The sequence below is a fragment of the Strigops habroptila genome, chromosome 5 (assembly GCF_004027225.2).
Source record: "Strigops habroptila isolate Jane chromosome 5, bStrHab1.2.pri, whole genome shotgun sequence".
Classification (NCBI taxonomy): domain Eukaryota; kingdom Metazoa; phylum Chordata; class Aves; order Psittaciformes; family Psittacidae; genus Strigops; species Strigops habroptila.
In genome coordinates, this window is record NC_044281.2 from 1,613,184 (window position 1) to 2,129,883 (window position 516,700).

The 516,700-nt window shown below is 40.2% G+C and overlaps 2 protein-coding genes and 2 long non-coding RNA genes across 5 annotated transcripts; 1 reads left to right on the forward strand and 3 right to left on the reverse strand.

The window, feature by feature from the left end:
- Nucleotides 1-10,285: 10,285 nt before the first annotated feature.
- On the reverse strand, nt 10,286-65,425 carry VWC2L (von Willebrand factor C domain containing 2 like). Of its 2 annotated transcripts, XR_003991619.1 has the most exons (5): nt 63,010-65,425; nt 60,426-60,892; nt 42,233-42,362; nt 34,197-35,588; nt 12,286-12,368 (listed from the first exon to the last, which is right to left on the reverse strand). XR_003991619.1 is itself a non-coding variant. In XM_030487794.1 (4 exons), exons 2-4 carry the CDS (start codon nt 60,834-60,836, stop codon nt 12,220-12,222), a joined length of 690 nt encoding a protein of 229 aa, XP_030343654.1. In that variant the 5' UTR covers nt 60,837-60,892; nt 63,010-65,425; the 3' UTR covers nt 10,286-12,219. The 2 variants fall into 2 exon arrangements, 1 of the variants encoding a protein (XP_030343654.1); XM_030487794.1 differs by lacking the exon at nt 34,197-35,588 and having other exon boundaries at nt 10,286-12,368.
- On the forward strand, nt 62,622-88,424 carry LOC115608641. The gene is made up of 3 exons (XR_003991621.1): nt 62,622-62,944; nt 63,113-63,326; nt 88,181-88,424. It is a non-coding gene; the product is annotated as an uncharacterized LOC115608641 (long non-coding RNA).
- SPAG16 (sperm associated antigen 16) lies at nt 64,090-472,757 on the reverse strand. Its single transcript, XM_030487793.1, has 16 exons — nt 472,686-472,757; nt 468,966-469,012; nt 468,454-468,552; nt 463,329-463,456; nt 457,238-457,375; nt 451,530-451,637; nt 449,413-449,530; nt 448,011-448,080; nt 442,973-443,121; nt 408,443-408,567; nt 275,080-275,223; nt 250,927-251,112; nt 226,674-226,800; nt 188,363-188,428; nt 170,565-170,691; nt 64,090-64,438 (listed from the first exon to the last, which is right to left on the reverse strand). The coding sequence occupies exons 1-16, from the start codon at nt 472,726-472,728 to the stop codon at nt 64,263-64,265; spliced, it is 1,851 nt and encodes a 616-aa protein (XP_030343653.1). The 5' UTR covers nt 472,729-472,757; the 3' UTR covers nt 64,090-64,262.
- On the reverse strand, nt 145,931-163,882 carry LOC115608640. Its single transcript, XR_003991620.1, has 3 exons — nt 163,802-163,882; nt 149,450-149,453; nt 145,931-145,942 (listed from the first exon to the last, which is right to left on the reverse strand). It is a non-coding gene; the product is annotated as an uncharacterized LOC115608640 (long non-coding RNA).
- Nucleotides 472,758-516,700: the final 43,943 nt, after the last annotated feature.

A 516,700-nucleotide genomic window follows, 5' to 3' on the forward strand; every position in this document is an offset into this window, starting at 1 on the left:
AGGAGCTGGAGTTAGATTCTTTTCTTTTTAAAGCACTTTGATCATTTTATATGCAAAAGATAATTATTCTTCTGGTTGAAACAAGGGCTGGATTGCAGAGTGATGCAGTCTACAGTATGTTCTGGTGTGTGATGCCTGCTGCACCCGCAGTCAGAGCAAGCACTGTCTGCATTTTCCTATAGAAGGACTTTGAAAACTTGTCACTGGGTTGGATTTCTGATCCCTGGGTCCCCACAATCAGCAACGGAAAGGTACGCACCACCTGCAGAGAGGTAATTTCAATATCTGACACTGCTGAGCCTATCCTTATGAAGGCTTTTTGTCTTTGCAGCCGTATGCCCTGCTTGCCACTGGTGCTGCGTGGAACAGATTTTGCAATGGCAATGTGCTCGCTCACGCTGCTGGTTGCTTCACCACCCCTCCTCTCGCTTTCCAGATGGTTCCTCACTTTCTCAACGTGGTTGGAGAAATCTTCCCTGACGCCAGTTCACACTAGTACAGAAGACCCAGGGCACTGGAGCAAGAGCTATGCAATGTGTGATGAGCGAGTCTGCAACAGTGCACAAGCCCAGCCGTGACCCAGCCCCTCAGAGGTAACCAGCAGCCAGTCTGCACTGGTGGCTGGTGTGCATGAGATGTGGCAGAGGCTCACAGGGGTGAAAAACAAGGTGGATCTGGAAGCAGTGCGTGGTGTAGACTGCTTGTGCGCATTACTGTCATGTTTTTTGCAGCTTTCTAGCAAATTGTTCCCAACTGTATTGGAGGCCTACGTGGGAGTTGTATTTCTGCTATTAAATAGCAGGGAAACTTGCCTGGAAAGAGGCTCCAGCTACTTCAGTTAGACCAAACACCTTCTACTTCTAAAAGGAATAAGGGGAGCAAAATGGATGGAAACAATCTGCTCTAAGTTTTCTCATGGAGTCTGGAAGGAACAGAAACATTTGACCTCTACAAGGAGAAGCTGCTACCTGTGTCCTCACAGGGCTTTTTATGCATGTGACCCTAATGGGCTTCCTAACTGCTTGGTTAATAATTCATCTGCTTCTGAAGTGGCTTGGTTTGATCATTCAGTGCCTAGGTGACCCTACAACCTGTTGGGAATAAGGCACTGGGAGAACTTGAATTACAGGTTAGTCATTTCCCCATCTAATATATCAAAGACTGAAAGCTTTATGACTTCAGAGCTTACTGTATTAATTTTATGCATGAGTGCTTTATTTTTGCCATATGAGATATATCACTGGCTTACTAGAGCAAAATATCATTAGACCTGGAAAGGGATTTGGTCACTTACACTTTGTCACCAAGGATCATTGCACATAGATTATGTAGGGCTGTGCTGTGCCATTTCTCATGTGTTTATTAAGTGATTATAAATACTGAACAGTGTGCCTTTGGGGGACACTTGAGATCTGTTATTGTAGCAATATTTCATTTAGAAAGATGGCACACACGCAGTGATTTGTGCCTTGGGAGGGTCTGTTGAAGGGGTTGTGTGATGTGAAGACAGAAGTAGCCTGTTCTGCCTTGAAGCAGCTCTCTGTTGTTTTTAGTCTTAGCTGTTAATTGTTCATCTTCTCTCATCCTGGTGGCACATCCTGGTGGCTTGTGTCGAGGACAGAATCCTGAAATACCCAGGGTGCAGCCCTGACTGCAACGGAGCCCTTGACTACATCCCATTGAACTCCTTTGGGTCCTTTGATTTTTTCTATCATCTCAGTTCAGGATGTCAGTCTTGAAAACACCACAAACTTGACTTTTCAGAAGTGCTAAGCTCTCAGTCTTTGTTGTTTCAATACAATGAATGGGTTTTCTCTATGGATCCATAAAAATCAGCTATTTACTCTCAAATTAAACCTACTTCTGCAAAAGGCAGGGAAAAAGAGCCTGTGGACATACCAGTGGCTGAGGGACACATCTACCCACCTTATTGAGATCTTGGTGCCATTTCCCACAGCCCGAAGATGTGCAGGAGTCCACCTCGGAGCTCTTCCACTCCTCAACCACCAAGACCAAAGAACAGCCCCCATCTGCAAACTTCGCTTTCCGTTTGCTGCCCAGACTGCTGGTGAGCTGATGTCTTGAGTCAAATTTTCAGAAGAGCTCTGGTCCCCTCCGGTCACTGCAGTAGGTTTGATTTCTCCACCGAAAAACTGACTTGTAAAGCATCTGCAGAAGAGTTGGTGAAGGCTGGGCCTCTTCTGGAAACTGATGTGTCTTTAGGTCCCTGCTTTTCATTTAAAAATATATATTAAATTGTTTCCTGCTGGGTATGTAAAGCACAACCTGAAAATGCAGCTGGTCTATGGATTTCCTCTGTAACTGAACAACGCAGGCTCACCTTTGATTAAGTGATCCTCAGAAGAAAAAAAACCCCAAACCCACGCTATCTGCCTCTTAAATGTTAATTAAGAGGCAGAATTTAAATGCTTCCATGATTCATTAATGAAAAAGACCAAGATGAAGTAGGTGAGCAGCAAAGAGCTGCATAAATTCACCAACAAAACTGACAGAAGCCAGCAACTGGGTTCTGAGACTGAGAACACGGGGAAATGGGGTAAAAATGATTTGTGACCAGGAGGAGGAAGAATTTCCTTGTGTTACATGACTGCATGCTTTTATTAGTTTGATGATGTACAGTGGGACTATTTCTCTTGGAAATGGCTTTTTGGTTAACATTTCATTTTCCTTCTCGAACTCAGGGATATGAAACACAGTTCTCTGCAATTGGCTATCCCTGAACTTTATTAATATCACTTGTTGTTGTTGTAAATGATCTATTGCAGAACAAGTAATAAAGCTCTTGTTTTGCAAGTAAGCAAGCCCTCACCCTTTTAGGGGAAGAATGAAAAATTTGTTAATAAAAATAGTAAGAATAAAACTCATATTACTTTGCACTGATAGTTATATCACTTTTATACCAGCTGCTTCTTCTCTTTAGGAATTTGAGGCCCTGCACTAATTTAATATCACTCAATTGGCCTGTTTTTGATGTGGTCTATCCTATCCTATTGCATTGCCAGTCACTGCCTCTTCGATATTACACAGTGCATCCAAATAAGAGCATCTGGAAAAGCACCAAGTTCAATTTTACCTGCAAAAGGCACAAGTTTCCAAGGTCAGAGAGGCAGTGCAGGTTAGCCAGCATCTGATTAACACATGCTTATCACCAAATTTATCACAAAATCAAACCCTGTTGCTCGTACCCATGGGAATGATTTCCTGTGGTAAATGAAGCTATTAATATTGGGGCTGGGGAATGGTAAGAGATTCCTGGTGTCGCTGGTGCTGGGTGTAAGCATCTTTGCATGAGGCCAAGTTTTTCCCCTCCATCTTTTCCAGGAGCAGGTTCTGGTGCAAATTTATGCTTGTTGGAAAGAAATACAGCTCAGGTGTTTTAATGTATCTTTCTTTATGTTTTCTATCTTTAGTTTCTCTTTTATCTGTTCAGGAAACAGGCTGCAATATCTCAAGGTTTCCTGGGGCAAGGCTCCAGCACTGTGCCCACTGGGTCTCCCTGCACTTGGAGGCAGCAAAACGTTTGCTGTGTGTTACGTTCCTACAGGTGTTTTTATTCTGTCTCAAACACTAAAGCCAAATGCCACTTGTGGGGGTAATATTGATTGAAAAGCGTATCTGACAAAATGCCAGAAAAGGTCTGTGGTGCACATGGATTTTTTTAAATCTCCTCTCCACCCTGCTCAAAGTTGGAGGAAGTGAAGCTTTCCTTGCTGGGGGTAGCTCCTTCAAAGAATGTGTGTCTGCTTCACTGGTCAGAAATTCAGACATGTATGCACCTATATTTCTATTTCTACACTGACCTACTCCTCAGGATCTTGGCTCCCATTCAGCAACTTATTTCTGTTCCTAACATGGTTTCACAGAAGAAAATTCCTATGTTTCTGCTACAAGGCATCACAAGTCACTGGTAACATACAAACACATTGGGTGAGTTTGGCTTAGGAAATGATGGCTTCGGTCTGTGATCTACTTTCTCAGATCCAGCAGGATGGAGCCCAGGTTGCTGCTAACAATTTTGGCCTGCGACTGATGCATGAGACCCTAAGCTCCAGCTGGTTGGAGACCAGTCTTGTATCTTCTCAGAAGCAACCAGGAGGAGCAGGTAGGGAAACCCCATTGTCTCATGGCATTTAAGGTATCTCCAATTTTAAGATGCTGTCCACTAATCCAGGGACACTCTCACCATCAGGGAGATTTTAAGGATTGTGCTTCCCTACATACTTCCTGCTCCCTTGCCCAAGGCACCTGCACCTCCTTCCATTTGTTGTTTTCTGCGCTGCTGATAAAACCAGTGGGATTCAGGCTGTTTTAAGTAAAAACACGAGGGCTAGAATATCCTGTAGAGCTTCACAGCATGATAAAAAATGTGCTTGCTTTTCCAGGCATGTCTTCATTTGCTTTCTTTTCACACTGGTGGGGCAAGGAGGGGCAATGCTACTGTTTGTTTAGAAATGCAATTAGCCCAAGTGTGCAGGCCTGCAGCAAGCCAAGTGGATAACCTTGAATTCAGAGAAAGTTAGGGGAAATTTAAGGCCATCTGCAGCTCCAATGGGTCCCCGTGCACCCCTTTCACTCGCAGTTTCTATTCATGCCGATAAAGTGCCAGAAGATATGCAATACAATGGGAAATTGCTTCTTTGGGTATCATAGCATCTTGACTTAGAAGTGCTTTAACCTTGGCCTCATGCTTCCTGCGGGGCCTGTTGTCTTTGCTGCACAAGTACCAACTCCAGCCAGGAATGTGTAGGATTTTTCATCAGAGTAAAATTAAAACGTGAAACCTTTACCATCCTCTCCATGCCAGACATGCTCTACCTGCATTAACTTGAGCAAAATGGACTGCAAAACGAGTGTTTCAGTGCGTAGGGGAGTGGGTTATTTGTGGGAGAGCAAGTTTTTATCTCTTCCCTTTCCCAAAGCTTTTGTCCTTTAAAGTACGAAAAAGAGAAATGGCAAATATAGCTAAATTATAGACACACAGCTGGGTCCTGGGAAATCCAGAAAACTGTTTGAGCAATGCAGAGGTTGCATCCCTCAAGCCAGCTAACTAATGAAAAGAGCAAAGATCACTAGTCCCTCTCTATTAAACTGAAATATTTTTATTAACCAAGTACTTGATGGCAGTGTTGAGGATGATGTAAACACCTCTCGGCAGGCCAGCTGAACGCCTCACCCTGGTTTCATTGCAGACTCTTCTGAAATCCTTCAAGGTAGGATCCAAGGCTCTGAAAGCTGGATCCTGTGGGCCCCAGCCACCCCAGTGCCTGGCACACTGGCTGCATAGCCAATGGTAGGATGCTCCGTCTTCACAGCCCACTCCAAGGCATGGTCTGCAGTCTCCACTCTGGTCATCATGCTCCATCCCTGGCAGTGTTCAAGGCCAGGTTGGATGGAGTCTTGGATGACATAGTCTAGTGTGTAGTGCCCCTGCCCATGGCAAGGGGGTTGGACCTAGATGATCTTAAGGTCCTTTCCAACCCTAACCATCCTGTGATTCTATGACGTAAAGGGACAATGTAAAAGCCTGTTGAGCCCCATTTTTCACCTGCTTCCTTGGAGTTCTGCTTTCCAGATTCATTGGATTTTTCCAAAACTCCCTAGGCTGGGATTTAGCTGTTTCTCCAAACACAGAGGCAAGCTGCCACTGAAATATGTGAAGGGATAATGCATGTGGGTAGCAGGATAACCCCTATGGGGAACCAGGGGTTATGAGGGGAGAATGGCCTGGTTCTCTTTCAGTTTTCATAAGTTATCACTATAAAGAAAACAGCAGCTCGAAACACTCTGTAATTGTGTGGGTTGTAATGACCAAAAATACCCTGACTGTGTCCTTTCCAGTGCCAGATGCCTTACAGTCTAAATGGGCATCTTCAGTAGTGGCATTAATTATTATTGAAATCCTGCTCTGTCCCACTGAAACAAGTCTAATGCTCAGGTTTGTTCTTTCTCTCTATCCTCCCTCTCCCCAGATCCCTCTTTCCTGTTTCTGAAGCAAACATCAGAAAAGGGTCCTTACATCTAACTGGTTGGGCCACTGGAGAGACCGTGGGACTTTGCTTGAGCCCTGTGCTGTCCAGGTGAGCAGAAAGCATTCTGCATTGCATGGAGAACACAGCTCTGAGCGTGCAGATGGGATGAGGCATGGGTACCAGCACCAGGGATGCTGCATGAGCCGAGGATTGGAAAGGGTGTGTTGGGAAGGCTTCCGTGATACTGACTGGTAATGTCTCTTGGTGCTGCTCTACCCACCCTCTGGCCTTCTGTGGAAAGCCCAGTGCCAAGAAAATATTGACCAGCAGCTAGCTCCCAGGGATGCAGATAATTTTGATTAATTACTGACCCCAAGGGAACCAGCCTGGTCAGAGGATACTGACTCCTTGAGAAAGGAGAAGCTTCATCTGCCTCTTGCTGAATGGCCTTTGATAACACCCAGCTGGCTGCCTGATCTAAAAGGTGAGGCCGTCTATGCAGATGGGTGCAACCATCACCTGTCCCCCCGTCTTGTCAGGGAGGACACCAGCAAGCACTGGTGGGACACTGGCTTGTTCTGTGCCATCCCAAAGGAGCCTGACTTAGCTTTCTTGTTGGGTTTTGATTTTCCTTCCAGTTTCCTAGTGCGTAATTATCCCTTTGTCTGGGTTTGCACAGCCTTTGTCCAGAAGCATGACACATCTTGGCAATGGCTCATTCTTCACTGCCCTGGGCCGGTTATGCACATAAAGCCCAGTAAGGCCCCAAATAATATTTTATATGGCTTAATATGGATCCTTTGGGTACATAAGGGCCTCTGATTGATATTGCTGTTTACCGATGGGATATTGGTGCTGGCCTGCCTGCTCCCTATTCACAGACTGTTGTCATGCACATCCGTGGGTACAGGGAAGCGAACTGCCAAAAGGAGCAATTCAGTGAGCAAGGGCAGTTATCTGGGTTAAGATGATAGGTTGTAGGGGTTTCTGAGGATCTCAAGTGCTTCCTTTTTCCTGTGTGAAGTTGCCAAAAAAAAATACCAACCATCTATTCTGCCCTCCTCTGCTATTTATTTGGATGTCAATATCTGTGGCCACGGTGGTTAAAGGCTCAGCTTCTGTCTAGGTGGCCTGGAGGGTGGACCAAGCTCATGGTTGTCCTACAAGATCTGTGCCTTGAGGAGCCCCTCAAAGAGAACTTGGCATCACCTTAGTATGTGAACCAAAACAGTCATGTTCCCAGAGCTCCTGTGTTGACAGAGAAGAACATGTCACCATGTCGTGCTGGACATTGTCTCATGTTGGGCATATTTGGATGCAAATCTGCCCCTGCAGCCTGCGTCACTGGGGTGTGCTGGCTCTCCTGGGAGCGTGCAGGAAGAGTCTGGCTGCGTGGGGACATGAACTGGCACCTTCTGAGAGCAGAGCTCTTTTAGATGCTGAAGTTAGTCATGGTAAAAGGATATTTTCCCTAAAAAAAACCCCAAAAACAAAACCCAACGAAACAACTCTGAGAATGTAGGGATTATATTTGCAAATACAAATAAATACATACAGTATGTTAAATATATAAGTACAGGCACTTAATGCCTTTCCATGTGCTCTATTCCCTGTGCTTTAAAAGCTAAGCTTCTACACTAGAAAGGAAGGTGGAATTTTGATATAAATTTTTCATTTTCTATATTGACTTGCTGTTGCAAACCCGTGTAATTTTGCTATATAAAAGGCATTCATTTGCTATGCATTCACATGGGTCCTCTTTTTCCCTTGAACAGCCACCAAAGAGAAACACATTATTGCTCACGCTGTGCTGGAAGCCGTCAATTTGTTCTTTGCCTTTACATTTAGCAGAGCTGTGGCTGTATTGGGGTTGTCCGGCACAGTCAAGCCAGGGGGTGGTCATGTCAGATGGGGCTTGACTTATGTGCCACTGTAGCCATTATATGCTGCTGATTCAGGAGCTGGTGCTCAGCACCCTGGTACTGCATGGAGCCTCCTGGGTGGGGTGGTAGGATGGAGAGTAGCCAAAGTCCAGGTTTTTCCCAGCCTTAGCCTGGTTTTGAGTGTGCCTGCAGGCTCCTGGGGGAGAATGACATCGTCCTGCTGATGCTTCACAGGTGATGGGGAGCCAAGACAGTCCCCACACCCCGGGATGTGCAGGAAATTACGCTGTAATTATAAAATAATGTTGGGTAATGGCATATTAATGAAGACAGGGAAAAGGTGATGCTCTCGGGGGCGGCTTTCTTCACTTGGAGGAGGAGGGAGGCTGTACACAGCTGCTGCGCTTGGAAGGAGGGTGTCAAAAAATGGCATCACATCATTGTGAGACTTGGGTGTAAAGCATCCCAGGAGGAAGGATCATTTCCTGGCTCTGGGTCTGTTTCTTCTGCAAAATTCACTATGACTCATGCTGAAGGTGTTACCTCTAAGCTATCTGCTCTTTGACCCGCTCTTTTGATCCAATTTGAGACCATTTGGTTCCCTTTTCTATCCACATCTCTTAGGCTGTATCCTTTCTACCTGCCTTCATGCTGTCCTCTTTATCCTTCATCTTCCCAACCCATCATCTCCCCAACCCATCATCTCCACCTTCCCCTATTTTCTGCCCTACCAAGCCCCCTGCTCTTTTCTCTACCTCTCAACACTTTCGCTTTGTCCACCTTCTCCTCTTTTCCACTGCCCATAAATACCTCTTGTATTTTCAAGAATGTCAGCCTGGGGAAATGGAAAGGGCAGTGCCCATGGAGGAAGTTGTGCTCCCCCATCCAGTAACATATGTACCAGACACCTTTCCCGTGAGATGGCAGCCTCTGGAAGCTCAAGACAAACCTTTCAGCAAGATTAAAGAGATGGTATTAATTCCTATCGATCATGGGTCAACAAATTAAATTGCATCTGCAACTGCACCTCTGAAAGGTCTAAATAAGAGTAGTAGTTAATGGGTCTGGCTGGCCCAGAGCTGTGATTAATTAAGGGGAGAAATGAACTACAACATTAAAAAAAGGCAGAAAGGAAGGAGATTGAGATCGGGCTGAAGCTCTTTGGTGTATCAGGTGAGCACTCAATAGCATTTCAATTCTGGATCCACCCTGCCTGGCCTGAGACAGGCTGCTACGAAGCAGAGCTCGTGGCAGTGATTTTTGAGGCTGGTGCTCCAATTGCCTCAGGTGCTGTGGAACCACTGCACACCCAGGAGTGGCAACTCTTCCACATAAATCCTCAGAGAAGCCAATCTGTGCCCATTGCTCCTCCCTGCGATCCCAGCCATTGCCCTACCACCACCTTGATGCTTAGGGAAAGTTACAGGACCCCTCAGTGGGACCATGTGCCTAATGCCCTTGGATTTGAGGGAATCAGACCCCTTCCACCATCTGAGCCAGCATTAATGGGAACCTCGCAGAAGTATCTGTGATGGGACCTGCAGGGCTTCCCCCTCATTTTACCGAAACACAGGCTCCAGCTCACTGTGCGTGGTCCTTGAGGCATCCCCCCGCCATCAGCTGGGGTTTTATCCCATTTGTTTTATAGGCTTAATGCCCTGGAACACTGAAGGGAAAAAAAGGAGCATCCCCATAGTGCTCAGGAATCCCATTCACTGTAGAGAATTCTCCTTCAGCTCCCATCCTGCATGGCAGCCAGCACCACAGCATCCCTGTGGGAGTGGGGAGTAAAGTACTCCTGGGTGGGAATAAGGGTGCCACTGCGATTCCTTGGGAAATAATGAAGAAGCACAGCATGGAATAGAGATGGTGCTTAATTAATAGTGAAGAAAATAATATGTGGGACGTGTAGTGCTGTACTTGTTCCAAGCACTGTACAAACATTAACTACAGTAATTAAGCTGTAATTAATTCGAGTAACTACTAATCAGTGTAAATAATGATGCATCTGGAGGTACCAAATGGAGTTTGTGAACTGAAAGCGAATTTCCATGTTCAGGAAATGGCATCAAATATAAAATGGCACCAGTAAAAGGCAAAACCAGATGGAGGTTAAAGCGAGAGCCTGGGAGTTGTGTCGGTCCACGACAGCTCCCCAGAAGGGAATCCCAGTTTGGCACATACCTCGTGACAGAGCAAAGCTGATTTACTGATTCACTGCAGAGGAGCTCCCGGGGCAACCATCCCATCCATAGGACTTCCATGACTGTTTCCAGGCTCCAAGCCCGCTCCTCCCACTGCAGCTGCAGAGTCAGGGGCTGGAGCAAGGGCTGGCACGGGGAACTGGGAGCTTGAGGGGGTGAGTAAAATACACCACAAATATTTTGGGGATTTTTTTGCTGGTTCACACACTTTATGTTTAACAAAATAATTTTTTAATAATATAGTCTTTTACACATCAAATATTGTTTCTAGACACCCCACTCCCAAGTTTTTACAGGTTATTTTTTCTTTTCTCACTAGTTTCAGGCACACTATTGTTTGAAAAGTTTGAAACAGGGTAGTCATTGACAGGCAACAACTGACAAAGAAATGTGGCGATGACATCTTTAATGGTACCAGTTCCACTCGCGGGAAGTCAGTGCTCAGCCTGAAGTACAGTGATGGCTGCACTCACCAGTGCTCCTCCTACCCCACGCCCTCTGGTAGAACACAAAAATGGAGAAGAAATCAAAAATACCAAGGCAGCAGTGTGCATAATAATAGACAGAGCCTGACTGTGCCGATCCGCTTCGGTGGAGGACGCTGTGAGGAGGATTTGCTGCCGTCGCTGCTAAGCGCAGGTGCTGGACTGAAGTCTGAACAAAATAAGCACCATCACCCTCATGGCCATGGCCAAAATGCAGCAAACCAAGCGTGGACGGTGACGGGAAAGGCTTGTGGAGCAGGGAAATTACATTGGTGGCTTTTCTCTCACAGTATCGCTTGGAAGCTGCAGCCTGAGAAAGCAAAAGGTGTCAGTGCCAAAAAGCCTGAAGGGGCCCCTCGGCTGCTGGTGGGGACTGTGGGGACCTCTCCTTCCCACAGGCAGGCATGTAGCTGCTTTCTAAAGAGACCTTTCCCTGGGAGATGATTCCTGCGGATGCAGCCAGCCTGTCCCCATGCACCCTGGCTTGCTTTATCCACAGCAGAACGGATGCTCCTGGAACTGGGGGAGAGGAGGGCAGCTCCCTCAGGTCTCACCCTCTGGTGCAGTGATGGGACATTTCTGGAAAGCTCCCTAAAAGGGCGATGGGCAGGGCGAGGAGATCAGATGTTTTAATTCTGACTTGTGGTGCCCAAGTCCCACTGTCGCTGAAGTCACGGAAATGATGCCCTTGGCTCCAGCGAAAGCAGCCCCAAGCGCCAGCAAAACAGGGATGGAGCAAGGCTCAGCCCAAGAGCTGGTGAAGCTGTGGCACGGATGGGACCCTCCTCCCTCTGCTCCACCACTGACGCCCCAGCCGCAGAGACAACCCAGGTAAGACGTTGCTTTCTTGGTGCCTTTCCAGCCTGTCCTGGCTTGCCGCCCCTGCCCGGCCTGCGCAGCCGGTGTTGGCTTGTTGTCCGGTCAAGGTCACGGTGACTGTGTAGGTGTCTTTTTGACTTTATTGTCCCCACTCAGTGGAGAAAGTGTAACACAGATACAGCTTATGTCTTGGGTGTCCGGTGGTATACCTGTGCATCTACCATGGTCCTTCTGCAGGTTACATTCCAGTCAGGGTTCTGTTTTAACCCCTTCTTCCCCGTCCCTCCTGTCCTTAACGACCCCCTCATTATAGACACAATAAAAATGATCCATCACTTGACTCAGAGCTGTATTGCCCCGACAACCCCAGCTTAGGAAGGGGCTTTAAAAAAAAACACATTAGCAAAATAACCCTTCAATAAATAAATGTGAAACCCCCCAGGATCCACATTGTAGACAGTGAGAGCAGTGACTCAATCGGAGGCGTCACCAGTCTGAGAACTTACATGGGCTGTTTTGGTTTTTTTCCTCCCCAAATCTGACCACCGCATCCCTGTGAAGCACTGATAATTACAAAAGCAGAGTAGATACCTAGATACCGGATACATAGTGTGTAAAGCGGGAGAGGAGCAGGACAGGGGAGAAAGGGAGACCCTTCTCCACAAGTAAAAACCTCTGCTTGTGTGAAACTCTTGCAGGTTTTGCTGGTGACCCTGTTCCAGCTGGCGAGAGGTCAGATGCATGTGCAGCATCAAAGACGTTCCTTTGTCATCATCATCGTCATCATCATCATCAGGGGGTTGCTTGCCCAGCAGTGCCACTGGCAGGGGATTTGCCGCTACAGAGCCTGCTTGCCCTGGCACTCACGCTTGGAGCACTGCGCCGGCTTCCACCAGTCCCCGTTGTGGCAGTGGCAGATGTTGCAGTCGTCCACCTTCACCTCGATGCCGGCAGGAATTATTGTGGTTCCTGCAAAGCAGTTTGGACCTGCAGAAACACACGTGAGTAACAGGAATAAATACCTTTTTGGTTCTAAATTGGGCATAGCAGCTCTGCTCTCAGTGCCTGGGAGCAGGCAGGCGCTCAGCCCCAGCCTCTTGCTGTGCTCCAGCACTGCGTTGCCACTGCTGAACTCAGCAGCAATGCTCCCAGCTTGCTGGTGCCAACCTTCACCCCATGCTGATCACTTGCCTCATTTTTCTGGCTGCCCTCAGGCTCTAAAGGGAAAATAAAACGGCTTCAAAACTTTCCTTCTCCTGTTTCTACACCCACCCCCTAGTACAAATAGCATTGGATGCCCCATCGATGCACCCAGCTTTTTCTACTCAATTGCCCTCTAATTCAGTCTCTCTTTCACCTAAAATTTGGCTGTGAGATGGACAAGACCATGAGGACGAGCATCAAAACACAGACGAGCCTTTGCGCGCTGACACTGCGTTGAGCTGCAGGGACTGGAGCAAATTCATCCCCCAGGACCACGGCAGCCATGCCTGAATGCCCAGTAATCCCACCAGCTCAGGACTATCAACCATGGAAGATTTATGGCATCAAATTAACAAAAAAAATTTACCTCCCAGATAAGCTTTCTGATAAAAGCTGGGTTTTCTCAAGGTCAATTCCTTTAATCTGCTCATTACTGCTAATTTTGGGGGGCTGCTGTATTGCACATCATCAAAGCAGCAACCCAGGAGGATCTTATTTTCCTCCTTCTCTTAAAGGTCCCATAAATACCCACTGCCCAGCTGTCCCTCTGCAAACCCTCTCCTCTCCTCCCCTCTCATTCCTGCATCAGTTAGTGCCAGGAATTAATGGCAGAGGCAGCAGCACATGGGAAAATAATCGAGGCGGCCACATTCATGGTGTAGGGGAAGAAGCGTGAAGACATTTTAAAAGTGTCTCATGGCTCAAGTTCTGCTCTGAAATGTCACCCCCCAGCTGGCCACTGGTTTTAATCTATGCCTCCAGTGCACAAGGTGCATTCAGTAGATGGCAGTATGTACAGACCTGAAATTACAGGCAAGTTGTTAGTGCTTAAATAAGGCTTAAGACTTTTTAAAAGAGAAAATAGGGTCCCTGCATGGCTGGAAACAGGCTGAGCTGTAGCCAACCCAGTGCTGGGGTCTCATGTTTTATAGTCTCAGAGAATTATTAATTTCATCTCCCTGATTTATTAGTGCCCTGACTTTATGAAGGTGCTCCTCAAGACCCTCTGTTTAAGCTCAACAGACCACGAGTTTGACAGGGCTGGGCTTAACCAGATGTAGGCAATGCAGGTTGCTGCTGAGCCAAACAGTGCCTGGATGTTGTTTGCATTTAAGCAACTTCTTGGCTTTATTAAAGGCTTCCTTAAATGCAGATCAGTTCTACAGCAACTTTTCGCATCTATCTTTAATGAAGCCACCGCAGAAGAGCCTGAGCAAGATGCCTCTGATGGCTCCTGGAGCAGAATTTGGGTTGACTGTGTGTACTTCAGGGCTACTGCTTCTGTCCACAGTTAGGACCTGGGAAGGCAGGCTGTGGTGCAGGGAAGGTCTGTGTCTATCCAGGAAAGGGGGATGTTGCCTCCTCCTTTGCCTGGCCAGCATATGAATCCATTGGGATGCCAGGAAGAAGCAGGCTTTTGCTCCAAACACGGAAATGTAACACCACTTGTTCAGCTAGAGTTCAGGCTATGGGGGACTGCTGGCAGTTGAGGAGCAGTGCGCTGGGCGTGAGGATGTCTGCTTTGGGCTTGGCAACCGCCAAAGGTCCTCTCGAACCTCAGTCATTCCACAGAGCAAAGAACTTCAAAGCCAGGAGTTACCAGCCAAGGACATGCAGTGATATATAGAAAAGCCAAACTATGTACACACACACATATACTAGATGTGTTTATCTTTACATTCATGAAAAAGTCATGACCCATTTTAAGTCACAAGCTGAAGATTTCCAAAGTTGGCATTTCTCTGGAAGACACGATCCCAGTTGGAAAGGCTGTGATCCCAACTGCAGCTTTCCTCTGGCAACCCTCTGAAGTTGTCAGCTTCTTCCCAGGGCTCTCATGTCCCTGCACTGGCTGTGCTGCTGCCTGGGCTCTTCATCACAGAGTTTAACTCTCTGCTTCATCAAGCCCGGTGGGTGGTGGTGTGTTGTGACACCCAGCGCGGGCTTCACCAGCAAGTCGGCTCATTTGCTGCCGTTCAATGTCCAGGGTTCAAACTGGACATGCACAAAATGAAAATGCCAATAATCGCAGCTAGCTGCATTTAAAAGTAAGCTCCTGTCCCTTTTTTAACAGGATGCTCTGATTGTCTGCCGATGGCAGGGACACCCAGGATGGGCAGCCCCTCCTATCCTCCCCCCCAACAGCCTGCTCCCTCAAGCAAAGAACCCTTTTCATTAAAACTTACACAAAAAGCTTCCTCCGGAGCTGAGGGTGGCAGGGAAAGGGGAAGAGTGTTTTCCCTCCTGCCCTACGGCTGCCTGTTAATTATCTCATTTGAGAAGCCAATACTGCCTTGTCACCCACACACATCTCCGGGTGCTGAGCCCGTTCGATGTGGCTGAAACCACATGGGAAGCTGGTGAAGGCAGGAGCCTGTTTTATCACTCGCTGGTGGGCCAACCATCACTGTCTGCCCTGGGACTGGGGACCCTGTGACCCCTCATGTGGTGTTGGCTGCATCCCTGCACTGAAACACCGCAGGGGCAGAGCATGGCAGAGTCACTGTCAGTCAAGGGTGAGTGAGTTAGGACCAGTTGATGGGGTATTGCAAACTGGGGAAAAGCTTATTTTTCCTTGCATCCTGCTTATCTGAATCATGGCCACAGCTGCCCTTCCTCCTCCTGGCAGTCCCAGGTCCCTTCTCCTTCTTGAGCTTCCCCAGTGGGGCCATTTGGAATTTCATCTCTTCTGTCAGTACTTTTAATTCAGACAAACGCTACCACTGCTCTGGACCTTTCTTTTCCCCCAGCACGCTCTCAAAATAGCCACCTCTGCATTGTCAGAGTGAAATGGTTTCTTTTACTCACCACAGCAGGCCGGATGGAGCATTTCTGCATCCTCGCTCCCCACCCCTATAAAAACGTGGCTTTCCACACTCCATTTGTGAGAATTCAACTTAAATTCCCATCCCCTGAAAACTAATTTTCCAGCACAATTGCTATCAGCCAGCACACCCCCCTCTCTATTTTTTCCCATCTAAACTTCTCCCACCTTTGTACTGGAAAAGTGGATCCTGTTTGTCCAAAATGGGATTCAGTGAGCATCACACCCATGGCTGAGGCACGAGAAAGATGCATTCAGAGGGCTACTGCACTGCTGAAATGCAATTGAAAATACACCCCAGACAAGGGGCATTTCCTATGCCATGGCACAAAGTCACCAGGGGGTTTTTCAGCAACATCCAGCACCTGGGGATGCTACATGGCTTTGTGATGTGCCTTAGAGGAACTGCAGCCATGATGGGATCCCACAGCAAGAAACCAATCCTTTTTTAGCTCTGCAGCTAAGCAGGCTCCTTTAGGTTCTCTCATTTCCCTCCCCTAGATCAGCCTTCCAGCATTTCAACAGCTGAGTGCCCCAAACCCACACTGCTGGGGACTATCCTGAGCTGCTCCCACTGTGGCTTTGTGCTGCTTGGAGGAGCAGGCTGAGACCAGGATCTGCCCGATTGATATGAAGAAAATCACAAAGAATGAGGAGACAGACCAGCACAGCAACGTGGGTCTGGGTTTTGTAAATTATTATTCAAAGGCAGATGCTGCTCAGAAACATCTGATGACATGTCAAGCACATCAATAAATTTACTTATGGTAATAGTAGTAGGAACAAGAAGCTGCTTTGGGCAAGGGCTGTCATCCTGGTCTTTGTAAAAGCATCTTAAACCATGAAAACAGAAGAGTAATCATCCTCTTTTCCTTGCTCAGGGAGACTGATGGGACAAGTTTGCTGCTCCCACAGACAATGTAATTGTGAGATTTGCTTTGCTTAACATAGTTAATACCCATAGCAGACCACAGCACTCCAGGCTGTTTGCTAGCACAACTGTGAAGATTTTCATGGAGATATATTAGGGACATTCAGACGCTGTTTTGATGGGAGAGATCTAAAAAAATCACATATGGTTTGTTGTTTGGGAAGAGTGATGGCAAAGTTTGCAACTGTATGTACAAGACCAGATACCTGGGTGATGACCCATGTTGTGCTGCTGAACTGCACCCCTGGCATGGAGGGAATACATCTAATCCCATGCACAGGCGTTAACACATTCCTGCTACCTCATGCAATGCTACCCAAGGGTGTGAGATTAAGTTCTCTTGGGACTCAGTGGCATGATAGTGCTATAAAGAAACTCAAAAGCCCCCTGATCTGATGCTTCCTATCACACTGGAAAAAACTCACAGCCCAAAGGCAAGAGCAGCCATCCCAGCTCACAAGCAAATTGCACCTTCGGCACAGTCCCCACCACGGTACTATGGGGACGAGGAGGAAAACACGTGAATTCCCCACCACAGCACTATGGGGATGAGGAGGAAAACACGTGAATTCAAGAGCACGCTGCACAGATGCTGAGTTAAAGCTGGAAATAGCAGGAGTGTGGGGTTTGATGCATGCAGTGTCACACTGATGCTTTGGAGTCACTTGGTGCTGAACACCAACCTGGCTCCTGGGGGCTGTGGGCTGCAGGCTGCTCCCAATTGCTTCTCTGGTGGGTTTTGAACTCTACAGCTTTGCCCGTGGCTTACAGCAGCTCTGGATTTAGCTTTGTGTGTGCAAAGAAGCAATAAAAGGAAATAAAATGTTAAGCACCACAGCGAGCAGGAATTACTTCAGGCCAACTCTGATATTCAGATTTGCCCTGAATAGCATCTTGCGCCAGGCAAAGCTCATCGCCTTCACTGGAACTTCTCATGGTACAATGTCTGATTTCAGTGAGGAGTGGTACTTTCCTCTTAGTTAAATATTTTCCAGTGATAATTCTATATGTCTCTAGTCACTACTTTAGGAGCCTCCCCATCTCTTTAGGAAATACTAAGGCTGACTCCAAGATAATTCACCTTATTCAGTCAATGGATAATGCCAAAGAGAGAGGTGCTGATGGCTACACTTAGCTACCTCGCACCAGTAGTTTAGACAGCTGCTAAACAGCAACCCAATATAGCGAGCTGTCCCTCAGGCTCCTCTCTGATGTGTCCCACAATGTAAGTTGCAAGGGATAAGCAGAAAATGGTGGTGTTTCCTGACCCTTATTTAGGAATGGTTATTGCCTGAAAGCATCCCCATGGACACTCATCAGGTGAATGTGTCTTGATGGCTTTGCTTTTGGAGCTTGACCATGAATACAATAGTGGGAATTTACTGCTGGCAGTCTGTGTGGAACTGGGGGAGCCGTTTCTAGTGTCTTCTCAGCGGGAAGGCAGATTTTCCTTTTCATATCTCCACAAAACAGGCATCTCCACCATGACCCCCCATGCCGTAAGCCATGCATCCTCCAGCGCCAGTGTCCAGCACGCCCAGCATTGCTTGGCTGAAACAACCACTTGCAAAGCAATGCCCAGGTGAGGATTATTCCCCGAAACCGACACAAGGAGGCTTGTGGACAACTGCTCAACAGAGAGAGGCAAAACACAGCAGAAATACAGGCGATCCCCAGGCTCTGGCACAGGAGGCAGGAATTGCCAGCTGCCTGCACCTTGTGCTTTTTCCACATCCAGGCTGAACTCTGTGCTCAGGGAGGGAAGAAAACCCAGCATCTTGTTTTTAATGACAGCCCCCATTTCTGTGGGTTAACACAGCTCCTTGCTGCTGATTCTGCAGGATCTTTTCACATGTTCATTTAGCTCTGTCAATGCTATTTATGCGATTACTTTGGATTGCAAGAAAAGAGCTCAATTTGTGGCTGTAATTGATAAGGTGAGGAGGGAAGGAGTATTGTTTTCACTGCCTGGTATCGAGACTGCCTGCCACCCTTTCCACAGGGGGAAGAAAAGGCAGCGGGTGAGGCCGGAGGTGAGACATAAAGAAGCCAGCTGCTGATGCTGAGCTTTGCCTTAGTGAGAATTAAATTAGGTGATGCTCTGCAGCAGGGGCTGAAAACCCCAACAAAAGATAATAACACTGGAGCTTTGTTGAGTTAGAGGCTGGAAGCCAAAGATCCTGGCTCAAAGCAATGCTGACGCCTGAGGGTGCATCAGGAACAGAGCTATCAGAAACAAGAGACTGAGAAAACTGGGGCTGTTCAGCCCACAGAAGAGAAGCTGTGTGGAGACCTCAGAGCAACTTCCAGTATCTGAACGAGGCTATAACGATGCCGGAGAGGGACTATTCATTAGGGACTGTAGCGATAGGAGAAGGGGGAATGGTTTAAACTTAAACAGGGGAAGTTCGGGTTAGATATACGGAAGAAGTTGTTCATTGTGAGGGTGCTGAGGCACTGACAGAGGCTGCCCAAAGAAGTGGTAAACGCTCCATCCCTGGCAGTGTTCAAGGCCAGGTTGGGCAGAGTCTTGGGTGACATGATCTAGTGTGAGGTGTCCCTGCCCATAGCAGACGGGTTGGAACTCGATGATCTTAAGGTCCTTTCCAACCCAAACCATTCTATGGTTCTATGATTCTATGACCATGGCATGCGTGCGGGGGGTGAACCCAGGCCAGATCCCTGGTCTGTGGCTAATCACTTCTTCGTGGAGGCAGGAGGGAAGGGAGTACACTGTAGCTCTGCTTCCTCCCTACACTAGGAGGTGATGTCTATGTTCTCCAGACTATGGATGACACAGCTCTTTTCAGGCTAAAGGACATCCATTCATCCTGCACATCCCCAGTACATACACCAGGTGAGAATACACCCCTGGACTCCTTAGTCCAACAACACCCAACCTGCACAAAGGCTCCTGCAGGGCTGAGAAAGGGGATCGTTTCAGGTCAGTGCCCCCATCCACATCACCAGCAAGTCTTTGAAAGCCCCTTTCCAGCCCGTTCACCCTCGCTGGCAGCAGACGAGCTCTCCTAAGATGCCTGCACCTAAACATGGAGGCTGCATCAACACCTCAGCCACCACCTCAATGAAATCTGGATGCTGCTTTGTCTTTGGGAAGGACTAGGAGTCGAATCTACCAAACCATGCCAGCCTCAGCACCGCAGATGGAAAGTCCCTACAGCAGGTAAGCGGGGGATGCTGGAGGTGTCAGTGCTCACTGCCTTAAGCAAAACTCTTTGCAGAGCCATCTGGCACCCCAAATGCTAATCAGCTGCACATCTCAGTGCTGGAGCACGTCAATGTCTTCAGCGTGGGTAGGTGAAAGTTGGTCACAGCACAAACAAACCATCGTCTGCTAATCCCCTCCCCATGCTGCTGCAGACCTGTTGGGTAGCAATCGCATCCTGCAGAGTTGAAGGAAGCTCCACCCAGCACAGCAGCTACCAGAAATCTGGCATCTCCATCTGGCAGGTGAGGAGGCTCCATCTCACAGTGGGGTGGGTGGTGAATGGGGGGAGGAAGGCGAAAGCAGCACTGCTTTTTTGGCAACAGACCCACGAATGAGTGGTGGTAAAACACTGGCACAGGTTGTCCAGAGAGGTGCTGGATGCCCCATCTCTGGAGACATTCAAGGCCAGGCTGGATGTGGTTCTGAGCAACCTGCTCTAGTTGATGTCCCTGCTCATTGCAGGGGGGTTGGAACTAGATGAGCTTTGAAGGTCCCTTCCAACCCAAACCGTTCTATGATTCTGTGATGATTCTATGAAATCCCTGTGGGTTTTGTCCCATCCGCGCTCATGAGCTGAGGGATGAAAACCAAGGTAGGCATGTGAAGCTTTGGGCAGGAGCTGTGAGCAAGCACAGGCTAGTGGTACCCCCAGCAGCCCCCCCAGTCCCTTTGCCATTCATAAACCTCAGGAATTGCTCTGTGCTCCTTTTCTATGGTTGCTGTTGATGTTTTAAAATCTGAAAAGAAAGCCTTGCATGGACTTCAAATACACGGAGGGGGAGGTGGGGGAGTGTGTGTGTGTGTGCATATACGTGTAAGCAAAGCCAAGGGAGTTTGAAACACACATTTCCTACAGCCTTTCCCCCCCTCTCTTGTTCATTTCCTTTCAGCCAGTGTTTTCCTGAAGGACAGGAGGTTTGTGCAAGCTTTCCCATCAAACTTCAGCCTGCTGCCATTTCCATTCGCCAGCACAGACAGCTCCAGCAAGGTGGGTATGCCACTCCTGCCCTCTCTGATGAAAGGAACCAACGTACAGATACATGCAATGATGGACCAAATGATGTTTCTGCAACAAGGCCACCTTCTGCCTGGGGTGTTTCCACTTTTAGGCAGAGTATCCTATGACGATGGCTCGTAGCCGTGGCGACAAGTGTCACCTCCTCAAGGTGACCCCAAGGTGGAAGGTTCTTCCCCTACCACCTATGGGGAGATGGCATCTCCAATAAATGCCTCCAATTTCACTCTGTTGCCTAAAATATTACAAAATGTGAGCCTTTTCTTTATTTCTGGACAAACCGCACTTGGCTCTGGCTAAAAGCTCCCTGCACTCAAGTGGTGGTATCTTCCAGCCATCCGCAAGCTTTCAGTCTTGAACACTGCTTCCCCAAAGGATTAATCTCCTCCAAAGCTGTTCTGCAGCTCTTTCCATCCTTCCTGCATATTTCACTCCTCTCAAGATGAGCAAACAGCCCTTCTCATGCATTGCCTATTTACATGAGAGATTTTTCCAGCCATAATTCACATTGCTGGGTGCCTGAAGATGCCTAAAGCTTATTTAATCTCTGCATTAAAAAATACATCTTCAGTATCCAAATTAAATCTAAAAGTTCCTTACTCTAAGCAAGCCCTACATCATTAAAAAAGGAGTGCATTAAAAAGGTGAGACCAAGCTGAAAAGCTAAATTCAGGGCAACGGGAGACTTCTCATTGACTTTTGCCAGTGATGAAGCTATAAAATAAGATAAACCACACCTGCAGCTCTCAGCCAGCCCAGAGGGACAGGGATCTCCTGGAGGCCCCACATCACCTTCTGGCTCTCCCCATACAGCGATGTTTACATACAATCATAGAATAGTTTGGGTTGGAAGAGACCTTCAAAGCTCATCTAGTCCAACCCCCACATCACACAGGCTTTGCTCACACAACCCCAAGCACCCGCTGCCTTGGAGTATAATGAATGCAAGGAACCCACTTGAGTTCCCTGAATTATGACCTGGCTCCCAGTGGCACAGACTGATTTAATCCTCACTGCTTTGCACCATGGTTAGAAAATTACTGATAGCTCGTTTTCTGTCTTAATCAGGAGCAGTAAACAAATGAGGGACAGGGAGACATCCAGAAGGGAATACACCGCATTACTCCTCCTTATTGATAGCACAGTTACTTAATTTGATGTGGAGGCATAACTTCAGGCATCACTAAATACTGGAACAGGAATGTTTTGGTGCAAGGAAGATCTATGGGCGCAATTTAAAAGCAGTCTGTTTAGGAGCGCTGACGTCTACCAGTGCCGATACAGATCTGAGCTGTGTGGACAGACTTGAGATTATCACTCAGCAAGTTAAAGACACTTCAAAAGCACCAGCTGAAAACTGCAACCCCACTTCTCCCTTCAACTGCTGGGCTTGTGGGATGAGCATGATGATGGGGGATCAAGCTCAAGGCTGATTGTCACCTCCAACCTGCCCATCCCTGGGCAGCACCATCGCTTAGTTTCTGACACACAGCTCTGCCCGTGATGGGGCAGCAGGAAAGCTCTGGATTAACCTTTGGGCACGGCTCAGTGCGGGGAATGCAGAAAAACATTGTTTTTCTGCATTTCAGATGATGCAGAAAAACACATGTTCAGTACAGGTATCTGCAGGAAACAGATCAGCCACAAGCGCTGCCAATGACTGACAGCTGACACTGTCACCGGCGGGTATGAGGAGATGCCAGACTAGGCACTTCCAAGGGTTAAAGCCTAGAAGGAGCAGAACTTTTCCTCTAGCAGCAATATTGTGCATTGAGAAACGATAATAAACTACCGAAAGTCTCAACCGTGACAACGCATCTTTTTTAATCAGTTTTTAACCATCTAAGACTAGTGCAGATAATCCAGTAAAAATGATCTGGGCACGCTAAAGAAAATAAGGCAAGCAGTATGCTTCCTGCTGCTTTAGATCAAGGGTATTTGCCTCATTGTATGGGCATCTCCCCCAGCCTCTTTGTTTCTGATCCTGGGCGCACTGAAATCAAAGCTGGGAGAGCATCTGAGGGCACTTCTTTCTCCCTGCAAAACCTCCACCACCCGTTTCCCCATTTTTACTGGGTTCCTCATCCAGTGGTGGGTTATGGACTGTTAAGCAGCAGGGCTGGGCATTGCTGCAGTGCAAATTAATAGCGAATATCAAATTCATAATCATTTACCCACCCTGCTGATTGAATAGTATACCCGAATTGAGGGCGGCGTTGAACTATTGGCACCAAAGACATGGCATGTCTTCGGATCACCCCTCAGACAGCAGAAGAGCAAATCACAGGGCTACAGACCTAGCCACGAGTATAGGGTTTTCCTCCTCTCTTTTAATATAAAATACTGGTTGGCATTTTCAAAGTCACCTGTGGGATTTGCACACTAAATTCTTCTTCATTTTACAAGGCTCTACGTGTGAAAATACCTTAATCAGCACTGAAAAGTTTAGCTTATGGCAAAAAACCCGCACAGGCAAGGTGCCTAGCATTGCACAAGCAGACACTGTGCATATAAAGCAGCTTTTCTGAATCAGATTTTTACTGTGTACCTTCAAGGTTGAAGAACAAAACCAAGTAACATCTCAAAGACGACGATAACCAGCTATTAAGTGAGAAATGCGTATTTCAACATTTACCTGACCAAACAAAGAGGATTAGCTCTTTACGGACAGCATAACTCTTTGGGAGAACACCACAGATTTAAAAAAACCCCATAGGTAGATTTGAATTGCAGGCAATGAAAGCTGCTCCTAGGTCATTACAACCTTTCAGGTAAGTAATAGGCTTTAAAAAAGTTGTCTCAATAGGTATTTTCCCAACAGCACTGAACGTACATTAATTCTTTTAATGGTTCAAAGATGGCAAATAAGGTGAGGTGGGGTTGTTTTTGGAGCTGGAATCAAATAGGTTAATTTAAAAGAAATCAATTAATAAGACTACCATTAAAATACTGCATCAGCTAACAACATTACTGGATAAATCAACAGCCAAAGGGAAGAAAAGTTGGACCTTCCAGAAAATAAACTTTTAAGGCAAGAAATATAGTCAGAGGGTGTGTGTACAGATGTATAAAACATGTTCTGTGTGTATATATATATATATATATATGTATAAAAAGTGCTGTTGTGTTTCTGCTGCCTTCACCTCACCAGCTTGGGCCCTGAGAGCCGCCATGGGACAATGCATGCTGTGGGACAAGCTCAATCCAGGTGACTGTGCCCTTGTAGTGGGTATTTCCCAGGTCACCCATGAAAGGAATTGGGATGCAGAGGGGCAACTCAGACAGGGACTTGGCTGGGTATTTTTCCTGCCTACTGCAACAGTGCTGCAGCACATCCCAAGGCACTGTACTTGGACACAGGCAGGGAGCAGCAGCTCCAGCAGGCAGCAACAGCTCTTAGTCCACGCAGACGTGACAGGAAACTCTTATCTAGGGAAGCAAGTGGGCAAAAGATCCCCTGATTGCCAAAGTACCAGGTCTTTGCTCTCTGCCTGGGTTTCTCCATTCAAAGGCAAAGGTTAACAACAAAAGAATAACAACTGGGACTTTTTCTTTGGGTCTTTTGAGCTTTTAGCCAACTTATTCACCTCTTGGTTGTGCTCAGTGTGAAAATTTAATGATTTTTATGGCCCATTTTAATATTTTTATGTCTTCTTTCTTCAGGAAAAAAACCCACATTCGGTGTAAGAATTAAAACGGTATTTCACCCTTAACTGCAATCACAGATGATGTATGGAAGAGAGCTGGCTGCACGTCAACTCAATATAAAGCCAGAATTGAATCTAACTTGTTCGCTACAGCTGTGCATGATGTTTTATGGGGTGGTTTTTATTCATATCAGTCATAAATGAAGTGGAAACTGTGACTGTGCTAATTTTGTATAAAACAGGAGGAAAAAAATGCAATATGGGGGTGGGGAGGAAGAACCAGGATTACCTGAGTTGTGCATTTAGATGTGCAGTCTACTGAACACCCAACTCACGGTTGGATAATGAAACTATAGCAGTTAATGCACGATGACAGTCACCCCACCATGCATATTAGTCCTGGCAAGGTTGCCTTTTGGTATGAGTAAACCTCTGCAGAAACCCCTTGCCAAGGGGAAGAAAGGTTTCTTTAGCTGCAGGAGACCACTGCATGCTCAGGACAAGCCTTCAGCTCCTGTCAGGAAACTAGAGCAATCCAGATGACTGTGGGAATATGTCAATTAGTAGAAAAATGCCTTTATGCCCTCCTGCCACCACAAAATGTGATGCTTTGAGAGCATCAGCATGGTCCTTTTTTTTCCCCCACCTGGTGACAGATTTTTCTGATGAAAGTTTTGAACGCGGGTCATGTTAGAAATGGAACTTCAAAGCAAAGCAAAAACTTTTCATGTGAGAGCTGCTGCTGAAACCATTTCTTTCTACTCTTGGCTCATGTTGGAGTTGTTGGGTTTTCTGCTGCCAATTTCGAGCAGAACCCAATTTTCAGACTTTGTGTGACCCAGCAGGCCCATCTCCTACCATCTTCACCACCACTCTTCAGCCTCCTGCCCTCCACAGTGACAGACACAGGAACAACCCAAATGAAAGGTAAATCTAATGAACATGTACAAAAGCTAAAGTCTAAGTCGGGCACCAAAGGTTCCTCTTCCAGTCAAAGGATGGACTCTTCTGGAGGGTGTTTTACAGAGCCAAGTGGAATCAGCCTTTGGATTTGCCTTTTATTCAACTGTATAAATTCAGGTCAGGCTGCAGCAGCAGAGCTCCCACTTCTATGCACATTCATACAAAAGACTGATTACCTGGAGAAAGGGAATAACCACAATGGTAGAAACGTAATTTCTTCATTTGCTTGGGGAATTACTTGCCTGGCACACATAAAAGGAAACTTGAGCAAACACCTCCCCTCCGACGCTGCCCCCAGCAACTGATAAGCTTGGTGTTGGAGAGAGAAGACATAGCACTGCTCTGCCAAAATCTGTAGCTCATGAAGAAATAGGAGGAGAAGGAAGGGGCAGGATGGATGGATGGATCTTGAGCGCACACACTGGGAGCTCAAACCACTGCAAGGACAGGCACACCTCACTCTGATAGACAGATGAGACACACAGAGATTGATGCTTCTGGAATAAACATGCTCTTTAAACCCTTCTGCTGGGACCTGCCCTGGTTTCTCCAACAGCTGCAGAAACAGCTTTAAACCACGTTTTGTCCCCAGATTTTGCTCTTCCCGTTATGCTACCTGAATTTAATGGTATCCATGGCATTTCCACAATGCTCTCTGATGGTGCTGGGCAAAGAGTCAGGTTGCTAATAAAAATAAAATGAGTGGTGCTAGTTTTGCATGTGAATAGTTGCAGTTAACGGAATCATTACATGGAAAAGGATCATCCTTTCCTTTGCTAATAATTCTGTGTGCCACTACAAAATGCATTACCACAATCTATGTGGTCTTTTATACTCTGGCAGATGCCATATGATATTATCCTGATGTGCCAGGACAGGATGGTTATCCGTAAGGCACCAGCTAGGAATGATAAAAGGCTGAGAAAATTTATGGTGGCTATATGTGGTTCTGCATCCCCCCCCTCCCCAAATTTTTAGAATGCTTCATTACCCCTGGCTGGTTTTATTCCTTAAGTACTGGGTAAAACTATTGCTCACATTCTGGTCTCAGTGGCACCACAGTATCCAAATGGCTTGCAACCATTGCGTTTATCATCACAGCATCCCCATGGGGCAGGGAAGTGCACAGGGGAAACTGAGGCAACAGAGGCAGTGCCCGGCTTGAGGGGATGTGGGTTATTACAACTAAAGCCAGCAGACAACCATTTTAACAAAACTTGTAGGAACACAACAGGTTTAAGGCTGCAAACTGGGTTCTCAAATGTGATAGAAATTGGTTCAGACGTTATTGGCAGGGGAAAAGAACTGTGGGACAGAGCAGCAAAGTGATGGACAATGACTTCCAAAAGAAATTCCCCATATCTAAGTGTTTCTACACTCTTTAGCAAATATTCCCTGCCTTGTTTCTTCCTGCGTTCATTTTGTCCTTTGGAAATTTTTTTGAAGCCAGAAGGGGGATTTAGACATTAGAACAGCTACTGACTGATACAAGTTAATGATTTTATAAAACGCCTAAAAAATGCTTTACTTTTTAAGAGATTGATGTTTCCTATTGTATTTTTTCAATGCCAATTAATTACTTAATTCATTAGCAATGTAACACAAGAATAGTCTTTGAAAATCTGGTGCTTTGTGTAGATGCCTTTAATTATGGATAATTAAATACTGCGGAAGGACCTGATTATACCTCCGAGCATTTTCTAATTTCAAACTGAAACACGCTCTTGTACTCCTGAATGCATGTAACAAAAGCTGAGCTCAACAACCACATGCAGTAAAAAGAGATGGAAACTGCTCCCCCCCCAAAATCCAGACCAGCCCAAACCCCACAACTAAAGTAGAAACTCATGGGGAAGCTCAAGAGCTTTGTGCACACCCAGCCTGGTTGTTCCCAGTCCCTGGCTTGTCAGGGATACGAGCAGAAGCCCAAGTTAGCTCAACACGGAGCCCATGCAGCCAGTGAGCAAACACAAGCTCAGGAAGGCTCGATGTTAATGCTTGCTAAAGTTGGGAACAGGTTTCCAGATGGTCCTTTGTATGTATGGCTGCAACAGCCAAAACTGCTACAAAGAGCAAAGCACTCTCCAAACGAAATCAGGGCTGACCTTGGAAGGTGAAAACTTGCCAGTGCCAGAAGTTACTCCATTTGTTTGGCTTTGCATTCCTTCCCCTTGCTTTTTCTTTTTTCTTTTCTCCCTTTTATTCCTCCACAGAGACCATGGTGAGAAAGTCAGCATCCAGAGGGCTGTAATAACCACTGCGGCTGTCTCAGAAAGGGGTTTTAACCTCTGAAGCAAGCCAGGGAAATGTTTGTTTTGAAGACAGCATCGCCCCAGCACTTTCAAGACAGATCCCCTCCCTACTGCAGCTGAGATCCTGCAGGAGGGCCCAAGGAGGTTTATTTTTGGCTCCTTTTGTACTTGCTGGAAAAAAGCAGGGGGAAAGGAGGGGCATAGATGTCTAAATAAAGCCAATTAGTGCTGTCATGCCAGGCACCCTCACTGTGCACACCTTCCCTCCCTCCTGCCCCCAGCATCTTATTTATACCACAGCCAATTCCTCCCAGCATCTCTGCCCCTCCTGTGCCCTCCACAACCAACTGTCTTCTGCCTTAATTAAAAGCCACCAATGATGGTGCTGAGCGATAAAATGAGGCCAGGGGCTTTTCATGGCTAGTGGCCAGTCCTGCTTGGCTGGCTGGGAGCTGACTTGTGCCACTGGGCAGCCCAACCCAGCCCCCTAATGAATCATAGAATCATCACAGAATGGTTTGGGTTGGAAGGAACATTAAAGCTCATCCAGTTCCAACCCCCTGCCACGGGCAGGGACACCTTCCACTAGAGCAGGTTGCTCCAAGCCCCTGTGTCCAACCTGGCCTTGAACACTGCCAGGGATGGGGCAGCCACAGCTTCTCTGGGAAAAGTCTGTGCCAGCGCCTCAGCACCCTCACAGGGAAGAGCTGCTTCCTTACATCTAACCTAAATCTCTCCTTGTCCTACAGTCCCTGATGAAGAGTTCCTCTCTGTCATCCTTGCAGGCCCCCTTCTGGGGGTTTATAATCCCTTCCTTTGAGGCCATTCCCCTTCCACCACCACTCCCCAGGCCTTTAGATCCATAGATACAAGCTAGGCTAAATCTGTAAATAAAAGGAATAACCCTTATTTCACTGGGTGACCCACTTGGGAAACCCAAGCAACCATTTGGGCAGCGAAGTCCCTCAAGTAAGAGTGAAACTGCTCAAGAAGGGGGTCTGGAAGGTTCACACTGAGCACCAGGAGAGCAGAACCAAGCACAGCCCCTCTGTGTTTCTCAGTCCTTTACTCAAATTTCTGCAAGATCTTTTTGGCAAAAACTGGCAGCAAACCAAAGGAGGCAGAGCATCAATGTAGGGGTGTATGTGCAGACCCTCCAAGACAATTTCCCTGCCTACACAAATGCTCGCCAGGAGGAGGGCTGGCTGTAACTTCACCATTTGGACTTGCTGCTCACCCTAAGGGGAAGCGCTGACTTGCAGGCGTGATGACAGCAGCATCTCCTGATTTGGAAGGCAATGAAGCCAGCTTATATGGGTGCAGGAACTGGCCCTGGCCATTTTTTGCTTGTAACAACTTCACTGTCAAACTGTTAGAACAAATGAGAGAGGGGAGCAAATCCTCTGGTGTTGAAAAAGCATGGATATTTCCCTTGGAGCAAGGCAGCCAGGCCACTTTACACTAGACTCAGGAACTGGATCAGTGCATTTGCTCTTAGGGGAGCATGAATGCAGCAAAACATAGCAAATATATCTAATTGTTACTATTGTGGACAGGTTTCCATTTTTAATCACTGTTTTCCAAGTCCTTAATAATTACCATTTGACATTTCCTGTAATACATTTCTTTTTTGTCTGACACAGCTTGAAAAGCAATCAAAAAGTCTCTCTCAATTCTTTCCTTGTAGCATAGTGAGGGTACCAGAGCCACACACACATCAACCACAGCATCTCAAATGAAACCAAGCTAAATTCAGTCATCAATAGTTGGCAGCCACTGCCCTGATCCATAACCCAGAGGGCAGGTCTGTGACTGCTGTGCTGTTGGGAAGGGGCCAGTGCCCACACTGCTGGTGCGACTGCCGGCCTCTGCTTGCTGGGAGATAAGGGATGATGCATGGTATGCTGCTGCGGACCCAGTTCAGATGAATAATCCTCATGCAGAAGGAGTCCCTTGGACGTCAGCAGGGGCTGCGATGAGTCAGAGATCAGAGAACGAGGCTTTTCTGGAAGGAACACCCAGCGCTGGCTTGGCCTTGCGAAATCAGAGCCTTTGACTTGCAGACTGAGCTGGCACTGAAACGCTGCCTGTCGGCAGCAGTGTGTTCCCCAGCCTCTGCACAGAGGCAGCCCAAGGAGCTGATGGGGGGATTATTCACTCCGTGGTTTTTGTATTCCTGAATGTATGCGGTGAGAGCTGAGAGGGGATGGCACGAAAGCACGCTGGTATTTTGGTTCACAAGCCAAAAACAAGGCAAATGCACTGACCGGAAATCATGAGACTCAGGAATACTGAAGCAGTATCGAACAAGGGCTTTTCCACCTGCGCCTCCTGACATTTCCCATCCATTTCAATCAGACAAGAAAGTGCAATCCAAAGTGCAAATAGCTTTGCAAATAGCAAAGCCTGCAGGCCTCATCCTGCAAGGTGCAGAGGGTTTCCTGAGAGGTGTCAGCAGCCCTCTCCCAGCAGACATGGAAGGTGGTGGCCCCAAAGGCATCTTACCCAGATGAGTATATTAATCCCATCCTGGACCTGACTACTTATCCCGGTGAAGGGGCAGGATGTTTCCCATTACAACAGAAGCTATTTTTGCTACTCCTCTCTTATTCAAATGGGGAGGAAAAGCCAAAGCTGCAAACACTTTTTGATTTTAATAAAGATCCAAGCAGGCTGTCTGAAATAATTCATTGAGTAAAAAGCCCCTTTATTTCTGTCTTTCCTACTTGAAATTATAAACTAAAGATCTACATTCAAAACCATGTCACCCCCTTTTCCCTCCCAGATTTAAGTGAGTTCATTTTGAAAGCATTAAACTAGGGCATTTGATCCTTCCAAGGTTTTTTTCCCCAACCTTTTTTAACGTACAAACAGCGAGTTTGCTGTAATTGGCCTATTTCCTGGGGATGTTTCAGTGAGTCAGCATTTTCTGACCAAAATATTCCCATCTTCTTCAAATATCCTCAACTGGCTGCAGTGAAAAAAAGTTTGAGCTTTGAAAGGTGAGGGAGAACTTTGGGTGCTCATCTTCAAACAGACCCATTTCTCTCAGTAGACCCCTGTGCAGGACATGAGTACTTTTCTTTTTGGCCCATCAGCTCCTGCTCCATTTATTCTAACAAACATGAGCTTCCCTATCCGCACAACTGGCACAAAACACTTTTAACTGGGACAAAAATGTGGCTTAGCTGATGTAAAATGTGTTATACCAGTTGTGGGACTGGTCCATATCTATCTTTTTCCCCTAAAAACTACTTACAGAATTCCTTGTGGCAATTATCATTTCAGAAATGGGTACAAGTGGAATACGTATGTATGTCCTAGAGTTTACCTGAAAAGAATGAACTTTCCATGTACGAGATATGAAACTTTGATCACATGGTGTAGAATATGTGTGATGAGGATGTAGTTGCTGTGGGATACTAAAGAGAGCTTTGATTGCCTTTCCACCTTCCCAGGAGATGAAATCTACCTAGCAGTTGACATCTTTTGTGTAAGAATAAGATTAGCTCATGTACACGATTAGATCACGTACATCCTGAGCTCACTGTAGACAGGGCAGATTTAAAACTCTCTTAGAATCATAGAATCATAGAATCACAGAGTGATTTGTGTTGGAAGAGACCTTAAAGCTCATCCAGTTCCAACCCCCTGCCATGGGCAGGGACACCTTCCACTAGAGCAGGTTGCTCCAAGCCCCTGTGTCCAACCTGGCCTTGAACATTGCCAGGGATGGGGCATCCCTGGTAAGACTGCCAGTCTCTTTTGTTTCTATACTGTTCTGAAGGGATTTTTAGATTGATTTTTTGAGTTTCTACCATGAGCAAATTCTGATTTTTAGGGTTTTAAGTTTCAAGAACCTGCGTACAAAAAGAAATGATAAGGAATGCAGGCATGCCAACACAGGGTGGCTGAGAGTGACCATGTTTTGCAATGAGACCCACTTAGTACATACCTACACCCCCAAAGGACAGGTTCCTTCAGTCCAGCAAAAAATCAGTATGTCCTCAGGACAAAGAAGGTAGGAGGACCACTGGACTGTCTTTGCTAATGACCTACTGTATCACCTGGGGTGCAGCACTGCCCTTCTCCCCACCTCCTCTCCTCCCCAGTCCCTATTTCGGGTGTAAGCTCTGCACCTTAAGTCTCAACACGTGAAGTCTCCTGGTGGCTGAGTGCTTCTGGTGGCAAAAATCATAAGGGGTAAGAGTGCAGTGGCGGCATTTCTTGTGGAGGGACTCAAAGAACACACCCATACTGCAAATCGAAACAGGGCATGAGACTCTCCTCTGGCTCTAATGCCACACAGCAAAGTCTGGCCACATCCACACCACATAGCACTTCTCCTTGGGCCCCCTCCAGACCCCAGGAGGTGCTCTCTTGACCCTAAGATGTAATTATTTTGTGTGCATTTCTTTGTGCTTGAGCAAGCAGAAGGGTGGCCCTGCAGCCCAGCAGGGTGAGGGTCCCTTAGCATCAGGGTTAGGGTGAAGACATGAAGACACAGCTGGGTGGTGGAGCACGCAAAGCCTGCTAAAACAGCACTGGGTGACTGCTGCAATTTAGCTGTGCCATCCATTACAAAGTCCTGACAATCAGGGTCCCATAGGTGAGTTCTCTGCCCAGCCCTCTTTTATTTAGCTGTACCAATATAGTCAGAGGTGCAAGGAACTGAACCACACTAACCCAATCTGCCAAAGCAAAGAAAGCAGCAGCATCTCCTCTTTTCCACTGGGTTTTTATTTGCTGATGACTAAGCCTAAGCTCTTGTGTCTTAAGTATTAATTCAGATCAACATTGCAGAAGGATTTTCTAAACACAAACACAGAAAGCAAGAAATTACCCCCCTAAGCAGCCACGTTCTTTGCAGCCTGTGCTACAGGAAGTGAGGTGAGAAAAGCTTCATGCTGCAGGAGCAATGCCCTGGTGCTGAGCTTGTAGACCTGCACTGAGAGCTCAAAGCACTCGTGGAAAGCCAGAGTATGAAGCCAGTTAACCAACAGGGAAAGTGGTGGGCCAAGGGGGGTGGAAGGGAATGGATGCTGATGATTGCGGGCAGAAGAGCGTCTCTGGACAACAGGGACAGGCAGTATCTCTAGGCAGGCTTGGCACTGTACCAGCCTCAAGCATGTCCTACAGGCACCTTCTCAGGCAGCACAGCTCAACCACTGTCACATAGCAGTATTGCTGCCACGTATAAAGAATGTTCTTCTACCCTCACCCAGACATGCTGTAAGAAACTATGAGTCCCTCTGGCAAATGGTTCCACCAAACTTGCGCTTGTTTTCATTCTGTCCAGGAGCTGCACTCCGTCAGCAGATCAGGGATAGAGATGAAGAAAAATGCACCTTAAAAATGCTTTGTAGTCTCCCTAGCTGAACTAATTGGTGAGTTGGCAAGCGTAACAGGCCAGGATGATGTGCAAACATACAGTAATACCCAGAATGAGATTACTGCACCGATTTCCTTTGCAGAGGTGCGTAGGTGTAGAAGAGATAGGAGGCTATGCCTGAAATGCAGGACCCTTGCAAGGCACAGAGACGCAGAAATGTGAAGGAAAGGAAAGGAAGCAGGAGGAGAAAACTTCCAAGTGCCTTTTTTAATTCTTAGTTTTCTCAGACTTGCTTAGCTCTAATCTTTAATTCATATTTTCATTACAGTCTCTTTGCTCTGTAAAGTCTGCATTTCATGTAAAAGGAGCAGCTCAAACATCAATTATTTGACATAAGTCAACCCCTTGTTCAAGTCCTCTACTCTACATATATGTAGGCTCCAATAAAAGAAGCATTAAACATTCATTAAATTAGAAATACATGAAGACAGTGCCTGCCACTCTTCTCATACAGATATGCTTAATAATCCCAACCTTCTAGAGCAGCAAAAGCAAACCCATCTCTAATCCTTTTAGAAAGCCTGACCATGCAAAACACCCCAGCCTCCTGCAATGTGCCCATGAGTCACACAGAGATATTGGCTCCTGCAGGTTAGATGCTCAGCTAGAGCAAATCACAGTAAAACACCACAGCTGGCGTTACACCAAGTGACTCGTACTCAGGATTTGACTTTAGGCTTCTCTTGCAGCAAAATGGCTTACAGCAAAGTAATTGGATAATAACGTCACTTTTGGTCTTTCAAGTTACACCACCACACCATGCCTGCTTTAATTTCAGTACTGCCCAGGCTGCTTATGTTCTGCAAAAGGAACCTGGTTTCCCAACCTGAACCTAGGAACTTTCCCCCTCCCCAAAACCCCAAACCCACCCCCTCCTCTACAACATGCTATCATGATGGTAGTGGATCTTGAACTACCACTGCCATAGGCTTGTGCACACAAATTTCAGCAACATTTTCCCAAGGGGAAACAATCACCGATGAGCAAATCTTCTTCATAAATATTTCTGAGTTTAAAGAGCAATGCAGACCATGTAACATGCTTCCCACATCTCTGTGAACTGTATCTGCTTAATGAGAGCTTTGGAGCAAGTCTCATCCAAGAAATGGCTTCTCATAATCATCCCCAACCCTTCTCCTTAGGGTGCCTGTACACATTCATTTTGAACTCTGCTGGGATGAAAGCATGGAAACATGGTTAGGTCCTGCGGTACATATGGAGGATAGTGGCTTTCAGCTCCTATATGGCCTTTGGCTGTCTGGCAGAGTCTTCTCCCACCTTGTTTAATATGTAAATTATCCTGTTCTTGCTTCCTGGGCAGAGGAAGAGACCACAAATGCTCAGGAAGCATTAGCTGACCTGTGAGCATGCAGATGGACACGTCGGGTCGAAGGGGGCTGCTGTCCCGCTGGCTCCCTACACAGCACTCTGAATGGAGCTTTTCCTGGCAGCATCCCTGTCACTCTGAGGCTACACAGTCCAGCAGCTTCCACTCTGTGTGAGCACTGAGCTGTGTGATGGAGTTAATCACATTAAGCACTGTTCAGTTCATGTCTGTCTTGTTCTCTGGAAGGCTTTTCCTCTCCCTTGCCTTTTTCAGTCTCTCCTTCTTCTAAACTTCAGGAGGTGGCAGATTCAACTCAGTCGTCCTTGATGCTATCCAGCACCAGGATGACTGGTTTTGGAAGGTTTAACCTCTATACACCTTTCCAAAGCTTTTCACCGTTATTAGATGGCTCTTCCAACAGCTGTGTCCACAGAGAGCAGGGCATTTAAGCATCCGGATAATCCAACTGCCTGAGATCTCCAAAAGCAATGGAGGAGCAAGCTCTTGACAGGTGCTTACATACCTAACGCTCATCAGCTAATTCAGCATCTACATGCCTTTAACCACTTGGCCCAGAGTGATGGAGGTGAATGAGCTCCACTGAAAATCACTTTCAGGGAAACTACTTTTTTCAAGGAACAGTGAAGTAAGTACTGAAGTATTTTGCCAGGTCAGTGACTGCTTGGCCCAAATATACCACCTTGTTTTCAGTCTTGATCTTCTACCACTGTTTAAATTGATCCTTCTTTCCCCTCCATTGGTAATCAAATCAGTCCTTTAACCGAGCTAATAGGGCACCACAGTTTACATTCCTGCTTGCAAACACAAAGAACATTAGCTGTCAAACCATCAAAAATGCATCCTTTGTAGTCTCAGGAATCTTCTTCTGTATTCAACCTTCCAAAACCATTGATTTTCACAGCTGGCCACAAAGTCTTGGTGCTCTGGGCTCTGTTGTCGCCGTATTCAGATGGCTTCTACAGGTTCTGCAAAACTGGAAGACAACTCCTGATTTTGGGTGGCATCTCTGCATCAGCACAGCAGTGCTAAGGAGTCAGCCATGAAACAACCACCAGCCCCCATGTGCTGGGCAAGCACTGCTTGAAGAGGAGCAGGTCCTTCCTGTGACCCCTCAAAGATTTGAATGGGGTGGTGAGGTCAACTGAGTACCCAAAAAGCTGTCTGGCTGCCATGAATACTTCATCCACCAAGAAGGAAGGGTGATGCTGCTATGCTAGGCTACCAGCTTCGGTCTCTGGGACCTTTGGAGAGGATGGTGGAGTCCAGCAAAGTCCGGCGTGGGGGATACATCTTCTTGGCTGGTCACATTCAACTTGCATCTGCACGACCAATCAGCATATTGCATAGACTTTGACTGAAGGGGTTTTAACTGCAATCTTAAAATCTGGCCATTTCAGGAATTCCTGAAATAAATTAGAAGAGGAATTTTATTTAGTTGGGGTTTTTTCTAAAGGAATTTCCCCATGGCTCCAAACCACTGTTTTCCAAAACATAAATGAACATGAAGTCTTCTCTCATCCTCTTGCCACATTTTCTGTGTCACCTTTATCCTGCAACAGTTGTATATAATCAAATGGCCGACAAAACATCCTCTCCCCAAAACTCTCCTTTTTTTTTCCTCAAACTTTTAGTATTTTTTTTCCACACTTCATTGATTTTTTTGTCACTGATCATGTCAGAAGCAGATGCTTTCCAAAACAATGACCTGGAGAGTCAGTGATCCACATCTTGCACATAAATAACAAGCTCTATTTATGCAATGAAGCACAGGTAACTTAATATCCAGGCACCGGATTATTCGATATTAAAATCTTGGCACTTTTCAAGATAGCTGATAATTTGGAACAATAGAGACCATATGGGAAAGTTCTTTTTGTCAATATTGGTTAACAACATGCACTTTTAATCCACTACCTTCTCCTAAAATACAGTAAATAATTTACAGTTATATGGAGCTTTTTGTCCCCCCAAATCCCAAAGGGTGTTGCAAAATAAACAGCCCCTAAGACAATACCTGGGAATTGATTTGGCTGTCTCCCTGATTTGGAAAGAAGAGCCCTGTTCATGGACTGCATCGCCAACACCTCCTTTGGAGGCATCTAGATTTTCCTGGGAGGTCTACCCACCCGAGTGGTAATCAGTATTAACCCTGCTTCATTTATGAATGTAAATGAAGTTCCTGAACCAACTTTCACCCAGCGTGTGGCTGGGCAGGATGGGAACAGCCTGGCCTGGGGACTGCATCAACTTCCCTCCACTGTCCGCAGCAGAGCTCTTCCAAAGGGACACCCCTTTAGGACACCCCTTTGGGAGCATCCAAAAATCTCCCACTAGAAAAAAGGCATTTCTACATATCCCTTTGCAGCCTTGAAGGTCAGCCCCTCGGTGCTATTCCATAGAGTATAACATTTTTGCCACTGCATGCAAAATTGACTCCGGGACACATGTAGCACACATTTGTTTGCTAAAGGAAAGACTGCCCTCGGCATCGACAGGCTGGGAAAAATCCCTGGGGGGTTTCTGGGCAAAACACACTGTTATGGAAGGAACAGGCTGGGGTGCGGAATGCTTACTGCAAATTAACTCGAACAGAGAAATAATGAGCAGCAAGTTTAGATTCTCAATAAATTAAGAGAGAAGCTTAGGTAAAATGTGGCTTTCTATGCATGGAAATAAATTATTGTTTACTCGCTTTTGTGTTCATGCCCTCAGAGATGAAGACATTTGTATGGAATTATTAATATTTATAGCATATTAAATTAAATACCCATAAGAGCTTTGCCTCAATACATGCTGTTTTACCAAGATAAAATCTGCTGAAGGTCAAAGGGATCTTTTACTTGCATGTGGAGGGCAGGATCAGACTCTTTACTTTGAAATCTGTATCAACTGTGATAATTTAGAACTTTCATTAAAGACTCAGTGACAGAATATCTACGAAACATCTTCCTGCTGCCCAGTATTTCATCACAAATGTCTCCAGAAGCCCATGCTAACGTGAGTAAGCACACTTGCTAGCAAGTATTTCATTGTAGACATGTTCCCTTTTATCTGTCTTGTTGGGTAAAGGATTCTTTTGTTGAGGATCAGTGGCAACAAAAATTAAATTAAAAGCAAAACCAGATCCCCAAACAGAAATTTATAATGCTTATTCTGTTCATCCCTCAAGAAAATGGAAATGCCACAGCGAAGTCTATTTTAGCAATTGTGTTAATGTATGTGTAAATGGGTGAAGGCGCCTTTGAAATGCTCTGAAAAGAATTTCACACTTTGGAGAGGAGGAGAAGTTAACAATTCTATTGTGGCACTTGTTAGAATTTTTAAATTAATTTCCCTGACACAGCTGTGCCATAAAAATCCCCCACGATGAAGAATTTTTGCTAATGTTGGGCTTATTTTTGGGCACGATTCTGTAGGAGCACTTTGTAAAATCAGGAGAACATGGGTTGCCGAGAGCCCTGTGCTGCCCTTCCCATGCCTCCACTCACATTCAGCCTTTCCCCGAGCAGCTGAGAGGCTGCTAATTTGAAATTGCATCTAGTTTTTCTTCCAGAGAGCAGCAAATGGTGGATGGATGTGCAAGTGGCGTGAAACTGAGCCCCCTTAGAGCAGTGGCAAAGATCAGGGTGTCGCTAAGTCAGCACGGCATTGGAGGAGGTACCTCCAAGACCAACCGGGAACTCCCTACTGGAGCACATCTACTCACCCCATCAGAAAGGGCATGTTGGGAGCCCTTTGGCTCTGAACAAACAGTACTGGGGAAGGTGAAAGCAATGGATTTCTCCCTTCGTGCACAGCAGTAGGTGAGAGTTGTTTGCAGCTGGCAAACAAAGAAGAGGAATCCATCTAATCTGGATCACAGATTAAACCAGATTAAGCGATGCGAATGATGATACACTGGGGATCCCCTCCCATCCCTGCATCCTTGCCAGACCATGTTCAAAGGGTTGAAGGAAATGTGAAGAGCAACCTTGCAGTGATGTGTAAGGAAGAGCTTTAAAAACCACATGTCCCACCAATAACGAGGCTCAATCCACAGCAGTTGATGAATTTATGGGGAGGGAAAAGCAGAGGTTTGGAAATGAAGAGTTCAGGGTCAGGTGAGAAGACCCAGGGGAGGTATGAATAACACCACACAGGCATGTCTACCGCCCTGGACCCAGAAGGATGGGGACTACAGGGCAGATTTTTGCTCTGAAAGGCTTTGGTGTAAGCAGAGTGGATAGATGTTCTCACTGAACTGCAGGAAAACCTGAGGGGCAGGAGGGATAGCACACATGGTGGCAGCCCTGAGCTTGATTTTGACAATGATAGGCAAGTTTTAGATCCTGCAGAGGAGATAGTTAACAATAGCTGACACACTTTTGTCCAGAGAAGTCACAATGACTCGAAATAACAACTCGGGGCCGTAATTCTGCAGTCTGTCACTACCAGGAAACATGAAATCCGGTGACCTTTCATCTCCACAACAGGAACGCTGCACATCACCTGGAGCCATCGCCCTTAAAATCTACTCTGACAAATTGGGTAATGGGACACGAAGGAGAAAACATCCTCTCCCTCCCTCACCCCCAGATTTTAGCTTCCCAGTGCCTGTTCCACGTGTAATGCAGTATTCCTTGATGAGCAGAGCCAGCTTTGCACGAGCTACAGCATTTAGTGAAGCACAAGATAGCACTTCTATTTCTTTTGACAGTAAGGAATAAATCTCCAAAGCCACTTGTCCAGACTGCTCTTAAATGACGGTAGGGGGAGGGAAATTGGTATTGGCTTTGTATGTATCTTCAGGTCAGGTATGTTAGATTCAACAGATTTTTGCATTATCATAGAATCATAGAATGGTTTGGATTGGAAGAGACCTTAAAGCTCACCCAGTTCCAGCCCCCTGCCACGGGCAGGGACACCTTCCACTAGAGCAGGTTGCTCCAAGCCCCTGTGTCCAACCTGGCCGTGAACACTGCCAGGGATGGGGCAGCCACAGCTTCTTTGGGCAAACTATTCCAGTGCTCACTGCTTCACAGCACTTTTGCCCTTGGCAAGACATAACTAAGAAAGGTATGAAAATCTATCTGAATGTATAGAGAGGAAATTATTCTCCCATTAACGGCAGCAAAAGATAAACAAGAAGGTAAGCCACGCTGCTAGCAGAGTGCAGCAAATGATGCAGGGCTGTGTTTTAACCAAAAATGAGGATCTTCCTTACCAAAATTTTAAGGAGCATCTTTTGGAATGAGGATTTGCACTACATGTTGTTCTAGGGATTAACTTCCCCCACACCCACAGTTGTATCCCTTGAGCTCTCCTGTGTGCCAGTCTTAAATGATGACCGCAGGGACTGAGACGAAGCTAAAATCTTTTCATCACACTGAAACATGGCACTGTAACTGCTTTCATCACTTAGGTAGGAAGCAGAAGCTACCGCACTGAAGGGAAAAAAAAAAAAAAAAGGAAAAAATAAATTAAAAAAAAAAAAAAGAAAGAAAGGATTTTCAGTCATTTAAGTGGATCTGTCAGCTTTTGTTTTCTTCATGCATTTGTGAAACTGAGCTTTAATTGGCTGGCTGCAGTGGAGAGCCGAAAGATAACATTTTGGTCTCAAGATGACTAGACAGCTTAAAGCACTGCGATCCTCATTTATTAGGTAGTGTCAGAGGGATTCAGAGGGGTAAAAGACACAGCAACGTCTGTTACTCTTTCAGTTGAACTTCCCAAAATGATGGGAAGGGAGATGGAGGCAAAGGGTGTGAGCCACACTCAGAGCCACGTCCAAGAGCAGTAACAAAATCTCTCATCAGATTCCCTGTGACAACAGAGACTATGTTGGTGCCTACTAATTTCTATCACTGTGTGAATGATTTAATTTCATTTGCAAAGTATAAAGCCAAAACTACAAACGTTGGCCAGTCAGGAGGAGCAGGAAGCCCTGCCAGCTGGGGGGTCTCATCCCTACAGCCAGGATGGGATGGAAGAAAGGGTTCAGTTCTCCTCCACAGCACCCTCCAAGGAACAGCCATGCCACCGCACTGCCTCCCCCCTTCATCCGTCACTGGCTCAGAGCTGTTGCTGCAAGCCCTGGCCTCCCTGGCCCCAGAGCTCAGGATCCCCAAGGCATGCAGGCTGGTCTTAAGAGGATGGTGAGAAATACTTCCCTGCCTAAAACAGTTTTCAGACAATTTTATATCTATACCTCCAACAGATGAGTAAGGAGAGGAATGGAGAAATTTGGCAAAACCATGGAGGAAGCCTCCTGGCTTCTAGTTCCAATCACTACACTGCCCTAGAGGTTTTCAGCAGGTGGCTGATTTTCCTTCTGTCCTCCTGTCCTCATTCCCATCAGCAGGAGCTGCTTCTTCCCCTTTCCTCCTAGTTATCTGCGCATTCTGATTGTTTTTAGAGGAAAGATGCTGCCCATTCCCAGTCACCAGATATGCTGGGGACTACAACACAGAAAGCCACCAACCCCCAAAGTGGGGGAGTCCGGTTATTGGAGGAAGTGGTCATGGTGGTGAAGCGTTGGTAGGGAAATCCAGCAGCTCCTGGACTTTGTGAAGCCACCTTTGAGTCTGCACTCCTGGGAAGCCTGCTCACAGGCTGGATTCATGTGACGCAAACCAGATGGGAAGGAATCGACAAGCACTGCCACCGTAAATGAGGGGGATTTAGCATGGCATCCTGTACACGATGGGAACACAGAGGCCAAACACACACAAGAGGCATTTGTTCAGGTGCAAATGAATCTAAGCTGTGGTGACAGGCACGGCAATGGCCACTGTTACCCCTTCCAGTCATCAATCCAACACATCAATCTTACTGAGTGCAATGGGAAACCTCACACCCAAGCGCAGTGGGCCGTATGTGAAGGTGGTGGATAGAGCTGGTTAACACAGCTTTTCTCTGAAGTTCATCAACAACAACAACAACCCAATGACATTTCCTGTGAACATTTTCTGCTTTTCAACAGAAACATAAAGCTCTAAATGAAAACCTTTCAAAATACTTTTGAGTAAAAATCATTGTTTAATATAAACCTCAGGGTTACAGGTAGTATTTTGTGTATAATTTTCCAGACCGGTCTTATTTATGCCAATTCTTTAACAAAAATACTTTGCATTTCCAACTCTTTGCTTTTTCTCTATCTTAAAGAGCAGAAAATGTGTTGAAAATGTTATTTCTTTGTAAACATTTTCATTTAGATCCAAAAGCAACCATTACTCTTATCCAGCAGTGGTGATGTATGTAAGAGGAAATATATATGGGCAGTGAATTCCAATCACAAGAAGATGAGACTAAGTAGCCATTTCTTATATGTCAAGAAAGCCATGAAGACATTTATGTGATGCTAACGCATCTTTTAATCTGTCTTCATATGTACACTAGAAAGGTGTTTTTCCAGAGACATATGTGCATACAGGCTGTGGTACAAGACTGGGGAGACCTTCTTGGAAACAGATTTATTTTTTGCAGAGGTACTTTCAGTCATCCCAAAACCTTTCTTGAAAGTATTGCTAAATTAGACTCCAATTCATCAAATCTTTTCAGCAGGACAATCAGGGTCAACATTACACACACAGACTCCAGCACACAACTAACAATCTTACAAGCATGGTGGGCATCTTACCAGCCCCAATGGAAGTTTTGCCATTGATTTATGTGAATTTTCCCCTAGTTTTAGGTAATAATCATTGGTTTCTTAATTTAGGGACAGAGACTCTCTTTGTTCTTACATATTTGATTTCATGTTAGACTAATTATGAGAAAAAAGCAAAACCATGAAACGACTATCTCTGATACCAGGACTCAATCCTGTAAAGTCTTACTCAAGTCAGCAATCCCATCAGCTTCAATGAGAAGACACAGGCCAGGAAGGGCAACCTTAATTTTCATAGTTGCCACCTTACACATGAAGCCCAGGCACAAGGGGAAATAACAGTGCCACCACCACCCTGTGCCGATGGAAGCAAATCTCCTGGCGATGCATCAGTAACAACATTTTAATAAACTATTTCCTTTATGTCTGTTTGTTAAAGCCAACACAGTACTTTCTTACCATTTTTGCAGACAGGACAACACTGTTCTGGTTCATAGACTGGGTTGACACACTCGGGAACTGCGCAGTCTGCTACAACACAGTGAACTTCATTGCTGGGCTCGCAGCGACACCATTCGCATGGCGAGGGCTAGGAACAAATCTAAAATTAGCCTATTTCCTCCTGTAGCTCACAAGTTTGTAACATTTCTATCTTGCCATAAGATAAACACATTAGCGTTCAATACCTCTTGACTGCATTCATTTATCATGGGTAATACAAATTAATCTACAGGACAAAATAGCAACATCTGAAATAGGCAACTGGAACATCAGACAAACCAGCGAGCAGGATACATGTTTTCCCAGAGCAGGCATGAGACGTTTTAGCTTTCATGAGACCTTAGGTTCCTTTTTGTCAAAAAGACTGAGCCGAAACCACTAGGTCATATCTCTGTTCTAACCCATCTGTTGTTATCTTACACATTTGGCTGGGAGCACAGCAGGATTTTTGGAAGTCATGAGTGGTGGTTCATCCCAGGAAGGGACGACAGGGCAATTTTCCAGATCACAGAATCATAGAATGGTTTGGGTTGGAAAGGACCTGAAGATCATCCAGTTCCATACCCCTGCCACAGGCAGGGACACCTTCCATTAGACCAGGTTGCTCCAAGCCCCGTCCAACCTGGCCTTAAACACTTCCAGGGATGAGGCATACTCATACTCATATCTCATGTAGACCACCACTGACAGCAAACCCCAAGCTGTTGGAACGGTGCTGCTGGGGTGGCTTGTCCATTCGCCAGCCTCTCGATGTACTTATGTTCCCACTTTTCAGAAGAGAGGATAATAGTGTTGTTCTTGGAAGGGCAAAATCATTTTATTCTGTGTTTGTGCAGTACCTGTATCAGGAGTCTGTAAGCACTCCCATAACATAACCATTAGATCTGGTCCTGGCCCCAGTTGTGCCTGTTTCAACAAGGTTTGTGAGCAACTGCCTCACACATGATATGCAAATAATTAAGAGCTTGAATAATTCTGCTGAAGTCAGGGAGTTCTGGATTAAACACCCAGCTAAATGGTTCTGTTTCAGCTCCACCAATTCAAACAGGAATCTCTATTCACCTCTGAATAATAGAGAGTTGTCACATACTCACCCTTCGAAAAGCTATGGAAATCTGTTGAAAAACAGAAAGGTCAGTTTGTTAAGGTTCACAGCGTCCTACGTGTGTGCAAGTATGATGAAAGTATGACAACAGAGCTGAGAAAGGCGAATAAGAGGAGAATCTGAAAGGAAGATCGCTTCCTTTCAGTACCTGTACATTCAATACGCAATTCCCAATTCCTCAGCAATGACAGATCGATCACTGACACTTAATGTTAGTGATAAAGAAAACGTGGGTGTTGGAAAAAACATCTGTTTTCTGTTGCATTGATGGGAATCTGCAGAAATGAGAATTCCTCCATATATATTAAAATAAAGAGATACAAAGGAAAGGAGGATTCATCCCCATGTGTTTCATACCCCAGTGATGGGTCATTTCTACGAGACAGATACAACAACACGTGAACCCTGGTTCTGGCAGGTAAAAAGCTTTTCAGTTCACCTCTAAGAAACTCCATATGTCTTGAGTCAAATAATTTATTCCCAGGAAATTCATTTCTACCTTAAAATGCACTAATTGAAGCTTCCCTTGCTTTGTCTCAGTGTCTGCAGTCTATAATTCCCATCACCCCTCATTTGCTCACAGCTTTGGCAATTTAGATAAAATCAGCACTCCTCGAGCAAGGGAAGAAGTCTGTGGAGGTGGAATTCCTCTCTCTAATTATCCTTCCTCATTCAATCCTGCTTTGATTTCTGTCTGAAGCACCAGGAATCTAAATTCACTTGACTGACATTTCTTATTCAAGGCTATTTAATAAGAAGAAATAATACAGAAGAAAATAGAACTATTTGCTGAGGGATCAATAAGAAAATTGCTGCTTTGTTTTTACTCATTTTAATCGCTAATTACATGGAGCAGGAGAACTAGATCTTGTGATTTGTGGAGGCTTTCACTGATGAATCCTTCAGGACTTGTCCCCATCTTCACTACTACAGTGGCTGCATTGCTAAGAAATACATGATGCATTTCGAGGACTAGAGCCCATCTATGGCTTAAAGAGGATCAGCCCAAGTAGAAGATGCCCCTGAATGACTCTGCAACTGAGTAAATGAGACATGACATTCACACCTTTTGTTTTTGCGTTGTTGGTGCAACCTGAAAATGACACTGTAATAGACCATGATGTTGCTTGACACTGAAAGCAGCTTTTCAAGAGGGAAGAACTGCACACAACTGAAGAAGGAAAGCACATCTCAGTGGTACAAGCAACAAGCAGCAAACAAAAAGTCTGCTTTGGGAGAACAAAAGACTCCTCTCAGCCACTTCCTCTTCGCCATCTTACCAAGGTCAAGCTACTTGGTCTTGCCTCCAGGATCTTCCTCTATCTGACCATTCTGTTCACTTGTCATCCAGTGTCTCTTACCATGGCTCTTACCTAGCCCTCACCTCCATGGGTGACTCCAGCCTTCCTGACCACTTAGTTTATGAATGTCTCAGGTGTGCAAAGCCCTGCCCTTTTCAAAAGGACTTTACCCCGAGCACACTGATTGAGCATCTTTTTACTGTGGGCTCAGCTATTAATTTCCCTGTAGCTACCCTTCTTGTGGAACACTTACGAGACACTGGCCCAAAAAGTCCTCTATTTATTCATGTAAGCAGTAGGTAGACCAAGGAGCAAATGACAAACTGGGAACCAGTGAAAGATGTCCCAAAGTTTTGTTTCCTGATTCCTTATTTAAAGATTTATCCCCCACGGAAAAGGGGTGGTTTACTCTTTCGTAGCCACTGAAGTTCAAACCCCAGGTGACACCAGTTCCTGAGAAGAACCTCTGATCCCTACTGAAAATCCAGGTTGAAAAAACACGGAGGGTTTCTGAAGTGTGAAGGAGAGAGGACACAGAGGCTATGCCGTTCCCACACAGACAGTGCAAACGCTTTACTGGTGCCTTAAACTGATATTCTGGAAGAAGGGTTAAGATTAAAGGATCATAAAAGGCTTGGACCATAAGATGATTTATTCACTCCACCTGTCCAAGGCAGAATAATCTCTTAGAAGACTCTCTAGGGAAGAATTTGTTAGGAAGGATTTCAAGAGATGTTGGTGCAGAGACATTCCTCTCACCATTATCCTAAGGAAAGGATGTTCACAGTGCCCAGCCATAACATGGATACATATCCACACAATTGCATGGTCTCTTGCTGTTCAACGTGTATTTTAAGAAATAGACCTATCATTAAAACCTGAGGAGCAAACTAGGTCCTTTTGTAGAAGGTATGAGTATAGCATTTTGACTTGGGAAACTGGTGCAAAGCACCTGAAATTCTTTTTACCCAATTTTCACTTACAATGGGAGTGAGAGCGTTAACCCTCAGAACTAGTGAGGAAATACGTTCGTCGATGTTGTTTTCAGTGTAGAGGCCTATCGTGGTTAAGGTGGTAGTAAGCAGATGTGGCCAACATCTAACCACCATTCAAAGGCTCTTGAGAGCAGATGAAGTGAGACACAGAGCACAAAGGACCTTCTCAGTCTCAGCACTGACCCTGATTCACCTCTCCTTTGGCCAGTTGCTTCAAAGAGACCAAAATAAAAGCACAAAGATGTGGACCGTGAACACCCCTGTTTATAGCCACACCTAAGATCACAGCCCAACTTCTATTTCTCTTCTGTTCTATTGATCTCAAGGAGGACTGTGACCCCAGGTTTGCTGGGAGTTCAGGTTCATTCCCTGCTTCTACCAGGGAATGGCCCCATCCTGCACAGTGGGGTGGCCAGAGGAAGGAGCCAGGACTCAGCTGGTTGCGTGGCTGGAAAACCATAGTCTCAGATGCTGTCAAATGGGAAACATCTGCAATCAGCAGAGTTTGTTAACGAAGAAAGAAGGAAGGAAAATTAAAACAGAGAATAGAGAATACGCATGGCTAATAAAGATTTTATGTGCATGAACACATAATGATAAACTTGACAGATGATATAAACAAACAAACGAAAAAGGCAGTAAGGAAACAGAATGGAAAACAAGATACACCCTGAGCTGGGGAAATGAGGAAGCCAAACAAGATGTGGATACTGTATCTCCTAATCTCCACTTTCGCTCCCGTACAAGCTCCCCACCATTTCTACCCACTTTCTGGAAGCAAATGCCAGCACATGTAGGAATTATGATTGCTAATATCATCCAGCTACTCTTCACAGTGACAAGGGAATCCTTCTCTTACGGGGTTGGGCACTACGTGGGTCCTTCTTTAGTCAGCTACTAGGTTTCACAGAACCGCAGAAATACCATAGCTCTGAGAGGTCCACACTTGATGGCTTCAGCAGGACCTCAAGTCACCCAGATGGACTGCTGCACAGACAAGAGGGATCCTATGATCAAACAATTCCTCAGGAAAATACCCTAAAAACCTCATTCTTTCCTTCTACCACAGAGAAGTGGAGAAAAGAAAATGGAAAATTGAATTCAAAACTCAGATTCAAAACGTACTTTTATGCTTTTCTACAGCTGAAGAGACCTGAATCAAACATTTCTTTAGACCAAGGCAGCTGGTACAATCACACAAATAACTGATACACGTAACTTCAAGTTTTTAGGCAAGATCTTGCAAGAAGCTTACTGCATCTGAGCCACCTGATTTGTCATAGAAATCCGCTTGTCCAAAACACTAAACTTCACCCTTAGCTTCCATAACTACAGTACCCTAAGTCACCACTCTGCTGTCCCAAACATGTGCAACTCTTCTATAACATGCAGATTGCCTTGCAAAAGCTTATTACTGAGTAGTAAGTATTCTTCTTGAGTGAATGGAGGAAGCATATACATATATGAAAAAACCATACTGCAGCTCTCCTCTTGCCTGCCTCTGATAAGGATTTCTCTGTCTACATGTCTGCTTGTCAATCACTCTTAGCTGCTTCTACACAAACATCTCTCGAGAGGTGGAAAGGGAGTGATTTACCTAAGACAAACAAAAAGCTCTGAAGATGACATCTGACTGATACTTTTTCTTTACCTGTTTGTTCTGTCAATCAGAAACAATTTTCCTTAGTTTTCACTCCGCTGTCACATTCACGAGGCTGTTTCCAAGCTCACTCATTTTGATCCTGTATGTGGGGTGTCACCCAGCTGAGGAGAGATCTCAGACCAAGTTTTAAGGCTGCAGTCTCCTGTGATCAGCTGTGATTAACCCAGCTGGCTTCTCTCAGACTTGGGATTTGAGCCTCATGGGAAAATGGTGCCTACTTTCCAGGCAGCCTTCTGAGAGCAAAGTGTTACTTGGCACCTAAGTATTTCAAGAGCTGCTGGATCTTGTGTAGTTAAAACAGACTATACACAGACCTGTAACTCCTTGAGACTTCCCACTACGTACTTAGATGCCAGCTCCCGATTTCCTCCACGAATGTTTAGCACAGCCACTTCCTGACACTTTGGACCTCTCCTCACCTTTCAAGAGGAGACTGGATTGTGTGGTACTTTCTTCGTACCTGAGTTTTCAGCCTCATGGAAGAATGTGTACATCTTTGCTGGAGCTAGCATCCAGGCTGCTCAATAGCCCTGTAGTCATCTATTCTGAGATCCAGTTAGCAGAATTTATTGGGCTGCTCTCTTCCCTCTCCTTTCTGTACTCTCCAGCTAAGCCTGAGGAGGGTATTTGTATAAGAATGCCTCGAAATCCCACACTTGAAGACCTTATCTCATTGACAAGGTCCCATGAAGTGGTCACTTAAGGACCATGTCCTCATGCTGTCTGACTACTGCACAATAGTCATTTATCAATTATACACAGCCACTAGCAAACAGCTACAGAGCAGTACACACTTTACAAATATTGTATCACAAACACTTGACATTTCTTCTGTGGAAGGGAATAGTAAAGCTTCATGTAAGTGTTTATAACCATCTAATCATGTTACAATAGACACAGTAGAAGACAATCTAAGTATTTCCGCTGAATTGAACAGACCTGCTACTGGGGCCTGTGACGTTTTTCACAGTCAAATAGGTATTTACAATATGGGCAAAACAACTGGAGAAATATGCTTGGTTGACTGGATTTTGAAGTGGTGTTTAACCAGGAAATTAAGCCTCTGGGCTTGCCTTCTGAGCCTCATGGAAACCCAAGGAGCCAACACACCAGAGCAAACGCAGAGCAGATGCCAGGGCTCTTGATATCACTGCAAACCTTCCATCAGCATCTTAGCTCCCACCTCCTTTAAATGAGATGCCATCATCTCCATCTCTACTGATGTCAAGGTGGTTTCGAATGCAATGGATCTAACCTGGTACTTCTGCACACACTCGCCAGTACCTTGCCTTAGATTCAGATAGACTAGCTGTATCCACACATGTGTCCTTCCTACGTGTCCCCGGGAAGGACTGGATGTGTCCCATCCCCTGCCAGTGCTGGACTCCAAGGGAAGGAAAGCTAAACACCATCACTGCTGACAGTCTCTCCATCTTTTAGTTTTCAAGAGACTGTGTGCCAGCACTCATACGGATAATCACACTCAGCCTCCCCTCTCAGACAGGCTCAACTGAGAGCATCCTGCTCTATACAGAGAAAACAGTGGGAAAAGCAAAGCCATGTAGAGTGAAGTCTGTCAAATTGGGCACTTACATCTTAAGACTAGCTGTAACTTTTAATGACGCTAAGGACAACGGCAGTTCTAATGGAAATGATTTTTGTAGCTACAGTTTCAGGTGGTGAATTTATTGGCAGGAAGCAAAAGGGGGAAGAAAGCTAAAAAGGACCTGATGAATAAAATGGGAGGCAAAAATGGTTTCCACATTATGGCTGAAGTGGAAGTCATAAACCAAGGGAGATGAATAAAAAAGAAACCAGGATAGCATTCATCAAAGATATTCCTGGAGTCAAAATTAGAATCATTTTCATTGTTACTGAAATTGCCTGTGATCTCAGCCAGATTAGCAAGAGATTGCAGGGAAGTTCAGGAAAGCTTTCAACTGAGAAATTCTGCAGGTGTCAAACTGCAGAGAACAGGTTAGCTAGTGAGCCCCACCTCAAGAGGAGACTGACATCAGCCCACTTCTCTTCTGGGCTGCTTACTTTGCTATTAACAGTGCATAAATAACCATCTAAATTGTGTTAAAAGCTTGGTAAATGGCTCTATTTTTTATATGTTCATGTGTGTGTGCCAATACAAGAATCTGCACAGGGCAAAAATTTCACTCATTTTTGTCATTTACTTAAAATACAAGTCATCCATCCAGCTAGTGGAGACACAGCATCAATTATGCTACAGGAACTGTAATGACTTGGGTTTTCCAGAGGTGGAAAGTTGCCCAAATAAATGATCTGGTGAGTGATTATATAGACAAGTGCAGTCACTGGAAACACCACCAGGTTGCAAATGATTTTGCAACAGGAAAAAACTACCGAGTCATTAGATAATTTATTTGCAGTGAAAAACTGGAGCTGTATCCTACTTACATGGAGCACTAGCAATACGAATGAACTGTGCCACCCCAAAATTGAAAAATGCTTGCACCATCCTGCAGATCGGCTGAAACAAGGACCTGGCTTCCAAGAAGCAGAACAAGTGTATGCTGAGATCCCATATTTCTAAGGGAGGTCCCAACATGTACACAAACATTGCTAATGGAAGACTGAAATGAAACGACAAATCTCTCACTTGATGGAAAGGACGAGAGAGACAGAAATACATTACTGAAAACCTTTTCTATAAATGGTGACTCCATCCTATACTCAAAGCAGCCCCACCACAAGGAGGTTGAAGATGACTTGCCTATTTTCCTAGCCTACAGATGCTGCAGCTCTCCAACCAAAGCTTGATTTTAGTTACCCCTAACTGCTGCTTGCCTCTTCACAGGTACCAGAGTCTTCCCAGCAGGCCAGTGACCAGGCTTGGATTCTGGAGATGGAAAGGCATAAAGATGCTGTAATCTCCCGCAGTCATGTATGCCTCTCCTCCCATCAGCTCTAGACCATGCCTATCCATACCTGGAAACAAAATGATTCCTGCCATCCTTTTGTAGAAATTCCTGCGGAGCTACTACAGATCAGTAAGCCAGATGAGGGAGAGAAGCACAGATGTGCCTCACTGTGGGTAACCTGGGCCCACATCTGATGATTCAGGATTGTGATGGCAGTAAGAGCTTTGTACTCGTGTATTTGTTGCTATGTGCCACACAACTTGATGGGTTTAAAAGGCTCCTGGAACCACTTCTGGATCTGGAGAGTGACTCCTCCATTAGCTGATGAGAGAGAGAGAACCTTGAGCTGAGCCCTGGCCCTTTCTCCACAGGAGCTGGGTATCTGCAGTCTTGTGGTTGCTCTTCTCTCCTGAGAGCAGCAGTGGAGCTCTCTGTAACAACATGACATTGCACTTCTTTCATCAGAACAACTCTCGTTGTTTTGATATATGTCTCATTTTATTCCTTACAATAGTTGCACCTCACCTACCCTGGGGCTGAGGGGATTGGAGTTCTCTATTACTTTGGTGATAATTTTTATGACTCTATTTCAATAGTTTTCTAGTTCAGACATGCCCAGCACACAGGGAACAGAACTCCTTTTGAAAGGTTAGGGATATGACAGATGGGACTGTGGCTCCAATGTGCAGCAATGAGCAGCCCTGTCTGCCTGGACACAGACAAAATGTTTGTGTGTGCTTCACATTTGTTAAGCTCCTTTTAATATCAATAGAGAAAGTGAGCCCAGCTGGCAGCTTCTGCTGATGGTTGTTGGGCTGAACTGAAGGCAATCTTTAGAGTTAGTCTGCTTTGTCTGAAGACAAGCTCCATGTCCCTACACAGCTCAGGCAGCTGGGAATGATCACCCTGGTGCATGGGTAACCCCTGGCTGGGTCACGGCAGTCAAAAGCAGGCATGAGCTCCTCTTGCTGCAGGCACCACACTGCAGGTTTCAGCGCTGTATCACACTCTGCCTCAGCGCTTCACACAGTTTTGCACCTTTAGTGCCCTAAGGGAAGCCAGTCCCATGCCCCTGGTACTGCAGTGGGAGCTCCTGCATCCTACTGGCACACCAATATGCTCCCTCCTTCCCCTCAAAGGAGCAGCTCCTTCCTGGATGCTTTGCTCTTGCTCACCTCTGCTGAGCTCAGGATTTCCTCCAGCATGGGAGCTGGAGACAAGATCTCATTGCTGATCTCCATTAACATGCTCTGTTGTTGCCTCACCTTTATCTACTCCCAAAGAAAGACATGTTGGCTGAACCCGAGCCTATGTCCAAGGAGTATTTAGGAGCTGACTTGCTTTTTTCCTTTACATTGCTGAGCATACAGGAGCTCAAGGGTGCTGAGCATCCACGAATACACCTACACATACATCTCCTTCTCCTTTGCTGTCTCCAGGCCCTGCTTCAAAGCGCTGTCCTGCCTAGCAATGAGGTGTGGTTGTACCAGTGGGTTAACATCATGTATCTGACTCGGCTAGGTGTGCTTCTGGTTTCCTTTGCTCCTGGGCTTCAACACCAGTCCTGTTTTCAGTACATGTTGAGAGGTGAGAGAGGGGCAAACGCATCACATCAAACTCTGACTTGTTCCTGGTTGCTTTTTGTCTCTCATTCTCTATTATCTGTACTTTTTTGAAAGCCTAGCCTAAGTTTTTATTTTCTGGCAGCTCCCTTTATTTTCAGGGAGCTGCCATGAAGCCTAAAAGCCAGAAGGCAGATTAGGCTTCATGGCAGCTCCCTTGGGCAAATTCTTATCACAGGTCAGCACCACGGAAACTACATAAAAGAGCATCTAAGTGGTGCCAAACTTCACGCCAGTGTAATACCCTCATGGGCCACTTGTGATCCATGACGCTGCAGCAGTTCATAGCAATGGAGAACCTGTCCCACAGAATAAAGCAGCTCTTTACTAGATGGCACTATGCCTGCCCCTTGTATCCAGTTCCCATTGCTTAAACCCTCAGGAGGGAAGCCAGCGGGGTCCAGGAGGTTTCTGTCCCTCAGGGGATGTTACCACATTTGGTTATCAGCACAAGCTGGGAAGGATGTGAAATGAGAACAGGTTTGAATAGGTTATCTGTGATGAGAGAATACACTGGAGTCTACTAACACAGGGAGTACACTGGCTTAAGCCTCAGAAAGTTTTCCTGCCTGGGATGACCACAGTTAACAGACTGCGAGATTCCCTGCTTTGAGGAGCTGCTTCAAGCTCTAATGCTCCTCCAAGCTTACCCATTTTATCATAATTCCCAAAGAACTACCTCTGAACTGCAACACAGAATGAAGAGTAAGGAAGCCTCATGCTACCTGTATTTTTATTTTGCAGCTAGACTGAGCATTGTCACTACATGGCTTATCTAATTATATTCTTAAAACCAGTAACTAGGATAATTAGCTAACTGAGCATCATTTTTAATGAATGCAATTCTGCATAAAGCACATTCCAGCAGCAACACACACGTGCACTTCCCCTTGCTCTGGTAGGAAATGGGTTTCTAACAAACTTCTCGCCAATGACCTGTCAGCATTTCAGTGGCTGAAATTCATCACAATCACAAGCTGATTGTGGACCTCAAACCCACCAGCCCTACAGAAACATCTTGGGTGACAGAGATGGACATAGGTTGGGAGAGCCAAGGGATGACCACTTCTCCCCTTGGTCCCACCGAGCATTGTCTGGCACAATAATAAAGCCTCAGACTTGATTTTACCACTCCTGGAAGGAGCGGTAACAGTTGCATGTCCTACACATCCTATTTTCTTCACAGAGCCTCTTCTCAGCTGTGCAGAGGTACCTCCTCTCTTTCAGCAGCTCCCTGGACAGCCCCCAATTCTGGAAGCAAGCAGAGCTGATGAGCTATTTCCTGAAGCCAGCCACGGCTTTGGCGGTACAAATGTTGGGCACAGGTTAATTCCTGTGTTGTATTTACTGGAAAAATACCAACCCCTTGGGCTTGCACATATAGGCCAAATTCTGCACTGCTCTCCTGCACCAGTGCACTGTAATTAAAACATGGGAGCTTGTGCTTAATTCCTGGTGATTTTGAATCATGCTGATGCACAAGTTTTGGGTCTCGTCTATTTCAATGGGGAGCTCTGAGACAGTGTGTGTGTAGCACAGCTGGCACCACTGAGCTCTGAGCTTTTGGGGCCTCCATGCATAACTGTGATCTGGGGAAAACAACAGCATGGATTCTTGGTAGCAAAATTCTGAATACAGCCCATCTTCTTTCCCTTATCATCATAATATAGCTGTGCATAATGTAATATATATGTTAAAGAGTCAGTAGCTAAGTACATAACATAATTTAAGAAATAGGTATCGCTATAGATCAATATGTGACATGCATATCTATTTTAGTATGTTTTCTTGGTACAAATTATGACAGAAATACAGTAAGTCAGTAATTTCAGATTCCTTTGCATAGACATTGTCACTGTAACTTTGCCAGGAGGGAGATAATAAATCATACTTTTCCATCTGACTGATGTTCTGTTTCCCCTGTCTGATTTCAATGACTGTGCACTATCTTCAGAGCTGGCATTGTTCATGGCTCCTTTTATTAAAGCACAGGCACGTTATTGAAATTTCTTTTGTATTATGATTTTCTAGCCGTATGTGAAATTGCAGTACACACAAGGAGAAGAAGAACGAAAAAAGAAGCCCCATTAGTTTGAGTCATAGTAGAAAAAAAATCTGCTACACACATCTTGGAGAGAAAAATGCCTATATTAAAATCCCCATGCTGGCTTGGGATAGTAATCGGTTGCTTGGAATTCATGAGTGAAGCTCTATCTAAAAACTACTAGTGATATGGATGACTGGTTTAGTGTACTACCAAAAGGTTTTAATAATGCTAGTTCTTGCAATGATGAGCTTTGCCATGATTTGAGCACTTTCCAAGATTCAGCAAAGCCAACGCCCCTATAATAGAGGAGAAAACTTACTGAAGAACCTTCCTTTTCTCCCCACTTTGTTTTTCTAGTGGCCTAATGAAGCTCCTCAGATTTAAGGTGCCATATCTCTGTTCTCTCATGCCGATGCAAACCACAGCATCCACAGTCCAAACCTGCAGCTGCACAGTTGGACAGGGCTGAAGGGCTCTCAGAGCAGCCACTGCACCACCCCAGCCAACGGATGGTTGCACACTTCTCCCCATCACCTTCCCTTTCAACCCAGGGCTGCAACAAACTTGTCTTCCCCCTAACAGCATCATCCCATCACCAATGCTCAGGGAACGTCCCAAGTGTTTCATTCATATTTGATAAGGCTGTACTCCCAAGCTGGGTAACTAGTGGTCAGAGTCAGGCTGTAGTTTGCACCACTTAATTTCTATTTCTGGCATGGTTCTGCGGGCGGGGAATCACTTTTTGATTTCATTGCCTCCTTTTCTCCAGTGGCAGAATGGACACACTGCATTTCAGGGACTGAGAGATGCTGAGATAGCAGCTGAATACACTCCTCCGTCTGCTAATGCTTTTTGATGAGAGGTCTTACTTTGTTAAGTTATATTGAGATAATTGCATTAATAAAACATTTTTAAAGAGCATTAACAAAGGAGAAGGAGGTGCCACTGTTCTGAAGTAACAGTTTCCATAATGAGCTGAGAATTAGTATATGATAATGCTATGCTTATATAGTCCCTCATTTATTTTGGATTCTGATTATACCCCAAGATCCCTGCTAGAGCTGTGATCCCTACTGTGCAAAGTGCTGCTCAAGAAGACATAAAGTCAGCTAGATACAGAAGCCCTAGCTGAAGGATTACAGATGATTTGTGGACAAAACAAAGCAATGAACTTCTTAAGATACACTGGCAGGAAACATGGGAAAGAAAAATAAAGTAGAACTCCAGCAGTGAAATCCTGGATCTTTTGAAGTCAGTGGAGATTCTGCCCTAGAATGAAGCTAAAATTCCTTCTTTCCTGTTTTGTCTGCGTTTGTTTTTCACAGAGCAGAGGCCTGCCCAGGAGCAAGATTTGTTCTCCCATCTTCTACACTTCTACTTTATGCAAGGGACAAACATTTGGGCACCATTTCGGGAGTTTTTGAGTGAGGACGGGTTTGGGAGCAGTGAAGGTGGAAGGGAAGAGGAAAAGGAGGTGCAGAAGTCATTGGGAAGGGCAGAGAGATGAAAGGCAGCAGCAGAGGTTAGGCACTGGCAGAGCCAATGGCTGGAAGAAATTGCAGCTCTGTGCCTGGCAGAAAACAAGGTGGCCACTGAAGAGCACCCAAAAAATGGCCTTAATGTTCAGAGCTGTTTCCAAGCTCAAGTTCACAACTGCAGGTCGAAGCTCTCTTCTCTCCTGAATGTTACCAGGAAGGCCAAGTTGTGATGCCAAAACCTCTTCTGTTACCACCCAAAGGATAACACACCCAGTGTCCTGCCAGGCACAGGGAGATATTTTCATGCCTAGAAAATTTCTGCCATGGACTTTGAGAAGGATGGCACCATGCTACCAAACCCCACGTCACCGGGACTTGCTCTCCTGAAGGGACAGGGAGCAGTTCCTGCATGTAGGGTCTCAAATGAAGAGAATGTTTCAAGATGTTTGCTTGACAATCTCTTGTGAACTCATCATTCATTTCCCAGTGAGGGTATTTTCCTACAAATTCACACAGGTCCATAGAAGATTATTCTGGATATGCCTGTATTGGGTGGTGAGAGATCTGGGAAGTTCGGAAGTGATTATGGACTTTTCCAACTGACAGCCTAATCTTAGAATCATAGAATAGTTAAAGTTGGAAAGCACCTTAAGATCATCTAGTTCCAACCCCCCTGCCATGGGCAGGGACACCTCACACTAGACCATGTCACCCAAGATTCCTCTTCAAACGGCTTCTAACTGTGGCTACAAATACACCTTAATCATACTGTAAACTGCATTTCTCTAACGTGGGTAGGTGCGTGCTTTTCTGTCAGCAAGTTATGCAGGAGAGTGAAAACTAATCAGCACTTAGGAAAACTGTTGTCTCACTGACATTTGCACTTCTCCTCCATAAGCTGCCAATGAACATCCATCACGCTGGTGGTACACTGTCTCCTTAAGTTTATATAAGCTGCTGCCTGGGAACATTCATTTAAAACACAACCATGTGGACTTAGAATACCTGAGACCGCTCTTTGAGTTGGTATTTGCTTGTTTTCTCTCTCTGGGAAGAAAGGGGAGGGTTAACAACCTCCCTGAAAGATCTCTGCTAGTACGGACAAGTGCGGAGCACTTGGGACTCAGACCTTAACTGCCAGGACTGAAATCAAAACACGGCTGATGTGTGGGTGCAAAAGCAAGCTGCTAAGTGACCCTGAGAATCCCTGCCAGATCTCCCTGGAGAAAACAGAGAGACTGCCTGAGACTTGCAGCATCCTCCACACCCTCCCTGCAGCCACCACAGCCATGCGCCACCCTGTGTCTGCCTCTGAGAGGGACCAGAGGAGATGCAAGAGACCAGATTTGAGGCCGACAAAGAAAGAAGTGGAAAATGAGATAGGAAAGAGATAGATGGATGCCAGTAAAAGCCGCCAGACCTCTCCTTTCTCCTGCATACTGCTCCACAGGAATCAAACCCCTGAACACTGGTCTATATATTAGATATTACTTGAGTCAGATGTTAATTCACATTAGAGACCTTGATGACCTTTTCTGCAGGGGTATCTAGGTGGAAACACAGCCTCAGACGAAGCTGGGGATAAATCCCAGTCAAACCAAGGGGATAATGCAGGCTCTGTATGGGCAGCTGGGGCCCCAAACCCACAAAGATCCCCCAGGAGCCATAGCAGAGCTATGAAAATGCTACATGGGGGTACTAAACCATCCGGAAGGAACACATGATTTTACAAAAGGATACAAGAAAAACTACTGATTGGTTTAGATTTACAAGTGAACTTCATTTCAGCATTTCATCTGTACATGATAAGGATTTAGGGGCGCAAGCATAACCATTTGGACAGCTGTCTAAATTAGATGGCTTGTTATGTTTTTTGCACTTATGATTGTTATGAGGCAAAAAAAAAAAATCCAAGGTACAAGATCAATTCACTAGAAGAAAGCTAAATATTCAAGAAATGGGCCTTTATAACTACTGCTGTACCCTGAGATAGTCACAGTTACTGTCAGTGTTAAGGAAAAACAACTCATCAAATTGCATTTGGATTTCTCCTAAGCAGAAATCTAGAAACCAGACACGAAAATTCTCCTAAATGGAAACCTCTCACAGATCCTAGAGAAGAAAATTTCCTAGCAAAAAAAAAAAAGTAAATTCTAATTTGTGAAAGATCAGGCAGTTGAAATTTCTACAAGATGAGTCAGTCACAGAATCACAGACTGGTTTGTGTTGGAAGGGACCTTAAAGCTCATCCAGTTCCAACCCCCTGCCACGGGCAGGGACACCTTCCACTAGAGCAGGTTGCTCCAAGCCCCTGTGTCCAACCTGGCCTTGAACACTGCCAGGGATGGGGCAGCCACAGCTTCTCTGGGCACCCTGTGCCAGCGCCTCAGCACCCTCACAGGGAAGAACTTCTGCCTCAGAGCTCATCTCAGTCTCCCCTCTGGCAGGTTAAAGCCACTCCCCTTGTCCTGTCCCTGCAGGCCCTTGTCCAAAGCCCCTCTCCAGGTTTCTTATTAGCCCCTTTATGCACTGGAAGCTGCTCTACGGTCTCCCCAGAGCCTTCTCTTCTCTAGGCTGAACAAATCCTGGCACACAAACAGAAACACACTTGCTAAAGGTTTTTAAGTGGAGCCTAATTTCAGCTGTAACTAAGCAGTGACAAGCACTTCTGTGGATGATGATTTGGAACCTACATATTAGAAAAAGTAAATCAAGTGGGTGAAAGCATTATGAGCCCACATAAAACAGTGCCTCCCTTCTAACTGAAAACAGTCTGGGTTTGATTTAGAATGACTGGAGCAAGCCCCTCTTCAACTTCAGAGTGTGTGGAATGGACTTGAGAAAGTTTGCAGACCTTATAAATTTAACAGGATGAGGGAAGAGCAGAGCTCGGAGCCTGTAAAACCTGTGAACTGCTCAGAATTTCATCTGTGGAGACAGCAGGTGAAAATCTTTGTTCTGTGAAGTAAACAGTCAAATGCTTGGATGCTTCAACAAAGTAAAGAGTTCACCTTCATAGCAGCAGTTTCTTGAATCTAGGAGTTCTGTCTTTCCTATAGGATTTATAAAGTCATAGTTCACAGTGGCTCCTTTTCTTCCCCTCAAACATCCCTGAAAGCGCACAGTAATCCTCCGTTGCCTGAATCTCTTCCTCTATTTAGAAGCAAAAAAGAATTTAACTCTTTATTCTCATAGATAAAAAAAACCCAACCAACATCCAAACAACAAAACCAAACCATTTCTGCCCCACTCCACAGAGTATTGAGCTCTCAGCAAAACACAGTTCCAGGTCAAAAGCTTGACTGTCAACTAAATTAAATCTGAAGGACCTCACATTAGTCCTGGACTGAAGGTTACCGTATGTGTGAGTGGTGTGCCACCATCTACTTTGTGTTTCTCAGAGGATACTGGAATTTCACTTTTCAACCCACAGGTTTTGAACACAGCAAACAACAAACCAGATTGCTCTAACTCTCTCTAATAGCCTTTCTCCCCTAAATTCTGTTTCTCTATCCTTCAATCCATTATCAGAGTGCAATCATTTCTGTCAGGAAAAGTGATCAGTACTTTTGTACGTCATTCACATGAAAAAGCTACTTTAATGAGAAGATCCATCTCATTATTTTCCCACTGGAATCTCTCTGGAAAGGGTCCTTATACATTTCTCCTTTCTAAAATCTCTCCAAAAAGAGTTCTCATAACTCTCATTTAAGAACCTGACCATGTACCAGAAGTGCACCTAGGTGGGACACTTTACCACCAGACAACTCAGCAGTCAAAATGGGATCACTGAAGCATGATTGTGGCATGAAGCTGGGATAGGCCTTCTTAGGTCAAGAAGAAACTGTTATTTAAGCACTTCACAAGATCAGCATCTTCACATTCCTCAGCAACGCAGAGAACAGGTTCATCAGGATGGCTCTCAAGGAGATGTTCCTCATATATTTGTTTTGGCTTGTGTCTATGACACTGAACTGTCTTGCCCATTGCTAAAACTGAGCAATTGCAGTTAAAGATGGACAGAAAAAGATGAACATAAACCATACATGATAGAAGGAAGGAACTAAATACTACCTTCACTGAAAATTACAGTATCTGGGAAAAAGGAAATTGAGATCTATGTCACCAAGAGCTTTTGAAGTACACAGACCTCTGTGGAAGTACTTTCATTGTCAGAAAAGAGAATAAATTGGCAAGTGCATAATGAGATCAGGCATACAACCATGAAAAGTTACAGGCTGTTATTAATTATGGAGGCACAAATCTTAAAGCCACGTGACCTGGGAGAACAAACTTGTGTATACCTACTGTCTTTAAAGACCCCATTCTTCATTGTGAAATGCTATTTTCCTTAGGAGAATTGAAAACATGCAATCAAATTCATTAGAATGAGAGCTGTGGGTTGTGTAAAGGGTAATGGGTTTTTGAAAATCTGGTCTTATTTTGAAGATATATTCCAGAAGGATTTCTTTACAACTTTCCTGATAGGAACTCAATCATTACAATTAAACCCCTTACTTCTCATTACTTGAGAGGGTCATCTGCCTAGGAATTCATCTTCTGCCATTCAGGACAGATTTATCACAGTTGAACTGAAAATACTAAGTATAGCTTGAGATCTACTTACTTGCATTCTCATACAGTTACAAGTAACAACTCTCAGTACCATGCCATCAGATTTTGCTATCCAAACTGGAAAAGGGGTTCATAGAAAGCACTCAGTACTGGTTTACCACCTCTTCTACTGACCCCATTGGTAGTCCAACTTGATTCATACTATGAGCAAAGAAGGAGGTTGTCCAGAGTAGCAAATTCAGAGGGCTGGCATTTCACATGGGGGCGTCTGACTGACCATTAGCCCTCAGTGAGTGCACATAAGGGGGGAGGTGGCAGCTTTTACATTAGCCAGACCTGCACAACAGCTAAAAAGGACTTCAGCTTTAGCATCAATTATTAGCTGTAAGCAAAGAGAGTGCCTTTGAGAATCCCCAACAGAAATACAATTCCTAGAGCAAACTAATAGTAAATACTGAAGAAACAGCTTCATACCTTAAATTCCTCCAAGATTTTGTAATTTTTCCCATGATATTCACAAAAGTTTCTCACTTCTTTGCATTCTGGACAGCATCCGTTGTGTTCCACTTTTGTACACTTTGGGTGGATTTTAGGGCATTCTGGTTGATCACAAACAGGTCCATCCTCAGTACAGACACAGGGACAGTTGGAATGTCCCGGGAAAAAACGTTCTCCCAGTTTGTACACAAAGCCACTGTCATCCACACAGCCCTTCCCTCGGTAGTCATCAAAGATCAGATTGTCATTGCTGGAGGTCTGGTCCCCTTCATCAGCAGGGTAGTCTTCATGATTGATGGCAGCTGGAGTGACCAAAGCAGGGATTACAAAAAGAAGCATCCAGGCATCATGGATATGAGGAGCCATCCCCCTCCTCAGCTTCTCCATGGGATCTCAATGCCAGATGGAAACAGCTGCTTCCATAGGGAGACCAGTGTTGTGGTCTGAAAACAAATATTTTTAAGTGAGAAAAACCTCAAAATTCTAAGGAATAATGACTTATAAAGGCCACAGTTTCAACCAGCATCCAAGAATACATCAGTGCTTTCAAACTGCACAGATAACCGTCACTGTTTCATTCGAATTAAGCCTCTTCTCAAATGTTAAAGGGAATAAAAAATATGAAATACATAAATTAGGCACACATGCCTTTAAGTATATGCCCACAAAATATCTTCATAGAAATGGTGGCTCACAGAATCACCTCATTTTTATTTTCCTCATTTGTGCAGTTCAATTTTCTGATGCACCCGAAACTAAACTAGCTGCCTGAAATTCTATGGGGATGGACAGCTCTGATTTCAATCCAAGTTTAAGCACACTGTGGCTACTGTTCCTCTGCGCTATGTATGGTGCACAGCCCACTTCATTAAACTGAGGTGGGAAACCTGAGTTGAAAATGAGGTAAGCATAATCTGTAGGTAGATCTACCTCCAATACGAAAGATGGTGCTGGGTTATACTTGGTCAACAAGAGGTGGAACAGCATGGAATTTTATATACAGCATTTCTGAAGACGAAAAGGGAGTACCTGGGCTACCAACACAGCCCAGCCTGCAGCAGGTATGTATAATCCTGACAGAAGTAAAGATGTAATTCACCTTCTCCATTATTCAGCATGACATTCCCAGTAATTCCCAGAGAGAAACACAGAGAGCAAGATGTTAAGTGCAACGCATGGAGCCGCTGAAATATGTTTGCCTGATTAAGCTGGAGCCCTGCTAAAACTTTGGGAGCAACGCAGCATGGTCTGACCCTTGGAGAGCTCTGCTGATGCAGCCGAGCCAAGGACTGACCCAGAGTGGTAGAGGAACTCTGCACTGCCCCCGAGGGAGAGTCATCGCTAGGCAAAGGCTCAGCACGTGTGTCGTGTGTGCACTGTTGGCTGCCCATGGTGCCACCTCACAGCCACCAATGCACTGTCCTGCCTGCACACCTACCAACAGCCAGGGACACCCCAGCACCAAAATGGCTTCTGACCTCTCCTAAGAGAGCTGGACAAAGTATTATAAGAAACTTTTACATGAGATGAAATACTAGCACTATGTGGATTGAGGAACACCGGAGGTAGCTACTGGCACAGACCAAAAATGGACTGGTTGGAAGTGTGGCATTCCTCCTCTTCCTTCATTCCCGTAGCGTGCACACAGAGCTATACACAATATATACAAACATGCATTAACCTACACACACGCAGGCAAACACATACTCCCCCTCCACCCTTCTGGGAGGTCTTTTTATGTATTGGGATTTTTGGTGGACTGCAGATGTTCAAGCAATTAATTCTCCCTTAATTGAAGCAAAAAAGCAGCAGCAGGAGGAAGAAGGTTTAATCCCAAAGAGGCAGCTAAGGGATCCTGTTGACAAAGCAGTTTTTCCAAAGCCACAACAGAGGGAGACACCGGATATTACACAAGCTTTATCAAATTCAAAAGATATCTTCTTAATTGAAGTACTAGCTGTGTTTCCAACACAAGGACTATGCACCCTGTTACGACTATCAGCAACATCTATTGTAACATGTTGTTTGGAAATCAAGTGGTTCATGCAGATGCTGCTGCTTTATGTATCTCCAGAGCTGAGAATCTCACCCACCTAAATGCTACAGGTAGGCTGCAACATTGCAGACTGGGGGGCATTCAGAGGGAAAAAAAAAGCAGAAGCAAATGAAGTAATTCATGTCCAGGGAAATGTGAAACAATCAAGAGAATTTGTTGAAGTTCGATGAGGAAGCTCTGCAAATCATATATATACCATATATATAAAAAAAAGTTCTCCAAAGATCATAAATAAGACCAGTATATTTTGCTATGGCATCTGAGCTGTCCCACAGCAACTCACAAGGGCTCTGCTCAGCAGCGATCCTGGACATCAGACAGACTGCAGACGTCTTGCACAGACAGATTTCAACAAGTAAACAAATGCTGCTCAGCTCGGAATGAGTTTACAGCTGAACTTTCTCATCATTGCCCGTCATGAGAGAAGCCAGCATTGTAGGTAAGTCTCTGAGTAAAACATTTCCACCCGCCTTCCCTCACCCCAAGTGAATAATTTACACTTACCTAATCAGGCTCGATCTGAAAGCTGAAAGGGGTCACAGGCCAACATGGACTAAAAGGTTAGAAACAGATTAGTGAAAGCAGTTCCTCCTAATCACATTTTCAGTGTTGACTCACGGACAAGACCTTTTCCTCCACCTCCCATCGCAAAACACGGGAAAGCGGCAGCCCAGCAACCACAACATGAGAATTAAGCTTTAACCCAGTGTTCAGGATTCAAAGCGAGCAGCGGCAAGGCGGTCCAGAGGCTGGGATGCCGCGGAGAAACCCCGATGCCAACAGCGCAGTCATCGCGGCGAACTTGGGCTGGATTTCCTCAGGTCTTGGAGAGGGGGAAGGACCGCGGGGGTGGGGGGGACGAGAAAAAAAACACCCTATATACATCTATATATCCCCTCCCTATGCCCAGCGGATCTCTTGCGCTCCAAGATTTGCCACGGCGAGGGAGAGAAAGGGGGGGAAAGGGGGCTGGTTATGCTGTGGGCAGGCGGCGGAGGGAGGGCGGAGGAGCCCCGCGGCCGGCGGGCGGGCAGCCCCCGCTCCCCTGCGGGGACTCCCCGAGCCGGGGGCCGGGCATGCCCGCGGCGGGCCGCGCCGCTCCGCGCTCCCGCCTCTTGCTATTGTAATTAATTATAATTTTGGGCGGAAAAGAAGAGAGGAAAAAAAAAAAAAAGAAGGAAGAGGGGAGGAAAACATAAATAAATCCGTCTGCGGAGCGCTCAGGCCCGCGGGCGCGCCATGGCCACTGTGCCCGCGGGCGGGCGGCGGTGTTGCCGCCGCTCCCCGCCGCCGCTCCCCGCCGCCGCTCGCCCCAAGTCCTGCTCCTTGCTGGCGGCGTCCGGAGCGTCTGCTGCGGGGGGAGCACCGCACCCCCGCCCCGGCTGCATGATTAAAACTTCACATCTTCCCCGTGGCTGGCACCGCGGAAGGGGCGCCCGGCTCTGGTGTGGCGTGTGGTGCTACATTAAAAATCAATCTCCTTGCAGTTCAGCTGCTCTGTCATTAGGCGTCATTGTAAAGCTGTTTCTCCAGAAAGGACCGAAAGAGTCTTGATGTTCGGAAAAAACAGAGTGTCAACAGAAAGAGGGAGAAATTGGGGTTTTTATTTGGATAAAATGCAGAATAATACTCCTTTCGGGCTGTTATTCCCACTGCAAACATTAACTATGAAAACACTTTACTAAGCCCTCACTGCTCTCTTGTCAAACCCTTTTTTTCCCATGAGATTACGGTCAGGTTCAGCAGCGTCCTGGTCCTCATTTCCAGAGACAAACCTTACCGTCGGCACCCCCGGAGAGCAGCAGCTCTGCCCGGTGATGGAAGCCAACGCTGTGCACTTCGCCGCTGTGGCCCCGCAGGCTGGATTGCTGCCCAGACGCAACTTGCAGAACCTTAACAGATCCATCGCCGCTCGCCAGAGCCACGACCTGACCTGAAATTCAGAGGAAAGTTATCGAGGTTTGCAAAGGCAAAGCAAGACAGTGGCGCTGGGAGTTCTGAGATCGTCGCTTTAAAGATGTCCATGCACGCTCCTGTTGTCTGAGATAAATTATCAGAGAGTTGGACAGATCAATAATGATGAGATTGGATTTTGGAGTGATTAAGTGAATCTGGAAACCCTCGCATGCTACTCGTTAGGAGCACAGCTATTTTCCTTGTATTTGGATACAATTATTCAGGGCCAGATTCTGACACAGAGACTGAGCACCAGAGAAGTAGATGCTGTTCAGATACCTGGAGGTATCAGCATCAGGCCATGCTCTTAACCCTGCTTTTCTTGTATAGGTCTGTAAGAAATGAAGATCACAGAATCACAGAATAGTTTGGTTGGAAGGGACCTTCAAAGGTCATCTAGTTCAACCCCCCTGCAATGAGCAGGTACATCTTTAATGTGGGTTTTCAACCAGATGTCAAGGATGTCAGGCATCTGGTTGGACTGATGATCTTAAAAGTCTTTTCCAACCTAGTTGCATTCTATGATTCTATGATTCTGTCTAGCTGAACTGAGTGCCTTGCTCCCTTATGTCATTAAGGAAAAATGATGCTAATAAAACCATTAATACAGAATTCGGTCTAACAGTAGAAAAAAAATTAAAGAAAACCTAGAAAAGGTTCTAAGGAGTTTCCAGTTCCCATGTGTTTGTTTATGAACCAAATGGACTCAGTTTTCATAGAACCACAGAATCACAGAATAGTTAGGGTTGGAAAGGACCTTAAGATCATCTAGTTCCAAACCCTATCACTCAAGAAGGAAGAATGCACTCATAAGTTTATCATGTTCCTGCTTAAATAAAAGCTGAGGTAACAGCTGCTAAGTGCTATGTCTGAAGCACCTTTTAGTTACCCAGCCACCAGATAAAGATTCTCTCCTTTTAGAAATTAACTATAGGAATCATGAGTTTCATGTACAAAACTAAAAAAAAAAAAAAAGAGGATCAATACATTCATTTCGAGGCTGATGTGGGCCTCCCAACAACAGGATCATTGTACTGCCAGTCCTCATCTTGGTCAAACACCTTTTCCTATTAGGAGCAACTTCAATATACCCTCCAAATGATTACAGCTCTTTTTATGTATCAGGGTTTTCTCTCTGAAAGCAAAGTCATAGCCAGCAGAGGAATAATTAGTATCGACTTTGACAAAGTCAGTCTGGCACTGATGCCATCATTTTTGGGAAGATTATGAAAACCGAGAGTTATTTTGCTATTTTTAGTCATTCAGATTATTCACCAAGTAGCCAATGGGAACCTATTGCCAACGGAAGTTAGTATGGAGGAATCTGTCCCAGTTTGAATAATGTGCAAGCTGTAGGGCCTTGGGTGTGCCTACGTGATGTACAGTTTATCCAGGGAATATATTGTCCTTCCATTCAAAGCAATTCTTAACAATGATGTTCTCTGCTCTGCTCATTGAGATCTGATGATTTCATTTGGCAGCCTGAGAGGTAAACAACTGCCCTTTTCTCCATTTATCCAAGGAAGCACACAGCCAAAAAGATCTTACAAATGCATTGAGAACATTTAATCACAAGTTATGCTTAGCGTGGTCATGGATATTTGTGCAAGAAAGGGAACTAGAAAGTAGAACTAACCATGATAAATATGCCCTATTTGCAAACCTTTATAACTACCCAGCTTCTTCATCTAGAACAAAGCCTGACACAGCAAAGATCTGTAGGATGGATTAGAGTGTCCAAAGGAGCAGATGTGAATATTTATTATAAACTCTCTTCCAGCAAGTCTTTGCTGACAGAAGCATTGCATATGGATTTCACTTGCAGCCAGACTCTCCAGGCAGTCGCTGGGATGACTTCTCTAGGAGCCAAACAAATGCCATTTTGCCTGGAGCCCTGACACCACAACAGCTGGGCAGGGGGTTAATGTCACTTTCAGCTTCTCAAACTCAGTAACGAACCCAGTCCTTACAAAGAGAGAGGGACATGAAGGAGAGAAGATTTAGACAACAGCAGCTCACACCCAGAAAGTAAGGGCAGGATAGGCTGGTAACTGAGACAACAGCCTTCATGTCTAACTGACCCCCCCAGTTTGGCATACCCCAACACTGTGTTTTTCTAAACTCTTTGCTAGGTAAGTCATATGCCTGAAGCAAAACCATAGCACTCTCATCCAGTCAGTCCATGCCAGTATCACGACAGTACTGGGAAATGACTAAATCAATAGAGAAGGACAACAAAAAACAACTAGCAAGGAGGTGCAGTAGTAAACTACACGTGCCTTCATTGCTAGTACTCACTGGGAAAAGGGTTTAGGAATGATTCGTTTCATAGGAATTTTTGTTACCTGAGTTATGATGTATTACTGTCATGACGATGAGCACAGCCACTGCTTTGCTCAGTAGCAGCCACATGCACAGGCAAATGTGTGTGAGAGGGAACGAAAGGGGAGGGGAAGGCACAAAATGAGAACATCTCATTTCACTCACCCTTTATGTCAACGCTGATCTATGCGCTCATAAGAATTTGCTCATTATAATGCAAATTTACTCCCTCCTTCCTTCCAAAAGGAGATGTTTCCTTTTGGAAAGAGGGAACAAATTGCGTTTTATTGCTCTTTCAAAATGTTCTCCAATTAGGAAAGCAAACAAAAACTATTACATAATTGTCATGCAAAGCTCTCTTTTAATGAAGGATACTTACTTGTGCACTGACAAAGGCACTTTGATACAACACGCAGAGGAAGATAAAAGCCTGTAGATAAATTTTTCTTCCTACCTTTGACCAAACTGTCAGGTGGGGCTGGTCTATGCAAACCCACTGAACTTAGCACTTACTGATTTGCATTGAACAATTTCTTGCTTAGAAGATGTAGAGCCTCAAAGACTCTGTCCTCTAGATCTCACAGCCTCTAGATCTCCAGCTCTCAAGGCTTCCAAAGGACCCGCTCCAGATCTGCTATTGCACCTCCCAGACAGGCAACACGGGGAGCTGAAACGAAGCTGTGCTTTGGCTGGCCCCACGCCATTCCCGAGCTCATCCTTCTTCCTCAAACTGGCAGAATAGAGTGATGGCAAAGCATGTTGCCACAACGGAGAGACCCTACAGTAGCAGCTTTTGTACTCATTATGGCTGATTTGCTGTTGTCCATTGCAAGAACATAGGTACTAATTTTTCTGATATATCCCTATTATGTCCTTAGAATAACATAAGCTCTGACCATCTGGTCATTTGCTTCAAAAAGGATGCAAAGTTAGAAAAGTTAGAGAGAGAAAGCCAGCAAAGGCAAAGAAAGGTATAAACAACTTCTGCGCAAAGAATCATTAAGATGACATTAAGACAACTTACCCCAGAAAAAAATGTTTGTGCACTAAAATGTACTTGGCTCATCACGCTTTCTCCATATGCAAACCTCAAGCTTCAGTCAGCCCATGATATCACCACTGTTTCCCTCCCTGGGGACCCACAGAGAAATTCAGAGCTGAGCCAGACCCCAAACTACCACCCAGGTGGTGTGGGTGAAACAGAGTTTCCATCAAAATGCTAGTCTGACTCCTGCCTAAATGGGAGCTGTAAGGCAGCCGAAGCTGTCAGGAGCAGCGCAGCATGTCCCACGGTATTTCTGAACAGTCACCTTGCTCCTTGGACCAAACTGAATTTCCTCTAAGCAATCAATGCTCTTCAGCTCCCTTCTTCCCCCCAGCATTTGTGTAAGCTGCCGCTGTAGGTTTCCAGTCCTGGTGTCCTACAGAGAAAAAACTCTGTCCCTGATCTCATGCATGCCACCTTGCCAAGCTGGCAAGGCTCTTGGTTTTAGGCGCTGATTAATTACAAATGCGGTGCTATTGTTTGGGCTGGAAATACATTTGTATTTAAACCAAAAATCACTCATGCCCTTCTAGAGAAACTATTTCTGATACTAAAACCATATCCCTACATTGTTTTGAAACCAGAACGGGACCCTAAAATCATTTAGTACCTCAAAAGATGGGATTGCTTTTAAGACATGTACCTCCCTTTGGAGAATGAGGTACTTCAAATTAATTACCTTGTATGGAAATCTGGCCCTGTACATTTTCCAAATGTACATCAAGTTATAGGCCTAAAAAAGGCCATAACCATAAAGTGTCAAAAGGTAGAATCTGGGGAAAAAAAAAAAAAAAAAAAAAGTAGTTTTACTGGAGTCTCCACACTGACCTAAATGTGAGCTTAAACCCAAAGTTATTACATTCAGTGAAGCTCAGTACATATTAGTAAGCAACATGCTTTTTCTCATCTGCAAGGAACTTTGCATACCTGTGCTGCTACATAAATACTAACAAACCCAAAGCCACTCCAGGGAATACAATATGAAATCCATCCCCTGATTTGGACTGGTGGATACATTTAAAATAGTCCTGGTATGTTGAAGCAATCTAATTTGTTACTGCATTTCTTCAGAAGGCAAAACTATACAAGATTAATTTGCTGGGTTGATGGAACCAAATTACATGGGGTAGAGGAAACAAAACCTGTACTTGTCAGAAGACAGTTTGACAATATATATTCCGTAAGAGCCAAACGCAAATCACAGCCATGATTACTGTCTTCTTTGTAAAATGAATTTTGAGTGAAGCCTTGCCAAGACCACACTAAGTACTGTTTCACTGGTTTATGCGTTCAAACGGCTGGAATGGACTGGGAAAGCCTAAAAAGCAGACCAGTTTACTGGCTCTGACAGTCAATAAATTATACTGGCCAAAGCCTTAAGATTTCATCTTAAAACAACAGACCCAACCTGCCCGCTTTGTTCCAGTGCATCCAGTTCATGCTGTAGACTGCTACATATACACACTGCTGTGTCCAAACAAACCACCACCACCAAGCCTCATCAGCAAGCCCTTTATAGGCACACTGAAGCATTACACTTTCCTTCAGGCAAATTAAGTTATAAATGATGCAACGTTCCATTACTGAATACCCTAAAAATTCCTGTTTTGGCAGACAAGTACTTCATGTTTCTAGAGTAGTCTAGCACCTTAAATGTTAATAAAATAGTATTGTAATAAAAGTCATAAACTCCACAACTTGCTGTAGCCTATTAGGCTGAGACATTCATACTAGTAACTAGCAGTTTGCTACCTCAGAATAGTTTTTTTCCATAGACTCAGCAGTTAACATTAACTCTTTTGCTCAGATAGAGTGCAGAACAAGGACAGTGAAAGATGGGAAACTCTGTTCCAGCAGCAATTTACTCCCAGAGCAAACAGACCAGTTGAGGTGCTGAATTTGGACAATTGTTTCTAATAAAAGTATAGCAATTCCTTTAGACTTCCTTGTGAATAATTCAGATTCAGTAACTTTCCCAATTTAAAAATACTTGCACTGCCTAACTGTAAGCAAAGCATTCATCTTCAAAGACACAAAACCAGTTATTTCTTGTTTCATGAAAATTACATTCTTGCATGGATTGAAAAAATTCTGTTTATCATAACTGCATAGAAAAGCCTGAGACCATTACCAATAGCAGAGATGAAATAACATATCAAAGAGAGAAAGGAAGAAAAGCTTTGATCAATAGGGAAATGATTTTTATACACATCAGAACCAATTTAAAGAATTCTCTAGGATCAATTTAGATAGACAGAAATGCTTCTCAGCATTTATTACCTGTGGAGGGAATATTGATCCCATCCATTGATTTCTCCTATGCATGTAGAGCAGCATCTGGTTTTGTTGTGTGGTTTTCTTAAAGAAAGATGCCCCAAAGTGGAAAGTATCAAGAAACTACTTAAATTTTAAGGACTTACATTAATGGTTCAACCAATGTCATAACTCAGAACTTTTAAACTCTATTTAAGAGTAGGCAAAATGTAATTTAGCTTAATTTTGGCACATGATTGTTAGTCAACAGAATATATTTTAAGAGAAGGGTTTTTTTTTTTTGGAACCTTACTTACCAAAGGCTACTAGTTCCTTACATAACACATTGTACCAAACATTTTCTTTCCTGTTCCCCTTTGAAACAGAATCTCTCTTCATGATGATCTTATAAATCACACCGTATTAATGGATTACATGAATGTAACCTTTTGTCATTATTGGAGCCGCAACCATTTGCATCATCATAACAATCACTTAACCTAGAGAGTCTCCTAGGAACGGGGCACCTCTCAGGTTAGGTGTAAAAGCAAAAATACCCAGTCCCTGCCTTGAATAATCTGCAGTCTAAGTATAATTAAAAAACAACCAACCACAACAAGGAATACAGCAAACAGATCAGGAAGGACAAGGCTGCAGATAAACTTAACTAGCCATGATCACACTGTTTTCCCATAGTTAAATGTTTCATGAGCATCCTGGCAGCAGGACAGGCCTTGAGTCTGAAGTCTCGTTTCTACACTGCATCATGTAGAGGTACCAGGTACCTCCCCTATACAAAGCTGGTTCAGGTATCTTGAGCACATCTAGAGCAGTAGCAGCCAATATGACCCAGCCTGGACACAGCAGAGCGCAACGGTGCCTGTGTGACCTCCAGCTTCTGAGCTGGCATCACCCATGCTGCAGAGAAACGTGAACTGGGCGGGCTGTGATCCCTACTGGGAAATGGGAGGAAAGCACTGAACTGCTTTACACCAGCTCATGATCTGGCTCACAGTTTTTACTTGGTATGAAATCAGACCAAGCTTTAATGTTGAGGAACCTTTCTGAAGGGGTAGAACGGCAGATGGGGAGGTTGCCAAACACGACAAAGATTCTTCATGCAAATGTTAGTGTGCTTGCCTAAATAAGAGTAAATACAATGCTCCCAGATACTGCAAACTATGATTGCAGTGGCTGTAGATCACTACTGTCAGGCCAAGCAGACTGTTATTTACCAGGCAACTGATTTCACCTTACGATAGATGTTGTATATTTTTTCTTTTGTTCTATAAACAGCTTTCAACAAATATAGCAATTATTTCTTATCTTCCAAGTGTACACTGTGTTTTGCTTAGGAAAGCACTTTCCTGACATTGCTGAAAGTCCTCCATTTTCAAATCTGAATAAAACCTCTAAAATATTCTTTTTTTGGACATAATGGCAACCCCTCCTCTCTTTGCCTTTCCACTGTGTTTATTTAACTTTTTCACAGGAGAGGGCATAGAAGAATAATTTTGAGCAGGTTGTAATTCGCTTGCAGCAATTTACAAAATATTCCCAGTAACAGAGAGGACAAGGCAAGCTGGGAAAAAGAGAAGAGGTCCAACAGTCTGCTGATACAGGTTTTTAATATATTAGTACCAAAATAAAATCCTTTTGTCATTCTCTAATGTAATGACTTTTTTTTCTCCCTTTCTCAGAAGTATTTAAATAGACAGAGATTTGGCAAAGTATATTAGGGAAAATTAGCTCATCTCAGTATGCACTTAAACTCGTGACTCACCTTATGCATGTGAAGTCATTCAATTCAGTGTAATCATGTGCTTAAATGATGGCTGGATCAGGGCATCGCAAACAGATTCATTATTGCAATAATGAGTTACGGCACAAGGTCTTCAAATGAACAAATTCACTTTTATCTGGCTTTTAGCAGTACACTAACAGTTAGACCTTTTAAAGAGAAAGGCAACTTTATAGACTGAATAGGAGCATATGATGCAGGTTTCCTAGACCCAAGTGTTAGAAAAAGGTAGTAACTGAAAAGTTACTTAGACAAATTACCCCATAGACATTTACAAAGGCGGAAAGTGATTCCCCCGGAACACAGAAAAGTCATACTACCGAGGCAGTATATTAATAGAAATTCAGTTGCTATCTTTAAAAATCTGCACATAGAGATTTGTCCTGGATGAGAAGTGAGTGAGTGGCAGGATATGGCCTTTGGCATTTCCCTCAAAAGAGTAAAGGTGTGGAGTAATGTCTGGACAACAGAAAAAAGGGATTTCTTTTAACTTTTTACTGCGTGGAAAACATGACCTAGATGAAGGAGCATTATTGCCAGAGCTTAAACAGATCTCTGAACTTGACAAATCCTTTTCCGATCAAAAAAATCACCAGAAAGTTACTCAGAGCAAAGAAAGCATTTATCTGATAGGAGAAAATCCTTTATATAAAAGAATTTAAAGTCTTTTTATAATGATTTCTAGGCCCAGACCATTAGTGTAAAGCTACCTTTCAGCTGGACTTGAGCTTGTTTATATTAGATTTTAGTTGGCCTTTTTGATTTTCAAAATAGTTTCAAAACAAATCAGAAAGTGTTAAAGCAGCAACTTTTGGAGCAGAGTCTTCAAGATGTCAAAACCTTTCTGGATGTGTTTATGAGGCATGCTTGAATATATTCAGAATATATTAAAAAATAATATACTGAGAATAAAAGGACAACAGTCTCCATCTTCTGTCCAGGGCTGGAGGGGTTTTAATGAACATTTCTACCAAAGATCCTGCTCTAGTTGAAGATGTCCCTGCTCATTTCAGGGGGGTTGGATTCGATGATGTTTGAAAGTCCATTTCAACCCGAACTGTTCTATGATTCTGTAAATAATATTTTTGTGCCTATAATAGGAACACATTTACCTAGTTTTCAGTGTTACATAGAATATCTGTATGTGGACATACATATAGGTGTCTGTGTTTCTAAGTGAATCTACCCTGAGCTAAAAACAGATGAGGCACAAGGTAGATGGCATCCTGGCAAAATTCCTTGGATTGCTACCAAGTGTGGGACCTCAATCCCACCAAGCTCTTCCACAATCCAAAATCCCCAAAGGTAGCAAAGGCGGCACCTGGGGAGCTGCCTGTAGCCTCGGCAGAGAAATAACCTCCTCCCTACTTGTTGGCTGAGAAACTTCAGAGAAGGTGACACCAGTGACGTTGTTGCTGTAGTTGTGCTTGTGCTGCCCAGGGCAACAACATGACAAAACTGTCGAATTTTAAAATGATGCATGAGAAGAAAGCCATGGATGAAAAGAGTAAAGATCAGTATCATCTGATGATCTTCAAAAAGGAATAAATCACCATAACATTATCTGCATAAGTTGCCAAGCTGAAGCTCTGCTTACAAAAAAACTTTCTGAAGGACTTATGTGAAGGCAAATGCTCCAGAGCGTGGTTAAGGTTCACACTAAAATCTTATTCTGAAGAAAAGCCTTCTCTTCTGTTAAACATATATTGGAAGCAGCATATCAAGTACTGTACTGTGTGTAATGTTATCTCCATAACACACTGGCTGGTTTCTTGGTGTTTCAAGAGCCTAAGAGGAAAAAGAGTTGCACTTACATTAAATAAAAATTTTCATTAAGAAAAATAAAACTTACTGAGGGGTTAACTTGGAGAAATGAAGTCACAGCAAAATTGCTGTCACCACAAATAGAAATTTATTCTAGTTTCTGCTACAAGTGAGGTCCCTGAATATAGATTTGGGTGCAAAACCATGCTTTCCTCTGAACTTCTTACTTGACTGCAGCTGTATGTATTTTAGGCATTAGTATGTCTCGTTTTTAAGAATTCAATGAAGTTAAGCAATGTATAAAGAACAATTCCAGGAGCTACGCAGGACCATAGCTTTGACTAATGGAAACACCATTTAAAAAGCATTCAGATAACCTTTCAATTAATATTCTATTCTTTGTCTTTTCCTCACTCTCCATTTTCAGATGCCTGCAGTCATCCAGTTAAAGCCTCTTTGGTCGTTCTTCCTTTTTCAAATGATAAGATGGATATGCTTGTGTTACAGAAGATGAGACCAGGATGTGAACACTGATTTATTTTTCCCTTGGACAGCATATGCATCATTCTTTCCATTAACTCTAAAGGAATGACCAGCTGTGTAATCGCTTTTTGGACACAGAGTGGGATTCATTTCATCTAACCTTGCCATCCCACAGCGGAAACCGAGACAAGTAGTTGGTTCATCTGGGTTCCTTCTGCAGCTACCAATGAGAGAAACTTCGATTTCAGAGGAACTCACCCTGCCTCTTTTAGACAGCTATTGCAGGTGCTCAGTCTGTGCACTGACTACAGAGGGATTCTACATAGCTCACTTTCAGATAGCTGAGGCAGCATGAGATTAAAACTCACTCAAAACCTGCAAACAGGCATCTCAAAGAAATTGGCAAAATAAATTCCCTGATTTGCACAGATTTATGTGTACCAGAGCTTCTGAAAACATAACTAGGCATGTCCAGGTGCTTAAATACCATCCAAAGTCAGACTTACATAGGCAATGACCTCTATTAAACCCAAGGCTTCATCATTTGGTGCAACTCATGCTGTGGCAACAATCCATAATTTAAGTGGCATTTGGTAACAAAGCAGATCATGTGCATCGTCAACATCTTGTAACCCTATTAACTCTGAGATAATGGCCTTGTCTCCCCTATACTTCTAAGCTTATTAAAATGGATTGTAATTAGCACTTCCTTTTTATACAAATCGCTTGACCCTAAGAGCCAGCTTTGGCACAGCAGCTAATAACCACTGCAGGTGATCAAAACCTGCGATGAAGGTGGACTCAGACAAAGGGTTGCCCACGAAGACCTAAAAGCCAAACTTCAGATTACATTTACAGTTTAAGCAGGAGTCATGAGAACTACTGCTTCAGAGAAAAAGCACTTTTGAGGAAAAATAATACTTACCTTGCTTTACCTCACAATGTTCTGCCTAAATGTTTTATCTCTGAATATACTCCTTGAAGAGAAGTTGGGTGCCCTTATGAGCCCAGATCAGAGCAGAAGCTCTGGGTAAACACTGTTGCTACTGAACGCTTTTTGCACTCCTCAGTCTTCTGTAGCAAATAAGATCAGGAAACAATTCTGTTTTGTCCTTAAAGCTAGTTTGTTGTTATCATTATTATTTCAAGCTTAGAGGATGATGTAATGTTGATTCTGGGTTTTGTCAAAATCCTTCCCTACACAATGCTCCCTGGAGAGGAAGGTTGATGCAGAGCTGGTTAAAGCACTGCTGGGGCAGCTGGGGAAGCTAGCCCAGCTTGTGCTGTGCGTGCCTCCAGCCTAGCCTGAGGATACCCACCTGACTTTTCCCTGCCCAGGCTATCATAGCTGACTGGGTGTTTTTCACGGTGACTAGAAAGAGTCGAGTGGAATAAAGTTTGCTCTGCAAATCACCACTCTCCATTCACTCCAGAGGCAACGCCATGAGTAGCTTCAACAAATTACCTGATTTTCAGGTAGTTAAATAGATGGGTTCAGTGCCATCCTTAATCTTCCCAAACTTCAGCTCTCCTAAGTTTCTTTTGTCTGTTTATAAACTTTCCAGGATAAAATAACAGTGAATTTTAATCCTAATCAATGCAGCTTTCAGATGTTGTCTACACTATCATGATAATTTAAATGAAACAGAGTGTTACAGAATGACTTTTATCTTCCTTCCAACTAAATAGTATTTTACCATGGTAGTAAAACACACAGACACACAGGAAAACTGTGGAAAAAACAGAAGTAGAAAAACAGGCTTAATAAAATCTTCTCCAAGTAAAAGCTCAAACAAAGAGTCTACTTTTAATGTAAGCATGTTATTGTCAACAGCAGCATCTCTATTAGGCTTGTTCCCTTACCTGTACATTCCTATTACTGTCATTTCTCAGGATTGTCATATTCACTGCCTTGACAGCACAAACACTATGCTGTAAAATCTGTCAAAGAGGCCAGTTGATTTCCTACATCTTCTGACACTTGCAGGTCTTTAATATCAGGCTGTCAGAACACCTAAGAGAAAGGCGGGTGCTTCCCTGTTCGGTGCTGTTACTGTGACTACCATTGCACATACTTTAATCATTAGCCTTATACTGCTATAAAATCCTGACTTTTATGCCCTTGGAGTCCCATGCTAGAAAATGCTGCGGGCATAAATCTATCACAGAGGTTAGCTGGCTCAGTTACCCATGGAGTTATATTTGTAAAATGAAGCCTTTACATTTTATGAAGCTTATATAGTTTTTTCTTAAACTTTCTTCTGTGACTTTTTTTTGTTTTTGAGAGGGGAGCTGTAGTAGGTGTAATGATTATTCAGTTACAGGTGTAGGCGAAACTCAGCCGCTTAAAATAAACCTCTCTACCCCTGGATCATTTTGTCTTTAGGTGTACTAATGTAGGAAATGAAATGGGCAGTAAGTTTTCTATAATGCAAAACTCTCTTGATTCAATCTTGAAATGAAACTGAGAGGAGAACAAGAGTAAATCAGACAGAACGGTCAACAGCCTTTAAGTGTTCATGGCACTCACTTCCCAGGGAGGAGGGTATCTGTATTCCTGCTCCTGGTCTGCCGTTGTCCCCCAGTGACACTGAATGAAGTAGTTCCTGAGCTAATAATTATCCTGGGATAGACCTTTTAGAATCTCTCCTGTTTTAGCATTCTACTTTGTACCCCAAAAAATTTAAAAGCAGTAAAAATGATTTTATAGCCCCCAGATCAGGGCTATAAAATATATACCCTGAGATGTAGCATTCTCTGCTAGTACTAACAGCCAAATTAATCACACAGCACAGCATGGCTCCACAGAAACGACATGGATTTAGGAAACCCCATTGCAAGAAGAGTGTGATAAGCAAAGCACATACTTCCAGGTGGTATTAGTCAGGTAAGCTGCCAGAAACCATAGCTGGATGTTTATTGTAGCTTTAAGTGACTGTATTGATGCTCCAAGAGTTTCCATTCACAGAGAAAGGAACAAAAATTCAGGTCTTTAGTACTTTAATTGCCAAAGAACATTTGCTGCAGGAAACTAATAACTTTTATACGCACTAATCCATGAACACCCTGCAAGGAGAATCAACAGACTTGTGACTGAGGCAGAGATAGGGCAAATTTGGAGATCAGTTCCAATAACTGCCTTACTCCCTGACAGGACATGTCATTTAATTTCCCCGTGCCTCAGCTTCCCATCTGCAACAGAAAGCAGTAACATCCTTTGTTCAGCTTAGACTGACTGGGCCAGGGGCTCTCACAGCTTGCCTAGAGAGCTTTGCATTATTAAAACAATCATAAATAATAACAATAGGGTTTACTGCTGTAAGTCAACAGCAGATCTCCTGGCTATATGTGCACACAAGGCATCAGCTGAATCATGGGAGGTAACACACACTGTCACTTCCTTGGGCTGCTCTGCTCCTACCGGCTGCCAAATTGCTCTCACCTCTTGTCAAGTAATGGCCAAGTACTGTAAGGAAATGCAGCCTGGCTGCTATTGCTTACAGTAATGAACGCTGCTGTCGAGTGTAACAAATGTCGTATGTCATAACAGCATTTATGACACTAATACTGAATCACTGGATAGCATCCAATAAAAATCTATGGTGAGGTAATGGGACGTAGCTAGAGAGTGTTGAAAAGGAATCCCGAGTTAATATAGTTCTTATAGTTTCAGCTATACACAAAATATCTTGTAATACTACAGCTAAGTGATAGTTATAAAACAAGAAAGCTAACTGTAGGATACGTGAGACATTCTGCAGATTTATGGTACCTCAAATGCAGCTCCTTGCAGTGCTCCCTGACAAGGTTTTAAGCAGGGTTAACAGTTCTGACTGTTTTGTGGCATCTGCTATGCTTTAAGTTTCTGCAAGATATGAACTGTTTTCCACTCATTGCCCTGGACTGACTAGTATTTTGCTGTTTTTATTCACAGCCAAAAAATACTTTTAATTCTTTATGGATTATTTTACCTTGCCTGAGAAGCCAGCATAGGTCAGGTCTGGATGCGTTTGTCTCAGACCCTGTATACTGACTGCTGTTCCAAGCCTAAGCCCATGACGTGTAACAGTTTCCAAAATGAAAATATCCTACTAGACACAAGTAGTCTCTCATATATAAGATTAAGACATAAATGTGCCTTGAACTGTGTTCCTTTACCTTGAACTTGCCATTTGCAATACTAGTGATTGCTTACATCTTAGTTGCTCTTTCCTGTGTGCGCAGAGCCAGTTACACACTGAATTTACAGAGGCAGGGCTTTGTAAGTCCAGTCTATCCCTTGCCTAGGACTGCATAAGCATGAGTAGTTTAAATTATTCTCATCTAAATCCAGGTTTCCAAAGCAACCCTGTCAAATAGAGGCATCCACCTTTCTTTTGCTGGATGGCTTCAGCTAATAGTCAGTCAGTCATGGTATCCAAAAGGGGGAAGACTGCAGTCTTCTCCACCATTGTATTATCTTTTCTCACTGCTTTTTCTACTTTTATATATTATGGCAAACCCACAGCAGTAGGAGGTAATTCTAGCTTGTAAGATCTTAGAAGAATTGAATGCAAGTCCCAATGTATATATTTCATATCTAAATATGTAATTTTCTGTAACATTCCTGTCTCCTTCCAGTTTATCCACAAGGGCTCCTGGTGAATACCTCACTGTTCTCCCTTTCTCTGAAAATGTGCTCTAACAGCTCTTTTCCTTCTTTATCAGTAATTTTCCTTCTTCTTGTACTGAAGCTCTACATTTACCTGCAGGTGTTGTTCTTACAGAATCACAGCATGGTTTGGGTTGGAAGGGACCTTAAAGCTCAGCCCCCAACCCCCTGCCATGGGCAGGGACGCCTTCCACTAGACCAGGTTGCGCCAAGCCCCATCCAGCCTGGCCTTGAACACTGCCAGGGGTGGGAATTTTGAGTGTATCTCATTATTTTACACCTTCTTCATCTTCTACATGAGCACAGTTCTTTGCTCCACACTCATTCTTCATCTTCTCACCTATGCTTGAACTAGTCCCATTGCAAGCCGTGGTTTCCAGTTACCCATCCATCATTCCATTCATCAGGCTAACACATTCCCCTCTTCCAGCCCCCACACAAAACCTGCTTTTGATGATTTCTAAAAACCCTCTTTTATTTAGCTTTCTAACTAGCATATTAACACAACTAGGCCCTGTAACCTCATGAATTACTAAATCACCTAAATGACTGTTCTGGTGGGGAAAAAAGAAAAAAGATCCTACAGAAAATCACTTAAAAATTCAATTGCTTCATGCAAATTTTAAATGCCTTCTATATTACTCTTAATTAGGAAGTTATCTATTAATATTGTAGTGACATAGTCCTATGAGGAACCTGAGCTATTACAATGCACACTTTTCACTGTCAAAACACAAGTCTTATTCTTGCAGTGCCCTGTGTTTTGGGGCAGCACACAGATGCAGGTACCTGTCCAAGAGAAACTTAGGCTACATGGTGGGGCAGAGTTCTCAGCCACGCCTAGCCAAAGAAACCACCAGCCTTTGTCTTCTTGCTTCATTTAGACACAAAGCCTCTAAACATTCTTCTCTGGTAAACAAGAAAGAATGATCTTAGGGCCAAATCCCAGGAGCTTGCTTTCTGTACAAAGAAGCTGTGGGTTAGGTTGTGTTCCTCCACACTGGGAAAACTTTTGTTTTAAATATGCCATTGCACTTCCGTGATTTCATTCCCAAGGATGCAGATCTCCTTCACGTGGATTCTCCAGGTGAATGGGTGATTCCATAATACAGTTAATGTTTGTTATTAACTTTTAATGACCTCTGTGATTAATCTGTCATTTCCATTAGACAATACTTTTTTTGTGTCTATTCTTTCTTCCTGCTCTGAGTCTTCAGATCTACTGCCTTTGAGTTAAAGTTGCAACTTCATGTAGCTTCATTAAATTAGATTTGGTTTAAAACAGGCTTCACATCTGGTTCTAAATTTTTCTCAAAAGCTTGAGATGTTCGGGATTGAGATTTTGATCACAGCAACTACTGAAGGGAAAAACCAAGCTCCACTTCCATATCCAAATGTGAGTTCCATATATATATCTCCAAAGGTTTGATTCAGATTCAGCTCCCGTTTTCCTTATGCAGTACTAATACATGTGCCAGGGAGTTGGTCTGGTTTCACAACAGCTTTAGCAACATAACAAAAGCAACCATGCCAGGCTGCATAAATGGAATTTCAACAAGAACTTTTGAACAGAAAATTCTCTTCCCAAAATTGTTTTTCTGTAACTGAAAAATGTCTTTCAAATGGAACCACTTAGCATAGCCCTGAACTGTATCCAGGATGGTCATAAACTGCTGCTCACAGGCTAAGGGCCAAGATTTTGACTTCAGATATAAATGCAGTAGGAGATGCCAGTACTGCTAACACTGAAATCTGGCCTGATTAGCTTGATTTTAAAGCATTTGTTTCTTTGTTCTCATTTCTGCTTGTAAAATCAAGGAGTGTGTTTAAAGCAGAGCTCAGAAGAGATATTATTTGGGAAAACTCACTATGAAAGTTCTATCCAACCCAGACTTCTGGTCTGTTTCAATCTTATCATTGCCTGAATAGCTTCAAATGGAGCCTTCTCCAGACTCCCTTTTTCTTTATGAGCCATAAACAGCTCAAAAGCCTCAGCATTAGCTTCAATTTCTTCCATGAAAACATCCCAGCTATATACAATTTCACCACTTCTTCCCTGACATCTCCAGTGAATCGTCTTTAGCTCCTTTTCACAATGTCCTCCCTAATACCTACCACGCTGTCATTCTGCCTTCCCCACGGCAAACTACTGCTACTGAGATTATCATTGTTAACTATTCTCAATGGCCTCCACTCCTCAACTATACCAATTCAAACTTCTTCCTCCAAAGATTCATTTAGGGTTTTTTTCCAACTCCCTCCATTCCACCTGTTTAGCTTTCAATGTCTCATTTTCCTGATTCACCCAGAAGTCTTTATGCCAAGGAGTTCCACGACTCAAATAACTTATCAACGCTTTCTTAAAAAACACAGAAGACTTGAATAAGATCAATTGAAGCCATTGATGTCAAATTTCCTCAATCAGAGAGCTGTTCAGCACCTGTTCTTTCATGCTCTTCATGCTTTTGGTAATGGCTGTTGAGAAAACAGCCCTTCCACGGGACCTACTGCAAATTCAGAAGTCTGAAAAGGGGCAGGCGCTGTAGATGGCTTAATGGGTAGAAATGTGTCAGCGATAAATCAAGAAGGCAGGAGAGAGGGGAAGAATGCCCCTCACATTGTATCAACCTGTTTATTCTTGGTTTACCCCAACATCAAGGACACATCTGTACAGGCAGTAACCATGCCACCTCTTTTACCTTCACTCCATCGTAACGATCAGGGTACAACCTAGGTTTTCAGAATGACTTAGGGCACCAAAGTCTCAATTTCTGCTGAAAGTTAGTTTGATTTGGCATCCAACCCTCAATTATATCTCTGGTTAATGCTCCTGGTGCACTAAGAAAGAACTGTCCCATTTTCACTGCATAAGCGATGTACCATCTGAAAGATGTACCACTGGCCTGGCCATAGACAACAAACAAAATAAGGACATGGGTGCTTTGCAGCTAGTAATCATTTAGCAAAGAAACAGAAGATGGAAACAAAATGGAATCCAGCCTAAGGAAAAACCTAGTTTCTATTACAAAGATCTAAACTGTAAAATCTAGTTTCTGTGTTCTGTAAAATCTCGTTTCTGCAGCTGTTTCTGAGCTAGTATGTCTAGATAACAAGGATGAGAATTCCAGCAGACAGAAGATTAATGACGAGAAATAATTTTAAGTTATCTGTTTCTCTATCCCTACTGGTGGAGTATTTGTTCTTACAACTCTGGTTTTGCACCACAGTAAATCATGGGTAAATTACTGATTAAATCTGAGTTCCTAAAGACATCAAGTAATTGTAATAACTAGTATTAGAAAATCATTTAACTCTTAGAAGCTACTTTAGATTAACAAATAATTAGATATGTTAGATTAACATATAATTCATGTGATTCTTTTTGTTGTTATAAATACGATTTAATTTAAAGATAATCTTCTAATCCACTGTATTAAAAAGCAATTATGGCACCAGTGCATTAACTAAGAATCAGTTGCACATCCCAGAGACATAACAGATCCAGGACTTTATTAGAACACTTCAGAACACATGGAGGTGACTGAACAACTGGGGAAGGCATCAGTTAATCCACTTAATTATTTAATGCAATAGGATTTAATCTGCTAATGAAATTCACAAAGTTGCTGGATACTGAAAACATGCTGGCTTATGAACGCCAACCACAGTGCTCTCTATCGTGCAGATGCTCTACCCTTCATTTGCAGACATGGTATTTTGGTGGTGAATTGGTTATGTGCAGCAGCAATACTAAGAAAGGCTTTCCAAAAGCCTTTTTAATGGAATTTGGAAACTGAGATGCAGGAAGAAAAAACAGCATCTGTAATCAAGCCATCCTGTGCACAACACCAACAAAGCTTCCGCAGATGTCTCCTGGCCCCTATAGAGATACACTGATGCTTCTTACGAAATCTGGAATCATTAAATCTGTAGTTTTAGACAGAAGTGTAGAATCCTCTCTAAGTTAAAGAAATCGGGGAAGAGAGGAATGCATGCAGACAGAACTACATTGTTTTGGATGCTAAAAAGAGATCCTGCTTAAAAATTAAAATCACATTTTCCCTTAGTACCTGAACATCCATAATTCAAAAACTTAAGTCAACAAAAACTGTTGAGTATTGGATCTGAGTGAACAGAAGTAGTTAACAGCAAATTCAGGATTAGAACCTGATCTGGCTTTCAGAACATTAAATCATGTCAGAAAACCTCTTTTTGAAATTCTCTTAGTGCTACATGGATCATATCGGCTGCCTCAGTAGGATGCCTGGACTAGGAGTTTAATTCCTCTGAAAAGCATGAGCATATTACAGAAGGTTAGCATCCTCCATTGCCTGTACGATCAATTCATATGCCCATTTGTCTTCTGCACAACTACATTTCGGTCTCAGTTTTGTTAGTAACTTGTACTGTATTTAGATTAATTATTAAATGAAAAAGAATATAATTATAAATGGCAAGATGAAAAGCTTGCAAACAGGGAACTATAATTCCCGCTGTTGTACTCGCTGCCTCTCAGAGTGTATTGTAAATCCACACATGCTCAAGCACTGAATTTCTTCACCTGCATCTCAGGTAAAACAATGTTCCCTTTTTGGTATCTTCACGCTGCAAGTTTTAGGAGGTCTGAAAACAGAATGTGGCCCCAGTAGCTTTATAGTTTTTTTATTGATATTAGCTGTATCTCACTAATTTACCCTATGGAAAGAAAGAAGTTTCCTTGTTTCAAAGTCAGATTTATCTGGACAACAGAGTTTTTATTGTTTAAAAGCCTGGCCTAATATTATGTATGACAATAATTAAAAGAAATCAGGTCTGAGGAGAGATTTGTTGATGTATACTGATGTTTGTTTCTTAAATCTCAGCTCACTGTGATTTTATAGCAAGGGCAAGCATAGAAATCTGCAACCATTTCAAATTAACCTTGTTTTACCTGGACTGGTAAATTATTTTTAAGTGTGTACCACCAAGAGGAATAAGGTGCTCAAATCGTTTCTTGCAGAAAAGGCAAGTTCTGTTTGGAGGCCACATGCATAAAAGGTAAAGAAGTGTATCAAATTAAGCAACAGGTCACTTGTGAAAGGACAAAATACAGGCAATATTAAAAAACCAAACTATGGCTAAGTGAGTTGAGGCTACATAGGAGCTAGGCTCTGAAGAGCAACAACAGTGGCAGGGATGCAATAGGAGAAATCCCATGCTGGAAGGAATCAGAAGTTAATTTTTTTCTTAATGAATGCCCAACAACATTGTGGTTATGAACACTGTTGACAAAGGATGTAAAAAACCAATAAGCAAATAGGGAATGAAAGAGGAGTTCTGAATTAACATTTTGGTGGGGGTTAAAACAAGAAAGGCAACGTGAGGCAAAAATATCCAAGAGGACATCTATGTACAAGTGGGTACAGAGACCACTGGTTCCACCAGAATTCAAAGCCATTACCTGGCTAATACAGAGGTTTTGAAGAACATATAATTTGGTTCAGGGAGCAAAGAAGGACTAGAGATAGCTCTACTTGCAGCTGGAATGTGTCAGAGAAAGAAAGAAGATCCCAAATGACACTAACCCGGGATCCCCCATGGGGACAGTGGGGTGGGCTGGGCTTCCTCCAGAGACAATGGATAATTCCCACTGCATTAGATTTCTAGAGTGGAATGAGAAACTGCATTTTTGCTGATTGATACTAGTCGTTAGGAAAGTAGCTAAGCAGAATCAGGAAAGAGTTAGGAAAAACGGCTTCCCAAGTAAGCACAATGATATCCTGAGATGAACCATTAATAGGTTTGCCCATATGTTTTTGCCATCACTTCACGATTCAGCATTCCCATTTCCCTCCCATCTATACTGTGATTTCAAGGCAAACCAAAACTAAGACAATGTTGTGAATGTATCAAATTTGCTTAAAGAACAAAAATTTTCTCCTCCTGTTTGCATGTGGCTGAACTTTATAAGCTGCATTTATATTGCCTAGTTTGCAGCGTCTGAGGCCAATCTGGATGTTTTTAAGTAAGAGTTATTCATTTAGCAGAAACAGGTAATTCACTATCTGAATTGTTTAGGCAAATTTCCTGCACTATCAAAGCTTTAGCTTCTTATATGCTTATGCAGCTTATCTATTACTCTTTGAAATGCACACCTAGAATCTTTTACTGCAATATCACAGCTAGAAACCTACAGCTGTATTAAAAAATTATGACATCAGAGGCAAAATACCCGCATCATTGAGTTCTGAAAATCATCTCTCTGTTCCCACTACTTTTAAGCTCCAGAATTCTGATCTTGGGGACCTGATGAAGAATAAATACATGTTTTGCATTTGATTTATTTCTGTGTTATTAAATCTTGTTTGTGCTTCACCCAGGTACAAGTAACAATGTAAATTTATTTCACGCCACAGTGGGTCATGTCATCAAAAGTCATTATTCCCATTGGAAATTCTGCAGTTGCTTGCAGGCTTGGGAGCGTATGATATTCCTGACTCAAGATCCTGTGATGGGAATGAAATTCATAGTAAGCTGGTAATTACATCTGGTCCTATACTGTGAAGATACAGGCACTCAGAGACAAGCGTGTCAATACTCTGTGTTTATATTTTTGCAAGATAGGAGAAATTCAATTTTATTCAGCTCTCTCCCAGTGACTTTCTGCAACTACGTATCAGCAGAACTTTTTTCGCTTTTTATTTTAAAGATAAATTGCTTGGTGCACTATCAAGGATACTTAGAATTTAAGAATAGAATCTATTAGTCTGTCACTCTTCCAGAGACACAGACCTTGAAGAGTCTGAAGAAGCAGTCTTTATGTGACAGCATAATAACGATGTCAGGCACCCTCCCTCCTCCCCAATCTTCTTGAATGACGTTTTCCCCAGCAGGGAAAATTAATACACTTCAAAAGTTATAACATGCCGGAAAACATACAGCAGCCATCAGCATGATTTTCTAAAATGAAGCAGTGTGGAAACCACATTCTTAATCAACTTTTGTAAACCAGCTCTCCTACTTTAGAAAAAGAAAAAAAAAACCCCTAACAAAAAAAGTGCTTCATAATGTTTTTACTCTGTAGCATTAGATTTGCTAGTGAAGTGTGGAATACTTCTCATGTTATTAAATTTCAAAGACCTACTCCTTAGGGCTTGTCTTAAGTCTGTCATCTGTGCCGCTAGTAAAGACTCTTAACACTTGGACAGCTCCATCCCTCCCCTTAGATCCCACCAGCAAATCAATCAAAATGGCACCACTTCTTTTCTGCAGCATGCCAGAAAATGTTGATATTTCATCACTGCTTAGCTGGCTTTTGTCATCATTTGAGAGTTGTCTGTATCACTTAGCAAGAAAGGGACGTGCACAAAGGGGTTATCTCCTTAGTGTCAGAGGAAGTGTGATTATGTTATTTGATCACAGTGAAGAGAGCGGCTGGTATCTCGCAAAGGATGGGAAACAGACAAAGTTAGAGAATTCAATAGAGGCAAAATATTAAGAGAAGGAAAGAAAAGAAGAAAAATAAAGAGAAAATGGGGGTGAATAGAAATAAGAGGAAAATGATAAAAGATCAAGGAATACGAATCAAGAAAATGTTATGTCAACAGGAAAAGCAAACATGCTAGAAACAATAAACTGACATACAATGAAACAATATAAAACAAACCAGCAGATTCAACTTTAAAATAAGAAGTAAGGAAAAATTATTGATGTTCTCCTCCCTGTCAGTATCTTTTATACTTTTTACTAGGTGTGTGCAGAGAGCTATATATAAATTAATACCCATCAGTGGAAAACAAAAGTCAAACACCACTTCAGAGAGAAAAGCATACCATCTTCTGACTTGCTGAAGATGGGAAGCTTTGCTCTCTGGTACTTCTAAGGACCTCAGTAGAAGTTCAAGGTACAGAACAAGCTAAAAACAGATGTCCTTGACAATGATTCATGTCAACAAAAAGGAAAAATACTCAAAGCATGTCAATGTTTGTGACACTGACCTGCTTTTGTTCAGGGAAATATTAAGACTCTACTTAGCAAACCAGTTCTGCCATTAGCATCAGGCATGTGACGGAGAATCGGAAACTACTTCAGAAATCCATCAGCAATCCAAGAGTCCAGAATTATATTAGAGACTTGCCATGAAAGAGCAGAACCCGAGTTAGGAGTCTTGCAGGTGGAATGAGAAGGTCTAGAATGGTGTTAAAATGAGTAGCTCAGATGTGAGCTTAAAGTCCCAGAGCCAGCACAGAAGAACAAGACAACTTCAGCATCAACTAAGGACTTCAAAATCCCTTAGAACACAGCTAAATTAGGCTGAGTAGATCTGGAAGCATCTTTGGGGAAAAGATAATTTGGAATATTAAGAATCAAATGGTGGCTCCCCCTGAGTGCAGAGATGTAGCTTGTATGTCTTTCAGAAGATTAGTCACAGGAAAAACAAATGCTGGCTTTGCATTCGTGTTTGAAGTTGAGAAGGCAACTGGTAGTTGGTAGTAGTTTAAAGCACTGCCAGTTTCCTTGTTAGCTCCCTTAGAAATAAAACAAACAGAGATGACAGATGATGATGTCCCTATCACTGAGAAATAGTTTTCGCTACACAAATCATGTTATTTTCTGTTTAGACGAGGCAGCATGGTTATATCATTAAAAGATTTGTTGACAGCTTTTGTTATTAATGGTCCCAAATGTGCCTCCTGCCATCTGTGATGGGCAAAAGATAGTAGCAGGCAATGATGTGCATGGAAGTTTGCTTTCCTGACTACTACTTAAGGAAAAGGCAGATTTTTTTTTTTAAGAACAGATCTGTTTCTTAGTGACCCTTTAGAATGCTCTCGATACAAGTCATCTGCTTTGTAAAAATACAGTAATTTTACAGGGAAGAGACACTATTCTAAGGCATAAAGATACAATTTGCACTTATGAATGTATTTTCATTATAAGTCTGGTGGGAAGGATATGTTAGTCAAGCAAGTTGGGGCTAAGATGGCAGTGCCAGCTTTCTCACATCAGCTGTCTGAAGATTTCAAAGAATCAACTTGAAAAATTATCAAAAAAACCAGAACAAGATGCAAAATGGCTTGTTTTTTTTCTAAATCAACAGAACCCAACTGACTTGGGGCTTGATGACTACTCTGAGCATTTCTGCAAGCACAATGGGAAAGAAAAGCATGTAAAGGACCAAATTTTACTGACAGGTCAGGTGCCAGCAAAGGTGGCTTTGCTGGCAGGCTAGTTAGTTCTCAATTTATCCAACATAATGAACACATATTCTCTTTTCATTCTAAACTGAAATTATAATCTATCTCTGAATAGGAAAGTTTCTCAGTCCTGTAATTTGCAGTCCACTAAATACACAAAATCTATTAAGCTTTATCATGTTTATAATGAGGTTCTAATCGTGCTAAAAATCATGTCTTTACAGAATCTTCAGGTGCAGCATTGCAGGATGATGACTGGACTTGCATCTGCTTTGGCTGTTCTCAGAACTAGCATCAAAGAAACTTGCTTTGGAATAGAAAAAGATGAATGCCAAACTCTTGAATAAAAAAAGGGAGTCTTTGAAAGTGAAGATGAAGAAAGTTGCCCATTTTTTCCCCCTTTCTTAAGTAAACAATGCAAATAACAGTATTTGCCACTGCTGGTTTATGATGGAAGAATAAAAACATTTTAGGGTCAAGTTCAGTACACAGAAGTGAATTATTGGTGTTGCAGGAAGTCCTGCCATCGGTTGCATCAGGCTGCACTCAAAAGACAGGCCTTTTATTGAATTAAATTATGCTATTAATTTGCAACAGAAAAATTAGGGTGGTAACACTTAATATGAAAAGCAAAACCAAAACTCTAAGCTGTAAACAGTTTCTCTACAGAGATACACTTGACCCTGGGAATAGCATAAAATGAACAAGGTGGGTGTGGGGGAGGAAAGGCAGCATAGCTATAAATGTTGCCTTAAACAAGCTCAATCTATGGCTCTACTACAGCATTTGCATACTATGTTATTTTAATCATGAGTAATTACTAGGAAACAAAAACAACTCATGGCAGGATAAGAACTGTAATAAATCATTAAAAACATCAGGGGATTTCTATTAAGACCAGATTTAAGAGGGTCATTCTTTTAACTTTAATATCGCCAGCATAAGACATAACTTAGTGCAACAGAGCTCAGCTTGTATTTAGGCAGTTATCCTACTGGATTAATATAATGGTAATTAAAAAAAAAAAAAAGTCAACATTTGTATTTAATTTATTCTAGTGCCAAATTAATTAATTTAACAGTGCTCACACTGAGTCCATCTTAGGTGGGGTGTGGATCTTTGGTTTCAGGGTCTTAGTTCCATGGCAGCGTGACAAGCCATCTCGTATTGCACCAGACGGGCTCCTGAATTGAGAACCTTGTCTCAGCTTTTCAGTAATGAAAAGATGCCAGCCCATCCATGTCCATAATGCAGATATGCTCAGTTCATATATCAGTATACTTCTGCTGATTTTCAGCAGCGTCAAAACAGCATAGCACCACTGTAATAACGAGGAGAATGAAGCCCCAATCTCTCTCTCTTACACGTGTCTCAGCTCTCATCTGGAAGCTCACTGACATGAAATAGAAAGCCAAGGGTTTCCTCCCAAGAGGAAAAAAAGCTAGCGCTTTGCCATTAGACAGTCCTTACAACCACCAAAAGTACAGCAGGAGACAAGAAAAGGAAAAGATCAAACCAGTGCATCTTCTCCTTCATTTACATTCAGTAACTTCGTATCTGAGCATAAAGCTGACTGCAGAATAGTTGGGAAAAATCACTGGAAGGCAGATTTGTTCACAGTTCTCATCTCATGGTCCCTTTGCATGCGAAATTCGTATTAACTTGTGCATTTGAAACACAGACAAGATTCTACACAAATTTGCCCAGGCATCCTCAATGTATATTCATTTAGATACCAGAATAAAAACCAGTCAGGCGCTGCATATTTCTCTGTAAGGACACTTCAAAAATACAATTCGAATTCTCTTTTAAAGGTATTTGAAATTTCATGTCCACACTGGGAGAGAGGGAGGTTTTGCAGGCAATTTAGAACTACTACTACTTTCAGGTAGGTAGGAATCAACCCATCCAGCCAGCCATCCAAATATTAAATGAAAGAATGGCCGTTGTCCAAAGCTGTGTTTCTGATAGCTGCAGATTGGAGAGGCTGTGGATAAGCTGTCACTACTAACAGATGCATGTTCTGTAGTATCCTGGCAGCAGATGCTGCTGTTGCTGACAGGATCTACAGCACTAGGGATGGATGAGAGTGCCTTTCTGCTGTGGCACCGGAGAGACTTGTCTAGTGCTCAAAAGCATCTGCAGGGAGCTGCAAGACAGAAGATTGTTTCTTATTCAAATGGGCATAAACTCCCCACATGGAGGCAGAGAGAAAAACATGGGCTGGGAAGAGGTGTACAGGGTAAATAATTAAGAAAATAAAATGCTGCAAAAATGAATCTTCAGAGAAAGGAACAGAAATCCACATGCTCACTGAAGTGAGAAATGCAATATTTAAATGCCCCAGTAAGGTTCTACAAGCAGTCATGGTAGCGGTGTTGTTACAGGGTTTGAGGGATGTCAGCCCTCGTACTTCAGGACATAAGGCAGTTGCTACCTGCTTGAGGTTGGCCAGAACTGCACAGCACACACCCTTCACTGGCATGATATTGCTGAATTATACGGGTTTTAAACCATTTTCTGAAGCATCTGGTCTTGGCTCCTGTTAAAGGCAAGACCCCTTAGCAACTCCAGATGAACCATTGCTCTGATGTGTTATGACAATTTCTGTGTTCTTACAAATGTCTAGATTAAACTCAGTTTTTCTTTCAGCTAAATGGTTCACTTTACAAAAATAGCTCATAGAAATACTCAGTGGAAAAAAGAGAGGACAGTAACCTGCCCAGAATATTTTGTGTCTATGATAATTAAAATATAGTAGCAAGGGGTTTGCCTAGAAATGATTTTAATAAGAATCATATTATACCATACAATGCAATGTCAGGCAATAGGTATTCCCAGTCAACTGACAACCCATCACACCAGATTGAGGAGATTAGTTTGATGCCTGTTTACTTGCTCTGACGGTGCATTGTGACAAACCCTCTAAAAGGTTAACTTGGATTGCAACAGTTCTTGATAGTAAAGAAAACATTAACTGGAAAGCCTGGGTGAATGCTAATTTAGCAAGGCTGACAGTGCCAAAAGAGTTCCTATCAAGGACAATGAAAAATTACCCATGGGGTTTAAGCTAAAAAAGGGCACTGAACGATTTCTGAAAAAGTGAAAACTCTTTTGATTTTAAATCCTTGCAAAGCAAAGTCAAGTTGAAGCTGTCACCGTAATCTGAATGGAAGTTTCATTTCAAATCCCTCACAGCCTATAATGTTCTGATTTTAAAGGTTAAACAAGCAGTAGAAACGCGAGTTGATTAACCCTTGTCTTCCCCTCTCCAAAACCCCAAATCAACTAAACCTAAACGAGCTAAACTAGTTGGAGGCCAAATTGAACATGGTAACAGACAACCGGTGGAAACACTGATGAACAAGGAGGAAAATGAAGAAAACAGGAATTCTACTAAACTTGAAAATGATGTCTTAGAAGATTTCACTCATCTTAAACTTCTGGCATCAACCACTACATAAAACAGAGAGGGAAGAGCTCTCTCTGGAGAACTCTAACATACATGAACATGTCTGAGGAACAGAACAAGGAACAGAACAAATGTCCTGTTCCTCTTTGCCAGTTAGGTTTGTCAGAATGAATAATTCCCAATCCAAAGCAATTTCCTCCTCCGACTTTATCAAAATACTTTGCTTTACTGCATGGTGGATAAGATCATTCACACATTTCTCGAGTCCTTTTTTCCCCTGCAAAACCTGGGAGTTATATTTCTCTACCCTCCAGAAGAGCAAGGATTTATATTAATTAAATTCACTTCTTTGGGAAGGGGAACATTCTTCTGTACTGGTGTTTTCATCACAGTACTACAATCTCTCGTCTTCTTCACGACGCAAGAAACACAAATGACCTTTTGTATGTATGTGTGAACTGCTAGACAGGAGATAAAGATCCACAGGTTTGGAAAGACACACAGGACATATACAGAGGTAGAAGGAAATACTTTGCTATAACGTAACTAAAGGTATATAAATTTTCAGTATGTGAATATTTTCATCAGCTTCCAGTGAAGGAATGGCTTCCAAGAAGCTATCCATGTGTGAAAAGTTAAGCATGTGCCTCACAGTACTGAGAGAGATCAGAAGGACAGATTACTTGTTCTTGCTGTGGTTCTCTTATTAACTACTTCCCTCATAGGCTGCCTTCCCCTTCCCCATATCAATGCAGCCACTCACTGGCATGCAACCTCTCTCTTGATTTATGTCATCTCTAAATTTGCATCATATGAAGCCAAATGACTAGGTGACGAAGTTCTGGAGATATCGACTTCAGATCTATCACCAACTTAACCAGTTTTCCTGTTCTGCAGAGGACAGGCTATACAATATAAGGAATGACACAAAATTAGTGTCTTTCAACCCTAAGAAAGGAATGAAGCTTTTCTCTGAGAGCTTAGCTTCCACACAGCATCAACCCAAGGCAGATCTCCAGCTCAAAGAGATTCCTGGCTTTGCCATTAATAAAGGAAGACAAATTGACTTGCTCTTGTCTGATTTTTTTTTCCCCCAGATGCTCACCCTAATGAATGCATCAGGAATCACAACTCCTTACTGCATAAAAATGAATGACCTCTGCAACATCCCTCTAAATTTGAGCAAGAAAGTGCTGGGTGGTTATGCATGACCCAGTTTGATGAAGTTGCTTACCTAAAGCTCTAGGCACCTTCAGCATCAAAGTCTAACAGCAGAATAAATAACCAGAAACCACAGCCACGACGGAAGAGCCAACAGCATAGGAATGCTTCTTGGAAGACTTCAGTACCCTTCATTCCAGCTGAGAACTGTAAGAAATGTTTTCTTTTAAGCTGGCTAACGTTGGAAAATCAAATCCTAAGGGATGAAAAGTGTTGATACATGATGTCCCATGTTTCAGGTTCAGAACTAAACTTTTGAGTAGATTTGCATGGGGACAGGAAACAGGATGATGAGATAGGATAGTTAAGCACTCCACCCTTGTTGCAGACATGCAGCAAGAGGCAAAAGTCATAATTATCAACACCATCTTGGTAATTCAGGAAAAAAAACCTCTAAGGGAATTCCAGTCTTTTAAGCTACACTAAGAATGTGTTGGAAATCTCATCCCACCTAGCCTTAAAGATCCTGTAATATGTCCACAGTTAAGTCCCATGCTTGTCATTGGGGAAACACAGCTATAAAACTAAAAGTTTCTGTGCCTGTAACAATTTGTAATTAGGGAGTTTTCATACAGAAGAAACAGAGATTTGCTGGATTTTGTAACCAAGCTGACTAGAACAGCAATGTAGGTAAGAGAAGGAAGCACAACATCCACAAACTGACAAGTCAACAGCAATAGCCTGAACAAAATCATGTGGCCATCAAGGCAAGAAAGAAAGAAGTTTCAGCATGCATCAGAAAGTGTAGCCAACTGCCCTATGAGCAATGTGCCTTTCCATCTATCCAGCACACTCATGTTAATCTCCTTCGAAAAATGTCCTTCTTCTGAAGTAACTTACCTGTCACTGAGGGGACAACTTCACTGTTATTGCTGAAAAAACCTTTCCATTAGAAATGCAAAACCGACAGGCAAATGTTAAAAAAGGGTTATTTACATCACATGAAGCAATTCCACATAAGTTTAAATTTTCTGTCTGCATTGTGTCTTATGTCCCAGTATTACAGCTGTTGATTTAGGTTAGAATCCTGTCCATTGACCATAAAACTACTCATCACTTAATCTTCCTAATACCATTAGGAGTGCAGTAGGATCTTTCCAAACTAAGGGTGGGATGATCTATCAGCATTTCAAGTGTGTTTGCATGCAGGGTTGCTGATAACAATATAAACAAATTCTGTAAAGTATGAGTAGTTTCAATATGTTATTTACTGAAACCTGAAAATAGAACCACTGCCTCATCAAAGTGATAGTTTAGGCTTTTTAGGAGACTTCTGCAGAATTCGTTAGAGATGAAATTAAAAGTGTTCTGTGAAAGCATGATGGGGTTCTGCAGAAATGATTAAGAAATCCTGCTGTGATGAGCAGAGAATACTTTGTACTCCATGTAATTGTAAAAAAGTGAAATAAATAGAGAATTAAGGGGCAGATATTTGGCACTTGGCTTAGTGAAAGGAGGATTAGTCTACCTGCTGTAAATCAGGAGCGGCAGGTTTCTGTGTGTGCATTTACAAGCTCCACAGAAAAATGAAGACTTGTTTACTTTCCTTGCATTCATCTATTAAATGAAAACTGAATGAAGTATAGGGAGAAGTGCTTACAGTCCAACAAAGACTACCTACTGAATACACCCAACTATCTCCTGCTTTTCTTTTTTTTTCTGCTCTTGGCCTTTCACGTATTCACCCCCACTACACACAAACTTAAAAAATATTATATAAAAATACAAGCTCTTGTGAACACACTTTCCTGAAATAGAATGATACAACTGCCCCATCCCTGGCAGTGTTCAAGGCCAGGTCAGATGGAAGGTGCCTGGTCTAGTGGAAGGGGTCCCTGCCTGTGGCTCAGATGAGCTTTAAGTTTCCTTCCAATCCAAACCTGTGATTCTATAGCTCTTCCAAAGTAAGTCTGAAGTGCCTTTTTTTGGTACACTGCTTGTAAGGATCTTACCTAAGTAATAAACCCAGAACAAATCTGTCTGCCTTTTAAGAGGTTTCTATGCCAGACTAACTCCAAGGGTGAAGCCATGTGCATTTAAGAGACTGTTGTATGTTGGAATCACTATGCACAAGTAAGCGTTGTAAATATAAAAAAAATAGTGAAAATGAGCCAGGAGTTAGGCAGAAGTATAGTTAGAAATTTCTAAATTAGTTGGTACCAATAGTTACAACCCATCACGAAAAAATAGGCAGAAGAGAACCATACAGATTTGGGATAAGGACTGAAGCACGGGCTTAAGTTTTCATGTGGTGTCAAACACTGATTTTTGAAGTACACTAGAAAGTATTAGTTACCATTTCTACTGACCATGTTCACTTCTTATCATTTGCAACAGAAAACAAAATAACACAATCCACTGCAGCACTTCAAGATAGAAATTACATACGTGTAAATGTTTGGGGTTTTTTCCATAAATGACTCTCAGCATGTTTGAAACAATAAATCATCTCCTTTTTTCATCTATTCCTATCTCCTTTTAATGCCTTATTTAGTTATCTTAGCAATACTTTTTTTATTTATTTTTTTTTTAATCCAGGCTAAGGAGTCCAGGACTCATGAATTTAAAAATCATTTTTGCCTTTGCTGTCAGCCCTAAGGGACCCCACTGTGGATAGCAGGAGATGAGCATGCAGTCAGGAATGATATCCCTTCTCTTATGACCTCCAGTTTTCCTGTCAGACAAAACACCTCACAGAGTTGTAAGATAAAGGTCTAGGATAATTTTTTGAGGCCACAAAGACTCTGAAAGACATTTTTATATTCTTTTTAATGGTATAAAAAAGGGACAGCAGCAATACTAGTGCTATAAATGACTTTGAGAAGAATCTCTCCTGATCTTCACACCCCAGACTCTCTGTCACAGGCACAAGTCTAATGTTTTCATTCATCATCTCGGCATAAATAAAAATGATCCATTTTTTGAGGGGCTAAGTGTCTTTGCATTACTTCTTCTAAACACAGAAACTTATCTATTCAAGGTGGGTGCCTGACTCAACCATGACCTTGTCAATCTCATTAAGTCTTGAATGAATTTTCTCAAATTTTCTTATCAATCAAGGTAATTGCTTCTTGCAGGAAATCCAATCTTCTGTTAACCACATCATTACCTGGTGATCGAAGTCCTCAAGCTCTGTGTAAGCCGGAATCACTCAATTCACCCAAGAGAATACAAAAGCCTAAATTTGTAAACAAATCTCCACAAGTCATTTCCATTTCAGCAGCTATTCCCCAGTCTGTCAGATACCTTGAAATATCTTTAAGAATTAAAAGTACTTTTACATCAGGCTTTAGAGTCATAAAAGATGACACCGTCCTTGCAAAGGCCATGTAAGACCAAAAGAAGATGAAAAGAAGGAAGAAAAAAATCTCTGGAAGAAGTGCATTTTAAGCAGGGATCTCAATAGTACAGTAGATAAAACCCCAAGAATGTAAGAAAGATGGGGCAAAAGGTTAATTTAATCTAAATCCTCCCCACCTGGGAAAGAGTATAAGAACAGGGCAGGAATCTAGTGGTACCTCCTCAAAGTAGTTTCCTGCCCAATAGCAACCTGCAGCCTTCCTGAGGTGGGGCACTCTGGTTATATTTTACAGCCCACACTGCATTTTTCTTTTGTGATTCCAACCAGCTGATTTGAACCTACACAAGCTTTTAGCACAAACAACATCTCCATCTCTGTTGTACCCATGAGTGGCTTGGATGCCATGCTAAATCAGGCTGGAGATAAAATCCTAAACTTTGAAATATGGGAATGTAATTAAGGTGATTGTGATGAAAGGTTTGGGGAGGGCTGGGAGCAAGTGAGACTGGCTGTTCTTGTTGATACAGGGCATAGGAAGATTTACCAAGAGGTGCCCTACTTTCAGAGACACTACATGTGTTCCTCTACCAACACAACAGCTCTCATGCTGTGGAGACTGGTGTTGCATGCTAATAATTCTGGGCTTTCATGAATCAAAAATAATGATTTCACGCACAAAAATAAATTAGTATTTCCAGTACTAATTAGTATTTTCACCAATATATAGCTCTGACCTTTAATTTCAGTATCTGAGAAGAAAATATGTTCATACAGAAATCTGTCTTACCCTCTCTCCTAAGGACCTAGGCAGAAGTTCTTTTCTTATTAAATCGGTGGGAATGCCATCACCGACTTCAGTGCAGCCAAGATTTTTGCTATTGCTGTGTTGCTGCGAGGCTTGTGGGAGATCTAACCAGGTCCCTGAATAAAATCAGCAAATTCCTCCTCTGAGGAATCTGAGGTGACTATGCACACAAACAAGTGGAGGCATTAAGTAAATCCTGTAACTATTTAGCTTTAGGTACATAGGGACTTTTCACCAGCTTTAATGTGAGAAAATCCACAATCCAGCCAGCCACATATCTATGTGCCTTCCAACTCACCCCAACTAAGTTACACAAATGCTAGGTCTGTTGATTTTCTCTACGATGCTAGACAACGGTACCAAATACACTCGAGTCAAACTCTGCTCTCTCAGGAAAACCGTGTTTAAACTTTCTTTCATCTTATGTCCTCTTACGCACAACACAAGTAATTCATCATACTGCAAACCCTATTTTGCACTACAGTAAGTATTTCTCAGTCTGTTAAGCTGCAGATTAATTTTCCTCCCATCTCAAGTCCGTTACATTAATTGGAATGGTTACTTTCCTTCTGTTTCCAAACTTATTAGCTTAATAGAATAACTCAAATTGAATGCATGAGAGGGAAAGGTGTTTCCCAGTGGTTAGAGTATCTAGCTAGTATCTGGCTAGTATTTGATTAAAACTTGCACTTCTCTTCATCGCAACTAATTCATACTCATTCATAAAACTTACTGAGCAATATTGTACTTACAATACACAGCTGCAACAGAGAGACTTCCAGAGAACGTGTGCGAATCCCTGCCTTGAGCCATCTCTGATGCTGCACAGTGAGCCAAAAGGACCAAGCATTTACATGCTGAGCAAAGATATTCACAACTTTAAGATTCGGTGGATAAAGAACTGGCTCGATGGCCGCACGCAAAGAGTTGTGGTAAATGGCTCGATGTCCAGTCGGAAACCTGTAACGAGTGGTGTCCCTCAGGGATCAGTGTTGGGACCGGTCCTGTTCAACATCTTTGTCGGCGACATGGACAGTGGGATTGAGTGCGCCCTCAGCAAGTTTGCCGATGACACCAAGCTGTGTGGTTCGGTTGATACGCTGGAGGGAAGGGATGCCATCCAGAGGGACCTGGACACGCTTGTGAGGTGGGCCGATGCCAAACTTATGAAGTTCAACCAAGCCAAGTGTAAGGTCCTACACCTGGGTCGAGGCAATCCCAGGCACAGCTACAGGTTGGGTGGAGAAGAGATTCAGAGCAGCCCTGCAGAGAAGGACTTGGGGGTATTGGTTGATGAGAAACTGAACATGAGCCGGCAGTGTGTGCTTGCAGCCCAGAAAGCCAACTGTATCCTGGGCTGCATCAAAAGAAGCGTGACCAGCAGGTCGAAGGAGGTGATCCTGCCCCTCTACTCTGCTCTCGTGAGACCTCACTTGGAGTACTGTGTACAGTTCTGGTGTTCTCAACATAAAAAGGACATAGAGCTGTTGGAGCGAGTCCAGAGGTTTGCCACGAGGATGATAAGAGGGCTGGAGCACCTCCCGTATGAAGACAGGCTGAGAGAGTTGGGGCTGTTCAGCCTGGAGAAGAGAAGCTGCGTGGAGACCTCATAGCAGCTTCCAGTATCTGAAGGGGGCCTACAAGGATGCTGGGGAGGGACTCTTCCTTAGGGACTGTAGTGGTAGGACAAGGGGTAATGGCTTCAAACTTAAACAGGGGAAGTTTAGATTAGATGTAAGGAAGAAGTTCTTTACAGTGAGGGTGGTGAAGCACTGGAATGGGTTGCCCAGGGAGGTTGTGGATGCTCCATCCCTGGCGGTGTTCAAGGCCAGGTTGGACAGAGCCTTGGGTGACGTGGTTTAGGGTGAGGTGTCCCTGCCCATGGAACGGGAGTTGGAACTAGATGATCTTAAGGCCCTTTCCAACCCTTACTATTCTATGATTCTATGACTCTAAGATGACATGGGGTTTTGCCCGTTTGGAAAAATTACAACTTCAAGTTTTCTGGAAAAGACTCAGAAAAGACCTAAAGCAGATCCAGGAGCTAAGACAGATCTAGGACCTAAGAGTTTGTGCTCGCTGGTATGTGGGAAGGTGTTTTACCTCTTGCAAGCACTATCTGGTACTACACTGTTCAAGTGACCATGGCCACCCTGCATCACCGGTAGGACTCTGGCACATCCAGATAGAGACCCCACCTACACATATTGCAAACCTAAGGATTTATAATTACAGTCAGATTTCTCTCATTTCATTCCCCTTACCCCCCTCAAAAAACCTAACACTATGACTGAAACAGAATAATCACTTTTATGGAGGCTTTTGTAAAAAGATCACTAAGAAGAACAGAAAACATGCTGTCACCAGAGAATTGCGGCTATCAGCGGGAGGGCTGAAGAACAAGAAAATGACTGTGATTGTACTTTACAGTTCACCTCTTAGACAAACACAAGGAACACAAGGAACCCAAGGACAAGGGCAGAACAGAAAAGGAGACACACAAGTGAGCTACACAAAGTCACCAGCCACTTTATTTTCCCTTTTACGTGACCAAATCTCTCCCTTTTATCTCTTGCTCTCGTCTCATAAGGAAAATACATGCTGGATTTCCGGATAGCCTGCACTTGCACAATAACTATATTTGAGCCTGAAAAGGATTTTTGGCTGACTGCAAAATTTCAAGACATGTTTTGCATTAAAAATAAGACAAAGGCAACCACAAGGTCTTCATCTTTTCAGAAGTGGAATTCTCCAGAGTCGGTGCCCATCCAGGAAAGGACAGCTTTCCACTTGCAGACTCCTAGGTAGCTCTGCAGAACCTGGGGAGTCCTTATAGGATGCATTTCAATACTATTAACTAGGAGGAGTCAGTCATTAGCAATGAACTTAGCCTGAGATAAAGAGCAGATGAAAGAATCAGAATAAAGTTACCAAAACACAATAAAGCAGCAGCTTCTCTTAAGTGGAAGGAAACGATCTTGTGGAGGCATTAGTGCCACGAAGAAGACTGCAGAAGATCAGTATGTTCACACTTAAGACTATTCAGAAAAAGATTCACAAATTACTATTACTTACATAGAAGATACTAATAAAATGAGCTTCAGTCATCTCTCTTGCTTCTCTCTACAGCTGAAGGTGAGAGATGGGCCTCTCCAGAGAAGTCTAACTTCGGGGTGTCGAATAGCCTCCAGCAAACCTGATTTCTCTCTCCACCAGCCTAAAAAGGGGTCGAAGAGAGTTTGGCCTTCCAAACCCGAGATTAGCTTATGTGACCTCATGTAGTGGAAGCCTAAAAAAGCTCCTTCTGGGGATGTTTAATCCATTCTGATAGGTATCTCACATGCCTACAGTAGTGACAGGATCTCAGGAAATGACATTATTATACCGTGAGAGCTTTATTTTATCATTTTTACTAGCCTAGTCTATGTGCTGGTTTCCCCCCAGGGATGTCAATCAATGATCACAGCTCTATTCAGCACCAAAATGTATTCTTATATAGCGACAGTAGGATCCCAATAAACTGTCACACCATTACTAAGAACATGCTGCTGACATTCAAGATAGGTAAATTAATATCTTGATTTTTTTAAAATTACTATGGGAGTGTGTTTACAGATGCAGAATTAAGCCTTTGCTCTATTATTCATGAGCACTGTTGCTACTGATGTGAATGTCTCATATACTAATTGAGTTTAAAGGTTACGGTGCACCCTTCCAGACGTAGTAGCCCTTTTAATCAGCAAAACAAATAATGCAGCACGTTCATTAACAAGATTTTAAAAAATCTGTTTGGATGATAGACAGAAGTCAAGCATTAAAAACATTCGCTTCAAATTCCCTTTTTCTAATGCTTAACGTTCCTTGCCTATAGGTACGGAATTATCTGTAAAGCTAATACCAAGGTAAAAATAAATATAAAATTATAGCTAAATAAATGATTGCTTCTTTGTTGCTCATGCATCATATAATTAATACCATGATGTGATCTAACATGTTAAGGAAATAAGAATTTGCCATGAGCAGGCTGAAATTTGTTTATTAGTTTACTGTGATTCAGTTTATGAGAATGTGCTTCACTGATCTTTGCAAAAGAACTTTAATTGGAAATGAATATCACAATCTATTTACCACACCACTAAGCCCAGTCTGCTACAGTTCATTTAAACTACACCTGCTACTTAATTTTCCAATATGAGAAAAACTTTGAATTAATACAATAAGAAGCAGTTAGAAAGCAGGCTCAGTAGACCACTGTTTTAATCAAGGTGTTCCTTGCATGCCCTTATGCAATTCTGCTAGGAGCTGATTGGGATTTTATGTAGCATTTACATCAGAGCTTGAATTCAGACACTGTGCATTTTGATTACTACTTGCAACATGCAAAGTCATTCCTCCTTTGCCTGAGAGAGCTAAAACCTATATCCGGCATGCAGATTCAGAGGAAATATTCCAACACTTTGGACCATCAACCCTAAAGCAAGAGCAAAAAAGACTAAAATGAGCCTTTTCCATCTCTTGTTTGATCTTTGAAGATTTAAAGTGAGGCCAGTGCCATGTGTACCTAGAGAAGTGAGTCAAGGAAGATTACAACAGAGTGTAATACCTTCATGTCCTAATCCCTACATTTAAGCAAGAGTCAGAGCAATCCTAAAGGTCTTGGAGTCTCTGGAAACATTATTATTTTGTGCTTTTTCCAAGGACATACACCACATCTGCCACCTTTATTTCTAGGTGGGGCAATTCGTCCCTTTTAACTGGCTGACTAGGAATGAAGAATGACCCGGGTCCATGTTTCGTGATACCACTGCCACACAATTCAGGCTAGAGGCCCCTCCTGCCAAAGGGTGGGGTAAAAAACATTGCCAGGTTCAGCTGGCTTAATGCAGGTCTCCACACCCTATTCCTCTGAGCCACAGCACACCCTCATGGCTCAGCTCAGATTTATAAGCAGCTGATTTATAGTCAGAAAGACTAAATTTCTCGCAACATTCCATGCGGCCCATGACCAAGCGCAAACTCTGGGCTGTTACCCTTAGCATTTAACAACAGGACAGCAGGAAGCATGCAGGATGGGCTGGAAGAAGACAAAGGCTGAGCCCCAGTGACTGTGAACTTGCCATGAGCAGCTACCACAATGACCTGACTGCAATGAGCATCCCACCTCTTTGAAGTATCAGCCACTGGCACAGCTTGGCAGTGTAAGGCAAAGCCTCCTGCCACACAGCAGCAGAGCCCAGTTACTCCGGTGAGCAGCTGGCCAGGTGAAGTTACGCACACTGAAGTTACGTCCCACTTCACATGAGGGATGAATGAAAAAATCATCAGGAATAACAAAAGATGGATTTGGAGATCTCTGACAGTTTTTCATAACTGCTTCCCTGGAGTCTCTTATATTCAACATGGCTGTGAAAACACAAACAAACCCCTAAATGGGCTAGGACTGAGAGACTTTTCCCCCAGATAATAATCCCACTCACAAGCAGCCCCCCCATTGCCTTCTTCCCACTAGTCAGTGATTTCTGAGTTTAACTGTGCGGCCAAGATTTCGTCTTGTTTTACTAAGGTTCCTCAACAGTGAGCTTACTAAAAATAAATAGCTCTTTCTGATGCAATACGTTTATCCTGATTAAAAAATGACTGCAGTGAAACACTGTAGTCTCCTTCATGAAGCCTTTTTCATTTTAACACAGTGTCTAATTAATAGGGTTCTTTTAACACGATTGCCCTTTGTGTAATATTTTAAGATATTCTGAAAAATTAATACTTTAACAGGTTATACTCAGATCGTTATAATTTTTCATTAAAGATGTTTTGTGGGGTCAACTTCTGACCCTGCAGTTTGCAAAAATGGAAGGCACTAACTACTGCAGAATTATCCTAGATTTATCACAGCAAGAAAACGTGGTACTGTAAAGCCTCCTTGGGAACTCTGCCCTCTGGCTAGTCAGACTGTCTCTGACAGAATGATTTTTTTCCCCTCAAAACGCCCATTTGTCAAAATTGAAACTGTTCCCCTCAATGAAGAGGTTTCAGGTGATTCTCCAGACCTGGAAAAATGTTGGAACAAATTTAGAAATGACTAGAAGGTTCATTCCGATGTTTTTTGGCATAAGACACCTCAAAGGGAGTTTTGCTTAAAACTGCTTTTCATTTTGAAATTTAATTTCACACTGATTTCCAAAAAAGGTGAAATATAATAATGATGACTGTAACAAAATATTTTGAAGATATAAAAAATATTTTTAAAATATCAAAAATAAATATTTTCACTGGCCACATGATTTTTTTCCCTTTCTTTGCTAATGTATGAAGATTGCCAGATTACCTTTTATTTCAAATGGGAATATTCTTACAGGAAGGCATGAAAGGTTTCTGTTTATGTCTATTCTCCACCCTGTGAAGAGAGAGCTTTTATGCATGAAACACAGGAGGAGCGCTGGCAACATGGCCAGACACTTTGGAAAGCCAAGATCTGCTGAGGATGGAGGCAGCTCAGTGGTCTGTGTGACGAGCTGCGCTAACGCTTCATCGCATCAGAGATGAAGGAAAGCCCTTTAGCAGGGCCCATTTTTCCTGACTTTCTGTTTAGGCCTATGAGTTGGACCGTTACATTAATTTTCCTGCACTTAAATTGTTCCCTACTGGCTTGTGAAAGTATGATTAATATTCTTCAGGAATCTGTTATTAATTCTTCATTACAGTGTAGTCGCACAAAAGGCAAGGAGAATATTATGTCTGGCTTGTTGCACCTCACCAACCATTTCAATAAGTGTCTTAAAGAACAGAGGGTGTGCAGAGAATGAAGAGTATCCAGGACTGCTTACATTCCATGCACTGCAAAATAAATCACCAATCTGTCTGATTGAATAAAAAAACAGTACGGAGCAGAGTTAAATCACAGAATTGGATGTTGAAAAGTACAGTATTGTGAATGTGGCTTAATATATTCAGCACTGAGATGGATATGTATTATATATGTTATTTATTTTAGCTGCACAAAGGCAAAAAGGTGGCTTTTATATGCTATACTGTTCTAATAAATATCACGGTTCCAAAACAAAATTATGAATGGTATTAAAAATGAAGTACACCCAAAACACGCGACCTGTAAATAAAGAATATCCTATGGGAGAAAAAAGACCTCAAAGAATTCACCAGTGAATAAATACAACACAGCATAATTACAGGCTCTTGTGTTTTTCAGCCAGGGTACAATCATACAGTTTACTCAAAAGTCTTCTAATAGCCTCTGGGTACATACTCCATTTATGAGAAAGCTTTCTATTGTGAGCTCTCTCTTCCCTGCCTGACCCTCCACACTCTTCAAATGTACTTTTGGGGAAAAAAGTCTGCACTTGAAAGGCGATAGAGCAGATTCTTGGAGAAATAATTGGCTTTTTGGAGTTCTAATTTTGACCATTCTCCTTTTCTCAGACCCTCAGAAGTCCAAATTCCACCGATGTTCACAGCTACTTTTCAGTTAACTCTGACTGGCTTTGGACCACTTACTTTTTTTTTTCCTAGGTCTCAAATTTATTTATTTAGTATCTTTTTCTGGCTATTAAAGAGAGGAAAAATATTAATAATTCATTTATGCTAAATTATCGTCTTACTATTTTTAGTTAGGACAATTTAGCAAATCAATCATTTGAAAGATACTATACTACCATGATAATCCAAGTATGTGTGATCACACATATTTAGTGCCACCTGTGCCTACTTCCCCTCATTACATATCTCCTGGCAACAAGAAAGAGTAAAGACAGAAAGAGCCAATTTTGCAAAGTCCTAATAGTTATGCCTAACTTCAAGGAGCAGCAATTCTGAAGTAATGTGGCATTATGAGTGGACTGCAGCACTATGTGTTAATTCCAGCTAATTAGGGGTTTGGCTATTTCACCATCAAGTCAAATGAGATCTGGTATTTTTTTTCCCTGCAGGTTACAGATATTCAACAAAACTGCTGTGAGTTTCAGGAGATATGTAAGTGTTTATATTTAGTGCTTTGACTCTAGTTTGAGACTCCTGCCACACAGGAAAATTCATATTGGAAATCCAGTTAAAACCTAAGTCAGAGAGATCTTTTATAGAGATTATTTACTTTAAAAGGACCCAAATATAATATCTTAAATTCATTTGTCATTGATACAAATGGATTTGCCTCTTTCTTGCTTTGATCAATGGGAATTTGGTCGGTTGTGAGGGAGTTAAGCTTTCCAAAGGCAAAAAAGGCTGCTATAGGTTGTGTTTGTGGAAGCACCAACTAGAGACAATGATAAAATTTCACCGATTTGCTAAACCATGAAATGAAAGCTTGCTTTGTTCAGAGCATTAGCACATTTTCTTTTGACTGTGTATTTATTATAGAGGGTGCACTTAAAAAAAGGCAAACAAACAAAAAACATAATAAAGCTATCGGGATTGAGATCAGGGGGATAGTAAATCAAAACCAGGTTCACTCAGTTAACCACTAACAGAAGTTTGCATTAAGATACATTTTAAAGCAGTCTTGGGATCCAAAAAGAAACTGTCTAGATATGAATCTGAATCAGCTCAAGAATACTGTTGTTATTACAGAGAAAGCTGAAGCTTTATGAATGAATGTAGATTGGCTAATTGAAAGTACAGGAGTGGATATAGCACCAGTGTCAGAATGAAAAGGATAAAAGCAGCTTCCTCTCCCACCTCAAATTACACATGTTGAAGTAGATTACAGAAGACACACATTCTAATGAAATGTTCTGCAGAGTGAACACTCCTGAGATGACAATGAGATGCGAACTTGTTCTCCAAACCCCACTCTCCAAAACTCTCTTCCTTCCAGTGCCTTGGCACTCCTAAGAGCTCTCAATCACTCCTTTCCGTTAAGTACTGTCTCATTTCCCTCCTTCTCATCATCTACCTGCTTCAGCTCCTCTTTGTGCCTTTAACAGCAGATTAAATTTTCTCTCCCTCCCCCTCAGTAACTAACCTCATCTTCAAACGCGACCTCCAGCCTTTGTCATCCTTACAGTGGGAACCTTGCAAGTACAAGTACTGTGTTAAGAGGAGGAGTTTCATTGAAGCTTTTATTGATGCACACTTCCCAAGGCACACAACGCAGTGCCCAGGGAAGCAGCAAGGCCAGGTTTGACCAAGACAAGGCCTTCTAAGAAGTAACAAGACACCCTCCCCTTTCATCCAGTCTCTTGCCATCATGCTAATGAACCGTGGAAGGTAAAAGTTCAGGATTAAACACAAATGTCCCAAAAGATGGACATGTGTCAGTTCAGAACATGCAAGAAATAGAACGTGGTCTTGATCTTTATGATGTGTCATTTTAAATAAATCATTAATCTTCATAAACACATATGAAACCCCCTACAGTATCACATGTGAAAGGTGAGGTACCTCTCACCCCACTTGAGCTATCTACGGGTTATATTTCTAGATTACATTTGTGAATTCTTTAAACTATTCTTGGATGAGATGAATCATCAGTCAGAAAATAGCTCGTTATGTCTCCTGAAACAACAAAGGAGGCAATTTCTAAATGATTAGTCAATTGAGATGGCATCTTTCACAGAGAGATGAACAAACCATACAAACTGTACAAATAAGGAAGGTGTAATGAAATATTTTGCCTGATTCTCAACTGAAACCTGTTAATTGGCTATTCTTTGCAAACTACTGACTTTCTTTAAACATATTTAAACAACAGAATGTAGTTAGAGAAGCACCTTCTATTGTATCTTTGAAGCACTGATGTTAATTTGGTAAACTTTGGAGAAGCAGTCAGATACAAATTGGAATTGTCTCTAAGCATAAAGACACAGGTTTAACACAATTCTTTCTTACAAGATGAACGGTTCACAGGAAAAATTGCTTTTGTAATCAGTAACTGGTTCATTCTTAAATGACTGATCTTCTTCATACCACAAAATAATCTGTTCACATTCAATGTAACAGCCAAACCTGGCAGAGAAAAAATTTGAAGAAATGTAGTTACAGCTGACATGAAAATATAAAAGAGCTCCAACAATATAAAATAAGCAGTAGATTTGATAAAAGAGTATGGTGAACACAACTCAGAAATATTTATTCATCAGATAGGTCTGTACAAATCTGCACTGACATTCTGAATCTGGATAAACTGCACAGGTTTTGATCTGTCTCTGAAAGACCAAAGAATTGCTACTTCACCCAGGATATATACTAGAGAAGGCTTTTCATATCATTCAAATAAGCACATAGTATAGAGGAAGAATAAGAAAATTCTGATTCAAAATCAAATCCGAACAGAAACAGAGGCTGTGAAAATTGGGATTCAAATTGCATAGTCTGGGTCTGAAAAGATGTAACTTAAAGATTCAAAGCAACTCCAGTTACAGCTAATCAACAGGAATATGTTGAATTTTTAAGGGCCAGATTCTAGCTACTTTACTCATATTGAATTAACAGTCTTCCTTTACAAAAAGCCCCTCTTAAATCAATGAGTCTACTCTTGAAGTAACAATATCACAGCCAGTATTCCTTATAACCCGATAGAAACACATCACAGATGTCTGGTAGAGATAGTCCCTACTATCTGCAGCTTCATAGTATTGAGTAGTTGTCATCCTAATATTGATTACTGGTTAGATTACAGATGCAGATTACAGATGCGAGTGAATGAGAGATTCCCACAACATATCGAAGTGGAATCATAAAATCAAAATAATTTTAAAAACAACATTTTCTGCTTGGGTTTAAACACTAAGATGCCTTGATGGCTTTCAACACAAAGATTTACTGCATATTTATTCCAATCAAACTCCTAACAGATACAGAGATGAGTCCTAATGAGTTACAATCTTTTAAGAAAATATCTAGGAGCCACTGCAGGCAACTCAGTAACTCACACAGCAACACTCACATTAGCAAACCAGGCTGCAGGCTCCATGATACAAGAGTTCCTATATGAAATACGTATTAAATCTTGGCATTTCATAGTCTTAAGACACACTGAGATGTGGTCACTCTCACTTTGAAAAAGTAAAAATAGAAGCAAACATACTTCGAGGAAAGACAAAGCAATGGACAGTTGCTGATCATAGGATAAATAGGCACATACAACACTAGTGAAGGAGTATTAATGCCCTTTTCAAAGCTCCTCATGCAACTTCATCTGGAATCCTGTGTAAACTGTAGTTTAACAGTTTAGTCTACAGTGGAACCACTGGCAAGCCCAAGGAGAAGATCAAGGAAATGAAGAGCCTAAAAGATGTAATATAGCCATTAAAAAATGGGGTCTGAGTGAGGATATGTCTGATGGGATAATGTAAGCTACAAGAGTAAGCATGACATTTTAAGTGAAAGGAAAACACACAGGAAGATATTTTGGTAGGAATTGACTAATTATGAATAAATGTAACCTAGAAATGAAACCCACTAGAAATGTGAGGTCTTCAAACAGTCTTACAGTAGGATTAGTGGGTGGCAAAAAACCCCAAAAGCTCAAATAATTTTTAAAAGGAGCTTGAAACTTTATGTATGAGGAAGAAAACTGTCTGGGGTTGCTCCACGAAGAGTAACACTACAACATCTGTGGTTTAGGACATAAATTGATCTTCAGCAGGAGTTGAGGTGAAACCAGTACACTATACATACCTCTGTAGAGTGTAAAATAATAGACGACTGGAAAAGTCAGGCTGTTTCAATAAAGTAAGAAGCATACAAACCTCATTCGCAACCTAGCTGAAACCAGGGGTTTTCCAGTACTTTCAGTGGAATATGAGACATACCTTATACAGGCATCCTCAGTATTTCATTAAGTTTTTCACTTACACGTTCCGTTTTCAATGACTGAAAATTACTAAGCATACCAAGATTCACTTGCAGCCCAACCTTTTTAAAGGTCTGTAAGTTAATGGATCTAACATTTAGAGACGTTTTTACCCTTTGTACATTCCTATTAACTTCCACAGAGTAGCAACAGGAAAGATTGCTGCAAAGTTCCCTCATGTGGTTAATTTATCTGTAGAGAGACTTGGAAAAACATGCAATACAAAAAGCATTTCAGCTTTAGAGGGAGAGGGAATAGACACAGACATTATAGGCAGAGATGATGGAAAGGCAAATAGGAAGGGAAAGACTTGAAATAGTAATGTCTTAGCAATAAATGCCAGCCTATCTGACTTTGAATGCAATGAAAAGAAAAAGAGTAAAAAAAATACGCAAATAACAATATCTTGAATTGTTAAAGACATTGTTTTCTCTTTGGAATAACTGCTTTATCACACACATTAAAATGTATGATTTGCTTCATTAATCACACTCATTACCCTTCCAGAGGTATGGATATGATCACCACTTATTTCACAAGACCAATATAAAAAGGTTGAGCTTTTATTTTCTTTCATTTGAGTGTTCATTCAGTCTGATTACAGCAAAAGAACATTTCCACCCCAAAAAGTTTAGATGCTTTGTATCTGAATGTACAGGCTGCAATAGCCAGCAGCATCTTTTGCCCACCTGTAGTTTCAATTCCAAATTTCTTTCCTTGACTCAGTGATTTATTTCTAAACAGATTACCAAGAGTAAAAGATCTGTATTTTGGACTTGGAGAGAGCAAAGCCAGCTGTAGCATAAGTTAAAAGGTGAAGAAGTTGAGAAAAAACATGCAGGCACACACTTATGCTTCTCGAGTTACATGGTACTCAGTTAAACCAATATACACTAATAGCGGGATTAAATATATACATACTAATAGAGGACTAAAAAGGAAACAGTCTACAGAAACTGAGTGAAGTCAAACATTAAGGGTTAGAAATACATGGGGAAATGACTTACTGAATCATTCAAAGAAAGAAATGACATGTCATTCTAAAAAACTGAGAAGGGCAAAGTTCAGCAATACCATGGTTTAAAGGCTTCCCCTTAAGATGCATTAAATGAAATTCATTTAGTATAAAGTAAGCTTTTCCTGAATTTCTGGTTAGAATTTGTCTTTGTGCAGGGAGAAAAGGAGAAAAGGCAAATGAGACTGCACTGAATAATGATCAAGAGAAGAAGGGGAAAATTTTCAAAGATAAAACCTGTTGGTGGAGGGCTGCTTGGAAAAGGCGGTTATTCTCTCCACAGAGAAGAACTCTGAATGATCAAGAAGCATATCATCAAAATATTTTTTCAGCCAATATGTTAGTCAATCTGACCAGAATTGCTTTTACAAAGGAAAACTAGTCCGTTGGTATTTATCATTGAAAGTATTGCCTTGGTATGAAATTACAGAGAATTCATTAAAACTGTGCTCTTGGGCAGTTGTTTTTCCTGGAAACTAAAAGAAAACAAGAGAAATCTTTAATTAAAAAAAGAAAAAAAAATTCCTATGAAAGTAACAAATGGAAGTCAGGTTCACAGCTGGTATAAACTGGAAGGAATTCTTTGTCTTCCTATTGAGGACACAGTTGTAGCAGCAGACAATTGCAGTAGAGGTACCTGCCCCTGTTGGGCTTTCCCATTGTTCCCCCCTCATTATCCGCAAAGTAATGACTGGACTTTCTTTGGCTTTTACTTTTTCCACAAATTATATCCCAGTAGCAAAATCACTACCTTGCCACATATAAAATGCTTGCTAAGAGCATATGACAGAGCTGCAGCTGGGACATAGCTCCCTTCTCAGCACAGGAATTAATTTGACACAGTAGCTGTGGGTCATGTTCCTGTGTCTGCACAGAGGAGTACCTGTATGTTGAAGAAAGGTTTGTTTCTCAGGATGCTCAAAAAATCATGAACCGGATCTTCAGCCATTATACAATAGTAGACACGCTTTAGAGTTATGCAGATGTCACTCTCCAACAAGGAAAATGGCACAGAAAAACAGGGCCCAAGTTTTCAACATAAGAAAATTAAAATTAACACCTCGAAGTCAAGTGACCTCAGGTGAGGTTCTGGTTTATTGGTTTAAACATCTTTTTCACCTTGAAAGATCAAGTTTTCATGTACCTGATTTCTTCAATATCAGCTACAGCATCCCTTGAGTTGTATGTCTTTACTCCTGCAAAGCAGAGGTGGCAGCATGTTTACCGCTTGTTTCTACAAGTTAGATGAGCTCCCTGGTTAACTGGTGAACTCCAGAGCTCCTAAATCAAGAGAAGTGTTCATATGAACAACTGGTTTTAATGAATCTGCATCTTAGTAAACTGCAGCTAAGCTTAATATTAATTTTATTTTACTGAATCCCTTTTCTTCCCTCTGATAATCTTCATATGCGGCTACTTCACTAAAAGCTCTAGATATTACATTTTTATTTGTATGTTAATCTAAATTGCTACTTAAACAAAAAGGACAGGATTGGAACGATCATAAATGTGAACAAAGTCTACTCAAGTATCTTCATCCTCTGTGCCACAATGGTATGTATGCACTTAAAGCATTTTGCTCATTAAACACAAAGTGTTGGAGCAATATAAAATGCTGCTAACCTTCTTCTAATGCATCATTGGTTTGGAATAAAGCTTTTTATCCCCTTTGAGCTCAAGCAGCTAGATTGCCTGTGAATAATTAACAACAAAACAAATTTACCTGTGTTTGCCAGGAAAAAAAAATAAATAAAATAAATCCTGCAGTTTAGTAGGCAAAGGGTAGAGAGAAACATCACAATCCAAACTTGAGTTTGTAGTAACTGGATTGCAACAACATCAAATCCTATCTGATAACATATTATCCTGTCTGGGATAGCTCCCATCTGCATCTACAAAGATGTAGCGGCACTGACTGTCAGCATCCTTCCCCAGCACCCCGAGGCTGCCACAGGCTCACCTCATCCCTTTTATGAATATTCATCCATTCTGCAAACATGTGAGTCCATCTGTCTGAAGTAAAGTTCGCTCCCTCCATTGCAAAGACTGTTTCTCTGTCCAACTGGTGTTAAACAATATATCAAACAGACAAAAGGCAGAAACCAGCCTCGGCCCTTTGTCTCTCTCTACAAAGCTGGTATATCCTCTCTACCTTTCTCTGCAACTAAATTTTAAGTTCTTAAAATAGCTAAATAATGTCTCCAGGGTAACAAGGGGAAAACTCTTAAGTTCTCATGCAATATGAACAATATCCAGTAATCCAGATGTAGAGCAAATAACCTGAGACTTCTAATGTAAAAACCTCAAGACTTTTCAGGATTCATTTTGGTTAAAAAAAAGTTGTTTGTTATCTAGGAATGGCCACATTATTGGAGTTCTTACAGTCAGCATAAATGAAAAGCAGAGAAAAGTCCACAGAAACCAGAAGCTCAGAAGTATTCCTGACAGAAATACGTGTTCGTGTTGGTCCATCAGATACACAAGAGTGGGTGTCCCTGAGCCCAGAGCACCGTGACCAGTCACACTCAGATCAAACTCACACTTCTCATAGGTTTCTCTTTACCAAGAAACACACTGGGCTAAAAGAGTGCTTCTCTGATAGGAAAAAAATTAAGATATAAACTCAGAATGATAGTATGGAAAAATAATCAATATTCTCTGTACCAGGCAGTCACACTAAATGCAGATGCTATGCACTATATGATCCCATTTACTGACTGTGAACTGCTTGAAGGCACAGTGGATTCACTCCTCTGAATGGTCAGACATGGATTATTGTTATTGCTGCTTATTTTACGGCACACAAATAGTGAGCTAAGCACTTCAGAGAAGTGGAAAGATATAGTCCCCTTATCCAGTAGCCATGTTAATTCATGGACTGAAACCCAGGGCTTAGGAACTCTCCTTACTCTCCTGCGCATCTTCCACAATTTCTAAGGCACTCAGAAATTAGGGTACTGAAGGGGAATATGAAGGAATAATTCAGGTTGTTACAGCGTGAAGGCCTAAGGCAATTAATGCTTCAGTCGACAAAGTACTGCATGCATTTCCCTAAGAAGCTAATACAGGACAGAAAAAAACCTCACAAACACAATGACTTCCAAAATTTGAACCCGAGGAATTCAGACACCAAGATATTAAAACTTTTGAAATGTACATTTATACACAGGCATAGCAAGATGTTTGTCTCCTTCATTTGCATACACACAGCCAGAAGTGATAGAGACAGCCTACCCACTTAGATCTGTTTCTAAGGCACACCTCACCTTTCCTAAATCAGATTTCTCCACACAGCAGCAGAGGTGCACAGTAATTTCCTGTTGCACTTCAGAGGCCAAATCACAGCTCCGACAAGAGAGTGGCTCCTTGATTCTAGCAAGAACTGCATGTAGCTATAGATGAGACCTTTTATCCCTTTCCACAGAGGATTTAACTCCATTGTCAGGAGATCTTCCTGAAGAATAGCAGGAAGCCATCTGGAATAACTCACATTCATCTGCCACTTTTACTAGCTTTAACTACCTACCTAAATATCTCTCAAGTCAACAAATATATCTGAGCAAACATACTCCTTTTTTTCCCCTGAAGTAAATCTAGTTATTGCGTATCTGATTCTGGAAGAACTTCCCAGTTCTGCAACTGATTGACAGTCAAACAATAGATATAGATTTGACATCTCCTCTAGGAAAGAACATACTTGTAGACTATTTAGCTAACTGAAGTTATGTCCGTAGATATCTGTGAATGTTCCATATCAGCATCAATTCCCAGTAGATCCAAAGCTGCACATAACACCAGGCTCACTTGCACAGGGTTTGCCCAAAGCACAAGTGGTTAGTGCTGGTAGAGCAACAGCACAACTACTCCAGATACTCATATTTCCACATTTATTGTGCATCGCATACATATCTGCAAGGCTGCTTGCTACATGGGAACAGCATTCAGAGCCACAACCCTGAGCGTACTACCTTTAAAGAGAGTCTTTTTTTCACTTCTTCTGCAGACACACCTTTCATAAATGCCAAGGGGGAACTTCGGAGGGACTCTACAATGCTCCTCCAACAAGTTATGTATAGTCCAAACCCAGTAACTGCTTGGTGTCAGTGATGGGGCAACTGTCCAACTAACATAGAAAAGCAAACCATGATATGCATGTTCGGTGCATGTCAGTGAAATGAAGAAAATGTGACACTTCTGATGAGGTTTGGATATTGAAGACAGCTTGCACTATGCCACGACTTAGCTGTGACAGAGCAGATAGGGGGTTGGCTTGACTAGCCTGATTTTGCATGTGTCCTCTGTAGCAACACAGGAGCTTATCAGCTCCTCACACAAACATCTTTGTTCCTCCTTTCCTGCAGTCTGTACATGCAGCACAGACTTCCTCAATGACTTTGTTAACCATCATATTGCCTTTTTCATATTTCTACATCTATCTGTTTCAAAATTTCTATCAGAAAACAACTAATAGCAACATTTACAATATCAGAAAAAAACCCTGACATATTTGCATGATGTTTTTTCCATATAGACAGGCATTAAACAGCTGCTTTTCTGAAGAAGTAGCAGCAACACAACAGGATTTAATTTACTTGGAGTCTAGAGCTACCTGCAATACCCACAAAATAAAGGCCCGACAACAGAGAAATCATTTAAGGCATCTTGAAGAAGCATAAAACATAACACACCACCAACAATATCCTGAACATATGGTTTTCTTGAGTCTCATTCCTGTGAACTGGTTATAGATGACTTTTCAAAATTAAAAGCAGTAACAGAGCTTCTCAATAAATCACAATACAGAAGTTGCTGGTAAACTCATTATGGCAAAGATCTATCTTGATACCAGCAAAATAAAAACTTCTAGTAATTCTTGTACTGAGCTTCTCTCTTACGGATATATATATTACCTCTTACTACACTACATCCCAGCGGTATATATTAGATTGCACTTTTTCCACTCCCATACTTCATGTGTCACTTGTATATGCTCACATAAAATCTTGGGGTTTACGTAAGTTCTCAGGAGAAAAAACCACACCTATATGGATAAAGATAACACCAGGACAATGCCATCTGAATTCCAATTACAGCCTGGAGGTGTTGCTGTACCATATAGACACCAATAGACCAGCTGTGTGGGTGTACCTGGAGGAGGGATGCAGCAATTCACAGCTGTTTCACTGCCCTTCAGAAGATGTTTCCAGCTCTTATACCACAATCTGGCCGCTGGTCTGCTCTAACCTCTGCTGGATCTGAATTAGGCTGGAAATGAAAACTTCAGGTCTCTTGTCGGATCCCCGCTGACTCAATATACAAGGATGTCAGAGCGAGACTTCATCAGGGACTGTGGCAATACGACAAGGGGGAATGGGTTCAAACTCAAACAGGGGAGATTAAGGTTAGATCTTAGGCAGAAATTCTTCCCTGTGAGGGTGCTGAGGCGCTGGCACAGGGTGCCCAGAGAAGCTGAGGCTGCCCCATCCCTGGCAGTGTTCAAGGGCAGGTTGGACACAGGGGCTTGGAGCAACCTGCTCTAGTGGAAGGTGTCCCTGCCCGTGGCAGGGCGTTGGAACTCGATGAGCTTAAGGTCCTTTCCAACCCAAACCATTCTATGATGATTCTATGAATATGAATTCAAGATCTGGATTTCTTAAACTGTCATCCTTCCTGAAAACCTGCTTGGCAGTGGCTCTAAGAAGAAAAATTTATTTTCCATCACGCAGTGCCACGTTTCTCTTTATATTAATCACTTCTTGGTTCTTCATAATACAAAAGTTAGCACATCCATTCAAACCCATAAAGAAGAGTACTGTAGTGTCAAAACGCCTGACAACTTCCACAACTTTGGCACCGATGTTACTGAGATGATGAAAGGCATGTCCAGTGGCAATGCCTGAAAGGTTCAAGACATTTCATTTCCACAAATTCTGCAGACTGTAAAAAGCCCCCCTGTCCATGGCATAACCAGAACTCCTGTTAAATCTTACAGATTCTTCTGCTTCCCCCCCTTTCAGGAACTGTGATTTTCAGAAGTTGCCACATGTGTTTCAATGTTTAGCAGAGAAGAAACCAGCCTGAATGCTTCTTTTGCTATTTTAATTAAGCTCAAGCTTCTACCTACTTACATTTTCTTTAAAAATGCATAAAACTATGAATTAAATATATGCATTATTACTCATCGAATTGTTTATCTCTGTACTAATTTTATATATATACACAGATTAAATATTCATGGGTTCCTTCTCCTTTTCAGAGCATCTTATGTCCTAGTTCCTTTTTCTTCCACATTGGTGTTTCCAGTTGCATTGTGTAAGCTGAAGATCATCTAGGTAAAAGCATCCTTAGGGACTTCTGCCTAAAAATTCCAAATTAAGTGGTTTTTTTTCCTATATTAGTAGTGGAGAGCTGTCCATATGCTTATGTTAAGCCTGACAGATCTTTGATTACCCCTCAGCTTGTAGTTATGCAGCTATAATGCAGTTGAGATACATTCCAAAGTTGTTAATGGCTCAACATACTGAGACCTTGAAGAATAACAACCAAGGTTATTTAGCAATGTAATGCAATAAAACAAAATAGGCTTCACCATGTATGCAAAAGTAGTAAATGCTTTGCTGATTTTAAGGCATATGTTTCTTTAAAGTTCTCTGAACATAAATGATTTAACTGCTAGACACACGCACAAACACAAAATCACAAGCCAAATTTACTGCAAACTTTGCAAGCTGCAATAAATAGGTAAGGACATAAATTGCTGGCAATTAGGAATTTACTGAAGAGGGTAGTTAGGGGAATTGCGCTGATTCAGAGAGATGAAATGCAAATACATCGTGCTTACGGATACGGGGCCACTGCACCTGTGCCCTAGCTAAAGCACTAAATCAGCAAGCACAACCCAACCCAAGGACCCCGAGAATGCAGATCACAATGCAGCAGTGAAATCCTAGAGACATGCTGTTTCCACTGATGTTAACCAGACCTATGTTTGTTTGGCATCTCTGAAGGCCACACCAACGCTGTATTTATAAACCAAAACCATGCAAACAAACACTGACTGCCACCAACACTGCTTCCAAGTACAGACCTGGGGCATTGTGAAACTCATAACGGCAGCAAGATGCTGGAAGTCCTTCTCTCAGAGAATATCTCACTGCTTCCAGGTGTCCCGCTTTCATGCCACACTGAAAGGTGATGGTTGTTACCCTAAGAACTCACTACCACTGTATGAAGTGACTGGCTATAGACAAATGATGACTAGCCGAGGCACTGTTTCAGCTCCTGGATCTTACATTGCTGAGTGAGGCCATTCCTGCATGGGCATGAATCAAAATGTCCCCACTGCGTGTGGGTTAGCAAACCTCCGCGTACGGAGTTACTGCTCTACCAGTGTATTCAGCTTTCAATGCATCATTGTGGAGTACTCCAAGCTGAGGAAAAGGGGTTGGGTGGAATACTTCTACCAGGAACACTCACCATGGCAATGCCACTTCTATAGGGGCTCCAGCAGCAGGCTGAAACGGAAGGTTGATGACTTATGAGCCAACAGAAAGACCGGTGGGAAGGAGCATACTTGAATGGCTGCAGTGCACAACACACAGGAATCACACACAGACTCAGCAAAACACACATGCAAATGGAACAGACCATCGTGGCTGTCACAGAGCCTTGGTGGGCAGGAATGCTCACCCCTTTCCTTTCAGCAGTCCTGGCCCAGGACAGGCATAACCCAAATCCCCAATCTGCTACACAGGTGGTAGATGAACTTCCTTGCAGAAGTTGATCTTAAGTAACATCTATGCCATGAAAAGTCCTCTTTCCAAGTACACGGTTTGATAACCTAGGATTGCACTTAGCATCCAGTTGTTGGTGTTCATGATTGCTTGAGTCTCTGTACTGGTGCATGCAAGGTCCTCTGCCCTCAGATCAAGTGGGTATGGCATCCAGTGGAGGCAGCCGTTGGCAGGAGTAATAACTATTGTTCAGATTCAGTCTATAGCTAAAATGAGCTGTAACACAAGCCAGGCACGAGGGAAATCCATTCAATGAGCAGCTTGAACAAATCTATGTTCAATTAATGTAGCTTTTCAAACACTGTGACAGTGTTTGTGTGCTAAGAAGATGGTTAAGACATTGCTGCCACCAATCATTACGGCAGTTCTCCTTCCTCTTGGGAAGCAGTGTCAGTCCAGGAAGGGAGCACAATTAGCAGTAACAAGAGAGTATGTGGGGGAGTGCAGGATGTAAGGCAAGACTGAAATGACTATCGAGGCCTTCCTTAGAAGAAAAGGAACTTATGAAGAGAGGATAAGGACACAGAGGTAAAAGACAGGAAAAAGAAGGAAAGAGGAAAACATCAGAGACAAGAACAGGTGAAGAGGAGAAAAGGAAGAAGAGAAAATGATGAAAATCAAACAGAACAAGGAGTCTGAAGAAAAACAAACATTATTCTGGTATCCATGGTATTAATGTTGTCTAACTCAGGGTAGATTTGTATCTTCTGTTACTTGCTCTGCCCTCTTTGTCGCAATTGCCCAGTTCACCCCACCTATTCCATTTGGTTAGTGCAGACAAGAAATAGCACCAAGCTACAGAACAGCTATTACTGGCCATTTTCTGCCAGATATAATGTATAAGGGCTGAACTCTGCTACATATTCCTCCATTCTCTACTCACACTATCTGTCCTCTCCCCAGTCAGTCATCTTCACAAAACCTTAGGGAGTTTGCCATCTCATATCATGCTGGCCCTCCTTCTTGTTTAGCTGCAATTAGCAAACAGGTTCCAAGTTATTAAAGGAGGACTGACAAACACATAGAGGGCCTGACAGATGGACCAATTATATAAACCTTCATTCCTTAGGCATCCAGGCTGAAAAGAGGACAAACCATGAGGAACACGAATCCTGCTGAAAGTAAAGGGAAAGTGGCTGGAGGAGTGCAGGAGCAAGGGAGTACAAGACAAAAGAGATTGCTGCAAGGGAGTTGAAGGGTAAGGGAATGGCAAACAAAAGGTGGTGATGTTACTTGAAGAGGTCTGGAACGACATGTCAGAAAAGGCAGCTGGTTTTGAAAGGAGAGTGTGTTACCTGGAGTTGTAAAGATGCTCTGTAATGACAGGAGCGCCCTTAGAGAAAGAGTTTGCTGGGAATGTTATCCAGGAAGTAATAAAGGGAGCACAAGCAGTTAGAGGATAAGGTTAAGGACAGAAAAGCTGTGAATAACTATTGAAGTCTTCAAGGGATGAAGAAAAAATTAAGAATAGAAAAGATCTCTCATTTGTGCAAAGTGAGATTCACTGAATTCAATGTTGCTATGGTGATTTACACCACCTGAGGACCCAGGTTCAGCTGTTTAAGGCAATGCATATAATTATGCTTTTTATTTTCCAAATAAGTACTTGTAGCCTCTTGCTTATATATAATGTGTTTCATAATTCAGAATTCTGCTGTGGTTTGACAGCTGATTGATGTACTTTCATGAATAAAGCTAGTAGCAGTTTTAACTGGAAGGGTGTAATTAAGAAGTATGTTATGAAACAAATGCCCTTTACAACTTAAATGGCATTTGAAGAAATGTGGTTTACTTAACAGATATGTAAAAAACAGAAAAGAAGCAAAATTCAGTCTCTAGAAAATTCGTTTTATTTTAAAAGTAAAGGGAGGTCAATAACAAAGGGTAGTCCTTCAACTGTCCTGTGTTACCCTGCGTAGACAGCAGGGATCCAAGAATCCAGTTCTGCATTACTACAAAGTTCTCCAACTTTTGGCAAGTTATTTAAATCCCTATGCTTCTGTTTCTCAACCTGAAAAACTGCTGGAACTAAACTTACCCTGAGGATGTATTTTGAGACTTCAGTAATAATTCCTAAGTGCTTTGAAAAGTGCTACATCATGTAAGTGAAGAATGTCATTATTAAAATTGTGCTTCAGAAATCATCACTAACAAGGATTTGTTCTATAGCTAAAACTGCGCCAAAAACATTATTAGCTTGCAAATCACAAAGCTCGCATCGACACACAGGCGAGAGCTGTGCCTGTACTGCAAGGGATATGTGCACCTAGCATTGCTGCGCGTTTTAATGCTTAGCTGCTACTACCAGTTAACCTGCAGCAGTGCAAAGCTCACTGCAGACCCACATGCACAGCCCCTTTTCATCTGCAGACATCCAACCAGCAGTACCTCAGCTAAATATTAAATACCTGAAGATTATGTCTGCTGGCAAATGCTGCAGTCTCAGCTGCAGCATAAGGGTAGCCCAGCTAACACAATTCACTGCTGGGCTTAGCAAGAGGGGGAGTATGGCCACGTTGAGGTGGCACAGGCTTGATTCCTGTTCTGGGGTCTGACTGACAGTCACAGTTATGCTGTTCCTTAGCAGTGTTTTTAGAAAATTAATTTGTATCTGGTTAGGGTTCTAGGACACCTTTCTTTGCACAGATGTTGGTTTGGCACAGCCACTGGCTTCATACTGAAAAATCATATTTCAAGACACATTTTAGAAAGCAGCCTAACTGACTGAATACAATATAGGGAGGGAGCTTTATTTAGGAGCAACAAGGAGTGTATGTAAGCTTTAAAAGAAGCATCAATTATGCGAAAAGCAGGCCTCTCTCTGTCTCAGTTCACACAGAAAGGTATTAAACTAAAGCTATCAGAAAAGGTGTTAACCATTTTCTTAGAGAGCACGCTCCTTTTTCTGTAAACTCTTCAATACTCTGAAATTTTAGGAAAGCTGCTTGTGATTTGGAAGTGACCTATGTAAGCTGTTATTTCTCTCTAATATGCAGGACAAATGTTCACATCACCTGGCATTGTTTTTATGTAAACATTGAGATGACTGATTGTGTAATACAACAAGGTTACGTGATGCTGTGACTGCCTGCTAATGTGAAAAGCTTGTTAGGTTAGCTGTCTCCTTGTCTGGCAGTGCTTAACCAGCTTTGCCTACAAACTCAGATGGAAAAATTATCACTTTTCTAAACACTATTTCAGAAGAAGAGGCAGTGTCTTCTGCAATAGATATGTCATTATCCTCTACCAAGATTTCATTCAAAAGAACAGTATTTTCAAGCATCCAAGTTATGTTATACAAAGGTAAGCCTTTGAACTAATTTTGATGTTTTATAAACTTCCTTTAAATTTCAACTTCTTTTTCACCCAGATAGGGCAAAAAGAGTATTTTGGAAAATAATAACAAAAAGAAGACTTAAAATCCTACATCTGGTCTGTGAGTTTCATGCAACAAGAATAGATGCAAATAAGATTTTGTTATATATGTAGTGCATAGATTATGTATGCCCGAACTGAAAAGCTTACTAAGACGTGACAGTGCTGAGCCAATTGAAAGGTCAAAACTAATTTTGAAGCTAGACATACTTGAAAAATAGAAGTTTTGACACCTTCTATGAAATGGTGAGAAAGAAGCTGTTACGAACATTCTTCAAATTGAATGTTGAAATTGTTCATTCAGCACTTTTTCTGCAATACAGTATGTGGCTAACCTTCATAGCTGGGATGCCTCCCGAGGGAGACGCATCTCTCCAGCTGAGAACCAATGGCTTAAACCACATATTCCTGCAGACAGAAAATGGTTATATCCTTGATTTACCTCCTCCAGGACAGCACCTTAGACAGCTTTTTGGAGCAAATGACAAATACTTGCCCTGTGTTCATGAATCTTATCTAAGTTTACTCCAGTTGGCCACAATGGAAGTACATAAACTGCTTCATTGAACTGTGATGCATCAAACACAAAGCCAGGATTCAAAGCCAGTTTTGTGTTGATTTGCAAACTACTTACTTCTCTGTGGTGTATATAAAGATGGGACACTGTACTGGAACTCACTGCTAGTGTTGGAATGCTTTACACCTCCTTCATAGAATCATAGAATAGTTAGGGTTGGAAAGGACCTTTAGATCATCTAGTTCCAACCCCCCTGCCATGGGCAGGGACACCTCGCACTAAACCATGTCGCCCAAGGCTCTGTCCAACCTGGCCTTGAACACTGCCAGGGATGAAGCATTCACAACTTCCTTGGGCAACCCATTCCAGTGCCTCACCACCCTCACTGTAAAGAACTTCTTCCTTATATCTAATCTAAACTTCCCCTGTTTAAGTTTGAAGCCATTACCCCTTGTCCTTCCACTACAGTCTCTAATGAAGAGTGCCTCCCCAGCATCCTTATAGGCCCCCTTCAGACACTGGAAGCTGCTCTGAGGTCTCCACGCAGCTTCTCTTCTCCAGGCTGAACAGCCCCAACTTTCTCAGCCTGTCTTCATACGGGAGGTGCTCTAGCCCTCTTATCATCCTCGTGGCAAACCTATTGACCAAGGTGAAACTAAAGAGGAGACACAAAAGGGACTGTAAACAGTGACTAGAATTAGACCACAGTTTTACTTTGGAATGCTTCCTGTCTTAAATAAAACTGTTCCTCGTCACTGCTTGGTTTTTGGTGGTGATGTGCCTTACGAAGTCGCAATGAAGATCAACCACTTCTGCACCAACAGAAAGAATCTGAATCCCCTATTTGCTCATGTAGAGAAAAGTCTTGAGGCTCAGCCTGAAGAAACAAAAGGAATACTTCCTGCTGTTTTCAGGGTGTGTTTTAATAAAATATGTCAATATTCAACAATTCAGAGCAGCTCTTCTTGCCTCAGCACAGGCCACAAGAGTCACAATGAGCCTCTGCCCCCGTCTTAATGCTGGCCGGACTCTGTACCCACTGCGTCACTCTGAAGAGTTGCTCTATGCACCTCTTCAACTGCCTCATCTCCACTTACATTGTACCTTCTCGCCTGCCTCCACTGCTCCTCATTAGCCTTTTCATGCACTGCACAGCATACTGAGACATCTGCGTTGGGTGGGCTTTTAATTGCTGCTCTAATTTTTAATAATTTCAGAATATTACTAATGAAGGTGCATAAATACTTGGGAGGTTCGCACAAATGCTCTCCCACAGTCCCCCCCAGTAGCATCTTTCAGGACTTGGTAGCGCGCCCTTAAAGCTGGAAAGTTAAGTGGGGAAAAAAAAAAAGAGCATTTGTTGTGTTCTGGAAAAATAAGGCATACGAAAGACACAACAATCAATCTGAATTTCTTCCGGTTAAAGTCTAACCCTGTTTTACAGCTTTGTTTTGTTATTTTTTGCCAGATCCCCAGATTCATCTTGTAATAATGTGCTCTCTCCCCAGAGACAGAGCTGGTGCCTTTCATCAGCACCAGCCTTCCAGAAGTTCCACTTAGCTCACAAAGCAAACACAGTGTTTGGCATAATATTTCAAAAAGGTCATACTGTGCTTCCTAACTTAATGGCCATTTATATTGCTTTACAACACTTAAATTCACACTCTGCTACCAAGTGGAGCCATGACATCTAAAAATAAATGCTTAAAAGCTAGGAAAAAAAAAAAATGCCCTAGATACTTGCATTAGGAAATGTTTTCTGTTTATCTGAAGGCAAATTCTGATGCCCTTCCTGACAAGTCCTTTAACTCAAGGGTAGGTCCACTGAAAATAGCAGGATAGATGCTGAGGCCGTTACTCCCAAGTATTCGTGCCACAGGTTCCAAAATACTCACAATGTACTGCATACAACCACCAGCAAAGAGTACCTTGAATTTAGTATGTATTGTCACATCCTTTGACAGGAGGAAAAGGTATTAATCATAGAAATTACAAAATGGTTTGGGTTGGAAGGACCTTAAGATCATCTGCTTCTCCTCCTGTGCCACAGGCAGGGACACCTCACACTAAAGCAGGTTGCTCCAAGCCCCTGTGTCCAACCTGGCTTTGAACACTACCAGGGATGGGGCAGCCACAGCTTCTCTGGGCAGCCTGTTCCTGTGCCTCACCACCCTCACAGTAAAGAACTTCTTCCTTGTATCTAACCTAAATCTCCTCGTTTAAGTTTGAACCCATTCCCCCTTGTCCTTTCGCTGCAGTCCCTCATGAAGAGTCCCTCTCCGGCATCCTTGTAGGCCTCCTTCAGATACTGGAAGCTGCTCTGAGGTCTCCGAACAGCTTCTCTTCTCCACGCTGAACAGCCCCAACTTTCTCAGCCTGTCTTCGTATGGGATGCGCTTCAGCCCCTGATCATCCTCGTGGTCCTGATTCACAGAGGAATTCAAAGCCCACATATGCCATGTGCAACAGTCAGAGACCTGCTCTACACATACATGAACTAGTACCAATCCTCAAGCCTGGAAACCATGCCAGGCTAATGTTGAGCCAAAACACAGTCCTGCTCCTCAGCGTGGCCTATGAATCTTAGCTCAGCACTCCACCCCCCGCCTTCCCTGGTCCCTGGCTCACATCGGATTTCCAATTAGTGAAAAGGAATTTCACTACAGTTGACAGTGCCATTTCAGAACGCGGCTGCTGAAAAGTCAGAAAAGCAGCATTTGCCCATAGGTAACCACTTAAAGTAAAAAGCTGATAGTAACTCTTCTTTTGCTGAAATGGAAAAGTTTAAACCTAACCTATTGTTTCCTTGAGGCAGTACAATCTGATTAACCAGCACAACAAAGCTTCACAGGAATTTAAAGCAAGCACAGCTTGAAAATACAGCCACTGTGATTAAAGTAGATTATTCTTTACCACTCTTACACACATCCATAGATACAGGTGTATTCTATCAATTAATTCATTTATATAGAAAATCAGCTGAAAGGCACAAGGCATTTCTTGGTGACTTGAATTATTACTTACTCCTAATTGAACCAGTGCCTCCATACTCGTTTTACCCGCACAAGTGAAGTGAAACCACAAAATTGAAACAGGGACAGGTACATGGGGCACAAACAGTTAAAAGGTTGACATTTCTCATGTCACAGTCTTTACCTTATCTGCAGTATTTGCAGCGATTCTCTATGCTTTGAGGGGGAGTCACTGCAAAGGCCACTGACCCAATTTTTGTTTCCTAATTTGTATTTGCTTGTACATATTTCATTTTATTGCCTTTCAAGCTACATCAAATCTTTGAAAATTGCAGTGTGCCAAAATTGCAGGCAATCCACGCTGACAATTTCACAGGTCTGGGAATCCTCCCTCAGTGTTCCCACTTATTCAAACCACAGGTTTTCACTCACTTGCATATAAAGATATAGTAATCCAAGTACTTCAAATGTGCACATTCAACATTATGATTCCTAGAGAATGTCGAAAAAAAATCCCTATTCTATGAAGAATTACTATATCAAGCTCTGTATTGGCACATCAATATCACAGTACATCAGAAAAAGGTACCCAAAATGAAAAGCATAATTTTGCTCTTTTTACATTACTTTTCAAGTAGCTATGCTACGTAATTCTCTGTTATTTTAAAATTCTCCATTTCCTAACAAAAGATGATAAAGGCTAGATCAACCTAAACAAGTTATTGGAATTAGCAATGTCCAGATTTACTACGCTACGCAGTTACTTCTGTATTTCTGATATCCTGTGAAGCTTACACTGATACCACGATGGATTATGTACAACGTGTCTTAAATTTAATGCATGTTTTACACTAATTTCAGGTCTCCATAATTTTTCCTTTAGGATAATTATGGAATGGTGATTAAGGCATGAATACAAAAGGCTAAGAGAACATTTATCCTAAATCCGGATGCCACAAAAGCCATTTGTAATTTTTCAAGTGGACGTGCACTCGTGAACATTATACAGATCTCAGGCAGCTCCACTCAGCTGTTTTCCCCTTAGCATCACTATTCAGCTTTCCTTAATTTCTGTCTCTTTGATCTCTCCTCAAAATATAGTCTGAATTTAATGATAGCCAAAGATGCTGGGGGGCTTTTCATTACTCCAAGGACTTTAGGTGAAAAAAATCAGGACGTACTACTCTCAGGCAGTGGCTCTTTCCTCACACTACATCAAGAGCCATTCCATTAACTTCATCCGCATAGCACTGGGAGTGGAAGACCAAACTGGAACTATTTCTTCTCCTTCCTCTAAACAACAGTAAAAAAACCCCAAAAATTTCTCCAGTAGTTGCCACCTCTAGATAAAAAAGTGACAGTAGTTGTCTAAAACATTGCATCTTACAGATCTAATACTCCACAGACCTGCTCTGCTGTACTGAGTAGGATGGGAGGTGGCCAAGGATGAAAGGAACATTTTCCTTTCCATTTGTAAAGATTCTGGAAACGACACAGCTAGTGTCCTGCCTGCCCTAAAACCAGGAAAAGCCACACAACAAGCAGAAAGTCTGCCAAAAAGAGGATCTTTGGGTTCACATTGATCACTCTAAACTGCAGAGAACATCTGACCGACAGAAGCCCCAAAGAACTGCCTTGGACCCTACACAGCAGCTGCTACAGCTGAACATCAGGATGTAGTTCAGTATCACATATCTATCTGGGGCTTTTAATGCTAAAGCTGCTATTTTCTAACAGCTGTTTCTATCTCCTTACCACTGGCTGTGCAGTGAGTTGGTGGTATTCCACAAGCGTATAAAACATGAACTGCCTGCCATGAGACAGAACAAACAAATATTTTAAAATAAAATAACCTTTTCCCTGCTACAAATAGAGACAAATACTTCAATATTCCAAAGTGAGTAGCACAAGTCAGGAAAGTAACAGTTGTGATAAATTATTTCATCTTATAAACTTTCTTCCTTTGGGCACAAACCACTTTCAGTATTTATGATTTAAATAACTAAATGATATTCTTCCATGAACAGAGAGAATAAACTTGAAATCAGATGCATGGTCATCCCCCATCACATTTTTGTGGATCTGTAATGAAATATTTGAGAAACTGTATATGCTGCCTCTGATTATGATTGTTCTGTTCATTAGCAAGTAAACTTTCAGCCACAGTGCCAATTAAATCTACTTAGTTGTGTTTAGAAGTTAATTAATAGTAAATTAAAGTTCTGAATTTCATGCGTATTTTTAATCCATACATTACATTTATCTCATGGCTGGCATTTCAGAAGAATTTTTCGTCAAATTATTTTCATCTAAGAAAAGGAGCTACTAAAATGGCCTTTGTGCTTCATTTCATGGTGTCATTAAAGGGCATCCTTCAATACTGACAAGGAACCCTTTCTCCCACTTCATATTTGTAGCAGCTGTCTGTATTGCACTACCATTAATAGAACTTCTGTCAAAAATTGGAGGAAGAAATCCTTCAAGCTCCTAATTGACTTCACCCTTGTATACTCACACTCACAGGACACTGTTACTCCTTTCCCAGCTAGCAGGCTACCAGATGTGTTAAATGGAAGCCAAATGAAATCATCTACTCTTCAGATAAGTAAGTATATCCAAGACAGATTTATTTTTTTTTTTTTGGGGGGGGGTCATATTAAGATATTTATTTCATAGAATCATAGAATGGTTTGGGTTGGAAAGGACCTTAAGTATCATCTAATTCCAACTCCCTGCCACAGGCAAGGACACCTTCCACTAGACCAGGTTGCTCCAAGCCCCATCCAACCTGGCCTTGAACACTGCCAGGGATGGGGCAGCCACAGCTTCTCTGGGCACCCTGTGCCAGCGCCTCAGCACCTTCACAGGGAAGTTCTTCCTAATATCTAAGCTAAATCTAATCTCTGTCATCTTGAAGCCATTCCCCCTTGTCCTGTCATAACATGGTATATACAGTATTATTTAATTGTATTTAATGATATGGTATATACCAAATGATATGGTATTATTTCACTAATTTTTATATACTAGAAATGAATTAAAACTGCAAGAGTAGAAAAAAGTTGAACACCACCTCAAGAAAACAGAGAAAGGCGTCATAATTATTTGTCAAGCTTTCATGCTAATTAACTGGCAGACATAAGCTTTGTATCACCATATTTTTCAAAGGTAATTAGCTACTTCTTTCCTCAGTTTGCTTCTATATATGCTATGGGCTATGAAATATTTCCAGGTCCAGACTGGGGTTGAGGTGCCACCCCAGCCATGGATCACTAAGACACCTCAGGAAGGGGGACATAGCGAATCCCCTTTGCAAGAGGACATACTGCAACAGGCCCGAGCTAAATGTGATGTTTCCTGAGACGCCTTTCCTTTGCTCAAGAAAAACAAGGATCATGCATGGAACAGGGACAATCCGAAATCGGGGCCTGGTGAAACTATGGTGAAGGGTGAAAGATACTTTCTTGACTTCAGATCGTATTGCACACTAGAGCAGTAACTGGGTTACAGACCCAAATCGTAATGATGGTACAATAGCCTAATTAGGTTGCTTAGCCCTGGGACTTCCTTAAGGTCTGGCCAAATTGTGTATTGTTCATTTTGCCGTGTCAGCAATACACAAGGGAGGAGGACTGCAATCCTCCAGATGAAACCAGTACAGCATAGTGACTCTATTTGCATCAGCCTTCTCATGCATCTTGATCATATCAAGACTTAGCAGCACAAATCCACCTCACTAAATCTCTGGGGCCATTGACTTTGGTAGAGTTGAAAGAGACATGAAACCTCCAATGACCACAGCACCTGATTCAAGATTGCAAATTGCTTGTTCAGGGGCCCATCATGATTTCAGAAGTCATTGGGAAGAAGAAGGAGCCATCAGAAATGGAACATAATCAATTCTTTTTGATAACAGCTATTTTAAAGAACAGTTAAGGTCAGCTATAAAATACAACTGTAATTGAACAGCTTAGCCTGTAAAATTACTCTTTGCTAGTACAGCTATGCCAGCATACACTAAGCAATCTGTGTTATGGAGCTTACGGAAACATGAAATTTGCTTAAAATCCCACCCTTTTTCAACAGGATGACACTCAGAAGGATGTCTGGAGGGAGTGTTAGTTCATATGTAAAGCACTCTTCTGAGCCACCAGTCAGGGACGTGATACAATTGTCTTTGTAATTGTAATGGTGACCTTCTGAATAGAAGCAAAAAACAGATAAGAACCCTTAATTTACTAGTTATACTGAAATCAAATGTGTTTGAAGTCAGTTTGTGATGGTCAGATCCATTCTGCATGTTAGTATATCCGAAGACATGACAAATAAAGAGATCACAAATCTCTGTAGTTTCTTCCAGAATCACTTTAAAATAATGCTTCATCTGATCTGCTAATTATATTCAAATTAATTAAAACCCATTTATCACTACAAGTTCTCTGAAGTACTTGAGGATTCAAAGCCAGTTTTTCTTGCTCTGTCAAATATCCTGGTTTTCTGAGTGGGTAGGATGTGACTTATAAATTACCATGATGAATAACTTTATGAGTAAGGACGTGGGTCAGTTTTTCATTAAAATTAAAAGGTCCTGATTCTCTGTTGTCAGATTATCAAGTGCTGCTGCAAAGGGAAACAAAGCACTGTCAAAGCAGACTGATGACACTCTACATCCAGTGTGCCCTGGTGTAAGGAACATGTCGTGTTATAGGACACTGTGTAGGCAGAACCATTATGCTCTTTTTCAAGGACAGCAAGTAAATTCTGATTTATTCATGGAGAAGAAATTTCTCGCTGGTTGAAACTTGCTTCTATGATCACACAGGGTCAATGTACCACTTAATTCCTGTACAAATCTTCTGAAGATGGACAAATTTCAAGCAGCACAATGTTGTATCATTTCTGCCAATCGGAGGGAAAGACAGTGTTAATGATAATTCCTTCTTCTGATCCAAGGGTTTTGAGAGTCAGAGAAATGTGAGCAGGCTGTCAAGTTATAGAGACTGAAGGTGAAAGACAGATTTTAGGGTATTTTTTAAAATGCAGCAATGAAGCCTCCTGGCATTATTGTGCATTTTACACAGACAGAAACTACCAAGTAGTACGAGATGCAGCTGAAAATCCTTAAAGAGACAGTTGAAGGTAAACTAAAAGCAAGTTCAAAAGTAGCTTGGATAATCACAGGATGTGACTTTGTGACTTCATATTAGACCTTTTGATGATGGGGACAGCTGCTCCCAAGTGAAAACCTGATGACTGCCATGTGAAACAGTAGAACTGCTTACAAATGAAATATTAAGTGCACCAAGGAACTTTTACACCAAGAACTCTGAATTATCATCATGGTCATTTGTAAGAATCATAAAGGAGTAAAGCTTGGCTAGAAATGTGATGTTTTTCCATTAGAAGTGCCACCTCTCTGGTTTGCACATAACCGTAGACTTAGCCAGTGGGAGGCACTGGATGAAACTGCATCATGCCAAGGGGTTGCATTAATGCTCAAAGACTGAAAGCTGCTTTTAGGCACAGCAAGGTTCCTCTCTTGCCATTCCTGTCAAAGACGGGAGGCACCTTTACATCTCCATCCGACCTGCCACTTCCTCACCACTCAATTCCCAGATGAAAAGGGAACACATCTCACAGGCATGACATTTTCCACCTAAGACAGTTTTCTGACCAAAAAAGACGGGGATAATCAGCAGAGAAACTTCTTGCCCTAAAGGATAGTTGTCACTTACAAAATGTCTCCCCGAGCTCCGTATGACAAGGAGGGAACCACAGGTGAACCTCTGTGGCTCAGCTCTGCGATGTGTTGCACCTGTAGATACTTTGCAAATTTGGTGGTTATTTACTGATTTATAACCATGTCCTTCACAGAGATTTACAAGATTGGATAAAGCAGAACAAAGAAATGCTCCAAATAGCTCATCTCAAGTGAGTTAGATAGAGGGAATTTTTAATGTTTGACCTTAAACATACTGAAAGTATAATATGGTTTCATCTGTTTTCTCAAACAAGAGAATCATCTACACCAAGAAACTGCAGAGGACATAAACAGTACATGAAACGAATTACCTGACCTGAAAAATAAGGCTTTGGGCAAAGATGCAAACATAAATCAGCATACAAAGATAAGGAAGAGCCAAGAAATGAGGATTTTTGAATAGGAATAATGAAGATTTACCTTTTAATCATTATTTTGTGCTAAAAGGAAGATCAGGAAGCTGCCTGAATAAAGATATGAGAAAGATGAATGGCAGAGAAGTACATTAGATACGTTACTGAACTCTGAATAGATCAAAATAGGCAATGAACAAGACAAAAAGGGTAATACAGAAATACTGTCAATAATAAAAATATCACATATAAGATCATACAAAACAGTATCTTGTAATGCACATTGTGACAAAGAATTATGACAAAAAATCCTAATTAGATATGTGAAGGCAAAAAATGTGAATCAATTTCTTAATAGTTTGACTCCTGCAGCTTTGAGCAGTAGATTACTTAGGAGGACTTTATAATGATTTTATTATGTTCTTCCTGAAAACACCAGCTGATTCAATCTAACACCAGACTGAACAATAAAGTAAAATGTTCAATTTTGTGTTCAATCACATCCAGGCTTTAGCAACCAGTATGATTTACAAAGGTGTATTCTACATGCTAATCTGCGAGATAAAGGTTGACTATCTATACCCAGATTGTCTCTGCATACCCAGATTGACTGTTGAAGATCATACAGCACCACTGTTTCCCCGCGGAGTGGGAAAGACTTTGGACAAAGACAGCCCCTGCAAGGAAAGGAAATGCTATGTGTCACTGGTGGGAACCACTGAGCCTTAGAGAGGAGTCAGAGAAGGGAAGATGTGTTCAGACTCTGATTTATTGAAGGTGGCTACAGGTGTCCCTGGAGAGCCTGGTTTTTCCAGGTATTTCCCTAAGCCAGCACAGGCGATGCATGCTAACCAGTATGAAGTACACAGCTTGGCACTTCCAGGAACTCGGCATACAAACAAAGACAAATGAACAAGTAGCTGCCTTTTCTACCTTTTAAAGGAAAAGGGAACAACCTAGCTCATCGAGAACAGGCATCAGCCTTCCAAGCGCATGAGTATCAGCTAGTTTTGTGGACTTCATTGACCTGAAATACAAGTTCTCAGAGTCACAACGTGCATCTTTTGAACCTACATGCTCAATCTTATTACAAAGATACGTTTTTAAAAGAGAGGATGTAATAGTGAGCAGCAAAGCATAGAAATGATTAATAGTCTGATTGCCAGCAAGTGCTCTGAACAGCTCTTGCTCTGCAGACACTGACATTCTCTTGCCAAAGAAAAAACGCAGTGGCATTTCACATTAAAAAAACAATGTTCATTGAAATAGAAAAAACACTAGCTGGCACTGAGAGTAACTACTGAGGTGGTCAGCTGAACAGACACAAACAGCACACAAAATATACGCCACATATACTATGAAAGAGATATTTAATTTACCATATGCAGCATTCACTTCAGCAGTATTAATAAAGCTTACATTAGTTTAACAAAAAGAAAAAGGAACTACATTCACTTTTTTGATTAAATGCAATTATAACTCTCAATCAGCCCCTTTTAGCAGGGTTACTAATGGAAATGCATTAATTAATGCTGGACACCTATCATTTTATTCTGTTTTTAAGAGTCACTGTTATTTGCAGTTCTGTTCCAGAAGAACAGATAATGTTCAGAAAACCAATCAAGCCTTCACAACACTTTTAGCCTCTGTTAGCTAAATGCTGATATCTTATCAGAGTAAAACCTGAAGTAAGCAACTATTAAGTCTTTTTACAGAGATGGAACAGTAAAAAAAAAAACCAACCCCAAAACCCTCTTACTTCCCTGATGCATCTCACTACCAGAAATCAAGGAGAGCTAATGCTCCCTCCCTGCATTCCTAAAGGCCTTGTGGTACTCCAAAAAGGTAAGTCAAGCTCAGACTAGGATATAAGGTATGTCTAGAGCTTTGCTTAGCTGGCTTGTATTCCTCTGTGCCAAGAAGCTCATAGATGAGGGGATAGCAACCCGGCCCTAAAGGCCAAAATCTTGATCCAAATATATAATCAACATCTGGAGCAAAAAAAACCCAAACTGTGGAGGAGCTAAAACTATGCACATCTGCAAAGTCTGTGCACAGACAGAGGAGCATGTCTACAGAAGCTTTAAGTAATCAAAAGAATAAAAAGAATGAAAAACGAAAGATTTCCTCTAGACTGGGATACTAACCCTCAGCTACAATTTTTTCTGATGATAAACAGACAGAAATACAAGTTAAATACATATCAGAACAGTAGTTGCTTAAACAATGCTTTTGACTAATTAAAGTCCGGGTGTATTATCTTGTAAAGAGACTATGTAAATGATAAGAAGTTTGGTAGCTTGATCAAACTTCTGCCCTCTCCCCCAGCTCACTGTGTGTAGATATAAAACAGTATGATGAAGCCTGGTAGAGAAAATGGGAAATGCTTTGGATTCCTGTTAAACAAATGGAACTTCAAACATTTCACAATGGTTTGGTTTTTAAAAAGGAAAAGCAATACAGGAGAGAGAGCAGAAGAGACAACAGTGATGGTATTTATGCAGTAGGAATCAAACAAACGTATTTGTAAAATCTACAGATTTTAAAATTATTCTCAAGAGATAAGCTAAGAATGGTTAAACACAAACCCTAATACAAATAGTACTTTTTTATTCATTAAATTTGAAAAGCTATTGGAAAAAGACATCTGAGCATCACCAAATTTTAAAGAGATGGAAAAAGGAAATACAATTTGCATATTTAATTATTTCTTTTCACTGAAACAAGATTAGATAATTGTAACATTTAAACAGATCCCATACTAACTCTTCCATCTGGATGCATTAACTGGATACTTCAAAGGGAAAGAATCTTGAAGAATATGCAAGCTTACCAGCTGGAGTCTCTTGTACATGGTAGTATTGACAGGATCCTGAAAGAGCAAGTAGATCCTGAACAGCAAGTGCACACTGAAAGGGTTCCTCTGTGCCTCTTAGGTTCACAAACTGGCATGCCAAAGTTCATGCACATTGCAGAGATGGTATGAAAAAAATCACCATGAGGATTTTACAGGCATAAGCAAACACCCAAGTGGAAAACAGGTAGAATAAATAGAAAAGGCCACTTTGTGATGGTGAAGGTTTTTTCTCCCTCTCCAAAGAAAGACTTCAGATACAGCCACTCACCTAATACAACACCTATCTTATCGGGGAACTATGTTATAATACATTGGACATTGCCACTTCTTCCTTGATGTTTTTAGAGAGTCTGATGAACTGCATGGATTCTGGGAGGCTTGTGCCCTTGTAGAACTAAGCAAAGAGATCCCATCTGCTCTAAGCAATGGTGATTTATAGCCTACTTCCAACATGAAGTAGTTCCATACAGAGAGTATGGAAGCTGCATTAAAAAAAACAGCTGAAGGGGATGAAATAAGATGTGGTGAAAGAGACACTATCAAATGGGGAGAAGCTTATTAATGCAAAACCTCCAGGACTGGTCCTGAGACTCACTTTATTTAGCATTTTCCTCAGTTATCTAAAAGAGCACAGAATCATAGAATCAAACTAATTAAACATTAATGGCACAAAGTTAGATGGCAGTGACCATACTGATGAGGATCATAATCACAAGCAAGAAAAGCTGATGCTGTTAAGTGCTGGAGTAACAAAACCGAAATAAATCATGATAGTAAGAAGTGCAAGGTCTTGCCCTGGAGATTAATACAAATTTCTGCTATAAACTGAGGGTACAAGGTGGATATTGACTGGCCAAAGGAAGATGATGCTTCTTCAGGGTGATACAGCCATACACGAGTATGATGCAACCCAAGGAGATACTGGACTGAGGTGGAAGATGGGGTGTAATAGTGTAAGGGTCATCAGGAAACTGGAGAGATGATCTTACGAGAGGGCATTTTGATGCCCCAGTTATCTATCCCCACAAAACAAAGGCTGACAGAAATTGCTCTAGGAAATTCTGTTGAAGATTAAATACCAGTGAGGACAGAAGGGCCAATATACACAGGGGAAGAAAAGGTATGCTTAGTTTGGGGATGGAACTTAGAATACAGTGTTTTAACTGTCCAGAGAGTAAGGTTCTGAAACAGTCTTTTAAAAGCTAGTAAATTTTATGGCCAATTTTATAAAAAAAGAAAAAGGATTATCTGACACGTTTGCCTGCAATTAGAAAGAAGTAAACATGCTCACCCGGGAGAGCTGCCTTTTACTTCTGCATTCTCTGTTCCTAATGGCCAAAGCCAGCTCAGTAAGATAGATGGAGCTTCATTTCTTCTGCCAAGCCTTGATCTGAACTTACAGATCTCAGAAACCAAGACAGTCAGAGACAAAATAGAAGTGCAATTCATAGCCCGTCCTACTGTGCTCTGCTATTTCATCCCCAATAGCACGGTGGATAGAATTGTCTTTGGAGACCCCTCTGCAATCTCTCACCAAACCGGCTAAAATACAGTAAAAATTTTCTATCTAATTCTGAGTATTTTGGCAGTCGTTTTCATGTGATTTCCCACATTATTTGAGTGAAGGCTTTTTGAAACCTTCATAAAATCCAAGCATGCATTACAAGAAATGATTACATTTACGACCTGATATAATGTCATATAATTACATATTAATGTAATTTTTTAAATTGCTGTTTTTCTCCTGATGGCAGCAGAAATGCTGCACATTCTTCCACACGCATAAATTCAGCAATATCATGTCTTGCTTTGGAATATATTAGTGCGCAAGAGTGGATTTTTTCTGTCTGACTTTGAAAAGGGAGCACTTGCTTGGTATATGCTGTTCTCCCAGAGGCTGCTCTGCATTCTGGGCAGTGGAGAGGGTTATCCCATGTCACCAGAAAATGTTACATGACAGCCTCTGAGACATTTCCAACTCCACAGTGGTTTAGTGACCGGAATCCAACAGTAGTTTTACTATATGACTTGGAAGCAAATCTACTCCAGAGCAGAGCTTTTCAACAAAGACTTCAGACGCAGAGTGCTTCAAATTAATATTTTGGGGATGTAACCATAAGTTTTAAGTCTAGCTTTAGCCTTTCTCTGTTAAAAACTCCTAAGGCAAGTTCAGTTTTCAGCTTTCAGTCTCATCGATTGTTGGTGTTTATAATCAAAATGAATGACATGAAATAATGTCTTTACTACTAATAATTAAACATCAGAATTTTAGCCTTTTTCTTCCCTCAATGTATTAGCAAGAATTTTTGCTTTATTCACCACTGGGCAAAGAGCAGTCACTGATTTGGAATGGAGACAGAATTATTAAAATTGTCCTGACCCACTTATGAGAGGATATCCCCTGAAATGACACTAAAATACTCCAAACTCTGCTTTCATAAATCAGAAGCCTCAGAGAGCAAGGCAGCCTTAAGACAAGGCAAACCTTCAAAATGCTGAGTAATGCCTTTACTCCATCAATCTTTTTACTCTGTCAAAACATTAGCTTTTTACTATACCACATGTTCTGTGCCACATACAACAATTATGATAGGACTGAGAAGAAAGGAAGCCTGACAGGTTATGCTCTTATGTCTCCAGATTTTAATGGGGCTGACAAGTCTCAAGGACTCTCCTCCTGCAATGGAGTTGCTGTTCTGCAGAGTATTTCTCCCAGCAATGAGCAATGAACAAGTTCACATACTGCTTAAAAAGAAATAAAGCAGCAGCAGCAGCAGCAAGGAGGAAAGGTAGAAAGCTGTATGTAGGTTAAGAGCAAACCATGGTATAAATCTCATTGGATATTTGCCAGTAAGTATTCATGTATTGGAGCTGGCATGTGCAGTATTGGGTAAGTCTTTCCTTATCTACCTAGGGAAACAAAATCAAAACTCTCTTGCCATTGCAGCGTAAAGAAGGGGATTGCAGCTATACTGGACCCAGCACTACACCACTGAATTCAAGCACAGTTTCAGCCCTGACCTCCACCTGATCGGAAATGGGCCTAATGCACTGTTGGACTTTCTGTGTTCGCTTGTTGCTGGAGTTCATGTGATAATTCTGTTAACCACTCTAAGGAAAATTGACTGCAGAAGGGTTGGACAAAAAGGACTGTTGTAACTGCTCACTGATGTAAACACAGCCGGCAAGCCCCTGCTTTTGTCAGCTACTTCTTTTGAACTTTTCTACTCCTGTCCCTCCCCACAGCAGTACTGCAACTGCAGAACCCACAGAAACCTGTGTGTATCCAGCGCAAAACACAACTGTGTTTGACAGCATTGCTCTGAAAGTAGCAGCTCTAGGAGCTCTGAAGCCATCTGCAGCACCCGAGCTTTCAAAAAGTGCTGGCCCCGGAGTGCTGGACTAAAGGGCTGGCCTCCCCTATCAACTCTGAGGAAACAGCCTCACCCTGCAATGCAGTCATGCTTCCGCCCTGAGCAAGTGCATTTTGCTTCTTCCTTAAGTTGGGAGAAGATGACATGAACAAGAACTCTTCATTTCATGTCCTCATTTGCCATTTCTTCAACAGCAAGAGAACTAGCACAGCAAACTCCGTCTGTTGTAATGAAATATGAGCTTCCATTAGATTCAAATGTAGTTTGAGGCCAGTCAGCGTTAATACAAGCCAGCAGCCCTCTAGCCAGAGGTTTGGGAACTGCTGTGGTTTAGCTGCTCAAGATGTCTTTTCTATAGCTCCCAGAAATCCAGCAAGCATTTCAGAATCTCAGAATTCAGGGCTGGAGGGACGCTTAAGAGGTCATTACTCCTTCTGCCATCTCCAGGCAAGATCAACTTCACCGCAACTCTTTGTGACAGATCTTTGTTCTTAGAGCTGTAAAATGCTGGAGCTCCCACAGCTCTTCTCAGCACTGTTTTTCAGCAATAGTTAAGCAACTTTCCTTAGAAAATCACTTACATGAAGAAGTTTGCACCTCAAAGACTTAAGAAAAGAACAGGTATTTCATTCAGCACAACACAATTACTGCAGTCATTGTTGATGAGGGGAACTTGAGATGTCTGGGAGCCATTACTATCCTGACCTTACAGCTGTAATTCCCAGTCTTTCTGATGGTAAAAAGCCTCAAGTGAGCCTCTCATTCATGGCCTTCTGACTTCTTAAACTCTTAGAAAGTGAGAAGATCTTTCTCTGATAAAGTCAAATCAGTATCTAACATGAGAATACATTTTTCTGTATTGCAGAGGGTTACAATGCGGACTGGAATAATTTACATTACAATTACCTGTCCTATTGTTGTAGGAAAGATCTGCAGACAGCATAATGCAGGGAAACATTTCGCTTCACTTGCTGAGTTTGAGCAACCTATAAAGAGTTATTCTGTGAAGACTCCAGAGCCCAGCTGCTGCAGTGTGTGCAGGCACTATGTATTACTTCTAAAAATAGGGCACTGTGGAAGAAGGCGGAAAAAAAGGAGAAAGTCAGCAACAAAAATGCATCCCCAAACTTTCCACTTTTCTGTCTTACCTTTAAAGGTATCTTGCACAGAAAAGATGCAATCTCATACCCACAGACCCCAGACAGCAGGGGAGCGACACCAGATGTTAGCTCTGTTATGAGTCTTGCTGTAGAGAATCACAGAAGGGTTTGGGCTGGAAGGGACCGCCAAAGGACATCTAGTCCAACCCTCCTGCAACGAGCAGGGACACCTTCAACTGGATCAGGTTGCCCAGAACCACATCCAGCTTGGCCTTGAATGTCTCCAGGGATGGTGCATCCATCACCTCTCTGGGCAACCTGTGCCAGTGTTTTACCATCCTCATTGTAATAAATTTCCTCCTCATGTCAAGCCTGAATCTCCCCTCTTTTGGTTTAAAATCATAACCTTGGACAAATCACATATGCCTGTTTCTCTGCCCATCTTCCTTTGTATTGCCTAGATTATGCAGCTTAGATTCCTAAAGGTACTTAAGCATGTAATGCCTCTGTGGACACATCTCTAAGTCTTCCACATCAGGTACTGTCTCTTACACTGTCTATATACCAGCTTTGATCTTACTTGCCGTACTTCATCACTACTGATATAAAAACTGTCATCACAGCTCAGCTCTAAGGTCTTCTGTTCTACAATACGAGTTAACAAGTGAATTCACTTCTTTTATATATTCAAAAAAGTCAGGACAAGAATTCAAATAGGAAGAGAAGCATATTGAGAATCCATGTCACAAAACCACCATATAAAATCATATCCACAAGAATTACAGCTTGATTTTAACTGTTAACTTCATCCAGAAGAAAAGTGTGGAAACATCAATTATTTTGAGAACAGAAACTCCCCCCAGTATTTGCTTCTCAGCAGACAGTGGGGTCAGGATGACTTGCCTTTCCTAAGCTTTAGTACCCTCATGTGGCCAGGTCCAGAGCAAAAGGACCAAGGGGAATTTAAGACAGTTAAAGTATGTTCTGACTTGGACCAGGAGCTGGGCAGATGCAAACACACTTCGATTCATAAAATGTAAATCTTGCTTATGAAAACAAAGGCTAAAAGGTGACCTTATTACATGTGTAAGCTTACACCCCACAGCCTAAGGGACTAATCGCAGAGAACTTGTCAGTCTTATTAGATCAAGGCATAATTAAATCCATCCTCTGGAAGTTAGAGAAACTTGGCCTTAAAAAAGATGCAATCTCACAGTGGTGTGTACTTAAATGCTGAGATAGTTACTGAAAGTGGTGGTGCAACACTTGAATTTCTTAGATGCTTTGCAGAAGAACTACTGGGAAAAAGTCTAGTGTGTGTATATACTAAACCAGTCAGATATTTGCAGCCTGGGTATAGGATGATCTGTCCCCTGATACATCAAGATCTCTTTCAAATGTTTAAATTTCTTATTATTTCTGTATTTCTATAGTGGCTCCTTCTGGCCTCAAAAGATGGAATTTGCCTTTGCCGAGCACTACTGCAGTGTCCTTATCTAATCCCTGAATAGAGGCCAGTGAATAACATGCCCCATTTGGCAAGTGTTTTCTCAAGTGTAAACAAGTGCTTTTTTAAAATGCCCCCCTCCTTATAAAAATACATGAAATTCACCATAGTAACTGATAAACTGCGTACTAAAGTACTGACAAAACTGAGCAATAAATAATAAAAGCCCAATTCCACATTTTAAAAGAAGCCTCAGAACAGAAAGAGAGGTTATCACTTTAGCTCCGAGTAAGAACAAGGATAAAACTGCAGTAAAACTGTGTACCATGTTTTAAAAAAGTGGAGAGATGAAGAAGAAAGCCACTGTAAGATTTCAAATTATTACATGGTATAGTATAAGTTCTATAGGGATTGAAATGCTCGTTTAGATGCTTCAGGTAATATTTCCATTACATGCAATAAAGTAAAAAGTACCCAGAAGTATGTTTTCATTGTTTATCTGGTTCCTTAAGGAATTTCAGGAAAAAAAATCAAAGCCTGTATGCTTTTTTTTTTTTTAAATACATACTGTACATATTGGAAAAATGGATATGAAACTTTAGATCTCTAAGCATCAGGTAGAAGAGCAGACATTCTCTGTCACTGGTCTTCTAGTGTTATCTCTGAGAAGAGCTAAACTCCAAAACCTCTGGCGTTGTATCCCAAGAGCTGTTCCAGTGAGACTCTAATGCATTCCTGAGGAGGATGACATGAAAATAAGAAAATTCAATGATTTTAAAGAGGGCTTATAGTCAGTACCTGCACAGACAGATGTGTACTGTTCTGATGGTGAAGGTACTGTCCCGGTACTTTATTTAAGAGAAGAATCTATACTCTTCCCAAGGTGCTTCATTTTAGGAAGAGGTAATCAATGTTTAATTCAGAGAATTATACAGCACAGAGAAACTTATCCAATATGCAGAGGTTTTTTCAGTCTTTGTAACTCTGACAGATTCCCTGATGCAGAGACAATTTACTTTTCTCTTATGCTTGTCTTTGAGAGCAGGGAAAACATACTGAAATGGAGCTTTGTATTCAAGGAAAAAACATAATACTTGGAGAAATTGCTTCAAATGGAGGCATCTCCCTGTCTTGTACAAAACCACACCGATGACATAAAACATTAGAGACCCTGACATCAAACCCACACAGCAACAGAATCAGTTGATGGAACTAGTCCTGCAACCATTGAAATGATGCTGTGCCTGGATCCTCCAATTACAGCAAGCTGATAATTGCAATCCTCATATCAAAACTGCCTTTTCACCCTTACTTCAGAAGCTTCCAAAATCCACCAGAGCTTATGCTTTGCCCTACATACAGAAAGGGTCTTCACCAAGAGGAAATCTTGGGTTCACGCACAGAGCAAGCTTAAGAGTTCAGCGTGCCCATTCTTCTGGGCCTGAGGCAAAGAGACGGGCCACTTGGAGAATTAGCTTTTTGTAGGATACATCAAGCCATAGAAAGGGTATTCCAGTCTGGAAAGATGGAGAGTGGAGGACTGTAATTAAGTCAGGTTTTAGGGAGAACAAACACAGAATTTAAAGCAGTGGAAAGACAGAAACTGCAGTATCACAGTATGAACCTCTGCTAGTTGTGGGGTTTCCCTCCCTGACGCAGCCCGTAATCTGTGTCTTCTCTAAGAAGTCTAACATATAAAAGTGCTAGCAAAGAAGAAAAAATTCTTAATCCCCCAGTCCTCTGCAGACAGTACAGAGATCTTTAATACTAGCTGGTGTGGACAGGGGAAACCAACATGCAGAACAAAATCTGTCTGTATTAATAAATACCCGAATGGAAATCTGCCTTCAGGCCTGTTACACAAACTTGAGGATGCAAAGTCTTATTCACAGTTCTTGAAATGATTTTCCACTTTTCTTTCTATTAAGGCACACATCTGCAGCGTATAAAATTATAGTTATGAAAGAATACTGTGGGAATTCAAAATATATTCCATTTTAAATACAGAAAAATGGTTAGCAGAGCATTTAAGAACCATGCTTCTATCATATTCCACAGATTAAGATCCACCGATATCTCTGGACGAATTACACGAAGAGCCAGCATTTCTGTCAGAAACGAGAAGTCACAGGAATTATTCGCCTTTGGAGATTGATTCTGGTGTTTTTCATATATTAATGCCAGGTTCCTATTAAGTCTTTGGATTTACTGTGACTGTGTCCTAAATCTTAGGAAATGCCAATATTTTCCCCACTTTCTGTCCCCTTTATTGCAGCATACTTCTTCTTCTTCTTTCCATCAGTCTCCATAATTGGTGGAAAGTAAGAGAAAAGCCCAGCATGGTGCTGAATCCATCTAATAGTGAGATACAATGATTGCTGGTGGACCTGAACTTCTTCAGGGAACGGGCTGTATTTTCACAAGAGGTAGTAATCTTTTTATGTTGATAGCAAGGGCTTGGGAGGAACACTTAGGCCAAGCAAACGGCATATCACTTACTTAGCACAGCTCAGCACAGGACACAAGGGTGTTCGATGGCAGGTCCAGGGTCTACCATGGCACACGAGGTAAGTGGGTTTTTTTGTAGAACTTCACCCGTTCCTCCTTTTTATATATACCACACCTTTTAATCCCATGCTTTTAGCCAGCTAACTTCCATCTTACTTTCTTGAATCAGGAACTACAGGGAGGTAACCTGCTCAGAATAAGCTTCTGCTATGTACTATTAATAGAGCACAGCAATAACTTTATGCTGGAAAGAGTTCCTGGAGCTCAGACCCTGAGTCCACTCTCACGCTAGATCAGCTAAGAGAATATTTAAACTTTGCTGGGTGCAGACATACATTAAACTCTGAGGCTAAGATAAAAGAAACCACCTGAAAGGTTTCCCTTTGCAGTTACTATTCAGCTACTGAGAAGCATGCGTTGCTTGCTTTTTCCTCCTGCTTGTGCTCTTTTTCATGTCTTTTTTACCAGCGATGCCCTGTTTTGTTACCTGTTTCTATCCATTCATATTGCAGAGGAGGAAAAGTAAGCAAATTATAGAGTGAACCAAAAGAAAAAGACAACAGCTTGAGATCTTTAGCAAGAAAGGATGTAATTTAATCCACTAAGATGCACTTAAGATTTAAAAGCAAATCAAACCCAATTTATAGCTATACAGATATACATCTGTGAAATAAAACACAATAGCAGATATTCTTTCTGAATTTCAATTACCTTAAGACCCCATACATTTTAGAAATAACATTAAACAATGTTCATTAAGCCATCTGATATTCTGAAATGGATCTTCAAATGTGTATTTAAACTTTTAAAGCAATTTTTATAGAATTCAGATTTTGGCTCCCTTAGGAAAATACATTAATGAGTTCTATGCTCACTTAAGATAGACACTTGCTTCCTGATAGATCCAAGTGCTAAAAAGAAAATTGTTTAGATGATTTCAAGCATTATTGCTCTCTGATATTAATGCAGCAGCACACGAATAAATAAAATGAAGCAAACTCTTTCCTTGGAACTCGCTTAAACAGCAGCATTCTAAAGTCATCCTGAATTCTACTTAAAAAGTATGATGGGTTTGTTGGGTTTTTTTAGAAGCAAAGCAAAAGTTACACATCAAAATGATGCAAATCAATCAGGAGCCTCTACCTGCACCTATGTGTATTTTCATTAGATGTTTCGTTAGTAGATAATAGGAAAGCTTTTCCTTGTGCTTACTTGTCAGCCGTTGTTGGGATTACATGCCCTCCCCTTGTTTGTCAAAGCCAAGAGAGACCTGACCTCCACTCCATCAGCGGATTTATAGAAACCGCTGCCAGAGGAGGTAGAGGAGCCCATAGCTCCCCATAACCTCTATTCACTGGGCCTGCAGTGATCTAAGTTGACCTCCCTTGCCTGAATAACATTTGGCTTTCCTTATTTCTAAGTATAATCATGCATTTTGCATGAAAAGTGTATTGTGTTTGATGGCCATTTGTCAGATCACCTGTCAGCAAAGAAGTCTGTGAATATAAGCAGTCATTTGATGCAAAAGCCTCCTATTCAACCAAACACAGGAACGCACACAAGCTCATTATTTGCAGCATGAAATAAATCTATTTCCTTCACCTGGAATTGGAGAGCATCCCACTCATGCTTTAAGAACAGAATATGACAGGGAAGGAAAAAAAGAGCTGATGTATTATTCTTTGTGCAGTCCAAATTGGAAACCTACATGCCCTAATAGCATTTTGGTTTCCAAATGAGTTCTTTGAATAATATTCCCTTCCCCTCTTTCCATTAAAACCTCCAGAAATTAATAATTTAGTCTAGTCATACCGTAGGCCACATGAGTGGTAACTTTTGAATAAAACAATAACCATTCATACCCACATTTAAACTGCTGGAAGGCTTTTGAGGTTCATTGCCAAAAAACTAACCCATCTCAAGTGTTTGTAGTATGAAAAGCAGTGGCAGCTCAGTCAGCATTAACTTTAGTTTTAGGAGTTTGGTTTTAATTTGTTATGTTGCCTTGCGTGGGACTTTATATCCACAGGGAAAGGGACACACAGAGAGTTTCATTTGCAATAACAACATAGCCAAGCTTTCTACAGCCAAATACAGCTCCAGGGTTGCCAGTCACCCCTGTGACTTTCTGCATTGCCAGGTTACAGAAACAGTTTCTAGACTGCAACCCTTCTGTCAGCCTTCTATGAAGATCTATGCTCAGGATGCTACTGTCAGGCAACACACTGAGCAGGTACAAAAAATGAACTCATCTCTATATCACTACATTTGGAAATTCTGCATCTCAGGAGATTCAACCAAATCTGTGACAGGATTCAACATTTATGGCATTACAGAATTCACCATTAGGTCTTTGATGTGGAATCAGAGTATGCAGTAAGTGAAAGAAAGAAAAACAAGGAAAGAAAGAAAAAGAGAGAAAGAGAGGGAGGAAGAGAGGGAGGAAGGGAGGGAGGGAGGGAGGGAGGAAGGGAGGGAGGGAGGAAGGGAGGGAGGGAGGGAGGAAGGGAGGGAGGGAGGAAGGGAGGGAGGAAGGGAGGAAGGGAGGAAGGAAGGAAGGAAGGAAGGAAGGAAGGAAGGAAGGCAAAGAAAAAGAAAGGAAAACACTTCTATACACCACATCACTGCAGAAAACTTGATCCATATATTGCCAGGTAGATTCTTCCCTAAGGGCTGAGGTTGAAAGGTTGAAAACCTCTGCGTTTTATTACAAGGGAGCACAATGGCAAATGTGGAGGCTCGACCCACACCACCCTGGAGGGTTTAATCCCTCCAGGGATTAAACTGTGAAGGAGGGGTGTCAGTGGTGTCCTGCCAGCCAGGGAAATCTGCTTAGCACTGATTGCACTCACCTCTGCCTGCAGACTTCCCTCTGCTGCCGCCTCCATTTCTTAGCATTTCTATTAATTAAATTCTCCACTTCAGTACGCTGGCTTGAAATACAGGCAGGGCTTAGTGAACATAATTCCAGACTCCAACTGTGATATTAACACTGAAACACTCACGGAGCACATTCAGAATTAACAAGCCTGCTTCCCCCTCTTTTAAATGATGAGACCAAAAGGATTCAGATGTCTCAGACACAAGTGTATCAGAAACAGGGGCTTATGTTCGTGAGAAAGAGTCCGTTACATGCCTGTTATATGCTTCCAGATTCTCAAAAGCATTACGTTAATTTTGCCACTTATTTCCATTATTCTCTTCCTGCTTATTCCCAAAGCCAATTAAAATGCAAACAGGAGATTTTAAAGGCTTTAGTTTGATAACAGGCAGCAAGACAAGCGAGGCATGGGACAGCACTGAAATATGGATCTTTAATGCAAGCATATTAATAGAAATAATTGGATTTCTAACGTCTCACAATTGCAAGCATACCTCCTATCGTCCATTACATCAATTGACATCCTGCATTTGTTATTTCAAATGTGTTATTTCACAAGAGTGCTAAACATATTTGGTTTGCTTTAATGAAAGCTGTGGAGTTTTCTTCTGAAGTACATACTAGCTCATAGCAGGTAATACATATCCATGGATATATAATGGATTCATTAAAGCCAGTACGGTAAATGCCGGCCTCGCAGAAGTTAAACTCTCAATTTTGTTTTTAGCAAGGCCAGAGCTTCATCTAAAACACATAATGTGTTATTAAGCTTTTAGTCATTATAATAAAAGTGTTAGAGTTTAATCTCAACTTTTCAAAAGAGCCTATGGGAAGTAGATCTTAGCATCTAATATCCTCGGGAAATCCTGCCTTATCCCACAGCTAATTTCTGAATTTAACATCATCCTCGTTTCCCATTTTCTATGTTCAATTCAAATTATCTCTCCTGGCTATGGCTGCTGTCAGGTGATGCCCAGTCCACCTTACGCCCCATGTTCCTGCCCCTTCTCTTCATGCTAAAGAGCCAAAAGCAAAGGAACATGGCAAGGGACAAAGAGAGAAGAGCAAATAAATAGGAGGGCAAAATTACTGTTACAATTAGCCATAAACTGCTTTAATTTACTTGTCAGACTACATGCTGCCTGTGGCTGCACAGGATTAAGACTTCCCCATGCCCCTAATGGTACAGTTTCATCCCAGCAGCAAGTGTGCTGCTGCCACAAATGGTGGTTCTGCTCTCCAGCCCCCTCCTGAGAACGAGTTTCTGCTCCTCTCCTTTTTGCCAGCACAAACATCCTTGTGACTGTGCTGTGAGCTGAAGCGGGAAACAAATAGAGCTGAAAAGTAACTTCCATTTTCCAGAGTGGGTTTTATCTGAATTGGTTCCCTGGTCTGGCTCACAAAGCAGCTACACACCACCAATGCCAGGAAAAGGGAAGGGTCCATCCCTCCAAGCAGCACTGTGAACTTATGCCAGAACTGTTCATAGAGCTACAGCTGTGATCCAAGAGCTGAAAGCCAACCCTTCAAAACTGGGAAATGAAAATCAGCCTTCTAACTTTGTTTACAGCACATACTGCATTATGTATCTAGGCTCTTGAATAGCTTAGGAATGAAGTTCCAGTGATGATGAATTAGAACTATGCCCCGGCTAGGTATGGTTATATATCCAACTCCAGCTTTTAAGCACCCATTTCAAACATAAATTAATATTAAAAAGATACATCTAATTTTTTATACTTACTCATTTTCTATTACTTATTCCAACATGAATATTTCCCTATTTATAGCATGATAAATTATCTTCTATTTTTAAGTCTTCCTACAAGCAAGATTTCAGTTTTCTTTTCAGCTCCTTCAGATATTACCTTGTACAGAAATGTTGAAGTGCCATGTTTTTATCATCACTAATGCAGAATAAGTCATTTTGCCAGTTGAAATTATGACAACTGTGTCACAAAGAGAGAAGTAAGAGCAAAAATGAGTGTATGTTTCTTTTTTAACGGTTAAAAAAGAAAAAAAAAAGAAACCACTTTTGTTGTATTTCCTGGAAGAACTGTCAGAGGAAGTTGAAGAGCACTTAACATACACCTTGTGGCCTTGAACACTAATAACTTCAACATAAGAGCTGATTGGGAAATTGCTTTTCACTTCAAGGTGAAACCACTGAAATCTATCTAGTGAATTAAGGATTTCCCTAACAGAAAACTAAGTATTTCAATTGGAAAGTTGGATTACGGGGGATTTTAAGCAAATAAAGGGAGAAAATAGGCACAAAGTTCGGTTCTAACAGTTTTTTTCTCAGTTCTGGATCTCTTACTTCATACCCTTAAAAAAATATTGCATTGAGTATTTTACACTCAAATAAAATGATGAAATACAAAAGGTTAAAAGATAGAAATAGTACCAAAAATGTTTGGGCCTCAAATCAGGAACAAAGTAATCCATTAAGAAAATGGGGCCACAAACAGGAAAATGCCTTAATCATAATTTTATAGCAGAGTTTTATGTCAGTACATAGTTTTTTTAGATGCCTTAAACTGCTAATTTCCATAAATTAACATGCCTGGGTCTCTTTTAATAGTAAACATAACTTTGCATTTCCTGCTTGTAATGCTTGGTTTTAATATAATTACCATATACTTCTTGTTTTCAGTCCCATACAGATCCCCCTCACTGCTCCCTCCCCAGTAAAGCTTTGCTCAACAGAGCTTTGCATTAGCAGAGACACAAAATGAACCTGCAAAATTTACTCAGAGATTTATTGCATACATAACACTTGCACATGTATATGCAAACTCATATTTGCATACTCAAAATGTCTGTCTGCTGTTGCCAGCATGTTTTATTTTTGCATGCTATGGCTGTCCATGCAAATTCTCTTCTTCCAGCATCAATTATCTACCCCCTCATAATCAATACATTCCCTTTCCTAAAGCAATCCATTTCAGACCGTATGTTACTCCGCTTTCCTGTAAGTCAACAGATACTGTCATGTCCCCTACGCAAATGTCTTTGTCTAACTCTTTTTACCAATTCTGTCAATTATGTGCTTGTCCCCATTTTCTTTCCCAAATCTTCATCTTCCTCCCTCTTCTTTAGCCCAGACCCTCCTTTTGCTCATCCCATGCAGGAGAAAGAGCAGCAGCTCTAGCTCTTCTGCTGCCCTGTTTCTCTTTCTCACCTGTCTGACACAGAGGCACCTTCTGCTCCCTTTGCTAAAGAAACAGCATCCCCAAAAGGCAGCGTTCAATAGAGGCCGTGTAAGGGACTGTGACTAGAAGCACTTGCCAAGGACATGAATGAACAAAATACTGCAGGGGATTAATGCTGCATGGATTTATCTCTTTAATATCCACCAAAAATGACATTATTTTATTTTTTTATGGGAAGCACTGGTCTTGGGAGCTAAATATTGCAGTCTCCATAGCCACGTGGACAAGGGCCAGGAAGAGGCTGCTTAAATGCTCTGCCCAAGGGGCCTGTTAAATGAGATTCTGCACTGGGGTACTTCTGCATCAGGGCCGACTGCATCAACCAGTCCATCACCACAATACACATAATCCCCTGGATCACTAAGGGGCTAGCAGGTCCCACCCCACCTCATTTGGATGCTTCTGCCTGGCAGTATTGCAAAGAGCAGCAATTTTGCACAAACACATGACCCACTCGCTACCTCTCTCCTGCAAAAGTACATCATACTCTACCTTCAGACTCACTGAGGTGCCCTACCCACCAGAGCATAGAGACACACAAAATCTCTGCATGAAATGACAGTGCTACAGGGAATTGCTTCCTAAAGGTTCATGTCACTAACCCTTAGCCTGCAGTGGTGTCGGCCAGGCTAGTAGAGTCAAGACCACAGGGAAAAGCAGTCAGCTGGAGCCTCTTCTCAACCTTACCCCTGCAGGGCTGGGTCAGAGTTCTCAGCTGTGTCCTGCTCAGAGTACACTTCACGCCTGAATAAAGAAAAAGTTTTGTTCTCTGAAAGAATGAAGTTCTAGTTACAAGAATGCTAGTTACAAGAACTGAGCTAGCTAAACCACAAACATTTAACTATGGATCATGGCCATTAAATCACTTCAAAATAGGAGAATAAATTCCAACTGGACTTGGTAGACTACATTTACTTTCAATTTTTTTCCCAGGTTATTTTTGGCTTATTTGCTTAACTTAATGATTTGCAGCTATCTTTAATGTGCAAATATTTTCTACTGTGAATATGCAATCTATATAAAAAATAATCAGAAACTTTCATTCTGAAATGATGCCGTTTATTTCCTTCCTGAAAACTCAGCTGAGTGAAGTTACGTTAATTGCCTCTAAGTCTCTATGAATAATATTGTAAAGCCTTGCACTGACAGTTACACCATTCTTCTGCTAGTTGTGTATCCCAGAGCTATTTCAATGTATAACTGTAACTCATTTTGGCTGCTAGATCTGCATGTAAGGATAAAAGCCAATAGCAAACTTCCTCAGTCTGCCTCTGGTTTTCATCAGCTTTCTATCCAGTGGGTGTAATTTTGGAGATGTTACTTGATCTAACATGCTCCAAAATAATGGAAGTCTTTGCTCTCTTTAATATATTCTCTGCACATTGCCATCGTTCATGGTGGTAGCAGCAGTATGTTGGCTCATTATGTTGTACTAGTCTTGCTCCCCAATCAATCTACTGGTTACAGCCAGTTTAAAACTTAGTGATAAACAGGATTCTGAGATTTTTCAAAGGACAATGGAAGCTGAATTAATTAGCATCCCTCAGAGGACAAACAAAATCCTCCTACAAATAGAACTGAGAAACTTCATAACCCACAAGGACAATGTTTATGGAGCAGTGGATGGGCTTTTACACACTTGGAGTGCAGGAGAGCATAGCATCCTCGTCTCAATCAGGCTCCGGAGAAGCTAATTCTCACAGAGAAATTTATTAATTATGCCTTGACACTACCAAGTTACCCTGTTATTGACATCAGATCTCAAACCGTTCTCATTCATAACTCATCTTTAAAACCTGCAAGCATGAAGATTTGAAGCTTCTGTCGAAGCATTTCCAGGTTACACTGACTATCAATCACATACCTCACAGAGCCAAAACAAGCCCAGTCTAACACTTGCATGGATAACAAGGGGAAATTCATATAAAAAGGGGGAAAAAATCATACCTGTTTTCTTCAAACTATCTTGGAGCATAATGAGTATGCTCCATAGTTGGCAACTTAATAATGTTGCTAACATTAACAATTTCTCACAATGTAAGTGGTTTTGAAAGAACACTAAAATACTTGAAAACGGGGCCTTCGAAAAAGAGGTTAAAAAAAGGGACATTATTTACATGGCTGGCATTTATGGAAATAACAAAGATTATTCTTGCTTTTATGGACAACAGTAACATTTGCAGTCCAGAAACTCCTAACTGTCCTGTAACAGATGATGATCGCCTCACTGACATGACAAATAAGAGACATTTAATTTTTAATGGCTTTTGTAATTTTTTCTTGTATTTCTTATGAGAGCAGCACAGTGTGTAAAATGTATTTTAGTCTTCGGTACTTGGAAGCAACTTCACACATTATTATTCTACATTAGCTTCATTTGTCGATTTGATGACTGAAGACCTATTGGCCAGATGCAAATGCTGCTTTCTAATCTTGATCTGTAACGCAGGACAGCTGAGGGTATGTCATTCCCCATGAAGGAGAATGAATGAGGAGAATTCTTCTCTAAGATATGGCGAAAAGATAAACCAGATGCATTAATTATCTGAAGGAAGTTCTTGCTTACCTATGAGAACATTTAGCACAAAACCATAAAGAAAATAAGCCCAGGTGCAAAGATAAGCCCTGTCAAAAGTATAGTCTTTCCCAGTCAAAAGATGCTGGCACTGGCCTTGAATCAGTATGTTGCAGAGCTCTTTGTCCTTCATCAGCCACATGTGAACAGCTTAGAGAAGTCAACAGGAATTCTGATGTTCTACTGGATCACGGCCAGGAAATCGAATATATTTTATTTCTAATTTCCATCATACGTGCATAGGATGATATCCTCTAATTCGGACATACATCAAATAATCATATTTTTTTTTCTTTCCTCGAGTAAGCACCAGGTGAAAATAGTGAGATGTGTTAAGGCTTTACTAATTGCTAATATATTGCCTTAAATTAATTTTCTACTATTAATGCCCCTTAATGGAGTTTCCTATTTCTTATTTGAAAAATGAGGGTCAAAGGAAGCAATGATGAGAGACAATTACAATTATCACTTAGGACCATTAATATGTAAATATATGGGTAAGTTAAGATTGCTAATTTAAGTTGCATAATTGCTAGATATTTTTGAAGTTAGAGCTTAATAGGTTCTGCCATTATTCACGACTATTTTATGCATATAATGTCAATGATTTTTATTCTTAACATACCATGAATAACAGCATTGCATTCATTTTGTTAACTGATACGGGCATTAATGTCGCATGATGCCATTCAATCACTGCATTGCTTTCTAAAAATACAACAGGTTAAAAAATGGGATCACTTACAAACCTTCATGCATCAGCTCATGAGTCAATCACCAGTAGCTGGGTTTGAGCACCAGCTTACATACTGGGTAGATGTGTCCATAATCACCCATTGGGGTGGGGTTTTTTAACCTTCCTTTGCAACATCTGATATTACTAACTTCAAAGCAGAGGTACTTTTTAAAGGTCAAGATAGAGAATGGATTTGATCCAAAGATCCCTAGCTTAGCAATCCAAAAGTCAAGAGAACTCTATCAAATGTCAAGAGAAACTGGAAGAGACTTCAACAAATTATTTCTGCAGTACTTCTCATTTATGCAATGTGCGCACAGGATAAATATTTTAACCAGTTCTAATGCAATGCTATTTTACAAATTTAATTTTATTTCAAACATAAAGCACAGATGATGAGAATTTTCTCAGTTATGATTTTTTAATGAATATTTCACTATTACATATAACTTAGAAATCGAGACTGTCCTTTAAAGAATATAATCCTAAACTGTGGCCTGCATTACATGGACCATGAAAATAAAATCAGAAATAAAACACTGCGGCCCACTTATAACCCCAGTATGTTCTTCATTTGAATTTAAAATAGAGCATGCGTTCTCAGAAGAATCCTGCACAGACTGCCTCACACAAGTGTGAAAAATGACAATGGCTGTGTGATTCTTTTTAGTAAGATTTTAAGATTTTTTTTTCTAAACCTGGGGTTTTCTTCTTGAGATACATCTCGTGCAAATATTCACATGTCTCACAGTAAAAGAAAGGCTTTCAGTTTCCAAAAGTGCAAGGAATACTCAGTTCTAAGCAATTTTGTTAAGATATAATCAAATTCAATCATTAAGATCTTCCTTCTCTTTTCCTTGCATGATTTAAATGAATGCCTGATAGTTTTAGGGAGGCATAAAGTCAAATGAAATACTATCATCACATGAAACAACTTTCTTTGGTATGTATAAAAAAAATTTATATAAACTACATTCGAGTGCATCCTAAGTATGAACAAACGTGGTGTTAACTTGTTGCAACAACCTAAAAAGAAACTCTATTTCTGCTGCTGAAAATGGAAGAAGTATTTTGGGCCTGTGAAGACGCAACTACCTTTCCTAATTGCCCTTTATTCTGTCTTAAGTATGATGTGGCCTTTCTGTAGACAACTCACTCATGTCACTCCAGAAGATACAAAGAATAAATCAAGCCCACTATCTGAGCCATCTGTAATAAAGTTTTAACTACTGATCCAAGAGATATTTTTCCCATAAATTGACTCACTGTACAATTGGGATTGCTCCAAGCCTGCAAGACTTTATCTGCTAACTGTTTGGAAATAGTAGATGATAACTCCCCCACAGCTGATAGAGCCAAGTAGTTAAAAAGTGTTTTAGACAATATCTTCAATGGCCTCGACAGAGAATCCCATAATACTTTAAATTTCTTTAGCTGTGATCTACTCTCAAATACAAACCCCCCCTTTAATCCCTGCTTTGGACTGCTGGAATCACTGGATGGGTTGGGAAAAGTATTTTGTTATAGCTAAACAGTTGAGTAATACGATATCCAGATTCCTCAGGAGATACAGAGAGATCTATTTAAAATCTATACAGAAAACACATTGTTGCATAAAAAGAGGTGAATGCGGTTTATGAGAAATACCTACTAAAGGAAAAGTTAGCACAGGAAAAAAAATATTAGTGAAAGAACAGCTCAAACAGCATCTCCTGACACTATGATAACTCTAGTACAGTCAGGTGGAAATTCAGTTCTTGTGGGTTACCAAGAAAAAAACCCAGCGTAGTCTGGGCACTGTTCATCTTTCAAAAATCACTTCTTCCCACGGTTCAGATGTTATTTGCACACTCTCAGGTACCACTTACATATGAAACAGCAACATGTAGCGCACTTTATTTATAACCAGGAAGATCTCTATGAAAAGGTGCACCAGTGCAGTTAGGGGAATTGAGGCCAGCAAAGCACCAGCAAAACCCCTTCAGCATGTTGCTATCAGCATGGAGAAATCAAGGATGAATCTGCACTGGCTAAGGTTTGCTGTCTCCACTGCAGGGAAGACCCCCTAGTTACAGCCCCTAGGTACAGAGATAAATGTCTATAACCCTACTGGTCCTAACTATCTGATCTACTTCTGCCTAATCTCCTCTTTTCCCCTTCATGAAATAAAATGCATTAACACACCCAATCCCAAGAAGGTTTTCAATACTAGTCCACTTTACTGTCTTCCACACAGATATCAAACCCCACACAAATGTCAGACGATGGTTCCTTTGCACACTACATCCTAATCCAGCACTTACAAAGAGATGGCATCATGAAGGTATCCCAGAGCCTGCCTTTAGCCATCCCCTGTCAAGAGGGCACTGCCCTTCCGATTTCCCTCTGTTTTTAAGGCATCCCAGGCCACAAACAGGATAGCATGGAATAAATTACCTAAGACACAGCTAGCTACTAATTATAACAGAGAGAACAAATATTAAGTAAAAATTATTCCTTGCAAGTGATGCAGAAACCCTAGTAATACTTGAGCAATGAAGGATGGAAGTTCATGGAAAATCTCTGCTGGAAAGGCTGAGGAGTATAAATGTGTGTATACTGGAAAGGGATGTGCCAGAATCCCCTTTCTCCACATCACCCACAAACAAGTAGCAGCAGCCTCTCAGCAAGCAGAAGCATGGGACAGAAGAAAGACATTTCAAGCCAAAGCTAATGCTAAGAAAACACTAACAAATCTCAACAGCAATAATGGATCCCTTAGAGCTACAACTTACTACTACTATGACCTTCATTTATGTGCTTCATTCACTTCACACCAAAGCAAAAGGAATTTTGCTAGGAACTGCATTTGTTTCTAGACAACCTCAGTTGGGCTAAAGCAGTAAGTGCAGCACATTGCTGTATGTGACCCAAGTTAACCCAGCCATGTTTGTGGGGACAGGCTGCTGGACCCACTGCAGTGGCTGGGGTGTGATTTGAAGTGCTGCAGCTGGCACCAAAGAACAATCAGGTCTTCCTAAAACACACCCCTCTGAATAAAACACAGGCAGAGCACAGTGCTGCACTTCCTCCTGCAGCGGCTGAGAAGCCCAAAATATGAGGAATATGTTGGTGGTCAGAATGGAATTACATACTTGGGAAGAGAGCAGCACACTGGAGTTAACAGCTTTCCCAACACCTAAACCACTAAAATTGCTTGGAAACTTGCTGTTAGAAGTGAGATGAATGAAAGTACTTCAGTTCCACAGAAGCTGGCCAAAAAAAATAAAAAAATAAAAAAATACCCCTCCCTTATTCTAAATCTGCAATCCAAACCTGGAAATCAAGTCAAGATTTCTTTGAAGGGGCTAATTGAATTTGCTCCTTTTTGGACTTGGCCTCATTTTATTCTGTATTTGCTGTGTCACTAAAGCTTATTTAAAGAATTTACACTTTTGATAATTAAATCAGAAGTTAGAACTCTGAAGAGATTTTTTTTGTTGTTGTTCTGAGAATCCTAAAACAATTCACAGAAGTTCAATAGAGTAGGAAGAAGATTAGGCTGCCAAATGAAAGAAATTCAAATGATCTTCAAAAGCTGGCCTCTCCCCATCTTATCTTTGAGAGTGGGTAAATCCACTTTGATATCAGGATTTAACAAATAGATCAAAAAAGTCCACATGCTTATATCTGATGTTATTCAGATAATTTTGTTGTTTAAGTAGTTCTGAGGATGAAACATAAGCCACGGAATGTACATCCGCTGCTTCTCAGCAGTAAAACATTAGCTCTACACATGCAGAATTCCTAGGACTGGGGGATACAGGGAAACACAAAGTCTGGAGCTCATAAATACCTTTTTCTTTGTTTTAAGTTTTATAACCTGTCACTGACCAGATACCATGTCAGCAGCAAATGGGCTTTCCATAGACCAATTAGATATAAACCCCCCTATATCTCTGGTTTAACAAGAGATGGTCTGAGGATTCAAGGTGAGAATAAAGATGTGGGAGGGGAGAGAGAAATAGAAGACAAGACTATAAGCCACTGTGAGTCAAAGGTATATGTAAATGGCTGCAACCACTTTTATTCATTACAGAATCAAAAGAGAACAAATTCATTTAATTTTATATGCTTAGTCAAGTATTTGTCTTGTAAATGTTCTAAGAGACAGCACTGAAAACATTAATTCTATAGTTTCTTATAAAGGAAAGAGAGAACAAATAGGAAGAACATTCTTGAATGATAAAATGTCTGAGGGATCTGGTGGGAATTCTTCACATAAGATGTATTCTTCTTTAGGGAACAGGCGTAGATGTAAACAGATGGGCTATATAAGTAGAACTGGCAGCTCCACAGATAGCTGCTTTCTTATATATGTTTTTTCAGACTCACCAGGGCATTCAGGACCACTCTGCTTAATTATTCTTAATATTCTGCCCATTTCAGATGCTCGCAATATAATGGCCAAATATAAAAATAATGTAAGCAAATAGTAGTTTGACTCTCGATGGAAACAATACATTTTCTTCAAACAAACCACTTAAAAAGGGGACTGTCTGTTTTATGAATGTTAGTCCATCTGTTCACAATAGCTCCTTTGGAAGTGTTTGTTTTGCTTAGAAATACCAAAAGGGATTGATTGGTGGTAGATGAGCTGAGGTGTGTTTGCTGCTTTTAAATCATTGAGCATATAAAGGTGGTTTTGCTTTTGTTGATTCAGTACAACCAAAGAAAGGAAATGCTTGAATCAATTTTCACTGCACGTATGTTCTGTACCGTGACTGTTGCAGACATTCCTCTTCTGGAGAGGACAAAGTGATTTAAGCGTTGTGTTTCCATGATGATGGCCAGACTGTACTGGGGTACAATTCTCACCTCTCCTCCATAAATTATAAGAAAAGACTAATTCAGATAACATTAGAGAGAAGTCCAGCACAGCACACTTCAATTACATGTATACACGGTACAACAATGCTTATAGTGCAGCTGTAGAACCACGCTAGTAATTCAACTGGGCACATGGTATCTACCATTTTACAGGATCCTAATGGTCACTCTGCCAAATCATTACAGAAAAAAAGAGCATCACATACCTAAGGGGGTAACTTCTGGTAATAAAACCTTGTCCAGCCCTCGGTACATCATTCTAAAAAGGCGAAACAGACTGTGAATATGCATGTTAAGAGCAAAACTGTACAGAGCCAAAGGACTGTAATCTGCACGTACTTGTACATAAGGTGAACGTCAGCTCTGTGCTAATGGGTGTGATTGTGCTCTCATCTGTTGAGCAACCCAGTTTGTGTCATTTTTGGATCCATTCCATTGAATTATTCAGACATTCACCTCAGTACTACTAAAACTTATAACTGCAGAAAACATCAGGACAAATCACGAAGTGAACTTCAAATAGAAGAACAGAAGAGTGTTTATAGCAGTAAAAGGAAAATAATGACAGAAAACAAATGAGTAATGCATGAAAAGGAATCATTATAAAATATGTAACAGAGTCCTTGCTTAGTGTAAGAATTTGAAGCAGGTAGCCTCACGAGCCCTCAGGCTGGCAGCATGCACACAGAGAGGCAATTCAAACTAGGACTCCCAGAGAAGCTGTGTTTGAAAAATATCACAGAGCTGAGATGTCCAACCTAAGGAACCACTAATAAACAGTGAAGCCTTCTGCTGCATCAGATGATATCTTTTTAGTTGGGTCCTCTACAGTGTCTCAGAAAATGTCCTGGACAGGCAGTATGGTTCCTGCTAGACAGAAGCTGGCTGAAGCTGGTTAGGTTGGACTATAGTAACAGAAACCCAGAGCATGTTGTTGCAGTATGACAGAAGCCAAGAAGAAATCTTCTATGGAGGTTTGAAGCTCAGGCTTCTCTTCCCTTGAAAGGACCAACACTGAGACTCAAGATGCCCTCTACCTTGGTCTACTAAGTCTTAGCTTGCCACAGTGAACCCGTTGCACAAGGTTCATGATGCCATGGGGATGGCTCAGCACTTCCCAGCAAACAATGTCAGATTTCTCTCCAAACTTTAGATCTACCTACAGCTAGGCCTCTGGGTGATACTTCAGAAGAGCATCTTTTTTTTTTTTGCTTTTGCTGGGATGTTCTGAGTGAGGTGATGTTTAATGATTTCTGTGGGGTTGGTTCTCCTTATTGATTTCCTTTCCTGTTTCCTTTCTCTATGTTTTGCTCTGATGCCAGGGAAGAAGAGTTCATTGTACTCAATAACCTTGAGTTTGGGTTACCATTCCTGCAATGTCCTATCAAGCATCAGAGTAGTCTACTAATTTACACAAATACTCTAAGAAAAATCTATAATAAATGTGTTAATTAAAAACTAAAAATTACAGGAGCATAAAACAATCACAATATCTGTATCATAAGGCTCAGCAGTCCCAGATTCAAATGCTTCAGATCACCTGCAGAAGCTGTAATGGGAAGATTGTGTGTTCCTAAAGCCAGGGAGTTCACTCAATCTTGGCATTTAGATTCGTGGCTCAGGGAGAAAAGTGGAGGAGCTATCTCAGGCTGAGCGAGGCAAATGCTGGTTCAGATCTGCCTTCCCTATGGGGTGACTCAGAGGCTTCATCTGCTTAAATGAAGCCCATATTTTGCTGGTCAATCAGCCAATGACTCTCAGCAACTCTACCGTGGCAGTGCCTAAACTTAGCTTGCAAGCACAGCTAAAGAATTAATTATTACCAGAGGCATTCCCAATGTCATTCAGGTTGACTGGCTATTGTATGAAATTAAAGGAAAAAGAATACACAACAAAAATAAAAGCCTTCAAATACTGGACACAAAATAGACAGGGCTAATTCCACTGAGGTAAGCAGAGACCTGTTTAGATAAATACACATACGTGCACATTAGAGTTTGAAGTAGACAGCTGTGACTGCAGTCTGGAATACAGAAAGGGATGATCATGAGTAACAGGCTGTTATCAACTACTACAGTTCTGGCAAGGAAGCCAGGGAAAGCAATGAATTAAACAGACTATGTTTTAAGTTCTGCTTTTTTATGAATGTACAATGAAATTCTCGAATTCAATGACTCTTGCACTCCAAAGACAGTGTTAACAATTTAACTCCCAATCTTAATATCCAACTTTATGTTACCATCCAACTTCAGATGCACATCAAGCTAAGAATCCAAAGCACCTTACATTATATAGATAGATGTCTCTGGTTGAGGGAATTGCTGACACAGTCCTTTAGTGGCAATAATCGTCCATTCCTTTAAAGATGAGGTCGTGCACAGAAAGCCAGGTGTCCCATGTACCAATAGTCTAAATCTCTCTCCTCTGTGACGGATTTCAAAGCCACCTGTGCATTATTTCAACCATATCCAACCAGCTTCAATCATCACATCTGCAAGAAGAGCTATACAGAGAGCTGACTGCGTTTGTTACTCCTGAGACAGCCCTGGTCAGGCTGGTTTGTTGGTTTTTTTAAACAGAGAGTGGAAGTCCAAAATCTGATAATAAAGTGATTAAATATTTGCCAGAATCGGAGAGTATTCAAACAGGCATTTTATAAAACCTTAAATATGAAATTAACTGAAATTGTTACTGAAGTACAAGACCTATTGCTTAACCTGGTCCAAGGAGCAGAGGAATGGAAGGTGGCAAACATTACAGCAACTTCTGAAAAGAGCTTGAGGAGCTGTCAACTGGTACATCTGATCTCTTTACATGTCTAATAAACTCTACTGTATATTAAGGAATGGATTTTGTTGATGCATGGAAAAATGTTACACCATAGCAAAGAGTTACCGTAGATTTCATAGCAGGAAACCACAGCTCAGAAACCTGCTCCTTTTCTTTGATGGTGTTGAGAAGCGCAGGAGTAAGGGTGGCCTGACTGACGTAAGATTTGAATTCCCCAAAGTTTTTGACAACTAAAGTGGAAAGGGGAAAAGCAAAGAAGAATGCGACATCTATTCTGGGACCCGCGCTAGTCAGCACATTCGTAAGTATTTTTTAAAGAGAGGAAAAGTGAATATTGAGATGATATTCGTTGATAGCATAAAATTATTCAAGTTTTTCAAGACAACAGCATGTTTCATGCTCACTGATTAATCTCAAGATGCTACTGGATTAAGTAATAAAGTGGCAGATGAAACTGAACTCCAAAATGATTCAAATGAAAAAAAATACCCTTAATTATCAAATCCAGCAAGATACAAATCCAGCAAGGATAGTATTCTTTGTCATTCAGAAGATGGATCTCACAGCCACCGCAGATACTTCTTATAAAGCATTAGCTTGATATAGTGTCAAGATTTATGGGGGGGGGGAGCTAGAGAACAAAATGATGAAACCTCATTAGGCCTCTATTTAAACAATGATTTAAGCACATCTTAAATTGATCATGCAGGCCTCATCCCTCTCCTTCGTTTCTGAAAAAATATACCTGAAATAAGATTTACAGAAGGGCAACAAATGAAGAAAGATGAGTAATGGCTTATGTATCAGGGAGATTAAACAGACACGGACTCTTCAGCTCTGCAAAGAGCTTAGGGGAGGATGTGTCAGCATGAAGAGGTTGAACAGGAACAATTATTCAATAATTCCCACATTATGAGAATCAGAATGTATCATTAAGAGATTTAAAGCAAAGGCAGGGAAGTATTCTGTTATTGCTATAGGATCTATTGGAAGCTGAAATATAAAGAAGTTCCAAATCAAAAGATCAGACAAGTTTAACAGAGGAGAGATCCATGAATGCCAGACCAAGTGCATGAAGTCCCCAGCTCTGGAAGGTCCTAATCCACAGGGCATTGGAGAGAAGTAACAGAAACCTCAGTATTTACTCACTCTCGTTTTATCTATTTTCCCTAAGCATCACCTCCTGCCTGATACTGACAAAGCAGACTTGATGATTTTAAAGGTCTTTTCCAACCTAGTTGACTCTCTGATTCTATACATAGGAGATATTTTCACCAGTTGAAAGACAGGCAAAGAAATAAAGTTCATTCCAGGCAAAAAACCAAAACCAACAGTTCAAATACCCAAATCAGGCTTTGGAAGCTGTTTCTAGAATTTCTTTTCTTCTTTAGTTTCCTGTTCACCATTATATATAGTATTTTGCCCCAGAAAAAGGGACTTGAAAATACTTCATTTTGTTGCCCTAAAGTCTCAGTACAAAAAAATGTTTATCTGCCCAGGAATGAGCATGTGCTTACTGGTGTGAGCCTTTACAAAAGGACAGGCAATATTTATGAGCAGTTTGAAGGCTTCCTAGTGAATATCCACCTGGAGAAAGTGGATATGCAAGTTTTGCACTCTCTCTTCTAGGTCACTTTTCTAATCCTAAAATTGCATCCAATCTTTTCTGAGGAATAGTTCTGCATAAGCATAAGTTAAATGCCTCAAAGGCATCTAAATCATGATTTTCTTAGTATTGGATCAGCATTAAAAACTAAGAAGTTAAAATCCTGCTTTCATGACAAAGGGGAATTTGTCTCAGGCCTCAAATTCATTTCAAGCTGACGGGTTTGTTTTGCTGGCATGCAGGCTTGACAAAAGAGGTTGGCAGATACTGTGGTAGGAGCAGTTCTTCAGCAGTTTGTCCTTTTCAGCAAACTTGATGTCTTTCCCTGTACATCAGACCATCATTTCACCCAGTTCTGACTGCTAGTAGCAATGGAATAACTGCAGAGAAGCCCTGAACTTTGTCTCAGTCACCTTTTTCCACCTGGCCCAAGAAATTCAAGCAAGACTATCAGACTGGTTCATAAAAAAATATAACAAGCACTCCTAGGACATGTGCACGGAGATTATATTGGTAATCAATTTATTTTGCATAGCCCCATGGATCACTTATATTGATGATTATGCGTTTTAGCTCCTGTGACAACTTGTCAATAAAATAAAAGTAAAAAAAGGCGAAGGACAGCATACTTTAAATTTAAAGATGATCTCTTTCTTGGAAAGAGGTGCCACTTTCCAAGCTTTGAAAAGAACTAGCTCATGAATATATTTCATTTATCAAGTGTAATACTGTTCAGGGAATCAAAACTTTCTTATGATCACAATACCGGTATCCAAAGGTGAATAATTTTCTTTTAGAGTTCAGTTACTTTTAAAGATGAATTTTGGAAAAAGAGTAAGTTTGACAAAAAATTTAGGTCTTGAGTTACTTGAAAATGTGTTATTCAAACTCAACATAGACTGGCACAGTTTTTATCCCCCCAGAGTGGAAAACTAAATACGGTTTACAGGTTGGATTAGAGATTTTTTTTTTTTCCATTAAAGATTCTGACATTTCATTTCAAAGTTTTCATTCAAAATATGAACTTTACTCCTTGCAAAGGGAAAAGAATGGTGGGTAAATAGACCAAATTACCTAAATTATCCTTAAGTTTGAAAAAACACAGTTGAGTTACTTAGGTTGTCACAGGAATTATTTTTTTTATCGAAAGCATCAAATCCCAATGGACTGTCTCCACTCTTCAGTATTTGCTTCCCTTAAACAAAACTGCCCAGTTTCTTCTTTTTACAAGCATATGTTCTACCCTCCCAGTAAAATTCTGGATCAGTCCACAAAGCTACCAGCTCACTAATGACTTTTGGTTACTGATGATAATATATTTAATCTCAACACTGATGACGATGAAAATCACTGTCCTCTTTCAGATTCCCTGACCTATCCTGTCCTTGGCAGAAAATGCTGTGGCTGTTCTATCTATCTTGCATGTTTAACACATAGAAAGTGCACAAAAATACTAGGTCAATATAATACCTTATTTTAAAAATCCTTTTCTTTTATTACAGGATATGAATGATGAATGTAGTATTGATTCATTTCTTTACATCCAATACAGATGCCTTACTCAAAACACAAGACCTGGATAGCTGTCGATATTTAAGAGAAGCTTTCATGGAAGAAAGGCTGTGATGACCTTCAGAGGTCCTTACTCTCTGACTATCTGCAAAAGTAAGTTAATCAGGAGATGAAGCTCTTGTATCTAAGCCAGGCTTGAGATGGAGCTGTGCAGTCTGAGTGAAAGAAAGGAGTTCTCACTGTATCCCTGTAAATACACTCAAAGTGGGAATTTGCTAATTGCAGCACTCTGTAAGCTGGAATTAATATAAACAATATCTATAAAATGCAATGCATGCACCTAGTAAAGTTACAAAAGCAGCAAATGCTAGAGATGAGATACTGAATACATTATTAAGACTTGTGCCTACTTTAAATGGGATTAGAAGAAAACCAACTTGTTGCAAGCCATTTTAATTCAGTTTATGGGTAGCTGCTAGAGAATCCAAATTTTCATCAGTTATGCCCCACTTGGGATGCATAGAGCTCCAATTTTCAGCTTCTGTTAGTTTAATACAAGGATGGCAAAAATCATGTGGACATTCCCTTCATTTACTTTTGGAACAATTTGCTCATCACCATGTTTTGGCTGCCTGCCTGAACAGCTGAAAATGTTGCTTCTCCTTGAAGAACAACATTTAACCAGTCAGATAATAGTCCATTCAACCTGAGGTCCTCAAAAATCCCCTAACAGGTCAACAGAGTGCTCTAATGAGGAACCACCCTGGCTTCCAAAACATTGGTTTTATGCTGGTATATGCAGGCAAGTGAAATGGGAATATTTAATACTATGGTATCTACTTGAAAAAGGCTGGCTCTATTAAATAGCTGTCCATCTTCTTGCACTCCAGGGAAGGGAGCATTCCTCTGTAACAAAGATGAAGGGAATATCAATGGGGCTAATCTCTTCAAAGTGCTCAGTGCTCAAAGCAATTGCCTGCAGTAGTACACAGTCCCCACCCTCATTAGCTCAGCAAAGAAAACACAGCCAGAGACAAAATACTTGCAACTAGGGCAACAAATGTAAAATAAGGGGTTTCTACCTTTTCCACCTGCCTTTTCCTTCCAAAGGACAAATATTTCAAACATTTTAAATTACGTGTGTGCTGAAAATAAAGTCATATGTCTTAGGAACCCCTTTTCTTTCTAGAATATTTAAATATTGTAGAGTTGGCTCATGTTGAAAAATGGCTATGACACAACAGAAATACTGTGTGGCACAACTGTTCTCCTGGTCAACAAAGGGGAAAAATTCATTGCCAATTTTTTTCCTTTTGAAAAACTGCAACAGTCAAGAAAAAAGGAGACTGATAGTTTCATACCCCCATGAAACAAGGAGACAAAATGATCTGTCAATCAGCTCGTATTTGTGTAAGTTCCAGTCTATCCACTGCCTCCAAATCAGGTCAGGAAAACAAATGTTGAGAACAAGGGAAATGAAATACAGCAGGACTGAGGGGAGAAGTGAGAATTATGAGACAAGGCATTGCTGTTGAATAATGTAGTCTTCCAGCACATCCTTTTCCCATGTTGACCATAGGAATAATTAAGGATGGCCAACAGATGTTGTAAGCACTCCTCAGAGAAAGAGGGCTGATATGGATGTGTTACCCATCTGAGTTCCAAGACTAAGCAGCATGATCAGGACTAGAAAATAGGTCATGGGTTGTGTAAACCAACTCAGACCACATGGGAATCTCTCCAGAGAGTCCACTGATGGATTCATCAGTTCAAACACACAGGCTGGGCAGGCTACCTAGGCACAAAACATGAATATCAGTGCATTGCCTAAGAGCACACAGTTGGGGCAACAGCATTTGCTTATTGTAAAGCTCTGCCAAAGCATGGAATTTCAGCTTGAAGGACAAAGCACAAAAAGCTTTCTACTAGTGTGGGTGAGGTGAACCAGCCCACCACCATTCCCTCTACCCAAGGAATCCTTTTTGAAGATCTTTTGCTTGTATAAAAACAACTTGATCAGCAAATGGTGGGCCTGAAAGTTTATTACATAGAATTGCAGAATCCTAGAAGGGTTTGGGTGGGAAAGGACCTTAAAGCTCATCCGATTCCAACCCCCTGCCACTAGACAAGGCTGCTCCAAACCCCATCCAACCTGGCCTTGAACACTGCCAAAGATGGGGCAGCCACAGCTTCTCTGGGCAACCTGTGCCAGGGCCTCACCACCCTTAAAGCCATTCCCAGAGATAAGTTTCAAGTAGGGATGTACATTCAGACAAACACATACCACAAAAGTGTCTTTCATTCTCCCTGTAATCCTTGTCTGATCGTTGACTGATGGTTAGGGAAAGTTTTATAAAGGGATACTCAAGTTTGGAGTGACAAGAAAAAGAGAAAGATGGACAAGAAACGGAGAACCACCATTGCTTGCAAATGGCCAGTGTAAAGGAAAATGACTTCAGCATTTAGCCCTATCCCATTTTGGATGGACAGACAGAAGGAAGGAAGGTTGGTTTTTGTGACTGATTGCTACTTGGCCCAGTGCCTGCAGAGTGTCCCCTACGCTGGCCTGGCAGGAGGCATGCACGAGAACAGTGATCAGATGCAGAGCACTGATACAGCACTTGGAGCCAAGCTGAAGCCAAGAAAGCGAAGTCAAATTAAAAGTGCTGATCACCAGATAAAGAATGGAGAACTGAGAGATGCAGTGGCGGGATTTGTGCTCATCAAGCAAAACTTGTAGGAATTTGGCTCAGTTATGTTTCCAAGAAACAGAACATGGGAATCCTTAGTTTGTATAGAAAAGGGTGTGGTAAGGATGCAGTGAAAAAGACAGATCTTGCTGTCCTGAACCCATAGAGAAGAAAAGGGTTCTGATGGGACAGGCATTAAACAATTCATGATGGGAGAAAGGAAAGGAACAAGTGATGTACAAGATTGTAGCTTATGCTTCATGAATAGACTTGAGAAAAGCCTAAATGAGAAGCCAAGCAGGCAGCAAAATAAGGAAAAAACGGTCTCAATTTTCCAGAGAGAAACATTCCAATGTTTCAAAGGAATCAGAAAGATGTTTCCTAAAAACATGTCTTGATCCTCTTGTTGTCCTGTTAGGTGAAGCTATAGCACAGTAGCAACTCCAACCTGATCAATAACCAGAAATGGGAGTTGTCCAAGATCTGTGTAAAAAAGCAAGTGCCAGGACAAATCCAAAGACTTATACCTATATCTGTTTCAATCTATCTATATATCAAGCTCTCTTTGCATAATGGGCATCAATTTGCAGAGTTTACTACAATCATGCATAAAGGCCCAGTGAATGGATGCACAGACACCCGATTAGCTCACACATGAGGGCCCAATGATCTTATGCAGGAATACCCCACAGTTCATGCACGTGTGCCAAATCAGTTTATGCACCGACACCCAAGTACACATAAGCTCCCAGTTAATTTACACGCAGCCCTGTCAGATATTTGGCTTAAGCTAAGACTGGGAAACAGGGAAGAAAAGTATTTACTTAAGCACTTGTTTCATTCTTCATATTTTCTTTTTTCTCAATACCTAGAATCAGTAATCAGAAGTTTGCATTAATCGGCAATAACTTAAATCAAGTAAAAATTGCCCAAATTGAGACTGTATTGCCTGTGACAGCATATACGCAGTCAGAACTAAGGTCGAGGCTTGTGTTGAGCTACTAGGGGAAAAGCACCCTAAGGAATCAATTGATGTTATCAAGTAATCTGCCTTGGAGATTAAAGAACACAGAGCAATAAACTGTTGTAATGAAAAAAGCTTTTTAGTCAGAAATGGGGGTCATAGGGAAAAACACACATTAATGTCAGCACATAATTGCACTATATGGACAAAATCAGACGCTGCTAAAAAGATTACTGTGGTAAATTTTGCATTGAAGGATTTTTCTCCCATCAGGCATGAGTTTAACTGTAAGAAAGAGGGAGACATATACAAAAAGCAAGCTTCAGAAACTGAAAAAAAAGGTAAGATAATGAGTCAAGATCTTGCCCTGCTCCTGTTTTGTTAATACCTGGAGACAGACTCCTCCTGAGATCTGAGAGGTGCAGGGCTCTCCCCACATCCAGCTGCCAACTGCGAAGTCCACTGTACAGCTTCCCAGCAACAGACAGCTTCTTCCGTCCTGGAAAAATCCCTCCCCTGCCCTGCCAAGATGAAGCTTTATCTGCTCAGTGCCACTTGAGTAATATCAATTAACCAAAATGTGAAGGAAAGAAGGAGAAAAACCAGGTATCTGGCACCTCAATACCAGCTTGTCTTTGCAGCCAATATACCAACCAAAAGCGATGAAATCACAGACAAAAATTAGTGGCCACCTCAAAGCAAGATCAATCCTCTAAATAAATGAGACTGCCATATAATACTTCAATATTATTTGTGTTTTCTTTAAGAAATAGAATATTCAACTAGGCATATATGAATTTAAAAACAATTTATGTTTCTGATTTTTCCCCCTCAATTTACAAGGACTATTTCTGCCAGTTCTGTTCTGAGCACAGAAATTGTTACCAGATAAGGAATCTGAAAACTGTAATTCTGGAACTTTATCTGAATACTCAACACCATGAGAAACTCTGACAATCTGAGGTTTAATCTCTGTGCCTCCATCCCTCTTGAGGCCTGTGTGAACCTCCCATGGCTTTAATATTATCAGTAATAGCCCAAATAATGTCAAGTGCAAATATTGAAATTGCTTCAGCAATCTCATCCCAGAAAATCCCGACACTAATTCTGTATTCAGTAAAGGGTGGGTAATATAAATTAATTCTTTAGACCACTATCTAACACCAAAACCAACTCCAGACCCAACAGCAAACACCTGTTGCCCATTGGACTAATGGTCATCTTATGGTAACAGTCCTGTGTAATGTCATGTGATGTGTAAGCAGATGAAGCTTGCTTTTACACACCAACACTGAGAAGTTACCCTGACCCCACTATGGTTGAGAGTGGTACCATTTGTTCCACAGTCACTTCCTAAAACACTATGTCTCTTTAACCCCCAGAATTCCCAGCCCCTAAAATAAACCACTTCTATCACAAGGTAACATTGATCCTGGCATTTCTCAACTTTCACATTAATTTACAACCTCTACATTCTTTTAAGATACTCTCCATCTAAATAAAATAGGTACGTATTGCCCTTTGAGATGTTCAGAGGCATTGTAAGTCTATTTATTCATGCTCTGGCAGAAGAATCACATACCCTTCACACTTCTTCAATGCCGAGATCAACACTTGGATGGACGCAAGTTAAGCGATAACACCTCATTGTATCTTCAGATCTCAAAATATAGCAGTGTATCTTTCCAAATATTGTTTGCTTTCCCTTGACCTTATTGTAACTGCTATTGATTTTGCACCTTTCCTGTTGTAGTTGGGTTTGTTTGGTTTGTTTTGTTATGATAATAAATATGTCGTAGCATATAGACAGGAACCCTCTACAGCTTCTCTCTTACATATGCAACACTGTGGTGTGATTAATTGTATTGTTTTCTAAACAGCAAGTGGAAACACAAAAGGTGATGAGAAGAGGGTGTTTAAGGGATTCATGAACGCTACGCAGGAATATAAGCATATGCTGGTTAACTTGCATCTGAAAAAAAAGTAAATTTTACTTTAAAAATCAGATACATTGGGGTCCGTCTTGCACAGTAACGACAGTTGGTCCCCTCTCTGAGGCCATTCACAGCACACAGAATTCAAAGGACACGTTCCTTTGTATTTCTGATATTGAAGTATAATATTGAAGATCATTGCCCCGGTGGACTGAGTTCTGGCCAGCTCCACCCCCAGCTCTCATGGCAAGACCATAAGCTAGTTTCAGAAAGACTGGGGGAAAGAAGAAAATCCACATAAAGTGCAATGGTAATTAATCATGTAATTAATTTCTTCTCATTCACAAGTATGCCATATCAAAAATCCACCTGTAAGCTGAGCTGAAGAAAAGCTAAGGCAGAGTCTGGCTAAAGCAGAAAGATTTATACACAACTTTTTTCATTAACTTATTTGGGATCTGAGTGTGGCTCTGATAAAGCAGAAAATGGCTTTATGGTCAAGCATTCATGCCACAAATAGCATTCAGATCACCAGAGTTAGCAAGGACCACCCCCAGTAATTCCATTGGGAGAATCCCAGTAACTTACAAACTCACTCTTTGATAAGCAACTCCCATCCAGTGCATGTCATACCAACAAAAGATAGTGCCACTTCAAAACAAAAGGTGAGATGTGGTTGTCTACATTACATTTGCAATGCTAATTACTTGAAAACAATACAAAGGAAAACCAAACAAAAATCTTCCATTAGCTGGGGCCTTACTATCTCTGACCTCAATCGTGTTTGCTGATACCGCCAAACGTTTCATAAACCCCTTCATTATCAGCTATAATTTAAATAATTATGGGGCAGAAGTAAAAGAACTGCTCAACCATGGCTCTCTGATCTGGTAATTAATTCTACCTGTAAGATGATGAACCATTTCTTTCCAGTCTATGACTATGAATGCCATCAAGTTTTCACACTAAATGGCATAACATCACTAGGAGAACCTGAGGGATACAGCTGGAAATTAAGCCACACTTTGCTAAGGTCAGAAAAATCCACCCAAGCTCTTCCACAGACAGAGGTCCCAAAGGAGACAGAGGTCCCATGCACAACAGGCTGTTAGTTACGCACAGAATATATTCTCCCATCCCTATTTGTATTTGGAATATTCTGTTTGATGTATTTCAACATGGTTATTATTTTTAGTTAACTCCACTCAAATGACTGACTGAATAGTTTAGATTGACCAAATCCATGAATTACTGTTTAGATAAACAATGCAGGAACCTGCTGGATTACCCATCCAGCTCTCTGCTGTTGCAGGCAAGCACATCATTCAGACTTTCTCAGTGATGTATCAAGGACTATTTTAGGATTACTCAGACTATTCTGGTTTAGCTTGTTTGACAACTCTGGTATTAGCAAAAAAAAAGCAAAGCTATGACAACATGGTGTCTGCATGAGTTGAACATCCACAAGCCCAGGTCCCAGAGATATTCGCATCAGACTGGGTCCCACACTGCATTGCAAACAGTATCCAAAGCAGCTGCACCCAAGCAAGGCCATCGTTGCTAAAGAATACCACATCATTCCTCCCGGATGCAGGGCAGAAAATTAATTTCTTCCAGCCACTCACCAAGTAAATTAAATACTTCTCCATAACAAGTAGATATTAGTATGCTTGTATTTGTACAAGATACCTATTCAGAACAGATACTGCCTGCTCAGTTGGTGTGTGGATGGTGCCCTCCATCCCTGGTTAGGTGCTGTAGGCACTACCAACAACAGGAATCGCAATAGTCTCTTCTAGCTAGATCTTTTCCTGTCTTTAGCTAGGTGTGATTGCATCCTGTTGCATTATGCCTCACAGAATCATAGAATGGTTAGGGTTGGAAGAGACCTTAAATTGTGATCATCCATCCCAATTTGATATCTCTGTTGTGTGGTTACTCCTGCAGAGAAAATTCTGAATTTTATCCAAATGATGGAAAAATTTGCCCATTTAGATTACCTGAAGCTGATAACCTTTCTACTGGAAAGTTCCCATCTGGCTAGAAATATTGCTATTGCATTTTTCAGGATGTGATTCCTTTGCAAATGACCCAACATTATACTCCAGAAAGAAAAATGCAAAACTTCTTCAAATCCTCCTGAACAAAAAATGAGCTCTTATTCCAAATTACACACAGAAAAAGAATAGTGGTTAAATTTGTCTTTGGGAGCTGTCAAAAGTGGACAGTGCCGATGCAATTTTTTCCCCTTGGAAATGCAAATACCTTATTTAATGGTACAGTAGAAAGATCTGTGAAATCACTATAGAGGTAATACAGAATTTGATGGCAAAGTTTTCTGCCAAGTGATTTAGGATATTGGTACTATGCATTCCACAGTATGTGGGTCGTTATGACAAAATATCATATTATTTTTGTCTAATTATTCCTTGATTATATCTCATATTCTATTGAAGCATTACATTTTACCCACATAACATATAATGCAAATGTATACATATTTTTCAACATACCTATATATATTACATTACATATTACTGTATTATATCACATCATATTGTACTAGCTTTGAGTAAGAACAATTTCCTAAGCAAGGATCTAACTCTGTGCTGCAACATGAATGTTTGTCCATGCTTTGGAATTGCAGATTAATATTGGTTTTAAACCAAAAAATATGGTTTACAGCAGCCCCTGTACAAATGAAAATGCATGTTCACTCACAATATTGCTGACGTGGTAATACATGCTTAATGATGAAAGAGAACTGGTTAATTCAATTCTTTGTGCATAGTAAGCAGTCCTGTCAACACAATGAAGTTCTGAGGCAATTATAAGAGGACTTCGGAAGACTGGTTATGAAATGCAACTACAGAATTAGCAAGTAAAAGAACAAACAGTAATGGAGAATAAACATCACTAGATTGCAGGTAATCTGGCTACATTTTTTAACTCCGGTGATTAATTCTGCATTTTATGAAGTATTTTTGTAATTAATTGCACTTCTTGCTATTGCATATTTTTCATTTCATATAAATGGATCATTAGTCCAATTTGCCAAGCTAGTCCATAGAAACCAAGGGTATTGACCATTGGCATAATCAGGCAGCTCTTCTTGAAAATGAACACGTCTATGCTGTTTCACACAAACTATCTGGTTTCAGAACCAGAAAGATTTCAAAATAAACCACATCTGAGGTAGAGAAAGTTGTTTTAGAATCCTACCAGTGCGATCAAAGACGGCGTGGTTGGCTGGACGTGGGCCTGCGTCTACGGATAAAACAGGGCCTGACTTCCGAATGTCCCAGAGCTTCATCATACCGGAGGAGTCGCAGGAAGCAATCAAATCACCCTGTCAATGTCGGGAACAAAATAAAGGCATCACTTTTGTACTTCTGCAAAGAAGAAAGGGTATCACACAAGGCTGGATACCCATTGATGCCAGGCATAGTAACTGTATGTTATTGTATGTGAGGCTGTCACAGCCTCTTAACAACTATGGGGACTTGAATAGCAACAATACAGTATGACTTTTAAAGAGAACAGTTCAGGAGAAACTGTAAGTAAAAAAGAGAAAAGAGGTTATTTTGAATTCTGATACCAATGTCCCCTAAGAACATGGCTTGTGATTATACATTTTGTTCTCACAGAGACACAGAAATAGCCCTTTAGCCCTGATCTTTAATTTACCTACTCATGCTTTCAGTGTGAAGCATAAGATTGGAGAAGAACAGACACTCCTTCATCATTCATTAAGAGGCCTGCTAAGGACAATCTCACTTCTGCAAGTCAGAAGCATGCAGGGACTACCTATGCAAGGAAAGACAGCAGGAGCATGTCTTCCATGCCTCTCTTCAATATTAATTAAAAAAACCCTCAACAACTAAAAAAGTGACAGAAGTATTTTGAATATGTAGCATGTGAACAAATGGAAAAATCCAACAAGGCAGGGTAAAGAATGCCCAAATTTTACTTTGTTTAGCAAACTCCTGACACCATAACAGAAAGAAACCCCTAGCTATCCATGCAGAAACATTTACTTTTCATTTTAACCTCCTAAATAAAGATTTAAAATCCCCAAACCAGCTCAGCTGGTTTGCACCCAGAGTTATCAAAGTCAATATATTTTCCAATTTATGCAAGAATGTAAGATTAGATTAAGAGATATTGTTTTGAAGGAGAATCACAATGGTATGGAACTGAGAATCAGGTAAAACACGGGTCAGGTGCTGCATCCATGATGTTTTTATATTCAGTTAATTTTTGTGTCTTTCACATAAATAATATCCCCAAGAAAATATGTGGAGTAAATAGAGGAATTAAGATCTGAAAATATCTATTGACTTCTCAAGTAGAAAGTAATGGCCTGTGAAACACTATCATGGTATAAATATAATGAAATCTTCAGGTTCATTTGGAGGAGATCTGAGATGTCAAAACTCCATTCTAGCTTGTTACAGGGAGTAATACAGAGTAACACCAAGAATCAAAGTAATCATTGCTTGGAGAATTTAGCCAGCAATGTGTAAGCTCTCAGCAGCCGCTGCTTTGCAAAAAAGCTCAGTAAGCATAACTACATCCCCCCTCAGCACTGTGGTGCTGAGCATTAAGGAAAGGCTACTTGTTTAACTGTCTCACCAGCTGTACCCACCTACTTCTCTTTAATTTCATCTGGCTCCTTTCATGAAGTTTAGCCTTTACAAATGATGACATTAAACAGGCCGGCTGAGAAACAAAAGACAAAAACCCCCAAATACAACAGCTACACTTCAAATTGTTGTATGGCTTTAACTGCATCTCAATAAAGCTAATTTTGAGTGGGAAGGGAAAAAAGCAAAAATAAAAGCATCATCCTGGATATAAGACTGGAAACCACCAAATCCAGTCCCTTACTCTTACAATCAGTGCTTTCCTACATGTGCCACGATAAAAGTACTGAATGCCAGATTAGTAGGAATTCCCCCATCCAGCCCCCACTGCTGATCTAGAACCTGCCTGTCCTTGCATTTATAAATCTTTCAGCCCCTAAGCATAAAACAGAAGTTTAAAAGTACTTGTTCACATGCATACTATATCCTTTAGGTTAAATACAAGGGGGTTTTTTGCAGAAATACTTCTCCCTTCTTCCCTGTCCCTGATGCATTCCACTTACAGTATCATTCATATGCCCCCTTGGACAATATTTTCCAGGCTAAACAGCTGAAGCTCTTCCTTCTCTTCTCCCCACCCTTTTCAGATAGCATGGAGTCTGGATTAACTATGAATATACCCATCCCTGATTTGTATAAAGCAACTCTTGCAAAACTGATGACCAATTTTGGAAGCCCTGACTTTCAGAGAGCTTAAAGATGCACATGTCAGCTAAGCAGAGGTTTCGGTGAAGCTGGCACACAGCAGCAACTACAGAGTAGGAGGGTGGGACACTCAAGATCAAATGTGATGTCACCTTTCTGTCATTATCTATCACACCACTAAAGGGAAGAAGAACTGAGTATGTGCACATAGAAAGAAGCCTCCATCCCTCACTGTAACTACTCAGCTTCTGGACCAGCTCTCCACACCTCACCATCCTCTCTCTTTTTACGTTCTTCTGCAAAGATTATGTCCATCACTATCAACATTCCACTTAGGAAATCACTAGTATCCCTTATACCTGTTACTTCATAACTTCTAATATGACTTTGAAATATTCTTGCATTTTACTTCTAATTTTTTTTTCTATCCATAGAGGCATTTTAGTAAAATATATCTTTTATTTGGGGGTGCGGGTGTTGGGGTTTTTTTGTTTTAGAATATGCCTGTCTTCAAACTTGTTTTATATGTGTCTGATATGCTTCAATTTAATAAATGCTCCTTAATTACAGCTTTGGTAACTCAGCAATTTTGAACTAGACCAATGGACAGCCCATCTGGATAAGACTGCATATAACCCACTCAGTGTAGTTATAGCAGACACTCCAGTGGGTGCTCTGTGACTCCTTCTTATGTCATCAATAGTCATGCCCATGGATTTTCAGTATGACATTTCTCTCTTAAGCAACGGCAAGGCCCAGCTCATAGTAGCATCATAGTAGCATCAAGAATGCTTCACTGAAATAGATATTATGCAAACATTGATCAGAGACAGTCCCTGCTGCACAGTAGAGCTGACTTTGACCTTCCCACTGGTCCTTGATTGAGGGATCGTTACTAGTTGCATAATTATGAGGGAAACAACCTGATCTACTTTTCTTACAGGTTCTTCCTTCCATGAATTCATTTTGCTACAGTGGCTGTCACACCACAAGAGAAGATACATACCCCATCCTCTTTCAATCTTGCTATCCTATTCTCTGCCATATTTTCTCCCTTCTACTACAGATCCCTAAGAAACACAAGGGTAAACAGATCTTCCCTCATTCAGGAATTTACATGATCAAATTGTTAATAGGTACCAGATATACTGAACCACTCTACCTTCTTACTTAAGCTCTCTTTCACAAGGTGGTTTGTGGACAAATCAGAAAGGATGAGCCCCCCGATCCTTGCAGATGCTATTTGAACAGAAGCAGTAGTGGAGAAACCTGGTCTGGGAGCACCATCCCACTGTGCTAGGTGCTGTGTAAACAAGTGAGAGAAGACAGTCTAACTCTAAAGGGATTACCATCTTCTTAGCAGCAAGATCAATCAGTTCTTGCTATCAATAGTTGCAGACTTTTTATAAATATCCCCCAGGTGCCTGGTATAAACATACTGTGCATAAAATGCAACACCCAGTAGCATATTTTGCCAGATTCCCATAGAAAGGCAGTAGACTTCATCTGCAGACAGAAGTAAGAAAGCATAGGGTTCTGATGGTAACACATCAACACATGCAAACACATATTTTATCAGCCTCAGCACACTCAGTCCACAGACTTATTAAATGCACTAATTATTACTGATACTTGGGCAGCTGCTAAGCTAGAAACATTCCAAAATGAATTTGTTGATTAGCCAGCTATTATGTATCCCCACTTCTTCATTTGATGTCATCTCTATCACGTGCCTGTTCTAAATCAAGTGAGCTGGAGATATGGGGTAACAACTTTTTAATAGGAAGAAATAAACCAGGAATGTAATTAAGCTTAAGGATAATTTGAAGCTACATGGCATTCAAAGAAAAAGAAAAGGATAAGTCATACGTTAAATGAACTCATCTGCATCCGGCCACAGGCCATTTTAAAAACTTTAAAGCAGAATCACTTTGAATACTCCTATGAGCTTTTGGCTTTTTCATTTTTTTTACAGTTACTATTTTAGTTATTCCTGGAAGATCCCTCTGCCGTGCTCTTCGTTTTCTTCTTTGTGTGTCTTGCCACACTAAAGTCTGTCTTACGATGTCTTTTTGATGACATATTTTACTGAACAGCCAGCTGGACCATCAGGGCTTGACTCATTTTCCTACATGTAAAAGGAGGAGACTATGAGATCTAAGGAGAAAATGTGCAAAAGCAGGTTCCCATTTTAGTGATTTTCATTTACACTACATTTTACGCTGCAGCAGCCACAGTTCAGTTCTATTACTTCCTTTAATCGAAGAGCATGTAGAACGATTCATAAAACTGTTAAGACTTGCTCCCTATTCTATATAATCAAGTTGGTACTTTCTTTGTGTGTGCATGCACAAGCAATTAAAGAACTTTTACAAGGATTCAATTGGTCTGGACTGAAACACTGGTTCTGTTTTGGGCTCCATTTAAAGGACTTTGCAAGTCCTTTAACTGCCTTTACAGTTCCACCCTCCACTCTTCCTCCTCTGCTGACTTAATGAACATCTTCATATTCCAGAAGCTCTCCCATTAAAATGGGAATGCTCAGCTCCATATACATCATAAACCCGATCTCAATTGGCACTTGGAAACCACTGGAACACAAATAATTATAATATCAGTAATTAACAAGATAATAGTATACAACTATATAATTTCCAGGAAGTTAAAAAAAATCAGTTTCGTCTTTCAAATTTTTTAAATATACATTTCTTTCTTGTGAACATTAATAATGATTAACAATGGGACTAATAACCAGGTACACTTTGGACAAATATTTCCTGAGAATTGATGTTCCACACCAGCAAAAAGGATAAAAATCTAAATAATTCAGTCTCTTGCTTATGAACGCTCCTCTGGATTTATTGCTGAAAGATCAATAATGTATGAACTGCAACAAGTGGCTTTAATTTAGACTGTGAGAAACTCCTGAGAGTATGCTCGTGGAAGTTTCATTCTGAAGGCTGGTCAGTAGTTGTCGCATGACCTTTTGCAAATACTTCTAAGAAAGCAAAATAGTGAATGAACAGGTAACTCATTCTCACTACAAGTTCTTATCAAATCAGGCAAGTTTGCTGATTTGCAAGTCCTCTGTTTTCAAAACAGATGTAGCTACATGAAGCATATTTTAAAGACTCATGATGACTAGACTAAGATTTTCATCAGCCTCATTGGAAACAGATCCAGGCTCTAGGCACCCTGTTAACCAGAAAGAAATTTCATAATTACTTCCCCTTCCATCACTATTGGGAACCTGTCTGACCTCTGGCATAACAAATCACTGACAAGCTTCGTACCAGTCTTACCAGTCTTGTTACCAGTCTCTGAACAAAGTAAAATTAGTTTGTTTTGTGTACACAAAGTGTGGTGGAAACTCCTTGCCATTAAACCCCAGTAGACAAAGTGGCCACATGAGGAATAGCTTCAGCTACCTCAAACTGAGACAGACTTAAATAATCTGCATTTCTAAAATGCTCCCTGTGGGACACGTCCTAAGTCACTTAACTGTACCACCATTTTATATGCGTTTAAGTGAATATTTTTAAGAGAAAGAATCATTACCTCCCACATTACAGCATGAAGCACATCAGAAACCTGATGAGAGTTACTACCTCAGGCTTCTTGTAATGCAAAAACTAACTACCCTCAGAAAAAAATGACAGGGGGCAAACATGCACGGCAGACAGAGTCCCATCCCTGTGCCACTCCATCCTGTGGGGTAGAATTGGGCTTTCTGAGAAGCAGTGAGTGAAGGCAGACGGATCTCAAGAGAATCCAGGCAGGGGCGGTTGACTTTGCTGTAGTCATTACAAGGAAAAAGATTTTAATGTCCAATTAAGCCAAATGAATTATGTAAAATATGATAAAGATGGAGGAAAAAAATGCAGATGTAGTCCATTATTAGACTGATGACTAATCAATCACCACCCATTTTTGAAATATCAGGTTGAAATCATCCCAGTTTCAAATTAAAATAGCATCTTCTTAGCAAGACATGGAATTACTTAGCCCGGCAAAAATACAGAGCTACACCGATTACAACTTTGAAAGGGTAGTGGTCTATTTTTAATAATTATATTCATCAAGAGTGGGGGAAAAGGGGTGATTAAAGGTTACTGAGAGGCAGCACCAGTGCTTTCCCATATGCTTTCTTACTTGCTTTTTCCTTTTTTGGTTTTGACTTCTGCATTGCAATCTAAGCGACAAAGGACCACTCCTGTCTCAAAGCAACTGAACACCCAGAACTCAAGTGACTGGGTGGGCCTTACTCCCTGTGACATTTTTTACAGCTTTGAGTAAAAAAGAACTGGTGAGACACCATCTCTTCTGGAGGTGAGGTGAATCCAAGATATTGATGCAGAATCATCTCTCAGAGCTTCACTGTTGGTTCCTACAAAAGAACCCTCCAACTTTACCAGCAGTTGTCAATGAGTAACTTGTAATTTTGCCCTGCGTAGAACTGATACAACTTGCTGTAAGTATTTGGTTATTTTTGCCATACCTACTGTGATGACTGATCTATTGTAATCCCTTGATATTATGGCTCAATGTGCATGTTTTAAGAGTGTACTGACTGTGCATGCTCTGTAGCAAAAGCATCCTCCTCCTCCCTCCTCTAAGCCAGCTCTATGTGCGCTGACATTTGAACAAACAGGCAACACAATATTTATTATTAAAAAACATTATGGATTCAAAACTACAAGAATCTATTCCAAGCTCTCTCTTAACGCCCTTTACAAGGCAATATCAGCACCTACCCCAGTAGAGCAAAGGAGACGCCTCAGGATAACGGATGTTTTATGCCTTTGGGAAGCAGGGATCATTCCTGTCCCAGCTCCAATTCTTTTGCTGGCAATTTTTCCTTCAGGCGCCCCAGCAGCTGAGGTTCATAATGAATGTGGTAAGTCAAAACATGCTTTACAAACATAATAGGGGAATTCTGTGTCAACGCTTTCCTCTTTCACGTGATGCTGCAGTCCAGAACACAGACATACTGATCACTTACTATAATGAAGGTGAAGGAATGTTAGCGTATCAGAAGTGCTATAAAAATGGAGGGTTCTTCAAATTAGCCACTCTAAATTATGGTTCAAGATTAAATACTTTGCAATTACTGCTGGTACACACTGGGACCTGACCAGCTTCAGCTGTAACATGAGGATCATCTACAGGTACTCAGCAGCATGCAGCTGAAGACAGCAAGTCCTGGTGGAAAACACAAAGCAGAGAGATGCACATGGAGAAGTGCTGGCTGAGGGGTGAGTCCTATTAGTGCAAACAACCAAACAGAGCAAAAGGAACAACCAGACAGTCCCCAGGAGGGGTTTTGAGCAGAAGGGATATTTATTACAGAAAGTAGAGGCACAGAGATGCCTCTATGAAGTGAGCAGTGACCAAAAGTCTACCGCTATTAGAAAGTGGAGGAGAAACAAATGTATCAGCAAGTGGAAAAAACGTGTGGATGAGAAGTCTGTGCTGATAAATGGACAAGTATGTGGGCCATCACATAAACTTAAAGATATCAAGATGGATCTTTTTTTAACTTATCCTCATTTTCTCACTGATGATTTTGACCAAGATGAAGAGTATCTTAAAATGATATTATTTCTAGGTGATTAATTTTATCATTTCAGAGATATGGAGACTCATAAAGAACACCCCTCGTGTCCTCCAGAGGAGGAGCTCCATTAAAAGTAATCAGTGGAAATGGCAGAACTTTGTTGCATAAAAATTTCCAGTTCTACTGCCTTTCAGAAAGAACCGTGGCTCATGGGTCTCTTGTCTGTTTACATGCACTCTGCAGGCTTTCCTCTTGCCGTAGGAAACAGAGGGAACCTCTTTCTGTTTGCCACATGGAGTAGCAGGAAGTGCCTGGTGGTGTTGGAGGAGAACACGACCTGCTAGGCTTGCAGAAACCCTTTGCATAAATTTACATAAGAAACGCAAGATCACTACACTCCCTGCAGTTACTGCTAGCTGTAGTTGACATTGCACTTGAAACAGTACTGCAAAGGGAGCAGTATCTTTTGCAGGGAGGTTTAAAATAATCAATTTTGGTTTTCCTTTCTAACCATCAAAGACGTGCCTTTGAATTCTGGGAGCTGTGTAGTGAGAGGAGGAGATGAATGATAATTGCCATTTCTGGCTTTCCTCCGTCTTCTGAGAGCCACCATGACTACAGTGAAGTTAGGTGTCATCATTACCTGATTAGACACTCCTGAGAGCAATAAGCACAACAAATTGCCAGGGTACACCACGTTCATGTACAGGGATTTCATTGTCATTCAGTTCCTTAAAGTCTAAATAAGTACATTTTTTAAATCTGGGTAGTATCTACTGCAATAATGCTAAAATATAGATGTAATACACACTTTCATAAATTCATAAATTAGTATTAGTGGCAATAGATCTATTGCTGAAATGGGAAATAGTTCATTGAAAAACGCAGAACATCTAAGTAACTGAAAGGAAATAAGTGTCAGTAAACTACGTGTGCTTTTTTAACCAGGAACTATCAAAGGAACATGTAAAATGAAAAAGTTCAACTTAATATTTGGCTCTTTATCTTGTCTTTGGGCATTTTTAAAGGGAAATTAAAAGCATAAAGAAGAAATACCAACAATATATAAAATGTATTCACAGAAGCTTGCCCAGTTCTGAACTCTGGTAAGTGTATGAATGTTTCTCCTAGTTTCAAAGTATTTCAGGCTGGAGAATGCTCAGTTCAACAAATATCCCATTATTTCCCACAGGAGACAGTCCTCCACAAACTTCCTCAATGTGAGTCCTTGCCACAGGCTGCAGTTGTTCATGACCTGCTCCAGCGTGAGTACATTCCATGGGGTGCAGTCCTTCGGGAACAGATGGCTTCAGCCAGCAAACCTGCTCCTGCACGGGCTCCTCTCTCCATGAGGCCACAGGTCCTGCCAGGAGCCTGCTCCAGTGCAGGCTTCCTGCAGGGTCACAGCCTCCTTTGGGCATCCTCTGCTACAGTCTGGGGTCCTCCATGGGCTGAAGGTGGATATCTGCTCCACCGTGGGCCTCCATGGGCTGTGGGGCACAGCCTGCCTCACCATGGTCTGCACTTCAGGCTGCAGGGGAATCTCTGCTCCTGCACCCGGAGCACCTCCTCCCTCCTTCTGTACTGACCTTGGGGTCTGCAGGGCTATTTCTCACTTTCACTACTTTCTCTGGCTGCAATTGCTCCTGCCCCGTATCTTTTTCTCCTTCTTAAATACATTATCCCAGAGGTGCTACACTATTGCTGCCGGACTCAGCCTTGGCCAGCAGCGGGTCCGTCTTGGAGCCAGCTGCATTTGCTCTGTTGGACATGGGGGAAGCTTCCAGCAGCTTCTCACAGAAGCCACCCCTCTAGCCCCTCTGCTACCAAAACCTTGCCACACAAACCCAATACAACATCAAAATAGAATAATCATCATTCCTATCCCTGATGGACTTTCACTGTGCATTCTCAATTATTTTCAGATTAAATCAATCTGATATTCAAGTACCTTCTAACAGTAATATTTATTCACCTACAGATTAACTGTATTGTCATTATAGGGAGGCCTTTCCAAATCTGGCCCTACTTTCATTCTCGCACAAATTAATGTTAAACTCAAGTTTGTATTATATGAACCCGCATGCTACAGAACCACATACACAGCACTGTTTCAAGAACCCTGCTTCCCTCTGGCCATGCTTCGGCAAGTAGTAAACAGTTCAAGAGTCCTCTTACCAAATACAAATCACTGGTCTAGGCTTCTCTAACCCAAATTCAATTTAAGCCCTTTTGAAAAGCCAACTTTGCACAAACAGGCTTTTTGTTGGAAGAGCTGTTACCTGTGTGCTTGTAACCAATGCAAAACCATACCGATAGCATCTATGTGAACGGGTAACCCAGATAAGGGAATGTGAGACCCCATCTACACCTGAACACAGCAAACTGGGAGAGCTGGGAGAGCTGGAGGGGGCAGATTCAGAGCCCTGGCCTCACAACTTAGTGCTGAGCACCTGCGGTGATTCCCATTCACGTCAGTGCTAACAGCAGCAGTGTGGATAAAGTCTCCATTTATCCAGGAAATGACTGTCACATGAGAGAGTTACAGGGTAGGGATGGTGTGCTGCTTTCCAATGTCTTTTAAAACATAATTTCCAGGGAAATATTACTTAGAGAGACAGCTTTGACTGTTCTGCAGGTGGGAAACAGAATTTAAAAGAACCTAGAAGGATCTTCGCGTTCTGATTTTGATTGGTTTGCAAAATGACAAGTTTTAAAGACAGCTGTTAAAATAAAGAATTATGCTGGGGCTTGGACTCACAGTGTCCATCTGCCACACAAAAGTCAGGCGTGCTGGGCCAGGAGAGGCATTTGAAAAAAATCCTTATTCCTGAGGATATCCAAATTAATTCTTCTCCTCCAAGAAAGAAGGGCAAAGTTTTGCACAGTGCTTGCGGTTTTGCATGCTAAACAGTGCCTGCTTCATGTAGTGTATACACAGAGGGTCACATTCACTGCAGAACACAGAACACAGCAAACGAAATCTCATTAAAGGAGATAATCTCTTTTTCCTTCACTTATAGTTCTGAGCAAGTGGACATAATATGTTTGTAATTGTAAATATAAAGTCTGAAAACATACAAGAAAATACTGTATGGTCAGTTAATTCTCGGTTTCAGCTGAGGATGTTTCTAAGGGCCAATCTGACCTAAAACATACAGGTTTTTTAAAGTTACCCAAAACCAAATTATGTCAAAGCTAGTTAAAAATGATGCCACATTTTCTCCTCTTGGGCTTTACAGAACTGTGTAAAATCCAGATGTCTATTCATTACCCCAAACTTGTATCATGAAGAATTGAGACAAAGCTTCACCACATGCAAATATTTAAACAAGAGCAAAAACTGATTAAAAGCTTCAATTAGAAAAGTTAAATATTTCATTTACTGCTGGTTCAAAACAAATGAATGAGATAGATAGTATGATGGCAGACCTGCCCTGCTCCTAACCCATGCTCTTCATCTATACCATATCCATGTGGTCCACTTCTGGAGAACTCTCAGTGATCATGACTAGAGGCCTTCCGCCATCATGGTACATGCAATTTGCCCCTGGGAAGAGCAGCTGCCCTTCTGCTATTTCACTTCTATCGAGTCCATGTGGTAGTAGCCACCACATTAATCTGAGGTCTGTCTTCCACGCACACCACCACGACCATGTAGAACTACTAGCATCCAACAAAGAGCACGCACCACAAAGAGGGGACTGAAAAGACTGACCAGGCAATGTCTCTTACAGAACACGAGGCCTTAAGATAATACCTGCAGACAGGCACCCATCTTGTAATACCTGGTGATGAGAAGGCTGAACGTGATGTTTCTACAAGTATCATTATTGGGAAAAATTATGTTCTTTTTTTTCCACGTCAAAGAAAGAAAAGCAAATGTGAGGCAGCAGCTTTTTCAGCAGTGGTCAATCACAGAATCAACTAGGCTGGAAAAGACCTTTAAGATCAAGTCCAATCACGCCCCCAGCACTGTCAAGGCCACCACTAAACCATGTCACTGAGGGCCTCATCTACATGGTTTTTGAACACTTTCAGGGATGGTGACTCCACCACTGCCTTGAGCAGCCTGTTCCAATGCCTGACCACCTCTCAGTGAAGAAATTTTTCCTCATATCCAACCTAAACCTCCCCTGGCGGTTTCCCCTTGTCCTATCACTTGTTATTTGTGAGAAGAGACCAGCCACCTCCTGGCTCCATCTTTCTTTCAGGTAGCTGTAGAGAGCAATAGGGTCCCCCCTGAAACTGTTACAGTAAGATATTTTTGCTTTCCATTTCTTGATGGCTTTGAATTGCTTTCCTAGAACCTACTACCAGGAAGAAGTAGAAAAGAAGGTCTTCTCAAATCTGTGCTTCTTTGTGCAGATCTGGGTGAATGACAGTGAAGGAACTGCATTTTGCCCAATTTAGAAGTGCAGAGGTAAGCTCTAGCAGCAGTTGGTGCATTAAACTCTGACACTGAAGGTTTGCCAGTCACCGTCACCTACTATGAGTGAAAGAAAAAAGGATTTTTCTCTGTCATTGACTTGTTGAGTCAAAACCTATTACTAAGTTTTTCTTTGCAAATGATCTCTGAGAAGAAACTAGAAATGGTGATGAGAAACTGTATGACACAAACTATGACATTTAAAAATCAGGCTTGGATTTTTTTCAATTCTATTGAAATGCCTTTGCTAAGAGCCTGTCTCTTTCCTCAAGAACACAGGGATACACTACCTTGGGAGAGCCACCCCCACTCAAACCAGTGCATCACGTATCTCGTTGGCCTTCTGAACAGGGTCAGAGAAGTTCATACATATTGGAGCTTCCTCACAGAAAGAGCTGGAGGAATTTTTTACTTCTAGGATATCTGCTAGACAAACTCTTGCCTTTTCATCCAGCCTTCTATATTAGAACTCCGATGTCAGAGGCAGATAGAAGAATATTTACACTGATCAAAATAAAGATAGATCTACCCAACATTTCCAGAGTAGTTTCAGAACAACTTATCTGGTCTACACACAATGCGTAAAACAAGCACATTCATGCTAACTGTAGGAGCCTGTGAATAACAATAGCAGCAGAGATGGTGGGAAGTGATTAAACAGAGTGGTTGGCCAAGGGAAGAGAGCATTCCAGCAAAATTACTTCCAAATATAGGGAATAACATGGAAATTTCAGACACTGGATGTGCAAGTGGCTTCTAGTGCAGTTTTCTGAGAGTTTTACTATTACTAGAAAGAGCTTTTTGCCAGCATTTCAATGAGGGTATTCTGATGCAGATTTTGTTCTTTACCATGACACAGAGACAGAACAGATTTATTTTGTTACTTCCAACAACATTCGATAGCTTGAAAATAGTTAACTAATGATACTAAAATCTGTACTTAAAATGTAATTCAGTTCTGTAATTATATTTCTTATGCACGAAGACAGAAATAAACTAGAAGAAGAACCTATTAGCCCTTTTGCATGTATAATTGAACACGTTTGATATTACTAGGTAACCTTTGCAAGTAACTGGCTTTGAGTTTATGCAGAGAGGTGAACGCTTGGAATACATAAATAACAATAAGAGCAGATAGGTTTTTGATTTTGTATTCCGTTCTTTTCTTGTTTGTGCCTGTTAGATGCAGTCAGACGTCCCTGGTTTTTTTTTTGGCCATCCACAGAAACATCTGAAAGATCTGACTTTTGCATCATTTGGGTGCAGTAATGAATAAGAACTGACATCAAATATCAATATTATTGGCCCAGCTAAATGGTAGCTGACATCCAACTGGACTGCTGAAGAGGTAAACAAAATTGAAATTTTGTTTTTGTTTAAAAACTGTCAGACATTATTTGTCCTTCAGTGAATCAATGGAAGAATGACCAAAATGCTGTCTGCATTTTGGCTTGGGGAGGTAAAATCGGGCAGTTGCTATATCAAGCATACTTTTTAGTTTTCCTAATATAAACTCTAATTCCCAAACCACTTTTTTCTTGTAGGAAAACTTGGTAACCTCTGTAATAATTTCTTAACCTGCAGATATCATGCAAACAGCACAGCAGATACAGATAAAGGTAAACAAGAATCATACCCTTATTTGAACACACATAAGGGAGGAAATTTTGTTCTACTTTAAATTCATAATGATTCAGCCAAAGAGCGACAGTCTTTATACTTCATTAGCATAGGTGATTTGACAAGCTGGGAAAATGCTGTGCAAAGTATGTACAAACAAAGTATGTACAAAAAGTAACTTCAAATGCTATTTAGGCCCTACTTAGATTTTTTTATTACATGTCAACATTCAAGAACAGATCACCATTCCTTGTATGAATGGTACTGTATGCTATGGCATTGTTTTCCCCTAGTTTTTGATCAAAACCACGTACTGATGTAAAAATGTTAGTGGTTTGATTTTTCATGTTTACATGAATTATTCCAGATTCATAATATCCTCCCTAGAATTATCCACAACACAGAAGGAGAGGGCCAGGGCTGACTTGGACATCCCTGCCTTGATGTCCAGATGTCGGCACTTTGGTAGCATTGGAGCTCCCTCCACCACCTTTTGCCCACCATGAGCCTACATTTGTGCAGTCACATGGAATCCACCAATTAAATGGGGTCACCTCAAATCCCAGTAACATTCAGGAACTGGGGAAACTGCCTCTTTAGGTGCAGTCTCACTTGGTTTTCCCTATATTTGGTATGATTGCTTTCCCAGGTAAGATGTATTCGCATGTATCTTTTACTGCCCTCAGAGCATTTGAAGAGAACTGAAGCACACGCAGTGGCCTCTAAAAAAACATCCTTATAAGCACATACACATTTCTACTCAAAGGCTTAGCCCTCAGTGGAAAAGAAACATCCGAAACATTTGTCTCTGCAAAGTTAGTTGTCTTATGGGGCATGGGAGTAAAAGGGACAGTATCATTAACTTTTAGGAGGAAAGATGCACTTAGGTATATTTTCAATTCAAAAACAGCTGTATGGATTTTGCTGAAATGTTCTCAAACTTTCCACAGGCAGAGAACCAACTTGGAAAGCCACAGGATCTATCCATTGCTGAAAGTGTTCTATTTTATGTCCTAACATAACCACAACTACAGAAGTTTCTATCAGGGCAATGGCACTACCCACCAGGCTCTCCAGAGCTCATGTCCCAGCAAGGCAGCCTCCAACAAATGGCCATGTTTCAGGTGCCAAATGGGCAGTTATGTTGCATAGAGAAATGTCTAATTATGGAATCTGAGCATTGTTAAGAGTTCTGGCTGTAAATGTTGCCCACTTTACAAAAATCTATTTACTACAGTTTCAGAAGCATGGTTAGTAAGCAGATTTAACCAGTTTCACAGAGCTTAATGAGGATTCATTCAATTTGTATAAATGCATTATTCTTTTTTTCCTTCTGCCTCATCAAATACTCTTCCCCTAAAATATCCCTTAATATCTGGAGGCACTGCCTGGGCAGCTCTCCGATGTAAGTGGAACTTTTTTTCTTTGTTGTATTTTCCCTACAGTACTTTGCGTAATTAGAATTTCACGTTCTTTCAAAACTCCTCTGGGCACCAAGCAGCCTGAGACATGACTATCACAAGCCCACTGAAGTGGAGCTTAGGAGCCCCCTTCAACCGACCTATATCCTAAGCAGAAAAACGAGTGAATCTCTTGGGATCTTTCACCATTACTGCACCCACACAGTCCGACTTGTAGACAAGACTTCTGACAAAGCATCTGCAGACCTGTGCCATTAGGATATATTAAATAAATAAATACTCAGGATTCTGTCAGCAATCAGTCTTCAGTTTTGCCACTTTACACTTGAGAAACCAGTCTTTTCCAACAAATCTTTGCCTGGCTGCAAAGCTGCTTTGGACAGGCCCAGCTATTAGGCTTTCCGTTGGACACTCTGGAAGTGATCTTTGTCCAAACAGTCCATGATCAATCTCCAAAATCTTTCCCATGAAAGTATGGTTGAAAACACTAATTAGTTTCCATAAACCCTTCTTTACGCATCAAATATGCACCCTTTAACAAAAAATATTGTCATTCCAAAGACCTTAATCAGCTTGCTTGGGTGGAATATTTTAATTTCTTAGAGGGCAAGCACTAGAGGGTAAGAAAACAGTTCTCTGGTGATACACTAGTTGAAAAACAGCACTTGCTTTGCTAGCCAACCAATGTGGCAACTGTAGCTTGTACAACTCAGGACCAACTATTTAGTCTTTTCAGTACTTTTCCAGTACATACAGGGTTAATTTATATAACTGCAATTACAGCTTCTGAAATTATATTCCTCACTCAGTTTAATCAATGCTGAACTAGAGGTTTCCATTTTTACTAATTCAATCATTGAGAATGTCAACCAATGATTTTAGTCTAGAGTTTAATGCCAACTATAATATTCTTTATCAAAATAACATGCTTGTCCGGGAGATTATCAGCACACAGTCTCAGCTTCCTGTTAATCACTATAGGTCACATAACAGCATGAGGCTCTTTGTAAATATTCATGTTAAAGACAGTGCTATAGTACTGCTATAGTATTTCCCCCACAATTTTTGCGACTCTTAAACATTCTTTGTTCTACGCCATGGCGCTTCAAAATACTGAGAGGCAGGTTGTGCCTGTCAAATATACAGATACATGCATGTGGCCAAGCAAGAATTAAGATTCTTTGGGAATTTCTATTCTCCTCTTTGCCATAAGTTTATCCTGCACTTTCTGCTATGTCAGCCCCTAGCGTCTGGCCTACAAACAATAAAAAAGCGTAAGGTGGTAAACCAGTAGCTGATACTGATCAAGAAGAGTATCTTCAGGGTCTCCTTGAGTGGTATCTTTCTCTGCTTGTAATGAAAACAGCAGTGAGAGCACAGGAGCAGGAACATCACTGAGATATTTTTAAGGAAAGATAGTCCCTGAGAGGAAAGAGTGCAAGTGGTAGCGGAAACCAGCACATGGCTCTCCACTTCCGCACCAGTTTAAAGAGCTGTGTGGCCAGGAGAGCTACGGGAACCATACACAGAATTATATAATAGAATCATAGAATGGTTTGGGTTGGAAAGGATCTTAAGATCATCTAGTTCCAACCCCCCTGCCAAGGGCAGGGACATGTCACACTAAACCATGTTGCCCAAGGCTCTGTCCAACCTGGCCTTGAACACTGCCAGAGATGGAGCATCCACAACCTCCCTGGGCAACCCATTCCAGTGCCTCATCACAGTAAAGAACTTCTTCCATATATCTAATCTAAACTTCCCCTGTGTAAGTTTGAACCCATTACCCCTTGTCCTATCACTACAGTCCCTAACAAAGAGTCTCTCCCCAGCATCCTCATAGGCCCCCTTCAGATACTGGAAGGCTGCTATGAGGTCTCCACGCAGCCTTCTCTTTTTCAGGCTGAGAATTATAGATGGTTTGGGTTGGAAAGGACCTTAAGATCATATACTTCCAACCCCCTGCCATGGGCAGGGGCACCTTCCACTAGAGCAGGTTGCTCCAAGCCCCTGTGTCCAACCTGGCCTTGAACACTGCCAGGGATGGGGCAGCCACAGCTTCTCTGGGCACCCTGTGCCAGGGCCTCAGCACCCTCCCAGGGAAGAACTTCTTCCTAAAATCTAACCTAAATCTCCCCTGTTTCAGTTTAAACCCATTACCCCTTGTCCTACTGCTACCAGAGTCCCTCTGTGGTATCCTTGTAGGCCCCCTCACATCACATCACAAATGTTTTGATCATTTCAGAGTATTTCATATCACCTCAAAGAAACACTTTGGAAAAATTACTTCCCTTCCATTCAGATCACAGTCTGTCACCAATCCAAGCAAAATGATTCTTTTGAGACAACAGCTATAAAATTAACCATCCAGGGAAAAAACTACCAGCAAATTTCGTTTAAGTAAAGTCACTAAATGATCATGCCAAAGGAGAATGGCTTAGATATTGTGCACTGATCAAAGGAGAATGGAGACAGGCACAAGGACGGTGCATTTTCATTATAGCAGTCTTTGGGACCCTGCTCTGGCTGGCAGGTATGTGTCACACTGAACTGCTCTAGATGTCATTACTAATACTGAATTCAGCTGCAGAGGTATCTATTTCACCATAGAGCATGACAGTATTTACCAGAGCAGGGAACACGATGACTAAAAAAAAAAAAAGAAACCACAAAACCCCAAGAAATTCGTACTCAGAACTTACCTTCAGATTGAATGTAGCATGATTACAGGAATGCAGGTGACCATAGAACGTGTAGACACGGAGACCCTAGCAATTAAACACAAAAATAAAGCAATTAAATAATTTACAGTGATATAAATTATTCTACCCTTGTAAACAGAAAGACCTTGATTTTATGGCTGCATGCAAACCAAGGCACTTTGTGTGCCAAAAGCCAGCTCCTGGTTGCTAAAAGAGGAGCACATTTCTCACAATTACTAAGGAAATACATCCTTACTTTACATAATAGCTAGCAGAAAAGGTGCATTGAAATACCACAAAAAAAAAAAAGCCATCTCCCTTGCCAGAGGGTTTGAATTAGAAGGTGTAATCACTGCTGCCAAAAGACAGAGCTCTTGCTCTTAGGCAGTGATTCAGTACATGTCTCTTGATATTCCACACACACCATTAAAGTCTTCCTTAAGGAATCACAAGCATGAAATCAAAATTAATTATCTTTTGTCATCTTCCACATTAGGCATAAGTGACCTACACAGTGCAGTAACATATGTCAGATGTCATCACTGATGTCTGACTTGTTCTCCCAGTGCAAGAGGCATCCAACCACAGCATCTCCTGCTAAAAAACTCCAAAGTCTTCAAGATTGGAAGACAGAGGTATTAAAAATAGACGCACTTCTCTGTTTTCATAAAAATCACTGGCTTCACAGGGAACAGCAGCAAAAATACTTTCTATTAAAAGTCCAAACCCAGCTTTGAACAATGCAACCATAACCTGAAGAACAAGTTTTCACCCTAAGAAAACATTTTATTGACTCTGCAATTGAAAGACTATTTGTTGCATTTTTCTGGAGAGACAAAACAAACCCAAACCTAGATCTGAAATTGCTCTACTCATCCTAGCAGTCCTTCTTTGTACATAATTCCAGCTTGAATCAATCTTTCAGGAGCAGAGGTAACATAGCTTAATCATACCTCTGTCATGCTTTTAAGTTTAAACCATCAGCTTAATTCCATTTTTATTTTCCCAATTAAAGCAAAAATTAAAAATCACTCCTTCTGTGACATAAGATACTTGAATTCGCTTTTGCACTGACAAAATCTCCTCCATGAGGAGGTTTTATCATCAGCACGCTTTATCAGTATATTCTCACAGTTTGCAACAAGTCCTTTCAGGCAAGTAGTTAATGAGGTTTGACCCCAAAGTAATTCTGAAGGGACACTACTTGATAATGCTCTGTAGTTTATATTACATCTCTGAACCATTTAGGAGAAGTCAGTCCAACAAAACAGCAGTTAAAAGGGATTAGATTGCTGTTGTAAATATCTCGGGGTTAAGAGCAAAGAGGGAAAGAGCTATTGAAACTGAAAGGCAGTGCTGATGCAGGAACATATGGGTATTCATTATCTGCAGATAAATTTCAGTTGGAATTTAGAAGACAGTTCTCAAACAGTGAGATGCAAAACCTCCCCTCCGCTCCAAGAAGTGGGGATAAAAAATTCTCATTAATCGCAAGAAGCTGCTTGAAAAGGCTGGAAATAAATGACCTTCTGCTGCATGTCATCTTTGGCCTGAACTTGAAGACCAAGAAGACTCTTTCTGGTCTTGTTCATATCAATACAAACATCTGATAAATCCCAGCATTTAATGCTTCGCTGAATTCCTTTTGTTTAAAAAATGTCACCAAAAAAAGGCAGCGGGCTACTTTGGCAAGTGCCATTTTCTATCTCATTTTATTTTTCATTTACCTTTCTGTCTTGAAGCAGTCTGCTTCAAGGCTGCAGACACTATTAAGATCAAACTAGGAAATTAGTATTATTCCCATGGAAGGATTGCAAGACAAAACAAGAACAAAACGCTCTGGACTATTAAAAGCAATCCACTATCTTTAAAGAGCAAGCACACCACACACTTTAAGCATAAAAGGATTGGTAAAGCACAGTTCTTGAGTCCTCCACAGTTTTCAACAGACTTACAAGGGGAAAAATGCTAAAAAAACCACCCCAAAAAACCTGCCTATTTACATGATTTCTAAATAAAAAAATATGAACTGATAAATCCCAATGAAAAGAAAATGTAAATAATTATTATCCAATTCTAAACTCACTGTTGGAATAGAAATGTGATCACACCAAATTCCCCAAGATTGACAGGCAAATTAAATTTTATAAAGGTAACATAACAGGAGACAAAGATAGCCAAACACATAAGAGCAGTCTAGAAAGGAAAAAAATCAAGGACATAAAATCTATCTTGTGACCCAGCAGCAATATCAGTTGTACCCAGTCCATGGTAACAAAATCCTGGTGCATGTTTTGCATATAAAAAGTAGTCCCTGTGAAGTAACTGCTGTTGCTCAACAGGGCGTAGTATTTACCCTCAGACACTCTCAAAAACCAATATATACCCAGTAATCTTTCCACAAATGCAGAGAAAGCATGCCATCACAAACCATCATGCCATGCCACAAAATGAATGTAAATGCTCTGATTTCCCTTCTGTAAGTCAATTCAGTATAAAGCCTCTGAAAAGGATTTTAATAATAGTAATAACCATAATAAAAGCTAGACAAAGGCAATGGTTCTGTAAAGTGTTTCTCAATATTATTGCTGAAACTTATTTTCCAAATGCCACTTTATTTTTATTCAATGCACAGCTAGTGTTTTCTTTACCAACACCAGGACATCTGAGCTTTGCATACACAGATGCCATGAAAACAAAACTGGAAAGCTTACTATTTAGCTGTAATGTCCCAGCAAAATCAAACAGTAATAAATATTCTCAGAATCAGAGCTCATGTTAAGATAGGACTGAGTTTTCAGCATCAAGAACTCAGCAGTAAGTTAATGATACCCCTTTTGCACATGCATTCTGCCTTTCAGTCTTTAATTATAAAATTATAACACCACCAGGACCCCTGATTCATTCAATGTAGAACTAAATAGGGCTTAGACTCCCTTGGAGAAAAGTTTGGAGCACCTCTGCTTCGGCGGAATTTCACTGGAGTGCTTTGCAAACCGGTCTGTGGCTTACTAACAGCTTCTTGTCATCCAGGAACCAGCTGTATGCATTTGCCTTTTACATGAATTTCTTTAAGGTTCAAGATGAGCAGGGGCAAACTTCTGGGACTTGTATCACAAGGATAGAAGCAGAGGAAAAAGGAGAAGCCTGTCTTAATGCTAGGGGAGTTGTCAGGGAAAATTAGGCTCCTTTGCTGCTACCTTCAGAGTCTCACTGACAATTATCCCACTGACAGAGATGACATTATTACAAATTGAGAGTAGGAGAAACAACAAAACATCACAGCAGAAGTCTGCAGCTGTTAAAAGACCAATTTTTTTCCCACATTTAACCCACGGGGTCTATCCAGTCTCCTTGCATACGACGCTGTAGCAGTATAAAGGACAGTAAATTATGGAGAATATATTATTATTGTTAACTGAGTCATCAGGTCTTGATTGAAATCTTAATGGAGGAAATCTCAGTTCTATTCACTCCTTGAGCTACTGCCCAATTACATTAATAACCATACATTCTTCCTCTGCAAAAAATAGATAATAGCAATGTTCAAAGAAAATAAAATACGATGTGTTCCACATTGTTTTGCTGTGGGTTTGGTGGGTTTTGGTTTTTTTTAAATGATTATTCACACATGCACACACACACATAATTTTCCAGTTTGAAACCCAGAAATTAACATCAGAATCAGCAGTTAGAAACACCATGGCATTACGTTATGGAGCCAATCAACCTCTCAGCTTGCACTGAACACAGACATTAATTGCCTGCCTTGGACTGGAGCTATCTGAAAGACTTCAGAGAGAGAAAACATTTCTTTTTTTTTTTTTTAAATGCAATCTAGTATTGTAGAAAAGCAGCTTGACCTTTGGAACTATGGATCCACGAACAGTAATCCTGCTGCAAAAGTAGCTAAACAAGTTGCCTAAATTTGAAAGATTTTTTGTTCTGACTTACATAGGCTAAAAGGCCAAGATTTTGGAATCAATAGTGAAATTCTGCTGTAAATCCTCCCTATAGGTATACCACGGCAGGACAAGACAGGCTGAAGACAAACGTAATTAATATACTTAGCTCTGCTTAAGTAGAATTAAGTTCAACTATTAATTATGTAACACAGCAGTTGAATCTTCCTATACCTATTTTAATTACCAGTTCAGCAGCAACAACAACAAACTTCCAAACCTAACAAGTGACAATTCAAGCAACCTCTGGAGAAAATAAACAGCCTAAAACTGTTGAGCATCATTTAAAAACTACTCATGTTTTTCAAACTCTGCTGCTTTGATTATTTTTCTACATTTTGAATGCCCTGCTATACATGAAAGTCTGACATGAACAAACTTTTTTTTGCCAAGTTCAAAAATCAAGACAACAAATCTATTAGATCAAGATGAGTGTAATATACTAAGTGCAAAACATAATTATAAGTTTGATATGGTATGAGCTTTTAGATAACAACATCCAAGTATCAGATTTATCTGAACAGTGCTCAGATAAGAGAGTTATTTGTAATTTCTTGGTTCATTTAGAAATAAACGCAAAGAAATATTGATTCAAAGAACTTGTTAAGAACTCGCCAACAAAGTTTTAAGTTGACAAGCAGGTATTCTTTATTGCGGCGCCAGGAGACACGGGGACTCCCTCCTCCTACCATGTCTCACCGCAGCGTTAAACAGACCGTGTTTATATTGTTGTTTAACATACATATTCATTACATTTCCGAGAACTGCTTTATATAGATCTATGCCCATTTTCGCATGCACACAATAACGTGGTAGTGGCCTTTCGGGACCCTGGTGGTTGTTTCTTCATCATCTTAGTCTTCATCACTTCCTCTTCTAGTTGAACTTTAGGTTTGGAAAGTCCCACTGTCATGTCAGCAACCACTAGTCCAGTTCTGGCTGGTCATCGTGAAACATTTACCCAAGATGCTTTCTCACTGTCATCTATTACAATATCCTGCTTTTTCAATGTCATCTATTACAACGCCACAAAGCCTAACTGAATTTAACTATACTTGTACTTCCTTGTCTCAATATGTTCATTCAGAAGGACTAAACTAAGAAAAGTGTTCAAACCATGAAGCAGTCAACATTGGAACTGTTCAGCTCATTCTCTTCATTAAAAAGAAACAAAATCTTGCAACAGTTTTTTATGAAAGGTTTACTTTTACTTGGGGGAGAAAAATAGTGTCTTGAATGAAATTTCTGACCTTACATAGGTAATCTTTTTTCAGAATAATCTAATGCTTAGGACGCTCCCTTCACTAGACTTGAACTTTTCCTAAAGGAAGGGTCATATTAGGTGTTCCATGACTGGTACTATCATACAGTGGCTATTGACTCCCTGGGGAAGGCCTAACCTTTCTCTCAATCGCCCTTGCTGAATATGGCCAAGTTTCTCTTTTTTTTACAGCAAAGAGCGACATTGAAAGGGCAGCTCCTACTCAAACCCTTGCCTTACTCATTACACAGACTGACTGCTTGGTCTACCTGCACTTCGCATTAGCAAGGCACTAGCAAGCTCTGAAGGAAACATGAGACCTATCCAGCAGAACAGTGGGCTCTGAAGTCACTCCATGCTGCAGGGGAATTGCCTGCATTGTTGCACTGGAAACTTCAAAAGGGATTTGGATCTCTTTATTAGAGTATAAGCAAGGTAACTTTTAAAAGAGAGAAAACTCATTTTCATGGGACATGACAGGCAAACACAAAAACTGGAGGAAAGAGTCTAAAAACACCTCCCCCCTCTACCTTTCCAAGACAGCTCCCTTCTTTCCAGCCCAGTCTCTCCTTCCAGCCCAGCCTGTAATAACTCACTTCAGCAATTTCTTGCATTACATGATGTCTGTGTGACCCCCCGCAAGGCCAGCCCAGCTGCTCGCAGCAAGAGCCGCGCTCTTCTCCATCTGCCCCTGTCTCACCCAGAGGGCACCACTCAGAGCAAGGCAAACTGCATCCATCTCCCAGCTCCTTTCTCAGAGGCATTTTGAGCACAGGATGTACAGTATCTGTACAGTAAGCAGTGAACAAATTTGGAAAACAGTTTTACCATCTGTCACCACAAGTTTGACTTGATAAGCTCAAACACGGAACCTTCAGCATGGAGTTTGCTTCTGTTCTCCTTGCTTGGAATAGACCCTGGGGGGGGGGAAATCATGAAGAGAAGACTGTTTCTTGAAGAGAAGACTGTTTCATGAAGAGAAGACTGTTTCTTGTTAGACTAAGGGCATTACTCAGACATTTTGTAATCCTGTAATAAATATAACGATTTATATATTAATGAGCAAATGATTATGAATAAGATGAATCAAGAAAATCAACCTCCAACCATGTTTTGTGTGCCTTATTACACAAGGATTCAGGGAGGCGGGTATGTACACTAAAGCTGAGTACATCTGCTGTTGGGCCCTTTGCTATTAAAGTGATCTCTCTTTCTCACGGACAGCTTTTGATTTATTTTTTTTAACTTTATTCACTACATCTTCCTAAAGAAATGAAAGAGAATTTTGGATCTCTTAAAAATGCATGAACTTACATAACACTTTCATACTGTGAAACATGAAAAACTTGAGAAACAGTGTTTTTCTAAAGCTAGGTAATAGAAACTAGAAATAGAGCTCTGCCTGCCTGCTAAGCCTAACACCATGTTTTTCATCACAGACCAGCCTTCCTTTCACTTCAGAGTTAGTGGCACCTGCTATTAGAAGTACAGGACAAAACCTAAATTAACCTTGCTCTCGGACACTCCTGAATTACCTCATTTTTCTGCATCTGAACTTTCACCTGAACATAGCATTAATATGTCTTTTGCACTGAACATGCAGTCATATTCATTTTCCTTAATTTGGAGGAAAAGTATGTTTCTAGACCAAGACCTTGTATGCTAAATCTGTTCAAAGTGAACCTCTAAGGCTCTCCTAAAAAACACTAAAACCAGGAGTTTATAATAAGAAATGCTGACAGATTATATTCTTGCCAGCATAATATAACCTGACTCTAAGATGAATGTTTCATGAATTAAAAAAGTTGAAAAAAGCTCCTCTGTTCAGCTTTGTTCTTGAGATGAAAGTGAATTATCTTTTTGTCTTCTACTGACAGCTGGATTTTTGAACAGCAGTCTGCGGAAACCTGTAACCACAGGCAGTATTTAAACAGACATGACCATGTGGGATTCTCTCCTTAGTAAACTCCTCTAAGCAACATCAAACTTCTGACTAGATAAGGAGGAAAAAAGGTTTTCTAGTAAGCAGATGCCTTCCTGAACTTGTGTCTGTGAAGAGAGAGAAAAGTCATCTCCACTTGGAGAGATCACATGCCTGCACAATTCCACCAGCATGGCCATGACAGACCATCCAGGGAGGAGGAGGAGGGAGAAATTTCTTTGCTGAACCCATCATTCCTTTAAAAGAAAATAAATAGAAAAAAATCCCTCAGAGATATTGAAATTCTTTTACTAACAGCAGACTTGTGTATTATTCACCTGGTTGATATTGGCAGATGGCTTCAGTAACAGAATTTACTGCATCTTAATGAGGATTTGTAAGGCAGGTTAACATACATCACTGTCAGCACCAAAAAAAGCCAAATTTGGTTAACCTTATTTCTCCTATCCAGTGTAACTTCTGGATGTTCCAGTGAGGGAAGGACCAGCAGTTCAAGAGCAGGGATGGCCAGGGAAGTCCCGTATGCTGAAGCTCATTAACTGCAGACTTCTCAGTGTGAGATACAGCCTTTTCCCCACAGAATTAGGCAGCCCACATTTACCATAACTAGAGCTTACTTTAAATTAACTTGGTATTCCAATAGCTGGCAAAACATACCACCCGTTTTCAGCAGAGTAATGTGTGAATGACAGAAAACTAGAACTGTCTAATATGAAACATTATGAGCTCTACTGTTTTAACGTAAAAACAAGATCAAAAAAATTAATTATGAGTGAAAGCTGCTGGTGCAATATAACTGGAAAAGTTATGAGTGCAGTGAAAGCACAGAAGAGACACAAAAGAGTTTCTGTTGGCTTTGAAAATGAAATTACATGAAAGCAGAATAAAACAATGAATGCATAATTTAATTATACATGAGAAAAAGGGAGAGGGCTACATGGGAAACCCTTTCTTCCTTCCCACATTGAAAGGTAGAAAGTTTGAAATTTAAGTTGCATGCTTGGCAAGTTTTTACTTTTCCTCTGTTTAGAAGTGAACTGCATCTGGCCTGCACAAAAACTACAGAAAGAATAAGAAGCTGTTCACCTGTAGAAAGTTCAGCTTCTGCACACGTACAGCTTCTACAGCTGAACCTACCACTCCTGTGCATTGACTGCACTCTAGAAATGTGTTTCTTCACCTGCTAATCCAACTCTGCTCCAGTAACAGAAGCCTTAAGAAAGCAGCAACTGAGCAAATCCCCATGATACCCTATCTTCTGATCTTATCTGGAGATGAGAAGTTAAGTATCTGTCTGAAGGATTTTAGTGCTTTGAAAACCTTAGGCTCAATTTTGGCCCAAATGCCAAACTGTTGCCTTAAGTGAATTCATACTAGAATATTTGTTATTTCTCCTAACAACAGAAGGGGAAAACCTAAGCAGCTTTAACTGAAAAAAGACAGTACAGAGGTAAAAGCAGGTACATCCACAACTGTGATTATTAAATAAAACAAATGAAGTATCCCAAAAGTTCAAAAAGAAAAAAATAAAAAAAGAAAAAGCTGAAGGATTTCTTCCCTTCAAAAAGTCAGTACAAATCAAGAGTAAGGCAATAAGATCAAAGTTATTACTTGTCTGACAGCCATTGGAGAGTGTTTACTTCAATTGGTATAAATGAATTTATAAGCCTCCTGTATTCACACTGTGAATTTTGTTCTGGCAGTCATTATGCATCAGATGCATTTCATCCAAATTTCAAATGGCAGATGCACAGAGAAAAATACCAACATGGGGAAAACAGAAAAGGGCAAACTTAACAGAACATGTCTGCAGTTCTCTTTTGTTAACCTGCAACTGCTGAATAGCACTCTTGAAGACAGGTTCCTCTTGGGTCCCTATTTTCTCTAGTAACCAACAGGAAGGGATTAACTAGTTCCCAAAGTAAGTGTCTGGGCAAAGAAACCAGGATCTGAAAAGAAATGGAAAACACATCACTTCCTCACCAACTACTGCGGCTTTAAGAATCACGGTATTGCTGGCCTGAGGGACTGAGATCAGAGAAGACAATCTAGACTATTTGGCTGGAAACATTGAAGAAGTTATTAATGGGCAAAAGAAGTCACTGAAACAAATAAGTAATACTAAATGAATAAAAAATAGAGAACAGTTTAATTTTAAACAGTCTTTAGATTTTACTATTTGAAAATATCACTAGTGGAAGAGGACAAAATGTTGAAATTGGCTCTTACAAACACACTGTCTGTAGATCCTATACACCAGATACTGCATACACTGTCTACATATTCTGAGTGAAAGGAGAAAAAAGGATTGTAAATGTCTATCAAAAATATTCCTAATTTTCTGCAATTTCCAATTCAGAATTGTATCCAAAACCAAATTCATGTAAATATTTTCAAAAGTAAGATTTCCTAGAGAAAAGAGAAAGTAAAGCAGGAAGGTGATGGAAATTGTTAAATTTTTTAGTAAGTCTACTGGACATCTAAGTTTTAGTTTGCATTCAAAACACAAATACTTGATTCCTATCTCAGTGTCTCAATAGTATGACGGTTAACTTCCGTTCCATTTAGGAACAGGCAAACTTTGTCTCATAAACTTGCATGCTTTATATGTTATGGGCCTTTCATATCCTCCTTGTTTAGCTGAAACACAGATACTGTGTGAAAAGGCATCATCCTTTGGTCATTGTCTTACATTCCCACAAGGAGGTATCACAAAACGAAGCAGATCTGGGGCCTACTGAAGCTAATGACAACCTTATTGCCAGCTTCGGTCACAACATGAGAACACATGGTGATGCGTTTGCTAGAAAAAGACTTCCACCTGATGTCAAGTTTCATTGCACGCTAAATTACCTATGCCAATAAATATGCTTATGCTCAGGCCAAAGATATGTAAATACAGCCTTTTGACTTCCGTCACACAAAGCATTCCCACTGGAAATACCCTGCTGAATCTCAGTCTAAGGATTACCAATATTACTCTTTGACTGTAGCACTGTTCCCAGTAGAAACTGTATTCAGTCTCGGTGGGAAAGGAATTAGGCAAAACACCAACTTTTAAAGTCCCACCTGCTTTATAGATCTTATTGATCATCTGACAGAATAATTATTTTAAACATTAAAAACACACTCTAGTGGTTTAGCTTTGTTAAGTTGATTAATATTTCCCACTAAACTTCATGACTTAAATGAAATAGGAATAAATACATTTTTTTAATCCATCAATACCACTGTACCTGGTGACTGGATTTACAGGACTAGAGAGTATGCAACTATTTATGTCACCTTCAAACAAGCAAGTGTAGAGGGCTGAATCCAGAGAATCTTTACCACGAATATCCCACAACAAAACAAATGTCAAAATAATTTATAAATACATACATATATACATGAATACATAGTCCATGTGCAAGAAGGTAAGTCAAATGATAAAAATATTGAGAAAAATTATTCCAAAGCAATATGAACACTTTCCCCCAACATGTTTTTGTCTGGTGCTAATAAGGTTATTGAGGGCAGAAGGGATAAAAACATTTAGCATCTGAGGAGCTTGAGCTTTTCACTTGTTGTCGTGGTTTGAGCCCAGCCGGTAACTCGGAACCATGCAGCCGCTCGCTCACTCCCCGCCTTCTTCCTCCCCCTGCTCCTGGAGGGATGGGGAGGAGAATCGAAAGAATGTAACTCCCACAGGTTGACATAAGAGCAGTCCCGCAACTAAGGTATAACACAAAACTACCACTGCTACCACCAATAACACTAATGATAAGGAAAATAACAAGGGGAGAGGATACAATTGCTCACCACCCGCCGACTGACACCCAGCCCGACCTGACCAGCAATCTGGGCCTTCCGGGTAACTCCCCCCGGTTTATATACTGGGCATGACGTGCTGTGGTATAGAATACCCCTTTGGCCAGTTTGGGTCAGGTGTCCTGTCTCTGCTTCCTCCCGGCTTCCCCTCCTCCCTGGCAGAGCGTGAGACTGAGAAAGTCCTTGGTCAGAGTAAACATTACTTAGCAACAACTAAAAACATCGGTGTTATCAGCGTTGTTCCCAGGCTGAAAGTTAAAAAACACAGCACTGCACCAGCTACTAAGAAGGAGAAAAATGACTGCTATAGCTGAACCCAGGACAGTATCCACCCCTTATTCCATACCATTCACGTCATGCTCAGATCCCACATCTCTCAACACACCATCGCCCCTGTCCCATATATACACATATATATACATCCACACCCACACACAAAGAGAAAGATATCATTCCGTAGTCCATGGACCAATCCCTATAAAATTGCTGAATTCATTCAGTCCATGATGTCAGGCTCCATCTCTTGTAATAGTCTTTCAGGGCGGGAGGGACGGTATGTAGTGTTGGGTTGTTGCCTGCTGATGATACCGCCAAACTCGTCTGGTCACTGCTGAGCTCCTCTGGTTTCCTCAAAATTCATTCTTTGTTGAGGTGATGATTGGAGGGAAGTCAGGGTCAATTGCTGGTGACTTGAAGATATCTAGCTGGTGGGCTATAAAAGTGTTATAGAGCAGGCAACAGTGTACAATTGAGTTCATTGGCTGTTTTCCCCAAAATCAAATCCCCTTGAGGTACACATCGGACTTCCCCATCTTCCCGCATTACCCACCAAGTATATCCAGGTCCCTGAGCAAAAGCAACCCCATGAGTGGGTTTGCCTTTACCTGAAGCAGGAATAACCCAGACTGTCTTCCCCAACAAATTCTTTATGTGCACCACAGGAACTTTATCCCCCTCTACAGTACGTAAAAGTTCTGATTGGGCTGGGCCAGCCCTGTTGGCAGATTCCCTACTGTTGACCAACCAGGTGGCTTTTGGTAAATGTGTATCCCAGTGTTTGAAAGTCCCACCACCCATTGCTCTCAGTGTAGTTTTTAACAGCCCATTGTACCGTTCGATTTTCCCAGAGGCTGGTGCATGGTAGGGGATGTGGTATACCCACTCAATGCCATGCTCTTTGGCCCAAGTGTCTATGAGGTTGTTCCAGAAATGAGTCCCATTGTCTGACTCAATTCTCTCTGGGGTGCCTTGTCGCCACAAGACTTGTTTCTCAAGGCCCAGGATAGTGTTCCGGGCAGTGGCATGGGACACAGCGTATGTTTCCAGCCAGCCGGTGGTTGCTTCCGCCATGGTAAGCACATAGCGCTTGCCTTGGCGGGTTGGTGGGAGAGTGATATAGTCAATCTGCCAGGCCTCCCCATACTTGTACTTCAGCCATCGTCCTCCATACCAGAGAGGCTTTAACCGCTTGGCTTGCTTAACCGCAGCACATGTTTCACATTCGTGAATAACCTGGGCAATAGCGTCCATTATTAAGTCCACCCCTCGATCACGAGCCCATCTATATGTTGCATCTCTGCCTTGATGGCCTGAGGTGTCATGGGCCCACCGGGCTAAAAATAATTCACCCCTATGTTGCCAATCCAAGTCCATCTGAGCCACCTCAATCTTAGCAGCTTTATCTACTTGCTGGTTGTTCTGGCGTTCCTCAGTGGCCCGACTCTTGGGTACATGAGCATCTACGTGGCGTACCTTCACCACCAGGTTCTGCACCCGAGCAGCGATATCTTGCCACAATGCAGCAGCCCAGATGGGTTTACTTCTACGTTGCCAGTTGCTCTGCTTCCATGGCTGCAACCACCCCCACAGGGCGTTTGCCACCATCCATGAGTCAGTACAGAGATAAAGTACTGGCCATTTTTCTCGTTCAGCAATGTCCAAGGCCAGCTGGATGGCTTTCACCTCTGCAAACTGACTCGATTCACCCTCTCCTTCAGCAGTTTCTGCAACTTGTCGCAGGGGACTCCACACAGCTGCCTTCCATCTCCGATGCTTTCCCACAATAGGGCAGCACCCACCAGTAAACAAGGCATACTGCTTTTCAGTCTCTGACAGTTCATTATATGGTGGGGTCTCTTCAGCACGCGTCACCTCCTCTTCTGGTGACATCCCAAAATCTTTGCCCTCTGGCCAGTCCATGATGACTTCTAGAATTCCTGGACGACTGGGATTTCCTATTCGAGCTCGTTGTGTAATTAGTGTGGCCCACTTACTCCATGTAGCATCAGTTGCATGATGTGTAGAGGAGACCCTGCCTTTGAACATCCAGTCCAGCACAGGCAACCGGGGTGCCAGGAGGAGCTGCGCTTCAGTTCCAATCACTTCTGAGGCAGCTCGAACCCCTTCATAGGCTGCCAGTATCTCTTTTTCAGTGGGAGTATAGCTGGCCTCGGATCCTTTATATCCCCGACTCCAAAAGCCAAGGGGTCGACCTCGAGTCTCCCCTGGAGCTTTCTGCCAGAGGCTCCAGGTAGGACCATTCTCCCCAGCTGCGGTATAGAGCACATTTTTCACATCTGGCCCGGCCCGGACTGGTCCAAGGGCTACTGCATGAACTATTTCTCGTTTAATTTGTTCAAAGGCTTGTTGTTGCTCAGGGCCCCATTTGAAATCATTCTTCTTCCGGGTCACGTGGTAGAGAGGGCTTACAATCAGACTGTAATTTGGGATGTGCATTCTCCAGAACCCCACAACACCTAAGAAAGCTTGTGTTTCTTTCTTGTTAGTTGGTGGAGACATTGCTGTTATCTTGTTGATCACGTCTGTGGGGATCTGGCGGCGTCCATCTTGCCATTTTATTCCCAAAAATTGAATCTCCTGTGCAGGTCCCTTGACCTTACTCCGTTTTATGGCAAAACCAGCCTTCAGCAGGATTTGGATTATCTTCCTCCCTTTCTCAAAAACTTCTTCCGCTGTATCACCCCACACGATGATGTCATCAATGTATTGCAGGTGTTCTGGAGCTTGCCCCTGTTCCAGTGCAGTCTGGATCAATCCATGGCAGATGGTAGCGCTGTGTTTCCACCCCTGGGGCAGCCGGTTCCAAGTGTACTGGACGCCCCTCCAAGTGAAAGCAAACTGTGGCCTGCATTCTGCTGCCAAAGGGATTGAGAAAAATGCATTGGCAATGTCAATTGTGGCATACCACTTGGCTGCCTTTGACTCCAGTTCATATTGAAGTTCTAACATGTCCGGTATGGCAGCACTCAATGGTGGTGTGACTTCGTTCAGGCCATGATAGCCTACTGTTAGTCTCCACTCTCCATAAGACTTTTGCACTGGCCATATGGGGCTATTAAAGGGTGATCGGGTCCTGCTGATCACTCCTTGGCTCTCCAGTCTACAGATCAGCTTATGGATGGGAATCAAGGAGTTTCAGTTGGTGCGATATTGCTGCCGGTGCACTGTTGTGGTCATAATTGGCACTTGTTCTTCGACCTTCAGCAACCCCACAACAGAAGGATCCTCTGAGAGACCGGGCAAGGTGGACAGCTGCTTAATTTCCTCTGTTTCCAAGGCAGCGATACCAAAAGCCCATCTATACCCTTTTGGGTCTTTGAAGTACCCTCTCCTGAGATAGTCTATGCCAAGAATGCATGGAGCCCCTGGACCAGTCACAATGGGTGCTTTTGCCACTTCCTCCCAGTCAGGCTGATTTCAGCTTCCAGCATAGTTAACGCTTGGGATCCTCCTGTCACTCCAGAAATATAAATGGGTTTCACCCCTTGATACCTTGATGGCATCAGAGTACACTGTGCACCGGTATCTACTAGAGCCTTATACTTCTGTGGGACTGATGTGCCAGGCCACCTGATCCACACAGTCCAGTAAACCCAATTATCCCTCTCCTCCACCTGGCTGGAGAGGTTTGAGCACCATTTTCCCAAGATGCTCACATCATGGCACAAGATTCTAGAGATACTGAAGAGAAGTGAAACTCCTGGAAGCCTCTTCAGAGACCTCTTGCAATATTACAGCATGATTACATTACCTCCTAGATTAAAAAAAGTTTCTTCCAAAGTTCAGCCTGTCAGAGTTGCCACGGTTAGATCTGGGACCAAATGTATTATGATTAAGCTCAATGCTGTCTAAGTATTAGATCCATTATTCAAACAGCTCACAGGACACTCCGAGCTTGATTTTACACCGACAAAAACTCCCCAAGAAATGTATTTCCTGGGTTTTTTTCCTAGCGAGAGTTGTGGCATGGGGCCCTGTCTGAGCAAAAGGAAATGTAAACAGCAGGTTCCCATTAAAGGAGTTCTATTATGTACGTAGCCTCAGACAAAAAAACGCCAGCATTGGGGTTCTGTGAGTTATTAACAGCAGTCTGCTCTGTAATTGTCAGTGAAGTAATCTCATTGACACATACAAGTTAGGAAATAGAGGTCTCATTAACAAAGCCTCTAGCCTTTATTAGATCATATAAATAACCAAGAGAGCCTGCAAAAGATCGATTACAGCCTTTAAACATTTACAGAATCAGTGTTTAATTAAGACAATTTTAATATGCAAATCAAGCCTAATTATCATCATTTGTTAATGTGAAGTCTGCCTGGGCTCTAAACAGCTTCAGCTGCAAATATGGTAACAGTATCATATTTTTGCTGCTTATTTTTGCCCTAGGAAGAATTGCAGAGGAAACAATCAGGTTGCGCTGCCAGTACGTACGAAGACTTTCAAAACCACATTTCCATTTACCATTTGGAGATGAAGGTCAAAAAAGTGCTCAGCGTAGCATAAAATCGAGCTGAAAAGTTATGCATTTCTTCACCCACTACTTCGTCGAGTGCTTTAATTAATGTATTTCCTTCAAAGTTAAGTAACCCCTCCGGGAGCTTCTTTTGATGAAAATCTGCCCTTGTTCAGTGCACTGATTGAATAGATGGGTTTCTAACACAGACCATTGTCACTCAGAAGCTGATATTGGGAGGTTTTTTCTTCCTAGTTCCTCTGCTCTGGGAATGGTAACCCTCCTACGCTGAGAAGCCACCGCATTACGGCAAAGCCCTTGGATATTAAAGTGTGAAGCAAAACAAGAGAACAACACAGCCTTCAGCAACACGATGGGAGGAGCAGCCAGGAAGGAATACAAAACAGCAAGAGAGCAAACAAATGGCTGTGTTCTGATTCTGGAAGAAGTCAAATTAAAGCCTTGAAACCCCAATGAATTTCTTTTGGGAAAGAGGGTGGGGCAGCTGCAACACAATCCTGGAAAAAGTCATTCCCTTTTCCCAACACTGCTGCTCTCCTGTCTCCACGATGAGCTGCACAGGGTAAAACGAAGAGAACCACTCACCACTGCGTGGTATTGATTTGTGGTTGAATGATTACACATTGAAAACTGAGGAAATCCAAAATGTTTCTGTTTGCAGCATTTTCACTTCATTTTTCTTTGCGATTATGTTTTCTTTCCTCATATTCCCAGCGCTTTGGACCCTGTAGTTTCGAAGCCCTCAGTGGTTGACAGCAAAAGGAAAGCTTTCTACTTTTACTTATTCTGTAATATATGTGATATTTCTAAGTAAATGAAGTCCTCATAAGGGGGGGAAAAAAAAAAAAAGAGTTGCAGTTATACCAGGCAATGAGTCTTTCAAGAGATTATGAATAAAAACGTAATAAACAGAGTAGAAATAAAATACAAGAGACAACTTGAAAAGCCCCCAATTCAAGTGGGAGCAAAGTGGCTTTCACCCAGTGTCTTGAGTGACTACTGGATGAAAGGACTTCATACAGAAACAGCATTTGGCTGCAGCACAGAACCATGGTTGCGTAGAGATCTGTGAGGCCATCACTTCCCACTGCCTTTTTGAAAGGTCCTTCCTGGAGATGCTCTTGGGGAATGGGGTGCGTTCAGTAAAACCTGTGCACACCATTGCCAACGCAGCAAGCTGAAGTTGAGCTGGGCTAGGGGAGAAATTTGGGTTTAGGGGATGAAGCCTTACATAGCAGGAACACCTAATGCTCATGCACCTGCAGGCAATGAAGAGTCAAGTCACAGAGTACAAAGCTGTTGAAGGGGCTGTGAGGCAGCTGGCAGGTGCTGGGGCCAGATTTACAGCATGTTCCCATGGAGTGCTGTGAGCAAAGGCACAGCGCTCCTGCACAGACTAACAATGGCTGGGGAGCTGTGATTATTTCTGGGTGAATATCTGAACCTGAGAACACCATAAGGATTTGAACTAACCATCCATGGAAGCAAGCACCTACAAAGCTTAGTTTTCTAAAGCTGTTAGCTGTAATGAAAAGGATTGACACTTTCTTACTTATCCTTCATTAGATAGCTCAGTAGAGGTGATCCTGCCCTTCTACTCTGCTCCTGCGAGACCCCACTTGGAGTACTGGTGTCTGCAGTTCTGGTGTCCTCAACATAAGAAAGATGTGGAGTTGCTGGAGCAAGTCCAGAGGAGGGCCATGAGGATGATCAGGGGCTGGAGCACCTGCTGTATGAAGACAGGCTGAGAAAGTTGGGACTGTTCAGCCTGGAGAAGAAAAGCTGCGTGGAGACCTCATAGCAGCTTCCAGTGTCTGAAGGGGGCTACAAGGATGCTGGGGAGGCACTCTTCATCAGGGACTGTAGCGATAGGACAAGGGGGAATGGGTTCAAACTGAAACAGGGGAAGTTCAGGTTAGATGTAAGGAAGAAATTCTTTACTGTGAGATGGTGAGGCGCTGGCACAGGTTGCCCAAAGAAGTGGTGAATGCTCTATCCCTGGCAGAGCTCAAGGCCAGGTTGGACAGAGCCTTGGGTGACATGGTCTGGTGTGAGGTGCCCCTGCCTATGGCACGGGTTTGGAACTGAATGATCTTAAGGTCCTTTCCAACCCAAACCAGTCTGTGATTCTATGATTTTCACAGAACCTATGGAAGCTTGAATTTCAGTGGAACTCTGTAGAATGAGTGAAGCAAGTATGTGTTCAGGAAATATCTGCAAACTGAAGAGCAGGGAAGAAAGACTGGAAAATAAATGTAAACTAGAATAATAGAATCAAAAAATAGTTAGGGCACATCTAGTAGGTTTAGTGGAGGAGTTTTGTGTTCAGACACAGTATACATACACACCACTGAGCTCTGAGCTACACCATCAGGACTAGAACAGGGAAGGAAAGAAGGAAGGAGTATTTTAGAAGTTCAGTTCACTCTGTCATTTACTACAGTTAACAGTGCTGAGAGCTTCATACAGACATTAAACTGACAGCAAAGTGAAATGAGAAAGGTGATACTTGAGCCACTAATTCACAGCTGATGATTCATTTTCCAGGTCCCCTCCATGCTACTTACTAATACTGGATAAGAGACAGTCCTTTCTATCCCAGCTGAAATTTCCCAGACCATGGGAAGTGCTGTGCCCCACTATACCTGCTCCAATTTTCCAATGCAGTTGCACCACAAAAGCAGTGACTTCTGAAGAAAGTTCTCTCATACAACAGGTAGTTATGCTGTCCATAAATATTATTTCATGTTCTCAAGCCTAAGCTTGCTATTCGTATTTAAAATATATGAAATACATTTTATGTTTGACACATTGTATGGTCTCATTATGCATACAAATATCCATTCACTTTTGTATCCTGCTAAAGTCTTGGCCTCAGCTGCTCAAACCTGCCAGCAGCTCCAGTGATGGAAAGTTAAAAACATTCCCAAACTCCCTTCTCTCTCTCTCTGAGTGTTGTCATGTGCACTCAGCAAGTTGAAGGAGTACCTGAGTCAGACAGAGATCTGATAACTTCCTAAGATATACAGACATATCTCAAAGTAGATATTACTGTCAAAACATAAAGAGTTTTAAAAATTAATTTGGAAGAAAAATTCCCTGCCTTAGATATGCACATCAACAACCCTGCTCTGTAACAATGTTCAGGCATCTACCAAACGAAACGCTACTTCTTATGTAGCGGTCTTCTGAGTGTTCAATCATCTCTGAACATCCAAGTTTCAAGACCATTGTTATAAGAACTGTCATAAATAAAAAGTACTACTTACACGGCATTTTACACCTTGGAAGAGATTGAGGCTCTGCTGAAACCTTACTCTCCAATGAGGATGGAATTAGTGCCATTTGACAATGTGGAGCAAAGGAAATACACTGGCATACATGGCTGAAAGCTGTGGGAGGAATCCTGACACTGCATTTATACAGAGCAGTAAGAGAAGTAGAGCTCTTTCATTAATTTTAGTCTGTAATTTTTCAATTTAACCCAGGTATTTCCTGATTACTGAAGAGTAAGACAAGTAAAGATACTTAAAGAGAAAAAAAAAGTAGGAAAAATATGCATTTAACAAAAAGAAGAAGCTCAAAAGGAAAACACATACAGCACTTCAAAAGCAAATAACCTATAACTTGCAAATTTTCAAACAAAATTCTACAATCTCAACCAAAGCACTAGGGTTATGTTTGCAGCTATCTCTGCCCAGCTTGTGACCTTCTTACCCTGATTGCCTGCAGGGAACTAGCAGGAAGCAGGATGTCCTGGGTTCCCCCATCCTTTAGCCAGAGGATGCTTAGCAGCAGCATGGACTGGCCCACATTTGCCACCCCTCATGTGGCAGGGCTCTGCCCTTCGTATGAGCCGTGCTGCTGTACAACAGGGTCACTGCAATGACATGGCAGAGCTAGTCTCTGAGCTTAGAAATTAATTCATGTCCTTGCATGTCTTCAAGCCACATGTGGATCATCTCTTATCCACGGGTAAGAATATATGGCCACAATAGCCTCTCAGGTCTCACCAGAACGTATATCTACCCGCTGAACAAGACAAGATGGCACAAGAAGCATTGCACTATGAGATATCACATTACGTTCGTTTTCTCTTCAGTGAACTGAACTGCAAATAAATGACTCAGAAACCAGCATGAAATGAGGACATATCACCAACAGGGGTTTATAAACATTATTTGTTAGAAGATGTAACTGTCTTAACAATATATGACCCATGACTAATTTCAGGGGGTCAAAGTGATCTTTGCCCTCCACTGTGTAGGGTATTATTCTTCTCTAGAGAAGTTCAGAGGTTAATGAATAACGTGTCAGCAAAGAAGAAATGAGACTAAGCAAGAAAACGCTCGTTCTTGGGCTCTGCTATAAATAATGCTCTCATTAAAATTCTGCCTTGGAAGAAAGGCAAGTCCATTAGTCTAGGAGCTAATTTTTACTGGCTCCTTAGATGTATGCATATTAAAAATTCAGCTTTTATAATTGCCAGCCATCAACCACCTAGTCAGTGCTGTTCTTGGAGTTTTTAATTATTTACTTCATTTGCATAGACACTCCAATTTATGATCAACCATTTAGTTATCAAGGGACAGTTTTAGTAATGCCTCTTTTACATTTTTATTTATTCCCTTTGTATCCCTAGCAGGAGCGCTGCTAAACGCCCGTATCCCACCTCCAAGCATCACAGCAGGGTGTAATGACAGCCCTCCTACCCAATACCTTAACCTCCTCCCCAGCTGCTGCTGAAGGCCCTTGCCTGGCACCTTGGCCTCAAAAGAGGAAGGAAGAGCTTACAGCTTGGAATGTGCTGCCTCTTTGCTACAAGCGCTCTAGCACTTTGCCCCAAAGCGGTTCTCCTTTGGGTTTTCAGTTTGGGGCTGTTATCTGTTGTCTGAGGACACTAGAATGCTGCGAAACCTCCTCCACTATCGCCCTTCCTTGTTACCAACAGAAAGGTCCCGGTCTTCTCTGTTCGTACTTCTAAGGAGAGATCACATGTTTCTCCTCAAAAAGCTGCCTACCCAGCTCCCTGGACACACAAAAAGAAGCAAAAACATAGGAAGACACGGGTTTTGAAAAGAATGAGCTCTGCAGTCCAACAGGAGCCTGTCCCCCCACCCCTCTGCACTGGGTGGCCAGCCTGCACTACTGCTGCCAATGCTCTCTTCAGCTGTACAGCGTCCCTCCAGGTGCTACTGACCCAGAGATGGCAATGAATCTTGAAAAGCCAACCAGTTTTTTGTTCATCCTTACAAACAACTAAATTATTGAACGGAAGACATGTCTGTCTTCGGCGTTCAAAGGCAGGCTCCAGCAACAATGGCAATGATTGATTGGTAATCCCTGGTATCATTGTGATCCTCCCCAGGTACCATTTCTGATGGCTTTTTGCAGACAGGATACCAGACAGCAAGTGTGAAGGGAGCAAAGCAGCCTTGCCTGGCAGGAAGGGAATTGATTACCGATCCCTCTCTCTGCCAGGCAGAATTTCTTTGCTGCAATTCATACTTTTCAATGGGCTGTCTACAGACAGCCTCCAGATGGCTTTGAGGAGAAAGTGAGGGCAATGACACGAGAGATTACAAATCAATCACTATTATAGAGCCTTTTATTTGGTAGAAGCTTATGAGCAGAAAACGGATACCAAAAATATATAATATGTCCTGATTTTTGTTTGCCGTTTCCGTTCCTCAAGCTTTTTTATGTCCTCTTTTCCTCCTGACACCACTGCTTTCTCTTCTTTCACTGCTTTTACTTCCATCTTTCTTACTACATATTTCTCATTTATACTTGATTTTATCCTTCCGTCATCTTTCTCACTGCTAACCTACACCATCCACAGTTACCTGATATGGAAGTAAAACATGATCTTTCTACTCTATGCTGTCGTCTTCCCTTCCCAGGCTCCTCTTCTCAAAAAATGGGACAGTAACACTGACAAAGAATGAAGCAAAGTCTACCTAATTTTTATTGTCTTGAAGCCATCACACATATCATCCTGACTGATTTTGCTCTTAGCATTAAGTCAGGTTTAGTACGCTAGGATCCACACAATAAGGAGAGGAAGTAACAGAGAGTCTAGCAAAAGATGACTGTAGCCCCTTAGCCGCAACATAAAACATCCAGAGAAAGTTCCCCACATGTCAGGGGACACCCACACTGCTGGGCACTGAATGTGACACTTGTCAAATGTGTGACACCTCTCATCAGTGCATTAATTTTATAAGGGAGGTCATGGCTGCAGTCCCAGGCAGCCAGAAGCAATTAGAGGTTTCTGAGTTATGACACTACTGTAAGGTAGACTACATGACACAGTTCAAGTCACTCATGTTCTACAATCAGATGAATTACTACAACCAGAGAGTAACACCTTCATAGTAACACAAGAGCACAAAGCAGTGGACTGAAGACCACAGAGGAAACACTTTGCAGTGCAGTATGCGAGCACCATGAAACCAGCATGGCTTGTGCAGCAGAGCGAAGCTCAGCTTTGATGTGTCTTGCTAAAGAAATCAACACACTGTCTTTTCACACCTCATTCAAACTCTTGAGAAACACAGTGAGATGCTGGAGGATGTGTTTTTTTCACTTAAGTTTGTTCCATTTTGATATATCTCTGGTTGCATCCAAGATATGGAGAACCAAAGTTGCATCTATGATTTTTTTGATGGTATCAATTCCAGCCAGACACAGTGGGGCTCCCTGGGTCTCTGAGCAGCTGTTTTGCCCTGTGGGCTCCAAGGGCTGTGCTCTGCCCACCTCAGAAGCCCTTTTGGTGGGGCTAGCACCAAAACTCCCACTTTTCCCTCCAGAGGATGAAAAGAATTTTCACTGGGACACTGCCTAGCACATAAGTTTGTAAAATAAAGATGTTTCTACAGAAATATTTGGGTTAATGATGAAATTCCCTTTCACCAGATAATTTTCAAACAATGTTAAGAGAGATTTTGTGTTTAGGTTTGTAACACATGCTTAACCTCTACAATTAGTTGGAAAACTATATACAACAATAATTGTCTTTACTCTATTGATTCAGCTACTGGAAATTTTGAGATTTTGACAAAATATTTCTTTTTATTACGCTATTTCTGACAGCTGAATATTGCTGAAATGAAATAGCAGGCAATTATTTTAATACACTCTTACTGCACATTACTTTAGAAGAGCGTTCTAAATTGCTAAAGACAGACAAATTTATCTAAACAGAATTATTTAATACCAGTATGGATTAGCATTATAGAGTCAGGTAGGCAGAAACTACGGATAGAAACTGCAAACCTTTTTCCATTTCTTGTTTTAAATTAAGAAAAAGAGGGCTGCTCCAGAACAAGTCAAAACATTGCATTATATAGCAGAAAGAACATGTCCTCCTTCAAAATCTCTGCTGATTTGGCAATGCTCAGCAAACATATATTATTAGACACCATTTGCAATCCATGCTTCCTGCACCTGAAGGCTTGATCATTTCCCCTAAGCCCATATATACACGGGAAGAAGATTTATAGAAAAGGAAAACAATTTTTGGTGGCTTTTTTGGTCTGTGAATGCTGGCAGTAAGCCACTGTTTCGCTGAATGCGTAATTTTATGCTTCTATGTTAGGGGCAGATGTTTATTTAAATCATTTAAATCTCTGTTTTTTCTGGTTTAGACACATTTAGTATTAAGGGATGCTCCCTAAGTAACAGCATACATTAAAAGTTAATTAAGAGGAAGTTAAAGGAGAAGGAATTACTTTTTTTGTACCACCAACAGACATTTATTTCGTTTTGGCAGGTTAAAAATGAGAAAATTTGGAACAAGGTGTGAAAACCAGCAAGGCATATTTTTAGGGAGAAGTTTTATTATCCATTTCCTTACCTGCTCATTAGGAAATGCAATCCCCTTTCTCACGTGGAGTGAGACTAGCAAGTAAAGATAAGTTGCTTCCTGAATTTGTTTAATAATCCAACTTTTCAAAAGTGGCATGCCTGAGTCCAACAGCAGGCAGTTACAGGCTGTCATCACAAAACCAACCCATTTTGAACAATACACTAGTCGACACTATTTACAGCTTTTTTACTTACTATGCAGTGTTAAATAATGTCTTTACCATTTTAGGTTTAATACAACTATTTACTCTTGACTACCAATTCACGTTTCTGAGAGAGCAAAATATAGACAGGAAAATGTGTGCACACATACCCCCCCCCACTCACAGACACACATTTTTTAACTTACAAGTATGTGTTCAACAAATTGTTTAACTCTCATTTATAGTAACTCAGACTCCACTGGAAACACTAGGATCTAAATTAAAAATAAAAACTTGATATCAATATAGAATCCCAGACTGGTTTGGGTTGGAAGGGACCTTAAAGCTCATCCAGTTCCAACCCCCTGCCATGGGCAGGGACATCTTCCACTAGAGCAGGTTGCTCCAAGCCCCTGTGTCCAACCTGGCCTTGAACACTGCCAGGGATGGGGCAGCCACAGCTTCTCTGGGCACCCTGTGCCAGCGCCTCAGCACCCTCACAGGGAAGAACTTCTGCCTAAGAGCTCATTTCAATCTGCCCTCTGTCAGTTTAAAGCCATTCCCCCTTGTCCTAACCCTATATGCCCTTGTGCAAAGTCCCTCTCCAGGTTTTTTGTGGGCATTTTACCTCCAGAGAAAGAGTACTTTCCAGATTAAAAAAAAAAATTAAAAATAAAATAAAATAAAAAAAAGACGTAACAAAAGAATGTCACAAAGGAAAAAAATAAAAAATAAAAAAACTCAGTCTTAGCCACAGCAAAGCTGCTCTATTTAAAGTAGGACAATTATTCTTGTAAAATAAAGCCCTCAAGCTCCAAAGATGTTCTGTGCCCTGATGTCAGGTCTCAGAAAGACTCTACTGAGAGGAGTGCTCATGTGCCCTTCCGGCAGATCAGCTGCGAGGTATCCTCAGCCAGCACCAGGAAGGCAGTGCCTCATGGAGGAACATCAGCCCTCTCCCTGCCCATGCTCAACTGAATCCAGCTGAACTTCAGCATCTTGGGTCATGTCTGCTGCTGTTGGTGACAGGGGGAATTTGAGACATGAGGCTTTTGCATTATTCAGAGAGGAACTGACAAAGGGCTAATTTTTAATAACATGATTAAAAGGGAACCAAAAATGGGAATACTCTGCAAATCCACAGCAGATCTTGCAAAATCCACTTGCCACATTTGGAAAGGAAAGATTTTGAAGGGAACCAAATTCACCAAAAACCGTGCCCAAATATGTCACACAGTTTTTCCCAGAATAAAAAACACTTTTTTTTTTCCTCAAAGCATCTTTCATTTCCTATCCCATTTCCTATGAATTCAACATTTTTAAAAACTCAAATTATACTTATTACAAATATGACTCATGTTTCTTAGCACTTTGTGTAAAATAAAATCCTTCGGCCCCAAGTTTCTCATGTTTAAAGGTCTGACTTTTACTTATCCCGTATCTGTTATAGTGACACTGCAGGAGAACTACAGATTTAACTTTGGGGTTGGTGGGAGAAAATGCCTGACAAGGCATGTTCATGAGCTCTCCCACACGCAGGTCCCTCCATTTCTTACTTAATCAAAGCAGAGTATGATGGCCAGGACCAACACAAATGGGTGACTGTATGCAGATTTTCACTGAATGCAGAAGGCAAATAAAACGAAAATGATAAAAGTCTGTAATCATTACAATTATAAACTTCAAAATATATATGGCAAGTGGAATTGACACAAGACTATTTCTCAAGATGCTACATGTTTCCCAAGGCACCTGCTCTGCCACAGGTGGACACAGAATCACAGAATCATAGAATCAACTAGGTTGATTCCAAAAAGCATTGAGTCCAATGCCCAAGCCTGTAGGGTTCCATCCGAACTAGTAAAACTAGTTGTGTGCCATTTACTGGAAGGGGCTGGAAAGGGGGATGGGTTGGGCAGCAGGATTGGGGTGGATAGATCTTGGAGTACAGAGTGTCCCACCCAGCCTTACTCTAGTCCTGACCACTCCTGCTTTTCAGAACTTTCTGCTAAAGCAACTCTTCGTTGCTTTTGCACAAACCTAGTATAAAACAGGAGAGATTTAAATAAAGAGCAGGACTGTGGCACAGTCACATCAACACACGTCACTGAGTACTTCCCTTCCTGTGAGCTTGTTCACAGCAGAAAATTGGACCATTGATATTGGACCACAGTCACCAACAGAGGAAGATTATGTACAAAGGCTTTGTCACATTGCCAAATTTTGCTTCTCGCCTATCAGCTTTGTCCCAGTGTTTCCAATCTGTGCGTGATAAATACCTTCTTGTTGAAAGATTATTGCTCTCTACAAAACATTTTTGAGGGGAGAGAAAGGGGAAAGAAACAATTGACTAAGGGACTGGCACATAAAATACTATCATTTGCAGAACAGTGGTCTGAAACCCACTTGGAGGCAGAGAAGCTGGGCTTGAGCCACAAAAGAGGAAAAAGAGGAATGCAATAATAACATATTTATTTTTAGAGAAAATTAAAAGCTAAATAAACTGTAAAACCAGTGTTTACCAGTAAATCCTTTCTATCCTGAAAACCATGCTGAGTGATGCAGGAACAGTCAGTTCTCAGGAGATCAACTAGTGGTACCTTCTTGGCAGCATCTCATTCCTCCTGTGTTGGTGCCAGGACACTTTAGGTCCTGAAACAATTAATTTTAGTAGTGCTGCAGCAAACTATTGCCAGAAATCGGAACTTGAGAGACAATGATGCTGCTGCAGAAGCTTGTTTTTCTGCCCTCGCTCTGAAATCATCTCACAATCAAGAGGCGCTCTGAAACTCCTGAAAAGAAGCTAATGGAACTCGGCCTGCCAAGAAAGAGGGACACAAAGCATCCAGACAGCATTTGTGACGGGATTAGTGCACTTACCACTGGATTTGGCATGGGGTAGTGTGAGAGACTGGGATTTATGGTAAGGATGAGGAATTGTGTCTTGACTGCTTTGATAAATGTGCATCCTTGAGGTATGCCTAATTGTTCTAAGGAAATAAAGGAGATACCATTAAACACAGCAGGAGAAAACACACAGAGGAAATCCACAAGCAGTGCCACAGCACTCAGAGAAGTTTGCCTCCAAATGAAGAGCCTGGGCAAATGTTAGGATGTAAGAAAACCTGGCGGTTAACTAGAATGACACAGCAATTCACACCACTGATTGGAATACCATCCTGTTGTTAGCAAAATCCAGACTAGGGCAGTGACAGAGACAGACCTCTTTTCATTGCTTCACATAAATTACAGCATGTAATTAGCTTTGTATTCATTGCTGCTGAAGGGGGACAGACTTGGGGTTCTCAGGATACAAGAACAAACAGTTCTCCACAAAGTGAGTCACTACTAGTTGCGACAATTCCACAGTAATAACGCTGTCATATCACCTTGTGCAAAGCAACAGAAGAACATGCACTCCTATTCCTATCAGCAATATGAAATCCCATCAGGGTAGTCTACTGAAGCAATTTTAGATAGAACTGTACAACACAAATTAGGTGCTGCCTCATTGCTTCTCCTCTCCAAAAGCCTTTGCTAATGTCTCCCAACGTCCCCACACCTGAAGCTCCTTCTGAGGACAACGGTCATATATTTTTTATTCCATCTCCACCATTTTAGCAACCAGGTCTACCTACAGAATAACCCATTCCAGATTCCAGAGAGAAGTGAATATGTTTGTATTTTATGGCCTCAGCTGAATCATCCTTAGATTATGAGTACAGCATGCTTTGAGATGCCAAGACTCTTACCCTTTAATGCGTCTTTTTCACACTCCACACTGCAGTCTACATCAGCAAGAAAGGGTGAAAGGGCAGATGGAAAAGAGCTGAAGAGATATTCCTGCTACTCATAAGCAAATTTGTGAGGTGGTGTGAGGAAGAGAAGCATCATCTCCCAAATTTCATACCAGTTTCACATCAGACCAACCACATTGCCTCTCAACATAAAATGTCCTCAGCTATTTATCACACTTACAAATGTGGAAGCTGAATTCAATTATAATCAGAGAGTTGCATTTTGGTCTTGGACCATAAAATATGAACGCCACCTCCCTGCTGTTGCCTTGGGTGTATCGGAGTATAAACCTGTTTTAAGCCTGTGTCTGCCTGGCAGTTCTCTGTACATTAAATGCGTCCTACAAAAACTCTATTGTATAGGAAATCTTTGAAGAACAAATTACCCACTGCAAACTTCCACTATCCATCGAAACTGCATGGGGCACCCTATTCAAAACCAGTTTGACAGCCTACAGCTTTTGCTTCAAAAGTAGGACCCTCAACTATTTTGCAGGTATTTTTGCAGAGCCACTTCCAGTTGACTACTCAAGCCTTCTTGAAGCAGCAAGAAAATATTTTTTAAGCAAGTATCTTGCAAGCTCTAAAATTCCCTTTTTCTGAACATACAGCTGAAGTCATCCCAAAGGTCTGCCCGCTTTTCAGTTCAAGCTGTTTCCCAGACAGTATCTCTTTTGCTATTATGAAAAGGACATGTGAGTGGGAAATCTAAAAAAGCCACCCACTGAGGCTGTGGGGAACCAGAATGGGAATAAATCTATACACAAGCAGTAGTGGGTAGGAGTAGTCTATACAAAGAAACATTCATTCATCACCAACATTTTGATCCAGTATTTACCAAACTGGAAAGCTATTTCTTGAAACTGTACTTCTTCACAATGTTATTGTTAGTAAAAAGGAAATCAATTTTTAAGGTTTGGGGTTTGTTTGGGTTTTAATAGATCTTTTTGAGAATGCATAGCCACAGTCAGCATGTCATCAGAGTTCTGAAACTTAAGTTCTTACAGCTACATCTGGGAAGGGACAGTGGAATACATGGTTTGATATATAACAGCTCATGCTTGGACTAGAGAGTCTAGTGTAATCTTAGTGTGAAAGTAAAAACCCATCATACCATGTTCTTTATAGACAAGTGTGTCCAGATGCCTTACTTCAACCTGACAGAATAGCAGCTCTGTACTTAGTAGCACATAAAAACAGCTCATGGGGAATCCAGATGAAAGGAAAGATAGCAAAATACCCACTCTTTTTCTTCTGCATAACATAAGCAGTAGAGCACTGCAGGCATGCAGGTGGACAGGCAGACATGCTGATCCACTAAGAGGACTTTTACACAAAAAGTTCACGTCTACAGTCTGCTTTCTTTAATTAATATGTGAGGAAAGAAGATTCCACAATTAATTGTAGAAAGGAAAAAAAGAGCATTTAGGATGTAATGCCTTTAGCTTAATAGACTAACAAATTTATCTGTTTCTCATACAACCTGAATGGCATAGTAATTTTCCCCCCCACTGCCTCCTCAAGAATAGGACTTGGTTCGGAGCAAATGTGTTGAAGCAGAATTTAACTGTAGCAGGCGCAATTACTGTCTAGAGAAAGCGTTTACAGTTGCTGTGCAGAGTGACTATTAATGGGAGCTCAGTTCCCCAAATGCCTATGAAGCTCACAATATTAGACAACTCCCAGATAGCCCCGACATATATTTTTTTTTAAGTACATGCTTATCTGAATTCTGTCTCCCATGATTTAATGAATTTCCCTGTGCCCACGAATACACGCGTTCCACAGGCACAGGATGGTGCAGACTATGGCAGGTGTTTGCTTAGTAAATTTCCACATCCATGCTTCAATGTTTGGATTAGTTTCCAATTAGCTTGCATGTGCAAGCAGTATGGTGATACTGAACTACATTTATAACAGGCTCCAGAACAGGCTGTCTTCTTACCTATGAACTACTGCACCAATTAGCTACTTTTGCAGTGATATGTAAGCTAGACAATTTACATTGAAAGATCTGTGGCAGAGGGTAAAGTATCTGTAACAGAGCTTTCATCTCAAATGTGTTTCCTTCCCTGGCTTCTCAGGACACGATAGCTAAATTTCAGAGACGATGCAAAAGCTGTGACTGATTTTACTTCATATAACATTATGAGCACCTTGTGTAAAGCCCACAGCACAATCAGTACAAAACTCAGGACTTCTCCATTCAGGGGAAGGCAAGCAGTACCTGGCTGCGTACCTTGCTTGCAAGTGACTATTTTTTGCTTGTAGATTCCAAGCTTTCTAGCAGTTCTTAAATCCTCCAGTGTCACCTCTCACTGCTGCTCTGTCAAAGGCAACAGTGTTAAGTGGTCTTTTGAAAATTTTCTGACAAACACCTTTATGCTTTCCTCCGGCTTCCTTTCATGCCTATAAACATCCATGGACCAACTTGAATGACCTCTAAAAATCTCCCCTTACTTCTCATGCTTATAAAAAAGCTGCTAACAAATGTTCTGTGTAGTACAAAGCATTCTTTATGATGTTAAATAATAACATAATGGTTTCATAGAATTTTTTTGCTCTCTTTGGCTGAAGCTTCTGGTTTCTGCCATGGTTATCAGTGGTCCTGAGTAGAAGCATGCTATGGCTATGTACCTCCTACTGTACATCCCACAATGGAGGTCTGGTCTGGGAAGAAGGGTGTTAATATAATATCAACCAAGTAAATTTAGCTACTATTTTTAATTAATTTAGGTATTGCGTGGACAGTGGTAATCTGGTAGGAACATTATTACACACATACACACACTAAATTGCCTTTTTACTAATGACTCATTTGTTTTATTCTTGCCTCTTTCAAAAAAGCGATTAAGTTGAAAATGACCTTTTGAAGATTGTACTTGTGGACCGATCTTTTCATTTTTAATTACTTACTTTGCTTTAATTGTTACATTAGAAACTATTAGGAAAGCAGCCAGCTTCATAATCAATAATTTAATTAGATGTTTAGGACCAAGAAGTCAATGCAAATGTTATTCTGCAGTCAGGCCTTTCCCAAATCCTTTCAAAGAACTTTATTCCCCTTTTGTTTCAAAGTGACATTGACGACATAAAAATTAAATTCATACTTACTGCAATATATCATGCACACACATTACTGATCTACACAGGCAGCTGGTAACAAGTTCAGATTCAGGTCAATCTATTTGCTGCCCAGACAGGAATATAGCCTGCTTCTCTCACTTCATTTCTACATAATCAGTGACACAGCCAAATGCCATTACACTGCACACTCCGGCACACCAGGAGCCACACTATCCAAGTGTTTACTGAAAGCTATAGCCAGACTTTTCCCCTGGCTAGAACTTCAAATATTTTAAACGTATCTATTTATAGCTCTCTAATTACTACTAATATTCTAAGATAACCATCAGCAACTGAAAACTGTTCCACTCTAATTTTACAGCCGATGAAATCTGATTCAATCAGGAGTGAATTAATACCCTCCTCCATTCCACTGTTACCTCTCTGCCTGCCCTTGCAAGTTTACAACACAGCAGCGTCAGTGATACATCACAGGGAGCTGTCAGCAGAGCTGTGAATTGCATGGCCTGCTGCCTGGAATATGGATGTCCCTCATTTGTAATTATAGGCATGTGTTTCACATGCAGAATGCCTTGCCCAGAAGCAACCCCCTAGCTGGTAAGGTGTAAGTAACAGAAATGAGCGTGCCAAAACACCTCCCCATCACCCATCACTAGATTAGGAGGACCATCCTGGGGAATGTGAGGGAAACACAGCACATGGATGAAAGAGAGCCTAAAACCAGAACAGAAGCCTTGGTGAAAGGCATAAAACCTTGCAGAACAGTGACCTGCTAGGACGGAGGTGGGGGTTCAAAGACACATGCACCTATAGCTTGCTAGGGAAGGGCAAGAGGACTGCTCTGACCATGGGAAAGGCAGTGATACCAGAAAGCAGCCAAGACTTGCCCTAAGACACACAGTAAGTTAAAACTTGGCCAGGCTGCACTGCAAGAAGCCTTGCCTGGAGGGTGCAAACTTCCAGCTACAGGAGGAAACTCAGGCAGATCCCCTGGGAAACCATGACTGTAGAGGAAGGAAAGCATCAGGCTACAGAGGAGCCTGCTACTCTCTTCTCTAGTAGCAGCTTAAATGACTGTGAACATCATGCTGAAAAGGTGCTACTTTAACTAAATAATTACACCACTGCCAAGATAAAGCCATTTATACATTTCACATGGATTAGGAATCAAGCTGGATATTAAGCTTTAATATACAGAACTGTCTTGTTTTCTCAAAGACTTCCCCTTGAAATGAAGTAAAAATGTAGCTTGGAGACAAGGCAGAGGATGACAACGTGTTAAAAGGGGCTGCCTTCCCACTGGCAATAGGACTCTGACATCCAGTGGACAGGCCCAGGCATGTCAATGAACAGGAACATCTTAATAAAACAATAATTATAACCTCTTCAGAGCCACTAATTCACCTAGAGCTTTAGAATCTTCGAATCGTTTAGGCTGGAAAAGACTTTTAAGATCATCAAGTCCAACCATTGAGATTTGCAGAACAAGGTAACTTGTCTGATCTGAAATGTTTAGTGCCTAATTTAAAGTGAGTTTAACAGGGGGGAAAAAGCCCATGAGACCAACTGATTATACAGTTTGTTAAACTTTGGATTTAATGGTTTGATTTGGGAGCAAAGTCAGGAAGGCAAGAAAAAGGAGGGACAAGTCAATGGCAGGCCAAACGAAAGCCAGAGTTGTAGTTCCAGCCTGAGGGTTGTTCTGGAGACAGCAGCCAAATACAGTCTGAAAGGCAACGGTTTTCCTGCTTCCCCAGGAAGAAGAAAAACCCCAGCAAAACAAGAACACAGGATACTTTCCTGCTTGCATCTGGGTCAACTGATCCCAATTGCAGAGTTATGTGCTCATTAGCTGAAATATTTTATTTTAATCTGCCTTTTCCCACTGAAGTTGTTTTGGAGGAAAGTCAAAATGTAGCATTTTTAAAAATTACAGTGACCGTTCCAAGCTTTTTTCCCAATTATTTCAAGATTAGAAAGAAATCAAGACATTTCTCCTCAGCCATGCTTTTGGTTTTGAAAAAATTGGCACTAAGTCTTCAGGAAAGCATCCCAAACAGATTTCACATAAACCTCTTCAAGTTTTACTTTTGTTTTTCATGTTATTACTTCTTGGAGAAAACATAATCTGTATTCATAGCTACTTGTTCCTGATTTCATATTTCACTGTGACTCAAATTCCCTTTCGTATTAAGACAGGGAGTTTTAAAATATGAACCCATTATTTACAAATACAGAGAACAGAATGAGGACCACAAAATTTGTTACACTTCATGCCAGGAACGGGACTTATGCTTGCATATCCGTTCTTTACAGGAGGATAATTCAACTACACCAAGAGATTCAAAGTTTGCATGGAAGAGCTCTTCGTCTCCAATACTGACAACTTCAATCTTTGACCTACTTTTGAAGAGGATTGACTTGAACCAGAAACTGCCTGTCAGAGATTTTTTTTAAATGACCCATCCTGTCTATCCATTCAGCTCTCGAATTCATCCCTCAGGAGTTCAAATAAAGCTGACAAATCCAATGCACTCATAATTTTGTGTCTAAGGTGTTTACTGAGGAATAAATCAAGTGGATAGGCCAAAAAATGTAAAGACAACCAGATGGGCTTTCAAAACAACTCCCTTTGGCTGCTCCAAATGAACACAGATATAAAAGCCCCCACCAAAACCAGGCAGCATTCCTACAAAGATCTGGGTGTTCCCACATACTTTAAAGCTACTGACAAAAAAGTTCTGACAAAATCCATGTTCAGAAACATGTAGTTTAAAAGATAATTTATATTACACTGGAAGAAACAAAAATACAACTGGGTTTTTGTTTTTTTTTTTTTTTTTTAAGGGAATTACTAATTTGAAAATTACTAAATTCTGACAAAATCAACACTGAAAAATGAGTGGTCTAAAAGATAATTTCATTAGAAGAAAGAAAAAAGGTTCTCTAAGGAAATTACTAGTTTGGAACAGTTCCACTGAATTAAATCAAGTAAGAGTTAACTCGCTTTCAGGCACAATCCAGTTGCACCAGGAACCACAGCAGAGTTGTTCCATGCCATGGTGGGGGAATATGGGCTTGTTTTGGGAAGGAAAACATTGCAAGACTGGAGCTTAGATCAGCATCGTTGTAATTATTCCACATCCATAGGAAATACGTCAGCAGCTAAACCCTCATCATTGAAATGCCGCACCACAGCTGGCAACAGCAGAGAGCTCAAAAATGGGTGTATGTAAGTGTTTATTCCCTGGTAGGACACAGTGTGAAAAGCCCTTTAAATAGCCACTGTCCTTAAATGATCTGGATGCCTTAAATGCTGAATATTATGCCTTTCACAAGACTGCAAAAACGCAAATTGCACTGCCCCAAATCCTTGGGGATTTACTCAGCTATTTCTTTGAACTCACAGACATTTTGGGGTCTAAGACTGTATGGGGTAGATTATGAAAAGCCAAGAAAGAAAAGTCCCGGGCAGTATCTTACCACCACCCCCTGCACCCACATGGTAGAACAATGCTGGCGGGGCTGCTGTGGACCATGGGAAAGGTGGTGCCTGACAGCAGGGCTGAGCACCCACTGCCACTTCTACCAGATGTGGTATTCATTTGGGTTTCCCTGCTGTTGCCCAGAGACCTAATTGCATGGCAACTTAAACTCTATCAAACCTTGTCTAGCATTCAAATGCCATTGGCACAAAATGATAAGCAGACAGTTATTAGGAACTCTTTAAAAAGGGCTGTGCATAGACCCTTTTTTAATCCAATTCCACATTTAAAGAAAAAAACCCCTGCCCTAAACGAACATCCAGCTGCCTCTCACTCTCTTCACTGACTACTTCTTCCTAATGGCTTTCTTCTAGTATAATGTGGTCCTAGAAGTCCAACCTGCCCTACTATATAAAGTGTGCCCGTAACACGCTCCTGAACCATTCCCACAGGCTAACAGAGAACTGATTTCTTCATGCCCATTAAGAGATACTCCTGCATGAGCCTGAAAGGAGGCTCTGCCTGGATTCCCACTCCCTGCCCTTGCTTTGGGGCAGGGGGAAGCTTTACAGCAGACTAGATGGCCACAGCCAGGTTCTGGCTCAATGAGAATGAGTTATCATTACTGGGAGCTATTTGCTGCTGTTAAGGCAGGAGTTTGGACAATCTCATTCTGCTTTTTTTCCTTTTTCCTCTGAGATTGCTGCCTGGATTATTCATCAAAGACCACACTACCACTACTACCACTTCCAACTTTCGATTGTGCTGTTCAGTCCACAAACTACTGTCAAGGATAAAATTTGACGCACAGAGCTAGAACTTGCATCTTGTCACTGTTCTGCTGAGCTGTCTTACCCATATTTAAGTCATCTTTGACCCAAATAGTAAAAAGCTGACATGTTTAATGCCATCCTGTCTGGATGTCAGGGATATTAGTTTGATAGTGGGGTGGGAATAGGATCCCTTCATCTGTGCCATGTGCTAACAGTTTTCTACTAAAGGAATGCAGAAAAAATAGAGCTTGTCTTAAATCCCTGGGCTACACTGCACACAATCACAAATATATCCTGGATAATTAAAAAATTAAACTACAAGCACTTCAATATCAGTGACCAGTAGAGACCAAAATAGGCAACAGTTATCAAACAGTATCTTGAATGTTTAGAATTTCACAGACTCAAATAGAAAAATAGAGCATTGTACGAATCTAGCTTTTTACAGAGCTGTGCATGTGCTCCACTTCATTAACATGATCAGTAACGCTGATATGAATGGGACCGTCCAGTTAAGTACATACACAAGTCTTCCCAAATCCTTGTGGGACACATTCCTTAAGGCATTATTACTGAATGCTGACTTCTAAATGACAGTCACTGCACAACTTTTTCAAAAATGAAATATCCACCTAGAGAACCTGACATTTCAAAAATCAGAAAGCAGATGAGATAGTTACTAAATCAATAAGTTTCAAACGTGTAGAATGAAAAATGAGAGTACTTCCCCCCGCCCTATTTAATTATTTAAGAGTATAAATATTTGGCATTTTATCTGTCTGAGAAACAGCAAAGATTTAGCTTGACTCAAATGTTACCCAGACAGATCTGACGAGCCCCAAGAAATTACACATCAGAATGTGGGAAATGCAGACGAGCGACACACCGCGTATCACGAGAAAAATTAACCCAGGCAGGTGAACTTGTACCCTTGGGGTTTTATGTTCTTTTGTACCGCTCATATTTGTCATAGGACACACTTTGCAATTCATGAGTAGAGATGCTCACTCTGATGTGTCAGCAAGAAAATACCCTGGTGAAAAGCCAGAATATACTTGTCTTTCTATGAAACTGGCATAAAGATAAATAAATTCCCCAGCTTATCTTGGCACAAGAGCCATCAGCTTTACTGGCAAGAAATTCCTACCAGTGAATTGCAGCCTCAGTCTCACACATCTAATCTCCTGGGAGTCTGGCACAGCATGAGGATGATTCCTATCCAAATCCAACACCAACTCCCTATTTTCTCCCAGAATGTTTGGAAAGAGCCATAATCATCTAAATACTATTCTTCCTTCTGTGTTCTAATTTCTCTATAGGCAATATCTATCTTAGGTTAAAATTACAGTCAATGTGCTGCAGATTATTTTGGAAACACTAGATCTCACCCTATGTTATCCAGGCGGGAAAAAAAAAAAAAGAAGAAAAGAACAAAGTAATGCCACACATTTCCGAAGTCTGAAGGCTGCATTATAACTTCAGTTTAGTAATTACAAAATTTATGTCCCATTCTACCCCAAATCCAGAGCTCACTGTCCATTCAACTTACACTGCTCTGACTTACAGTTCTCTGCATCCATTATCTTTAATAATAAAGAGCTGACTGAAGTTAATGATTGAAGAGCAAGATGTGGTTAGTAATATGAATCTAATTTATGAGAAAACAAACCAGAGTATGATTTTCATGTTTCATTAAAATTATCTTAAATGTACTCTTTAATGCTAATTGATCTCACAGAGGTGAGAAAAGACTCTGTTCCAAATTAATGGGAGAAAATCATTCATCTTCCTTCAGGAGGGAACATTTAATATCATTCAGTATTTAGAGGGAGATAACATCTTCACAGTGATTTCACCACTTAAAGTGACGCTTCAACGTGGGCCCATATCCGAAACCTGCAAGATTTCCCACTGAACAGGGAAACAATTCAACAGAATAAACACACACCAAAATGCCACATAAAATGTTTTCTTTTCACAAAAGGCCTTTCGTCTCTTAGCAAAATTATGCAAAGCTGAAAAAAATTGTGAATGAAAATCTAAGGTTTTTTTCCCATAAGTTTATCAAAGAAAAGCGCTTGTGTAATTCTGTTAATTTGCTATGAACAGATTACTGCGACATCTGCAAGATTAAGTTCCTTGCAGGATTCACTAAAAACAAAACAAAGCAGAAAACTATTCTTCCACTGAGTTTTTCACTTTTGCTTGTATTTCAATATTTTTCTCTCAGTTTGAATTATTCATATTCAGATATCAAATATTCTTACAAACCAAAACAGCTAAGAATAATGAGTCTTGACTGGCTTCATTTTAACTTGTTGTGCTTTATGCCCAGGGTTATTATTAAATGACCTTCTATTCAGTCTGTTTCTATGACCCATAAATAGATATTGTCTAATGAGCATCTCAAGTATTCCACTGTCATTTTCATGTCAGTTTTTCCTACCCTATGTTTGTATACCTCTGATGACAACACCTGTTAGTACACAGCAATAGTTCCTTGCCTCCTTCTTCTCAAATCTCTTCCTTGAACACAACCTTCTCTATCCTGGGCTGGAATCTTGTATCTTTACATCGTCTGAGAAATGCAAAGTGACCATAATAACAACTGAAGAAGCAACTTGAGCATTTCAGGAGTTGCTCTATGAGAAATATCACAACAGCAGCAATAGTTATTGAATTTTCTGATAGAAGAAAAAAATTACTCTTGCCTTGTTCTGGCATTCCACTTGAACATGATTTACATATTCGGTCTGCAAAGCAGCAGCAACAAATACACTCTCCAATGTACTACATCCATTTATACTTATAGTAGAGAAGAATAAGATGCATCAGTTTGGACACTAGCTACAGTGATACATTATGGAGAAAACAAAACATATTCCATGAGAAATTAGGAGTGAGTTCTGGGAGCAAGGAGGGGAATCTCTTCTATAGAGGAAGAATAAATATACTAGACTTCTATGCAGCTTGAGGTTCTCCTATGCACTTTCTCCCATTTCCTTTGTAACTTAAAGCACGCACCAGCACTTATTAAAGAAGCTTGATAAAGCTGACCTTCAGCTGCTCTATCTATTGAACTGATAGAGCATCGTGTGCAGTAATACCATCTTCCAGACTGACCATCGGCTGGTAACACCACTCCCACCAAACTAAGTCTCCCTGTTTATTCAGCGATCTCGGTGCATGTCCATGTGTTGCACTGTGAGGACTCAGACATTTCAGATATCAAGGAAATGGGATATGGTGATAATTTTGGTCAGAAGATAACAGCTGTGTTAGTGAATACTCTATTGCCACATCACCCATTATTTCTATTTTGATTTTATACTGGCTTTCTTTTTTCTCATACCATACATGCCATCACTTTGCTTGAATTTAAGAAAGACCAAGAAAAAGGCTGCTTACCGTTCTGGCATCCCAAAGAGATAAAGTCTTGTCAGCAGAGCTAGTGAGAACAATGTTGGAGAATGGAAGAAACTCAATGCTATTGACTGAATCCTTATGGCCACGCATTGTATATTTGCATTTCTCACTGCAAAAGAAAATAATAGGAAATACAGCACTTGCCATTCAGGATAATAATAACAAGAGAAAGGTTCAGGTAAATTAGTAATGCATTTCAGGTGTATTTCCTAGCTACTCATTAGAAAAGATGAACATTGACAGCTATTCGTCACCCAAGCATTCCATCACAGGGAAAATAAAAACCCCAAACAGTTTGTGTGTGCTTCTCAGTAATGAAGGCTATAGTGGGAAGGCAAAAGGAAATGGAGAAGCAGGTTTTAAAAGACTGAATTGTAAGGAGCAACAATGAAGGCACCACTTTATGTTTCCTGGGTGCATCCTCAAAAACCTTGCTGATGTAGAATTTAAAAGGAACATGGATAAAAAGGTAGGATAGGTACAGCACCATTTCCTTTTTAAAGATGTCTTACTCCTTCTTGCTTACAAAGGATCTGAGAAGTGTATAGCACAATGCCAACATGTACGTTGAAGGAAGCCAGAGAGGGCTGGCAGCCTGACTTTCTTCTCAAGGTCTGAAGAAAGACTTGTAGAAACTAAGTGACATCTGGGAGTTCTTCACTGTGGGTGAAGTATTGTCACTGTGGACACCCAAGAGACCCTTTCCCTTACTATGGACAAGTCCCACCAGTAGCCATGGTAAGCTACTGGTGTAAGTTCTTAAAGCAGATGTGAGCAAACAGAGGTGAACCCCAAGCATGGAGGTCTTTACCATGAACTGACCATAGCTTTGTGACATAGCTTTGGAAGTTCTTTCAAGGATGAAGACTTTCAACTGTCCCATTTTTCTCTCAGCTGATTACCTAAGAAGTAATGCCCTAAGGGGTTTTGTTTTGCTTTCTTATCTTTTTGTTTTGTTTTCTTACCTTTTAATGTGTGAATTTCTGAGACAACGCTATTGATCCTTCTCAGTTCAGGGTATGAACCTGAATACAAGATGGGAAGCTTTTCCCACTGTAAGAGATGCAACCACTATGCCACTGCTGTAGAGAATCAGTTCTCTCACAAACCAGCCTGAAGCTGGCTATATAGCTATGATCTCTACAAGCTTTTGGGCTTCTGTTTTGTTTTCTGCATGCACACCAGAGAAGAACATTCCTTAAAATGGAGTCCAGGAGAAGAGAAGGAAAAGCCCAAGGATGCCTCACCAGGACAACACAGAAGATAACAAACAAATCTGGGATTATTCAAACCGAATAGAATAGTAAATGCTTAACTCCTACCCAAGCATGTCAAGATGGGAGACAATTGAAATAAACCTGCATTCATGACTTATGTCTGTATGCGAGAGTCTCCCATGCTGATAAGGCTTTCAGTCTATGATTTCTCTACTTATACATGAAATTTGCAGTGTTTGAATTGTTGTATCCTGTGAAAACATAGGGGCAGGTGAGCATACTATGGAAAAAGCAAATCAGTTCTATCCTCTTTGTTCAGCTGAGTCAAAAATAGCATGAAAAAAAGAAAAGCCAACAACTCATCATAAATTATTACAGCTTTCAGTGAGAGCTCACAATTTTATTCCTTGCTCATGTGATTCTGACAATAGAAACACACCTCCCCTGAGCTGGCTGCTGAATATATCACTGGGGCTTGCAAGTTAGATTACTGGGTGGCTCTTACCAGAGAAATTTCTTACAAAATTTATTAAGGAATCTGTCAGCAGGGGGAATTAAAGAGGTGATTTATTTAATTATTTATTTAAATTTTCTTCCTGCCTGTATGTCACCAAAAGACTCTTGGAGCTCTTGCAGGTTTGGGATGAACAGCACAGATCAGTATCTGCAGATCAGGTACAGGCCAGTAGAGCTAAAACGTTTTGATGGACACTACCCCTGATCACTCATCTAATAAAGTGACCTCTCAGACCTATTTTAATGCCTCTCTATTTCCCAGACCAAAATCCATATGCTGTGCTGAGCTGAACACCAGGCCTGTCCCCCCAAAAAAGGAGATCAGTTGTTTCTGAGTAGAAATATTATCCAGGAAATATTTTTCAAAGGAGTATTAGATTCCACTGGTGTAAGTTTAAAGAATCTATGTTTCCCTATTATAGACAATACACTATATTCAATATATTCAGTATTTCAATATTATCTGTTATATAGACTACATGTGTTACTTTATCACAAGGACTCATTTTAAACTAGTCATAAAGTATTGTGGCTGTTAGAGCTCGGTGCACAAGATATTCATGATCACTTGATATAAGACAATAACTTCAGTGAAATATTTTTTTTGTTTCACAGTCTCATGGTAATGTTTTACACCACAGAATATGCCTTTCTCATCTCAGATCATATACTTTTATTCATCTATAGGTATGCCATGATTTAAAAGTGACCAGTGATTTGCTGCTTGCCTGTAAGGTCTGGGAGCTGTTGAGTAGCTTCTGACAAGCAAACTCTTGCTGTGTACTTTTGTGGGCACTTATTAGGTTTGAAAACACACACAACTTTATATACCACAGTGGGACAGTGCTCACTAGGAGAAAAGGGGCTATTTTCCTGTAATAACAGAATGTATGTACGTAATTTTCAAAGGCAAGGGAAATCAACATCTTCAGCCTGCTTGAGGGTGCTTGGGGTGAAAGAACATGGGAAAATGAAGGAAAGTAAAGGACAAAAGGAGTATTTTGTTTGCGAGGCACTGACATAAGATATGGCCCATCCCAGGCAGACAGGCTGCAAGAACAGGCTTGTGAGAGATTAATTAGGTGCCAAAGCAGGAAGGCCCATTCAGAATCCCTCAGCAAGGTGAAAATGGACTAAAGTGATGGACCATGACAGCAGCAGAAGGGAAGGAAATGATTTGTATTTTTCCATCAAGAACATAAACACCCAGTCCTGATGCAGTTGTCTGTCTCTCTCCTTACGACTTCCATATCACTGCGTACTGATGAGCGAACTCTGGCTCTCAAGATTTAATTTACCACTCTGGTAACTGACTGACTGGTATTTCTAAGAACCTCCAACTGCTACATAAAAGAAACTCATCTTTACTTCCAGCTGAGACATAATTTCAGCAAGACTATCTTGTATACAAGCTATCTTCTGGTCAGAAAGGGAAACATTTTATTTAGATGTTCTTTTTCCACAAAAAGAAGCTGACATAAAGGGTAGAGAATTACCCTGCTTTTCACCCGGGCTCGTATCTCTATGCAATGGTTCAAGTTTGTCTACATTAGAACAGATCTGTAGCTACTTTCATTACCTAATGTTTTTTTCTCATGATGAACACATAGCCTCATACATACAAGTTTCACCAGCTCTGAGCGATTTGGTTCAGAAGAGAGAGGGAATCATCTATGAATAGTAGTTTAGGAATCTGCAGTACTCTTGTGGCTTACATCCAGAAGCAAAGAGGTCCTGAACAAATGCTGCCATGGTAGGCATGCCACAGCAGTATGCATACTGCTCAGTGTTTTGCAGATTGCATTCTGAACCTCATCTCAGCCATTATTCCAACCCTCATCCTTTACCTGTGTTATTACTACTTTTTCAAGGTAAAACATCAGTTAACACATTTTCTTGACTTGTGACTGATTATCCTCAGTATTCTCTTTTTCTCTACAATTTCCCTTAAATCTAGGTAAGGGAATGATGTCCATCAATAAATCAACCTTAATTCTACCTCTCCAGGTTTCGATTTTCCTTAACAGGTTCAAACACACACAGACAGACTGTTATAGTTCTAAAGCAGCACACCTATAGCATGAATGTTGCCTTTAAATTAATCATACCATTATCGATATCACTAGCTCAACAGTGATGGGCAAATTTTACTTGCTCAATTTTTAGAGATTTGGTTTTTGAGAATCACATTCCAGCATGGTTCATTCAAATTCAAAAGGGCTTTCAGTAAAACCACATTGAAAACAGAAGATTTGAAACACTTCCACTAACATGAGACTTCACTGAATATTAACAGACTGCCGTCTCTACACTAAGGTACAATAGCAGCCAAATAATGAACCAGTGAGATGTTTCGTCTACTGTACAATAACTGAAAGAAAATACAGATAGTGGGCAGGTTTCTTTTCCCTGTATACTCTCCTGTCTGCACAGATGGAGTTGAACTTCAGTGAGGACAACAAGCTGGCAAGCCCTGATGAGAACATTTGACAACTGCCTGGTGCGTATTTATTGCTAAAGGCTATTTAGGGCACAAAGCACTGGACAACCTGCAGTGCGCCACACCAGGTTAGTACTCATTTCAAAAGACACACAGCAAACCAGAGCAACAAGTGAGATTACATGTTGCCAATTCTTTTGCTATTTAAAAGAGTTTTAATGCCCAACACACACATGCTCACAAGCAATCCTATGAAAACAAGTCAAGCTCTGCCTCCTTTCTTGATTCCTTTTTTTTAAAGCATATGGTTTCGATGTTCAGCTCCGATTGGAAAAATTGGGGGTTTGGAGAGTAATATTATTTCAGTGATTAGTTAGGTAGCCACAGAATCACAGACTGGTTTGGGTTGGAAAGGACCTTAAAGCTCACCCAGTCCCAACCCCGTGCCACGGGCAGGGACACCTTCCACTAGAGCAGGTTGCTCCAAGCCCCTGTGTCCAACCTGGCCTTGAACTGCCAGGGATGGGGCAGCCACAGCTTCTTTAGGCAACCTGTGCCAGTCTCTTACCTCCCTCACAGGGAAGAGCTTCTGCCTAAGATCTCATCTCAATCTACTTATTTCATTGCTGTGCTATATTAAATCTCAATTTCAAGCATGGTAATTAAAAGTACCTATACAGCTAAACAAAATTAATGAGATTTTTGCATGTACTTCTGAGTCATTGCCTCTACCAACCATCTTTTTACAAGCCTTCCAAAGGAATACATTAAATGCACACTCTCAAACTGTACTATCCTTCCCAACAATGACTCTCTCCACAGAATGAACAAAAAACTAAACCCTTTCTCATGCCTATATAAAACCATACTTGTACATGACCTGCAACCACCAGAAGGTAAAATGTTAAGATAAATTATACCAGAAAGTCACCTGTTATGAAGATGGAAACAACAATTCTAAGCAAGTTTTGCAAAGTCACACAACAACCAGCCTCCATTCCTGTTATGGTGATATAATTGTAGCAATTAAAGGAGAATACTTTTCGCAAAACTAAATCCTATCTGTTTCCCATTATATGGCTTTATCTCCAAAAGGTATTTAAATTAGGCATAGAACTTTTCCAGCCAAGATCAATGGGCAAATATAGCAAATAGGCTGGCTTAAGACGTTAAAATGCCAGTTTGGTTTATGCTGTTATAAATGCATCCTATCATGTCTTTACATTTTATGACCTCTATTTTATTTCTAGGTAGCTTCACATATGACACACCCAATTATTCATGTCAAGAATGTAAAACTACCAGTATTTCAGTAAAAAGTGCCTACCATCATTTATGACAATGATTCTTTTTTTCTTGACCCATTATTTCACTAAATATAACACATTTTAGAAGACATTGACATGTGAGGACACTTCCTCCATAAAGTACATTTCTCTCTGAAAAGATATATGCCAGTATGATGCTGTCAATATGAACCACTTTGTTCAGTTATTACTTATCTTCCATAAAATGAAGCTGTCTTCAAATTGTGAACATTCATTCATGACCTCTTTCAAACCAGCATTTGACACTTTGAAAAAGCAGTACTAAAGTATAGGCTACTACCATTGTTGTGAAAATGTAAGCATTCCTTCTCCAGTATTTAGAAACATTTAGAAAGAAAATACAAATTAAATCCTTCTCCGTATTTAATCTTCATACATGGAACGTTTTAATCTTCACAATCTGAGTGCTCTGCAAAACAAAGAGCAATCCCCCAATTTAAAAGAAGCTGTAAGTCAGGGCTTCTCTAGTAAGGGTCAGTTACTTATGAGTTATTAAATCACGTCAAATCACTTTATATTGTTGGTTTTAGATAATTGTAATTGTTAGACATTTTAAATTCACAGTGAGCAGAAGCAGGATTAAGTATTAAACTTTCCTATCATCACTCACATCAGAGGCTGCTTTGAGCTCAGCAAGGTAAGGCTGGCTGAATCACAAGCATGGTGTCTAAGTCCGGCTCCCACTGAAAGCAACACGAGGTTTGCCACTGATGTCAATAGGAGTAGGATTAGATCCAGGTTTATCACCACAGGAGCCTGACAGCTCACGCTTCTGGTCTAGTGCACAGTAAACTGAGCATGTAAAAAGAAACCGATCTCTGAAGACTTAACTGTAAGTTCAAGGGTGCAATTCTTTCCCTTCCTCTATTCTTTTCCTCCTCCTTCTGCCAAAAGCAAAGCAAAGGCTTAGCAACCAGGAAGGCTTAGCCAAGGAAGAAAGAACCCCAAACGATATAAATGTTTTATTAACATTTTCTAGGTATATAAACAAACATTACTTATCTGACTCGGCAAGTTTACAAGCCCACAATAAAATACTGTTACATCCTTTTCTTAGACCTCCTTGAGAAACTGGGAAGCTGGGAGTCATACTCTCAAACCATGGAAGTTCTGAAATAGATCAAATTGCTTCTTTTACTTAAAACAACATAAGTCGACTTTAATAGTTACAGTTTTGTCTTGTTTGGTAAGGTCTGAAAGCCTGCAGCAGTTTATTTTTCAGAGTGCAGATTTCTTCTCTGAAATTTGACAAAGTTCTTTTCCCCTTACTTTTCAGGAGCTAAACGGAGCATGGCAGCTTCCCTTTAGTACCAATTTATAAAGACTGAACAAAACCATCTGCAGCCCTGCTTCAGCTCCTGCTGAAATCAGTAATAAAACCCACGGTGATTTAGTAGGGGAACAGATAGCACCCTGCTGTGGGTGGGAACTGTAGTCTCTGTCCTCTTCTGGCCCTGCTTGTACAAGAAACACCTTGCACACATATGGCGAGCTTTTGTGCTCACACAGGATGCAATGATACCTTCAGGTAAGCCCCCAGTTTACACTGAATTTGTCTAAGCTATAATAAAAGCCCTCCCTTTTAGTAAAACTCTAAGAGAAAACTGAAAGGCAACATCTAAGCATGACTGGTCCTTAACTTTGGATCTCATTTGATGAGCACACAGAGTGCTCCCCAGCCCAATCCAGTCCCACATATTTTGGGGTTCAACCCTGCAAGCATCATGTATTAAAATCTACCTAGAGCAGAGTGTGCCCATAAGCTTGTCTGTACACCCTTCCTCCGACTCAAAACAGATATAGGCTTCTCTTCTGTAGTGCCACCTCCACTAGCAGTGCACAATCCTGCTACCATTTACACATTTGTGTGCTGTTAACAACCTACTCAGTCAACAGCAACACCCAAACGGAACAGGAAAGCTATTTCATTGTGTTGTGTTAGAGATTTATTTCATCTCCAGAGACCTTGCCTCCTTACATACTTTGCTGTTCTAAAAATTACTTTGTCCTATTTCTATGACTTGAAAGAGGCTCTTTGGCAAAAAATACCCAGACAGGGAAAATTGAACATACCTGAGAACACAAAAAATACAAAAAAGCACATGCAGAACAGAAAGAGAGGCCAGTGCATTACATTAAATGAAGTCTAATAGCTTGAACTTCAGATTCAGCAAGGTCTAAGACTGAGGGACATTTGGTCAGAACTCCCCTAATTAATTTATAATTAACCAGCAGAAAGCAATGCTCCAGTCAGATTTCCATTCTGCAGTGAAATTAGATAACAGCCAAATAACCACAGTATTTGAAATAGTGTTCTATAAATGCAGGAGAAAGGGGCTGCAAAACTTCATGCCTTACCTTTGGGATTAAAATGCTTATTTATTTGTCTCAATTCCTTGTAATTTATGTAACAGAATATGTATTACTGGAAAAGTAGTCAATTATAACACCATATTTATTTTTCTGGAAGAGCTCTACTATATGTATTTTAGTAGAAGCTGTGTATTTATTGAGTGTGTGGAAACTTCCACTACTAGTGAGATACTGATCAGCTTACTAAGACACATCACTGAGAAAAAAAAACCCCCTCTCAGCCAAAAAAATACAAAGTCTTAAGGACACTCTGGTTGCTATGGTGTTGAACATAGACTTGACTGCCTGATGCTAGCCTGCAAAACAATAAGAAACTTTATATTCTACCACTGATTATTGAGCATGTTTCCGCATAGAGCACAGACAGTGGTTGGTTGGGGTTTGCAGAACAAAAGACTTGCACAGGTAGTAGGTTTGGTTAGTGCAATCTAGCAAAACTAGACAAAAAAGAAATATAAGCAATTACATTATGTTCTCTTTGAGTGATTGAATATTACTTAAAACCAGGATCTATTTTGATAAACATTGAGAATAATAAATATGATTGATAATAGTTTGATATATTCCCTCACGGAAAGTGCAAATTACTGAATTAATATTCTTCTACTTTGGCTTTCACTAGAAGGTGTGAAAAACTAACGGTATGCCAATAACATACCTCCTTTTTTGCTGGCTTGAAACATGAATAATGAATCTGCTCATGATTATACTGAAGATTTAGCCTCTTAACGTCTTACACGTCTTTGAACAAGTGAAGTGTTGTGCAAGAAGTATTATTATTTGCATTATTTTCTGTTTCCAGATAAAGAGGTTTTGATGTGAAGCTTAATTTTTTAAAAAAGGAAAGATAAACAATAAGGCATAAGATCTCTTAGGAATGGTTTAAAGTCTTTTAGTTCTAACCTTCACTGTTAATGTATGATTTTGTATCAATATAATTAAACCTGTATAATCACAGCGTGCACCCCAAATAACTGTCACTGTATGAGAACAACAGAATCCACAATCACAAGAGCAGACTGATTTCTAAAGCAATATAGTGACGCTGTAGAATCCTTCACAGATGTGACCTGGAACTAAGCACGTCTTCAAATGTAAGCATTTACTTAAATGTTCAGCTGAACCAGGACCAGAAGACACATCGCTTTGCCAAACATAGCTCTAAAATAGCATCAGAAATTAATACTCCTGTAGCTGTCTCAGAGACACCAACAAGTGATCACTGTGAATTGAAACAACCATTTTTTCCTGTGTAGCTGTTCTCGACTGAGTCGCAGCAGCAAGGGAGGCCAGAGATGTCTGAATGCCTCGGCGGCACACCATGTCCACCATGTTGCAGTTGCCAGGTCTGTCATCAGGAGGCAAGGAATACTTTTATAACATTTCAGTAGGTTCCAAGAGGACAAGTGCTGAGATTAAAAGTTTTGCAATATAGCACATGTATTTTCATACCAGATGGTAATATTGTCTTCATTACCTTTTACTATGTAGGCTTGGTTGAACTCTGTACTTTGTCAAGGTATCTTTAAAATCTCACTAGTCAACACCTAATTGTTGGCAGCACCAGGCACTTTTCAGCTCATAGCAACAGCTGTTGCAAAAGCTCACTTTGCACTGAAATCGGGCTCCAAATCAACTTTGATAATTTATTTCAGCTATTTGAGTTTGAACAGAAGCATGTTACTTACGATCCAAGTTTTTCAGAAGTCAGATGCAGTTTTTTATGCTTCAACTTTGGATTATTTTTCATTTGAAAAGGGCCATATTTTTCCCAAGGTTAGAATCAGGTCAATGAGAATGACTTTGAAAGTCATGGCACAGGAACAAGATTTAGGCAGTTACATCCAGAATCTAGATCTTAATAAGCTCCCTTTTCAAAGAGCGTCTCAGTCATATACAGAACTTTGCTCTTGCTTGTAAGTACCAGTAAAAGGCCCATGTCTGGGAATGGTCCAAAGTATTTTTATCCTGAGAATACTTAGCAATTTGTAATCTATCTCACCCCTGAGCTCAGTCAGAAACAATGCATATGTTAAACGCTACTCTACGGAACTTAACTTAGTAGGCATTCCTAGAATGTATGCCCATGGGATTTGGACCCCGCATAAACTGCATTGGTACTCACTCCTAACATGATATCCTAACGTGACACAAGAGTGCACACCTTAGATTCCTCAATCGTATTTCAAAATCTAGGTTTATTTCTTCCCTCTGCCTCAGGAAGGTCAAATCCCGTGCATTAAGCCATCTGTTCATGGCTGTAACTTTCAAACTTTTTCAAGTCTGACTATCTGCAGATAATAAATTCAGTCAGCTGAAGAAAAAGAAAAAATCTGCAGACCAATGGTAACAGCACTCAGAAAGACAAGATCTGAAACTGTCCCCCTCCAAGGTCAGTTCTTCTATTTCATAGTCATTGAATAAAGTGCCATTTCGGTCCTTAGGACAGGAACTAGAACACAATCTTCTCTAAGATGTCTGGGTCTTCCTCGTAATATACAGAAAGCAAAACCATCTATCCCAGAATTACTGACATCAGTCAAGGGGCAAGGAGCATTCAGGTTCAGAAAGGTACATGGTGATGCTTATATTATTTTTGGACTCTAACCCTTGCTCAGCACTTTCTGCAAATCAAGCTTCCTTCAGGGATTTTTTTTGTTGGCCAGTTAAAGACAGGAGCACCAGAAATCACTTACTGAAAACCATAGTCTTATTTTATTAAACAATTATTTCCTACTCCCTCAAGGCATCTGGGTACTAGATAATCAGATAAGCACAATCTCAGTAATAATAAAATAGATATAAACCTTTTAAGCCGACATTAAACACTGCAGAACTAGTACGAGCACGTTTTCTGCTCAGCAGTTCTGCAGCCGAATAAGCAAAGCTTCGCTCTCTGGTGCCACTGGGTTATCCTCAATTATCATATCAGCTGACATCAGCACTGAACTGATGGCCTGTTTCTGCAGGCAGTATGGAACCTGCCATGGCTTTATTATTCTTGCCCTCCCTCTCACCCTGCCCCCCCCTTTATTTTAATACAAAAACTTTACAGGTGGAATTTCTGCCTTTTCTGTCTCACCTTGAGAAACTAAATCCAGATGTCTCATAATTAATCCAAGAACTTACTGCTGCTGAATTTGAAGGATAACCGTATACATGTATTTTGATGGATCACTGCCAAGTGGTTTAATTTTGTGTGTGTATATCAGTGCTTTTGTTAGAACTGCTCTATTCAGATAGGGGTTTGTACAGTTCTAGGCTTCTGCTGTTCAAATAGAGGAAAAGGTGAGCCCCCTAAATTCAATATCCAGCTCTCCTTTACAGTGTTTCAAGCACCCTGAAGAATTTCTCTGTCATTTCTTCCACTCTCTTCTTTCTCATCGTTTATTTCACTCTTCTACTTGATTACATTAATAGATAAAGAATATGGCATTATATGCACAAATACTGACTGGTCACACATAACACTGAAAATGAGAAATGTCACAATGAAAAGTAAAACTTGAAACATCTTTACACCAGAAGACCAGATAAACTTACTATGCTATACCGGAATGCACATTTCCTATTGAATCCTGGTATCTTACTGTGAGGCTGATATGATCTATTTCGTCTGAAAAGTCACTGATGAATGGAATATGTAATTGCTTTTTATAGGATTTTAAGTCTGTAACAATCTATAACAGCACATTTTTAACAAATCCTACTCCTGCAACTCTGAAGTATACCTTGCCAAAGCCTACTCTGAGTTCATCCCAACGAGATCTACGATACCATATTCTCTACAACTATGTATATTTAGGATGAAATTTCCAAACTTCCCTGACAATGCGGAGTCCCAGATTCATATAGCTTTTGGGGGCCTATATAAGCAATCCTTAATGGGAGTTGATAACCAACAGACCTGTACATGTTAAGCACAGTATGCCCATGCCAACAGATTTTCAATCATCAACTCAGGCACTTTTTAAAGATCCAGCTCTTGGTTCATATTAAATGAAGGGAGCCCATTCTCTAACATCTGCTTAGGTAAGAATTCTGTTATGTGACTTTCCAGAATTAGGCAGAAGCTGACAAGAAGACTTGTCTCACTGAAGAATAAGAAGTGACTCTCTCAGGGCTTCTGTTTGCTAAGAATCAACATGAAACTGCATGAAGGATGACCCAGGTTGTCACTGTTTCTAAAACGAAATTCTTGCCTGCCTTCCAAAAAGAAAAAAAAAAACAAAACAACAAACCAACTGTTGTAAAACTACCAACAAAAGGGAAAAACTGAAACAAGAACTAGATAGGAGACCAGCAGAATAAATCCCAAGAACTGAACTTCATCCATAATGTTTTTATAAAACTGACTTAATTCAGCTATGAGCCCTCATACCCACTCCCAACAAAAAGCCAAATGAAAAACTCAACAAAATTTCCACCATTTGCAGCTCTAGCTTTATAGTGATGAAATTCTATAGAGAATTAGATAGAGAAAGCAGTACCAGCACTTCACAATTTAATTTCACCAATTTCTTAATTCATTTCTTTTATGTGAGATTAGACTGACATCTGTATGTTTTAGTCCCAGCCCATAGTCAGGAAGACTCATATAAGCAACAAAGGTAACTTACACTATTCAATGCACATTTAAAGTGCCTTCTGCAAGCGGTGTTCCCTGACCATCACATACAAATGCACAAGGCACCAAAACTATACATACACCATGAATGACTCTACCAGCAGCTACCTTACTGAGTGCTGATATAGAAAATGCCTTTATCAAAAAAGTCAGATAAAGAAAAAACAACAGTCTCAAACTCAAAAATGCAGTGACAAGTGAAAGAGGCCCCTCTTTATTGATTACTATATTACAAACCAGGAATTCTAGTCCTTATTTTTAAAATGAAAAACTATTTTATATATATAAAAAAAGGACTAGCGCAGAGAACCATGAAAGCCTGGCTCAGTATTGTGCTACTGTAAGTTAATATGCATTTACATATTAATAGATGAGTTTAATCTAGAGCATGCAGATTCACTGCATAAAAAGCAGTGCTACTCTTGTCGTATGTTAGTCTATTTTCTTCTACATTTTAAATTTACTGACATTCCTTTACACTGATTAAATGAGCAAGTCCTTTTTGAAAACAGTACAACATGGCTGAAATGCAATAAATATAAGCACTTTAATATTTAAGTGAGGAAAATGAATTTCAGTGTGTTTTCAAATTGGTTTTCTGCAGTGCAGAGTTTATTTGTCCAAATAAAATGGATTTGAGTGGGTGGCAGCTTTAAGGAGCTATGCAGCACTATTCAATGGCTTTGTGAACTTGGGAAGACATTATGAATAATGGATTTGCTGTGCTCTTAGACACAGAGCCACAACAAAAACAATATCATTCCAGGTTCTCTAATAGGCAGCTGTTGGAGTAGGGCATAAAAAGCCTGGCTTAGTGATTTAAGCTACAGGTGCTAGTGTTTTTTATTCTGAACATTGTAGCAAACTATGGGACTGGCCCTGTGTTTTCAGCAGGAAAACTACTCAAACACAGAATGTGAAGGCCTAAATTCCCAAGGCTACCTCCACCCCTCTACTTTGCTGCTTTCTTTTTAGAAGCCTATCTTTATATTACACACCACCCCACCACTCATCCCAGATAGAATCCTTCTCCCCTAGAAAAGGGCTGGAAGAAAAAGTTAACTTGAAACAGATGCACAAAATACAAGAGTACTGGTTTAGTTTCCTCCTTTTATAGATCTGAACATATATCCCCCTTCTCAAGGGGAGAGAGTCCTTCGCTTTTTTTAGTAATGAATTTAAAATACTTAAATTTCATCAGCAAATTATTCACTCTTAAGCACTAACGGAAACAACACCCAACTGTTTTCAATATAGACAGATTTGACCAACATAACTTTGAGGAGTGTACTTCTCAGTCCTTTTGAAAGGAATCTGGCCTCAGTCTAATAGGAAATCACAACAGTTTGGGGCATCTAATCCATTCCTAACAGCGTGCAAGTTTTCAGTGCTTGACACCACCGGACTGCATGCTTCAGAGTAGGAGGAGAAAGTAGGATATCCACCTACTGAGGTGGGAAGATCTTATTCTCATTTTCTTCCCAAACTTACAAATACAAAAACTGTTCACTGTACACACCTAGGCACATAAAATAGTTCCTCATATTAGTATGTCTAAAAGCATATTGAAGAGAAGATCAGCAATCAGGATCTCAAAACTCTGGTCCCAAAAGCCAAATAGCTGCATTTGATAACCAACAGATCTGGACAAGCAAAGATTTTAGTACTGGCACTGTAATTCTAGTAGTTGTGCCATCTTCTTATCTTGTTGGTAAGTATATCTCCATCAAATCACTACTAAGATGTTCAGTTGCATATAGCAAAGCTTAGTTTGTATTGTAGTTGTAGGTGCTGAATACGTAATCAAAGTATTGTCAAGCCAAAGCTGATACGGATGACTTAAAAGGTTGACACACTCGGAATCGGGGTTTTGGGCAGCCAGCAGCGCTAGCTTCACACCTGGTTAGCAGCTGCGTCCTCAAGCCGTTATTTTTATCATAACCCTCCAAACACAGTTAGCTCAGTCTATATGACTATGAAACAAACTCTGATATTAAAAATACTATGAAAAGGGCTTCTTAATGGGCAGGACATAACTGCAGAAGATCCCGTATAGTATTTTTGGGTTTTTTTCTTAGAACTTCAGAGGAGAGCTACAAGTGTAACTTCAACTATGTTCCCACTGTGCAGCTAACTGGCATGCCCTTTCTGCAACAGAAATGGGCCATGACTGCTCTGTATTAAATAATTCACAAATTTTGTTGACATTTTACTGCAGTGCCAATGTTAAGACTCCATTATCTAGAATTTTTGTTTTGGTGACAGAAATATGTTTGAAAGAGATACTGAAATATAAAGAAATTCATTGGTTTTGCATCAGCTGGATAATTCCAATACATATTTAATAGGTTTCCCACAGATACACATACTTTTGCAGGCTCCGAGTTCAGTAAATACGTGCATAAATATTGTCTTTCAGATGGTGAACTGATTCCTAGCTGGGAAATATATTGGCCAGTCTAGAAAGAGATTTCTGCCTGATGTCGTATCTCAATTCACATCAGAAAATTTGCTCTGAATATGGGAAGTGCAGAAGGGAAATTGCCAACATTTTTGTTTTCTTCGGGCCAGACTGGCTATGTAAACAGTTCAAAGACTTAACCATTTGTATTGTGTGGACATAAGCTTTAAAGCTTTCAAAGTCTACTCCGAAGATCCTGAGATTTGGCTCAAAGAAAAAACCACACAGCATACCAAAGAAATTGTATTGTATGTCCTACCTACTAAATGGTAGGACTAATTTTAGAAATTGAAAAGGAAAGGGAAATATAAGGTTTAGAGCAGAAATGACCCCCAAATGTTAAAAACCATCACTGTTGGGCTGAAAACAATATTCATTCACATTTTAAGAAGGTACAAATACAATTCAGCGTCTTCCAACTGCAATAAAAGAACCAGAAGACTCTTTCTGTATATAGAAGTCATTGTTTAAGGATTAAGATGTAACTTGTGTTCATATTCCAGCTGAGGCTAATCAAACATGAATGTAGTTTGCTTTAACAGGATACAGATGGTATACAACTAGAGTTCCAGCATTTGGGAGAGAAAATAATCTGACAAGATTTTGTGTAAAGTCTGAACCCTTAACTAAAAGAAAAAAAAAAAAAAAGAGGGAGGAGGGGTGTGAAAAGAAAAAAAATCACAAACAAATTTAAAAACAAACCCTGCACACACACATCTCTGAAGACTATTTTAGAGCCAGAGGATAAGAATTCAAACAACAGGAATTTATATGTATAAAGACATCCATTACAGCAGAGTTTCATTTTGAAATCAAATGACCAACTCCTATAATTTCAAACTAGAAGACATTATCAGCTAAAAATAGTTCAATATTCAGGTGAATATTTCTATCAAAGTACTGCTGCTTATGAATAGTAAGACATATTCCTGTTCTTGTAAATTCCCTGGAGACACAAGCAGGGAAACAATCTACAATTACTTGTGTTGCAGCACACTGTGATTTTGGGTAACAGTACTCTACTTTAACATGTATCACAGACTACATGTGTAATATTTGCACTAACTGGTACTGACAGGATATGGTTGTGATGATTGAAATACATCATTTTAATGAACTGTTGTCTGCACTGAATTCTGTAATAATATCTGACAGCTTTCACTGCTGTATGAATTACTCTCTGTTGGTACAATTCATTTTTGTTTTGGTTGAGATACTGTAAGACAGTATTTCTAGGAAAACAGGTTGGGTGAAGAAAAGACTGCCAGGAATGACTGAATGTAACATGAAGGAGAAAGAAAACAACTGGATAATGAGCCTGGATATGTAGTGAAAAACTATACTGACTTAAAATGTGCAGAATGTCTGCAGTGCTGACCCTCTGCATTCGAATACTGAATGTAGGACAGTGGAAACACCCTGTCAAGATCTTAACAACATTTTGCAGAAGGCATAGTTATAATACTTGCACCCTTGCAAATAAGACAAGGAATTCAACTTGCACATTGTCAAAGAGAGTAAAAACCCACAACTGAGCCTACCTACAGTATACACGATCAAAGTGGACTAAGTTTTCCAGACCTCCGAGCTGTTTTGGTTAGGAAAGGAAGCCTAAGTATCAGCTTCATAATTCATCCTGCTCTTGAACTAGCTGTCAGGGAACCTAGGAAGCATTTTGACAAGTAAGGTAAACCAAGTAGAAAGGTATCCAACTTACAGAACATCACATTACCTTCGCACTGCAAACAAATAAAGCATTCTGCTGTCCAACAGGAATCTCTCCGCCAACTATACATAATTTAACAAATTTGTCCATCCCTGGGCTGACAGAGGGCAATTGGAACATAAAAATACCCAATCAACAGCATCTAATAAGTTTTTCCAAGCCATATTGGATGCTGAAATAATGGAAGCAAGGAAACTGGTGAGATTAGAAAAGGGTACATCTTTTTATGCAAATCAAGTGCAACTTTCTCTGCTCTCTTACCATAAAAGAAGATGGAAATCTCATGTAGGTAACTGATTGCAGAGTTCAGATAAGCCTACTAGAAATATTTGCAGAGCTGAGAACTCAGACATTTTAGGAAGCAGCTCCATTCACTACACCCTAGTTTAAAAAAAAGTAGTATTTTATTCCCCCTCTTCCTTAATCAAAACCAGTGCTGTACATTTCAAGACCAGTAGTAGAAAGCAAAAAGCAAAGCTTTCATTTCTGCTTTTCATTTTCATTTCTGTCTTTTCAACGCTTTAGAAAAAAAAGTCAAAATATTTTTGACATTTAAAAAAGTATTTTCAGGTTAACCACATTCAAATATGCTTCTTATATACAAGGTAAATTGCCACAGATAGTTACAATGACAACCACAGAGAACATTGATTTATCTAGACCTGCAGCCAACAACCACCAACACAAACATTTCAGCAGAAGCTACACAATTCTTGTCATGTTTAACAGTGTAATTCCATAGAGACATGTTTCTACTGTGTCCCAAGTGGTGATTAGTTTACGTTACGAAGTGTGAAGGCTGACAGTCTTTGCAATATTGCTACCAGCATATGCTTTTAATGTCTCTATGTGTGCTTTGAACATTGCTATGCAACTGCAGACAAGTCCAACATTGCTTTATCGTTGCATCCTGTAAGTGACAGAGAAATAATAACGGTATAAACACACGTTTCTCATGAATCTGTATTACTACTGAAAATCCAATTCCAATTTTCTTTCTTCTCAGCCTGTAGGAAGGTTTGAGGACAATTCATTTTGACATTTTTTTTAATGTTACCAAGAAATGGAAAGTTGGGTTTGTAATGATGACTTCAGTAGTAACTCCCTGTATGGCCTCGAGTAAAGCACTTCAACTCTTTGCTTAGTTTCACCAAAGGTAAACAACTGTACCACTTGTCCAGTTTAAGCATTCCATGGGATTTAGGTGAAGACTTGTCTGGCTGTTTGAGCTGCAAATATATGACCCTATTAAACATTTCTCATGATTAATGCCTGTTGTCTTGTACTAACTCTGTAATGTGATTTAAATAAGTTTACAATATGGAGTTCAAGCTACAATTAAGTTTTCTACTTCAAGATTCATCTTTTTCAGTATTATGAAGATTAAGCCATATTTTCCCCTTAACTGAACAGCAATGCTTTGGATATCATTTTTTACCCTCATAATTCACATCTTCGAATTGATTTTTACAATTGGCTCTCTGGGAATTATAATAACTAGGTTTTAGACTTTCTTGGTCCTGAAAAATGTGTTATGGAACTCAAGCACAATTATAAATTTGGAGACTTGGGCATAGGTCTCATTTTGATTTGAGGGATTAATAGCAGGTTGTCTCTCCAGTGCTCCTCAGAGGATTCAGAAGGGAATTCTCCTTCATCAAAATGGCAAGCATTTCCTGATGTGCTGTCAGGAGAGACATTACAAACTACCCAAAGATGGTCCTTCCACATTTCCTCTGAGTTCTTCTACCTGCCTTCTAATTTCCCGGAGGACATTTGTCTTCTCTGAAAATAGAATAGTCTCACTTTTACTGGAATCAATTAAACATGGTATCTGGCCAGAAGAGCTTGTGGCTTCTGTCCCACTGAAGAAGTGAGTCAGGTAAGTGTCATCTGAAAAGGGGTATTTGACAAGGACTGGTTACACACCCTTATTCTGATTCAGAATGTGGAAGTATGGCTCCATTTTACAACTAGACAATCTTTATGAGTTTCTCCAAAGGAGATTTTATAGAGTCCTGGTATGGATACATTTGGTGGGGTGAAAAATAACTACAAATCTGATAGTAAATGTCATTTAAAAGCTGTCCATTGCCTAAGGAAAAAGGAAGAAAAAGCAGCAGAGTATGAGTGTAAAAGATATCAGGAGAAGTCAGGCTAAACTGTGCCTTTTCACATTACTTTGATGGTACAAAGCAACTAGTTTGACTAGCCGACTTGGCAATTCAAGCAACAATAACTAACTTATTGAGACCAAAGCAAAGAACCCCAAACCCAACCAAAACAGTTGTTAATAGCAGTTTAAAATCAATCATATCATGCACTGCACGCTGTCAAGATGTGCCAATAATAAAAAATGTGCAGTATCATCATTGCATGGTATCATTCCAAAGAAACCTATAGTTCATTAGGGGCTTCTAAATAAACAAAAATCAATCCCTGCTTAATTTCTTTAAAATGTATACTAGCCCAAAAGTTCCCCAAATTAAAGTGCTTCTTAAGAGGAGAAAGAAAACTATAATCAGCAGTTATTAAGTGGAGAGAAGTTATAGCAGAAGATAAGAATCCTAAGTAGGCTTAAGAACAAAAGAAGGAATTATTTAAATAAACAAGGGATTAATTTATGTCACATACATGTGACACTAGGTAAAGATGTGAAAATTCCTGGTCTTGTAGAAATGCAAAAGGTGTCAACAACTATTTTTGTGTGTATTTGGAAACAAGTAAAATTATGTATTAATAGCTTAGTATCAAGATGCTGTATTAGTGGTAGCACAGGATCATGATGGATTAGTTACTTTTTTAAGTTGCACCTGAACAAATACACCAACGGAATGACAGAGGATTGATGTAAACAATTACATTTTTTAGAATTTTAAAATAAAATTTTGATTATGGGACAAATTTCAGGCACATAGACAAAAGTGACTGTGTTAACTGAAAAGAAGTAAGTGATGGAGTGAAAAGCAGCGAACAGAAAGCAGCAACAGCACCAATTTGCAAACATTTATTCACCCTGAGGTCTGCTGCAGAACAGAACAGAACTGCATTTCTCTGTGGCCTAATTCTGCCTTATTTCACACTGCTGAAAGAAACCACAGGAAAACAGAGAACAGGTCCAATGACTACATAATGGATAAACTGGAGGGAAAAAAAAATATTCTGAATGTTCTGACTTTGGTGCAAATAATTTCTCAGTCTTAAAGCACAAATAACAATGTTTGCATTTATCATACAGTCCTAGCATATGTTTGCAAAACTAAGTAGCTGCCTGTGTTTACATGAGATATATGATGTTCAGTTTGATTTGCGTATCAGAGATCAGGCTGTAAATCTCTGATGATATTTACAGTTGGATAATTGAAATTAATCCTGCCAAAATGACTTTGACAGGCCTGAATTTATGGCCTGAGAAAACAATCCTGGAACTGTTTGCCAATCTATTAACATGGCTGGCTATATATTTCCAATCTGAGCTATGCTGCTGAATAAAAACCTGTTCACAAATTACAGCCTCTTCCTTTCTTTCCCCACTTCATGTTCAACTTGCTTTCTACAATCACGAAGAAGGTAGGATCACTTTGAAGATAGCAGATATGCCTGTGCTTTGCTGGTTTTGTGGTTTTATTTTTCTAAACGTGGCAGGTACATTAGTTATCTTTCTCCCTTCTCAAGTTATGCCATTCTCTTTCTCATTTCCTTTCAAAGCAGCCAATTCTCCCAGCAGAAAGCATTGAGAAGTTTCAACACCAGAATTCAGACTCTCTCAGATCCTCCAGTAACTTGGATCATAGCTGCATCTCAGCATGTGTCTGTGTCTTCAGGGAAGAAGAAAGGTGTCTGGATTTTTGTCTATTTGTTTGGTTTCTGTTTTGTTTTTCAAACTTAGATCGTCTCTTTAAATGGAAGAACAACATTTTTAACTGCAAGCTACCCCACATTATTGTCCTGGTAGGAATGCCATTTGCGGCTAGATATATGACAGAAACTTCCAGCATACACAAAAGAAAAATGCTTGTGACTAATATCCACTGCAAATAAAAAAGGAGTTGGCAGTGGTTTCACCTTCTATTAAAACAAAATTCAAACAGTTAGCAGCTGAATTTTCTTATCTTTGGCGAAGAATTATATAATTCATTAAAACTGTTGTCAATTTTTTCCTATTTAAGAGATGTTGCACCTTATATTCTTTGGACTCCAATATGGATTTGATGATTGTGAAAGCTGCAACTTGGGTTTTGGTGTTAAAGAGAGCAAACAGCCTCCCCACTTTCTTGATACCAAGTTTTTAACCACAGAGAACTCTGCTTTAGGTATTTCAAAAGCTATGTTTATAGATAGAAAAAAAGTATATTTCTAATATATAAAAGCAACTTTTCAAAGTCTGGAAATAAAAAGCCAACTGCCAGCCATTACAGAAATGTATTTGTATTTGTAGCATTTACTTACAACATACCTTTTTAAGGAAGGTGGCAGTGATAGTTTTGATTTTCATCTTGCTTTCCTTCTTTACCCTCCCCCTAACATGCTGCTTTCCAGAGCCTTTCAATTTAAAAGCAGGCACCTATCCAAATATGTAATATTAAGAAAGAAAGACAGCTCTCATTTATAAAATGTTAATTCCTTATTAGTGGAAAGAATAAATCACTAGATTAAACAGAAAAACTGTGATCACTGATTATTATCCTACCACGAGTATGTCATCTTCTGCTCTGTCACTGTTCAGAGCTTGTGTCAACTGGCAGATATCTGAGGAGGATAACTCTAAGGATGAGAACTAGATAAACACATACTCTGTAAGGATGGGAAGAAAACAAACTTTCTAAGCATTGCAAACCCTTGTGGAAAGCCTGCTCCACCTGCCCATTTGGTTGCACAAACCCACACTGCAAAGGAGTTTGAAGGAAGTTTTATTTATATGGTACCCAGCACAGCTGGCTTCACTCACATCAGTGAACTCCACGTACATAACAAACGTACAGGTAACACTCTGGGAGACATCTAGGATTAGCGTTGCCAAACTCAGCCAATTAGTTTGGCAAGTAGTACTGCCAAGCCAAAATACACTGCAGGCTCTGTACAGGTATAGCATTACTGTATATATGCATCAACAAATTAACAATCCAGACTGGAAACTACCAGCCTCATTAATCTGTCAATAGTTTTCCCTTATTCCCACATCTCATTGTATATTCTGCACAGGTTGATTTTTCACTTGAATTAGCCAATGGGGGCATAAAGATCAATTGCAGCTGATTGTTCTGCAGAATCAGGTCTTCAGGTGGGATGTCTTAAGCTTGAAACAGCTATGTCCTGTCATCATCAAATCCCTTTTTACAGAAGGTCTTCAAGAGCATCAAACTGTTCAAGTGCAAACACTTTATACTAAGTGCATACACCACATACCTTCTACAGCACATCTTACAAACTCATCTAGACTAGCTAAACAGAACTCGATGGTCTTTTCAACTCTGACAGTGTAACTTACATGAGCACATGGGCTTTTATTGTAAACAGACTGAAAGTCCACCAGTGAGAACTCCAAGTGAGGCTTTTTTATTTCATACTCTGAATACTCCTATTTCAAACATACTGTGCCACATTTTGTGCCACCTCCTGCTCCCTTTAGCCACTGAGATTTTTGCACATCTAAAGGTTTCAATAATTACATGCTGATAACCAGCTTTTCACATGATGGCTCTGCTCCTTACTCTCTTATTTTCAAATGCAAAATGCACATCAGATACACTGAAGGTAGAAATGAGAGCTGGTAATGAGTGTGAGTGGGAGGCATGGGTTGGTGATGAAGATTTGCTTTGATTCCTCTGACTACAAAAGATTCCTCAGTAGAGAAGATATTTTAAAGTGTCTAAACAAAACCTTTGTCTATGCAAATGCAAAACCATTCTGATAAAAAATTAAAACTATTCTTAGTATTATTTCTTAAAGGTCATGAATATGCCATATAGGATAATCAAAGTATTAAAATCCTACAACAGGTTAAGTAAAGAGGCAATACAGTAGATGTCTGATGTTTTCATTTCAAAGCAAAACACTGACCATTAATTCTTATTACTGACAGTAAGAGCAGAGGCATCATCTGTTATCAGAACTGGCTGACAATTTCTGTTATAAAACCCACTTCTCAGTTGTCTTGAACTTTGCCAAACTTTAACTCCTTTCTCTGTGGTTTTATAAAAACTGAGTATTTGTTTCAAGCTTTTGCTTTAAGAAGCTGCTCTCAGCTTTGCCAAAATAATCTGGAATAATTCATGAAAGGATACATTGCTTACCCCATTTTGTAAACAACGTTTTTATGATTATTTAATGCTTCCTCAATTCACGATTTGAAAAGCAAGACTGAAAATCTGATACTGACAGAGTTTTAATTAGCTCTCAAGAAAATCTGGCTGGATTACAACGGTTTGAAAAATCTCAACTCACACATGTTTATCAGAAAAGTACTTCACTGCTACAAGAAAACCCCTCAGCACTCACGCTTCACAAAAGCACACTCCTAAAATCAGTCTCTATGTCTTGGTTGCAGGGCTCACTGCAATGGCAACAGATGGGGAGTGGTCTAGGCAAAAGGAACGGAAGAGGAGAGTCTCCCTTGGTTTTTCAGCAAAGCTGCTTTCCCTGGAGTGGCCAACAAGCTTGAAGGAGTATTTCACCTCATCCAAATGCAAAGGAAGAAAAAGACTGAGTGGAAATGGAAAAATGCATTAGGAACTAGATGATCTTAAGGTTCTTTCCAACCTTAACCATTCTATGGTTCTATGACTAGATAATAAAGGGGGAAAACATCTGTGAGACTGAAGACTTGTCTGTGGACTGATGACATTCAGTTGTTAAAAATCAGACCTAGAACAGTACAGTGGAGTCAGTCACACTACACCTACGTCATTCAGGAGCCTAGAAGGAACAGTTTGGATTCCTTTAAGGTGTACATTAATCAAAATATGTCACCTCAAATATAACTGAAGAGAGTTGAGGAACTACTAATTAATTGGTAAGCAAGAATATACTATTATTATAATATTATAGAAGCACCTTCATAAAAATGCATTTGCCTGGATAATAAAGCAAATGAAGAGGTATACGCTGATTTATTAATCAGGAGTCACCTTGCCAAAACATACATAATGAATAAATTTCCACTTGTCCAACCTTGAAGTGTACTGTATACTCATGAGCTAGAAATGCTGCAGAGAAAACTTAAATGTTTGTTCAGTTACTTATTTAAATTACATACTGAAGTTCCACGAGGGTCTGACCTTAAAAAGCAAACAAACAGCACAGAATCACAGATACCAAATAAAAGCAAATTTGCTTTTTTAGCTCTATCTTAAATTAAGTCCTTCCCAGCTCTCTAGTAAAGCTTTGGTCTAGTATATCACATCAAAGTTTTTGTACTACTCCCTTTAATTTACCTCTGTTCTTCAAATGAAGTCCACAAATCAATGCTAGATCTCTCTCTGTGACTGGGCTAAAACATAAAGCTTATTAGGTAAAGCCGTCAAGTGGCTAATACGGAATCTCCATACCTGTTAATATCCCATATTTTGCTTGTGTTGTCCATGGAGGCGGAAGCCACAAAATCACCACACGAATGCCACGAGCAGCCCCATACAGCTTGGGTATGTTCTGCTAAAGTCAGAACGCAGGCACGTTTTGAGAAGTCCCATATCCGCACTGTGGTATCCCCACTTGAAGTGACCAGCTGGGTGCCACTGTTACCAGGAATAAAAATAAAGAGTACTTTTTAGCAAGGATATAGGTAAAGGTTTTTCAAAGTACACAGAAAGTAATTCAACCATGTTTAGAAAGACAGGTTAAGGAGTAACTGTTGATTTTACATTAAAATACATATGAACAAAAAATTATGTTTGAAAACATTCAGATTTTTACTTCACAGAGTTTTCTGACACATGATAGATGAAGTGGTCTTGTATTAAATACACTATCAAAAGAAACTGAGATATGAAGTAGTTATCTTCCATGGGAAAGTAAATATGGGTTCCAAAAATTACATTTTTACTTTTTGTAGTCTGAGTTCATCAGGAAAATAACTTAAGCCCAGAGAATTGCTTTCAAAATAGAATAAAATAGCTTCGGGAAGAATATTTTCTGATTTCCCAAATCCATACCATTTTCTACATCTAAATTATGATTTAAGCATCACAATTTTGTCTCTTCCAACTCAGTATAAACACTTTAACACACTCACTATCTCTTGAGTCATTGCTATGTTATATAAATGAAAAATACAGAGTTAACTCAGATCTTTTGGCCAAATCTTCAGATATAAACTAGTACTGTTCTATTTCAATTAAGCATGGACATATGGCTTCAGACTGGAAGTCCATCTGGTTCAGTACCATGTTATACAACAACTAGTAGGGGATTCTTAATAACAAGAAAATAACAAGAAGTATGTAGAGTGGTTCTCCTGTTAATCTCCCAGACCTGGCCTGCGGCTCAGGATTCTTTGAGGCAGAAGCACTTTAACAAGCAGCCATGGAGGGTTTTTTCCATGACTAATGAATTTTTGAACATATGCAAACCTTTGGCACCCACAATCTCCTGTGAGATTCCAATCTTCAGTGAATTCCAAAATTTAATTATGCACTGTGTGAAAAACTATTTTGGGGTCTTCAATATTCATTTCATTTGATACTTCTAATACTAATACTGTGATTAAAAGTAAACCCTGACTACACATTTACCATCTCTAAACCAATGGTTTTAGGACCCTATCGTATTTTAACCGCAAAGCAGAAGACTCCTCCTTTATTGACTCGTACCTCATAGAGACATCATTCCACCTCTTCGGTCACATTTACCATCTTTCTCAGCACCTTTTGAGCTATAACTGAAGATATACAATGGCACAGTAGTGTTTTCTGGTTTATTGTGTATTCTTTTAGCAATTTTGGCACTACTACATAGATATTTTCAGAAAACTGTCACAGTGGCTCCAAAATTTCTTTCCTGAGAACAAACAACTAGTTTAGACCGATTCCGATCTATCTATAATTAGAACCATTTTTTCTTACATGCATCACTTTGCATTCACTTGCATTGACTTTCACCTGCCACTTGACCATTGAGTCAAGTGTTGCAACTGAAATTCTTTTCCTATAATTCTTCACATGCAACCTTCACTTTTACTGCCGTGACTAAGCAGCAAATCCATCCACCTCATTCTGTTCTCCAATTTCCCCATCATCTTAATAACTCATGTTCCAGCACAGCTCCCTGTGGGACTCAAACAATAATTTCTCCACTCTGCAAGTGTCATTTGATTCCCATCCTTTCCCCAGTTTTTAAACTCACAAGATAAATTTCCTTTTGATTCAGGACAGTTTGGCCTCTTTGAGAGTTTTTGTCAAATGACCATAAGAAGAATTTACTGAAGATCTGAGTATACTGAATTTATGAATCTCCCTTGATCAAATGCTCAACAAGTCCTTCATAGAACTCTTTAACAGATTTCTGAGACTTCGTTTCCAAAGCCATGCTGAGACCTCCCAATGCTTCATTCCCACAAATGTATCCATGTATCCTGTAATTTTGCTTCTCAATATCATTTCTACCAGCCTTCCCAGTATAAAGCTTACATCTACTGACCTTTAGCCCCTTCATCCTAAACTCTTTTAAAACACTGAAAAAAATGTTAATGCAGCTTTCTCAAATTATACTAGGGACAACTCACGTAAACAAACAAAAATACAGGCCAAAATATTCTAACCTTGGGTTTTCAGACCAATTTCAGCTGTTATCTCACCAACATCAGTAAGAAGATCTTGCCTTTAGGATTCAATAAACTCTGCTTTCATTTGAATAATGAAAAATGTGCTATCGCCTGTGATAGAAATCCTTCCTCCAAATTTCTGGATATAAAACTGTGGGAACTGAAAATAGCTCAAGGCTTGATCCTAAGCACTACTATAAAACTTCATCCTAAGAATGAACTCAAAGATACCCAGTTCATTGTTCCAGTGTAAAAAAAAATGAAGGGAAAAAAGGGTCCGGGAGGAATGGTGTCAACCTTTTTCTTTTATATTCTCTCTTTCCTCTTTTTCCAATAGGTGTCTGTAAATTGTTCTGTAAAAAGCACCTACGAAGACAGCTTGAAATATGTGCATCATTTATCTGATAGATCTTAAGGGGGAACTTGCCATTATGAAATATCACCTACCTAAACTTTGGACTATTTTTAACACTTACGGTTTAGATTGCTATTTTTTGTGAAAATGTCATTAGAATCCTCATTAAGACAGTTACACCCCCATGCCAAAGACAAAGCTTTGAGAGATTCATCTCTCAAAAATTTTAACATTGCTCAGGAATAATTCTGAAGCTTTGCTGACATATACCAAAGCACAAAGGCTTGGAGCCCGACTATGAGTTTGAAGGAGACCCTTATTTTGTCAAGCTGCTAGGAAAAAATGTGCTTTTATTAATGAAACACTTGTACTTCTAATAACTTAAGCTAGATCTCACTTCTGGAGACAGATAAAATTGAAATGACAAATTGTCATGCCCCTTATACATTTATAAAATAAGAGCTTAAAACAAATTCAGAAGCAGGTACTAGGTGGGAGTGATGAAATCTATAATTGATTCAGAGGTCAGTATGCACTGCCGCTGTTGTGAATCGCAGAAAGAGATTTATTGCTTATGCATTTTTTAATATATAATCCAGAAAATGCTACATGAAGAACCGGTTTCTTGGGCTGAATTTTAAGAATACACCATCTAGGCAGTGATGAAAATCTTTCAGAAAACAGATATGAGCAGGAAGGTAGTTCAAATGGATTCAATTTGGCAATCTGTGGCAGGGGAAAGAGTTACAAATGAGGTTTAGCACTCCACAGATCAAAGGAGAAAAAAGTGGAGATTGAAAACAAAAGCAAGGCTTGTGCAAGAAAAAGATTTGAGGGACAGACTGACAGCAGAAGTAAGTGCAAAAGTACTCAGGAACAGAGAGACCCAATGCCCCAGTGCCATGCTATGCAACACAAGCTTCCTAATAATCCGTGTGCATAAAAGAAGCACCGCTACATCAAAGAGTTGCATCAACTGAGGGTCTGCAATTCTGCATGAACGTCAGCAGTTCTGGGAAGCACAAACTGCTGCTTGTAGGAATGATGGCTGTCAGACCTGGTTTAGCACTTGGTCTGCATTTTGTGGTCATGAAATCTTCACTGCACACTAGTATTCAAACCAGACACACACACAGGAAAAAAGGAAGTGCTGTGTCAAGCCAAGTCAGGCATCTTGGCAAAAATCCTATCTACTTCATAGCTGATTTTTGTCATTTGCAGCATTGTTTTGGTCCTGGGAGATAAAAGAAACACTCCAAATTTGGAGGTGATGTTCTGTTACCCACTGCTGCGACGCTTCTTTCACCATGCTATTGTTCTATACGTATGATACAAGATTATCTCAGGAAAAAACAGGAGGGAAAGTAGGTATTTTGCTTGACTTAGGTTGTCAGTTTAACAATCTATGATACCCACACAGCCTTCTACCGTATTTCTGATTTTTACATTAAAAACATACGGAAATGTGATATTAGATGCTCAGCCTTAATTATCAGCAGCTATATATATAATCTCCATTTGAATTTGAGATTGATCAATAACAGAGAAAGCTCCAAGTAATCCGGTGCAGTGTGTGTATCTTTAATTCAGAGGATAATAAACCACTTGAATTCTTTTTTACCAAACAAATCAAAGAACCAGGCAACACAAATCCTATCTTTTCCTGTCACTTGACACACATTCACATGTATGCAAATAACTTTGCTATATTTGGTGCCAGCAATTTTTATTTACAGAAAAGTAGCATTACATTTGTGCTCAGTGCTCTAAGGACCCCATTGGTTGGGTCTGTATGGTCTTGCTTAGTCTGTTTTGGTGTTTTTCTGTTTAAAGTTTCTAGCAACCACAGCACTATGAGGGATGAAATAAGCCTGTATAGTTTAGAACAAAGTATTTGTGTAGAAAAAGCCTTCAAAAATTACAGGCAGTTGAGAGCCTGTGACACCAGTAACCCCTGTGTTGTCTCTATGGATAGATCTTTTTTCTTAATATTACATACTTGCAATATTAAGATTACAACTGATTTTGGGTATTCCTAACTGATGCTATAAACCTGCCCTTCCAGAAACAATTAGAGTGGAAAAAAATTTTGGAAATGTTAATTTCACATTCCAGAAAAGTAGATATAGAGCATTAATTTCTCAAGCCTTTACAAATCTTTCCTCACTCTTATTCTAAACACACACATTATATACTTTTCCTTCTTCCAGCTTCAGTGTTCTCACTCCAAGATGCCTCCCCATTAATACTTACTGAGTTGCAGCGTCATTTTCAGTGACAACATGAGCCTTTGGCACAGTTTTCTACAACCTTTCAGGTGACTGATCACCTTTCTGGAATGCCAGTCAAACGCAGTAGCTATGCTGACACATTGCCCTGTAAATATATTCTAACGTAGTATCAACAGTCAAAGCAGCTTCAAATATTGTACCTTGTTCAAGTATTTCTGGACGATGGAGTTAGATCTGAACCTCAAGCTACTCCTGGGGCATTACTCAAGTTACCTCTGAAGAGGCTGCGGAAAGCACAGCTAGCAAGCTATTCTGCTTCACCACATCAGCTGCCAAGCAGGACACAGAACCCATTCTTCAACATTTACAAGGGCTGTCATTTTACACCAGCCAAAATAAATGATAAAGCCATTTGTATTATTAGATCTATCTGCCTAGGACATCCTACCATCAACTTCTCGTAGCACTGACTGCAGCAATACCTCTTCATAAGCACTGAGCATTCTTGGTCAGCTTTATTCTGAGTACTGGTAGAGAGAGAGAGATCAGCTTACTTGGTAAACAACAGTAAGGCAGACTGCTCTGTCCAATGTATCTCATCTTAAGAGTTAATCTCAGGAATATTATTTTTAGTAGTTGCCAGGGACAGTACTGTGAATCAGACAACAATTTTGTTACTGTATTCTACATGACATTAAGTGACCATAGCAACATCTGTGCTACTAGCATTTGTATGTATTATTTATATAGTGCTGTGGACATGCCTGGTGTTCTGCAGACAAACTAAGATATGGCTCCTCTCCTGAGACAATTCCAGTCTAACTCAAAAGGTGGTGAGCAAAGCCTTACCCACAGTGCTGTCAAATAACAGGTCTCAAAACAGCACACTAAAATAAGCACAACTTGTGTTTAAGTTTTGCATCCTAAAAGAACTGCAGCAACAGGCAGCATCCGACGGGAACTTAACTGTACAACATAAGAATGAGTAACTCAACAGCAAATTTTAAACATGCAGTCAAGACCATTAGAGAATTAACAGTCTTTTACCATGGCAATTGAAAAACACTTTAAAATCAATATTCCAATTGCTTAATTGGAAAAATGATGTCTCTTTTATTTACCTCTATTCATGCAATTATTCTAAAAGCTACTCTACTATTTGCAGTATTAGGGCAGGTAGACCCTAAGCACAGCAAAGCCCAAGGGAAGAACTGCAAATACTGTTAAAAGATAACTTTATTTTTTCTGACATTTTATGCCAGGGTAAAGAGGAAAGATAAAGAAAAGAAATGTCTAGCAAAACTGAGTTACTCCATGAAGATCTGAATTAATGAACTCTGAATGCCTACAGAAATATATTTTGCCTCCTCGCTCCATCATCTAAGCTGTTTATTAATTAAATATATCAGGAATTGATCGAACCTTTACACTTCTGTCTTCTATGTTTTGGCAGAATTAGCCTGCAGGTTAAAAGTGACTAGAGAGCACAGGAGAGGGTGTATGGAAAATGCTCAGAAGAGAAGGGGGGCGAGAGGACTACACCCTCATAACCTTCATTTTCCTTGGAAACAAGGTTAAAAACAGTCATCCAACAGTCATCCAGGAAAGTATATACCTACTAATGGGCTCCCACCTTTGATTATGAGGGCTGTGTATTTAAACACCCTCTTTTCCATTTGATACTAAAACCAATGTAAGGAAATGAAATACCAAACATCAGTTCAGCTGTGCAATCATCAGAATTCTTCTTCAGTGTCCTACTTTGCCATGGTGTGCTTTTGTCATAGCTCCTCATTTTCATCTCACCAGAGAAGGTGAAAATCAGGCTGAATTTAAAAAAGGTTGGGCTTAACATATTATTAAAAAAGTTCCCATTACAAATATTGAAAAAGTAACAGGTGATTTTTTTTTTTTTCCATACCAGGCAGAAGACTTCCATAGTTCCTTGACAAAGGATGATGTGGATCTAACGCTTTGTGGGTACAAAGGAATATGGGACGCTCTAGAAGAGGAATAAATCAGGGATCACATGGAAGCTGCATCTGGCCCAAGAACCTTTAGAGTCCAGGAGGGTACTAAGACAAAACCTCAATGCCTTTCCTTATTCTTATCCATTCCCAGGCATCCCCTGGTCCTTGCTGCTGGGGACAGGATGATGGTCCAGAAGAATCTGCCATGTGCAGCCATCCTTATGTTCTTAGTGTGTATTTGAACAATACACTTAGTGGCAAAGATTTTGTTTCTGATAGATTTTGTAACCTTGAAACAGACTTGATATACAGTTCACTTTTTTGTTACTGGAACTCTGAGTCACATTAATTATTTACAATGACATTTCTTATTAAAACCCCTAGGGTTTTTTTGTATCTATGGTTCATTTTGGGTGTTGCTTTCATTATCCTCATGGACTATGTGTCTAAGACACATCTTACGTAGTAATTGTAACATGGTTCATCTTTCAGAATCATCTTAAGCTCAATTTTACTCCTGTTTTATTAATAGACATAAAATGTCATTTATACAGAAGGTGAATGCCGGAATGCTTAGCAGTAGAAATATGAAAATACCTTTTCCTCATTTATCAACAAAGCTGGGAGGGAAGGGGGGAAGAATTAAATTTCAAAATGCAAAATCAATCATAAACTGACATTCTACAAACCAATGAGCAGTTTCAAAGCCAGGAAGCACAGCAGCAACCAGCAGATGGTGGATGGCACATAGGTACACGGCTTTTTGTCTGAGAAGAAAAATGCAACCATCCTGCAAAAACCAGTGGCACCAGGCTGTTGGCTGGAAATCTTCAGAAAACTGTCAATGCGCAGTATGCCAGGTGCAAAACTCAAGGTAATTTTTCATTCTACATTACCTAATTGCTAGATCTTTTTATCATATTTCATGCTTATATTATTGACCCAAGACAGGATAACTGTTTCCCCCTGCCTTTCTACCTGGCTGACAGCTGGGTGTGACACCAAGGGAAAAAAAATAAAGCAGTCTTTTGGCATAGCACCATTTGTCACTGCTTCTAGATCACACATTGGGGTAGTTGTAATAGTAGTAATCTTTTGTTTTAATGAAGTTCACCTTCTTTATTAATATTTCCTCAAGGCCACATTACACTTCAAAAGCAATACATCTGTGATAACTTAAATATAACATGCTCCTACTACCAAAAAGAGTCCCAGTATAGTATACATGTATTTTTAGACAACAAATTCAAGTTATTTATAAACAAGTTTCAACCTAGCATGTCCTCCATATTATAAAGCATTTTCCCTTTCTGAACTGATGACAGAAGCTGGCATATCCAACTATACCAGACACAGAAAAATCTCGTTTCACCTGGCAACTTTCCCACTCCTCTTACCAGCTTGTCTCTGTCTCAGTGCACAATTACTCCTTTATTTCACACTCCATTGTTCTGCATTCAGAATCATTGTGATGATTTTTTTTGTTACGACCACAAGGTAGCAGATTGCTCCAATTCACTTGATCATCTATACAGACCACAGTCAGGCCTGCTACATTCAAATCCATTAGCTTGCTAAGATTAGCTTGGTACCACCATATTCACTGCAGGCTAGTCTTTTTAACGTACAAAAAATGAGCTGGCTGTCTTTCAATGTCATGTAATTAAAAGTGGTTAAATGAGATTTAAAAATTATTTAGGCACCTAGTAGAAGCCAGGTTTTAGTACATGTAAAATTGCCTTTTAGGAGGCTTTGGAAGCACACCAGGTGAGGAATAAAAATGAAAAGACAACAGATAAACTAGTTGCAATATTTGGAGATTAGGTGTAGCAAAATGCATGCCAGCAGGACAGCAGGCACTAGACAATGCAGAGCTCTATGAAAGATTTAAAGACCAGTGAATAATTACCTTCCAAAAACAACAAAAAATGGTAATAATAAAAAAATGAGGTCTCTTCTAAAAGCTTTCTGCCAGTGCGTGACCAGCACCCCACGCCCCACACCAAAGTTTTACACCTATTTACCAAAGGGTAGATCATTTCAAGTAGGGAGCTTGTAGGAGCCTAGCCAGTGATATCTCCAACAGTTATGAAAGCTGCTTATGCTGAAGGCAAACAATGTTCCTGTATCCAGTCATGGCATCTTGCTGTAGGGTATTGCCAAGTAAATTTTCCTCCATTAACTTCATGAGAAATAATTATTTTACCTGAAATTAAATATAATGAGTAAACATTGCAAAACTACCCTATTTTACAGAAATGGTATCTATTCTGTACCAATCCAATACTTTCCTTCAAATAACGCCAATATAAGTTAAAGTCTTCCTATACACTATCCCACTCTATAAATAAATTGATGAATTTAACCCACATAAAATCACACATAGTACCAATCAATACCCATAATAAACATTAAACAATGTGCTATTACAGCGTGGTACTTAATCTCAACACCCATCCCATCCAGCATGGGTCATTTTTTCCTCCATTGGAATGACTCCAAAACCTCTAATTTTAATGAAGGGCTGTTGAAGCAGGGAAAAATGTAGTTTGGAAGGAGTTCAAATACATGAATTCCATGTACAGAACTGACTTAGGACCCATATTAACAATGATAATCCTGTGTCACAGCTCTTCTGAACAGCAAAACTGCGGATCAGTCACTTCAAATCCATTACCATCCCCAAATGGTTGTCCAGTGATGTCTAATTTCAATCAATAGCCAGTAATGAACCACAGCCATTAATCCCATTTCTATGTTTGTACGAAGTATCATTTTTAAGCTGCATATTCATATGCATAGAGATTTCAGTGAGTGTATAGAGATTTCACAGCCTGTGGCAATTTCTGCACTGGGATTTGAACATTTCCCAGGCACCTGGAAGAATGTTTAACTCACACTGTGTAATGATCTCAACAGTGAAGCCAAGATAACACACAGGACAGCGTGCTAGCCAAGCATTTACATTTTGGGCAACTGATGATCTTACTGAGCCACGCGCTGGGGATTTGAACATAACCAAAGGCAGGGAATTAGTTAATGGAGACAGTGATCAATAACAACTGAAGTCTGAGAGTGGTAGAGGAATTGGAATGCTGAACATGAACAGAATCTTGGGTTAGTACAAGAGAAAGCAGCATACCGAAATTAATACAATCTTCCACTTTTCACAGAAAGGTTTTGTATGAAAACTGAATGTTCATTCATGAGGCCATGCAGTCTAACACCTGACTGTTTAACAAAGGGGGAAAACCAAAAAAACCTGAAAGCCTCAAACACAGCAACTCTCAAAGGTGATCTGAAGTATGACCCTATATAGTGTGACCTTCTTCCTGCTCCTCATTCATTTTATATATACTCTACTCAAATGCAAAGAATACAATTACAACAAGCTAAGAACATGTTCCACATCCATGTCCTTCAATGGTCAAACTAGTCCCAAGGCTCATTCACAGTTAGTCAACTTCCCCTGCTACTTGTGCTACCACAACTGTTTTGTACCTGGAGTTATCCAAATGAATTCAACAATACAGCTTGAGAGAAAATACATAAATACAACAAATAAATGACAGTACAATTCATATCTTGAGTTTGTACTCAGGACAAATTTTCCTTACTTCAACCAATAAACCTAATTGCATGCTAACAATGATTTGTGAAGTAATGCACAACTGAAAGCAGTAATACAAGGGCTAGTCCTTGAAAAAAGATTCATGCCAGGAAATCCAGAATCTCCATGGATCAATCTCACAACATATTGCTCGAGGATTAGGGCATAAATGTCACATTGCTTAGCAAAAAACCCCGTATCAAATACCAAAGAAATACATTGGGTAACGCTACCGATATACAATGAAATTACATAGTATCCAGGACTAAACCAACCATATTTAAATCCTTGCAATAATAAAACTTGATATTTGAGCTAAAGTATCTAATTAAAGGTAATGCATTGCCAATCATAAGTACTCATCACACCAATGTCTCTTGAACTGCACTGGTTAGATCATTTTTGGCAAAGACAAAATAAATGAAGCACCCTGATGCTATGGTATGAAAGAGAAGGTCCTGACTTCACATGTGTCAAACTGGTAATCAAGTTTTTCCTCTATCTAATTCAGAACCCTATTTTTCACCCTCGATAGATCATTGTGACTAGGATGAGGTTTCACTGTGTTCACATTTGCGTTTCACAGAGCATTCCTCAGCCACGCATTCCCCTTGTTAGCATTACATTAGAAAAAAATTAATCCTGTAGAAAAACTGGAAATGAAGTTTCCTGGCAGCTGAGCTCTCCAAACAAGCTCACTGTGCACCAGAGCTGTCAATGTCCAGGCACTGGAAGCGAGTGGCTGGATACAGACTTAGGGTCAGAATCCTCTCTTTCCACAGCAGCTAGACACAGCACTGGCAGAGGCACAGCAAAACCCTCCAGCATCACAGAGATTTGAACCTCCGCCTAAATATATAACCAAAAAAATCAGTCATACTGATAAAAAAGCCCCCTCATCTTCTAAAATCTTTTTTAAAAATATCAAAGCAGTATTTCTATAAAACCTAAGCCTCCTACCTTGAAAAGAGACATTTCAGTGCAGTGCAATTTTTGTAAACACTCTAAATACTTGCGGGTTTATTTCCACTTCAAATATCTGATACATTGCCTCAATTGAATTGCCATTCTCTATTCAAGTCTAACACTAATGTTAGTTATTTTAACAGCTACACTTTAGGAAATGCACATTTGAGCAATATAACAAACATGGATATCTCTCCATCTACTCCACTAGAATTCTTGCAGCAGACTTTAGGGAAAAAACAATTGCCTTTATCTCACAGATGAAAACAATAATGATTCAACTATGTTAAAGGCATCAAGATTGTAATTGCACACAAGGAAACATAACACAAGAGATTATATTGAGAGAGATGTTTTGATGTGTATAACTCTGAATAGAATGAGAGTAACTCGATCCACAGAAACACAGGATAGACCAGTGAAACTGAGAGCAGCCCAAGCAAGGAGGCAGCTAGCTCTCTGTACTTCCAACTTCCCATCCTCAAATAGGGATGGTGATGAACCTAGAAAAAAACCCTCAACTACTCACAATCTGAAGCCACCATGGTGAACGACATTTTTTTTTCTCACAACCTGAATAAATGAATTGAAAAGCCACAAAACTGAATTGCTTGTGGTGACTCTCAGGCAGCAGCTGTACCAGGACCAGCAGAAACTGAAAATCAGGGTGACGCATAGGAAAAGAAACCCAAGAACTCCCTGAAGAGGAAGAAAATTTCTGCAAAACTTTCCCGGAACATATTCATGGCTTCCCTGAAGCTGAACTAGTAGGTTTAGCAGTATACTATTTTGTTGGTACTCTATAAAGAGACTTCAAATACATATTTCTCCTCCCTTTCCCTATCAAAGTGGTTATCATAGAAATTATTTTCTCCCTTTTAAGTAAACACCAGATCTAATTACCCACACAGCTGAGCAGAATGTTTCCTCTTCATTTCTAAGAGTCAAAACAATCACATCAAAATATTACTGAATTTGAATAACTGAATAAACTTTTGCTGAAAAGAGAAAGATTAAACTTGACACCTGTTTTGTGACACTGATAATCACAATGCCTCTTCAACCAGTATGATTATAATGCTTTAATGCTCCCAATATTAATTATGGGTGTTTTCAAGTCTAAAATTTAGGTAAGGAGAGAATGAAGCACACAAGACAATCATTTAAGAATAATGAGACAATTCTATGTAAGCAAAGCATTCAGTACATTTGAAAACTGTTTACCTTATAGACAAGCATAAAATTTAAATGATAAATTATGAAGATAAGATAGCTAAATAATAATTTAAATAACACTATATAAAGACTAGCAATCTTTTTATTTCCACTAGGAGTTCAAATGTATCCAACGTCACAAACTGCGGGTATGAAGGTTGAGGCCTTTTTGAAGGGGGGTTTAAAGACATTTTGTATCTGTGATGGAGGGGCAACAAATTAATCAGTAATGGCATTAGTTCAGCTGAAAAAAAAGAAAAGAAAGAAAAAAGACAGCAAATGAACAAGGTGAAGATTAGACAAAAGAAACCACTGACACCCTGTAAGAACTCCTTAAGAAATTCTGAGTTTGAATTGTTTGATTTGATCAAAGTGGCATCTGCTACTTTCATCTTAAAATTGCTTCAGAAACAAAAGTAGTGTTGACATACCAATCCATTGATATCCCTTCTCACTTCCTCAGGAAGATTCTTTGAAAAACTGTGGGCAAAGGTTCAATTTCATCTGAAAGAAGGTGCATGTGCATGTGTGTAAGCCTGGCCAAACTCTTAACATCTAAGAAGAAAAAAAAGCTCTTGGTAATTATATATATGTATTAAATGGAAGAGTACAGAAATATTGTCCAATATATTACATAATTAAAAATGAGTAAATTCAAGGGGTGTTGCTTTGTTAGGAAAGTGCAAATGTATAGCTGTATGAATAACTTGTTTCAGCAGAAAGTTACAGAAATGAGTGTCTCATGTTATCAGTTTCGATTTTTCCAGCTGCTGACATTTCTGGCCTTGACCCATGGGCTGAGTCCTTTCCTCTAGCTCCTTGTCTCTAGCTCCTTAGGAGCAAACCAGCCATAGGGCTTCACTCGGCACCAGCTCGGAGCAGCAGCTGCTCTGAGTGGAGTGAGCCACAGGGATGTGCAGCTTCTGGTGTCACATCTGGCTAAGGGGGTGGTGGGGACAGCCTCCTCCAGCAAGCGCAGAGAGCTGGTCAGCTCAGGGGTTGATGCCACTGATGTTTCCTAGGTATTTCTCTATGTGTTTCGTAAGTCCGAGTAATATCACTTGGAAGCAGATTGCCTCCAACTCTTTTCTTTGCCCTCTTACATGCATTTTAACTGTCTCTCCTAGTGTAGTCCTTGCTTTAACGGAAAGCAAACTGCCACTGTGATAGTCTTAACTCTGGGAAACTCAGGACTAACATGTAATTTGGTAGCTTGCTTGGAAGCTCACATAAGTGCCCTGTGAAACAAGATTTACATTTCAGAAGCCACATTCCTTCTTCCCCCCACCCAGAGAGAGAGAAATGAAGTTTCTCACTATGTATCCACACAAAAGAAAACTAACATACAGGAGACAGAAACGTACAAGGAAATGAAGAAACCAACTGCACTTTTCACAATGTTTACAACTGCAACTCCTTACCAATACACAAGAACCAAAAAAGAGAAAAAGCAGTCAGTATAAGCATCCTATCATAAATACCTAAAATGCAAGACCTTACTTTGTTTCAGCTACAATAATGCCTTAAAAGCTTCAGCAAAGCACCACAACCAGACACTTTTTAACCAGTTCCCACTGTTTAAGAGCTTTTTAAAAATCTAAGCCATGCCTGCTAACTACCAGAAAATACCTAACAAGACAATCAACAAAATGGCTGTGGTATCTCTGGTCTTCAAAAAAATACGTTGTGGTTTATCTTAAATATTGGAAAGGCTTCCTATGATTTATTAGTTTTACACAAAAACTTCAATAGGTTTTCAATCACTGGTTTTGAAACTCAGTAAGTGTGTGAAGCCACCTGTGAAACTAACTACCTAGTGGTTTTATCAAAGGACAGCATTTCATTACAATATATTTTCTTCCTGTAATTATTTCAAATCTGCATTTGAATTGCTCAATAGGAGGAATGCATCGTCTGCCAGCCAGCTTCCCCCCTTTCCTCTCTTCAACTGTCATCAGCATTTCTCTCTCCTGCTATTTGCTGAATTATTTTAATGGAGATATTATTAGTGAATCACTCTACCTTTGAGTGGTCAATATTTCCACCAACCAAGAAATAAGCCAAAGGTAGTTTTTCATTACAACATGGTCATTCTGGACGTAAAGTGAAGCCTATTCAGTAACCACATTATGGAACTGAAGAGTGTTTGCTTTTTAAAATCAATATAATGATAAACTCTTAAGGCTCCTGAGAGAAAAGAAAGAAGCTGCATTTTGTCCTGCAAAGTATTTCTAGTTTAGAATTAACTTTCAAGGACAGTTCTGGTAACAGATGGATATATTTAAAACCAGAAAAAGTGAAGCAAAGTCTAAACAAATTTCTACAATTAAAGCAGCTGTGACTCAACTTCAAAATGCATGCAATAGTAACTTTTCTTTTTGTCTTCCTATTTGTCTTCCTAACCCTAACAAGTGGAAAAATACTTCTTTATAGCAGAGGTAACAGCCTCGCAGAACACTAACAGTCTAATTATTACTGTTTTAAAGACTGCAGGTGGCCTGTGGTCTGCCAATACAACCGTCTCAAAGACAGAAGATCAGAAAGACGGGGGGAAAGGAGACACCCGATGATTTGGCAACAAAGAAAATCTCCAGAAGTTTGGACAGCTGCTGGGTATGCTGGCCTGTGTAAGAAAATGCTCCTCAGCATGACAGGAGCAGCAGCAAAAAAGCAAATTCTGAACAACAAAACATGATCTAAACATGTAGCAAAGTTACAATTATTATCATTCCATAATTTCCAAAAGCACAACTGATCTCTCTGTAGAAAAATGAGATAAAAACATTGCTTTTTCTTAAAACAGATACTCACCAGTGGTTAACACAGCCTTCTGAAAGGATATAAAGCATATTAGATAAATATACAGATACACATCCCCGAACCCCACAGAGAATAACCAACACTTACACGTGCTGAAGAGATTAGTATGGGTAGAAACATTTGGCTCGTGGGAGTGGGTGGAAGGGGAAAAATTTTAATCAAATCCATTACCTGGTTATTGATTTCTCTTTGCCAGACTGATCCTGTAGAATACTTATAAAGCCTTTGACATTGAGATGTTGGGCCAAAGATATTGGATTAGACTAAGCAAAAGCTGAGCTTCTCATGTAATCTCTCATATTTCATTTATATGTGATTTATTCGTTTGTCCAGCAGAGGCTTTTTATTGATAAAAATAATGAGATTGAGAATCCCAAAGGAAATCTAATGCCCACCCACTCAAACTAGGCTTTGTAGGCCTGAGAGGGAATGATGTTATGGGACGACTATTTCCTTGTATGAAAAGTATGAAGCTTGCCAAGGATTTTGAAACAAACAAAGCTACTTTTGAAATTAAAATTCTGCTATACTTGAAAACACCAAGTTAAACACAGTTAAAACCATACACCAGGGAGCAACCGAAACACTTCTGAAATAGTTTTTCTTTGCAGAATAAATGAATGCAACCTTTTTTCTTTTGACTTCCTTTAGTAGCTCAGTTTGATAAAACATCTTAAAATACGTCTACTCTGCTAAATATGATGTGTTACATAAAGCCAGTTAGATGACAGAAAATTAATTGTACCACTCAAAAGAAGTTTCTAACCATTGTCAAATTTAATATGTAATCTGGTAACTAAAGGCTTTGCTGAACTACATGAGAATTTAAGATTCTCTAAGAAATTAAATTATGCCTTTTCAATAAAATGCTGTTCAAAAGTCCTAAGCAAAATGTACAGACTTTTGTGCATTTCTTTAATAGCTATCAATAGTAGTAAAAGGATAAATAAAACCAGTGTGTTTCTGCAGTGAACCCTGACTTAAGTCTTAAAGTCTCTATTTCAAGGCACAGATCAGAATAATCCTATTCCACTGATAGCCAACAGAGGCCTTTGTGATTAACAGGAGTCTTACAACTCTTTCTTATGCTAATGCTTAAAGCAGAGTTAGCGGCTTTTAACTCTCATCCTTGTTTCACATATAATGTGGAACTCAGCATCTATGACTCAAAAACTATCAGAAAAGTCTTTTGAAGCTCATTGTTTATGGACCACTTATTAACAGTAATTTCCAAGATCCTTTCACTGAGAGGACCGTAAGCCTGGCTGTCCCAGTGGTCAGACAGAAAGGGTGAATGCTGACATTTTATTTCTTCCTCCTCCTTGGCTCTCAGGTGTACACAACAGCTTGCCTGACCAGTCTTACTCTTTGTGTGAACACAGAGCTTCTCTTACCAATGACCTCTGTGAAACCTCCTGGGGCAGTGAGGTCCCTTCCTACCCCATGTGTATCTACAGGCCATGGGCCATGATTATTGTTACCTACAAAATCTAGGTTTGCCTTGTTTCAGCTCTTTACTCTGAAACAAAGTATGGTACTCCATACTTTAAAGACTGATTGATTGTGAAATCGTCTTAGCTTTTTTCTAAGATTCCCAAATACAAAACCCTCTGTTGTCCATAATGAATCCATCAATTCCTGAATGCGCAGAACCCATCTCTGGGATGTGCTGCACTTGCTGCATATCCACAGGCTACCTGGGCAGCCTGTGCTCAGTACTCCTGAATCGCCTGGAAGCAGCTGACAAACTGGAAGTGTATTGCAGAGCACATAATTACTTACCTGGGAGGCCCAGGGCCTGCGTAGATGGTCTGGGATTGGGCAGTTATCCCATGAAAACACACAAAACTCTTCAACGCCACCAGAAATACAATCTGGATGACAACAAACAGGAGGGTACCTGAACACATCACAGCCAAAACTTTACCATCATGGAATCTGAAAGGGTCCTTGATGGACCTGAATTCTCATCCTGTTCTTTCCTTGACAATTCAAAGAACTTCCTTTGGTCCTGAGTAGGTTAACATGTATGGCGTTACCTTTGCGACTGGTGACCCAGCCTGGACAGTGACTTTAAGGGATGGGTGGCATCAAAACCCAACACTTTAAAATCACCGACTCCAAAACCTTCTTCATGTTGGCAGATATTCTGAAAAACCCCAAAAGTGTATGTGAAGGTCTGTAACTAGAAAGAGCCTCCAGCAGCACAGTCGAATCACAAAACTGAATGTTAAATTACATCTTATATACAGACAAATGCTGTTCTATTTAACTAAAACTAACAAACATTAGCTTGTAGTAATATTTTATAGATCCTGGAATCATAACTTCAGTAGCAACTGTGTGGTCTGGAAGTCTCCCCAGTTTCACCAAATAACTGTAGCATCAATATTTGAAAGTCGGTCCATTAAACAAAATGGAATTATAGATATTTCCTGTTTCTTCTCATAGAAATAAAAATACATCTCAGACTGGCCTTAGGAATTATTATGAGGAGGAATATATTTGATGTCAGTAGAATTTTTTAAATGATCCTGTTCTTGTGACTACAGAACCTAGTTACTCAGGATGTCATCAAGTGCTTTTCATTTGCAGAGACTTCATGGGCCATGTACACTTCTAGTTATTCAAAAAATATTATTTGCAATATGCAATTGAAAAGAAAGCAGCCATTTATTTTGAGTGCCAGATTGTCTGTCTGACTCTCCTCATACCCTGCAGATGTTTCCCACCACACACTGATAAATGAGAATATTATAGTTGGCAAGAAGATTGGTATGGACCGATGCATCAGCATCTACCAGTAACAGGACCCTCCTCAACAGGGACTGAGAGCTGTAAAGGTGGGGGGTGAAAACAGAAACATGCTGCCTGATTGTAATTCACTTTGATAATTAAAGCATGATGGGCTCTCAAACAACAAAAGAGTGTGAAATTCCAAAATCACACATGTACCTGCCAAGTTGTCAAGACTGACTGTTGCTCCTCAGTTTCCCTCCTTTTCCAAGTAGAAGTCCTCTGGGATACAGCGAGCAATGAACACTGTCAGATTCTGCCTGTTACATCTGAACAACTGATCTTGGCTGGCTTGAAACCCTGCCTCCCTCTCCTTTCTGTGCATGCCTTCCCCCCTGAATTTTGCCCCTCTTCCCCATTACTCCTGTGTTCCCCATCTCGAGCCTTAAATTTCCACTAGAGACAGGGCATAGCTGAAGTCAAGAGCAAACCACAGCTCTTGGCTGCTTATGTATTAGCCAACATAAGTTCAGCAGTGATTCTGTGCTGCTCAGCCTTACGCAGCTGGAAGAGACCTTGGTTTTAGAGACAAGTGCTTAGACATTTCTGCAGACCAGGCATTCATAAATGTTTCATTGCTGACTACCCATAGCCCCCCAGCCACCCAGGCAGAATCAAAATCACTGTCCCTCCATTGCCTGCTCTGATGTGCTACTGAATTAGTCTAAAAGCTTCTGGTGTGAATTCGAGCCCTCCTGGAGTTGCTATTTCCTTCCCAACCCATTCAACCACATCCTCATACCCAACCTCAACATATTTTGCTAATTCGTTCTGCATTGTCTCTCTGCAAGGCTGGCTTTCTCATCTACCCATGCATAGGTTTTCATCAGAGTAACATCACCTCCTTCAGCTTCGAGAGATACAATCTCAAGCTGCTTCTGTTCTTCCAGAGCACGGCTTGTTCTTTTCGCCCAACACCTTGTCTTTCTCTTGCACCCCCTCACTGCTACCTTTTTCTAGGCCATCAAACACTAACTACCTTTATTTTCAAGATGTTTGATGCATGAACACACTTACCTTATTTTTTTCCCCTAATTACTGAGGAGACAATACCCACCTCCAGTTTTCCAATAGCAAAAGAACTTAAAGAAAATCCACACGGTTCAAAATAACTGCTGTGGGTTTTTTTGGTATAATAAACAAATTGACAACAGTTTTGATTTCTCTCCTCAGTAACTGTGAGAGTTGAAATAGCAACAGAAAGAATACAAGCAATTCCGCTTCTGTCTCACGTGAACAGGACACTACAAAGGAGTTGACAATTTTCAGTGTACGTTTTAAATAGCTTTAAGAACCTACAGTTTGTACTTTTTTCAATTCAGAAATTCATTGTATTTCACAGACTCAAACAATGTTTGCATGAAAAGGGTTACAAACATTTTAGAAGAGTTGACTTGATTAATATTTATGAATATATTAAAGACATTATGTATTATACCAGCACATCTGTGGAACAAGAATACAGTATTTTACTGTAGACCAGTATTTTAGAATCATAGAATCATAGAACAGTTAGGGTTGGAAAGGACCTTAAGATCATCTAGTTCCAACTCCCCTGCCATGGGCAGGGACACCTCGCACTAACCCATGTCACCCAAGGCTCTGTCCAACCTGCTCTTGAACACTGCCAGGGAAGGAACACTCACGACTTCCCTGGGCAACCCATTCCAGTGCCTCACCACCCTCACTGTAAAGAACTTCTTCCTTATATCTAATCTAAACTTCCCCTGTTTAAGTTTGAACCCATTACCCTTGTCCTACCACTACAGTCCCTAAGGAAGAGTCCCTCCCCAGCATCCTTATAGGCCCTGGAAGGCTGCTATGAGGTCTCCATGCAGCCTTCTCTTCTCCAGCCCCAACTCTCTCAGCCTGTCTTCATACGGGAGGTGCTCCAGCCCTCTTATCATCCTCGTGGCCCTCCTCTGGACTCGCTCCAACAGCTCCATGTCCTTTTTGTGTTGAGGACACCAGAACTGTACGCGGTACTGCAAGTGAGGTCTCACAAGAGCAGAGTAGAGGGGCAGGATCACCTCCTTCGACCTGTTGGTCACACTTCTTTTGATGTGACCCAGGATACAGTTGGCGTTCTGGGCTGCAAGTACACACTGCTGGCTCATGTTCAGTTTCTCATCAACCAACACCCCCAAGTCCTTCTCTGCAGGGCTGCTTTGAATCTCTTCTCCACCCAACCTGTAGCAGTGCCTGGGATTGCCCCGACCCAGGTGTCGGACCTTACACTTGGCTTGGTTAAACTTCATAAGGTTGGCATTAGCCCACCTCACAAGCGTGTCCAGATACCCTCTGGATGGCATCCCTTCCCTCCAGCGTATCAACCAAACCACACAGCTTGGCATTGTCGGCAAACTTGCTGAGGGCGCAATCCCACTGTTGGGCACTGACACGCACCTCTGCTATGCTGCAGAGCGTCACTCTTTAGCCACCCAGGAACGTTAGTGATAAAGATAAACAAATCTAGCACGTCATGAAATATCTTAATGTAAGTAGAGGATGGTTCTTAAAGGTGAAGCATTTACATTGTCAGCTTACTCTGGAAACTGGCAGAAGATGCACATTTTTGTTAACATACCATGCAGATGAGGTCCTTAGTGACATGGTTTAGCAGTGGACTGGGCAGGGCTGGGGTAAAGGTTGGACTTCATGATCTTAAACGTCTTTTCCAACCTAGCTGATTCTATGATTTTTGGCTGCTATTCCAAACATTTGGGCCACCTGGTATCCACAGGTACACTACAAAGCTCTTCTCCAGCTATCCAGATTTTTAACAAGAAGCCCATGCGGATGGCTGTCAGAAGCCATTCTGACTCCCTCACTCCTTCACACGTATAAAAGATAAATTGGAAAATATTTCTAAATTTTTCAACAGTGACAGGAACTTGCAATGTCTAATTCACCTGCAAACGACTATTCAGACACACCAAGTAAAAATAGTGTTTGTTTTTGAAGATTGACCAGTTGTCACCTGAGCTTCAAAAAGGAAACACTTTTCTCCTCCCTCCTTCCAGCTGCCACGTTCTGTAGATGACAGGACCTGTTTGAAGTTTTACTTTTATCTAAAAAGCTTAAGGCAAAATTCTACTCTCAGATCTGCAGAGAGCATCACAACAGAGATGTTCTGCTCTCCCCACATGCAAAGAGGTAGTCTGCTGCCCTTATCTATTGTCCTGGGAGCCACTGCAATGCAGGGAGAACACATGGGGAACTAAGACCCTTTGTACAGACTGAAGAGCACTGAGTGCAATGCAAAAAATCATACACCAACACACTCTGAAGCTTCAGCAAACCACACACCCTCACCTCACTCTACTTTGCTCATATGCGAAGCAGACGTGTTTTTAAGCAAAAAAATTTGTGGAATGAAGCACATTGTCAGCGAAGGGGAAAATGAGACACCCCAATCCCTTCCATCCAACAATTCTTCAGAAACTCAGTGTACCTTACCCCTAACGCTCAATGTCATTATGATAGTTAAGGATATTTTTGTACATCAGTACTGGGAAAGATTCAAATGACAATCCTCATCACTAATTTGTATTAATCAGCAGGCAAAGTCCAGAGCCTAAAATGTACCTTTACCTTTTTAGTGTATGCAGGTAAGTTCCTACTACCAACTCCCATTCTCTCACTGCTTTTGGAGAAGCTGAGGATATATAAAGAAAACCAGACCCTTAGCTTGAAGATTATGGATCTTCACAGCTACCAATGAGACCTGCAACTTCACCCCTATTTACACAGTGGTGGCACTAAGACAACCGTAAGGAATAGTATACTGTGAACACGTAAAAATGGATTTCTGGGTTTTTCACTCATTTGTATGTGCAGAAGCACCAGCTGAATTCACATCATAGCTCTAGATTTCTTCCTCCTCAAATTACTAGTACACTCCGTGTCAGTGTATCGATCATTCTGATGCTGTTCAAAGATGTTTTCAAAGTGGACTGGTGTGTGTGACTCCGCATGCAGGCACATCCTTTGGCTACACATAAGATATTTCTCAGAGCAGAGGTGGAGATCGTTCTAAACCAGATTTTACAGATGGAAAGAAAAAACACAGAAGAGAAGTGTTCTAACACAGGACAAAAAGGGAAGAATGTAAAAGTTTGGAAGTTGTACCCAGATTTCTGTATCATGATTTACTAGCCCAGTACCACAAAAATATTTTTCTTATCAACTTTCGCTTGAACATAATTTTACATCTTTAAAACAGTAACGAACCTAGAGACTACCTACATTTGATTCCAGAATATAATCTATCAGAAATTTCCATTTTTAATTGTTTTTACTTCCAGAAGACCTGAGATCTAGAAGTCCCCTACTTAAAAAAAAAAAAGAAAAAGATGATTAAATGTATTCTGTCACATTATATATATTTTATCCAGTAACGGAAGACAACATTTTAGCAGCACTGCTTTTGATTCACGCCAGAGCATTCAGCAGGAGTCAATTTATACTGCAAGAGAATAACGATGTACCTCAACTCATTTTAATTTCAATAATTGAAAGAGGAATAGGAAAGCTTATTGAAAGGACTGTATTCTGGTCAAAGACTAATGAGAAAATAGTTTTGAGTCTCTGAGTCAGCGGGTGTCATGGTAACAATGCATTATCAAAATCTGATTAGCATGCCCAGCAGCTTTAGAAATGATAACATGCTCTTCTAATTGTATTTCCCTTTCTTTCCCTGTGATGAGTTTCATATTCATAACAGGTAAGAGGTAAGGCAGCATTCTGTTTATCTGCAAGTTAAGACTTTGGATGTCCAGCACGCTCACAAACTCTGTGCAAACTGTCGAAATAGAAAAATTCTCCTACCATCTTAAAATAAGCTGAGCTTTCCATTTCTCTCCTCCCATAACTTAAGTCAAATATTATTCGCTTCTTTTAAATACAGAAAATTCTTTCTAAGGATATACACACAAAAAGGGGAACACTCTGAAATGGAAGACTCTTAAGAAAAAGCCTATGTTTCATAGGAGAAAGAGATGCAAGAAAAGAGTAAGTGCATGTTTAATTCATCCCAGAAAGCATGACTCCATGTTCTTGAGTTTTTGAAAGAGGGAGGGGATTTTCCTGTGTTTAGATGACTGTGTGTGTGCTTGCTAACTATTAAAATACCAGGAATCAGGAAGAAGCATGAATCTGAACAGGATATTTTTCCTTCTCATGAAGGAAAGAGCTAATATTGTTTCATAAAATAAATACAATGAAAATAAAAGGCTGCAGGTTTAATAATGCTCTTTTTATAAGTGAACCTCAGTGAGTAGCCTGGCAGACCTTTATTATGTTAACATTAAAGAATTCCATTGCAACTGCAGCCTTACAAATCTGATGGAAAGTCATTTTAACATATGGAGTCTCAGTCTTAACAAATGTTGGGGTTTTTTTGAGACAGAGTAAAATGGCATTCTATTTTTCAACAGAATGACCAAGAAATCTATTTCATGTTTGGCCTACTTCCATGACCCTTGTAACCTAAATATTTAATTCTTATTTTCAATGTTCACTTTAATTTATTAATCAGCTTCAAATCTTTACAAAAAGAAAGGAGGAGAGCTTGTATTCTTATTGTCTAAATAAACTCAAATACTCTTAGTCATATGACAAATGATGCCTAATACAAGAAATCAACTTTTCTGTATTATTAATACTGGAGCAGTGTTTGTTATAGTGCATAAACAGGGAGCAAATGAATACAGTGAGACCTAAAAAGCTTATTAATCCTTGTTACGTGCACTGGCATGCGGACAGAGTTTAAGATATACAAAATACTAAAGGCAATCAATCTTAAGTCAACACACTGAAAGCCAGAGCAACATTTATCTACATGTTTGGAAACTCGGTAGAGAGCGCAGGGTTACACTGAGAATAGAAAGTCATCAAAGCAGGCCAGTGAACAAAGAAAGAGCAAACAAGTATGCCCCAGAAGGGATCAGTGCTTGTTCAGGGGACTGTTTGCACTAACCTTGGATGGAAGCAGCAGCCTGAAAGCCAATCAGTGTGACCTTCACCTGTCATGATGATGTTCCCATGAGGTAAAGCCCACATTTTCCAGAGGTGGTCATCACTGCCAGTGACTACAATGTCTTTTCGGGGATGTAAAGCCAAGCTACAACAGAAAAGAAAGGCACGTTATATTCTGTATCAATTTCATTTTATGTTAAATACACAGCAGTGAGATTCCTTTAACTTAGGGCAACAGCTGCAGAGGACTCTGATTCTAGATGGACAGAACAAACAGTGATGCCTTCTATGCTCCTAAGAATTTAGAATACATGCTAGGTAGAAGAGTTTCTGCTTCTTCTGAAGAAAACAAAAAAAGGTGCCCGACTTCAGTGAAACCAGGCTTGTTTTCACACTCTCTTGAGGTTTCAGTTGATTAAAACACTTTAAAATACTTTGTTAGATTATGTTCTTACAAGCATGCGACAGGGTAATACACGAACAAGCTGTACCAATATGAACTTCCAAAAGCAGCGGCTTGTCAGTCTGCTGCTGATGCCCACAGGTCTAAAGTCTCCTACCACTGAGAAATAACTCAAATGATAATTACAATCCAGGAGTTACAGTCTCTGGCATCACTTTGGCACCTATTCACTGGGACTAGGTCAGAAAATCCATTTCAATTCTATACTCAAAACGTGTTACATGTTTTCATTTTTTATTACGTAGCACACTGGCAGGTAATGGAAATCACACACTTAGCGCACCCCTATACTGAAAACTTGGTTTATTTTTGATTTAGCAACTGCAGTGCAGCTTAAAATGGATCCAGGGAAGAAAATCAATCTGTTGGAAAGATAACAAGTAGTGTATTTCGTATGGATTTGGTTATTTGATTTAAATTATTGTAATGCTTTACTATTTGTTGAACATCAAAAAGCATCTAGGAGTTGACTTAAGTCCCGGGAGTAGATTACTTTAATAGATTAAACCTGGAGTTCAGAATCAAAATGCAACTATGGGGAGAGGAATCATAACCTGCATGTGCTCCTATTTCAGCTGTGCATCAGGGCTCACAGTCTGCGGAGAAAAACTTATTAAAACAGAATGAGAGTAGAGACGATGATAAACAGACAAATTGGAAGAGAGGTCTTAGAACGCACGTTATTATAAAAATCCCTTTTTTAACAGTACCTTTCTCTTGCACTCAAATTAATTCATAAAACTCCTAAACCAGACTCACAGCTTCTACTGTAGTTTGAAAAATAATTCCCTCCATCACATCCATGCTAAAAACATATTGATGAAACTAGATTTTTGTTACAAAACACATCTATTCTTGCAGTTTAAGGCAAAGTCTAGGAAGATTCCTACCCATTCATCAGCTGAATTCAACTGCTCGACCAAGGAGCCTGGGTTTTACCCGTTCTCTAGTTTCTTAGAAAAAAAAAAAAGTTTTCTGTCTTTGCCTAAAGAAGAGAAAGTTCCTTTGCATTTATAGGGAGAAAAGAGAATGAGGGAATGACTCCTTTAAATTCTCCAGAGATGCACAGAGAGCAATCATATCACTTAGACTGGCCACAACAGATATCTAGAAGAGCAAGGAGAGAATAGAGGTAAAAGAACTGAAGTCTGAAAGAAGGCACGCCAGTGGCCTGTAAAATACAGGATGAGAACAACTGTCCCAGAAACCCTCTAGTGTTGGAGACCTGTGACACACCAAAAATCCCATTGCTGTTTTCTGCAGCATGCATAGGCACAGAGCATTGTTATTCTAGAGACCAGCTTCACAGAAAATGAGTGGGCTAATAAGTATAAAGATAAATCCGTATCAGGGCTGCTACACACCCTTCCCTCAGTCTCAAAAACAGAGCCTTCCCCACCGGTATGCAGCTCACACAGAAACGAGACCAGCGCAGGAGGATCTTTTACTTGCTAGCAACAAGGTCCTAAGCTCCTCTGGATGTAGCAAGGAATGGCAAGGGAAAAAGAAACGGAAGTGGATTCAAGAAGGCTAGAGGAGGATGCCTGCTGCAGAACAGCCTACAGCATGTGCTACTGCAGGAAGGTTCATCACCGGTTCAGGCCTGTCTATGGTTTTTCAGGTTTGGGAAAAACTTTATCGCTGTGTTATTTGGAGAAAAAAATCAAGCAAGCAGTGTCACATGGATACAGCTTACATTTTTCTCTTAATCTATCTTACATGTATTAGATACTCTCCAGTTTTTCTCTCCAGATATTTCTGCTATTAGTCAAAGTGCATGCCTGTTGTGAAGCCTTTCCAGCAGCTCTCTCTCTTATATTCTTCCCAAATATCTGCCTTCTCAGTTGCCGAGATATATTACACAGTCTAACTTAAATTGCCTTCAGTCTACCCTTCACTCGAAGGAAAATATGACTTTCTTTCAGATCCTGACCTTAGCCCTCCCAACACACTTCCTGTCCAACTTTTGAAATGTCCAAACTTCTTCAGTGACCGCACATTCCTAAAGAGCTTTGAGACAATCCATAAAGTGAATTTCATACGGAAGGAAATATCTTGCCATCGCTATCAAGCCTGCACATTTATTTTTCACAGGCTTTTCTTCTAATTGCAGAGCTCTTGGAGCTGTTGTAAAATGCTGTTGCTGCCCAATGTTGTTTTTTTTCTCCATGCCATTATTACAGGCACACAGTGAGCACTATTTAATTAACAGCAAATCTGTGACATGACTGTTGAGCTGCTTCTAAGAAGGGGAAGCCCATTCATCCAAAAGGCGTTCTATATGCAACATTAATTAGGCACCCTTGTCTTCATTTCTGGCAAGCCAGCATTGTATAGATTTTTGCTTCATGTCTGTTCACAGGGTCTAATTATTTCCAGCACGGAAGACTTTGGGTAGACTACAAGGGAAATCAATAATGGAACATGTGTGAGAGGAACATTAGTTTTCTCCTCCTCCTCCTATGGGATAGAAGTGCGATCAGAGGAGACCTGGCCAAGAAAAAAAAAAACAAACCCTCTCAGAGTTTTGCTGCTGTTGAGTATATAAATACCCATGTTTACACAATTCATTCTAGCATTATAAGACATGCTCATCTCTTCAGCACTTGCCATGGTAGATATATAGTGCTCCCAGTAATCTGCTTTCAAAACAATAATTGATTATTTTAATTTATTTTGACTGAACCATAAATAAAAATATTGTATCTTCAGATGCAAAATACTTTCGGTCTCAGCATGTAATACATTTGATCACGTCACACATAAAAAATCAACCTTCAGGTTAAAAAGCGTTAAACCCAAATCTGTCTGTGTAACTGTGTGTTTGTTTTAATACAAACACTAACTACACTGCACTGAGGCAGGGAAGATTTCAGTTAGATGTGAAGGAAAACTTTCTGGTAATAAGGTTTCTGAAACACTGGAACCCACTGCCATGTGCCATCATTAGCTTGTTCTTAAAGCTCTCGGCACACCTATCATGTATTACCTAGGCAAATTACTTCCATTATGGTTAGGAGAAAGGACTGGTTGGTGTCTTGAGGTTCCTTCAAGTCCTAAGGTAGCAATGTTCCTACTGAGCCCTGGTTCATTCAATGCACAAAATACACAGTGCTTGTATGTGAAGGACAATTATAAAACAATAAAAGCATCACCTCAACCCCCTGCTAAGGCATAACAGCAGTTACATCCAATTGCACAGATGCAGGACAGTAAGGCACACAAAACCTCCTATAATTTTAAAACAATTTTAGTGGCTAAAGCATCTCACAAAATCACTACATATTCAGCCTTTTTTACTAGCTTCCTACAGACCTCAGGAGATTGCAGGAATAAGAAAAGTCCAGAAATAAAAACCTAACCTAAGAAGTCTCAAAATTAGGCACACTGAGAATTAAGAATGCAAAAATAATGACTTAGTAGTCGAAGTGACTTATCCAGCCTCAGCCACTTGCTCTGTGGCAGAAAGAAGGGAAAAATCCAGTTTTCTATAGTTTGACATATAGGAGTTATACATAAACGTATGTTCTCAATATAGACAGCATTTAGCTGCCAAAATCTTATACAGCATCCTACTGACTATCACTTGTGATATGTAATTATTAGAACTTCATGATTTGATCAAATTTATCTATTTGCATTCCCGGATACTGGCAAAGAGGATTGTTGTTAGTGCCAGTAGCTGCTTTCAGACCAGAAAGCTCTTCAGCTGCATTTCTCGCTCCAAAATATGAGAGCAGCAGAGTTCCTCCAAGACTAAAAAAAACCCCCAAACCCAACACATTTTTCTTGATCACAGAAATATTTTAGCTAATGTGTTCTTACACAAGAATTCCGCCTTATTCGTGATATCTAGCACAGGAGATTTCAACCTGAGAAGTTACATAGGGGTGAAGTTATAAATGGTTGACAAAAATCATTTTTATAATGGAAACTGCTGGGAAATTGCAAGTATTTCTTTACCATCGGGCTTTCTAGGTTTGTTGGAATGGAAGAGCAGAGCAGTTTTGAAGGCAAGGACATAACACACACTGAATTCTGGAGGATGGCTACTGATTAAGGACATGGAGGTGTTGGAGCAAGCCCAGAGGAGGCCACGAGGATGATCAGGGGTGGGAGCACCTCCCGTAGGAAGACAGTCTGAGAAAGTTGGGGCTGTTCAGCCTGGAGATGAGAAGCTGCGTGGAGACCTCAGAGCAGCCTCTGGGAGAACACACCAGAGACATGGCACTGGCATAAGCTGCCCAGATGGAGCTGTGGCTGCACCATCCCTGGCAGTGTTCTAGGCCAGGTTCTAGAAAGGAAGGGGAAACAAGGGAGGGGGAACAAAAGGTTCAGAAACACCAAGGGCAGAGAAATCCTGTTCCAGTGCCACGTGGAGCTCCTGCATCACCTGCAGCCCACAGGCAGCCCGTGCTGGAGCAGGCTTTCCTGACAGGAATGTGACAGGCCCACAGACCCACATTGTGGCCTTTTCCTGAAGGACTGCAGCTGTGGGGAGAGCCTACACTGGAGAAGGGGAAAAGTGTGAGGAGAAAGGAGGAGCAGAAGCTGCTGTGTACTGGCCATACCGCCCAGCCCCTCATGGAAGGGTCGAGGGGCTTGCAGCAAAGGAGTGCAGTGGAACTGGCAAGCAGAGGGGGAGGAAAGGTGCTGCTTTCATGTTTGTCTGTTTCTCGCTACCCAAATCTATTTTAATCGGCAATAAATGAAATTAACTTTCCCCCAGTTGAGTCTGCTTTGCCCACAACATTAATGGTCCTTGCCTTGAGCCATGGGCTCTCTCAGCCTGTTTTCTCCTCCTGCCCTGCCAAGGAAGGCAAGTGAGCCAGCAGCTGGGTGGGCACGTGGCCCTCGGCCAAGATTAACCCACCAATAAATCAAACCCAAACACATCACAAAAGCCTAATCAATCATTTTGCCCGCTACAACTTATCCTAATATGTCTTATTTGAACAGCATCTCCCTAACACAGTTATTTCTACCACCTTTTTATCTTGGCTTGAGCTATCCAGTCTCACCTGCCAGCATACTTCAGCAGTAATTATAACCCTGACATTTAATTCCAGGTTCTATTATGCAAAGGTAGCATAACTGAAAAGCATAACTTTGCATTCTTGCAAAGAGGGAAAATGCTTTCTAAAGAGAAAATAAGAGCTAAAACAATTAAAAAAAAAAGGATAAAGCAGAAAAAAAAAGGAACTAACACAAAATGAACATAAGTAGGGGAAAATACTCATAGTACAAAGCTCGTATCTTTTGTTTCATTTATGTAAATGCCCGTCTAGATGTCAGTCATAGATCTCACTCAGAACAATGCTTAAAAATCTCTATACTGCCTAGTGAAAATCCTGGCTGCTTCCCAAGCTCCTATGACTCAGGATTTGGGAAGAAGAAAACTTGCTAGGATCTCAACATACCTGTAGTTAACCTTCTAGACAGCCTACCAAACCTTTGAAAATAATTAGAAAATGGTCTTCTAGAACCTTAAACCCATATCTCTAAAACGCCAAAAGGCTTCATAATTTACAGTGTTTACTTCTTGTACTCATTCTATTCACCACGCACACAAAATCTTCAATCTTAGCTGTACAGCAGTAGCAAACATACTCACTCATGTGAAGAAGGGGAATAAATTCACACACTTCCTAACTTGCCCAAACCAGTTCTCCTCCCCACAAAAAAAATCTTCAGAAAGTGAACACCTCATACAGCACACAATGCCTCCACATATAATTGTACTAAACACATTGTTATAACTCACAGATATAGACACAGCTTTAGTGACTGATTAATAAAATCCATTTTGTGATGCTTGGTTTTGATCGCTTTCTGTTTATCCACTCTGTGTGCAATTATCAAAACACATCAATTTGTGTTAGCCGAGTGTTGTAATCTACCTGGGTATTACCACATTACATCTGATTACGTACATGCTGGGCCAGCCTAAAATAATTTTCTTCTTAACAACAAAGTTTGGCCCTGCATCAAATCTTAGAAAAATTCAAAACCCTCCTGCTGATCTGCATGTGTTTTATTTAGGTCTCAGCCCTTTGAAGATATATGTACATTCCTGAATTATGCACTGACGGCAGTCCTAATGATTTGACAACATACTAACTTAAAAACATAAATAATCCTTTTCAAGGTAGCATCCTTATTCAGATCAGAGAAAGAGGATTTTTCTAGAACCTACATAATAATATGCAAACTGTTTATGTCGTTATAGTATTGTGTACCATGCATCTCTGCAACCTAACGCTAAGCCTTTTATCTGAAATGCTTGTAAATAACAACCGGCATGAATCTAAATCACTTCTTAGAGAATCTTTACTTATTCATTCCTTCCTTTTGCTTACAAGGCTGTTGATAATTACTGCTGGCCAAAATACAAATAAAAAAGACTCAGTCTACACTGTCAGCTGTTGCACAGTACAGAAACAGGGCATTTCTAACCTGCCGTAAGTCAAAGCAGCAGGCAACTCCACCTTGCTCCACAGAGAGAGCCACCACTTATTTTCACTCTGCAGAATCCAAATACATGTTTCTGAATCAATTTTTCAAGCTTAGTCAACTTACGTGGTACCCAGTGTACCTTAAGGAGAAGTAATTAAGCCAAGAAGAAAAAGAGAGAATGACAGTAATGGCAAACAAGTAGATGCAATCAAATGTTAAAACATGGACGTCCCTTCCCAATATGTTCCCTCTGGAGTGAAAGCTGTATGTCCTCACCTCTAACGATTTCTACCATGATTCATACTGCCCATTATCATGTAACTAATCTTTTAATATCACTTCCTTTATGAAATAGGCTACGTCACTTTCTTCTAGGGAACAGCAGTCCCGTATGAGTATTAAATTATAGCATTGGAAATAGTATAGAAACAGGATTAGTTTACATCTGCCATGTCTTGAAGCCAATTCTGAAAGAGTTGGCAGCCCATAGGACAACTCTCTAGAGCAGCAGGGAAGAGGCTATAGATAACCAGGGTTAGACCATGCGCAAACCTTGGCAAAGGAGCAGCCCCTATGGTTTTACACTGCACCTGTGGTTGTGAACCACTTCACAGGCAGAGAAGCAAAGGGAAAGGCAAAGTGGGCAAACTTACAGAAGATTTTCCCCATTCGATATATCATTGTTGCCTATTTTTTGGCCTGTGTATTAGGTACTTGTCGGGTACTGAGATAACGGCTTATCTTCTTTTGTAATGAAAGACAAACTGCTTTTCTAAAAGGCAATTTTAGCCTGGCCAACTTGAAAAGATGCAGATTGCTTTCACAGAAGCTTTTACCTGTGGCCTGGTTTGAATTAGTTTTCATCATTACTGTTAGCAATTCCCAGTCTTCTGTTGCATGGCAGCTTTTTCACAGATGATTAGGAGCAGTGTTGTGGTATATAAGAGTTTGGAATGAAAGCTACTTGAAACTTGCCAGTTGGTAAATTCTGTTAAATTATCAAGGTTGATAAAAGAAAATATTTAAAAATATAACTTGCAATTAGAGCATCAAACTGTCAACTCACATTTCTAAATTAATAAGAAACCAAAGCATTAACTTCTCAAGGTCAGTTTCCCTCCTGTGTTTCTTTCTCACTTTTGAAGGCAGAGAAGGGTATCACGCTCTGTGCTTTATTTCTGTACTGTAATGCTGAAAAATGCTTCCATCAACAGAATTAATGGAAGCTCTTGTGGGAAGAAAGTTACATAAATAAATAGTTTATTCACAGTTAGGACTAAGAGGTAAAGTTGATACCTATCAATAATGTTCTTCTTCTGATGATCTGTGTAACTGGACATATATATGTATGAGAGAGAAACAGATTTTAGGTTCAGAATTCTTGGTAATTCTCTAGTTCCGTGATCCTTAAGTGACAGGCTGCAGACGCTGCGTGGCCTGCAAAGCTCTGCTGAGCAGCTTCTCTGCCCCAACAGCTAGGCAATTTTCCCCACTGAAGAAGCCCAATTTCAATTTTTCCATGACGTTTCAAGAGGAAAATTTTTCAAGTTATTTGCTCCACTCCCATCTCCTGCACAGAATTACAGAAACATATGCTGAAAGGCATCATCTAATCCACCTTGTGCTAAGGAAGGACTGTGTAGACTCACCCAATGCAGATTTGTATAACTTTTCCGTGGTAAGGAGGTTCTACAGCACTTCTGGGTGGCTTTTTCTGGGCTTCATACTTCAAAAAGCATTTTCTAAAACACAACCCTCTTCACTCTGAATGCAAATTACAGAGGTTTCCTTAACTCTTCTCTCAGGAATAGGGAAAATGACTTCTCTCTACCTTTTGTCTTAAAATCTTTATGTATCAGATGGTTGTTACTAACATTGTCTTAAACTAGGCAAACTCAATTCTCTAACTGATGCAGTTCTCTGAACTTTTAAAAAAAGTCATGACCAAACATGGATACAATAGGTCAACTCAGATCTCACTAACCTTAATTTGGAAGAATTACCCAACATTATAGACGCTACATCCCTCCTCAGATGTACTAGAATGACATTCCTTAGTTTGCAACAGCAATGGATTGTAGATTGTTACCCTTTTTTCCCCCTGACAGCTATTTGTGTATCTGCAGTCTTTTTCCTAAATATGTCATATAGCACTTTATTGAATTTCATCTTGCTGATTTCAGACCATCTTTCCAATTTGCCAAGTTTATTTTGAATTCTGATTTGATGCAGAAAGGCATTTGCAACTTCTCACAGCTTGGTGTCATCTGCATATTTTATAAGCTATTCTGTATTCCACCATCCTCACTGCTAATGAACACACTGAACGGAACCAATTTCCTAAGCAAATTCTCACACTGAAATGCACACTGTGGAGTTCAACCAAGAGGTTCCTGCACCCAAGCCATTTCACTGATTTCTACTAAAAGTTCTCCTTTAGCAAGGCAGACAATACATATTTTAAACCATTAAATGCAAGAAAAGCCACCATTTGATCTGCTAAATTGTCACGATACTTAATTATCCTCTTCTTATTTTTGCAGAGCTTTACAGAGCTTCACTCTCTAGCTGCCTATTATACTGATTACTGTATCAGAGAGAAAATACCTACAGAAAACAGTGACTTCTAGAATACAGACTTACTGATAGATTCTACTATAGTATTCTTTAGAACTTCTATGGATTAATCTTCACAGATGGTACTAACTGAGGTTACGAATTCCTGAACTGTCTCCTAAACTACTTGAATTTAGGAGATTCAAGTAATATTTTTTTGTTTGCAGCGCCTGGCATTGCTGCGGAATATTGTACAATCACTTGCAGAAAAATATGACCCTATGGGCAAAGCTAAGCCCTTTAAGACTATATAATTTCTAGAATATTTGCTGTGCGATATCTGGCATATTTGGCAAATTCTTCCGACCCCTCCTTTGCTGTCCATAAGTATTATGGGGAAGAAAGCAGAAAGCAAAGATCTTTGGTGCTGGAAAAAAAACTTAGAGAGACCCAAACCCACACCTCTCTACAAAAACTAGAAATAGGTCTCAGGATTCCCTTCAACTTCCAACATGTGCGGTGAAAAAGAACTTGGGATAGAAGAAATAACAGACTTATTCATTCTGGGACAGACACAAACACTCAAAAAACTGAAGACATATTCAAGTGCTGTTAGTTAGAGATTAAAAAAACCAAAAATCACCAAAAAAAAACCCCACAATGAAAAACCCCCTTTATTTGTTTTACAGCATTTGTGACATTTTTCCAGCCCTATAAAGCACAGACAATGGGCCAAATTATCTGATTGCTTAAATACCTACAGTTCTTCAGTGTAACACACACCTGCAAAAACAGAACAGAATATACACATTCCATTTCAGTGCTCAAGACTCAAGTAACATTGTGGTGACCAGAATGTCATACACAAACGTTAACCATGATCAAGGCTGTTGTGATGCCTGGACATGCCATGCTGCCCTCCCTGGCATGGGAAGGTGTATGGCTGCTTTCCCACCTTTCTCTCAGACAAACTCCTTTTATACCATTATCATCCTAATATTATAGTAATGAATGCAACATTTACATTTCAACAAACCCCTGAAAGTATTTCTTGTAATGAACACTGACTGCACACAGAATTATAATCTTCATGGTTGAAACTCCCAATTGCCACGTATTTATCTGTATTGCCACACACCAGACCCTGTAAATTCTTAAGTAGCTGGTTCTAACCTTTATATAGTATAAAGATACATTAAAGATTGGCAGAAGAGTTTTAAATAATATAAACACATACATATTAAAAATTACTTCTGATAAGCATGAGTGTCTCTGATACATATGGAGGCCTTACTGTCAAGCTGCAGGAGTTACCTGAAAGGAGTCTTCATGATGTTAAAATGTGATGCTTTTCAATACTTACTGACATCTGCAAACCAAACCTCGGAAGACTCAGTCATGCAAGGTCCAAATTTTCAATTCAAGGCATATTTGGAATAAAATGCCTTTTCCCAAGTCACATTCAAGTGAAAATGGTGGCACTCCAGATTTCAGTTTTTCACCTCTGTTAGTGTTCTCGCCATCTGTTACCATTTACAGGCCCCAGCTGTATGTTCTAAATCTTATGATGGTCTCAACATCTTAAATCTTCTGCTGTGCCACGGAGTTAGCCTATAGCTGGCTGCCACCAACCTCATTGAACACAGTATCATGAAGTATCAAAAAGACTTTCTAACCCCTCATGTAACCATTTTGTTAGCTGCTCTTGTCTGTGGTAAACATCCCAGAGCCAGACTCCTGCAAAGACAGTGCTTATATAAACTGTGCTGGAGCAGTAAAAACAAACACACAACTAAAATGATTACTTATTTTCAACAACCGCAATTCTACAGCAACATTAACCTCAAGGTTGGCATTTATCCTCCTTCCAAATGACTTTTGATTCACTTCAAACTGGGTGATAAGGAAGGATAAAGATCACTCTCAAAAGACCACTGCTGTGGTTGAAGGATATGTATTCATTACTGCTCATTAATGACAAGTAACGAATATGCACTTTTAAAGAACACTACACAGTCCTGCTTCTGGAGCAGGAAAAAGCAGGAGAAACTTGCCTGTTGCAGTGTTATAAGACTCTTAAGTCATCGTTCCAATGGAAAGAAACATGGAATCCATATACAGAAAGACATAAGATTTTCTAATTGTTTGCTATCCTTTGATCGAAAATAGCTAAAAACATCTCAGTTTTAGTTTGCTACCACCATTTTGTGTCCTGCTGCGTGTGCATTATATACCAGTTTATAAAAGAGACTAAAACCAACAGATTCCTAAACTTTGGCTTACATACTAGCCTGCAGAGAGCTAAAGTCCTCTCAGAATCTGACCAAGTGCTACCAAAAAGCCTAATAGTAATTTTTCTAAAATCATTTTTTTACACATGTAAATGTTAGCGTATTACCAAAGTGCCAGAGGACTATGAATGAGGAGATGGGTTTCTGCTTATTTTTGACAAGAGGGAGACTAGACTTAAAGGAAATGTTATTATATATGCCCATGGCAGGGGGTTGGAACTAGATGATCTTAAGGTCCTTTCCAACCCAAACCATTCTATGATTATGCCATCTATTCTGTAAAAAAAATTATGATACCTTCAAGAAAAAGACGGATGAACTGGGGCACTGCATCTTGCACAAGTCAGTCAGAAAATCTCATTTATATAGTTGCAAGATTTGCTTCATCAGAAGCAAAGGTACGAAGCGCAACCTAGGAGATTAGTTTCCTTTTGAGGGCAAGCCCATCTGCATTGCTGCATGTTTTTACCAAGACATGGGCTATTTAGTCTTTTATGCTACCTATTGCCAACAGCTGCTTTAGAGAATCCTTCTGGATGAACTGTTCGGATACTCCCTGACTGCCTATTCTGTCGTTAATGAGTCTGTATATGTTTCAGCAGTACCTGTATGTGTGATACCTGTATACTAGAAAGACCATGCAAGTTGATTCAGGTTTAGGGGGTTTTTTTGAAGTACAAAGCCCCAGTTCCTCTAAACTCAAAATACCAGAATATTTTGTGCCACTACCAACAATCCCTTAATACTAATTAAAAACTAGCAACCTAAAAGCTTTACAAACCTAGCTGATCAAATATGGTATGTATGTAGCGCTCTCACACATTATAACACTTGTATAATGCCATTTACCTTTGATCAATACAGACCGCAGACCAAACCACCCCATCATGCCTACGGAAAGCTCAGTATTACTGTAAATGTAAGAACTACTATGATGTAGAGAGCACAGCAGAACCCTATAGTCTATTTATCATACGAAAAAGAGCATCAATATGGTAATTGTAGAAGTGCAAAATGCAGTTTAAAGACCAATGCTGGCGATATTTTCATTCCACGTAGTAGGAAAACTAACGAGGCACATTTTAGGTTAGTTTAGTGTAATCCTAAAAGCACTAAATAATGCTTTCTGTATAAGTACTTTAAAGTAGATTGCTTAAATAAAAACAACACTACAGATTCCGCTCTAATGTTACAGATGCAGAAACATAAGAGTTTAAATCACCATTAAATCAGAAATTACATGGGCTATTTTTATTGCTATTCATTACTCCAATTTGGCAGAATACTTCACATCGTATTAATTTCAGTTTTAATATGAATATTGTTTCTAGTTAAAAAAAAAATCTAATTAAAAACCATCTACCTTCCAAAAAACCCACCACAAACAAATAATAATATCCAATAGATAGAAACACAAAACAAAGTAAACAATAGATTTCAGGGGACCCACTCTATGTAAAGTTACAAAAATCTAAAAGGAGCCTCATCAGTTCCCCTACCAAGTGGAATAAAAAAAAGGAAGCAATCTGAGCATGAATAGCTTAAAATGGCAACTGTACAGACAAAAATCTCTTACAAATAGCTACAGAGAGCTGGAAGTAGAGTCTCAGTCAGCAAAAGAGCTACACTGGTACCCAAGTTCAGCTTAGCAAGTGAAGGGACAGGCACGTCTCTCTCCCACGTGGCCATTCAGTATTGTATCATGCAGGGCAGAGCAGTTATGTGGAGTGGAAGTTCAGAATACCAGCAGTGGGGATGCTGAAGTCCTTTTTCCCCAGTTCACACCAAAAACACCCAAAGAAACATCCATAGCAAGTCCAGGGCCTGGTTTGGCAAAAAAATTTACGTGGCTTGAAAAAACAAGCAATTACAATAGTGCTGTGCACCACAGAGCTACACCTTTTAGATGCAGCATCCACCCTGAAACGGGGTCTCCTCCTGGTCTGTTCCAACAAATTCATTTTTATCCATCAGTTTCATTCCAGCTTGTAAATGGTCAGCAAGAGGTATGCTTTCAAAGTGGTATTTGGGGCTATAGCAATCTCTTTAATATCAAGAGATTTCTTTACATATCAAAATATTATTTTCCCTTGCATGTAATGGGGATGGAGCTTTGCAGCGTTCATGCTTGAATCCCTGCAGCCAGATGCTAAAGCTAGCGTAATCAATAGAAATCCTTTCCTCATTTAATGGGACTTGTACAGAGAATTGCTTAGAAGAAAAAAAAATACCATTAAAGTTCATGGGAATTTGGACTGACTTTGTATTTCAGCATATAGCACTGTGCAAAGAGTTGCTTAATGTGCTTGATTCTCCCTCTGTAAATGCCACTGATCAGCTGTGTGTACCTTGCAGCAGTGCAAAAGGAAACAATACCTTATGTCTTACACCATGACATAACTGCGCTTACAGTAATAAAATAGGGATTTATAGAAACATCTACTTTAAACTGTTTTTAAAGCTTCTGAAATATATCTGGTCTAGTTTATTTTACTCCTGCAAACCTGTACAAATAAATGTACTCTGACCATTAAGGCTTTACAGGCAAGAAAATGCAGAAGGTAGCTGTACCAAAACATGCCAGACTATTAAACCACACCTAAAATCTCTCTTAAAAATAATAAATAAATCAGATGTTATGCGTGTACATGAGTATTTAACAGCAGAGCTTCATAATGCTCTATTTAAGACTGACTCCTGCAATATAACGAGCTGAATAGAGGAATTTGGGCTCTTTGTACAAATTCAAGTGTTCCAAATAAGAAGCAGCCTAATGGAGGGGGATACAGAAATGCAGTGTCACTATGATATTTTAAAATATGCTCCTGTATTCTGCTTTAAGTTCCAATTGTAACGAAGTCAAACACTTCTGTTACACGCATTACTTCATGCACACAATTAGCCCCACAAAGCAGAGCTGAACAACAAACTACAGCAATTTACTTTGGTGTCAGTAGGATTAATTACATCCTTAAACTTAACTACTGCCCTGTGTACTTACATCACACGCGCAGAAGAGCAGCTGATACCAACACAGCACTACGCACTTACGAGCCCCTATTCCCAGCTTCCTCATATCCAGGGAGAAGATATTCCAGTTCTTCTTTGAGTTGTACACAGTAAAAAAAATGTTCTATGAACCTGAAATATAATGCATCTTGCCCTTGTTATTGTGTGTATATATACATATTACCAGAACTTGCTATTGCAGCTGGCCTTCATATTTGTGTATAATAAAGTAGAATATTGAGAACAAGTATCCGTGTAATTAGCACATCAATCATGTTGTTGTTTAATATAAATGAAGAATTAATTCACTTCTCCATAAATTGGCTCACCATAACTAATGCAAATTATTAATTAGCCAACCACAAGCAACAGAAATGCAGAAACCCACTGGAAGTACACAAATTCCAGCAGCTGTAGCTCAGGCAGCATCCATGGTAGTGACCACGGTCCCAACAGCCCCAGCTGTGTGGAGAACACCCTGTACAGGGAGGTTTGCCAGCTTCAGCATTAAATTGGGCATCTTAGTTACCTGCCGGAGCACAGGTTGCTGTGAGCTGTGATCCTCTCTGTTCAACCACTGCTACAGCTCCCATCTTTCTTGTTATTATGGCTTGTTACTGAGAGCCAAATATTCCGTTTTCGAGGAAAGTTAGAAAGCTTTATGGCATGTCCTTGGCATTTTTTATGAGGGCCCTGTGATAGTTTCCTGCTGGAATACCATATAACCATCTTCCTAAAAGGCTTTGTGAAATTCTTCCAAAGCTGCTGCTTCAGAGTGATGGGCTTCTCCCCACCACGGCTGCACCAATACGAGCCAAAAAGTCTGGTAGAAGGTTCAGTCAAAACCACACCAGGAAGAGCAACAGGCTGTGATGTTCCACCAATCCTGTGCTTAAATACAGACGATTCACTCTGCTGAATGATCTGCAAAGCTCTTCTTTGTGTAGCTGCAGGTATGATCTGCTTCTTTCCTTTCTTCTTATTCAAACTCAGACAATTATTGTAAGAACTAGGCTAAGGCTCTCGCTGTAAATGCACACCCACCCATGAAGCAAGCCTCTCCAAAATCAGAAAGTAATAAAATGCAGAAAGCTGTTAAGGTGTTAGTGTCTGTTGCCATAGTGTAGCTACTCACTGCTCTCCCAGACAACAGCCGCCTCGCTCTGCTTTTACAGGTATCAGTTCGTATTTCTTAAAACATCAACTTACTGAACCCATTTCTCTGTTTCTTTTGGTTCATGTTTCTCCCCACACATCCAATGGATTACACTGCCTGTAACAGGGAATTTGTCCAGCGTTTGTCAGTGCCACACTACCCTCTTTCTTCCTATCTACACTGCATGCATGTACTTCATACATGTATGTTTCATTAAGATTTGTAACTAGAGACAGAAGACCATCCTTCCATTTTTTCCTCAAACTATGTATGAAATTATGTGGTGACCTTGTTTAGAGGTCATGAGAATCTCAAAAGAATTATTATGCTATTGAAGACTGGACACCATTCTGAGACAACCATTTAAACAATGCAGCAGAGATATCTTTCCCCTTTGGGACATTACAATTGTAAATGTCATTTTCTTACTTTTGTTTGCAAAAAAACATTTTGCTCTTTCTGTACCAGTTAGCAGCAGATCAAAACTTTCATTTCAAGAGACACTTTGAAATGCTAGCTCATGAGAAACAGCAACTTTCCCCACTGGATCAGCATACGGTCAACTCATCAAACTTGTGGTCAATGACTTGATGTCCAAGTAGAGACTGGTGACAAGTAGTGCCCTTCAGAGGTTGGCACTGGGAGTGGTGCTATTCAACATCTTTGTTGGCGACATGGACAGTAGGATCAAGCAGGCTGGAGAGGTGGGTCTATGTGAACCTCATGAAGTTTAACAAGGCCAAGTGCAAGGTTCTACACCTAAGTTGAGACAGTCACAAGCACAACTACACACTGGGCAGAAAATGGATTGAGAGCAGCCCTGAGGAGAAGGACTTGGGAGGTGTTGGGTGACGATTAGCTCTCGATGACCCAACAGTGTGCACTTGAGCCCAGAACCCTGCCATGTGCTGAGCTGTATCCCCAGAGCGTGAGCAGCAGGTCGAAGGAGGGGATTCGCCTCCTCAACTCTGCTCTCTTGAGATCCACTTGAAGTGCTGCATCCAGCTCTGGGTCCTCCAAGAGGGATGTGGACCTGCTTGAGCAAAACCAGAGGAGGCCACGCAGATGCTGCGAGGGCTGGAGAAGCTCTGCTCTGCAGCCAGGCTGAGAGAGCTGGGCTGGGTCAGCCTGGAGAAGAGAAGGCTCTGGGGAGACATTATAACAGTCTTCCAACACCTAAAGGGGGCTTTTACATTAAACTTTTAACTCTTAAGAAAGTCCTTTAAAACCTTGCTAAGGTTTTAGCTCCTATAAAATTTTATGCCTACATTTGACTCAAAAGACACACGGGACACATCTTTCTTTTTCTTTTATACCTGCATCCATCCCTACCAGCTACCATACACTGAAGATCAGCAGCGCACTGGTCATCAAGTAAAGGAACCATATTTTTATTTATTTTTAAACCTAAAGGGCTTTGGGGAAGAACACTGGCTGTTAATCATGACCGTAGATTATGGCAAACAGGGTTGAAGAGCTCTTTCTAAAACCCACTGTGTTTATCCTAAGAAATCAATTTTGATCATCCTAGCACCCCCGGATAACTGTTACTGAAGTCTCTGGACACTGAGAACTGCTGATGAGCTCCAGTGCCATCCAGTCAGCTGTACAGGGTCACCTTTCACAGAAAAAATGGGGAGATTCAGTTTACTAAGAAAGGCAATGGCATAAACACTCCATCGAGGGAAGAAAGGTGAAATGGTTTCTATCGATTTGGCCAGCTGTCCTTTCAACATGACTTAGCCGAATATTCTTCCAAAGCCTATTTATACTAGGAAGATGACAAGTTGTAAAGCTCTTCCCCTCATGAAACATTTCTCTGAAATAGCTATTAAAACCTCTGTGGCTTTGAGCGTACAGGGACAGGACTGTTTGAGCATCTCGCCTGAAATCCCTTCCTTCACCTTCTATCTGCCACGGCAGAGCCCTGGAGCTGGCTGTGGCGCGTGACACGTGGAGGTGAATTTGGGACTCAAGGCTTTTTCTAGACACAGACACCTGATTTGGTACACCCCACATGGGAAAGACATGATCATCTTTGCCATTTTCTTCCACTGTCCTTGACGCTTAATTAAACAAGTCTTTCTTTGCCTGATAGATGAAAAAGGTGCCCTGAGGTTACATGAATGCTATTTCAACTTGCTTGAGCTTCCTCTTCCTTGCATCTTTCCCCAAAACCAAACAAAACAAATGAGCACTGCTGAGTACACTGAGCACATCCAGGGGCACCGGAGAAAGGAGCCAGCCCCGTGCTATTGCTCTGTGCTTAACTGTCTTTTCCAGCTTCTATCTGGCATGCAGATACCTACCAGAGAGGACAGGATTACACAAGGATGACAAGGAATACTCCTGCAGAAGCAGTGGTAAAAGGCTGGTTGGCTTAAGAGATCCTTACCCACCATTTTAAAAGAAAAAAATTGTATCAATTTTCATGCCGTGCATTCATCACTAATCCCACCCTGTAGCAAATATTCCTGCCAGCTAGAAGCAAGGTATAGCATAGTTCCCATGCCAGTTCGGTCCAGCAAAGCTGGCTGAGGGAAAGGGGAGTCTTCCCTTCCAATGCCTAAAGGGGGCCTACAAGAATCTGGAAGGGGACTTTTTATGAGGGCACGTAGTGATAGGACAAGGGGGAATGGCTTTAACATGACAGAGGGGAGATTTAGATTAGACATTAGGAAAAAATTTACTGTGAGGGTGCTGAGGCGCTGGCACAGGGTGCCCAGAGAAGCTGTGGCTGCCCCATCCCTGGCAGTGGATATATACGTGGGGAGCAAAGAATCAGTTGTACTGACTGGCAAGGCCTGTTCTGAGGCACTTCGCTGTCCTTGCAGGTGCGGAGGCTGCTGTAAAAGCACGAGGTAGCTCTGCCAACTCTTATGAAGTTTGTGTCCAAAATTGGATCATTACGTGCAGTATAGTATACAAGGAAGGTCCTATCATTGAAAGGAGAAGGACAAGTAAAGAGGCAGTAGGAAACTGCCTTTCGCAGGGTCAAATTCTGCCAAAGCAAACCCCCCCTGCCCCCCAGCAATCACCAGATGGCAGGATTTGCTTATGAAACTGAAAACTATTCCCACGCCTTTCAAAAGCAAGAAGGGAGTGGAGAAGCATGCAAGTTGCTCACCTGCCACAGTTACTAGCTAGGGACAGAAAAGAGGTTAGAAAGGAACAAATCAGAGATGCAGCAGTGCCATTCAGATCTAAACGCATTCTGTACTACAAACTCCTCCTCATACACCTCTAACTCACGATTACCTTTTTTCTATTGATGTTCACTTTTCTCCTCCCTGAAGGATTCTACATCATGCTTCCATGGAAAGAATGAGGCAGAAACATGTAACAAACCACCTTCCAAACTCTCCTTCTCAGACGTGCAAAGAAATTAGTAAATACATTTCTACTTTGGATTGGTTGCAAGAGATTCAAAAAAACCTAATCCAGTTTTGCAAGTCAGGTCTCTCCTGATGTCTGCCTTCAAATTATCAAATGATAAATGATCAAATGATGGGGGTCGGTTGGTTGCTTTACAATTCCCTTTGAAGCAGAAAGAATCCTATTAAAAAACAAATGCTGCCATTTCCATCTGCTGTTTTACTTTGTGGATCGTATGTTTTCCCACATTTTCCAATGTCCTAATAATTGAGCACGGAAGAAATCCTGGACATACATTTAGAGTACTTTTTGTACCACATCCCAAAAGGTGAGAATAAGAGTTGTGAAACAACCCTTTTCCGATGACTCTCTGATGCAGAAGTAGCAGCTGCAACACATACACAGGCGTAGAGAGAGAAGACAAAGTACTTTTCAAATGCAGGGTGAAATCTGTGTGCAATCAATGCATAAAGGACACACTGACAGATACTTGAGCAGAAACGCTCTGTAAGATAAGGAATGTGAAAAGGGCATTTTTTCAAATAAACAAAACTGTGACAGCTTTTTCTACAAGAAAGAACTGAGGAAAAAGTAGGCCTAACGGGATAATATTGAAAGATGGAATTGTGTTTCACAGCAATTGACACGGGCGATAAATGATCACTGGAGGAAAAAACCCTCAGAATGAGAACTACACCGGAGATCTCTCTGCTGTACTCTCACACTGCCACAACAGCCAATTACCTTGAGAAAATATTAGGTTATTTATATATATACATACACACACACAAGAAACAACCTATTTTCTAGCAGCCTTGCACGAATTCAAGCAAACCACTACCAAAGCACAGCAAGACAGTTCAGTTTAATCCACCAACACCAGGCTAAGCAACCCCAAAGAACAGTCCTCCTTCCGTGTTAGCTCCATACTTGATTTTCCTACAGGGAAAAAAAAGAATAGTTTTGCATGTAATCTATAGGGCAGCTTGTTAAAAGTCATTCTAAACAAAGGAATAGTCTTAAATTTGAAGTGTTTGTGTCCCAGAGAAAGAGAAAGAAATGTAAAGTTTTGGATTCTACAAGGAATAGGGTGCATATACACATATGGGTTTTTTCCAGCCCTTAAGAGGTCTGTTTGGTGTTTTTTCTCCATCATTTACTGATACCTGACACATGATCACTGACACACTTATGCCAGCGCTTGACAAAGGTGCCACAGAGAGATCCTGACACATGAACTCACTTATACTATTTGCAGGAAACAGTTTGACTACACGTGACATGCAGGAATAGTATTCCCTGCAGGCTGGAAGATGAGGAAGACAACGGCCTAACTCTTGTGGGATGCAGAAGGCTTTGTAACCACGCAGCACAGTGGCAGCAGAACTCTGCTGGGCAAGAAAACTGATATGTCACACTAAATCTGGTACACTAGAGAGGTATGAATAGAAAGCATCCTCATATTTCACACAAATTAGAATCGGTTTCTTCTGGCCAGTGCTTAGGGGTTTCCAGTGTCAGGCTTCAAGCAATTGTCTATGGCAGGAGAGAACAGATAGACAGTATTATCTATTTCTTCTTAATTTGTAAACTTTAAAAACCAAAAATCAATTACAAGTTGGACAGGAGACATTTAACAAACAGAAAATTTGTGTTTTCCAACTGTTTCACAGTGCCTAGAGCTGTGGGCTGGTGTCCTAAATATTCAATAAATATATAAAAAACTCAAATGCTTCATTTCCAGAAAACTTATTTCTGAGCTTAACACAGTAAATTTTCATTAATTTCTTCCCCTAGGTTAACAGGAAACAAATTACATTTCAGAAAATGTTAATGGAATTTCCCTACAGTTTCTCTCTTATGTACTTGCACCTCTAAATGTTTAAATATTATGAAAAGATGTAAGTAGGACGAGACAATGGGCAACTTATTCTACTGTAAGCACAGTACCGGATAGGATGGATGGAAAACATGAAAATAAATCATGTCTGAAGCTATCTGAAAGGTCTAGCAAGCTCACTCCAACAGTATGCTCTGTCCTTAAAAGAATGTCTGGAGTAATGAAAGAATTAGATGGGGTCCTGCGGTCTTAGAGCAGAAATGGATGGGGATGCAAGGTTCAGTAGAGGAGAACAAATGGTAACAGGTACAGAAGGAAGACCAGGAAGACAAGAGAAATAAGGTTTGGGGTGGTTTATCTATAGCAAAATAGGCAGAGAATATCACTGATAGCAAATCAAGAAGCCCAGCTGGTACTTACGACTATAAAGGTGTAATAGTAACATAGTTCATGCTATGTTTAGACAGCACATAGTTCTGTTCTTCCAAACCTTAGGATAAACCCACTACTGAGTCAATACGTCACCATTCAAAAAGAGTTGTATATGCTGTGATAGTACTGTTATGTATTTTTTACTTTTTCTATTTTGACATATCCACCCACAATGGGAATCGTTTCTAATAGATAGCTAAGATTAAATAGTAGAGCAAGTATTTTGAAATGTTCTGTGTTCTTTTTTTGACACTCTCGCTAAAATCTTCAAGCTCCTCATTTCCATTTCTTGTGCACAAATGACAGTCAGAAGCAGAGCTTATTTCAACTGATTCACCCAATTCACTTTTCAAGTGCAAAACTGCAGATAAAATTTTGCCAGTCTGCACGCCAGCGTTAGGCTTAGAGCAGGATGTTTCCCTGCCATGGATCAATGGCAGAGGTTCCAGCAGCACTACACATGGCCGGTATGAGGAGTCTCCTGCCAACCCATCGAGTCCCCAGTGAACATATGGAATTTTGCTTTAAATGGCACATGTTTGCAGCAGCCCCTACTTCTTCCCTGGTACTCCTAAAGGTAGAATTTCCTGTAAGGATCCCTAAGGGGCAGCACAGCTCCACAAAAGTGCAACCTTAATTCTGGTGACAATTGCAACCCACATTTTACGGGATCACATACGTTTCATTTCCTATCTCCCAAGTACCAGACAATTCCTAGAGAGATGTCATCGTGGGACTTTTTATAAGGGCATGTAGTTGCAGGACAAGGGGGAATGGCTTTAAGCTGGCAGAGGGGAGACTGAGATGAGACATTAGGAAGAAGTTCTTCCGTGTGAGGGTGCTGAGGCGCTGGCACAGGGTGCCCAGAGAAGCTGTGGCTGCCCCATCCCTGGCAGTGTTCAAGGCCAGGTTTAAGGGCTTCCACATGTTTTGACATTCTGAACGATGGAGGAGTTACTTTATAAACTCAGCACCAAGCCTGTCAAGTCTTTTACGGTAAGGGGCAATCAGTTATTCCATCTGAGCCTCTGTAGGGCAGGGGCAAACCCCCAGTTTTTGTACAGCCAGAATGAGAGGCATGGTCTATAAAGGCGGCTGGAAAATTACATGGTCCACCCAATTCAAGGGGTGTGATCAGCAATAAGTCCCACTGACATGAAGTCAGAAGTATCATTTTCCCAGGTTTCCCAGGGTTAAAGATGGGGCTGAGACTATTTACCATCTTTATTCATGACCAGGATGATGGACCTGAACACATCCCCAACAGGTTTGCAGCCCCACTAGGGTGAGCAGTCAGTCTGCTGGTGACTAGGGCTGCTGTCCAGAGGGAGCTTGGCAGACTAGAAATGTGTGTTGACAGGAATCTCCTGAAATTTAATCAAAGCAAGTGCAAGTTATTGCATTTAGGATGCAAATTCTCTTTAAACCACCACAGGATAGGTGTTGGAGTGACTAGTGAGCAGCTTTGCAGAAAAGGACTGGGATGAAGTCAGGGGAGGGGAAGGTTGTGATGGACACAAGTTGAAAATGAGACAAAAGCTTGTCCCTGTAGTAATGAAGCCAAACACATGCCATGCTGTATTAGCAGCAAGGCTGCAGCCAACAGCTTAAAGCAGTGATAATTCCCCTCTGCCCCACTCTTGTAAGAACATAGCTGGGGTACTCTGTCCAGTTTTGGACAATGACAGATCTCCCAGATGGAAGCTGACAAACTGGAATGAATCCAGTGGAGGGCTGCCAAAGTGACTGGAGACATGATGGAGCACATGACCTGTAAGAGTCCTTTTATCAGTCTTAATACTCACCTCAGGTCAGCAATCCTGCTTTCTTTGCACGCTATCTAAAAACAGTAATCAACTTACTATCGTTTAGGAAAGATAGTCAAGTACCGTGAATATTTTATTTTGAAAAGTAGTACTAAAGTCAGTCACTTTGTCAGACTAAAACAGGACATTTTTGTAAGTTTTCTGCTAATTAAAATAAGAATTCTGAGAGTCCAATTCTCATTTCATTGCAAATCAAAAGCAACTTCACTGAACTAGAAATAATCTGAGGCGAGATTAGTACTCATAAGAGAAAAGAAAAGCTCTTTCCATTCAGGAGTCACCAGCTTCCTGAAATACACAGCTTTTAACAACTTCCTCAGAATGTATAGAATAATGATGACTCAAGTAGTTTCCCTTAAGAGACAATTCAGAGCATTTCCTCATACTGACTTAGAGCAACTTAGAGGACAAGACACGTACATCACAGCTTTCCATTTTCATCCGACATGCTGCATGCCTTCATGTTAGCTGGTGCATTAATGACTCGGGCACGGGAACCACAGCTTATTCCCTGTGTTAAATGGCATCACCATCTCACTTAGAAACAACCCTGTTACTCTAAGACATGGATTCCATCTTGGTTCATAGTTGCCTGATGGATGGTTTGTCTTAAAGCAGAAGCAAGTCAAAAAATTATGGCCCTGCTGCTCCCATTTTACTTAGCGTAGACCTTTCGTGGTCCCCAAGCCTTCACAGAGAAAGGGTCACATGCCATCAAGTGATATAGATGCAAAACTACTCAAGGGCGTTTCTATTCCTTGATGTTTGCACACACAGACACACACCTTTTATTTTTGTGCTGTGTACATGCAACAAACCACAACAAAAATCAGAAAGCAGAATTCTCCCTGGAGATTCATTTTCAGGGAATCTCAGCCCTGACATTCTAGTTTCCCCTACAAGCCCCCACAATTCAATAGTGAATTTAATGAGAGCAGAACACATTATACAGTTCAAAGAGATGGGTCTGGAACCTTGTTTCAATTTCAAAGAAAAAATGTCACCATTCAATTGGTTGTAACAGAAAGTAATTTTAACTGACATAGAAAACAAAACTACTTGAATTTGTATTTCTTTTCCATATGGTCCGTAAAGAGAATCCATAGAAGAGAAAGGTATTTTAAGACAGAATGAATTAACGCAGCTTACAAAAGCCAATGAAACTATTGAGAAAACAAGTCAGCATGCCACTTTTTAAAGAAACTGTGTCAATTCAGTAAGAGAAAACTACTGGCTTATTTAAATTCACTTCTGTTTATGCTGGGGTATTTTCTGTCTGTCACAATCCTGACACATAAATGACATGCTATTTTTTCCCCCCAATCTAAAATAACAAGGTACTGGATTGTGCAACTAATGTAAGAAACTGCACTTTTGTACAGCCGAAGAGAAAAACACATATTAAGAAGTTTCACATCTACAAATGTTAACGTTTCTTACACCAACTTCTTGAAATCAAATGATGGATTACAAATCCTAAACTCTGTTTTATTAATATTGAAGTTCAGCTAAATTCTTCAGGCTGAGGTATCTTAAAATTGCAAATAAAAACCATTCAAAGGTCATCATACCCCGTCATAATGGAGACAGCTTGCTAGACATAAAGTACAAATTCCAGCAAAAGCAGCATGGATGGAGTACGGAAACATACCTGTCATGTATAACACAGAACAGTTCTTGGCAAACTAGGAACTAACAGGCTTCTATTAAAAATTACACACTGGTGCTGAGTTTTAAGAAGACATTCCACTGCTTTCAACCATCACCCTTACAATAGTATAGCTGAGTCTTGGCTAAATCTAAATATCAGACAGAAACTGTGAGTCTTCCCAACTCACTAAAAAGAAAGGCAGGGTGTGAAATTCTGCCCCAGCTGACTACCAAAGCAACACCTCCCGCTGACCTCGCTGGAATCAGAATTTCACTCCAATTGCATCTGCTTAGGGACTGGATAGTTCTGATTTTTAAAATCTTTCAATTAAAACTTAATCCTTTAAGAACCTGATCCATACAGGTCTTGATTTTGTTCTTCCAAATATTTATTAGCACAAATCTTCCTGCTCACATGGATAATCCTATTTTCTTCAAAACCAGAAACAAATATTACGCTGTACTTAGGCTTTCGCAGAGGAAAAGAAAGGTGGTCACAGATACTGAAAGATGCGATGAAAATGGAGCAGAGCTTGAAGAAAATAAAAGAGCAGAAGGTTAAAGTGCTGAAGGAAAGAGATGAAAGCCTGAAATCACTGAAGAATGGGTGACACATCCCCAAGAGTGGGAGAGAAGGGCACCTCTGTCAGCAATGTTTTCTTTAGACAAGAAATTGGGAGGGTACGGACGAGATGAAGGGAAGCTGAGACAGCAGTGGTTTTCATCTGCACAAGTCTGAGTACGGAAACCCTCTAAACACTGAAAAACATCAGCATCTATAAAGAGGAAAGAGGGTAGTCTTAATAAGAAATATAAGGAATAAGAATATGAGGAAAGAGAAAAATAAGGAATACAAGATACCAAGGTCTAGAATAAATATGGAAGAATAATGCAAGATTTATTAAAAAAAAAAAGGGGGGGGGGAGGAGGGAGGAAGCCGAATAGAAGCTTGTACTTAATATAAGGAAAAAACCTGATCATTTTCTGATAGCTACAGGCTCTGAACCTGAGTCTGTGCAAACTAAACCAATGCAATTGAAAATGCCAGTTCCGCAAGGAGGAATCTTGAACTGGTATTAGAAAAGGCATATGCTGCAATTTCTACCTCTAATTTCTCTATTTTCTAACATGATTATTAGAGCCCTGATATACTAGTTACGTTTGGCAATATGTATGATAAAGACCAAGAGCAAAATACATCTGAATCCTGTGCCAAAGTCCTGCCTTTCCACTAGGCATGCATCGAAAAGATGTACATGGAAGAATATGTATGTTTTAAGTTAATGATGTCCTATGGGTAATATTTCAGAGGAAATCTCAGTAACAAAACATAAAATGATAAACAGAAAAGAGATGGACTCAATAAGCTTCAGAATATTTGATTACCAAAAGAAATGCTAGGTTATGTGTTGCAGTTCAATACACTTCAAGGAAAAGGCAGAAATTACCAACAGGGAATTAAATGCTACAGTAGAGATAATCTATATTTAAATCCTAGTCTAATACAGATTAAAGACAACAAGGGAAGTAAGAATTTTCAATGAACCTTAAAGTGGTGCAGTCAATCAGGTTAAAATTGGAGCCTTGTTTTTCTCCCCTGTGACTCCTAAGCATCTTGTTAGATGCAATTATCAGCTAGTCTAGTAACAGCAGTTTAAGTGGATGACAGAATGTGGGGTTTTGTTAAACATCCTTGAATAGACTCTAAAAATGCAAACTTCTTCATTCCACTATGCACATGGACACACAAGTATCCCAAGAGAGAAGAAAAGCTAAAAGCTGAAGTAAGACCCTGAGCCCGCTGGACGATCAGATCCTGATCCATCTCTGCATGACTGGACCAATTCTACATCTACTCCCTGCCCAGCAGGGGAGCAGTCACTGAACCCACTATTCTGTAACAAAGCAAGTCGATACTTGCATTGTGTCATATAAAAGTGAGTCCTGCCCTGTTCTACACAGCTTCTGATATTCTCAGTTAAGCGTCTTCCAGTGACCATCACATGCACATTTCTAAATATAATACAATATAAATACACATTTATTTTGACGAGCATGCCAGGAATTAAAAAGGACAGACCTGTCTTCTAGAAGCAGCGCCAAGGCAAAGAGAGGTCCAGCTACATTACAACTGTCATGGAATGTGCCCACCTGTGTTGGGCACTGCTGTCCATGGGGCTGTTCTGGTGAGAAGCACACAATTGGCAGGGCAGGTTTCCACAGTCCTGCAGCAATAAACTTGGAAAACCACTTCACGGGTGAGAAGCCATTAAGTCTCTGCATCATAAACATTCTTAACATCATTTGGGACTATGTTTGGGACTTGATGATCTTAAAGGTCTTTTCCAACCTAAATGATTTGATGATTCTATACTGAACCTTTTTATGGCCCCATGCTCCTACCTCCCATTGCAGTACAGCTGCAGTCACAGAGCTCACAAGTGGCAAGGGGTAAGAACGAGGAGCAGCAGATGGAAAACAGAGATGGGAACTGGTTGCTTAAAAAGCACAAAGTAGATCTCTCAGTAGGAGCTGCCCATCTGCCCTGCGACACCCGAGGTTATTCAAGAAAGGGTCACAGAGTTAGTACCGAGGGGTGCAGCTTCTATGGTGTGACTGCTGATCAGATCCCTGAGCTCCAGCTTTTCCACCTCGAAAATGGTAATCAGAACTGTCTCTAGTTTTATAAAGCTCCTTGAGCTCAGTGCTGGAGGCTAAGAAAGTTCAGTGAGATCTGGGTCTTAACCGTGTTGTCTTGAAAAATATATATATATGTATTAAATCCTACAGTGTTTGTATCTCCTCCTTTAGAGTGCAAACTTATTGTTGAAACCTTGTTATTCCAAATTGACTTTGCAAGTACATAATTTAACAGACAATTCTTCCTTGTATATCCACAAGGCACAAGAGATAATCTCAAAGCAAAACCTTTGAAGGAGGTTTATTAAGATTTTACATATTCCGACTACTAATAAGCTAATAAAGTAAAAAAAAAAAAAAAAAAGATTATTTAATGAATTTTTTTCCATTGTAGAAATTAGTGATAAAAACACCTGAAGAAATCAACATTACATTCATCAGGATGCGACAACAACCATACTGTGGAATGAATTTGGCTTGGAGGCTCAAGCATTTATAAGGCTGTGTGTTGATTCAGGAAGGACTCCTGAATGCAATCTCCTTCCCACAATATAGGCAGAGTTATAGTTTTGCTTAGAGCCAAAGTGTCATAAAATAGTTCATCCTAACACACAACCATTTGGCAAGCAAATTATGGTACGTTACATACCACGGAATAACAGAAGAGTATAATCTTCTCACTGGGAGACTGCAGAATCCATTTTAAATTTTACACCTGAACTCTCTGGATTTAATTAGAGTGTTGCAGTATCTCAGTGTTGCTACTAATATCACCAGTAAACATATATCGATATTAGGGGACCCAGAAAAACCCTAGTATTTACTGCTTCTAACTAATCACAATGCAGAGACACACATACATGCTATTTAATCAGCAAGTAAGAGGTAACAATTCTCACTAGTTTAGAGGCAGCAAACAGTTACTGCTTGCTCACACACAGAATATCGCAGGCCTGAGTTTGTTCCCAACTTTTTCCTGTTCTTCTCTGAAGAGCTGAAATAAATTTATGCTTTTCATAAAATTATCAACTCCTTATCAAATAATTACACCTCAGTTACCTCTTTGGTGCTCTCAGCAATATTTACTTTCCAATATTTACTGGTGTTGAGGGGCAACATTCCTGAAGGAGCCATCCTGAAATACCTTCAACAGTTTGATTTGCAAAAGCACAACTTTGAAATCCTCTCTAAGCTATCGCTGCCTCAAAGCTAAGATTAATCATCAGCTTTAAAACATCTAAACAAAGCACTATTTTGTAAATAATTAATAAGGAAATTAATAGCAGAGGACAAACAGCAGCAGCAGCAAGGAGCTTCCTTATTTATTTTACTTAAACCCCATCACCTTTCAAGCAAAACGTGTGAAGGTCGCGCTATTAGCTTAATAATACTTGGGTTAATATTTGTTCTAAGCCTCTGAATCTGCCCACTGTAAAGATGGCTTTTCCTAAATCTGTAACAATCTGACTATGCTTTGTGATTGCATACTTAATAAATCTCTTGATAAACCTGCCTCCAGAGTTCTTATTAGGTCTCTATAACACAGTGCAGAGCATTTCTCTAATTCAGGATTTAGCTGTATGGAGTCACCAAGAAGCCAACTGTGCCTACCTTAAAAAAATCCAGATCCAATCTCCCCTTTCTCCAAGTGCTTTTTATGTCTAAATAATTCATGTTAAAGGAATCCCTTAAAATCAGCATCATTTATCAATATTTTTTTAACACTGGCCTGATTAATTTTGCTATAGCTGGCACTATTCATCTGTCAATAATATAATATTAACAACACTGGAAGCCGTGTAATTAAAAAGAAAAGAAACATCTGCTGTAACATCAGAACATTGGTGACTATGCATTAGAATGTCAACACACTCATCACACACAAAGTCTACAAGGTCAGCTGTATGTAAGCTGAGTTTCAAGCTCCTTAGTCTGTCATGACAACTGTAATTAAGTATTCACGTAACACAGTCCTGAAGTTTCTCTAGGTTTTCAACCAAAGCCACACAAACACATCCCTGTTTCACAGACAAGTTCTTATCCTGAATAATCATTAATTTTTGAATACTAAAAATAGAGATTTTTAGACTGTCCCAACACAGCCAAGGCCAGAAGCCCCTATCATACACCTGGACACCATTCTGCCTTTTTTATATGAAAAATACTACTGTAAAGATCCACTGCTGCTGGCTTCAGACTGAGACAGAGCAAAGCCCTTTTTGTCTGGATAAGCTGCTTCCGTCTGGTTTCACATAAAGGTGATACCACTAGAAAACAGAGAGGAACAGCAGATGGAAGTCTCATGTCAAGCAGAAATGATGATACAACAGAAAGGAAAAGTCCTCTGGCTTAAGGAAAAAACCTGGGGAAATGGTTGAGGAAAGTTCTTTGGGCTTTTATATAGATGTAAAGAAAAATACATTTTTCTGTGGAAACTGAACATGATCTACTCACTTTAAAACTTCTCCAGCCAACATTTACACAGTAACAGACTGGAGGAAGCAAGCAAACACAAATGCGAATTAAAACTAATGTAATCTGAGTAAATGGGTAAAGCCAAAGTTGTGAACTAATGTAATCCTTCTGTACCATAAAAGCAATACCCTATATCCCTAAAGAATCAAATCATGCACTCCTGCAGGAAAGAGGTAGATAAATAAATAGTGAGGCAATATAGAAACACTATGAATTAACATTCCACTCAGCTCTTGCTCTAACTAGAAGAGTCAAGATGCCCGGTTTCCAAAGGATGTCAAACAAGAAAACTCACAGATAACAATCAACATTTCAGTTGCATTTCAACACACAGGGAGAGAACCAGGCTTTTTGTCATGGAGAGAACATTCTAGACTTCTTAGTGATAATGCTGGCAAATTTTCGTTAGACAAACTGTAACAAACTTTCAGGGAGAACTGCAATTTACTATGTATTTGCACAGCAAAAAAATGATCTACATTTTGTTTCTGTATGTTTTAAATAATAATTACAGTAATTTATTGCTGAATATAAAAACTTTGCACCATCTGAACTGCAACAGATACTGAAATTAATATGAAACCTACCTTTACCTTTCCCTTCATTGGCCCTTCTCATTTAAAAAGCATCCTACTAATGACATGTTAATGGTTGTATCAAGAATCCTGCCTTTGCCATTGACTTTGTGCAGATCACAAGATAAATTAACAATCCCAGTTTGCGATTTCTGGTCTATCATCCTGGTCCTGAATGTATATAATTTTAATTCTCAAGACCTGGTTTCACTGAACTACTTTTGCCACAAAGGAATATAAATTGAAGGAGATGGAAAGGGCACTAATTTGACTGTCACTTCGCTGCTGCCAGATTCCTAGCCTGGTTTTAAAATGAGCAGAAAATCACACATAAAAATTACAATAAGCTTTTGGAGATGAAAGACATCTGCTTTCTCCCTTTCGAGGCCAGGTTGGATGGGGCTTGGAGCAACCTGCTCTAGTGGAAGGTGTCCCTGCCCGTGGCAGGGGGTTGGAACTGGATGAGCTTCAAGGTCTCTTCCAACCAAACCAGTCTGGGATTCTATAATTCCTTTCTGATAAAAATGAGAGCAATAATATCTACAAGACCTGCCAAAATCAGTCCTTAACGAAGCCTACTAATAATTTACTTATATACTCTATGCACTAGCTACAAGTATTGCTAGTTTAGCAGTAACATAGTAATAGTAATACTACTGTAATATTTCTCCTGAATTGCTAGTTGCAGGAAACTAGAAAAAAATTATTTTTAGGCAGAGCAGCTCCATTCTTGGAGTAAGTCCTTGGCTTGCCTACAGACAAAAGTTGGATCTCCTTGACTGAGTTCTAAAACCACCAATACCGCTCTATAGCCTCGAACGGTGTTTTTTCTGCTTTCATGCTGCTGAAGGACTGCTTCATCAGATGCTCTGAGGCATACAAATTGCTACACATTGGAGCAAATGGACCTTGTTCAAAACCTGCAACTGAAAGAAACATTCTAGAACAGAATGGAAAGATTTAGCTTTGATCAAAGCCTTTAACATACATTATCTTTAATGTGGTTGTTCAGGTGAGCAGAGCTTTACGTGGTGCTCATCCTAATATTTCTTATGCGCATCCCCAGCACACACCTATGACCCTGGTGTATTCTGTGACGTTTCTCTTTTCCCCCTGCAATTTCAGGTTTAATTTCTGATCCCAGCATTCATGCCAAGGAACATTGTGGGTATAGATGCCTTTTACACATAGATTTTTCTTCTTCTTTTCTAACTAGGTGTAGCATTTTGGCTTTTTCAGGAAGTTTCAGGAAATGCTATGTTTCTAGTCTAACATTCTGAGGGGAACAATATGAATGTGAACTGCACATATTCTTAATGATACAAAAAGTAATCTCTCAGTGAAACAACTCTTTAGCCAAGAAAAGAGGCAGCTTGTCATGTGCTGACCTTCACTGATACCCTTTAAAAATCTCCACACGGTTGCAGCTGCCATGGTTTCTTTTACAGGTCAACAATCTTTTTTGATTAAAAGAACCCTTCTTGCTACTTTTAGAAGGCAATATTTCTCCAAGGTTTGTTAATTTAAATGAACATTTGAGTTTCTGCCTTTTAAAGGCTGTCATTTTCTACATCCATTTTCTGAACGTAGAACAGAAGATCCCTTTAGCTCCTTTAATCTTCTTGTTAGCAATAGCCATCTGTCCTTGCAAGAATCTTGCAGAGTAGCAAGAAACACAGTTGGCAATTCAAGACCAACATGTAGTCATTAGTTTCAAAGTCACATTTTAGGATCTCCAACTTTAGAGAAAAGAGCTTTTCCCCCTTGACTTTTGAAACTTATTTGAATTCCAGCAACACTGAAAACTGTGATAATACTAAAAGCATTTAAAAACTTGAAATTCAATTACTGATATGTATTAACATAGACGCTAGCCCAAACAGAATCCTCAAACAGAAGTGTCTGAAGGGAAAACACGCTCACCGAGAACACAAGGAAAGAATTACACAAACTCAAACAAACAAAGCAAGCAGCAGAGTGTTCTTGTTATTTGTTCTATTGCAAACAAGAAAAAACAAAGCATCCAGGTACAATAGCCACTAGTTAATTTACTGAAATATGTAAATTACTTAATTTACAAGAAATCTGGAGAGGGACTTTTTACAGGGCTGTAGGGACAGGGCAAAGGGAATGGCTTTAAACTGATAGAGGGGAGATTAAGATGAGATTTTAAGAAGCTGTTCTTCCCTTTGAGGGTGGTGAAGCGCTGGCACAGACTTTTCCCAGAGAAGCTGTGGCTGCCCCATCCCTGGCAGTGTTCAAGGCCAGGTTGGACACAGGGGCTTGGAGCAACCTGCTCTAGTGGAAGGTGCCCCTGCCCGTGGCAGGGGGTTGGAACTGGATGAGCTTTAACCTCCCTTCCAACACAAACCATTCCATGATTCCATGATACTGACACCAACACTTTAAGATTCATTCCCATCAACCCACAAAACCTGCTAATATAGACACAGGCACAGAAAACCAAGCTGGCAGTACGATTGGATCCACTGGCTTTGCCTGCTTGCAGTTAAAGAGTATCCTCATCTGCCCTGCAGCTTATCTTTGTAAAATAAAAAACGGCATGTCTCATGAGGTCACATAATTCACTAAGAGTAAGCAAGCTCCAGACTGATAAAAAGAAAGTGGAAAGGACAGAGCAACACAGAACCTATTTGCATTTGAGACGTTTGCTGTTTAAAACAGTACTTAAACCACCAAGGGGCAATTATCTGTCAGGCAAGCAGAGAAGGTAACAAACATCAAGGGAAGATTTCTTCCCCTCCTCCCCCCCAAGAGGTCTGTGATTTAGGAGGCTGAACTGAGTGAAGGATTCAGTGTATAATCCAGGCAACAAGACAGAATGACATAAAGGGGAATTTAGTAATTAAACAGCAGTTGATCCAGTTTGACCCCCAGACAGAAGTTCTCCAGCAGCAGGAGGGCCCTGTCCTGGCACAGATCACAGGCGAGCTAATGAGGGTGGTCAGGGCTGGCAGAAAGATACAGCTCAGCAGTTCTTTACAACATGATGTTGGAGGTTCTACTTTCCTTGTAGAGGACAAGTACAGTCAAGTCTATGAGGAAACATAAATAAAATGCAAGCATGTATATAGCACACATCGCACAAGAATACAGAGCTCATGTGCCAGGTATATAGCATGAGTTTGCATTAGTAGCATGTGTTGGTGTAAGAGCCTGCACCTTACGATTTTTATACTAAGTAAGCTAGTGATCTTTTATCTTGATGTAATCTTAACAAAGGTATAAGTAGGTAAAGTGCTCTACTGACCACTGCTCCAAGAAAGCAGTAACTTGCTTGTCAGCTGACCTATTATCAATGAGTGAAGCTTTGCCTTCAATTATTTCTCTACTGTGTAAGAAGAATCAAGCTATCAAAGACAGATCAAACCTTCCGAGGATGTACAAGTTCCAAGTGAGGCAGGCAGGCAGCCACCTGCATTTTGGCTTATTTTTGACAAGACAGCACAAACTCTGGGATGATTTACAAACAATACACAATATGAACACATGTGAAAAAACCCCAAACATTTAACATCACTGTCATGCTCCTCTAGCAATTACGTATTTTTCAACCTTAGAATGAAAGGGATAGTAAAACAAAAATATCTTCAAGGCTTCTTTTCCTTCCTCTTTTTGACTGCTGTTGTACAAATTGAACAGAAACTAAGCTCAAATACATTTTCCATTAATTTAACTAGGCATTAAAATAAAGCAACTTGTTAAGTGAAAAATAGGCACAGAAATACAAAACCAGAGTAAGATGTAATACATATAGCTCAAGAAATTACACCAGAAAGTACTAGTTGCTTGCTAGTGGGACTCTTAGCTTTGACTACTACATCACAAATCAGGCAGTGCAAACACTGAGAAATGTGGGTGATGATGTGAACATTAGGCAGAAGCTCTTCCCTGTGAGGGTGCTGAGGCGCTGGCACAGACTTTTCCCAGAGAAGCTGTGGCTGCCCCATCCCTGGCAGTGTTCAAGGCCAGGTCGGACACAGGGGCTTGGAGCAAGCTGCTCTAGTGGAAGGTGTCCCTGCCCATGGCAGGGGTTGGAACTGGATGAACTTTAAGGTCCCTTCGAACCCAAACCAGACTGTGATTCTATGATGGTGTTACTTCAAACACACAAATAGAGAAGACATTCTGAAAGTAGAAATACTGATAGTACATGCATTCGGAGAAACTTACTGTAAGCCTGAACAGCTGTCCCCCTTAGAAAGATTTTCCCTTCACTGAGATACAGTGAAATATTCAGAATTGCACAAATTAAATTACAAAATCAATAGAAGTACACATGCAAACGAAGGAGTCATATGCTGATAGTTATTAGCAATTTGCAAAGCTTCCTTTTTGAGCTCTGTACACAAAAGAAACATGATCTTTGCCTGTTTGTCTGCTGATGCTTTTGAAGATTTGTCTCCTATGTATGCTTTGTTAAATTTAATCAGTTGCTAAGTAATAAAATAGATTATTGTGGGTTTTTTTCTTACAATAACAGAAAGGTAGGAACAGCGGTCTCTAATCCAGGCTCCTACTTGAGGCAGCACTATCACCAACACTAGATCAAATCTGCTGTGACTTTCTCTAGCCAGCTCTTGGAAACCTCTAGGAATGGATTTTCCATAACCTGTTTCTGAGCTGCACTATCATTCAGCTGATACAGTGTTTTCTGACGTCCAATCTGCACCTCCTAATCTACATCTTGTGGCAACAGTCCAATTTCATCATCTACCGCTATCAGAAAGAGTTTGGCTCCATCGTCTTCGTAAACCCCTGAAGAGTACTTATAGGTCAACTGAAGTCCCCCCCTTCAGTCTCCCTTTCAGTTGTGGGCAACTATATGAGACCAGCTCCCTCAGCCTCTCTTTCCAGGTCATGTATTCTATCTCCCTACTCATTTTGGTTGCCACCTCTCTGTGTTTTCAAAACCCACTTGGACATGGGAGGCCCAAAACTGGATATAATTTTTCAAGTGTGCCTCACCAGCACCAAGTGAAGGAAGGATTACCACTTCCCTTGTATCTCCTGGCCATGGTCCTCACAGTATAGCCCAGTATGTTGTTTTCCTTCTCTGTGATGTTGCACATGGCTGGCTTCTACTCAACTACGTCTTCTTCAGCTGCAATTTAGGGGGCTTGCAGTCTGTACCAATGAGTGGGGTTATTTACCCCCGGACAGAACACTGACGTTGACAGATGCATCTCCAGGTTTTGTTGTTGTTCTAGCCCCTGTTCCTACCAGGTGTTTTTTTAGCTCCCCTGTCCCATGCCACTCCCTCATGCATAATTTTCAAGAGCTTCAACTGCAAATTCACAGCTGAGTACCTCTGCACATCCAGAAAGATGATGCAAATGCCTCAAGCCACGCAAGGAATTAGTTTGTGTCTTTAAGTGTCTCTGAACACTGGGTTACATGACTACATAAAAGTGAGAGTTGGCATGTATTCATCACATAAGTTACCTGGAAATTGTCACTGTTCACTCCGGTAACTTGTTCTACCTGCCTAAGCCAGTACTGAAACACTGACTGATGGGAGTCAGTGAATGCTTTTTATTGACTACTATTACTGTGTATTCTTACCATGACCCCCAGCTCTACAGTAACAGTGTGGAATATAAAACAGTTTATTTTGTCACTATTTTAACTGATTAAAAGCATGCCTTCCTGAAAACTCAAAAAGAGATAGCTAGAAGTGTATTTAGGATAACAAGACAGAAACCTAAAGATGGGATAAAGTTCTGGATTTCCTGCTTCACTGGTTTTTGGACTTTCCATTTCAGGATCCAAAATGAATAGTGCAATAAACGCCACGAAGCCTAAGAGACTAAAGCCATCATTCTGGGTCCTGAGCATAGATTTTATTTTGTAATTTCATACACACTTCACAACATACACGTTCCACACTATTATCAGTTCAATTCTTAGCATAAAAGACAAATTCTGCCAGTTAGCTGAATTTCCACCACAGTACCTGGATGAAGTAGTATTAAGTCTAAGCTCAAGAGAAAGGCAATGAATTTTTTTAAGGCACTAGATCAGTAATCATCTTCACTAAGCAAAGCAGATACGTCAGAAGTATGTCCCGAAATATGGGAGAAAGCAAAGTAGATCTTGCATTCAAGCTGCAATCCATCTTTGTTAGCGTATGACTAATCACTCTGAGATAAGAAGTTGAACCATTTGATGTTGTATAGGTTCCAGTATACAAGTGCGATATATTAATGGCCTTTAAAGCTGTACATCAAGAGGAGCTGTCTGAAACAGCGGAGCTCAGAGGTACGCAAATAGGCTGTGACCCACCTTGGTGCTTGCCAGTTTCCATGTTCTCCAGGGGACCTGCATTAAGTCTTTCTGCTGTTCAAAAATTTTAAGACTTCAAAAAGATGCTGATGCCTATGTAAGCACCTGCAGGAAGAGCATGATTTATATGGACAACAACTGAAAAGTAAGAAACATTGGGGTGATTCTCACGGCCCCAGTTTTTCTGACCTTCCCTTCAGCAGGAAGGTTTCGCCGTCAGCTCTCCGATTCCCAGGTTATGGAGAGTAGCTGCAGGCAGTTGTGGTGGGTTCAATTGCTTAGCAATAGGTTCTTTACATTCATACTGACTCTGGGATGTAACACACCAGTGTTATATACTGTAGCACCACTATACTGTATGAAGACATACAGACAATATTTGTGATTGCAGCATTGACTACAGAGTTCATTTATCAGCCTTTGTAGGAAAGTGGGATAGATTTTGATGTTTTCTACTGACACTTGAAAGCCAAGAGGTCCTACTACCCATGTAAATACTGTCTGGTTCATTGAAAATTTCCTTGGCTAACAGAGCTTTCTGCTCAGCTGATCTGCTGTTACACTGGCATTCCTCCACTGTGGATGGATACAACAGACATTGTTTGTTGTACCTGGAGAGTCCTCCATTGATGATCCTTTGCTGTTCAGGTAATAAAGCTAATTTATCCCCTCACTGTTAGTACATGCTGGAGGTTGTGCTTGCTTATTTTTCCCCAGTTTCTTTAGTGCTTCTGCTTCCTGCAGCTTTAGGAAATGTATATTCCCTTCTCTCCCTACCTCTACCCAGACTGTACAGACAACACTTCTGTAACAAGCCACGTCTTCAACACAGGCATTGACACCTGCAGTGCTGAGAAAGCTGCTTCCAGTTATGATGTTCCCTCTGAAGACAAGTGGATTCTAAAGGAAAAGGATCAAAGGTTCCTATAATTCCTCCAGTTCTTTAGACATAAAGATTCGCTGGGATATATTATACATGTCATTTTATAGCAAAGAGTAGAATTCTGGAGGCTCATCCATACCCGACAAAGAAAAGGCTTACCATGCAGTTACTGCAACCATCTGTCCTGCAGGATGGACTATCCTGCTAACAAAGGAGGCCTCCCTTTACAACATTTGGGCACCATTCCAGCTTGCTTGCTCTACTCACCCCACCAAGCTACCACCCATCGTTTGGAGACAGAAAATGCTACTTGCCAAAAGTCAAGCCTTCCCTTTAGAAAACTCGATGAGGTTTGTAACCTCCCCTTAAGAGGCATATTGCGTACGCATATGATGCTATAATCTAATCATTGCAATAAACAAAAGTAGAAAACCACATATCATTCTTTGCCTTTCACCAAACCATGTTAAGCAGCAGACTTCCATGCCAACAGTCATAATACTAAAAAAAGACTGCAGCAAAAAACCAGTATCAACTTGTACCCAACACAACACAGAGATCAGGAAAGCTAGTTAAATGCCAAGAGAGTCTATAAATATCATTTAACTAAGATGCTGCAATTTATTGTACGACTATTTTAAGCATCACTGGGAAAATGTAATAATGCCTTAACTGTAAACCAACAGAAAACCAGACATTTTGAACATTAAACTGTCTGCAACATTCATTCTGTGATCTTGGTATTAGGATAAAGTAGAAAAATAGTTAAGTTTTTCTTTAGTACTTTTCAGCGTGATAACATAAACACGATAAAAGGAAGATCCAGTGAGAAATCAATTTCTATATGCAATTTGCTGCAGTGAGATCACCAAAGTACACCACTTCCATTAAAAACTGAATGCTCTTCCTGTATTACTAATAACAAAACATTCACCATCAAAATCATCTGGGACATCTGCAAGGTTTTGAAGCAGGGCTTCACACAATCAAGAGTCATAATTTGCATTTACAAGAAATAAAGGCATCCTTTCCTTACTTTGATGTGCTAAGTGAGAAGTTAACAGGATAATCACTTCAAAGATACCTATTTCACTGAAGGACCTTCAATTATGCCATCAACTGGACAAGGACTCCTGTTCCCGGCAGTCTCTGGTTATTGGGTGACACATTTTTTAAGCCATCTGTGCTTACAAAAGCCATAGAGCCCGTTGTGGGGAAAAAAGGAAAAAAAGTAAGAAAACCACATTGCCCATGGAAGTTATCCTGTAATATATTTTGATTCCTCTCTATTTAATGCAGTCTTTTTGATCTCTATGTTTCTGTAGAGAACAAACTGCCTTTTTTTACCACCACTGTTGCAGTTTATTTCATATATGCACATTCTAGTTAAAGTTCACAAGATAATTTTAGCCTTACATGCTAAGAGAAGCGCATAGAAGTCATGTGCTGCTGCATCTTTTAGACAAGTTATTTTTTCCTGTGGTCAGTGAAGCCAAGGGAACCAACAGTCTAATTTTAAGGAGCCTTTATATATAAAGTCACAAGAAAAAGCAATTTATATGTTCTATTCAGCAATCCAGATAGACATAAATTCACAGGAAATACCATATGCATTGAAAGTTTTAAAAAGTTATTATGACAAAGAAGGGTTAAAACTAATTGCTTCGAATTCTGTAATCTGCATTACTGCAATTTATTTTTTACGTTAAAAGTCTGGACATTTAAAAATTTTATTTCAAAACATTGAAAATAATAAATGCTGTACTGTGAGAGCAAAGAAGTTTTATGGATTAGTGCTGTTCACAGTACTCTATTACTGCCTTCTGACTTCTAAGTACTAGTTTTTCATAATCATTTCCCAATCCACCATTTCTCCTACGTGCATACAGCCAGACCCCAAGAAGCTGTGCCATCTGAATGAACCACACTCAAATTCTTCCATGCCATGGCAATCCAGTGCCTTGAGAGATGGTCTTAGACTATAAAAGTTAAAAATACCCTATAGCCATGAGCACATTACATACTATTGACATGTGTCTATCTCCTCAGGGAGCAGAACCACTAGCCACACGCTGAGACACAGTAGTGGTTTATATAGTTTATCTAATGTGGCTTCATAGAAAGGAAATGTATTTTTCACTGCCTGGAAACTCAAGAACAGTCCATTTATAGCAACTGTAATCTGTTCAAATCAAAGAAAATCATCAAAAATGAGGGAAGTGGAAGAATGAGGTCACCCCAAACCAAATAACCACTCAATAGACAAAAACCCCCAGAAGTTCTTGACAACTACAGCTGCAAATACAGAAACACCAGAACACCCCTCATGACTAATCAGCTGTGCCTCTGAGCCTACAACAGTTTCTATGAACACATCCCAGAGAGTTCAACTCCTTCATAACTGACCCAAGACGTGAGGAGATGCCAGTCATTTTAATGACGCACTACACGGTCGCGATTTTATGAGGTGTCTTATGATGAGCCAGTTTCGTGTAAGGAAAGGCAGAGTTATACAACTACACCCTAAGGGCTAAACACAAAGAGGTGACATTAATCTCACGTTTTAATTTGTAAAGAATGCATCATTTTAAAAGCAGTCTCTGCTTTTATAGCCCAGATGCCCAGTTGGGTCTGGTGAGTTCTGTTTAACACCATATGCATAATTCAAATAGCTCACTAGCAAACATTTGGGGTATTCACCTCAAAAAACTATTTTTCACCCAAACAGAGCTCTGAAATTATCCATTCAGACTGAAATGCATGTTTTCAAATGGAATTTTCCTGAGGAAACGATAAGAAAACAATCATCATTACTTCTAAGCATGACTAAATTTAAGCTGCAGCCAAGCCTCACAACATTTGCTCCCCATTTTTCCACCCAGAATAGCTGGGACTCACATACAGTCCATCTTGATCACTAAAAGGGATACATGTTTCACAACTTACTTGCATGAGAAGTTTTGTTAAATGAATGCTGATTTTTAAGACATGCTTAGAAATTTAGAATTACTTGCAAAGTTAACAGAATAAAAATTAAGTAAATCTTAAAGCAAAATTACTCCATTTTGATGGAAAAAGGGTGTATTATTAAATACTCCACTAGCCTTTGCTGACACAAGTCATTGCAGGAACAGGAAATATTTTGTTTTCTTAGATAACAAAAAGGAATTTGTTCTCATTTTTCAGAATTCTTACACATTCCAGGCTTCCTTAAAACAGAACAAAACTCAAGAAACTATGCCTGATCTTTACAGCAATACATACTTTTTCCTGAATGTAATTCCTATATTCTTAAGATACTATAATGGGAAAGGTAAAAACGTTCTCTGTTTCTTTATTTTAAAACCTCATTTTTCACGTAGTATGTATTTTTCTCCAAAAAGTGAAGAAAACTCACAAAGTTTGTAAGAAAACCAGTTGTAAAAATAAAACAAATTTCACCTGCTCTGCAAGGGGTTATTTTTCACTTTCGATGCTTTATACTAATGTAAATCTACGTGCTGTAATTTAGCTAGCAAGAAGTTTTACATCAATCTGACAGTCTTATTAGCCTCAGTAGAAAAGGAAAGCAAAGAAGAGGTAGGTAATATGATGCATACAAGCTTTCTGCATCTCTCCCTTACCTTTTTGCTCTTCACCTTGGTATTGGAAGGACCTTAGTACTCCTAAGAAAACCTGGTTAACTCTTTATATCTTCTTACTTGTGTCCATTCTAAGGCCATCTTTAAATTAGTCGAGTTCTTACCCAAATGTTTAACACTGCTCTGTTGTTAAAAATTCTAATAGAATACTCAGGATAACAGGTACGTCTTGTGTAATCTCATTTCTCTCTGTTCTACTAGTAACAAAACAAGCACAAACCTAGTATAGGAAAACAGACAAGGGAACTTTTGATCATAAATACATTAGTTTCTTCATTTATTTATACATAAGAGAGAAAACAGCATCTTCACTGACTTTTACCAGCCAGCCTGGATTTAATACTACAGCTTGTTTTCTGCTAGTAGCTAAACAACTAATAAAAAGCATTTCTATTGTTAGGAAAAAGAACACCACCATGGGGGTCACTGCTCAGTGAAAGCCTAAAAGTGAAAACCTGTACAAACCCACACTCTTGTGTGGTTAGTTGATGTACCTACCACCTCCAGCTAATAGTCTTCAAACACAGTTTACCCAGAATTGCTACATAGCGAGCACTTTTTAATGTGAAAAATTACAAAAATAATGATTTTTAATATTCTCAGCGGACCATTTCTTTACTCGTCTCTCAATTCAATCAACACAGCAAGTCTTTTGGATATATTATGTCTTTAAGGGATACTGTGTCATAGTCTGGTATCCCACAGACCAGTCAAGCCATACAGTTTATAATCCCAGACCCCCTTATGGAACGATGAGGATCTCTATAGCAGTTTATCATCATACACATTTTCATGTCCTCAATTCATTCAGGAATTAGTTATTTTTAATTTACTTCCCAAAGAAACAAAACAGTATCTCTTACATATACAAGAGAAGGAGAACTAGGCCTAAAATGTAACAATCCCAGAAATTAAAACAGAAACCTATTTTCAGGCTAATAGTAATAGATTCTATGAAATCACATTTGCAAAATTTAAGTAGAAGTGCTAGCCAGCTGAAGAAGAGAAACAAAATACAACCTTAATTCCTTTAACTGAGTAATGTAGAAAAACAAACTATAAACACAAATATATGAGCTGCTGTGAATTGTCGCAGCTCCATTAATTTCCACTTTACACCTGGAAATGTTCTTACCCTGACACTTAGATATGAATATCTGTTTTGCCTCTCTTCTTCTGAATTTAAAGTAGCTGTGCTGCTAGTTCAGGCATTATAGTTAATGCGAATTTACTTATTCTCATTTGTTCTGTGAAAAATGAGTGTAAGGTTCTATACTACAATGCCAATCTGGTTTGGGTTTGTTTTTCATATTTTAAATATAACTATAATGCAACACTTTGCAAATCCCTGAGCTCTCCTTTCTTCTTACAAGTAGAAAAGGAACACCTAAATTATGCCCTGCTGGAACAACCCCAAGGTCTATTATAACACACAAAACATACATCCTTCAGTCAGTGGGTTATAGAGATAATTAAGCAAAAGTGGTGAACCTTCAGCACAAGTTCATCATGAAGAAGGACTCAGATCACTTACTATGACAGGCAAATTATGTCAGACAAAGAAAGTAAGATGCTCAACATTAATTTTATTCATATCATCTTGTTATTTAAAAGAAATGTGAAGGAACCACGCAGCCTGCCATGGACTGATGAAAAATACAGCAAGCTGGCTATTACTGCTTTAAAGAAAACCAGTTAGAGTGAAAAATGATACCACCATTCTACTTTCACAGGTTAAAATAAAATACGTCTTCCACCTATTCGCCATAGCGCCTTTGGTGTGCAAATGAAAATGTGCCACCCGTGCAGTCTCCAAAGAATACAATGTTAACTTTTAAAGATTAAAATTCGTTACTGATAACAATATGTAATTTCTAAAGGTAGTCTTATTAAAATACTATTGCTCATAACGCCTGGTGAACCAGTACTAGGGAACCAGTACTACTGCTCTGAGCAAAGATCCACATAACGCTCTATCCTATTTCTTATGCTTGCCAAAAGTGGATGTCTAGGGAAGAAAGTATAGGAAACTGTTACCTCCTAGCTGTCAGCCACTTGCAGCCCAGAGACTTCATGAGCCAGACACATGTTCTGTGAACTCCAGAAATTTCTGTTCCCTGACCTTTGCCCAATCTCCTGTTGAGCCTCTGCAAATATCCACAATGGATGAACACAAGAACCACCACTCTTTCATGTTTACTTTCAACACACCTCTTGTTGGTTTAATTTCCTATCTTCTAGGTCTTGTGTTAGAAGACAGTAAAAAAACCAAACAAAAAAAAAAAAAAAAAAAAAACCCCAAAAAAACCACCAACAAAACAAACAAACAAACAAACAAAACCCAAAACCCACCCCAAACCAAACCAAACACACCACCAGCCCCTTTTCACTCTTCCCAAGCCATTCATGACTCTATAGCTACCTGTGTTCCAGGCTGAAGAAGACTGGCTTAATTGGCTGTTCCTTATAAAGCAGCATTTGAACAGCCCTGATGCTCTTCTCTGGACAGCTTATGAATCCACTATATTTTTCTTGAGATGTGGGGACCAGAACTATACAAACTATTTCTAGTTGTTGGCAAACTATAAATTTAATCATTGATGTCGCCTGATTTATTCTCTACCCCTTTGTTGAGAATTCTTAATGTTCAATTTACTTTTTTGACTGCTGCTAAGTGCTGAGCTGTAGCTCTCCTACAGCCACCTATCAATCTCAGAAACATTACTCTGAGCAGTAATGGTCAGCTCAGAGCTCACATTTGCTATTTTAAGTTCTCAAGTACTAAGGAAGTATTGAGTAAGACATTATGCATCACAACTAGTAGTTAAAGCACCAGTTCTTGAGTCAATAGGATCTGATCTTGGCGACTCATTACTATTCCTTTCGTCCATTTACTCCATGCATTACTACTACATAACCCCATCATCTCCTAGGAGATATTCAGATGTGAGACAGATATTCTGCTAAATCCCCCACATGGAAGGATTCCCACGTGTGAACCACATGAACGCAGGTAAAAATAATTACTTTAGATTCTTTGCTATGGCCTTATGTTCCTCGGCTGCTTACCTATATATCATATTGAATATCAGCAGACTTCTACTGGCTTTCTTCTTCTTAAGTGATCTTGCAAGTTTACCAAAGCAATGGGCACTGCTGTCTACTAGGGGCACATGGAGAGGTTTGCCATTGCTTTCCATTTGCCTTATACTGAGGTTTGCCATTGCTTTCCATTCATACACTCTGTAATACAAGTGTATCTTGTAAGTAGCATAATATCATCTTTATCTTAACAATTATGTGTAAATGACATTAAAGTGTATTTGTGGAAAAAAGAAAATCTACAAATCCCAGACTGGTTTGGGTTGGAAGGGACCTTAAAGCTCATCCAGTTCCAACCCCCTGCCACGGGCAGGGACACCTTCCACTAGAGCAGGTTGCTCCAAGCCCCTGTGTCCAACCTGGCCTTGAACACTGCCAGGGATGGGGCAGCCACAGCTTCTCTGGGAAAAGTCTGTGCCAGCGCCTCAGCACCCTCATAGTAAAGTATTTCTTCCTAATACGAAGTATTACTGATAACGGCTTAAATGTCTACAATGTCTTAATAACAACAAACCTCATAGTAAAAGAGAACAGAGTAAAAACTAAGTTCTTGGCCTTACCTTACTCAAAAGATTAGACAAAGGCTGCACAGATGGCAAACTGAAGAGATATTTATGTATGGATATGCAACAGTCTCAAAGCCACAAGATCAAGAAATCAAATTTGAAGGGAGAGAGCAGGTTTACTTGAAAAAGCATGAAAGCACGAAGACAGAAATACTGACAAGAGTATAGCTAGGGAAATATTCTAGAGAATTAGAGGAAACTAAGGCAGACCCCTAGCTACATAAAAAATGCCTCAACAGCTTTATAGATGAAAAGAGCATGAAACGGTTCACTGATAACTTGGAACAAATGCAGAAATTATACTCCAGTGAGCTGAACTGTCTCAGATAAAGATGATCCCAGCAGGAGAGGCTAGAATGGACTAGAGTAAAAACACTGATGGTAAGGAAGGCAATTAACATAATAAAAGCGTAACTTTGAAAATAAAGAATGCTTTTTTGTCCACAGCTGAAGAGAGTAAGAGCCTAGAAACAATCTAAATAGAAGGTTGAAGAGGGGAAAAAATGACACTGGGGACACACATTCTAGATGATGGAAGAGATAATGGTGACATTAAAGCTAGAGCAAAAGAATTCATAACTGAACCTGTCTAGATAACAAATATCAACTGACTGTGGATGGTAATATGATGCGGGTGGGATAAAAGGTGAGGGACACAAGAGAGTTTTGTAGGGGGGGATACAGAGCTCTGCTTTACCTTTGTTATCAGCAAGCTGTCAAGGCAGGAATGCTGAAGATGCTTGATGAAATGCGTGCCTGAACAGAGGCAGGCAAACCGCGAGCTGACAAACAGATCTGCAAATCATCTGCATAAAAATAGTACCTGGTGATGTATGAGAAGAGGAGGTCATCCAGTGATAAGATTCACAAAGACAGTCAGCACAACATTCCTAAAACTAAAGGAAGGAACAAGGAAAATATCTACAAAAATAATGGTGCGTGAAGCTGGAGCAGTAACTCCAGGGACAGTCAAATATACCATAATGGAAGGAATAGAAATTATGATAGAAGGATGAATGAGTGATAAGCTTTATCTATAAGGAAGCATGAGGCAAAGGTGGTGATCTTTGATCAAGAAATTATTTTAGGCTTGCTGAAATGTTATCTGTGGTTAAAAACAGATGGAAACTAGACTAGGGTGTACTTTGAAGTAAACCTGGCAAATCTGGTGAATCAGCGAATGGTAACGGGACTGATGACACAGCCAGGGGTTTGGTTACAAGAGAGAATTTGGTGCATGTGAGAAATCCAAATTACAATGTCAAACAAGGAAGGCTGGAGCAAAGGGCTAAACTGTCAAGTAAAGGAAGATGAGGGATTAAGGACTCATCATGAAGCCAGAAAGTGGGTGAGCCCTCAGAAGATATCCCAGATGCCCTCCTGAGATTTACATCCAAGATTTGTATCAGTGGCCTGTGGTGATGCCATGTGCTACATCAGAAAACAGTAGAGTCCAAAAGAGCCAAAAGTCAGTGTGGCTCCCACTTTATCAGACTACAATAGGCAACATGATATGATCAGTGTAACTCATTAAAGAGTTTCATTTGTCTTCAAGAATACATAAGAACTCATGCGTGATAGCCATGGTACATCTACTGAAATTGGGAAAGCTATGCAATTTAAATGAGGCAATATCTAGTTCTTCATCTCCTAACTCATTGTCCAGTGCTTCAGTCATTTACCTTCCCACATCCAAATCACGTTTCCTCTCCCGTACTGCAAAATAACTTCTTCCTTCTTTAGCATGAAATCTCCTGTTTGTCACAAAAGCATTCTGCTAATAATAATGAGCCTATCCTTCACAGGTGTTTTCCAACGCCTGCAGTCAATGTTTTCTCATTACCTAAGCAAGATTTTTTAAGACAGTACTTCATTAACAAGTCTTAGAAAAGGAATGTAGCATTGCAAGCGAGAAAGTGCTAAGCTGAAGATCACTCAGGTATTCTCTCAAATGTCTTTTGTGTGTTAAGCCAAAACTCCTAAACCGCATTGGGCCAGACTGCATTCTTACCAAGTTACCTGCAAACTTCCTTAAAGAACAGCCCTATAAAAATGAATAATCCTGCTCATAAAGTAAGATGCTATTCAATGTGAAAAGGAGCCAAATAGTATTGCAATACTTCTATCAGTGCACTACTGCAATTCCCTCCCACCTATGAGATGTCAAATAAAGTTTAAGAACAGACAAGTTTTCAAATAACAGACCTATGAAGTTAGTGATAGCTGCTCTGAAGCAATTCACTGGAAACGTTCTATTACTGATTCTAAAAATGAATCAAAATTCACATTGGTATTGAAAGATAGAACAATTTATCTCACTTTGCTTACTTGGTAGTAGGCAATTTCTCTTGCCATTGTCTTTTAAAAAAATGTATTCAATTAGCTACTGGGAACATTTGCTGTAAACTGATACACAGGTTTTATATTCTACAAGAACAAACATCTATGAAAAGCTCAGATTTTCTCCCATTTCACTAAATACATAGAGATCATCCCTATTATGAGTTACACAAACAGCCACGTTTAAAAAGGAGTGACGAACAGCTTGACACATAAAACTTTAACCAAAAAACAGAAGCTGTAGATTTACACTGGTGTAAATGAACCTCATCAGTCATTCTCAGAATTGTTTAAATCACTTAGCTATAGAGTAAGATCATACTAATCTGCATGAATGAGTAGGAGAATAATTGAGGTCTTTGCGGCTGTTTACACTGTATTTACAGTTGTTTTGCATGACTAGAGCAGTAAAAAACAACTGGTGCATGCCAGTTAATCTGGCTCATTTATTTGTTCGTTTATTTTGACCATGTAATTTCTTTCACAACATTTGTGCTTTAACATAATTCTATAGTAAATGTAATAGAACACTCCATCAAGCCAATAAAATCAACTGGAATATGAGCCCTCGGTACAACACAGAATCATTTAGGTTGGAAAAGACCTTTAAGGTCATCGAGTCCGCCACTAAAACCATGTCACTCAGTGCCATGTCTATACGTCTTTTAAATACCCCCAGGGATGGTGACTCCACCACATGCTGAGGACAGCCACCTTTGCTAAACAGCAGGAAGAGAAAGGTACATTCGCTACGTGGTTATTATAATGTGAAAAGATTAGTGAGGTGTTGCTGTAACACGCAGACTAAGCTCAGCAGCTCCTAGGTGTTTGTTTCCAACTTGACAAGGTTTCATTTACTTCAGGTCAAGTCTGTTTTCTCTCCATCATCCTGTTTTATTCCACTATCAGTGGACTCCGCACATAAAAAACTGCTGAGAATCTCCAAGACATTCTGGTTTTCTTTTTTATTATTATCATGGCAGTAGAACTTTATATTTAAAATCAGTTAAATGTTGCCTGCCTTCAGTTCACCAGCAGGATTTTCCTTGGAGACTACTACTAAACTCACTTGGTAAAGCAGATGGCTCCAAGGACGTATGGGAATAGGGCATTTGAGAACTACATGTCTCCTCTCTCTTTAAAGTCTGTTGGAGCAATCAGCAGTAGTTACTCATGTTTAAAACCTCCAGAATATCTCCCTAGTCCGGTTGCACAGCAGGCAGAGATGTGTGATGAGCCGTAGAGGGTGATGTTCAGAACGACTACACCACAGTAATCAAGTGAAAATGTAACTCGACATTATTTTACTGGAAAACCATGAATTGGGCTGACAGAAGCAAATATCATTTATATGTCTGACAGTATCACTGTTTTGCTGCTTACTACAGGCTACCATGCCAAAGATCTACTCGTTGTAGTATCAGAGTAAAGAAGGACATGCACTGTGTTTCATGTAAATATGCAAAGGTTTGTTTTCTTATTCATATAAGAACAGGAGTCATAAGACTGATCTGAATATCGTATCGTCATAGACTCAGTTTTCCTTTTTTTATAGGTGGCAAAGAAATTCCCTTCACATGAAGGGCAAATGCTAATGTATCATGATGAAAAAGGGATAATTCCATAATACTTTGGGTATTAAGTGATCAAGCATGTTCAGATCCAATTACTGCCATCTCTTACTAAAAACTGGACAGATAACTGATCCTTTCCCTCCCCTGCCCAAACACACACTGTAGCTCTATAAAGAAATACATTGAATCCAGAGGGAAGCTACAACTTTAATAAATCAAATTACATGCTACTATTTTTCTAGTTGATAGCTATTATGTACTTTATAAAAAAACCTTCTGGCTTTCTTAATTTCAATGATTTGGGAACTTTTTGTTAAAAATACCAATTTTTAAATTTTTGTTTTGTTAAAATACCAATGCTTCATTTAACAATAAATTACTAACATATCTGGGAAATAGCTAGATTCTGCCAGGGATTTTTTAAGTAGATTTTACTGTTGATTAATGGACAGTTCTGCTCAGAATTGAAGCTATAATACAGTCCTGAGACTCTGCTATGGGCAAACTGATCTATAAAGACAAACATTGCAGCAATGTGAAGTCTTAACAACTTCAAAAGGAAGGAGTCTTCTCAGAAATGTGATTACGGAATCGTGATTGCAAGATGTGTAACAGAATCACATATTTATGTTTTAATAAAGTCATATGTTAATTAATCTTTCATTGTACAGGATTTTTCTCTTTTTTCCCTTTCACCTCTCTGCTTAAAGATTCATGACTTTATTGTTCATATATTCTAAGTAGCTTTGCAGTCAAAGTTTTATAATCATTTCCAAACAGTTACTACAGATGTCTTCTGGTTTAAGTACAGCATAAAGCCAGGCAATTTCAGATGCTCTCTTATGGTAAACGATGGAAGTAAAAATTACTTTGAATACATGTTACTATATAAATGGAAATCCTGGGAAGTTTAAAGCCCTTTGAGCTTCTTGGCTTAGTGACCTGTAGAAGTAGCGCTCTTTGGGACTCGCACTGTATCAGACATGCAAATCCTGGGCGGCAGCTCTGCTATATTTGGAGATTTTCAATAGCAGCCCTATAGCAAAAAAAAATAAAATATAATCACAGAATAGTTTGGGCTGGAAGGGACCTTCAAAGGTTATCTAGTAAAGCACTACCTATCAATTTAAAAGCCACAGTCCCACATGGAGGTGATCAATCAGAATTCTGTAGGCCACATCATAGCTGCAAAGACTTCTCAGAACATAATCATTTAAGTTTAACGCCAGCACATGTTGCCTGGTAACTAAACAAGAATTATGAGGAGATGAGTCAAAAATGCTGCACAATTAAACAACTCGCCTCCCTCAAAGAAGAGACAGGTAGGTGGGAGAGAGAAAGGCCCATTGTTAAGAGCTGTTGTAAGAATAGGCAGCAGAAATTGCTCAGCAATTTCAAGTCTGAAATGAAAACAAATAAACGAAAGTCACCATTACTGTCAGGTTCTCTTTCTGGCCACCCTCCTGCAAGCTGCTGAAGACCAGCAACAAACCTACTGGAAAAGCATTTCAGCAAATTTTAAAATCTGAACTGTAATACCCATGCTAAATATTAAAGCGGACATATGAAAGAAACTTTTTCCCCTCTTCATTTTTAGTCCACAGGTTCTGGCAGACACTACAAATATATCCCTGTAACTGTACAGATAGTGACGTATTGGAATACTTTGGCTCTCCTCTCTCGTGGCCCCCAACTTCTCTTCTGCGGTTTCAGTGAGCTCTGTAGTCTTGACAAGGAAGTTCTTATGAAAAATGTGCTGGTCCTTTTTAACTTTTTCTAATTGCTTTGAAAAATTTGAAGTGGTTTAATTTAATAATACACACAATATAAATTAGTATCTAGATGTCAAGGTGGAACCGCAGCTTTCCAGCATAAAATCCCACAGAGACATCAGAAAAGGCTGGAATAGATGAGCCCATTCTCACTGGTATCTCATGCTCTATTTAACCTGTTGCTTCCCAATGCATACTAGCAACCCTTAAACAAAGAATCACAGAATGGTTTGGGTTGGAAGGGACCTTAAAGCTCATCCAGCTCCAACCCCCTGCCATGGGCAAGGACACCTTCCACTAGAGCAGGTTGCTCCAAGCCCCTGTGTCCAACCTGGCCTTGAACACTGCCAGGGATGGGGCAGCCACAGCTTCTCTGGGAAAAGTCTGTGCCAGCGCCTCAGCACCCTCACAGGGAAGAGCTTCTGCCTCAGAGCTCATCTCAATCTCCCCTCTGGCAGGTTAAAGCCATTCCCCTTGTCCTGTCCCTACAGGCCCTTGTCCAAAGCCCCTCTCCAGGTTTCCTGGAGCCCCTTTAGGCGCTGGAGCTGCTCTAAGGTCTCCCCCTTCAGGAGCCTTCTCTTCTCCGGGCTGCCCCAGCCCAGCTCTCTCAGCCTGGCTCCAGAGCAGAGCTGCTCCAGCCCTCGCAGGATCTCTGTGGCCTCCTCTGGACTTGCTCAAAACTGCACAGTAAACTGACACTCGGAATTTCTTGTATATTCTCTCCAGTCCCCAGTTACTGACCACTGCGGATATGAAAAGCCTCAGTGATGACTCTGTTGGGTTGGGGAGATGAACATGGCATCAGGAACCTGACATTTATTATCTTATATAAATGAAAAAGGAAAAAATAAACCGCAAAGTTATGCCTTTGACCTATGACATTACGATACCTGCATTTGAATCACTCAAGACTTAACCCAGGGTCTTGAAAAGTTCCAAGGATAGAGACTGACAGCTTCTTTAGACAGCCTGTCCCAGTGCTTGGCTATGTCAATGGTGAAAAAGTTCTCTCCTTACATCCAAGTCAGACTTTGATCCCCAACAACAGATCTGTTCCTCATGACCTGTATTATGGAATCCTTTCACAGAAAAGGGTAAGGGCAATGAATGAATATTTTTTTTTCCCAGATCATAGGCCAAAATATATTTTATTGGCTGGGACCTCAAGACCTGGGTTCCAATTATTTGCACGCACACAGCTCTTACTGGTTTCAGAGGAAAGGGTGCTTCATGCTCAAGAGCAGAATATAACTGGAAATTACTAACTCTATTTGACATTAATATCACAATTATAGTTCATGCACTGTAGCTAGTCAATTCTCTCAGCTAAATTACTTCATCTTATTTACTAATCATCTGGAGTAGGGTTCAGGGTTTTATGATGATGGCAAAATGGAGATACAAGGGTGTCATTAACTTTGTCTCTATTTTCACATTATTTTGATGAAGCGTGCTCAAATATGGAGAAAAAAAAATAACTTGGCAGCATATTTGATTAAAAAATATCCTAGGCACTAAATTACTAAAACATTCTTTTTTTTCTTAAGGCAAGAAAAGAGATTGATTTTAACTGAACAATTTTAAGGTTGATAATGTTTCCATATCCTGGATATATTATTTCCTAAACTTTATGGAAAAGTTTGAATAACTTCTAAACACACATAGTGCAGACAATAATGCAGTAGGCAATATTCACAGAGTTAAAAACATTATTTTCCTGTTAACCTAATTGTTTCTAAACTCTGATGATAATAAACCAGCATATATACTTTCTGTTCATCCTCCACTACTGGTGCTGGGGATCTGAAGGCATTTCACAAAACACACAGGAAATCTCCAAATACATGGCACAGATGAGATGTTCGCATCAGTCCCCTGCAACCTTCCAGTGAGCATGCATCTACAGAGCTACATACACCACGATCATAATGTAGCCACAAGGCACTGAGCAGCAGAGGTAGAGTGGATATATTGAAGGGCATATGCACCCTATAATAAAGATTCGCACGAGAACTGCAATTCTATCTTTTGCAGACATGCAAAACATGCAATACCCTGTTGCTTTCTGTCTTATCTGAACAGCAGACAGGCTGTCTTAATAGACAGTCACTAAGAAATCCAAAAGAGGGAAGGATGGTATTGTCTGCCTGTTCAGCTATCACCTGCTGAAACCTGGGTATTGATGTGAAGCTCAAAGTCAATAATGATATCAAGGAGAAATGATTGCTCCCGTAACAGCAATCACACAGTGCTAAGACGTGAGCCTGAATGGTGAAGTATATAAGAACAGAGCACATTCTATGGCACAACCATGCAAATTTCATTTAGTCTTTGCAAAGGAGCTGAAAAAGTTAAGGCTATACTGACAACATGCCAGTGGAATACATTTCTTTCTCTAAGATGGCACCCTACCAGAATGTCACGTTGCTCCCTGTAAGTACCATCCATGCATCTTGCACACCTGGTTTCTCCCGACTGAGCACCACCTCTGCCCTTTTCATTCCTATATGATACATCTCCACAATTTTGCCTTTATATTGCTCCCAATTCTAACTGTGTCAGGCTTTCATTCACTTTGAAAAATACCAAGAAAATGAGTTAAGAATGTCAATACAGATTTATGGAGGTGGCATTGCAATGTCAAATCAAGAATATGGTACCGAAATGAAATACAACAGTGTCAGGATAAATGTACCAAGCTGACAGCACAAAGTCAAAATGGAGCAATGTCACTGCAGATCTACAGAAACAACGTTCATCTGTCAAAACTAAATCATGTCATTACACATTAAAGAATAGCTTAAATAAACTGGTACGCATAACTCTTTGTTCAGATTAGCAAATCCCACCCACACTCGCTTCCGAGCAGGGAAAAACACAAGTGTTTTGCAGCTGTAGGCAAGTAAACATTGCTACTGGACTTAATACCAGAAAACCAGTTAAAGTCCAAGCTGGTGAGCACGCTAGAATAAGGAAACTTCCAAGTCAGGACCAACAACCACTTGTCAAAGTGCCAAAGTAATCACCAAAGAATGACCCCAGAATGAGTAGTGACTATTTATGCAGGAGCGAGTTCACCCATATATTCATTTTCAGCTCTTCACCTTCATAGAACTGAGGTATGCTTCTTACCTGTTACAGTTCAGTCCCAAATATGACATTTCTTTCCTTCTTTTCCTGAATGGCATAACTGCCCCATCACTTGCTATTAAGCGGACAGTGTGTAGCCCCAGGCAAAACGTCTTTAGAAAGCCCTCACAGCCAGAGACCTGCTCTAATCTTATTTCTGGGCCTAAGGTCCTCATTAACCAAAATGCAGAACACTTGTTAAAAAATAGTGGATTCAACTCAGGACTGCGAATTTTAAACTCCACATGACTAAACACAGAGTTGTTCCTCAGAATTAATAGATTATTTGATGTCACATGTGCAAATACAAAAGGAACACTTTGAGAAATGGTTGATAGTTACCACAGTAGAAGCAAGGTCAGGTACAACAGAGAGGTAAGCAAATGGAAGAATGCCCCTGTAAGTCACTGAGCAGGGATTGTTTTCAGCAATGTCTGCTGTAAGCTTATATTATGAGCTATGTGCTTGATCTCTACACTGTTCAGCCCTTCAACCTGCTTCAGCACAGCAGTGACTACACATGGAATAAACTTATCAGCTACAGCACCTCTATTTTTCAAGTGGGGGATGGAAACAATATTGTTTTGGTTTGGTTTTTGTGTACAAAGTCACTTGAGATTCCAAGTCTGTTTCTGTTTGTACCAAATACAGTACTAAGAGAACTATCCCTTTCTTCATTGATGATCACAATCCTGGTTTCACTAAGTATGACCCTACAAGCTCTTGGTTATAACAGGTCTAAATTTAACCTGAAACTAAAAAATAAAAAAAAAAAATTAAAAAAAAAAAAAAAAAAAAAAAAAAAGTAGTTTTCTCAATGCTAGAGCTGTATCCATCAACATATCATCCACACCCTTCAAAAGCCAAAATGAAGTTAGTGACATTAGGAGCATATGTACAAAAATATGATGCATTAATCTATTTGAAAGGTAGTGAATTAGAAAATAAAGAAAATACAAATGTGAAAAATGCAATATCTCTGTCCTACCATAGCTTTAGTACAGAAAGGAAGTATAGATCAATGGAAAACTGTATGTAAAGCAATCATACTTATGAAAAAGTTTTCTTATTCCTAAGGGAAGAAAACCAGGTAAATTAAAGTTTATACGTCACTGAAGAATAACACTGGTGCTTACACTCATTTTCCTCAGGCGACTCAGTGAAAATATGCATGCTTTTGATGTTTCTAGCCAGGAATATCTTTTATTGCACTGTATTATCTCTTATATATCACTTTCCTGAAATAACTTACTGGGAAATTTGATTTTTAGCCTCTATTTTAAAATAGAGGAAAAAACAAACCAAAACACAACACCAGACCAGGAGAACAGAAAGGCAATCCACTTTTCATTGAGAAAGCATCATGCACATTAGTCATTGACTGCCACTTTCTACGAGACATCGGCTTATTGTGTGAAGTGTGTGGATACCTTTGCGAAGGCCACATACCCAAAAGTGAAAGAAGAGATAATTATGTTTTATTTAGTCTTGCTGCAGAACACATTAGTTAATCAAGCATAACCCTTATACCCTTCACATGCTCCTCTTTTCAGCAATTTCCAATTAATCAAAGACTGCAGGTGTTGAGGACTCACACAGAAACATCTGTGCTAGTCAGCCATCTCCAGTGGAAGGCGATGCTAGTTTTGTTATGGTCGATATTTCAACTGGAACCTCAACCTGTGACCAGGAATGTATCAGAAGTTGCATTTATACCCTCATAAGATACTTCACAGCAGTGAATGGTAATTTAATGTAAGAGTAGGTATGAAGAAAACCAAGACACTGAGTGACCTTCAACAGAGGCACTGAACTATGCCGTGCTGTTTCTGAGGCAGGACAAACTGAGATTATCCATGGGGATGATTACATGACTCTGCCTTGTTCCTTTCCCCAAAGCTTCAGAAATTGGCAGTGGAACTAAAGTTCAACTGGGATTCGCTGTTTGGAGGGGCTGTTTTTTCAATCAACATCAGTATGAAACAAGCTATTTCCTTTGCTAACACAGTGTTATTCCTTCCTCCCCCCATCCAAAGGCATTAAATGAAGTGAATAGAAAAAAAATCAGAATATTCTAACAGCAAATAGTTAAAACCTCATGGTCAGGTGAGAAAAGGTGTACAAATGAAATATTTTGCAAGCACAAATCCATACATCTTATGTCAACTGAATCAGGATCACAAAAGCAACCAAGAATGTTATTCTGAAGGTGACCATTTCTTTAATTACTTACCCCCTTCTGTGATGAAGCATCACAAAAGCAGAAGGGGGATCAGCTTCGGAATGATTTATTATGTGAATTCTTTCAGACAGTACTTGACTACCTGCTACACATAACCAAAGACAAGGTACAAAGTAACTTATTTTTTTACAACATGGGGAATTTTCTTCTTCCTTTACAACCCTTTCTTTTTAAGTAACAATATTCAGCCTCTCACCCAACTTGCTATCCAATTTCAGGACAAACAGGAATCAGCGGGGAAGCTTGTTAAATAGAGATGAGATTTTCACTACAAAAGCACAGAAAACATTATCCTGATATGTTATGGAAATAGGCACAATGCACACGCACAAACTGTTGAAAGTTTCATAAATCATGTTTTCATATGGTCTTTCTAATAGAGAGGATAGCAAAGCAACAAGTTATGCTCCAAATAGGTTCCTTTAGCTTGGCTGAAATAAGGGTAATTATCTAGCCCCTCCCTCCTACAAATTTTACAGTTACCTCCCAGGTCATGCCATATTCTAAGCCTGTTTCTTGTGCCTAATCTCAGATATCAGGGAGGTCTTCATTACAACCGCCTTTTTGAGCAGAGGATCAATACAGTTCAGTGACTCTTTAAGACACATCACTAGAAGCTCCCCCCTGTTGGTACCAGTTCTCAAACACTGAAACCTTTCATGGAGCAGAACTGCAGTTCTCCCCCATGCAAGGCCTACATCTTTACAGACTGTATTTTGGTAGACAGCATTAGTGACAGCTGTTACGAAGCATGATAATAGTAAGTTTTCAGAACTGTTAGCTAAAACTGCATACAAATTTCAGTGCTGAAACAGATGTTAATACATATTTACATTATCTAAGCCATTACTTATTAAATAATCTGGCTGGAAAGATTGCTTTGCATTTGCCAGTTCAAAGATCCAGTATTTCAGACTAACCAAGCAGCTTAGATTCATGCACAGCCTTTGCAGTTTGCCTTGATATTATTTTGTGAAATGGCTACTTAATACTTTGAAGTTACATACTAAAACATTTCCCATGTGGAACAAGCACAGAAGGAAAGAGGCTACTACCCAGACTGAAGATACCTTCAGTAATCACACTCTGCTTGAACATGAAGAAAAACTAGTTCCAGCTGCTATGCCTGCTTTTTTATTTCTATATGGCAGGCTGTGGATGGCCTGATTAGTACCAAGTAGTTTACAAGGCACTGTGTAAACAAGTGAGAAAGTGTCTGCCTTGAGAGCTTCCACCTTAAGATTACGAAAACACACAAAAGACAAAGCAGAGAGAAGAGGCAGCAGCAAGATGAACATCGTGTGCATAATAAGCAATTCCCCTAGTGCTACCAACACAGCTACCGAGAGGAATTATGATGAGCTTTTCTACGCATGCCAAGAGCAAAGAAAAAGCCTGTCCTTCAAAAATGAATTCCCACATTTGCTGAGAAAACTGTATTGTTTCAATTCTATCCCAGTTTCTCTAAATCTAAACACCCCACGGAAACAGTATCAATTCAGCTAAGTTCTGATGATAGCCAAGAAAATCCTTGATGGATTTTTAGTTGTTTCTTCCTAACTTGCCCACCAAGTTCCTTGGTGGCCTACCTGATAAAATACTTGGGAGTCAGTCTGCAACACATGCACTTCCACAGGAGCTCAGACTATTTTCTCTTTCCCAGGGAATTCCATAATCTTGGATTTTTTTCTCAGAAAAAGTTCAATTTAAAATCCTGAAACACTGACATCTTTCACAGATCGTAACGTCATTTTATTTCTTAACTCCAAAATGCATTTTCATGGTGCCACCACACAAATCGTAACTACCACAATTTCACTTCAGAAATAGGGAGAAGTATTGAATTTAAATTCATGTATTGCAAATAATCCAAATGGTTTAACTCTAGAGAAGATACAAACAGTGGTGGTCTCTTTTTTCCAGTGCACCTATGCAGAAAAGAAAAGGTAAAGAAGCTAACAGCCATTTAAATACTTATAATGGTTTGTACAATAAATACTTGTTCATATGAAAATCTCCATTGATCCAAGTCAAACCATCACTTTCCAAAATCATTTATCCATGTGCCCAGCCCACATTCATAATATTTAACTGACTTTGAATGCAGATCTTAGGACATATGAGTCTCCCTCTTGAGGCAGCTCCACTTTTGAAACAAACCTGAATTCTAGATTACCAGGTGCTCCCCATGAAAAATGTATTGGCAAGAAGGAAGGAAAGGTACCTCCAGAGAGGACCTAAGCTCTGCCTAGACATGCCCCCATGATGACAAGCACTTTGATTACTCCCAAGCCATGTAGGTGGGCAGTGGAACAGCACGAAGGAGAGAGATAAAAGGCTTGTGTGCTGTTGCCAAATCAAAGTGAACTGCAAATTCAGTACTTTCAAATGAAGCAGGTAACTAACCGAATAGATCACTACCAAAGCTACAGTGAAATAAAATTTTTTCATCGTGTATATTGAGAAAATACTGCCACACATTCCCAAGGTGTCTCTGTGCTCTATTTTCCTCACTGCACTTCTGTACTGGGATCCATGCAGACTCTGTGCTTACCAGACCACCAGGCTGCCTACCAGGTTTTCAGAAATACCATTTGTCAGCCTGACTTTCTGGGTTTACTGGTTTCTAAGAGCATTGAGGTAGCCGAGCCTGGCCCTTGCTCCTGCCAAGTACATGCAACAACCAGTTTTCCACACAAAGCCTCAACAGCACTGCCATTCTGCTAAGCATGCTCTCACGTCACTGGTTTACAAAGAATGTCATTTAGTTAGCTGCACTCCTCCCACAGACCAAGTTTCTTTACACCACATTCCACAGAGCGTAGACTTCCACGGCGGTCTACTCAGGAAAAAGACCTCTCTTGAACATCAAGCATCATATTTTATAATCCTGAACTGCAAGGTATGTCTCCTGAACAATTAATACAGGTGTAATAGATGACTGCTATGCCACAAAGTCTCCCTTATAGTTCACAAACATGTCAAAAATATCTTTAGAGAGGTAGGTATCACAATAAACCATGTGCTAAATAGCCCATATAGCAAAACAACTGACTTTAGCTATTGATAACATGGCATTAAAAAGGCTTAACATACAGCAGGTTGTTCAGGTTGGTTGTTTTTTTTCCTCATACTTGATACAAGAGAAACAATTCCATTACTCTGCTCTTAATAAAGAACATCTGCACATTTTGTTGTCATGACTGATATAAGCCTTTCGTTTAAAGTGTCACTGCTTCTCCTCTCATTAAGATCAAGTTCAGACCCTGCAGAACTGCCAATTCCACAAGATGCTTTACAGAAGGGAGGAGACAAAAAAGGAGAGGCCAACTGTTCCTAGGATAACATCTTCACATTGCAGTTTAGCTGTCTACAATAATTAGAAGAGCTTTGCGATGTATCTCACTTTTGGGTGACTGTTGCTTTCAGCTCTGAAGTAGCATGAACAAATAGATATGAAAAGTGCAAGTCAGTTATGATAACTTAAAAACATGTTAACTTCTGCAAAACATAGCCTGTGGTTTATTTCTCACATGAAGCGTTGAGGTGTTAATGTTAAAAATTACAGCCCACAGATATCAGAACTCCAGCTGAAAGCATCTTCTTGGCTGGCCTAAGTAGTGACTCCAGACAAATTCACTGCAATCTAATACATTGAACTACCATCACTTCAACCACATCACCCTTTAATGCCTTCTTCAGCAAATAATAGAAAGTTTCCTGAGAAATGCTTACACTACCTGCAGACAGACTGTGGTTACTTTCTTCTGGGTGTGCAAGAAGAAAATAGCATCACTACCATTTGTGCTACAATGCTCACCTGAGCTCAGGCACTAGTTATTAGATGTCAGATTATCCAGGACTGTTGGTAGGAGGCCATACATGCCTGGCACAGCAGCTCCTCCTGTTTATTACAGAGCAGCACTATCCAAAATCTGACACGAGAAGACGAAACAGAAGATCTGACACCAAATATATCCTGAAGTTTCAACTGCACACTGAACACAGAAGAACACACTAAGACTGTACCTATTCTGCTGGCCTACTTCAATTTGTTTTGACATGTTGCTTTGGTTACTCTGTGCATCATCCAAGATTTTTAGGTGCTTCAACTGTTTTTTGTTGGTTTTCTTCACAGAAACTTGCATTTAATCTGAAAAACCCTTGAAGATTTTAAAAAGAACTTTAAATTATTTAAAATTAAAGATTTGGAAAACAGATTCTACTTACATAAAAAAATTGAGAAAATTTCATCTCTGCAGAATAAAGCAGGTAAAAGAATACTATCTAGTGCTGAAATCCTGTTTACATCTTAGTACTTGATGCCCAAGATACGGGTTTTTTCATTAAAGAGGAATATATATGCACATTACATGGAGGGCTGGTGATGCAAGAGGGAGATAATAAACACGTGAGTCCAAGCACTGGATGTACTGGATCCTGTATTGTGAGAGTGCTGAGGCGCTGGCACAGGGTGCCCAGAGAAGCTGTGGCTGCCCCATCCCTGGCAGTGTTCAAGGCCAGGTTGGACACGGGCCTGGAGCAACCTGCTCTAGTGGAAGGTGTCCCTGCCCATGGCAGGGGGTTGGAACTGGATGAGCTTTAAGGTCCCTTCCCACCCAAACCAGTCTATGATTCAATGTTGCTGCTGCAACATTGAACTGCTCCTACGCTCCAACCCTGCTCCCTGGCCAAGCATGACCACTAAGTTCACTCTGTTCTTCAAGAGGCATCTTTCTCCTTAGCTGGTCACTATAAGCAAGCTGCAGATCTGCTTTGTGCCAGTCTCCCTGGCCTAACCAATGCACATCCGTTCGGTCTGTATTCCAGTAGAAATCAAGCATGTAAAACAAGGTAACCTGACTAGCCAAGAATCCCTGGCATGGCTGTAATCATCATGATGAACGGCTCCAACTGTGGAGCCCTAAATATTACACTCGCACTTCAGGTTTCATATTATCTAGTTTGAAGCCTTGTATTAACACAGTATGACTCCAGCATGAGAACTGCCACGTTAATTTGCTCCTACTTATGCTGACAGCCCTCTGTGGCCCCATGCCAAATAACAGGCACAAATTAACATATATCTGCCATGTTTTCCTGCCTAAGAAAGGATATGAAAACCTTCCACAGGCAACATACTGCGGTCCTTAGTTTTTATGCACACCCAGCCTAAGAAATTTCAACTAAGTCTAATAGAATTTTGACTACAAAATTACTTCTAAAAGGAGAGTTCCTGTATTGTATGCATGGTTAATTTTCAAAAGTGTCCCAAGTACTGAAAGATAAAATTACTCTAAAAGCAACTATCATTGCTAAAATCCCATTGGCTAAATTCTGCTTATGTGTATGTGTACTATGTACATACATAGAATGCATGTTCATAGTGTGTATCATGGACATACATACTACGTATTCCGAGTTCCACAAAGCAACACAAAAACAGCTGGTGCAAATAAATGTGTATTTGATATGAAGGAATTCTCCTTGATATATTAAAATTGTTAAGAATAACAACAAACCCACCAGACCTAATACAGATACATAGCTGATGAATCCATGGGTTAGCTTGAGCACAATTCATGGCTCTTAGGACATTCACAAACTGTGTGTCTAGACACACCTTATGCCAGAATCAAACAGCACAGAGAAAAAGCACTGCAGCCCCATGTTTTGCTTCCCTCCACCTATGTCTCCTTCCTTGTGTATAGGACCTTGCTGGTATAAGACCTGTACAACAAACCATGGTCAGTGAACTCACCTGTGTTAAAAATAACCGCACTTCATTTTACTGGGCTATTTTAATCTGTACCAGCCTTCTGATCCAGTTCAGCGCAGCCACTCTAAACTAAGAGAAGTGAAGAGGCTGGAAAAAGGGTCCGAGAAAGAAATAACATGAGGTTTGCTCCTTTTGGCAGCAACGCCAGATTTTGCCTCCCTAACGTGCCTGCAGAACTGCAGGGCTGGTTTCAGCCAAGACAGCCCCATGCTGCTGTCTCAGCAACCATTTCAGGAACAGCAGATCAACACCGGTTCACTGGAATCCAAACAGCTACAAGTGAGAAAGCCTTCCTCCTAGGCATCCAGGAATGCCTCTGATGTCCTGACTTAAAGACAAACTTATTCAGCCGTGCACTGGGATCGCTGTATTTTGCCCGAGGTTTTTGCTTGCTTCTATTTTATGTTTTTAATTCAATTTGCCTATCCTGGATTTTTTAAAGATTAGTGTTTTACTTTTCCCCAAAGCTTTTACTTTTATTTATATCACTCTTCCTTTAAACAATGAAATGAGGTATATAAGAAGAGTGAACAAGAGAGGATGCTTTGCAAAAAAAAAATACAGCCCAATATTATTACGTTGAGGTTGAGGCCATCTAACTCTCCCTACCTGCTTTCTTTCAGATGCCTTTTTTTTTTTTTGCAGGGAGGAGACTTTGGATGGAGAACAGGATTTCAAAAGATTTTTTGCTACATTAATGATTCTAAAATTTCCTCAAATAGCAAATTTGATGGAGGGGGTCCATGGGCCATACAGAGATACTCTTCAGACATTGTGTTCCAGAAAAAAAAGGGAATAAAAGCACTGGGAAAATAGCTTAGATCTGTGGGATGTGAGTCAGGGGCAAAAAAACCCAGACGGTGAAGACTCAATCCAATACTGAACCACTTTATTTGATCTTGTCCCATCACAACAACAAAGAAGGGTAAATAGATTATTGCTGCACAATCTGTTCTCTGAAAATTGCTTTCATCCAGAGCTTTTGTATTATCTTTTAGCAGAACACCTTTTAGGGGTCTAGTGCCACAGGACGACTGGGTTTCTTAAGGTTTCTAATTTGTTTGCAGCAGGGTAATTCAGAAACAAGCCTGAAAGCTGGAAAGGGGCACATTAATCTGCGGATAGCCTGGCATTACCCACTGCCACAAAATGGATTGTCTCTGGGACAATAATTACCATTTTTCCCTAGAAGGTGGACATGAAGTCATCCTGCTACAAAGCAGATTCTGTACAATCCCTACTACACTGAAATTAGCAGAAGAAAACTAACTGTAAATGCCTTCATGATCCTAGCCTTCCAGTTGAGAGTGTGTATTAAACCATATTAAGGTATTAAGATGTAGGTTAAATTCATCAGTACAGAAAATGAAATAAAACACTATATTTTCAAGCATGATTCTGCAGAAAGCTGCTGCTTGGAAAGTGAATTTCCAGTAAATCCACTTATCAAAACTCAGAGAATAGTTCTGCACCAAGACACCGATAATTCCTTTCCAGTATAAAGATATTTTCTGTAATATTCCACAGATAGAAGATGCCCTTGAATCAAAAAGGAAAGACATCAGGTACAATGTTTGAAGCTCACTTATGCATGCCAGCTAAGGTGAATCACGGAAGATGTTTTGAGAAGAAAAATATATCATCCATGGAAAAGGGAAGAACAGTCTAACATGCCAGCAATTATGGAGCACAGCAAAGGTGCCCGATAAACTGTTCTCATAAGCATGGTTTGGATGTGAATAGCTAAGGGAAAAGCCATTACGCAAAAACCAAACAAAAAAACCCAAACCAACCCCAAAACCAACAAAACCAGCCAAGGAAACCCATCCTTGTAAAATGATTTCTAACATAAGATGCTTTTAGCAAATACAGATTGAACTCAGTAAAGTGCATAAATTTAGACCACAAAAAATAAGTTACCTAGAAACACCTACACTTCTTATAGTAAAGGATGACCTAACCACTGAAGCGTATCTTATACCCAGTTCTAAAAGCTCTGAGTGCCTTTAGTCTCTTCCTGCTGTATAGGTAAAGCCTCGGTCTAAATGCTGCAGAACTACACCAACATCTACAGGCGTGATTCAACTGCGCTGCAACTTTTCAATTCAGTACCAATTTGCACGGATTTTTCCTATATTGCTCCAGGACATGTTTTTCATTTTGACCTCAGGCATCAGTAGGATACCCGTGTCTTCTTTCTCCATATGTAAAGGCAAATAGCATGAAGCTGAAGAACAAGCATCCCTCTAGTGTAGCAGGCTTAGTCCCGAATTAGACACCTTCTTGCAAGTGCACTTTTCCGTCACTGTAGTAAGATATTAAATCCTTATGGATCTAGGAGTAGTGTTGGGTAATTGCTGTCTACTTAATACTTAACAAAACCACTCTTTTTCCAGTTCTTCATCAATATAGAAAAACAGCCCCTTCCAGTCCATAGGAAATATGACTAGTCCAGAAGAGGCCACAAAGATGCTGTGAGAGCTGGAGCACCTCACCTGTGGAGACAGGCTGAGAGAGCTGGGCTTGTTCAGCCTGGAGAACAGAAGGCTCCAGGGAGACCTTACTGTGGCCCTTCAGTTCTTAGAAGGGGCTATATGAAAGATCAGGAGAGATTTTTTATCAGGGCTTATTGCGATGGGACGAGGGGTGAGGGGTTTATACTAAAGGAGAGGAGATTCAGGCTAGATGTGAGGAAGAAATTCTTTACAATGAGGTTGGTAAAACACTGGCACAGGTTGTCCAAAGAGGTGATGGATGCACCATCTCTGGAGACATTCAAGGCCAGGCTGAATGTGGTTCTGCACAAACTGATCTAGTTGAAGATGTCCCTGCTCATTGCAGTGGGTTGGACTAGATGAGCTTTGTCCCTTCCAACCCAAATTATTCTATGATTTTACGATATAGCCACAGCAGATTGCACGACATGCAGCCAGTGATGGCACTAATTAGGATGTAAACTCCTGTGCAGGCACAAGAATGTCCTGAGAGGTTGGGTTATAAATCTCCTTCCCATGCCTTTCTTACCCCAACCTAACCAAGTGAGCTGCCCACTGGATACTTCAATCTCTGTTTGGACATGCTTCCCTCTATCCCAGCCCTCACAGCAGCAGTGGCTTAGCGAAACCTATTCCTACTGCCAAGATAAGGCCTCCTACGTACTTAATAAGACGAGATTTTTTACTCCTACTGAAGCCCTGTTTTATTTAACTAGAACATACCTCCTAGCAACCAACACTATCAAAAGAATTTTACCTGTGCACCTTTTGCAGCTGTCATTTCTATTTCACAGAGAACACTAAAATAAACATGGCCTTTTCTTTCAGTTAAACAACTGCCCTTACACATTTTTCCTGTATGGCTACTTAATGGGTATAAAGATAATGTGCCATATACTGAAAACTCTGAATGTGTGATGTCCCATCATTACGTAACCTAATATTTCCTTTCTTTCTATAAGACTTTAAGTAATAATAATACTTGGCACTAATATACTACTTTACATCTTAAAAGCACTGAACGAACATGCACCTAATGAATCTTCCCAATTTATCTATGAAAAAAGCTACCAGGAATTAAGATTATTAGTAATCATTATTCTATTTATTTGTTAAATCATGATGGCCTACATGGTCCTAAGCATGACAATATATCTATCTGCCTTGAGGGCATCACAATCTAAATTGTGAAGAATTGCCAAAGGTGCACATTATGCTGACAGCAAGATTCAGCCCCCCAAAAAGGGTTCAGATCAAATTAAAAGCAAAAGTAGAGTTTACAATGGAAAATCTAATAATTTTAACACTAAGCAAAAACCTTCACCTGAAAAATTGTACTGGAAAGAAGCACAAGAAGACTGAAATCACTCACATTAAAATAAACCTGCAGATATTAAAAGATGTGTAGATGTGGCACTTCAGAACATGGTTTAGTGGTGGACTTGGCAGTGCTGGGTTAATGGTTGCACTCAATGATTTTAAAGGTCTTTTCCAACCTAAATGATTCTATGTTCTATAGAAAACATATCTGGTTTACACATTTACATATTTGGTGGCTTTATTTTGTTTTTGTACCAAATCCTGATGCAACACATGCGGTATTTTATTAGTACTAAAATATGACCTTCTCTTGGGTTTGGACATGAAACAAATACTGTATCTCTCAGCAATCTTTAATGCAGCACTGATGCACGCACACTAAATTAGACACAACAGCTTCAGGAATCTTTTTAGAAGTAGGATAGTTACCAAACTTCCAGGCATCACATAAGACATCTACATGTCAGCATTAAAATTCATACTTCACATTTTGTTTGGTAATACTCACAAAACCCGCAGCTTTGTGTTGCTCACAGAAGCACCCTGAACTGTCAAACCTCCTCTCTGCATGATGATTCTAATGCCAAGGAAAAAAGAATCAGATATCCTTCCTAGAAAAGTCAACACTTCAGACTCAGGTGGGGAACAGGACTGCATGAGAGATATAATTTACACGCAGATGAGACACCGCATTGCATATCAACTCTGTATTATTGCACTCCTCTGAAGTCAATGATCTCTTCAAGACACATCCCAGCTGAACGTTTCAGAACAGATTGCTAGAGTTCAGAACCCAGCATAAAGAAAATCAGGAGCTAGCTACTAACAAAAATGCAGCTTTATTACCACTTGTTACCTTCTCATTTTGGCTGATATTTGAATCTTACATGACATCAATTGCTATCAAAACTGAATCATAGAATGGTTTCGGTTGGAAGGGACTTTAAAGCTCATTGAGTTTTTCCAACCCCCTGCCACGGGCAGGGACACCTTTCACTAGAGCAGGTTGCTCCAAGTCCCGTCCAACCTGGCCTTGAACACTGCCAGGGATGGGGTATTCTCAACTCTCACAATAAAGAATTTCTCCTTTGTCACTGAAATGGCACATAGCTGTGTATTGCACAGCTTTCCTGGAAGGATCCACCATCGGACAGCAACATGTGGTATTAATTCATGAACTGCAGTATGTACTGCTCTAATGCCTATCCCTATCAGTAGGACAAATGTAGTCCAACACATGTCACCTTAGGCAGCCAGTGTGGACATGGCCTTAGCAAAGCAAGAAAATCGAGACTATGTGTAGTAAGTAGGTTGAACAAGACAACAGTAAAACCCAAGAGAGTATATTTTGAGTCACAATCCCTGGAGGTATTTAGAAGACGGGCAGACATGCTGCCTAGGGAAATGGTTTGGTGGTAGACTTGGTAGTGTTAGGTTAACAGTTTAACTTGATCTTAAGGATCTTTTCCAACTTATGTGATTCTACAACTCTATAATTCTGTATTTCTTAAAAAGAAAAAACAAAAAACAAAAAACAAAACAAAACAAACCCCCAAAACCAAACAAACATTAAAAATAGCAAAGCCCTCAGACACAATTACAAAACATAATGAAAACTTCCAAATGAGATATAGCAGCCTCCTAGTGCACAGAGATGTAAGGCACGCTGGCATGTTGCAATCTGAAAGCAGGACTTCCTAGCAACTATCAAAATTTACCATCTCTTACAAAACACTGTATACATTATTTTTACTATGTTAAAAATATTGTTAAATGCAACAGATTGAAAGATCTGAATTTAATATTTAAAAAATGACTACTGAATATTTCTTCATGAAATTACTGAGATTTTGAAACTACTCTGCTACATCGTATTCCAAAACATGTACTGAAAGCAAGACACCGCCATCTTAAACACCTATTTACCTCAAAAAAAGCAATTGTTACTTTCCTTCATATCACAAGTTCTTTTATGTAAAAAATAACCAAAAGGTTCTCAAAGTAAAATAGAATTTAAGAAAATAGCATCACAACTCTTTTACATAGAAAGTAATTTGAGCTGAGCATGGGTAACTACTGAGAAGAAAATGGTAACTGTCTAATAAATACTCACTTTAGATGAATAGTTTTCTATTTCTTTCCCATTTGTAGCTTGAATATGATGATTTGCTACTACAAGATTTAATTTAAATATTAGCACTGTATTAATTTAAAAGAATCAACCCCAGGATTACTTGTGAATAGAGTTAACATACAAGTTCAGGGGATACCAATTATTTTGTTGAGTATGATTCATCACAAACTGAACTAAATTGAAAATGCTACTTCGAGAAGTTTGACTTTACCTCAGTTAAACCAGCTTTGGCATTAGACACAGAACTGAGTTGGGAAAAAAAATCCCACTTGAAACACCAAGTTTAATGGACCTCTGGGGTCTGATCCCACTATGTTCTTCTTTGATCTGCTGGCAGGGTTTTGGTTGGCACCATTTTAATTACTGGAACTTAAAAGCCATATTAAATTTCCTTTGGAAGCTGATGAAGGGGGAAAAATTGCCATCTTCCCATAGCCTAGGAAAGGGAATATAGGAGACAAAGAGACCTCTTCACCACAGGAGAAATCTGGGAAGAAATTAAACCCCCTGTCAGTGAATTGGCCTACATTCAGATTTGTCACTTGGTTTGATCAGTGACTTTCCAAAGGACACGACAGGTGGGGTGGGTTGGCAGGACTCTTCCTTGCTACTACAATTACATTTCCCACATTGCTTGACTGCAGTTCCATAATGCTAGCGCACCATCCTGCCAACTGTAAGGAACTTGAGTAGCTTACCAGCTTTAATCAGAAGACAGATAATCTTCCTCTTTTAACACACTGCGGTGGTGAAATTGAATACTAAGATGATGTCGTGGATTAACTCCATAGAAAGGGTAAAACAAAACAATTTTGTCTTAAGGAAAGGGTACTAAAAACAATGCCTTTATTCTAGATGCAGAGAAAAGCCAGTCATTTTCATAGCTGTGGAGTGTATCAACCTTATAATTTCAGTTGCATGGAAAATTGGATACTTTTCAGCAGCAAAAGGACTATATTTGACCACCACAGCAAGCCTGCAGCAGCCTACTAGCACTGAACTCATATCATCCTTATATTACCAACCTCTCCTACTTACTACATCCTATCACAGCACTAAATCATAGAATCACAGAACAGTTTGGGTTGGAAAGGACCTAAAGCTCATCCAGTTCCAACCCCCTGCCATGGGCAGGGACACCTTCCACTAGAGCAGGTTGCTCCAAGCCCCCGTGTCCAACCTGGCCTTGAACACTGCCAGGGATGGGGCAGCCACAGCTTCTCTGGGAAAAGTCTGTGCCAGCGCTTCACCCCCTTATAGTGAAGAAAAGTCTAGCATCCAGATTTTTTTCTTGCCTTCTCAATCCAGGCCAACACAACTGACCTTAATTTAGGAGCACAAAGCCTTCAAAAGCCTCAGAATACCCTGCATCATAACTGAAGGAAACCTCAGCCATCGCAGACTAACTCATCACTGAAAAGGAATGTCTGGCAGTAAAGTGTGCCAGAGACCTCTTAGAGGTCTTCTACTTCGTAACTCCCCTCTCTAACTACTCATTGTAGAGTAGTAATTGATACTTCTAATTCACACATTTTCTGCACTGTAACTTTTAATACCATTAATGCATGCTCCCCTTCAACACAAATGCTAGAAGGATGAAGAGGTTTGGGTTTTGAGAAGGAAAAAAGTAGATGTGGCATTAAAAAGCCCTTGAGGTCTTCATGATCCTTGTAAGCTCATGTCCCCAGTGACAGCCAGCTCGATAGGAAAATCAAACCAAAGGCATGCAGGCTGAATAACAACGCCTCTTCAAAAGGAACCATTCCCCTAGCGACTCATGACATGACTCGCTCAGGTCCACAGAGGTGTGAAAACCAGACCCTCTACAGGAATGGTGAACACTAGCTTCAACAGAAGGGAAGAAGAGAGAACATCAGATTCTGCTTCTTAAAATTTAGTATGCAATACATCTACTTTAAAGCAGTCAGGCTTTTATTTCCCCAAACAGTAATAGCTCAAAACATCCCAGCTACAGCAAGAAGATACACAGGCACATATTATTTCTAACTTATTTTAAGTTCTTCCCTACTCTATTCTCTCGATATTGTTTCTTTCTCCTAACTTATTATTTCAGATCTAAAATAATGTTGGAAACCCTTCTGAATGTGGCAAACATTCTTTGCTCATTATCTGTGAAGCAGAAGACATTTGGCATACTGTGTTAACAACACGCACTTTTTGTAAGCACAAAGAAATATTCAGGTTCGGAAGAGGAGTCATGTATTGATACAGGAGGCAGATTAGTAAGTCAAGTCATCTTGGTCTAGAGATCATTTAACTTGATTTTTAAGACCCATTATTTTTCTGTGTATAGACTACGCAGACTATACAGAAACATTCAGACTTAAGGCCAGTGTAGATACATGGTTATAAGAATCTAAAACGTAGGCTTGCACCACAGTTTCACCCCAGAAATGCAGTTATGTGCAGAATTCAGGAACTGTTTTTTCAATGCAGTTCTGGTAAGGAAAGCAAAGGATACTTCTGTTGCTGCTATATTTGGAACCACTATCACGTTCAGAGAAATAACAAAGGACATGGCATTCCCATTTTCTGTGCAGCAGCTGACCTCTCCTAGACATCTTCCAAGTATTAATTCACGCCTGTGAGAGTGTGGATACAGGCACATAAAACATAACTCCTATGACATTAAGAAAGAAACCAAAAAATGTTCCCAGTTTTTATTTAGTGCATAAGAAACATTACTTGAGGGTATATATGTGAGAGAGAGCAAACAAAATAGCTCATTCATTATTTAAATTGGGGAATGGACTCGGAGAGGTTTTATTAATGTTCAAAGTAGTAAAAAGCCAGAATTTCCTTACACAGACTGTATCTGTCTAAATCCTGTTTACAGCACAGACGTTTGACAACACTATTGAAGTTCTAAATTATTTCTATAGCGTAGCAGTACTTTGGGAATGTTTTTCTGCCCTTTTTTTTTTTCTAATGTATTAAAAACAATCATGAAAATATCCTTCCAAGGTCACTTTACCCAGTTCCTCATATGAGATAAAATGACAACTCCATAAATCATTGAAACAGTGAAGTATTGTAAAGTTTATCTAAAGTCAGTACCGCAACCCGCAGTGAATCATCTTTGATCAATTAACAGATTACCTTAATTCAGCAAAATCCAATACCTGCATTTTCCTGATTAATACCTCCTATACATCTAGAGTTCTGGTAATTACTGCTAAAAGTACCCACTGAAATTGAAGACGGATTATACACTTGTGGATACAGAACGTGAGAGACTGGGAGAAATCTCCCTTCATTAAATAACTGTGATAGCTAGAGCTGTGCATGTTGTTTACAAAATCAGGGTTCCCATCCAGCTTGATTTATTAGGGCCTAAATGTTGTCAGCTTAGAAGGCTTGGTATCAAGATTTCTAAGAGACATACATGATGCGGGATATACATTGTCATATATTCACAGTCATGATGGTTTCTGCCTGAAATAGAGCATTCCAGTGCAAAAGACCCTCCATCTCTGCTAACCTGTCCAGAAGTCTGACGGGATTAGTGGGGAGGCACCCCAGCACGGATACTTACTGCAAAACCCTTCCAGTTCAACCCAAAGCGTAGCTGCCTCCGCCAACTCAACACTATTAGATGACGGGTTCTGCAAAACAAATTGATCACTCACACACCTCTTGGGATGACCAAGAGTTAGGGCCTCCAGCTGGAGTAACTCCTGCCCTTCCATACTCATTCCAATGCCAAACCCTTCTAACAGCTTCCATGTGAAAACTGCTAAGAAAGGACCTGACTGCTGTCCTGTAAGGGAAACAACCGCTGTAAATTCCCCAAGGAATTGCTGATTAGCCAGGCTGAAGATGACATTATAAGACCTGGAGTACTGCATTCAGCTTTGGGGGCAACAACACAAGAGGGACATGGACCTGCTCAGTGAGTCTAAAGGAGGCCACCAAGATCCTGCGAGGGCTGGAGCAGCTCTGCTCTGGAGCCAGGCTGAGAGAGCTGGGCTGGGTCAGGCTGGTGAAGAGAAGGCTCCTGAAGGGGAGACCTTAGAGCAGCTCCAGTGCCTAAAGGAGCTACAGGAAACCTGGAGAGGGGCTTTGGTAAGGGCCTGTAGGGACAGGACAAGGGGAATGGCTTTAACCTGCCAGAGGGGAGATTGAGATGAGCTCTGAGGCAGAAGTTCTTCCCTGTGAGGGTGCTGAGGCCCTGGCACAGGGTGCCCAGAGAAGCTGTGGCTGCCCCCTCCCTGGCAGTGTTCAAGGCCAGGTTGGACACAGGGGCTTGGAGCAACCCCTGTGGCAGGGTGTTATAACTGGATGAGCTCTATGGTCCCTTCCAACCCAAACCACTCTAGGATTCTATGAGTCTATGTTAAGAGCTGAAAACAATGCAAGTATTTAAGGCTATTAGGAGAGCCAGAAGCAAGATTAACATACTGAGGTGGAAACTGAACAGGAGTGGGAGAAAAGAGGCAGTTGACAGAAGGAAGGGAATGTTTAGTAGTGACTGTCAGAGGATGGAGGCAGAGTACACAGATGAGCCTGCCTTTGTCCTACTAACAACAGAGCATTTGTGCTCTTCTGAAACTGATGAGAGGATTTACTTCTGTGGACTATGATTAAATCCCACTACACTGAAATTCAGGAAAATACCAAGAGTATCTAGATAATCATCCAGCAGACCAGAAACAATAGTCCTGCCTGATAAAGTGAGCCTCCTCCTGTGTCTTTCAATGCTAGGTAACGGTCAGGAGCCAGGATCCTGTAACAAGATTGCTATGATAGCAGTGCTATATGAAAGTGCTGGGGCTAGTTTTAAACTTGATTGTACAACCAGTAATTTTGCTTTGGCAGTTTAGAGATCAGTACAGCTGCAGTGTAAAGAGATTCATGGTAGGTTACCCAAGAAAATGGGTGACAATCAAACACTTATCCCAAGCTAAACTTCATGCTGCCGGTATTCAAGCTAACTACTTGCACACAGGTTTTTGTAAGGGTACACAATACAGTAATCACTAGAGGCAGTATTAGACATTATCTGTGACTTCTAGCCATACATTTAATTGGCCAAGGTGTAGCTACTCTAAACTAGGCCTCAAAATACACAAAAATTGCTACCAATTTCTACAGAGCAACCACACGGACATCCAAACAGAACTGGGAAAACTCAAGCCTGTGCAACTCAGCTATTTTACTGCAGAAACAGTCATTAAGATTCAGAACACAGGCGGCTTCAAGATAACGTTAACGTGCATGAGCTCAAATTTACCAATAAAAATCCCTCAAACTAGAGATTCAGACAACAAACTTCAGTGTACCACTGAAGTTAATGAGAAAGATGAAACCAAGGTTATACAGTGTACTACAGAAACTATTTTCTTCACTCACATGCAAATCTTTTTCTTGGGCAAGTAACTAAGTGACTTTCAAGTAAACACAGTCTGCCAAATAAACAGAATTTTTCTAATTGATTGGGCTTTCAGATTTGGTACATTCTCATGCTCCAACAAAACTCACGTTGACAAGACACTGTGCTATTAAAATAGCTATACCAATATTCATCACATGAAAATAAAAAGGAAACTTAACATTCTGAAGTCTTAAAATGATCTAATCTATAACTAAAATTGTATTACCCTGCTTTAATTAAGATACTATACACTCATTTTCCTTGGATGCTCACAATCATAATCATGGCATGTGCAGGTGAGCCCTGGAAGTACTTCTAATAGAATCTAGCACGCGTATTGGTTCCCCATGGGCAGTAGCATATTCATAAGAAAAGCCACCTCCTCTCAGCAGTAAAGTGGAAATGGAAGCTACTTCTATAAAAAAAGGCAACTCTGAAGAGAGAAGTTTAACAGAACTTAAATTTAGGTCTTTTTTCTAAGACCCTCAGGAATATCACCATCACAGACTGTTTCTTATTTAGCTATCAAAATGTCTAAACTCCACTCTCTGTAAATACTACCGATACAAACGGCTCATACTGATATGACAGTGGTCCTTTGAGTCACTCCTTATGCTTCAAAATATATAATTTTTCCCATTTCTGAAGAGTTTTACATACATTCAAGCAGGCAGCTGTATGCCAGTCGGCACTGTTGGTGAAATATGACATCGGTTTCTTTAATACCTGCAAAGCAAGTATGACAGGATCTTACAGGCATGCATTATGCTGTTAAGTCTTCTGTTGAAACAGCTGCCAAGAGGAGAAGGTGATTAAACAGCCACTATTCACATTATTACTATTTTAAAGGAAAGCTAGCAAGAATTACAGTACTAAACCCCTCAGTATTCTGTATAATAGCCTGTTATCATTATATACACATGTATGTAGCAGTAGGTTGATATAGTATATACATTATATATTCATACAGATAGGGAAAAACTAAGATGTAAACAGTGTGACTGGAAGTCTCCCACTCAGCATCAGAGAATGAATTCTGCTGTCTTCAAAGGCACAGAAGCAGCAGATATGACTGCCCTCTTACATGAGCTGGCTGCAGGAGGATGCAAGACAAAGTGCAAGACTGTCTTCCCTTTCTGAATTTACTCTAGTTTACAAGCTAACACTCGACACAAACATGAAAGTATTTGCTACAAAGATGATGGTTTTTACAAGACTGTCAGGGTTGTGGACTGTAGGATCTACAGAAAGGCTTACATAGCTAGCAGACTAAGCCACGGAAGATTTCAGAGCCACTGACATCTGAGTAGTTCTTCTACCTCTTCTTCTCTTAATCACATCAACTCACTGAGCTGTGTACTCCATCGCCTTGCTGTATGTCAGACTTTGCCTGGTTACTGCTGGTCTCTGGAAGCACATATCGTTCCCTGGGTCTGCCCAATAACAGATTTAAGACTTATCCATCATACTTTCTGTGTCCTTAAGAAGTTTTTGAGGGAGATTGGATATTTAACCCTCTGGATCCCAGTTTTAAAAATCATGAAGTATAAACTTAACCCCACTTTTATTCCCAAGCTAAAGACAAAAAGAAATTATTTAAAAACCTAATTGTTAAACATAAAGACTTAAAACATATGAAACAACACTGACTTTATGTATCACAGTTGTAAAACATCTCACATACAGGACACAGGAACTTTGTAACCCATTCAATGTCTTCATGTGCCACAACTGTTTTTTGGGCAGCTGAAAATGGTGGCACCTTCAGCAAAACTTATGATTGTGTGAATATGGCCAATTACTTGGGAAGAATAACTTTTGGGTCACAATACTCAATGATAATCCTAAAACCCTGGACCATCTCAAACTGCATTTACTTTCATTTAGCTAATAAGTGGATTTGATGTTTTCAAACTTTAGGAGCATCATATACTTCTGCAAAAAGGTTTTGAAGACTCAGGCAACCAGCAAGAAGGATGCTTCAGAATCCTTTAGGCAAGGGCATCTGAGGGAAAAAAGTGCCTTTTTCTAGGGTACCTCGTGTTTCTGCCTAGAGCTTCCTTTAAGACAAAGGAACAATCTTAAGAGAACAGCATAAGAGCTGTTTCCCTAACACAAATACATGCTATCTTCTGAAGAACTCCAAAGAGCCCTTTTCACTGACTTTCTCTTCTTCATGCCCTGTTTCATTCTGTCTACCAGATGAGGAACATCTTGTTTATCCAGTATTCTTTCTTTTGTAGTTGTAGAGTAGATAGAACAAAAGTATGATTACAACTCCTAGACTGGAAATAGATCTGCAAATTCGACTTCTGATTCCTAGACATATTTAATTGTAGAATGATTATTCAGTTGCTTGCTTTCCTCAAATGTCCCTGCCTGAAAGAAAAAAAAAGATAAATGGGGTGGGAGGAGGGATTCTGCGCTGTTGATACTCGATATTGCCTCACCGCATGAAAAGGCAACAAGTTCTGGGTTGCACAGAACCATTAAGTCAGGAAAAGACTTGGCTGATTTACAGCAGGTGCTCACCTCTCCCCCCCAGCCAAGAGCACTTCTGAATCAATCTCAAATGCTCCCATGGTGGTGAATTTTTATGCACAGCTTAGGTTGGATTCTTTTCCCCACCAAGCCAGAAAGGTCAACTTTGACACACTGTTTAAATGTGTGACATAAAAATACTTCTAAATGTAATAATTAAAAGTTCAAAAGCATCAAACCAAGACTATGCAGTGTGGTTGCAGACAGAACATGTTTATTTATTTAAAGCCATTTTTTCCCCAATTTTCTTCCTTACCTGAATATGACAGTATTATTTATGGACAACCAAAACAAGTTTTTCTGCACTATATCTCAACTGCCAAACTGAAAAGAAAATTTGCAAAACTCTAAATAAACTACTATCAGCTAGTAATACTAGCCCAGGATCTACATGTATAAGTAAAGTTATTTACAGGAGAAACAGGATGCAAGCTGAATGGAAGAATTAAAAAGGTTTTGTCTTTAAGACACTACTAATCTGTACAGTCTGTTCACACATGATTTTTCATAAAAATTCTATTTAAATGTTTCTCTTATTTGCATGAGACAAGGAAAAGATTTTTTTTTTTCCCCCCTGAACTGTGATCTATTCAAGAGACTGCTCTTCTTAGCTTTACTGAAATAAAGGAAACAGGCTCAAAGCACTGCTTGCAGGAATAGAACAATCCCCTAATCTAAAATAATATTATGTTCTTAGAGAAACAGATGTCCTTATGGTTATACAACACGTAGCTAGAACAATGAAAGTTATTCATAAAAGCCTTTAAGTCAAGTGTAATTTTTCACAGGAGCTGCCAATCTAGTTGAGAATTACAAAGAACAGAAATAAATCTGTTCCTCACTTTTCCAGCAGATTCTATACCAAGATTTTACTACACTTGTGAGTTAGAATTCTTTAACTCTAGCCCCCACTTAACTTCTACTGTACCACATTAAAAGAGCCTTGCAATCTTAGGTACTGTTTTGTTATATGGAGATTAGTTTACATGTGGATAATTTATCATTTAATTACTCATTAATAATTGGAAAAAGATCAAATGATTTCTCTCTTTATAGATCAGATAATTAATGGTTATTTCTATGGTAATTTGTCAAGGCACAGCTGGAAGAATTAGACAACTCTTCAGCTAAAGTGCACATAATCATTTTAGCATTAACATAATGTGAGAGATACAGCTATTTCTGCAATTATACTTAGCTGTAGGAGTCCTTACTCCATTTACATGGACCTAAGTGAGTATGTATTTTTTAAGATATCTCAGTGGACACCTGGAGGGGGGTGTTGTGTGTTTATCAGTTTAGAAAAATACAAAAGTAGTAAAACTAATTCTGTGATCATGATATGCCATTGCATTTGAAAATTTAAAGTGCAGTTCTGCAAGTGCCAGAAAGGGAAGGACAGACTGCAGAACTGGTGAGCTATGCTGGATTGAAGTATACCTGAGACTGCAATCTGTAATGTGTAGACCCTGTTCTGTAGGAGAATTTTTCTTCTACTATATATAATTCTTGGTAAGAAAAGCTTTATGAGTATTCATGTTTGTAACAAATGTATTTGGCAGAAAGAAAAAAAAATGTGAGTTCCACCCTTGGTTCCTTTTCTCTTCAATGCTTTTTTATTATTTTTATTTTTCCTGCATTGTCTACTTAGCAGAATTGCTTTAAAAAGAGAGGTGTATTAATTTTCTCTTCCACGCCAAAGACAAATGTATTCAGACACCAAAAAGTTACCTTCAGGTGAAAACTAAGCTTCAACGATTGGCGTAACGCATTCATTTTTCCCAATTTTATTCTCATATAAGTAAACCAAAAGTTCCTTTGTTTCAAACACTATCTTGAACAAGTTTGCTAAAAGATAGGGAAAAGAAGAGAATACCAGCATCTTGAATAATACCAACACAAACCAAACATGTGGTTCCAACCTAGTCACATAGCCCCATCAACTGAGCTAAATTCTGCCCAGGTCACAGCCACACAGGTTAAAAATGTGCTTTCAACTCTACTGTCAAACTTCCCTGTATGTGACAGGGAATATATGGCTTTTCAATAGAGAAGATCAAGTAATTTTGAAACTACTTGCTAGAAAGCTGAAGAATATTATTTGTTTTTCTCACATTAGAAGATTCACAGTATTCCATTATGAAGAGAGGGAAAAGGCAGCATATTCAAACTGACTTTTACAGTACTGAATTTACAGCATCAAACTGGCAACTTGCACTTGCAAAGATTCTAGTAAAATCCTTCAAAAGATGAGCCTTTGGACTCTAAGTTTGCCCTGAAGCATCAGGCCAAGTTGAGCTCCACCTAAAAATACTATTTTTAACCTTTTACTACTGTATGCAGTAAGATGCAGGGTTCACCAAGAATGTCATCATCTTTTAATTGCAGTAATAAACTTCTCTGTTATTTATTTTCAGTCAGCTCTATTTACTAAAAAGCATGAAACAAATGCGATGAAGAGGTTGTGTACATGAGCTAGACAGGGTACAAGAAAAATCTTGGTAAAACAATGTATTGCTTTTTCACTTTTGCAGAGACCCAGATAAATGGTTGTAATTTGAGCTTCAAAATGAGTATCCTATTTTTGAAAAGGGAAGAGCTATAATAATGCAATTTTTTCCCAGGTTGAAGGCACTTCATACTGGCACAATATTAATACAAATATGGCCTTAATATCTTAACTCCATATACACTCCTATACTTGTGTCTATTTATAACACTATTAATTTATAATACAACAGGCCACTTGTACTTCTAAAGTGTGCAAGAAAAAACTACCTGTCAAGCAAAAGGCATCAAGCTAAAAACCGAAACCACTCACATTACGCAACTCCTCAGGCCCTTAGCATTTGAAAACCTTTTAACAAAATGGCAATTATTACTATATTTCTTTTTCATGCACATTTGTGGTGTAACTATGCATTAAAGATCGCCCAAGTGCTGAATGCCAGCGACTGTATTCAGGGGAATCCAATGGACAACTGGGCCACCAGCTCCATCAGAACAGACACAGCCACTGCACGCAGCAGCAGCCCCATCCAGTTTTCATTTCGACAAGATTAGAGGCATTCAGCCCCATTCTGATGGTAAGTACAATTAAATACACACTGAAAGTAAGGATTTTATTAAACAACTGCAGGATGTGTTTGAATGCCACATTATATAAGAAACTTAAACCAGCATCTGCTAGTCAAGAGAAAATTCAAAGAAACAGGATGAGACAAGACAGACACTGGGTCGTACAAGTCATTCATCTTGGAAATGAAAAAGATCATCATAAGAATCAATTTTTTCTTTGCTTGAGCCCCAGCTATATATATTTCCATTCAAAGTAGAATGTGGCCTATTAACAGAAACAAGGCTGAGGAAAAAACTGTTCAACAGATTTGCTTTGACTCCAAAACAATAAAGGAGCTGGAAAAGGAAAGTCAAATCCATTAACTAGGCTTTTAAATAACACTAACCTCAGCCGTGTCTCACTGGAAAACAGCAACTCAGAATAGCAGTACAAATGATACCTGCAGCTGTAGTTAAGGCAGAGAAAGCAGCTGGGCCATTTTAAAACTTGTAATCTTGAAAGCATGCAAAGCTTTAACATAATTTTTGCAGAAAACAATAATCAAGATACAGACGTGTTTGAACAAACCCCACCAATTTTACTAAATACACTGTTCTAAACTAATTCAGCAAGGTAGCCAGTGTTTAAGGTAAAGCTGGTCAAAGATCAGCTGAGGAGACAAGTAGTATTCAGCATGTCCTTAAGCAACTCTTATACAAGTACTAGCATTCTAATGAAAGTCATAATGAGAAGATGTAACTGCACTGTCAGTACATAGGCAAATAATGGAGTAATAAAACTGGATGTCACTGTGGAGCAAAGCAAGAGAAATGGGGTGTAGTTCAATACCACAAATCAGGAGATGATTCAACTGCCTACAATAATTTCAGTTAAATTCTGGAGACAGCTGGAAGCGAGCAATGTATTTTATATGAAGAAACTGGCAGAGTCTTTGGCCCTAGCTTTGTGAACAGCTGAATCAAAGTAACGGTTTGTGTTAATGCTGTTTCTGCTCTTCATGATCCCCATTCTCCCCTCACCAGTTCCAGCCACACAGTTCTGCCTCTTCCCTCTCACAGGTGTCTCAGGTCCATCTGTGACTCAATCCAACACACCAGTGCAGTAGTGCTTTTTGTGGGTGTTCTTTTGGTAGCATACCATAGAACCACGGACCACTTGAGTGAGCTTGGACAGGAACTTCTGGAGGTCATCTGGTCCAACCCCCCTGCTCAAGCAGGGACAGCTGCCCAGGACCATGTCCAGGTGATTTTTGAAACTCTAAGGATGGCGACTACACAATCTCTGTGGGCAACCTGCACCAGTGCTTGGTCACGGTCACAATAAACAAGCATTTCCTTAAGCGTCCACCCCTTGTCCTGGGTTAACACATTAAACAGTCTCACACAAACAGGATCAATGGAAGGTGAAGCAGAGGGAAAGAAGTAGGACTATCCTCTTTCAGCAGCAGTGAGCTACTAGATTGTCTCAACCCATATGTGAAAATAAAGGCTGCAAATGTATCGGATGAGAAAGTATCACTTAAAAAGCACCAAAACATCTTTAAAAATATATGTAGAATCCCAGTTACTTGAATTCAAGAAGGATGAACCCAAACTGGAAAGGGTACAAAGGAAAAAATGGTAAAATGCACAACAAAATGGACAGCTGAAGTTACAAGAGGAGACTGACTCAGCATGAAGGAGACATGAATGCTTGCAGTGTCATTTGGATTAAATTATAAAAGCAAGATGTCAACACTAAAATCAATAATGGGTTTCTCATGATTAAACCTGAAACCTGAAAGATTAGTGACTAATGGACATGAAAGGTTTTAGAAATTAATTTGATTAAAAAGAGAAACCCCTGTTTTTAAAAAGAAATTAATTGTTAAGGTGCAACTTAAAGGTATCAAACTCTGAGGTTGCCTGTATCAATAGCAGAATGCAACCTGAACACCTTTTCTGTATTCCTGTACTCACAGTATATTGTGCTAGTAAAACAAGAAGTGTAAGGCTGTATAAAATTGCAAACAGAACATGAGCTACCTCACGTACCTTTGCCACAGACATTTTCCAGAGATTGCTATAATCTTGTAGAATATATTATAAAAGTTTCTGCTATTGAAGCATCTATTCATTCTCTATACACAAAGATCTGAACTATCTGTTCATGACCTCAACAGTCTGGGGAGGTTTTCCCCTCCCTTTCTGCTTTTTCTTTTGGCTTTTCTCCTTTCTCTACCTCTGCTGTTACTCACCATAAAAGAGAGCATTTGGAATCTGATTACCATTCCACAGCACAGGCTGCAGTCCTGAATGCCTGAAAAACCTAAGTAAAACATTCAGTTAGAGACACTGCTCTTTCTTTCCATGCTGAACAACGCGTTCTCGATGCACTCTGAGCAGATGAGATCAGATACCCCTTCCACAAAACTCAACATCCAATTACCAAGAAGCACAAGGACTAGAGCTCAGGATTCTCTCCAATATATTAATCTCCTCTCCAGACAACAGCAAGTGCAGGAAGAGCAGCAAGGGAAAATGTGAGGCTCTGAAGCAGCTTCTTTTCACAAAGGGAGAGAGCTGGAATTTCCTCCAGGTTGTGAACCTCATGGCTCAGTTTATCTTTTGTAAATGAGTGTATTCTGCAGTAGAACTGCAGACCAGATGTGCTGCAAAGCATGCTAAATTCTTAGGTGAACAGAGCTATACAAATATAAACTTTTCCATTAGCACAGTAGGCCTATCTATTGTTGGCATTATTGATTGAAGATTAGAACATAGGAGTAAAAATCTAAGACTTTCAGGCTCAGTCTAAGTTAGTTTTCTTACATTTCATTGGCGTGCAGCACGAGATCAGCCCTTAAATTACAGCCAACAGACTAGTGCTTGTGTGGAATACTGATTACTTGTCCACAGGCACTTACAAGTTAAAACTTGTTGGTCTCAGAAGATAACATGATTGTACCAGTTTTCTTTCTGGCTGTGATCCATAATATAATCCATATATAATTTTCAATTATATAAGTAGCATCATCACAGCAAATTTCATAGAATCCCAGACTGGTCTGGGTTGGAAGGGACCTTAAAGCTCATCCAGCTCGAACCCCCTGCCACGGACAGGGACACCTTCCACTAGAGCAGGTTGCTCCAAGCCCCTGTGTCCAACCTGGCCTTGAACACTGCCAGGGATGGGGCAGCCACAGCTTCTCTGGGCACCCTGTGCCAGCGCCTCAGCACCCTCACAGGGAAGAGCTTCTGCCCAAGAGCTCATCTCAATCTCCCCTCTGGCAGGTTAAAGCCATTCCCCCTTGTCTTGTCACTACATGCTCTTGTCAAACATCCCTCTCCAATTTTTTTGTAGGAAGCAATAAATCAAGAAATTTAGCACTCACTTGCAAACTTTCTTTTATGGTTCTTTTGATTATAAAAGGAGAGTGAAATCCCAGTGCTTAGATAGCACCACCACATCAATTTTTGTGTTGGTTAGAGATTTATACCAAACTTCTTTGAATCCTTGAGACATTTTTATCAACACAATAATAGCATTCAGAAGAGCATTCTCATCAAGCATAATAGCTAAATAATGCACTTCCAAAGGCTGGTCAAGCAGAACTGATGCATCATGTAAACCCTATTTAATCCTAACTCTATCAGGAGCTCAGACACTCAACAGCTAAAATTGTGACTGGCTGATGCTGCGGTTTTTCATGGCTAGCTTTCATTCTCTTCCTTACCACCACATATGACACACGAAGTCCTGACTCAGAAGAACTTCAGGAAAACCTGACTCCATCCTTTTGGAAACGTCCTGACAGAAGTTAGGTTCAACACTAACAGATATGTGTATTTGCCTGCTGAAACAGAACTGGCATACTTTTGGAAAGGAAAAGTGTATCTATCACAGAGCTTATGGATGATGTGATAACCTGATCAAGGCAAAACTTTAATCTCAGACATCTCCTCCTCCCGAGGCTAAAAACAAAAATAAAGATTACACGTTATTCAAGTGAAACATTTCTTGACAGGGAATGAGGATTTCCCATTCAACAAAGAATGTCTTGATACCTCGTTCCCAGTTACTGAAAGCATGCCTTCATAGAAACATTAACTAATTCTTCAGGTCCATTTAAACTCCTAATTGATTTTTCTTGTATCATTTTTTGGTAAGCTGTAAAAGCTGACCTCTTTGTCCATGACTGAACTTGCTGAAAATGCATGGAATAGAATAGTTCTTGATATTATAGTAAGCCCTCCATATTTCATTATTCTTTTTTTCAAAACCTGTCTTAGTCAGGAGTGATTCATGCTGTGGGACTCAAACAGTGAGTTGCAGAAGACCTCATTTCTCTGAAGCTAAAGCAAAACTATCACCTGGGAACACCATCTGTGTAGCCAGTTAGCTGACAAATTTCTTTTTCATTATAATAACCCATCATTAAAACAGAGATGGAATTTTTCATATAGTACTTTGAATCTCAAATGCATTTGCAGAGCTAACCAGATGCCTCCTCATCCTGCCTAAGTTAAAGACCCGTTTTCCTCCTTACTAAATCATAGCAACAAACTAGAAGACTGTCAAAGGTTTACCTTTCTTATACGAACTGAAGGGAAAGAATCAGAAGCTTTATCTTAATAAAATATGTGTCACTAATTTCCACTCGCAGAATAACTTCTATTCACCTTAAAATAAAGCTGTTATTGCAGATACCTTAATGACTTCATCTGCACAGTACTTGCAAAGCAAAAGAATAAAGTAAGTGTCCCTCATTTGCTGCTCTGCCAAAGGAGAATTGCAGTTTAGGTATTTTAGAGCAAATGCTTTCCCTTGAAGTATTTTGTAAATCTTGTTTCTGGACACTTAAAGATTTCTTACTTTTATTTATTTCCTAACTCTGAGAAATCAGGAAAATTACCAAGTCAGTTAAGCTTGCATACTTTCCACGTGTTAATTAGTTTTTCCACTTGGTTTGAGGATTTAAAACATGAGCATGTTTCACAGCAAAAACATAGTGTCAAATTAGGATGTTTAAGACTTGCAGTCAGTATCAATTATAGTATAGGAGAGTTAACATCTTTATTAATGTATTAATGTACTCTGATGCATTAATGCATTTTGATGGAAAATTATCAAAGGCCTGAACTGAACTCATGTAGTTTTCAAATACAGCCTCAAGCTCACTTTCAAATTTGAATAAAGACCTTGCAGAAAGGGTTCTGGACTGATGAATAATAAAGATTTTTTTTTAGTCAAATTCAGGTGGATCCTCATTTCACACAATGACATATTAACTGAGGAAGGAGACTCTGGAGATCATCCAGCCCAAGCTTCTGCTCAAAGCAGGGTCATCTAGACAGGTTGCTCAGGGCCATTTCCAGTTACATTTTGAGTATTACAAAGTCAAGGGGGACTCCAAAACCTATGGGCAACTTGTTCCAGAGCTTGACCACTCTTAAGATAAAAAGGTTTGTTCTGATGTTTAAATTGAATGCCTTGTATTTCCATTTGCAGCCAGGTTCCGAAGTCTGACTGTAATTCAATTCAGCTGCCTTTCTAAAAGCTATCTGCACAACCTGTTTCCTAGCCTGTAGCCGATTTTCAGTGCAGTAAGAATCTTTGGTCAAAGTTTCTTCTACAGTGCTTTTGAAATGAGAGTATTTTGGGATCATACTGATAAATCTTACATATGTACTCAGCCTAAGATTGATGGTATTTATCATCAGTGTTGGCCTAGAAACTTCCATAGCCTGGAAACACTAGTTAATTGGCAGAAAAGTTTCAATCTGTAATCATGAGTGCTGTCAGGGCCCATATCTCAATGTAGCTGATAACCACACAGAAAGGTTTTTAAATGCCTACTGACCTTTTGAGCTTCCACTTTCTCCTCCTCTGTCTTAAAAACCCTAAAGGTAGAGTTCTTTTCTTTTGCACCTTCATGGAGCAAATGAAACAAAGAATACATGAACTTACACACACAAAAATAGTACCCACCCCTACTGACACAATCTCTATCTAATCCTTAGTCAAAAAGGAAATGGTTACTCAAAGTACTTAAAGATTTTTATGCTTCTCCTCCAGCTCAATGGGTTAGAGAACCAAAAATTCCAGAGAAATTATTTATGAATCACCTTTAAAAAATAAACCATCTCAAGATTTTGCCATACGTATTACCAGCATCTGTATCAAACGTAAGTCCTCTTTCAGCTTCTGAACTGCAAATGAAATCTCTTGGTTCACTATTAAATGTTCTAAGTTTCCCTTGGGGACATCAAGTTTAGTAGTTCACATATAATATCTTGGTAGTCACTATAAAGCATAAGGAATTGGACAAGTAGCTCTAATTTTAATGAAAATTTAGATGATAACTTGGTGAATACAGCTTCCAATGCAGTAACTAATAAAGAAGCTGGAAGCCTAATTCCTAATATGCTTCCACTGCATATTAAAAAAAGCCAATCTGTCAAACAAAACACTTTTTATTATAAATCATACTTTCAAATATTTGCTATTTTTTATATAGCAGTGCACACATTCCACGATAATACTGTATTCCTGTACCAAGCTAAGTAGTTCATCAATAAAAATCACAGAACTTTATCTCAAATTTCCTTCATTTAAACAGCTCAACATATTGGATTTGTCTACAGAAATATTCTTCCTGTCTCCACTACTTGCAGTCAATGAGAAGTACTGTCCTTCAAGCACTGACTTTCCTGCAATAAAAAGAATTTATTTCTCCTTTACTTTGTTTCCTTGCAGTACATCAGGGTGTGAGAAAACAGTTACGCTGCTATAATTTGATTTTCATTTGATTCACAGCGTACTTAGGTCAGATCCTGAAAGCTCAAAAGTAAGGACATATTAGAAGGTTTGACAATCCTATTTTTAAACCTCTCCTGCTAGCTATGTACTTCTCCCTAGACATATTACAGTCAACATTAAAAATAAATGTATTTGGATTATAAAGGCAACAATCCCAGCTCTGTTGAAACCTCCTTGGCACGAGTTTTTTTTCCGGACAAGTAAATACCTTCAAACTTTCACAAGCAAATGAAGCAAGAGCCCTGCAAACTCTCTCTTATTGCCCATTTATGCAGAGAGCAATTCAGCCCATACACTTTGTTTGCTCACATGTTCTGTAAAGAAGTCTATATTACAGCTTAATAATAAACCAAATTTGTAACTCTTTCTGCGGAGAACTGGTTTTATTATATAGCACATGCTAATGAAAGCAAAAGGTATTGAACTCCAGTTATAATTAAGAATGCTTTGGGCAAATTTCATCATGATAATATTCTTTCACTAACCCCAACCACCAAACTATCACCACTGACAGGAAAATAAACAGATTACAGCCAATTAGAAGGCAGGATGATTGTTTTTATCTGTAAGCAAGTAAACTAAACAGCTTAAAATCAAAATATCCATATTGAGAGGCTTCCATATGGCCACAAACCAACTACTCTGACTTAAAGAATATTCAATATTTGATACCAACGTTTGGCTTGTAACACATGGTTACTGTATCCACAGTAGTATGCAACTATGCAGGAGTTAACAGCCAAAGGGAGGGATGCAGAGATTTACAAACCACATTTGACAAAGTAATCTTTCTTACAATGGCAAATTAGTGGGTTGTGGTTATTTTTAAAAGGTAGTAATTTGGTTTTAAATATAGACGTAAGCACAAACATTCTTATTTCAAGAAAATGATTACTATGTTTAGATTAAGTTAGTTTTATTAACAGTATGTCTCAACTAACGAAACAAAAACATCAGACCTTTATGCAGAATAATGATTTTAAAAACTATTACAGGGACATGCACCAATTAACCAAGCAGCTCACAGAATACCTTCTCCAAATTTCAGAAGGAAAAGGAGCCATGCTTCAGAGATCCTAACAATTGCTTTGTAGCAAATACTTTGCATTAAAGCAAAGCAATGCAAGCATTTTTTTAACTTTTACCTCCTAACTCTCAACCAAATGTGCTCTTATAAAATTACAAATGAAAAAAAAAAAAGAAAAGGTAAAATATTAAGACACTAAAAAGGGAAGAAGTTTCCTAGTCTGCATTCTTTCCTACCCAGTAGATATTAGGCATTATATGAAGGAGGAAAAGAGGAAATGAAGCAAGTAATGCAATAAAAAGTGCAAAGTCCTGTGGCAATTCTTCTGTTTCTGCTGTCTAAAAGTTATTTTATTGACTCCTTCAGCATTCTGCATTAAATGTAAAGGAAATCTCAAATCACTGAAACCACTGAGACTTTAAAAACCCACCCAAACCCCAAAAAAGAACCAACTGAGGAGTGATCAAGGTAGCTGCCTGACACCTTGTACGTACGACAGATGAATACATCCAACAGTGACAATTCCTCCTTGCCTAATTCCTCACTTATTTGCTAAGTTGTACTGGGAAATAAGGCCCCTTCGCAACAATTACTCCCTCCAGAGAGTTATTGAAACAGAACAGTGCTTGACAGGCTTAGTTATAAAATAACAAGTTATATTTATATTGCTTATTGATAACTTTGCAAAGCCGATTGATTTCAGCTGGCAAGAAGCACTAACATTGGAGCCATACAAAATGATAAAACAAAGCCTGAAATACTATATATTCTTCATCCTTACTAGTCAGAAGGCCAAAGAACAGAAACAAAATTAAATAAAATGTAAAACACTAGGAAGTGATATTTTGAAATCATTGACACAATCACTAACAACATGGGCAACTGTATTCTCATTAGCAAAGATACTTAAAGGTGAGGAAATAATATCCAATTATTTAAATAACCTTCCTACACACAGGGGTTAGGATTTAATTAGGTGAACTATACAGTATCACTATAAACCATCAATACAGTTGACTCTCCCTGGTCTTACTCTATCCTGCGCATGTCTGGACACAAACTGGAAAAAATGCCAGATGATGAAAGAGCTTCTGAATGCTACGGAGAAAGTCTGTTCAGTTTTTAAGTCACAGTTCTTTAATTAAAGTTGAAAGAATACTGAGCCTTTTGGTTTGGTTCATTTTTTCCTTTTTTTTCATACACAAAAAAGATCTATATTTTGCAGCAAATGAAAATGGCATTAACTTTTAGGATCATGGGTAGACAGAGAAGGAGACTGAAAAAGAAAATGCTACCTACCATTTTAAAGAGATCCTAGTCCTGCTGTAAGCACACTGGTGATTTCTTTCTTATTTTAACAATAAAATTGACTATAGGAAAAGAAATACATCGGCAATCTTTTTTTCTTCGCTATGAGTGTGGTGAGGTGCTGGCACAGGGTCCCCAGAGAAGCTGTGGCTGCCCCATCCCTGGCAGTGTTCAAGGCCAGGTTGGACACAGGGGCTTGGAGCAACCTGCTCTAGTGGAAGGTGTCCCTGCCCATGGCTGGGGGTTGGAATTGGATGAGCTTTAAGATCCCTTCCAACCCAAACCAGTCTGGGATTCTGTGAATCTCATGAAACAATAAAAACATCCCACGGAAAAAGCAAGCTGTTTGTAAATGTACTACAGTTCCCCCAGCTGGCTATAACATAGTTAACAGTTCACGTAAGTAGTATCAAGAGTAATGTAAACTATATCTGGATACATGTAGGTGCGGGTGCATACCTGCATTCCAGAGCTGCAATCTTACTTTCTTCTAAAAGAGCATCAGCCCAGCTATGAATTCTCTGTTCATTAGGGAGTCTGATTTTACATCAGAAAATAAGCACTTCTTCATCAATGAAAACAGGTACTTTCATGAAATTAGTAATTCCGGTTTTCTTCCCCAAGTTATTAAACATATGCAAGAACCCAGAATGATCAACATAAACTAATTTCTCAGTTTTCTTTCATCAGAATAACCGTTGCCAATTTACAAGTCAATGCCCAAACTTCCTAATTTCTGAACTTTCCAATTAAAATAATGCAAGTTTATTACTTTAAGTTTACATTACTATAAGCAGCTGTATGCACTTACCGTTCTTATACATAGTACTAATGGTATTTATTAATTTGGTATTAATACCAAAACTTTCAATTGAGTTAACTTTATCATGCAGAGAATTACTAAATGCCTTAGGAAATTCATAATCATTTGTATTTTGCAGCTATAAATAGCACAACAACTTTTTTATCTTGAACTACCTTAAGAGATAGGACCCTCAGCAGAAAGCTAGATTCAGTCACAAGTACTGACTGACAGTAAATTCTAGAAGTACTGCAGCAATATAGTAGGATCGGACTACCTGTTACAGAACAGTTTCAGCCCTGTGGCTAAATCCACTTTGCCCGTTTCAAAAATGACAGGATCCTCAGCATCCCTTTGGTATTTCTGAATAGTGTTCCAGCGCTCGATTTCAAATTTGCCCCCGTATGAACATCTGCAGCTCAAGTGATCAATGAATTAACTCCCGAGAGGTGAATTTTAGACAAGAGGTTAACAAAACTATTAGATGAATAGAATGCATTTTTCAAATTAAAGAAGTCAAAAGAACTCAACACAGTTACTATACATACACATAGATTAAGTAGAAAGCATTGATTCCTGCTGATACTTGAATCTTATTAATTATTAAAGCATCTTTAATAAAGATTTTACAAACTTAAGAAAAGGAAAAGCTATCTGGCGATGTTTTGTGGTCCAGGAAACAAGAAGTATTTTCCAGGACTGGGTTTGGGAGAAAAAGGAGAACAAAATCAGCTAAAGGCTTATTCCCAATTTACATGTAAACTTTAGAACAGATCTTGTTCCAATTGGGAAAATCCATTTAAGCTATAGTCCTGAAGATCTATCAATGACATAATCATAAAGATACCAGATGTCTGCAAGACTATGCGTATATATACATTATGTTGAATTCCTATATCTGTCTCCAATATAAACAACCACTTTGTGTCCTGAAAATAAAATGTTGGCACCTTATGCTGTTAAATGCAAAAAAGCTGGTGTATTCATTATACTTCTTGTAGCAAAGCCTGTCACATTTCATTAAGCAATATAATACTGTGATATGCTTAGTAATAAAAAAGCAATAAAACTTGATATTTTAATTTCTTCTGGGGAAGATGCTCATGATTTATGTAGCCTTTCCTACAAAAAGTGACATCTAATGGAGCACACGACTGCTGTACATCAAGAAGGCCAAATTGGTTTGAAGAGAGAAAGAACGGCTTATTTGTGCAAGGATCCACCTTCAAAATCAATAGATTAGTTAAGACCAAGTGTTACAGTAGGTTTAACAGCACCATTTTTGAGCAAAAAAAATGTGTGTATCGTGTGTCTTAAACCTAAATCTTGACGTTCTTTCGAAGATTTACTGTCAAATTTTGTTGGTGGTTTAAGCTTTTGTTTTTTCAGTAATGCTCTATTTAACAACTTAATAGACATGAAAAAGTTGAATACACAAACATGTTTTGACTCTTATTTACATACAGCACAAAATATAAATGCACTGGATCCACAGTAATCCCTGCTGACAAGCAACACCTGAATTACTTGTCTTTCATACTTGTCTGCATAATAAATAGGATGTAACTATCATTTTTGAAATGCATTCTTGAAGTACTGGCTTCCTAAACTATAATCCCAAATATGGAGGTAAGCCTGACTCAACACCTTGCTTAAGAAAACCTACTTTAAAAGGTCAATGTGGACTTAAAATCTAACTAATTTAATTACGAAAAGCTGAGTAATTTCAGAAAGAAAATATCCTACTAGTTTTTGTTTTTATTACAAACATTTCTTATTTGTTGATAAAAGATCAAATAAAATGGGAAAACCTGTCAAAAAGCAAAAAGGCAAATGACCCCCTTTTGTCCTTGCCTACTTACTATCTCTACTCCCATCAGGATCTTAATTTCCCCTTATGTCCTGTCCTGAATGGGAGACATTCTGGTAAAAAGCAGACTGTGTAATTTCTGAACTGTAAAACCTGTGTCCTCAGGAGGGAAAACCTTTGGTATATTGTTCTTCTAGTCACCCACTTAAGAATGATATTTCAGTCTGCCTTTCAAATTCAGCTGGAATTGACCTGGGAAGTCAGTCAGGTTATTAGAAGAGGAGGACATAGGTGAAAGAACAGTACTGGTGTGATAAACTTGCTTTATTATTATAGAGATTTGGTATTTCAGTCTGTATTGATTTCACTGAAATTCTCAGCCTTTACTTTAAGGTGTCAGAAACAGTAAAATGTGAAACACTGATGAGTTCAGGTGATAAGAGTATCAACAGAAGTGCAATAATCATCTCCTTTGAAGTTTTGTTAATGTGCCTAGGAAAATACTAGTAGTAAAGTATTTTCACTTTTTTGTTAAATGGGTTGTGTAAAGATCTAAATAAAAAGTATATAAGCAACAAGCTGATAAAATGCTTAATCAGAAGAGAAAAAGAGCACAAGATCTTTCTCCTTTTGCTACAGAAATTCTTTTTGCCACCCCAGTCCCCCCCAAAAAAAACCCAAACCAGCAACTTTTAGTGGGCAGCCCTGAATTCAGCTAATTGATGCATCACCCGGAGTCACTGATATAAGCAAAAAAATCAGCAAACAAAGTACATCAAGAAATGTCACGGATCAGTAGCTACAATTACAGCAATTGCTTTGAGCAGTTCAGTGCACCTCTGAACCATTCACTATAGCCTTTAAATAATTTGGAAGTGTGTTATGCAGGAATACTTTAAATCAGTTTGGTCACACATGCCAGGCATGGGTATTTTTGCTTAAAAGGGTGTGCTGGTACCACTACAAGTATACATTCCCACAATGACACCTGTCCAGCAGCCACTTGGGACACTGCTGCCTGGATACTGCATTTCACAAGTGAATTTTAGAAGCACAGGCACATTAGGCACAGTGTGCGTCAAAAGATGAACACATGGCTACAGCCACACAGGTGCTGTCAGTGTGTCTTACATAGCGCAGAGAATGAAATGTCAATAGGTAGTTTGTATGGAGTCTAGTCATCACTAAGTGCAGCAACACTTTAACATTAAACCCAAACTATCTTGATACTATATATGAAAAAATCATCAAGGTTTAAGAAAAACCAAAACAAACAACAGAAGAACAATCCTTAGAGAAGAATCCTATTATCTACTAATACATTTCATTTAGAAAGCTGTTGAGAAAGCCTACATCTGTGAAATAATACATAGCTGTTCTCTGCTAGGTTTTAACTCCCATTTTCTAACACCTTGTCATTGCGCTATGAGATCTAGAAGTAAAACAAGATTCATGTTTCACAATGCAAAGAAAAACAAAAGTTGAACTCGGAACAATTGGAACAAATCACTAAAGTAGCAAAATTGAGCATCAAAAGCTAAATGTGCCCACAACCCCCTTTTCAAGTTTCATGTCGATAATGACTGCTTTCAATGACATTACTACATAGCTCTTCAGGGCTGACATTGCTCAATCATTCAGTGATTAATCAGTATTTAATCTGTGGCCTTATGCTGAAAGGCACGTGAGCTACTACCATTATTATTATTAGGTCATATTAATAAACTTTATATGAATAAACTCCTTACAGTGAAGACACAATTAATGTCTTCAGTTGTGTATTTGTTGTTTCCCTTTGTTTTACAGCGCTTTTTACTGACAGCATTTAAGTCCTTCAAACCCAGTAATTAATCTCCTCCGCCCAACAGCCTCGTGAGCAAAACTATTTACATTTTTAAGCTCACAAAAAGATTAAAAAGTGTCTGAGTGAGGAGCCAAAGGACCCAACTTGACAAAACACCCACCATTACAGAACATTCAAACTCAGCTACAACTGATATCCAGTCCCACTGGATACCTTTAGTGCAGACCATGGTCTTCAAACTGAGCATCTACTAAATACAGAGCATGTAATTTGCAGCAAGTTAAACAGTTTGCATTGCACAAGAACTGACAAAACCAAATTCCTGCAGAACGGCCACACGTGGTCCTAACTTTCCGATACTCCAAAAGGGAGGAACCACAAATGTTTTCATTTCTGTGCATTCATGTGATACTACTGTAACCAAGTAGCAAAGAAAAAGTTTGATTTGGTTGTTCTTGATCAGAACAGCTTCTTACGTTCACCCTTTTTCTCAAGAGCAATACTAAATTACAAGGATGCACATCAACACTGTAAAGTTTGTAATTTGCTTGTCACAGACCTATGTGGATGAAAATGAGGGATTTTCCAACTAGGTACTCTGGATAGTAGACAGCTCTCAGAATTTGGTATATAATCCTTAACTCTTCAGCAAAAAACAGAGTATAGGCTTTTGGTTTTACAAAACTTGGGCATTGTCATTTTTCAAAACCAATTTTCATTTACTATAAGCAACATACTATTTGAATAAAAAAACAAATCAATGCCAAGACAAAAGCACATCTATCACTATATGCTTTTGGAGCTGAGACACCCTTCCCTTACTGCAATCCTAAGGTTAAGTAATGCTAAAAAGTGCTTATCAAAATAGATATCAGCTTCATTGGGGCGGGGGTGTGGTTCAGATTTTATATCTCTATTGCACACCTCCACTGGGTCAAATATTTCATTCCTCCCATTACATAATACAAGATAACCAGCATTTTATACTCCAGTGAAGTTAACATCTCACAGTCCCCACTGCTTCCTAGTCAGTGACATTTCACTTGACATACTATTAATAAACATTAATTTTGTTATTACAACACATTTGAAAACTCTTCAGTGAGCAAGAAAAAAGGTTGGCAGTTGCCACTGTGCCCTTTAGGAAAGTGATATTTGATAGTGATCATTTGCATATTTTCAACTGAGAATTCACTCTATGGAGAGATAATATAGTGACATATAGTTGTCACAGCTCCACAGAGACAAGAATCATTGGGTTTGTTTTTTTCACTTGCCTTACTGATTCCAAACACTACATAGAGTCATAGAATCACAGAATGGTTTGGGTTGGAAAGGACCTTAAGATCATCCAGTTCCAACCCCCCTGCCATGGGCAGGGACACCTCACACTAGACCATGTCACCCAAGGCTCTGTCCATCCTGGCCTTGAACATTGCCAGGGATGGAGCATTTACCACTTCTTTGGGCAGCATGTGCCAGGGCCTCACCACCCTCACAGGGAAGAATTTCCTTTTATCTAACCTGAATTTCCCCTGTTTCAGTTTAAACCCATTACCCTTTGACAGTCCCTGATGAAGAGCTCCTCTCAAGTAAATTATGGGACAAAGCAAAGCTACCGAAGACTGAACTGAGAAGTAGGAAGAATGACAACACTTGTAAGAGAGGTCACACCAATTTCAAGTTGATTTCTTGCGTAACTATGAATGCAACAAGCAAGGCAGTAATTCTGTTCAGGCGCTGTAGAACTATCAAATGTTGGAGGATACTCGACCCCGTCCCTCATTGCACAAAGCTTCTTCTGGGAGTCAAGAAACAAAAGAGTCTTCATGATTCTTGGCCATCCTATACACTGAACAACTCAAAAACGCCTTGAGATCGTCCTAATTAATGCCAAACTGTAGACTACAGAGCCCAGCTTTGCTTCATCTCTCCTCCACAAGCAGGTATCCAACTTCCAGTACTGCTAGAGTAACAGCAGTAATCTATCATCAACTACTGCTGTTACTGCTGGTACAAGAGTTTCAGGAAGACTCATGATGCCAAGTATCACCTCCAACTTCTCACCTCTCCTCCTAGAAACTGGTATCTTGACAGAATCAACCACCTAAGAATTCTTTGTATGATGCTTTTCCAAAAGAAAATGCTAACAAGTTAGAACAAAACAAAAATAAACCCACCATTTTCCTAATACTGCAGGCATATACCTAAGAGCAGACAATCAAATGGGTCAGGGCCATGCCTTTGGCCTCCAAGAGTCGAAAATCACCATTCACAGGGATGTGCCATTCTGAATACTACTGACAAGATCCCATCCTGAGTTATTCCAGCTAGTGGTTCCCTTGATACACATTCCACTGCTTTACTTTGGGATAATTTGGGCCCATCAGTGTGTCTACCTCCTGATATCCAGCACTGTTAAATTAGTTTTAATTTTCACAAAAAACACTGTTATGATTCTTCAGTTCACTGATATCTGCCCCTCCTTTGTGCCCTTAACTGCTGCCAAGAAACTGTCTCATATAATATATGTATGTCTCATATATAATAATATGACTAAATCCTCTTAGACAAGGCACACTTCATTCAAGAATCTCTCTCCCTTTGAAAAGCTGAAATTGCTCACCACCCCTACCACCAATCTGAGAAGAGCGCAGTATCTTAACCCCGTCCCATATATAAGCATCACTTACATAAAATGTTGAACATAAGAAAACAGAACCATATTTTTATGTTTCCATCAATATTGCTAGAGTAGCCATCACACTGAAGCCATCAATAAAGCAATCACTTCCATGTGATTTCCCTGTTTATAACTAAACACTGCTATTAAATGGTTATCATTTAACTTCATCAGTCTGGCACAAGCCAAGAGAAGGAAGAAATTAGGAAAATAATTTCCAATCACTTAGTAATTTGGCAGTGGATAGCAAACCAATGCATCTTGTGGAGATTGACACCTGATGATCATTTACTTCCAGCCAATTACTATTTAATGAAGCACAAACCCACAATGATGAAACACACAAGGGTGATTGCAAAGTATGTTTTCAGTATCGTATTACTGAATAATTAAGATAACCACAATTTCAGCATGGGGAAATAAAGGCAACGAGGACTTTCAATAACACAATGCCTACTTGTGGCATAATAATGATGGATTGCTTTTGCTCAAGCAATCAGTGCTTAACCAGCACTCCCCATCCACCATCCATAAACACACATCACTGGGAAGTTTTCATTGTCAAAGGATGCACTGACACGTATGCTGACATTATTTAGCACGTCACAGTTAAATTAAAACCATACCAACACACTAATTAACAGTATGTAGTTCAAAGTCCTGTTGGAGACACATTTTACACAGTACTCAGTAAAACAATACAATGCTTGCTTAAACTTCTTGCCAAATAGTAACAGTAATTTAAATTTTCCCTCTAATTTCTAGCTCTTTTAGGTTGCCAAAGGTATTTATCTCTACAGCAAGAAGAAAACAATACCTCCCATTAAGTCGCAAACATGGTCCTTCACAACTAACTTTTCATTCCAATAGCCAAACTTCTAACAGCACCCATATGCAAAGTTCTTAAAGTGAAACCAAAAGTGAATAACATGTCAGGTTTGATGTATTTAAAAAACAAAGCTGCATTTCTTTGTAAGTCAATTGACAGTAACCAGACTTGCCTGTCTATCTGTCTTTGTCAAACTTTTTCCAGCTGGATAAACCCAATTGTTATTAAAGTTGACAAAAGACAATGATATTATTAATGAAAGCAGCTACATGACATTAGACTTTTCATTACAGGCTCCTAGTGAGCTTTAATTAATTGCATGGCTGCTATGCCCAAAAAGGCTGCAGACAAAAACAAGGGATGGGGGCGGGGGGAGAGTAGGAATTTTTAACTTGTTGCTTGAAGTAAGGTTTTCAATCCATCATCTTCCTCTTCAACTGTAAATAAAATATTGCTTCAGAAAACCCCTCTTTAGATTAACCATATGTTTTCTTCTTCAAGCACAACCTGTATTAAATTACACATCTGTATTCGCCAACTATTTAGAGAGCTTCTGATACAATTAAGATTTATAACCTGTCTTCTGTGATATTGTATTTGGTTAACAGATTTAGTTTTATACAAAGCATTTCTGAATAGAATACAGAAACAAGGGTCACAACGCGCCATGTGCTTTGGGAACCTTTCTTCTGTCCTGCTGTTTACAGGATGCTCTCCTTGATCACCTAAAGGCATTCCCTTTATACAACCCTTCAGCTTAGCAGCTTGCAGAACCAGGCCTAAGAGGAACCACAGATTTAGACAACACAGGAATAATATTCCTTTAACAAGCAGTTCCTGGCATGTAATATCTTTCTCTCTTTCAGCACAAATCTAGGCAAACGCTGAAGAAATTAAAGTTATTTCTTGGGTCATGGACTCCATCCTTTGTAACAAGTGCTTCGGTTACCCTACCCCATTCCTACAAGTATTAAATCCAACTGTCCCTTAATTAAAGCAAAGCAGTGAAGCTTCAATAGCTTCTAAGTGCACTATTCTTTCCTTCATTTAACCTTACTTGCAGGTTCTTCTAATTTAGAAAAAGTCAGTTGAATTTTGCTTTTTCTGCTAGTATGATCTCATCCCTTATGGTCCTGCGATGACCTCAGATCATCTTCTGTTTTGTAGTATTAGACAATTTTTACATAGTTATTACCTTTTCCTAAGCGTTTCAGCTTCTGTCCAAAAAAACTCATCTGAGCAAGTCATTAACTCTTGCTTTCTTTCTCTATACTTTTTAATATTCATCCCACTTTGAGATGGTCTTTTATCTTTTGTACTGATTTTCACTATGATCTTGTTGAAAAGTGGGTATCACAAGCATCTTCAAGTGTAAAATCCTGTCCTCTCTTGGTTTCCTACTTAACTCATTTATTGTCCTCTCCTTTCCATCCTTTGTTTTCATTGATCCTATTTATTCTTATGAACAGGTAAGAAGAAGTAGTTCAGAGTTCTGTACAACAATTTTTTTGCCATCGTTCCCATTTATGCAGTTGTATTAATTACTGTTCCTTGACTAGTACATGGCTAAGTTAAATTAGCTTTAGTTAACCTTGCAAAAAGCAATAATCGACTAAATGTTGCAGTGGCTAATACTCAAACAGGCAGCTCTGCCTCCACTCACAGACAGCAGTTGCTAGATCCTGCATTAAGGACAAGAGATTTCAGACTGAAGCCTTCAAAAGTTCTTCCGAAAAATATTAAAAGAATGTGTTAAAATAGCCAAACCATGGGTGGAGTCTAGAAAACAAAAGGTCTCTGCATGCTCCACAGTCAACAGCTGCCAAGTTTTGACTTCACTCTCTGCTTTTAGAAACCCACAGGAACACTCATACACACACAGATTACATGAGCAGCTCTTCGCAAAGTCGTAGGCCGTGCATTCAATCAGGAGCTGCAAAGAGCTGTTTATTGCTCCTCTGTGTGAGCCACGGCTTTCACGCATGAATTCAGGAGAGTCATCTAATGGTGTCTCAGCTTCACATCTCAAAGTAATGCTTTCACACAGAAAATTCCCCCTTTACGCCCCCCCCCCCCCCCCCCCCCCGCCAAAGGCACTACTTAGTATCTTCATAACCTTGAAGAAGCAAGCAGGAATGCTCAAGAAAACCTCTTATTTTGAGGAAATTCTATATATAACACTGCAGAGAACTGATTTTATTTTAATAAACTAAAATGTCTTCTAAGTTGTCTTTTGAATATATCATTTATGCCAGAAATACTACACTGATCACACAGGAAATACAAAACTCAAGGCTAAGCTTGTCCCTCTTATGTACCTCTATCTATTCTTACTGATTTCACTATTCACTGTAAACAGAGCTGGAAATAAAGTTAATGGCGTGTTGCAGGAGGGGGTTTCTTCACACACTACCCACCAATTCCCAGAGTCAGGATTTACAGAGTTTCTGCTTTTAGGTAGACAAACATTTCCTTAAAACCAAAAATAAATAGTAAATTTCAGCATACACATGGCAAGCAGGTAAAGTTTAGGAAAAATGACAAGACAAAAAAATATTACATCTCATGTTTTTAAACAAAAAACTTTGAACTTGCAGTTCCATGACAATTTCCTCATTTAATTTTGCTATCTTGGGAATTCCCACAGAATGGCAGTTCTAATTCTGGACAGTTTTAGCCATCATACTTCTTTTTGAGCATCTGAAAGTTGACAGCAATGGCCAGTCATAGTAACCGTTCCACTCCCTTTCCATTAAACAAATAGAGTTTTATTCTCTTCTTTTGAAAGCACAGTTTTTGGCATTAAAAAAAAAAAAAATCAACCTGTGCTTTTCATTACTGTGATGGAAAAGCGAAAAGGATGTAAATTGTGGAGGAAGAAGTCCAGAAACAATTTCTGCCCTTCCACCACTGTTAGCTTCAGCTCACGATAAATCCAGCTGTTTGAGAGGACAAAGATGAGGGCAGCCACCCACCTGCCACGTTCTTGTGTAAGAGAAGTGAAGTGTACTGGAATCCAGTACTGGAGAAAGAAACCCATACTGGAAACATAATAAGCAACTGATTCAACAGGCTTATAATATTTACTAATATTAAGCACTACAATATTTACACTTTCTGATCACAAACCCATTTACAATTCATACTAGATTACACCCAACAAGGAGCATAACTATAGCTAGTGACAGGCATCAGAATTTTACTTTTGTATTAAATAAGCAATATAATAAAAACCTTCTGATAGTCTGTAGACAGCACAGCTCCCAGTCTCCTCACTGGAAGTGACTTTGGTATGTTAGAGCTCATTTTAAAGTCCTTTTATATGCATTTCATATAAATGAAGGAGCCTGAGAAACCTTAACTTTAGATCATAGAATCGTAGACAACTCTGCCCACGGGCAGGGACACCTTCCACTAGAGCAGGTTGCTCCAAGCCCCTGTGTCCAACCTGGCCTTGAACACTGCCAGGGATGGGGCAGCCACAGCTTCTCTGGGCACCCTGTGCCAGCGCCTCAGCACCCTCAAAGGAAGATCTTCTAGAAGAGGTTGGACTGAACAACCTCTTACAGACATTTCTAACCATTACAATTCTATAACTCAATAACATCATTCTGGCCACAACAGAGAGCCTTTTGATGGCAGTAATCATGTCTGCTACATAAACTGGATTAAATGGAAGATTATAAACATTGCTATTCTCTTACACAGGTAAGCTTTATTAATTTTACTGCATGCACATCTGCTCTTTGTTATTTCCCTGTGCTTGCTTAAAACAGGATATCTACTTAATGGACTAAAAAAAACATTAAAAGCACCTTGAAATAAAATATTTCACTCTAGTAATTGAGAAAACCAAAATCTTTCAAAGCCACAATCCACAGCTGTTACACCTTAAAATTCAGACACACGTTCAGTGACAAACTTTACTCTCTTAACAAAGCTGTAATACATGGGATGCTTAAATAGAGTATCACATATGGACCTCGTATCTTACTGGGTTTAGGAAATACGATTTTTACCTATTTGTATGAAGAAGTGTTAGACGCTAAATAAGGAATGTATATTTTCCCCTCACTGGACTACTTCCAAAAAGCCTCCAAAAAAGAAATGTCCTGCAATGAATCTACACAAAGTGCAAGGTAAATCTCTCCTGCTTTCTCACCCATGTTCCCTACGCTTCAACAAACACGGAGCTTGAGCTCATTTCTCCCCATCCACTCTTTCAGAGACCAGGCTCTAACAGTCACACGCAGGCTCCTCACTCTTGCAGGAACTAGCTTCTTAAAGGGTAACATGAAAAGCCAGGACAGGAACATAAAAGACAGCACTTGCACCCGCTATAATTAAGTACCGCTATATTAGCAAGGCCACCACTTGTCTCTAAGTGAAACAAGGATGGTAACACACATACCACTTCTGATTGTTACTGTGTTCGCCTCTTTGCCAACTCCCCTTGAATTCAATCATCCAAATTTACTGGGTTTTCCCACTCAGCTGGGAATCAGTGAGGCTCTCGGGCACATACTGTTCAGCCACGTAACTTAAATTACTAACACTCCTTGCATAATAAAAGTACTTTTGATAATAAGCTTTGTGAGGAGTGATTCTTTATGCTTAACTGTTCAAATGGGACGCTGGAAAAAAACTAGATAGCATTACCACAATGTCATCTTCTTGCACTTCTGAATTTTATTATATAAAGTCTTCATGAATATTGGATGAGGACAGCACATCTCTGCAAAAATAACATTAAAAGCTTTCAAACTGTCCAAATAGCACAGTTAATAAATGTTAGCATAGGTCTACATTGTGATAGGTTACATTCAATTTCTTGTTAAACAAGCATTATATTACTACAAGGAAGCCATCCTTTTGATAATAAGTAGTGGAAGACACATAAATGGTCTATTAATGGATAAAAAGAGGAAATGAAATAACTGAAGGTCTTTTAAATCATTTGTGTGCCATTTAACTCTATTTCAGAAAGTACATGAACTTTGTGATTTAAAACAAATTTCCTAAGAGACTGATTTGCTCTTTTTCTTCTGACCCATGATTAAAAGCAGCAAAGTTGTGGGATCATAAACGGACATATCAAACGTGCTACCTTTGCATATCCTTTAACTGACTTCATTAGTGAAATGCCTATTCACAATCACAAATATACTTTGCTTAACAGTTTTAACGATTGCGAGACTGAATGAATGCATTTTAAAAGTTGGCACTTAATAAATATACTAGAGTGATCCCTAAGGTCTATAACATGACCAAACACTTATTTACTAAAAAAGTACCCAGGAATATAAAATATTCTATAGGTGACTTGCTAATCTGCTTAAAATTGCTCACGTATATAGGTGTAAGTTTGCCAAAAAACAGTATTTTAATCTTGCTCTGTGCAGCTTCATTTTCAGAAAAGACAGAACTAAGTGTATCTTTCCTGCCAACACAGCACTTCATGTAAGTCTGCCATGGGCAGAGACACCTTCCACTAGAGCAGGTTGCTCCAAGCCCCTGTGTCCAACCTGGCCTTGGACACTGCCAGGGATGGGGCAGCCACAGATTCTCTGGGCACCCTGTGCCAGCGCCTCAGCACCCTCACAGGGAAGAACTTCTTCCTAATTTCAGCTGATGATTAGTGCAAGTCAACTTAAAAGAACACATAAAAACCTGATCTGTTGAGCTGTAAAAGATTGTTCTAGTTAGCTCAGACTGTGGTTCGTTATTTCAGATTTAATGAAATTATAATCAGAACGCCATTTTTTCAAAGGTGGACATTACTCTCTAACAATTAAACTTCTGCAGTTAACCCTCCATAAAACTTTGAAATACACTTTTAAAGAAAATATTGATACTTCATTATTTGATCCAGTTACTAAAGTGGCTACTTAAGAGAGAATCTAAAAAGGTGCTAACACTTCTAAGAGCCCATTCAGATGCAATTCTAAAGGGAATCTAGAGAAGCAGCCTTTAAGCTTACTTCCTATATTTTAGTCACATCTTGAGATGTGTTGGTATTTAGAGTGTAACACAGCTCATCACATCACTGAACTTTTATATTGCATGCATGAGAAAACCTCCACAAATATCCATAAATATCTATTGGGAGAGACAGATAAAACCACCTCCAGGAAGTACAGCAGGGGAAAAGCTTTGAATTACCATTATTATAGTGGTTTCTCAGACTAACAGATTGAAGACTGATGACTAATCAGTGCCAATGATGAAAACAGAATTCCCACTCCAACTTGCACTTGCTCTCTTAAGGCTAAACCAATATGCTTGAGAATTTGCTGCCTTTTTATTGTCTGCCCTTCACTACCATATCATAATGTGATACTTACAAAATATCCACTGCTGACTTGTTGCTAATAACTACAGGTTACAAATAGCTACTCATTAGTTGCAGAAAGGTAAATGTATCTCATCCTCACGAGTTTTTAAAATTTGAAACTCTAAAAGTGTTCCTATAATTGAAATTAAATACCTTCTGCCACAGTAGAAAGATTTAATAGGTGTGACTAATACAAGCCAATGCAAAACCCTAGCACTCATTTTAATGTTGAAATTATTTCAAGAGTGTGTAATTGTTTATAGCTTTATATATATGTATGCAAAACCTTGAGCCTCTGCATAAACCAAATTCTTACTTTTTAGCTTAAAATTGACAGAAATGGACTTAAAATATAAAATAACCCACACACATCAAAACAAAGACTAAGTATCTCCTCAGTATTGACTGAAATGACATTTTTCAGCTCATTAATCCATAGGCTACCAAATTAAACCTGTGAGTCACAGTCACTATAAACCTTTGTTATTCAACCACAGCATTTTTCAGCCTTTATATCACTTTTTATTCTCAACAGTCATTTGTGCAAGGGTTAATAGGAAATAACTTAACTTTACAATTTAAAAGGAAGTAAAAAGAGCAAATATTTTAAAAGTTACTGTGCTCTAATGATACCAAACTGTATATGCATTGAAAACTATCAAGCTTCTAAACTGAAAGAAATTATACTGACAACTCAGTAACAGCAACAGCACGATAAAAATGCTTCCTTCTGGACACGACAGCAAATGTAGAGCACAAGTGTGATGAGGAACGGCTGAGGGAACTGGGGGGGGTTACTCTGGAGAAGAGAAGGCTCAGGGGGGATTTTACGCTCTCTACAACTACCTGAAAAGAGGATGGAGCCAAGAGAGGGCTGATCTCCCATGTAACAAGTGATAAGACAAGAGGAAACAGCCTCAAGCTGCACCAGGGCAGGTTTAGATGGAGCTGAGGAACAATTCCTTCCCCAGAGGGTGCTCAGGCATTGGAACATGCTGCCCAGGGCAGGGCTGGAGTCACCGTCCCTGCAAGTGCTCACACACCGTGTAGCCGAGGCCTCAGTGCCATGGGTTAGTGGTGGCCTTGGCAGTGCTGGGGAACGGTTGGACTTGATGATCTTAAAGGTCTTTTCCAACCTGGCTGATTCTATGATTCCATGAAATTCAAAGGGAGGGGGAGAGGGGTGCTGCTAGAAGCAAAATTCTAGGATCGATATATAAGCCATTTTATTAGCATGAAAGTACTATAAATTCACATGCCACTTTGTCAGGATTTAGAGCTGATCAATACACAACTTGGATTTTGCAAGTCCATCTGTGAGCAGGCACTGCATCTCCTGCAATTCTACAGCTGCAGACTTTCCTGAGCCATGTACCTTGGTTACAGCAATGTACCTGAAAAATCAATGATCTCACCTGCTATAATTTGCTTATCAGATGGAATGGCAATAAAAAGAGGAAAGGAATTGGCCTGACTGAATAAAGCACAAAAGGAAATTGAAGAGGCAATAACAGCATCTCTGTATTCAAGAGAACTGAATACATATGTGGCCATTCCACCCAGAAAAGATGAGCTACAAAAGAGGGGATATAGTAGATATAAATAGCATTTAAAGCAAGAGAAATATACAGTTTCTAAACCATAACTGTTTGTAGGGCAGTCTGTAACCAAGGACAGCACAAAGTAGCATTCCTAGATTTGATTAAATGAGCTTTGCCGTATTAGAAACTTATCTCCTGTTTTTAAGATCAGAAAAACACTCGTGATGAAGAAACAGAAAGAGGTGCAGCTATACTACTGTAAAGAAGAAAAAAAAGAAAACCAACTTTCAGCCTAGTTTCTAAGGAGTAACTCTCCTCTATACTTCCATTTTTCTCCTGTGAGAAAGCAACGAAAACACCACAGAGAATAATAACCGATGAAAGTGATTTTCAACAGTAAAGTTTTACAATACAATTTACATGAAACAGCTGTTGAAACTGCCGGAGTACATTTGTGCAATGACAACAGAGTAACAAGCACTGCTGCTGTTACAGCAATTGTTACTCTTACAAAAGAAAAAGCTACTGCTGCCTATGTCTACACACACCCCCTTACTGCTGCCCATGGCCAGTCAAGTGTCCTTAGCCAGAGGCAGCACCCCAAGGGCTGTCCTGATACCCAGGCACCACACAGGGCTGCTTTGCACTCAGTCTACTTGGTTTTGCACCAGATAGGAAATGGAGGCCAGGTTGGACACAGGGGCTTGGAGCAACCTGGTCTAGTGGAAGGTGTCCCTGCCTGTGGCAGGGGGTTGGAACTGGATGAGCTTTAAGGTCCCTTCCAACCCAAACCACTGTGATTTTGAGACACTGCCTTAAACCATTGCCTATTGCAGCAGAAATCCTCACAACTGGATTTCAGCTACAATTGCTGTTCAAGGTATATGAGTGAGTGTGTCCAACTAGAATGTCTACCATTGCCATGAAGGCAACGCACTGCACTATCCAGCACACCAACGAGTCTTGTTACATACATCATCATTCAGAAACTACACAAAAATAATTAAAGATTCTTATTGATTTTCTGTCAATAGAGACCAGCTTAAATGTTCTGTACTGAGTTAAGGTCATTATCCTTCTGTCAAAGATTACTCTGAAGAACAGTAATTTGCTCATAATTATCACAGAGTTATGAAAATCAATTCAGTGTACTGGTATGCTCAAGACAGGGCTGAACACTCCCCATACAGGGTTTTTTTTTTCCCCTTTAAACAAGTGTTCTTGAATCAAACAAGCCTTTTTAGAATTAGCTGTAACAGGCCATATTGTCCACCTCACCACAGTAGAAACAGCCAATGCATTTCACACAATCTCCAGCAGGCCTACTGCTTGGAACCGATCAACAGTATGATTCAACTCCTGCCAGGTATTGAACACACTGATCACAGAATCATAGAATCAGTTAGGTTGGAAAAGCTCTTTAAGATCATCAAGTCCAACCTTATTATATCAACTTAGATTCTAGAAGTCGGTGCTGACCTCAACCACAGTAATGAAAATCTCAGCTCACACATTTAAATAAGAGGCTTGACTTATAGCTGTCAAATACACTAATAATTCTAGTGTGGTTTACACAGGCTTTGTTATTAATATAGCTCTGTACTCTGCAAAAAGACAGGCCCTGGATACTCTACAGAAGATGACTTCCAACTACAAAACAATTATCTTCAGCAGACAGTGGAGCATTGCCAGATTTCACTCATCACTGGATGAAACCTTTATCACAAGCAGAACTTTGCGTCCAGACATAGGGGCTGCCTTTCTGTACAGAAGTACATGCACACACATTTGTGCTTCATGCAAGAGACTGCACATCCATCCTGTCACAAGAACTAGTAGAGGAAGTACTGTGGGTGGAGATGCAGGTATTGGGCTAGCTGACAAGGGCCATTTGTAAAGCTTGTTCTCAATAGCCAGGGTGGCCCATTTTTCTCTTAAACACTCTCTAGTCTTTTCCTGTGCAGACTGTCAATTTAAAGACATTGAAAAGACAATACCATTTCACTTATTCAGAAATAAAATACATACCTGTCCCCTACAGCCATTAACAGCAGCACCATTATGAGCAAACTAATGGGCTTGGACAGACTACACCCCAGGCTTTGTAGTAATAACAGAAATGAAAGGAAGGAGGATACTAGGCCGTTATGCAGAATTTGTCACTGGCAATCTGTGCTGCATTTATACCAGGAAGAAGGTGTCCACAAACTGCTGGAGCAACACTACCAGACTGCAGCTCACATACTTCCTAAATGCAGTATCAAGAGGAACTTCTAGTGGATCTAGAGGATTTAGTATTTTACAGCTGGCTTCTACCTAAGCATATCTCTAATTTTCATATGACCATGATGAAGTGAGTGACATAAACACATTAAGAAACAGTTACCTATTGTGTCCCTTAAAAATACACATTCACTTCAGTAAAACTAAAGAACACTCAAGATCTCTCACTGTCTGATTCATGCAATATGACAAAAATCCAATGACACAATGATCCAGAGCTTCTGCAAACCAGGTCTCATATTGAAACACAAATAGCCCAAAGACAAAATAAAAAATTGATGCATGTATGCACATTGCACTTAATTCTTGCAATATCTGAACCATTTTGCCAACAATGAGAAAAGGACTATTATAACAAAAGTGTACTTAAAGAAAAGTACACAACGCTACTTTAAGACTTCAGGATTCACTCCAAGAGTCTACACACAAACCTCCTGGACAATGTTTTAATTCATGCACATAAGCATGAAACAAACAAAATACTAAGACTTCAAACTAAACATTTCAGCAATGTGGTTTACAGTGACTACTAAATTGCAACCCAATAGAAAAAAAAACCTGTCTTGACAAAAAGCTTCTACTACTTTTGGCTTTTAAATTGAGCCAGAAAGCTACATTCCTCAAGCTATGTCCTTCACACCACTATTTTAAGATGAAACTCTACTCCTTGGAGTAAATCTCCAGGTACTCAGGCTTTTTAACCATGAAGTTAGACAAGTTCAACATCAGTTCAGCAAAGCCACCACTCATTTTCACTACAAAAATCAGCTCCCTAAGTGGTGTTGAGAACTTGGGCTCACCATCACTAATGACTCCCAAATTCTCAGGCCATGTTGCAGGTGCACATATATTTTACCTCACTGGTCCTCAGTATAAGGGAGCAACATAAAAAAATGCTGAGTTTGAAATAAAATTGTTGAAACCTTGTGCATAAGGATGCCCATTGGTTTGCTTCATCCTGATGAGTGGAAGAATTTCTGAAGTGATATTTGGAAAACAACCTTAAGTCAACCACCTAAGTAACATTAAAGCACAAATATATATTTTAGCACATTTTGTAAGGATCACCTTTTCAGAAGTTGGCCTTTAGTCTTGAAGGAGTATTTGTGTACAATGCCAGATTCTTAAGTGCCTTCATGTTTGTAAATTTTATCACTTGATCTCTATAATTCTGTAACATATATCTATTTATCTATATAATCTGTAACAGCAGCCTAACATTTAGATCTAACTCATCTGAATCTTACAGATACCAGAAGAGTGACACTGAAAGTTTTGATATCTAATAGATTAGATAGTCTGAACAGGCATATTGTCAATGGAAAAGAAAGGCTGCCTTAAAAATCCATAGAAAGCAACTGAAAATGTAGATACACAAAAAACAACCCACTGAAAAAGCTTTATAGCCTTCTGAACATCATCAATCATACAAAAAGTGAATGGTAAGAAGAAGATGAAAGCTTATTCCCCTACTTCCTTGGAAAACCACATTTCAATGTGAGAACAAAATCAGCTTTAAGATGTTTTGTTAACCAGTCATCTCCCAGCTTATTATCCTATGGCTCATTTTGCCATTTTTATCCTCCAGAGATCTTGAAGTGCTTCAGATGCAGAACTGGCCCTGGAGTAAGAGCAGTGACTTTGCTATCATTATTACTGATTAATATACCTATTTCTAAGGAATGTTCTTTGTTCATGTTCTTTCTTCTTTAATTGATGTCTTTTCGGTCAGAACATTTAATCTCTGGCACTTCCAAGTCATTGTACATGGTTTTATCATCTACCGTTGAGTAATTAGATTCCATGTACTTTCCGGAGTTTGGATTGTTCAAAACCAGAAATTTCATCTTTTATGTGACCTTAGCAGATGTGGTTTGGTCATTACTCCCTTAAGCCTTTGAATGTAAAGCACACTTAGACTCATTTCCATCACTCATCTTTGCAGCAGCTGAAGGCGCAGTCTGCTCTTTTATTCCCACAAAAGGCCTTTTTAATGGCTTTTATACACAAAGTCTATGCCACTGAACACATAACACAAGATTCATGGAAGAAGCAGGGTTATAGTACCCACAATATACTCTTTCTGTTGCATGTAAGGTTGTGAGCCTGCTGCTCTGGTTGTCAGTGTTGAGGACAGGGAAGCCCTGCAGTGATGACAGCTCTAGAAGATGTTTTGTGACACGTCTCTTACTGTACCTCTAGGTTTAGCATACAAATTTTTCTTCCCTTGCTCATTGCTACCAAAAGACTGTTAAATGGCTAACAGCTTGAAGACTGAGGTACCTTTGGCTTATATTTCTGTTTGTGTTGTTGTTCAAAACAAAATCGAGCAGTTCAAATTGCCTAAAGACAGATGAAAACAATTATATTTAGCAGCTGAGAAACAAAAACCACCAAGATAATTAGATTCAATTTTATTAAACAAAATACTAGTGGCATAGATACTACAGAGAGGTGGTGGATGTGCCATCCCTGGAGATATTCAAGGCCAGGTTGGATGTGGTTCTGAGCAACATGATCTAGTGGAACATGTCCCTGCTTATTGGGGGTGGGGTGGGGTGTCAGACTAAATGAGCTTTGAAGGTCCCTTCCAATCCAAACCATTCTATGATCCTACCCTTCTATGATTTATGTTACAGCACAATGACACATACAAACCCCATCAAATACGCATATATTGTTCCTGTAGTTTTTACTTACTGCATAAAACAATGTACAGGTGTGGAAAGGAAACCACATCACTTTCACAAGTGATGCACGTAAATCCAAAACATATCCATTTCAATGGTTATGAAATATACAGTGCAAGCTTCAGAAAACTCTAGCTCAAGTCCCTGCCTGAAGTAAGTGGAAATTAGATGAGTTGAACATGCAAGAAATAGGATAGTACTGAAACCTGCAGAGTTTCTCACTCTTTGTTTGCCCATTTCTAGCTGAAATAAGGTTTGAAGAAGGCATCTGAGATACAACCACAAATACTGCAAGTTTAAAGTCTGCAACTTTGAATACTTCTCTATCTATAGACATGAAACACGAAGGGGAACCATATGGAAATTATTTTCGAAGTCTGAAAACTAAACTTCCATGAGACGTTACTGGACTCAACCACTCCAGCAACACAGCTTTTATGTAGCACAGGAAACAGAAATACCCGGTTTTTCACAAAATAACCCTGAGTGGCCCGACCTGGCATGTTCTGCAACATCTAAGAAGCCCACATGACATGCTTTTTCATCAAAATACATCAATAGAAGCATACATGGGTACAGGCCAGAAACTGTTAAAAGTTCTTCAAGGTAGGTCACCTTTACTTGCTGAATTTTATTAAGTTGTTTCCTTTCTTTTACTTTAAAGCTCTACATCAAAAGGAAAGCTTGTAAAAATTCCAGGTTTTGAAAAATAAAGATACAATTACTGAAATACTTCAGTAAGAATATAGTAGATATGAAAACGAAAACATTTTCAGGAAGGATTTACAAAGCCCCATTCCCTACAAATACTGACTCCTCACTGACTGAAAACTGACTCTAGTTCCTTTCAACTTTTCTGACATTAATAAAAATCTCTTAATCACATGGATTCTCCAGCACCAATAAATATGGGATCACAGAGCAATCTCTCCACATTTGTGCGCTTTACATCATCTCCTTTTTCTCTCTAATCTCATTTCCATGTGGCCACCAATTTCTACAGTGCAGTAACAAATACACGTACATACTCACACACAGCAAATAATTTCACACATCTTTTCTTTAGGAAATACAAGTGTCATGAATACTGTCAGCAGAATTGTATTACTGATCATACATAAGTTTATTTCACCTTCCCATCCAATTTCCTTCCTCCTTTGTTTGCTTACTCTTGCAAACTCTTATTAAAAAGGGAAATGAAGCCTTACTTCAACTATTTAAAAATAAAAAGTAAAAAAAATCTTCTAATGACAGCTCATTAATCCCAAAAATTTGACATCTGACCAAATATACTTTGTCATGTGGGTATGCTGCTTGCTCTATTAGTAGAAAGGATGCCGGACACTGCCCTCTCTTGAACAGTGGTGTTAAAGCAGAGGTGACCCGCTCAGCAATCTGTCCACAGTGCAATGACAGTACACCATTACATTTGCTTTTGAGCAGCTGCAGACTGCATTGATTCTGCCCTTCCGTGCCTTGGAGCTACTTGCCTTTGCAGAAAACTACAGCTCAGAAATGCATGGTAGAGCACTCCCCACACCTCATTTCAAAGCAGCAGATGTCTTCAGAGGCTACCTCATCCTGTCCTGTGCTGGCCTAGAAAGCTGGCTTGGACCTGCAACCTCACTGAAGTTAGGAAAGATAATCCCACTTACTGCGTATCTGATATTGAAATATTCTTGTCCAAAATAAGATTTTTGCCCTAGGTACAGCTTTGGCATTAAGGTATTACTTTGCTGTCAGTGTTACAATTACAGATGGTAACTAACTGAAAGTAAGGTCACACTGCAGAGTAGCAGAACATCTTCAAATCAAGCTCTGTTCCTCAAGAACAAGAGAAACACCAGAGTCCACACTTCAGCAATAAGAAAAGGATCATGAACTAAGTCAGGACTGTGACTTGATTTTAACGCAATTACTGGTTAATTTAATATCCCCAAATCATTATTGCTCTGAGGCTTTTGCCTGTAACTCCATTAATTCTTCTCATTTTATTCAGCTTGTAGCATACAGAACTATACTATGCTAATGGAGAAGTTGCAATTATTTACTCCGTGCATTTCCTGCTGACTGAGGTTATTGCACTATGCAAGAAATGTCATTGTGATAGAATAAAATACTGATAATGGCACAACATAAAGTAAGAAGAGACTGCAGTTCCATCATTTGTCATTGAGTTATTGCCTTTTGGGTAAGCAAAAAGGCATTAAGTTAAGTGAAAGCACGGCATTACTGAAAACGTATCTTCAATTTTCAACAAGAATGAGATCATTTTTACCTTAATGAATTATTCCAAATTCCATTTAATTTACTTAACTATGAAATGCATACAGTCAAATTCTTACTGTTTAATCCAGCAACATCTATTTAAAATGCTTATTATAAGCATGTTCAAAACCTGAATGCATGGAGATTTAGAAGATAATTGAAAAATTAAGTGATTTTTCCGTAAAAACCTAGACTACATTGGATTATTTTGTACTACTGGGTTAAACATCAGTAATACAAAGAATAATTAGTGAAGGAAAAGGTCACACCGCCAAGTTTGACAGGTTCTTTATCCAAATTCTATCAAGTTAGGCCCTTTCAATGAAAACAAATAAAAGACTAATAATAATAATAAAAAACACAAGTTAAAAATGAAATAGATTTTCACATATCCACTTACTGAGAAGGCACAGGGTTAACAACATACCAATGTTCTGGCAACCTACTCCAAACTCTAATTAAATTGACTTTAGTAGTGCTAAGGGAGACAGTTGTGGTTTATATTCAGTGGCCTTTATAAAACACAAATACACCAACATAACCTTACAAAACTCAAAAGCCTCCAACCTATAAAAGGTTTTTCAAAAACCCACAATAAACTCATATAGATTAAAACATAACATGAGTTCATTAGAAAGTAAAAAAATGTTTACTCGTGGAGGGAAAAGAAGAAATACATAAAACTCAAAGGAATCAATAGAGCAGAAAAAAGCAATAGCCAAAAGATATGCCATCAAAACATGAAAGACTTTGAAACAGGAAAACACAAGTTTGAATTTCAAACACAGTGGAAAATCCTCAGCTAAAGTGAACTGTCTGGTTCTACAATCAAAGTCAGAATTAAAATGATAGACTTTAAAAGCAAACAGAGAAAAAAAAACATTGCCCTGGTTTTGAATTGCTCTCCACAGCAATTTACTTTCATTGGTTGTGGGTTTTCTTGATTCCAGTTTTTTTAGTAGAGGAAAGGATTCTCATGTATTCACTCTCGTATTCAGTCACGCAAAGTGAGACCAAAAAAAAAGGCAAAACCCAAGCCAATTCCATTAAACTTGTCATATAATTGTAAGAATCACCAGCACTAGAATTAGCTTACTGCAAATAATCTCTGGTATTTAAAGAGTTTATACATTATAAGTAGAACAATTGATTTAGGACTTCATGTTCCTGACTCATGCTACCGAGTAGGGAACAGACAATTCTGCTTCTGTCTGTTCTGACAGAACAAATGATTCTGCTTCTTCAAGCCACTGTCACCATTTCAAAAGCAACAGGCATCTTTCACCTGCAAGAACATGTCTCCAGATATGAGACTTTGGAGGACTTTCATTTTAATTAAACTAAGCAGAACTTTTGCGTTAATAAGTATTATAATGCCTTCACCAAACATTCTTCCCCTTCAAACACAAATCTCGTTAGACAGGCAAGATACTCCATACAGCAAATTTGTATAAATCTTCAGAAAGCAAAACCTAAAGTCTATATAGTCGTGCTAACAGATATTTTATCACCTGAATTTTGTAAGCTTTTCCATTTTCTGAGGTAAGGAGCTGAGATTTCTCAATTCACATACCTTTTGTACCGTTTAATTCACACAAGTTCTTAAATGCCTTGAACATCCAGTTTTTATAATGAAAGAGCTTTCGTTTATCATCCAATCACCTTCCATTAATGCTATTCTATTACTTTCAAATGCAATAAGAAATATAAAACACTCTGTGGGGCTTATAACAGCATGGAATGAGGACTGTATTAAAGCTGGTGCCTCTTGACCCAGAAAAAAAGTACTCCCTGATTGTACCTTTCACTCAGGGTAAGGACTGTCAGTCAGTCCATGTAGTAAAAGAGCAAATTGCTCAGGAAGCAGCAGGTATTTAAGACTTGCAAAAGGTTTGGAAACATGAATTTCACGGCAAATTAACATCTTAAATCAAGCGTAAAACTGGATTCGTTCATTTGAAATCCTTCCCTCAACTGAAAGGTTCTGCTGATGGTACAGGCGGGTCACAAAATCAAAGTTAACACACAACCTAAATTCTACCATTCCATGATAAAAGTTAAACCATAGTTCTAAATTAAGAGTATGAAAGCTACTGACAGTACCTGAGGAAAGAGCCTTGGATGACTTCATTTCAGCAAACGTAGCACAGATCAAAGGGTTATCTTTTATCTCTAAAAAATAGCTTTTAAACTGATAAGCATCCATCAATGTCTGCTCCAAAGTACACCAGAACAAAATTAATTTCCAAGGCAGAAAGGAATGCAAGAGCAGCTCCAGTGCAAAATTAATGCTAAAACCTCCACAAACCTGACTTGGTTTTAATAAGGCGCTTATACTTGTTACAACCAAATGCATCAGTGCTCCTCATTCTTCTCTGCAGAACAGCATGATACTGTCTCAGAACTGGCCTGACCTCAACAAGAGAGGGGAAACCAAAAAGTCACAGAGGAAGGACATGTAAATTAAACTATTCAAGTTTCTTTAGCTTCTCTGTTTAACTGCAGCTTCCCCCAAACAGGGCAGAATCAATCAAAAAATACAAAGCCAAACCCCAAAACAAACAAAAAGGTAAAAAGGGGCCATAAAGAGAGTCACAAAGAGGTTTTACACAACAGAAGAATCATTAGAAGAGGGAATAGTGTCTTCAAAGTTCGTTCTAAATTAGACTAAATTGAATTGCTTGACATGCATTCCATAGGAAAACTCGAGACATCAAAAATGAAAAACAAACCACCTTTGCAGACTAGCACACAACAAGATTTAGCTAAAGCTTCAAAATGAGACACAAAGTAGAAGACCAGAAGAATTTATATATATGACTTTGACAATAAACAGCAAAAGTAAAGAATAGAAAGTTTGAAAGACATTGTAAGACATGCCTCTAAGCATTGTTCAGGTATTCTCTGCATGTTAAAAAAGCTGCCACTACATTACACTACATGGTTTTTCCAAAGACAACAGTAATGACAGATTGGAAGTGACGACAGCACAGATCAAGGCATTATTACAGTAATGTGGATGAATTTAAAGATCACATCAACAATTCACAGTCTATTTAACAGTAAATTAAGGACTGGAAGACTGCTTAGTTTATGACAGATAAAGAATACTAATGTGCGCTCACGTTCCAAGTGATAATCTTCCTGCAAAGATGCTGATTCAACGCAGAGGTCAAGTAAGTCTACATCATTTATTTCCTAAAAGTAAGGAAGAAACCCCACAGTTTTTAGCAAAGGCCCAGTTACTTGCTCCAGCTGCCTCCAATATCACTCCATTTGTCAGCCTGCTCAAGATTAAGGCAGATTCAAACCCCCTAAGTTATGAAGGTTCCCAGATGTCTAGATGGAGGGAAGATAACCCTCCAAGTGAGGTAACGCGTGCTTCTCTTGGGTGAGTTGACCCTGTTAGGATTGATCCTGAAATGTTTCCCTCCCATTTAGTTATTTCTAAATCTTAATGTTATCTAAAAATTCTTTAATTTATGTATTTTGTACAGATAGGGGAAAATAAAATGAGTATAAGTGGGTGATTTATCTTTACCATGACAGTTGTGAATTTGTCCTTCTCCCATCAACAGATAATGTTTAATCTAGTAAACTTTAGCATCATTTAAAATAGCACTAGTCTCAAAAGTCTTACAGATCTCTAGCATTTGGAACATTATTCTTCAGGGAACCCATTAATCTTCTCAAAAAGGTCTCAGAGGGCTGTATTAATTAACAGATCCAAGTAATCTCCAAAAACTGAGATACCGCCAAACCACCCCGCACGTACTCCCAGCTCATTAAAAATACCCAAATTCTCACTTTAACATTAAGTAATTCCCACAGCACTTTCAAAAAAAGGTTACACAAGTACAATATTTAAAAATTGTTCTAAATGCTAGGGAAATTTACTGTGATTTATTATCACAATTACACATAATAAGCCTTTTAGAGCTCTGGTTCTAACACAAGTTATAACTGCTACTATGTGATAATGAGCTTCATTGGTATGTCCTTTCCATATGGATTTTGTGCTCTTACTCCCCTTGCTTTTCATAGAGCGTTTTGTTCAATCTGTCCCAAAGAAAGGGATTAAAAAAGAAATGGCAAAAACAAAGAATAAAAGTTGTTTCTCCCAAACATGACCTTCAGCACTACCAGAGCCACTCCTTGCACTCTAACAAAGCTTTCCTTTCAAGATTTGTGATACCAAGGAAGTCACAGCATATGTGTTATTAAACAACTACAGTTACCTGGAAAATAACAATACAGAAAAAAACTCCAAGTCCTTTTCTGTCGTTGAACCTTCTCTCAACACAAATTTCCTAATCAATGGCCACGGTTATTTGTTTAGCTATGCTGAATTGCATAAATATACTTGAAAAGGTCACAGTTATCTTACTGGAGGTGACAATCTGACTATTTTTATTAATCTCCAAAAATAAAGATGTATAGTAGGTAGTTATACTTCCTAGGGTAAAAAAAAAAAGATAATTCAATCTTCCCTCGTCTATCCAATCACAAAAAGCATTCCTAAACTACTACAGAAGCAGACTCAATCTTGCTCACAATTGATATGAAGTCTGAAGAGGGTGATGAGCTTAAGAAGTGATACTAAAATATGACAAGAACCAATCCTAAAGAGATGAAGCAGCAAATAAGGCCAACTAGAGTATCATTTAAACATAAAAACAGGTTGAGAAGGATGCCTATGGATTAGAAATAGATTTTTAAATACTTAGCACCTACTATTAATTGAGATGACTAAGAGCTCTTATCAAAAGAATGCACTCAGAAAATGTCAATGACTATCCAAGTCATGCCACCACAGTCCTGACTTAGAATCATAGAATCATAGAAGAGTTCGGGTTGGAAAGGACCTTAAGATCATCCAGTTCCAACCCCCCTGCCATGGGCAGGGACACCTCACGCTAGACCGTGTCAACCTGGCCTTAAACACTGCCAGGGATGGAGCATTTACCACTTCTTCGGGCAACCTATGCCACCCTCACAGGGAAGAACTTCTTCCTTATATCTAACCTGAAGCTCCCCTGTTTAAGTTTGAACCCATCACCTCTTGTCCTATCACTACAATCCCTGATGAAGAGTCTCTCTCCAACATCCTCGTAGGCCCCCTTCAGATACTGGAAGGCTGCTATATGGTATTTTGGCATCTCCCAAGGGAAAATTGACCCCTTTGAGCTACATAGCCTAAAATCCCCATTTGTTTTACCGCCACATGAAGAAAGCTGTTTTGTGTTATTACCATAGAATGGTTTGTGTTGGAAGGGACCTTAAAGCTCATCCAGTTCCAACCCCCTGCCACAGGCAGGGACACCTTCCACTAGAGCAGGTTGCTCCAAGCCCCTGTGTCCAACCTGCCCTTGAACACTGCCAGGGATGGGGCAGCCACAGCTTCTCTGGGAAAAGTCTGTGCCAGCGCCTCAGCACCCTCACAGGGAAGAGCTTCTGCCTCAGAGCTCATCTCAATCTCCCTTCTGGTAGGTTCAAGCCATTCCCCTTGTCCTGTCACTACATGCCCTTGCCAAAAGCCCCTCTCCGTATTACTTGTAAGCCCCCTTTATTCACTGGAAGTCTGCTATAAGGTCTACATGGAGCCTCCTCTTCTCCAAGCCAAACAACCCCATATCCTTTATGCAGAGACTCCAGAAGTGGGGACTCAAATTCTACCTCCTCCATCCTAGGAATTACAGACAGCATTTTCCACAGGGAAATTGCATTTATTCAAACTATGCAACTACTGGGTTTTCTTTTTCCTTCTCCTTCCCCTCACATCCCCGAGTGTGACTGTGCACAACCCAGTTTCACCCGTGCCCAAAATTCCCACCTGCAAGGTCACAGGACTCTAACCTCATTACTAAACATTAAACTGAGCAGTTTTTCTTTACAATCTGTCAATGATAAAATATCATCTTTTCTAAGAAGAAAAAAACCCAACCAAACAAAAAACACAACCAAACAAAAAACCCCCCACAACAAACCAGAAGACTTAAAAACCTTGTTTATCCCCATCATCTTTTGCTTTCAAGTTTTCTACTTCTTGGACTCTGACTTGACTTTACTCTCTTAAAAGATGGTATTTACAGCACCTCTTTGCATTTGAATAAATGGTCTTCGGGTTGGCCCTTTCAGAAAATATCCCCTTCAACTTGTATCATGGAATTATAAATAACTGCACAGATGTGTCACACACACTCGTATGCAAAGCACACTATCCTACAGTAAGCGTAAAGTGCCCATTACGTCAGGCTATGACATGCACTGCACTGTCAGACACAGAATACTTTAAATACCTGAAGCATACACCACAGTGTTTTGCTTTATACTGTAACTACATGCAACACAAAATGGGGTTGAAGGACATCAGTATCAAAGGTACCAAGTATCATATAAGCAGAGTATACCCATATGTCTTTATATAGCTGGTGAGTTAAAATCAGTCCCTAGAAACTATTAAATTAAGCATTACTGCTCTATTTTCTGAGGCACACCGAGTTCCATGCATGTTTAACTACTTGCCAATACACATCAGGATACAGCATTACAACTTTTTTGTTCCCTCTATTTTCCCCCCTGACTATTCAGAAACCCAGGGAAGTTAGCTTTGGACAGAAAACTCACTGATCTCAGTGGCCATCAATCTTCCTTCATTTACTGTTGTCTTGTTTGTCCTTTCCCTGCCACTATCTATCTTCTGAGAGGTAACTGATCCATTTAAACACCGTTCAAAGCCCAGGAAAAAGTTGCCTTGCCTCCCTAACCCCCCTGAAGCCAGCCAGTAACACTGCAGTTAATATTGTACTGTGGAGTAATTAAACAATGCTACATAACGTAGTTTGAAAAACTACATGGAACTGCACCAGAAATATTTCTGGTTGGGTGAAACAAGTGCTGCTCATTTTCTGGCTGATGGCATCTCTACTTTTGAAAGCAGCTACATAAATATGCATATATTCCACTAAGGTATCGTTACAAGGAGGATACTTAACAGTACTTGGGAAAGCACTATAATATCTGGCAGCCAGCAATTCCTGTAGAATTTTACTGACCATCTTAAAGATGTCTTAAAAGTTGATTTACAGATGTTTAGACAGCAGAATTACAAGGTTTGGTTTCCCAGCACTTTTTATCCATAACTCTGAACCACATGGAAAAATCAAACAAATACCAAAGAGAAGCATGGGGACTTTATTGATTTGAAGTTTAAAACACCCAAACATTTTAACTCAACGTCAAGAAGAAACTGTAACTACTCTACAAATGAGAGCAAAAAATTCATCTGAATGAGTTGATGTCCCTACCTCAGGAGTACCACACAGCTACACCAGAGAAGTAGCAGCTGCTCCCCTCAGACCTCTATGGTCTTCAGAAGAGACACTATTAATACACATGGTCGTGAGGTTTGGTTTGCTTACCAAACATTTGATGTCAGAGTCCTTCTCTAAAATGTCAGGTAAAACAGGTAAGAGTGCTCTATTCAGGTAAGTAACTACTAAAGCAAGCCACAAAGCACACAAGAGCATATCAATAACAAGGCACTGTTTAATAGCAATTTAACGATATTAAGAACTAGCAATGACACAGCGAGCATGAAAACAACAAAAGCAACAAGCAGACCCTAATCTGTACTACCCAAACACCAAGAACAAAAAGTTCAGTTGGTAGCAAAAGATCAGTCGCTAAACAGAAGTTGGTATTAGAAAATAATGAGCATTCATCTGCTGAAGAAAACTTATCAAGTAGGAAGTAAAATACCCTTAACGCTGTACTTCTAGGATGTGGAATAACTTGGCATGCAGTTCTAAATAACAAGGTGATGGGGTTTTTTTTTTCCTTCTTATTTTGTTGTTCTCAAACCTCTGTCATTTGAAAGACTTGTCCTTTTCAATATAAGAAATTAATGGAAAAGATTAAAAATAATCCCTGTTTCTGAATTAATTTTTAAATCAAAAGATAAAAATAAAGCAGGCTAAAATGACCTGTCTGCAGCTACATGGAAAACCATAAACTATAAATTTTAGTAAAGCAAACTTGTTTCATTTTGGACAGCATCTGCCTAAAACATGCCATTTCACATCCAGATGGTTTTATTTTTAAGGCAAACAAAACAAATACCAACAGTACAGAAGCTCAGTCTGGAAAAAGCCCTGATAAATGTAGAAACTTCAGTTTCCAGTGTCGCAGTCCATTAGCTTTCATGACTGTGAGCACTCAAGGAAACAAGGATGATCACAGCCTTAGACAGACATTCACCTGGTTAACATTTTATTTTCAAATGCAAGTGTTCAGGGACTGGAAATTGAAATCTCCATCAATTTCATTTTGATTATAAGTTAGAGTTATAAGCCTAATTGTTTTGAAACAAGAAAAGAAAAAGATACAAGAAGATCTGGCAAGTATTATTATAGCATTTAGTATCAATTAGTGTAAAAGGAAAATCCAGATGTTCTTTTCTTTGGTTTGACAGAAGCATTTTGTTACTTGCTTACCACAGTAGACACTCTGTCCCACTCGGATGATTGAAAAATCTTTACATGAATTTAATGCTGTAGTTGTAAGACTGAACTAAAAACTCCACAAAGTTTCAAGTTTTAACCACACCTACAATTGGGATGAGAGTTTTAGAATATGCTGAGCATCCCCAAGGAAATCTAATCATTTTGTCCATGTCTCCATGTGGGAATTGGTCTGTTCTGAAGAACAGATGCTTCATTATACACCTGCGTAGTAGCTGCTGACAGCTAGATCTGAATTAGAATTTGAGCACTTCAGTGCTATAGGAAGTCTGTCCCTGAAGCTGAGCACAGCTGATGAAAATTCCCATTATACTCAAGTAATAATATTACTACCATATATGTGCTCTGTTTCATAGTTCCCAAATCCCTAGTTAGAGATCCTTTACTCCTAAGCTGATCTACATAGAACCTTGCATAGGCAAGAAACACAAACCACATGATCCAATTATGATGCTCAATAAATGTTCTAGTTTTATGCCAGTCCTAATTAATTATAACAGCAGCAATTAAAGTTTATTCAGTAAATAAACCCATAGCCATAACTCATCACTGCCATTCAGCTTTCATCTGCTCCTAAGTACTTGTTTCAATACAAGGACATAGCATCAGTGTTGCAGATGGGAGAAACAAAACACAAGCACCTATTACACGCAGTGCACAGCCTCCTATGCTTATGACACCTCCTTCAAAATCAAGTTTGAAAATCTACCACTGAATTCCTGGCAATGGCATGTTATTCCAAGGTCTGTTAACTACTGTCCAAGAACCTACCTATTTCTGAATAAAATACTGCTATAAAAATTGGGGCTGGGTACAAAAGTGAAACTGAGGGGTTCTTTGGTGGGTTTTTTTTGTTTTAAAAAGATCAGTCTTTTTAAAAAGACTGATCTTTTGTAAAGCTGACTTTGGTAAAGCATTCCAAATATAAAGGATTGTCTATCACTTTATTTTATGCCAACTGCATTCAAACATTTTGTAATACAATGCTGGAAATTCTCCAGGGAGATCATAGAATCATCACAGAATGATTTGGAACCTCGCATTTGACAACAGTCCACCCATCAAATCCATATCTCTCCAGTTTAGAGAGAAGGATATTGTGGGGGACTGTGTCAAAGGCTTTACAAAAGTCCAGATAGACAATATCTGTAGCCCTTCCTTTGTCCACTAATGTGAACTCCATCATAGAAGGCCATCGGGTTGGTCAGGCAGGACCTGCCCTTGGTGAAGCCAAGATACTTCATGATAAATTCTGAACGCCTCAGTATCAAGGCACTTTGAGCTATGCATTCTTGAACAAGTGCCGGTTCTCTTGCACATGAGAATACACTGTATTAGACAGCTGTACTTTGAAGACAGAACTAAAATTGAATGAAATGTAAGATTCCATATTTGTGCAATGTCTGGTATGATTGCCAACTACTGACCTCTTGATTTCCTTACAAATCCTATTCTGGGAGTTACTCCATGCTTCTGCTACTGTCCCGTTTTATACATATTGCTGCTTTTATTTTGCCACTCCCAGTGCTGATTTTCCCTTTATTCTGTTATAATTTCAGCATTTCCTTCACGGTAAATTCTGAAAGTCTCAGCATCGACACACTTTGAGCTATGCAACTTAAAAGATTAACAGAAAAGGTAAGAGCTGAACTCAGTTTGAGGGGTGAAGTTTTAAAAATGTTGGAGAGATACTGAAGTTGTAACCTTGGAGATGCTTTTTTCTAGGCAGTTCGGATCACCTCATAGTGTGAAATCACAGGGAATGCTGTCTTACCTTAGCTTTTAGGCAGGCACACCTGGTAAATATAAAGAAAAGGCAATCCCCCATTACCTCGAGCACAGAACCCTGTCGTCTGTCCTTTCTATCTTCACATGGAATATACAAAATTCACCAAGACCATTCTTTACACTTTTTCTTTACCACTGTCTTGGTCAAAAATCTATAATTATCTGTCTATGTGGACTAATTCAAACCATTTTGTAACAGTTTGAAGGTTATTCCATGACATACAAAAGACAGTATCTGAAAAACCTCTATAATGAATATTAAAAGTTAAGTTTCACCTTAACCACATCAAAGCACAAATGTTGTGAATATCCTTGATTTCTCCTTATTTCTCTTTTGTAGTTATGAACTTTCATTCAATACTGCAGTAAATTTGCTCACAATCCAATAGTTTAATTCAATTTTTCTTTGGCCTGCTGGATATTTACTCACTGAAACAGAGGAGTAAATACCCCTATTGTCTCCTATAAATTTCTTATATTTATCTTCCTTTTCTTCAGAGGCACTGCAGCTATAGTTCAAGTACTATGTTCATTTCAGTAATTGAAAATCTCCTTTAAAAATATTTAGATAGTGAAAAAACAACTGAAGATTTATTTTTTTAACTTCAGGCATTAAAATCCTACAACATATAACACCAACGTGAGATTTTCCAAACTGAAGAGATTAAAAGCTAGAGAATACAGAAATAGAAACTGCCATTTTTATGTACCTCTGTCTTAATATTGTATCTCTAAAGCACTGCAACTATAAATACTCAAAACCTTTAGTGATTTTACATTCAGGTTATGAAACTGGCCTACAAACGAATGGTAGGTGATTTCAGTTTCTATTACTTCAGCCAATGAAAAAAGGAATCACTAGTACAGTAGGTTTCTAATACATGCACAATGTCTTCTCATTAGTCAGATTAAGAATAGCGATGCATCAGAAGCATTACTAGATCCAATTTACTATTTCTACAAGATAGTATCAACCAAAGGGAGTAAAAAGTGCTTTATGGTATTAACTGCAATGCACAAAATGTTTTGGCAAACAGAATTCCTCATTAAAACACGATGGAACCTTACATGCTATTTCAAAGTAGCAACTGATTTTTATACATCATGCATTATGCTTGTATTGATGTAAGTTACTTCTATTTAGAATACAGAAATTGTAATTTGGTGTTATATTTTTGTTATGTTCCTCTTCCTTTTTCTCTGTCACAATAAATTATGCATTGAACACTCTCTGGTTCTCAGAAACATCACTCAGCAACGCTCTGTCCTTTCCCAGCAGACAAACTGTTTATCTATTCGCTAATTGTACATATATTGCTGACTTCCATCTTTATAAAGTCTTGATGTGACTGCCTAAAAATTTTACTTAAAAAATAGAAATATTTACTTTTCCCCAAGATATGTATTTTTTTTTACAGGGAGAAATTCATTGCCAAAGACTAGAAAACTTAACTGACATACAGAATCAAAACAAAGCTTCTTCGAGCACTTCCTTCCATGTTCCTTGACAGAACAGCTCTGAACAGGTGCTAAAAATATAAATATATAAAATGTAGAAATAATATAATAAATGGCTTTTCAGTTTACAAGAATTTCAGGATTGTATATTAATTGAGGATCTTTTTGCAGATAACTATTTAGAATTGTATCAAGGTCAATGAAGTGCAGACAGACGTTATTCCCTTTTCACAAATCAGAGTTCAGCATTTTTGTGTTCTAAAATAGATTGAGCACTTAAAAACAAACCCAAAAAACCTCACACTCCACAATGTGAATTCCCTCGTACAAATTATCTTTTTAAAACTCACTAAAACATTTCAATAAAATCTCAGTATTTTGCACCATCTTCTTCACACTTTATAAAATACATTTATAAATAAAATTCTTTTCAAACTAACTTCCTTTCAAAATTAGCATTAGTTCATCCCATACGGTGTCAAAATTTCTTTTTTTATAAACCACATTTGGTCAAAATAAGCACACGTCAATTAAGTGTTTTAGTTACCAGTGTATTTGCTGTTCAAAATACACTGACTGTTCTCAGTTAAACACTTAAAAAAATACTAACCCAATCAATTCAACCCTTTCTTTTCCACAGACTATTGGAAATAAAAGGAGAATAAACCAAATCTAGTAGAGCTGACGGTTTCCAGGCATCATACTTTTTGGTCTATGGAGAATACGCAAGAGCCTTAATAAAGTTAAGACAGTATCTTTTTACAATCATGTTTTTGTACTTTGAAGTTTTTCTGCAAAGTCTGCTTCAAAAACTATGAAGGGAACTAGTAAAAAAAAGAAATATATTAAAAATTATATGCTTTCCCTCTGTTGACCTTCCCTGGAAGTGTTCCGGTTTTCTGATAAAGATGCTTGTTCGCTAATAAAATTAGAGATACCCAGCTCATTTCAGGTGTGCACCATAAAAGAACACAATATGATTTCAAATTCTTGCTGCTACAGTTTCAAGCTGCCCATTAAAGTGACGGCCAATGCTTTCTTCCCAGAGGAGCAATTGCTTATGGCCAAAGTTGCAGACAAAGCCAATGAGAAATAAAAAGACTTCTTCAGACTATGATAGCCAAAAGCTTCTAGAGAGGTAACAGGAAGGTACATTTACCAGGGAAAAAGTGAGTGGAGCAAAGAGGCAAAGGTGGAGCTAAGGGAACCATTTACTTCTCTTATTATGGCTGTGTTAGTTAGAAAAAGCTACAAATGAGGTTGAAAGGGTCATAGCCAGGAACTGTGCATTTGTACTGTTGCAGCAACAAGGCCTCACAGAGCTTATCAAAGTGTGATCCACACCGTTCTTCCTGATTATTCATGGAGAACTCACTTTTTCTCTTCATTAAACTGCATTACAGCCAGCTAAACTACATTTGACATTTTCCTATGAGTACTTCTTCCACATAAACTGCATTAAAACTCTTTCAGAGACTGTACAATAATGAACAGAGCAAAGTCCATGAAATAATCTCTCCATTACAACGTGGGCCTTAATGCAGAAAGAAATTAAGAACTTAATTTTGTATAGGAAACAGTGATACTCTGAAATCGAAGGTTAAAGCACTGAACTGTGACTTGGAAGACACGAATTTCATTTCTGGATCTTTCACTTAAGCAATCTTGCAGGAATTATATCACGGGAGGATAATGCCACCTCGCAGGACTGTTGGGGAGATAAGTGTTTGTGTGTGGTCTCAGCTAGCAGTATAGTTAGACCCATATGAGCACATACAGATATGTACACCTACTCAGTCTTTACATTAGATCTACATTAAATCTGCACTGCCCACTGCAGCCTGGCGCTCATCACACCCTGACTCAGCCATTTAGTTTCCGTCCTAGTGCTTGCAGCTGAGGCTGCAGGTATCCATGTTTCTGAGAGCTGCTCAAGCCCAGGCTGCCTGCATGCATCCCATCTGGCTGTGCCTGAGATGGCACCAGGGTCTCTGGAGAAAGGACCTTGGTGCCAGTCTGGGTGCCTGACATCAGCCACACATGATTCTACAAGGACAGAGCCACAGCTGGGACAACAGGACAAAGGATATTCTTCTCATCCCACTGTAGGTGTTGTTAGGTGGACCAGCACACTGAGGTTTTAGGGTTATTTGTCACTTGTTCTTTGTCAGGTTAAGAACTTCGATTATGTGCAGTGTAAACACACCTTTATACTTCTCATCAAGGTCAGGGAAATGATTTTTCAGTCGTGAGGAAGTAAAAGGCATTAATGCAAGCATTTCTGAAAGGAAATAACCTAAATTTCCTATATTGTAAAGACAGGTATAACAGATTCATTATTAACATTAATTTAATGCTAAAACATTTGGCCAGGATGTATAAGATAAAGTTAACAGATTAAAACACCACAAAAAAACCTTGCTGCAAGTGTACAGACTGATCTGTCCAGAATGACCCAGGCAGAGTTGCTCTTCTTTATCATGCATTAGCTCCTTCAAATATATTTAAAGTTTGTTAAAATGAGGAGAGGGGAAATAAAATAGGAGAAATAGGAATTTGTTTACATGTATACAGGGAGATAAGGATTAACTCAAGCTTCCACTCATATTTCTTCTACTGTGAAAAAAGGCAGAATTTGAATATTTCAAAAGAGGCAGAATTGAGTATTTGAATATTTCAGCACAGACAAAAATCCAATCCTGCAACTACACTGTCTACACTTATTTGGCAGACATTAAAATTAATAGCACATACATCTAAAGGTATTATTAGATACATATAATTTAAACATGTTCACACATGTTTTTGTGTATTTCCATATATAATTAAACCACAGAATGCTTGAGGTTGGAAAGGACCTCTGGAGGTCATCTGGTCCAATCTCCCTGCTCAGGCAGAGTTACACAGAGCCAGTTGCTCAGGACCTTGTCCAGATGCCTTTTGAATAACTCCAAGGATGGAGACTCCACTACATCTCTGGGTTACCTGTACCAGCTCAGCCACCCTCAAAGTGAAAAAGCATTTCCTAATGTTCAGAGGGAACCTCCTGTGCTTCAGTTTGTGCCCATTGCTTCTGGTCCTGCCACTGGGCACCGCTGAAAAGAGCCTGGCTTCATATTTTTTCTACCCTTCCTTCAGATACTTGCACACATTCATTGATGAGATCACCCCTGTGACTTCTTTCTGTCAGGCTGAACAGTCCCAGCTCTCTCAGCCTTTCCTCATAGGAGTGATGCTCCAGCCCACCATCTCTGTGTCTCTCTGCTGGACTCTCTCTACTATGTCTCTTGTACTAGGGAGCCTAGGACTGGACCAGGGGTGGCTTCATCAAGTGCTGAGCAGAGGGGAAGGATCACCTCCCTTGACCTGCTGGAAACACTCCTCCTAATGCAGCCCCAGATACCATTCACCTTCTCAGCCACAAGGGCTCCCAGGTCCTTTTCCAACAAGTTGCTTTCCAGCTGGATGATGCCCAGCATATTCTGGTGGTGCACGGGGTTGTTCCCTCACAGATGCAGGACTTAACAATTTCCCTTGTTAAACTTTATGAAGTTGCCGTAGTTCTGTTTTTCCAGCCACTGGACAGCACCATGACCCTCTGGAGCGTCACCCACTCCTCCCAGCCTGGTATTATCTCCAAACTTGCTGAAGGTATGCTTTGCCCCATCACTCCGACCACTAATGAAGAGGTTAAGCAGGACTGGGCCCAGTACTGACCCCTGGGATAGACTGCTAGTTAGTGGTCTCCAACTGGACTTTATGCCTCTGATCACCACTCTCTGCACCTGGTCATTCAGCCAGCTTTCAATCCACCTCAGTCTGCAAATAAAACTCGTACCTAGTTAGTAGGCGACAGAGTATTTTTATGTGCAGGTGAGACTCACTTTCTTCCTTTTGGGGCTCAGTGTTACATATCTAAGTTGAAGTAGTAATTAAGGCTTTGGCTTTTGAAGAACGGTAACAGAAAAGGGATACCTGCAGTTCTAATAAAATCAATTCCTTATGTAGTAAGTTTTGAAAGGTTCAATATTATTATTTGCTTACAGAATTACAAGGACACAAATGGGTTTCAATGGAATGGCTCTCCTGAAACACAGAAAGGAGCTCTTCTCTCTCAGCCAAATAATACAAATGTTTTGAAAGCGCTAACGTGAAAGATCACATGCTGGGATGGTTAGTCCCAGGGAAAGACACATGCCTCAGGGTCCCAGAGCAGTTTGATAAGGAAATGAAATTCCAATCTGGAGCTATATCTTAGCTGTCAGAGATACAGCTTTGAAATCCACACTTTAAACCCCTACAAATTTCCTTTTAACAGTCATGGACTTGAGTCTGAAGCATGCAATGAAATGAGTAAGATACAAAATGTGAACAGAAAAAACGCAGGTGGCTTCTGAATGACAGAAGCTGGAAGGCGGGAAGTGTCATACTGCCCCAGCAATCCATACGAAGACATGCTCCACAAAAACCCCCTTCCACATCTGCTATGCTGGAGCTAAATTGTTCAAACTGGCTACAGCATGAGAGGGAGGGTGGGAAATGCAGCAGCTACCTTGTATGTCACACTGCTTTAAAAAAGGTGTAATTTCTGTCGGAAAATTAAGCAGCAGCTAATGTTGCTAATGCAAATCTCCAACTCACTGTGGCTACTCATGCAAGAAATCAGCACATGATGGTACAATTTAAAAGTGTTACTGTTAATGGAAAAATGTAGTTTAATGAAAAAAAAATCTTTTTTTAATATCCGAGGGAGGCAAGAAGAGGGTTTAAATAATTAATAAGGATTTCTCTACATCCTTAAATTTTTCTTGTTTGACAGAAACTTTCACCACATGAATTTTGGACTTTGAATCCTCTGTTTTCTAGCTTGTGTTAAATAAGGACACAATATGATTCATATGACTGATCACCTTTTGGTAGATGGACCCTGTTCTGCTTGACATTGTTCAGACATGGAACAAAATGACATTACTTCACCATTTCTAAGACAACAGAGATATGGAAACAAATGGGCAGAACGCAGGAAAAAGGGAGACAACATTCATCAGCATGACAGGCAGCAGTTTCAGCAAAGCATCAGAATAACTGTTGTCAGAACTCTACAGGCATCACAAGAATATCAAGGGATGACAAGAAAGACTAGGAGAAAGTTGCTTTGAAATGTCAATACAGGGTTCTTCACAAATGAGAAGGGCAACAAAAACCACTACCAAGACAGTTGCTTAAAAATAATCTGCACTACTTGTGTTGCTTCATTTATACATGACACAATCTTAATAGCCTGCTCTTCCCATAAGTACCTCCATGGAAAGAAAAGTTTGGGAAAGAAACAGAAAAGTGGCAGGTATGCCTAAGAGGAACTAACACAGACTACAGCCCAGATATCAGAATCTGACTGACACAACAAAATATACAGTTTTTCACACTACTGCCAAATCCACTCTGCCTCACCACCTTACTCTGTAAATGGAAAACTTGAAACCCTCAAGAGGTAACACAGATAGGTATCATCTCATTTTACAGCAAACTTTAAGACTATAATCTATTTCATAAGTTTCTCATATCAACACTCACAATCCTCTTTCCTGCAAAGTTTATTCCTCTGTGTGTATGTGTATGTGCATCTGTGTGTACATATGAATTTATATGTTAAGAAGGAGCAAAAGTAGTAGAAGGGAACTAAAGAGGGAAAGAGTACAGGGGTTTGCAATACTTTCTGTAGTCTTACCTCCATAACTTTGCACAAGGCACTATAAGACTAATTTCAATTTGTGAGTAAGTCTCATATAATCACCGACACAATTTTATGCTCTAAGTTAATTTGCATGGCTCCCAAAGAGATAAGTTTTTAAAAGTCTTCTCTGGAACCTAGTGATAAAAAAATGGGGGAAACTAGGATAATACGATATAATGACGAATCAGTCCCTATAGAAAAGTTATCTTTTGCTGAGCCCATCAGGAAAACCTTGATAATCACTAAACGTTTTGTATTTGCTTTTCTTTCTTCTTATCTCCAGCTTCATATTTTTACTGTGCCTGGGCAAGGCATTTGCAATTCTTTATCTTTTTCTTTTACAAAATATCAACTGAGGATAAAGGATTTGGGAACATGAGGTTTCATGAAAACAAGAATAATATACAATACATTTTCTATTTTTGCAGGTACACTTCCTAAGTAAAGCATACATTTAAAATATTAGGCTATACACTTTACAAATTCTACCCACAATCAAAAGTGGCATTTTGACAGCAATTACTATAAATGATAAACATCAAACAAGCTTTGAATGGAGAATTGTAACCTCTGGTTGTGAGGCTTGGGAAGGAGGAGGAGGACAAGACTTAACATAACAAAAGGCAAGGTGAAGCCTTTACTTGTCATCCTGCTCAAGTAAATGGGTAGTATAAAAGGTCATCAATAAAATGCAAACAGCCAGTATTTTCACACCACTAATCATCTGATCTGAAATTTAAGCAAGAGAAATAGTTCTATCTTCTATCTACAAAACCCATTAAATTCTCATTAAATACCCTATTGTACTAATCTGAAACTCTCATGCCATTACTGCTAATATTTCTGCTGCATCTTAGATAAGTATCTCTAAAATAATACATGCCATTTTCCAACACTGTACTAACCATTAGGAATGCACTGAATACAGTTTGCATGGGCATCTTTCTTTTCCCAGGTGAAGACAATGTAACCCACAACAGATGTAGTACTGCATACGCTGATTGCAGAAGTACCTTCTATGGAAAGCCATGCAAACCCCTTGGGGGTACATGAAAGATGCAGACAGCAGGTGAAGAGACAGGGAACAGTAAGCAAGCAAGACTGAAAAGATCATTTCACCATTATAGATCTTCCAGTGATTCTTGTAGGCAGCATAAGATTTACCAGGATATTTAAAAGGACACTGGAGAAATGTGAGCTTAATGCAGAGGAGGAATGCCTGTGTGATGATCTGAAAAGTGAGAAACATGCAGCTTAGTAGAAAACAAACATAGTTTCCCAAAGGATCTTTTTGCCCCTCTGCAAATAGGATTTTCAATGAATACTCATTAAAGTCTAAGCACTAATCTACATCAGCTTTATGGCATGGAAAAACTGGGAATTTGGACTTGCAGGTACTCTAATTTCTAGAGCAATGTAAAGGAACCTAGTAATATATATAGGATATATATAGAGTGTATACAGTATTATATACACACAAGCCAGATTTTATTCTGTACTTTTCATACACCAGTTCTGGTGAGAAAAAACCTAAATCATTTACAAAAAAAAAAGCAAATTTTGTCTCAAGTCAATAGAATGTTTTCTATCTATGCTATGAACTACAAGAAACAATTATCATCTAGTGGATACTGATTTCTACCTTCTGTCTGTGAACTAATCAAATAGACAATCATAATCACTATAAATACATTTACTGAAAGTTCAGAATTTCTTTAAATGGGCCATTTTTATTTAATTCCCTATACAGAGAATTTAATCTAAGTCGTTCTGCTCTGAAAATTCTTGATTTATGCATTTAATAACCTCTTGGACTTCCAAGGAAAGCCAGCTTCAGGACTGAAAAGCAGCTATGTCAAACTAAAAATGATAACCCAAGCTCTGTGGGCATTAACTGTGTGCCACGAGATTGCATTCTATAGCATCTCATAACGTATGAGCTCCATTTGAAGCTCTTAAATAATAAAAAAAATAGAATATTTACAACCTCTCTCCCCTCTTTGAATTCTTCATTGCTTACAGTCAACAGGGTGCTAGAAGTAGCCCTTTCTTCAGTAGAGATCTGTTTTCTGGAAACACATTGGAACCCTAGTACTTCCAAGTCTGTTATTCCTCTATTAAATTTGTCTGAAATTTGGCAGTGTGTTAAAAAAAAAGAACCAAAACCAAACCAAACACACCAATAGAGGACATGCTGCCAGAAAAAAAAAAGCGTACCTTTAGCAAACCAGGCTACAACACAGCCTTTAGCATTACCAGGAGAAAAAAGCATCCTTTTCAATCACTTTAAAAAGATTGATTTTAAGTACTGGCATTTAGATAGGAAAAATCTTTGTGAATTGAAATAACTAAATTTTAAATGTCTTTCCCCTCTCCCCAGACATACTTAAACATGTAGAAACTACAATCTAGCATTTACACAAAGAGATTTTTAAGCAAATGAAAAGTTCAATTACGTTGTTCACATTTTTTCAGGAAGATGTTAAAATTCTTTTGTTCTTTATATGCTTTTATATTTTTACACATTTAAAATAAGCATTTCTGTTCATTTTAAAGCACTATCTCATTCATGTTCATTTTAAAGCAGGGTCTCCCTTTGTTTAAAGCATTATCTTTACATGCAGGTTAACTTCATATTGCCAGCACATGAAATTAAATACACATCCTCACCGTTTTGGTGGGGATTTTTTCAGTGTAGTTGCTGTTTCTCCAAGCAAGTTCTAAAGTGGTTTCAAATAAGTTGAAAGACATTCAATTTATTTTCACTCCAGTAAATTGCTTTCTCAAGTGGCACTGTATCCTTAAGGTGCGATATCCAGTTATTAACTGTAGAAAATACTTAGAATTCCCCAGCACATAATAGTATCTCTTCAGCAATAACTAGAAGCACTAGGTATAAGGATCTAGAATAATGCTTTCAGTAAGATACAAAAATATCATTCAAGAAGGATAAAGAAAACAAAGAATACATGAACAAGTATGATATTTATCTGTTCTTCAAGTGTACGATAAAGGGAAAATTTAGGTAGAGATGTCCTTTCTTGACTAGCTTATGAGCTTTTACTACTTTCAATTACATATTACATAGTTTAACATTCACAAGTAACTTGCAACAACATTCCGAAGTAATTTGCAACTCAAACCTGACTTCCTGCTGCAGGTAAAGGCAAAATTTTAACAAGGCAAACAGGAAGATGAAAATAACAGCTTCAGACTTGCCCCTCTGGAGCCTGTCATGCATGTAAATCTTGTGATGATGTAGCCTGTAAGGGTTACATTTCAGTTGTTATTCCACCTGATTTTAAACCAAGACAATACAGCACACCATTCTTGCTTGAAGAACCTTCTGGTCTTCAAACAAGCCTAATAACCCACTAATATGAGTGGATTTACTACAGCCTCCTCAGAGCAGCAGTAGACAGACACCAGTTGCAAGCTTTCATTCCTGATCGGACCAGCATGACTATACAGTACGGGAGACAATTATTCAAAATATTATTCCCTTACGAATATAGGTTAGTGATTAGCCAGACAGAAAACCAGATTTGAGCATCTGAGAGTCTAAGCAGAAGCCTGCCCAGCCAGGCCGAAACTCAAAGCAGTACAGTGGATATTTATTACAGACACCTAAAGAATTTGTGACCTTTGCAGTGTAATTATTCTATGTGTATTATTAATGTTTCCCTTTTCACAGACAAGACTTACCTTACACCCACATCAGCATGTTGTAATTTGTGCCCTCAGCTCTGATCTTACATACTGTTTCTATGGTGTACTGCTCTCTTTCATCCCAACACTGACTTTTTTTTTAATAAGTGAGTTGATTGTCAAGACCTTAATCTGCATTAGAATTACACAGCCCAAGTTTTTAAGCTTTTAAAACATACCTATATTGGATTATGTTTCCTGGACGCAATGAGAAATTATACTTCTAAAATTCAGTGTAGGAATACAGTTCATTCTTCAGGGAGATACCTTCAGGAGTAATCTACTAGCAGTCTGAGTACAGTAACAAGCATCAAGCTACTTCAAGTTTGTTCAAATTACTAAGGTATTGATTATTTCTGAAATCAATTAAAATATATTCATACATAGACAATGTGTCTGAATTGTCTGAACTTTGCCACTGGCTTTAACATGGGGGGGGGGTGTGTTTAATATCTTTATGTTTATTCTTCCTCAGCTGCAGCCAGCAAGCCCTGAAATGTCACTGCTTATAGGCTATTTGCACACTCAAGCTAATCTAAATTTAAACTCTTCTGATTTTTGACCCAAGGGAATAAACTGCAATCAAATACAAATTGCAAAAACATTCAGCATCATAATTCAGTTTCCTGGAACCTGAGTTCATAGTCACCTCTGGTTCCTGTTTTCAGATCTACTATCCAAATCCCACCCTTCTTACATAAAAAATGAATCTGAATCTGAACAGTTCTGCCCAGGTGTTTTACTGTATTTATGCTGCCACTAAATTTCATTACTTTTGCCACTTTCACATTCTTCAGAGAGAATGCCCCCTGATTGCTGCCAGGAGGTTTTTTTAGAAGTTGACTTAAAGCAAATGATTCTCAATGACCTGTTGAAAATAAAACTCGTCATGTATGTAACACTAAAATTAATGTACTGTTAATGGCTCCTACCAGCTCACTGAAAAGTCGTGCACTTTCAAAACGCTGCTCAGTTTATACTCTCCGTATTTCAGGCGTTGAGTGTGTTCTTTAGGATGCGTAAGGTGTGTGGTCACTTGAATATCAACAGGAACCTCCTGGAAATAAAAACGAAAAACATTATCAGTTCCCAGAAATGCTGTGTAAGTTGAAATAAAGTACTACTTATTATGTTACTATTTTGAAAATACAATTTTGTCTTATTTTTCCACTGTTTCTCCTCTGTTCCATTTTTATCATTTTTTTAAGTCACTGTTGTCCTGATTTTATTAATTTTAGTACATACTGTTAAAGTTGAGTACAGGCATAACTGGGAGACTGGGCTGTGTAGCGAACAGCTGAATACCATGAGATTTGTTAGCCTGTTCTTTTAAAACTATATTCTTACAAATTAACTTCTGGACATTTATACAATCTAACATTGCTCTAGAAAGAGATCAAGCATCACTACTAATCCTTACCTGCAGTCAAATATAAATTCACCATTTATACCAGCAAAACCCCTTTTTCCCTCAAAACAAACCAAAAAGCCCCCAAAAACCAAAAGAACCCAACACTTATGTAGTTCAGGGTAACAGCAATGGGAAAAGAATCAACTGTATACAGTGGATATGGTGAGAAAAAGTAAAAAATGGCAAATAAGATTTTGCATTTATAACAAAGTTTGTGTAATAATATGGGCATGACAAAAACTTGGCCTGCTACTTTAGTTGTTAATGTCAGTTAGGTACCTGCTACTGGAAGAAGAGATGATGTTTAAAAAGGAAGGTTGTTGTTAGTATGAAATCTCCTATATTAAATTCAAGATAATCTATGTTTTTAAGTAAGTGTTTGGTGGAAGACAGAAGTTAAAGTAAAAATTAAGGTAAATTAATTCTTTTTCCCCAAAACAGAAAAATGTTTTAAGATTGTTTAACAGTAAGTTTAAACTACCGATTTAAGATGCAGTGATCTACCCTGCACTGGACCATCTCACTATTAAATAATAATTCAGGAAGTCTCAGTCCTGGGAGCCTGTGGCTTCAAGAACTAACAGGAAAGCTAATTTTGTAATTCAGACAAAACAAATCATACAGTAGACATGAATTTAGAATGAACTCTGAAGATAACTTTGCATGGAATAGGACATATTAAGAGTATGCTATAGAGACTTCTCTCAAGAAGTGACCATCATCAAGAAAAACATCCTCATCATCAGATAATGGAAGGCAAAATTAGATGCTGATTGAAGTGGATGGCACAGCAAAGATTCATGGATAACATGATTAAGATCCACTGCAGGACTGGATTCCCAAAAAGACCCAAATCCTTCAGATGTATCTACTGAGCAGATACAAGAATACAAATATACTGAACACCAGCAGAATACTCAGATACCCTTGAAGTGTTAGCCCAGTTTTCTTGAGCTCCCAGCAGTTAACCTAGAGGGATAAGAACCACAGAATGCTGGACTGTTACCAGCTTAGGAGAAGAAAATCATGTCCCCTGGGCACAGCAGAGACATCCTTGCTATTAATCAAGAACCTTACTGTAGACTTGATACTCAGCATTCATGCCATCAGACAGAGGGGGCCAAGGTTTGCACAGGAAACATTCTCAAACTGACCTGAACTCAGACACGAGCAGAACTGAGTTTTCAGGCTCTTTACCAAAAAGAAGAGAGATTTTCTGGAGCCAGGATTGGCTTTGCCAGATAAGGGTCAAAAGGGATTGCAGCACGTGCAGCATAAGAAGGATTCTGGATAGAAGGAAACACACCCATCAGCTTCCCCAGACAAGGAACCAGGAAATTATTCAGCATGGGCCCCCAGAAACAAACTGGCCCTACATTAGAAAGATTCTTCATAATGACATTCAAATCAAAGAATAATACTTCAGAGCACTTCCAAATAGCTATTTGGACACCATAATCTGCACTTATCATTTACAATCAGCTTGAAATTACTGTCCAGGATTTTAGGCAGGTAAATGGCATACAATGGTATTCAAAACTCATAACAAGACTTCAGAAAGTTCAGCTCTGCTGAAGAGAGTTGATACTACATCTTGATACAGAACATAGGGGTTTTTGTCAGTATCTGCATGTGAAGCTATTAACTACATTTGTGCATCAAGTTGTTATTAATGGTTAAAAAGATGCTTTAAAATAACAAATGGATTGTCCAGACCCCCCAAAAAACCCCTGTTACTATGGAAATAGGTGATAGAGCTAAATTGACAGAATTTAATGCATGTATTTTTAGTACTGGACACAGAGTACTGGACTCTCTGACGTATCACAGGTCACTGTACAGCCCAAAGTGAAAGAGATCATAGTTGGAGGTGACACATATACAGTCCACTTGGTCTCACCCATGCACAGTTAACATTTCCCAAAAAGGATATTATACAAGTATGATCAAGCAGTATTAAGTTGAGGATACCTGAGTCTGTGCTAGCTTTACAGTCTGCTCCAGTGATATTCACTGAAAAGCTGAAAACCTCTCTTGTAAGTTCCAAGAGTTAAGTTACAATTGCTTAGTACAATGCAGTAGTTAAGGTGCAAAGACAAGGAGGAGAAAGCTTCCAAGGTACACCAGACAGTGAAGAGAAGCTGTATCACAGCATGGGGCTGAACTGCAGAGAAAGAAGCTTCAATGGTTGCAAGAAGCCTCAAGTTAAAAACTCGATAAAATAAATGGCATACTACTGACATCAAAAACTGGACTAGAACTGGGAATGAAGGTTTTTGTCAGCATCCCTCTGTGAGATTACTAGCATGGGCTATTTTCCATTTTTCTATGGCCTATTTTTTTTCTACTACTATTTTCCACGAAGAAGTGCATTAAGAGGCAGATCTTCCATATCCTTCAAAAACTTTTCTTGCAAGTATAATGCTGATAAGCCAAAATACAGATCTACACAGAGTTAATCCTGCAGCCTCAATTTCAATCAGTGTGGTCTAAAATATTTCCTAAGATTAGTCAGCAGATGTGGAGATTTATTACTAACTCTGATTAACCAAGCTAAATGGCTTTATTAAAAATACATCGTCAAAGAATGTAAAGAGGGTAACTGCCCACAATATATTTTAAGGACCATACTAGTCATTACAAAACCACTTACAAAGACAACACAGTTTCCTGATGACTTAGCTGATCATTCATGTTTGCACAATTTCAGGGCATCCTGCTGTGAGAAGCTATAAAGGAAAGACTGAAATTACCGTACTCCTTAAAATGCCCATCAACCACTAAGATTAAGAATGGAATAAAATCAATGTATTTTAAGCCGAAAATGTATACACGCAGCAGGGATAACCACTAACTTTTTTCTATAATCTATTTGCACTTAACTTGACAGTAGCCATCCCATTAATTTGTAGGAGTGAACGTACAGCAAATTTCAGAACTACAGACTAACGAAAGAATATCATATTGTCTCCCATTGCAGAAGCTCTCTATGCTGCATGTTCTAGAAGGATACGAGTAATCAGAATCCAAATTTTTAAATTATTAAGAAAATAATTAAGCTAATGATGTAATGATCAGTGCAAGCACATCTGGAAGACGTGGAAGATAGTTTTCAGTGCACTGAAATCTAGTTTTTCATTTATTTGGTTTACTTGATTATTAAAAGAGTAAGACTGGGTCTGACAGAAGCTGCAGATGTTCAGTGCTAAGTTTTGTTCCATCTAAACTATATCTGCATTTCCTCTTTGAAACAAAGAGGCAATATACAGAGCTCTGTTTGCAGGAAACCTTCTCAGTATTATTATCCTATACAAGCGTTTTGTAAGCTTTTATAGATAAGCAAAACTTTAGCTTCAAATTGCCTTAATGATGCTCACAAATCCCATTACCAGAACACTGGACTCAATTTCCATGGAACAGTAGGGACTTATAATGGTGACTGACACAGGACACTGGTCTCACCTTTCTTCTCTGACAGAATCTGGGCATCATGGAGAACAGATGATCAAAATCATCCGTTGTTGCCTTAACTCAGGTATTGGCAAGATACCTACATCCTGTACTAAGATGCTAACTAACCATTTACATCTTGAACTAGCCATTTCACATCGATTTGCCATCTGTCTAAGTACAGTGTTCTATATTTCCACTTACTAGGAGTATTTAGGGGTATACTACGAAGCAAAGAGAAACCCAGAAAGAAAATCAACCTCAAATGAACACTTAAATTCTTAAGATTCTACTGGAAACCTCTGGAAGATAACTGTTAACAGAATTAAAAATTCTTATCTCTCAGATAGGAACAGTTTTGGAGAGAAAGGTTAACTGTGGAGAAAAAAAAAAAAACAATCAAAACCAGAAACAGTCAGAATTAGAAAATAAATAATGTAAAGTACAAATAAGTAAAGACTAATTAATCCTACACTGTTATTCCAGGAAGGAATCATATGATGTTTGTGACTAAAGTTACATTTTTATGGAAATACATATCAAGTTCTGATCGTGTTTCAGCCATAACATTTCTGCACATCTCTGAATCCAGTTTCAAGAAAAATCCATATGTTTTCCAAATTTAGGAGTGATTGAAATAAGTCTGCAGTATTTATTATACGGACAGTAAAAAGCAAAGAGGTTAAGTAACAGTGAGTACAGGCCCAGTATTGTGCCATTGCCTTCATGCAAATCTTAAAAGTTTCATGTGCTCTGTCTTACAAAGTTTTATCTTTGAGCAATTACAAATTTGAACAACTAGAATTATAACATAAAATGCGATACAGTTAACATGCTTTTTGTAAACCATGTCTCATTCACTTTCTGGAACAAGACCAATTATTAAATGTAACCAGACTTACTCATTTCAGATTGAAACAATTCTAGGAAAGCCTAAGCACTCTGAATAGAAATGCCTGAAAGTCTTGCATTTTGCAGTAGAAAAAACCCCAGACACTACTTCAGGAGATACTGCCCTAAAATATTGCAGTAAAATTCACAAATACAGTAAAAAGAGTATAATACAAAATATTAGTACTCGTATTATTCCTTACTAAATACATGAACTATTCCTAAAATTCCTAAAATTTCTATCACCTTTGCAGTGATAATCCTTTATTTTACTAGAACATGAGATCCGGCCTCAGATGATGAGATCATTCATAGCTATGGCTCATACTTCAGGGTCTGAATAGCATGAACAGTGGTGTCACTTGTCATGGTCAGGTGAAACATTCCATTTCAGTAGCACCCCAGTACACACAAGATAGAAACCACAGTTTAAACACATCAAGTCTGTTGCTGGGTTGATTTCCTGCCTGAGAAAGCTACCAAGGAACTTAGAAGCAACACCAGCTTAAGGTGTTCTCTCACAGTATTTCCAAAACATTATTACTGTATTGATTTATCAAAGCTTCATCAGAACTTTGATTTATGTGAGGAACACCTCAGTATGTAGGTCCTGAACTCCTCAAAACAAACTACCTATGAATTTACGGTCAATATCGATTTTCCCTTTTTTCCCCCAGACACAAATGTTTATCACTGTGAAATAAATGTAGTATCTCTAGCCTAAAAACTTCCTACAATAAAAATGCAAATATGAAGATAGCTGCCCTCCCCCAACCAATTTTGACAATGAAACGTCATTATTTAATTCTTTTTCTATTATTTTCAATTGCTAAATCTTAAGGATAACAAAGAATCCATGACACAAGATGAGACCTTGCATAACAAGGCTTTGCGAAGCATACTTATTACAAACACTGATTGCAAAGCCTGATGTTACTTCAGCATCAGCAAGGGTAATGTGCATGCCAAAATTCAAGAAACACATGGACTGAGCGCTAAGGAGCAAAAGCAATGTATTATGGTTTTGTTCACTCTTGTATCTGCAAAGTACTAGACATTGGTACTATGATAAACATGAAAAGCTATTAAGCTTCTCTCTTGCACCAGTATAAAAGAGAAAGCAATGCATTTCCTGCCTGTGAAATTAAACATCCTATTTCTTTATCATCAAAGGCAAGGAACATTACATTCAAAATAGCATCCTAGAAAGAATCTGTGAACCAAACCCATTCTGAATGCATGTCCTCAGTCACTGGCAATGGTTAAAGCAAATGGTGCATTGTATCCGACCCAAATGTCATTTAGAAACTACACTACCATTGTTATGTAGAGTTACAGGTGTAACATACTATCAGCAACTCATAAAACATTAGCCATGACTCTTCGTAAGTTTACATGTAGTATTTCCATAGCTCTCAAAAATATTAGCAAAAGAGAGTTTCCATCATTATCTCCATTTCTTCTATAGGCACAGGGAAGACATCCCAATGCTAGATCCTTGGTAAGGTAATAACACAAACCCATTCACACTCCCAAGTAATGGAAGGATCTGTTACTTACCTAGAGAGCCCTATAACAATCAGAACTCATAAAAGCATTCCCTACCCTAAGACCTCACAGGTTCATATACAAAAACACAGCACAAGAAAAGAAATAACATAGCTTGCCCCTCCCCATCTTTCCCCCCATTTAATCCCTGGAACCATATAAGGATTTTGTGATTTGCCTCAGATCAAGCTGAAATTCTCTAGGAAAGCTTGTAAGCGAAACTCGTATTTTCAAGCAGTTACTTAATTCTCCCTAATAAGATGCAAATCTTGCCTTTATGGAAATTGTTCTGCAATTAAGACCATTTACCCTTAAAGCTCTCAGAAAGCTTCCTTTTCTCTGCTGTCCTGAATTTTTGCAGTAAGACTGTTTTTTCCCCTTCTGATAGCAGGGCTCCTCCAAGTGAGCCTATAGCTTTCATTTTCCTTGAGAAATACACAAGAGACTCATTTGACAAAGCATACAGAAGGCAATGAATAGATAAGTGGAACTGATCTAAATCATTCCGCAGCTGAGAAAAATGTAGTATAGTTTAATACACAACAGAAAACATCCAAATCAGTTTATCTAAATCACAGCTTGGCCTTGTCTGTATCACTACTACACGGAGTTCTAAGTTTCTCCTTATTCAGAGGGTAAAAACTGAAGTCAAAAAGTAGTTTCACAGTGCAATTGCTAGCAGGATCAAGCCTTGTTACTTTATTTCTAAAGAAGAAACCAAGTTTAACTGAGGCAAAGATCAATGGGCAGTAACTTGGTGATCCAAAGTCCTTCACTGAGGGAGGATGAGGAGCAATTTCATTTTTTTTTAGGTTTTTTTTTTTTTAAATGGATGACTACCAGCATCAGTAATTCCAATATGAAAATTATCAAGGTCATTCTAAGACATTCACAAGCGGCACAATCAGTCACACGTGCGGGTGTATCCATATATTCCATTTAAAAGCAAATACTAGATATGTCTGGTTCAGAAATAAAAACAGAGTCATGAAAATGAAATTCTTAAGGCATAGCTAGTCTATGTCCAAGAATCAGCAGGATGGCCTGGCTTGTATCACTAAATATTTTCAAGGAAATATCTATTCTAGCCCAAAAATCAGGATTATCTCTGCTTTTCTGTACTTGGAAAAGTACTGCGCTAATCACCAATAGCTACACTTACATACCAGTGACATTATCTTTTTACTTGAAGTTAAAGAGGTAGGGGGAAGAAAAATAATCTTAATAATTGCTTGCTTGATTTTCCTGAAGAAAAAAATATTTGCTTATATTATGGGGGATACATTTTGTATTTTTTCTTGTCAATTAAATACATTTCAATATATTGAAATTTCCATATTTTAGTTCTTAAATATCAAAGCAGTCCCATGAAAATCAGCAGTCCTACTCAGAAACTCCTTCTTAAATACATAGTTTTCGCAGAAAGACTGCAGTTTTACACTAAAGTTTCTCAGTTTTTGTTTAAGCTATCACAGCTTTCAAAACTACCTAAGGATTACTAAGAACCCCCATTTTCTAACAGCAGAAATAAACAAAAGCATTTTTAAAATACCAAATAAATCTAAATAAGAATGGAAATAGTCTCAGCTGTAATTGCTCACAATGAATGAGCCTTAATCATCAGACTATCAAAAATAAAAGTATGTGAAATAAGCTAAAATATTTTCAAAAACAAACTATAGTATGAGATTTTCAAACCACCACTTTACTTTTCCTCACCTTTTTGTTTTTACAAGAATCAGACAATTCCTGAGGAAAGATGTGGAAAATGACCACTATTACAATGACATAAGAGAATACTTCAAATTATTTTAAGGTTAAAAGTTAAGAAAGATTCAAAGATGTTCCTGTTTCCTTCTTCCCCATGATGAAAATCCTAATACTCTTACTATGTTCTCCAAGTATCTTCGGTTTTGGGGCAGTAGAGATAGGTTCAAGAGGAACCAAATACTAAGCAAGGAACTCTTGAATTTACATTAAGTGCTTTCCTGCAAGAGTGACAAAAAGGTAATATTATAGCCAAGTAAAATAGCCAAGTATTATTTTAACTTCTTTTTTACGTTTTCTGTAATTGAAGGAATAAGATATCCTTTTTTAGCAAAGTATGAAAGAAATGAAGATATTTAGTGCACCCTCTAAACAGAACATCAACAAAATATTCAGTAGCCAGTGTTGTACTACTCTTTATATTGAAACAGCTCAATTGAAAATGTTCCAGTGTCTATAGTAACTGTATTACCGCATATTTACACCTTATTTTACTATTTAACCGTCACCACAATTATTTTATAAGCATCTGAAATGTAAGGAAAGCAAGTTGAAAGCAAAAGAAGGAGAACATAGTAAAACTTTTATTGCATACTACATCTTCCTTGGCTTGCTAATAAAGAACAAAAATCACCTACAAAGGTTGTGGCTACAAATTCTCCTTAGTCAATTATTCAGTTTATAACTCTGGCTTTTTTCCTTTTTTAAATAAACATGAAGATAATATGTAATAGGAGTAAAGTCAGATTAATTACAAAAGCAATGGTGAAACTGTTCTGTCTTCATGTTCAGGACTAGTGTATTCACGCACCTCTTCAGACTGTTTGTGAACTGGTGCTAACCATAAATTTAATCTTGAAAATGCTCCTGACAAGGCCAGTTTTAAGGATCTGACAAATCAAGTCTTCCTACAGCAGTCGCCTATGTGATAAAAAAACTAGAAAGCGCTACTATTACACATATATCACTATACCACAGACACTCGATACCTTTTTGACTAGAGATCTTATCAGCACTCAATTATAAATTTACAGAAATTATTTTCCACTATAAAAAGGATAAACTCGAAGATTGAAAGCTGCTGCACTTCACTAACATTTTCTTTCTTTTATTATGGCTATTAAAGCTTTATTTTTCAATTATTAATAATCTGAGAGATTTGAAGAATAAGAGGGAGCTATCAATTAGAAAAAGATCCATTCCTGAAAAGCAGTAACTTTCTCCCAATTCCAGCACTACAGCTTGTTTAACTTCAAGTGCCACTATTCCAGAAAGCAAAGGTACAAGGGGAAAAAACCAAACAATTTACTTTGTGCAAAACATATTGCCCAACCATAAAGAAGTAAAACAACTGCAACATTTTAGCTTCTGCTAAAAGCTCTTAGCATGTACCTAAATAAATCACATTTCTTAGTTTAAAGCAACGTAGAATCACAGACTAGTTTGGGTTGGAAGAGACCATAAGATCACCCCGTTCCAACCCCCTGCCACAGGCACGGACACCTTCCACTAGACCAGGTTGCTTCAAGCCCCATCCAACCTGGCCTTAAACACTGCCAGGGATGGGGCAGCCACAGCTTCCTTGAACAACCTGTGCCAGGGCCTCACCACCCACAGTAAAGAATTGATTGTGGATGATGCTGTAAAGGATAAACACGACACTCAAATGTGGGGACTGGAACAACTTGTACACTACAGACAAATGCCCAAGTTGTTCCACAGCTGCTTAGATAACAGAGCTTGGAGTCTCAGGACTAAGAGCTGAGAAACACACGACGACTCCTTGAGCTGCACAACATTGGCCATAGAACCATTAGGAAATTTAAGACGCTCTGCACCCACACACAATAGAAAACAAACACTTCCGCTTTATTTATAAAGAGGAACAGATTGTTTTTCCACAGAAGGAACAGTCCTCTGGAATAAACTATTCATTGAAGTCCTGCTCTATCTTCAAAAGGCCATCTATGCTGTGCAGAAATACTCCATGCAGCTTCTTCCATCACTTCTACCACCCCAGATACCTCATCAAATGGATTTTTAATCCATTTTTTTTGATTAATCTAGTCTGCTACAGGATACAGCATGACCAACGATCTCTGTTAAGTCAAGAAGGTGAGGAGTCACACTGAAATCATTATAGTACATGAATGTATTAACAATTCCGAGTGCTAAATTCAGCTACAGTCTCAAAGTGGTATACTGATCATCTAACTTCTAATTTACTAGTCCTTGATGGTGGGAATTTAACTTAATACATGCAATTAAAATTAATTTCGTGATTTCAAATGATGCAATTCAATATTACAACTCTAAGATACAAAGTCAATGCTGGTACTGATACGCCTGGATTTTAAAGATCTACTTCTGATTGCCATTAACAGGAACTATGAATGTAAAATGACCACACACGAAAGAATAAATTCAGAACTACTTTACCGGTAGCAATTCTGATTCTGTTGACCTGATTCTTGTCATTACAGCATCACCACATCATAACACCACAATATCTTCCTGTTTATTTTTCAAAATAGTATTTTATGTCATACAGATAACCAGCCTTTTACAAGGCACAAAACATCTATGTTCATACAATGCATATACACAGCACAACTACACATACACCAATCTTGCATAAACAAGTGAAAAGACTTTTACAAAACTAATTTGCCAAGGAGAAATAAGACACTATTGATGAAAATGTTGCAATAAATTATGATGATACAAGGAATGCATTTAGTTGGCTGGATTTTCACGGCAATTTTGCAAGTCACAAATAACCACGTGCTATTCCCCAAGATGTTCCCTATCCCTCCCTTTAAAAGGCCCATGCTTGAAAAAGCTCCTATGTTTACGATCAACATCAAAATAAACAGTGGTGCAATAAAATATGGAAACTTCTTCCAATTATAATTTTATTTTATAGCTTTAAATTTTAACTAGGGTGCAATTTAACTCAAAATATTGTTGAAGAAACACTTGCTACATATGCCATAGAATTCGATGAGGCAGGTTAAAAAGGGAAATGCTGATTATGCCATAGACATCAAGTTACTTCTGTTTTCTGACATACTCCAAAATATGTTGCAGTACTGTCTTTTTTATATATATTTTAAAAATTGTTCATAGTGGTTAATATGAATTTTGTCTCCTACAGAAGTATCCTATAGTAGAGTCAATTAACAAATTTAGATGCTTTCTTCAAATAAGTAGTCTAATTTCTGTTTGCTTCCTTGGAACAGCCATATAAATCTAGAAGTTAGTTATTAAACATCACATGCTCAGATCTAAATGCATAGGAAGTCCCTTAGATCATATATATCAATCTATGGTATAGTATCACAGACACTGGTATCATTATTAAATCATAATATCAAATTCATGCTTCATGTATGATTCTTCCTATTGTAGTACTCAAGCTGAATTAAAAACCCTAGATCTAGTATCAGCTAGCTTGCTGTCCACTGACTGGGAACCTGGAGTTAAAAGAACAAATATATTGAACAAATGGGAATAAAGACACAAGTTCAGTAGACCTTAAGCAATAAGTTACTATTAAGTATTTGTGTTGATAACCTGAGGTCAAAATGAAAAAGAAAACATATCTAACAAAAATTAGTTTCTGATGTGCTTAATAAAATGGTATTTCATCCAAACTCTGTATTAGAAAAATACTTTTCTGCATGTCATTCTAGCACACTGCAGTTTTGCTGTGAAATCAAAATGTATTCACATCTTCACCAAGACAAAGCACACCCTTTACCTTCCCTGGGAACGGGTTGAGCTGTAAGCTGTATGGGCTGCTTTGTCCCGTTATACAGCCCTGGAGTCAGCACCAGGCCACATGGGAAGCTCTTGTCAACTCCGCAACCTGAGGAGCTCAGTGCCTCTTCTACCATGCACTGCTACTTCCTAGCCTGCAGCATGGCACACACTTTACACAGCCAAACCGTACCCTACATATATCTGTGTTCCCACCCTGCAGGTAGGATTGCCACTACATACCCATCTCCTTACCAACACCATTTAAGGGATTCCTTTGCCTCCAGTGAGAAAGAAGTTTGCCACAGTGATGGTGCCAAAATGCACTACTGCAGTTTCATAGCCACAGGTAATCCAACAAAAAAGAAAATGAAAATAGCCCTACCCATACAGGTTCTGTCATGCTTAAGGCTGGTATGTCAAATACTGATTTATAATTATTAATTTGTAATATTTTCCCAACAAGGGCTTGTTAAGTCATTATGAAGTCTAGGCCAAAAGATTATAGTTAAAATGAACATCAGTTTTATCAGCTATCAAAATGCTTAGATGCTACAAATACTGCCAAATGTTTCTTCTCTAGTTCTTGCTCCAGCACATTGATATGTCTTTTGTAAGATGTATCTTCCCATTGATCAAGATGGCAAAATTACAAGCCTAAAAGTTCTGAAGTAACAGTAATATCTTAATCAGAAGAACTTCTTTTAAGTGTATGAGCTATCAGACAGATTTGCCATGAAACTCAATTGATATATTGTCTATTTAAGCTAAGCAGCAGCAATTACACATGCTTAAAGTTCCAGAACTATAAGCACTGTTGCTATAAATCCAGTGCAAAGCAAGAGGGGATGAAAAAGTGCCAGCAAACCCCCTGCAAACCATCACGAGTGCAAGTGGAAAACTGAAGAGAAACAGCAGTGCTGAAAGAGAGGACCAAATTCCTTAGAAGCTAATACAAGATAGTACATTCATTTACAGATGTTTCAAACTACAGTCCAGTTGAATTACTTTTGATCTTATTTCTACCACACACGCTGTAAAAAATGTGCAGAAAAATTATTTTTTGGATGATCTAGTTTGATATGATCCTAGCCTGCACTTCTAATAAGAGAAAGATATGTCTTCTCCTAAAGATTTTCCTATTGCTAGTAGCATCCAACTATTGATGCTAGAGGTTCAAGTAAGTTCCAGGTTTTGCCATCCGTTTATTAACTTTCCAAATGCTAACAAGTTTCATTTTTCCTCAAATTAATACTCCACTCTTCAAACATTGTCAGGAACCTCAGAAACTGTATTTATGCTCTCAGTATCTAGTATACACTAATTTTTCACATGACTAAAGTACATACTGTAATCATCTCAATAACCGTTATAAGGCACACAGGGTTTACAACAGTCCCATCTATCACTACAATGAACTAGTAAACACATTCAGGGACCATTAGTTATTGATTTATTTGCAATTATCCTCTACAGATGCTGTCCATATTACTCTCCTTTGCATTTAATCATACTGCTTCAGTTTCAGGACAGGTAGTAACCATTATTCCAAGCTCCACATAATGATAAATAATGAAAACAAAGCTGTAAGAGCACTCTGACACGCAAGCACAAAGCATTCAACCTGCCAATATTAGTAATGGATTTTTTTATAATAAAAAGCTAATTAATTGATTACTGTATTTGTAAGCAGTAAGTACTATATCAAATAGTGATAATGCTGATTATTTATCACTGTAGCTCAGCACAAATATTTTCAGAACTGCAGGAAGTGGATACTAGAGAATATCTAAGTGAGGTACTGCCAGACTGACTTCACAAACATGCCAGCAGTGAAACTGAAACTGTTAAAACCGCCTTAAGGTGCAAGGAAGTCAGTCTGTTCTAAATTCATCAAGACATAGATTATAAAGCCAGACGAGACAACGTCTGTAACTGATTTTGGACCACATAAAACCCAGGCCACTGCACTTTCTTGAATTAATTTCTACTCGAGCTAGACGTAGCTTAAAAAAGCCATTATTTATCATCAGTTTCTTCAAGACTGAAGAATTTACTGTAACTGCCAGTAAATGTGTGAAATGCCTAACCACATTCTCTGTTAAAAAGCAAGGCTTTATATCTAACCCAGAATGTTCTTAGATTCTATTTTCACCTGCTAAATCCTGTTCTATGGCTAAGTAAACAGTCCTATTGAGAATGTATTGTGTTTGCTTTGTCAAGGTTAATGACAATTGTTAGTTTTCTGTATGATTCTAGTTCTCATCTCTAGTTCTCCCATGAGTCACTTTTTGCATCTTAAAAGATAGTTTTGGAAGCATCCACAGATTGCTGGCACAATCTCACTGAGACAATTTCTTAGTGCAGGAGATGAAAGAAGGGAATTAGTTTATTACCACCTGATTCCTAAGTTACAAAATTGAAAGGCTGAGCTTTCATGTGGTATATCAAAAGCTGCAAGATTTTATTCAATTCTTGAAACTTAGCCCATGTACTCTCAATAGAAAGTTAATTTGGTTATGTGGGTTAGGACAGATGCCATCGGGACCTAAAATGAGTTTTCCTCTGAAAAACAGCAAGGTCTTACCCAATAGATCTGGTCTCCTTTTTTTTTTTTTTAATTCAAAATCTTCTGTAAGAATGCAAGTAACATTTATTGTATACCTTTATATTACCATTAGTCCCTCAAAACCCATTCAATTTTAAACTTGAATTAGATTCTATTTGTCATCCTTGGTCTTCCTCTTCCAAGTGTAGAATACCCTTCCATACGCAGCAGCTTTTTGTTCCGTCCACTCTGACAAAGTCAGAGGGAATATTTGAAAACAATTCTCCACAGCTGCTCATCCACAGACAAATTCAAGATAACTTGCAATTTCATTCTAAATCTCAGCACTTGGGCACTGCCTTAACAGTTTCAAAGCTTTTATTGGAGATGTCAAATTTCATTCATCAGTAGCTACAGTACAGGATAAGTATGAAGAATGTGGGCATTAGCTTTATTAATTTTCAAGAGTGCTATATATCAATATACCTCTGTGGACTCAGAGTAATAGTACAACCAGTTATGAAATACCCTCCAGAATTCACTGACCACAATTTTGAGCCTAATGTTTAATGAGTCAATACCAGCAATCTACACCAGAGAGAGATAAAACCTAACACACTACCTGTAAGAATTAAAAATTTATCTGATCACAGGTTGCAGCCTGTTCTAACTTGCAGGACGTTTCTAGAGAGAAACCCTGGATTAAAAAAGAAAGTTTTTCTAAAACTAAGAAGCCAGTCTGGATGCAAAGAAAGGGAGATGCAAGTAGGAAAAAACTGGCTGAGAACATTCCAAAGAATTCTGCTGTAGAGCACACCAAACCAAGCAGCATACAAAATTAGTTTGGAGAAAAATAAGCAAGTTGTGCAAGCAGGGCCATACCACCCAGGAAATCATAGAATACCAGGTCGGGAGGGACCTCAGCCATCATCTGGTTCAACCTATCTTGGCAAAGCATGACCTGGACTATGATGTCCCAGCACCCTGTCCAGTTGAATCTTTGTGTCCAATGTTGGGAAAGCCACTTCCCTGGAGAGATTATTCCAATGACTGGTTGTTCTCATTGTGAAAAATTTTCCTATTGTGCCCAACCGGAATCTCCCTAAAAGTAACTTGCACCCATTATCCCTCCTCTTTTCCACGTGACTCCTTTTAAAAAGGCACTCTCCAACTTCTTTGTAGCCACCCTTTAAATGCTGGAACATGGTGATAAGGTCTCCCCTGAGCCTTCTTTTCTCCAAGCTGAACAAGCCCAGCTTTCTCAGCCTTTCCTTACAGAGTTCCCAGTCCTGGTAATCTTTGTACCAGTATGGTAATCTTTGGAGCCCTTCTCTGAACCCTCTCCAGCCTGTCTACATCTTTTTCTATAGCAGGAACCAAAACTGAACACAGTATTCCAGGTATGGCCCAACAAGCACCAAGTAATGCCCCTGTTGATGCAACCCAGCATCCTGTTGGCTTTCCTTGCCACAGCTGCACACTGTTCATTCACCTTGAGCTTGCTGTCCATCAGAACCCAAAGGTTCTTTTCCACAGAGCTGTTCTTCAACCAAGGAGATGCCAGCCTATGCTGCACTCTTGGATTATGTTTACCTTACACTTGTCCTTGTTGCATTTCATAATGCTCTTGTTAGCCCACTCATCCATCCTATCCAGGTCTTTCTGCAGGGTGGGTCTCCCTTCTGAAGTGTCCACTTTCCCACTCAGTTTGGTATCATCAAACTTCATCAGGGTACTTGATCCCATTATAGAGATCATTTATGAAGATACTAAACAGCATTGAGCCAAATACCAATCCCAGGGGGACCCCACTAGTGACAGGTCCCCAGTTTGAGAAGGAGCTATTCACCACCACCCCCGGGGGTGCAGCCAGTCAGCCACTTCCCCATCCACTGCACAGACCACTTGTCCAGACTAACACATCAGTTTTTCTAGGAGGAGGAGGCTACAGGAAACTCTATCAAAAGCCTTGGAGAAATCCAGGTAGACAATGTCCATTGCTCCCCCTGCATCAACCAAGCAAGTTACTCTGTCATAGAAGGCAGTCAGATTTGCCAAGCACGATTTGCCCCTGGTAAATCTGTGCTGGCTTTTCCCAATCACATGCTTCATTTGGCTTGTAATAGCTGCTTGGAGGATTTGCTCCATAACCTTCCTAGGGACTGAGTTAAGACTGATGGACCTATGATTTCCCAGATCCTCCTTTGAGACCTTCTTTGTAGTTGGGGGTGACAATAGCCTTCCTCTAGTCTTCTGGGGCATCCCCTGATCTCCATGAATCCTCAAAGATTATGGAGAGCAGCCTTGCAAGAACATCAGCAGCTCTCATAACACCCCTGCGTGGATAGTGTCAGGGCCCATCAATTTGTGGGGATCAAGCTCCTGTAATAGTTCATGTACCAACTCCTCCTTCACTGACAGTGGGTCTGTCTGCATCCACTTGAATTTTAGTTCCCAAGGCCTGAGGGCTGAGAGTGCTGATACAGGCAGAGGTGAAGAAAGCATTAAGAATCTGACTTTTCAGCATTGCTGGTGACCAGTTTCTCTCTCCTGCTTAACAGCAGGCCAATATTTTCCTTGTTTCTGGTTGTTGTTTATGTAGCTCAAGAACCCTTTTTTGTCGTTTTTGACATCTCAGCCCAATTTCAATTCAAGCTCAGCTTTTGCTTTTCTAACTGCATCTCTGCACACTCTGGCAACACCCTTGTAGATCTCAATGGCTATTCATCCACTTTTCCATCTCTGGTACACTTTGGAAAGTATCTTTTCAAATTATTATGACTATCCTTATAACTTAAACTATTGCCTTTGTTTCCTCCATCTACTCCTCTAGCAAAGGTTTTTTTTTCTTCTAACTTTCCGAATTCTTGAGAATCTACAGAGGTTCAAACTCTCCCTTGACTCCTCATTCACTGGTCATAAAATTATGCCTAACTGCCCTTTGCATATGCCTGAGCAGGTATGACTCTTCCTTATCCACACTAATAACCCATACAAAAAATTTAATCAATTCTAAATCTGAAATTCACTCGCACTTGTATTATGAAATAATTTGCTTCAGTAAATGTCCATCTTGTACTCCACCTTCTTGGCATCTTCCTCTATGACTTTAGTAAATGCTCTAGGATAGCAAGCCACCTTGATACATTCCTACTTACATTAACCCCAAGTGGATAGGAGTAGGCAAATTAGATTTCCTTTGCCAGTATTCTACCTTTATCAGAAGTCCTCTCTCATTCTCTGTTGATTTCACAACATGAAAATTCTACTACATCTTTCCACACACAAATTTAATTGTAGCTTTTTTGTTCTACTTTTGTAATCTGAAATTATAAATCATACTGATCTATCCCCTTATTTTTATCATCTATAATCTGTTTCATTGCCTCATTCTTGGTTTACTTGCAGTTCATAGTCATCTCCCAAATTTCTTACCAACCTTTCACTCTATTTTTTTTCTAATTTTCCTGTATATCTATGTACTTATATTGTCTGTAGAAAATGATGTGAAATGTAAGTATGCCAGTTATGCAGAGAGAGATCTTCACTGCCACCTATTCTATTTTTATGTCCTACTCCCATTGGCATCTATTACAAAGTGTTCTTACAGTGAAAAGAATAACATAAGCACAGGAGTAGTTTGAGAAAAAATCGCATTCTGGAAAAATGCCTTTTGGACCTGGGTATAAAATCTACTTCTGCTGGCAAGTCTTCTTCACTTTCTCATTTCTGACCTAGAATGCATGATTGCAAAATTCCACTTGTTGGTATTCAAGCAAACAGAATTGTTACAGCTCACTTTCCATCTGCAACACAATACTCAATCACTTGTTCTCCTCTATCCTTCCCCAAGCTTGCATCACTTTCCGCATTATGTTGCAAATTGCCTTTTTATATCAAACTCCCCAAAGATCCAGTCATCTTACTCAAAGAGTGCCTTCCTTCCTCACCTGTCATTTCCTTCTTTTATTTTTCATTTCTACCTCAGCTGTCATACCAACACCTCAAATTGTTTCATTTTTTGCTGGGCTTTTGCCTTCACTCTGCAGGCACTAAAGACAATATTTGGCAAGAGCTTTCAGACAGTGAAACTGGAAAAAAAAACAACACAATTTTTACTCAAAGGAACTACAGTTACTGAAGGCATTTAATGTGTTTAAAGATCTTTTTCTATGTGATCACAGCCATTGCCGCACATCAGATATAATGCCTGTGATGTTTCAGCCATAAACTGTACCTCTGGATCCCCTTTGTGTTTGCCCTGAAGGATATCCTAATGAAGTCTCCAACTTCCAGACCCTAACTGATGAAAACTTCTGTAATACTCTGACTCCAAATCGGACTCAGAAATTTACTGGAATCACATTGGCAGTTTTTTAGCTATTATACAGGGGGGGTTTTTTGGTTTTTGTTGTTCTGTTTTTTTGTTGGTTTATTTTTTTTTGTTGCCCTATGGATTAAAATGAAGGACACAGTAAGGACTGCAGCTCAACTACATAAAGTAATACTCACTAAAACATACCAAACATTGTTCCTCTCAATTTCTAGCACTCCCACAATTACACACATTTATCCTTTTTTCTGGAGTTGAAGAAAAACTAATGTTAAATGTATACAGCCGATGAATTTCAGTAAAGATAACAGCATTTCTGATTCTGTTCTCTCAGTATTATCTCCACACTAAAAGCTTCTTAAAACAGTCTCTTATTTACTCTGAACAAAAACATTTAAAAGAAAGCACATTTTAAAGTCAGAAACTCTTACGCAAACACCTACTTTACATTCAATTATCAACATACCAGCCAAAAAGACTAGTAAGTGAAATAGTTCTAGTGCTTTCATTGGTGCCAAGTCTCCTATGGAAGTCAGACATGTTACTGCACTGAGGGGACCCTACAGAGTAATTCATATTTTTTGATGCCTCATCTTTTGAGTCAGGTCATAGTACTCTTCTTTCTTTCTTTCTAGTGAAGTGAAAGTTCAACTTTATGCCTGAAGTATTTCAGTATTGTCATCTAGTATATACAGCGATGGCAACTTGAATTAGAAAATCCTTCTACGGCATATGACCACATTTTCATGAAAAGAGAAAAAAAAGATATGTTGCAACAGCATAATTAGAACAGGCTAATCATGTCTGAAAAGCAAGATACTAGCTCCACATTCCCACCTCTGAATTTAGCTATGTGGGATTTTTTCATCCAAGGTTTTACGGCTAATACAAACTCACACTATTTGTCTGTGCCTGTGACCTTAATACTGCCTTAATCACATCGTTTGGAGGCTTCTATCAAATTGATGAGTACATTCTCTCTAAAAAATTTCCTTTTCTAGCTCAGAATCTAAGGAGAATGTAAAGAACAAAGCAGAAAATAAATTGCTATCATTACAGAAACTCAAAAGAGTAACACTTAAAAATGTCAGATGTTTCTTACTTCAGTTATAATAGTACATAAAGGACATAGGGATAAAACAGTACAGAATTACCTGGATATTCAGGGAGGTACAACAACAACCACAAAAAGCAGCCCTCAAAGTAACAGCTGAGAGCAGCAGTTCAAATAGCTACAGAAAAGACACTGAACAGAAGGTCTAAATACATAAACAATGTCTTTTGCACTGATATATAAGGTCTTTGTATTTGTAGCTTCTATGAATACTTCAATAGAAAGGTAAAATGCAATGATCTATACAGCAGCAAGTCTTTAGCATAAAACTAGAATTTCAGTTTTCTCAAACCAAAAAACCCCAAACAAGGCATTCTTCCTGCATTATCTGAATATGACCAGACAAAACTCTTAAATGTGCAATATTCAGAAGAGAATAGCAGAAAAAAACGTACCGGTATAAAATCCTCTTTGCAACTAGACAAACTCTCACCATTGGTTCAATTAGCTTACACATCCCTCCACAATTTCAGCTGAATTTTGTCACAGATGTAGAAATGCTGTTAGGATTCTGTAAGAATCGCCACAGACTTGAAACTCCCCCCAGAAACTGTCACCTACTACACAGTGAATAGGAAACAAAAATGAGATTTCATGTAACATACAAATCTAAGAGACAACAGCCACAGAGCTGATCCTGTGGCCTCCCCACACTTGCTAACGCAGATTCAGCCTGCTTTGCACTGAACAGCATTACTTTGATGCCAGGGTGATCCTGATCACCTAACTAAGCCAGCAGAAAACAACCGCTACCAGAAAAACAGGTTCTTCTCTGCAAAGAACGAAAAGAGAAGAGAGAAAATAGGGATAGAAAATTGGAACCTTACCAGTGGCAACAAGCCATTAGGTCTGTTTAACTTTAAGATACAAGACTATGAGAAAAATCAAGCTTCACATTATATAATGATACCTGACTTTAAACAGAAGCTGGATATTTAATTCTCTTAAGCGTGCTTAGAAAACTTATTAAACAATAATATCAATCCAATCTCAGCACGTAAGCCTTAAATTCTCAAAAGCATTTATGCCTTTACTCCTACTAACTTCTATGACAGGGAACCTGAACACCTTTACAGAGCTTTAGATACTAACTGCTGCTAAACATATAGACACTATTTTGAGAAGAAAATTTGAAAACATTAAAGACCATTGGTAAACGTACTGGGTGTGCAGCTAAAGCATATTAAGACAATATAAACTACCAGTAGATCAACTTTCATTTATAAAACACAGGTGCATACTTGTGTAGCTAAAAATAATAGTTAAAGTAGAGTTGAGGCAAAATCACCAAGAAGATAGCACTAGTAAAAATCAAATTTCAGCTGTGTCAATATATCAGCTAGAACAATCCAATGACAGACTAACATGATATTCAAATATATTTGGCTGGGTAAAGAAACAAAAAGGTTACCCTTTTCTTGTTTCCTCTCATTACTTATACTCCAGTAGCTTACTTCTGACATGAAATTCATGATGAATGAATTCAATGAGTAAAAAGATTTTCAGAAGTAATAAAACCAGGATTTGTAGTATTAGGAACAATATTTATAGCTCCAAATCTCCAATTTAAAATCTTTCTTACATAATTTGTGAATGTCAGGAAAACAAAGGTTTTATTGCAAAGAAACAGAAAAGGATTCTTTCAAAGGTATAAAATTTAAGACAGTCTAAAGCATCACTGAGTAGCTGATATAGCTGAATAAGAATAGTCTCTGCACAGGTGTTGGCATGTTCTGACAAAGCTCCTAACCACAGCTTTGGCACATACAGCCTGTTATACTGCCACTGAGGCTGTCTACTCATACAGATTACCAGATGCTGGTTAGAAGCTTAATTGTGTGTATCCTGACAAAAATGGAAATAAACTACCCAGAGATTGCAAAGATCTCCTTGCTGTGATTCCCAGACCAAAAATCAGTTAACTTAGCACCAAAGGTTAAGAATATATGGAATTATATTAGTTTGGTTGTGGTTTTAAAAAGAATACAGGAGTTACGGAATACAACACAGTATGTATCCAATTAATGTTAAATGTGTTCCAAATATCATCAGCCTTCCCCTCATTCTTTTTATGTTTACACAGTATCCAAAATACTTAATTACTACAAAATAGCCTGTGTTCCATTAAAATTAAATAAAGCTTTATAAATAAGCAATGGTGCCAACAAAGCCCTTTCAGCTTCTCCTCATTACTTCCAAAACTATTTTAGCCTGGGTAGCTTTTTGAGATTAAAGCAAGTCTACATATACTGATTGTTGAAAGCTTTGACAACAGGCAAATACTGGCCTTGAGCTGCTAGTTTGCAAAATAGAAGAGAAGCTGCAAAGGCAAAATCAGAACAAGAAAACTTCAGGGAAGAACAGAACAGGAACAGCAGAAGAAAAAGATATCAAAGATTTATATCCAGGAACGCAAGGGAACATCTGACAAGACAAAGGGGAATGGCTTTAAATTGAAAGAAGGGAGATTTAGATGAACTATTAGGAAATTTCTTTACTACAGTGAGGCGCTGGCACAGGGTGCCCAGAGAAGCTGTGGCTGCCCCATCCCTGGCAGTGTTCAAGGCCAGGTTGGACACAGGGGCTTGGAGCAACCTGCTCTAGTGGAAGGTGTCCCTGTCTGTGGCAGCGGGTTGGAACTGGATGAGCTTTTAGGTCCCTTTCAACCCAAACTAGGCTGTGATTCTATGATCTCTTTCAAATTACTCCTATGTTTGGACAAAACCAACCACATAACACTGTCTATCAAAAATTCCAAGTACAATATACTCAAAGTGAGAAATTTTTTTATAAGGATAATATTTAAAGCGTCTCCTATTCCATCTCTATTACTATGTTTCTTATTTGTAACAATGCAAAATGAAGGACAGTATCTTCACATTAACCATTCCTGTTATCTTTGCAGACACACATAACTAGGATATTCTCCATAATTATTACATTAACATGGATATGTGCAGCTCTAATTATTTTATCTGCTGGGATCAAGTCAGGGCATGTAAACCATATAGCATAGCAACAGAGTTTACCTGAAGCGTGGAAAAATAGATGATTAATTTCTTTACTATTATAAACATCCTTTTATGGCCAATTTCTTAGGCTATGGGTATAAAAAATACATATATAAACAGCTGAGACATCACAGCTATATGTATTGTTCCTACATTAGCTACAAGAGCTAAGTAATCAAAACAAAATAAAGAAATAATAATCAGTATCCCACAGAAGTGTGGAAATGTAGTGTACACAGAATTCTCACGTTAACAAGTACCACTGGTACACATGACTAAATTTTTTTTAAGTATTATGTATAGTGTTTATTTGTTCTTTTAATTTTTACCCTATAAAAATTTGTGACCAATCTAAATCACAGCAAACAATCTCAGGTTTTACTGTATTGCTTCAAGAGAGCAATTTCTTTACAGGCGCTACAGGAACAATAGGTAGGGTTTGAAGCATCCCCGCAAAAACAAAAGTTTCAGGTATGTAGGAAATGAAACATCTGATCAACTGGTCTGCTTTGAATGATTTACAATATATAGCACATTATTTGAACTGAATATACACAAGATGACAAAAACTTGTAAGCAAATACAGAAAAATGTTGCCAAGTATACTAGAGACGTAATGAGTATGTGGTAATTTGCTATCACTTCAGCATGGTTCGGCCTGTGTTTCGAGTAGCAGAATTCTACACTAGACTTTCAAACTTGTGTAAAGAGCTTTTTAATTCAGCACCTAACTTGAAAGAATTTAGAGTATTTACAAAGAGAATAGAAGTAGGAAAGAGAAAGGTAGGTGTTAAGGAGAAGAAAGGAGGGCTGAAAGGAAGCAAGAATAAAAAGCATTCTTTTAGATAAGATGTGATAAGAGTACAAAAAATGCATTGTTCCCCCCCCCCCCCCCCAAAAAAAACTCTGAGAGATCATGGCTAAACTCCACAGTAAGACATTAGACTGCACTTACACAAAGCCAAATTCTTTTGCAATATAAAATCATTCTTATAATGTGTCCACAAAATTGGCATCTGTTTAGCACATGCTGTTTAGCAGGTGTGCTCTACACACGTGTTCCATTTAGCACAGCAGATTCAATCCACATTTATTGTCTAAATATCACTCTGTGATATTATTTCTGGTCCCGTGGCATAAAAAAACCTACCCGTAAATACATCATTATAGGTTACTTTCCAGCAGAAATTTTTCACCAAGGAACCTTTTCTCAGGAAAGCAAAACCCTTACTTGGAGGGAGCAAAGGTGTTACCATTTGACAATTGTTAAGTGATCTGTATGGGTGTTAAGGACAAAAGAAAGTATGAACGGAGGTGGAAGGCAGTAACCTCAAAGGATCTCAGACAGAGGCAAACAATAGCTCCCCTCCATCCTCATCATGTTTCTCCTGAGGGCTGAGATTATAAATTTACAGTACCCTGCCAGACCTCAGTCTCCTGCTGACAGAGAGTTCACTGTGGTTATTGCATGTAAGAGAAGATCAACACATCCATGATTATACAATGACTAGTTTTAATCATGATCAAACCTGCAGACCTAGAATTGAACTAGAAATCCAATTATGAAAAGCCCTCTGACCCAGTAACATTATATTCATAGTATGTGTCACTCCACTGAAAAATAATTTAGTTTTCTGAAGGAAACTGTCTGCTTATTAATTCATAAACTGTTTGGAATATAGCCTTAGCATTTATTTCATTTCACTGTATCCAAAGAAAAACAATTAAGACTACTTTCAACTCCCAGAAGGACTGCTTGAATATGCAAGACAAACAACCCTGGACGTGATGAGCAGTGCATGTTCCTGACAAAGTACTTATGGTATGTTAGAGAGATTTGTTACCATGAAAATTAAATGCTAATGTTGAATTTCATTTTCCTTAAAGTGATGTTTACATATGCAAAGGCTTTGTTTAAATATTGGAAAGAAAGATTGAAACACCAAAATCCATAACTTAGTATAGAATAGGTAATTTAAAATATAAATACCATAGTTAGTAAGCACCTGAGCCCGCCCTTCCAGATTTTAGGGGTCTGTGTACTTATTTCACATTTCAATCACATTTCAGTAATTTGAAAAGGGATCTAGTTTTATCCATGAATAACTTAAGCTGAACTACATTAAAATGGAAAAACAAAAAAACAATTAGTATTGTTAACTTTGGCCTCATTTCATCTTCCTTCTTTCTCCTGGGAGTATAGCATACAGTAGGTCACATACTACCCTTTTAACCACATCCCTGAACACCAATGTAAGTTTAACTGTTGGATTTTACATTGCAAATGTTTCTTCTGGAAGACTTCCTTTAAGAATACAGTAGTGATTAGTCCCCCAGTTCAAATACATTTACCATTTTGAATATTTTTACTTGCAGTTCTATACCAATTACAATTAATTTTTTTATATCTATTTCATCAATACCCACAAATACCAACAGAGATTATTGTTTTGTTGTATTCGAAACTAAAACTATATAAAAAGGTTCCAAAATTATAATGTAAGTCTTCTCACCTCTTGAATTATGTTTATTATTGAAAGAGTTAAAAAGAACAGAAGAATTATAACTCAAAATAGACTTCTGTGGAATTTTAATGTTTCACTCACACAAAAAAATCCCTTCTTAAAAACAATCGACATTTTTCAAGTGTAATGAAGTTTGCATCAGTAACATTGTGGCCAAGGTACCCAACCAAGAGAGCACTGCTGCTTGTCTTGTGCAGTGCATTCTAATGCTACTTAATGATGGCTGTTTCCTTCAAAGACAGACCTCGGCAAAAGTTAAATGTTCAACGCACCACAACTGCACAGTTAGAGAGAACTTATACTGGCGGAATCCCATGCAGTGGCATTTCACCTCATAGGTTTCAAGTGCTGTAAGCACTGTACATTTGTTAGTGAAGGAACAAGCACAACCAAACCATTCTCCTCCTTGACCCCTCCAAAATTCCCAGCTGATGTCCAAGAGAAAGTCTTGACACTTTAATTAAAGGGGAAACAAAGCATTCTTGTAGAGTTAATGAAATTACGCAATTACAGTCTCAAAAGCCAAACAATGCTGACATTACTGGTAGTTGTACAGGCATGATTCCACCACCTGCTGTGCGCTTTGAATGGAGGCTCTGGTTCTGTTGTCAAGTTCCCTTTCAAATCATCCAAAGTCAAATACAATCATAAAACTCAGTGAATGAGAGAAAGCATTGTAAGAACTCCTGTGGGATAAAAGCAATCCTTAGGCACAACATTTCCAACTCTCATTTGTCAGGGCTGTCTGTCCTGAAGAAGATAGCAATGCCAACAGCTATCAGTAAAAATAAAGTTTTTGTATTTTTTTATATTTATATAAATTCTTTATATAAATTTTTTTACATTTTCACAGCCACGTTCAAAGGTGTTGAAATTAATTTCAGTAGGTCCCTTTTCGAGGAAATAGAAGCATTTGCATGTAAGAAGTAATCATTTTATTACCAGCAGTCTTTGCAAATGATTATAGCAAGAGTGAGGTTCAGAGTCTTGCAGAAGAGAGGCTATTATTCTAAAATCTGTCACTAGTTACACTCAACTACAGAAAAAATATATGAATATGCAAAGCATATCTACAATTATAATTAGAATCAAATGCATTTTACTTTCCAACAAATCCAACTGAATTAGTTTCAGTCTTGGGGGCCTGTTATTTTATTATTCTTAGCAGCATATAATGAGTCAAAATAAGCAATGCTCTTTAGCACAAAGAAACCCTTTGGTAATTGTATCAAGTACCAATAGCTTTAAATATCAAACAATCTATTTGTAGAAATGCATGGCTTTGGGTGTCTTGATTTAACAACGCTGCAATGATGGATGGAAAATTATATCTTACATAAATTCTTCTTGCAAATGTATGATTATTTTTTCACAGCTTTATTTGTGGCTGACATTCTTAACCATTTTCCTATTTTCTCCATGTAGGTCTGTCATATTTAAAAACACATGTTTAGGCAAAGCCTAGAACTACAGCAATCATCACATCATCTATTACATACACAATACCATACACAAAGCCAAAGCATGGATTTCATCTAAAAAGAAGTTTTGTCATTTTATCATTTTCAAGTCTACTGTAGATGTCTTTTTTAAAAAAACCAAACTATTGCCTAATGAAATATGTAATTCTTTTAAAATAAGTTCCATCCAAATCAACTAACAAACACTTTGTAGCTTACATTCAGTTAATCTGGGACCATATTCTTAACATTTCAGTCACAGAACATTAATTCTGTAAGTAATGAGGCATCATATTCTAAAGATACATATTCTTTGATGCTTAATGTCCACTAGCACCAAAATAACACCAGCTCCCACTGTGTACGTGGGGACAGTCCCACTGAACAAGCAGCAGCACACGCTGTACTTGTTCTAGAGCTACAGTCATGCTCACCAGTTCACAAACACACATACGCCGGCTGGCATATCTTCGGAATGCTTTCCCATCCCCAGGCACTATTGCAAGTCTTTTCCCTTCCCCAAGCCATCAAGTCTAATGGGAATTATAAAGACTTACTTTGATATTGCTATTCTTTAATAGAAAGTTACAAGCAGCTTGCTATTTTAGGGCAAGGCAGAAAGCTTCTTCCCTTAAGTACAATTTTTTGGGGGGAAAAAAAAAAAAACAATCTAATAACAGCTAGACAGCTGAAAAAGTCCTCTGCTGGTCAATCAGTACATCCCCTTTCCTATGCTGACACTGCACCTATGTTTTTCCTTCAGAGAAATCCTATTCTGGAAATACAAACACCCTAGGCAATCTATTCCAGTGCTTCACTATATTTACTTCCATATCTTGTTTAATATGTAATCTGAATTAATCTTATTGGATTTCTACTTTATTACTTCATGTTCTAACAGATGGTTTTGTTGTTTTTCAGTTTTGGTTGTTTGGGTATTTGTTTGTGTTTTGTTTTGGTGTTTCTTTCAACAGAACCATTTTATATTTTAAGGATGTATCCTGTCTCCCCTTAGTGTTCTTTTCTGTTAACTACGTAATTTGACTCTTGACCTTTTCTTTGACAGGGTCCAAGGAACTCTATAAAATCTGTTCCAGCTGAAACCAAAGACAGACAGTTATGTTCCACTGACTTCTAATCATTCTTTATTGTAGATGCTCTACCTGTCTCCTGAGGAGCTGTGATCAAACTGAGAACAATACTGCAGCCAGAGCTACATATCAAATAAACAAAGCACGAGGAATATTCCACATCCTCTACACATTATTCCTGGATTCACTGCAGTATGGTGTTCATAAAATCACGGACTAGTTTGGGTTGGAAGGGACCCTAAAGCTCATCCAGTTCCAACCCTCCGCCACAGGCACGGACACCTTCCACTAGAGCAGGTTGCTCCAAGCCCCGTCCAACCTGGCCTTAAACACTGCCAGGGATGGGGCAGCCACAGCTTCCTTGAACAACCTGTGCCAGGGCCTCACCACCCACAGTAAAGAATTGATTGTGGATGATGCTGTAAAGGATAAACACGACACTCAAATGTGGGGACTGGAACAATTTGTACACTACAGACAAATGCCCAAGTTGTTCCACAGCTGCTTAGATAACAGAGCTTGGAGTCTCAGGACTAAGAGCTGAGAAACACACGACGACTCCTTGAGCTGCACAACATTGGCCATAGAACCATTAGGAGATTTAAGACGCTCTGCACTCACACACAATAGAAAACAAACACTTCAGCTTTATTTATAAAGAGGAACAGATTGTTTTTCCACAGAAGGAACAGTCCTCTGGAATAAACTATTCATTGAAGTCCTGCTCTATCTTCAAAAGGCCATCTATGCTGTGCAGAAATACTCCATGCAGCTTCTTCCATCATTTCTACCACCCCAGATACCTCATCAAATGGATTTTTAACCCCTTCTTTTGATTAATCTAGTCTGCTACAGGATACAGCATGACCAACGATCTCTGTTAAGTCAAGAAGGTGAGGAGTCACACTGAAATCATTATAGTACATGAATGTTGTCCTGGGTTCAGCTATAGCAGCCATTTTTCTCCTTCTTAGTAGCTGGTGCAGTGCTGTGTTTTTTAACTTTCAGCCTGGGAACAATGCTGATAATACCGATGTTTTTAGTTGTTACTAAGTAATGTTTACTCTGACCAAGGACTTTCTCAGTCTCATGCTTTGCCAGGGAGGAGGGGAAGCTGGGAGGAAACAGAGACAGGACACCTGACCTAAACCGGCCAAAGGGGTATTCTATACCACAGCACGTCATGCCCCGTATATAAACCGGGCGGAGTTACCCAGAAGGCCCAGATCACTGCTCGGGTCAGGCTGGGTATCGGTTGGCAGGTGGTGAGCAATTGTATCAATTGTATTCTCTTCCCTTGTTATTTCCCTTATCATTATTATCATTGGTGGTAGCAGTGGTAGTTTTGTGTTATACCTTAGTTACTGGACTGCTCTTATCTCAACCTGTGGGAGTTACATTCTTTTGATTCTCCTCCCCATCCCTCCGGGAGCAAGGGAAGGAAGAAGGGGGGGAGTGAGCGAGCGGCTGCATGGTTCCGAGTTACCGGCTGGGCTCAAACCACGACAAATGTATTAATAATTCCGAGTGCTAAATTCAGCTACAGTCTCAAAGTGGTATACTGATCATCCAACTTTTAATTTACTACTCCTTGATGGTGGGAATTTAACTTAATACATGCAATTAAAATTAATTTCATGATTTCAAATGATGCAATTCAATATTACAACTCTAAGATACAAAGTCAATGCTGGTACTGATATGCCTGGATTTTAAAGATCTACTTCTGATTGCCATTAACAGGAACTATGAATGTAAAATTCAGTACTATTTTACTGGTAGCAATTCTGATTGTGTTAACCTGATTCTTGTCATCACAGCATCACCACAATATCCTCCTGTTTGTTTTTCAAAATAGTGTTTTATGTCATAGATAGCCAACCCTTTAAGGCACAAAACATCTATGTTCATACAATATAGATGTACAGCACAACTCCACATATAACTTAACCTGTGCCAGTGTTCAGCTATTCTGCAATATTGTTATTGACTCACACTAAGCTTGTTTTATACAACAAAACCTAGAACCTACTCTAAATAGAAGCTGATTGGCCAACTCTTCATCTTCTTGTTCTGTTCATTTGATTTTTCTTCAAGGTAGAGTTTTGTACTTTTTCTTACATTGCATGTTATTTCTTTAGATCGATTCTCCAATAGGTCAAGTTTTGAACTGCACTCCCTTCCTCAATCACTGTTCCACCCCCACCAAACCCCATTCACTTGGGCTGCAAGTGTAGTCAGCAGACTATTCCACCTTCTGGACCATTAATGACAACATAGCCCAGCAAAAACCTATGCAATATATCTGCATGTTTCCAATCTGGTTTCCACTCATTTCGGAAAGTTTTTGCCAGGTCACATTTCCACAGCTGCTAATAGGAATGATCTGTGAGACAGTATCCAAAGCCTTTCTAAAAACATATGACCATTTATATCTCAAAGATAAAGTTACAACATTACTTCTCTTATGCCCAGGACACTTCTTAACCTGTTATAGATGCAATTTAGACTGGATTGAAATAATTTTTCCTAGCAAATCCATCTCATTGTACTACTTTTCCTGGGTTTTTTTTCCACATAGTCAGCAAAACTTCATTTAATCATTACAAATTTCCTTGGGAATTTAAATTATACTGTCTAGTCTATAATTTCTTAGCTTTTACATTTTATCTCGTTTGAAATACAGACATTGTATTTTCTTCTCCCTTCTCTAGGCTGCGGTCTTATATCTTTGTAACTGGTATTAATTTTCTTAGCTGTCTGTTGGGAGATTTGTATACCAGTGAAGGACTGTAGAAATAAGTATTCCCAGTACTACCTGTCAGTCACCTGCTCCCTACTGAATATCCAATCAGTGCTTTCTTAGCAGTCTTACTACAAACACAAAATGATTGCCTATTTTGTTTATTCCCCTTCCTAACTATTTTGGGACCTCACCTTTCCACTGCTGTCCCAATATGTGCTAATTTATATTCAAATTCAATAACCTGATTAAGTACCCATTTAGGTTTAGCTTCCCTTCTCTGAGAGCACAGAAACAGTAGTTCTTCTAAACTTTGTACACTTTCTTCCATGGAACTCCGGAGAAACTTGGGTTTTATAGATGTATACATGTGATATTTCAACCTAAATTCCTATTAATTACAAAAGCTATGTTTGTATGATCACTGGATTTTACTTCTCTACTTTTTTATTATTCCACTGGCCATAATTTCAAAACCTGTTCCACAGAAACAGGTAATGCCTTAACTCCAGAAATATCCAATGCACCTTTTGATAAAGTCTTACACCAAATAAAACAACAGAAAATTAAACTGCATTGTAATACAGTGTATGTGGAAATAGAATTTACTAAACATGAAGAAGCTGCAATTGTCCTGCTAATAACTAGTGAATGCAAACGTAGAATGTACTCTGTGAGGAACCCAAGAGAACAAAAATCACAGAATCCCAGCCTGGTTTGGGTTGGAAGGGACCTTAAAGCTCATCCAGTTCCAACCCCCTGCCATGGGCAGGGACACCTTCCACTAGAGCAGGTTGCTCCAAGCCCTGTCCAACTTGGCTTTTAAAATAAAAACCAGAAAAAGTTCATTTCATCAGAATATTAAAATTCACGTTATCAAAGATTCCCTACAATTTTAACGATGTGTAAGATTTTGATTTAATTGTTTAAAGCTGTACTCCACACATGTTCTTAATCTAAGAATATTTATGCTATTTCAGCTGGCTTATTAAGGACTAGATATGTAAACCTGTTAGCCAACTTACCTGTTACTGTAGAATTTAACTGAATCTGGTAACAAAGATTTTAAAGTCAAGAGAATACATTCTCTCAGAAAAAAATCACAGTTGCTTTTTTACTGTTTCACTGATAAACTTCATATTAAAGGGACCTTAGGTTTTAAATTACATGTCAGCTTTTACAAGCTATTACAATAACGATAACACAATATATGCCTGTCCTTGAAGTAAATGTTCTAGCTCAGCTGTGAGTCATATTTGCATCTACTTAAAAGTAAGCGCAAGCATTTGTTAGATCACTATTCAGCTACAAGACACGGAAAAGATTTTAAATCATTTTCATCACCATAATTCACTCCTACGTAACAGTAAACACAAACATTTATAATTTTGTCTCCAGTACACAATTTCATGACAACATATTTGCTTTTTACTGAATGTGATGTAATCCAAATGCTTAAACTTTAAAATTGGATAAACTGCCCACCCTGAACTTTTGTAAACTTTAGATGTTCACTTACATTTACTAAAGAGCCAAACACTGTATTTGACGATGAACTTTACCTAGATCTCCCATTTGTCATAAATGTACTGTTTGAACACAGAAATTTTAATTACATATATTTCTTTTATATATTCCTCATCTGAACTCAATGGAACTGACAAATTTATGCTCTGAGTCTTACTTTCTTTGTGGTATAAAAAAAAATTTAAATGAAGTGTAATTTTAATCTGAATGTGCGTAAATCAGTTTTACACACACTCTCCAAAAACATTCGAAGGGTTATTTTCATTACTGTAAACGACACCAATACTATTATTTATGGTACACTCTTCAATAAAGACAGTGCCATGTTGAACCATTCTAAGAAAGTCTGTAAGTCACATAACACATGGCAGAATATAAAAGATCACACAAGTTTGATTTCAAGTATCACATAAAATGATCCAAGGCAGGCAAGGCCTTCATTTATACCTTATCCCTTTGACTGGAACAAATACTCAGACAACTAAACTGTTGAGTAAGAACGCACTATTTTAATGAAATAACTTAGATTTGAACGTAGTTCAATAAATCTAAGTTACAGAACAGAATTCTGTAAGTATCTTTGTTTTAAATACTCACACCTTTGCCCTCTACAGACTTATTTCCTCTGCTGTTTATTTCTAACAGCCTAAGAAATAAGATAATTCATATGCATATCTAAGGTAGTATCCTTTGTCAGGGTCAGGAAATATTTAGACATAATAGATCCAAGAAATGTGAAGTGGGGAAAAAAGGTATTGGTCCATTGCTGAAATGATGTTAGTCTCATACCTGAAGTTTTAAATTATTGCTTAGCCATGGTAAAATCTAGCACTTTCAAACATGCCCATATTTTCTGATGTCTTATTTCTGGAGCTACTCCAGTTTTCTAATCCACTGATTAAATAGACACACCAGTGCCTCTGGTAGGACTCATTTGGGAAACATAAGACCTGCAGAAACACAGATGCTTGCCAGAACCAGTCAACTAACAGTGCTCATGAATTTCAAAGAACAAGAAAGAGCCAGACGGGCATACTACCTGTGCGGAGTTCATATATTCTGGGGGTGAAGCACAACTCCACTGAAGTTCACTATAAAAATCCTGATGACTTCAGTAGAAACAGGAACAAAAAAAATAAGATTCCATAAGCCAATAAATATTCATCTGTTCATAGGTCAAAATGAAAAGAAGAGATACGTCCAAGAGTCTGAATGAAAAACAGGGAAAGTGGAGACAGACTGACTGGCAGGTGCCTCAGTAATACTCAAATACTAATAGGTGGGGAGACCATAGAGATAATTATTTCCAGTATGTGGCAAGATGTGTTTCAGACAGAAACAGTATATATATATTTTTTTAATTATTATTTTATTTGGCAGTTCAGGAGAATGAAAAGGGATGAAAATAGAAATAAAGTGGTATGTTTTTCAGAGAAGAGGTGCATTGCCAGAAGAAGTGTCAGAAGAAATGCCCTTGCAAAACCAGACAGAAACATACAGAAAAGCCCCACCGTGGAGATTTTCTTGTGGAAACAGGGGAAGGAAAGACTGAAGCTGATTACAACTACATCACTGTAAATACAATTCAAACTCTAACTGTGGCTCTCAAACAAAATTAGGCCAGTGTAACAGTTTTAAGAGCTTAAGAAGGTCTAGATATTAGAATGTGTACCTCGATTTGGAAATATAAAAAGCAGTTAGATAGTCCCAAAATGCAACTTCAATAAATAAACCAAGTAAAATAAACAAATTCCTTTCAACAGTAACAAAAAAATCCAATCGGGAAGTAATTTTGATTTACACAACTTCCAAACAGGAACATCAACAAGTATAGAAACTTTCATTGACTATAAAGAAATCCCCAACTTTTTGCCCTCTGTCTCCCAGATGTTATACCTTTGAGACCCAGCTGAAACAGGCTGAAATGCTTGAAAAGTTTGCGAGCACTACAGAATAAGGCACGATTTCTCCAGCTATAAAAGAAACACAACAGAGCAACAAGCATTTATAGCCAATGCTCTTCCTCTGCAGGATGATTACAGATGACTCTCAAAAAGTAGCTTGCTAGCTTCAACTCAGAGCTCCTGTTATTCCCTGAAAAAATAACTGCAATAGAAACTCATACTAAAAATAAAAAACTTGTTACCTACCTGTCCTATTCACTTTTACTGAGTAGGATTTCATTCAGTCATGTTGGACAAATGTCTCTCACCACAGCTTTGTGAAATTTTAAGTGTACTTTGGATTAAGATACTGAGCAACTGGAAAGAATGTTGCATACCTTTGGCTCTTTCTTGCTTGTCTTCTCTGCATCTTTGACTGGATCATATGAAGAGCTTTCAGCATCTAGGATTTTCTGCTGCCTGGCTTTCTGGAGAGCTTTCTGGGTGGGACCTTCCAGCCACTTCTTCCCTGAACATTCATGGCCTACTAGAAAATAAAAACAACAAAAGTATCATCAGCATTTTTTACTTACTCTTCTGAAAGATCCCTCTTTACTTAATATTAGCTAGACATGCCAAATTCTAAAAGAAATACCACTTTGAAAAGATACTCAGGTTACAGTGCCATCCATATAAATATGCCAAGACTACATAACTGCTCACCAGACTATTTTGGTGCATTTTGCTATTTTAGCTTACTAATGGTTCCCTAGATTTTGCTCCCAAAATGCAAGAATGGTTTTGAATCTTGCACTACAGGAGAGAGTCACAGTAAAATGGATATAATTCTTTATTTCCCTCAGAGCCAGAAGAAACATCATCTCACTGCATCCTATCTAATAACTACCACCAATGCATTATTCTGATTTCCCTGCTTTTGCTTCCCTGCATTTTCTCCCAACTCATCTTTCAAACAAGAAATTACTTATGAATCTTGTTGCAATGCTCTGCAGTATGTACATGGGTTTACAGAAAAGGAATAGAATACTCAATTCCAACAGGATTTAGGCACTTACATCCCTCCAGTTCTTTGAAAAAAATCTCAAGATTGAAAAATACTACTACTAAACCCCAGATCGAAACAAATGTCACACTATGCATTTTGCTCTTGTAAAACAGTTTTAGGAAAACCTTGACACCAAAATGCAAACTTTCTGACTTAAAGGGGAAAAAAGAAAACCCCAAACATGCTCTCCACTCTTGAGGCAAAAAAAGCAGATCAAGCAAACATGAAACCTTTCTGTATACCCAACCCGAGTAAAATTACCTGGTGAGAACCGTGCCTAACAAAATGGTCCAATAAAACACCTATATTTTCACTGCTTTAACAGTTAGAGCTAATGTCACATATCCTGAATAACTTCCTCTGAGGAATGTTACATAGCAAACTTGAGTTTTATGTCAAACACTTTCTACTCAGTAACTGCTACCCACTAGCATGTGGCTCACAGATTGGGTTTGTTGGTGCTTTTGAAATACACATACTTAGAAACCAGAGTTATGACAGTTGAAGGGCTTAAAAAGTCAGGAACCATTAGAAAAAAAGGAAGAACAAATCCTAAGGAACTGTTGCAATTGCACTAAGAAGTCAACAGCTTGTGTATATACATTTTATATTCTGATTGCATTGTAGATGGAATGGGGACAAGCAGGTTTAAGTACTTTAACTGGTGCATTTTAAATTTCTTTTTACATGACCTTCTAACAGCAATTACATCAGATCGAGGAAAGGAAAAGCACAGTTAACAGTCTTAGCAATGAGTTAACTCAACCATGAGTGAAGAAACTCATTGAGTTCAACTTTTGAAACTAATTGGGTAATAAATAAGCAGCTGTTGTTTCTAGAAAATACAAGAAATGTTCTAAGCAAGTAACAGTTTTAGAACATGTTTTTAGAACCAGCTGTTATAGCAGCGCCCACTTAGGTTTATGAGCAAGCCACAATGAACATTGCTTAATTCTTTCATCAGACAAAAGTGGTCTTTTTTCAGAGCACCACTTAACACTCTGTCTTGCTCCATGAGTAAGGGCACAAGGGTTCTGTTAATATAAACTAATAATCTAAACAAAAAAATCAGTTCTCTTTGATAATTAGATCCCTCTATGTATGATCTTGCTACCACATCAAGGAGAACCAGATTTAAAACAAAACCAAAACCAGTTCTTAATGGAAATCATCTTACACAAGACATCCAATCCCTTTTAAAAATAATCTGAACTCAAAACACAACTGGTCTTTCTGAGATGGCTTCTGAGTGAGTGTAGCAGGGACAGAGAAACAGTCTACAAGATTATCAAGTCCTAATCATAACTGTTAACTAACTCCTCTTTATTATGCACTATATGACTCAAACCAACAAAAAAACACCTGAGCAAGAAACAAACTCAAAGGATTGGATGTGCAAGACCTCATTACCACTATTTAAAACCCCAAACAATTCAGCAAATCCAAACCTAAAAACCACTCTCAGTATCCTCTAGCCAAAGCCAGCTCTCCAGGTGTTCTGCAGTCAAGTCAGATTGTGGGACAGAAGCAACACCAGGAGCAGTGACAGGCATTCTCCTGCTGCCAGGCAGAGCCATTCTCGTTCCTTCATGGTCTGCACTGCAGTGAAAGCAGACAGCTGGCCAGAAGAGGCATCCTGCCTTGACAATTCGTAACTTGCCAGTCTGAATGTTCATTATCTTCTAACTAAAATGTACCAGTGTACTAATGCATTAAAGTCAGCCTTGAAGAGATGGCAACTGAATAAAACAAAGCTGTGGGTCTCCTTGCAGCGGAGATTTGCAAGTCCAACAGTACCAGTTCCTTCCAAACGAAAAGCTTTAAATTTAGAGAAAAATGCAGAAACGTTTCTCCAGTATGTATGCACTGCTTGCTTCTGAAGACTGCATTTATACTAACTCAGGAATAAGAACTCAAGAGTCAACTTTCCAGAGGCAGCAGAAAGTATCTGAATAAGAGACAGTATCACCCACTGAGACATGAGCATAACCTACAGAGGGCAATAAAAATTACGTAGTATTAGAGGACAAGCACTGGAAAGAAATTAACTGAAATACCCCTTAATTCATGATACACAAGGTATGCAGCAAATTTAAGCTTGTACAAGCAAGCTGAAGGGTGGCTGATCAGCTTAATTTGTGCTGGAGACTAAGTGACTTTTTTATATATTATTATTTCTGAAGTGCTGCCCTGCTTGTCGCTTTTTGGTATTATAAAGTGCTCTCAAGATTTCTGGAGAATAAACAAGTACTGTGAAGCCAGGGAATGGTTTTTAGAGTCACTCAAACATCAAACTTAAGTATTTGTAATATGAAAAAGAGGTAGATGGGGCATCTATTGTGTGAAACACTAGCGTGGGGGAAGAAACCACAGCATTAAACCTCAAGCCAGCATATGATGAAAAGTTGAATGCTATTTGCACTAAACAAACACAAAACAAAACCCTCTGTTCTCTATCTTCCTATCTGAAGTGGAATGAAAACGAGCCCTGTGCTCATTAGAGGAGCAGAGGCTTATACCTAAGTTGTAACAAGATTTCAAGACTACAGCACAGTATATCCAGTATATAAAGCCACAGAAATGTATTTTGGGGGCCTGAACCATGCCTTGCTGAGGTGGCTCATATAAAAAAGGGCATCAGAATCCAAAACCAGAGAGATACTGTGAACACTAAAGAGCCATCCTGCCAGTACATTAGTATTCCACTGCATTAACACATCTCAAGTCTGTATTTTTTGAAGTTACTATTTAGTAGCCATTTGCTTGTATACAAAATAAAATCATAGCTTAGTTTATACTGGGTAAGACTGGGTTTATAGACTGGATAAGAACCCTTCCAAGTTCTCCCAGAACTGAAAGCAGCTATGCTCTTCACTAAGCAGTAGTTTAGTAAAGGAGTAGGGTGTGCTCCAAGGGACTCCTCAGCTGCGTAAGCCTTCCACTGCTGCAAGGAAACCAAGACCTGAGCTAGAATGAGGGGCATCTTTAGATCATCAGATCTCCGTCCAGTGCTTATAGCAGTTCATGACAATTTAGGAGACCAACTGCTTCCATCTAAATCAGATGGAATTTGAAGGACAAAATTCAACTAAATGTGCTATGCTCATAATAAGTGGGCAGTAGCAAAGATCTGGACAGCTGAAATGTCTGCATTAACAGCAAATAAGCCATCTTAATAGAAAAGGAAATGCTTGGAAGCCTCTTCACTCAAAAACAAATCCAAAAAGAAAAGAAAAATGTTTATGTCGCTACTACTCTTCTCAGCCTTGTCTTTTCTACAGGAATTTATACAATGGAATTAAGTCCATGAACATGGGAACCAATGTAGCTTGATTGTCACAGGCTGGAGTAACTCAATGGCTTTTTACCTGGGGTATACTACCAGTGCAAAAGGAAGGTGAGGCCTCCAACACCCTGCAGGCAGAGGGGGACCACAAAAGAAATAGGTATTAAAAAAAATGTCCTAATTGTACAAATGCTTCACCTGGAAGTTGCATAATATTTGCCACCAGCTCACCTATGTGGCTGAGAAATTTGGGATTCTCTAATGTCAAATAAACTGCAGTCTCTGATTGGAGTTCTGTTCACGACTAAGGCAGGTACAACACCCCCTTCTCATGTGATTACTGTGTTGGTCTAAGAGATTAGAGTCGCTGTTTCTCTTTTGCATCATCTCGTCTATTTTCAGGTGTCTTTTAGAAACCTGGTTTCTTTTGAGACTTATCTCACTGTCAAATATTGCTGCAATTGGAAAATAGGTTCAAAATTATTAGTGGAAGTGATGCTCACAAAGAATGTGCTAGCTTGGGCTTCATTTACTTAGGAAACCAGAGGTGCTATGGTTTTTTTCGGATGGAGTTAGAAAAATAACTTCATAATTATGCATTTATTCAAAACTCCAGGGAAGCAGCATAGCACCATACAGATGAAGATACTCCAGCAGGTATTGTACAACCCTCACAACCTCCTGTAAAAATAAGACATGTTAAAATAAGAGGCTGGATTTCATAACGCCAGTATTTTCAAAATGTTTCTGGACCACCATCTGTAGCTGCTTAGAGTGAGCTGAAAAAGAACACTCACACTAAATAAAAAGCACATAAAACAACAAAAACGGGCACAAAATAGATTTACAGGACAAGGTCCTTCCATAGTTACTCATACATTCCATATTGCTATCAGCAGGTCTCACTGTCCTTACAGGATACATTTTAGAATAAATATTGCAATAATAGAATTGCTGCTGTCACCAGGACAGCTGAGCAAATGTATACTCTGCAAGTATCTGAGTTACTGTTACACCACATTTTGAAATGCATCACAACAAAAAACCCATAACCAGTCTGAGCTTGGCGATGGAAATACTGTACCTTTTGTCACAGGCATCTGAAAAGCACATCCAGGCTCTAAGTTTTGCAGTGCAGCTTGCAAATCTGTAACCTAATTTCAAAAGAGGAAAGAACAAGAGGTAGTATGAAAACACTGCTTTTGAACTGTCTGTTCACAACACACAGCATTTATGCCTGCATATTTAACTAATAAATTCCATCTACAATTTTTATATATTGACTGTTTCCTCAAGTTATAAACATTACTCCTAATTCAAGACCCAGTGAAACAAGGGTAAAATACAAACCATCCAGGATCTCTCAAAATACTCTCACAGCTCTACTAAAACAATGCTGAATATTAGGGCTCTTGCTGCACCATCAACTGTTAGCCACTGCTATCACTGCACTTATCTTTAACTTAATGGCACATGACATGACATACAGCTTTGTTCTAAGAAAATGCCATAAAATATGGTGTTATGTGTTACCAAAAAAGTCACTACTCTAGAATGCATACAGTTCCTAACTGGATAGGTCTTACATATGTTCCTGAGATTTCATAGCATTGGAACTGTTCTCTTTTGTACTTCTGATGCAGCATAACTGTATAGAAACAGTAACCTTCCTATAGGACATTTTCTTTTACTTTGTGAAATTTCAAACATATAATCCTTAGTCTTTTAGAAATAAGCCCTCAGGCAACCTGAGTAAAAACAGAGGCAGAGGAAAGGAGGCAATGAGAGATGAGGACTATTAGAAGAGAGTGCAAGCATGGTAAATTCCTTTCATGTTATCCACATATAATTGATGCTACTGCTGAAATACAATGTGTTTGGGGAGTTTTTTTCCTTCTCTTTTTGTGAGCAAAAAACCTATTGGTTAAAGACATGCAAGATAATTTTCTGTTCTTCATCCATTCTATCTGTGTTAATAACACTTCCTGCTAAAGGAACAGAGTATTTTGTATACCGACCTATACATCAGACAAGATTATAGGAGTAAAATATTACTCTATTATTCCATTCACAAAACAGAAAAACTGTCTGATATCTTCATGTATTTTTTCCTAAACTATTAGGAAAGTCATTCCTAGAAAAAATGAACAGTAGATTTCTAAAGGCACAGATGGAAGCACGCGAATCTGTGGGAATACCACACCCTTCCTTAAACTGTCAACAGTGAATGTGTAACAAGGTCTGCACATTGCTGACTCATGTAGAGCTGCACTGAGCAAGTACAGGCGAAGAACTACTACTTTGAGGCACTAAGTTTTTATATACTTTCAGTATTAATGTTTCACCAAATATCATGAAACTAACTAAAATATTCTGCTTGAAACTACTGCGTGAGTTGCTTTAATAAAAATATCCTGTGTATTTATCAAAGTAAAAAACAAAAGCATTCATTACAGCTTTGGAAGTGGTGTTCACCATAGTTTTACCTGCCCAACTGCTCTGTCTCTCTCCAAAGTAGTTAACATTTTCTGTCTCAGAGCAGTCTGGTATTTTTCAGTCAGCTGCTTCAGCACTGGTTCATAAGATGCATAATGTGCCTTCAGCCTGTGAACAAGAAGAGGACAAATGATTCCTCAAAGATGAGTTAAACCAGAAATTTATGTCCGTGTAACTTTTTCCCTATCCCTAACGAAAGAATAAAAGTGACAAAAGGTCAACACAGAGGAGACATCAAAGATATTTAGTAGGCAACCACCCAACCAGAATACGACAAGAAAAAACCCACAAGAGTAATTCAGATCAGTAAGAGGATTCATAGTCTCTTTAGCCTTACCTTTTAAAAGAATCTACCTAATTCTGACCTATTCTTAATCCTTCATACACATACTGCACATTAATTTCTGTTGACTTCTGTTTTCTTGCAGATGGATGACATTTCATTAGCAAAAATTTACAGCTGTCATCTGATGAGCAACTAAGATTCTTCTCTAGACAAAACAGGCATAATATGATTGCTCTTTTTCTTCACTGCACATTACATTTAAAGACTAATTCTTCAGACCAACTAAAAATGAGATATATATATAATCTCTCTAGAGAAACATGTGACACTAAAAGCTTCAAAAATACTGCATCCTGCAAAAAGCTGACACACAGGAGAAGTCAGTGAATAGTGCTGTCTTGCTGTAGTATGTATGGATTTCAAGGTTAAAGATACAGAACATGTAGCTGCTATTACACACACTGATTGACAGCAGTATTGATAAGATTCTGTCAATTGTTTGGAGCTGCAGATGTAAGCCACTCCCCAATATTATTTCAAAATAGGAGCTGACAAGCATGTGCAAAGAAGATTTCAAATTCAACTCTGCCACCTGGCTCACTGATCTTTAGATGAAAATGTAAAAGCTCTACTCATGGAGGCAAAGTAGAAAACCAGTTAATAGAAAACTTACAGAACTCCAGAATGACAGAATTATGGAATTAAATATTATAAAATAAGTTACTATAACTCAGTACCAATGGACTAGTTTGGGCTTATTTGCAACCAAAGTAATAGCAAGCTTCACGTAGGAAGTTCAAGATGTAAAAGGACAGAAAATAACCAGCTATGGTTCTGAACTTGGTGTGATAACAAATACTCTTAAAATGGGCAAAGGCCCTAAACCCAGAAATCACTGTACATTTATGGAAAGACACCTGGCTAAAAAAATCTCACTTATATTTCAAATTATTAGAAATACTATGTATTTATTAATGTCACATCACACCACGAAGAATATACCATAAAATCATTAGACACTTTTAAAGACACATGGCAGAATGGTCAGATGGCATTGCTACTGTCCTGAGTTCAGCTGTAACAGTTATTTTCCTCCTTCTCAGTAAGCTGGTGCAGTGCTGTGTTTTCGACTTTAGTCTGAGAACAGTGCTGACAGCACACCGATGTTTTTAGTTGCTGCTAAGTGACGCTTACTCCGATCAAGGACTTTTTCAGTCTCATGCTCTGCCAGTGAGGAGGGGCACGGGAAGCCGGGAGGAAGCAGAGACAGGACACCTGACCCAAACTAGCCAAAGGGGTATTCCATACCACAGCACATCATGCCCAGTATATAAGCTGAAGGGAGTTACCCGGAAAGCCCAAATGGCTGCTTGCATCAGGCTGGGTATCAGTCGGTGGGTGGTGAGCAATTGTATTGTGCATCACTTGTGTTTTCCTTTTCCCCTTTTAGTTTTATATTCTCTTCCCTTGTTATTTCCCTTATCATTGTTATTGGTGGTAATAGTGGTAGTTTCGTATTATACCTTAGTTACCGGACTGTTCTTATCTCAACCCATGGGATTTACATTCTTTTGATTCTTCTCCCCATTCCTCTGGGAGCCGGGGGGAGGAAAAGCGGGGAGGAGTGAGCGAGCGAGCAGCTGTGTGGCTCTGAGTTACGGGCTGGGCTCAAACCACGACAGCTATTTATCAGGACACTAACTAACTGCAGCTAGCTTTACTTGAGAACTTTAAATTCCACAATGTGACCTCATTATCAGGTAATAATTGAAGAGGATTATCTTTAATTCTACATGTATAGTAACTAAAATGATTTTTTACCTTTTGATGTCAGAAATAAGCCTGTTTTTCTCCTGGACCACTCGCTTATGATGCATTCGATGGAAGTCACGCTCTTTCTGCATTTTTAGGAAAGCCTCTTTTGCTTTGCTATATGCAAACAAAAAATGCAAGAGAAGTATTAGTCTCCTATTAATTGCTCATCAAGGTATGCTAAATACATATATAATTTATTTTCAGGTATGCACATGACTACCAAAGTGAAACTTCTGGTAGCATGTCCTGTGATGGACAACACATGCTTCTGAGTATTTTTGAGGTCTTTTTGCTGCCAGCTGCTGTACAAAACCATGGTACTCTTCAGTTTCCCTTTGTTCCTTTAGACAGAATCCATAAACATTCTGGCATTATAAATCTCAGAGTTGAGGTCAACCTTACTTTAAGCACAGGGTCTCTTGTGGAGGTATATATTCAAGTTACAGGTGATTTGAAAACAACCACACTTGTGGGTTTAAAATGCTACAGGAACATGTATCATAATACTGATTTTCTAATATCTGCATCACATCTGGATAGACAGCCAGCATAATGGTACATGCTAGAAGGACACACACAGAAGGATAACTATCCCTGCCTTGAGAATACATGTGTTTAGAGAGCTTCTCGAAAAAATTATGCTAGAAAAGTTCTGGGCTCTATTCAATCATGTTTGCAACCTGCCCCCAGGTGTGCCCTGTACATGACAGCAGGAAGCAAAAAGAACCCATTTCAAAAATAATGGCAAACATACTGATAACCTGTTATTCTCTAAGTACATTCTACACAGCCATAGGACACCCTGAGATACTCTGCTCCATAAACATGAAAGAAAATACTCTGTATATATTCTATATATTTTCTCCTTGCCCTTACCGACAGGGTTTGGCAGGAAAGATTAGCAGATGAATTGCTTAATTGGAAAGGAAGCTTGAAATTATCTTGCACAGAAACTGGATATTTGCGCTTTGCAAAAATAAAGCTCATTTCCTCTCCAACAGGAGATGCAGAGTTAGGAAAACACTATGACAGTAGAGCATGCCAAAAATCACAGGTCCAGGAAGATGATTCGTAACTGCCAGTGTATTATATTTAATTGCACAAATAATTTATATTTACTATATATGCATTTGCTATATTTATTACTTATACCAACTACCATAGTTGTATATGTACATTTATACGTGAATTGTTGCTTGTGGCAGGAACAGTCAGAAAGACCCGAAGAGCAGCACTGTGAATTAATGCCACCATGTATCAGTCACAGCTGAGAAAAAGCTGGCAGGGAAACAAAAACAGGCAGGGCTGCCCTTGCAGTAACACTGTGAACAGTTTAAAGGAGCTGTGGGCATGGGCACAAAAGTTGTGAAACAGAGGAACTGTTGGTATAGGGATACAAATTATAGATCAGTGATTCTGCTCAAGCTCCTTGGAACAGTGAAACATCTGAGGGGTAAATGAATCTGTGGTTTCAGGACAATTCTGTGAAACAACAACTCCATCATGACACTACTCACAAATTCTGACTTGCCATAAGATCTCGAACACAAAACCTGCCCCTTCAGAGCTAGAACAGATGGCTTGTTCTAAGAGGAAAAAGATGTTCCTACTGCCATAGCCAAGCCAAAATCCATTTCTTTTACTTAATATATATGTCAAAGACCGCAGGTCTCTCCAGTTAAAACTTTTCTCAAGCAAGCAGTTTCATAAAAATAGCAGAAGAGGACAGGGTCCAATAAATCCAAGTAGGGATTTTCAAAGGTGAGTTACATGCCTTGCTCCCACTGAGTTTAGGTGGGACTTTATTCCAAGATGCTGCAAGTTGTATCCCTAAAATTTTAATTTTAATAAAGACAGGTTTAGTAAACCTACTCTTGCTTTTACTCTAGCTAGTTTATTTAGTACTTAGCAGCAAGCATGCTAAATGTACCATATAATTAAACAGACACATTTAAATATGGTGCACAATACAAGAAGTGTGCATTTTATTTTTTCCATGGTGTAAGTGGAGAAATATGTGCAGGAATAGTTAAATTTTAGCACAGAAATAGGAGATTAGCTGAGGATTTTATTGCTGGCAATAGCACTAACAGTAATAATAAATATGATTTCCAAGATTGCTTTATATTTTGACTGTTACTGTGGCTGCAAACTGGGTGTATATTTGTGAGCATGCTTCCAAAAAAATCAGGACAGAAAGATACTTGCAAATGTTTAGTCTTCCTAACTGATGTTTGTGAACTCAGTTAGAAACCTCACACAAAAGCTGTGCAGTTTTCCTTCTGTCTAGCTATTAGCTAAATTGTTAAAGAACTTACAAATAGCACAGTTAGCAGTTCTAGTGATTAACACCATCTTAAACATGATGTACCATTATGTTGTCTACTGACACGTTTAAACACAAAGGCAATACAAAGGGTCTGGCCATAGGAAAACACCAAAATAGATGGGACTCGGGCTATTTCAATTCATCACAGAGGCAGAGTTTAACGTTGCTGTGAAATGACAATCTATTATTCAACTCCAGCAAATATTACTAGGATATTAAAATACAAATCACAGAAGACAATGAATTAAAATTAACTAGTCTCCTGTAAGAGTTAATAATTTTCAAAGACATTTTCAAATTTTTCTTGCATATTGGAAAGAAGAGCTATGCTTCCATTAGAGATAACATCCCTTACCAATCAATCAGGGCTTAGCTGTAGCCTTCAAGATAAAAGAAAGAGAAAGGGGGTACACCTAAGGTATACTTAAACTCCTATCACATGGCAAACCAAGGTAAAATTAGTTTTGACTTCTATCACAACACAATGTCTGGGTTTTGAAATCATTTAAATAAAGATTAGCAGCGTATCTAAATCTTAAGGTAGTAACTATCACTACCTTTGGAGTAAAAGATTTACGCTAATATTTCTTTTAATGTATGCATCCAGGGATTTTGTTACATCTCAAGATGCCTTCAGACATTGGACAGCCTATGAAAAACACATATTAATGCATACAGGAAGCAAAGCTGATAGTGATTTTCTCCTTAAATAGCGAGATGTAACCAACAGTCAGCAATCCACTCTATTAGCCCACCTGCTTGCCATGCAATCATGTAAATACTATATTAAAATACCCCACAGTTACAGTTAGCTTCTAGACACTGAATCTCTTCCACCAATTGCTAAACATTAAAGCATAAGGTAATTAGTTTAGAGCCATTTAATCCTGGGCCCCCTACTGCCAAGGTCCTAAGTAACATCTCTTTTCTGCAAGATGGCTGTCAAGAATGCCAAGCTCAGAAATACCAAGTGTAATTAAAATCTTTCTTCAAATACACTTCACTGTATCTCAACCAAAGTTTTCTGAGCAAAACATGAGACTTTCTTTGCCCACAAATCCTTGGTTTCTAACCAGTCAAATTCAACATTCCTTCAGCACATTCTGTTTTCAGTTTAGGCTGGTGAATTCTCTCTCAATACCTGAAAACTAACTGTCCTCCAGGTAATTTGAGCTCCTGATGGAATATTTGCTTTACCATAGCAAGGGTACTGACTCCAGTATTGAATGTGTGAACAACATTCACTACAGTAAACAGATTTAGTATAGTGTTTTATGGGCAGGGTTTTTCCAAAGACACAAAGGAACACTAACTCAAGGTACATGCTCAGAAATGCTACCTTTGACAAAGTCATTTACTGCTTTAATCCATAAATTACTAAAAAAACCCAAAAACCAAAAAACCCAAATGAAATAAATGTCACAGAAGTGCTGAACTTTTAACATTAGTATCTACGAAAACTTTGAAATAAAAAAGGTAGAAAAAGGAAGTAGTGACCATCAGCATAAACCAAGCTTCACATCTACATATACTCCATTCTAGTATAAACAGGAAGACTGAAAATAAAGCTCTCCCTACAAGTGAAGAAAGGAGGGCTAATTTTAATAAGTGTTTTAACAAGGCACATGCAGACTAAGTGCAATATTTAACAGTAAATGCCCAGGAATAGAATTTACTCACTTCTAATATGTGTCATACAGAATTGCTCTACATCTCACTGCCCTCTCTGGAATACCAAACAGGTAACATGACTCATTTACCACCAGAGCATTACTATTTCAGGTTTCATGAACACTAGAATGTGAAAAAACAGGGCACAGTTTCAGTGTGTGGATTGTTTTGGGGTGGTTTTTTAACACAGTTCGCTTTAGTATGAATGTTAGTATGAAAGTTTAGTGAATGTTAGTTTTATTTAACAGATAGCCTGTAGGAACCTATCATATTGGCAATGTCTTTTTCTCCTGCTTTCTTCCTGTTGCACATTATCATGTCATCTTTCAGCCTTTTAACTAGACATCTGCTACCAAAAATCTTCTGGCACCCTGTATAGAGACATTCTTATGGGAAAAACCCAACTCATTCATAACCACAGTGAAACAGTCTTGAGCTTTATAGTCTTAACCATGTAGCAACACAACATAGCCAGGAAAACTCTTAGCAAGTCATAATCCACTCGGATTACCTCATTATAGCAAGCTCTGCTTCATAAAAAAGGTAAAAAAGAAGGGTGAGGAAGGAAAGCCTGTAAAAATTACTCTCGACAATATCAAATTTCAGAAGGGCCAGATCATATCTTTCCTTCTTTTACTATACATTACTGCTTCTTTCTCTCCCACTCAAATGAGACACAATCCCTAACTATCTATTGTTCAAAGAAGCTGCAGATTAAAGTAAAGGAATGTTTTCTGTATGGCCCATCTCCCAGTGCAACAGCATACTTAGACTACACAGTATTTGACTTGATTATTAAAGCTGTTTCTTTAACTATTAGACTATGGCAAATTAATTTATTAATTTAAAAGGTAATAAATCATTATCATTGGAAAATAATTTGATCATCATTATTATGAGTAGTAGTGATTATTTAAGATATGAGTAGCAATTTTCATATAAACGAATAAATGAAAATTAGTAGCTTGAGCAATCTTGAGGAAAAATCAAGGAGATGGAGGTAATTTTTTTAGAGCTCTGTATTTTAAAACTATGCACTGACAAAACTAAATTGAGCACATAATTAGGTCTCAGGGTAAATTCTCAATAAACACATACATGTGCAGACGCACCATTCTTCACAAAAGGTTATGTCACATGTAGTTCACTATTGCACCTCTCCAACACATAAGATTAAATATTTTAACTCTCTTATCACTGAAGTACAACTGACTTGTAAAATTAAATACTACAATGTACACACAGGTATAACCAACGATGGTAATTTACACTGACATATTTACCACCAGGACCAGAGTGATAGATCTTTTTGCAATTAAAAAAATTAATAAATGTATAGTGATTTTTTCCTATGTTGACAGTTTGCAGTAGCTGTAATTATAGTCCTGTATTTTAATACAAAATGCACATAACCATTTATTTTTTAGTTCTACATATCATACTCTCACGATTCTTTGTAGTAGTTTGTTGTGATTACTGAATATTGAAAATTATTTTCTATAGCTCAGTAAACACAAATAAAAGAAATTAAGATTTAGGTTTCTAACAGAGCTCAGAGAAACTGGAACTTTAATTATAAGTGGCACCTAGAAGTAAATACATCTGCAGCCAGCATAACAAACAGGAACTTACTATTTCCATTAAGAACTCGGGTTTACTTTATGTGGCCATTTACTATTGCATATCAAAGTGTCAATAAGAGCAAATAACATACTTTGCAGCATGTTTATAGTTTTCCAGCTCTTTCTTCAAACACATATTTTCAGCCTCGAGTTGCTGGTTGCGGGTATACACCGTTGGAACCAATTCAATGTCTTTGGCTGTGAGCAAGCCTCTCTGTACAAGTTCATACCTAGCAGAAAACAAAGAGAGGGATTATATTCCATGTTTCCTTTTTTCTCACTTCACTGATGTCTCCCCTCTCACGCTAGCATTTAGCTAAACTATAATCACAAAGATACTTATCTCAAGGCCTTTACCTTCTATGATCATTAACAATTAGCAACAGTACTATCGCACCACACTGTTCTATTTTACTACTTTTCATTCTAAAATGCATTACAGTTCATAATACTCGAAAGATACGTTATGCATAACAGTACTTAAAGTTGCACAATTGTTCTTTGCCTTCCTTTCTTCCAAATAGCTTAAATAGAAGACAGGACAAAAATATTCTCGTTCAAATAACATTTGTATATCTTCACAGTTCTTTCACATGCAAGATTATTTTTTGAGGACTCAAGTAAAATGGCAAAGCTGCAGATAACCTGGATGAATGAACCTATGAGCTACCTTCAGCATGGAATACAGAGCTCACCTAGGGAAATTCCTTCATTCCTTCCCATTTACTTATGTTGTCTTCTCATTAAATTCTATTTACCAGTATTTACCTATTTGACCAGCCCCCATGAAAACAGGATGCTGTGATGCAGAAGCCTGAAGGCTACTTCAGTTAAATACTTGTACAGACTAACTTGCCTTTTGAGAAGTAAAAAGAGAATCTGGAGCAGCACATAATGCTGTGTAGCAACCCAGGAACCTCTATAGCCCCTGGCAATGAAGTCTACTCAGTCTCATATCTTTTAGGACTATCCATCTTTTGGTAGGATGTCAATGAAAGCTAAGAATATTCTAACTGGCAGTAAAAAGGATATAGGCATTAACACTATGCATATTAGGCTTAGTTTAAAGGCATTTAAATACAGAGCAATTGAAAATACCTAAATATCTTCTATACTAAAAAAGCAGTGATGTCAGATAAGCTAAATTTAACTAAAAAAAAAAAAAAAAAGTTGACAGGTACTACACAAAATAAATGCTTCTGCAGAACCCTGTTTGTTCAAGGAACGATTATAAGTGATCAGTATTTGTCAAAGTGTTTAAGAAGACATGATATTCAGGTCTACATATATGAGCATAACATGCTTCTGTGCAAGCAGATATTGCAGAGGTGATTCCAGAATCCAGAACACATATGTACAAAACAGCTATTTCTTATCTGCTTCTGTCCTAGAAGACAGAAAAGCAAGACCTTCAGTTGGTACAAGTCCTTACAGACCCATGGAAAACAAAGACATCGCACACTACTGTAGCCATGATATCAGTTCAGCATAGGCCCAATGGAGCTATAAATTTATACCAGATAAAGACTATAGCCCCACCATCAGCTTCCCTGCTGGTAGTGACTGCAGCTGGAAGAAGCTCTCCATGGGAATTCACTAGGAGTAGTATGAGCATTATTTGCCTTTTCAGGTGAAAAATATATTGACCTTGTGTGAGGTTTTTTCTCCTAATAATAAGGAAATCTGAAAAGAACAGCAGTAATTAGAAATAAAAAGTAATACTAAATGCTCTCTCCTGCACTTGGACACAAGCAGCGGATTTGAAACGAAGAGAGGAAGCACAGCATTCCTAGATCAATAAAACATGCTGCAGGAACAAAAAGCAGTTGTAGTATAAGGGATTTTTACACAATAAGCAACTTCTATTTAACATTCTCAAAAAAAAAAAAAGAAAAAAAAAAAAGGGGGAATGTTAGAAGCTCTTACATCCAAATTACATCCAATTACAGTCACCTACTTATCTGCAGCCTGTGGACAATTCTAGGAATGCTCATCCCCATGAATTAAGCTGTCACTCACAGTCACCACCAGTAAATGAAAGACTTCTCGAAAGTTAAACTGAACATGTCCAAAGTAAAACTCATTCCATCATCACTTCGTTTTCTTGAGCAAAGCACGTTAGCAACAGGCTTTAACTCTAAAAGAAGCTTAGTCTTCCCCCGCTCCAATAAACATTGACTGATGAGCAGGTACAATTCCCGTGGGAAATATTGCAAAATAAGGGCACTTTTCATCACAGATGATCACAACTCTACATATTCCTTTATTTGCCAGAAAAAATTCTCAACTGAATGACCTAACTACACCTCATGAAAACCATTGCACTTCTGCACGAAGACACATCAGACATGGATAATTGATGAACTTAGCCTCCAGCAGAGCTAAGAACTCTGCAAGACAATTTTAATGAAATACAATTAATACCAATAAATTCACTATGCCCTTGTCTAAAAACAGTACTAAAAATGAAGGCTTTTGTGCATGTAGCTGACATGGAACAGAAAACCCCACAACAAAACTGCATTGTGAAATCTCATTATCTTTCATCAACTTAGTCCTGTAAAATTTCTAGAACTCCTACATATCTAGCCAACTGCCAAATAGCTTTTGTTCTCACTTCTTTCCATTACAGAAGGGAACTGGGATGCAAATTACCTTAGTTAGTTCCACGCACACAGAGGTATTTTTCTAAGCTTTTCAGAAATGAGTAATTATTCTTGAATCACTATTTAAAATTAAGCAAGAATCTGGGAACCTAAGGAACAGATGGTCAGCTATGATTTTATGATCAAGCCCGGTGCAGACTGACTAAACCAGTACATTGCTACTATATATACATTACACTGAATTCAAGGTTCTAATTGTTTAAAGGAATCAGGTTGCAGAGACCCTGCAATAAACTGACAGGTAGCACAGGACAGTTCTTTACTAAGGGATAACTCACCTAGAGATGCATTCAAGGATTAAAATTTCAAATTTTAGGTTTTACAAGAACTTCTTACTTAAAGTTATCATTCCAACTGATAACATCTTACACCATTTCAACAGAAGGCTAAAAAAATAAATGATATCAGAAAAATAAAGCACCTTTTTGCCCTAGTGTACTCCTCCAATCCACTACAGTGTGTAAGTAGAAAATTTCTATTATGTTACGCAGGCAAGAATGTAGGTACATCCACACGGCCTTTTGCAAATCAAACCTGCTATTACTTCACTTGTGTTCTGAGCCAGTTCTAATACAAAACCTGAATATGTTTTAGTTTGATGCTGTCCTGGAACTGATAACCCTTGTTTCTCTTGGGATTTATGAACTCAGAGCAACAACATATTAATGTGACCATATGATTTCCAGGCCAAAGAGGACAGAGAGCAGAGACAGCTTAGGCATGCCTGGAATAAGCAGATTGTTTCCACTGTCTTCAGGGAGTTGTGACATGGATGATCACAGGCTATACCCATTTTCTTCAATCTGCAAAATGGAATTTTTCTGTAAGAAGTCTACTTTTATGCTCAGAGCAGACACAGTAGCTTTGTTGCATGTGCTCTGTTATGCACAACCCAGGTGATTTTTGCAAGGCACACACAAGATAGCCACAGCTTTTAACCTTGCTTGATCATCTACATTCAGTCATAATTTTAACCACATCAAACAGAAAAGAATTTTCAAATCACGCTTCTGTAATCAGTCTGCAGCTCTCCTTTTACTCCCAAGCTGAAACACTGCGAGGTCTCCCAGAACACTTAGAGATTACCAGTCCGACGAGTATACTAACTAATCACAGTGATAACTCTCTGCATATGTGAGAACAGCAAATGATTCATCTGTTCATCAGACCAGCAACATGCTGCCAGCACCAGTGAGCTCTCTGGGATTAGGAAGTATGGACTGTCAGATGCATGAATTTACAGTTGATCAGGCCTTGCACTTCATACTTCAAAGCTGTCAATCCAATATGTTTAATAAGCAACAAAAGCACGATAAAGTCCTATATACCAAAGGAATAGAAAATTTAATGGTAAATTAGATATCCTAAAAATAATTTAAATCTAATTTTTAGTTCCCTAAAGTGTAACTGGAAGAAAAAGTGTATGTGCAAACAAACCTACCCAAGTAAAAAAATCATGACAACTGTGATGAAGTTACACATTACATCATAGAAAAAGAGTGGGTTTGGCTTAAAGTAAAACATAATCAAATCCTAACATATTATATAGCTGGAGAGAACAACAATGTTTTCTCAAACTCTGAAGTAAACACAGATAATTTGGTCCAATTGAAGTGACCTTTAGATCTCAGACAGACAATTATTTCAAAGCAAGCCTTTTGATACATTTTCTCTACGTTAATTAATTTCTCATTTTAAATTCCATTAGGACTTGATCACCACAGGATGAGAGTGAGTGTGTCATCCCAATACATAATGAGGAACCCGAGTACACTAATCTGCTCTCACTTTCATTAATATTGTAAATTATCTATTTCAAATCAACATGAAACATTTTTAAATAAGGTATTAATGCAGAAAAAGCCTCAATACAGTAAGAGCAGAACCTGACATGATGAGCTCATTTGTAATGCTACAGAAAATAAAATATTACTTATAGAGAAAAAAATGTATGTATAGCTAAGGATTTACAAGATAGGGTCTGCTAAGACCTGCACTTCCTCTGTTAAAAACCAATTTGAATTTTGCCATTGATATAAATTCAGGTTAAGTACTTCAAAGAAAGCTGTAGTTACATAAAAAGGTGCTATTTATATCTGTCCAGTACTAATTCTCTTTTAGCATAAAAAAATTTCAAACTTCAAACTTGATGCTACTCATATCAGTTCTTTTGTTGAAAAAGAACACAGAAATATAGTGCTCCTTCTCTAAGGAATCATTTAAGTCACATTGTTATGCTATAAAAAGCTGATCATCATTAATTCCAAAGGCAACGCCTGACTGGTGAGCTCTACGCTAGCAAGACCAGAGCCTTGCAAACAACAGCAATGACTCCCCATTAAATCAATTTTCTAAGAAAATTTGAAAGCTTTGACGGCCTTTGTAGGAAAAAAAAAAAAGATGTTTAAAGACTGACTACACGATAACTCAAAAAGAGGTGTTTCCACTTCTCAATCTTTCGGATGCAACTTAAAGATTCAGAGCAAGCTTGTAAGTAAAGTATTTCAACAGAATTTTATGACAAGTGTCATCATTTCTCCAAAATAATTCTCCTCTCAAGCTTTGCAGCATTCCTGGCACATCATTCTTACTTAATTATAGAAAAAGTATACATCATGTGGGATTCCATATATGAAGGAGGAAGAAGTGGAGTATTTAGACAAAGCTGCATGTTTAAAGTTCGGCACAATGGATGAAATCCCTGCAATCTGTAAAAGCTGGGGGGGGGGAATAACAGCTCAAGAGTTTACTCTTCTGATTATTATAAGAATTAAAATTTTAGGAAAAAACCACCATATTATTTTGACTGACGTACCAAAAATTACGAAGTATCAAAAATTGTGATTATTCTACTTACAATGATGAATTCTGCTCAGCTATGATGAATATCCAAACCCACCCAAACAATTAAGGTGCACACACTGTAGCATACTACAAAATATTCAGTTTTTAAGCAGGCACTCATGGTCTGGAAAGCAAGAAAATAACAAAGCCACATGAATTCTCAGCACTGCTGAAGTGAAATCATGGTCATTTTGTATTGGACTCATTTGATCCAATGATTATCAGTCTGCACTGTAGCTGGTTTTAGTTTTCATTGGTAGGCAGTGGAGAGCAGAATATACCTAAAAATACAACTGAATTAATTTGTCTTAAAGGAGATGGCTTAAACAACTCAGATGAGTTGTATCCTGAAAAAGTATTTCTCTTCGTTGGTCACAAAAGAGGCCTCAGGTGACCACTTCAGGTTTGTCAATGTCTAAAGTTCAATGAAATGCACTCAGTTCTTCAGAGATATCTGTTTAGGAGCTCCCTGAAGTAAGCTTTCTTGAAAGTCTGTCCTTAAAACAGCAGTTTGCAGCCTCATTCTCACCAGCAATATAGTTACTTGGCAAAGCATTACATGTTTAAGATTGACTTGTAATCAAAAGAGTTGTCTGGAAATATATCCTGAAATACTGGCAATTTGAACCCTGAGCATCTACTTGGTAATTCTCAGAGTCTTAAAATATTTTACCATTCTGTTTGAAAGCAGTCAAGGGTTCTGGACATTCCCAATCTGACCAGGAAATTGCAGAAGAAGTCATCCATTGCTTCAGGTATTTCAGAGACTGATTTCTCAGAGGTCAGAACTGATTGCAAAGCCTGAAATTGAAATTTGGTAATTGTTATTTAAACAAAAAAGAGAAATTTAATTATAATATCTTCTATTTCCAAAGTCATCTAAAGTCAGAAATCTGTTGAGTACAGCTGAATGCTTCCCTTGCCTTTACTGATCAGATCTGTAATCACTGTTCCTTCTAATGTCAAGGTCTGTAAAAGGTTATAGAGAAATAACTCAAAAATCACCCAATTTAAGCAAGTATACTGAACCTGCCATAATCTGATATGGACCTGAACTATTTAAACTGATGGATGATCCTGTGTCACTGACCAGAGAGAAAATGTTAATTCTCCCACTCCTGTACCCTTCAGCAACCTTCAAAACTACTGATGAGAAAAATCAGTACTTCATTTAATAAAAAAAGCCAAGCTCCAAGGTGATGGTAAAATGGCTTATATTCTTTTTGTAACGATGCATGCAATGGAGAGACTGAAAGAACTGCATCTCCATCATCAGATCTCTTAGGAAGTCACACAAAGATCAACTCTCCCTTTTCTTCCCAACACCCTTATGCAGGCACTGAATGAAGCTGCCAGACAACATTGCTACAAGTGTTAGCAGAATGCAGATGGTGCACTGAGGCTTCACATGCAGCTTGTCCAGTGCCATCAAGATAGACAGCTATTCAGATAAGTTCAGCTCATGGGTCAAGCACAGTTGCCAAAAGCAGAATCAAAACAAAACAGATATCCTGCTACAAAGGGGGGGGGGAGCGGAAATAATTGTAATAAAAAAAGAGCTTTCACAGCTTTCTGTTGCAATGCAAATTTCTTTCCTTCACTCCACCCCATTCAGCCCACTCAGTGCACAGCTTGATATTAAGCTCTCCTAGAGAGATTTCAAGATGCAAGGAAGTATGAAGAAAGTAAAATATGACCCACTCTGAGACTATATCCCCCCCCACCCCTGGCCCCAAATGCATTTAAATATAACCAGATGAGAGACTGCCATAACTTGGCAGCCAAAGGTTTGCTTAATTCATTCAGGTTGCAAATGGATCACGGCAATTTGACATACCTAAATATGAGGGTCTCAGCATTTGGTAACTTCACGTGGGCACAACGCTACAATGGACTTGCTCAACAATGCAGGCCACTATCTAAGACAAGCTATTACACTGCACATGCCTGCTTCCTGGTGAGAGGGTGACAGAATCATCTGGGGCTTGACAACTATCATTTAGTGCACTATTGAAACTCAGATTCTATGGTAACATATTCTACATATTATTAAAAAAAGATACCACTGTAGAGATGAGAAGCAGAAACAGCTTCCACACATGCCTACCACCTTTTAATTTCAATACTAACAAAACCAGAAAAAAAATCCAGTGAGATAGTCATCAAGACATGCTAAAGGCTGTGACTATGAATTATTTCCTCCAACTATTTTTAAAAGAATCTGTAGGCCAGCGATTTTTGATAACTCCATTCATTTATGGCTTATTCATGTCCTTAGTGGGAGCCCTATCAACATGACTGCATAAATTACCTGGAGATAAAGGCATTTCTCTGGATAAAACCAAACCACTGGAAAAATCTCATAGCCATTTTGTATAATATAGAAAATGTTGTGGTTAATCTAAGCAATCTACCTAATATAAACAGGAAGAATTGTAATGTAGAATCAAGGCCATGTAGCACTGTATTATGAATAATATAATATGCCAAGTGCAATGTAGAATTTGGCATATTTTCATTACTACAGATACAGTACATCAGACAAGTCTATTTTCTAATTGTAGTAATACAAGAACTAAAAAGAGTACATCTGCAGACATGCAGCTGCATCCCTCTTCTTGCTTCTTTTCTTTCTTTATTCTAAGCGAGGCAAATGTCTAATACTGTTGCTCATAGTTTCCTGAACACATCTATAAAGCCAGTCTTTGCAAAAAAATGACACCGTTTGATTCCCTTAATAAATGGAATTATGATAGAAATTCATTTCATCCGTGCAGAAGAGAACTTATTGGCTAGATGCTAGTACTGACAATCATTTCAGGAACCAAAGCTCAAGCTGGGAACAATACAGGGAAAAACACGGTCTAACAGACGCAGCATTGGAATAGGGTCTCACGAAGCCAGAACTAAATTCCTAGCTTTTCCACAGACTTTGTGAGGGATATTAGGCTAACCACTTGCTTTAATTGTAACCTTGGATGACTACCCATAGAATAGCATAACAGTATTTTTTTATATATATTTACCTATTTAGGAAAATATAATTTAATTGGAAACAAAGCATGTTCTTGCAAAACTTCTTAAACTAAAAAGAATGTAAGAAAGGAATTCGTGGATTTTTAACACACTCAAACAAATTAAAATGATCAAACCTACATTAAATACAAAGTTAACAAAGGACAATGGAACTTCACATTATTGTTTGGGATACGAAGAAAACAAAGATCCTGGAATGGAAGCAGAACAGCTGTAACTACTGGAGAAAGTATTTCAGCCAGCTTTCTTCCATATGTGGTTTTCCAGACGTTCTGTATCCTTTTCCTAGGGTCGCTATCAGCTGATGATTTTCTTTCACAGGCAAAATATTCTGCTGCTTGTCTTTAAAATTTGTATTACTTTGCAATGTCTCAAAAAAAACTCAGGGGGAAAAAAAAAAAAAACATGAGTTGTGACTAAGAAGGACAAATGATGACTAGAACAGGAACAGCAGGCAGAATCACTGCTATCCAAAGCATGTGTTGCCCAGCACAGCTGTATTTGCAATCAGCTGCTATTTCATCACCAGACCAGGCGGAAATGATATTTAGAGATTAGAGCTCTACCACCCTCATTTCCCTGTTGGGATCCAAACAAAAATATGAACTGGAACTGTTGAGGGAGCCTCAAACTCCTTTATGACCAACAGTTCTACTGCATGCATGCAGAGATCAAGAAAACATGCCTCAATATCCCTTTTAAAACATAGCTTTGATTCCTACACACCAATTTCTTTTTTAAAGGTGAATAGCACCACCTCTCCTTTGCTTATGTTTGCTGCCCTTCATTTAGTAATTAGGGCTAATTACTTCAGAAGAAAGTTTGAAAATAAGCTTTTTTCTTAGATTTTCCTGGTTATACTTGACCTTTTCACAGAGTGTAAAAGAAACTAATCACTCGGTTTAGAAACTGTGGATATTTATATTATCTGCATTTGGAAAATCAGTTAAATATTTTTGCATAATCACTTTCTGTGCTTTCTTTATATAATTTCCTTAAAGATTTGCATCTGATATTTAAATGCAATCTTTAATATAGTGTCAGGTATACAAGTTACTATGAACTGCAAATATACACAATCACTTAAAACTGTTTATCATGGATTAGCTACTCCAAGATATAGTTATTACCACATTTAACCTATTTCAGCCATGATTAGAAGGTAATACTTGAAAAAGTGTAGCAATTATATATCGTGTGAAGAAGACAGCCTTCTACTGTGCCTCTTAGCTCAGAGTTGGATGTTGAGTCAATATTAATTCACAGGAAACAGTGCTTCTAACTTGGGTCACCAAAAGCATTTGCTGCAGCACTTGGTTTTTCCAGTGAGTTAGCATCAAGCAATCCAGTCACCAAGCCTCACAAAATATACAGTACATTGTTATGAAAGCTGTCAAAGAACTACCTAGTGTATTAAAACATTTTTCTATTCATGTCTTTCTAAAAGCTGAAAACAATACTTCAGTTTCAAAACTACAGAAAAAGTGAGCTCTCCTCCTGAAAAAATGAGCCAAGAAGCAAGAAGCCAGACATCTATTAGCATAAGCACAAGTCAAAGAGTTTAAGCATGCATGTTTTTGTTTTAAGGAAAGGCAACACTTTCTTCAGGTTGATTAAATAGGATAGAGATTGTTTCCTCAAAGTTCAATAAATAAGGAGGTAAAATATTATTTAAATATAGCACTGTCAAAAGATCAATAGATCAAAAAATTTCTTCCTTGTCTTGCTTTTTATTTGCATGTCACCTCACACAAACATAACTTCAGTTATCCCTAAGTAACCTAGGAATTGCCACTACTCGGTTAACATTAAGCATATTCAGTCTCAAAAATTTCTGCTGTCTTTCCTTTAGTTTTCAGGTATATTCAGTTAAAAACATTAGACTCCAGTATTGTTGGTTTTCATTCAAAGTTTCATCTAGAATACAAAACTGATCTGTTGATACATACTACTGCAAAAGAAAATGCACATCTTCTCTCCATTTTGATGTTAAGAATCATTCACCTTATTTTCTCTTTGCATTACTAACAATTTGCTTTTGCAAAACAAAGATTATGACAATACCTTACTGATGCAGCTGTAAGCTAGCAGTGATATTAGAAACAGCAGGGAAAAGCACTTTTCCATTAGATTGTTATAAGCACGTAACTCCAGGTAAAACATTTTGGAAAATGCAATATAACAATCCCACTGTGTAAGTCTGAACTATTACATGACTGTTCTGAAATCAAAACGTAGGAAGTGTCAAAAACGATTGGTGTGAAATGATTGATCATTTCATTAATGCTTTGATTTAACATAGTGTAACTGCCCAATCTTTAGTTTCAATACGTGAATAATTTTGCTAGCAAAGTACTCAAATGTACAAGCTTCTGTGACTCTTAGGCATAGTTTCTTTCCTGTGTCAGGGATCACAATCCCATTCAATACACTCAGAAGAAGAAACAAACCATAAAATACTGATACACTGTCATAGCATTTATATATTTTAAAGAATCTATCTACATAATTGTTACATATATCTGCAATACCAGCTTCCTTATGGAACATGAAATGAACAGAAGTTAAAGGATGATGAAACACAGGAAACATAAGTTGCCTTTTCCACTGTGGCATATATTTACCCCTAGAAACTTCTAACAGGTAAGGAGACGATCTTTTCCTCACAAGTATTTCATAATTAAATTATGATGTGTAAATTTTAAGCCACCAATGCCCACAGAATTACAGACAGAGTCTTAAAATATTTAGGTAGTTCTTACTAAAATTTGGGCATCTTCAGCCTGCTCTTTAATAGTCTGCAAAGCCTTTGCCAGATCCTCATCATCTTCTTGAAGACCGAATTCATCATCTGGTGGAACCTAAATGAAATTATTTGAAAGTAAGTATCAACATATTTTATATCTCTCTATTCCAGAATACAACCATTTCCACTTCCAGTACAACTACTGAAAATAATCTCGTTCTTGTTAAAATTTGCCACATTTAAATACCACTTATATTACTGAAATATTCATTATAAGCAGACTGAGATGCAAATAGGAATACCTGTATCTTTAAGAAAGTATTTAATGTTCACATGTTCAAAGTAAAACATAAATCAACTGACAATAAATCTTCTCTTGAAAAATAAAGATATGCCTAGCATCGCCACAGTTTATAGAAGATTTGTGTCATCTCCCAGGATGTTTTTATGACTGATGAAGTACAACAGAAGAATGAAACATGAATAGTCTACCATATATATCAGAAGATCATCAATTTAGTAAATTACCTCTTCATACTGGTCATCATCCTTAGAGTCCTCTGTTATGGTAAATTCTGCAGCTCTTGTTAAGTCTGAAACAGCTGATGCATGTGGTGAGTTCCAACTTTAAATAAGAACTATCATGAAGCACACATCTATAAATCCGTTACCACCACTTTTGCCCTTGTTCTTTCTAACACAAGACTTTACACTTCCAGGCTTCTTTCAGCCTTTAGCTGAACAACCTCCAGAGAAAACAATGTGCACAGAGAATTCTCTCAGAGAATAGCATTTTTTTTAATCAAATTCAGATGTCCAAGTTCAAACATGAACATCTGAGATCAAGCACTGAATACTAGAGGACAGATACTGCAGATCATACAAATGCCCTAATTACAGCACAGCTACAATGAGAAAGATAAGGAACTTGCAAAATGTAAAAATTCATTTGGCAATTATCTACAGTTCCTCCAAATGCTTTACAGTCAAATTTTTCATTCCAAGTAACTACAAATGGTGCAAAATTAAAAACCAATTTTTTTTTCATCTACTGGCCTCACAGCCCATTAAAGTATAACTAAAATGTTTTTAGCAAGATGCTCTGTTGAGTTTCCAAAGGAAATCAGTTAGCCTATAAATGACCCATGTAAACAAACCAGAATTAACTTCCAACAAAAAAAACAGCAATTCAGTACTTCACATACAGAGAATAAAAGAGACACGATTTTCTAGCTTTACATCAGGTTTCCCAAAACTGAGTTATTCTCCTAAACACCAGGCCTTTTGCTACAGCTCTCACAGTACAATACATATGTAAAAGTATCATCTGCATTCAAGACTCCAGCATCAACAAAACTATCAGTTAAATTGTAACCATCTGGAAGGCTAACAGCTGAAGATCATGCCCCCAAAAAAAAAAAAAAAAAGGACAGCCACCATTTGGTTTTTAAGAGATGTTTTTTAGGGTTTGAGCTAAAAGATGGAGAGATGCCATTCGCTCTTGTAAACAAGAAGGAAAAAAAGCCAACACACAAATAGGGAAGTCATTGAGTGACTAAAGGCATAATTTTCAGTAATCAAGTCGAAGCACATCTGTGTACCTCCAACTGCACAGAAACACCACACACTGACTGTAAAAATTGTGTGCAAAAATAGGAAACTGCCACAAACACTTAAGAATCTCTTGTCTAGCCGTAGTACAAGAAAGCAAATGCCTGCAATACATATATCCCCCTCCCCCCCCCAAATTTACTTCCCAACTTACTGCAGCACAGACTGCAAACGTGCAACCCAGGCCTTGAATTCAAGTCACCACCCCTCTGTATCTCAAATTTCACTCTCTACAAAAGCTCCATTTTCTAGCTTGACTGATTCTTAGAATGCTTAATTCTAAAACCTGAACTATGCAGAAACTCCTCTCCAAAAAATGTTTACTGTGCTTTCTTCCATAAGGAAGGGGAAAAAAAGGAAGGCATGCCCAAACTATTAGGCCTAAATCTGTTTCCTATTACGCCAGAATAAACCTGGATTAACTCTTCTGACTTTAAAGGGAGGGCAAAGAAATTGCACATTTCAACAAATGCATTTTCTCTCAGCATGGACCACATGTGGATCCACCAAGGGAACCAAAGAGAACCAAGATGAAAATAGCTCATGTTGAGATACGACTTTCAAGAGCTGATACAGGGACCCAAGCACCGGGCCAGCTTTCAATTGTCTGCCTGCCAACAAGAACATTTTGATCCTCACATCAGTGTCTGGCCACATCCTAATAGAAGAGCTCCTGATTCCTGTACTTTGTTCCTTCAACTCAGACAGAGAAAAGTTCATCTGAACTGCTGATTACATAAGAAAAAGGAAACAGCAGCAAGGCACAAGTGCAGAGCAGGAGGAATAGGTTACCTTTATTGTTTGAAAAAGCAAGAAGAATGCTTGCAGCAGGCAAGTCACAAAGACAACACTGACTAGTTAGGATAATGTTCTAAAAAGCCCCGTTTTTTAAATTAGATCAAGATATCCTAGCACTAGGTAGCTGACTACAAATTTCTCTTTCAAGAATGAGACTTCTAAAAGCATGGCAATGTTCACACAGCATGAGTATTTGGGTACAACATTTTTTCTATGAACAGGGGACAATTTCCACACATACGTAGTAATTCTATGCATGAACTAAGTATCTGCGTACTTCTCTGTAACCTTTAAGTCTGTTCATTACTTTCCAGCGCAGTATTCATAAACTTTAAAATACTGCACCCAGCAATTTTTCACACATTTAGTGATTTGAACAGAATCTATTTTTCTAAAGCTATCTTTTGTATGAACTCCCACCCCCATCTCAACTACTTCTTTCTGCATTTATCGAGTCTTTCAATGTAGTAAGAAACATCACCACAACACTTGATAAGTAAACCACTTTCAAACAGTGCTTTTTCCTGAATTTTCTACTGACCTGATTGTCCTTGCAAACCACTACCATCAAAACTAACATGTCACTGCAAACACTGTGCACAGACTAAAGTATTACTTAAAATCCTGCATTTTTGGGGTCTTTTCTTCAAAAAAAAAACAAACCAAAACATCCCATAGCCCAGTGCACAATAAAACAAGAATTTTAAGCTACTGTATTTTCCCAGTCTTTTTTATACATGTCCTGATGCAGTGCTTTTTTAAGCACACGACAGTGTAAAAACGGCTCTGCAGTTTCAAGAAAGTAGGAACTGAGGCACAAGCTCAGAAAGGATAATCTTCCACTTATTTTTTTAATGCTTTTATATTCGCTTACATCTTAATTCTCACAAGGCAGGAAAAACTAAGATACTGTTTGGATTCTAAAACAAAGATTGAAAGATCTTCTTCATTTGGCAGCTCACAGCTACAAAAGAGACAGAGCTAGTCTGGCCTAGTGACAAAACTAGAATTTGGGTCATCTGACCAAAAATTACACATTGAAAAGCCATAAACTAACAGAATTTGCTACAACTCAACTGTGAAAAGAAGTCACACTGAGGGTGGGTTGGTTTTTTCTTTCCCCCCTCTCTAAAACCCACAACAAATAAAATTATGTCTGGGTTATTGTCTCATTATCACTTTGTCATACACATTACTAAACAAAACCATGAAGATCTAGCCAGTTACTCCGTGTGGCAAGCACTGGGAAATTAAACGAGCACCTTCCACAGCACACTGGGACTGTGAGCCTTGATAACAAGTCTTGTCACTCCTCTGCAGATAAATTGCATTTACTGATCAACAACTAACACAAGCTTCTTTCATTTCAGAATTTTAACTCTTGCTTAGCCTGGCCCATCAGCAGGGGAGGATTAAAGTTATCCTGCTTTTCCTGAGGGTCACTCAGGGACTCTTACCATCAGCAATGAAAACCACCACCACCACCTTAAAGCGAGCAAGAGCCTAGTCTTCTCCGCCGGGAATCCTCCCATTGTCTCTTTCTAGCCCCCAGGGGCTATAACTCACGAAAAGAAACAACAGGCAGGGGGCTTTTGTGGCTTTTTTCTCTTCTTAATGGAAGAAACAACAGGGCTCTCAGCGCGGAGCCAAGCAGGGCTCCCTGTCCTCGCCCTGCCAACAGCCCGCCCAAGCAGCCCCGAGGTCCCCCCGCCTCAGGCACAAGCTGAGGAGAGGGCCCGCCCGCCCGCGCCGCTCCCCTCCGAGGTGGGGAACCAGCGGGACCCCGAGGCGCCGTGCACCCTCCAGCCGCCCGCCTCAGACGAGGAGGAGGAAGGATACTTTGCAGGCAGAAGGACACCTCAGAGCCCGCCGCCCCCTCCATGGCCGCCGCCGCGTCGTGCCGTTGCCGGGGCGACCTCTCGCGAGAAGAGGCACCCACCCCACAGCGAGCCCCTCGGGCAGTGCGGTGGCGGGCGCAGAACCCGGCCGCCATTTTAATTAGCGTAGTTCACCTCAGGATTACTCACACTTCACCTTCTGGCCCCCCGCAGGTCCTGCCTGTAAGTCGAGGCGAAGCTCCTCACGCATTTTAGTGGTGAGGGAGCGGCCCCGGCGGGCACCATGAGGAGGTTTCTGGAAGTTTCCAGAGTGGTCACTGGCAAAGCTGGGGCCAGCTTCTCGGTCCCCTCAGCGCCCTCCCCCTGTCTGCCGCCACCTTTCTGATCAGGGTACTCTGAGTTCTCTTACACGGAAGGAAAAGAAGGGAGGAAAAAGCTGTTTCAGTCTTCTAAGAAAGGACTCACTTAGGGGAAGCATAAATGTAGCTGAAATGGGTTTGCTGGTTCACCTGAGCTCAGTCTTGGGGGACTGCTTGAATTAACTTCCTGCAGTATGTTCAAGTTTAATTGAGGGCAGGAGTTTTCCGAGGCAAAAGTTCAGGCAAGAAGTATACTATTGTGGACGATGGCATGGGAGTTTGAGGTAAGGTTACAAGATTCAACAGGAAATTTTCTGCCTTTAATTTCCTTTTACTTAAAGTTTAGAGGTTCCAGTCCTGAATTCCATTGAGTTAATAGGCGCTGCACGCAATAGGAATTCAGGAATTAGTGCTTGAAGATGTGTAAGTAACTAAAAATAAATCCCAAAGGTACCAGGAAAAAAGGATAATGATAAAGTGTTAATAGGTAGTCTAAAAAAAGAGGTGCCAGTTTTGCGTGCAAGTTTTAAAAAAAAACAAGAACTGAAATGCAGTCTGACAATGGAGAAGATGGAAGTGGGTGAAATTGCGTTGTATAATTCAATTCAGTCTTGAGCCTGAAAGAACAGGACGCAATCCTGCAAAAGAGGGCCTGTTACTTATGAAACTACTATTTTAGCATTTCCTTTCCAGAGATTGTCACACGGGATTAAGTCTACAATGGGAGAGGAATGACATTTGTGACATCTCACGAATGTCTCCAAATTATAATAAAAGAACAGTGTTTTGGCACAAGATCTTCACAACACTGCTAAGGAAACAAAGACTGTTGTGTTCCTTCACAAGTTCTCTCATGTCAGCCTCACCACTGGGTTGAGTTTGATACATGTCAGGGCTTGAACTCATCTGGGTTCACAAGACAGAGGGCAAAGGCTGACATACCTTTCTTTTTGTCTTGCAGGTTTGGGGTTTTTTTCACTTCAGAGTAAAGTGATGTGACTGGAACAACATTCTTTCATCCATATCCGACCAAATAGAGCAGTCCTGAACTCCACCTGAGAATCTCAGAAGAAATAGCAAAGAATAAGCAGAAGTAGCATCATAAAGCACAACACCCATGGGTCAGTACTTCCAAAACTGCAGGTTTAAGAAGAGTCCTGATGCAGTTGGGATGGCTCCAGGTGAAGACCTCATTCTCTTTAAAGTAGCACCCAATTCCACCGCAAGCCACAGAGTAAGTGCAGCTGTACTTAATGTCATACAGGGAAGCACAGCTGATTGATATCATAAGTTAAGACCACTCGCTTCTCTCAGCAACAGGTTTGCTGTTAGCCTTTACACAAAGTAGAACAAACAAAAGGCTAAGCAGTACCCTTCTCACCCTTCTCCACTTGTTAGAGTTTTCTCTGCCTCTGCAAGCCTAACTTCTCCCTACAAATTTTTCACAGGATTTCTCTATCTCACTAAAATATGGAAATGTATGGTATCCACAATTGAAGAAGGCTGATGAAAGCTTAAATAGGGCTCAAAGAAGTGCTCAAGGGAAGATTAAGATTGGAAAAGAATTAATAATGAAGGACAAAAGGAGCTCAGTCTTCTTGGTTTATTAAAGGAATAGTTAAACAGCTTGATCAAAGCGCATGGGTAATATATTTGATAAGAAAGGCTATGCAAGGAGAAACATATCCAATCACATCAGGAATTAAATCAAAATAAATTACAACTAAAAACAAAGAGCAAATTTCTAACGAGTAACTATTTAACTGATTTTCAAGTATAATGGAAACTGTTCCTGGAGGATTTCAGCAATGACAGAGTTCTTAATAAAAAATACATTCCACATGCAGACTCTATCCAGTTCAAGATGTCGTATGGCTTGTCTTTTCAAAAAAAGTCAAATGTGGTCATTGCAATAGCACTGTCTATGAAAAATAGCTGAAATGAGAAGATAAGCAGTTCTACCGTATGTGGAGACTTGCCAGTATCCTAGAGGACCCGTAGAGTTTATTTGTTTGCTTTTCAAGAAGAATCAGTCCCCAGTTGTTATTTTCCAAAGGTTTAAAGCTTTGTTTGGTTGGCAACTTCGAAGCTATTTGTGTCATCCCATTGTGACTCTTAAGTGAGCTGATAGTACAATAATTTTCCTTCAAAAGGCATACCAAGCCAGCTTGTTTCTCTCTACCTTGTTGAAAGCCACCTACCATGAATACATTATATTTGGTTATTGCTTAGCTGAAGTCCAAACACCCAATTCACCCTGCTTTATAGCCTCATAACAGTCTGAGATATAAATTAACATCATCTCCCAAATGGCAATAACCAATGTTGTTACTGTATCCCATTATTTCTCATCAGAAAGACACACAAGCAGCATATGCTGTAGCTTGAGCATTTCATTAGACAGGCTGTTTGCTTTTCGCACACAGCAAAGACTAAGCATGCACTTCAGCAGATATATCAGCCAGACAAGTTAGTGTTTGAAAAAGATCATTCATGAAAACTGGGTAAACTGGAATGCTCCAGAAATGTTGTACTTGCTCCCAAGCCTTAAGGGCCAGATACTCTCCCAGCTTTATACCAGCAACTGAAGGACTGTGAGACTATACTCAGAGCAAAATACCCCCTTCTACTGAATTCAGCTAGCAAACTGACTACAATTCTGACGAGTTAAAACAACATCAATGCAAGCTACTTTCAGTGACTTTCCCTCCCCTGAAGGAAGGTGTCCCAAAGGTGCAGTTCATGCACTTCATCACAACACATAAGCAGCCAAAGAATTATCTGCCCCACTGACTTTTATACACCCATTTTTGATTGTTCTTCAGCACAGTTCTGGGGGAGAAGGTACAAGGGAATGTCATCAGTTCAGCTTTTTGAATGAGCACATAGCATGGCCAGGAACAGTGTAAAGGCAGTACTATGGTGACAGTCAAGAGGCTGTTATCTGCATGGTTGTGGGGAAGCATGGGACCACAGCTGGAAGCCGGAATGAGTTGGCAAACATCGTGTTCCAACTTCTGCTGTGCCATCTGGCTTCCAGTTAGGTGACTGACATTAAATGTATTTTCTCGGTATTGCCATCTGGCAGCTGCTTGTACAAGAACAGAGTAACATGCAGAATCTGGCTAACAGTTATGCTGAGAATCATATCAAGTATACTTGAAACATAGACTCTGAAATGAAAAAGCTTACAAGGGAGGTTTCTTTAACTGCTGGCATTCCACACACACAGTGTTACAGGTAGGGAACATTTACCTTTCCAAAATTAGAGGAACAGGACTTTTTCCCCCCTGTAATAATGCATGCCAGAGGTATTTTTAATAAAGGAAGCAAATTAAGGGAATTGATGAGTACAAACAATAGTCTCAAAAAGATGGTGCTTTAACAAATTTTAGCTAAAAATGTAAGGATTGCCAAATACACCGTAACCAGAGTATGAAGTACAGTGTAATACCTGTGATGCCAAGTCTTCATATTTGTAAAGGTCACATTTGCAAAGCTTAGAGGCCATAGTAACCTTGCTGGGCTTTAAATGTAGCAGTGTGGGGTGCTTTAAATAATGGAGTAGGATATTCAGTAAGTATGATCTCATGACAGCTTAAATCAATATATTTTCTGGTTTGCCTCCTGCTGTGCATTTCTGCCTCTTTCCTTGCTCCTGTGCTGGTGCTCATACGATTCTCAAATAATTTAAACCTAAAAAAGCTAATCTGGGCAGAAGAAAAGGAGGGATTTTTTGGGGGGTGGCTTTTTTTGTTGGTTTTTTTTTCTTTTTTTTTTGAGGGGGGGTGAATGCTAGGAAAAGCAATACTAAAATGTTAGAGGCTTTGCATTCAGAGTTAAGCTGAAGTTAATAAATGATGTACTGTTCTGTCTTTATAGAAGAAAGTTCTTTTTATTAAAACCATAACTAGCATTAGCTGGAATACTAGTTGCATTATTTAATAACTTACTCCAAAAGCTGATTTTCTTTGATAAATTGCTAAAATTTAGCCTGGCTTCAATCACACAGCTATTTCACAGGACAGAATGAGACAATGCTTTGCTCCAAATCCAATGGTATGAGTGCAGACAGCAGTATGAAGAAGTTTAACTGCACTTATAGAAAGATGTGGGAGTGAAGAATCAAGTATTTTGTCAATAATGCAGAGTGACATTGGTACAAGGTGATCTCATAGCACAGGTTTTAGTGGGCACAGTAGTGTGAAGTGCAGGTTTCCCACTGCAGGCACCGGAATTGTAAAGTATATAGCCTAGTCTGTACACTGTAATGTATAATAAAAGAGCTATTCCATCCATACCGATGCTGCTGTCTCCAAGAACTATAGCCTCCCCATCTTCCACTGTTAATGCCTTTGTAAGTTTTCAGGAGCATTGAACAGATGATACATTTTGACTCTCCCTGAACTAGCTATTTCTGCATCACAGACAAGAATTAAGTTGTGCTGAGAGACATGACATACGTCACTTTTTATTTAAGTCTAGGTGACCCATGTTCTCTCTAAACTCCAGTTTTATGAACACCAAGTTATTTATGCAGCATATAGAAACTAATGATCATCTGTTCCTGATAATTACAGGCTTTTCATTTCATATCTTGTCTTTGAAATTAAGTTTAGTTAATATGCTTTTCAAATTTAGGCAGCTTTCATCGCAAAGCAGCCAATACATTCCTACTACAAGCTAAAAAAAATTTACTGTGTGACAGCTGTAAAAAGGAAAGCCACCATCCTTAACACAAAAAACCAGAGAAAAAGTGCTGTGTTATCCTAATCTGTGCTTAGTCATAGAGGCAAGAATTGAGATGCCATCACATCAGAAAACATGCAAACTAAAGGACAAGCAAGGGAAAAGCTAGCAGAAATTAATTTTGTTTATTTCACCATGCTTCCAAGTGATCCACACTACTTGTTACCCAGGTAATGCATCTTCGCATTGGAAGTCTGAATCTCATGCTAATTAGTATGTGCCAGAATAATTTTAGCTGATTTCCTGCTCAATCTGGGGAGTATGTGCACATATTAAGACCCAACACAACCAAATTCTGTCAAAATCAGATTGAAAATATACATAAAGGAATATATCTAGCAAAAACGAGAAGAAAAAGTATTTGACACTGTTGGGTCCTTCAATAAAAGCAAGTTTTTTCCCTGCACCCAGTCCTCTGTTATCTGCGTCAGACTGGTTTGGGTGGAAGGGATCTTAAAGCTCATACCGTTCCAACCGTCTTGCCATGAGCAGGGACACCTTCCACTAGACAAGGTTAATCAGATAAGCCAAGTCTTTTGTGTTGTTTTTTCACTGTTGTTGCCACAAAACACCTTTGCGGGCTCTTTGCTGCTTTCCCTACCTGGACTCATTGCTTCCTTTTCACTCGGATTTTCCCCATTCTGGCCAACCTCCCTTGAAATCTGACCATTTCATGTGCGTTTTTAACAAGTTCGACAATCCTTGGCTATTTCTTTAGAATGCATATTTTCAGAGCTACACCTAGAAGACATTGTGTATTCCTGTTCCAAGAAAGTAACCAGAAACTTAGTAAAAAAGTAATCTTCTGAGAGGTCACAGAATTTGATGCAAGTTGGGCAAGGACTAGCAGGGGATTTGTAGCCAAAAGCAACATTTGCTGCCAGAATATTTAGGCGAACCTTTCATCAACTGGTTAAAGCCATTTTTATTGATCAAGGCTGGGCATGGAATTTCAACAACTTCTCTATTATTGTGTTTGTTCTTAGTGCAGTGTCATTTTCTCACATACAGAGTGTGAAGATACAAATAATTAGAAGTCAAAATCATCCACTTCTAATCTGTCTTCATTCAGCTGAGGGCAGCAATGCACACTAGTAGGTGGGTATTAATATATAATGGAGACTGCACGGTCTTTACATCCATCTTCTTGCTTTGTTATTATTAACAGAGAGAAAGGACTTCAGGCACAGTTTTGTAAAAATCCTACATTTTGGATAAAAAGTGATTTTTTTTTTTTTTAAAGTTTTCCATATCCTATACTGATTGCCATTTGTGATGTGAGTGAAGCATTTTATGGTTTTCATTTTCATGTATGGCCAATGAAAGCAATAGTACAGTACTGACACCCTGTACTTAAATGTCAAAGCTCTGCTTTGTGGTTTTTGTAATATTTTGTTTAAATATTGAAGTACCACAAAATTGAAGTCTGAAAAACCTATGTTTAAGTTCTTTGCTTTTACCTTTGTATTGCTTATAGCACAGCCATTATTTTGGCTATCAAGCCATTTGCTCATTTTGGTATAGAATAGAATGAGCAAATAATGGTAATTCAGCTTCTCTCAAACTATACCTAGATTTTGGGCACACTGCACTGAGTTTGAAGATGCCCAAACTGGTTTTAAATGGGCTAGCTCATACACTAGAAATTGAACTTTATATAAATTGTTACTATAACTCACACCACTTTATATTTCAGGTATGTTCCCAGTAATTTAGAGCCAAATCCCTAAAATAAGCTGAGAAACTAGAGAGGCCTACAGGCATCCAGGCACCTGAAACCAACAGGGAAATCCTCTAGGTTTTTACTGACTCTGAATCCTTAAAACTGACTCTTGCTGCTTTGTCCCCTTTCTGAAAAGAGCAATTGTAGTGCCAGTGTCCAAGAGAGGCTTGCTCTATAAGGGCACCCACTCTTCTCCAGTCCACTACCTGAAGTCAGGGAAGAGGTACCCAAGCCCTCTAGAGGATGTCATTTTGAATACAACACTTTCAGTGCTGTGTTTTGACCAGATGAGACAGTTCCTTGCTCTGTGTGTTGATTACTATGCTACCATCCTAAGGCAGCTGTCTAAAAAACCCATGCATTTACCAAGTCAGTCTGAGGGCTGCTGATTCCTCTCCACTGGCCAGGAATACAGAAAAAAGTGTAGCCTTACTTTTGGCAGTAGTTTATTCCAGTAGAACTTCTGCTGTAGCTACTTAAAGGGTGTAAAATTTATTATCCATTTGAATTAACCAGATTTTTAATTTTTTTTTTAAATAACTCCATGTAAAGGCATTTCTGACCCTTTCAAATATGCAGTTGGTTCAGAGGGAAAGAATCAGAATTCCCTCACCTCAGTTTACCTCTAATCTGAACGTGTATTTGTACTTTCCTGGAACATAATACAGGTATCTTCATAGGCCAGCGTCACCATCTGTCTGACTATCCACACCATCCCTTTAAGATCCACAGCTTGTCTTGCTGCACCCTGTAGAGCTGATCACTCTTAAAATGGTTCTGTTCAGGTTTAACTGTTCCAATACTTGCTTGGCAAAGTGCGGTTTCATGTCTACTGCTTTTTCACAGAGTCAGAATCAATTCAAACCACACATCAGAGCATAGCTCCTTATATTCCATTCTATAAGATAGTGGGAGTGAAACAAAGTATGGAAAGAGGAGGAAAGTAGGCTGAGTAACCCATACATATCTCTTTGAACATTTCCATCACAGATGTGCAAGTTCACTTTCTACACTTTATAAAGTGGGTTGGTTTTTTTTTTTAAGCAGAAGGAAACATTACAGTTTTCACAAGCTAGGGACTACAAATCAGTATGTTTGCACAGATGACAAGTGAGTACAATTGTAATTCCCACTCCCACAGAAGGCAAGATCACTTGCTTTAAGAAAAACAACTTTGTGGACGAAAACAACAGGCAAAATAGCCCTATAGATTTTGACTTTATAGCAAGTGGCATAACAGAACACTCTTCTTCTAAACAGCTCCAAGCTGTTTAATTGGGTGTTTTCAGACTTGACATCTCACTTGCCTCAGTTTCCAGAATCCACCACCAAGACTCCCAGCATGAAATTGGGCTTTGCAGCACGATGGCATCTGAACTGAACAAAAACTGCAAGCATCTTGAACTACAACCCTGCCAGTGCCCTCATTCTCCACTTGTAAAACGGAGGTGAATGCCCTCTAGCCAGCTTCAGCTGTTGCCTGATACCATCAAGAGTGCAGTCCATACATGAAAAGTATTGTGGCCATTAAAGCACTTTGCCTGTTTCATTAGCACACAGAATGCATCTCAATTAGCAGGTGATTAACACCACCATTAGTGTAAATTTATTTTAACAAGTAGCCATGATTCTCAACATTGAGAAAGCACTGATGGAATTGGTCCCTGTGTGTGGGTGTGACAGCAGTACTGATACACACAGACCAAAAGCTTCATTCTGAAAATCCAGTCTGAACTGGCACCAAAAGCTGGAGGCCAGCTCTGGGTCCTGGTTTCGTTAGATGGACTTTGTCAAGTCAGCCAAAGCCTCCATGCGCATGTATGTAAATTTAGATATCAGCTTGGCATCTTAGTCTGCCTTGGAGTTATCAAGCATGATAAACTTTCATTGCAAATGCAATTTCATAGAGCCACCAGTTGTTAGTGTACAACTTTGTTTACCGCAGTTATTCAGACCATCTCAATTCATCATAGACTGCTGTACCATAAATCTATTCAGACACTCATCTTCTACTACGCTATTTTTACGACAGCCTTCCTTCTAGGCACATATTCTGTTTCTTTCGCTATACTCTATCAGCTTTATTTTTCCACTGGTTACAGCTAATGAGGACTGAGCGAGCTATGCTATTGTAGATGTAAGATGTTGATGTTATAAGTGGTTCATACCCCATGCCCTGCATGTGTCCTCAACATGGGACAGCGAGAAGAACCTCCTGGAGAAGCAGGACTTTGCATAGCAGCCTCCCTGCTCCCCTGGCCATAGCCACTGCTTTCTGCATCTTCCTCAAAGCTGTCCAGGAGAAAAGGCTAAGCAAAACTTGGACCAGGGTCAGCCGATTTCAGCAGCAAAGCTTTTACCCAGCTGCTGTGAAGAGCGGACCATATCCAGTGGATCAGATACAAAAAACTAGAACAGAGTGTCTCCACATCTGAATTGCTTACACAGGACCATTAAGCCATGTGCCGGTATCAATGTTTGAAAGCATGTGTGCAGACTGTTGGCTTTGCCCATCAAAGTTCCCTGCTTTTTCTGTAATTATATCCGTGAAAATGAGGGTCCTTAATGGGGATATTTATAATCTTTGTCTGAACCATCCTCTTTACTCCTTAGTCATTACTGCATAAAGATCTACTTCTGCACAGGGAATTTATATTCCAACTGTGTCAATTCCTCTAATGGTGTATTGGCTGCTCCTTTATTAAAGGGAAAATTCAAGATCTGTTAAAAGGAAAAGATCCAATGGGGGTGAATGGTTTTTGAGTCAGGTCCCCATGAAAGCTTTTCTTCACCTCACAAAGCAGAGTAAATTTCCACAGACCAAGCACACACAGGCAACCCACCAATAGCAAAGAAAACAAAAATTTGCTATTTTTTCCCTTGTCATCTTCTCAGGTGTTGTCCCATCAACTTGTCTCCTACAGCAGTGAACAAACTGCAGCCACTGAGGACAGGCATGTTGTCCACAACTGAAGGAGAAACGGTGAATCTAACAAAATATTTCTTTCCTCCAAACTACTAATAAGGTAGTTAAATTGTGTGTGCAGGCACATGGTACCCCCTCCTTCCTGCAGCACTTGATCCTTAACAGGAAACCCATCAGTGGCAAAGCCAGGATCCCTGGCAGGCAGAGCCACTCACTGCAAGCACCGCTTTCACTTGGATTTCTCATCTGTCCCAAGGACCTGGCAGGGTGATTACCCTCCAGCCACACAAAGAACTATTTTATTAGTGCCTTGTCAATATAATTAAGTGCCTTGAAATGCTTTTCCTGAACAGCCCATGGATCCTTACTCGGTTACCTTCTCCTAGCATAGGCAGACTTAAACATCTGGTTTCTGCTAGCATAAACAGACCTAAAAATCCCTTTTCCTTGCCTCAGCTTTTAGTACACTGAGAAGATACCTTCTCTCCACATCACAGTTTGTCCTTCCATTAAACAAGAAAATTATTTATGTTTTAAAAAAGCAAGGCACATCTAAATGATCAGATATTTGAGCCTTAAGTGTAAGACCAACTTGTAGCTCATGCCTTGAATTCATTATGGTGTTTCCCCAAGGATGTCATGTTACCCAGTTTCTCTCCCAACCAGCAACTTTACAAATTGACAAACTATAAGAAAGGCTTCTGCTACAGAATCAAGAATCAATAGCTGTCTACTTGGATAGCCTCAAAAAGCGCTTAACTTTTAATTGAACACTGGAAATGGAATTGCAAAGCATGAGAGCTCAAAACAGCATGAATCCTGCATAATTATCTTTCTCCTTGCAGCTCCTTATGCAGACTGGAGACTAATTAAACACATGTGCAGCCTAGAAGATGATTTGCAAAGATATATCTTCTGTCAGTTTGCAAGGGGACCTCACCAGAAGCACTAGCAAGGAACAGGAGCCATTGCCAGCTGTCTTGTACTGTCATCCTCACTAGTGCCCTGGCTTCTAATTTCAGCCATCTAGAGCAAGGACAAACTAGATTTTGCATCTGCTGTACAATGAGATGAACAAAGATCAGGACAATGGTGAACTCAAGCCCCAGGCTTCAAGGGTAATATAAAAACACACAGGGATTTTAAAGCATTTTGGTGCAGGCTTCATGTACTATACGAATATATGTTTTAGTTATTAGGAGACCAATCTTACCATGACCCATTTATAGCATAACAGCAAATTGAAACAAGCACTTTCTTTTCTTCCTTCTGTTGCAGAAAAGCAAAACCAAGTAACACTCTCAATCTTCAAACCCATTCCTTAATCCTTATCATGTTAACAAAAAGGCCTAAAGCATCCATTAAAAAACATGCTTAGTAAAGTAATTCTCCAATATACAATCACTACCTACCACTTCGACCACCTCTCCAGGAGAAAAACATCTCAGCCTCCTCACCAGGGCCTTAAATCATGTCTCTGTTCACATCCAAAGTGAAAGCACCTGTGCAGGCTGTCTCTCAGCTGGCAGGATCGAATTGGAGCCCAGCAACCATTGCCCTAATAGGAGACAATATTATTAACTTTTAATTCTTTCACATCAGCATTGATCAGAAGCAGTTACTGAGGAGCAGGAAGACTTCAGGATGTCAGGACGTGGTGCTCAAGGCCAGTGTAATTACCACAGAAATGAAGGATCCTCTGATCAGTCCAAACAATCATCTGCAATTATAATGGAAAATTCTGATCCGGTGTGGTTTTCATCCTGCTTGCACCACGTGAAGACTCATGTCGTTCAAAGGGTTGTGGTTTCTGTGAGTCTGGAGTACAAAAAAACCCCATCAGCTGCCCCAAAAACTGTAGCTGCTGAGTACATTTTTAAGTGATGGTGACAATCTTCAAATGATATTTCCCACCATTAGGGCATGAGAAAGGAGACTGCGTTGCTCATGAATGGTGCTGCTCCAGGCTTTCAACCCCCTGTGCAAATTGAAATGAAATTTTAAGTGTGTTGTGGCACTGCACGGCTCTGGCAGAATAGTTTAATGCTACTTTAGGATCCCAAGAGGGCTGATGGAGCAAGACTGCAAGGCTTTGGATGTGTCAGTCGCTCCAATAAAGCATTAATTTTAGATATCCAAAAGCCCGAAATCCCACAGGCAGAGGGCTGCCTTCCTAAAAACACGTTTGCTGCGAGTGGGACTGTGGTAGAAGTTGGGAGGGGAGAAAGCTTCGAGGATGAATGATCCTTTCTCACCTTTACCAGCAGTTGCACTCCATCATCATTTTAAAACCTCCCACGTGAATAAATGTGCTGCTATACCCTGTCTCCAGTTCTCTTCCATTTCCCTGGCTCTTCTCCTGCCACACATCCCCTTCCTCCGTCTGCACCTGGGAAGTTCAGGAAGGGTTGGGGGGATGCAGCATTGGCAGATGAGTGGTTCCTCTTGTTCTGACTTGCCCTCTGGATAAAATCCTTTTCATTAGCAACAGGGTCCCCTACCCCAGTGGGAACATTCTGTCCCCAAACTCCATCTGTCCCCTTTCCAAAACGCTGGAAGAGGCAGGGGACAGCAGGGACAAGAACACTGGATGTTCACGTGTATTCTCGCTGTGTCAAATACCAGGCTCAGATTCAGCTCGGTGAATGCCAGCTGGCCACATGTGGGCTGCCTGAGGCCACTTCATGCCATAAAATCCCTCAGAGCTGTCAGAGACTAACACTTCTCATTTCAGCATGGTGAAACATCAGCTCTGGAGGAGCTTCACAGGACCAGACAGCTTTGTGTCCCCACACACATCCAACGCTGTGCTCCCCCACTTATGTAGCCCTTACAGCTCAGCACCTATAGCTCATGCAAGGATGCACAGCTCCTGCGGGCCCAGCCGGGGTTGCTGCAAGTCCCCATTGCACGGCCAATGCTGCCACCCTAATGCAAAGCAAAGAATAGATCTGCACCAGGCAGGAGGGGAGAGCCTCTGTCCCTGTCCCCCTGCACAGCCCTGCAGTGTACACACACAGCCTAGCAGGGAACCGAGCTTGGGGCATGGAGCTGGGGGATGCTTTACCCACTATTATCAGAGATTCAAGAATAGGCACAGTCTCCTGCAAGGTGCAGGAGTGTATGGGAAAGCCATCCCAGGCTGATGAGAGGGATGCACAGCGCCGTAGGTGAGGCCCTCACTGCTGGAGAGCAGGGAGAAGAGAAGCCAAACAAAGAAATAATAATTTCTTATATGCTCTTTCTCACACTCATATGATGAGAAGAACTTAAAGAGAAACCTTAAAAGATTATCCAGCAGAGAATTAAACTGATGGAAAAAGAGCTGTAATTTTTATCCATCTGAAAACATTAATATGAGTATTAAAAAAAAAGCCTCGAAATTTGCAGAATAGCTAAAATAAAGGTTCTTGCCTATTAGTTTAACATTTTCTCTATGTGAATATTTCACTAATTGCTCCTCCAATGGAAATTACCTCCCGAAAGGAGGCGGGGGGGGGGGCCGCTGGGCCGCCCGCTCCCGTTAGGCAAATGGCAATGCTGACATCTACTGTCGGCACCACCGCAGCGCCCATCCATCCACCCCAGCCCGGGTGTAGTAAATAATGAGTCTGGCTGAGGGCAAACGCACGTATACCAATAGACTAAGGAAATATAACTCAAGCCACTGTGTTACCACCCCAGAGAACGATCTGAAGTGCAAATATTTATACAAGAGTGTATTGTACTGTTGTAATTTTTATTACTGGGCAAAGATACCTTTAAAATAGCCATAGTCTGTGCAGGTAAATATTTGCTTTCTTTAAGAGACCCACGGGACTTTTATGCATTAATTCTCTCCCCCTTCTAGATTTATTTTCTCTATTAAGCTTTACACTGTTCCTTTCATCCAATTAGTACTAAAATCATCTTCTTTTTCATCACGGCACAGATAGAAAACATGTTTTATTTCCTGCAGCAAGAAAGAATAAACTGCCAAAGAAAAGCCTTAAAGATTACAAATGAAGCTTATAACAGTGTTTGTGCCTCTGCTGTGGTGTTTGAACGCTGTGTTTCCAAGAGCATTTAAGCGACATTCAGAAGCCCCTTGTTGCGTACATTATAGGAACCATCAGCGGCAGGAGGAATAAACCTTGAAGCTGCAAAGCAAATGCAATACTGAGAAACACTGGCAATTAATAGAAACAGAGGAATTGTGGATGGCTGTGCATATGTTAGGGGGGATAAGCAGCATCCACCACCTCCCGCACAGCAAAGCAGGCAAAGTGGCTGTCAGTTGTGCAGCAACAAGTTGTAGAAGTTTATCAGAAGATGAGTTATTCCTAATTACATTTTTTAAGAAAGTCATTACTGGAGCATTCCCAATTGTAAGCAATTAATTTATTTATAAACTGGTACAACAGCAGTTCCCACTAATGTCTCCTTGACACATGATCATAGAATGGTTTGGGTTGGAAAGGACCTTAAAGCTCACCCATTTCCAGCCCCCTGCCACGGGCAGGGACACCTTCCACTAGAGCAGGTTGCTCCAAGCCCCTGTGTCCAACCTGGCCTTGAACACTGCCAGGGATGGGGCAGCCACAGCTTCTCTGGGCACCCTGTGCCAGCGCCTCAGCACCCTCACAGGGAAGAGCTTCTGCCTCAGAGCTCATCTCAATCTCCCCTCTGGCAGGTTAAAGCCATTCCCCTTGTCCTGTCCCTACAGGCCCTTGTCCAAAGCCCCTCTCCAGGTTTCCTGGAGCCCCTTTAGGCACTGGGAGCTGCTCTAAGGTCTCCCCTTAGGGAGCCTTCTCTTCCCCAAGCTGAACCAGCCCAGCTCTCAGCCTGTCTTCATAAGAGGTTGTGCAAAAGCAGCTATTGGTGCAAAGTACAACAGACTTCTGAAATGATCCTTCCATTTCTGACTTATCAAAAGTCATTTGAAAATAACAGAAGCTCAGAGCTTGCCTTTGCTCTTCTATCCTTATCAGGATTCAGAGCTAACATTCATGAGACCCAGCTGCAGTGCATTGGCATGAAACTATGTAAGATCAACACCTGATGAGCATTTTAACTGTAACACGAAGTGTATTTAAGCAGGGGTGAGGGATTTAGTAGGGTTTTTGAGAGGAAAGCAGCAGTGGGGTTGGTTGGAAATGGTTTGATGAAAGACTTCTTCAAGAAGAAAATCTTCTCAGACAGGTTGGTAATGGTGAGACTCTCTGGTATGCTGGAGAGCCTGAGCTAAGCCCCTCCTTTGCTCAGTTGGGGCTCCTATATTTTTCCTTTGGTGTTTGCTGTTCTGGAGGAGCAGTGGTTTTTTTGTTTCAGCAATATTGTGTTCTCCTGAATTAGGAAAGGGGGAAACCTCAAAAAAAAGTCCCCTTTTTGTAAGATAGAAAAAGTGCATCCCACTGAGTTGTTAACTATCATAGTGTTTATAGTGTAACACCATCCTTCTCTTGCAATGTATCTGTTGTATATGTGTATTGGGAAGAGATGCTTGTTTGGTGGATGGATGCTGGAAGACCAGTGAGGTCATGCTGCTGCCTCTATCCCTCTCTTGTGGTTAGCTCGGATTTTCTACTTGCAGGAGCTCACTTGTTCCTCCTGCACACAGTTGCAATGTCTCCTGTGATGATGCTCATTTATATTAGGAAAACACTTGCAGACACTCAGTAGGGAGGAGAACTTTGTGCGGTGGGCACTGAGCACGAAAGAGCTCCCAGGTAAGTGGCTCAAAGGAGGGAGAGTTGTATGAGCCAGCAAGCATGGGGCCAGGAGTCTGTGGGATCCTGGTGGCCACAGACCCCCCCCCCCGCCACCACTCAGCTATGAGGACCTGAGCTAACATATTGGCGTCTTGGCTGAAGCTCCTTGGGGAAAAAGGGGGTCTTGCCAGTTTCCAGGAACTTCCAGCCCTTTCTCTGCAACATAAGGAGGTCCCACCTGTAACCCCTAAATTGGGGGAGATTGGTCTATGTGGAAAAGCTGCTTTGAGGGAGATGCAGTGCTTTCCAACACAATAATAAAATTTATCTGCTTCTAAATAGAAGAAGAAAGCATTGAGTGCTGTGCTCTCCTGCCCCAAGTCAGAGCCTCCAGCCCTGCCTCTATGCCAGGGTGCCAAAACCAGCAGTGTATCTGTGGAACAATCTAGTGCTGGACTGGCGCTGGCTGCTCTAAGGTACCTCCATGGGCTTTTGGGGTGCCTACTGCTGGCACCTCCTGATTTAAGGAGAGGTGGGGGAAAGCATTTTGAAGTAATGATACAATCTCACTTTTTTCAGTGTATGAGGTAATGAGCATCTTCAGTGCTTAAAGGTGCTGTGAGAAGCTGCAGGGCATGTGTGAATGCCAGCGTTTTATGGAAGGGTGGGTTTACTGCCAGCAGGCTAGAAAAAAATCCCTGCAGTTTATATTAATAAGACTGGATGTTATTGCGTGTCAGGAGTTACTGTGATTTATAAAGTACTTCTTACTTGGTGTGTAATGGAAACACTTGGTACTCAGCCCCAGTCACTAACAGGAGATGATAGTAGCATTATCCACAATAGCCAACTTGACCTGGAACCTTTTATCATTTTTTAATGATATTTTAGTGCTGCCTTTTGCTTTCACCTGAGTTTAAGGTAGCTTCAACTTTCATAATGTGAATAAATAATAGAATCCTTATTTAAAAAAAAAAATCTAAGGAAAGGGGACACCCCAGTTTTTTGTTCATGTCCCAAACAGCCCTGCTCCATGTGTACAAATCTTTGTTGTGCAACACTGCAGTGTTGGTCCTTTAATAACATGCTCTGCTTGCTGTTCCCAGGCCTCTCATTCAGGACTATTATTCTTCTGTTGAGAATCTGACACATCTTGGAGATGCCAAAAATATAACACGGGGAAAAGGGTGGAGAAGGGTAAGTAGATGGGTGAGTCCAGAGCTAAATAATTGTTTCCAAGTATGCTTCCTTGAAAAAACACCCTGTATTTAACACCAGAAGTGTACTGCTGTGAGTGGGGAAAAGACCCTTTCCTAAGGGGCCTCCTGGGGACCATGCTGGATTTTTTCTTTGCCCCAAAAGCATGTGCATATATAGAAATATGAAAAAGCAACAGAGCTGATGTGCCCAGGGCTTCCTTTGCTACTGCCCTGTTCAGCCATTCTTTAAATGCTCAGGTTGAGGTACGGGTGTAACTTGGTACCTGGGGATCATGAGCCCTGCAAAGGTAGGGCTGGCTCCTAAGATAATGCCTTCTCCTGTTGGCTCCTGTTGTGATAATACAACCTGGTATAAAGCTTTCTACCTGTGCATCATCCTTGCAGCATGAGCTATTTCATATAGCCCTGGGGTTAGAGCAAGTGGGAATAACTGGGAAGGCAAATCGTTCAGCAACTCCCTGGGTGAGGAAAGGTGTCAGAAGCAGCTCCAGCCTGAGCGAAGCCCCAGAGCACATTGGTACTGCACTGGCTCCATCTAGCTGCAGGGGAGGTTCTATTAAGTACATCAGAAGCAGCTTATGTATCCTGCTGATCTAAATACAACAGAGCTGCAGTGTTCCCTTGGGAGCAGCAGGAAAGCTGGGCACAGTGGCCCCCTTCTCCTGCTGAGCTGTTTCCTTGCTGCATGTGGATGCAGGGCTGCAGGTCTAGGAGAACCTTGCCCTTGCCTGTTTCACTATGCCTGCAGGGAGCAAGCAAAAAGCATCATACTTGGGCTGCTTTTATGCTGGGAACAAGTGCAGTGTAATACTTTTTCCAGAGGCTGGGAGAAGAGCTGCCCATCTGGGGGGGCTGGAAAATCTCATGAATAGCTAGAAATGTGGTCATTTTGGGCAGTGAAGATAGGTGATGTCCCCTGATCTGGTTTGGACCTTTTGTCTTGTCTCTGAGCAGGACTGGCCCCATCCAGACCTACTTGACAAGGAAACTGCTGTCATAATGCTCTCACTGAATTTCCACACCTACAAAACCCTGTCAGCTATGTCACTGGCAGCTGGGATAGGTGATTCTTGGGCTGAATCAAGAAGCTGGAAAAAACAGGATGAAAGGAATTGCTGCTAGATATATTGTAATTGTACTTGGCAAGCATGTCTCATAGGTTGTGCTTGCTTTGTAACTAAATACAAAACTAGGCGCAAGGCAGAAATATGATGTAAAAGGCAAATAAAGATAAAATGTACTTTAGGCAATGAATGCCAGCCTCCTTTGAGGTAGGAAGGTGCATCAGGAAAATGGCAAGAAGTAGAATCTTCTATAGAATCACTGTAGGAGCCATGAGGGCGAAGTATCGTAGGATCACAAAATGGTTTGGGTTGGAAAGGACCTTAAGATCATCCAGTTCCAACCCCCCTGCCCTGGGCAGGGACACCTCACACTAGACCATGTTGCCCAAGGCTTTGTCCAGCCTGGCCTTGAACACTGCCAGGGATGGAGCATTTATCACTTCTTTGGGCACCCTGTGCCAGTGCCCGGGGTGTACAAGGGATGGTACAATTACCTTAAGAATGGCAAATGTTTTACAGGCAGCTTCCCTATGAAATGCATGTGGGGAATGACCACAGATGCTTACAGGAGGCTTAATTGTCCTTGCCAGCAAGGCTCATTATCCATACATAAACATATGTGCTGCTGCTTAACAGCAAAGTGCATTTTTTTCAAGAGAATATTTTAAATCTGAACTGCTTGAGTGTCAAATTAGTGGAGTCTGGCTTGGTTTTAATTACACCAGCCATTGCTTTGTGCGGGAGGATGAGGGATGTGCTACTTCTGTGGGCAAAAGAAGGTATGTTTGCAGAATTACTACCACTAAAATGCTGTTCTGTCATTCAGCAGCACCACAAGAGCAATGTCAAGAGATCAGGAATGAATCTTAATGTCTGTTTCAGTGGGGTTTTACTCAGGGCCTCAGCCAGAGTTACCTTCTTCAGAGGTTTCTACCTCTTGTTGATTGAAACTGTGAGAGCTGGGCCTTAGGTTTGTTGCCCCACACCACCTGCAGCCCCTGATACAAGAGCAGGCAGGTGGGAAACACAGCCAGGATAGACTAATAACTTTTTAAATGCTTGTTCTGCATTTGTCAGGCACTGGAGAGCTGGACCCCAGGGAAGCAGGCAATTTCCTGCAGGTATTTAACAAGGTGTGGCAGGGAAATGGGGAGAGGGCAGAGGCAAAATTGCCATTGAAGGGGTTTTCTCTCCTCAGGCTCCATTTATAACCACCTCACTGGTGATGAAGATGAGGCCCAGGTACTTCAAAGCATGTATAATGTTGGGAGTGGGCTAAGAAACAGCAGCCTTTGAAGTGTGACTTGAAGAATAGTGGGTTGGGCATGGGATGAGAGGGGTGAACATCCTGACAAGTGGAACAGGTTGGGTGAAAGGAGGGAGGGGATCTTTTCTTTCCCTAGGCTATTGTATCCATGTTAACCAAGAGACCTGTTCACATCTCTGCAGCTTGGATGGATTTTTTGAATACCAAAGTGTGGCAGTAATCAAAGTGCTGGGTATTCAGGTGGGTGAAGCAGAATTGAAATGTGCCAGAACGCAGCTGCTGTCAGATGGTGCTTGGTGAGCAAGAGCCTTGTCAGGAGCTGGTGTTCACTTCCCATTTCCATGGGCAGGAATGAACAAAACCCATTTCAGCAAGCGAGCTGGCCTTGGCTGGGGCATGATACCCTGAGCTTGCAGAGCTTGGGCAATCCTGCACTTTACAGACAATTCCATAACATCACCAGGGTTGTTTTAAATGTACCCCAGTCCTTGGTGAAGTGCCCTGGGGGTCCCACCATGCAGCTCAGCATGAAGGGACACTGCTGACACAACCTCTGCTGTCTGAGCATGGCATTTCTAAAGCACAGGTTGTGGGGTTTATTTATCTGTTATTTGCTAGGACTGTAAAAGATGGCCAGGACAGCAGGGATGCCTGGCAGTGTGAGATGCAGCCTTGCATGTGCTTCTCCCACAAGCAGTGTGGCAGATGTTTACAAGCATGTTGTTGGGATGTCCTACTTCTAATAGCTAAACTCATTACCTGTAAATATGGATTTCTGGGGATGCTGAAAGCCTTTTAAAAGTCCATCTGTCCTCACACTGTAAACTTAGCAGGAAAAGCTCTGAGTGTGTGGGAAAGGAAAACCAATGCCTGCAGCAAGTCTCTGTTCATACCATTTGTGAATAAAGGTTGTTAATGTTTGAAGCTCTTAAGTCCAAGTTCAGTCTACCATCCTCAGGCCAAAAAAAAAACCCTAAAGAAAACAGAATTAATTAAGAATTAATTTAAGAATTAATTCCGAATTTGCATTGGTAGAGCAATGCCATGAACCTCTACATCTCCTCACTGCTGCTTCCAACATCTCAAGTTGTTTGGTGGTACTTGTATCAAAATCAGGAGGGAAGACATGAGTGTTGGCTGTTCCTTCTAAATCAGTATTGAAAGGGGGAGCCCTGTCTGCTTGTACCAAATAAAACATCATGTTGGTAGGGCTGCTGAGTGGTTCAGGCTATAGCTGCTGACAGACTATGCACAGAAGGAAACCAAGTAGCATGTTTTTACTGTCCACTACAAGAGCAATAAACCAAGGTGTACAATCAAGCCCAGGCACTAAAAGAAAACCCAAACAAAACACAACAAAGCCAAAGTATAACTGACCAACCACCAAGAGATTAAAAGGAAGAAACCCACTTTACAGTCCATTATAATCCCCATCTCTCTGGCCAGTGTTTCAGTGCTGAGGGCCCGTGTTCTCAGTTTTCCCAGCTGAAGTGCTCTGCTTTCATTTTCTACCTTCTCTGCTGCCATGAGCTTTTACTCACAAAAAAGATTTCTAACTGCAACAGGTCACCTAGAAAACAAGGTGATGTCCCAAGACTGCTTCTGAAGTTGCAAGCACAAGCAATGCTAACACATTGAACAAAATTGAGTAAGCCAGGCAATTACGAAAGCACCCAACATATTTTATCTCCCTCCTCGTTAGTGAGATCCAAAAAAGGCACAAACCCACAAATTAAAATCCTCTAGTTAATAGTGGGCATTAATAGCAACTATATCTAAGCCCTGTTGAGGCTCCTGCAGGAGTGATGACTGCAGCACTACAGCATGGCTGTAGCCCAAAGGAGCTTGGGGAGAGGGGACACAGGAGTGGGGGAGCACCTGAGGATGAGGGATGCTGCCAACATCTCATCCTTGTTTGAATTCCAAACCCCCCAGTATTCAGCTTTTCCCTTCTATTCAAAAAATTATAAACCAAATCCTGCAGAAACTGTTGGTGGTTTTGAAGAAAAGCACCCCAACCCCAAACCAGGAGTTCCCATTGATCTGTTGTTTGTTTTCTTTCTGGGGTTTTGAGCCCACTAAATGTCACTGAACCAGAGTTTTCCATAACCATGAGAGTTACACATTTGCCACTGAAAAACTATGAAATCACTTGGGGTGCTGACAAAAAGTCTGGTGAAGGAGCAGCTTTAGGATTTGGCTGCAGCTGGAGACAGTCACATTAACAGCTTTTAATTGCCATCAGCTACAACCTGAGGTCTGGAGCTTGTTAAGGAAGGTGTACTTTTGGTTTAAAAGCCCCTGCACCCCACTTAAGAGTGCACTGAGTGAAGGAGGGAGAAGTGTGAGCTCTTGGTTGTGTGAGGTTGTGAAGCTGCTTGGTGAGTCCTGTTGCCTTTATCCTTCAGGGAGTTTGGAGTTCTGGTCCTCTGTGCCTGTGAGGGTTTTGTAAGCTTGGTCCTGGGTGCAGCTGGTGGCTGCTGCCCACAGCATATGGGGCCTGTCTCTTACAACATGGCCTGAGTCCTAACTTGGTCCTCCAGCAGTGAGCAGAGTATAAATAAGGACAACAATATTTCTTGTTTGTGCTAGTTTGGGCTTTTTTCCTGTTATTTGTAAATCCTGTGTGCCCAGCTTTCTGCAGCAGAGCCAGTTCAGGTAGGAAAGCCTCACTTGTGCGAGCAAGGTCAAGGTCCCAGTTTTCTCCTGACTTGCGCGGGGCTGATTACCCTTCTGAGGAGTTTGCTTGGGGCCTCTGAAATCACTGGAGTCTCCCACTCCACTGTGTGTAGATCCAAGGGAGCAGCTCTCTGTGGTAAAAGTTGGAGCTATCGGTATGTCAACAAATAAACTGTGTTATGGTCAAACTGTCAGAACACGTGGTGGGTGACAGGCACTATAATGTTATGGAAAATACTGTATCTGGTGTGATATCCTCTTGACCCTGCTCCCAGGTGGTATACATAGAATCCCAGACTGGTTTGGGTTAGAAGGGACCTTAAAACTCATCCAGTTCCAACCCCCTGCCACAGGCAGGGACACCTTCCACTAGAGCAGGTTGCTCCAAGCCCCTGTGTCCAACCTGGCCTTGAACACTGCCAGGGATGGGGCAGCCACAGCTTCTCTGGGCACCCTGTGCCAGCGCCTCAGCACCCTCACAGGGAAGAGCTTCCAGTATCTAACCTGAATCTCCCCTATATGCAAAAAAAAAAAAGTCTTTACCTTGAGGATCTTTCTGCTTAACCAGGGTTACTTGGGGAGGAAGGGAATTGCTCCAGGTTACATGAAAGCTCAGGGCAGAGGTAAGGATAGATATGGGCTTTGCCAGTGTTTATCCTTGCAGAGCTTGCATGTAGTTCCTGCAATAGTCACCTCTGTTGTCTATGTTGTATTGTCCATGCAAGGGAGGGACATCCTATAAAAATCATCAACAGTTTCTCCTTTCACCTTTCTCACTCATTTTCCTATTTCTCAGGGGACTTCTGAGAATACCAATGCTCTAACGCTTGTGCAGGTGGTGTAGGCTTTCTCTGATGTTTGGCCTCATCCTGCTAATCCCACTTTGTGTGTCTGCTGCTTCCCTGCTCTCCTCCTGCCTGCCTTCCCAGGAGCACGGGCTGCAGCCTCTTCCAGGTGTGCTGCCCAAAAGGGGTTTTACCAAAGCCTTGCCTACAGATTTGCTGCCATCGAGGTTCTCCTTGTTTTCCCTTAGCTGAATTATTGTGCTGCCTGCTTGGCTCCTCTCTTTGCCGTTCTTGGGATGCTCAGGTGCTGTTTCAGGGCACACCAACAAGCTTTTCCATCGCTGGCGAGCCTGCAAGGAAAGGCTGCTCTGCGTGGGTGATTAGTTTATTTTCTATCCTCTTTTTTTTCCCTTTCCCCCTCCAGCCAGAGCCTTGGCACAATTTCTGGCTCTCCTACGTTGCCATCTGACAGCAGCGTGTGCCTCGTGCAGTGCTTGGCACCCACAGGAGGGCATCTCGGGCACAGCTCTGAGTGAGTAATGGGTGAAGTCGCTGCCCTGGGTTAGGGATGTGGTGTGGCAGCGGGCAGGCAGCCCTGGGCTCCTGTGCGTGGTAATTCCCTCCTGGGGCTTTTCCCTTAGTGCACTTATGGGGGGCTCCTCTCTGCAGAGGATTGAGCAGAAAAAGGAAAACCAAGATTCGGGCTTCTGCAAGATGCACTTTGCATTAGCTGGCTTGCTTTTAGGGGCCATATCAGCATCATTTTACTTATTTTTGAGACCAGGCAGAACTCCTTTATTTTTCATTGCAATTGCATAACGTGCATCACTCTCCTTCCCCTCCTTAAAGAACTTGCTTTAAAAGTCGACTCTCTTCTTTCAACTAATGGCAAAAGGAGGTTCTTCTGTTACTGAAACATGCTCGTTGGTTAACTGTATGCATGTGTACTTATGAATTTACTCAGAGCGCTGTGATAATCCTCAAATCTGCTGCAAAAGCCAGCCTGCTCTTCCCATCCTCTCCTGTGGGCAGCCTGAAGTTTAAATGGCTGGAGGCACACGGGGATGGGCCATTAACACATTTAAATGTCTCCTAAATGCTAGGAAAGGCTTTATTTGGGGAGGGGTGATATATAAAATTAGGATGTTGAATTAACTGACCAAGATAATGCATAGATGCCCAGCTTCCAGCCTGCGGGGAGGGTACTGAACTCAATGGGAAGAGCCCTGTGAGGTTTGGCAGATGTTAACCCAGCACTTCACCTGCTGAATTACTGCTGCTGAGGAGGCACGTGGGGTGTGATGCTCCTGATTAAGAGATTTTGCAGGCTTGGGGAAGACTAATCAGGTTTAATGGCCAAATATCCTGGCCTGTGAACCCAGTTGTTAAATAAGTGGTGAAGCTCTGCTCCATCGGTGAGGTTGTGAGAAGTGTTGTGGGCTAATGTCTTTCATAGCTGAAATATTAGGCAGAAGCCATCCCAACTTAACCAGGGCTTAGCGGGTTTTCTGCTCCTGGCCAGAAGAGGCTTCCTGCACAGGGTAGAGCCTGTTCCTGCCTCTGGCATGTCTGGAGCAGTGGATGGGGCTGCTGAGCTTCTCCAGGTGCCTTTGGGGAAAACGCTGCCAGGCTTGGGATCTGCCAAGCCTTCCCTGTGGGTAGACTGGAGGTGAAAAACAAGCAGGTTTGTTCCACGCTGAACATGCCCACGTCTTGTCACAGAAATGTGCAGCATGGATGAAAACAAAAAACAAGCCACAGATGGACACTGGCAACCTGTCGCTAAGCACAAGCCTCTGAATTCAAAATAAACAGAATGCAGCAGATAGTGTCTTCTGAATGGGATCGCATGAATTTCCATTGCGGATATTGTACTGTCCTGGTTATTGGTGCTGCAGGGGAGTGCCTGAGACCCGGTGAGGTATAAGGCCCCTGGGAGTTGCAGCAAACTTGGCTGGAAGAGGCTCCTGAAGATGACTGGACCTGTTCTGAGACTTGCAGATGCTGCTTGGGTCATTCCTGAGAAGTTTCTCCATCCTTAGGAAGCACTAATAACAAAGACACCACAACCATTAGGGGCAGTTGATCTACTCCCATGCTTGTGTCTCCATGCCATTAGGAAGCTTTTCCTTAAGGCCTCTCCTAGCTCTCCTTTGCTGCAGGACCTCTTGCTTGCCCTGTCCTGTGCTGAACAAGCCCAGGAGGTCTGGTGGGCTGCACATGACAGAAATAACTAAAGGAAACCATGTGGACATTGTTTTCCACCCTGTATAACTGTCCTGGCTGAACAGGGTGATTTCTGGAGGGCAGGAGCTGAGGCAGTCCAGGAGGAGATGGCAAAGGCATTTTCTAGAGCTGCAGCTCCTCTGGGCTGGCTCCTGTGCAAAACTTCTTCTGGAGGCACTTAAGAGGCTTTCAGTCAAGCTGCTCTCTGGTGCCAAGGCTTTCTTCTCCTACCCAAGGAGATAAAAGCAGCTGCGCTTGGCCAGACCCAAGCTCCCTCTTGCCTGGTATTTTGTCTTCAGCTGAGATCAGAGGTGGCTGAGGAGGAGAAGGCGGCGCTTTCCCTCACCTGACCTCCCTGCTGGCCGTGCATCACCGGGTCTGGCTGCCGGGGCACCAAAAACCCTGATGCCCACCTCTCCCTGGAAGGGGCTTCCAAACAGGCATAGGGAAATCAAGGGCTAAACTGGGGAGGAAAGGTTTTTGTTGGCTGTGGTGGAGCCCATGTGAATTTCACCGAGCTCTGAGTAATTAATCATGGAGCACATGGGTTTGTGTGTGTTTGCCCACAGTAATTACCTGAAGTGAAACACATGCATTTCCAATCTTGCATGTTGTGGTTAAGATAGAAATGAAGATGATGGTCAAATGGAATTACTTCTTTATTAGCAAGGCACAGGGACATCTCTACAGCTATGTAATTAATTCTAATTCTGCATATAAGGATATAAAAGGACATGGAGCTGTTGGAGCAAGTCCAGAGGAGGCCCCAAGGATGATCAGGGGCTGGAGCAACTCCCATGTGAAGACAGGCTGAGAACATTGGGGCTGTTCAGCCTGGAGAAGAGAAGCTGCGTGGAGACCTCAGAGCAGCTTCCAGTATCTGAAGGGGACCTATAAGGATGCTGGAGAGGGACTCTTCTTCAGGGACTGTAGTGATAGGACAAGGGGTAATGGGTTTAAACTGAAACAGGAGAGATCTAGGCTAGACATAAGTGAAGATTTGGTGACCTATTTTCCTTTCATGTTTGAAAATTTTCAAGCTGATGAAAATAGAGAAGCTCCTGCTGAGAATGTGCCTTCTCAGTGACAGCCTGAAGGAAGGATCTCTGCAATGTCAGTATAATGTTTTGTACTTGGATTTACACAGAAAGAGACTGAAAACAGAATTAATGCTCTGGTCCCGCAAATATTTTCTCAAATGCCATGACTGACACCAGCCATGCCATGGTGAGATGTGAGGACCTCGCAGATGTTCACACTGACTCACATTCACCTCACTTGGATCAGTTGGGGTTTATTACCCTGTCTCTGCTCCTTTAGGTGGTATGTAGCCACCAGGTATGTCAAGGAGTCCCTTGAGTATGTTAATATGCACACAGAGAGCAAGTTACAGCATAGGAAGGAGAAGAGGCCATAGAAAGACTTATTTCTGTTCTTATCTCTGCCATTAAGTTGCTGAAAAACCTGGACAAAGATGGCAGCAGCTTGACAGCTTTCCCCACCATTGAGGTACACCATTTCTGGGTCTGTGTGGCCTCATGTAGGGATGCTCTGAGATCTTTGCTGGACAAAAAGTTATTCACTGTTAAGCTGGTGGAGGAGACACGCATGTGAGTGCAACACATCTACAGACGGGATCAGGGTATGCGGAAATGGGAAGCTTGGGCAGAGCAAGGCAAGTCCTGTGCTTGTCTCCCTTTGTCATACAGAATCGTACAATGGTTTGGGTTGGAAAGGACCTCATCTAGTTCCAACCCCCTGCCATGGGCAGAGAATAGGAGGAGGTATAACCCTTCTGTGTGATTTGGTTATTTGCGTAGTAATTCAACTTAAAAACGTTTTAAAAGGGCAAAGTGCTAAAGTACAAAGCAGAGTTACAAACTATAACCTTTATCATTACCACTGTGGAGAAACTACTTATGCTGCTGTAGCTTTTGTTTGCTGATGAAATACCATCTAGTGGCATCGGTTGGGGGGAGAGGGGGGCTAGGTAAAGAATAAAACCCAAACTATGCTGTTTTAATTGCAGCCTGGCTTTTGATCAGATGTGTATTTGGGGGAGAGAGAGGGGAAGAGGAGGAGAGAGAGAAATGTGGCTTTGTGTGTATTCTGTGTTACATTATTAGTCAGTAAGCCCTAAACCACAAAAGCTCCTATGGGAAGATTCATTATCGCATTAAGCGAGATAGGGAGGGGGATGCCTTGCTGGCAGTCACAGACAATATGTTGCTTTTTCATGTTGTTTGGGCTGGTCCCCCTCCCTTTTGGGGGTGCATGCTCTAGAGAAACAGTTTAAGACACAGTTGGATGGAAACAAAAAAAACCCAGAAGAAAGGCAGAAAGAGGCAAGTGACCGCAGTGCACAGCGCTGTTTCGGCAGGCTGGAGGTTTCTAACGGCTCCCCTCTGACTTCAAACACCTCCCCAGCCTGCAGCGAGCCCTCTGTGCAGCTCTGCACCCTGATAAGCATCACCGGTGAGAGACACCATGATACCCGCATCCCCCTGTGGTACCCAGCCTCACCCCACGGCATCTCCCCGTCCCCCTGAGGAGCCGGGCTCTCCAGCCCTGCACCGGGGATCTCCACCTCTCTACTCCTGCAGTGTTGGGTTTTCTCTCCTGGTGTCGTCTTGTCCTGCGCTCTGAAAGCTCTTCCTTCTTTCCCCAGGGAGCTGGGTGCTGGGGTTGATAGGGAGAGCGATGGCCTAGCTCTGTAAGGGGAAGGACCTTCTGGAAATAACAGCAATATTGGTAGAGAGCCCAGATCTCCTTGTTGCAAGTAATAGGGGAAACAAAAGCTTTTTCTTCCTCCAAATTGATGATTTATCGTGGCTCAGCTCACAGGTGACCAATCTGAACCAGCAGTCACAGGGGAAGCTTAGATTTTTGGAAAACACTGAAGGCCCATCTTGTGACAGAAGGCAGGTTTCAGGTGTGGTTGCATGGGATGCTCAGTAATGAATAGCCTGACAAACAGGTTTTTCATCTTGTTTTTTCTTTTCAAAAGTGCAGGCCATGTTATCAAAGTGATGATACATTTAAAAAAGGTATTAAAGCCCATTTATTCTTCTTTGAAAACTAAAATCGGAGGCCCTGCCTGGATTGTTCTTTTGGTTACAAAACCCCATTCTTCTTCCTGCGAGGGAATTCTGCAGTTTCAAGACTGACTAGTTCCCTAATTTATGTCTTAAAAACAACAAAAACCCAATCCCAAAACCCAAAACCAAAGATACATCACTTGTGCGTTACATTTTGTTGATGTTACTGTAAAATACATATTTGCTTGCATTCCTAATTGGGGAAGCACAGATGGCAGTGGCTTCTGCTAGAGTGATACGCTCTTTAAAATATCTGGTAACATTACAACAAAGTATAGTCATTAAAATGAGTGTCTGTGCGTGCTGCAGGAGTTTCGTTCTGGGGAGCAAGGTGCCCTCTTGTTTTAAGGAGGGAGGGCTTGGTTTAACTATCCCTGGGCTGGTCCTTGGCATGGTGGGATAAATCCAGCATGGCGGGATAAATCTGGCATGGTTCACCCAAGTGTGGTGCTACTGAAACTGCTTGAGGGAAAACTTATCCTTCCTGCATGGATGCATTCCTGGGGGATGATGTGCCCACAGGGTCTGGAGCCAGTAGAAGTCATAGATAAGCTTATTTTGGTGTCGTGTGCCCTGTGTGCGATAAAAGGGGAGGTAAAAAGCAGTGACTGCCTCCTTGAAAATGCATTGGTGCTCACAGTGTCTTGAGGACTAGGCCCTCGGAAGGGTACCACTGCATTGAAAGAAAAAATACAAGGAAAATATAACAATAAAAGAAGATAACATTGGATTGCAGGTTGTTCATCATCATTTTCAGAATCCTGTTTGAATTCTCTCGTCTCATCCAAATCAAGCTGTCATGAGCAACCGCAGAGCAAGTGAGCAGCATTTACCAGAGTGCTTGCAATGTGTTGGCAGCGAGCACGTGCTGGGAGGGAGGGGGAAGCTCTTTCATTTAATTTTAAAGGCAGTTTTGTGCTGAAGCCCCTGCTGTCGGGTATCCGATGCTCTTTGAGATGCTCCTCTCCCCTGCTGCAGCTCCCCGTCCCAGAAAGCTCGCTGTGGCCAGGGCGATCGATCTCATCCTCTCTGGTTTGGGGACAACTCTGCATATATAGAATCATGAATGGTTTGGGTTGAAGGGACCTTAAAGCTCATCCAGTTCCAACCCCCTGCCACAGGCAGGGACACCTTCCACTAGAGCAGGTTGCTCCAAGCCCCTGTGTCCAACCTGGCCTTGAACACTGCCAGGGATGGGGCAGCCACAGCTTCTCTGGGCGCCCTGTGCCAGCGCCTCAGCACCCTCACAGGGAAGAGCTTCCGCCTCAGAGCTCATCTCAGTCTCCCCTCTTTCAGGTTAAAGGCGTTCTTCATTGTCTGTCACTACCTACCCTTGTCCAAAGCCCCTCTCCAGGTTTCCTGGAGCCCCTTTAGGCACTGGAGCTGCTCTAAGGTCTCCCCTTCAGGAGCCTTCTCTTCTCCAGGCTGCCCCAGCCCAGCTCTCTCAGCCTGGCTCCAGAGCAGAGCTGCTCCAACAGCTCCACGTCCCTCTTGTGCTGTTGCCCCAGAGCTGGATCAGGACTGCAGGGGGGTCTCCCCAGAGCATAGCAGAGGGGCAGAATCCCCTCCATGACCTGTTGCTCATGCTCTGGGGATGCAGCCCAGGACATGGTTGGCCCTCATGTTGGCGGGGTTAAAATACTAACAGCTTGTTGGGAGCTGGGGTTTCGTTAAATTTATGTTTTAAAAGGCTCCACTCCAGCCATGACTTCACATGTGTACCTGGTGTTATTAGTCCTGCAGTCTCCAGTGATGTTAATCATGTGCCTGGCTTCTTACTTGCAGCATCCCCGTTGGCCAGGGTGCTTTTGAGTGCCTTCCTGAGCCGCCTTGGAGCTGTGCAGGTTGTGGGGGGCAGAAGAGCCCCCTCGCACAGCCAGGCTGCAGCAGGCATTGTGAGACACTTGGTCCCATCAGCTCCTTGGGGTTTAATTAGAATCCGTGCAGTTGAGAGGCCTCTGTATCATGGTTTGCTCTGGAAATTAAGGTTGATTGGTAAAAATCCATGCCTTTGGAGCAAGAGGGAGCAAACAGTGTGATGGTAAGGTATGGAAACCATACGTTACCTTCCAACCCTGCCTGCTTTGCTCACCTTTGCTGGAGTGGAAAAGGTTGCCATAGGATGGCTATAGGGTCATTATAGACCTCCTAATGGCAAGCGTGCCCTTTGGTTGTAGTAGGATTGAAGGAGCCATAGGGAATGCCATGGATGCAAATATGTCTTGTTGTATAATACAAAGTGTGATTTAAGAATGAGTTGGGGTTTTTTCCATTTGTGGGTTGAATTTAGTAGGTGTGTGAGGATCTGAGGGAGAAAAGCAGTTGGGTGAAGCCCTAGGGAAGGGTTTCCCTTATAGCAGCACACCTTCGTATTTGCGTTTTGGAGAGGGACACAATACCAGCACCCAGGACTAAGGAAGGTGGGAGACCTGCCTCAAAGCTTCACCCGAGCTGTCCATGCAGTGCTAGGGAAGAGTCAGCCAGGGAAGAAGATGCTCCAGCTCCCTGCTCCCCCAGGCAGCATCCCTCACGGGGCAGTGGGGCCTTGCTGGCAGGACGGGGTGCTTTGGGGGGTTCGCTGCAGCAGCGGTCACGCAGGATCCGTGCGGCACAGGCAAGCAGCAGCAGTCACGCACACAGCGCTGGTTTTGTCTAAGGTATCGATATGCCTCCAGGCAGAGCAGGCGCGGGGGGAGCAGGGTGGGAGGGACGGAGGGGTGAGGTACCAGCTGCGTTATTAAGCCTGATCCCAAACCCTTTGAAGTCGATAGAAGAATTATCCTCGACTTTGATACACTTTGGATTGCGCCTTTTAAGTCATGTGAAAGACATTCGTGTTATTAAAGCAGCAGCAGAGCACCGCCGGTTACATCTGCTTTTATTTTTTAATGGCAATGGTAGGTTTAGCCTTGGGCACTATCTGAGACTCATAAATAACCCATGTCAAGTGTAACACACCTACTGAACAGCCACAGAAGACAGAGGACTTGGCTGTTTATCTCCCTGCATTTTTCAGTAACGAGCCACTTGTACATTAGGAGGGGTGGATGTCCTCTAGCATTCATTAATAAAGCATCCTTAAACAGCCAGGCTTCTCCTTGATCATGCAGGGCTAATGCGATAAATATCTTCTTTCCACACTCTCCTGACAACTGAAAGACAGGAATGCAGTCTAACTTACAATGTTAGTTGTGCAAGAATTTTACAGGGCTTATTTCTTCTGTGCACATGTCATGTCCAGGTATGGCACCCGCTCGCTGCCGGGATAATGAAAGCAGAGCACAGAGGCTTTCTGAAAAAGCATTTCCAGTATAGCACTGCAGTCACCCTCCCCATGGATATGGGATAGTGTGAGACCCCATGGAAAGTCCAGGATCAGGTCAAAACATTATTCCATAGGCACCCACGTGGATGTGTATGCAAGCCCCAGGCTGCTGGGTCAGTGAGGTGCAGCTGATGAAGGTCAGATGCCACCATCAGAATACCTTGGAGACCACCAGTTGCTCTTGGGGGTCAAAGCAGGCCTAAAGTATCTGAATCTGTCCATCACTGATCTTATCCAGTGCTTTGGTTTCTTTTTGCCAATAGTTCATTCCAGCAGGAAGGCCTTATGTAAATACATATCACTGTTCACACTGACAATATATGGATATCAGCCACGCAGCCATTGACTTGCAGCACCAGCATGTCCCACAGCAGCCATGGAGAAGCATCGGTTTAATTCAGGCAGCACAGGCACACCGGAGATTCACTTTAGACCTTCGTATCACTTCCAACACACCAGTCCTTGAAAACCCTACATGTACGTGAGCTTGTGTGTGGTTTTTTGCTTAACTGATGTGTTTTATTTACTTCCACTTCTTCTCCAGCATGTGGGTATCTTGTCCAAGCCCTCCCATTTTTGGAGAGGAGAAGGGGACAGACTCACCTGCTCTGAGTGCTGTGCATAGGTATTCCTTCCCCCCATGTTGTTACTCATCCTTTCCCTTCCCACCTCTGCTACCTGCTAATGACCAAGGATGGGTATGCCATTCCTGAATGGCCCCACAGCTGATGCTGCTGGGTACTGTCACAGAATCGATGCTTTGGGTTGGAAGGGACCTTAAAGCTCATCCAGTCCCAACCCTCTGCCACGGACAGGGACACCTTCCACTAGAGCAGGTTGCTTCAAGCCCCTGTGTCCAACCTGGCCTTGAACACTGCCAGGGATGGGGCAGCCACAGCTTCTCTGGGCACCCTACGCCAGTGCCTCACCTTCTCTTCTCCAGGCTTCATGGCCTCTACTGTCATCTCTCCCCCCATTTTATTCTGTTGACTTAACAGCAAGGCAAAGCCAGGGCTTCCCACTAAGGAAGTTTGAGGTGTTTTGTGGGGAACAAGTCTGCAAGGAGCTTTGTTTGCAGTTAAAACAGCAGGATTACTGGGGACGCCTGGTCTAGAGCAGCCTGAAATGCTGATCCCAAGAGGGTTTGTTTCTAAGCTATTTAACCCCTTAAAATAATAATTAAAAAAAAAGAGGTCAACCATGAAAGGGAATTTAATAAATGCAGCTCATACATAAATATTTGCTTCTGCTCCGGAGTGCCTGATTCCTCTAGTTTCTCCTGTTAAAGAATACCCGTGGGACAGTCAGTTTAAAAATGTTTCTGTTTCCAAAGATTTTAAGGAGCTTATGCCCATGTAGTCTGTATTGCTCTGGGGCAGGGACAAGGAAAGGAGACAGAAGGGACCCACATATGCAGCAGCAGCTCTTTGACAGCTCCCCTACTCCCTGGGCAGGAATGCAGAGAGACCCCTTCCCTCCAACAAGTTGTTCCCAGTCTCCTGCACCCTGACCTAGAAGGAACCAGAGCAGCAAGTTGAGGTCTGTGAGGTTTCTCCCACCCAGAGCTTGCTCACAGCTTTGCCCCATGCTTCAAGAGCAGACCCATGCCATCCTCCAGGCAGCAAGTGAAATAGCATCCTTGGAGCTGCAAGTGTATTTCTAGGCCATCCTGCTGCAGAAAGAACAAGCTGAAGGATGGGTCTTCTTGCCTGCATACGAACTGGGCTACAGGAGCTGAAACAGGATGGAGCAGGCAGGGCTTCAGGCAGGAGGCTGCTTTAGGGAAGTGTGAATTAATCCCCCTCCTTAACACCTGCTTAAATGATCACAAGCTGGAGGGTATTTTAAAAGAAGCTAAGAAGGTGCTGCTTTATCCCTATGGCTTTGGATTTTCAAAGGAATTTGAGTATCCAGAAAGATTTTTACTCTGAGGAGACCATGTGCTCTCAGCATTCTCCTTATGCCATCTTTTCATCTCCCTGATTCCTTTCTCCCCGTCACTGAGCCATGTCTGTCTTTCCTCAAACCAAAGCCTCCATAAAATAATCCAGTTCAAGCATTCAACGTATGTTTTCCCCACTGAGATTTGAACGTGCAACAACACTCCTTCTCAGCTGAAACCTTACAGAAAAAGTGTTAATTGCTGAAGATTTGGGTCTTGGTTTTGCTAACCACAAATGCGAGTGGAAACAGCCTCATAGGATACGGTTGTGCTGAAAGCTGGCAGGTGTTAAATAGCACACCCAGGGCTTCAGCATCCTCTGGCTCCGCAGCTTTGTGGTGGTTTCTGACTAATAGGCACCAACTTCATTTTTACCTTTGAGGAGCCTTGGTAGATACTTGCAGAACCCCCCTGGGCCTCAAGCCACACTAAGTTAAAACCTTAGTTAAACCCTTGGAGGCGTAATCCATCCCACAAACTAATGTATCAAATGGGGCTGCTCCAACATCTTAAAAGCAGCTTTCCACTCTCTTACATGTGGGCAGAAACCCCGAATCCTAATGACATCTATATGAAACTGCCTCTTTCATGTTGAGAGATTTCCATCCAAGACATTGAACTGAAATTTTATTTTGATGTATGAAGTGTACCTGAGGTTAGATAGGAGATGGTTGCTTCCAACCATGAGGTGGTTGCTTCCAACGCTTCTTACTCAAAGACCATTTAAACACCTCCTTTCTACCCCCAGCCTCCTCTTTCCACGTGCTGATCTTTTTCACAGGTGGAAAGAAAAGTTTATTTGCTGACTTGCTGCATTTCTAGCGCTAGATGCCCCAGTGGACATCTATTTGAGTGTCACTTGGGAGAGCCACAGCATGGACCTGCTTTGATTCTATCAAACAGAGCTGTTGGCTCTTGCACACACATGATCCTGTGTCCAGGCTTTGCACATTTATGTGCAAAGTTGTGTGCAAGAAGCTGGTTATTAGGCATTTCAAGATCAGGAATGCTTCAAGTTTCCCTCTTAGCATCTGCAAAAAAAAGGGGACAGCCGGGAAGCTCCTGATTCTGGCAAATCTCACAACATTTCTGCATATATGAAGAGCATTTAAAATGAGAGCTTTTTCTAGCCCTTGTGCTTCCAGCTGAAAGGCCAAACCGGAGTGGCAGCAAGGACCAGGACCATAAACTGCAGATGCATTTTCAGGTGGGCGAAGGGAAAACCAGCTCTCCTCAGTTCTGGTGATGCAAAGTGCTTCTAGTCTAAATGCAATTAAACCAGCATTAAATCTAGGACAACTGCACTGGGTAGAGGCCATCTCACTCCCCCAGCACATTGCAGACATGTGGCCGAGGCTCTCCAAGCAGATGCAATGCCAGCACACTGGCCATGGGGCCATCAGTAAAGAAGGGGCTGTGTCCTCCTCCTGCCTGTCTCAGGTACAAAACCGGCTCCTTAACTGCGGGTTTTCCCATCCAGTGCCACCTCTTGCCCCATCTCTCTCATCTCCTTGCCCTTCTCCCTGCACATCTGCCTCTCTCTTTGGTTGTCAGCTTCCTCCCTCTGCCCATGGAAGATGCCCGTGTGCCGCGCTGGGGACCAGGGGACACCCAACCCCATGGCATCTCTGTTTCCATCTCTCCAACAGCCCTGGTGCCCTGGGTGCCCCTGGCAGCGTTTTGGCTGTGTCTAATGGGGGGTAACCACTGTCAGAACAAGCAGCACCTCAGTTTTCATGACTGAGAGAAGGTGCAGAGAGAGAGGAGACCCCCAGGTGGGTGTCTGCTCTCCACCAGCACATCTGGAGCTCACAGCTGGCAAGTGGGGCCACAGCTTGCCCTGCTCTCAAACAGAGATGGCTCTTCCTTTCAGAGAACTTTTCGGGGTGGAAAGAGTGAGAAATGAAGGAAGCACAAGAAATACATGGGGGCTCAGAGAGGGTGATGAGGGGATGGCGTAGCTGGAGCAGGGCAGACGGGGAAGCCACCACCTCCTGTTTCTTTTCAACCTTTTGCAGTCAGGCTGTTGCCCCTGCTGGCTTACCCAGCCCTCTGCTTTCAAAGGACCCTTTGAGACCAGTTTTCAACCAGTGTCCAATATGATCCTCTCAAACCAGTCTTGCGCAGACCTTCTTCAGGAGTCTGGACAACAGGTTTGCCCCACAGAAACCCTTCCCAAACCTTGACAGCACGAGATTCCTTCCTCCTCCCTGCCTGCCCTTGGATGTGCCTCTTCAATGCCACAGCGCTTGAATTCCCCCTCTGGAATGTCAGAGCCAGAACCCTGCAGGCATTTTGGGCTGTGCATCTTGGACCCCCATCGTGGCTTCCCCCAGACCACGGGAATGTGTGGTACATCTCGGGTAGCTTGGATTTTGGTTCAACAGTAGCTGGTTAAGCATCAGTACTGCACAGCCCAGCCAAATTCATCTTCTGAACAAAATCAGACTCTTAAAATGCCATGGGAGGGGAGAGAGGAGTATTTTGCAGGGGCTGTTAGTACAACTTTTCTTCTTTTTTTTAATAAAACTCAAAACTGAGGATTGGGTTTTATCAAAATGTCTTTTCTGGCACACCTGGCAAGAGGGAGGAAAAGAGATTTTACCTGTATGACACAAAGGAATTAAAACATCTCTGCAGATCTTAAAATCTTTCTTCCCCCTGCATTCGCTAGGAAGCTGAAGATGAGCAGTTTAATTTTAAAGCCCTTGTTCTGCGCCTTTGAAACAAACACTCTCTTCTTTCTGATAATGATTGAAGTGCCAGCAATTTATTTTTTAAAGGAAAAGATCACAGGAATTTCTGAGCTCCTCACCCCAGCTCAGGTATAGCTTTGTCCTTGCTGAGGTGATGCTCCTGTGCTTTAACCATTGCATACTTCCCACCTCAGTAACACAGGGAACAAAAAGGTGTTGCTCCAAAATAATAAATGCAGTGACAAAGAAACGATGGCTTTAGTAAAGTTTTCCTTATATGCTTGATATACCAATTTCCAACAGTGACTTTGTGACACTGACTCCAGTAACAGTGAATTTGGGATTTCAGGAGGGTTTTTTTTGTGTGCGTGTGTGCTTTGGCTTTTAAAAAGGTTATTGCAACCAATGTTGTGGACAAACTTGAAGGTGCAAGGTTTTATTCTTCCTCTGCCACCACAGATAATGAAGTTTTATCAACTCCCTTTTATTATAGTAATCTAAAACTGTATCCTGTAATAGGGTCATAAACATTTAATGAAATGAACGCTGTATGAATAAAAACAGAGAAGCTTTAGGATGGACAAGTGGAGAACAAAAGGGAATCCAAGTAACTCAGGTGACTCTAGTCCAGAGCCTCAGTAAAGGATGCTCCTCCATCCTCACCTCTGTGCTGGCGTGTAGCCTGGGCACCACTTGCTTAATTCCCATTAGTGGGATTTTGCCCTGTGTTTAAACTTTACCATACCCAAAGTGAGGTGCTGAAATGAAGCCCTGATCTTTATGACTTTTTTTTTCCCTACCGTTTCAACCCTTCCTGGTATGTTCTGCGGAGACTTTTAATGTATTGTTTCATCACATACTTAAAACGAAGGGGATGTTAATTACTCTGATGCCACGAGAAGCATAAATACTGCCTAACTGACATTCACCGGTGCGTTTCAAAGAGCAGATGTATATTACTATAGCATGGCAGTTACATTAACTCTGTGCAATGACAATAGGAAAAACTGGTAATAAACATCAAACTCATCTGCCTTTTACCACAGGAAAAAAAAAAAGAGAAAGTTCAAGTGTAGTGGAAAGTTTTGGGGGTTGTTTTGTACATTACCCCTTGCTTGCTTGGTCTAAAACCTTTTGCCAGGGAAGGTTTTGGGACTGGAGAAGAGCCCACACTATCCCTAATTCTGGTTTTGTGACAGGCGCCTGTGACCCTGCTTTCCATAAGGTATATTCACTTGCTGAGAAGTAGCTGATATTAGACAAAATCTGATAACCTGGCCTGCTATCAAAATACGATCACATGGCCTTTGCCATGCCAAAATTGGCTTACAGTGCCCTAAAACAAGTAGGCATATGTAGGGGTAGGAGATTACATATGACTTTGGTTTTCGTACTGGCAAACATAAAAATGGCCAGAAATATTATGGTATCTTTTGTGTAAGGGCTGTTTGTTGGGAACTGCTCCTGCTCGGCAATGTGAACCTCAGTTTGTGTGGGGGGTAAAATAACAGAGAAAAAATGATCTGGAGCACCCTGGTGTTTGTGACTGGGGCCTTGGTTTCATTTGTTGAAGATGGTGGCAAGAATCATTGGATGTTAGAAACTTGATCAGAATAAGGCAAATAATATTATTCCTTAGTTATTCTCCGTGTGTTTTCCTTTCACACAGCTTTTGCTGGGGACTTGTTTCTGTCCTCTCTTCAGTCCATTGCCATGCCAGCAGCTATGGACTCAAAAGCAGGATTGAAGAAGGCTGAAAATCTTAATCAAAATGTTTTTAACAGAAAATTTGAATTTTAACTAAAAATTGTCAGTGAAATAATTTCCATTCACCATGTTGGTTTCTTCTTTTGAGAAAACAGAAGACTCAAAATCCAGAAATATGTTTCCAAAAGTAGAAGAGTTAAGTTTAGGGTGGACATTTTTCAAGGTTGACTGGCAGATATGAAAATGTAAGGGGAAGAAAAAGTCCAACAGTTCGAGGGTTTGTTGGTAAAACCTTCCATCAAATTGCATATTCTGATATCTGTTGAGGTAAATTGTGACAAATTTATAATCATGGAATGGTTTGAGTTGGAGGGGACCTTCAAGCTCATCCAGTTCCAACCCCCTGCCACAGGCAGGGACACCTTCCACTAGAGCAGGTTGCTCCAAGCCCCTGTGTCCAACCTGGCCTTGAACACTGCCAGGGATGGGGCAGCCACAGCTTCTCTGGGCACCCTGTGCCAGCGCCTCAATTTCCCCTAAATTCTCTTTCCCCTATTTTTCCGTGTTAGTATGCATGGTGTAGGTTGTGGCCCAAAAGGACTAATGTGATATATAGAGAGCAACCTGATGGAAATTTTATTCTTCATCTTGTAGGTTTCCATGTAGGTATATCACAGGTGGGCTTTTTTCCCCCTCCTTTGTTTTAGTGAAAACGGGGAACAACGTTGTGAAAAGGGAAGCTTTAAAAAGAACGTGTGATCTGGAAGCGTGAGTGCATAAATTATCAGAGCCAGCTTTGGAAATGTGCATTTGCAAGTGTTACGATCAGACACGTTTCCCAAAGCAAACTGTAGTAGTTTTAAGATAAATGGTGCCCCAGAGGAAAGCAATAAATAGTACAGCCACACGCTTTACTACGCCTTGGCTGTGTACTTCCATTATGTATGAAAAGGTGGAAAGCAAGCTACAATTCCAGAAACCCCTTTGATCAGTGTATTTATTTTTAAAGTACCTTTAAAAATAATATGAAAATAAAAACCCAAACCAGAAGAGTCATCGAAAGACTGGAAATTGGCTGTGGATTTTAAATATGCATGAAGGACAAAAGATTGGGATGAGTACACAATTTCCTTTGAAGCCTCTCCTTGATATCCATGATACTGCAAAAAATTATTAGATCACTAGAAACCAACTCTTTTTTTGCACCTCATGTTGCCCTTTCTCTGTCCTGGCTTCTTGCATATGTGGATTATAACATCTTTGAACCTTTTTATTCTGTGATGGTCATGGGAGACTCCTTCAGAAAATATTAATTACTATTAATGTGTGTGTGTGGAGTAATTTAGCTTGGAAGGGACACCTCTGGAGCTCATCTAATTCAACCTCCTGATTTAAATAGAAAGAAGGTGGGAACACAGGTACTAAGACACTGGCACAGTGAAGAGGTCTCACCAGGATGCAGTAGGGCGGATGTGATGTCTTGTTTTAAACAGTCAAACATTAATAAGATCAGGGTTGTACATCAGCACCATATCCTTAATGTGGACTTGCAAAGCAGAGACACCCTGCTTTAACTTGAATCCAAATAGGACTGGTCTTTCAGGACGATAACCCGACAGCATGGAAGAGAACAGGGATGCCGTGTTCAAACGCGTCCATGAAATTGGATAATCAAAATGAGTCCTGTGCCTCTGCAAACATACAGCCTCTTCTTGTGCCCCCGTCCTGAGAGCTGGAGCAAATTATCCCTCTTTGCGGACCTTGAATAAGCAAATACTCAGGAGGGTGATGGGGTGGGTCCTTTTTCAGAAATTGCTTTGAAAACTTAAATTTGGAAATCAAACAACATGAGGTTCATCTATATAAGCAATTTTCTCCCCCAGGAATCCCACTATGTAGAGACAAATCTAGTCTGAATAAGGAAAATAATATCCAAACCAAAGCCAGCAGAGAAAGCACATCATTTCTGTGGCCATGAACTGAAGTGGGGACTTACCCATATTCTCACATCCCCATGATTATCTAAGGCATAGCCTGAAAATCCCAGGACTCTTCATTGAACCTCTTCTTTCACCTCCCTTTTTAACATAAAAAGCAATTCACCGACAAATCCTTCTGATGTAATGGATTTTTACATGCCTGAAATGATGGCTAAGCTTTAAGCAAGGAAAATCAATAAATGATGTGTAGCTGTCAGCCATGTATACAGCAGTTCAGGATGATTTCAATAGCGTTATCACTACAGAAGGAAGGCAGGGGAGACGTATCTGCTGCTTCAGTTCAGTGTGGAGTGTGACCCCTCGCTGAAGAGGAAGCTCAGGGAGTGCTGTACCCCTCAGTAAGGCCGCAGTGCGTCCCTTCCGTCCTACCAGTGGCCACTGCCTCTGGGAAATGGTGACATCTGCGGATGCCTGGGCTTCATATTCTCCACATAACCACTTCATCCTCTGGCCATGAGACTGCACATTGTAGTTTGGGAGAGATTGTAATTCAGGCAAGACTAGAAACCAAAGTGAGGTGGAAGAAGGAGGCTGCTCTCACATGTTGCCTTCCACTCATTAATTAACCAGCTGTTAAACATCATCAAATAATCTTGTAACCTCATCAAGCTCTGCTAAAGCAATGCATGGTGATGTTTTGCTCACCTGGAGAAGTTAAATAAAAGGAGGACTGTATATCACAGAATCATAGAATGGTTTTGGTTGGAAGGGATTCCCAAAGGTCATCTAGTCCAGGCCCCCTGCAATAAGCAGGAACATCTTCAACTTGCTCAGGTTTGCCCAGAACCACATCCAGCCTGGCCTTGAATGTCTTCAGGGGTGGGGCATCTACAATGAAGTCAGATTATTCACTTCTGTGAGGGGTCTCAAAAAAATAATTATTTGAAATAGTAAATTAGCTTGCCTATTCTTGAAAACCTTTGTGAGACCACCTGAATGTATGAGTGTTCAGACAGGGAGAGCCCAGTTTACCCTGGGTTCCTTTTTCCCTTGAGGCTGAGGCAGCTCAGGCAGTGGCGCAGGCAGGGAGAGTGTGCGTGGATGAAGCTGTTCACTGTTCAGAAACATTCTTCCCTGTTTAACAATGTAAGTTACTCTATACTGCCTGGAAACTGTGATAAGAAACAGGACAGTGCTTTAGAGATACCATGCTTTAAATTTTGAATAATGTACTACTGGGATGTTTAAAATAGCTAAAGTGCAAACTGATCACGCAGGCATAAAAGGGCACGCTGGTTACATAAAATATAATAATGTACCCTTCAGCACAGTGGCATGTTCCATGCAGAATATAATGTACTATATGAAATGAGTAACACATAAGAGAGTGGAGAATAGTTTCAAAGACCAGACTGGAGAAAGGAATAATACCAGAGAGTAGCACATGATGATATATGACATGTGGAGGAAACTAAGGTATTAGATTGAATCTCAGGGAAGATTGAAGTTCTCCAAGAGGAGATAAATATAATCTAAACCAAAGATATTTGGTAGGAAGAAGCTACTTACAAGGCAATCGTGTTGGAAGTGCCTAAGTGGATAGCAAATCAGATATGAGCATGCAGTGAGATTGAAAAATAAATGTATAAATGCCAATGTAATTCTGGCCTGTGCTGTGACAGGGAGGCGGAAAGGGACGCTCCTTCACACAACGCCCAGGCGACAGCAGGAAATACCATCTTTGGGAGCCTTGATAATAAAGCTTCAGCAATTGGAGGTGAGAGTGTGACAAGGAGCAAGGATACTACAGAGAAATTTGGGACACAGAGGAGACAGACCACCACTGGAGCAGAATTGAGTAAGTGTGGCTGAGCGGCAACCAGCACATGGATGGCTGCTTGCAAATAGCTGATGCAGGGAAGTGTGGTGGACTGTGGGCACGGCAAGCCCGAGACCGGGCAAATGAAATGTCTTCTTGAATTTCAGGGAAAAAATGGCCAGTAAAGCTGGTCCATCTTCCCACAGAAAGGGTTAGGAGCCCTATCATTCGTCATGTAAAAGGAGTTTATACAACTGATTCCCTGAGGAGCTAAAGGGAGCTTGAGTGTTACATCATGCATCGTCCTACTTCATGGCAGTGGGCTTTTGGGGCTACCACTGACAAAGCTGAGGTCATGAGATGTAAGGAAGAATTGCTGAGATGGGCTAGAAGGTCGATCCAGCTCTTGTTTTCTCCTGCTCTGCCCTGAAGCAAGGATTGCTCAATAGCTCAGAATGTTTAAAGTACTGGGGGTGGCCAGTGGGTGTCAGTTTTGCTCTATGAAGCAGCTGATGGAGCTTCCCTTATCTAAAGCAAACTATCTCTTAAAGGAGGCAGTGGAAAGAAAACATTCCCGTGGAGAAATATGAGGTCAGCCCCACAGTTTGGCATTTTGGTTTCTTCATAGCTCTGTCTGAGCGGCCACAGATAGTAATTCTTAGAGAAGTCGTCATCATGGTTTCTCCTCTTTCAGTAACTCTGATTTTAGGGCAACGACAACTAAGTGACGGTTTTCGACAGAGCCTTTTTGTCTTACAAAAGAAGAAGCTGCCATCTACAGCCAGCAAGACGCTTTATTTTAAAGGCTCATATGTGCAAATGTGCAAAGGTCTTGCATGAGCCATCTAGGATAACCTTGCTGGAGAGTCATGATTTTGTTGTCAGCCAATGAAGACAACTCAATATAGTGTAGAAACCACTTAAAGATCAAGTCAACACTAAAGAACAATAGCTACTTTGGACACAATTTCCATGGAAAACATCTTCAGATTTTAAGGATCATTTTCAACAGCTATTTTTAACCAAACTTCAGAGTCAAATGTAAAATTATACCCTTGTTGAATTAAAAACCATCCCAACAAAGCCAAACCAGCAGCAAGCCACTACGAAAAATGTTTGCCTTTCTAATACAATGAGTAAGCTGAGACCTGGTACTTCTATAGGGCTTCATAAGAAACATTTGCATGAGGAAAGTTTTGTTATGAGAAGAACACCCTTTAACAGTGTACGGACACAATAAACCAGCAAAAGCAATTTGGAGAAGAATTTTTAATTAAAGGATGAAGCTAATATCTGCAAAGGTTTTTCTATTTGTGTCCTCAGTCGTAATGCTATAAAATTGGAATCTTTATTTTTACTTTTGTAGATTTTAGATGAGGTCTTTTCAGCTGAAGTCAGTAGGAGAATTTCTATTGATATTAGTTGTATAAGCTCAGGCCTGTGAAGAAAAGATACCTGAAAAAATGACATCTTCTTTAGCCATCATTCCACCACCTAAGATCTTAATTAGAAGAATCCCTCGTGTTGCTAATAAACGGAGAGTAACATTTGTTCTTCCAGACCTCAGAAAAAAATGAGAGTATATTGGCATTGCTGGGAGTACAAGATTGTCTTTTAATACAGAGACCGAATGATGTCTTCATTGATTTAAATCCCCAAAGGAGAACTGAAAAATAGAAACGCCACCCTCTTAAAAATAAACAAACAGGAAAAAGGAGGCATTTTCAAACCACAAGAATGAAGTTATGCTTTCTTTGCTTGCACAGTTATGTGTGGGTAATGTCTGGATGTAGAGAAATGTTATTCCTTTCCTGGAGTAAAATAAGAATAATAAATAAAACTTTGAAAATGAAGAAATCCTCTACCACTAACCGAATCAGTCTCCTAAAAACAGGCTGTGGAGCACTCCATCAGCTCTGTTGCTGGAGTGAGACAGAGGATGCTTTGCAGTAAAAATTAACATGCAGCTTTAAAAGGCTGTGGTCAAATACTGTTTCATGTAACACTGAGAGGAGCGTAAAAAGATGCTAATGTTTTATTTTTATGATCTAAATTGTTGCTTGTGGTTAATCAAAGTTAACCTGGCTCCACTTCAAAACTGATTATGTGGCCAGTTAATTTAAGGTGACTGTATTTACATAGTCAAACCCCAGGACACTTGTATGATGACACTTTGCTTATGGGCACAAAAGAGGCATACAACCCCCCTATTTTTTAAACGTCTCTCTCCTGCACAGTCGCAGGGCCTCCATCACAGCTGTATCCAAGTCCCTGCCCCTCTTGTCGAGGTGTTGCTCTTTCTTAACACAGTTGACAGAGAAGAAATACTATCAGCTTTATTGTCTAGGTGAAGAACAGAAGTATGAACATGGATATTCACCCCCTGTAAGTAACTTAATTTAGCCAGCTGGTTTCTCCAGCCTCGCTGTGTAGTCACTGGAGACAGGAATGCTCCTCTCAAGAGTGACTACCAGTGGAAATTTAATTTTGGTGCTTGGAGTTGCAATCTGGAAGCACCAGTCTTTTCCAGGGACTCCAGAAGCAGCCAAGGAATAGGAGGCTGAACTAGGTGCTTGTAGCAGAATACCCCTTGTAAATGGAGGGGGAAATGAGTATCCTCTTCCAAAGCAAGGCATTGAAAGTGAGTCACCCACAATACAGATTTAGGCTTAGTCCCTAGGTTGTCTTTCACCTCTGAGATGACAGTGTCAGCCTTTGGCTCGGCTGTGCCGCTTCTCGCAGAGAGGGCTAGGCGTTTTTGTTTTTTCAGACACTTCTATGTTCTGACTTCATTACTCATG

Excerpts from the sequence above, each read along its gene's own strand:
- VWC2L (XM_030487794.1), bottom strand. The coding sequence starts at position 60,836 with ATGGAGAAGCTGAGGAGGGGGATGGCTCCTCATATCCATGATGCCTGG. Across the intron at positions 42,363-60,425 it reads AAATCTTGGAGGAATTTAAG|CCCTCGCCATGCGAATGGTG; the intron begins GTATGAAGCTGT and ends ATTTGTTCCTAG. Across the intron at positions 12,369-42,232 it reads TTGTCCTGTCTGCAAAAATG|GTCCAAACTGCTTTGCAGGA; the intron begins GTAAGAAAGTAC and ends GTGTTTCTGCAG.
- SPAG16 (XM_030487793.1), bottom strand. The coding sequence starts at position 472,728 with ATGGAGGGGGCGGCGGGCTCTGAGGTGTCCTTCTGCCTGCAAA. Across the intron at positions 468,553-468,965 it reads ATGATGACCAGTATGAAGAG|GTTCCACCAGATGATGAATT; the intron begins GTAATTTACTAA and ends AATTTCATTTAG. Across the intron at positions 226,801-250,926 it reads AAAATATGGGATATTAACAG|TGAGAAATGCAAATATACAA; the intron begins GTATGGAGATTC and ends TTTCTTTTGCAG.